Source organism: Macaca mulatta, chromosome 1 (genome assembly GCF_049350105.2).
Source record: "Macaca mulatta isolate MMU2019108-1 chromosome 1, T2T-MMU8v2.0, whole genome shotgun sequence".
NCBI lineage: Eukaryota > Metazoa > Chordata > Mammalia > Primates > Cercopithecidae > Macaca > Macaca mulatta.
This window is the reverse complement of record NC_133406.1, coordinates 65,198,396-65,765,928: the sequence shown is the minus strand read 5'-3', so window position 1 is coordinate 65,765,928 and position 567,533 is coordinate 65,198,396. Positions and strand designations below refer to the sequence as shown.

Here is a 567,533-nt window from a genome sequence, read left to right as displayed (position 1 = left end):
GAAGTGGGGTGAAGTGGGCCTCTCCCAGACCAGACACCTGGCCTCCCTGCAAAGGTTGGGCAGCCCTGCCTCACATCAATCCCTGTCATAAACCAGGCACCCTCGGGAAACGGCCTGGAGGTGTGTGGGCCAGGCCTCCATTAGGTTCCATTTGGAAGTTGATTTGGGGACATGGGTGTTTGACTTTGGAGTTCACTCCCATCATCCAGTAGTTCCTGGCAATTAAAAAGAAAACAAAAATCAAACACTGTTTACAGCAAGCAATACTTGAAGAGCATAGGTTACAGAAGCTGCAGTATTTATTACTATGCTTTCTTTCTTTCATTCTCTTGTGCCTGGAGAGGGGAGACAACCCTTCACTCATATATGGAAGCTCCTGACCATCTGGGCCTACAGCACTTCCTCAGTAGAAATGACTGTGGCACGCCCACGTTACTACCTTCTGCCTCTCTCTCTGCCTCTCATGGACTTGTGGGTGTGAAGGACAAGTGGATGACTTCTCACTGGACTTTCCTTCTCTGTCTCTTCTGATGACGCCTAAAACTATGGATGACCAATTCTCCTGAGTGTAGTTTCCAAACAAAGAGACCAAAGCTCCATGCCCAGGTCCAACGGCCCCGTAGAAGCCAGCGGGAGTCATCGAGAGGAAAGGAGCTCTGTTGGTGTCAGGACCTTGGTGGCCAGGATAGCCATCAGAGTGTCCAGGCCTTCCACATTAGCCTGGATCCGAGCAGCCAGCTCCAACTTCTCTGCAAGCAGCATTGGAGTCAGGGGGTAGGAGGACAAGGGAAGCAAAGGGGTGGGACTGGGGAAGATAAAGAGGAACAAGCTGCCCTTCCTCACTTTTCAAAGGGTCGAGAATCCTAGGCTATGATGCTGGGAAGCTAGACCAGCTCCTCCAAGAGAGACTGGACCAGGGTCATTTTCTCTGCTATTAACTCTGGGCTCCAGCTTCTCTGTGCCCTGCTTTACCTCCAAGTGGTTCCGATTTCCAAAGGCCCTGCTGACCACATGTGATTCCCAGGAGAGGGCTGGGGGAGGGGAGCATAGGGGGCTGGCTTCCATCCTTGGCGTGTAGCTTTGGATCGCTGTCTAACCACACAGCAGACATTGCCTGGTCCCCCCAGCTCTAGTTTCTTGCCTGAATGCAGCTGACAAATGGGAAGAGAAAAGCATTCAGCAAAATACTCAGGAAACTTGCTGTTTTCATTATAATTCACAACCAGCCATGCCAAGGCCACTTTCTTTTGAAAATCCACTTCTGTTAAAGTTTCTCGGGCCCTATTAATAGCCTGAAGGAAATACTAATGACTGGCCTTCCGCACTAAGCCAAAGTGTTTGCTCTTCATAGCACCCAAAGCTTATCAGCGCAGAGCCCATAATTCATGGAGATAAAATGAAAGGAGATACAGGCAAAAAGAGTGTGAGCAGGAGACTTTATGCCACCCGTGAAAAAGTCCAGCCCACCCCATCTAACTTCTGAGCTCTGTTTGGGTGAAGATTTTCTGGCCACACGGCTGCTCAGACTGGCATCCAGGCTTTGCTCCACCAAGAAGCTAAAGGCAGTTGGACATCTCAGCAGCATCTCTACCAACCCTTAACTCAATGCATCTACCTGGCATCTCCCAGCAGTTACTTCTGGAGATAATTCACTGCCCCTGGGGCATTTTCTTGAAGGTTTGTGGAGAGTGTGGAGAATGATGGGGCAATGGCCAATTGGAGGGTGGAGAGGGAAGAGCCAGAGCTGGCTACGAGTGGTTTGGCCACATTTCTCAGGATTCCATGCGAGAGTTGGGGAACTTGGGCTGACAAAGGAAGTGGCCTGGGGCATCCTTTAGGAAGGAATTAAGAAAAGGGAAAAAGCTGGACTCAAGCCATGCCATGAGGGTGAAAGGTTGTAAGGTCCTGCCCCCTTTCCAGCTGGCCACTTGTTCCTCCTCCACACCTCTTGGCTTTGGGCCACCAAGAACCAATGAAGTTCACACCCTTTGGAATGAGAAAAAGAGGGAGTTGGTTGGCTTCTCTTCTCCCTGTTACCCAATTTGAGGATATTTTTACCTTGAGTAAGGATGAAGTGTTGAAGCCACAGCTCCTCTCTACAAGAAGCCATTCATCTTAGAGGAGGCAGAGACTGAAGTCTCTCTCCAAAGTCTATCCAGCTTTGCTTCATTTCATTGATCTGCACAAGAGACAATGCTCTGGAAAAGAAAGATGACCTCAGAAGGGTGCTTGGCAAGACAGAGGATGCTAATGGGTAACAGAGAGCACTCCCTCCAGCTGGCCCTTGCTGCTGCCTCCCGTCCTCTGCATGGGGTCAGGTGCTTCTGTGCTTGCCGTCCTACCTCTCTCCACAGCATGGCTCTCAAAACCATTTTGATCCCCCATTGGCAGAGAGTTCCGCTCTTTACAGAGTTCAGTCATTAAAAGCACGAATCAGCTGTTAATCTCATTGGAGGAGGGAACTGTTTCCTGAATTCATTCATTCAGGAACCTTCTTGAATAGCCACTGTCTGCCAGCCACTGCTCTGGAGATGGGAAAACAGCATGAAACAAAACCAAGGTCTTTCTTCCAGCGAATTTATATCCTTCAGGAAGCTGGTTCCTGCCACCAACTTAGCAGGCAACAGTTCTCCTCCCCTAGTGGCACAGGGTACCAGTTTTGTAGGAAAAGGGCTCCAGCAAAGGAAGAGAGTAGACCAACCCAGCTGCCTTACCTTATTCTGGGGCCATTCCCCCAGCGATGAGAGCTGCTCTTGTTTCTACTGCCACTATCTCTTCTGGCAGCACATCACCTGCTGCTTGAGCTCCTGACCTTCCTTCAATTCCACTAAATGAGGACAGGAAATAGTCAAGACCCCTGGCCCTGCTGAGCGTGAAACAGAATCAATGGATGGGTGTGCTGGACGAAAAATGACCTGGGTAGAACAAATAGGGAGCATTTGAAAGCCTCGGGCTGATAAATCTCCAGGTGCATCCCGGTTGCCACACCTGCCCCCATTAACCTGCTGCTGGTAAATACTGAGCCAGCAGCTGCTCCAGGACAGGCTGTTTTTTTTCTCAGCCACACTGTGTCTTGCATGAGACTCCTGGGGCCTGGGCACAGACAGAAAAGAATTGAGACTCAGGAGGCTCGGTGGGTGAGAAAATGAAAAGTGGCTTCATAGACACAGGGCTGTGGGAGCAGATCCCACGGGGAACTTGGGAGATGAACTTCAGGGCCTTCCGATGTCTTGTCTCAGGAATATGCTTTGAGAAAAATGGTAGCATCCTTTCCATAACTCAGTCTTTCTTCCCTAGTTTCCCTGAAGTGTGACATTTTAGTATCTGGAGCTCAGTGATCCCCATCAATGAGGGATAAGGTTTCACTCTTGGTATTTTCTAACTAGTACCAAGGAAAGTCCTGAGACATGATCACAGCCACTGCTCGGCAGACAGGGCCTCCGCCCAATAAGCGAACTGGAGATTCCTCAGCCTCTCGTGGACACCCACATCTCGTTCTTCTCGGCGCAGAAAAGCTCTCCCTTCAGCCTGAGCTGTCTTCTTTCTGCTGCAGTGCAGCCCGCTCCCTCCTGCCCGGGCCACAAGGAAGGTGGGAAACATCTTCTGCATTTCAAAGTCCTCACTTTGACTTATTTGGCCTTCATCTTGGCATGGAAGGTATGGCAGGCAGAATGGAAATGGTCCCCCCAGACAGAACAGATGTTCTTGCGTGTGTAAGGGAAGAAAGGACAAGCTCTCTATCACATGAGACTAGGGGCCAGAACCCACCTGCCTTTCCCCACAACTTTTCCTGCTCAAACCCACTCCTCTTGACACACTGGAATCTGTATTATATATATTTTTAAGAAAATACAATGATGGTTGTCTGGTTTTGTTGTTTTTACAGGTGTTGTGGAATAAAAACTGTAAGAAAATTAAGTATTTAAAATGTTCCAATAAAGTGGGGTTTTTTGTTATTCTAATATATTATTGTGTACCTATTGTAAATACGAAACACTCCTATTTTGCAAGCTGAGGACACAATTTGTACTGTTGTTATATATAAATAAAGTTTACTGAATTAAAAATCCTTAAATCTTTAAATAAACCTGATTGTTCAGCAGCATATATGCAGAATAACATTTTACGGGCATATTTAAGAAGGGTACTCATGGAAAGATGAGCTAAGTTGTTTTGAGGGAGTTTTAGAACTCTCTCTGGAGCCAGAGCTTATTAATGTACCAGTCATCATCATCAACATAACACAACACACACACACACACACACACACACACACACACACACACAGAGGATGCCCTGGCTTATACCGGTAGGTGAACACACACACACACACACACACACACACACACACTCACACACACACACACACACACACACACAGAGAGAGAGAGAGAGAGAGAGAGAGAGAGAGAGGGGATGCCCTGGCTTATACCGGTAGGTGAACACTGCCCCCTAGTCCCAAGACCTCAGAATACAGCTTTTCTCCAACTGGAGGCAGCAAGTGCACTCCATGAGTCAGGACACCTTCCCAGAAGTGAAGGGAGGTTTCAGAAGAGTGAGATCCTCCTCTGCCTCCATGCTTAATACATGTTCTTCATGGGTATGTACACTCATGTGTACAAAGTGCACTCGTGTTTGTACAAAACATGTATTAAGCACAGCCTGGCACTGTGGTAAGTGCTGGGGGATAACATAATACATAAGAAAGAGGTGATCCTTGTCCTCATCAACCTTTTAGTGTAGTGAAAATCATAAGCATTCTTAAAAAGGAATGTTTCACCATGCATTGAGAAGGGGTGTTTTGGTGTTTTTATTTTTGTTTTCTTTTGTTTGTTTGTTTTTGTCATTTTCAGTTAATGGATTAAAGGTAAATAAAGGGAAAGATGACAGATAGTGTGTGCTTTTAGATCCAGTGCAGGTAAGACAAGAAGGCGGGCCCTGCTTAGGGGAGACCAGCAGCTGAACTGACAAAGTCCAGAGGCAGCATGAACATCACAATTCCGCAGTAAGGCTGAGAAGTAGGGAATTGATCTTAGGACTCCTAATCCTTAGGGTTCCCTTAACCCAAGGAGCTCATGCCTCCTCTTCTCTGTACTTTCATCTTTCTGTTTTAAATTCTGGTATTCCAAAGTGTGTAGGTAACACTTCTGCTCTCTGGTAAGAGAAATAGATGAGAATAACTCAGGAATCCATCTGACATCTCAACTTAGCATGCAAGCAAACTGCTGTTCACTGTTTTCATGATAATGGGACCAAGAGAGTTCTGCGTCTTCAACCTCATACCAAGCACTAAGAGTAGAGCCTCCTGAAGGATGAGGTGCAGGCCCTGCCTTCAGAGTGCCTGCAGTCTAATATGGACAGCTAGCACACAAGGGAGAATGGGGCCTGGGGCTTATAAAACAAAGCATGTAAACAAGTGCATGTTGGTAAACATGGTGTGTGCTTACAGCTTCAAAGAGATCATAATTGGGAAGATCGTCAGTCCCGACTTAGCAGCCACTGAGTTCACAGTGTGTCCCCCATCCACACCGCACACATATACACACACACACACACACCCTTCCCAAATGGAATGGAGAGATGCAAAAGCTGGTCCCGAGGGTGAGAAAAATGCAAACATAACACCATGAGGAGTCAGGAGGAGAGGAGAAGAGTTCAGTGCTGAGGCATACATGTAATTAGTGTGTCATTTTCAACAACACAGTGGGCCTCAGGCCTGGGGAGTGCACCCTTGGGCCTGGGGAGTGCACTAGAGCTTTTTACTAACTTTAAACCACCCTCCTCTTCTCTCTGAAATGCAAAACTAGAACCCTGGAAGCACTCTAGTGTCCAGCAGTGAAAAAGGTGTCTTTTCTCAGTAAAAGCAATAATATGGCCCCGGTGAGCTCCAATGTGGGACGGAGCAATTAGATGAATCTTGACTCTGTCACTGCCTGACTGGGCTCCTGGCTTCACAAGAGGCTGGGATGCAGGGAAATTTGGACAAAGGAGGACATTTCTCAGTAAAGGATCCTTACATCCCTGAGTTTTCCCCAATCTTCTTTTTTCTCCCCTCATCCCACCACCATCTGTGCCCTCAACAACTTGGACTTAGGGTATCCCTACTATTAAATACCTGCTGCAGAAACTACCATCCTCTGGAAAGCAAACAAAGGAAGAGGACGGAAGCTACCAGGCTGTCTGTCTTGTTCACTGTCGTATTCCCAGAACAGAGCACAGACCCTGGCCCACAGCAGATGCCCCATAAGTAGGTTCTGAATAAACAGATGATTGAACGAATGGAACTTGGGAACCATCTACCAAATTCCAGGCTCTGGAACATCCTCCCTTTTAGGCTTCTCATGCTCACATGATAAGAGTTTTCCACTTTTAAGTCTGAGACTCAGAGAGATTAAGGGATTTACTTAAGACTGCACAGTTGCAAAGTGGTAGAGCCACAGAGGTCTGATTCCAGACTTCATATTGCACAGGCTTTTTGCACTGCACCGTACTACCTTTCATTAGCTCTGGAACCATTGAGTACTTGGAAGTCCACCCCAGAAATGGATCCTTCCTCTTGCAACAAGAAGATCCTATGGAGACACTCTTCCCCATTCACTAATAGTCATGTTTGTTCAATGCAATCAATATCTTTTCCTCACTTGCTATGAGCATGACACTAGACTAGGTACTATTAGGGACACAAAGGGGAGGGAAAAACTAAGTCCTGAAGTTGCAGCTTTCCCAGGGTTTACAATCTAATGTCAATACCAAATCATTATTCTATAAGAAAAAGACTCATCCCTTTTCTTAGGGGTACTTCTATCTTATTTTTACCACAAATGCAAAATAATTTTGCCAAACCGCATCAGTAAAACTCTCAGAGACCTGGTTTCCTCAATTTGAGGGTAAAACCTGCATGATAAGACACTCAAGAGAATTTAGGGAGAGGGGTGCTGCTGATTATCTTTGCTTGATCATATTGACACCACGAGCTACCAAACATCTCTGCTCAGCAAGTGAGCTGAAAGACAGACGAGTCTTCCACCTGTTTTGCGTTGGCTGCTAGAAGCTTAGAGCCAAATGAGCAGCCCACCAAAGCACATGTACAGAAATTTCCACTGCGTGTTATTGCATTCATCTTATTCCTGGCTTTGCTTTATGTCTCTGTCTCATTTATCTTGATTCCTCACTCCTACTCCTTTCTAATTGCTAGGTTTCATGTATCCCTGTCTAAGAGCATAGGCTTCGGATTCAGATTGCCTCGGGTTGAATTCCATCCTCAAGCTGTATGGTCTGAGGCAAGTTATATAACCTCTCTGCGCATCAATTTTCAAATCAGTAAAATGAGGGTAATAATATGCATCCAGTAAGGTTTTTATATGGGTTAAATAAGGTAATGTATGTAATGGACTAAATAAGTATTACAATAGGTAAATGAGCAGGAGAGAGAATTAACCATACATCCTTCTTTTACAGGCAGCCCAGCAGGACCTACAGGCAGGAATTGATGAGCATCTCCATCTGACTGTGGGGAGAAGTTGAATTAATAGAAGTTTTGGAGATGAAAGTTGGTGCCTGAGAGTTAGGTCCTTAGGAGACTAGTCATGGATGCTGACATAGGAAAATAGAAGATGAATCAAGGTTTCACCCAGTGGCAGAACCAGCTATGAACCTGCCAGTGAATATGCTATAGATAAATAGGAAGTGGCAGACAGAAGTGGATCAAGCCAAATTTCTATGTGCTAAGGCCACAGACAGGGCTCAGTTGGCTACAAGAGTCTGTCAATGGCCTCCTGAAAGCATGCCCAGGTCAAGGGTCTGATAAGGATTTGGGGTCTACTAAGAAAGGTGCTTCTTCACCCTGAGAGCCAGGGGGCAGGGCCGGCTCACAGGTGGAGGATAACAGCAACAGAGGGGAGCAAAGAGGCTGGAGGCAGAGGGCACAGACCCCAGAAGGACTATTCCCAGCAAGAAGTCAAGGAAGTGGAGTAGGAAATGGGCTGGAGCACTCACCAGACCTGAAAGGGGGATTCATCTATCTCCCCTCAGGGAAGAGTCTGGGCACCTCCATCCTGAGCTGGTTTTAGGTAAGTGATTAGTCAGGGTTTTCCAGAGAAACAGAACCAGTAAACCAATAGGTTGCGTGTGTGTGTGTGTGTGTGTGTGTGTGTAAGAGGGAGTGGAGATTTTAAGGAATTGGCTCATGCAATCGTGGGAGCTAGCAAGTCTGAAATCTGCAGGTCAGGCTGGCTGGCTAAAAATTCCTGCCAAAGCTGATGATGACTCAAGACTCCTGCAGCCTTGAGTCCAAAAGCAGTCTGGAGGGAGAATTTCTTCGTCTTCAGGAAACTTCAGTCTTTTCTCTTAAGGTCTTCAACTGTTGATGAGGCCCACTTGCATTATGGAGGGTGAACTGCTTCACTCAAAGTCTACAGATTGTAAATATTAATCACATCTAAAAAATACCTTCTTAGAAACATCTAGACTGGTATTTGATCAAAAAACTGGGCACTGTAGTCTAGCCAAGTTGATACATAAAATTAACCATCACAGTGAGGAAAAAACCAGTCAATCCGTTCATCAAACGCTGAAACTAAATGAAGTGCCTGTGATCCTTAAATCTATTCACTTTGATGATTTCTTGTCTGGTTTCTTTCACCCTTAGTCTCTGAGGAGAAGATGCTTTTGAAAGATCCTAACCTTTGCTGGATAACCAAAGAAGAAGAGCAACAGACATCAATGGATATGGAGGGCCCTTGAGAGGCAGAGAGGGTACTGGCTCCAGATCAGGGAAGTGGACAACTCTCGGACTCATTATGGGAAATAATAAGAGGGAAAATCTAGAAGCCATCCCCCATCTGGTTTTCTTCCCAATATCATTAATGTCTGAATTATTCCAGCCCATTTAGAAGAGACCCACCTAAGAGGCCAACACCAGCAAACCGGTAAACAACAAAAACATGTGGTTGGTTATTTAACCCTCCCAAATCGGGTAGTACTCCAATCTTCCTGATCCATCTCCCCAGGCTCCTCTCTCTTTGGTTCTCCCGTCTTCATGTGGCTCCATTTTGAAGGTTCTACTTGCCATCACAGGTGCCCCTAACTTTCATGACCCATTTTAGAAAAGCTCACCTGGAATTCTCCTTTTGTCACAATCATTATCATCATCCTCTAGCATGCCACAGCATCCTAAAATGCCCCCAGCCCCACAGAAGAGCCTGCAGTGTCATACACTGGAGGGTGGGAAGGGAGCCTCCCCAGCCTGATGGTACCTGACTTCTCCTCTGCCTGGCACTGACCCTGAGTGACTTTAAAGGCCACAGGATCTTTTCAGAGCTGAGATCTGGGTGACTGCAGTGAACCCCGAGCTTCAGTGACTGCGGGAACCCAGCTCGTGCCCCTCCTCATTTGAGGCAGCCCTTGGTTTTCATCTTGACTCCATTTCCCTGTTCGAACGGTAAGGATGCTGAGGGAGAATGGAAGTACACATTGTCAATCCTCCAGGCCATTTCCCCAAAGAAGTTTTTCTTCCACCTTAAAGAGTCTCCCTGGTCATTTGTTTATTTAACTAAATCTTTAGTGAGTCACTTATATGCTCTGCTGTGTGCTAAGCAGAAAGGTCCAGGACCTGACCTCTTACTCTTGTGAGCCTTCCTGGCCATGATGTTCATCTGGTAGCAATGATTTAGTGTGTCTATTGCACTTTCATTGCGTAACCAGCACTGTGGTTAGCACATCACAGACGTGATCTGATTGACTCTTATGAAGGTCAGAGGAAACAACTGGCATTCATTCCCATTTTAGAGATGGGGAAACTGAGGCTCAGAGAGATTATATAACAAATCCAAAATCACACAGAGGTCACAAGATCCTTAGGATTTGACAAGATCTTCACAAGCTGTGGATTCAGTGGCCATGAAGAAAGTCCCATTGCTCTTTGGGGCTCAGGGTAGGGCTGTTCCCTGTTTCGGCACATAGTGACCAAAGCCGAATGGCCCTTACTGCTCACAGCCAGCCTGTGACAGTAGCACTGGCCCTCAGGTCTCTACCAGCCAGAGCTAGGACAAGACACAGAAATCCACGAGACTCTTGGAGAGGTGGGTCCTATGACTCAGCAATCGGCCCCTGCCACTGGGCCTGTCTCCTCCTAGAGCCCTATCTGCTACTAAACCACTTGAGTGGCCCTGGCAAAACCTTTTTCTTTGCTCAATTTCAGTTTTCTCCTTCATAAATGGAAGGGGCTTAGAAAAGATCAGTAGTTTCCAACTTTTTATCAAAGAAAGGCTCATACAGAATCCAGATCCAAGTGCAGTTGCTCTGATGGAAACAGATAGGAAGGCAAGACCCTACTCATTCCACCTCCCCTTCCCACACCAGCCCTCCCCCAACCTTGCTCCCACTCCCTGTGTTGGGCCCTGCATGCTTCTGTACAACCCTACAGCTCCATGGAATGCTACTGGTTCTCTAAGGTCCCACCTCGTCCTGAAAGTCTACCACCCTCCCTGTTAGGCAAAAGGCCTCTGACTACAGCTGAGGTGTAGGCCACATTAAGAGAAGTGCCCAGGTCAAACTGGAATTAGTGTCCTCGGGTTCCAAGCCCCACCTTGCCCTGGTTACCCTTGCCCCCTGTGCCTGTGTCTTGGCTTGCTTTGAGTCTTCTGTGAACTGAGACAGAAATAGAGCAAGGTGGTGAGATAATTACAACAGGCCAAACAGTCCACAGACTCCGTCAGCATGGAATAGCAACATGGTGATGACTCTGGCCTGTTCCAAGAGCAACTGAAAGGAAGGGTCAGCTCAAACAGATTGAAAAGGTAAAGACATGAGGCAGGAGTCCTGTGGGTGAGAAACAAGACAGCCTCAGGGCTCAGGGGGAACCTCATGACCCTTCTCCTCCCTTCTATAAAAAGAGGTCAAATAAGCCCCACAGAGCATCCAGAAGCAGAGGTACAAAGCAACTCCCTAGATGGAAAAACATGCCAAAGGCTCAAGGTTGGGCTGGGCATGGGTCTTAACGAAGGTTCTCTCCGGGCCTTTCTTCAGAGGACCAAACCCTCCATCTCTGATCTAATTCTCCAAAACTAGGAAGTTGGTGGAGGTGATGTCCACAGAGGCACTGGCTGACTCTGTGACCTTGGGCAAGTCACTCAACCTCTGGGGAGCCCTGCATCTCTGTGCTTTTGTGACTCCTATGATTATCAGAATAGCACAGATAAAATTTGGGAACCTAGGAAAGAAAGCATCTCACAAAGAAATTCAAAGTAAACAAAAGAAAAAGTCAAAGTCAGAGCCAGGTGCCTAGATCCCCAGCCCAAGGTTCTGTCTGCATCAGTGGAAGACTGTAAGAATAATACTTTGTGCTATTTCATTTCCCAAGCCCCCCGAAATGATAAATTTCCCCACAAAGCACATCTGCCTTATACTCCCAAGATCAGACCCTTCCCTGTTCATGTGTTGACCCTTTCAGACAACATTTAAAATATGTTTTCTTAATGTATGAATTAACATGATGGAACACTATAGGCCATTAAAAACTGAGTGGGACAACTGTGTCCATATGTGAACATGTGAGGATGGGGTAACTTCAAGTGGAAAAGTGGCGACTCCACCATACAGAGTACACAGTGATTACACGCATAGAAAAGCAACCATGTGCATGTTGTTTATTGACCAAGATTAGAAGTAAATTGAGATTGTGATCTTTAGATATTCAATAAGTGAGTGCTTATTATTTTCAGATTCTGGCTGTTTCAGCCTTCTGAACCACTGTTTTGATAGAAGGTGGCCAGGCCCACAGAGCACTTTTTAAAGCAGCGGGCTTCTGCCTGTCTTCCTCCTACCACTGCGCCCCACCTTACCCTGCTACATACATGAGCTCTCTCCCCTACACCACGTAACCTTGCATCTTCAGGTAACAAGGCAAACTTGCCTGCCTGACTGGGACGAGGAAGGTGTGGTGGTCTGGGGTGAGGAAGGGAAGCAGAGCTTCCACCCCCACCAAGCGTGGTATGGACCCCACTACCCTGAGTGGAGAGATGGCCACCGAGTTCTGGCTCAGGTGACCAGCTTCAAACCTCTGTCCTCACATCACCAGATTCTGTTACCATGAGAGCTGGAGTTGGAGACAAAGCAAAGCTCAACAATCCTAAACCATTTTCTCCAGGGGAGGGGCTGTGGTGGTCGTTCTGGCTGAGTCAACTGCCAGTAGCTCGGAAGTAATGATTGTGGGTTTTGGAATTGGACACAACTGGGATGAAAAATAAGCCACTTTGTAGTTGGATGATATGTGGTAAGTTTCTTACTCCCTCTGAGCGTCCTCTAATGTGGAAAATGTGGTTAACATTAGCTCAGGCAGTTATGGTAAAAATTAGAACTAAGGTATATAATGTCCTCATCACAGGCCTGGCACAAAGCAGGAGTTGAGAAATGCAGAGATTTGTAGTATAGCATTACTATCTTGTACACCTCTCTGAAACTTTCTGGGCCCTCACTCTTACCTGGAGAGTCTGGAGTCTGGGACCCCCTTTCAGCCAGCATCTGGCCATACTGAACAGAGGGAAGGCCAGTGGCAGGGATCAGGAATCAGTCTCCATTGGCCTGGGTGTTTTCTGAACTAAAACCAAAGCCCTGGCATCAACCTGCTCTACTGGAGTACCTTGAGGCACTAAAAATCTTTGGAGCAGAGGCTCTGACCAAGGAGCTGACTCTGTATTCAGGAAATGAATCCTGGTTTTGCAGAAAGCACGTAGTGACTCTGAGAGCCATCTGGAGTGGATGGCACTTCCCTCTAGTACTAGGAAAGACAGTAATCAGAGCAATGGGAATAAATAGATGGCCTAGAAACAGACCGTTCTATATATAAGGACTTAATAAATGATAAAAGAAATGTTATAAGTCATTGGTGAGTTATGCAAAAACTGGAGTTTGAGAAAACTGACTAATTGAAAAGGAATTAATTTTGATTCCCATCTCACAGTATACACTAAAATCCCATTTAGATAACAGAGTTAAAGCTGCAAAAACAACATAAAGGGGAAAAAAGGTAGCATGCCATTTTCCCGAATGATAGGACTGAATAGTATAAAGATGCAAATGCTTTATGAATTAAGATATATATTTAATTTAATCCTTTACAAAATCCCAAATGAGATTGTTTTTTTCTAGACAGCATGACTCTAAAATTTATTTTGAAAATACACGAACAGAAGTAGTCTTTTTTCCTCCTAAAAAACAGAGTAACTAAGGGAGATTTTTCTGCCAGATATTAAAATGCTATATTTCATACACAAATATGTTGTATTTTTAAGTGTGTGAATGAATAAAGATACAATAATTAAAACAGTGTGATTGTAATAGAAGAACCAACTGAACAGAATAAGACAGCTCAGAACAGTCTACTGTATATATATGTTTGAAAATTTAGCATAAACCAAAGGCAGCACTAAGCCAATGGGGAAAGAAAGTCTTTTTTTTTTTTTTTTTTGGACAGGGTGTCATTCTGTCACCCAGGCTGGAGTGCAGTGGCACGATCTCAGCTCACCGCAACCTCCGCCTCTCAAGCTCAACTGATCCTCTCTCCTCAGCCTCCCAAGTAGCTAGAACTACAGGATGCACACCACCACGCCCAGCTAATGTTTGTATTTTTTGTAGAGATGGGGTTTCACCATGTTGCCCAGGCTGGTCTCAATTTCCTGAGCTCAAGCCATCCACCCACCTTGGTCTCCCAAAGTATTGGGATTACAGGCATGAGTCAACATGTCCAGCCAAAAACATTCTTTAATAAATGATTCAGGGATAAATGATTAACTATTTGGGGAAATATCAATCTAAATGTTTACCATGCAACACAGAACAAAATAAATCCCAAATGAACTAGGCCGGGCGCGGTGGCTCAAGCCTGTAATCCCAGCACTTTGGGAGGCCGAGACGGGCGGATCACGAGGTCAGGAGATCGAGACCATCCTGGCTAACACGGTGAAACCCCGTCTCTACTAAAATACAAAAAACTAGCTGGGCGAGGTGGCGGGCGCCTGTAGTCCCAGCTACTCAGGAGGCTGAGGCAGGAGAATGGCGTAAACCCGGGAGGCAGAGCTTGCAGTGAGCTGAGATCCGGCCACTGCACTCCAGCCTGGGCGACAGAGCGAGACTCCGTCTCAAAAAAAAAAAAAAAAAAAAAAAAAAAAAAAAAAAAAAAAAATCCCAAATGAACTAAAAAATTAAATGTGAAACAAATCAAACCTGACTGGGCGGTGGGGTCGCTCACACCTGTAATCCCAGCACTTTGGGAGGCCTAGGGAGGAGAATCACTTGAGCCCAGGAATTTGAGACCAGCCTGGGCAACATAGGGAGATATCACCTCTACAAAAATTAAATTAAAAAATTCTAAACCTTAGCCAGGAGTGGTGGTGTGGACCTGTAGTCCCAGATACTCCAGAGGCTGAGGTGGGAAGATCACTTGAGCTCAGGGGGTCAAGGCTGCAGTGAGACATGACTGCTCCACTGCACTCTAGCCTGGGTGGCAGAGCAAGACTCTGTCCCCCAAACTCAAAAGAAAAAAATCATAAAATACTTAGAATAAAATATTAGTGTGTTTATCTCAGTGTGGAGACAGAATTTCTAAGTATAAAAGCAATTGGAGGAATCACAAAGAAAGAATAGATATATTTGGCTGCATAAAAATTTAAACCATATCTATAAAAAACATCATGGAAAGTAAAAGTAAACAGCAAAATCAACCTGAGAAAAAATGTCTTCAACAAAAACATCAAAAAGTTAATGTTCTTAAAATACAGAATAACACACACATAAAAAACCCCACTAAACCCAAAAGAAAAATGTGCAAAGGATGAGAATAGGCTATTTGCAGAAGAAATACAAATGATTATTTAGACATACAAAAAAATGTTGAAGCTCACTAGCAGTCAATATATGTGAAGAAAACACAATAATGAAATACAATTTTTGCCCTATTAAATTAGCAAATACTTATAAAAGTCAATGTGGATTATTGATGAAGGAAGGTGTACTACAATGCTGGGTGCTCTCACACGCTATTAGAAATTTGTACAATATTTCTAGAACACAAGATGGCAGTAAGTCTCAAGGGCCTTTAAAATATTCATTCTCTTTATGGTAATAATTTCACTTCCATTTTGAGCAAGTAAAAACAAGGACAAACATACATGTACATGTCTTTTATTTAAAATAATAAGTAGAAACACATTAAATATCTGCCAATATGGGAAAGTTAAGTAAATTATAGTCTGTTCACAGGAGGAAATATTATATTCTGATTTAAAATTATGTCCACAAATAATTTTTAATGATTTGGAAAACTGTACACACCATGTTACGGTGTGGTCTAAATAGGGGAGTAGGATTGTGTGAGAATTTTATTTGTTACTTTATTCTGTTTCCCAATCACCCTCCCAAATATCTACAAGTGTAATGACAATCTAAAAAAAACCACTGTACTCCTAAACTCATCATCATCCACAATCACTTGCATAGAACAGCAGAAGGTCCTCTCCCATTCCCTCATCTCAGGGAACCTACACCCCACCTCCCAGGTCCTAAACTAAATTGGTGACATCTTTTCCTCCTCTGAGGCTGCCCAGTGAAGAAGGTGGATGGTGACTCACAGTGTGGGCTTTGTAGGAGGCCACAAGATCCACAAAACCTAGCACTCAAAAGAAGGAAAAGCAATTCCCTAGACTTTGGCGTTGGTAGAACCTACCTGGTTTCCTATCTTAGCCCGGCCAAGTATGAATGTGGGTCAGTGACCTTGGAACCATCTCTGCAACGAGCAGGAACGTAGGCTCCAGGAGGGCAGGTTCTGTCTTGTCCACCACTGTGTCTCTGAGGCCTATCTTATGATATGGGATTCAGCAAATATTGAATGAATGGATGCCCAGTCTTCTTCTGTGCAGTGGATGAAATAAGCCTGTTTCACAGAGTGGTCTGATGTTTGTAAACAGTCAGACCACAGCAGACACTCCTTAGAGGTTGGTACCCATGCCACACCTAGCTGACCATAGCAGAGGCCTCAGTCTCCTCACTCTCCTAAAGTTAGAAAGCTTTGCTGGAGGTATAAATGGTTTAGCTTTGTCTCTGAGTTTTCTCAGATGGTCTGAGACACGTGGCTTTTTTCACCTTTTCCTTCTGGTTTCCTCTGAATCGATTCTGCCACTGGTGAAGGGCAATCAATTAATAACTAGATTTCCCCCCCATGACAACAAGACCAACAACTAATTGGCTCGATATCTCCCTGTTGCTATAACACTTTGGGATTTTTCTGGGTGAGATATAAATAAGCCAATTCTATTAATAAGCCATTTGGCCAAGAGAAGAAAATACACTTCCGAGATCCCAAGGGGCCCGGGGAAGCCGCTCAGTGGCCCATGGAGTGAAAGACTTGATTACAGGAATGAAGTATTCCGCCTCTGTGCCCTCCTCCCTGCAAATCTGTCCTCCCGGCAGACTGCTCTCAGGCCTGGTGGGGAGGGGGAAGTGAGTCTTTGTTAAGTTTAAAAATTATAATTTAGATAAATCTGTGCATTCATTGGTATGAGCGTGTCTCTGGAAAATAATAGTTAACAGGGTAGAACCTGCTGCATTTCAGGGGCTTTATTGTCTCCTTATAATTAAGTCCTGCACCGAAATCCAATTACAAATGTTCTCAATCGCCCTCCAGCTAAGTGCTAACAGAGAGGGGAGGAAGGCTCCTGGACTTAAATAACTCTGGATAAAAATTAATATCGTGGCCGTGTTGGCTAATTAAAAGTGCCGCCTCTATTAGCGGGCCTTTATATTAATAAATGAGACTATTATTATCATATCCGACAACCAGGGTCCTTATCAAGTCTGCTCTGTCAGCCCCGCTCTTGAAAGCACAAGTTCATGGCCCCAGGTCTGGGCTTCTGTGGGAGCAGAGAGGACAGCTCCATCCTAACCAACAGTTGACTGAGGTGGGAGCATTAGCACCCGCTGTCTTGTGCGGTCCTCACACCAACCCTGTCTGGTGTGTGTTATGGTTCCTTCTTCACAGCTGAGCAAATTAAGACTTAGATGTTGAGTAGCTTCTCCTAATAAGAGGCAGAGCTCGAATTCAAACCTGCAATCTCAGGACCCTGGGTCTAGCACTCATTCTATCACAGCAACTCATTGGCCTTACTGTGGATGGTTTGGGTGGGTTGGATGGGTGGCAGAATTTTACTATGGACCAATACCTAGATGGTGGAAAACTTCCCCTCAGTAGATCTTCAACATCCTTTGTGGGTCAATCATGTATTTACTGATCTCCTCCCGTGGGTTACGCACAATTCTAGGTGCTGGATACTATGGCCAGCCCTGCTCTCAAGAAGGCAAGCAGGTATTTACAATGGCAGAGCAAGTGTAGCATGCCACAGAACCACACCAAGGAATATCCAACCAGGGCTTGGGAAATACGGAAGATTTCTCAGGGGAAATGGCATCTCAGTTGAGTTTGGAAAAACAAAGAGGAGAAACCCAGGCCAAGAAGTGAATTGAGGGAAAGAGTTCCAGGCAATGAAATCCTGTGTGCAAAGGCACCAGAGAGAGAGCAGCTGTAAGCTTACTGTGTCTGAAATACAAAATTCAAAGTGTGTTGTGAAAAAATTATACAGCTGGAGAGGTAAAAAGGGCCAGATCACATGAGGCAGGACCTTGTGGCTGTGCTCACAGCTTGGGCAGCTTACCCCAGAGGTGCCTGAGCATTTTTGAGTGGTTTTTGGCAGAATTATGTGAACAGAAGCACTTTTTGTGTTCATCCCTCTGGCAGGCGTGTAGAGGATGGACTGGCCAGAGGCCACCCTAGAAGCCAACAGCCAGTTAGGAGTCATGCAGGAGACGTGAGAGTGACAGTGGGGATGTGGAGAAGTGGCCCTTTCCAGAGACAGGCAAGAGACAGAACTGACCAAACAGTGACTGACCACAAGTAGAGTGTGAGGGAGAGGTGAGAGCCATGTCTGACCCCATTTTTCTGGCTTGAGCAAAGCAGAGGGATTTTAGAAGGTGGGAAAGAGAGGATGAGGGAGCAGCTTTGGGTGAAGATAGTAAGTTCAATTTTGACATGAAGAGCTTTCAGTTTCTTAGGAACATTCAAGGTCAGGTGTTCAGTGAGTGGTTAGATTCATGAGCCCAGAGCTCCAGAGAAATAATGGACTGGAGATAACGCTTTGGAAATTATCAGGTCACAAATGATGACTGAAGTATGATCATAGATTAAATCATCCAGGAAGGGATGGAGTGGCCACACAGGTCTTCATCTCTGTTCATCATTTCGGTCCACATGTGCCATGCATCTCCTGTATGCAAACCACTCATCTCTCGTCACCAAGCATTTTCATCTATCAGTATAATATTTCCTTAGCGACAATAGATGAGGAATGTCATGTCCAATTTCCAACCAAGCCTAGACATCCTCCAACCCATGCAGAAACATGGAATTTAATGTGAGTCATCAGTATCTGTTGGCAATCCAGTGAACACGAATTGAAACCTTGACTTGACCTCCAATTTACTTCAATGCCTGACCTATCATGAAACCAGGAAGACTGAGAAAAAGTAGCCAAGTACTCCTTCAGTTTCACAGAATATTTACCCTAAGTCACCAGAGCCTGGTAATGAAATCCAGACTCAATCCTTTTAATGTCTAAATTCCAAAAATAATGATCATAATGAATGAAATGCTGACTGGACTTAAGGAATGAAAGCTTTTAAGTGAGGCAGGGGTGGAAGGAAGAGGAAGGAAAGAAAAATATCTGAAAACAACATCTTGTTTTTACAAAGTAATGGCCCCACTATTTGCCATCCATCAGCTAACAAATGCAGGAAAGTCCTGATTGATAGGCACACTAAGAGATTGGGGTGAAAGTTACAATGTGATGAATTTTCTCATGATAAAGAGGTTGTTTCAGCTTTCACTGAAAACCTTGCCAGGGTGTCTGGTTTAGCTTTCTTGTTCTAGTAAGTCAGCTTATTTTCTGATCCTGTTTCTGGTCAGACCTGGGGCAGGTGAGAGGCAAGCCTGGCCAGAGTGGAGTTCAGGAGGTAGTTCCTTTTTTTTTTTTTTTTTTTTTTTTTTTTTAGAGATAGGGTCTCTCTCTGTCATCCAGGCTGGAGTGCCATGTTGAGATCATAGCTCACTGTAACCTCAAACACCTGGGTCCAAGCGATCCTCCTGCTTTAGCTTCATGAGTAGCAAGGACTACAGTCACACACAACCATGCCTGGCTGATTTTTAAATTTTTTTTTTTTTTTGTAGAGACAGGGTCTCTCTATGTTGTTCAGGTGGTTCTTGAACTCCTAACCTCAAGCAATCCTCCACCCTTAAAGTGTTGGGATTATAGGTGTGAACTACAGCACCTGATGTCAGCAGGTAATTTCTTACACAAGATTATGAAATGTAAAGTCAGAAGGCAGATCCCCAACATTATGTCTGGGGAGGTACCAAGTTCAAAGCCACTTGATAAGGCCAAGCCCTGACCAGCCATCAAGGCCATTAGAGAAGGAGCCTAAAGGAGGCTATGGGAGGGATGGGGACAGTCAGGAAGCTGGAGGAAAGGACATAGGGACAGTGGTGAATGGGAAGGAGTCTGAAAGATCCCCAGTGATCAAGAATTGGCAACATCTGGGGATATTCATTATCCATTGCTACAAAACAAATTACCCCAGACCTGAAACAACCAACATTCACTAGCTTGCAGTTTTTGTGGGGAAACTGGGCATGTCTTGGCTGGATGCCAGTGGCTCAAAGCCTCTCCTGAGGATTGAGTCAAGGTGGGGATGGGAGCTCTGCCTCTTCTAAAGCCTCACTGAGGGGTGGGAGAGGGAGGATCCACTTGTAAGCTCACTCACGTGATTGAGGAAGGCCTCAATTCCTCATCCCATAGGCCTCCCCAGAGACTGCCCAAGGGTCTTCAAACATGAGAGCTGGCGATTAGAGAAAGAGGGAGAGGAAGAAACAGTGAGAGAGAAACCAGGAGAGAGCAAGTGCCCCAGGTGGAAGCCACAGTCTTTTTATAACCCAATATTGGAAGTGACTTGTCATCACTTCTGTCTCATTCCATTCATTTGGAGCAAATTCATAAGTTCAGCCCACACCAAAGGGGAAGGGATTATACAAGTAAGTGAACACCAAGGGGCAGAGAATGCTGAGGGCCACCATAAAAGCTGCTGGCCACACTGGGGTTACTTTTCAGGTCCCAAAGGCAGGACTGAGTGCATGAGCATGCCAGGTCTATTAAAAGGCTATCAGGCCAGGCGCGGTGGCTAACACCTGTAATCTCAGCACTTTGGGAGGCCAAGGTGGGTGGATTACCTAAGGTCAGGAGTTCAAGACCAGCCTGGCCAAAATGGTGAAAACCCGTCTCTACTAAAAATACAAAGATTAGCCAGGTGTGGTGGTGCATACCTGTAGTAATCTCTTGAACCTGGGAGGCAGAGGTTGCAGTGAGCAGAGTCTGCACCACTGCACTCCAGTCTGGGCAACAAGAGTGAAACTCTACCTCAAAACAAAACGAAACAAAACAAAACAAAAAAAAAAACGGCTATCACAGGCTGGACAGCAGAATATGGCACCAAATTCCTCTTTGGTGGATAAGAGTCTTACAGAATTTCTGGACCACATAGGTTATTATGTTCCATGGCAGCTGGAGTCAAGACAGAAGGTATAGACAGCTAGGGTAACTATGTACTGATTCTCAGATATTCTCTAGAAGTTGACTTTTTGAGTAAATCACTGATAGAATTCTGACATCTGTCCCCTTTTCCCCACTGACCTTTCCTTTCAAACAATTTCTAGGTCAGGCACGGTGGCTCACGCCTGTAATCCCAGTACTTTGGGAGGCCGAGGCGGGTGGATCACCTGAGGTCAAGAGTTCAAGACCAGCCTGGCCAACATGGTGAAACCTTGTCTCTACTAAAAATACAAAAACAGTTTTGCCAGGAGTGGTGGCGACTGTCTGTAATCCCAGCTACTTGGGAAGCTGAGGCAACGGAATCACTTGAACCCGGGAGGTGGAGGTTGCAGTGAGCCAAGATCGTGCCACTTCACTCCAGCCTGGGCAACAGAGCAAGACTCTGCCTCAAAAACAAACAACAACAAAAAAACAAACAAACAAAAAATGAAAAACGAAAAACTTCACTATTCTTTTCTGTGTTATAAATTAGTATTTCCTATAAAAGGCACTACCTTCAAATTTTCTGCACAATCTCACAGGGTTACCTTGATTGAGAAATCTTCTGGGAATAGAGCTGCAACTCTGAGAGCACAGTCAGTCACATTAGGAAAATCGAATTGATTTCTCATGGTGGCTTGTGAAAGGCCTTTACTCTTTGAAAGGAATTTTAAGAATCAGCAAGTCTAGGAGGAACGTGGGTGTGATGTATAGTTAGGATGACCACACACCAAGTCAAGACTTATTCTGGGCTGCCCAGCTTGCCCTGTGGAGAAGTCTGACTCAGTCCTCTCAGAATGCCTTGGGGAGACCGTAGGGAAGGGGGATCCTGGGAAGATCCATGAAAGGAACACATTGGGACCCTGGCCACATATTTCCATACTGGGATTGGGACTTTTGGGAGATTCCCAGTGGAGAACGTATGCTATAAATATATCTGCCTGTATGGTTAAGAATAGCCAGTGACCAGGCCTGGTTTATGGAGAGGAAACAGAGAAAGTGAGAAAAGAAAAATGGAGGGTAGCAGAAGACAAAGAAGGGAGAGGAAAAGAAACCAGATGAAAGAGCCCACAGCAGCCACTGCGCCCTCAGGGCCCAGCAGCGCTACGTCCCTCATGAGTGAATGCATTTTACCACCTTTACTGAGTTCCTACTATGGCCTAGGCCCAGAAGATACAATGATGAACAAAATAGACATAGTTGCTGTTCTGTCCAAGTTCACCATAGTGAGGGTAACAGACATGGAATCAGTGCAATAAAGCTTGCAAGGGAGATGGCAGGTTATAAGGATGAAATTGTAAGACTAAAGATATTGAGGCCACCCCCACCAGCAAAGCAGGGTCTGGCTTGCATTCCTTCTGCAAGGGTACGTAGGTGGGGGAAAATGCACACCAAACCTAAGCCCTGGCTTTGGGCCACAGCCCATGAGTCTTGTGTCAACTGCTGCCCTGCTCGCAGACCCACCTCTCTCTTGGTGCTGTCCATCTCTCAGGATTTGGGTGTCTTTTATCTTGTCATTGCCTCTTCCTCTGTCCACTCAGACTCTTTGGAAATGTCAAGGGTACAATAAAAATCCAACAGCTGGTGTTTGCCATGGGTTTGGAAAAGAGCAGTATCCTCTAGTCTGGCTGACAGAAAGAAGAAAGAAGTATGTCCAACAGATCTCTACATGAAAGACATAGAGGGTCATTTGGTCTGAAATAGACTGAGGCCCAGCATCTGCTCCCACCTTAAACATCTCTTAATGGCCCTGTGCTCCCTTAAACCATGGGGGCTGACTCTCTGGGCTCGCTACAGGGAAGACTCTCAGCAAAGGAAGAAAATGGTAGCTGGGCAATCTGTAGCTCCAAGGTGGGCACTGACCTCAAGTCTACCCAGAGAACCCTACCTGTCTTAGGTTGGTGAGCTTCTTCCCAGCCTGCAGGGAGGCCGGCTATCAGCTCCTCCCCTTCCAGCATTTCAAAATTCCAGCATGGACCATTGAGGCAACTCTCAGTCCTTCCTTCCAGTTCTCAACCTACTTTTATAAGTGAGAGTGTCTTCCTGATGTCTGCCCTAGATCCCTCCTGCTGTTATTTCTTTTTATAATTATAAGCAAAGAGCTAGAGTTGCCCAAATGTCACAGATTCTGGACACGGCATAACACTGTAGCCACATGCCTGAAGGCACCCACTGATCACACTGGTCAGCTGAGGGTGAGGCATCTCAAGTAGGACAGAGGGAAGCCAGGGTGGAGAGGGGTCCCCAGAGGCCCAGGCACCCCAAGAGTCGGGGGACGTATCCCAGTGGATATGTCTCCCATAGCTGGAGCTCCACTGACAGGCCTTGTGAATGCACTCCCAGATGAAAAGGATGAGCCCCACCCTGGGGAGATGCCCCCAGCACCAGTCCCGTCAGTGGTTAACCCAGAGCTCCTCTCCGGAGGCCCGGTGTCATGACTTCTCTGGCTCTTGCCTACCCACTTCCACCCAGAGCTTCAGCGTGCATGTGGAGTCATCTTTTAATTTTCTGCTTGGCTCGGTAGATTGCAGATGCTCTCTCCCCAGAGCTCTGGGCCTGTGCACAGCTTCCATTTGTATGTGGCAGTGATGCTCCCTTCTCTCCGCTTTTCCATGCTCAGCGAGCACCAAACTCCAACCTCCCCATCAAACAAGCTTCCAGACACTCAGAGGCTGTGTAGTCCCTACTCCCCTGCCCTCCTAATCCCAAGGCTCCCTCCTTAACCCCCAATCCTGAGACTCACCAACGGGACAGCTTCTCAAGCCAAAAGGGGCAGAGAGGGAGCAGGAAGGGAGAGACTGGGAAATCAAAGCCGCGGCCCTCTCCACATCTGCCACCGCAATCACTGCACCCTCCCACCCAGAGCTGACAAAGCCCTTGTTAGAGCCAGTGGCTCCAATGCCAGGCAGCCCCTTGGAGCAATGGCAGCCATGTGCTACATTTGCCCAATTCTGCAGCTGGGCTAATTACTGTGGTTCCCGAGCTTAAGGTCCAGCCCCAAACCAAACAAATTAGGACAAAAACCACAGGCTTCTTCATTCCCCTCATTCCCAGCCAGCAATTGCTGCAGGACCCCTATAATTGATAACAATGCAATAAAAAGCCCACCACCTGTCCTTTATCCCGAGGACTTGGCAGCCTGGCCGACAGCTCAGCACATCCTTCAGTGGCCACAGCCACATGGAATTTAGCACCACTGCATCTCTAAGTGCCGCATCACCCCAGGGACAACCTGAGACCTGTTATATCCAAAGACGTGGCCCAGACTGGAAGAAGCACCACAGCTGAATGACTGGATAGGCAGCCTAAGAGCAGGGAGGACTTGGGGCTAGAAGTGCGCACCCTGATAGGCCAGCCCGTAGAGACTGGAGCTGATGCTGGTGCTGAGGACTGTGCAGTCAGCAGATGCAGGAGTGTGGTGGAGAGAACGGCAGGAGCTGGTGGCCCAGGCCCTCCAGATGCACTTGGGAGGAGGCCACAAGGAACATCACAGTGGCTGGGAATCACCTCCCAGCCGGCCATGTTCAGAAATGTGGGGAAGCAAGACCTGGTATCAATGAAGTCTGGCCATCTGTAGAATCCTGTAGCACTCCGGCTCTAGCATCAAAGTTCAGGAATAGAAATTAAAACAAAGATCCAGTGATGTGTGAGGTCTGGGTGCAAGAGAGGACCCCGGTACCTGGAAGGAGGAAGAGGCAAGGAAAGAGGCCCAGTCAGGGATAGGGGACCAGATTTTGAGCCCAGGTGATGTGGACTCATTCTCCTCTAGCTGGAGTCTAAATTGAGAGGAAGCAGGTTCTTTGACAGGTCTGGCCAGGAAACAGCAGGCACCCCACTGACAATGCTGGACAATGGGGGACAGACCAACAGCCCAAGGTCACCTCAGGATGCAAGGATCGGTCAAGTCCAGGTAAAGGAAACAGAGAACACTTTGGAACTGGATATAAAGTGAGGGTCCTACCATGGCCACAAGAGTAGTTTTTCAGGAAGGTGCCAGAAGGGTTCACTTAAAGCAGTGATACCAGGACCAGCAGCATCGCATTACCCAATAAAGTGTTAGAAATGCAGATGATCAAGCCTCATCCCAGTTCGCCTGAATCAAAAACTCAGGATGGGGCCCAGCAATCTGTGTTTTATCAGCATTCTAGGCGAGTCTGACTCTAAAGCTTAAAAACAAAGTGCCAGCTCTCAAGGGAGGCATTCTTTTATTAATCAGTTTTTCTCAAACTCTACTTGAAGAGTTTGCTAAAACCCAGATTGCTGGACCCCAGCCCAATCGCTAATTCAGGAGGCCTGGGAAGATAGGGAGTGAGACTGAGAATTTGTATTTGTGACAAGTTCCCAGGTGAAGCTGATGCTGCTGGTCCAAGGACCACACTTGGACAACCACTGATTTAAATATCTAGAAACAAGATACAATCCTCAGGCTGAAAGATGGCTGGTCTCAAACCAAATTTCTGGACCCAGGGGGCAACAGGAAGCCAAAGGAGGAACAATTCCAAAAAGGCAGTTGTTTTAGTCTCTTCGGGCTGCTATCACAAAATACCATAGACTGGGCAGCTTAACAACAGAATTTATTCCTTACAGTTCTGAAGGCCGGGAAGTCCAAGAGCAAGATGTCAGCAGATTTGTTGCATGATGAGGGCCACTTCCTATTCCACCATAACCTCACATAGCAGAAGGGGTGAGGGAGCTCCTCTGGTTTCTTTTATAAGGACACAGATCCCATTCAAGAAGGCTCTACCCTCATGACCTAACACCTCCCAAAGACCTCTGTCTCCTATCATATTCATCAACATATGAATTTGGAGGAGGGGATGCAAACATTCAATCTATAGAAGTGATGTTATGGGCTAAAAGTTCATGTCCTCCCAAATATAATGTATTAAGAGACACGATCTGTGAGGAAGTAACACAAGTTAAATTAGGTCATAGCACGTGGCCCTAATCCAATAGTGCTGGTGCCTCTATAAGAAGACACCAGAGCTCTCTCTTTGCCACCTGAGGACACAGCAGGAAGGCAGCTGTCTGCCAGCCAAGAAGAGAGCCCTCACCAGGAACCAAACAGGTTGGCAGCTTGACCTCAGACTTCCCAGCCTTCAGAACTGTGAGAAATAAATTTGTGTTGTTAAAGCCACATAGTCTGAAGTAATTTGTTGTGGCAACCTATGCAAACTAAGACAGCAGATTCAGGGACGAAACAACCTGATTTAATAGTGAAATTAAAATAATAGTAATAATAGAAAGGTCTTCATTTATACCCCCCAAGGGGGCAACACAGATGACTCTCTTCTGGCCCCCAGCTCTTTCAGACCCACCCTCACCTTCTAATTGATCCTTCTTTGTTTTCATGCCCAGACAATCCTAATAAGGGTGCCTTGAAAATCTCCTTCTGATCCCTGGTCCTCTCTCTGTTTCTCCCACATAGTCCCAGCCAGCTCCATCACAGCCCTTCATCACGCGCTCAAGTTACTGCCTGAGCCTTTGAGCAGCCCTTTCTGCCTCTGCATCCATCTCCTCTCACCTCTGCCCTCAGCCCGGGCCTGGATTAATCATCCAAAACCATAGTTAGGAGAAGCAGGGGTTGGGCAGATGAGGAGAGGATAGGCCCAGCCAATGAGTCCCTGCAGAGACAGCAGCCGCAGGTCAGGGAGGCTCAAAGATTTATTGGCTACTAAACTAGGCCAGAGAGGGTGGGCTAAGAAGGCAGCACATAATCAAAGTGATACTTTATGTTGCTCCATCTCGGGAAAATAATTGTTCCACTGGAACATCATTACACTATCATTTTTCTACTCCTGTGCCACTTACAGGGAAATAGAAACTCACTTTCTTCTTCATAATAAGCTGCAATTTCAATAACTCAAAAGACCTTATCTGAGATGGAGCCACTCTCCTACCCCCACCTCATCCTCTGATGATGCAGGGGAAGACAGGTGCCTCTGCCAGACTCTAGGCTGAGAGAAAGGCCTCACTGGTTCCTGAGCATGACTATCCCTTCTTAGTGCTCTTCCTGCCTGTCACTCAGGTGACCAACCATCATAGTTGTGTCCCAGGAGGCTGAACTTTCAGTGCTAAAACCAGATTAATATAAGGAAAACCAGGACAGTTGGTCACCCTACCTCCACCAGCTAGGGACAAGGGAGCAGCCCGTCATTCATGCATTTAACAAGGATTTGTTAAATACCTACAATGTTCCAGGCACTTTTCAGGTGCTAGGAATTAGCAGGTTACAAAGCAGACCAAAACATTGCCCTCGCTAGGTGCGGTGGCTCATGCCTTTTAATCCCAGTGCTTTGGGAGGCAGAGGTGGGAAGATCACTTGAGGTCGAGAGTTTGAGACCAGCTCGGACGACATAGTGAGACCCCAGTCTACAGAAAAAATTTAAAAAATTAGCCAGGCATGGTGGCTTGCACCTGTAGTTCCAGCTGCTTGAAGCAGGAAGATCACTTGAGCCCAGGAGGTCCAGGCCACAGTGAGCTATGATCATACCACCGCACTGCAGCCCAGGTGATAGAGTGAGACCCTGTCTCAAAAAACAAAAAACAAAAAAGAAGAAGAAGAAGCAAAAGAAAAAAAAATGTTTGCCCTCAGGGGCCTTACATTCTAGTGGAGGGAGCAAACAATACACATGATAAATAAGTGCATTGTATGATGTACTAGAAAATGACAAGTGCTGTGAAGAAACATGAAATGGGCAAGGAAGGTTGGTAATGAAGGGCAGGAGGTGTAATTTTAAATAGGGCAGTCAGGGTAGGCCTAACTAAGAAGGTGGCCTTTGAGCAGAAGTTTGAGGGAGGAGAAGGAAGAAGTCCTGAGGATACCTGGGGGAAGGGCATTCCAGGCAGAGTGCTCTGCCAGTGCCAAGGTTCAGAGACAGAGCTTGACTTGCATATTCAAAGAGCCCCCACAGGGAGGTCTGTGGGGCTGGAACACAGTGAGCAAAGAACAAGCAAAGGGGAGAAAAGTGCCAAAGTAATCAGAGAGACCACATTGTGTAGGGGCTCTGTAGACTGTTGTAGGGTCAGTCAATGTTTTTTACCTGGAATGAGATGGAGGCAGGGACATGATCCAATTTATGTCCTAACAGGGTCACTGTGGCTGCTATGCTCAGAATAGACGATGTGGGGAGAGAGGGAGAGCACAGAGGTTGGAAGAGCAGCCAGGAGGCTATAGCAAGGGCACAAATAAGCAAGGATGGTCCCATAGACCAAGATGGTCACAGTGTAGGGAGTAGACGAAAGCTGGATTCTGGTAGAGCTGACAGGCTTTCCTGATGGGGCTTGGGTATAAGGCATGAGAAAAATAAGAAGAATCAGCATGGCTTCCAGTGCTTGAACCCAGAGAGGCCAGTATTAAATCCTCAGAATAAATTATATCCATTTCTAAGACCCATCCTACCCCAAAGGACGTGCACTTGAGATATTCCTGGATTTAAGTTAGAGACTAAGATGCACTTCAAATAGATCATTAAGACTCTGGAGTGTGGCCTTTACATGCGGAATAGATTTGCATTCATTCCTGGGCCTGGAGTGGGTGGATAACATGGCCACACAGGTCAGCTCTCTAGCCTGCTGACTCCAGATAGCCCATTAGTTAAGAAGGTCGGACCTGCGCTTAAACTCTCTGGAACTCAGTTTTCCAATGACTGGTGTGAGAATTAAGCAAGATCATCCTCATAAACCACTTAGCACAGAGCCAAAACCTTAGAAAGCGATTTGTTCCTGGTGAAGATAACATACCCATTGATTATACTCTTAGAACGCATGGTGTTGAAGCTGACAGTGACCAGCAGAGGGCGCCGTCAGTAGAAGACGGTGGAGCTGCACTGCTGGGGAGACTGGCTTATCTGCCTTGGATCCAACTAGCTTCACACAAATCAGGTATTGGGATTTACAGTTTTTCTGTCTCCCCTTTTTCCTCACCCCTTTTTGCTGAATTTTAAATGTCCTCTGGATTCTCCCCCTCATTGGAGAGATCTCCTGCTGTGCAAAATGGGTCTTCTGGTTTGAGGTCTCCCCTGCTCAAAACAGCCCCAAAGCCCTGGCATTAGAGGAAAATAACGTAACTGTCTCCAGCATCGGTCAGCTCATACCTCTACCCCAAAGCCCTGCAGGATACCCAGAGACTGGATGACTCTTCCAGCACACTGGGCATGGGGGGATGGAGACAAGCAAAGATAAGGTTTGTCCAATTTGTTCTGGTCCCGGGAAATTCTGCTTCTTATCTCCTCTCCCATTGCTTCATCACATTGCCAAAATTACCTCAATAATATATTTTTTAATTTAAGAATTCATTTTCACTTCAAGAAAGAGGAACATTGCAGCCAGATAAGAAACTCCATCTGTCTTCGAGAAAAAGGGTCGTGGATTTGGGTGTCACGAATCCTGTAATATCTTAAATTAAGGTGCCACTTCTGAATGCTTTCTTCATATTTATGAAATGATTATTCTACAGAGGTGCATTTAATATTGTTAAAATAACGATCATGCATGTTTAATACATCAATTTAAGTTATTATCTCCCATGCTATAAAATGCAGATAATTTCATAAATAATTATAAAGCATTTACAAATGGTGACTTAATGCAAAGTGTTCTTGCTAATCCTTTATCTTTCACAAACACAGAAATAACAATTAGATTCCTGGAATGAAAAAGGGAGGTTATGTTCTAGAATGTGTCACCTCCTCACTGAATGCAAATAAGAAGGCAAAAAAAAAAAAAAAAAAAAAGACAGACCTGGGTAGAAACAGTGCTTCTTTCCTCTTTTTTGACAGATGGCAGATTCCTGTCCACAGTGTCTTTACTCCAGGCTCAGGGACCCTTTTTCTGCAGAGACATTGACTCAGATACGAAGACTTCTTTGAACCTCTTTTGAGGAAGGCTAATTCTGCTTTCTGCTATTGCCTTTGGGGAAACAGAGAAGCTGCAGTACAGAGGCCTGGCCATGTGGTTAGACTAAGAAGCATTTTTCTCCATGCACCTGATATTCTCACAACACATACATAGACAAAGGATGGACAGGATAACCCTAGATTCCTAGCGGTAAGATCCAGACCTTCAACTCTTCCAGAGGATGAATGGAGTTATAAGTCACTAGGAATCAAAAAAGACTTTTTTTAAAAAGCACCATGCATATTCATTCTTCAGTCTGCCTGTAAATAACAGAATTAGAAAGACAAGGGATGCCCTCAAAGAGCTTACACCCTAGATGGGGAGTCTGAATGTTCACGTTCGAAACAATTTGGTACTACTTACAGCACAGGATCGAACTGCAGTTAAATTAGCTCTATTAAAATTAGGTTGATGTTAAGTTTATCAAGGAAAGCTTCTTGGAAGAGGTAAATTGGAGCCAGGTCAGATCAATGAAATAAAATAAATCAAAGATAGGCTGAAGATACTGAGACAATACATGGTTCCCATCATACACACACACACACACACACACACACACACACATATACATGAGGGGAGCACTGGCTGTGCACCTAAAGCAACTAGTGATTCCAGCAAAAGGGGTTCCTAACCAGCTCATGGGTCACCTTGCAGCTGATCCAAAGCTACCTCTGCAAAAACAAACAGCGTCCTAATTTCAGCGACTGTGTTTAAAGCTGAGATATGGAAAAACAAAATAGGAGAGGAAAAACCTCAAAGGTCCCAGCGCTGGCCTATCAGCTTCCTGTCACAGTCTATTGCCAATAATTACATACCAGCAGGTCCAAAGTGAATCCCAGCTGTTGACTGACGCTTCAAATATGGGGAAGAGATGCAGCAGGGGGAGTTGATCAAGAACAGACCACGAGTCAGCGGACCAGCAAGTTGGGCTGTATGAAGCTGCAGCCCTAAAGAGGAAGCTGCTTATAGTTCCTGAATGGGCAAGGGGGCAGGCTCCCACTACAGGTCAGAGGTAAGGCCCTCAAAGAAGCCACAGGGCATCTCCTTCAACCCTGTCAGTCCCATAGCAAAGCAGGGAAAGCCATGGGACAAGGCGGCCTGAATCCTTATAGCTGACAAAGTTCTTGATCCCTCCTCTGCAAAGATGGCCAAGAATTCATCACTAGAAACCAATGCTAATCGCACCTTACTCCTCCCATACCTGCACCCCCCACCTGTTCCACCAGCCCCATAGCTTCCTCTCTTCAGGGCCTTGCCAGGTTCTCAACACTCAGTTCTAGTCCCAGCTCTGGGAACAAGTTGCTAGGTGATAAGCCATAGGCAAAAAAAAAGTTAACTTCTCTGGCTCTCACATATTTCTCTCATCCTGTGTCTCTCCCTCCCTCCTAAATATGTCCTCTGTCCTGTAGTCACAGCAAAATCAACTTACCTAATAATGAATCCATGAAAACAGGATATTTACATAGCCTCAAAGCATCTCCTCTCAAAATAGATATTAACTACTTGGTGATTTTAACATATCTCCATAAATTCTTTACTACTCTTTCCTCCAGGACTGGGAGTTTAATTTCCATCCCCTTGAGTATGGGCTGGACTTAGTGACTGGTGTCTAAACAAACAGAAGAAGGAAAAGGAAAATAGTAACTTTTCAGTGGAGAATCCAGACATGGCAAAGTATGCAGCTTTTCTTCCTTTTTTAAAAAAAAATATACTTTAAGTTTTGGGATACATGTGCAGAACGTGCAGGTTTGTTACATAGGTGTACATGTGCCATGGTGGTTTGCTGCACCTGTCAACCTGTCATCTAGGTTTTAAGCCCCACATGCATTAGGTATTTGTCCTAATTTTCTCCCTCCCCTTGGCCCCCACTCCCCAACAGGCCCCAGTGTGTGATGTTCCCCTCCCTGTGTCCATGTGTTCTCAGTGTTCAACTCCCACTTATGAGTTAGAACATAAGGTGTTTGGTTTTCAATTCTTGTATTAGTTTTCTGAGAATGATGGCTTCCAGCTTCATCCATGTACCTGCAAAGGATATGATCTCATTCTTTTTTATGGCTGAAATGTGCAGCTTTTCTAAAGCAAGAAATCTTTTCTAGTTTATCTAGATAATAAGGTACATCTTAGGCAGGAATGCTAGATTATTCTGGAAAATTAGGCTGAATCTGTACCAAGAGAGAACCTTGCAGAGCTGGCTTCTGCAGTCATGTCATGTGGATGTCATTGTGTCTCCTGATACGATAGAATGAGAAGGGCACTTCACCTCTGTCACATTCTTCCTAAAAAGTCATCACCTCACTCAAATCATAAGAAGACAATGGATAAGCCCAAACTAGGGACAGTCTACAAACTATCTGATTGGTGCTCCTCTGAACTGTCAAGATCATGAAAAACAAGGGAAGGCTGAGAACTGTCATAAACCAGAGGAGATGAAGGATGACTAAATGTAACATGGTATCCTGAATTGGAACCTGGAACAGGAAAAATAACATTAATGGGAGTACTAGAGAAATTAGCAGAAAGTCTAGAGTTTACATAATGGTATTGTACCAATGTTAATTTCTTCATTTTGATAAATGTACCATGGTTCTGCAAGATAGTAACCTTAGGGGAAGCTGGATGAAGGGTACATTGGAAGTCTGTCTTTGCAACTTTCTGTAAATCTAAAATAATTTCAAAATAAGTTTTTGGTTTTTAAAAAGAACTCATTGTTTTGCTCCCTCCTCATCAAAATAAAAAGTTTTTAAAAACCCTCCCCACCCTAACATTATTGTTGATGCTGCTTTGTTTCACATAGTCAGCACTTGGAGCTATTTCCCTTTCCCCAACACAGCAGGCTCCCCTTGTCCTCTGGAGCTGAGCTCCTCCTGGCCCTCCTAGCTGTGGGCCTCCCTCTTAGCTGCCTTCCTGTTGACTCCACTACGCCAGCCTTTTGAGGCCAGCCCCAGGCTCACCTCAGTGGCTCTCCCACAGTCCACACTCCCTCCGATGGCTCTCTGGGCATTTATTGTCCACACTACTCGTTTGGATCTCAATAACCAGAGAGTCTTTTTGCAGGATTAACCCCCAACTTGGAAACATCCACCACACACCCTGCTTGCTGCTTGCCCCACCAACCCCTCAGATATTGCTCACGCCCAGCCCTGGGCTAAAACAGAGCAACAGTGCCTCCTGGTGACTGATCTGGAAATCTGTCTAACTCGGCGTTTCCTCCACATTCCCTAAGCTCCTGTCAGAGCCTGGGCTTCCAGGCCTCTGTCCCACACTCCTTCTCAGCAATCACCCCTCATGGCTCAGTTAATTTCACCTGGGACAATCTCATTCTCACATAAACATACATCCTTGTCCATGCTGGTTTTCTCCCTCGGCTCTCTCCTGTCCCAACAGCCCACCGTTTCTTTATTATTTTTGTTACGTGTGTGAACAAACTAACACCCTTAATTGAGACCAATAAGAGTTGGCCTTTTTCTACAGCAAAAAGGGAGTGGGAGGAGCAGCCTCGAGTTCTGAGCAGAACTTAGATCAAATAGAGAATCAGTCCCATCGGCTTCTAAAACCCTGGAAAATACTCAGAAATTCCATTCCGATTTTCCATTAGTCTCTCTCTACTTGCTCATCCTTTTGTAACCATTTTTCTTCAAAACTCCAATATTCTAAATGAAAAATTTTACCTATTTTTATTCAATACTATCATACTTCTCTTCTAATTACTAGCCTTGCAAGAGTATTGTTTTCTACTATTTTTCATGGCAAATGCACAGTGTTTAATCTATACTATGGGTTAAATACGTTTCTGGCAGCCTGCCCAGGAGCCTTGCCAGCACTGATATCCTTGTTGTTATGGGAAAAAGCTTCAGACAACTAACTCAAATGAATTTTTGGAACTAAACCTATTTATAAGTCAGAAACTGCCTGTGCTGCCTTGGATGGTTATTTGATTGGTGTGGGGATGTACGTCTTTCTTGTTTCCCAAATGAATTCATTCAATATGCAACAAATACATATTAAGGTCTGTTACAAGCAGGCCCTACACGAGGCCCAGGGGATGCTGTGGTACACAGGACCCAGTTTAGTTTCTGTCCTCACTTTCTAGTGAAGGAGATGGTCAGGAAAGCAGGAAAGTCTATGAGCAGATGCAATGGGATATGTATCCATCGGAGTTCATCAGAAAAACAGAACAAATACAGCTAGGTAGATCTTAAGGAACTGGCCCATGCAATTGTCAAGGCTGACAAGTATCAAATCTGTAGGCCAGGCCAAGAGTCAGAAACTCAGGTATGGTTTCTGTGTTTCAGTATTGATCCAGAATTCCTTCTTCAGGAAACCTTAGTCTTTGCTCTTAAGACCTTCAATGGATGAGGCCCACCCACATTATGGAGGGTAATCTGCTTTATTCAGTCTATTGGTTGTCAATCTAAAAATAATCTTCACAGGCCAGGCGTGGTGGCTCATGCCTGTAACTTTGAGAGGCTGAGGCAGGTGGATCACTTGAGATCGGGAGTTCGAGACCAGCCTGGCCAACATGATGAAACCCTGTCTCTACTAAAAATACAAAAATTAGCTGGGTATGGTGGCATGCACCTGTAATCCTAGGTACTTGAGACGCTAAGGCAGGAGAATCGCTTGAACCAGGGAGGTGGTGGTTGCCGTGAGCCAAGGTCACACCACTGCACTCCAACCTAGGCAACAGAGCAAGACTTTGCCTCAAAAAATAAAAGTAAAAATAAAAATAACCTTCAAAACAATATCTAGGCTTGTATTTGGCTAAATAACTGGGTATTGTAGCCTAGCCAAGTGAACACATAAAATTAACCATCACACAATAGAAGCTTAGTAAGCCTCAGAGCCCAGAGAAGAGGACTCCTAACCCAGTGTGTGTCTGTCTGTGTGTGTGTGTGAGTGTGTGTGTGTGTGTGTGTGTGTCTGTGTGTTGGCAGATGGGGTGTAATGTATAAGCTGGAGCCTGAAATAGGCTTTAGCTAGTAAATGGTAGCAGGGAGAACTAGCACATCCTTTCACATCCCCGGGTGGCCCGTTTTGTGACAGGGTCATAGAATACTATGCTGTATTTTACTCAGCCCCACTCTGCAACATGAACATGCCCCCCAACTGCCTCAAGATCCTAGGAGGGGTCACAGCCTGCCTGTCTGCTCTGATTGCTATCGGCAAGTTCAGCCTTGATCCCTGGGGCATTGGCATCAGGCCAATCACCCAACTGGGCAATGGAGGAATGAACATCTCCCCCTTCCTCTCCTTCCAGTGGGACTGGGGGGCTCCTTCCTGGCATCCACTTCACATTCACATTCAAGAATGTGAATCTCTCCATTTGACCCCTTGTGAACCCAGTCCAGACCGGCCCCATGTGCACCAGCCTGCCTGGTGGCCCCCCTGGCTGCCTCCTGGCCCTGTGGACCCCTCCCCGCCTGCCCCTGGCAGAGGGTGTGTGTGAGCATCTGGCGCTGCTGCCTGAGCAGTCCATCAGCCTTCACACCGCTGTCACCAGGAGACGTGGTGGAACGAAAACAAAAGACGTGACAAATTTGTCCTTTTCTCTTTATAATTAACCAAAATATCACAGCATGTAGCAAAGCACGGCTCCTAATTAACAGACAGGCGAGAGGCGATTAAGAAAAAAAAGCCGTAGTCCCTTCTCATCACCCCTCCCATATGCGCTCCCCCCTCCCCCATGTGGCAGCCCACCCCCTACCCCCATATACTCAGCCCACCTCCCCTACCCCGTAATTATATTTGCAGGAGAGAATGATATTCTGGTCAGACACGACAGACAGAAAGAGCCCAGTCCCCAGTGAGGCAATTAATATTTCACACCTGCCAAGGCAAAGTGGCAACTGCAAGGGGAGGGGGAGACGCTGGAAGGCGACTCACATTGTCACCAGGCCGGGGTTTGCAAAAGCCAAGTAAGGACGGTCCTTCTGTTGGGCTACAGGAATGGGCAGGCCAGGCTGGCACAGAAAACAACTCTTTAGGGTCTGCGTAGAGAAGGGGCAGGGGAAGTCACTGAACAGAACAAAGAATCTGCGACTGTATGCGCTCCTACTTTGTTCCCTAACTCCCAGCTCACTTCCATACTCCGCACATTTTCCCAGCCCTACTGAGAGTGTAGCATGTGCAACCCTAAGGGGATGGGGTGCAAGTGAATGCAGAGCAAGTGGGCATAAAACACCCACCTGCACCGCCACCCCAGCCCCACTCCCACTGATTCATCGGCCACCAGTCCGGCCACCACCCACAGACCCTCACACCATCTCCCGTGCTCCCTATGGGGCACGCATGTGTGCGCACACACTCTCATGCTTTTACACACTCACGCTTTTACACGCTCCCATACAACCATCTCCAAGTCAAACAATCAGGTAAGAGTTACTGGATACTTATTAGGGTCAAGTTCGTGGAACCTTGAGAATCTAGCATTAGTTCTGGAAATAGAACTGCCTGAGATTTTACACAGAGGAACTAACAATACAGAGCCCTGACTGATAAGGGACACGTGTGTGGTCTAGTAGCTTCCTAGCATGCATCAAGCACTTACCAATTGCCAGCCATGCTCACCACCCACTTCACATGCCTACAAAACTAGTAAAGGACAGATTAGACCATTGTGTTTTATATCTAAAAAATCTGAGACTCCTGAAGGTTAGGCGTCTTACCCAAGTTAGAAAGTTAACAAAGCTGGGATTTAAACTCAGTTCTGTTTGATGCAAAATGTGTGTTCCCAACAGCCAAAGGTGGAAAAACCCAAGTGTTCCACCATGGATGAATGAATAAATAAACAAAATGGGACATATACATACAATGGAATATTATTCAGTCTTAAAAAAGAATGAAGTTATCACATATATTACAATGGAGATGATCAGGGCATTACACCAAGTGAAATAAGCCAGTCACAAAAGGAGAAATACTGTAAAGCACTGTATACTGCTTAGATGCAGTACCTAGAATAGCAAATTCATAAAGACAAAGTGGTTACCAATGGCTATAGGGAGGAGGGGATGGGGAGTTACTGTTTAATGGGTATAAAGTTACAGTTTGGCAAGATGAAAAGAGTTCTAGAGATGGATAGCAGTAATGGCTACACAACAGTGTCAATGTACTTAATGCCACAGAACTGTAGATGGCAAATTGTATGTGTTTTATCACAATATTTAATAAAACTTGTGTTGTTAACTATCATGCCGAAGGAACCGAGAAGGAAGAAAGATTCCTGTGTGCTTGGTGACCAGAGCAACATGCTTGGAGGTGAGAGTTGAATGGGACCTTAAAGAGTGGGGGGGGGCCGGGAGCGGTGGCTCAAGCCTGTAATCCCAGCACTTTGGGAGGCCGAGACGGGCGGATCACTAGGTCAGGAGATCGAGACCATCCTGGCGAACACGGTGAAACCCCGTCTCTACTAAAAAATACAAAAAACTAGCCGGGCGAGGCGGCGGGCGCCTGTAGTCCCAGCTACTCGGGAGGCTGAGGCAGGAGAATGGCGTAAACCCGGGGGGCGGAGCTTGCAGTGAGCTGAGATCCGGCCACTGCACTCCAGCCCGGGCGACAGAGCCAGACTCCGTCTCAAAAAAAAAAAAAAAAAGAGTGGGGGGATTTGAATAAAAGGAGTAAGGGTGGAGGAGGACAAAATAAACAAAATGCAAGAGAGACATTGATGTCTACTTGGAAGACGGAATCTGTGGAGACTGTTTCAATCCAGGGAAAATAATTTTTTTTTTAATTGAGATAGAGTCTCGCTAGAGCTGGAGTGCAGTGATGCGATCTCAACTCACGGCAACCTCCACCTCCCAGGTTCAAACAATTTTTGTGCCTCAACCTCCCAAGAAGCTGGGACAACAGGTGTGCGCCACCACACCTGGCTAACTTTTTTGTATTTTCAGTAGAGATGGGGTTTTGCCATGTTGGCCAGGCTGGTCTCAAACTGCTGACCTCAGGAGATCCACCTGCCTTGGCCTCCCAAAGTGCTAGGATTACAGGCATGAGCCAACGTGCCCAGCCCAGGGAAAACACTTTTGTCAGAGATGGTTCTAGCAGGGATTCCTGAATCGGATGGGAGGCTGGATTAGGTGCCATTTGGGTATCTTCCAGAGTGAAGAGTCTAAGATTCCATGACAACTGAGCCCTCTCTGAAGATGGAAGTGGGTAAATGAGTCTGCCCGAAGTGTAGGGGACCTGAGGAGGAACAAGGCCACCAAGGCTAGAAGAGTAGGAGTGGATGGGGAGAGCTTAGCTGAAGCTAAGCTGAAGAGCTTGGCTTGTGTCTCTAAGCAATGGCAAGCCCTTGCAGGGCCTGAGCAGGGAGTGGCTGATGACCTGTGGCTTGAGGAGACGCTCCTACAGAGAGGGAGGAGAAGGTGGTGGGGAGTGGAGTAGGAATTGGAGCATGAAAAGGAAGGCAGCCTCACCCAGGAAGGAGCAATGCTCCTGGGGCTACACTGGACAAAAGAGAGGCAACAAAAGACTCCAAGGCTTTACTCATGGACAAACAGCAGAGTGGCAGCACCAGGGACACTATCACCTTGAAACAAAGGTGCACAAATAATGGAAGGCATGTTTCACCTTGGAGTGTAGTCCAGCCCAAGGCCCCCAGTCAGGAATGATGACCATCACCCCTTAAGCTGGCAAACCTTGTTGATTCTGCCTCCAACACGTGTCTCAATCTCATGCCTTCTCTCTAACTCCACTGCCACCACCCCTGTCCCAGGCGCAGCCCTTCTGCTTCCCTCTGGCTACATTGAGGGATAGATGAGTACATCATCGTCCCCAGTTGACTGGGAAAGTAACACCAGTGAAGTGATATTACTCATTTAAAAGATCACACAACTATTACTGATGGACTCTATTCAGAAATCTGAGTCTCCTCTTTCAAAATCAGAGCAGTTCTGGTGTCCAAGGACCTGTTCAAATGTTAGCCATCATCCATTCTCACGGAGCTTACAATCAATTTGGGTTGATTGAAAATGCACATAGGTAGAGAAAAATAGTGCCCATGACTGTAGGATGAAGTAAGTTTATGCCAAGGCAATTTGGGGAGTAGAGAGAGTGTACCTTTTCGTGGCCCAAACTCATAGCTGGAATCTCAGTGTGCTTTCCACAGTGAGGCCATAAGATCACGATCCCATTACTTAGTAAGCCTCATGGATCTGCATAACGGCTACACATTCTTTCATTTATTCACTTCTTCCATTCGTTCATTCATTCATTCATTCATTCAAAAGTAAACATTGAACAGATCCCATGAGCCAGGCATTGTGCTAGGCTCTGGAGATAGAGTCCGGAACATGACATGCAGGGTCTGCTGTCATAGAGCTTATATTCTGGTGGGTGGGAGGCTGAGAGACTAGAAAGAGGCCATGCTGTAGTAGAGGCAGGAGAGGACAGTGGCTTGGATTAGGGTGGTGGTCATGGAGATAGAGAGAGAGAATGAATGTAAGTTATGTATTGGAGGTAAGAATCAGCAGGGTTTGCTGAGAGATTGGATGTTAGAGCCAGAGGAAGAGAGGGGCAGAGGACAGTAACTCTTACTATGAGAATTAGAAGAGTTGGGCACAGTGGTTCACGCCTGTAATCCAAACACTTTGGGGGACTGAGGTGGGAAGATCACTTGAGCCCAGGAGTTCAAGACCTGTCTGGCCAATACAGTGAGACCTCGTCTCTCATTAAAAAGAGAAAAAAAATTTAAGAGAATTAGAAGCAACACATGTAAGGTGGGCAGCATAGTACCTAGCACACAGTGGTGTTCAAAGATGGTCACTTCAAGTATTACGAACACTGAGGGAATTAGAAATTAATCACAGAGAGGTTTCTACAAGGGAGGACAGAGGGGAAGAGTAATGGAGAAAGATTTCTGGAAGGCATGAATTCTCAGCCAAGTCTAAAGCAGGGGAGGGAAGTGGATTGACAGGGGGTGGAAGAGGAGGGTGTCAGGAATTTCTGGTGGGAGGTAGGAAGGAATAGACCAAACACAGGCTTGAAGGGGGGAACGGTGAGTCATCAGACTTCAGAATCAATTAGGGTTGTGTGTATGAAGATTCTGCTTATAAACAAGAACACTTGACCCTTGAACAATGAGGGGTTTAGGGGCACCAATCCCCCCACAATTCAAAATCCATAGAAAAGACTACACATTGGGTACAGTGTATACTGCTTGGGGAATGGGTGCACCAAAATTTCAGAAATCACCACTAAAGAACTTATTCATGTAACCAAATATCACCTGTTCCCCAAAAACTTACTGAAATAAAAAAAAATCCATATATAACTTTTGACTCCTCAGAAACTTAACTACTAATAATCTACTGTTGACCAGAAGCCTTACCAATAGTCTATTAACACATATTTTGTATGTTATATGTATGATATACTGCATTCTTACAATAAAGTAAGCTAGAGAAAAGAAAATGTTACTAAGAAAATCAGGAGGAAGAGAAAATATATTTACTATTCATTAGGCAGAAGTGGATCGTCATAAAGGTCTGCATCCTTGTCGTCTTCATGCTGAGTGGGCCAAGGAGGAGGAAGAGGAGGAAGAGAAGGGGTTGGTCTTGCTGTCTCAGGGCGGCAGGGGTAGGAAAAAGTCCTTGAATAAGTGGACCTGTGCAGTTCCAACCAGCTGTAATATGTATGTAAGATTTTACTGAATCCAGATCCTAAAATTAATTCCTGTCTCCTCTTCAGATCCACAAGCCTAGATTAGGAGATGACTTCCTCCACTTACAGAGTACCCCTTTCTATGCATCTAACGGAGGAAATGAAAGCTCCGAGAAGCTGAGGGGTGAAGGCTTTGGACCAGGCGGGCGGGGCTGGTGCCCTGAGCCACCTCAGCACACCTACAGCCTGTAGACTCCTGAGTGTCTTTTAAGAAAATAGCCCCCAACCCAGTGTCCATGCTGGGTTCCTCTTCCAGCAACTGCTGCCCCAGACAATCTCCCCTTCATTTTCAATCCCCACTCTCCACTGAGGCTGTGTCCTCTAACCTGCACAGGCTTCAAATGAATGGCCTGGACCCTGGCACACCCCCAAACCTGACACTGGCCCACGCCCCAGCATGCTGCCATCTGTGTGGGCAGCAAAAGCCCAGCCCCCATGAGGGACGTGGAGTAGAAGCTGGAAGCAGCTCCTCCGTCAGGTGGGCCTTGCGGTCCCCGGCCTCATGCCATCTACTCCTGATTTTCTCAGTGTGGCTGAAGACTCCAGGGTTCCCCGAGACACTTTCAGGGGACCATGAGGTCAAAACATGTTTATAATAGTATTAACACATGATTTGTCCTTTTCACGGTGCTGACATTTGCACTGGGGTGCAAAGGCATTGGTGGGTGAAACTGTTGACACCCACATCAACCAAGTGAGAGTACAAAGTCTAATAATAGTCATTTTATTTTCTCCTCACCACACACTCACAGTTTTTTAAAAGCCATTTCTATTTATGAATATTCTTTATAAAGCAGTAGAAATCACTAATTTTATTCCATCTCAGCCCTTGAGTACACATCTTTTTAATATTCTGTGTGACTACCTTAGAAGTACACACACGGCATTTCTGCTGAAACGTGATGCTTGTCTCACGGAAGAAACACTTGTGCAATTGTTTGAGCTTTGAGCTGAGCTGGCCACTCCTTTTACAGAACACCATTCTTATTTGAAAAAACAACTGACATGCCACAGTTATTAGGACTTGTGTTTTTCGTAGAAATTGTCTTGGAAATGAACAAAGTGAGCCTGTCACTTTAAGGAAAACGATTGACAGATTTATGGCCAATGATAAAATATGAGCTCTCACATGAAAATTAGAATTTTGGAAAATTTGTGTTCACCACCATGAACTTGATAGCATCTCAATACTTAAGATCTTTCCGGATGAGATCACTGGTAATAGTAACAAATCTGTTTTGGCTTAAAAAAAATTTTTGTATAATGAAATGTGTCAACATTTGGAACATCTACATAACTCAGTGAAATAATACTTTCCAAATGTCCAGTGCATGATTTACAAGATTATGCATGGATAAAAGAATCATTGGAAGCTGTAGAACCACCGGTGTATTTTCATGCATTTTGTACAGTACATAAAATCAAGTGTAAAAGTTCGTCGATATGGTTTCAAATTCCACATTGTAAATAATCTTTAAGAACTACCATTTATTGAGTTTAAGTGCAGAATCAAAGACAAATAGCCACAATTATCTGAAACAACTATTAAAAACTCCTACCTTTTGCAACTACATATCTGGATGAGGCCAGATTTTCTTCCCATATTTCAACCAAAACAACATATCCCAACAGACTGATTGCAAAAGCAGGTGGTGGGAAAATTCTGCCAGACATTAGAGAGATTTGTAAAGATGTATAACAATGCCACTCATCTCACTGATGTTCTTTTGTTTTGGAAAATGTTACTTTTCATAAAAATATGTTATTTATATTAGCATCTAATAAATTTATTATTTTCTTTTATTTTTGAGACAGGATCTCACTGTGTTACTCAGGCTGGAGCGCAATGGTGCAATCACGACCCACTGCAGTCTCAGCCTCCCGGGCTCAAGCAATTCTCCAACCTCAACCTCCTGCGTAACTGGGACTACAGGTGCACGCCACCAGGCCCAGATAATTTTTGTATTTTTTATAGAGATGAGGTCTCACCATGTTGCCCAGGTTTGTCTCGAAATCCTGGGCTCACGTGATTCTCCCACCTCAGCCTCCCAAAGTGCCGGGTTTACAGGCATGATCCACCACGCCCAGCAATTTTACGTCCTATTTTTTTAGTGACAGGGTCTTGCTCTATCACCCAAGCTGAAGTGCACTGGCAAGATCATGGCTCACTGCAACCTCAAACTCTTGGGCCCAAGCGATTCTCCTGCCTCAGCCTCCCGAGATTACAGGCATGCTCCGCCATGGCTAGTTTTTTCCATTTTTTGTGGAGACAAGTTCTCACTATGTTGCCCAGGCTGGTCTCTAACTCCTGGCCTCAAGTGATCCTCCTGCCTTGGCCTGTATTTTTTTCTTTTTTATTTTTTTGGGAGGGACGGAGTCTCGCTCTGTCGCCCAGGCTGGAGTGCAGTGGTGCTATCTCCGCTCACTGCAAGCTCCGCCTCCCAGGTTCACACCATTCTCCTGTCTCAGCCTCCCGAGTAGCTGGGACTACAGGCCACCACATCCGGCTAATTTTCTTTTCTTTCTTTCTTTCTTTTTGTTTGTTTGTTTGTTTTTGTTTTGTTTTGTATTTTTTAGTAGAGACGGGGTTTCACCGTATTAGCCAGGACTTTATTTTTAAATTAATGGAAAATAAGTATTTAAAATTTTGTTGTCTTAATGTCTAATACAGGAAATACTGTGTTCGAAATTCAACCCAGTTAACAAAAACTCTTTGGAGTCCTTCATAATTTTTAAGACTGTAAAGGGATCTTGAGACCAAAAGTTTGAGAGTCCCTGCTCTAGCTCACTGCTCCTCACCACTATCTCCTTTTTGGGGCCTGGAGCCCGAATGCTTCTCCTGTGTTCAAGTCCCAGCGTTAAGTTTCTGAGCCATAGCGCCAGGCCCAGACTATGCCAGCCCCCTCCAGGGATTCCATCTTGGGGTGGCCCATGAGAGCTTCAGTCTGCTGGTGTCCCACTGTCCTCACCACCTGCCCCTGCCCACACAGACACACACGTGCACACACACACAGAACAGTTGATCCTATATGGAGTGAAAATCAAAATCTTCCTAGTGGCAGGATTTTCACCCTGGGCAAATCAACCTTTTAGGGCTTATCTTCCTCACCAATAATACATGGTTGTTAATACTAAAGTCATCCTTGTTGGGCTGTTGTGAGATTGAAATGAGACATTGGGTGCGTACTAGATATTCTGCATCTGCCAGTCTCCTCTCCTCCCTTCCCCAACATGCTCTGGCTCCTTGAGGCTTCCAGTTGGGTCTGCCAGGAGACTCCAGAGGAAGATTAGAGGGCTGATCACCCTGCTGCATGCATGCATGTGTACACATGCGTGCACACACACACACACACACACACACACACACACAGTTTGGCAATGCAACTAGGGGTTGAACAGTCCCGGTCTCATGCAGAGTAACTCCTCCATCCTTGGTCCCAGCATGCCCAGGGATGGAACTTTGCTCTTCCCAAGGTGCCTTACCCCACTTGTTGGTTTCCTTTAATAGCCACACCTTTGTAAATAGCAGTCCCTTAAATTATCCTCAATGGACTTGTCTAAGTATGTCATTTATTTCCTGCAGCAACCTTGACTGCTATAGGGTCTGCAATATTATAATCTTGAATGTGTCTGTATCAATGAAAGACCTGTTTTTTTTCTGAGTTAATGTCTTCTATGACCACTGGGCACCCCCACTTCTGAGGGATGCAGGAGAAGATGGAGATTTTATTCCACTCGGTGCAGTTTATTCTTAGCACCACTTACGTTCAAGGAACTATTCAGAGGGTTTGCAAAGATGCCCAAGGAACAATTCCTGCCCTGAAAGGGAACAAATGAACATCCTGCACTTTCCCATCTTTATGCCTTTGCTTACAGTGTTCCCTTCACCCTGAATGTTCTCTTTCCATCAGTCTAAACCCTCCACTATTACCTTCTTAAGAAACCATTCCATATCCCCAAACCATAAATAAAGTCTTTCTCCCCCAAACACTTCTTTTAAAGCACTTATCTCTTTTTAACTTGTATTATTCAATTTGGTTCAAAACACATTTATCTGGTGCTTATTTTATGCCAAGCCCTAGGCCAGATGCTGAGAAGTGCAAGGAAAAATATTATACAGTTTCCACCCTAAGAGAGCTCACTCTCTAGCTGGGGAGACAGAAACATAAATACTGATGATGCAAAGGGAGAGAGGTCGTAACAGAAGTTTATACAGAACTCTACAGGTTTTAGTTAAGGGAAACACTGTGGAAGCATCTATATAGATGTGGGGCAATTAAGAATATTAGAAGGATGGCACTACACTGTCAAGTGTAGGTTGGGGAGGCTGGAAGCTTCAGCTTAACAGAAGTCCATCACACAGGCACATCCAACCTGGCACAGAGCATACAAACAGCGATTGGGAAGGTGCTGGCTACATAAGCGAGCATGAGGCTGTGCTCTTGTTTCCCTGCTACATCTATTGATGGCCTGCAGGGGTGGTATAGGATCACCCATGCCCTGGTGCCTGGTGGGCCATGGACCAGCTGAAGCTTGATGCCTGATGAAAGGGTTCTAGCTGCTTCCCATCTAGAGTCACAGACCAGACCATAAACTCTGACAGTGGTGCCAGCATAATCCCCCAAACAACCAAACCTCCCGGGGTCATGGGGCCGAGCACAAGCCCAGATCGGCCATTCTGCAGGAGAAAGCTGGGCAATTTGACATGATGTAAATTCAAGATATCCTTCTCTCCACAGCTGCACAAGGTCTTGTAAACTCACTACCACAATGAAGAGGACCAGGGAGAGGGAGAAGACATTTCAAAGACTGAGCATTTACCCCCCCAAAAGAATGAGTCATTGTTTTCTGACAAGATGGCCAATGAGCATAGGCTACTGCCCCCCACCCCCTCCAAAATTAATCTTGGGGAAAACACAGCAGAGAAAATGTACCATGGATCTGACAATCCAAAGATAAAAGAGTGAGAAATTCCAGGAAGATCAAAGGCTTCTGAAGACGGAGATTCAGTGTGTGTGGAGGGGATGGGTGGGTGGATGAATGGGAATAGAAAAGGCAGAAGCCCCAGTGGGATATAAGTTGCTCTAAAGTTGTGGTCTTGTACCCCCTCTACACACACACTCACACACACACACAAGCGCAAGGTGACCATTACCTATCTAGAACAAGCAGCATCAAAACCAAGTCCTCAGAGATTCCAAGAGTATAATCAGAGAAAACCAAAAACCATATAAGGATAAGAGCTAATGGGACAAGAAATGGACTTCTGTCTGCCCTTGGGTATTCATTCATCCATCCTACATCCCCTGCTGCCCCTTTAACCCTGAAGGCTGCTGGATCTACTAAAGGGATGGCCACCTCCCAAGTCTGCTTCTTTGAAAGGAAAATACTGGAAAGAGGGGTTGCATAGTAAGAAAGTAGCATCTAAAAAGGATCCTAAATTGGGAAGGGGGATAGCAGGTTGTTGGAACATATCAAGAGGGTTTCTGTGGAACCAGGGGCTCTCTGCTTGGAGCTCATTCCCTCCCCTCTTATTTAAATTCAGCAGGAAGTAATAGACTAAGATTTCAGACACTCCTTCACTACACATTACTGCCCAGAATAACTGATAGCCCCAAGGGAACATAAGTTTATGGGCCAAATTAATTTGACCTCAAGGAATGAAACCACTTCAAAAGAAAGGCAACAAACTGAACAATACTCATCCCTTGAACCGGGATAATTGAGACAGATGCACCAAGATTTTAAATAAGCGTAATAAATATTCTCAACAAAAGAGATGATACTAAAATATGGAACAGGTAGAATAAATTATAAAAAGGAAACAAATAGAAATATTGTATATGAACGATTTGAAACAAACAGAAGGGATAAATAACTGGATGGACATGCCTGAAAGCAGAATTTCTAAGCTGAAAGATCATGTTGAGATGTTCTCCCGCAGGGCAGCAGCAGCAGATGAAAAGATAGAAAATATGAAAGAAAGTCTAAGAATGTTGTGGCTTACATTTACTTATAATATGGTTGTAAGTAAACTGAGGTGCTAATATCCAAACAATGAGATTCCCAGGAGATGAGGAAAAACATGGAGGGGAGGAAACATTTGAAGAAATAAGAATAAAAGACAAAAGACCTCAGATTGAAAGGACTTACACAGTGCCAAGAAGAACAAAGAAAAATCCACACCTAGAATACTTCAGTGAAACTAAGAATATTAAGCATACAGAAAAAGACCAGGAGCGGTGGCTCACTCCTGTAATACCAGAAGTTTGGGAGGCCGAGGCAGAGGGATCACTTGAGGACAGGAGGTCGAGACCAGCCTGACCAATATAGTGAAACCCCATCTCTACTAAAAGTACAAAAATTAGCTGAGTGTGGTGGCACATGCCTGTAATCCCAGCTGCTTGGGAGGTGGAGGCATGAGAATCACTTGAACCTGGGAGGCAGAGCTTGCAGTGAGCCGAGATCGAGCCATTGCACTCCAGCCTGGGCAACAGAGCAAGACTCTGTCTCAAAAAAAAAAAAAAAATCAGAAGAAAATTCTAAAAGTTGTCAGAAAGATAAAACAGTCACCTAAAGAAAAGTAAACAGTCATAATTTATCAGATTTCTGAAGAGTACATTGCGCATAGGAAAACATGGAGAAAAATATGTTCCAAGTATTAAAGGAAAAAGAACGTTGAACCTGGAATTTCATATCCAGCCAAACTGTCACTTACATGCAAGAATGCCATGAAGATATTTCCAGGAATATGAGGCTTCAGAAAGTTTGCCACACAAAATCCCAATCTGAAAACACTCTTGGAAGAGTACCCGATAAAAAGAGACATAAATTCAGGAAAGTGCTGAGAGAGAAATATGATGGAAGAATGGTCAAATTACTTGGTAAAACTTATTGTGTTAAAAAAAAAGCAAGGATCAAACAAAATATAAGAGAAAAGCATATCCAAATGACAAAAAGAAAAAAAAAAGAAACAGAAAAAGGCATATCTATAACCTCTCAAAACTAAAATTGTAGACATTATCAAGACAAATAAATATAATTGTAGGTTTTGGATTAAAGGCAGCCACCATAATAAAAAAGTAGAAGATAAAACTTTTAAATAAGCATAAGAAAATTTGATCTATCCAATAGAAACCATAAAGAAAACAAATAAAAAATAAAATAAATGTAGAATAAAAATAAAATATAAAATAACATAGCAGAAATAACTCCTCAATTAATAGAATTTCAATACCCATACAGGGACTTAGTGCATCAATTAAAACACAGCAGCTCTGTCCAAAATTAAAACAGTGTGGTACTGCTGCACTAATAGGCAGACTAATAAAGCAGGAGATAAAGAAATAGAGTAAGTCCATAAGAAACGTATTATATGAAAAAGGTATCATATCAAATCACTGGAGAAAAGATGAACTTTAAAATAAATAATGCTAAGGCAATTGGATAACTATTTGGAAAAGGATAAAATTGGAACAATACCTCACACCCTATCCAAGAATAAACTGCAAATAGATCAAATATGTGATGCATACAAGAAACCACGAAAGATTAAGGGAAAACAAGGTGCTATGGTTTGGATAGTTGACCCCTCCAAATCTCATATTAAAATCTGATCCTTGATGTTGGAGCGGGAGCTTACTGGAAGGTGTTTTGAGTCATGGAGGCAGATCTCTCATAAACGGCTTGATGCCTCCTCATCGTAATGAGTGAGTTATCACTCTATTAGTTCCTGAGATACCTGGTTGTTAACAAGAGCCTGGCCCCTTCCTCCTCCCTTGCTTTTCTCTCTTGCCTCCACTCTCATCATGTGATTTCTGCACATGCTGGCTCGCCTCTGCCTTCTGCTGTGAGTGGACACAGCTTGAAGCTCTCACCAGAAGTAGATGCTGGCACCATGCTTCTCCTAAAAAGCCTGCAGAATCCTGAGCGAAATAAACCTCTATTCTTTATAAATTACCCAGCCTTGGTATTCCTGTATAGTAACACAGACTAGGACACAGGTGAGTTATCTTATAATCTGGTTGATTAAAAAGTCTCATTGTGACTCACAATTCAGAGTTAATAAAAGACAATATTCATTAATACAACTACATTAAAGAAAACTTTCACATGGCTGAAATCACCATAAGCACAGTCAAAAGGCACATTATATACTGGGAAAATATTAGCAATTAGCAATGCATGTCACAGATAAAGGATTAACATCCCTATTACACAAACAACTCATAAAAATCAAGGGAACAAAAAAAGACATACAAATCATCTATAAATATGTAAAAAGACCATCAGAATAAGAGAAATGCTAATTAAAATCACATAGATACCATCTTGCAACTGCAAGTTTGGCAAAAGTTCAAAAGCTTCACAAAACATTCTGTTGACAGGATATGGAAAAATTGGCACTCAATTTCAATGCTGGTGGGAATGCAAAATGGTAGAACTCTACAGAAGGGATTTGGCAATATTTAATACAATATCTAATATTTGGCAGTATCTAACACAACTATGTATGGATTTAACCTTTCATCCAATAAATGATAATATATTAATTTACTTTGAAGAACCATATCCTAAAATATGAAACAAAATATGTACAACATCATTTATGGTACACGTTGAGTATTCCTTAGCTGAAATGCTTGGGAACAGAAGTGTTTCCAATTTCAGATATTTTTTGGATTTTGTAATATTTGCACATAAATAATGAACTATCTTGGGCGTCAGACCCAAGGCTAAATATAATATTCATTTATGTTTTATATAGATGCTATACATGTAGCCTGAAGGTAACTTTATACAATATTTTTAATAACTTTGTGCATGAAACAAGGTTTTGACTATGACCCATGAAACAAAGTCTGGCGTGAGATTTTCCACTCATGGCATCAGGTTGGCACTCAAAAATTTTGGATTTTGGAGCATTTTGAATTTCTGATGTTTTAATTAAGATTCTCAACTTGTAGTATTATTTATAAGGACAAAATATTGGCAACAATCTGTTATGCATATATGAATGATAGATTGGTAGAATAAGTCATTGCATATCCATTCAAAGGCACAATACACAGCTATAAAAATGAGAAATAGCTCTGTAAATTGACGTGAAGTGATTGCCAGGATATTTTAAAGTAAAAATCATAGATAGTATGTTATAGTTTTGTATGAAAGAAAGTAAAATAAGAATATATGCCCATTTTTGCAAAAGAAACGTAGGAAGGATAAATCAGAAGCCAGGGAAATTGGTTTCTGGCAGGGAGTGAGTTGAAACAAGAAGAAAATGCTAAGAAAGAGGAACAGTTCTCTAAATGTACCTTTTGTTTAGTTTTACTTTTTGACCCACCAAATATTTTACTACACATGAAAATAAAATTAAATCATCAAATGTTTTCCTCATGTTTGATGAGGAAAATTGTGTAAACAGAAACAAATGAATTTAATCTATATACCTTTGGTAGTTGACAAGGTGTCTATACAGAAGGGAAACATCAATCCAAGTAACTCTTGAACATAGTATTTGAACTGTACATTCTCAGGGGAACATGTTCTAAATAAAATAAGAACTGCAAAGAAAGTTTGAACTTTGTTTTGTTTTGGTAATGATATACAATAACGGTTCCCAAACTATTTTGGCAAATGACTGTATATGCTGATGTTGTTGAGAACCAGGGAGGCTAAGAACCTTTTGGAGAGAATCACTGTGGAAGAATGAGATACAAATAAGGAAAAGAAAAAGAAGAGGAAAACTCCTGCAGTATTAGATTGAAGTTAGAAGTAATAGTAAGTACTTGTTACTTTTTTTAGGCATTTATTTTTTTCCAATCTTACTGAGTTATAACTGAAGTACACTAAACTCCATATTTAAAATATAGTATTTGTTGAGTTTTGACAATCGTACATTCAAAAAAATTGCCATGATAAAGACAACAAACACTTCCATCACTTCCAAAAATGTATTTGTGTTCTTCAACATCCATGCCTGCCTCCACCTCCATTTCTAAGCAACCACTAATCTACTTTCTGTCACTATAAATTAGTGTGTATTTTCCAGAATTTTATATAAATGAAATTATATGGTATGTGTTATTTTTTGCCTGGCTTTTCTTTACTAAATACAATGATTTCAGATTCACCTAGGTTATGTATCAAAGTTCATTCCTTTTTATTGTTTTTATTTCCAGGATTGGAATGGCTCTGTTACTAGATTCACATACATTTATAATAGCTATGTCTTCTGGATGAACTGTCTCTTTTATCATTATGAAATGTCCCTCTGAATCTCTAGTGATACTCTTTGTCTTGAAATCTATTTTAGCTGATTTAAAATAGCCATTCTAGGCTTTTTATGCTTATTATTTGCATGGTATATATTTACTTTAAACCTATCTGTGCCTTTGCATTTGAAGTGTGTCATTTGACGGCAGCATATAATAACGACTTGCCTTTTGATTCACTCTGTCAATCCCGGCCTTTTAACTGAAGGGTTTAGATCATCAGCATTTAATGTACTTATTCACATTGTTGGATTTAGTTCTACCGCTTTACTCTTTGATTTCCATTTGTCTCTTCTTTTTAATAGTTTTTCTTTTTTTGAGACAGTGTCTTGCTCCATCACCTGGACTGAAGTGCAGTGTCACCATCATAGCTCACTATAGCCTCGAACTCCTGGGCTCAAGTGATCATCCCCTCTCATCCTCCTGAGTAGCTGGGACTACAAGCGCGTGTCATCATGCCTGGCTAATTTTTTTTTCTTAATTTTTTCTAGAGATGGAGTCTCGCTATGTTGACCAGGCTGGTCTCAAACTCCTGGGCTCAAGCGATCCTCCTGCGTTGGCCTACCAAAGTCCTGGGATTATAGGCATGAACCACTGCACCCAGCCTCCCTCTATTTTCTTTCCTCTATGCCCCTTTTTCAGCCTTCTTTTGGATTACTTAAATAATTTTTAGTACTCTGTTTAAATTTATCATTAGCATTGTGGCTAAATCTGTTTGTATTTTTTTTTTAGTGGTTGCTTTAGAGATTACTCTATATATATATATTTTTTTCACATTCAAGTAAAATATAGAAGCTTTGCAACCACATAAAGGTCCTTTAATATTCCCTTCAAATGACCTATATATTATAATTGTCATTTGACTAGATCCTCACACATTAAATACTCTACCAGCTAATGTTATAAATTTTGCTTCCAATGGTCATAGGCGTTTTTTAAAACTTTTTGTAGAAGTCTCTTATATTTACTGAGATATTTACCACTTCTGTTGCTCTTCCTTCATTCCCTAAAATCCAGCTTTCTTTTGTTATCATTATCTTTTAGCCTCTGATGAATTTCCTTTATCATTTATTACAGAAAATGTATTCTGGTAACAAATTATCTCACTTTTCCTGCATCTGAGAGTAGCTCTATTTTGACTTCACACCTGCAGGATATTTCTGCTGGATGTAGAATCCTGAGTTGACAGTTCCTTCGTTTAGTACTTTAGAGATGTTGATCCCATCTTCTGACCTTTATGGGACAAGAAGAAACCTGTAGCCCTCAGAACTTGTGTTCCCCTATATGTAATGTGTAGCTTTTCCTCTAGCAGCTTTAAGGAGTCTTTCTTTGCTTTGATTTTCACCATTTTGACTATGAGATTACATGAGGTTTTCCTTGACTTTATCCTGCTTGTGGTTTACTGAACTTGAATCTTAAATCTACAAACATGGAATAATATTAAAATGCAAGAAGATGTTAATAGAAGCATGGAGCAGATACAGTGACTGCCCAAAGGAGGAGCAGTCACCGCTACCAAGGAGGGGAAGGGGAAGGGATGCCAGGAATGTATGAGACATAGAGTATGGGACAGGCCATCTAGGCACAGGGGACAATGTGAGAAAAACTATGAGATATGACAAATACAAAACCCAGTTCCCCATTCTCCACTTCTTTCTCATGTCACGTCACTTTTTTTTTTTTTAACAGCTGGTTTTGTTTTGTAACGTTCTTAATGACATCTTCTGGACAGGCACATTTTCTAACTCTGCCTTGTCTTTTTAAGGACAAAAATAGTGTTCTCACTTTCCTTGTATCTTTTGAGGATGTCTAACACAAGGCTTTTCAAATTTAAAGAAACAAAAAACCAACAACCTCCTCTTTGGACAGCATGTGGGAGGCTAATGCTGGTTGTGGCTCTATGAAAATGAAGTGATAGAACCAAGAAACTCAGCTTTCACTGTTAAAAGAGCACAAAAGCTGCCTCTTTAGACAGAACAAGTTAATTGATTGAAGCAGTTTGAGACTCTCAAATAATAGGAAAAAGTTTCATTTTATTACCCAACCGTACACCTATTAAAATTAACCCTCCAAACCTTAAATGATCATCCAGAATTAATTACTACATTTAAGGGGCTAAAATTGAGTGCTTTGTTGGTTTCTCTAGATAATTTACATATCATTACTTTACAATTCATGTTGTAATAATTTTTATTAAAATTAGTAAATGAAAATGGAATGATATTACATCCAAGTTTATAGGACCCTAGAATCAGAGTCACTAATCTTTTTTCTCCTTTAAAATTATAATTGTCAATTTAAAATATATACATATGTAGAACTTAATCATTTATTTAAAAAAGAAAAGCATGAAACCAAAATGAGTTAGTATTTACAATTTCATTGAGATTGTATAAAACCCACAATCAATGCTGTAGAATGTAGAGAACAAGAGGAAAAAAAAAGGAAAAACAGAAAAAAGCGGAGAAAAATTAGCCAAAGTAGAGAAGAGATGGAAAGCAAAGAATACCAAAAAGTAAGTCAGGAGAAGAAGCGCTGTTTAATTTTGTTAACTCAGCAACTTCCAAATTTATTCAACTCTGGAACCCAAATAACAGTCCAAGCACCAACAGTGCTCCAAGAGCTACAGTCCAGTCTGGAAAACCTGGTTAGCGTCATCCTCAAACTTCAGCTAGGAGTAGCATGTACCATTGGTACAAAGAGCTGGGAGTTGCAAGACAAAGATTGGAACATTTGTTGGAAGTCCTCCTGTGTCTACCAATTCCCAGCAGAAACAAGTGGCCCTGGGAGCCCACACTTCAGTCCACAGCATTTCCTCCCACAGTCCACCTCTCTGGAAAAGCCTAACCAAAGGTAGTCTGCAGTCTGGGGGGTGGGTGTGAAGTGTTTGGTAAAACACAACCCACCTGTGAGATTCCCGCTATTTACTCAGACCCTGGGCACTCAGTGCACCTCCACACAAAATAGCGAGTGCGTCAGGAATGTGCCTCACTTTGGAGGCAGCACCCCCTCTCTCCTCCGGAGGAAACAAGGCAGTAGAGACTAAGGGAGCAGAGATCCCCAGACCCCAAAGCATTCCCATCCATGCTGGAGGCAGGAACTGTGAGCTCTTGCCATGGACTTCTGTATTTCTTTTATTCCATCTCTCAACATCCCTTTTTTCTGGCCCCTCGGCATTTTCCGGCGGTCTCCTCTGCCTGTCTTCCTCCCCCACGTTCATTTTTATTTTCTATTTATCTCATTGAGATCCTTCTGGAGAACAAGGTTCTTCTGGCCGGGTGGGGATCTTCCAGGACTTCCCCTGGCTCTCTCTCCCACTCTAAATAAATCCACCCACCCGCCATGCTCCCTTCATCTCCTCCTCAAGTCATCCCAAGCACAGTGACTGGAGGAGCCTTAGGAAATCCTCCAAACAGAGAGGGAGTGGAGCAGTGTTCATGTGTCCCTGTCAGTATCACCTCTGAGCTGGGAGGGGATGGTCAATTCTGGAGCAGAGTCTACCAGAAACTCTGGCTCCACTGCATCCCTCCACAGGCAGGAATCGGCCCTTGGGACATTCCCTGACAGCTCTGACAGGCCTCAAGGAGATAATTAACGCCTCACAGCTGCCTCTAACAGGAAAGGTGCTGGAAGACACCGGGGGGGGGGGGGGGGGGGGGGAACAGGGAGGGAACTGCGTAAATTTGCAAAAAGTTATAAAGCAACAGGAGAGATCAGGGAGGGAATTGAATGAGAATCTTACTGAACAAATTTGGCTTGGAATCTCCTCAAGGGCTGGTCCGAGGAAACCAAAGGCAAGCTTAGGAACACTGCAGAGCTGGGCTTGTGGACGTCTCTGCAATGGACATAACTTCTGGAAAGAAGACGAAAGCTGGAGAGAGGCCTGTCCCTGGCCTGGAATCCTGAGATGTGGGTCCTTGAACCTTGCTAGCTCCCGCGCGGGACCAAGGGGCTGTCGAAGGTTACAGGTGCCCAGTTTCTGGGGCCAGGGAAGGGGAGGGCAGCTTCTGAAAAAGTGGTTTCTGACGAAAAGGCAGACAGACAGGGAGATGGAAGGGTCTCCTTTCCCAGACATCCCCACGATTGTCTGGGCAGACAGATGGGCCTTTCCTCCGGGCTTTATAGATTAATGCATCCTTCTTATCAATTATGGAGACAAGAAAGTGTAATTTTCTCCCCATGTTTATACTGTTCAGGATTAATCTGGCTGTAAATGGATAATCTGTCAGCTTTCTGAGACACTGAAGTGGGGAGGGGGTGGGGCGGGAAACAGGGAAGAGATTTACCAGCGGGTAATGCCATCTGCTTTATTAGGTTGTTTTATAAACCTGACATTCAATTTGTTCAGGAGGACTTCGTGACGGATTATTCTGCAAATTCCCAAATAATTACAATAACCAGAGAAAGGGAGAAAAGGGAAGAGGTAGGTGGGTTTGGGGGAGTAAGGGTGTGCAGCATGTTCGTGAGTAATGGTTCCAAGGGCAACATCCGTCCTCAGCTATTACCAAGGGTACTGAGAAAGGCTGGGCCTTAGAGGCAGGGGATTGACAAAAAGGGCCCTGACAGCCCTTCCACTCTGGGTCTCATATAATGTCCTTTTGTTTTCAAACCTTAAGACACCTTGCTCCCCTCGAGATGGTGAATTCAAGTGAGCAGGGATTGTGTTATCATATTTTTAGACTTAAATATGCATATCATATTCTTTCTCCTGTCCCTGAGTCTAAATCCTGCTCCTCTCCTTACTAGCATATGAACTTCGGTGTTACTTAAACTCTGCCTCGGTTTCTTTGATGGTCAAATTAGGACAATAATAGAACTTACCTCCTGTGGCTGCTGTGAGGATCAAATTAGTTCTTATATGTAAAGCACTTGAAATAGTGCTTGGCACACACTGAATGCTAGATAAACTATTTGCTGTATTCTCATTATTTGTATGTTTATTCCACAGTGCAGAGCCTAGTGCTGACGAGATAGACAGTACACTCTCAGCAGATCTCTGATGGTTGAATCTGAAAAATCATAATGGTAGAATCAGAATCTCAGAGCTGATGGGCCCTTGGCAATCACAGGACCTATCCCTCTTCTCCATCCTCAGCTTAAACAAGGGGCTCCCTCTAACATCGATGCCTCATTCCATCATCGGACTTTTCCCATGACTCCTCAAATAATCCTCACAAAGCCAAAGCCTGCCCTTCCCCAGTGCAGCCCTCCCAAAGGGTTAAAGCTGCTGGCGTCCTGGGTTTGCAAAGGGAGACGGGGAAGGCCCCTCCACTAAAGCATAGCCTCGATTATGGGCTCTGAGAGCTCATTTTTCAGCAGAATGCTATTCAATTACCCCATGCATGTTTATCTTTTACATTTCTGAATGCTGCCTTCTGTGGCTTTCTGTAATCTTATTTGTGATTGAGTTGGGACGGGGGTAGCTGGGGAAAAGAAGGCCACATAGTGCATGTCCCAAGACTCACCTACCTGACACCTGTCTTTGTGTCCTCAAGGACCATGCCATGAGCTACAAGCATGTGATCATGGCATCCCATGCATGGAGAAAGAAGGAGAGGGGTTGAGAATCCCTACTGCCTGCCTTTTTTTGTGTGTGTGAGACCAAGTCTCACTCTGTTACTAGGCTGGAATGCAGTGGCATGATCTCAGCTCCCTGCAACCTCCACTTCCCGGGTTCAAGTGATTCTCCTTCCTTAACCTCCCAAGTAGCTGGGACCGCAGGTGCCTGCCACCATACCCAGCTAATTTTTGTATTTTTTAGTAGAGACAGGGTTTCACTATGTTGGCTAGGATGGTCTCGTTCTCTTGACCTCATGATCCGCCTGCCTCACCCTCCCAAAGTGCTGGGATTACAGGCAGGAGCCACTGCGCCCGGCCTGCGTGCTCTTTCTGGTGAGCTCTGTGCCTTTCCAAGGACAGTAATCTGTTACCCCAGTTGGCCACTGGGTATTGAGTCTCAGGGAATGGAGCCACTTACTCTGTGGCTTTCTACAAAGGAAATGTCTGTACCATGGGATCCACTAATGGAATACCCCCTAACATCTCAGGGTGCATTCTTGACCATCGGCTTCATGTTATGCATTGTGTAATTATAACATAAATCAAAACTATGACCCCTCTTTCAGATGAAGAAACATGCATCATGAGGATAAGTCATTTGCTCCATACAGTCATACATGGAGTTAAGGCTTAGAGGATGTCATAGGCTGCAATTGTGCTGCCTGTCCAGAGCTGATCTCCCCACTTCTTCTAGTAAAAGATTTCTGTGGGGAATCCATTGCCAGTGGTCTGGATGGCATGGCCGCTGCCCCTTTTCAGGGATGCGCACAAGACCCTTGCCTGACCAATCAGAATACCTCATGCCCTTGGTCACAGTGATTGGGTTGGGGTGGTCATGTGACCCAAACCCAGATAATCAGATCTTCCTAGAGGACTTTTCTGCCAAAGCTGGTGGGGAAGGACCTTTATTCTTCCTGGGGTTGGTTGCTAACTGGTAGGATGTGAGTCTTATGCTACTACCCAGCCATGCCCAAAGCCACACCTACGCTCTGGACTTTCCACTTAGATTAGTCAAAATATTCCCTTCATGCTTGGTAATATGAGGCTAAAAGTATTTACTTTATAGCCTCATTAATATAGGCTATAATTGGCATCTCCTCCCCATCCTCAAACTTCATCTTGTAAATTCAAGGTGTTTATCAAGGAAGGACTGGGAGCTAGGGTGGTCTCCTGCATCTCAACAGACGCTGGATTATACAGCTTTGTAGGACCCTCTCAGTTTCCAGATGCTTCCCTTGTATGAAAACCCCCTTTCCTATTATTGTCCTTGTGTGTGCTGACAGGTGTGTTTGTAAAGTTTCTCCTATCCCCCGCCCCTCACCCCCTGTAAAGGCTTCTGTCTCTATCAGTAATTGTAAACTCCTGAGGGTAGGGCAAGCAATCATTCCTAGGTCGTCTTTGTCTCCATCAGTTCCTGGTCCAAGGCTCTCAGGTCTCTGATGTGGCTTCTGGTGGTTTGAGGGTATAGGAGTGTTTATGTGTATATAAGTGTGTAATTGGAAAGATGGGGAAATGAAGAGGAAAGAACTGCCAAAAAGCATAAATGCTGCATGAGAGAGAAAGACAGAGAGAGAGAGAGAGAGAGAGAATAAAAATCTGAGCACAGAAGCCTCCTTGAGTTTGCAGCATCTGGGAGACTGCTCAGTAAGTTCAGTTGGCTTTATGTCATCATTTATTCAGGCCCCACCTTCTACCAAGAGAGAACTGAAGGAATCCACAACTGTGGCTACTGAGATACAGACAAGGATGACATAAATTCAGTGCTCACTTTCTTAATTGTGTCTTGCCCTCCCCAGGAAAATTTGACAGGCGTGGGAGTTGTTGGTTTTGTTTTTTATTTTTTGTTTTAAGGGACAGTGTCTCGCTGTGTGGCTCAGGCTGGACTCGAACTGCCAGACTCAAGCCATCCTCCGGCCTCAGCCTCCCAAATAGCAGGGATTACAGGTGCCTGCCACCAGGCCTGGCCTTCTCAGGAGAATGTACCCGCTGCCGCTGTCCCATCTGCACACTCACACCATGGCTGGCCCACAGAGCGACATTTCCCCACAATAGCACAGGCTTTGGCAGCTTAGAAGCAGACAAGGGCAAAAGACTGAATAGTGTATTCCCAAGATTGGAAACAAGGCTCAAATGTCTACCTTTTTAAAACATATATTTAATATACAACTGAGGTTCTACCTAGTGCAAGAAGGCAAGAGCAATAAGTGAAAAGCATAAGTTTTGGAAAAGAAGAAGTAATGTTGTGTATATTCACAGATGTTGTGATTTGTGTACACAGAAAATTCTAAGAAATCTAGAAAATACCACTAATGCATGAATTTAGCAAGCATACAGGAAACAAAACCAATATGTGAAAATCAATTGTATTTCTATATAGTCGCAAAAAACAATTGGCAACTGAAATTTTAAAAGCATTTTTTATTTTAAGTACTTTAAGAAAATATTTAAACATTTTATGTAAATCATTTATGTAAATCTTGACCACCCCTGACCCAATTACTGTGGTCCAGGGCATGAGGTATTCTGATTGGCCAGGCCGGGGTCTTGTGCACGTCCCTGAAGAAGAGCAGTGGCCATGCCATCCAGACCACTGGCAATGGATTCTCCACAGAAATGAGAGTTGTTGTTGTTGTTTTTGTTGTTTACCAAAGGCCCTGTGCACCCTGAATGTGGGCCTGATGTATACATCCAACATACCTGGGTGTCTTAGTTTCTAGGGCTATCACCATATAGCACCATGAACTGAGTATGAGATCACAGAAATTTATTCTCTTACACTTTCGGAGTTAGAAGTCCAAAGCCAAGGTGTTGCAGAGCCACGCTCCCTCCAAAGCCCATAGGGAAAGGATCCTTGTTTCTTCCAGCTTCTGGGAGCCCCAGGAGTTCCTTCCCTTGTGGCCACATAACTCCAATCTCTACCTCCATTCCCCTGTAGCCATCTCCCTTCTGTGTCTCTATGTCCAAATTCCCTCTTCTTTCGAGGACACCAGTCACATTGAATTAGGGCTCTCCCACCCTATCCCAGCATGACTTACTCTTTTTTTTTTTTTATTGTTGCCATTACCTTTAGTTTAAAAAAATTTTTTTTATTTTATTATTTTTTATTATCTTAACCAGTTTACATCTGCAAAGACCCTATTTCCAAATAAGGTCTCAGTCACATGTACTGAAAGATGACTTCCAGTACACATATTCTGTGGGGGGACATAGTCTAACCCATAACATCAGGTCTCCGCCTACACTAAAATGTATCTGTGAGGATGTTTAGCTGTACACGTGTCCGGGCTTGCCATCACACGGGTCTGTGCGGTGCCCCTGCGGAGCACACCTCCACGCTCTGTCTGTGTGGACCTGTGCATTGGGTTTATATCAAACATGGAGGTTTCTTTGGTACTAGTCTGGTTTGCTCCCCGCTCTGTTCTAAGACTCCTCACCTGCCTACAGGGTGCTGTGCTCATATACAAAAGCAAGGGTTTTCAATGACTTTCCACAAGTAAAAAAGTTATTTCCTGACAGATTTCTTCCTCCAATTATATACTTACCTCTCCCAGTGGCTTAGTCAGGAGCAAAGACAAAAGGCTCAGGACTCAGGCTGACTCAGGGCACGCACACACACACACACACACACACACACACACTTACTTTCACACGGACCCCACGGTTCTTCTTGAGTGAGATAAATATATGCAAAATGCCTCACAGCACCGCAACCACTAGGGTCTTCTGCTCTAGAACTGCATGTACATTTAAAGGCACAAACATTAATATCTGAAAATATTCTTTGCAGATAAAAATCCCAATAATAACTTATCCCCCCGCCCCTTCAAAATTACTCTAAGGTTGCCACTGATTTCCCCACTGGCAAGTGGGAGCAAGTAGGAGAAGGGAATAATATAGTCTTCTTGCCTGTCCTGATCCCAACACCCCCAAGAAATGGGGGTTCACAGACGGAGTTTGCAGACCCAGAATCATTGGGGCAATCATTCTGTCTGACCTAGAAGTAACTGGACAGGAACCTGAAAAGCAACAGATCCCCTCTGCCTCTTTTTGGTGAAATATGGTTTATCAAAGTGGGCAGAAAGTTTGAGGCCATATATCAACCTTCCCATTTTACAGATGGCGAGACTGAGGACATGGAAGTCATTCAGCATTGCCTACACCCACAGATCCAGTGTCTCCTGCCTCCTGGTGCAGTATTCTTTTCCCATCCCCTCCTGCCTCACCTCCTGCCCCTATCTTTTTAGACTTTGGGAACAGCAGTGGTGAAGAGGGAGGATAGAAGGAAGAGTATTTCATGTCCAAGGAAGGTTAGCAGGAGAGAGCCACAGAAGAGCATCTTGTAAGGTACTGAAATCCAGCTGAGGCTTCCTCCACAACCCAGACTTCTCCCCCCAAAAGTTCCATGACATCTGCTGACTGCCTGTCCTTCGCTGATCTGTTGAACCCAGAGACACTGTGATTGCTCATGTGCTTTGATCCTGCAGGCGCCGGCAGCTTTTTGTTCTATTATTCACTGCAGGGCGGATGCTGAGTTGTCTCTCCTTATTACAGGCAGTGGTTGGGCTGCCCACCGCCTCCCCAAGGCCACTGGATGATAGCCATCAATAAGTCAGTAGCAGCGGCTGGCTTTGAGATGCCTTTTGGGAAAGGAATTTGTACCATTTCAGAATCATCGTTTTCTACAAGCATCCTTTTTGGGAGAGATCTGGAGAGAAAAACAATTAGCATAAAAATTACAGAAATCCATGTAAAGATACTAAGAGGCATACCTTATCTGCCCAGCTGGTGGCAGCTTTTTTTTTTTTTTTTTGAGACGGAGTCTCGCTCTGTCACCCAGGCTGGAGTGCAGTGGCCGGATCTCAGCTCACTGCAAGCTCCGCCTCCCGGGTTTACGCCATTCTCCTGCCTCAGCCTCCCGAGTAGCTGGGACTACAGGCGCCCGCCACCTCGCCCGGCTAAGTTTTTGTATTTTTAGTAGAGACGGAGTTTCACTGTGTTAGCCAGGATGGTCTCGATCTCCTGACCTCGTGATCCGCCCGTCTCGGCCTCCCAAAGTGCTGGGATTACAGGCTTGAGCCACCGCGCCCGGCCTGGTGGCAGCTTTTGAAGACAGACCCTGCCTTTATGTCTGTGTGCCCTGCACAGCATCCGGCACATAGTGGGGCATCCTCTAATGTTTATTTAATGACCCAATGTGTGAGTGAACATCTCTTCTCAAGCCTCGAACCCATTCCCTTCAAAAACAAGAGGAAAAGAGGCACTGAGTATCATAAAAACTTTTAACCATGTGGCATTCTGGATAAATCTGTTTATTTGTTTATCCACAATCTCCCCACATACACATTACAAGACACAGGCTCCATATAGGCACTTTATATATTCCTAGCACCTACAACAGTGCCTAGCATACAGTAAGTCCTCAGGAAACATGTGCAAAAAATGAATGAACTGGGTGTCAGGAGACCTGGGAATGAATTCCAGCTCAGTCACCAGCTGGCTGAGTGACCTGGGCCAGTCATTTCTCTCTGGATCTCAATTTGCCCCTCTGTGTGGCAAGAGCATCGTGCCAGATCTCTGATAGAATCAATCACCTAGTCTAGACATTTCTTGAAGAACATGGGACATTGTGTCACCCTACCAAGTCCATGCTGTGAGCCTTCCAGATCCATGTTCTGTCCCCAACTTCTTCTTCCACAGTCATGAGGTGCTTTGATAATCTATACAGATGCAATGTGACCGGGTCACACGGAAAAATCCAGGGGCCTGCAGCCAGAGGGAATGTGTGGAGGCTACGGAAAGGAATATCTTTGAACGGAATGCATGACTTCTGCGAGAGTCATAGCTTCATTTCTGCACTTGCTCTCCTCCCACCAATAATCCAGGCACAGAAACCCTCCCCCGCCCTCCTCCCCGCGGGGCACAGGATAATATCCATGGATGAGACGGAGTCTGGAGCTGAGAGCGCATGGAAAAGAGGGAAGCCCTGAAGAAGCATCTCCCAGACCTTCTTGGGACATAGAAGTGGAATGATCGAGCAGCCGGCAAGCACTTCAGCAAGGGCACAGTGGTGTTTTTCATGACTAATCTTCAAACCCCGGACAAGAGGAAACACATTCCAAAGCGACTGCTTGAGACAAGAACAGGGTGGGACGCAAAAAGTTAACTCAGAATCAGGAGATAGGAGAAGCCTCAGGCACACCCAGCTAGTGAAGATGAATTTAAAGAGAACTCTGTGTAGTGCGGCTCCCTGCGTGGAACAGGACACATGATTCTCGTGCCAGAGTGTGGGTTCACCCCTCTCACCTAACCCTTCCGTTGTGGGGTGTGCCCTTCAGATAGTTATGCCTGGGTGGGCCCCGAGCAACCCCTCCACTTTCACGCCCCCACCCTTGCAGAAAGTTAGCCTCTCTGGAATGGTGACTTGTCGGGGTGTACGATGTCTTCCTGAGGTGGGAAGAAGGGGTGTATTCCCTGTTTGCAGTCCCTGGGGTGGCAGGCGTAGGTTGGGCCTAGCTGGCTCCTATTCCTGAGTCTTGACACCTCCCCCGCTGCCTGCCTCCTCCTCCTCCCTCTCCCCTGAGCCGCGGAGCTGTTTGGCTCGCGGTGCCGCGTTCAAAGTCAGGGCCAAGGCCAGGGGAGGGGGCAGGCGGTGGTTCCCAGCACTGCCCTCACCTGATATTTGCTTTCCAGGCTGTTGACTCCCAAACAATACAGTGCATGCCGATTTGCAGGGTACCTTCCGTCTACTTTCCCAGTAAACCACTCCCACCAAGTAAACACGCAGGGTTCCCCTGGCCCGCGCGGACCTGGAAAAACACAGCGCTTGGCTGGCCTCCCCGGCTGGCCGGTCAGGACCCGCAGCCTCCCGGCCAGCGCCCCTCCGCTGCGCGGAAGCAGCCGTACCATGGCGCCTCGCGGCCACGAGAGGGCAGCCACGGGCCGCAGAAATCCGACCGCGCCCGGCTTCCTCGACCTGCGCCTGCGCAGACCCGGGGCGATCGCTGGCCCTGCGCCCGGCCAGCGCTTCCGGCTGCCCAGACTGCAGCGCTGAGCGTGCTGTGGCTCTGCGGTCCCGGGAGGGAACAAAAGGCGGATTTCAGGCCTCCTCCGGGCCGTGCAGGCTCCCTCTGAGGCCCGAGAGGCGCGATAGAGGGTGAGATGCGGCTGGAGCTGGGAACGAATTCCCCGGCCGGCGGGGAGGCCGCCCAGCCGGGGGCGCTGACCGCGCTCGCCCTGCCTTCATCCTTCGGGTCGCCTCTCGCACCCCGCAGCCGAAAGCCTCTCCGCTGGGTCACGTTTCTCCATCCCGCTGCAGTGTGAGCAAGGTCGTCTTCATCCTTTATAGACAGAAGTTCCAATACCCGGAGGCCCGGAACCTGGGAGAGGGCCATTGGGAACGTCGCGTTTGCAGAGCCCCAGTAACGGGACTGTGGACCGTCCTCTTGCTGCTTGAAGTTTCAGGCTCAGAGCAGGAAACGACTCGAGAGCTCAGGCAGGCACCGATGAGAAGAAAAACAGGAGAAGCACATTGCTTAGGGCCATGGAGCTTGCCAGTGAAGAGCAAACCAGGCCACGTTGGGCCCCTGCTTGGGACCCTGTCCTGGCACCCCCACTCTTGGAGAAAGTCCGCGCTCCCAAGGCCTCCAGGCCCTCCAGCGTAGTCTGGCCCTGATTGCTCTCCACTATACCCCACTCTCCACTGCAGCTCTTCCCCTTGTCCCAGCTGTGCACATCCGGCCCCATGATCCCAACCGCGCCCAGCTTCACTCTCTGCCTAGCAAACTCTTGCTTGTCTTCTAGGTGTTGGCTTAGAAAACATTCTCCCTGCAAAGTTTTCTAGGCGTTCCCTGCACCTCTCACACAACCCTAGGCAACACTGTATTCCAGGGTAGCCCATACAGAACCTCACCTATCTGACCCAGAATACGAAAGGCCCACACTAGCTCTTAATTAATATGTCCCCTACATCCGAGCTGCCCCGTCCGACTCCCCAATTTCTGGGCCCATGTACTTTTCACCGTGCTGCCCACTGGCCCTTTCACTATTGTAACTAAAATAAGCAGATTTATGGCCTAGAAGAGTCTATGCTTCTACCTCAGAACAAGAACCTGCTCTTTTCCAATTCTTCGGAGAATATTATGACAATTCTTGCTTCTGAAGCCTGGAGAATAATTTTCAACATGACAGTCTCCCTACTTCTGTGGTCCAGAGGATACTTTCTAACTTGAGTTATTCTCGTTATTCCACAGTGTTAAACCATGCAGTAGGATTTACAGAGGTTGAGGGACTCCGTGAGTTCACTTGAACCAGAGCAGCACGATTTTTATTTTTTTATGTAGGAATTTCTTTTGGGGGGGAAAATAAGGAGCCAAGAATTCTATTAATGCTTTTAAAATGGTTTAAGTGGGAGGAGGGTGTAGGGACAGGGAACTCTACTTTCTGCTCAATATTGCTGTGAACTAAAATTTTTCTAAAAAATACAGTTTATTGATTTCTTTAAAAAAAAAAATGTTTTCGATATCTACTGCACCAAAGGATTATAAAGTAAAGCAGCTGAAGAGCTGTGGACAATTGTTAACAACTAATCATTTCCAAGGGCTCTACCTACATTCCCAGTGAAGCACATATTATAACTTCCCAACCTAGGGAGCCTTTCCCTACCCTTTTATGTGGAGTCTATTTGGTGTCACCTATTGTTTCTTCTTCCCTGACACCAGGGAGTCTGATTTTTTATGGGTGTAGTTAGGAACTGAAAGTTGGTTTTTTTTGTTTTTTTTTTTTTTGTCTTTTTTTTCAGAATTTGTTACATTTATAGAAAAAGTTTCTGTGTTACTTCTTTGAAGAAGAAGAGTTGAACCTTTTATATTTCTCTTTTAAAAAAATGTTTTGTTTGAGGCCCTAGGGTTTTTGTTTTTTTTTTGATAAATGCTCCCTCCCCCTCCCTCCAGGTCCTAATCCCTGGAACCTGTGAAACTGCTGCCTTACAAAGCAAGAGGAACTTTAAAGATATAATTATATTAAGAGTCTTGAAATGGGGAGAAAAGAGTGTTAGGCAGAGAAGACATGTCCTCAGAAGCAGAGGTGGCAGTGATTCAATGTGAGAAAGACTCAGCTGGTCACTGATAGCTTTGAAGACGGAGAAGGGGCCACAGACCAAGGAATGCAAGTGGTCTCAAAAATCTGGAGAAGTCAAGGAAACAGAGTCTCCCCCAGTGCCTCCAGAAGGAACAGGGAACAGTCCTGCTGACACCTTGATTTTAGCCCGGTGAGACACATTTTGGACTTCTTACATACAGAACTGTAAGATAACAAAAGTGTTGTTTTAAGCCACTATGTGTGTGGTTATCTATCACAGCAGCAATAGGGAACTAATACAAACACACCCCAAAGGGAAAAAAAAATCCTGCCACAGATCACACAGGTGGTAAGAAGGAGGCTAATTGGAGAGGGGAGACAGATTGGCTAAGCTATTGTGAAGAGAAGGAGTTCTTGCAATAGTAGTAGAGGTACCCAGATAGACCTGTGTCTATTCTTTGTTATTACAAAATCAGTATGAGTTGGCACCACGTGGGCATATTGGTGGAGCATTTGCATGCCCTGTTTTATATTTTAACTCTTTGTATAGCCATTCATATTTCCCCTGCTAGCCTGAAAGATTCCAAGATGGCATTCATCTTTGTATTCCTGTTGCCTGCAGTGGCTTCTGCGAATAATACCACCTTATGTTTATGAGGCACTTCGCACTTCCCAGAGCACTGTGTGGCCATTATCCATTTTGAGTTCTTACTGCAACTCTTGTGGGGTCAGGCAAGACTGGTGGTGGCATTATCAATAGATTCCATTTTACAAAAGACTGGCACCCAAATTTCTCTGACACTCAGGCCCTCCTCTCCCCAAGAGTCCACCCATTTTCTCTGCAAAGTGAATTCTAAACACAGATAAGAAAGTTGAGGCACTGCTGGCCTCCTAAGAGCCCAACTGGGCCCTAGGGGTCTCAAGTTACTGTACAGACCTTCTTGGTCTTCTTCCCACTCTGAGCACAGGAGAAAAATCCTCTTGTGCAACTGGTAGTGGAGGAGAAATGCCACAACAGTGACACCATCTTGTCTCTCAAGGACATTGAGCAGTGTGGGGTAGAAATGAGGATGGGAAGGGTCCAGGTGGGAGTGGCGGGCAAGGCTGACCCAGGGGTCCCCAGTCCCAGACCCTACCTCTTGCACTCTGACCCTCCTAGGGAAGCGTGGTTGAGGAGATAGGGAGAAAGAAAGGTCATGCTTTCAACCTGGACTTCAGGACCTGGCCTGAGGACAGGTCAGAAGAGAATGGTATCTGTCACCATCTTACAGTTTTAAAATTCTTTGTATGGCGTCAGTGTTCTCACTTACAGAGAAACTACAGTCTCTGGAGTTAGAGACAGGTTCAAGTCATAGGTCTCCACTTACCAGTGGTGTAACCTTGGCAAGTCATTTTCCCTGGCTGAGATCCCATTTCTCCATCAGCAGAATATGGCCTGCAAAATCGTTGGAAAGATAAAAATAACATATGTAAAGTACATGGAAAATAATAAGCATTCAAATGGTAGCTATAGTTATTTATAACCAAGAAAACAGGGGGAGTGGATTTCTCCAGATTGGACAGCTAATAATTAGTGGAACCAAGATTCCAAACTACCCCCAGAAGCTTCAGTTCCTTATCCCAAGGCCCCTCTGCTCCCCGGAAACTAAGTCTTATACTTCTGTAGCCAGGTGCGACCCTCCAAGGCAAATCTCTGCCCACGGACTCACAGAGAGGGAACCCCCACCAAGAACCCGCTGGAAGCCTGGCACCACACAGCTGCACATATCTGGAACTTCGCGCTACTGGAGCCCTGTGGGGCGCGCCCGGACCCGAAATGGTTCAAGAGACTTGAGGACCGGCACGTCTCCTTTCTCCGGCCCCAATCCCCGACTCCCGCCCCAGCGCAGGGGGGCAGTGCCGGGGGAGGGGGAGAGCTGTGGGTCTGGGGCTCCGGCCTGGCCGGTGACGCCCCAGGACCCATCCGCTTGGTGTTAAGGCAAGGGGTGCGGCACGAGGAGCACAGGGAGCCCGGAGTCCCAGGCGCAGACCCAGCTGCGGACCCCGCCGTGCAGTCCTGGTGTTGCAAGCGTGGACCGTGGGCGTGAGGCCCCGGCGGGAGGCACTCAGCCCGGCCGCGGCCGGGTCTGCAAGGTCCTGGCGCGGCAGATCCCGGCCCTCCCTGGCCCGCGGCCCACAGGGTTCAGACGGGGCCGAGGCAGCCAAGCCCGGTTCGCTCGCGCCAGGCGCTGGAGCCAAGGCTGACGGGCGGTTCTGAATCATGTTTGGAGGAGCGGCGCGGCCCCCAGGGCTCCGCGAAGACGCGCTGCAGGGCGGCCCGGGCCCTCCCTCGGCGACTCGGCCACCAGTCCGCTCCGCGTCCTCAGCGGCGGCAAAAACTCCGAGTCCCGGGGCTCTCCCGGCCGCCGGCACTGGAGGGCATGAGATGCTGGCTTCCCCCGGGCTCATCACCTCGGGGTTCCACAGCACTTACGAGGGATGGGGACCCCGGAGTAGACCGCGGACGGAAAGTAACGGTGGTTTCATTCTCTGCAAAAGAAATCCTCGCGCGCACACGTGTGCCCGGGGCCAGGCAGACCTCCAGCAGAGGCCCCCAGGTAGGGCGTGCAGACCTGCTGAAAGTGGGCACCTGCTTTAGGAGGTTGGCAAGCACAGGGAGCCCAGAATCACCTGTGCCGAGCCCTAAAGGGGGGCTTCCCACAGCCCTGATGTGCCCCCTTACCGCGATTAAGGCTGTTTGCGAGTCCTAAAGAACTTTGCGTTATGCAGGGCACTTTCAACCAACCGTTCCTCTATGTACAGCGACCTGTGAAGCTGGCAGGACCGGTACCTTTATTTGTTTTACAGGTGAGAAAGCAAAGGGGTGGGAAAGCCCTAGGTTCTGTGCCCGGCTGCCTAGTCAGGCTCTGCCAACCAAAGATTGAAGTCCCTTCTTTCTCTCTCCTGCCAGGAGGCGAGGAAGTGTCCACCCTGTCTATTGAGAGACCTCTAGTTTAAGAATTAAGCCAGGCAGTCGCTGCTGTGTGGAGGGGTGTTGACAGCAAGTGACAAGGAAGCAAGTCTTTATCGCAGGAAAAATTACTTAAGTGGACTCCTTAGCAGCCTCCCTTCCATTCGGAATGAAGATTAGCACCCCTAGCCCTAGAGCTGTGATTCTCAAAGTGTGGTGCCCAGACTAGCAGCAGAAGCATCACCTGGGAACTAGTAAGAAATGCATCTTAGCTGCCACCTCCTAGGCCTACTGGATCAGAAGCTTTGAGGTAGAGCCAGCCCAGCAATTTTTATATATATATATATATATCTAGAATGGATCAGAGAGAACAATCATCAAGGATATGGGTACCAGACACAGGGCAGAAGGTAGCCAGAAAAGTATGCCTTAGGGAAGTTAAGGACACTAGCCTCATTCCTACCTTGTTTCAATAGCTAGACCTAGCATAAATAGGTTACTTTTCCATTATTCTAGCTTCCTCTGCCCCGTCTAAAAACATGGCACAGCCGGCTTGCCTTGCACGGCCTCAGCGGAAGGACCCCATTTACAGGCCAGTACAGCAGTATTAGGCTAACCAGAAGGATCTCATCCCCATATATGGTCTCATTCCAAGTCTATGGCCGAGTACCTTCATTGTTGTGTGCGAGATGGTTCCATCGCTTGAAAATATGGCTGCTTCAGCATAAAATAGTTAAATCTTTATAATGATCGATTATCTCATCCTACCCCCTTTTACACGCAGCTGAAAAATGACAGGCTAGGGACATAGAACATTGTGGACTTTATACCATTAGAATTGCTGCCCATTAAATGATCACTAGGTAATGGTCACTAAATTTACCAATTAAGGAAATTATCTATAGAATACTGCAAAGACACGGTAAAAAGACTGAAGTTGGCCCATTTCTGCTCAGGAAGTCCCTTCACTCCTAAGCTTCATATGTTGTCCTTTTGAGCCCAGCAATTTTTAAGGAGCCCTTTGAAGAGATTGTCTGATGCATGAAGAAGTTTTGAAAACCACTGTTCCAGAAAAGCCTATGTATCAGCTCAAAGCAAGCCCTGCATCAAAAGACAGAATGCCATCACTGCTTAGGAGGCCCAGGGAGGCAAGAAATGAACTGGGAAGCCCAGAGTTAGGAGTGGTGTGATAGGTTCATTCCTTAGAGTCTCTGTTGTGTGTGTTTGGGGCCCCATAAAATATTACAAAGCGATGGAAACTTTAGGGCTCCATATAATATTGTATTTACATGACCACTCAGCTCTCAACTACTGTCTAAGAGTACCTACTGAAGATCATGTCTTCAACTTGCTAAGTCTGATCTGGGTATTAGCCAACTCTCTGAGTTGAAGGAAACAGATGTAACCAGGTCATCTCATGAAATGGAGCCCTATTGTTCAGTAGATAGGGTAGTAAGTGGAGCAGACACTGCTGTTTGCCTTCTCCCTAGCTAACAGAGGGCTGACATTGACTGGGTTAAAGGATAGAGCTACCCTGTGCTTCAGGCGGCTGCATTCCTCCCTGCTGGCACCAGTGATTGATTTAGGAATGGGTAGAGGGTGCAGTTCTGACCAATGAGATGTGGGAGAAGCTTGCTGGGGAGTTGGTGGGGCATTTTCCTTTTGCTTTAAAAGAGGCGCAGGAAAGGTGCATTCGCTTTTTTCCCTGTTTCATCTCTGGATGTCATTGCCTGGAACTTTTGCAGGCTTCTGATACCATGAGAAAAAGTAGGCTAGAAGGACAAGCAAAGTAGAGGGTAATGAGAAGAAATTCAGGAAACATCTGGGATCTTCATGACATTGTTGAGCCACTAAATTAGCCAACCCAGGGAGTGGGGGAAATGCTTAGGATTGTCTTGTTAAGTGAGATGATTTATTTTTCTTATGAAGACTGCTTTTAGTTGGGTTTTGTGTTACTTGCAGCCCAAAGCATCCTAATTGATGTAATTAAAGAGACTAAAATCTCACTGTAATACCAGAGTAGAGACAAAAATCCAGCCAGGTGTCAGAGGGAGGTGTCAGGAGGACATTTGGGATCCCTGGCTGCTCTAAGCATTGAGCTGCCTCATCTCCCTGATCCATCTCAGGAGTTCCCAGTTTCGAGTGTTTCACCATGAATGTGGCCCCATTACTCTCATGTTGTCTCCCTTTTTGTGTCTGAGGTTTTCTCTTTCTGCCAGCTGCCTGGTTCTCTCTATAATCTCCAATTGAGATTTCCAAGAATGAGAACTTGATTGGCCTAGTTAACCACACTGCTTGTGGTAGGAAAGAGACTCCATGCCTGGCCACCTTACAGGTTGCTGGTCAGTCTATGGACTGGCTGTCCTTGAATCAGTTTCCTCCTTCTTGTCTAAGGTAAGAAGAGTGGATATAGGACCTGGCCAGCCCCACTCAGCCTGAGGCTCTGGCAGAGGCCAGGGGCTGGGAAGGTTCCCCTAGAAGAAAACAGTGCTCTTGGCAGGTGCTAAGACTGATTTGCCAGCAGAGCCTTTCTTAGAAACAGTGAAATGGCAGTGCCGAGTCTACCAGGGTCAGAACAAAGGAATCTACTCCTACCACAAGCCCTTTCTGTTGTAGATCTGTTCTCCCCAGAGTAAGAGGTGTTGGGCCAACATGTTTGCCTGGATACCTAAAGCTGCCCCCAAACACAGTCATACTACTCAGAAAATATCCCTGCCCCCAGTGCACCCACCCATGCATCCATACAGGAAGCAGACATTCTGCCGCTGCCCAAAATGTGCACGCCACACATGATGTTTGCATATGGCACTTTATGGGACACTTTTTAAGAGATGTTTTGTTGTTTGAGTCCCTGTGAAACCCTTCGCAGTGCAGCACTTTGTTGGGATGTGCGAGCAGCAGCCAGAGTGACGGAACCAGATGCAGATTGGAGAAACGACTGCCGCAGAATGTTTCCTAAAACAAAGGTTTTAAAAAACACATGGGACCCAAGCGTCGAGGAGCCCAAGTGTGAGAGCACAACACCGCTTTCTTTCACTGTGTTCTTGGCATCCTCACAGTGTGTGTGATTCTCTAAGAACAAGTAGTCACGGGAGTGGAAGAGGTGTGAACTGTGCTGCTTCTGTCACTTATTAGTTCTATATCCTTAGGCAAGTGGTTTGAACTTCCTGAGCCTCAATTTCTTCATTGGTAAAATATGTCTAAAAATACTTCCCCTGTAGTATGGTCATAATCCTTGTATACAGTAAGTCAGCGAAGAAAATATTGAACATGTAATACAACATGTTAAAGCTGTCATTTTAAAAAATCCCATTCCCTGAGGCAGGTATTCTACCTTATTATTTAGAGGGAATCATGGTCAGAAGCACCAGACTATGATGTTGACCAGATCCTGTGATGTCTGTCACCCAGCTCAACAAATGAGGTTTCAGTGAGAATTCAGTGAGGTCCCATCAGAAATGGGAAATGGTTGGGAGGTGCTAAGTGGGTGGTGGGCAGTTGGGAGGATGACACTTTCATTAATGTTAATGTGCCCAGGATATGGAAAGAAAGTCACAGTAGCTTCCAGAGCCGAGCCCAAATATAATGCATTATCGTATGCTACATAGAAAGTGGGATAGGACCCAGGCCTGATACTGGCTAGGACCCTAAAGAAAGACACTCAAGTTCCCCATGGAGCAGACACCACTGTTATCAGTTAGTGATTGCTGGCAAGCCACCCAGAACAGGAAGGGATGGGTCAGGAATGAGAGTAGGATTTTCAAGATTTGGGAGCCAAAGGACCTTTGGCAGCATGTAGAAAGGCAGATTTAAGAATTCTTGGGGCTAGAGTCAGGAGTGGTCTATTACACACCTGAGAGCACCTGAAAGTCCAGTGAGGCTGTCTGAGGCCTCACTCACAGAGGAAATCAACAATTAATGTTGGAGAGGTTTTAGGGATCCCTATAGGCCTTACTTAGGGATTCTAGAGCCTGTGGTGTTACTTAAGATGGTAGAAAAAAAGCTGAGCCTGTGTCCCTCAAATAATATTTTCTCCAGAAGACAGAATTCTAAGATGTTTCCTCCCACTTCCCACACTGATCCCCGTGTACACACCCCACATAATCCCCAGGACTATGAATATGATGGGTTTTCGTCCCATCATCAGGTTGTATTAATTTGGCACAGTTAGCGTTAAGATAGATGATCTGGGTGAGCTGGACCTAATCATCTGAGGTTTTCAAAAGCAGAGAGCTTCTTTTACCTTGTTGCAGAAGAGAAAGTGGAGATCTGAAGCATGAGAGGGATTTCAGGCTCAACTGCTGGCTTGAAGATGGAGGGGAACACGTGTTAAGAAATTTAGGTGGCTCTAGGAGTTGAAAGCAGCCTCTAGCTGACAGGCAGCAAGAAAACAGGAATCTCAGTCCTACAACCACAAGGAACTGAATTTTGCCAAGAATAAGAATGAGCTTGAAGTAGAGTTTTCCTCAGAGCTTCCAGATAAGAGGCCAGCCTGGTTAACACCTTCATTTTAACCTTGTGATACCCTGAGCAGGTAACGCAGCTATGCCATGCCAGATTCAAAACCTGCCTGGCCCACAGAACTGTGAGCTGATAAATGGGTGTTATTTTACGCTTCTAGGTTTAGGGTGATTTCTTATGTGGTAAAAGAAAGTGAATACAAATCAGTAAAGAAATATGTGGTTCAGAGTTAGGGCTAGAAATGCGTCAGTCTTCATCAGATTTGTACTTTGTTTTTCCCCACATTTATTTCCTTTTTATTTTCCGTTAGCTTCTTTATACATTTTTTTTTAAATTCACTATCTGATTACTAGGAATCAGAAAGAATTTGACTATGTCCAAGTGCTAAAAATAAAAATAAAAAAATAAGAAAAATATAAGGTCTGCATCCTGCATCTGCCACTTAGTTTGTCTGGTTTTGGGAAAATGACTTCACCTCCTTACATCTTAGTTCCTCATCTATAAGATAGAGATAATAATGTTTACTTACTGTATTTAAGTCAGACTCAAGTCAGATAATGTATTTCAATGTGCTTTATAAAATAGACACCTGCATATATTAATAAATAAATGTGAGCTACTATTTTTATTCAGATGGAATAACCAGAAAGATGCTCAGGGCAGCAGGTGAGCCAGAGGCAGTGAAAGTCCCAGCTTGAAAACCTAGAAACCCAATAGAGAGGAAAAAATTCGTAAGTAGAGCCCCTGAGAGAAGGCAATGGGGAATAGCTGCAAGGGCTAGTTCTCCTCTTGAGTGTGCTTTCATTATGCAAGTAAAAATGAAAAAGCAGACTGAGAAACATGCTAGACTAATTCTCAGCCTCATCGAGAACAGACTTTAAAATCCTAAGCAGACAAAAAGTAATATGACCCCCCAAATGGCCAACTAAATTGCTTAGAGAGCAAAAGAAAAAAGGAAGCCACAACAGAATACATTCTGTAATAAGGACATTACACAAAACGAATGAATGGAATCAAACACCCATAAAGCAGAGGAGAAGCAGAAGTCTTGCAGGAGATGTTATCATCGGCTCAAGATTAAATATGCTTGTGCTTAAACAATGGTGTGTGAAATGTCTTAAACAGGAAAGGAATCCTCGGAAAGAAAGGCTGTCAGCACTACGAAGCGGCATTTGGAAATTCAATCTATAATATAACAAAGAAAATTGGACAAGAGATGAGTGACAAGCATACCCAAGAAAGACAAAAACCCACAGCATTCCAACTAAGAGGATGTTTACTGAGCATCAGATTACAGTAGCTCTACAGAGAAATACTTTGGGGAAAATTCAAAAAAGGGAAAACCAGCATCAATACCCAATAACAACAAAGTGTTTTGTTTCCTGTGTCTTCCATTGTTCACCGACAATGAAGGTGCATTTTAAAAATATGAACCCAGGTAATATGAAAAAAACCCACAAATAAAAAAAGTAAAATGCCAAATATAAAGAACTAATTAAACACTTTCACAAATACACAACATTTTGTACTCCATCTGCAGATGGACAAAACTAAGAGCCATTTCCAACATGTAAGACCAGGTATCCCCATGCCACAGAGCAGATCCACGCTTAGGGTCTTGAGTTAACTTGACAATAGGGACAGGCTTGAGTACAAAGCTCAGCTCCTCCATTTGCCATTTGTGAGATGCTGGGCATGTTATCTAGCCTCTCTGAGCATCAGTTTCTTGATCTATAAAACTAAAATAATGAACACGGCATAGGGTTTTGGAGAGGATTAAACAGGATAATGTATATAAAATGGCTACCATATATAGTCCAAGCTCAAAAAATGATAATTAATTTAAAATTATTTATCTCCCCAGTTGTATAGTAAAGGAACTAACAAAATTCTCTGCAGGATTCTTTCCATCTTTAAAGTTTTGTGGTTTTGCCAATATTCAGCTTGGTGATTCCTCAAAAGGTTACACACAGAATCGCCATATAACGCAGCAATTCCACTCCTAGGCGGTTATACAAAAGACTTGAAAGCAGGGACTCAAGTAGATATTTGTACACCAGTGTTCATTACAGCATTATTTACAATACCATAAGGTGGAAAATACCCATGTCCATCAACAGATGAATGAATAAACAAAATGTGGTATGTGCATACAATGAAATCTCTTTCAGACGTAAAGGAAGTTCTGATACATGCTACCACACGAATAAACCTTAATGACATTGTTCCAGGCAAAGAAGCCAAACACAGAAGGATAAATATTGTGCAATTCCATTTACATGAAGTATCTAGAGTAGGCAAATTCATAGAGACAGAAAGTAGAGGTTACCATGAGCTAGGGAAGGAAGAATAGGGAGTTATTTCTTAATGGGTACCAAGTTTCTGTTTGGGCTGATGGAAAAGTTTTGGAGACATATAGTGGCGATAGCTACACAACAGTATGAATGTCATTAATGCCACTAAATTCTGCACTTAAAAATTGTTAAATGGCATATTTAATGTTCTCTACATATAAAACATGTGGCTATATTTATAAAACCACAAAAAGTTTTGTAGTTCTATCTCGGACTCTTTCCCTGCAATATGATAACATCCAAATTAAAGAAATGAAAGCTACCTGCATTTTTATATTTCCTGCAGTGATTAATGTGAGCTCTAGGATCAGTTTGCTTGGGTTCAGATCTACCCTCTGTCACTTACTACCGATGCCACCTGGGGCAAGGTACTCAAAGTTTTTGAGCCTAGTTGCCTCATCTGTAAAATGGATATAATAATACCAACAACACAGAGTTGTTAAGAAGAAGCTGTAAAATGCTTACATTGTGTCTGGTACAAAGCAAGTGCATACGAAAGACAGGTTATTGTTATTCCTTGATAAGCATGCTCAAGTGGTAGTGGAAGGTAGAGGGAGTCAGACAGTAGAGTGCCAAATGACACTGGGGCAAAATTTCCTATCACCCTTGACTCTGAGTTCCTAAGATGCTCCCACTGACATGATCCGAAGGTCTTGATGCTCTGACTCTAGCCCCAGATGATCATAGACAACAAAGTACTCCTTGAAGCTCTACCCAACCTACACCATCCTTCCAACTTAAGGCAGAGATATGGCTCTAATCCTTTAGTAAACAGCACACACTGCTCTTAGAATCAAGTCCAAATAGTTGAATAAGGCAAGGTGCTTTATGATCTGGCTTGTTTACGTCTTTCATCCAAACTCTCACCTCACCTCATCCTTTATGCTCCAACCTTCCTGACTGCTTACAGCTCTGCCTGGAAGGCTCCTACCTCGCCACTTCACCTGGCCATCCCTTCTCCATCTTTAGGGTCTTCACTTGGATATCATCTCTTCCAGGCAGGTTTCTCTGACTCACCTGAGCTGAGTTAGATGCTCCTATGTGCTTGCATAATGCTGTCTTCTACTCCCCATCATTGCATACTGGTGTTAATGCCCATTTTCGTGTGTCTCTCCAATAAGACTACAAGCAACTTGCACTATTAGCCATTTCATCTCCAGTATCTAGCCTGCAGTGCCTGGCTCATAGAAACACCTGTTAGTTGTATATGAATGAACCTGAATGTATGGAAGAATAGATGGATGGATAACCTGGTATTGGTTCTATAAGTGGGATCAGGTTTTGAGATGGCAGTGTCAGCTCTTTTGCCTCCTTCAGACCTTTATCAGACTGTTAGGGAAATCTTGACATTGTGTCAATATTAATGGGGAATAGTAACTGACAGCATAGGTCCCAAACAAGGCAGGCAGGGTGTCTGTTAATTTTTTAGGACCTTTGCTGAACCCAACCATCTGCTTTCAAATAGATTTATATACAAGGTTCCTTACCCTCTACCATCCAAACCTATCTGGTTCTTACCTTTCCTACTGCTGCTGATTAAGGCATCACCTGAGCTGCTGAAATGTAAAATCCCTGTCCTTTTTGTCTCTTTCTGTAGCCCCAAATCACTATGGTCCCTCAGTCCAGTAATTTGACTTCCTATCTACACCCACTTTTCTATTCCTACTGCTACTATTACAAAGTGCTTTTTATAGAAACAAAGCTCTATTAAAGAATAAGTTTCCTCCACATTGTGAAATCATCAAGGATAGCTGGGTAATGTAACATCATTTAATACATAATACAGACCCAGGCTAGCCTCCTGTTTCTTTAGCATCTCTAGGAAACCAGCAATGTTAGACTAGTCAGATTTTCATAGCAGATACAGAACCAATTTTAAATGGCCTGGCATGGGGCATTGACCTAACACTGCTTCTTTTTAAATCTTTCTAGTACTAAGAAAACTAATTTTGCTGGTGCATGTGTCTCTGCCATAGGAAACAGGAAGGCCAGCCTTTCTCCTTTGAACGAGGGGCATTGTTTTATTGTCTTTGTCAAGAGAGGTCTTAAGGAGCAATTGAATTTGTAGTTCAGCTATTGCCAGAAGGAACATTAATAATGTTAATTATGCCATAATTAAATCATAGAAACAAGTAATCATTCATCCACATTTAAAAGGGCAGTTTTAAACAATCTTCTGCAACTAGTTAAATTGAATTATTCTACTATTTAAGTTACTTTTTCACACTTTTACTTATTTGTGGTATCTAATAGAAGCCTTCTTCAGAAAAAAACCAACAGAACGGTAGAGAAGTTCTCTTTGAGAAGGTGTATACAGGTGGGAATGTCAAGGCCAATGACTTGTCAGACTAAAGTCACGTTTTCATAAGTAGTTTGGACTAAAATTCTTAGGCCTCTCTATCAGTATTGTGCTCTGGGAAGAACAGTAGCTTTGAAGTCAGGCTACTTGGATAGGGCCTTTAATTTTCCAATTTCCTAAGCCTCTATTTTCTCTTCTGAAAAATGTGGACAATATTTTCAAACAGTGCCTAGCATATAATTAAACTATTATTCCTACTCCACCCAGCCAGGGATGTTTTATGTAGATACATATCACGTAAGTGTAGGACCTGAAGTGGTCAGTCTGTCTGGTCAGGATTACAAATTGAGGTCTTAACTTTCCAACACACAATGACACATTTATTTCTTTGCTATCTTGTACCTAAAGCTTACAGCTCTCATAAACACTGGAAAAATCTGTATTGTTTAGGGGATTTCCTCATTATTTATAGGTATTTAGCATGTGACTAGTGATTGTTAAAGAATCTAGTATTTGAGAGAATTGCACATAAATTAGCCATCAGAGAATCTCCAAGTTCTAATCATGATTTTAGGTCTTAAAGGAAGCACAGCATTATGTTTTTACAGCCTTATAGAGATGATTTAACAAGTATCAGGTTAGTATGTAAGGGCATCTGCTCTTATTTAAGAACAATATGACAACAAAGTATCTGAATGACTCTTCTGTGTCTCATAAAACCTGGGTTAGATATTTTCCATGTTGTTGTTCAATTCCCTTTATTAAAGGCTCATGCAATCAATTCCTACTTAAGTTGTCTGCAGCTGAATTTTATCCATCTTATTGTCAGGAAACAAAAACTATGCAATCCAACATGTTTAGTTTTTGCTTTGGCTGCCAGAAAGCTTACAGTCAGTTTATTGCCCACGTGTGCCAATCAGTTTAATTTCAGTGCCTCATTGCCTACTCTCTCTTGTTCCTTCAGATGTAGTCTGCAGAACTTTACTGCTAATTATCTTATCTTGCCCTGTGTCTTAATCTTGAGTCCTTTCTAAAGTAGGAGGCAGGACAATTTTTAAACCTCAAATGAAGAGAGTTAAATTAATTAAACAATAGCAACAACAACAAAAATATTGGATCAGCATTATAAGCAAACGTAAGTAAATCACTGTGTAGATATTTAAGATTTCTTTTCAGAAAGGCTTAACAGTAAAAACTAATAATAATAATAATAATAATAGGGATTTTGTTTGTTTTCAGACAGTGTCTCACTCTGTTATTCAGGCTGGAGCACAGTGCCACAATCACTGTTCACTGCAGCCTTGACCTCTCAGGCTCAAGTGGTCCTCCCTCCTCAGCCTCCTGAGTAGCTGGGGCTACTGGTGCATGCCACCACACCCTACTAATTTTTGTAGAGACAGGGTTTCGCCATGTTGCCCAGGCTGGTCTTGAACTCCTGGACTCAAGAGATCCACCCACATCGGCCTCCCAAAGTGCTAGGATAACAGGCATGCGCCTAGCATATAATTAAACTATTATTCCTACTTCACCCAGCTAGGGATATTTTATATAGATACATATCACACACGTGTGTAAGAGCAAAGAAATCAAATCTAGAGTCAGACCTAGATTCAAATCTAGGTTTGAATCTTAACTCCACCCTTTACTAGTTGTGTATCCTTGGTAAAGTTATTTATCTTCTTGCTGCCCCTGGTTCATCGTCCCCAAATTGCAGATAAAAACAACCTCAATTAATTTTGCTTTGAGGATTAATGAGACATTTAGGATATGGTAAGCTCTCAATAAATACTGACTTTTACTCTTAAAACTTCCTTTTCCTCATTTACGATAACAATGTATCCTGACAATGTTTAGAAGTCCAGTATTCAAAAGTTGAATAGTAGACTTACCGATTTTAGGGTGGGATGAGGTATCCTCCCCAAATGTAAAATATTGGAAAATCCTTAATTTTGCTTCCTGTAGAGACTGCCTTACTCAAACTTCAGTAACCTAGAACATATAAAAATCTTTAATAGGCACAACTAGCCAGGGTAGAAACTGCTGCGATTATGGGAGACGGCCTTGAGGCTTCTCCTTAAGGTAAGGTCCTAAGGTAATCCTTAGGACCAGGGGAGTAAAGCTATGCAGCCTCTTCCCTTACCCTCTGTAGGACATTCCAATACACAGGGATTGGGGGCAGAGGAAGGAGATCTCCCTTCCTTATTTCTGAAAAAAACACCAAATGAAGACTTAGTCTGCTCTTCCCCACAAGCTTACCCTTGAGCAAGGCCCTCCACTCAGTGGCCAGCTTTCTCTATATATGTGGTCAGAGAAGAGGAGGCCTAGCAGGAGGATACCAGCTTAAGATGCTGAGTCCATGTGGTGAGCAAGCCCCAGACACCCTGGCAGTCAAGAGATGGGTTTATGGGTTGGGGGAGAGGTTGAGGGCGGAGACATCTGCTGTCTTAGAAGTCCAGTCTTGGCTCTTAACCATCAATCTCCCGGAGCAGCATCAATCCCCTCATCCCCAGCAGCAGCAACAAATGGACAACAGCACCACCCTCTTTTGGCTCAAAATCATCAGCAATCAGATGACATAGCGAAAAAACAAATAAGCATGTGAATTCTTATGTTCCAGACATTGTGCTTCGTGGTTTACATGGAAATCTTATTTGATATACCATGTTATAAAAAAATGTAGAAAGTAAGAAAGCTAGATTTCTGCAAGTTGAGTTTTTTTATTCTTAGTTTATATTGCAATTTTATTACATCCTTATTTAGAGGAGTCACAATAAATAATAGCTTAATCATGTTTTTAAAATATCTGTTCATGTGTGTTTTTAAATATTCACTCAAGGAAACGGAATCAAAATTCTTTTAAAAAGGGCTTTTTAGACTGAGTTAGGTGCCTACCAGGTCTAGTTACCACATAATTAGAGGCTGCAGTATCCAATATGGTAAACACTAGCTACCATATGGCTATTGAGCACTTGAAATATGGCTAGTTCCATTGTGGTACTAAATTTTTTTATTTTACGTAATTGTAATTAATTTACATTTAAAAGCTGAAACTGCGTAAACTAGTTTTCCAATAACATAGCTTGATCCCTTTGTAGGTTACCATTTCACTTTATTTCTCACGTAAGATGTTATTGTATTATAGTGTATATGTAAAGCTCATGCCTTGTTTCTAGTACTACATGTAAATGCATCATTAATTTAGTTCATGTCCACATATTGATCCAGTTTAAATAATTTTTTGCTATATAGTGATGTAACATTATAATATGTTTATTTGAATCTTTTATGTAGACAGCACAATTAGAGTGACACCTATATAAATCATAGCAGGTAATGAAATGAAAATATTATTGTAATTGTAACATTTAAATTATTTTTCTAGTTAAAAAATAAGTATGGATAAATTTTAAAATTCAAAATGAAGGCATGTTACAGATGGAGAATTGCATAGAGGTGCAGAAGCTAGTACTATGATGAGAACTGAAAAAAAAAGAGAGAAAGAGAGGACACTGGAAAAAGGACATTGCAAATTTCACAATGAATAGCATTGCTATTTGCTAATGTGCAAAATGAGAAAGCTGCTGTATAAAATTTATTTAAGTATAATAAAGTACAAAAATATTGAGATGTTTTTGGCAACTATATAGTAAATTTGATAAATTTTCTCTCAACATTCAAAAAAGAACCAATGGAATTTATTACCTGAAATTAGAATTAAATATCCAAGAAAAAATTAAGACTTTTTACAGATCCCAGCTTGTCACTTTGGCCAAATATATTTTTGCTTTGGTTCTTATATATACATATACACACACATGTTTTAGATGGAAGGATAATAAAAGAAACTATTTCAGTTATATAATTTTTTAAGAAAATTATAAGATAAAGACAAAAAAAGATATTTCACAAAAGTAAGAAATTCAACTAAGCTACCAAAAAATCGCTTATAAAATACAAGATCTCTTTAACTACAACAGAGATCAGCTGATTCAAAATCTAAAAAACTGCAACTTTTGTGGTGGTTGTTTTTAGCTTTTGATAAATCATGAGATATAAAATACACTGCCCAATTAGTGTTTTGGGTATATTTTGTCCCTAACCACTTATTAAATTGCTAATAATTGTTGTCTATTCGTGGCCTAAAATATCAAACTCATGGCATGAGTATTTTTCAATATTTTACATCTATTGAAGAATTTCAGCTAGTTATTAAAAAATTAGCTTCTAACACAACAAACAGTTTTCCATCTATGTTATGCTAAAAATCAGACTTACTGGAAGTTTTTTAAAGGGACTGATGTTTTCTTCATTTCTTTGTTTCACTATATGATACATCTTAAAAATATTTATGCTCATTTTCTGAAGCGAACTCCATGAAATGTGTCCTGGATACATTGTTAAAATCATTCAGCGCATACATGCAAGTGCAATGAATCATCACAAGTTTATAGAACTGTTGAAAGAAATAGAAGACAATGAGTTCGATGACCTCATGCCTTCTTTGACAGTGCTCTTTGGTTGAGTCGTGAAAGAATTTTACAAAGATTTACTATACTGTTCATTCCAATTCAATATTTTTTGAAAATAAAGAAAAATTGCCAAATATTCAGAAATCAAAGACAAAAGATGGCAATGTGATTTAAGTTTTCACACTGATATCACACTGCATATAAATGAGCTAAACTTGAAACTCCAAGGAAAGGTAATGCTTATCTATGACCTCTCTGGACAGATACAAGATTTTAAAATGAAATAAAAACTTTTCATAATTTAATCAATAATAACGATCTTTATCATTTTCTTATATGAGTCAATATGCTGAAGACTATAATTGTAATGGATAGCATTACTTAAACTGGCTACCAAAACTGCAAGAAAAAGTGTGAAGAACTCATTGTGGATACTTATAGAGTTGCTTTTCAGTCTATCAATATCATTTTGAAGTCAATATTAATAATGCCGAGTTCGCACAAGAGTTAATAAATTAACCTTGATGGTTTTGAAACTGATAGCTTTTGCTTTAAATTGAGTTTAAAGTAATTATGGTTAAAAGAAGAAAAGCTGGACCAGTTTTGTACATATGGACGCAAATATTAAAGGAGAATGATTTTTCAGTTAACGGAAAACATTTTAAGTATATTTGGAACACCTTATGTATGTGAATATAGTTTTCCAACTGTAAATTTTATAAAATCAGACACTTCAACTCAATTATTTCCCGTAAAAATTGAGCATCTGCATTTGGTGAGCTGTAAGGGTCAAGTACGTTTAGTAAGGAGAAATAAATCTAAAATATCCCAATATTTTTTAGATTGATTACACATTGAAATACAATATTTTGAGTGTATTAAGTTATATAAAGTTATATTATTAAAATTAATTTGTCTTTTTTTAACTTTTTTTTTTTTTTTTTTTAAATAAAGGGTTTCACTCTGAGACTCTGAGACAGAGTCGCCCAGGCTGGAGTGCAGTGGCAGTGATTTCGGCTCACTGCAACTTCCACCTCCCAGGTTCAAGTGATTCTTTCACCTCAGCCTTCTGTATCTCAGTAGCTGGGATTATAGGCGCACGCCACCAGCCAGGAGAATTTTTGTATTTTTAGTAGAGACAGGGTTTCGCTGTGTTGGCCAGGCTGGTCTCAAACTCCTGACCTCAAATGATCCACCTCCCTCGGCCTCTCAAAGTGCAGGGATTACAGGCGTGAGCCACCTCGCCCAGTCCCCACCATCCCTCCGCCCACCCTTTTTTGATAACTTTTTAAAATGTGGCTACGATTAAGTTTTAAATGACAAATGTGACATGATATATTTCTAGGGAGCACTGGTCTGGGGAGTATATATATATATCCTCCTCAATAAATACTGCACTTAAAGGGCTGTGTGAAAGACAAGGAGGGTGGGGCACGGTGGCTCACGCCTGTAATCGCAACACTTTGGGAGGCCGAGGCGGGCTGGATCCGCTTGAGCTCAGGAGTTCCAGACCAGCCTGGGCAACATGGCGAAACCCGACCTCTACTAAAAACACAAAAATTAGCCGGGCATGGTGGCACACGTCTGTAATCCCAGCTACTTGGGCGGCTGAGGCACAAGAATCTCTTGAACCCGGGAGGCGGAGGTTGCAGTGAGCTGAGATCGCTCCACTGCATTCCAGCCTGGGTGACTGTCTCAAGGGCAAGGAGGGGAAGAAGCCAGTCTGACCCTGACTACTGCAAGAAATCTTTGCCCTGACTGTGTATGTAAGTGCTTGTCAGTGCTTTTTTTTTTTTTTGAGATGGAGTCTCACCCTGGGTTGGAGCTCAGTGGCACGATCTCGGCTCACTGCAAGTTCCGCCTCCCGGGTTTAAGCGATTCTCCTGCCTCAGCCTCCCGAGTAGCTGGGACTACAGGCACGCACCACCACGCCCGGCTAATTTTTATATTTTTAGTAGAGACGGGGTTTCACTGTGTTAGCCGTATGGTCTCGATCTCCTGACCTCGTGATCCGTCCGCCTCGGCCTCCCAAAGTGCTGGGATTACAGGCGTGAGCCACCGCGCCTGGCCTCCTCTTCTAACTATCAAAGAAAAAGAAAGAGGAAGGTCACTTCTGAGAGCTTAAAGCCAGATTTCCTCTGAAAGTCTAGCCGGCCAGTTAAAATGCGTCAGAGTCTATTCATGGCAGCAAAGAGTAAAACAGAATGCCCTTTCTCTAGTAAGGGTACGTAAATAACCACCGGCTTCTGACCCCAGAACTATCAGAAGTCCTGAAGCAGAGAAAGAAAGAGACTCTAGTTTCTGAAACTCTGAAAAGCTAGGACTTCGTGGCACTGGACACTTAAAAGATTGTTTTTACAAAATAGGAAAAACAGAGTTAGGTAAAGAAATGGTTAGAACTAAAGTTGAAGTTTAATGGGAGGTAGATACAGGAAGTTTGCACTTCCCTGTTTGTATTTCTTTATATTTTGCTCTAAAATATATAAGCATTATAAACAAGGGTAAGTAACTAATAGCGACCTAAAAATTGATATTCTTATTTTAATTTTATTTAATTTAATTCTTATTTAATTAAAACCACGTTTTGGGAGAATATCAACATAAATGACCAGATTCCTATTTTGTCTTGCTGGTTATGGTTGGGGAAAGCTTTTGTTTGGAGAGGGGAGTGCTGTGGAGAAATAACCCAGTTACCTAGTGGTAGATACAAGGCATCCAGACATGGAAACTGGGAGGAAACAAACACTTTCCGGAGCGAGCTTACAAGCTCAGCCTTGGTGCTCCGTCTGCGTCATAAGTGGCTCCCTGCCTCCAGTGCCTGGCGCCGTGCCTGGCACCACGTGGGCGGCCAGCATCATTTGTTGGACTGAATTGTAAAATGAGGTCATTTCCACAAAGGGATTTGTTGTCTGATCAGAAGACAGAATGCAAACCATCAGAAAATAAATATAATAATTTGTCTTCCTTTTTGTGTTTTTGTATTTTTTTGGTATATATTTTGTTAATTAAAATTTTTTTCACCCAGCATGTTTTAGACAAGACAGTAGAGGCACAGAACACAATATAGATAACTCTCACTGCCTGAATTCTCACTCTACAAATATTCCCTGTAATGGCTTGCATCCATTTTTATCCCACATGCAGTACCCTAATTGAAAACCTATAAAATATCTGCATGCTGGGGCCAGTGAAAACTTATAATTTGAACACAAGTTTGGGCAGGAGGGCATAGGGTGCCCTGCAGTCGGATCTAGCTGCTTTGCCTGCAAGATGGCTTCTATCTTGCTTGCATTGCTTGTTGTGCTGTTTAAACCTGTGTGTTATCATCGTCATCTTCGCCACATTGTTAAGTGAAAACGTTTTCTAAAAAAGTGGAAAAGTCTGTGAAGAAAGTATAGGAACCAAAAAACCTAATCACTAAAAAGAAGATTGAGAGTGAAAAAGCATTTTGAGAAAGGATAATAAATAAAAAAAAGTATAAGCAGGTAAAAGGACAACCTAATTTGTATTAGATATTAAAAATGGTATTTTTGAACGCAGTATTTGTCTATACTCACTAATTAGAACTAATGAGAATTAAATGTAATTGGCATTTTAAATACTTTATACCTTTCAGAAACCTTTATGGATTATTACATAGATTTATGATAGTGTTTAAGTGAAATTTGGGGAAATTTCTTGGGGTTTTAAAAAATGCATTTTTATTTTTTATTTACAGTAATTATTGCTTCTTTGATTTTCTTATGTTAAAATTAAAAAGAGTACTAAATTTTTTTAAAAAATGAAATATAGGCTCTAGTTATCTAAAATTTCGAAATCTAAAACATTTTCCAGAATAAATTGGATTTGAATGTCTCAGGATGCCTGAGGTCACAGACTGAAAGCAGAATTAAATGGTGTTATGAGCAAATGTTCTTTTTCACATCTAGAAAGGCCTTTTAACTACAAAGAATTTAATTTTTTTGTTGCTACTTAGAAATATTTGGCAAGCAAATGACTCTAGATAATGTGTCTAAGAGAACTTCAAAGAGTCCTCTGATACTGAAGTAAAGTTTGAATTCTAAATCAAATTTTAAAAAAACAACGCACACATTTGAAATAGTTGAGACCTTTACAAATTACCTTTCTCCAAAAAGAAAAAAAAAATGAATGTGAAAGCCACAGTTGGTCCATGGACTATTACAGTTGTTCCTAGCTGGTTTCTCTATCTCTGGTCGTCCCTGTCCCTCCTTGTCTCCATGGTCAATATATAAAGCTCTCAGAATTCTCTGGTGAAACACTATTTGATCATAACAGCTTCAGGTTCAGGAAATATTAACTCTCCATTTTGTGTGTGTGTCAAATTAAAATGTCTCCTTCCAATGATCCAATTCCTGCCGTGTTTCCAAGCCTCCTTTGACTATAACCTGTAGGCGTGCCCTTCCTTATATGTTACTTTGTGGTTCTCCAAAATCTTGTGTTGGCAGACCCTCTTGTGCTCAACTAGGGACACTGCTCAAATCTGCTTTATTCTGTTCAATTAGCTAGTCCTCTTGGACATATGTACAATAGGGACATATCCCTCTATACCTTCAAGCACAGGGTACACATAGGATTAAATACTGCTTGTAAAATGAATGGATCAGTATAACATTATCTGCCTAAGTAACCATTGCCAGTCCTGAGAGACATCCATCCTTTTAAATACAAAGCTGAGCTCTCAAAATGTAAAAGAAATCCCTAAAGGAATAAGAAATCAGATTTATAAATCCGTGCTCCATGCCAAGCTGTCCAGAGGAATTTTTTCAGTTGGTCAAATAGAAGTTTTGATTTAAACCATAATAAAGAGGAAAAGAAATAAGGCCTTTTTTCTGTGGGACCTGAACCAAGACCTCCGGAGAGCACTGTTGGTGGAACCACAGGGCCACACTTCCTGAAGAACCATGCTTACTCACCGAAGGAGAATCAGAAAAAATGCATGCTACTTCTGGATGCATACAAGGATTATTTTATCATTTACTGTTATCCCTTTCTGAAACCCCACTAAAATGGGAGCAAAGAAAATTTTTAATTCACAGGAATAAAGAGGTGCAGGAGAAAATCAGTAATGGTAAAATACTGGAAGCTTAAAAACATATCAAAGAGCAGCAACTGACTTAGAAGAACTCTACAAGGGTGAATCCTAATCCTATACTGGGGAAATTAAAAACAAAACAAAACAAAACAAAAAAAACAGACTTTTAATTTTAAAATCTCCCAAAAGCTTAGAACTGGCAGGAGGAACCTCTAGGAAATGAAGGTGAAGTTAAAAATGGAATAATTGATTGCAAGTCATTTTAAGAAGCAGTTAATCTCCACATTTCCACCTCCCTCCTACTTGTTCCTCCTCCTATACCATAGGTAACTGTCCCTTCCCAAATGCAGAAAAGTGACCAGAGATTTAGTCACTGAAGGATGTAAGACAATCACGAGACTTCCAGACATCAGGCCCTGCTTAGGACAGGTGCATAATTCTGAAAACGAGCATCAATTGAATGCTGAGATCCTTAGCCTGTTCTCTCACTAGTTCCCAGGACGTATGCAGCTAGCACTAAACATCCCAGACAGGAGAATGGAAGACTTCCTGGAGCCTCTGACAAACACAAGAGGAAGATCCAAAGCTACTGATGCCAAGGAGTTCCCCAAAGATATGTCTCAGCCGCAACCCAAACCCTCACTCTCAGAGCTTCCAATCAGGTCACTGGTGCTCCCATAGCCAGTAAATATGAACAGACACTCAAGGGCCATTAGATATCAAAGAAAGCCTCTATCATGATGCATCTAAACCAAATCAAACAAACAAAAACCATGTAAACCGTGTGGTAAAGCAACTTAGAAAAAATGGAGACTATGCAGGAAGAAAAAAACATTTTTTAAAAGAACTATCATTAATATTCTCACAGAGATGTGGAAAGATACTAACATATTTTCTTTTCTCAAAGGGATGAGAGAAGAAAAGATATTACCAAAAACAACCCAGAATGCCAAAAACAAAACACAAAAAAGAAAAGAAACAACATTCAGAAAACAAAATGTAATAAAAGAGTTGAAAATCACCCAGGTTAAAGTAAAACACAAGATGGAAAATATTATTGAAAAGAAAAGAAAGCCAGAGGGCTAGTTCAGAAAGTTTCAATACCCAGACAACAAAACAGTTCAAGATATTTTCCCCTATTAAATTCAATTAAATTTGGCCTAAGCTGCCTCCGTATTCTGAATTCTTACATAGCAAACTGCAACCTCAGCATGTACACAAATGGCAACCCACCTTAAGAATATTCTTGCAACAATTAATAGTCACAGGCTGCCAGCTAATCAGACCATGTTCAAATAAGGCAAATGCAGTGCTGTATCCAAGCAAGCTACCTCTGTGTGTCACTTCCTCCTGTCTATAAAGAGCTCCACTTTCAGAGAGCTCCACTTTGCTCTCTGTGCTACCTCTATTGATTCTAGTTACTGCCTGACTCATGAATCACTCTTGCTTAAATAAACTCTGCTGGCCTGGTGCAGTGGCTCACGCCTGTAATCCCAGAACATTGGGAGACAGAAGCGGATGGATCACAAGGTCAGGAGTTCGAGACCAGCCTGACCAACATGGTGAGACCCCGTCTCTACTAAAAATACAAAAAAAAAAAAAAAAAAAAATTGCCGGGTGTAGTGGCACACACCTGTAATCCCAGCTACTCAGGAGGCTGAGGCAAGAGAATAGCTTGAACCCCGGAGGTGGAGGTTGCAGTGAGCCGAGATCACGTCACTACACTCTAGCCTGGGTGACAGAGTGAGACTCCGTCTCATATTAAATTAATTAATTAATTAATTAATTCTGCTAAATTGAATTTGTCTAAAGTTTTTCTTTTAACACCCCGAATGGCCAGATATGTGTTTCCAGAGACAAAAGACTTATCAAGCACTCAGCTATATAGATGAACAAAACCCACACCAAGTAAAAACTCAAGACTATGTTTATTAGTAGGGAAAATAAAAAGTAGTTCAGAAAAGTCAGAAAATATTTAAGTTACTTTATTCACCTTTAAATAGAGTTTGTATAATTTAAAATAGTAAATGCAAAATAAAGATGGTCCACATCAGTATTAGGATATAACTGTGCAAAATGAACTATCTATTGTCATTTCTGGAATTAACTTTGTGGGGCAGGAGAGTGAATGGTATAATGGAGGAGGTAAAGCAAAACAGCTAAACCTGGTCTGCCAACCTCGGGAATTTACTTGTAACGACTGAAATAAAACATCAGGAAGTGGTAATGTAAGCATGTTTTTAAAAGAAATATGGAGGTAAATGCCAAAAATGTTTGTAAAAAGAGAGGAATGTGGTTGATGCAGACAGGGGTAATTAGAAGGTATGCTTTTTTTTCTTTTTCTGCTTTTTTTCCCTTTTATTTTTAATAATCAGCTCTGTGAAAAATAGGAGTCTTTAAACTACATAGGGATATATTTTTATAAAATCTGTGTCTGTTTATATGCACACATGGATATGCACACATACACATATATGTATATATATTTTACAAATGTGTGTGTATGTGCAATTTAATTGTTTATTTCCACTTTTATTTCTGTCAGTTTATATAAAGATAAATCACAAGAAAATTTTTCTTTTTGCATCTGGACTTCCGGGGTGTGGTGGAGTAGGGACAAAAAAAAGTACCCCTAGAACTCTTAACTATAGGCTGACCTCATAAGGGTGGGGGTTAAGAATTCTTATTTTAGAAGATTTTGTTTACTGATGGATTGTGTGCCACCATGACAGTGTTGGCATATAGTAAGCACTCAATAAATATTTGCTGATGAAAAACGAATGAAAATAGATCTCAATTAACAGAATACAATATCATGTAAGACAAAAGGGAAAATCCTTGAATGTTTGAAAAAAAAATGGAGGTATTAATTTTGGACTTTGTTAAGATTAATATACTGCTAAAAGTTTAAGTCTAACCTCTCAAATAATTGAAATAGAACACTGAACTTCCAAATTACTGTAAGAGGAAAAAAATTGAATTAAGAAAAATGACCTATCTAAAAAAACAAAAATAAAGAAAGAAGAGTGTTTAAAAGTAGGACAAATAGGAAACATGAAATACAATGGTAGAAATAAATCTAAATGAATAAATAATTATAATAATTGCAAGTAGACTAAAAACTTACCAATTGAAGGACAGAGATGATTAAAACAAAAAGTCAGCTTTATACTGTTTACAAAAGACACATCTTAAATGTAAAGACACAAGATGCAGAAATGTCAAAAGTAAGAGGCAAGTTAGTAATTCAGGCAAATATTAATAGAAAAAACTCATGTATTTATATTAATATCAAACAAGAAAGACTAATGCAAAAAGCTTACTGAAGATTAAGATAATTAAATATTGTTTTAATTCTATCCTATTCTATACCTAATAATATAGTTTCAAACATATAAAGCAAAAATTGACAGAACTATGAAAAGAAAACATCAAAAATCTCCATACTTAGTGAAATATTTTAATGCAATCACCACAACAATATTAAATTAATAGATTAAGCAATCAACTACCAGTAGATTTAAATGATATTATCAACATTTATTCCAGTAGCCATATATAGTACTCTGAATCTACCAATTGGCAAATGTACACCTGCTCAAGTAAAGCAACACTTATGAACATGTATTATTAGGTCATTAAACAAGTCTCTGTAAGTAGGAAAGTTGTCATATCATAGATACTATCTATTCTGACCAAAATGGAACTAAGTGGTTTTTTTTAAAAAGATAACAAACCCAAGATTTTTGAAAATTTAAAAATGCTTCTAAAAAATCCATGTACTGAAGAATAAATCAAGGGGGAAATCGGAAAAAACATAAGCTTAAATGATAGTAAAATACTACATATCCAATTATGTGTAACACAGAAAAGGTGATATTAGTGGTGATTTTTCAGACTTAAATATTTATATTAGAAAATAAAAAAGAATGGAAATGAATACGTTAAATGTCTTAAGAAACTGCAAAAAGAACAACAGAATACACACAGAGAACAAAGTCAAAAGTTGATGTTTTGAGATTTTAAAGACTGACACTTTGTAACTAGATTGATTTTGTAGCAGGACGAGCCTTGGACAAAACTCCTCAGACACCGGGTTGAAGAAGGAAGTGACTTTATTCGGCCGGGACCTTTGGCAGACTTGCATCCCAAAAACCAAGCTCCCTGAGAGAGAAATGCCTGCCCCTTACAGCTCTAAGGGGGTCCATGTGAAAGGGTCGTGAGCTATTGAGCAAGCATGGGGTACGTGGCTGGGGCTGCATGCATTGGTAATCAAGACAGAACAGAACAGAAAGTTTCACAATGCTTTCTCATGCTTTCACAATGCTTTCACAATACCTGGAATCTATAGATAATACAAGCAGTTACGTCAGGGGTTGATTTTTTAACTACCAGACCAGGCCTGGGGTGCAGCACCGGGCTGTCTGACTGTTGATCTCAATTTTTGCCTTTCTTTAACTTTTACTTCCTCTTTCTTTTTCTGAGGTATGAGGCAATAAGAGAGGTGGTCTCCTTCCTTTAATTTTTTTAAAAAAGAAAGAAGGAAAATAATGAATATTGGAATTTTAAAATCACTCATAATTATAGACATAGAAGATAGTTTTAAATATCGAGACTATTGAACAATTACATATGTTAAAGTTTGAAAACTTCAGTCAAAGAGAAAATATTGCACATCAAACTGACTAAAAAATAAATAGAAAATCTGCATATTGCTATAATTATTAAATAAGTTGAATAAGGATAAAAATTTACCCACACAGATACATTCTCACCTAAGACTCAGACATTTTAGTGGTGAGTTCTGTAAAACAGTCAAGAAACAAGTAATTCCAATATATATAAATACCTCCAGATAATAGACAAAGAAGAAATACTAACCACTTATTTTACCAGGCTAATAGAACTTTGAAGCAAAAGCATACTAGGACAGTAAGAAAGAAAAATCACATATCAACCCATTAATAAGCAGAGATACAGAATTCAAGACAAAATACTAGAAAATCGGCCAGGTGTAGTGGCTCACGTCTGTAATCCCAGCACTCTGGGAGGCCAAGGTGGGTGGATCACCTGAGGCCAGGAGTTCGAGACCAGTCTGGCCAACGAGGTGAGACCCTGTTTCTACTAAAAATGCAAAAATTAGCCAGGGATAGTGGTGCACACCTGTAGTCCCAGCTTCTCAGGAGGCTGAGGCAGGAGAATACCTTGAACACAGGAGGTGGAGGTTGCAGTGAGCTGAGATGGTGCCACTGCACTCCAGCTTGGGTGACAGAGCGAGATTCTGTCTCAAAAAAAAAAAAAAAAAAAAGCCTAGAAAATCAAAGCCAGCAATGTATTAAATCTTTCTCTCTCCCCTCTCTCTCACACATACACAAAATTGAAAAAATGTACTACCATCATTTTCTATACTAACCAATTAAAGAAAAAACTATGATTACCGCTATAGATTCTAGAAAAAATTTAACAAAGGTTAACACTGGTTCATGTTAAAAAGAGTATTGTATTAATTAGAATTACAATCATCTGCACATAACAGAAATCTCCTTCAAACATCAAGAGAAAAAAAAATCATTTCTTTCTCGTGCATGTGGCATTCAAAGGCTAACAACAGTGATGGTATAGTGATTCTATGGCATCATCAGGGACCTAGGCTTCTCTCTAGTTGGCCATCACAATGTTTGGCTTCAATTTCATGGTCCAAGACAGCCATCATACATCTGCTTCCCATCCCTCCTGTGGCAGTTCCTATTTTCCAAATATGGCCACAGCAATATCCCTCATCCTGAATGTTCTTCTGCAATGTGACCTTTCCATTCTCCCGCCAAAGAATAGAGTTATTTCTCTACTCCCATGAATATTGAAAGATTTTCTGCCTTGACCAATAAAGTGTGCAGAAATGACACTGTGCCAATTCCAGGCGTATCCCTTAACTGGACTCATGGCTCCTGCTTCCTTCCTCCTAGCAACCAGGCTCAAGCTGACTATTCTGAGACCACCATGCTGTGGGAAAAGCCCAAGCTCCATAGAAAGGCCCTGGAGGAAGAGAAGTCACGTGAAAAGAGATCAAGGAGCACAGAGGTGCCAGACGTAAGAGTGAAGAAGTCATCCTGGAAGTGGACGCCCCAGCCGTAGCTATCTCAGTTGACACCATGTGGATCAGAGATAAACCATCCAGCCAGACCCTTTCTGAATTCCTGATCTGTGAAACTGTGAGCAAAGTTAAATGTTTGTTTTGAGCCTCTGAGGTTATGCAGTTTCCTTCATAGCAATATATAACCTGAACATCTCTCTTTTAAGGAGTCTTCCCAGACATCTCACACAAAACTTGGCTTTAATTTTCTTGGCCCAAATTTAGTTACATGGCCACACTTAACAATAAGTAAGTCTGGGAATTGTAGTCTTTTCCCTGGGCTGCAATGTTCTCAACTAAAAATCAGGGTTCTGTTACCAAGGGGGAAGGGAAGAATAGGTAAGAGAATTGAAAACAGCAGTCAGTCTCCAACAAAATTTATGTCTAATCCAGTGAGTCTCAAAATGTGGTCCCTGGGCCAGCAGTATCAGTAGCACCTGGAAATTTGTTAGAAATGAAAATTCTCTGATTCTACCTGAGACCTACTGAATCAGGAATCATGGGGCTGGGATCCAGCAATCTGTGATTGTTGTGATTCACTGCTCAAGGAAATTCTGATACACACAGAAGTTTGAGAACCATTGGTCTAAACTTAAAGGAAATGATTCTTCCTGGTGAAATGTCGGAAACATTTCGTTTAAAATCAGGAACAGACCAAAGATGTCCAGATTCATTGCTTCTATTTCACATCATGCTTTCTGTTCTGGCCAGTGCAGCAAGAAAACAAAAAGAAATAAATAAATGTAAAAGAAAAGACAAAACTGTCATATTCACTGTTGATTTGATTTTGTATGTTTAAAATAAATTCAAGTTCCAAGTTACTGATTGTATGAATGTACAAAAATTGGTTTCTTCCTATACGGCACAACAAATTTTTTAGATACCATTGGTAATGGCAAGCAGTAGTTACCCAGGAATGAATCTAACAGCAAAACTGCATTTATTTGGGGTAGAAAATGATAAAATGTTTTGAGACATTAAAAAAGACTTAAACAGGCCAAGCGCGGTGGTTCATGCCTGTAATCCCAGCACTTTGGGAGGCCAAGGCAGGTGGGTCACCTGAGGTCAGGAGTTTGAGACCAGCCTGGCCAACATGGTGAAACCTCATGTCTACTAAAAATACAAAAATTAGCTGGGCATGGTGGCCCACGCCTGTTGTCCCAGCTACTGGGAAGGCTGAGGCAGGAGAAAAGCTTGAACCGGGGAGGTGGAGGTTTCAGGGAGCCAGGACGGCACCACTGCATTCCAGCCAGGGCAACAGAGCAAGACTTCATTTCAAAAAAAAAAAGACTTAACAATTAGCTTTATGATGTTCATGTACAGATAGACTTAATATCATGAACTCTCCTGCATCTCCAATTTAATCTTTTTATTTGCCATAATTATAATTTTTTAAAGCCAGCATGGTTTTTCCGGGTAAGTTCATTCTAAAATTTATATGAAAAAGTGAAAGTTCAATGATAGTCCAGATATTTTTGAAGAAAAAGGATGAAGTGGAGGGGATTGCCCCTACCATCTATATATCAAGATTTATTTCGAAGCTATGGTCATTGAGATAGTGAGGTATTGACACAGGATAGAAATATAAATGAATATTAATATATTCATTTAATATATTCATTTAATATATATATAATATATTAACATATAATATATATAATATATTCATTTAATATATTCATTAAATGAATATAAATGAATAGACTAGAGCATCCAGAAATATACATACATGGAACATTTATCTAAGATAGGAATGACATTTAAGATTGATAAAGAAAAGACTGACTCTGATAGGCACCCCTCACTTTATTGTGTCTCTCCATATTGATACTGAGTTTTTTACAATTTAAAAGTTTGTGGCAACCCTGCATCCAGCAAGTTCATTGGCACCATTGTTGAGCAGCCTGTGCTCACTCTTTGCCTCTGTGTCACATTTTGAAAATTCTTGCAATATTTCAACCTTTTTCATTATTATTATATCTGTTGTAGTGATCTGTGATAAGTCATATTTGACGTTACTAATGTCATTTTTGGAGCATGTCATCAACTGTGCCCATAAAAGACAGAGAACTTAATGGATACATCTTGTGTGTTCTCTGACTGCTCCACAGACTGGCCATTCTCCCTTCTCTCTCCCTCTCCCCAAGCCTCCCTATTTCCTGAGATATGACAATATTGAAATTAGGCCAATTAATTACCCTATAATGGCCTCTACGTGTTTAAGTACAAAGGAAGAGTCACACATGTCTCATATTAAATCAAAAGCTAGAAATAATTAAGCTTAGAGAGGAAGGAATGTTGAAAGCTGAGAAAGGCCAAAAGCTAGGCCTTTTGCATGAAACAGCCAAGTTGTAAATGCAAAGGAGTTCTTGAAGGAAATAAAATTGTTATGCCAATGAAAAGTGAAACAGCCTTATTGCTGATATAAAGTTTTAGTGGTTTGAATAGAAGATCAAACCAGCCACAACATTCCCTGAAGCCAAACCCTAGTCCAGAACAAGGCTATAACTTTCTTCAATCCTGTGAAGGCTGAGAAAGGTGAGGAAGTGGCAGAAGAAAAGCTGGAAGCCAGCAGAGGCTGGTTAGTGAGGTTTAAGGAAAGAAGCCATCTCCATAACATATATACAAGGTGAAGCGACAAGTACTGATGTAGAAGCTGAAGCAAGTTATCCAGAAGATCTAGGCGAGATCACTGATGAAGGTGGCCACACTAAACAACATATTTTCAATGTAGATGAAACAGCTATGCATTGAAAGAAAATGCCATCTAGGGTTTTTATAGCTAAGTAGAAGTCAATGTCTGACGTCAGAGCTTCAAAGGATAGGCTGACTCTTGTTAGGGGCTAATGCAGCTGATGATTTTAAGCTGAAGTCAATGCTTCTTTACTATTTTTGAAAATCCTAGGGCCCTTAAGAATTACGGTAAATCTGCTCTGCCTGTACTCTGTAAATGGAAAAACAAAGCCCAGATATGACAGCAGATCTATTTACATGATGCTTTACTGAATATTTTAAGCCCACTGTTGAGACCTACCATTCTGGAAAAAAGATTACTTTCGAAATATTACTGCTTATTGACAATGTACCTAGTCACCCAAGACCTCTGATGGAGATGTACAAGGAGATGAATGTTTTCATGCCTGTTAAGATAACACCTATTCTGCCGCCTGTGAATCGAGCAGTAATTTTGACTTTCAAGTCATTATTTAGCTGTCATAAATAGTGAGTCCCCCGATGGATCTCAGCAAAGTGAATCGAAAACCTTCTGGAAAGGATTCACCATTCTAGATGCCATTAAGGACATTCGTGATTCATGGGAGGAGGTCAAAATATCAACATTACCAGGAGTTTGGAAGAAGTTGATTCTAATCCTCATGGATAACTTTGAAGGGTTCAAGACTTTAGTGGAGGAAGTAACTGCACATGTGATGGAAATAACAAGAGAACTAGGATTAAAAGTGAAGACTGAAGATGGGACTGAATTTCTGTGATCTCATGATCAAACTTTAACAGACGAGGAGTTGAGTTGCTTCTTGTGAATGAGCAACGAGAGTGATTCCTTGAGATGGAATCTACTGCTTGTGAACATGCTCTGAACACTGTTGAAATACAGCAAAGGATTTAGAATATTACATAAACTTAGCGGACAGAGCAGTGGCAGGGTTTGAGTATTAACCCCAATTTTGAAAGAAGTTCTACTGTGGGTAAAATGTTGTCAAACAGCATCTTATGCTCCAGAGAAATCTTTCCTGAAAGCAAGATTAAATCAATGCAGTGAACTTCATTGTTGTCTTATTTTGAGAAATTGCCACAGCCACCTCAACCTTCAGCAACCACTGCCCTGATAAGTCAGCAGCCATCAATATCAAGGCAAGACTCTCCACCAGCAAAAAGATTACTACTCACTGAAGGCTCAGATGATCATTAGCATTTTTTAGCAATAAAGTATTTTTAAAATAAGGTATGTAGATTGTTTTTATAGACATTATGCTATTTCACATTTAATAGACTATAGTATAGGGTAAACATAACTTTTATATGCACTGGGAAACCAAAAAAAAAGTGCGACTTGATTTATTGAGCTATGTGCTTTACTGCAGTGGTCTGGAACTAAATCTGCAATATCTCTGAGGTATGCCTGTCACTAATTAATGCTGGACCAATGAGCCTCATGTAAAGTAGTAATACTGGATACCAACATCATTACAAAATCAATATTAATTCCAATAGAATTAAAGACAAAATGTAAAAACTCAAGATTTTTGGATAAAATTCTAAGATCATATTTTTAAGATTACAATGTAGGAAAAAACTTATACCAGATACCAAAGGCACAAATCATAAAGGAAGAGACTGATGAATTAGACTACATTAAAGTTGAAAACTTCTATAGAGCAAAAGAAATCATGTTTAAAAAGGACATATGACAGACTGAGAGAAGATATTACAATATATATCTGATAAATAATCTGTACCCTAAAAATATAAACATCTCTTGAAGCAATCCAATTTTGGAATCCTGTACCCGTATAATGTATTTTGTAACATAAAAATCAAGGATTAGGATTAAAATATATGATTTAAAATAAAGTACAACTGAAGAAATAATTAGTTGAATGAGTAAATGATAAAATAGATAATACACTTGCTCTTAACCAAAAGGTGAAGAAGTGATAAAACATTAAAACAAAAATAAAGGCCAGGCACAGTGGGTCATGCCTGTAATCCCAGCACTTCGGGAGGCTGAGGTGGGTGGATCACATGAGGGCAGGAGTTTGAGACCAGCCTGGCCAATGTGACAAAATCTGTCTCTACTAAAAGTACAAAAATTAGCCAGGCATGGTGGTGCAAGTAAACCCAGCTACTAGGGAGGCTGAGGCATGAGAATCACTTGAACCCAGTAGGCAGACATTGCAGTGAGCCGAGATTGTGCCACTGTACTCCAGCCTGGGGGACAGAATAAGACTCTGACTCAAAAACAAAAAATTGAAATGAAAAAATTGCTAAAATGCAGCTCAGATATTCAAAGAGGTAGAAAATATGAAAGAGAAGTTAAGAGATATAGAGGACATATTGAGGAGTTCTGATCAGTATTCAATTAGAGCTCCAGAATGAAAGGATGGAGGATATGGGGCAAAGGAAATATTTGCAGAGATAACTGCTGAGAATTTTCCAGACCTGATCAATAGCAACAACCACACCAAAGAACAATTTGTGAATTTAGCTTTACTGAAACTGAGCATATTCACTTGTCAACAACTCAGCAATCTTACCTCTAGGTATGTATATACCATAAATAATTTCTTGCATATGTGTATGTGGTAACATGTACAAGAATGTTCATTATGTCAGTGTTTGTAATTGAAAAATACCGGAAATATCAATAGGTGAGAAATAAATAAATTATGTTATATCCACATAATGGAATGCCACGCATCAGTAAAAATGAATAAACTGGAGTTACATGTGTCAGCAAAAATCAATTTCACAAACACATTGAGGAATAAAACCAAGTTGCAGAATATACAGTATGATGTCATTTATTTAAAATATACAAAAGTGTAAGACAATGTATATATCCCTTGGAGATAAGTGCAAATATACGTTTTGTATAAAGAAATGCTCGGGAACAATAAACAGCAAACTCTGGATGAGGATTCCCTTTGAAGATATTGGGGAGGGGAGAAGTCATGATCAGAAATGAGAGCCAAAGGATTCTTCACTTCTTTTGGTAATGTTGCATTTCTTAAGGTGAATGGAGGATTCATAAGTACTTTACATTGCTCTTTATAGCCTTTTTTATGCCCAAAGTATTTCAAAATACATTTTTTAAGCAGCTAAAAGACCTTTGAGACATAACTGAGAATGTCCAAGCATTGAGGCTATTTTAACTGAAATGCTATTATTATAATAGTTTCTGGAGACATTCAAAGATACATAAAATTCAGTTTATCCACCTGTTGTTCTTGACGCTTAATCTTCCTCTCTCTCCTGGAATACACTGAATTTCCTCTAGACTAGCAATATAATACATCTTCAATGACATGTATTTTCTTTTTCCTCTCAACTTTCATCTTCTCAGCTTAGAAACATATTTTAAGTCTCCGCTAGCCTTAACAAATAAATAAGCAACACCTGTTGCTTATACACTTGTGACTTTTTTGCTTCCCTTCTCACCCAGGTTCTTGGAGGAACAGCCCAGGCTTCCTATGTCTAACCCATCACTTCTACTCACTCTGCAAAACACTATAATCTGACTCCTGTCCACTTGACTGGAAGGGCCCATTTTAAGGTGTTAACATCGCATTGCAAGTCAAATTCAAAGTAATTTTTCAGCTTCATAGACACCTACTGTATTTGACACTGTTGATCTCTCCTTTCTTCTTGAAGTTCCTTCATCCCTTCATCCCTTGGGTTCTGTGATACTCTTTTCTTCTTCTCTGCACACCTGTCTATTGCTCTTCTGTATTGTCATCATCTCTGAGTTGTCACCTTTGACATAAATCATGTGACCAAACACAGATAAGCGTGTTTCTGACTCTGTTCTGTTCCATTCATCAGTTTGTCTATCCTCATTCCAAAACCACACTACCTTAGTTACTACCTCTATGATAGATTTTGATTTATAAAAATATAAATATAAGCGTTGTTCTCTTCAAGATTGGCTTGGCTATTATTGGCTCTTTGAATTTACATAAAATTTTAGAAAATTTCTTTCTTTTTACTTTTCTAAGAGACAGAGAGAGTGTCTCACTATATTGCCCAGGCTGGTCTTGAGCTCCTGGCCTCAAGAAATTCTACTGCCTTGGCCTCCCAGTGCTGGGATTACAGGTGTGAGCCACTGCACCCATCCTAGAAAATTGATTTTTTAAAAGTATTTTTCCCTAGATTTGTCCCCAACATTTTTTGGAAATTTAAAAAATTCCAAAGTCTGAGAATATCTAACCTACTTATTCTTACTCATTTTGAGACTCAATGAGGGGCGGCTTCCTCAGAAACCTCTCCGTCTGCCTCACAACAGGTTGTTTAGGTTCCCATCTTACACTTACCACTTATTGCCCTTGTAACTACCTTGTAATTATCACTGCACATTTTCCTTGAGAGATCTTTCTGGAAATAATAACAACAATAATTATTATTACTTATGTGGTACAATTACTTCTATTCAATATCTTCCACAGCCCCTATGCAGTAGATATTGATAAACTAATAGATTAGAGTACTGAGATATAGAAAGATAAACCACTTGAGATCACACAACTGAGTAAGTTTTAAAGTTAGAATTCAAACCCAGTTCTGTCTGATTCCAAAGCCTGATTTTTTCCCACTATGTAATCTCCCTCTGCTAATGATGTAATACTTAATCGTGGAATTTAAAATTAATTTGTTAGAGATTTGATGCTTACTTTTTCTTTTTGAGATAGTGTCTTGCTCTGTCACTCAGGCTGAAGTGCAGTGGTCTGATCATAGCTCAACGTAACCTCAAAATCTCAGCTAATTTTATTTTTGTAGAGACAGGGTCTCGCTATGTTGCCCAGGCTGGTCTTGAACTCCTGGCCTCAAGCAATCCTCCTGCTTTGGCCTCCCAAGTTGCTGAAATTTACAGACAGGAGCCACTAGGCCCAGCTGTTGATATTTACTTTTAAAAACCTAATGGACTAATAACTGTGTAACAAATAAATAATATGTAATAATATGCATAATATTTAATATATGTAAATAAGATATATTTATCAAGATAAATGTTAATGTTAATTTTTATTTTTTTTAATTTATTTATTTTTTGAGATGGAGTTTCACTCTTGTCGCCCAGGCTGGAGTGCAGTGGTGCCATCTCAGCTCCCTGCAACTCCCACCTTCCGGGTTCAAGCAATTCTCCTGCCTCAGCTTCCTAGTAGCCGTGATTACAGGCATGTGCCACCATGCTCAGCTAATTTTATATAAAGTTTAATTTTTAAATATGACATTTAAAATTTTTTTTCCATACGTATTCTGCTTAAGTACCATATTTATTTTTTAAACTAAATAAAAAAATAATGTTTATGTTTGAATTATTTGTTGCTGAGGAACAAATTACTTGCTCTGTGCCAGAACTTACTGGCATAGAACAACAAGCATTTTATTCTCTTCATAAAGTGTGTGGGTCAGAGCACAGCAGGAAGGGCTTGTCCCTGCTCCACCATGCCTGGGGCCTCAGCTGGGAAAGCTGGAATGGCTGGGGGTAACTTGAACAACTGGGAGGTGGAAGCATCTGGCAGCTCCTTCGTTTACATGCCCGGTGCCTGCGCTGGGATTACTGAAAGGCTGGGCTCAGCTGAAGCTGTCAACCAGAGCGCCTAGGCAGGGCCTCTCCTGTGGCATGCGGCAGCTGGGATCCAAGACAGGGAGTGTGTCAGGAGAGCAAGCATTCCAAAGGAAACAAGGGGAAGCTGCAGGGCACTTTCTGCTCTGGTCTCAGAAGTCACACAGTAGCATTGCTGTGTTACTCAGTTGAAGCAGTCACACACTAGCTCAGATTTAAGGGGCGGGGGACCTAGAGCCTGCCTCTCAATAATAAAGGCATCAACCAATTTGGGGCCATATCTTAAAACCACCAAAGCTTACAAAAATATGTGGCCTTTAGTCATGTGTTGGATATCTGCACTTCACCGTTGGTATTTGCTGTTCACATTGGGCCTGAAAGTGTTACCTTCACAGCATCCACATTCAGCAGGAGAGATGCCACAGTTCAACAAGAGTTCCCACCACTCCTCACATCAGGAGGATTTGGGGGCCGTAAAATTACCGCTGAACTATATGCTATGAGAAATACATTCTGAATCTTCTATTCCTCTCTTCTTCCTAATGTCATGGACGATGAAAAGAACTGGCCTCATATGGTACCCTTAGAGATGTGGTAGGGAGTGCTTCCCTGACTTAAGACATTTTCTTTTGACTTATGATAATGTGGGGAGATATTTGAATGAAGATAAATGACCATGTTTCACATTACATTTGAGTAGTAATGGGTACATTTATTGAGCACTAAACTTATTTGCTAGATGTGTGCTCAGCACTTAGTTGATCTTTCAACATCCTACGACCTTGCTGCTCAAAGTGTGGTCCTCAGATCAGAAGCAGCAGCACCACCTGGGAGCTTGTTAAAAATGCAGAACCCCAGGCCCTAGGCCAGACCTGCTAAGTCAGAATCTGCATTTCTGCAAGATTCCCAGGTGATTTGTTCATAAGTTAAAATGTAGAAGTACTGCTTTATGAAGCGGGTGCTATTACTATCTACCTTTTACAGAGTAGGCAACTCCGAAGGGTTAAGAAACTTGCTGATCACATTCAGAGAGAACAGAAAAAAGAAACTGGATGAAGAGTACACAATTTGTGAGTTAGAAGAGCTAAAATTCAAATTCAGGTCTGACTGACTCCAAAACCTATATTCCTCACAATATTCCATCGTGCCTGTCAGTAAATTTCACTGCATTAGCAAATGCAGTTCCTTTACAGACAGTTATCATCTGTTTAAAGGGCGGTTGTGAAAGTCTCCAATAATCTGAAAAAGAGGCTCTGGAACAGGTATTGCCACCAAAACAGCATTATTCCATCACTTCACAAATCATTTAGCCCTCTGCCTCCACTTGCTCAACTGTGAGTTCCTTAAAAGACAGGACTGTTGTCCTGTTTGTTGTTAAATCTGCAGAAATTAACCCAGAATCTGACACATAACAGAGTATCTGCCCCTAACAAACTCCTTAATTAATATACATTAGGCCTGTTTTTTCAAGTGAGTTGTATAGATTGTGGGCAGTTAACTGGGTACTAAGATTATTCTGCTATAAAAGAGGATGCAGGGGTCCTCCCTGGGGTTTCCTGCAGGCCAGGACTTCGGCAGCAGAAAACCACCAAGGCTGCTGCTCCCGACCCATCGGTGCAGCTTATCTCTCCGTCCAGGCAGCCCCCAGCCCAGCCCAGCAACGGGACTTCCTGAGAAAGGTTCTCCTTTCTTTCCTAGCCCTGGAGCACAGCTCCTCTGCGGCTATAATTAACTTCCTTCCACATGATTTATGCAGAAAGGACAGGACATGTGAAATGCAGGGAAGCTTGGTTATAATCCCTGTATTTCTGTGGTGCCACAATTTCTAAAGTGCTTTTTTAATTGATTGCATCTCATGTGTTCTTATTGAGAAATCTATGGAGAGAGGAACACAGACACTCAGCAATGTATAGTGGCTACAGCAAGAAGTCCTGGCTTTCCCCGGACAATCCCCACCTGTGCACGCCATCCTGGTGTGATTGTTAACAAACAGCCTTTGTTCATGGTCAAATGTGCCCCTGTTTGGGTGATAAATTATATGGTCACCTTAGTCACTGGGGCTAAGTGGTGGTCCTGATGTCACCTCAGGAGTCAGAACGGGGCCAGTCCCTGATGCAGATTTGCTTTCTGGACCAGTGAACCATCTGTCATTAGGGCGTTTCCCCTAGTGTCGTCTTCAGGCCGCCTGCTTCAGAGCCAGCTGTGAGCTGGGTGTCCACGCAGGTGCCCAGACCCACCTTGGTCCTACTCAGAACCAGAAGCTCCTTTTCGCTGTGAGCCTCAGTCTGATGCTCCCTCCTCTGACCTCAGCTTACCTTGAAGTCCCTGATGACTTTCTCTTCCCTAGGCACCCATTCTCCAACTCTTAGCACTAGGAACCGTTTGATTTCAGTTTGAAGGCCTCCATCTTGCCAACCCTTAGAAGGTGGCCTGAATACCACCCTGCCCTGTATCCCACAGCACTATTATTAGATGGGAACGTCAGAGGCTAGAGCTGAAATCCCTGGCAGCCCTTTGTCCCCAGAGCGGAGGAGAGAATCGCCGGAAGGGACAGCCTAGCCTGAGGTTAGGCAGTCCAGTTCTCTTTCCTCTGGGCTCCGGAGGACTGCAGGCCAGCAGGAAAGAGCTGAGCTATTCTTAGCCGAGGTGTGGGAGCCTGGCAGGAGCTGCAGGCGCTGCCCCGAGGGTCAGAGACAGGAACTGGCCACCCACTCTGGCTGCTTCCCCTCTCTCCCTTGGCTGCCCCTCACACAAAGAAATGACCACCCTACTCCCTGCAACCAGCAGCAGTGCATGGCTCAGACATGGGTCACCCGTAGTCCCCTCAGTAGAAAGCACAGCTCTGCCTCCCTTTTATATTACAGTTTGTGGGTATATTTAGAGCTGAGCGGGGCCTCAGCCATCACCTCACTTTCTTCTTAGAACCCTAGCATCCTGATAGGTCAGGACTGAGCCCCACAGAAGGAAAATGATTTGTCCAGGGCCACACAGACATTCAGAGTCACGAAGAACTCTACTAAGAACTCTACCAGGGCCAAGTGGGGTCATAGCGTGTACAAGCTGTAAGTTTGGGCTAAGGTTTCCAAGTGTCAATCAGCAGACAGGCGCTATTTGTACCAACATCTTTGCAGGTCCTCATAAAACAAAGACCACTTGTGTCATATTACCAACTGTGCTTTCATGGAAAGGATTTTACTTTTTCTGCATTTTTGCTCCTCTTATCTTGAGGTTGCAAAAAAGACCTTGCTTTATGAAATGACTCTAATAGTATATGACAATCCTAGGTCAGTCCCTAACGTTAAAACTTTTTTTTACTGATGTGTGAAGTAAAATATGTATTTAGGAAGCAATAGAGTGGAGAATACTCAAAAGAAAATAAAGATACACTTTATTCATTCATTTAATAAATGTTGTAAGTCTATTTTTGGCATACACTGCACCAGAGCACAAAATACACCTGATTTCTACCCTCATGTTGCCTACAATCAAATGGGGAAGACAAGAAATAAACAAGTCAATGTCACTGTAAAATGTGATAAGGGCGATGATGAGTTTCTAAAATAAAATACTATGAGAGGGAATAAAGGGAATGGTGAGATGCTTATTTTCAATTGGGTGGTTAGGGAAGACCAGAAGAGGAAGGGGAGCCACTTTGCAGAAAGTGAGCAGGGGAGAGAAGCAATTTGACAAAGGAACAGCTTGAGTAAAGTCTTGAGGTTGGAAAAAAGCTTGGGGAGTTTTAGGAGCTGGAGCAAGGGGGAGGGTCTACCAGATGAGGTGGGAGAAGCAGGTTGGAGTCCAGCCTCTTTAGGTCTTATGGAGGCTGAGAAGAGAAGAGTTTTTTATTTTATTTTCAAAGAAAAGGAAGTTATTGAAGGGTTTTCAGCAGGTGAATGAGATGGTCCAGTTTTAATTTTAAATACAAGGGATTGGCTCCAAGATTCCCTCCCCCAACTGTGGGTAACAAAATCTGCAAAGGCTCAAGTCCCTGATATAAAATGTTATAAAATGGCATAGTATTTGTATATAACCTATGCATATCCTCCTGGATAATTTAAATCATCTCTAGATTACTTATAATACCTAATGTAATACAAATGCTATGTAAATGGATATTATATTGTATTGTTTTGGGAATAATAACAAGAAAAAAGTATGCACATCTTCAATACAGATGCAATATTAGGGGGAATATTTTTGAATCCACAAATGCAGAACCCAGAGAAACGGAGGGCCAACTGTACTTTTCTCTACCTGCTGTGTGAAGAATGGACAGGAGCAACTCAAGAATGGTGCTAGGGAGACCAGAGTAGATACCAGTGATATTCCAGGTGAGAAGTGGTAGGTTCAAGACCTTCCTAGAGAAGATAATTTTCTATTTGTTGAGAAAATACACACACACATGCCAAATGAGTCAGGTCATCTGGCAAATGTAGTAAAGTCATATATTTGGACACAGAGCTTTGGAAAGGAGAGCTGAGAACATTCCAAGACCTTCCCAATCCCTCTCTAGCTCCAATCTTTTACCCTGGGGTCTTCAGCTGGTTGCCGGGCTTGTTCCCCATAGGTTAATACATCCTCAGAGGAATCTCCGAGGCCCTGTCCCTAATGTCCCCAACCAACCCTCCCAAAGCTCTCCAGTTTGGATATGACCATTTCTGCAGAACGCACACATCTGGGAAGCAGCTGCCTGGCCACTCTCACAAAATCATCTCCCTGTAATCCAGTTAAAGCTGGAGTAGAGAGGAGGCATGGGGGACTAAGGAAAAATGTGAAGTCTGCCCAAGATGGGATCTGGGTAGATGTCAGGGGTACCACCCTGATCTTTGTAGACAGGCCTCCAGGGTAGCCACTGGGATTTCAACTGGCCTCTGTGTCTTCTTCTGATCCCCGCGAGACCAGATGTGTCCCACAGCTGTACACCATCTGCTACCCTCTACCCTAGAGGAAGCTACAGTTTAGAGCTTAAAGAAGTGATGGGGAAGACAGTGAGCTCTCCCTTGTCTATAGACAGTTAATTGTGGGAATAAAGAGTCTAGACGTCCCATGAAGTGGGCAAATGGTTTGGCATTCATCTGCACAGTGGCTCCCCAAAAATGTCCTGGCATGGGAAAAAATTTCAAAGAAAACTTAATGTCCCAGGGTTTCTAACTCCCTTCTTACTCAATGTTTCAGAGACTCTAGCTTACGAACTTGATCTTTCCTATTTGCTCTGCTCTGTGCTCCTCTTCTTTCCTCCCTACCCCAAACACTGGCACCCCGAATTCCCAATCTGGGTCATCAAAAGCCTAACAGCATCTATTCAAGCTGACATCTAATCCTCCCCAGAGGAAGGGAACTGCACTCCCATCCAGCAGATGATGTTATTGGCCCCCTCCCTGAGCTCAGAGGCTTGGTGCAGCCCAGACATATGGATCTTTTTAGAGACTTATGCAATTTGGCAACCCTGTTTCTCACCCTCCAAGCCCTGCTGCTCAGACAGTGCTTTGCAGAGAGAGCACCCGGAGAGGGAGGGAGTGGATCCCTGCATGCTCTTTTATTCTTTCCTTGTCATTTCTCCTGGCAACTCTCTACTCAATTTGGAAAACAAAAAGTAAAGTGTTCTTCTCCTGGCCCAATCTTTGACTGAAAACAGGAAAGAGAAAAAAAAAATCAAATAAAAAGAAAAAGAGGAAGAGAAAATGAGAAAAAGAACACAGAACTGCACCATGAATATTCTGATCAATTCTCCAAGACAAAGACTGAGAACCCCTGAGCCAACAACACACTGTCTTGCTTCTCCTCTTCTCCACCTCCTGTGTATGTGAATAGACATAGATTCCAGTCTATATAGAGCTCCTGGATTTGTGCAGTGCACAACCTGAGCACCATCTGCTGCAACCCTACCTTCTTCAACACTTAATTCATCCTGAGGCTCTGATGGGTGAACTTGACCTTTCTCTGTGTGCCCAGGAATGATGTATAATGCTTCTACTGAGGCAAAAACATCTCTGACACTTGGCAGGCTCACCCTTGCCCCTTTGTCCCCTCAGCCAGATACACAGGAGACTGGCGTGTCTTTGAAAAATAAGGAACTTTCTTGCTGCCCATGGAAGAAAGAATGGCTTCTCTGCTTAAGGACCAACAGACAGAACCACCAAGAAAATTTTATAGACTCCCCAGTCAGGACTCACCAAAGGTCTGGTGCTAGGAGTGTAAGACCTTCTAAGGTCCCAAGACCTAATTTCCAAATTGAGACCTTAGCACCAAGACCTTAGAAGGTCTTACTCTCCTAGTACTAGACCTCTGGTGACTCCTGGCTGGGGATTCTGCAAAATCTGAACCTTAAAGGGTGGGGCCATTTTGGTTGAAGATGTTAAACTAGGAGGGGTCCACAAAATTCACAGGAATTAGGTTGTCCTTCAGCCATCCCCCCATGCACTGCCTCTGAGGTGGTCTCTTCCAGGCCATAGGCCCAACTCAAAAGGCAAGAAGCAGGAGAAATGTGAAGTAAGGAAGCTTTGCCCTTTTCTTTCAGAGCCAGGCCAGGACCAAACACCTTATTTTATTTTTGATGGTTTCATGATAGATGGGACCTCTATATAAAGCTCAAGAGAATAGTTTGGGACAGATGTTTCCTTTCCAGTCACATTTTCCTGCCTCAAGTTAAAAATAGCCATCCTCTTTGCTTTGGCTTCCATAAGATGTATGCCATTAAAGCTCTCTATTTGGGTTCACAGAGACAAAGGCTGTTAAGTCCCCAGCTTTCACAGCCTTTCACAACCATGAACTGATGCAATATTGGGTTCAGGAAGAACCAGCCCCTTGAGGCAGATTCCTGGACACTTTAGTGAGAAAAATTATTTTCCTATACCTACCTTTAGGTAGCACCAGAAAGAGAATTTCCAAGTGGGGAAGGACATTTCGCAAAGTAGTTCTGTTTTTGTTTTCCTGAATAAATCCCTCATTATGGAGTTTTCTTGAATCAACGACACCCTCACCCCCAGGGTAACCTGAACCCCCTTTGGTATCTGGCTTTAATGGAAGCATAAATGCTGTCGGTCATATTCATGAGCAATGTTGACTTAGGCTTCACCATCAGGAAGATCAATTGAAAGCCTAGACACTACAGAGGGAAATAAGCAGAGACAACACCAGAATTATAGACACAAATCCACAAACAATGGATTTCTGACCTGTTCTCAGAGAGCTGCTTCCCAGGGTGTAAGGAATCTTTACTCAAGTCGCCCTTATCACTGACACATTAGCCCTTTGGCCAAGCTGTTTCCACTGTCACCTGACAGCTCCTGTGGACAACCCAGGACCTGACAAATCCAAAGAAATGAACTACAGTCATGCATAATTGCCACATCTTTTCCTTTTCACAGTACAATAGCTTTATGTATTTTTGTTTCTAAAAGTAGCATGTTTATTGTGAAAAACAAAAGTGTTGCATACTGGAGTGAGAACGAAAGTGAAAATTACCCACAATTCCAACACTGAGACAAATCAGTATGTGTGTATATGAGACATGTATTGCCACCGACACTGACTTTTTACCTCTGCCACAACAAAATAGCATCATACTGTGACATGCTTTTTCTCCCCACTTATATGTCAGATCACCAGGCCTTTTTTTTTTTTTTTTTTTTTTTTTTTTGGAGACAGAGTCTCACTTTGTCACCCAGGCTGGAGTGGAGAGGAGTGACCTCGGCTCACTGCAACCTCCGCCTCCTGGGTTCAAGTGATTCTCCTGCCTCAGCCTCCCAAGTAGCTGGAACTACAGGCGCGTACCACCACACCCAGCTAAGTTTTGTAATTTTTACCAGAGACGAGATTTTGCCATGTTGGCCAGGCTGGTTTTGAATTCCTGACCTCGGGTAATCCAGCCATCTTGGCCTCCCAGCGTGCTGGGATTATAAGTGTGAGCCACTGCTCTCAGCTTCAGGTCACTAGGTCTCAATAGCTGTAGCAATGACAGAAAAGCTGTGAATTCTGTAGTAGTCTAGTTGACACAACACATCTTTCTCACTCACTCACAAGCTTGTCCCTTAGGGGGCAAAACTGGGACGGCAGCCCTAGAATGATGCTTGGAGGGGAGGGGGACACAAGGCATTGCATTTTACAGCTCTGTTCTGAATATCGTTCCATTTCTGCTTTTGCTGACATCCCAAGGGGCCTATGAAACACACCAAGGTATTATCTTGGGTGCCTTGCACTGGTTGATCAGCCCAAGCTCACTCCCTTCTAAGAAACAGCCCCACCTGCTCAAGGGCAAGAGAAGGGCGTTCTCACAACGTAAGAATCACCTCCGACCCATTGGAAGTAACATAGAAGTATATTTAACATATGTATATATACATGTAAGTAATTTAAAAACTTTTGTAATTTAAATATCTGTAACAAGTTAAGACAAATTATTCACAAACAAGTAACAATACAAATTAAAAAGGGAACACACTCTAGGTAAAGTACAGATTAACAAGCAAATAGGAATTTTATCAACAACAATTTGAAAGGTTTGATAAATACCCAGTTTCCTAGGAAAATAACAAAACTTACTCAAGAAGAAATTTTTTTAAATCTGAGAATTCAACGATTACAAAAATACAAGCAGTATTGTTAAATAATCCCACATTAAATACTAGGCCCAAATGATTTACAGGCAAGTTCCCACAAATTTTAAAAGGAAGTGATTACCCTAGTCTTATAAAAAACTTTTCCTGAGACTAGAAAAACAGGGAAATACTCTCCAACTCATTTTATATGGACTCCGTAACCCCAATACCAAAACCAGACAATGATGAAAAGAAAAGGAAAAATCATAGGGCTGTTTCATTTATGATTATAGAAGCAAAAATCATAAATAGAAGATTGTATTAGCAAATTAAATTCTACAGTGTATAAAAAAGATAATAAACTGACAAAGTTGGGTATAACTCAAGTATGCAAAGTTGATTTAATGTTAGAAAATCTATAAATGTAATTCACCATACTACTATATTAAAAGAGAAAAATCATATGTAATTTTAATAGGTATAGATAAGGCATTTGAAAAAAATCATTAGTTTATTACTAAAGAAAAAATATTTTAGTAAAATAGGAATAGAAGAGAATAAAGTTAACATGACAAGAAGCACATGTAGGCCGATTGCAGCAACTCATTCCTGTAATACCAGCACTTTAGGAAGCCAAGGTGGGAGGATCACATGAGGCCAGGAGTTCGAGACCAACCCAGACAATATAGCGAGACCCTGTCTCTAAGATAAAATAATAATTTAAAAGTGATAGGTAAATAAATAAAAAGTACATTTAAAAAATTAAGCAAATGTGGAAATATTAGAAGTTTGTGCTTCAAAATCTGGAATGAGGCGAGAATGTGCATGATCACCACTCCTTTTTATCCTTAGATGTTCTTGCCAGTATATTAACTTAAGTAAAACAAATCAATCGCAGAAGGATTGGGAAGGAAACATAAAATCATCACTATTTGCTTATGATATGATCATTTACATATAAAATCCAAAAGAATCTATAAATACTTCAATATAATAAGAGAATTTAATAAGGTAGCTCAATAAAAGATTAATATAAACAATAAATTATAATTTCATACACCAGAAGCAAAAATAATTAAAAAGAAGATAGTATTTGCCATAGTCTTAGAGGACATAAATTACCTAGGAATAAATCTAACAATAAATTAAATGAATTTATCATTTAACAATAAATGAATTAAAACCATTACAGAGAAAATTACAAACTTTAATGAAGACTCAAACAATGGAGATATATATCAAGTTCTCTGAAGGAAAGATTCCGTTCTCCACAGGTTAATCTATGGAGCAATTTTGATCAAAATCCGTATCGTTGTTTTGGAAGAAATCTGATAAGCATTTATAAAATTATATGTTATTATTATTTGGAAGAACAAAGAGCCAAGAATGGTCAGGGCATTTCTGAAGACAATTTGGGAGAGGAAAACTTGCCCTACAGATATCTGAACTTATTCAATGCTGCAGTAAATAAGGCAATGACGAAGGCACTGGGGTGTCCATACTGACCAATGCTAGAGAGCCTAGAGCCAGACCCACATATGTATGAAATGTGGACACACGACAGAAATAGCATGTCAGATCAGCAGGGAAGGAAGAGACTACTCAGTAAATGCAACTAGAAAAATGGTTATCTGTATGAAAACTACATAAAACTGGATTTCTGCTTGTTATTTATTTTGTCTCCCTCAGCCCAACCTCACTCCTCTGTACTTTTCTCTATGATACTGGCTATAATGTGTGTTTACTCTATTATGTGAGAATATTCAGTTTCATACAGAGGACAAGAAAAGCAGGTAGGTGAAACTCATCAGATGTATTAACTACAGATACAAAGTAAGCAAGTCATTTGTGAGACATAGGCAGAATTCAAAAGATGTGCTAAAAATACAGGATGAGTATCCCTTATCTGGGATGCTTTTTGGATTTTGGAACACTTGCATTACATTTATATGTTGAGCACCCCATTCCAGAAATCTGGAATCCAAAATGCCTCAATGAGCATTTCCTTTGAGTGTCATGTCAGTGCTCAAAAAGTTTCAGAATTTGGAGCATTTCAAATTTCAGACTTGGGATTCTCAATCTATAGTAAGTTAGCAACCTGCAAGACATGTAAAACAGAATAAATGGAATAGACTACAAAAGGATGGAGCAAACAAGAGTGCTACTTACAGGCAGAAAAGGATAGAAAAAAACAAATCATAGGCCATGAGGTATAGATTATGCCACCTTGGGGTTTGTGTCCTTATCATCCCTAAATTGACTATCTACTGGTGGCACCTTCCGGCCCCCCATAAGCTCTACCCAAGAAATGCAGGCAAAAAGGATGGATTCCCAGAACACTGACAAAGACCTGTGGCCAAGCCTACCTGCCCTTAAACATCTCTCAATAGAATGAATATACCTTGGTTCCAAGCATCTTCCTCAAGTTGATCCCCTTACTCAATCTCAGTTCTGGTCCTCATAACTATACCACTGCAGAGCGAAACACATGATTGAGGCTGTGAGACTGTGCAGGACTTTTGCCCAGCTTGCATTCCCAAGTGTATCAACCTCCCGTAAATCTGTCCCCTTGGTTCTGGCTCTATGCTTCAAATATATTCCATAACCCTTGAGATTTGATCATCGTAATTTGGTCTGAGCCTTCCTGATCTGTGGCCTCTGGAATAGGCTGCCTATCATGGAGGCAAACATTGCATCATGGTGACTTAACACAGGACACTGGTTCCCAGACTCCTTTGTCGGCTGATTTCTGGTTAGGTTCTGCCAAGAGGAGGCGCTGGAGGGAGACTAGAAGGTGGAAAGAGGAAAAAAAGGGACTCGCAGGTTATCACTGCATCAGTCCAACAGCTGAACACTTCTACAGCCAAGGATCTCTCCCTGCCAAACAGTGAAAAAAAAAAAAAAAAAAAAAAAGTTTGCAATGTGGGAAAAAAGTTTTGGTTCCAAAATATAAAATTGGAAAATCAAAGTTCACAAATCTTTTGTTAAATGCCTACAAAACGTCAACTCAGTCAACTTGTAAACTGCAATTCAACTCTTTAATAGTTTCATGTAAATGTAATAAAGTTTGAATTATAAGAACAAAATGAATATATTTTAAAATTCAGAATTATAACAGCCATTTTCCTTACTTTTTTAACATCAAAGACATTATATTTGACATAGGATGAGGGCCTCTTTTAGGTTGATTGACATGATACATGTGTATTTTGGGGAGGGGTGAGGAAGGGGATGTTTAATAGTAAAAGTGGTCATGACCTCCAAGGGTCTATAAAGGGCCTGAGACAGTCTCTCATTCAGTGTATTTCTGTTGTATCCTCCACTTTGTGCAGTGTAGCTAACATTTTTTAGCAACAGCTTATGAAGCAGGAGAGCAGAGAATCGAGGAGCAGCCCAGAAAGGCTAGAACTTTGAAGGGACTACACAGTTCAACTCTATCTGGCCTGTGAGGAAATGTAAGGCTGGGGTCCCTTGGTGCCCTTGTGTCCAGTGGCCAGAACCTGTGTTTGGGGGTGGCTGGGGCAAGGGTGTGTGTGTTTGGGGTGATGAGTCTCAGTGACCCTGGAAAATATGAAGAGTGGCCAATCATTGTCTAGCTTTGTGGTTCTGGGGCTATCCATAGCCTTGGAAGCCAGAGAAGAAACAGCCCTGGTCTCTCAGAGGAAGGGATTTACCAGCCTCCCATATCCTCTACTTCTATTTTTCCTCCCTGAAGCCTGACATCCACTTCGCCCTTGCTCCTTGTACCCAGCATGGGTTCTTTCTATACCAGGGCTTCTTGAACCTCAGTGTGCATAAGTCATGGAGAATACTTATTCAAAGTACAGATTCTGACCCTCACCATTGATTCTGTGTAGACCATGCTTTGAGAAAACTCTGCTCCGTAGAATCATTCTCTCTCTCTTTGCTCCCAAAGCTAGTTAAGAAGTTCAGATACTAAAGAAAGACAAGTTACTTCCCCTGTTTCCCGTGGTCCAGCTATGGGAGACAAATAGTATTTAAAGTAACCAGAAAAAAAAATCTGGAAATGGAGGTTAAAGTGGACCAAATTAGCTTTCATATCTAGCAGGGATTACAACTCCACATTTGTTCACAATCGCACACTGGGTGCCTGAAGCAGACCCAGCGGCCCCTGGAGCTGAGGAAGTTGAGGGGAGTGGGGGGCCTGGCAGTGTTGCAGCTAACTCCTTTTCCCTGTTAATTGGAAGTCCCAAGGACCGATGCCTGATTTTAAAATGCGAGTATGCCGCTCTTTCTGTCCCCGGGCCCTTGACATCACTATGTGATCAGTTCTGAATCACCATTTGCACTTTGAAACAGATTCATACCATTCTGTTATAGTCAATCAAATTAGCATATCAGGCCTTTGCTCTGATTGTGTGATGAAAGACTTTGTTCCCTGTTTAAAGGAATACTAGGCAACAAGACCAGAATAAGGAGATTTTGGTTTTGTTTTTAGACCTAGATCCTTCTCCGGTGCAACCCCAATGCATAGTAGGTTTGAGATGGACCATAAAGGTAAACCTACTTTTATAATGCTAGAGTGTCTGCAGAGAAATCAGAAATGACCACAGAGTGCTGATCTGGCTTCTCTTTTTTCCCTTTAGGCTATGTGGCACCGACTTCATGGAAGAGGCTGAACTGAGTATAATTTCACGATTCCACTCTGGATATCAGAGCAGCCTCTCCCAGGTTATGCCTTATCTGATCCCCCACCTGGTGCCATCATCTGCCCAGGCTGGCTTCTCTCTTCTCCGATCTCTACATTCCCAATTCAAGACTAGGCTGCCTACCCCGCTCAGTTTCCTCTATTCAGTTCACCAACACCCAGAAGAACTGGTGAGGAACAGGAAGCTCAAGGATCTATCAAGTGGTGGAGGATGGAGTCACAGAAAGTCCTTTTTCTGATGGGACAGCAAGGTGAAATCCCTAGTGGCTTAGACCCGGGGCTGGAGAGGGGATAACCGAGGAGAAGGCAACCAGGGAAGTCGTTTTTCTTTAGGATGATGGTGGTAGGGAACTATGGAAGGTCACAGGAAAAGTTAACACAAGTTAACAAAAAGTTAACACAAAAAGCTTTGCAGGAAAAAGAAAGAAAGAAAGAAAGAAAAGAAAGAAAGAAAGAAAGAAAAGAAAGAAAGAAAGAAAGAAAGAAAGAAAGAAAGAAAGAAAGAAAGAAAGAAAGAAAGAACCTCCAAGAATGGTTTGGACAGCTAAAATGAATACTTACAGTCACGTATACCTGCTCACTCCTGATGCTTCACTCACAACACAGCACAGGATCTTGTGAGGCTATCACTAAATGTGTCACATTGTGGTTAAGTTTTACCTGATTAACGAAATGCTCACACTTCTAAACTGAGGTCCTTACAGTAGATTCCTTTTGCAAGATTGTTACTAGCTTACAACTTAAAAATAAAGGAAAATCAAAAGGAAAGAAAAGGGGGGAAAAAATCGGAGGAAACTTGCCCCTGCCCTGGCCACCAGCAAGACTGCCACAAAGGGGTTAAAAGTTAAGTGGAAGCGGAGCTTGAAGAAGTGGGATGGGGCCTCTCCAGAAAGCTGAACGAGGCATCTGGAGCCCGAACAAACCTCCACCTTTTTTGGCCTCGACGGCGGCAACCCAGCCTCCCTCCTAACGCCCTCCGCCTTTGGGACCAACCAGGGGAGCTCAAGTTAGTAGCAGCCAAGGAGAGGCGCTGCCTTGCCAAGACTAAAGAGGGAGGGGAGAAGAGAGGGAAAAAGCAAGAATCCCCCACCCCTCTCCCGGGCGGAGGGGGCGGGAAGAGCGCGTCCTGGCCAAGCCGAGGAGTGTCTTCCACTCCGTGCGTCTCTCTAGGAGCGGCGCGGGAAGGATGCTGGTCCGCAGGGGAGCGCGTGCGGGGCCCGGGATGCCGCGGGGCTGGACCGCGCTTTGCTTGCTGAGTTTGCTGCGTGAGTACCGCCCGCGCGCCGCGGCCGCTTGGCTTCGCCTCGGGGAGGGTCGAGTCTCTCTGGGAGGCTGAACGACAGAGCAGAGTCTCACCGAGAGAAGGGACCCCTGCCCAATCCCTGCACTGCCGCCCACTGCGGCTTCCCCTGGGGCCAGCGCCTCAACTGGGAGCCGACGGGGGTGGGAGGGGAAGGGAAGGCCACCACCCCGCGGGTGTGCGTTAGCTGAGGTGCGAATCGGTCAGCACGACTGGCTCTTGGACTGAGATAAAGTGCTTTGGAGATGCCAGGGTCTCTTCTGGTTGCCAGAGGTGCGGAGTGCGAAGTTGCAGCCAGAACCGGGAGACTGGGGAGGAGAGAAGCAGGAAAAGTTTTGTGGCTCTTGGTTGATTCGGAAAGTATAGATCCGGAGCTGATAGATAGGAAGGGGCCGGGGTGCCCAACTTGCACCGGGACTGGGAGAGCCAGAAGTGGACATTAAGGAATTCGAGGGAAGCGAATCAGGGATGAGGCTCCGGGTCCCAGGCCAGGGGAGTTCGGAATGAACAGTCCGTGAAAAGGAAAAACAAAACCAACCGACCAAACAAAATCCTTGCATTTAAGATTAGGAAGCTGAGTTTCAATTCCCACTTCAGCAACCCCACCGCGGAGGTAGAGGTAGACAGAATTTGCTCTGCAGCCAGCCTCGCTCGCCTTACCAAAAACCGTCACCCTTGCACAAACTCAAAACTTGTTACCTTTTGGAGTTTTCTTCCTCTACCCCCGCTCCAAGTTCTAAAGCTAGTAGATGGGTTAGAACACTCTCCCCACTCACCTACACATACCTTTACTCTTAAGGTCTTGCTCTCACTTTGGAAAAAAAAAAAAAAAAAGGCTTCGAGTATACGTATTTATACTTGATTAATTTCCTTGGGGAATGACATTCTCCACCTCATCTCTTTGCACTTGGAAGGTTTGAAACTTTCGAAGCTTTGTACATTGCTCTCCCTTTTGCTTACAGCACTCCAGGGCTCCCAATTCTGTACTCTCACTACATCCTAAAGGCCACCCACTATGGCCCTGCAGAGTGACCTGGACTAGACCTCTTTGCTCCCAGTCTCTTCTGTTGTCCCCCTTTGGGTCCGCCCAGCTGGGGAGAGCTGCCCCTGAGCTGGAGGAAGCTCGGAGTGAAGTTTTGAGTTGCCCTGTTTGGCAGTCCTGGGCATGTGCTTCGGAGCAAGGAAAAGCTATCACTGAGGTGTCAAAACCCTAGAGTGGGTGCTAGACTAGGCCCTCATAACAGGGGTGAGTTGGCCGGGCGCAGTGGCTCATGCCTGTAATCCCAACACTTGGGGATGCCGAGGCGGGTGGATCATGAGGTCAAGAGATTGAGACCATCCTGGCCAACATGGTGAAACCCCATCTCTACTAAAAATACAAAAATTAGCTGGGCATGGTGGCGCACACCTATAGTCCCAGCTACTCAGGAGGCTGAGGCAGGAGAATCCCTTGAACCCAGGAGGTGGAGGTTGCAGGGAACCAAGATCCTGGCACTGCACTCCAGCCTGGGAGACAGAGCGAGACTCCGTCTCAAAACAAAAACAAAAGCAAAAAAATAGGGGTGAGTTGGCCAGTGGTGCAGATTCCAATCAGATGCTCCATTCTCCTTTGGCTACACAGCTCATGACGACCTGGTCCTCAGCCGAATGAGGTCCACCCTTTCCTTATTTCCTCAGCTGGTGGGTGTCAGTCTTGCCTTGGTCTGCCGAGCTTGGGGTTTGGGGAGCAACACAATCTCTGCAAAACTTTGGACTGATATGCTGAGAATTCTATATCCCAGCTTTGGGTGGGGAGGGATGGGGCACAAGGCCCCATTCCCAGCCTTGCCAGACTACTTGAGCCAATTGTAGTTTTATGCCCTTCCCAAGAGCTTTCTAGGGTTTTTGCTTGGATTTCTTTTGTTTTGTTAATACTAGGAGTCATTTTCTGTCCTGGGATACATTGTGGGATAAATGAGATAACTGAGTGTGCCTTGAAGTGCTACCATAGGGCCGTTGCAGAAATGCTATTATTATTGTAAAATTTAGGGTGGAGGGGATTTCTGTGGTTTGTTTTCTCATCATTTACCCCAACAAATAGCTTGTTCTGGAAAGTTCTTTTTTCTGTCCCTTTGAGAAGGTGGCATGGGCACAGGCACTGCAACTAACCAGAAGTGGGCTGTCTTTGTTGGAAGTGGGGTAGATCACAGAGCAGAATCGGGGTGGGGGACTCAGGGGCCACCAGGCAGCACTGACAGAGTACTGGCTGGAACAGGAAGCCTTTCAGGTAATTAGGGAACCCCTTTGTCAGGCTCAGGGTATCTATTTCCTCCAAGCTTTCCAAGGCCTGTCCCTCTCCTCACTCTGACAACACCCCCAGGCCCTCCCCATTGCATTCCTCTTCTTCCTTTGGGTCCTTCGTGCCTGCTGACCCCCACACCCATATCCTGTCTAGGGCTACATGTAAGAGGGGAAAAATAAAAGGGAAAAGAATTTTATCAGCTATTTTCCAGAGGGGAGAGGACTCCACCCTTTGAATCTCTGCCATATGGCGACCGAGGAGGAGCAGCCTTGGGGACCTCTGACTAATTCAGTGGTCCCCAGTGCTCCCCACTTATAGACCCAACCCAGCTGGCACCACCTTTGCAGATGCATGTCTACAGCAGCATTCCTGTTTGGCTGATAAAACATGCAGGGGCCTGGGGCCTCTTTTTCTTATCCCTTTGGCTCCACCTCCTGGACCTCCTCATTCCCTTGTCCTCATCTCCTTCCTTCGCAATCTTTGTCTCAAAAAGTTCAGGGCAAGAAGTGCCAAACTGCAGCAGATAAACTCAGCTGCAGAGTCCTACAAAAACAAATAAAAATGAGGAACAAATTCCACTTCTTACGGTTGGTCTCATTGCCTGATTTCCTTTAGACCCTGAGCTGGAGGGCCTGGGTTTACTTTCAGGGCTGGATGGTTACCCAACTCCACCCTCAGGGTACTTGGGCCTCCCTCTCTCATTGACTTTGGTTGATCTAACTAAATGGCTTGCAGTGTGGAGAACTAAAAATGAGAAGGTATGGAAAAAGAACACAACACCACCCTCCAAAAGAAAATTCTCACAGTCGCCAGGGCTGCGAGAATTCCGTATTTTTCTGGGCTTTGACTTCTCTAATGAGAACATTCTCTTCCCTCCTTAGCTAATAAATGAAAACATATTATTTATGAGTTTTAGTCCCAGAGCCGGACTTTGTGCTAAGGAGAAAGATGCATGCATGTTGGAAAGATGGAGAGACAAACAAATAGGGATGCATACAAAGGTGTACTTCCTAGTACCTGTGCTCTTGGAGCCCATCATGGAATGAGTCACTTCTTTCAGATGCAATGGAAAAGGCTTTTGGGCTTAATTGGGAAGTAGGCTTCTTCCTGATTTGGAAAAGTGAAATCAAAACTGATACTTCTTAGACAGGAGTGGCATCTCTCGGCAGCTGATTTAAGAAAATGTCTTCAGGGGTCTTTGGGTGACAAAGCCTAGAACCCCAGACAACCCTGGATGAGCAAAGGCAGGCAGGAACTGAACTGCTTAGCATGATAAAATAAAGTAAAGCCTTTTGTTTGTGTGGGCCTAAGAGACACAAAGCTGAAAGGACTCCAGAGCCCAGGAAGAGCATATAAAGGGCGGCAAGGTGCCTGGAGTCATAGCAGGATAGTGATGGGTGGAGAATGGAAAAGACCTGGGAGGAAATTTTTTTTTTAATACATGGCTTCATTAGCACAGTAATGTCTAATATTTCAAGGTTATGCCATTGTCTCCCCTGGGCTGCCCCGTAATCTCGTTCCATGCCCTCAACCATTCAGTAAATATTGGCTACACACACTAGCCTTGAGTTAGTGACTCTCCGGGGAGAGTAAAGTAAAGAGTGCTTGGCTAGCTTACGGTGAAGTGGTATACTAGTGCCGACAGGGAGCCATTGAGCCATGGGGCCACAACCCAGGAGTCTGTGGTGCTGGTAAAATGGAGGAAGAGGTGACAGAGAGAAATGTAGGTGCCCAGAGAATCTTCAAAATAATCAGGGTTCCACAGTAAGTGGATGGGGTCCAAGACATGCTATTTTATTTATTTATTTATTTGAGACAGAGTTTCTCTTTTGTTGCTCAGACTGGAGTACAATGGTGTGATCTCGGATCACCACAGCCTCTGCCTCCCAGGTTCAAGCCATTCTCCTTCCTTAGCCTCCTAAGTAGCTGGGATTACAGGCAGCACCACCATGCCCAGCTAATTTTGTATTTTTAGTAGAGACGGGCTTTCTCCATGTTGGTCAGGCTGGTCTCGAACACCCGACTTCAGGTGATCCATCCACCTCGGCCTCCCAAAATGTTGGGATTACAGGCATGAGGCACGGCGCCCGGCCAAGACATGCTATTTGAATATAAAACAGAAATCTCGGTACACTGGGAACCCTCAGGCCACTGACCCTTGGTTTATATATACTCACACCTCAGCTTAGCCTTTGAAGCTTAAGAAGGCATCTGCTCAGTCCTTTGTTCTAGTCTAGGATGACTCAAATTCATGGTAGGCCTCAGAGTTGGACAGCCCCCTAACATGGATGCCTCCTGAGTGTTTGCAAGAAGCATGAATGGATCACTTATCTCCCAATGTGGCTTATTTCATTCTTATAAATAGCTACATCATTTTAAGCTTTTTCCTTGGATTGCAGTGAAATTGGCCTTCCCATAACTTCTAATCATTACTTCTAATTCTATTCTTTGGGCTGGCACAGATTTAATCTTGTCCTTCATGACAATACCTGAAGACGTTTCTAGTGGACCCCACTAGATTATAAACTCCTTGAGGGATTGATTTAAATGACAATGACACTACACCTAATGGAGGAAAGAGATCCAGCTCTCATTTTATACTCTCCACAGCACTGAGCAAGATCCTTTGCCCATCACTGGCACTGCAGAAAAATGAGAATGAATATACAGAATGAATATATCCCTTCTCCAAAATTCTTACGACCAGAAGTGTTTCAAATTTCAGATTTTTTCAGATTTTGGAATATCTGTGTAAACATAATGAGATGTCTTAGGAATGGCACCCAAGTCTAAACATGAAATTTGTGTTTCCTATATACCTTATATACATAGCCTGAAGATAATTTTAGACAATATTTTTAATACACTTGTGCATGAAACAAAGTTTTGACTGTGTTTTGACCGTGACCTGTCACATGAGGTCAGGTGTGGAATTTTCCACTTGTGGCGTCATGTTGGCACTCAAAAAGTTTCATATTTTGGAATATTTTAGAATTTCTGATTTTCAGATTAGGGGTGCTCAACCAGTATAAATAACATGAATCTTAAAGAAAGTTATTTATTCTTCCTCCCCAAATTCTTCTTTTCCATATCAGGGGTCAGCAAACTTTTTCTATAAAAGGCCAGAGAGTAAATATTGTAGGCTTTAGGGGCCATATGTGGTTTCCGATGGATGTTCTACTTTGTCTTATCTTATGACACTTTTAGAAATGTAAAAGCCGACCATGCACGGTGGCTCACACCTGTAATCCCAGCACTTTGGGAGGCCGAGGCAGGCAGATCACCTGAGGTCAGGAGTTTGAGACCAGCCTGTCCAACATGGCTAAACCCTGTCTCTACTAAAAATACAAAAATTAGCTGGGCATGGTGGTGCACCCCTGTAATCCCAGCTACTTGGGAGGCTGAGGCAGGAGAATGTCTTGAACCTGGGAGGCAGTGGTTGCAGCCAGTCAAGATCACGCCACTGCACTCCAGCCTGGGCAACAGAGTGAGACTGTCTCAAGAAAAAAAGAAAGAAAGAAAGAAATGTAAAAGCCATTCTTTACTGACTGACCATACAAACAGCCTGTGGGTCAGGTTAGGTTCACTGGCTATAGTTTGCCAACCCCTCATCTAGAGGAAATAACACTAGACCCTCAACAATATGACTTGGTTTCTAGACCTCTCCTAATCCTGGTTATCTTCACATGAACAGCCGCCAGTTTAATTAATTCCCCCTTAAAATATAACATGAGAACAAGACTGCTGTGGCTAGAGGTAGCTGGTAGGAACACACCTGCCACAGTTGTCCTTCAATCCTATTGCTTTTCCTAAACTCCAAGGATTGTGCTAAGCACCAAGAGTAAAACACGTAAGAATAAGAATGGTTCCAGCACTTTAGAAATTTATACTCTGACTGAGGTGACAGTTAGACCTATTCTGAGGAAGCAGCATATATGATTTTGTGGCAGATTAGTCACAGAAATAAGTATCTCATGCCCTCTGAGAAGCAGAAGGAAGGGGCCTGAAACGAAAGATATCCACTATTTCTTGAGCTTTTACCGGACAGGATAACCGCTTCCACTTCTTAGCTCCTTTGTTCCTCAAAACAGCTAAGACATAGGGACTACTTTTATCTCTGTTTTACAAGTGAGGTTTACAGAGTTGAAGTAACTTCCCAAACCACAGCTAAAACAAGGTAAAGAAGCCTTTCAATGTGACCTGTCTGGCTGCAGAGCCTGAGCTCTTTGTCTCTGGGCTATACTGCCTTCCTGGCAATACACTCTGTGGCTCCCAATGGCCTACTTCCTGGCAGAGGCTGGCATGTCCCTTCATCCTGGTTCTGTAACTCTATGGACTAAGATTCCCAGGAATTCCTTCAAGATACTCCTCTTGATCCAGGTGCTAGAATATGAAAGCATGGGCAAAATAAGACTGGCAGGCTAGGAGATCAGGAAACAGCACCAGGAAAAAACTAAGGAGGACTGTGAAAAGCAAGACCAAGTATAGGAAAATTCAATCTCTTAAAGTATGGGGATTTAGTTATTTAGGTAGCAGAGCTTTCTGGATCGCTGAGGATTTGCAAACTCACTTTAAACAACAAAAGAATCTTCAATTTACAAGTGGCAGGTAGAAATATTTTCAAAATGTATTGCACATGTCTTTGCTTTCTTAGGATACCCCCCGAAAAGGACTATATGACTCAGATGTATCATGAAAATGTCATGGCTATGTGACAACTCAGTGACATCATTAATGCTTATTAAGGTATAGATATCTAACCTATTCACTTCTACCATAAATGATTCTGGAAAACTGGTGTGAGTTTTCATACTCATGTCTGCTTTTCACTTATTTCTGTTTCTTAGTTTTCAGCTGTTGCTTCTCCTTATTATTTGCTTCTAATAGGCTCTTCCTACGTTCCAACTTTAGCTAGGATATCAGATAACCAGGATTATTAGAATTAGGTGTAAAACAAGAGTAATTGCCTCTGAAGAAGTACCTGAAAGTTCAGTGCATGACTTTTACTACATGAATTTTGTGACATCTATTTGGCTTCTTAGAATCCTCATTTTACTAATTTCTTGAGACCTTGTCTCCTCCCTTGCTCCAGGTTCACGAGTTGAGATCAAATAGGGTAACTAAGGGTCAAATGGAGTCCCTAGGGAGACACAGTTAATCAGGATGGACTGAGAAGTAAACAACAGAGGAGAGCTTTTTATTCAACTTTAAATTGTACTATAATTCTCATAAGCTTGTGGACAGGGGCTGTTCCTTCCATCCAGAATGAAAAGGAGTGGAGGTTTCATCAATTGTCTCTTAGGATCTGACAAGCTCTCACTGACTGGTAGACTCCTGCTATTCCCCTACAGAGTTGAAAGTCAGAAGGTCAGATAAAGAAAGGTCAGTGTTTGATGGTTTAATGCCATGGATGTGTGTGGGAAGAGAGGATAAAAAGAGATCTGTGGTCAGTCTTGACTCTCATAAATGTCGTTCCTCCAGGGCTCTAGAGACTGTAAACCTAAAGGATGTACTCACCCTGCTGTGCTGCAGTGTTTATGCCAGGATTGGCTCCAGGCCCCTGGCTAAGGTGTCCCATTGCTCTGCACCAGCTCAGGCATTTCCAATCACTCTGTTTTGACTTTCTGCTCTCCCACTTGTCCTGTCCCCGGTGCTCAGAGGGTGCTCTGCTCACCCTGGGCTCAGAGCCCTGACTCTGAAGTTGGGGTCCCTTTCTCACTTGCAGGTGGATCCCGCTACTCATTCCACAGTGCTCGGCCTGGTTTTGGGTGGAGGGGCTGCTGCAGCTGGGAGCCCAGCCTCAGTGGATCAGTAGCTGGCTTGGGTCCAGAGTTGCTTTGCTCTTCTGGAACAGGCACCTCTGTCCTCAGAACTAGCAGCAGGTCTTGCTCCACATCTGGAAAAGTTCAAAAGTGTTTGTCTGGGTGAAGGAGGCCCTTCGGGGGAGGGGGTTCAAAAGCATGACATCATCTGAGTCAGGTCCAGCTTCCTCTGGAGAGAGAAAAGGTCTGGGCCAGGGAGGACCAGATGGGGTTCCTAGGAATCAGTATGCTGGGGGAGAAGAGGGAGAGAGCAGGCAAGAAGAGGAGTCTTGGAATGGTGCCTTGAGAGGGTAATCCTTTAATTCAGTGTCTGAATATTTCCCCCTTGGATGAATTCAGATGAATCTGACCTTAAAGTCAGAGTGGTGAGAGGGTCCCATCTAAACAGGAAAGAAACCTGGATTGGCTTCTGAATCAATTTTATTTTGATCAACCCACCTCCTGTTTAAGCCAGATGGGAGCTCATCCTTTTCTCTCCAGAGATGTGGGGGAAGAATTGTGATTTTTTGACAGTTTAGACCCAGCCTAACCTCCTTGCTGCATCTACTCAAGAGTTAGCTAAACCTCAGTGTTCCATTGCTGCTTCCCTTCATGAACTATGGCCTTCTCTTTGGGAGATACCTTGGGTCATTCAGGCTCTTCATCTCTAAGACAGAGATAGTGATATTCCTTCTTCCCACTGCTTACCTGACACATAATAGTAAGACATGATTGCCGCCCTCCCCATTAATAGCAATCTACTTGCAGCAGGTTGTGGAAGGAAGCAGATATGAAAGAGTGAAACCCTTGTCATCACCTTTAGGAAAAGCATTCTTGGCCCCATGTTGATGGCTGTGAAGCCAAAAGTCTAACTTCCCTCTTGATCTTAAGGGAAACAACAGATGTCATTCTACCTTGCTGTTTACCTGGAAATTGCTAAAAAGTACAGATCTAGATCCCAATCAGGAAAATTTAGAGACAAGCTTTAGGGTGGCCTGGGACCCTCCAGGGCTTTTCCTTGAAGATGGAACTGCCTTTGTGAACTCCGGATAACAAGTTCACCCTTAACATTTACAAGGCCCAAGGCAAGAGTACAACAGAGGCCTACATACTGTATTTCTAAACATTTCAAGGTTGTAAGTCAGGCCAACTAAGTGATAAAATATCTTCTATCCTATTCCCTTGACAAACATATCTTCATGACCACTTGGAAGGCCAGGTTTGAATTTGGGATGCTCAGATTCTTGGAATTCAGTGCCACAATGCAGCTGAGCAGGAAAAGATGGCTCCTGACCCCAGCCCACTTCCCTTCTCTTCTTTCTACTCGTGACTCTGGCTCAAATTGCAGGGCAATTGCATGTGTGTCTGGGACACCCCACCCACAGGCTTAAGCACTAAGCGCTAACTCTTCTCCCTGCAAGCAGTCATCATTTGGCCACCACTGGGCCTTGGAGGTACACACCCTTGTGCTGCAGTTCCCCTTAGCAGGATGAACTGGGAGAAGAGGACCAACGTGGATGTCAGCAAAGTGCCATTTGAGCAAGAAATGCTAGGACTTCTGGTTCCCACAGTATGATCTAGAAGAGAGGGGACATCCTGATTGGTCCTCACAGGAAGCAGGACAGAGTGTGGGCTCTTTGAAGCATAGGGTTCAGGCAAGAAACTTCTCCTTCCTGTGTCTAATGATACTGACTGGGAATGGTGAGTCACATCTGTAATCCCAGAGCTTTGGGAGGCCAAGGCAGGAGGATCACTTGAGCCCAGGAGCTTAACGTTACAGTGAACTGTGATCTCACCACTGCATTCCAGCCTGGGTGCAGTGGTGACAGAGCAAGACCCTGTCTTTTTTTTTTTTTTTAAAAAGGATGTATCCCAAGATATATGGAAGAGATGTGCAAGAACACTCATGAAGATCTTCAGAGAAAAATGAGATCCAAAACATTATACTATAATACTATAATAACTTAGCATTTGGTATCTCATTGATTCTCCCAACAATCCATGTAAGGTAGCCAGAAAAGACCCTTACTTAAGAGGTAAGAGAGCTGAGATACCTGCATGCACTAAATTACATGGTTAGTTATTGGCAGAGCCAGAACGAAGCTTGTCTACCTTCCCACTACATTGATGCAAAACCAGACCTTGTGTTCCCTGGTTCATTAGCTGAATTCCTAGGTCAGAGCATCCTAAAAGCTGAATTCCTCAAGAAAAGGAAAGGCAAATGGGTTTGAATACCATGAGCAAAAGGATGAAGGGAGTTTGGGAATGGGGAAGCCTGAGAAGGATAGATTTTTAAGGGGATCACATAGAGACAGTGTGAGTCTAGTGATTATTCCGAGAATTAGTATACCGGATGGAGAGTGACCAAAAAAGAGGATACAGTGAAAAGGAAAAAGAAGCATGACCTCTTGCACACTTTAGATCTTCGCAATATTTATGCAGGTGTAATTTTATACTTTAGTATGTAACTAAACATACTATGAATACCACCTCATATTTCCACGTTGCAACAGTTTTTATAATTTTTTCTTTCTAATGATTGTTTATATGATTATGTAATGATTGTGGTACATTAAGTGCATATATCACTTATCCTATTGTAATTCATTTAGTTACTCACGTTTCCCTCCTATAAATAATACTGTATGAGACATTTTTATGCATATAAATCTTTCCTTCCCTATGTCCTCAGGGCAAATCTGATAGTGGGGAATTAGTCCACTGTCCAGGAGTATGTTCTTGTTGCTGCCCCATTGTCAGGGACAGCAGGGAATGTTCTAGACGGATTCTGCCTGAAGTCAGGAAATTGCATCAGGTAATATCAAAAGGCTGATACTTTTAGGTTCTGATTCTTCTTCCTCGTTTTCCTATAGCCTCTGGGTTCACAAGTGCCAACAACACCAGTACTGTTACCCCAAAGTCATCTACCCAGGGAACGTTTTCAACTGTTTCTACAAATGTATCGTACCAAGAAACTGCAATACCTAGTACCCTTGGAAGTACCAGCCCACACCCTGTGTCTCAACATGGCAATGAGGCCACAACAAACATCACAGGTAAAAAGAGCATTTGTGTCAGATCCTTGAGAGGTGCTGGTGATGCTTGGGTAAAGCATTTAGGATGTTTTCAGACTGCTCCCCCACACCACAGAGGAAATTATACAAGTCCCTAGTACTAATGGCTTGAGTATCATGCGTAGGGCACCCTGAAGTAAATTCTAGATAATTCTTCCTTCAGTGACAGTTTTCTCAGGCCCATGTCTTGGGAGCTGATCCCGATCAGTAATGCCTCCATACCCCTTCTCTCATGCTGAGTTCAGCTTAGTGATAAAATCAGGATCAGATGACTCCATAGAGACCTCCGATCTCTTCTAAAGGAAAGAAGGTGGGTACAGGTCCCAACTGGGGGTCTTTGGCTTCTCTAAGGTAGACCAGCATCTATTTCAGTTTCAGGGCACCTCTAATACATTCTGGATTCTAGCTCTGGTTCCAACAGCTTGAAATGAGTTTGGTCAGGGATGGGACACGATGTAACTGTTAACTCCCCAAACTCCCTTTTCTGTGTTGAAATGCATGCCCATATCATGAACTAAGATTGTGTGTATGTATGAGCACGTGCACACATACACACCCATGTTTTGTTCTCTTCCAGAAACTACAGTCAAATTCACATCTACCTCTGGGATCACCTCAGTTTATGGAACCACAAACTCTTCTGTCCAGTCACAGACCTCCGTAATCACCACAGTGTTCACCACCCCAGCCAACATTTCAACTCCAGAGACAACCTTAAAGTCTAGCCTGTCTCCTGGAAATGTTTCAGACCTTTCAACCACTAGCACTAGCCTTGCAACATCTCCCACTGACCCATATACATCGTCTCCTCCTATCCCAAGTGTCATCAAGGTGGGTAAATTGGGCCAAAAATAGCAGATTGCCCCTCACTTCATATGTATGCAGGCAAGCTGTCTCTTTGCCTTCACACCTCTCCTCATCTCTGCCAGTGGGATTTGGGTCATGTCAGAATCAGCATGGAAATACACAGTTTAAATATTGTTTGGAGAAGTAGAAAGAGGAGGAAAGGGGTAGAGTTAGGTAGTAAGGCCCATCCAGGCTTCGGGCATTGCATTTTAGGGAGTAGAGGGTAAACGGGATTCTCAGAGATCCAACGAATCCTCTGATTCTTTCTAGTACCTATTGGTGGGACTTTGACCAGGGCACCATTTCCCTCTGGGAATATTTGGAAACTATTGCTCATTTGCTGGGGCTGCTTCTCCCAAAATGGTTAGGACAAATAACATTTCCTCTCCATGAGAGGATTTGGTGGCTGTGCCAGGCACAGAGAGGCAGTAAAGGGGGTCATTGGCAATGGCAGGAACTGGGCAGACCAGGGATGGTGAGCTCAGCCTGGCCTTCTCAGCCTTAGGGCCTATGGCTGTCAACAGCTTTCAGCATACAGGACAGAAAATATGAGGGCCTCAGTCAGGAGATATGCCTGACGGATCTGTCTACTTTCTGTTTTTAAAGGAGCCAGGGCCAGGTGTGGTGGCTCATGCCTGTAATCCCAACACTTTGGGAGGCTGAGGTGGGCAGATCATTGAGGTCAGCAGTTCAAGACCAGCCTGGGCAACATGGTGAAACCCCGTCTCTACCAAAAAATACAAAAATTAGCTGGGTGTGGTTGTGCACCTGTAGTCCCAGCTACTCAGAAGGCTGAGGCAGGAGAATTGCTTGAACCAGGGAGGTGGAGGTTGCAGTGAGTCGAGATCACGCCACTGAACTCTAGCCTGGGCGAGACTCCATCTCAAAAAAAAAAAAAAAAAAAAAAGAGCCAAAATGGGAATCTGGAGAGTCCTGGAGGCCAGGAGAAAAACCAGGTATCCCCAGCATCTGCTGGTCCACCCCATTATCCCTGTTTGCCTGTATGGCCTTCCTGCAAGTGTGTGATTGACTAGAGAGAAAACAGCCCAAATGGGAAAATATCCTCCCCTCTCCCATTCCTGCACCATCCAAGCCAACGTTTACCAAGATTGCAAATAGCAACTTGCCAGTAAGCCCAGGCTAATAACAAAAGTTTTGTCATCTGATGAGGATAATGAAGATAGAGGTGAAATAGAAGAGAGTGTGACTATTAGAAATCTCTAGTCCCCTGACAAATTTTAAATTTCCTTTTCCTTAAAACTTCCTAAGAGAGCACACCGCGGAAAGCAAACTGGAAAAAGGTGGGAAAGAAATGAGGAGCAAAGATGCTGGCTTATTTACTTTGTTTTTCTTACTGTTTTTTCTTTTAATACAGACAGAAATCAAATGTTCAGGCATCAAAGAAGTGAAATTGACTCAGGGCATCTGCCTGGAGCAAAATGAGACCTCCAGCTGTGTAAGTCAACTCCCCATCCAACCTCTTCCTCCCGCCCCCTGTCCCCTTCCTCAATCCCTTCTGAACACCCTTAAACCTTCTTGGATTGCACTGGATTTGAGTAGGGGTCTGGGGAGTTTAGCTTGGTCAACCTGCTTTTAATACCCAGCTTTCTGTTTAGGAAGTAAGAAGCCCCATCTGGTGGGCAAAAGAGGCAAAAACAGTTTTAATTATTAATAAATTTTGTTATTTTCCCCTCCTCTATAGTACTTTTTCCCACTCCTCTATAGTACTTTTTAAATTTTCCCCTTCTCTATAGTACTTTTAAATCTGAGAGAGTCAGATTTAAGTTGCTTTTTGGTTAAGAAAGTCCCTCTCACTCACCAGATATAAACTAGTCACCTAAAATGTCAGTTCATTTATTATTATTAAATATTTACATGTAACTCTTTAATCCATATAGAATTTATTTTGCTGTAATGTTACATTTTCCATGTAACCATTTTTCCTAACATTATTTGTTGAATGACTCCCTCTTCTGTTGCATGGGATGTATCCTTTAGCTTATATTAAGTTTTTATATGTCTTAGGGCATACTCTTTAGACATATTTTATTTGTTCAGTTTGTCTATACTTTTGCCTATTTTAAATTTTCAAAATTATTGTATGTTTTTGCCATAGTATTTTTAATATCCAGTCAGGCAGATCTTTTTTTATTACACTGTAAAAACTGTGAAGTTTTTTTTCTTTTAGAAAAAAATGCAAAAAAAAAATGCTTTAAAATTTGGATTGTAACTGCTCTGGAATTTCTTCATTTTTTCTGGTTTTATTTTGCCTCTCTCAGCATCTTGTTTCTTTAGCTTTATTTTTTCTCTAGATTTGATGGATTTCATAGGCCTATTTGTCACATAGATCTCCCATTATATATTCAAATTGATTGTCGCTGATAGGTTAGAAAGTTAATAGAGTTTTGAATAATTATTTTTGGGTTGGCCAGTTTCTTGAATTTGCCTATTGATTCTAGGAACTTTTTAGTTGATTCCTTTCCATTTTAAGGTGAGCTATCTTGTTATCTACCACAATATATTATTTTTCTCCTCCTGTTTAGTAGTTATGCCTCTTGTTTCAGTTTCATGTCTTACTGCATTGGAAAGAATGTAGAGGGCATTGTGTTAATTTAAATGATTCTGGCAGACCTTGCTTTGTTTCAGTAAATCTAATTTCCTAACAGTAACATGGCTCTGGAGGAAGGACGAGGTGAAGGAAAGAGTGGTATTTACTTACAGAAGAAAACATTTTCTTATGAGTTGGGGATCTATTTAAGGGAATCACATATGTGATGTGTTGGCATGCATAGATTAGAGAGATCACAGTCTGTAGAGGGCATAAATTACTTATTTTTTCCATTCGAACTTGGTAGTTTTACTACAATCATCAGTTGGGTCTCTCAGACTTACAAATTTGTAAAAATTATACCTGAAAGAATTTAACTTAGGACATCTAAAAGCAACCGAAATAGTGATGACATAAGTTTGCATACTGGAATAACTAAATGCAGTCTGCAAAATAGTTAACTTAAACGTAAACATGCAATATACAAGTAACACGCAGTGTGCTTCTGACGCTGATTTTCAACTCAACTCATTAGAAAAAAAATTGTCAAGTTCTTTGCTGATCGTAGCCAAGGAAAATGACGCTTTCCCCCTGCAACTCCATCGACTTGGTGGAGCATACGTTTTGCTGTGTATCACACAGGTATGTGCCAGAATGCTAATTCTTTGTGCATGGAATTTAGAGTTAACTGCAGAGCCTTTGCCTTTCTGTTGCTCTTCAAAGTTGACATGTAACTTGGGTCACTGTATGAGAAACGTTCCAGAAACTTACTGCTCTTTTAGAAGTAATTCCTCTTAACTCTGCTGTGGTCTTTGCTGTCTGGCCTACTTCGTGCCACGGCTGAGAAGGTCTCTGCATGTTCTTCTAAGATTCAGGTAGGATCTGTGAGTGGTGATGTGAAAAGAGAGCAGCTCCCCTCCAGTTCCTATGCTAAAGAAGACTTCCATCCACACTGCCCCTTCATGAAGCAACTCAGTGGCAGCTCATATGGCTGCTTTTGTTTCCCTGGTCTTTCCACCAGTGTTGATCCACTTTCTTCCTGAGGGCTCCTCATCCTCAGCCCCCATGTGGCAATGCCTTCTCCTACTCTCCAAGGTAATTTATCCTCAGCCAACTATCCTGTTCCAAAATGTTTAGCCACAGCTCCCGATTGTGTCCAAGACGCCCTTTCCTTCGGCCCTACTCCCTGTTTGTCTGATAAACAGTCTGTTTCAAAAGCTGCGAGTGCTGCAGCGCCTCCTGATTTTCCTTAGGTTGGATTTGTACTTTTGGTGTCAGAGGGCCTTAAGGTATTGGTTCTAACGTCGGGAGCCTCAGGCCCTATGTAATATTCTTGTGAAGAGCAGGAAGGATTTGGTTTCCCCGAGCATCACATCCTTGATGTATGTTGGTACTCTCCTGCATCTGATATATGCCCATAACAGGAATATGTGTGCATGAGTCTAGCTATCCAGACACTCGTTCTGCACTGATATATAGTGAGTGCCAATATGTTAGCTCACCTTATGTGAATTCTGTAGGTGTGTCTTCTGTGTGTGCATTCTGTAGACATGTCTATCCCAATCACTCTTTTTTTGCCCCCCAGCCATCACCTCTAGGCAGCCAGCGGAAGGGAAGGTGATACCACTCTCATCTCAAACACCTGTTACCATACCTCAGCACCCTCATTAGCAGTGTGTGTCTTCCTAAGTTTAACTTTCATTCTTCTGGCAGCAGTGTCAGCTTAATTTAGTTTTTGTGGTTGTGGTTCCCCAGATAGTTTCCAAAATGTAAGATTACTTGATACTTTTATGCTACACCCATTTGTCCAGAGGAATCCACCAAAATATTTTTAATTGTGGTAAAATATACATAACATAAGTCATGACTTTAACCACTTTTAAGGGTACCATTGAGTAGTAGTAAGCACGTTCACATTATTGTACAACCAATCTCTAGAGCTCTCTGCATGTTCCAAAACTGACACTGTATACCCATGAAACAACTCCCTGCTCTCCCCAGACCCTGGCAACTTTCTGTTCCTATGAATTTGGCTACTCTAGGTACCTCATATGAGTAGAATTATAGTGTTTGTCTTGCTGTGTGACTGGCCGATTTCACTCAGCATAATGTCTTTAAGGTCCAACCATGTTGTAGCACCTGTCAGAATTTCCTCCCTTTTTCAGGCTGAATAATATTCCATGGTATGCATAAACCTCGTTTTGTTTCTCCATTCATCCGTTGATGGACACTTGGGCTTTTTCCCCTTTAGGCTAATGTGAATAATACTGTTTTTAACATAAGTGTACAAATATCTCCTTGACACCCTGATTTGAGTCCTTTTGGGGATATATCCAAAAGTGAAATGGCTGGACCACATGGTAATTCTATTTTTGAATTTTTGAGGAACCACCAGACCATTTTACATTCCCACCAGTAGTGTACAAGGGTTCCAATTTCTTCTCATCCTCATCAACACATGTTATTTTCTCGGTTTTAAAATAGCAGCCGTGCTAATGGGTATGAGGTGGCATCTCATGGCAGTTTTGATTTACATTTCCCCGATGATTAGTGATGTCGCGCCTCTTTCATGTGTTTATTGGTCATTTGTGTATCTTCTTTGGGGAAAGGTCTAGTCAAGTCCTTTGTCCACCAATTTGTTCTTTAGAAATACCTATCTTTAGTACCATATCTGTTTATTTGCAGAGTTTGTAATTACTCAGCTAGCTCACTTTACTCCTATTCACATTGACTTCATCTGAGGCAGGCTGCCTCCAGCCTCCACTAAAGGTCAGTTTCCATGTGGAAAACATAAGTTACAGATGAAAGATTTATGAATATGGTGTGTCTACTGCAAAAAGCCTGCGATCTGGAAGCAATCTCACTTCTTATCTTTGGTTAACTGCCTCCACTAGTTAAGTGACTTGAAACAGGTCCCTCATTATTCCAGTTCCTATATGAAAATAAAGTTTTCACCTGCATTGTCAAACTCACACCAAAATAGATAAAATGATTTTAAAAGGGGTTGGGGGAGATGATTGATCCTAGAATCTCAGCATTGGAAAATATCTTAAAGGTCATTAAAAAAATACCTATCCTTCCCCCACCCCCATCCCCATCCCAATGCTTGACGTTAAGAGTCTTTGCAAAGTTTGAGAATGCTACTCTAGAGAGGTTAGATGGGTTTATTATGTTTGCAAAGAAACATGTGTGAGCTGATGTAGTTAGGAGCTTGTAAATCTGATTTTCATGAACAAAATGGTGAGGCTGTGTCTTCCTCCTGCCCACTCTCCCGTGATGTTTGCCCACAGCCTCTCTTGGGGGAGGATGTTTATTCCAAGCGTCCGGAGAAGCATTGTGCTTTGTTCAGGATCCACCTGCTCCTCTTGGGGCTCAAACACAATTCACTGATGCGGTTGGATTCCAGAGTGGGAGGCTGGCCGCTATTATTCCTTTGAATCTAGTCCAAGAAACTGTGCAAGGGGTGGAGGGACCCTGTGTCGAAGCCAACTGGTTGGGATATTAAGTTGAACAACAATTCCCTGAGTTCTTTTGTTTGCTGCTATGGTTTGTGCAGTCTGGGTTGTAAATGCTATAATGTACACTCCCCCCAACACACACACTTAGGAGTCTTACAGTCTAGTCAGAGAAAAATGATGATAACAATGCACAGAATGTGATCAATATGTAGACTCTAGATGATATGGTATATAAGGTATAACTATTATTAATAATGATAGTAGCAGCTGCCATTTATCTAGTGCCCACTAGATTCTCAACACCACATTGGACACTTTTTTTTTTTTTAGACAGAGTCTTGCTCTGTTGCCCAGGCTGGAGTGCAGAGTGTAGTGTTTTGATCTCAGTTCACTGCAACCTCTGTCTCCTGGATTTAAGCGATTCTTGTGCTTCAGCCTCCCGAGTAGCTGGGATTACAGATGCCCATCACCATGCCCAGCTAATTTTTGCATTTTATAGAAGAGACAAAGTTTCACCATGTTGGCCAGGGTGGTCTCAAACCCCTGGCCTCATCTGATTTGTCCATCTCGGCCTCCCAAAGTGCTGGGATTACAGGCATGAGCCACCGCACCTGACTGGACACTTTCATACAATATCTCTTTAGTCACCACAACAACCCAGTGTATAGCTGAGGAACATGACAGTCAGACTAGTTGCATGACTTGCAAGGAATCCAGTAAAGAGCAGAGCAAGGATTGATGCCCAGTCTGGTTGAAGATAGGACGAGCTTCATTGAGGAGGTAGAAACTGAGTTGAGTCTTGAAGGATAGTGAATACCAGGGAGAAGGAAGTGTTCTTCGTTCTCCTTGAAATGAAGGTTGTGGAACAAGGCATGCTCTCCCCATCTTGGGCTTCCTGGAGGTGGTGCCTCGATTCCAAATGCTCTTCCCCACTGGCTTCCTCTGCTCACCCTTCAGCCATTCTTCAAGGCCTATAGTGAGATGTGTCTGCTAACCTTAACCAGACGTGTCCTCACCCTCCTTTGTATGTCCATAGCACTTTGGTTGTACCTTTCTTATGGTGCTTACCATGGTAGTAGCTCTGACCTCTAAAGTCTCTTCGCACCTCCATTTCTTCACCTACAAAATTAGTAGAATAGCTCTCCCAATCTTGTAGGTTATGTGAGGCCTAAATGAGTTAATATATGGAAAGCACTCAGAACTGTGCCTAGATATCGTAGGCATCTGTTATTTTATTTTTTATTTCTTTATTTTTGAGCCCGGGTCTCTGTCACCCAGGCTGGAGTACAGTGGACTCAACCTTTCAGAGTGGAGAGACCCTCCCACCTCAGCCCACCAAGTAGCTGGTATTATAAATGCATGCCACCACCCCTGGTTTAATTTCTAAATTTTTTTATAGAGATAGGGTTTCCCTGTGTTGCCCAGGCTGGTCTCGAATTCCTGGGCTGAAGTGATCCTCTCATCTCAGCCTCCCAAAGTGCTAGGATGGCAGGCATGAGTCACCACGCCTGGCTGGCATCTGTTATTTTAATTGCCATACATGCAAATTTCACCGAGTGGAATTCATAGATACCTCCCAATCCCCACCCCCCTACACATGACACATAAATACAATACACACATACATGACACATGCACAGAGGTTTTCACACGGCATCCTATATTCAGGGCTTGATAAATTGTCAAGGTGTGGCTTCTTGCACTCAGCAGGCGTAGGAAGGTGCCATTTGGTTTGGCTAGTTTATGACCTGCAGGAGCCCTGTCCCTCTGCCTCTCTTGGGAAGCAGATCTATTTCAACTGGAGACACTTCAGAAGGCCAGAGTCATCCAGGCAAGAACCCCCCTCCTCCTCATCCAGATTCTTGGTGCTGGGGAGCAGGTGTGCTCAAGAGGAAGCCATGTAAGGCTCCCCTGAGAGAACTGGGTTTAGAGAGGTGGAGACTGTTGATTGGTTCAGTGTGGCATTCAGACTACTTAGTTCAAATGCTGTTCAGAAAAACAGATTTTTCCAGAGGCAGAGTGTCTATCAAGGACTTACTGGGAGACCTGCAGAATTGCTCCTTTTCCTGAGGAATGAAGCAGCAGTGGCCTGAGAACTCATTTCTCTGTAATCTTGTTTCCTGGGGGTTTTTGGAGGCTCCAGTTTGGGCTCGTGTCTCTGTGACCTGGGGTTTGGCTAACTACACTCTCCTGGCTTTATCCAAGCCCAGTTATTTTCCCTCAGCTGCTTCAAATTCCAGCTGGGTCCTGAGGCCAATCTTGACCTTGCTTTGTGTAGGAGCAAAGGAGCCTGGGTTTTCCTGCCTTGGGTCACAGCAGTGGGAAAATACCCAGGCTCCATTCCAACTGGGAGGACCCTGTGGCCTTGTTGCAAGCAGCGGCCCTGCCCGCAAACAGGAAGCTTTCTTCTCCACAGAGACCCAGTTCTGATGATGGTCACACACTCCAGCAGTTTTCCCCTAACAGGAAAGTTGTCAGGACTGTTCAGGCATTTCCTTCTCTGCCATCTGCCATCCGGATTGAAGAGAAAGTCTTAGTTTCGATTCCTTTCCTGTTCAGGGGAGGAGGTGACTGATTGGAGGCTGCTGGAATAAATTCTGACTCACTGTTGAAGAATTATCAGAGTTTTTCTTCTGAGTCCGAGTTCCTGGGTCTGATGGCCCAGTCAGCAACCTGGAGAAAAATCTATGAACTTCATTAAAACTGGGTTCCATGCTTTCAATGGAAAAGCAGGGATGGAAGACCAGACAAAAATGCCATTTCAGTTTGAGCAATGCGCTTCATGAGACTCCTTTGGGTAGTAAGAGGGAGGAGGCCACTGAGGTTTCCACTGAGTGTATATTATAGATTCATTCTCTACTCCTCACCTTCCTTGACTTTTCTTCCATCACTGGGGACTGCTGTAATCTTGAAACAGAATATTTTCTCTTAGTTATTATTGTATTATTAATATTTTCTGTTGGTCATTTCCTTTGAGTTTAATTTGCATATGTGTACATGGGTGATGCTTCAATTAGACAATTTTTTTAAGTTTGTTTTCTGACATCTTAGATACTAGAAGATATGGATTTTCATCCTTGGAGATTATGTAGGTTTTTTCTTATTGTGTTGTTGCACATATACAGTTAGCAGTATTTTTTTTTCTGTTGGAATTTTAGAAAGAAGGATGCTTCTTGTGGATGGGGTAAGAGTGTGACTGTAATCGGAATTATTGCCTGAGACTCTGGGTGCAGTTTAGGGTAGAGCAGTAATTTCATCTCTTGCTCTCCATGTTTCTCTGTCTTCCCAGGCGGAGTTTAGGAAGGACAGGGGAGAGGACCTGGCCCGAGTGCTGTGTGGGGAGGAGCAGGCTGATGCTGATGCTGGGGCCCAGATATGCTCCCTGCTCCTTGCCCAGTCTGAGGTGAGGCCTCAGTGCCTACTGCTGGTCTTGGCCAACAGAACAGGTAAGGTGCACCTCTGTCTGGGGGAACTGGGAGGGAGTAGGGCTGAGATTAGAGAATCCTAGGTGGAGATGTGGCATCCCAGATCCAGAGAGACCACAGGTGCTGGGGAGAAGGGCTTGGGTGACTTTGGGAGAGATGCCCCTGAAATGGACTACCCTGACCATCAGAGCATCTTGTAGAACAGGATGGGAGGGTGGAGCAGGATAAGCTGGTTTCTCTTCTAGATTTAGAAACCCCTGTTTCTAATTCTAGAAATTTCCAGCAAACTCCAACTTATGAAAAAGCACCAGTCTGACCTGAGAAAGGTAAGTTCTCTGAGATATGGGTCTCAGAGGGAATGCCGGGGCAGGGGGGCTCCCTGGAGTAAGAGGGGAAGCCATTACCTTCCCCAGTTCTACCTACTCTCCTTCTCTGAGTCTTCTCCTTTCTAGTCTCGAACCAAAAATGGTGGGGTATGACTGAAGTAAGAGATGTCAGTCTCAAATCCCATTTCAAAAATTCCTGAGGTCAATGCCCTCAAGCATCTGTTCACTGTTGAGTTACACACAGGGGGCTGGAGTGGGCTGGGCTCCACTTTTGGCAAGTGACAGGCTGTGTCTTATGTGTCTTCTTTTCAAGCTGGGGATCCTAGGTTTCACTGAGCAAGATGTTGCAAGCCACCAGAGCTATTCCCGAAAGACCCTGATTGCGCTGGTCACCTCAGGAACCCTGCTGGCTATCTTGGGCATCACTGGCTATTTCCTGATGAATCGCCGCAGCTGGAGCCCCACAGGAGAAAGGCTGGTCAGTTCTGGGGGCCAGGGCAAAGGAAATGGGAAAGATAGTGAGTTTCCAGGGAGTTCAGTGGATGTCATGGAGCAGGAGGAGAAGTACCCGAAAAAGTCCTCCTGTGAGCTTACATAAAGACATGCACATGTGCACGCACAGTAATCGGTGGAAGATTCAAAATATTATGTAGCAAACTGGGGAGGGGACAGTAAGGGTGCCAGCCCACCTACTCAGTGTGGTAGCAGATGATTCATGTCATCTATTCATTATGTTTTCTGGGATAGCTCAGCTTGGTGCCACCAGAACAGCCTGTTAAATCAGCCACACAGTATTTGTAACCATGTTAAATGCCCAGTGGGTGCCCCTTTGCTCAAAAGGAGGCATATGGAAGGAGAATCTCCTTTTGCCATTCTGGATGAGGGAGGACAAGGCTGAGGTCTGAATCTTGGCCTCTGGCCTGTCCCCTACCCTGGGGAGGTCATCCCACCCTTCTTGGGACTGCCCGTTTTCCTGCGGGAGCTGGCTGCCAAGCTGCGGTGGCATGGTGTGGTGCCTCTCCTATGTCCTTTCTCCTCTAGGAGCTGGAACCCTGACCACTCTTCAGGAAGAAAGGAGTCTGCACATGCAGCTGCACCCTCCCTCCCATTCTCCCTCTCACCTCCCCCCACCTCCCGCCCCTGCCCCCACTTCCTGTTTGGGCCCCTCCCCCATCCAGTGTCTCACAGTCCTGCTTACCAGATAATGCTACTTTATTTATACACTGTCTAGGGCGAAGACCCTTATTACACGGAGAACGGTGGAGGCCAGGGCTATAGCTCAGGACCTGGGACCTCCCCTGAGGCTCAGGGAAAGGCCAGTGTGAACCGAGGGGCTCAGGAAAACGGGACCGGCCAGGCCACCTCCAGAAACGGCCATTCAGCAAGACAACACGTGGTGGCTGATACCGAATTGTGACTCGGCTAGGTGGGGCAAGGCTGGGCAGTGTCCAAGAGAGCACCCCTCTCTGCATCTGACCACATGCTGCCTCCATGCTGGAGGTGACATCTCTTACGCCCAACCCTTCCCCACTGCACACACCTCAGAGGCTGCTCTTGGGGCCCTACACCTTGAAGAGGGGCAGGTAAACTCCTGTCCTGTACACATTCGGCTCCCGGGAGCCAGACTCTGGTCTTCTTTGGGTAAACGTGTGATGGGGGAAAGCCAAGGTCTGGAGAAGCTCCCAGGAATGATTGATGGCCTTGCAGCACTCACACAGGACCCCCTTCCCATTCCCCCCTCCTTTCTGCCTCATGGCAGGAACCCCTAGGGGAAAGATGGGCTTTTCTAGGCTACAATTTTCTCCCAGGAAGCTTTGATTTTTACTGTTTCTTCCCTATATTTTCTTTCTTTACTTTGAGGAAACCAAAGTAACCCTTTGCACCTGCTCTCGTGTAATGATATAGCCAGAAAAACGTCTTGAACTACTTCCCTTATCTCTTCTCCAAGACACTGTGGACTTGGTCACCAGCTCCTCCCTTGTTCTCTAAGTTCCACTGAGCTCCATGTGCCCCCTCCACCATTTGCAGAGGCCTGCACAGCTTTCTGGCTGGAGCCTAGAACGGACCTCCCAAGTTTTAGGACAAACAGCTCAGTTCTAGTCTCTCTGGGGCCACACAGAAACTCTTTTTGGGCTCCTTTTTCTCCCTCTGGATCAAAGTAGACAGGATCATGGGACCAGGTCTTGGAGCTGAGCCTCTCACCTGTACTTTTCTGAACAATCCTCTTCCTCTGAGGCTGGGTCCTGGCCTTATCCTCTGATCTCCATGACTTCCTCCTCCCTCCTGCCGACTCCTGGGTTGAGGTGAGGCCTCAGTCCCCCAGCAGATGCTTTTCTGTCTCAGTCTGCCCAATCACCCGGAATTCGGAAGTCCTGAATCCGTAGTTTTCCCTTCCATCATATCATCCTGCTCTTCTGCTTCCCTCACCCTGAGCCCCTTCATTGCTCTGCACCTCCATGTGGTCAGAGACCCAGATCAGCTCCTAACCCTTATCACCAGCTGCCTCTTCTGTGGGTGACCCAAGTCCTTGTTTGCTGTTAATTTCTTTCCAGAGGGGTTGAGCAGGGATCCTGATTTCAATGACGGTTGGAAATAGGACTTTCCAGAGAAGAGAGGATTGGGTAGATATTTTTTCTGAATACAAAGTGATGTGTTTAAATACTGCAATTAAAGTGATTCTGAAACACATCTGTTATGTGACTCTGTCTTAGCTGGGTGTGTCTGAATGCAAGAGCAGCACCCTCCACTAGACCTAGCTAGACTATGCAGTGATGTGGTGGGGAGGACTAGCCAGGGAAAAGGGTGGAGCACCTCAGCAGACACAGGCACCAGCCAGGATACTAAGGACCTTTAGCCAAATCTGCCAACTATTCTCCTCCATGGGAAGAGGAAACACCCATTTCTAGTGGTAGAAAGGCAGACCCAAATGTACCAGGGAGCTTCCAAATGGAGGGTGGTATGCTAGGGTCTTAGGAGCTATACCCTTCATGAACACCATTCTGAGAAGAGGAACATGCTGATCACTGCTGCAAAATATGCAAAACAAAGGGAAGGGGCAATGTCCTGTGCATCCTCTATTATCAGGCCACCCCCGCTTCTCGGCTTCCCAGGTCACAGCAGACACAGTGAAGGTCTATGTGGGGATTGTGGTTCTAGAGACCTGACAGTCAACTCAGGGAGGGAGCTGGTTTCTGCCCTCAATATTAAGACAGCAGCCTTAAAAAAAAAAAAAAAAATCTGTAAGCATGTACCTCCCCCCAGCTTCCAGAACAACCCCTGCCCAATCCCTACCAGGGGGAAGTTGGGGAGGGAGTGCTGAGGAGCTCCAGGAAACACTCCCAAGTGTGTCAACAGTGGCAGAGGCAGTTGGGACCAAACAAAGGTTGATTCTTCCATTCTTATCTCCACAAAGCCAGACCTTTCCCTTCAGCACTCCTCCACCCCCATCTCCTTCTTGCTTTTCTCCAACTTCTCTAACCATAGGTTCCTCTCCAGGACTCAGGGGAGGTGAAATGATGAGGTTTAGAGTCTTCCCTTGAAGGCGATGGCTACCTTGAGGATTGGAGCAAAGGACGATGGTAATCAGTAGGGAAGTCCAACCGGCCTGCATCTAGTTGCACATCTTGCCTTGAGAGTGATCCAGTGAGGATCTGTCCCAGCTAGGTCATCAGGTAGGAGGGGTGCGTTCAGGGTTCAGATTCGTAGGAAACATGGGAGGAGAGGAAAAGGCAACTTGCAACCACCTCCAGCCTCAGGCCTAGCAACCTGCAATGCATTTCACCCTGTTTGTTGGAATTGAATGTAGGCTTTTGGAGGAAGGGGTTTGTGTGTATTGTGGGGTGGGGTGCAGCAACTGGTTCCTTCTGACGGCTGGACAGCTTGCCCTGAAGAATTTGCCTGCCTTCTGGAAAAATCCAACTTTCCCACCCTGGGCCTGAGCATCCTGATACAGCAATGGCGCCACCTGCTGGCCTTATAGAGGTCCTACTGCTCAGCCTCAGCTCAATCGCCTCCATGTTGGGCTTCTCTCCCTGGCCGCCCCATCCTCTAGTCCAATTTCTCTTGTACACAAAGCTCATATAACTATAGAAGGTCACTGTTGAAGAGGACTTTAAAGATACATTTAATTAAACTCCCTTATGGTATAAAGACAAACTAAGGCTCAGAGAAGAGAGGTGGCTTGCCCAATCACTCAGAATTCAGAAGTCCTCAATCTGTAGTTTTCCCTTCTATCATATCCTACTCTTCTGCCGAGTCCTCCGGGTTCCTGCAGTTGGATGTCATGAAGCCAGTGTGGCAGTGTGAAGATAGGTTTGGGACTTCACTTCTGGAGCATTTCATCAACATAAGCTATCGTAGGCCTGGCCGGCCAAACAGGTCCTGGAGGAGCCCCGGAACAAAGAGATCACAGGAGGCCATGAGGTTCGGCTTCCTTGGTGTCCACAGTGAGCCCAGGAAAATTAGCTGTAGGGTATTACACTGTTCACTATGGAGATAATTCACCTGGAATTATCTTCAGCCAGATTTTCATCTGAATGGATAAATGGGAATACCATCTAAATCCAGATAAATAGATCACTTCCATCTCATCCCCTCTAGGTAGATTAATCCCACACTTCCTCTTCACACAAAACCAGTAATAGGTCATCGATTTTGTGCAACAAAATGCTGCTTCTCTTCCTAAAGCCCCCATCGAAGAGGCTCCCAGCCACCATTCAATCATTCATCAAGTCTTATGATGTGCCAGATACAGTGCCACATGTGCCAGAACATCTATTATGTGCCAGACACTGTTCTTGAGACTGGGGATAGAGCAAACACTCATGAAGCTTATAATTCTAGCAGAAGAAGACAGTAAACAATGTCATCTCAGTAAGTATATACATGTGTTTTCAGGTCATATTGAGAGCTATGAAAAATATAAAATATATTGAGAATAATGGTTGGTATTTTACATATGGTGGTTACTTTCAGAAAAATAACAGTGGAGAGCACAGGTTAGCTTAAATGAAGTGGAGAAGCAGGTTGTATGCCAAGCTGGGAGAGATTATCCCACACTGGGGAAAGGACAAGTGCAAAGCCCTATGATGAAAAGCCGCCAAGTGCAGAAAGCCTCATATGACAGGGGGCAAGATGGCCATGAGGTTGTGTCAGTGAGTGGGGGGGTGGGGAGACACAGGAGGTCAGACTATATGGGGCCTTTTAGTTGTAGATTGGGAAGCCACTGGAGGGTTTTGAGCAGAAGAGTCATATGATCTGCTTTATGTTTTAAAAGGATCATGCTGGCTGCTGAGTAGAGAATAGAGGTTGAGGGATAAGAGAGTAAAAGAGACCATAGCAAGAAGAATGATCATGGCTGGAAGCAGGTAATCACATTGGCAGTGATGAGATCAAGCAGAATTCAGAGAGTGTTTTGAAGGTAGAGGTGACAGGACTTGCTCAGTCCATTTATTTCTTCAAATAATAATCACACTAACAATGATAGTAGTTAACATTTTTGAGTGCTTACTGTATGAAAATTGAGACATGGTGCCAATATTTAAATAGCATATTTTACTTAATATTCACAGAAACCCTGTGAAGTAGGTTCTATTATCTCAGAAAAAGAAACTGAAACTCAGAGAATAACAAGGGACTGTGCTGGGTGCACAGTGGCAGAGGCAAACATGAATAGGATGTGAGTTTATTTGAACCCCAAATGTTTAAATCTTGGGGTTAATATAACATACATTTAAACAAACAAGCAAGAAAAAAAATGCACAGCAGAAAGTGAGAAATAACATGAGGAAAGACTAGATGAGGTGCTGTTATCTAGACGTGGACAGGACTCTTTCCAGCTGGGAAGATCTGAGACTGGGTCATGAACAGGTGGTTTCTTGAGTGGGTACTGTAAAAATGAATATGATTTTGATGGCAGTAATGAGTAAGGACATTTGAGACTGATAGAAGAGTATATACAATATGTAGTGATGGGGAAAGATAAGGTACTGTCAAAGGACAACGTGTTTTCTGGTATGTCAGAGAAGTAGAATGTGTTAAGGGAAGCTGAGCACCAGAAAGATCCGGGTGTCACAGTTTGTGTAGGATGTTTAAAGCTAAACCACAGAGTTTAATTTTATCCAATAGAAGAGAACCCACAGAAGAGTTTCCATTTATTCATCAATTTATTCATTTATTCAAAAAATATTTCTTGAGTGCTTATTATAAGCCAGGTACTGTGCCAGGCACCTGGGATAAGACACAGTCCCTTCTGTCAAGTCTTTACATTGGATGGATGTGGGAGGGACAGATGACAGAACAATATGCATTGAGTGTAAGCACTATGGTATAGGAAGCTCTGAATGGGAGGGGCATGGAAGCCATGGAAGATCACGGAAGGCTTCCCAGGAGAAGTGACATCTGGACTGATCCTTTGGTCAAGCAGGAGTTAAAGAGGAGAAAAGGAGAGATATGGGTGTTCCAGAGAGAAGAAGGAGCCTTGTCCCGGGAGCAAAGTGAGGGTGATTATTCCAGAAATGTGAGTGATTCTTTTAAGGCTCAAGCAAAGCATATGATTCTTCTTAATACTTTCTATTTCTTTGCTGAGTCTTTCTGTTCTTTTGTTTCAAGCATGCTGCAGTTGCTCATTAAAGCATTTTTATGATACCTGTCGTTTTAAAATTCTTGTCAGACCGTTTCAACACCTTTATCGTCTCAATGTTGGCGTCTGTTAATGGTTTTTTCTCAATGAAATTGAGATTTTCCTGGTTCTTGGTATTACCAGTGATTTTAATTGCATCTGGAAATTTGGGATTTATGTTGAAAGACTGGATCTTATTTAAAGGTTCTGTTTAGCACGCCTCCTTTGATACCACACTGGTGGGTCCAGGTTCCCCATTCAGCTGTTGACACTTGCAGGACAGAGGGGTGGGATGGGGTGATGTGGGTACCTCATTATTGCTGGGCCAGGGTAGAAGTTCAGGCTTCCCAGTAGATATCTGCTGATACCACCCTGGTGCCATGTCATTCCTTGAGTCCAAAAGTCCCCCCAATTCTGCCTTCTTTCTGCCTATCAGTCTCCCTATGTTTGACTCATATATAATGTCCAAGGTTTTCAGAGGTACTTAACAGGAGGCGTAAGAAAAAGTGTGCCCACTCCATCTTGTCTGGAACTGGAAGTTCAAGTCAAAAATAAGAGAGAGGACAGGAAATCACAAGCCATGAGACTGGAGAGTTAGGCAGGTTCTACACCAGTTATCCTCAAAGCCCTCTTACACTCTTAAAAATTTAGAACTTCAAAGAGCTTTTGATTTTGAAGGTTACATCTATCAATAATTACTATTTCAAAAATTAAAATTGAGAAAATTTTAAATTATTATTAATTTGTTTAAAAATAACAATAATCATTCCATTACATGATAATGTAAGTAATGCTTTTCTTAATGAAAATTAATTATATTTTCCAAAACAAAAACAATTAGGAAAAAGAGTGTCATTGTTTTAGACTTTGGTAAATCTCTCTAATATCTGGCTGACGGGAAGAATGCTGATTCTTTTGTTTGCTTCATATTCAATCTGTTGTGATATTATACAACGGGTAGCCTCTGAAATATTCCACTGTATACTTGTGAGAGAATGAATGTGAAAAAGGAAAATAGATTTTTAGTATTATTATGAAAATAGTTTTGACCACAGAGACCACTTGGAAATGTTTTAGGGAACCCCCAGAGGACCCTCGATCACACTTTGAGAACCGTGGCTCTAGACATGTTACTATTTCAGTAGCATCTAGGTACATGTGGCTGCGGAGCACTTAAAATGTGGCTGGTGCAAATGAGAGACAGGACTTCCAGCTATATGTAATTTAATAAGCTCAAATTTAAAAACTGAAACAGCATAAAATGTTTTGTTGTTGTTGTTGTTGTTAAACATGACCTTATAGTTTCGGTAAGAATACATTTCACTTTAACCCTTCAAAATTTAGCATCTGAATTGAGATATGCTGTACATGTTAAATACATGACAGATTTTGAGGACTTAGAAAAAAACAATGTAAGATGTTTCATTAATAGTTTTTATACTGAGTATGTTTTTGCTATGATAATATTTTTGATATATTGGGTTAAATGTATTTTAAAATTAATTTAAGCTATATTTGTTAAAATCTTGAATGTGGATACTAGAACATTTAAAATGACATATGTGATTCACGTTTTGTTTCTCCTGGACTGTGCTGCTCTAGATGAATTTAGATGATGAAGGCTTTGAGTGTCATGTAAAGCTCATTCTTTATTTTGAAGGTAATGTAGAGCCATTGAAAAGTCTGAAGTAGAGAAATGACATATCAGATTTACATTTTAGAAAGCTTACTTTGGCTTCAGTGTGGAGCATGGACTGCAGGAGGAACCAGTTAGGGTTAGGAGGTGCTTGCATTACTGAAGGGTAGGAAGACCGTGGCCTGAAGAAAAGTGGCTAAACTGGAGACGTATGGCTGGGCACAGTGGCTCACGTCTATAATCCCAGCACTCTGGGAGGCTGAGGTAGGCTGATCACTTGAGGTCAAGAGTTCGAGACCAGCCTGGCCAAAATGGTGAAATCCTGTCTCTACTAAAAATACAAAAGTAGGTGGCATGTGCCTGTAATCCCAGCTAATCAGGAGGCTGAGTGAGGCACAAGAATCACTTGAACCCAGGAGGTGAAGATTGCAGTGAGCCAAGATCACACCATTGCACCCCAGTCCAGGCAACAGAGTGAGACTCTGTCTCAAAAAAAATAAATAAATAAACAAATAAATAAATAAATTGGAGACCATAGTGGAAAGATGAAATCAACTGGACTTGGTTCTTAGGTGTAATAATGGCACTTTGGTTATGTAAGAGAATGTTCTTATTTCTAAGAGATGCACATAGGAATCTTTAGGGATGAAGGGCTATAATGTGTGTAATTTACTTTCAAATGGTCCATCATATTCACACACACATACACAGTACATCTGTGAGATAATAAGAATGAAAAGGTAAATAGCATCTTAGTAGTATTATGAAAAAATATATATGGAGAGAGGGGAAGGAGAGAGAAAGCAAATATGAGACAAAATATTAGCAATTTTGAATCTACATGAAAGCAATCCAGTAAATGGTGAATCATTTTACTCTTCTTCCAACCCTTTCTGTAGGTTTGACAATTTTCAAAATAAAAAGGTGGGGGGAAAATGAAAAAAAAAAAAACTTCGAAATGTCTTGGAAATCACTGATTAGATATGACAGAAACGGGGTGACTTTCTGGTTTCTTGCCTGGCAACAGAGTAGACAGCATTGTCATTCCCAAGACAGAAGTGCAAGAGGAGCAATGGAATTGGAGGGATGATGAGTTCAGTATGGAATGCGTGGACTTTGAGAGGCTCTGGGCTCCAGCAGGCAATGTGCAAGCCTGAAGTTTTTGATAGGGAAATGTGGTAGAGATGCAGACATGGGTGTCTTTAGAATCTAGATGATAATGGAAGGTACTGGGGCACACTGGAGTATCAAGGGCATGTGTAGAGAATGAGAAGAGATGAGGTGTGAGGATGAAATCCTGGTGAACACTGACATTTCAGGGTCAGCAAAGAATATCGGAGTAGACGACTTCCAAGATGGCCCACAACACCACCTCTTCATAGGCAGGCTCTTGTGTAGTCAGCTCTTCTCACACTGTATCAGGGTTGGTCTGTGAGACAAGAGGGGCGGAAGTGATGGCATGTCACTCCTGAGATTACATCATAAAAGACATGGTGGCTTTCATCTAGGCTTGGTACATGCTCATTCTTGCTCATCCCTTGTTCTGGGGGAAGCTGTCTATCATGTCAGGCTACAGGGAGTTCCATGTGGGGAAGAACTGAAACCTCCTGCCAAAAGCCATGTGAGGAAGCTTGGGAAACCTTGGAAGAGTATCCTTAAAAAAAAAGTTTTAAATTAAACATAAATAAATACATAAACAGCACAACTGCAATCTCATGAGACAACCCAAGCCAGACAACTCAGGTAAACCATTCCACCCAGCTAAATTGTTCCAGATTGCTGACCCTAAGAAACTGCGTGAGTCCGGGTATGGTGGCTCATGCCATAAACTCAACCCTTTAGGAGCCTGAGGTGGAAGGTTTGCTTGAGGCCAGGAGTTTGAGACCAACCTTCACAAATAATGAGAACCCCCGTCTCTACAACAAATTAAAAAATTAGCCAGGCATGATGGCACGTGCCTGTAGTGCCAGCTAAACAGGAGGTGAGGCAGGAGGATTGCTTGAGCCCAGAAGGTTGAGGCTGCAGTGGGCTGTGTTTGTGCCACTGCATTCCAGCCTGGGCAACGGGGCAAGATTCTGTCAGAAAAAAAAAAAAAAAAAAAAATCAAGAAACTGTGAGAGAATCCATATTGTTTTAAGCTTCTGAATTTTGGGGTGATTTGTTATGCAGCAACAGATAACAAACACAGATAAGCCTCAAAGAGGGAATACGTCGAGATAGGAGAACCATTAGCCTGGGATCATGAGAATATTTCATGGAGGACAGCCTAGAATATGGTGGCTAATACTACTGAATGGTGGAGGTTTGGAATTTTCAACAAAGAGGTGATTTATAACCTTGGTGAAAGCAGTCAGGAGAGTCGGGGGAGGGGGCGGGTCGTGGGCAGAGACCAGATTATAATAGGCCAAAGAACGAATAAGAAAAGCTGTAATTTTTCCATTATCACATTTATTGAGGGGAAAAGTACAGTAAGTATCATAATCCTAATTTTAGATATGAGAAAGCCAAAGTCACATTGCAATTATGTGGCAAAATCCTCCTGACCGTTCCACCAGTGATACATTAAATAATTTTCTCTGGTAGCAAGGTGGCTCATGCCTATAATCCCAGCACTTTGAGAGGCTGAGGTAGGAGGATTGCTTGAGGCCAGGAGTTCAAGACCAACCTACTCAACATAGCAAGTTCTGCCTCTATGCAAATAAAAAATAATAAAAATAAATTAGCCAGGTGTGACGGTGCATACGTGTAGTCCCAGCTACTCAGAGGCTGAGGTGGGAGGATCACTTGGGCCCAGGAAAGAGGCCAAGGCTGCAGTGAACCATGATCGCACCAGAGCACTCCAGCCTAGGCAACACAGTGAGACTCTGTCTTTAAAAAAGATAATTATCAGCCAGGAGCGGTGGCTCACACCCGTAATCCCAGCACTTTTAGAGGCCGAGGGGGGCGAATCACGAGGTCAGGAGATTGAGACCATTCTGGCTAACATGGTGAAACCCCGCCTCTATTAAAAATACAAAAAATTAGCCAGGCGTGGCGGCGGGTGCCTGTAGTCCCAGCTACTCGGGAGGCTGAGGCAGGAGAATGGCGTGAACCTGGGAGATGGAGGTTGCAGTGAGCCAAGATCGCACCACTGTACTCCAGCCTGGGTGACAGAGCGAGACTGTCTCAAAAAAAATAAAAAAAGAAAAAAGAAAAGAAAAGAAAAGAATATTCTCTCCACCTACATTCATTACTGTTTCTGGGAAGAGTTCTGATAAATTCAGTTTTTGCGACTTTGTTCCATTTCCAGTGATATTCTTGAATCCCTTATGATTGTGGTGACCCAGCCAGCTTCCCAGCTGGGATGCTCCTTCATCTGGTTCTGCCTAACTCACCCCCGAGCCCCCACTGCCTTGGGTAAGTTCTTAGAAAGAGAACTGACAAATTAAAGTGAGACATTCTTTCATTCATCCCATAGCAATTTATTGAGCTTCTGATAAGAGCTTCAGCTACCTGGCTAGCATTCTTAGACATCAATGGGCAACCAACCTGTCATTGGCAGTTTTACATATGAAGTCAGCACTCCACAAGCAAAAGAAAATCTGCGTTAGCTTCCTAGAGAGGGGAGCCCTACTCAAGGTTGAATAGAGCACAGTAAAATTCAGCAACTGCAGCATCAACAAATGAAGCAATCAGGATAATCATTCAGCAGTGATTAATAGCAACATCTCTTCTTGGGTCTCAGACGTGAAGCTATACATAGGTAGCTATTCCTAGCACTAACTCTATTTTAATGTATTTGGCGTTCAGTCAATCAATTCACCTTCCTCTGACCCATACAGTCTTCCCTTCGAAAGGTTTCCTGAGTAAGGTTTGCCCTGGGGGTGCAACCCACTTCAGACCTGCTTGAGCTGCACCTAGCGGCCACATGGTGTCGTGGTCACTTTCTCTGGCTTTGGAGTCAGACATGCCTGTATTTGGAGTCCAGCTCTGACATGTTAGCTATGTCACTTTGAGCCGATTACTTTTTTAACCTTTTCCATCCTCGGTTTCCTCATCTGAAAAAAAAAAAGCAGGGGGCAAGGGATAATATCTACCTCATAGTATTACCATAAGTATAACAGGAAGAAAAAGATGTAATGTAAAAAGTGACTGCCATATTTCTTCATTCTAGGAGGGAGCAGGATTCATCACAGAGGTGCTTCACTCATTTGTGGAGGAATAAACACTTTGTTCAACTTTTTTGGTTAAGAAAAGCAGCTGAGGATCCAATTCTCAGCTCCTCCTCTGATCTCAGAGTGAGAATAGCCCAGAATGGAGATATTTGTTCAAAAGAGTTAAATTTCCTTTGTGTAATAAAGTAACAGTAATGAGATATTTTCAGGGAGAGGTGGAGGGCAGTAGAGAGATGGAGGGGAAGAATTGGGGAAAGAGAGAAATGACTGCAGGCAGCGCTCTGGGAGGCAGAGCAGCCAGGAAAAAGGACGATGGGCATGCTAGTGTGATGATTTTCAGCACTTCCTGGTCTGAGTGGTGCTGTCACAATCCTATGTTGCCCTGACCTTTAGTAAAAGTCTTCCATGCAAAATGACCTTATGTCCTGGGGCTCTTTGGGGAAAGAAGGAAAGAAGGGGCCCATTTGCCATGAATGAGAGTGATGTGATAAGAGGACAACATTGTCAGCAGGCGGGTGAAAATGCCCAAATTCAGTTGGAGCAGGAATTCATAAGGAAAAGTGATCACAAAAAATGTCAGTCCATTCCCCAAGAGTTTTTGGAAATCTTGGCTGGGTGTGGTGGCTCATACTTGTAATCCTAGCACTTTGAGAGGTCAAGGCAGGAGGATCACTTGAAGCTGGGAGTTCGAGAGCAGCCTGAGCAATAAAGCAAGGCTTCATCTCTACAAAACAAACAAACAAACAAAAAAAAAATTAGCTAGACATGGTGGCTGGCACCTCTCACCCCAGATACTCAGGTGGCTGAGGCTGGAGGATGGCTTGGGCCCAGGAGTTCGAGTCTGCAGTGAGCTATGATTGGGCAACAGAGCAAGACTCTGTCTCAAAGTAAAATAAAATATATATATATATATATATATATATATACACACACACACACACACACACACATATATACACACACACACACACACACACACACACACATATATATATATATATATTTTTTTTTTTTGGGAAAACATGGACTCTCCAGACTTGGGTTGTTAATGAAACATGATTCAAGAAGGCTGGTAAAAATTAAGTTACATAAGGATTAAATGAGAGAATGTACATAAAGCAATTAGCTCAGAGCCCAGTTCTTGATAAGGATTCAACTTAAAATAGCCCTTATTACTATGACTTAGTGTTCAATTTCCTCTTTTCTTCACCCCTTTTACTTCAAGGGTTCACAATCTACTTAAAAATTTTGATATAGTCACTTGTTTATTCTACAAACATTTATCAAAGTCCTTTGATGTGTCAAATAAGTTAAATAATTTCAGGCAGTAGTAATTGTCATAGCTAATGTTTTTGAGGGCTTAGTAAATACTAGGTACCGTGCTAAGTGCTTTACATAGCTTTTTATATTTAATCCTCAACAGTCCTAGGGAGGAACAATTATATTCCCACTTTACAAATGAGGTTAGAGAATAAGGCACAGTGAGTTCAAGAGACTTGCCCCAGATCACACAGCTAGCCAGTGGGAGAGCCAAGGTTTGAACCCAGGCTGCTAGATTTCAGTGCACGCTTTTTTTTTTTTTTTTTTTTTTTTTTTTTTGAGACAGAGTCTCACTCTGTTGCCCAGGCTGGAGTGCAGTGGCGCGATCTCGGCTCACTGTAACCTCTTCCTCCCGTGTTCACGCCATTCTCCTGCCTCAGCCTCCCCAATAGCTGGGACTACAGGCTCCTGCTACCACACCTGGCTAATTTTTTTGTATCTTTTGGTATAGATGGGGTTTCGCTGTGTTAGCCAGGATGGTCTTGACCTCCTGACCTTGTGATCTGCCCACCTCAGCCTCCCAAAGTACTGGGATTACAGGCGTAAGCCCCAGCGCCTGGCCTAGTGCATGCTTTTAAGCTCCACGCTACACTATTTTTTATTTAATTTTTTTCTTTTTGTGTCTTCTCATGCTTGCTTCCTAAATATACTGTTTTTTAATGCAACTGACAATGTGTGTGAGTTATGGCGTACAGAGTCAGAGGGATCATGAGGGAATAGCCACTATGGGGACATTATCCTACAAAAATGAGTGGGATTTTCTTGCCTTCTTTTCCCTCAAACCTCATATTCCTTTTCCAGCTCTAAGCACTCAAGATGGAATGGCAGTAGGATCCCAACACTAATATCTGTCCAGAACTGGTCATCAGCTGGCTTGAGTTCTCCCATTCTGCCTGTGCCTACCCTTAGCAAGGGGAAGAACAAGATGGAAGAGAAGGAAGAGACCTGATTGAACCAGCCAATAGATAATTAGAAGCTGACTATTTTGCAATAATACAGCACTACAGCAATAAATAAATCAATCACTTGGGGGGTGGAGAATGGCTTTCCTATAATCAGCTATTAGAGGCTTGTACCACTAATTAGTCTATTAATTAGAACTGTTCTCTTCCTTCCACATGTTATCAGCCTGCCAAGGCAGAGAAAACTCAGCCCCGGGGGCAGGAGATAAGAGAAGTAAGACATACAGAAGTGGCAGATTCAAACAGTTGGGCTTGTGTGTGTTTTAAAAGCACAGTTCTTAGTGCCCCGGGCATATCCACCTGCTAGTAGGAAAAGAACGTTTATCAAAAACCAAAGGGCTGTTGTCTGTGTTGAGCAGAAAGGGGAAAAAAAGATTTAATCTTTAAAGAGAAAAACCACTATAACCACACTCAGGGATCTGTGAAGGTCAGTTCCACTGGGTGTTCCCTAGAGCACAGGACACAGTGAGAAACAAGCATACTTAGTGCCAAGGCAGCATAATCAGAAGACCCAGGGGCAGAGGCACTCTGCTCCTACTATGTGCCTGGCACCACCCCCATTCTTTATGTTTGTAGTGTCTTGTCTGATGATTTCATCTACATTCTCAGATGCCCTTGAGTTATTTCTGGGAGTGCCCAAAAAGGGACCTCATATGAGCCCTCACAGCTGTGGTCACCAAAAGATGGCTGCTCTGCTCTGCCTCTCCTGTTGTGGCTCTCAATGGGTCATGCTCCCTGCCCACCAAGAGCTTGGGAAAGCCTCTCATCACCGTGCCTGACCTTGTTTTGCAAGCTCAAAGGGCTCTGCCTGGGCCCAGAAACTCACAAGTCATTCTTAAAGAGTTCCAACGAGCTCTGAGCCCCACAGCCGTCTCCACACTCCTGACAAATGCACACTGAGGAGTACTGCAGCCTTCATACTCCTTTTTTCACTTTCCCAGCTCCTCAGATCTGTTCTTTCCTCCCCTATTTACTCAGCAGACATCCCCTTGCACTCACATGAAAAATAGCAGACACGGGGTGGGGTTTTGGGGCAGGTGTCTCCACTAGCAACAGCTCACCAACAGTTGATAGGTTATCTTGCTTAATCCTCCCAACAGCCGTGTGATAGGCTATCAATCCCATTTTGCAGAATGGGGAAACTGTGGCTCAGAGAGGTTAAGCAATTTGACCTGGCTTCCATGGGCTGTGACAAAGCACTTGGTAAGAGCTCAGTAAACATTTGCTGATGGACAGAATTGAAAATATGGAGGAAATGGAAGATCTCCAGCTTCTGAGAAGCTCAGAGTCTGCGTGGGTCCAACTACATAGTGAAGCGGGCTGTCAACTGAGGTTGCCCCATTAGAGTAAGAGAAGGGGCAGAGGTAGAGAGCATAGGGTCAGACCCAAGGCCAATTCTTCCCCACTCCATTCTTTCCTATCTTGATAACTGTTGATATATAGTCCATTTTCTACCAACAACTCACCCCTGCCCCCTGCGTCCCAACAAGCACACCCACACACACACGAAAACCCTTTAGAAGCGGTCAGTGGTGACATTTATGAGCTGCATGATCCTCAGGATGTCAACATGTATGTGTCCCAACACTGATACCTACTTCGGGAATGGAGAGAAGAGCAGTGGTGATGTGGTGGAGAGAGTCTGAGCTTGGAACCCCGTGTCAGGCCTCTGTTCCTTGGTAACCAGCTGGGTGACCTTAGGCAAATTGCTTTACCATGTCTACCTTCAGTTTCCTTATATGCAAAGTAGGAAATGTCAGCTGTCTATTCAAAATGTTATTGTGAGGATCAAGTGAAGTAATACAATACTTCTCACTAACGTATATATATATGTGTATACATATATATGTGTGTGTATATATATATAGAGAGAGAGACAACTTTAAAATTACAAAATGCTTTGTTACACATGTATCTCTGGCCACCTTCAGAGCAAGCCTAATTATTATTATTTTCATTTTTTAGATAAGGAAATAAAAAACTCAGAAAGATTGAAATTCACTTGAAAACAGTGAATAGTGCTATTATTAAAAAGCGGTAGGCCTGTCCCACCTTATCTGATTTTTAGATTACGAAGCACCACAGCATTTACCCCCAGAGTCTCTCATCTGGGGTATGTGCCATGTTCAAAGCTTTCATTTATTTAATAAATATTTATGTGTTCCCATTTGGCACTAGGTATTGTGCCAGGCATTGAGGATACTATCGCAGAGGTATTAGTGTGGCAGGGAAAGCAGACGTCATATAAGAACAATAACAATATTGTGTTTTTCACATTATAGCAGAGGAAGGGCCAGGTGGTGCAAGAGGAGACAGTCGGGAAACCTGAGGAATAGGTGGAACAAAGTCTCAGAAAGTCGGGGAGGGCCAGGCGTGGCAACTCATGCCTGTAATCTCAGCACTATGGGAGTCTGAGGCAGGCAAATCGCTTGAGCTCAGGAATTAGAGACCAGCCTGGGCAACATGGCAAAACCCTGTCTCTACAAGATACAAAAATATTTGCCAGGCATGGTAGCGCATGCCTGTAATCCCAGCTACTCAGGAGGCTGAGTTTGAAGAAATCACTTGAGCTGGGAAGGTCAAGGCTGCAGTGAGCTGAGATCACACCGCTGCACCCCAGTGACAGAGTGAGGCCATCTCAAAAAAAAAAAAAAAAAAAAAATTGTGGGAGAACTCTTATCAAGGTGGGAAAAACATGGTGTTTAGTACAAGTGAAGCATATAGGTAAGAGTGGAGGCTGTGCCAAGACGGGAGGCTGGAGAGTCAGTTGGGACCAGATCTAGGAGGCCTTGTTAGCCAGGTGAAGGAATTTGAACCTCATCCTTAGTCCACAATGAAACTACATAAGAGTTTTACGTAGGGAAGGGATTGGTATGTTTGCAAGATCCTTCTAAATGGGATATTGTATTAGTCCAAGCTGCTATAACAGAATACCATAGACTGAGTGGCTTAAGCAACATTTATTTCTCACCATTCTGGAGGCAAGGTAGTCTCAGATCAAGGCATCAGCAGATCTGTGTCTGGAGAGGTCTGCTTCCTGGTTTGCAGTTGGCCATCTTCTCACTGTATCCTCCCGTGTTGGAAAACAGAGAGAAAGAGAGAGAGAGAGAGAGAGAAAGAGCACACAAACAAGCTTTAGGGAGATATAGACATTCAGTCCACAGCAGATGTGAAGGCTGGATCTGGGCCTACTGAGGCTGGAGGCAGGTAGGCGAGTTAGGCTAGAGACAAATGCAGAAATCCCAGCAAGAAATAATGGTGGAATGAGCTAGGAATAAAGAGAGGGCCAATGTTAGAGATTTAAGATTTAGGAAGTAGAATCAGAATGTGGTGATTGACTGGCATATGTGCAAGAAAGGAGGGAAGTGAAATGGAAAACTCAAGGATGAAATCCACGTTGCTTGTGCACCAGGCGGGTGGGGACACCCCTCACTGGACTAGGAGACACTGGTGGTAGAATATCTGCCATTTGGTATGTGCATCTTGCATGAACTTGTCTTGCAACTTCATCCAGGAACCCCTCAATTATGGCTGCCTTGCCTAGAGGAGCAGGAAAGAATGAGATGAGCCTATCAACTTGAGGATTCTGTTTTCCAGAGGCCTAGCAGTCCATGTGGTGGAGTATCAGGAAAGGAGGAGAGGTGCAGGTAAAGCAAAGGCATTCATCTCCCTGGGCCTCCTATTCTGTCAATCCAACCTCTCTTTGATTATTTAAGAACTGTTTGTCAAAGTCATACCATATAAGGCCCTTAGTAGTTGCAGAGGGAGAAACTGATCTTAAAAGAGTTTTACTATCTAGAAGGAGATAAGAAAACCAACCACAGAAATAAATACGGGTGTATGTATAACATGTTAACAGCCATAAAATACATACTCACAGAAAACTGAGGTCATAAATGGCATTGCTGATTGGGAAAATCAGAGAGGAAGAGGTTTTCGAGTTGGTCTTAAAGGACAGGTGGAATTTGTACAAGCAGAAATGTGAGATTGGGGGTCCAGTGGAGATATTCCTGAAGGCGGAAAAAGCATGAGATAAGATGGCAGCGTATTCAGGTAATCACAAGCTCGCTCTTTCTGCATAGGGTAGCTGCAGAAAGTGAGATATTAAGCTGGGATCCACGGAGCCTTGAGGAATTTCAGAATTCCCTGAAATATTGTGCAAAATTATATTTCCGTATGCATGCGCATTTTTTGAAGAGAGGGTCCATAGCTCTTCTGCAATTCTCAGAAGGGTGTAGATACAAGAAAAGGTTAAAAACAGTACTTGAAATTTCCGAATTAGAATTTACAGGTAGACTGGAGCATCTGTGCATGTGTGTTCTAACAAGCTCTGGAAGTGACTCAGTGCACACCTCGGATCTCTGGACGAGCCCATGGAGGCCTTGAGATGCCAGCCTCGAGAGCTTCCCACCCTTTTCCCACCCCTCGATTCTCCACCCCCATTTTACAAGGAGTCACCAGCCTCCCCACAGTCTCCACTGCCCTGGAAGAAATATGGCGAGGCAAGGTCAGAGGAACAGGGGGAAATCAGAATATCTTGCAAAGACTCTGGAGTCTCCTTCAGAGACAGGGTGGGTGGGAGCTGCTCTGCCCCAAGTCTAGCGACGGCCACACGGCCTGACAGGTCTCCCGCCCCGCCGTAAGCCTATGGTCAAATTCTGGGAATTTCCGAATCAGTTGGCCGGCCCGGCTGCGGCAGATTTTCCCGGACACGAGCTTGCAGCGCCCGACGCGGCCGCTGGGTGGCGCCGCGCGGGACGCCGAGCGTGGGAAGCGCGGGCGCGCGGGCAGGCTGAGCTCACACGCCCGGGAAGCGGCCGCCGCGGAGCCGGCGTCCGCAGCGGCTGCGCATCTCGGGCCTGCAGCGGGGCGCTTGGCGGGCGGGGGTGGGGGGGAGCCGGTTTGCGCAGTACCCCCGGAGGGAGGAAGGCCGCCGAGGTAAGGGCCGGGACCTGGCCAGGTGGGAGTGGGCACCTTGGGCCGGGCCTGCAGGGCGATCCCCTAGCGTCCCGGGGTAGGGTGGGCTCCCTGGGGACGATGCCGGAGGCCCCGGCCGCGCTCCGGTCGCGCCCCACCCCGGCTGCAGCGCGGCCTCGGGGCGCTGCTGGCCTCGCCGCGGGGGTGGGAGCGGTCGCGGCCTGGAGCAGCTCCGGGCGGGCCCCGGGCTCTGGGGCCAGGGCCAGCTGCGCCCAGGGGTGAGTGAGCAGCCCCCGGGCCCTCAAGTGAGCCCCTGCCCACTCCCCACCTTGCATTTCTCCTCTCCGCAGTGGGCGTGGTGCCCCTTTGCTGCAGAGGGGGCGCCCAGAGTTGAGGAAGGCTGCGGGGGAGAGCGCAGAGACAGGTGGTTGAGGGGGCGAGGGCTGGTGCGCCAAGGCTCGAGGTATTAATGCGTATTTCTTTTTGCCCCCTTCTTCAGGGGGCGCGGAGGTCCGTGTGGAGGAGGAGGCGGGAAGGCCAGAGGCATAGCTCAGGAGAGGGCAGGTGCTGCAGGAGATCACTTGGCTCTGTCCCTGTTCAACTCCCCCCCACCCCTGCCAAATTAATAAAGTGGGTGTGGTGATGACAGTGGAGGAGTTTGATGAAGACCTGGCCCAAACTGCCCAGAACTGCCCCAGGCCAGCCGCCTAGTCCCGCGTGTATATCTGGGAGCCGCAGACTGAGCATTCTGTAGAGGGAGGGGGAATACCCGAAGGAGCTACAGCCACTGAGGCAGCTCCAGACATAGGGGCTGCGGGGCAATCTTCGGGCTCACAGCCCAAGTTCATAGATGGTGAACTGGCCAGGAATGGTGGGAGATGGGGGCTGTAGGGAAATAGGGTAATTTCCTTAGGACCCCTTCTTTCCAGCTTTGCAACCATAGACCAAAATTTGGGATCTGGCGTTTGTCAAATGTGCTTATTTTTTTTTTCTTTCCCTTTCGGTTTGTTTTGTTTTCTAGAGAAACAGCAAGTGACAGAGCAGAGGAACGGCTGACCCAGCCAATCCTGGAGCTGCTGCTGCAGCACTTGTTCCCCAAACAAGTGCTCCTACATTCTGGTAGGACAGAGAGGAGGGGGCTACTGGCCCACACCCCTCCCCTGCCCTGGACCCCCTGGCTGCTGCCCTGCGGAAAGGGCAGTTAGGCTGCCTCAGGCCGGATGGGCAAAGGCTGCCATGGGCCAGGGTGGTGACGGTTTTGCGGCCCCTCCCTGCTGCCCCGTGTGGGAAGAAGAGCACAGAGCTTGGCACGTTTCTCTCTGTGTCCTCTGGGCTGGAAGGAGCAGGTATAGACAGGGCCCAGGCAGCCAGGGCCTGGTGCTGCTTTGGCATCGGTGGCAGGAGGGCTGAACCTCCAGCCCCTTGGGTTTGGTTCCACCCCTGGCCTGTCCCTGGCACTCGACAACTGCTCCTGTGTGCTTATTGGTGCCACCATGTTATATAACGCTTATATAATCTTCCAGGGCGAGCACTGTGTCTCCGCTCTCAGGTCACGCAGACACGGTGTCCGTGTGGGAGGCAGGATCTGTGGAAGCCTGTGGGTGAACCTACTCCCCCCATCCTTAGCCTGGCTCCTTCTCCTGATCTCAGGCATAGGTTGGGGGCTGGGAGACCCAGGTCCCTCTCCACACCAGCTGTGTGGGATGAGAATACGGTTGGCTGGGCAGTTTTCCTCACCTTCCTGCCCCACTAGTCCCACTTGCCCTGTCTGGTAGAGCAGATGCCATCCTTGTGCTTTGAGACCAGCTCTTTGTTTTGGGGGACCCCTGGCATGGCAGGTGGCATGGTGAGATGAACCCCAAAATGTTGCAGTGGAAGAACACATGGTACTTAGGATTGGATAAAGAGAGGGAGAAATTAGCTCTGCCTTTGAGGTTTCGAGCAAGGGTAACCAGAAGGATGGTGGTGGCATTATAAGAGATTTGGAGCAGGCCCAGGGGCTTGGGGATGGTCAGGGAAGGGTGTACAGGGAAGTAGATCAGACAGCAAAGATAAACATGGTGTTCTTTTACTGTACTCTCCACTGGGCTGTCCCTGGTTACCAGGGCAACAGAAGCAGTGATGAAAATCATGCCTTTCGTTCAGTGGAAAAATCTGGCTCCTCCTCCTGGCTCTTCCTTCTCTAAATCGCCTGTGACCCATTGAGAGGGTTGTGCTTCCAAGGATCAGAGAGAGACCCCAGCATGTTTTCATCATGCCCCCCTTTTCCCAGTCTTTTTTATCATCTCCCCTCTTCTTGCATCCCCTGTCTCCCCCCACAGCTTGGCAGTTGGCAGTTGCGTAGGAGTTGGAGTAGATGCAGGGGGAAGGGCATGGACGTCATCACAGGGCAGAGTGAGCAGAGCGTGGGCAGAGATGTGGATGCAGGAATGCCTGGCACATGAGGAGGGTCCAGCATTGATGAGCTAGATGGAGCCAAAAGCCTGTTTCTGGGCTGGTAGGAGCTAAGGTAGGCAGGGTAAGATGACGGAGGGCCTTCAGAGTTCAGCAGTCTGGGTTCAAGGGAGTAGGAACTAGGAAGGGCATGAGGTTTCTTGTGTAGTCATCTTGTGATGAAAACTACCAAACCATATCCCTTTTTGAAGTTAAGATTTTTGTTTAAGTTTTATCTTTCATCTTATGATGAAAACTGTGATTCATTCATTCAGCATTTATTGTGTGTCCCCCATATTAGGTGAGGTTCTGGGAACTGGAAAGCGAAAGGTGAGTAGCGCTGGACCTTGACCTTGAAGAGACTGTGGTGAATGGAAGGAGGATGAGTATATGGGGGGAGATCTGGCGTTGTTGCAAGCCTGGAATCTGGGGTCCCCAGCAGGAGACTAGCAACATACGAGATTGGAGGTGATAGGTTAGGGTGGAGCCTATGGAAATGAAGAGGAAGAGGTAATTTAGAGTGCTACTTTGGCTTGAGAACAGGACATGGGGAAGAGGAAGTGCTGAAATTTTGAACCTTACTGATTTATAGAAATAGAAACATTAGAGTTCAAACTTGTTTTGGGGAATCATGTTTGATTTTCTTTTAGACATGTTGCCTTCAAGATGATGGCAGGTTATCCAAATAAAAATGTTTATGGTCAGGCAAGTAAAATATGCAATGGAAGTCCATTCTGGGAAAAGATTTGAAGGATATTGGATTATGAAGCTTGAAGGTGGGTAGAGGTAGATCCTAGGGCCTGGGGCATTACCTGGAATTGAGTGAGGCTGTATGCCTTGTACTGGTTTATTATCCCAGGGCTTGCCCAGACCCTGGACATTTCTGCTAACAAACACCCACATCTTCTACCAAACCATATCCCTTTTTGAAGTTAAGATTTTTGCTTACGTTTTCCTCTCCCTAGTAACTATGTCCAGGTATACCTGGAAACACACACACACACGCACGCACTTATTTCCCCAAGCTCTTGTACCATTTGCTTATAGCCCGGGACTGTGCTGTAGAAATGTGCCACAAGTTTTTGGCCTCTTCCAGTATGCTGTTTGTCACCCTGGAGGAGTAAGAGCACTGGACAGAGAGGCGACTTTTGCTAGCTACATAATCTTGGACACACCACTTCCTTTTCCAGGCCAAGTGTCTAGTCTAAGGGATCTAGCTTCTTTCAGTTTTGAAGCCCTCTGATTTGATGTCTGGGAAGCTTTTTCTACCTTTGCCCAGGTTTCTGATGCAGATCAGGCTTTTTGAACAAGTAGCCTGGATTTCTTAGTGCCTTGTGGGAGGGACTGGTAGGGATGGAGGCCTACTCCCCAGAGTGGGTCCCTGTCTTCAGTGTGGATAGGAGCCCTCCAAGTGGATAGGAGCCTCTGTTCCTCTTTGGAGCATGGAAATACTGGAAAAGCAGGTTTTCCCAATGACCAGGGGTTGCAAGCTGTGGCCCGTGGGCCGGATTCCTGTTTTTGTAAATAAAGTTTCACTGGAACAGAGACATGCCCATTTGTATGTCTGAGACTGGTTTCATGCTACAATGGCATAGTTGAGTAATTGCAAGGGAGCCTGTATGCCCCATAAGTCTAAAATATTTACTATCTTGCCCTTTAGGATAAAAAATAAAACTTGCCAACCCCTGCGGTAGACTACCAGAAAGGTGCTTGGCCTTTTACTGGGGATGCTAACGATGGCTGTTTCAGATTTCTAGGGTTCTTAAAGATTCTGTGTTGGGCCTGTCTTTGTGATCCCATGAGAGCATGATCTGATAGTTGAAATAGTAGTAGATTATTAGAGTCAGCTCAAACATAGTCATTCTGTATCTAGGAAAGCGCTTTCATTTTCAGCCTTTTCCCTGGAGCCTGGAGGCCTGAGCTCCTCAGCAGGACTGGGTTTGACAAGCTACTGTCCCTCTCATTCTGATTTCCCAGGGCAGTGCAGAGGATATACTGGACTGACCCAAGCCTAGTGTTGGGTGAGGAGAAGGGAGGCTTATTGGTTCCGCCTGTCCTGTAGGATCTTCCCCTGATATCTCTATTACTTCTGATCTCACTGGCACCTTTAATGCCAAGGTCCTGGAGATGCCACCGCAGAGAGAGTCGGCAACCCAGCCTGGCATGTCTGTCTGAATCTGGCACTTATCCACTCTGTCGGAATAAGGCCCTGGGCTTGGCGTTTGTGGGATGTGTGTCTGTGTTGGCTTGGGACTGGAGTCAGCATTGAGTATTCCTGCAGCCAACCTTTATGGAGTCCTCCTGTGTCCTAGTTTCCACCTTTTTGACCTGGTCCTCAAGCCGGAGTCTTGCTGAAACTCCTAGCTAGGAACAGGGCTAAAGTTCTCACCGCTGCAGAACAGCAGCAGCCCAGCAGTTGGGGCAGTTCTGCTCAGGGCTGAGATAGGAAGTGAGACACGTCGGTAGCAGGAGGAAACCACGTGCCGAAAGTAGCAGGGGGAAGGGAGGTGACTGAGGTTGATTCTCATTGCACTTGGTAGGGAGGAGGCCAGCAGTGGGAGGAGGGAGCAGACAGTCCGCAATAGCAAAGAAGACAGAAGTCAGGCACACCTAGAGCTGCTTTTAGCTGGTAATGGTAACTCTGGCTCTAGGAGCATTCCTTCATACCTCCCCGACACAGTTTCCCCAGCGGCTGTTATAAAGAAAACATTCTCTCTTAAATATCTTTTCATTTGTAGGGTTTAGGGTGACCCCATACTATATGGTCTTAAACTTATGTTGAGCAAGTATACTGACTTGGATAAATAAATATCATTTACCAGATATTTATTAAAGATCTATTATATGGTAGGCACTGTGTGAAGTTCTCAGGATACAGAAGTAAGTAAAAGATTCGCAGTTTGATCTGGAAGGTTTATGGGCAGCTGAACCAATCTTAATTCCGTCTGTACTGGATCACATGCTTCAAGAGAACATGTCTGTATCTGTCTTGTTCTTTGCTGTCACCCCAGTGCTAAGTACAGAGCTTGGCACACGATAGGCCTCAGATATTTATTGGTTGACCCATCCTTGTTTGATCTGTCCTGGAAATGTGCAGGAGGGATCTGAGTGGGTAAGTGGAGGAAGAGAGCTGCTTAACGCAGCAAGTGTGACAGATTTGGGGGAGGATGGACGTACTCGGATATAGGATGATGACTGCCTTTAAGTGACTGCCTTTAAGGTAAAGAGAAGGGTTAAAGCCGTGTGGGCATGACAGAATCCATTGGCGTTAGGGCCATGAGAAGGAAGGAATATGACCTGGCTACAAAGGTGGGTTAGAGGTAGTCAGGATCATTGGATAAAGCAGAGGGCCACCAGAATAGTGAAGAACTAACCAGCGGCAGAGAAGGGAAGAGTGGAGGGAGAATAGGGGCCATTGTGAGAGGAAACATGGAGACCTCTTCAGGCCTAGGATGAAAGCAGAAATGACACAAGCGAGTCTCAGATGAACATGATGGCAGGGATAAAGAAAAGATGAGACTCTCAGCTCTGTTCTGCCAGTCTCCTCAGAAATGACTGTGTCCATGTATGACTAAAAATGCCTCTCAGTTATTTTCCAACAGTGCGGCAAATACAAGGAAATTAACTGTGGTTTGACATTATGGTTAGTCTTTTTTTTTTTTTTTTTTTTTTTTTTCAAATTTGTCAATGGAGATTTTCACAGGTACACAAAGAATTAGCGTAATACACCTCAATGTTCCCATCCCCTGGTTTTTTGACACATAATCAACACATGGATTTTCTCATTTCTTTCATACCTTCACCCACCTTTTCCTTACCCCCTTCTTGGATTATTTTATAGCAAGTCCTAGATCCTGTATTATTTTATCCATGAATACTTTTTAATGTATCTCTAAAAGATGATATCTTTTAAAAACATAACCCTAGTGGTATTATTACACCTTGAAAAAGCACAGTCATTCCTAAATATCTCCTGTCATCCAAATATCCAAATAATGTTTAAATTTCCTTCGTGGTCTCAATTTCTTTCTTTCTTTCTTTTTTTTTTGGAAAACAGCGGGTTGGTTTGAGTCAGGCTCCAAACAAGATCCGTATGTTTCATTTAGTTGATGACATCTTCAAAGCTCTGTTAATAAAGATTATGGTCATTCTTAAAAGAATTTATGTTTTGCAATTCTACCTTTTAGATTTACTTAGCTGCCCACCATTCTTCCCCGTCAACTGCCATCAACAGCTTCCTGAGTTTTGTTAGATGATTTTTATGATTTTGAGCATTTTTTCATGATCCCTCTTGCCTTTATGGTGTAATGTAGCTCGTCATTTTTCCCTTCCTTCAATAGATATTTCTTGCGAGCCCGCTCTGTTCCAGGAGCTGTACTGGACACTGGGCCTACACCTGTGAAAAGGACAGACAGGGCCCAACGCCTGGAGCTTAGAGTTTGACCACAGGAGAGCTGCTGCTTGGCAGTTTTCCCCGTGTGTTCACCCCAGCTGAGCGGTGTGACCACAACCGTCACTTCTGTGCAGGCAGACCTGCTACGTTTTAGAGCATGGTGTTCATGCTCTCATGTTGTCATTTTATGTAGTTGATAAAGATGCCCCTAGCATGTTCAAGAAGCCAGACGTGGCTTCTGTGGCAGGCCTATGTCTCATAGCCACGCGACCCGGCATTTTAACTGTGGTGCTGCCTGGGCTCTGAGCGTATCCATGTAACACTTTTGGGCTTGAGTGTGTATAGCTCGGAAAGTTAAAATGGAGAGCTTCCTGAATGGGTGGATTGTAGAGAGGCTAAATGAACACGTTTAAAGAGAGGGGCTCTGAATTGTTACAGGGCTTGTCAAACGCCAAGTGTTGCTAATGTGTTTGAGCAAATTGGATGTTTCTGTGGCTTTGTGGACTTCAGGTTGGTTTGGGGCTTTTGCCTGTTCCAAATAGGCTACCTGCCAGCCTTTCAGATGACAGGCCCACTTTCTTGATTTGCTGTTTGTTATGTATTGGGTAGCCAGTCTGCCTCAGTAGCCAAATATGATGGTACAATTCAGGCCTGTCTTGCTGATAAAACTTTTAACTGATTTACATTTCTTTATGTAAGTAAATTATCAGACTCTGATTCCTGTGATGCTCTGATTTTGAGAATGGTCCATGATTCTTTTTACATTTTTGCATTTTCAGTTCAAGTGCAACTGTATTGTAGTTACTGGATTATAGTGTCTGAGCCTTTAAAAAAAATCTTAGTTAATAAAAGTATATTTTCAGATACAAGACCTAGTAGCCTTATGATACCTTGTCCCTGAAGGCTACATGTTCAGCCTCTGAGGATATGTTTTGTTTTCTTTCAGTTAAGAGGTCTTTAATTATTTCGATTGTGTGCCCATATCAGTTAAAACTTTTGAGAAATTCCCCTTGTTTGTGTGTGTATTTATAATTTATAAAAAGCAGTGCTGTGCTAAAATACATTATAGTATTATAAAACACAAAACAAAAGACTTCAAATGGCTAGGATATATAGTATTCCCTACCTTCTTCCTAAGTGAAGTCATCGTTCTGTCCAAGGGCAGCCTTCTACTTTGCCCTAAATTTCAATTCCTCTCCCATATTCAACATTGCCCCAGCCTGTCCCCTCCTCCTTGCATCCCCACCTTTTCCCTCTACTGGATCGTTTCCAAAGGCTATCTTTCTCATCTTGAAAAAGTCTTCTTTGGTCACCTCTCCCAGCTACTGCCCCATCATCTGTCCCTCCATATTTTCAGTCCTGGCTGTCTTCACATCTTCTCTTGACTCATGCCACTCTGATGAAAGTGCTCCTGTGGTAACTCCCATGATCCTGACTCTAGTGGTCACTTCTTCATCTTCCTCACAGGAGTTCTTCAGCAGTTTGGCACCTCTGGTCATACCCTTTTCCTTGACCCTGTTTCTTCACTTGGCTTCCAGGGTGTGTATTTCTGGCTTTCCATCTGCCTAATTGGCCGTTCCTTCTCGGCTTCTCATCTCCCTGACCTCTAAACATTAAAGGCCCTGGGCACCTCCTCTCTATCTTCTCTCATTCTGTCTGTGATCCTCTCCTGTCGCATGGCTTTTAATACCATCTATATGAGTGATCTCCAGAGTTTGCTTCAGTGTAATCCTGGGAGATCAATAAGATTGACCATGAGCTGATCATTGTTGAAGCTGGTTGATGGGTACCTGGGGTTTTTTATACTGTTCTCTCTCGTTTTACTTATGTTAGAAATTGTCTTTTTTTTTTTTTTTGAGAAGAAGTCTCACTCTGTCGCCCAGGCTGGAGTGCAGTGGCGTGATCTCGGCTCACTGCAAGCTTCGCCTCCTGGGTTCATGCCATTCTCCTGCCTCAGCCTCCCGAGTAGCTGGGACTACAGGTGCCTGCCACCACACCCGGCTAATGTTTTTGTATTTTTAGTAGAAATGGAGTTTCACCATATTAGCCAGGGTGGTCTCAATCTCCTGACCTCATGATCCACCTGCCTCGGCCTCCCAAAGTGCTGGGATTACAGGCATGAGCTGCTGCGCCCGGCCCAGAAATTTTCTATAATGGAAAGTTAAAAAATCGATATGCTGACGACCCTTAATCATTTGTCTGCAGCCCAAACTCTCTTCTGAACTGTAGACCTGTGTATCCATCTGTCTGTTTAATATTTCAGCTTCGATGTTAATAGATATTTCAGTAAACATGTCCAAAATGGAACTCCTGGTTTCCCTCCCCAATATGTTCTTCCTGCAGTCTCCCCATCCCATTTATGGGAATGCTGTCCTTCCAGTTGCTTTTTGAAAACACCTCTGGTCATGCTTGATTTCCCTCTTTCTCATCTGTCCTTCATCCAGTTCATCAGTAAGTCTTGTTGACTCTACCTGTAAAACATATCCAAAATCTCATCTATCAGAACTACCTCCACTGCCATCACCTTGGTCCAAGCCACCATCCTCTCTCACCTGCTTCTTTATTGCCCCTTAGAGGCTGTTAGTCTTCCCCACAGCCGACACAGTCCTGTGAAACGTTAAGTCACATCATGCTTTGCTGTGCCCAAACCCTGCAGTGGCTTCTCTTCTCTCTCAGTAAAAGCCATCACCCTTACTGTGGTCCATAAGACCTCATAGCTTATCTCAACACTGCCCAGTAGAAATATAATGTGAGCTACACGTGAGGGTCATGTATATAATTTAAAAATTTTTGATAAAAGGAAAAATGAATGGAAAATGAACCAGTTGAAGTTAATTTTGTAATGTATTTTATTTAGCCCAGTATGTTAACAATATTTTCACCTCTGAGGTATATTACGTCGTTTTTGTTTTGTTTGTTTGTTGTACTAAGTAATAGTCAAAGCACATCTCCATGTGAACTAGCTGCCTTTCATGTGCTCCATAGCCTCACATGGCTAGTGGCTGCCATCTTGCACAATACAGGTCCATATGACCTTACCCGGCTTTATCACGTTGCTTCTGTATCTATCTCCTGTTACTCTTTTCAACTTCCACTTTGCTCCAGCATCACTGGCCTCCTGCTGTTGTTTAGGTATACTAGGCATTTCCTGTTTTAGGGCCTTTGTACCTCCAGTTCCCTCTGTTTGGAATGCTTTTCCCCGATAGCCCTATGGTTAAATCTCTTACTTCTTTTGGGTCTGTGCTCAGATGTTACCTTCTCAGTGGGTCCACCAAGCCCCCAGCATTCTCTAGCCTTCCTTGCATCCTGTTCATGTAGTGTTTTTTCACCAGCTGGCGTACTATTTATTTCTATTAGTGTATTTTCTGTCTCTCCCCACTGGAATATGTGCTCCATGAGAGAAGGGATTTTTGTGAGTTTTGTCCCCTGCTATATTTCGGAGCATGGAACAGTGCCTAACACATGTATATAGAGATGGTCATTTGTTGAAGAATTAAGTGAAATTAGCTATTAAGAATGATTATTTTTCAGTAAGAACATTGCAATTGAGCATAATTTATTATTTCAGGATAGCTCGGTGTCATTTGCAACTAGAAGTTCTGTTTGGAATCAGGATATTTTAAAAGAGACCTCACAATGCTATGCAGATGCCCATGGCAGAAATGCATCCTGGATTATACTTATGAAATCTTGATACTTGTTTTTTAGTCACATCCACCATGTTCTGCAAAGGTTTTTGTTGAAATCCAGCTAATATATTTCAGTCAGTCTTGATATCAATCAGTTGTTCTTAAAAACTCATTGCAAAATTTAATAATTTTATATGTTGAATTTAATAAATGGGTTCACGACCCCGGAAATACTTCATTTTGGGTGATTTTAAAACAAGTTTTGATGTTCTATTTTGAGTGTGTGTAGATAATGAGATTTTAAAGATGACATCCTTACATTGATATTGGCAACACTATCATATAATGGTAGAAATGATTTCCAATTGCCCATTTTAAAAGAACAATGGCTTTCTTACCCATTAAAAAAATTCAACCTTCACCATAAAGATACAGGGTAAGTATTTATTTGTTTGCTTAAAAATATCCATTAAGTAGCATTCTACTTACTGGCACTCATTGCAGAAGAGGTCAGCACATTTTAGTACTCTTGTTTTCTGGTTTAAAAAAGTATAATTCCTCTTTTTTTTTTTTTTGAGACAGAGTTTCACTCTGTTGCACAGGCTAGAGTGCAGTGGCACAATGATAGCTCACTGCAGCCTCAAACTCCTATGCTCAAGCAATCCTCAGCCCCGCTAGTAGTGAGAACTACGAATGTGCTCCATGATGCCCAGCTGATTTTTAAATTTTTGTAGAGACGGGGTTCTTGCTGTGTTTCTCAGGCTGGTCTTGAACTCCTGGTGTCAAGAGATCCTTCTGTTTTTGGCCTCCCAAAGCACTGGGACTATAGGTGTGAGTCACCATACCTGGCCTGATTCTTCTCTAAGTTGAGCAACTCTTTTAGATATTTTTACCACAAGATAATTAGTGACACTGTGGTCAGATGACGTTCAGGTCTCACCGTCTTATTACAAAGGACTGTTGTTTATTGTATTGAAGATGGTATCTTTAATTTTGCTTCACTGGGCAGATGTAAACTGTACTAAATCAGGCAACTGGGGGTGTCACTGTCTACCCTTCTGCATTTGGATCTCCTACTCAGACACAAGGATGCCTCTGGTACCTTAAATGACAGCAACCACCCAACACACAAATTGAAGGAGTGTGTCAGTGTCAATTCCTATATTAAATAATACTAAAATTTAATCTTTTGTGTTTCAGTAAAGTATAAATATTCTAATATTTTCTTCTTCATCCTAGTGGATCTTCTTATACATGCCACATTAGAGGTGATTGCTCTGATTGTTTCTTCTATAGTAACCTTGCCTCCCTAACAACCTTTAATTGACATAAAGGTTGAGTCTTGTCTTTTCTGTTGTTTATAGTACCTGACAGTGCTGGGTTTCACTGATATTCGTTGACTGAATAGTGCTGAGGAGTATCCCATTCTCTGACCTCAGCACCATAAGGTCGTATTTCTTGGACAACAAAGTCCAGTAGCAGATTTCTTTGGTGGCTGCTAGAGCCATTTCGTTAACAGTATTGAAAGCTTTTGTGATATTAGAGAAACAGCTCTGTGGTCCTGTTGCCGTTAGCTGTGCATCCTTCTGCATCTGACAGGTTGAAAGGATGGTGGCAGCTCTAGTCACTGCCATGTTGTCATTTAGGAAGTAGATGGTCGTGTTCAGATGCTCCAGAAATGAGCTGGCAGAGATTGCTAGAAGAGATGGCCATGGTATCTAGAGCAGCCAGCTCTCCTCTTCATGAGAGAGTATGTCTTTGATGCATTGTTTCATGTCTTCCATCAGTTTACATGCTGAAAATATTGGTGCAGATGTCTGAGATGTAAGCTTCTCCTCCACCTGGATAGTCCAGGAGGTATGTCAGCTGGACACATCTACTTGGTGTTGTTTTTCTAACTGCCCTGACTGGATGCACAATTTGAGAGATCAGCAGCTGGGATGAGAACTGCGGGCTGTGGCTGAGGAACAGAGGCCCCGTGCTCTCTTTACTGCAACAGAGACGTCTCCCAAGGTCCCCTGGACCCTGCATTGCTGAGTCAGGCTTGCCCTGGTGTGCTAGTCTTGCTGCTTGGACCACTGGTGAGCCCATCAGCATTCATGGTTGATGTGCATTTGCTTAGGCTGGCCTCTGTGAAAGATTCTGTGTCTTTTTCTCTTTTTGGATGTAGTGGGGTGGGGACGGAGAAGGAATGAGTGAGGTAGACAGATACCTTCACCTAAAATAGAGTATAAATGTGACACAAATGAAGTGTAAGATAGTGTTGTATTAGCCATAAATGGGGTTGGGAGCTGGAGGATGTCTCTGGGAACACAAGGAAGATCTCATTCCGCTTGTTTATGGCTGTATCCTCAGAGCCTAGCATGATGCTTGGACCCATCAAGTGCTCAGTAAATAGGTGTTTGTTAATAAGTAAGGGTTCAAGGATGAGAGGACTTCACCTGAAAGTTCATGCCAGACCACAAAACTGAAGAAGGAAATGGCTTGTTGGCAGAAGGAGGTTGGGATGCTCAGAGAGTGTAAGTGGCAGAGGAGGGGCTGTGTGTTGGAGAGGTAGAGGTGGTCTTGGGAGGCCCTTGATCAACTTTCTAAGAATTTGGTTTTGGTGGCTCTTATTTTCCTGCCAGTTCATATTAGAAATTGCATGGATGCTATAATCTCTCCAGGAGAAAAAAATAGTAAGAGCCCACAATCTGGCATACACCATCAGAGGATTCACAGGTCCCAAGTTACAAAAACCTGCTGTAGGGGATGGGTGCGGCGGCTCACGCCTGTAATCCCAGCACTTTGGGAGGCCGAAGTGGGTTGATCACCTAAGGTCAGGAGTTCGAGACCAGCCTGGCCAACATGGTGAAACTCTATCTCTACTAAAAATACGAAATTAGCTGGACATGGTGACATGTGCCTGTAATCCCAGCTACTCGGGAGGCTGAGGCAGGAGAATTGCTTGAACCCAGGAAGCAGAGGTTGCAGTGAGCCGAGATTGCACCATTGCACTCCAGCCTGGGCAAAAAAGAGCAAAAGTGCATCTCAAAAACAAAACAACAACAACAAAAACAAACAAAAAACCTGCTGTAGGCTGGTGAGCTGCCAAATGCCCCCTGAGCTCTTATGATGGTGATAAGATGCTTTTTCTCCTGGAGTCTTTGGTACTTGCCCAAGTGCACTGAGTGGGCATTCTGGGTTTAGAGGGTGCTGATAAGCAGCAAGCACGACAGTGGTCCCGAGGAGCTTGGGAAAGCAGTGGGGAATGGGAGTGTGCACACTGACACAAATGGAGATGTCCAGTGTTTGCTCCACTTAACAGGGGACAAAAATACCTGTTCTGTTACTTGGAAAAAAATAGAAAAAAAAATTAACCTTTACAACTTACTGATTCAAACTATTGAATGTTTATGCTAAGTTTTTTTTCTGTGACATGTTTTCCAACTTAGATACCCACCCAAGCCATAATGATGGATTCAGAGAGGCAGCATGTTACATTTGTGGGAATGGTGAGTGTGGAAAGGAGTCATTAGAGTTTTATATTACCATGGCATAGGGTTTGGAGAATTCCTTAGCTGTCCTGACCCTTCAGGGAGGGCTGTCTGGAGGAGGAGGCATTTCACAGGCCTCTTGGAAAAGCAGGAAGACTGGACTGAGGAAGGTTTAACATTGGATTTCTTTTTCCTGACATTAAATAGATTCCCATAAAAATGTGTCTCTGTACCATCAGTTTCAAAAAACAAAAAAAGGCCGGGCACGGTGGCTCACGCCTGTAATCCCAGCACTTTGGGAGGCTGAGGTGGGCGGATCATGAAGTCAAGAAATCAAGACCATCCTGGCCAACGTGGTGAAACCCCGTCTCTACTAAAAAAATAAAAAAATTAGCAGGGCGTGGTGGCACGTGCCTGTAGTCCCAGCTACTCGGGAGGCTGAGGCAGGAGAGTCACATGAACCCGGGACGCAGAGGTGGCAGTGAGCCAAGATGGCGCCACTGCATTCCAGCCTGGCAACAGAGCGAGACTCCGTCTCAAAAAAAAAAAAGATAAAAAACTTCCCATCCTCCAGGCTTTTGTAGTGCATCTGATATATAGCTAGGCTGTTTGGAGGGGAAAAAAACCAATGTGGGCAGCACAGTGTTGGCATTTCTGCCTTTGTGTGTTATAGGTAAGTTCCTTCAGTGGAAGGTGAGGTTGAGGAGTGGTAAGGCAATGCTTGATCCCAGTGAATGATGGTGACAATCAGCCCTGCACTGGCTTGTGCTTAGGTGCTTGGCCAGCACCAGGAGGCATCACTGCGGGTGTTGGGGGAGCTCCTGCGCCTTGAGAGAGGTGGGGCCGACCGGGCTCTCTGAGGCAGCCACAGCTTGTGCATATTGCAGAGAAAGGACTGGGCAACTGAGGTTCCACTTTCCTCACCTCACTCATGGGCTTAGCAGGAATTTGTTTTGTAGGGAGGTTAGTCTGTAAGGGAATTTTAAAAGTTCTTTCAAGAAGAGCCTTTTCCATTTCCTGCAGAGTAATGTTCAAACTGCAGGTCCAGAGGCCATAATGGGTGAGATCAATTTAGCGGGTTGAGACCAGCCTTTAAAATATATATATAATGGAAAATATTAGATTGCATAGTACGTAGTAAAGATGAGTATTATTTCATGAAACTTTGTTTCAGTTATATATATATAGAGAGAGACATATAGTTAAGTACACATATATGCCTGTGCTGGGCTGCTGTGTAGCATTGATTTCCCACTATGAATCAGGGTCCAGAAAGTTTGAGAAACATTGTCCTGGAAGGATTTCTCTGCTCTTAGTGTAAACAGTGGGTTCCAGCCACTTCCCCAGAGGCCATCTCTATGGAGACAGATGTGGTAAGAGGGCTCTTTTTAAAGAGCAGCCAGAGTCAGCTTCTGACAGTGTGATCCTAGGCTTGTCTGCAGCTGCTCACCCATGCCTGGTGCTTCCTGCTGCAGAGGAGCTAGGGAGAAAGACCGGGAAAACCTCAGCCAGGTTTAGGAGCAAAGGTCGCCTTCCCTGTCTGTTCACCAGGGTATGATTCCCTAGAATGCAGCAGCATATCCAGCCCCTTCGGTCTTCTCTTGGTTCCTGGCTTTATTAACTGTTTCTTTACCTTAGAAAGATTTTATCTTTTAGCAGCAAATTTCCTTCTTCCCCACATACCAAAGCCATGGCAGGAAGAGGAAGGCCATCCCGACTGTGGTTTTGTCCTTACATTCTCTGTTTCTCAGGTTCGTTGCCTAGGGAGGGTGGAGTCCTGGCGATCTGGGGGCGGGGAGTAGGATTCGTGGTGGATCAGAATGAACTTGCTGTCACCTCAGTGATTCTACTTACATCTGTGATTCTCTGGCTCCATCTTTCCCCCCGGAGGAGAAGAGCCTTTCTTGGGTCATAGTTGCCTCTCCTTCCACCAGCTGCACTGACCGACCTGCAGAGTGTTGACCCACTTGTCGTACCTCAAATAGAGGTTTAAATTAGGGCCTTTAATCTGTAAGAGGCTTACAGCTTGTTGGTGGCCAGCTGCTCTGGACTCCCATGTGGGCAGAGCTGGGTTTTTCCTGACTCTTTTGGGGTTTAGGGAATCATGGGGGTCAGTGACTTTCTCGCAGGCTCTGGGACTAGGTGGGCGGGATCTCTTGTGATGGAGTTGGGTGGTGGTGTGTCCTTGTAATGACAGAATGGGGAGCTGGGCCAGCAACTTGGGTGCTGGGCCTGCTTCTCTTGGACACTGAGCCTGGATTCTTGCTGATGTGCAGTTAGCTTTGCTGGCTCTACATGTGTTTTCATTTCACAGATATTCATTAATCCAGAGTTGTGTGCCCAGCATGGTGCTAGGTGTCACAGGGAGCACACAGAAGCATGAGAATCAGGCCCTCCTCCCAAGTTACTTATTGTCCTTTTGAGGCTACGAGGCTAGTCCATATCAAAGCATTCATTCATACTATAGACAGATAGGCAGGAGGGGAAGTATTATTGGAGAGACCTCAGGGCTTTCTCACCTGAGAAGGGAGAGAGCCCTGGGGTGGTCAGAGCTGGGCCCTGAGTGGTGGGATTTAGGATGATGGGAAGAGGGGAGGGCTTGGAAGACAGAAGAAACAGCAAACAGCAGAAGAGGGAATGGATGAGTGTCCTCCTGAGAGGACTGTGGAGATGGCCATGGAGCCTCTTCTTGCCCACTTCCTGAGATAGTCGTGGTTTAGTGCTAGAGACCCTTATTCCTTGGGCAATGTAGACCCAGCTCTATGGGTTCCCTGTTTTTTTCTTCTCTTCCTCCTCATTATTATAACAACAGACAATAATAATGATTCCTAGCTTTCAGGGAGCACATTTTGTATACCATGTTCTGTGTGCTTTACATGGATTGTCTCATTACAGGTACAGGAACCTTAGAGGTAGATGTTCTGTATCATTATGTGCACCTTACAGTTGGTGCAGCTGAGGTGTAGAGAGGTTAAATAACTTGCCCTTCGTGGGTGACATAGCAAGGCAGTGGTTGGGTGAGGAGTCTACCAGGGTATCCTGAAAGGCGGAACTCAGTGACAGCAGAAGGGCATGCTTTTAACCCACTGCTTCCCACTCTTGTCTGAATATTAGAATCACCTGGGAATCTTTCAGAATTTCCAAAGCCCAGGCTGATTACATCAGAGTCTCTTGGGGTGCTGGGACACAGGCATCAGTTTTTGAAGCTTCCCAGGTGATTCTAATGTGCATCCAAATTTAAGGACCACTACTTTAACCTTCTGTGTTTTAGAGCCTTTGAATATTTGACTGAATACATTTTTTACCTCCAAGATTCTCCAAAGCACTGCAGAGGGGCCTTCCTCCAGTCCTATCCTGAGGATGTCTGTCTGTCCACTCACCATGCCATATAGTATCTGAGGGAGTAGGACCCCTGCCACCCCACAGCTTCTGTGACTCCCAAAGAGTGAAACCTAGGTGGTGTGGGGTGGTCTTCCTGGGATCAGTGGCCCTTCTCACTCTGCATGCCACCTTGAGGGCAGAGCCTCCATCAGAGCCCTGGAGACCTCCCACTGGTTTCTCACATCTTCTGCTCCCTGGGGCCCCTGACTTCGGCGGGGAAGGGAGAGGGTCACATGAGGGCAGATCTCTTCTGGACAAGTCCCATTCCTCTGTGTCTGTCCCTGACTGAACCTGAAATGGACACGAAGAGCAGAGTCGTTTGGGTGGCTGGGAACAGCACTAAATTTAGCAAAACTGTAACTGGTGGGGGGCCGGCCCAGAGTGAGCCAAACCCAGCCCTGAGTGGACTAGATTTATAGTCAGTAACACAGTCAGCATCATCTCTGCTTGGGAAAGTGTGTGGTTACACAGGATCTTCCGATTTCCAAACCCCGGAAGCTTGTCAGCCTGTCCCGCAGGCCTCCCTGACTCTGCCCCTTGAAGACTTGGCTCCACCCCCACCACTGATGCTGCCCTTGGACTTAGTCTTCCATCCATCTGTCTGTCTCTCCCTCGTGTGTCTGGAATTTCCACTTCAGTACCTTGACCTTCTTTTATGCCTCTTGGCCAATGCTGCCAGCCTTGACTCCCAAGGCCCTGGAAGGCAAGACCCTAGCATTGGTAGATTTTCTTTAGAGTATCTGGCACCAAGGACACCTTTCAGTCAAGGTGGACAAGTGGAGGAAAGCGGGGAGCTGGGATGGTTAGTCAAACAAGTGTTGAGGGACTGAGATGTACTTTCCCTCCTCCCAGAAACGTAGCCAGGTAGATGGTATTTGTATACCCAACTGAAGTGAATTGTCATGGGAACAGAGTGGCTGTGAGAGCCACTTGGACAGTTGGGAGTTTCTCTTTGGTTGGCTGAGTCTCTGTCCTGGTGTCGATGTATCTTGGAAGAGGTGGGTTTTGTGGGATTAAAGAGTGGACGTCGGTGGGTGACGGGACATCTTTCCCTGCTGGCTCCCTCTCCCACTCCTCAGATCTGATGGTGGTGACTTGTCTGGAGGAGCTTCTGTTTCCTTAATGCCCTGGGAGATAATGACCAGGCTAACTTTACTCAACTCTTTCCAGAGTGGGTGATTATACTATGAGGCCAGGACTGGGATCATGCCTATGAGTGTGAAGTCTTCAGGGCTCTAGCAGCCACTGGAAATTTAGCCTTGGATTTTGCTGATTGGGAACTGTGTCATCTCCTTGGTCTTCTTGGTTTTCACTTCCTTCACCCAGGGCTGGGATCAAACATGATTTGTTAGTATAGGGCAGTGGGTCTCAACTAGGGGCAATTCTGTACTCCCTAGCCCTGGCTCCCAGGGGACATTTGGCAATGTCCAGAGACATTTTTTGGTTGTCATAACTGGGGAGCAGGAAGGCTGTTACTGGCATCTGGTGTGTAGAAAACAGGTATCCTGCTAAATATTATACAATGCACAGAACAACTGTCCCTACAACAGAGTTGTTGGTCCAAAATATCAATTGTGCTGAGGTTGAGAAACCTTGGTATAGGGGGACAGTTTTGTAGAAATGGCCATGAGAGGTCGTTTCATCCAGCTCTTTGCTTCTATTGGAAATAACTTGAAACCAGGAACTATTGAGTCATTGCCTTCTCCCTTCATCGCTTGCTCCCCTCTCTTCTCAGTGTTTATGGGGAACCTTGGTAGTGAAATACTTTAGCATCTAACAATATTGTCTTCAGGAAGTTGTTTCCAAGCCATCGCTAAAGCTGCTGTGGTACAGTTTCCCGTAGAATCCCCCTGTAAACACACATGTATCCCAGGTCATCTGGGTGGCTTTGTGTAGCTGTGTCTCTGGTGTACCTAAGTAAACCTATGATTTAGGTGTTGGTACCTTTAAGATGAACTGTAAGGGCAACCAGGAAGCCATTCCAAGCAGGCATCATGTGGGAATGATCAGAGTCTAGCCTGGAGCTGTTTTCCTTCTCTTTCTCTCTGTAGCTAAATGTTTGTTCTGCCTTGCAGAACTGAGTTCTGCTTGCTCAAGTTCTCTTAAATTCAGGAAACACATACTCATTGCCCTGGAGAACATGATGTTATTTCCCAGGTAAAAGACCCAACCTGTGGCCAGATGCCTGAACAGCCTGGTGCATCTCTCATCTGCCAACACCATTTTTCTGCAGTTGACAGGGCTGCTTGAAGGCCAGAATGGGGAAATGAGAAGTCTCCCAAAGTGAGGACCTTTGCTTGCTCTAGATACTGAAGGGAGGGTCACTGTGTGTGGATTCCAGAATGTGCTGACTTCTAAAAATTCATGACAGGTTTCAAGGTTCTCTCCATGTGACCCCACCACCTGGACTCTCTAATCATCATGTCAGAGAGTGAAGGTGTGAGTGACACTTTATGATTCAGGGAAAGAAGAGGGTAGTGGGAGCGGTGGGAGAGAAGATTAGCAGGGAGAGGGACAGATACTCTCATTGGGTGCATTTGACATCCTTGCCTCCAGTTTGCTTCTCAGCGTTGTTCCCCTGGCCACAAAACTCTCACTCAAACCAAACAGTTTAGGAAGATCATTCTGCTTAGGAAGAGAGTAAATAACATTTTACAAATGACTTTGGGGTTGTCTGGGTTTTTTTCTTTTTAAAAATGTCTCCCTTTGCTAGTGGAAGTCACTGGGGAATGGATGATATGGCAAGTGCTTGCTGTTCTTGGAGTTCAGGTTCACTGCTCCCCTTCTCATGCAAGGGACTGAGATGGTACTTGTGGGCTCAGGAGCCAGGTTCTAGATTACTGCTGTCTTAGCTGGCAACTAGGGCAGTCGAAACCAAAAGCCTCAGAAGTCCTGTTCAATGAGGGTAAATATTTGAATGGATTGAACAGATGAGTGTGTGTATATTTAGAAACTCACACCCAGTAGAGAAAGAACCTCTGGGTAAGCCCGGCTTGCTCATCCCTGCTGCAGGTCAGAGCACACCCAAGGTTACATCCTCTTATTCCATGATCGGCTGAAGTCACTTCCTTATGTACCCAAGGCTGCCCACGCCCAGCTACTGTTTCCTGAGCCCGGTCAGGAAGTGCAGATCACTCCTCTCATAACCTCTTGGTAGCTTATAGTCATCAGCAGCATTCTGGATTCTTTCGCCTGTGTCTGAGTCTCCACAGTTCAGCTGCCATGTTGCTCCCAGATCCTGAGCTGGTCTTTGAGTCCGCGGCTTCTGCTTGGACTTCCTGGCTTCCAGGCCCAGAGTTACTTCAGGGCTCTGGCAGCCACTGGAAATTTAAGCCTTGGATTTTGCTGGTTGGGAACTGTCTCGTCTTCTCCGTCTTGTTGGTTTTCACTCCCTTCACCCCTGGCCCAACCACTTCTGTCTCATTAAAAATCTTGTTTCTTATAAAAATTACTTTATATTTCAGCATGGGTTTATAAAACCTGAAGACATTTTCAGACACAGTCTCACAGAACATAAAGCTCGACAAATTAATTTGGAGTTTTGAAAACATGCTTATTTTTTATGGTATTGAAGCTTTGTAGAGTAACATTTTTGCCATTTATTAAAATGCAATAGGAAAATGCTCAGAAATGTGTGTGTCCTTCAGATTTTGTGAGCAGAGAGTGTAGGCACTAAAATTCATTGGTGTTGAGGCAACAACCCGTTTGGATAAAAGTCCATTTCCTCCTAGCTTTTTTCTCGTTAGCTTTTTTTTTTGGTAGTAGTATTATTATTTTTTAAGAGATAGGGTCTTGCCCTAATGCCCAGGCTGGAGTGCCATGATGCCATTATAGCTCACTGCAGCCTCCGACTCCATAGATATGGGATCTCTCTATGTTGCCCAGGCTGGTCTTGGACTCCTGGCCTCAAGCAGTCCTCCCACCCCGACCTCCCAGAGCACTGGGATTACAGGTGAGAGCCACTGCACCTGGCCCTTTTTCAAAAAATTAATATTGTTATTGACGTATAACTGCATGCACAAAAGTGAGTGAATCATAAGTGTTCAGCACAAAGTGTACATATCCTGTCACCAGTGCCCAGATCAGGAAAAGAAACAGAACATTACCAAACCAAACCCCACAGAAAATACTTTGCATTTTTTTCTAGTTACAAACCACCCCTTCCAAGGGTAACCACTATTTTGAATGCTACAATCACAGATTAGTTTTGCCTGCTCTTCAACTTCATATAAATGAAATCACACAGTATGTTCTTTTTTGGAGTCTGGTTTCTTTCACTCATCATTTTGCTTGTGGCATTCATCCATGTTCTGTGCTATTGTAGTTTTCCATTCTCATGACTGTGTAGTATTCCATATTAATAGACGACAGTTTATTATTTGTATACCATTGATGGATATTTGGGCTGTGTGCAGATTTTGACTATTACAAACAGTGCCAGTGTAAATATGAATGTCTTGGTGAATGGATATGTACACACATACCTGAATGTATGTATACATACATATACATACTTGTGTATATACATATATATTTCTGTTGGGTGTAAACTTAGAAGTGGAGTTGCTGGATCATAGTTTTAATAGTAGTGCCAAAGCAGTTGTAACAGTTATACTCACACTAGCAAAGTAGGCAAGTTCTGGTTGCTCCAAATTTTTGCCAGTATTTGATATTATCTTCCTTTTTCATTGTACTTATTCTGGTGGGTATGTAGTAATACTTACTGTAGTCTGAATGTGCATTTTGATGATAGTGGCCATTTGTGTGTCCTCTTTGCAAAATGCCTTTTCAGATCATTTGCTCATTTTTCTGTTGGGTCGCCTGTCTTAATGGTTTGTAGGAAGTACTTTATATATTGTTGGATATATGTATTATGAAGATTTTCACTCCTCAGTAGCTTTGGGTATCCATTTCTTTAGTGATATTCCTGTTTAACTCATGTGAACATATTAGAATTGTATATAGTGCTTTGCACAGGAATTTTTTATTCTTTGTTAGCTATGTTGAAGTTGGGGCTACATGCTATCACTACTCATCTACAAAGGTACTCAGGATACTGGTTATATAGGCTGGAGCAGGGACCCTTGAAGTTCCTGGCATATTAAGTGCTGGCATCTTTGGGGTTACATCAAAATAAAAACTGCTAATATCCAAGTGTTTACTGTGTGCCATAGAGTGTTCCAAGCATTTTACATGGGCTAGCTCATTTATTCCTCATATAGGCTTATCAGTTAAGTGCTATTATTATTCCCGTTTTCGAGTGAGGAAACTGAAACTCAGAGAAATCTTGTAATTGCCCAGGGTCACACAACTGAGATTCCAGTTGCAGAGGCCATACTCTTAACCATTGTACCACACAGAAAGTTGCATTTCCCTACACTACTGTTTTATTATAGTGCTGGATTAGTGGCTGGCACATAGTAATTGCACATGGTAAATACATGTTACATGAAATAATTTGACAGTGGTGAGTTACATAGGTCTTCGTTAAATGGGGAAATTTGCCCTGGCAATGGCATATGTTGATATTGGAAGCAGCTGTGTTTCATCCTTATGTATCTCTTACCTGGAGCAGTGCCTGTCTTGGAGTAAGTATCATAGTGAACATTTTGGAGTGAATGAATCAATCACAGGCAGATTGTGGACCCTGTCTAGCAGATGGAGTGAGCTCAGAGGACACTACAGGAACCAGGGCCAAGGCAAAGCCATGGTCGGGGCCATGGTCATGGCCCAGGGAGAATTCACAGTTTGGCTAGCAGCATCCCAGTTGTACAGCCACAAGGCAGCCCAGTTTGTAGTAGCAGAATAGGGTCCAATGTCAGCAGGCGAGGCTGTCCCAGTTACAGGCAGTCAGGTCAGAAGAGGTCCCAGCAGGAGTGCAGGGCTGGCAGGATTCAAGGTCAGGTAATCCAAAGTCACAAGGTTGCAAGCAGTAAAAGTTCAGGCTGGCTGGCAAGAGAGCCAAGGAGCTCCTGGAGGGAGCTGTCGCCCGGGCTGGGCTCCCCCTCCTGAATGAGGCCTTTCTTCTCAGGCTGCTCAGAGTGCCTGAGAGGAATACACCAGACCTCAGGCCGGGCTGGGGAGGGTGAACTGGAGACTTATCCTGGGCTGGAGCCAGAAGGAGCCTTCATGAATGTCTTGTCAAACTCTTCATTTGGTGGGTGAGGAAATCAAAGTTTAAATGAGAGGTTATTCAGCAAGTGGTAGAGCCAACGCTGAAATCAGGCACTGTAGAGTTTTTCCCACTTCCTCGTATTTTCTATCAAAAATGAAGAGGTAATGGGAATTGGGAGAATTACTGAATATGGGAGGAAAGGAGGAATTGAATATGGGGGAAAAGGAGGAATTCCAGGAGGACTGCACAGGCCTGGAAACTGGTAATATGGGTGAGGGAATTGGAAGGAAACTGCTTAGATGATAACTGAGATACTGACTCTAGAATGTAAATTCCATGATGACAAAATCTTTTTCATTTTAATTGAAGCATAACATACAGAAAAGTGCACAGAAGGCAAGGACTTAACGTTTTTTTACTGTGCTAAAAAACACGTAGCATAAAATTCATCATCTTACCCATTTGTAATTGTACAATTCAGTTGTATTAAGTTCCTTCATAGTGTTGTGCAACCATCACCACCATCTGTCTCCAGGACTCTCTTCATCTTACATAACTGAACTCTGTACCCATTCAACTGCCTTTTCTTCTCCCCACAGCCCCTGGCAACCACCATTCTATTTTCTGTCTTTATGAATTTGGCTACTCTTAAAACTGCATGTAAGTGGAATTATATAGTATTTGTCTTTTTGGGACCGGTTTATTCCACTCAGCATAATGTCCTCAAGGTTCATCTGTGTTGTAGTATGTGTCAGAATTTCCTCCCTCTCAAGGATGAATAATATTCCACTGTATTTTGTTCATCGCTTCATCCATTGATGAACCCTTGGGATGAGGACTTTTACATGGCTTGCTCACCAGTGACTAGAACAGATCCTGGCTTTAAAAGTAACTCAACAGGTAATAGTTGAATGAATTTTAGTTATGTTGAACGCAAGGTGATAGTGGGATACCCAAGTGGGCTGTCCAACAGGCATTCCTGGATGTCTCAGGACTAAAGGTTGGAATCGCCTTCGTGGGCAAGGGGTAAAGACAGTGGTGTGAAGGTGCTCCCAGGGACAGGGGTTGAACAGTAGGAGCAGGGGCCTGGGGCTAGCACAGGTGGGACCAGAGTCATGACAGATGCAGGAAAGGTGGTCTCAGGACAGTGGTACAGGCCAGAACATGAGATCAGGGGAAATGTATCCAGTACAGCCAGAGCTATTAAGTGCAAGGCAGTAATCAAGGCACTAGGACTAGCACCATGCATGAGGCAGAAGTAAAGATTCACCAGCACAAATCGTTCTAAGGCCTCGTGGAAGTGGAAGTCTTGAACTTGAGTGTGGACTTGAAATACAATTGGACTCTGCACTATGAAGAGGAGAGAGAAGGACACCACAAGTGAGAAAGCATTGAGAAAAGGAGCTTGGTGGAAAGAATGGGAGGGTACAGGGCACGAAAGGAGACCAGAAAGATGAGGCAGTGGACTTGCAGGGGAAGTGGGAGACAGGGTCGGCACTTCTTTTATTTCCTTCCCTTTAAAGTTGATCAAGAGTTGACAGTTGGGAAGCTTGAGCAATCTACATCTAAACACTACATCTAATGTCACTCCTACTTAAAATTACTGGACACCAAAGAATCCCCAGGCGAGCTGATTACCCTGTATGTATGGTAGAATAGTCTAACATGGTTGCACGTGACAGATGCACTTGACTTAAATATGAGTGTGGCGATTTATCAGTCACATGCTGAAAAATCAAGAGCCTCTAAGTCAATTTAACCAGTATTCACTGGGCGGCAGCTGAGAGCCCTGCTTAACAGTGGATGCTGGGATAGAGAGACAAAAAGGTGAGATTAAGAAGTAAGAGTTGAGCCTGGGCTGTACCTAGACTTACCTGAGTTTTAGAGACCTTCCTTTCCACAGATATTGGACCGAAAACTGAGAAAGTGGATGCATTGTCTGCTCCCATCTTAGTCTCTGCAGCTTCCTACACAATTGCTGGGCTCCCAGTGCTCTGCTCTGGGGCCAGGCAAAAGTCTGTACTCTCATGCATACGCACTTCTGAAAAAGCGGCTTGGTAACTTCTTAGGTACACCCACGAGGTTGGCCCCAGATCTCAAGGAAATCCTCAGAAATGATTTTGAAAGATGATATCCAGCTAACTCCCCCAAATTCAGGATCCCTAGAAGCTATTTATCTCCAGGAGATTGCCTAGAGTATTCCTACAGGATGTAAATGAAGGATGCACGCACGTGGAGCATGAGTATTCTATACAGGGAACCAGTCAGATGCCACCCACCAGTGCCAGAACGAAGTCAGAGAGCATGGGGCCAGAGAGGCCAGAGACCCTACCTGCTTCTGAATAATGGGGTGTCCCTGCCAGAGCTAGGAAGTGTGAGGTGTCACCCTACCAGCCTCCAGCTCTGAGGTGCTAAACGGGAATTCAGGACCCTAAAGGAAGCTTTGAGTCTCTGGGCTTGTGCCTGTTGTATCTCTGGCACCACTATTTACCTCTGTCCCACAATAGGTTACCTTAGCATCCGGCTTAGCCTGATCTTAGCATCTAAGAGACCAGGTTTCAGCGAACCTTATGTATAAGTAATAATGTAGTGATGATGCTAACTTTATTAAGTGTTTAGTGTGTCCTAGGTGCTGCTCTGTTTTCTATGTATTCACTCATTTAAACCTCACAGTAACTCTGAGATAACTGTTGCATTTGACAAATGAGGAAACTGAGTCACAGAGCGCTATAATATCTTTCCTGAGATCACTCAGCTAGTAATAAGCAGAGACAGAAAGTGGACCGGTCCTGCTCCGGAGCCTGCATTCTTAGGGAAACAGCTCCAGTGGGATGTGTAGGAGCCACCAGAGGCCAGAGCAGAGACGTCAGCTGCTGACCAATCACACTCCTAGATCCAGTTTCTCCCTGTCAGAGCCAGCTGCCCCCACTGCTTCAGGGAGGGGACTGTGGCTCTGTTGTTTTACCCAGGTTTGCCAGGAGGATTAGCCTCTTCCTTGTGTCGAAACAAGCCAAGCAGGAAAAAAAACCAACAAACAACTCATAACTTGCAGCAGAAAAAGCCCTGCAGTCTCTCCAGCAGGAGGGGAGACCTCAGCTGGGGGGGCCTGAAGGTCCCAGCTTACGACCTGGTCTTACACATATATTGCTGAGAAGGGCCTTGAGGTCCCCTCGTTTCACAGTCAGGATGCTGAGGCCTGGCTCACCATAATGCCCAGTCTCCACAGCAGCCTGCCTTCTCTGCTCTCTTGCTATACCCTGTGAAATTTAATAGTGTCCCAGGCTGCTCATGGGAAGCCTGGAGGCCTACAGTCTTTCCCTCAGTTCTGCTATGAGCTAGGTCTGGGATCTTGGGCCACTCCAGTTTCCCATATGTAGGAGAACAAACTTGAATTTGAGCAGAGTTTCCAAATAAATAAATAAATATGTATGTATGTGTGTGTGTGTGTGTGTGTGTGTGTGTGTATTTTACTGCAGTGGAACACTTTCTTCAAATAAGGTATTAAGGATAGGTACAGAATGTGGAACAGTTAAAAGCAGAAGTATACATTTTCCAAAAAATGGAAAAAGGGTAGTCAGACTTCTCTATGAATTCCTCCCAGAGCCTGCAGGGTTTTGCTGCATGCACTCCTGCCCCTGGGGTTGCCTTTGTGCCGTCGTTCTTCAGAGCCCCCCTCAGCTTCCACCTTCTTCTTGGAGCATCTGCCTGCAGTGACTTCTGCCCCTTTCTGTTCCTGTTATATTTATTTATTAGCTTTTTCAATCACTGGCCTCCCCTATACTGCCTAGTGATGGGCTTAAAAAATTTATAACACAATATTTATATATATTGTGTATATAATTAGCATATACTTATATATTTACATATATGTGTATGTATGTATATGTATGTATACGCCACACATGCATACACATACACCCTTTAAAGAGAGACCATGTCTGTATGTCCCCCAGTGCCTGGTACATAATAGATCCCTAATAAAGATTTTTTTAAATTTTTTATTTGCTCACATGCTCTTGCTCAGATAATAAAGGTTTTTGATCATGGGGATTATCTTCCATGTCCTCCCACATATTTTGCCAGGTCAGTGCTCAGTAAATAGTAGTGTTAAGTGATTGTACAATATGGTTTATTTTGTTCCCATGAAGTCCTGGATTTGAATTTTGGTTCTGCCATATACTAGCTTTATGTCTATAGGAAATATACTTAATTTTTCTTATTTATAAGGTAGAAATGATAATGCTTCTATTCCACAGGTATTTATTGGGTGCCTGCTATATTCCAGGCACCATTCTAGGCGCTGGGAATTCTGCAGTTTATAAAACAGGCAGAAGTTCCTGTCCTCATGGAGTTTATATCCAGCCAGTTTTCAGGAAGAGCAGCACAGTGTTGCTGGAACAAGAGGAGGAGGAATGAGTCCCTTCTGCCTGGTCAGTGGTAGAACTGCAGCTTGGCTGGAGGCTGCCTCTGGTGGCCTATATGGTGCCCAGGAACTCCCTGGGTAGTGTAGGATTTCTACTGTGAGATGAAGAGAAGAGGAGAAAAGACCCCTTGGGTTGGACTGAAGGGACAGTGAGCTCCTCTGAGCCATATTGCTGTGCCTGACCCTGAGGCTGTACAATAATCCAGCGCCTGCAGTGGGAAGGAGGAACAGCACCAGATGGAGATGCCCCTGTCTAGAGACTGGGTCACAATGCCCCGTGCCCTCCTGCGATGTGAATGTGCCAGCATCCTGCTCCTGTTCCCCTGTGGTATAGTGAAGACTTGCCTGGCATGGACATAGAGGCATCCTGGGCTGTCAGGGATGCATGGAATCTTCTAGCCATGCCAACACTTACAGCCATGCAGGGACAGAAAAAATAAGCCATTCCAGACACCTCCGAGGTCCCTTCCTCAGCTTGTGCTAGAGGCAGGACGGTGGAGCTGCTGAGCCCTCAGTAGTATAGAGTTCAGTCCTCCGACTATGTGGCCTGGGGGAAACATAGATGTTGAGTGGATCTGCTGTGAATTTGAGTTTCCATCCCCTCACACTGTGATACTTGGCTGTTGCTCATGCACATCTCCCCTTTTGCTTGCCTCTTTCTTAGAAGGAAAGAGGGCAGCCTTGGGTGATTTTGTTGTTGTTGTTGTTGTTGTTTGAGACAGAGTCTTGTTCTGTCACCCAGGCTGGAGTGCAGTGGTGCGATGTAGGCTCGCTGCAACTTCTGCCTCCCAGGTTCAAGCGATTCTCCTGCCTCAGCCTCCCAAGTAGCTGGGATTATAGGCACCCGCCATTGTGCCCAGCTAATTTTTGTATTTTTAGTAGAGACAGGGTTTCACCATGTTGGTCAGGCTGGTCTTGAACTCCTGACCTCAGGTCATCCACCCACCTTGGCCTCCCAGAGTGCTGGGATATACCTCCTGCTTCAAGTATATCTTCCATGTAGGAAGCATTCGCTTCCAGGATGGCCTCTTGGGGAAATAGAGAGAAGCTGCCTTGGCTATGGCCATCCTGGATTTGGCTTCATCCGTGGCTGTGGCCATCTCTGACTGCCCTACTGGACTGTAGCACCCACTCCCGGAGATGCTCACTGTCCATAGAAGCCTGTCGCTTCCTTAGGGTGAGTCTGAGTAAGTTTTACTTGACCTTTGCTATGCTTCAGTTTCCTCATCTATAAAATGGTGCAGATAATAATCGTACTTACCTGATAGGGTTATTGAAAGGATGAAAGCGAGCATGTAAAAGGCTGAAAAGAATGTCTTGCTGATAGGAAGTGCTCTGTATCTGTTGTTCCTGTATTACTTTCACATTGGCGTGTTTGAGTTGCCCTATGACCACAAGCTCACTGTGGGCAGGATATATTTTAAGTATTTCTATAGTCTCAGTGCCCAGCCCAGTGCCTGGTACATGGTAGGTATTTAGAAAATGTGTTGAAATAGCTGTGACCTAAAGGCTGAGCTGAGAGGGAGGACTCACCATACGCAGAAGCCCATAGAAAGGAGGCATATAGAAGGGGCAGTGAGGCAGGATCAGAAGGTATAGGACATGGGAGGATAGCGAATCCTGAGGCTGAAGGGGCAGATTGGAACCAGATGCTACAGGATGCTGAGGCTATGTGCTGGGGAGCCATGGGCAGCTTTAGAGCAGGGGAGGCATATGATGGTTCAGACTTTCAGAGAAGATACTGATGGCAATATCTAGACAGGATTGGAGAAGAGAGCCTGAAGCTAGCAGAGTGGCCAGTTGGGAGTCTGTTGGGAACACACAGCTGGGAGTCACAAGCTGCGTGGGCAGCAGCGTCCTATCTGCTGTCCTCCCCCTCCCTCCTTAGCGCCACAAGGATCCAGGCCAGCACGTTGTGACCTTCCCCCGTCCAGCCCTGACTGTTCCCAGCCCTGGTACTTGTCTATTTGCATCCTACTCATTCTGACACACCTTTCGTAGGTTGCCAGGTTACCGCAGCCCTGTGCTGTGTAAGTCCTTGTGCCTCAGCTTCTACGCCACTTAATTCCCCCCTCACTCTCCGCCCTCTGAGTGTGTGTGTGTTTATTATTTTTATCTTGAAGTGGGAAACAGGGAGGCTCCTGGAAGTAGGCCATGCCCTTTTATGTGGTCTTCTCATCAAGGACATGCATGTTCCCAAGCCCCGGGAGCAGAGACCCAGAGCCCTGGGAAGGAGTGGTGGTTGCTGCAGAATGCAGAGAAAACACAGACCCCTGCCCTTGGGAGCCACAGCTGTGCTCAGGCTGGCACGGGGCACAGGCTGGCGGCCATTTTATTTGTGTCTACAGACTGCAGCTCCGACCCTTCCTCTCTCTTCCTTTTGAGTCCTGGAATGTGTTTCTCAGGGTTGGACACTGCTTCCTTCTAGTTGCTGTGGTTGGGAGCTTGGCTTTGTCCTGTGATTCTTGTCTTTGTCCTGTGATTCTTGCCCGTAGCTGTTTGTGAGGTACAGTGGCTGGGATATCAGGAAGTTGCTCCTAGTCAACCTGTATTAAGTACTTACTACATACAGTTTTGTATCTCATGTCCACTATAATAGGCACACAGCGAGTTAAGGAGATGCTATAATCCCTGCCTGGACAGTGGAGAGTAATAAAAATCACAGCCATTTATTGAGTGTTTACTATGTGTTGGGCATCATGCTAAGTACTTTGCATACATTATTTTATTTAATCCCCACGGTAACTATGTGTCATGCTTGTTAGTAGCGCTACTTTAGTGATACAAGATGATGTTAATTAACTTGCCTCAGGTCACACAGCCAGTGTGAGTCTTTCTGACTCCCACATTCCCACTCTCCCACTCTCAATGCCAATGCTGTGTTTTCTCTCAACCGGTAGGTACCCAAAAGACGGGATTTAGCCTTTGGGAGTCCTGGGTTCAATTTGTTACTCTGCTGCTTACTGGCTAAGTGATCCTGGCTGAGTCTCCTAGCTTTCCTCATGTTCTCCTCCGTAAAATGGGAATAATTGCATATACTTCACTAGGCTTTGATAGGGAATGAAGTAAGTTAATTTGTTACAAAAGCACTTTGTAAGCTAGAAGGGGTTAAAACTTACATTCCACCTCATTTAAATGAGTCAGTAGTAAAAACTTGTTTAAAAAATACTTATGTACAAAAAAGTCACATGTATTGGGCCTTTTTCTTTTCCTAAGGAAACCTGGTTAGCCCCGCCTTTTATGCCAGGGATGGTCAAGTGTGACAATGGAGAGTAGTTCATCTGCCAAGGACAGGCATTGGGAGGAGGTCTCGTCAGAGTCGAGAGGATGTCATCCGCATGTACAGCACAGCGGTTAAGAGACAGGGCTCTGAGTCTAGTTACCAGCTGTGCCTCCTCATATAGGCTCCCCAGTTCCTATCCGTGGAGTGGAAGTGACAACAGTGCCAGCTTCATCCCACTGTCGTGGAATGCTGAATGAGCTATGAGGCAGCACGGGGCCAATCACCAGGCCTGACAACATGGCAGGTTTGTGGAATGTGGAAGTTGATGTTCGTGATGAGGAGGATGCTACCTGGGCAGATAAAGGCAAGGGACATGCTAATTGGGGGCCTTGGCCTTATTTGAAGGCTCTCCCAGAGGGGGACAAGGAGAACATACAGGTCTGGTGGGACTGAGGGCTGAGATCCCAGGGCAGCCTTGGGAGGAAGCCAGAGCCCTGTAAACGGGCTCTCAGCCAGATGGAGGGTCTAGTTCTATTCCTCGTCTCCCAAAGCTGGGGGTCAGTGGTGGTCAGGGCTGTGGGGCCCAACAAGGACTACAGGGAGGTAGCCTCTGTCCCTGGTCCTTCTGTAGGCCCCAGCGAGATGGCTGAGTCCTGGAGGCCAGCTGGCCAGCTTCCATTCTGTGCCTGAGCAGGTTACAAATCACCGGGAGGAGGGACGCATTCCACGGTGAAGCTCAACTTTATCATCTTGGCCAAGAAGCAAAGTTTACTCAGAAAGAGTTCCTGCCATTTTTTAACTTGTTACTTGGTTCTGCATGTGAGACAGAAAAAGGAGACGGGGGAGCCAAGTGTTGGGATGGGTGTGGGAAGGAGGTTAAATGTTGAGATTGGCTTGCTGGAACACATTTCTTATACAAAGGTATGACGACTCTGGGGATAGCCTACAGGTAGGCAGGAAGTGGCCAGTCAGTTGTATCTCAGCGTTGTATGATTCCAAAAACGAGGGGTAAGCTTGGTATTTCGAATGTTCAGAAGTAGGCCTTACAGAAGTTGTGCTGTGTTTCCTTCCTGTGTTCATCGGCCTATTTGCCCAGCGGACGGTTACTGAACGTGGATGTGCGCCATGTGGTAGTGTAAAGGGCTGGAAGACGCAGTCCAGGCCCGTGAGAAGCTTCCTAGCAGTGAGGCTGTTTTATAACTGTTCCCAAATCATGTTAGCTCTGGAAGCTATTTCAGGAACGCCTTTGGTTATAAACCGTATCTTATATTTAATTTTGATTCTCTTTTCCCTCCTGTCCTGGATTCAGTAGCAGCATCCACACTGTGTGCCTGGCTGTGTCGTAGGTGTTGGAAGTACTTAGAAGAATTAGGAGGTATTTGGTAAAAGCTTGTTAATTAACTAGAGTGGGGACCTAGAACCATCTCCAAAGAACTTTTGACTTTCTCTTGTGCAGTCAAGACTTTTCATGTCTCAAAAGGACCCTGAGCTTCCGTCTGGAGTGCATCAGAATCTGTGAAATGCCTGGAGCTAGGCCGTAACGTAGAGGGTTTGTCCCCCTCTTTTCCTTGGTTGGTGTATGTTCTTAATAACAGAGTTTTAGCCCACCGCAGGAGGCACCTGAAGGCATGCAAAGCTCCACCTCTCCACCTACCTCCTAGGGCCCTGAGTGGCACTCCTCTGCTCCTTTCCTTTCTTCTTCTGTTACTGTATCAGGTAAGGCCACTTTCTACCCTTAGTTGAAATTTACAGTTGGTAGCCATGGGGAACCATTAGAGTCTCTGGTCTTTGATTCCCTGGGAGAGGGTGGGTCTGACAGTGGCCTTCCCACCTGTGTGATGGGACAGCTGATTTCTGTCTCCTTTGTTCTCAGCCTCACATGGGGTCACAGGGAAAAGGAAAACACATAAAAGATCCCCAGGGCTCAGATTTGGGGTTGCACTGTTTTTAGTCCAGAGCCAGCTGTCCTTGGCATCCGTCAGGCAGAGGGGTGAGGTGATTGCTGGTGTTTGTGACACCACAGGTTGAGTGTCCCTTTGATATTTGCTTGGGGACCCTTTCCAGAAGCTGCAGTTACAAGAGCACATTCTTGTTTGATACATTTAGATCAAAGGAAGGAGAGTAGGAGAAACCTCAGAGGACCTGTGTGGGTGGGCAGGGAAGGGATTAATATCAAGTGAGCCTGTTTCCAGTCTGTTTGTTGGGGATTTAGGGGTCGTCATGTTGACAGGCCTAATCTAGTCCAATCAGCCAATCAGCAAGTATTGATTGAGTGCTGCTAGAAGTATCGCTTTAGGAAGAATGAAAAAAGAATTTTGAAGCTTGCCTGGACCCTTTCTTTAAAAAGTTCAGACTCTAATTGGAGGCACCAGATGAGCCACGTGTGACATGAGAAATAACAGCATATTATCATGGCTCTAAATTGTAACAAGGGGTTAAAGTGTTGGCATTTGGAGAAGGAAGAACAATTGTGGCAAACGTGGGGCCTGCAGGATTGCTGTCTATCTCATCTGGGAAAGAGTGAAAGATATAGGTAGACATATTGCTTAGTCTAGTAGAGACCATGGGTCTCGGACTCTTGTCCAATATCAAGAGTACCAAAGCACCGAGAACTTGCTGGAGTTTGGCCACGTGGAAAGAATCCATCCAGCTAGCTCTCAAAAAAAGGAGCAGGTGAGTGTTGGGATTGATTCCCAGCTAAGGGAAATTGAGCAGATTAATGGAGATAATATATGTGAAATGGCTTAGTGTGTGTCATACAGAAATAATTCAACAAAGGTTTATTGGCAGATTCCTAAGCTCAAGAATGAGAGGGCCTGAAGAAGGCACATAGCAAGGTTTTAATTATTGTGTGTATGGGAGGGCTGGGTTGGAAGTGGAGGGGCAGGGGCAGCTGCAGGGGCGGCCTAAGCAAGACAGGGAGTGAGGACTCCTGAGGGAGGAAGAAGGTTCTGTGGGAGATCAGAGCCGGCTGTCCTTTGGCCTTCTCAGGCCACTTTTGGAGGGATGCTCCGGTTCCTGATCTCAATTAGGAGGGAAAATGTCAAACTAGTTCAAGTACAGAGCAGAGCTGATAAGACTGTGTGCCCCAGAGAGGTAGAGATTTTGGTGAGAGGGGGTTTGCTAGGTACAGTATTGTGTGTTTAAAGCACTGTCAAGTGATGTGGGTGTCAGACTTACCCTGTGCTACCTCAGGGGCAGCCCTGGGGCCAGTGGGCAGCTGTGACAGGGAGGCAGATGTTGGTGCTGGGAGCTGGATACCTGTCTTGCTTTATGAGCTGTGAAGGATGTGAGGGAGAGAAGATGGGTGACCCTGTCAGGTCACCAGCTCCTTCCATGGGTCCGATAGTGTTTATACATGAGCGAATGGCTGCCATGCAGGGATGGATGCTAATAATGAAAACAGTAGCCATAACTTCCCTTACTGAATACTAGTTGGGTACCAGGCACTGTTGCTAAGTGCTTTACTGGAATAGACTCTAATCTTCACAGCAACACTGTGAAGAGGTATGATGAGCTTATCAGCCCTACTTTATAGATGAGAGAATTTAGGCAAGACATGGAATAACCCACCCCAAATCCCACACCTTGGACACTAACCCAAGGCGGACTCTTCTTGTCTCGGTAGAAGGTGAGGCCAGATGACATCGAGGGTGTCTTACACCCCCAGGGTTCTAAGGCCCTGTCTTGTGGCTCATCCTGGGCTGTTTGGATGGGATTGAGAGAGTCTGTGGGTTTGGGGCAGGAACAGTGGTTACAACTCTCGGGATGACCTGACTGTGGATACTGGTGCTGCCCTCGAGGTCAGTGATAGGGCTCCGTGAACAGGGTTCTCCCACTGGCTGTTAGGAAAGGGCCTCTCTAGGGAAGTGGGCTGGGGCTTCCCAGCTATCTCAGCATCTCAGTTCCTCCTGTCCTCCTTCCTCTACCCTTATGGTGACTTAGGGCTCTCAGAAGCTCCAGTGGTAATTTTTTCATGTCAGCATACCCAGAAACTTACATATATATTTTTTGAGACAGTCTCACTCTGTTACCCAGGCTGGAGTACAGTGGCATAGTCTTGGCTCACTGCAGTCTCTACCTCCCAGGTTCAAGCGATTCTCCTGCCTCAGCCTCCCAAGTAGCTGGGATTACAGGCGTGTGCCACCATGCTCAGCTAACTTTTGTATTTTTAGTAGAGACAGGATTTCACCATGTCGGTCAGGCTGGTCTTGAACTCCTGGCCTCAAGTGATTTGCCTGCCTTCGCTTCTTTTGGCCTCCCAAAGTGCTGGAATTACAGGCGTGAGCCACTGCACCTGGCCCCAGAAACTTCCTGATTGTGTCATGAGTGCACTCAGCCTGTAGGTCTCTCCTCAACCCCCACTTAGCTCTGCCTCCCAAGAAAGGTGTAGAGCAAGTGATGTCCAAGTGCCTGGGCCTCCAGGGCCAGCAGGACTAGAGCTGTCTTGTTTGGGGGACCAGGGTGGGATTAAGGAGCCAGCTCTCCTCCTAGCGTCTTGCTTTCCTAGTTTACCAACCTCTGCTGACCAAGGGAGTTCCTGCCAGCCAAGGGCGGAGCTCCTTAAAAAGTGCCTCGCACTGTACCTGACACATGGACCCCACATTTTTTTTTTAAATAAATCAATGGCCGTTCTTTCTGTTGGACCTGCCTGCTTTCTAAATACTCACCGTGGCCTCTGAAGGTTTTGAAGTTTTCAGAGGGAGAGTGACGGGGTGCTCTTCTCACCTCCAAAGTATATGTTGTTGCAGAAATCATCTAAGTATGATCTTCTGTCTTCCAAGGCAGAGCTGTTGTTGCTGTGCTGCTTTTGGACATAGAACTGAGGCCAATGTCAAATCTTAGCCTGAGAATAATGGCTGTCCAGTGGTCCCAGGGAGTTTCAGAGAGCTGAACCCTCTAAAAGAGTGTAATTCCAACACCTACCTTCAGTAAATAAACCACAGGACTGCCTCCCACCCGCAAAGATTCTGGTCAGCACCCCCTCCCAGTGCAGAGGAAGTATTCACATCATCAAAGGTTTTGTGGAACCTTACTTTTGGTATAGTTTCATATTGTGAAAACAATATGAAAATGTATCCCAAACATTAACTGTTATGTTTTAGACAGTCCCCAGCTCCTCTCCCACCCCTGAATGAGAGCCTTGGCCCTGGAAGGTTTGTCCCTGCTCCTGCCTAGGCTGGCACTTTGCTGAAAGCTCGGACCTGCACCCAGGCCATGCACAATGGCCCCGGTCTCTTTCCTCCTCTGTCCTAGGCTGCAGGTACAGACGTGCCCCTGCTTGGGGGATAAGGCAGTATGGAAATGAAAGTTCAAGTCAGAAGTGTTTGGGGAATCCCCTGCCCCACTTGTGTTTATGATTCCTGCTGTCTAGATCTGACTCAGTTAAGCAGAGCAGAAGTTTGTTCTGAGGCAGGAAAGAGACTCCATTTTTAAGTCACATGGTGCTAAACCCATGTGGTCACACAGAGGTCAGCACAGCCCCATAAGTCATCAGAGGCCTAGGTTCTTCACACCCTAGAGAGATCTCCTCCTGCCCACAAGAGCAGCAGCAGCAGCATCTGAGGGCACCAGCCTGTGCCTGGAGGGAGTTTGGCCAAGACTCCCCAATCCCATCCACATCTGGCGTGTGACATAGGCTACAGGTTCCACTGTTGAGGAATGGAGTAATGTTCTCCTCAAGTCCCTCTCACATGGCCTAACCATACTCTATCTCTCTGGAAATTATTTCCATCCATTGGCAGGGCCAAGAGCACCCAGCCAAGAGGCACATTGGGTTACTCCCTCAGTCCCAAGAAGACTTTGTCCCCCTGTATTTTAGGCAGCAGGAGCTGTGACCAGTGGTTAGCAGAGTGGCCATGTTCACTGAGCCGCAGTCCATGGTCAGGATAGCAGGTGCCAGTGCCATTGCCAGTCTGGGTTTTGTTTATGGCTGAGTTGTGAGCCCTCTGGGGTGAGAGTTTAGATTTAATGATTAGCAGCCTAAGACAAGGTAGATGTTTTGGCCTCTTTCACTTTCCCAGGAGGTGATGGGAGCCAGTTTGGGCAGGATGTTTTGGAGCCTGGATTTCTGGCCTGAGAGACAGACTGTGTCTGCCCAGGAAAAAGCATCTACTTACAAACAGAGCATCCTAGTCACAATATCTGCCATTGCAGGCCTGACCTTCCCCCATGCAAACATGCCCCTCTCTATTCAGCCCTTGGGCGTATTTCACACGGGAGTCCCTGTTGGTGCTGGGGTTCACTTCCATTTGTGCTGTGAATTCAGCACTCAACTTGGCCTTTGCTTGTCTTCCTTTACCCTGCGGGCTCGGGGAGCCCCACGTTCTTGGCCAGCATCTGCCAGGCCACTCACTCTCTGCTGCCTGGCTCTGGCTCCCCGTCTGTGGCGGCATTCTGAGTGTGTGTCTGCATTTCACCTCTGCCAGCACCTACCCTCCAGCACAGGCTGTCCCCAGCCCTTGCCTCTCGGATTTTCACTTGGCACCAGGCACTGCATTGTGTCCTTGGAGTGTTCGTTGTCACTGCTGGGCCTTGTTTCGCTTCAGCTCAGTGACTCAGGTAGAAGTGCCACGGTCTCTTGGGTTGGGGGAAAGCTCCTCAGTGTCTCTGGGGTAGTTCTTCCAGGAGACTGGCACAGTGTGGTCTTCATGACTGAGGGCTTACCACGCCGCGATTGCTATTGTTGATCTGCAACTATTAATGGCACTGCTCCTTAGGAGCCTTTTCCCCATGAATGCCATCAGACTTCTACTCTACGAGTACCATTTCTGTCCCCACTCAACCATCGAGCACATTCTTATACTTTTTGATTATATATGCTTAGATTTGTGTGTTTTTGTTTCTTCTTGAAGTTGCTTGATGTTGGAATTTCATCTCTTCCTTACCAGGTATTGAACTATCCCAGTAATTTAGCTTTTACTTGGCTTCTCCAACCTTTTTTCTCTAAGCTCCTTATCTGTCTTGGGCCTACCACTTGAACACACTTGATCTTGTCTACTTACCTTGTCAATATGGAGCTAGGTATGGTTGTGTCTGGTTAGTACTTGGATGGAAGACCTGAGAATGCTAGGTATTCTAAGTCTTTTGAGGTGTTGGTAGGCTTTTTCTTATACCAAATGAAAAATCTTTATGTCGCCATTGTCATTCTCATCATCACAGTGAAGGCTGGGATTAATTGAACACTTATTTTGTGTTGGCTTACTTCTGAATTGTAAGCCAACTTGTGCTGAATTACTTCTGTATCTCATATCCTCTCCAAGAAAATTCCTATGAAGTATAGATGAAGCTGAAACTAGGAACTTAGAAAGGTTAAGTAAGTTGTTCAGGTTTATATAATTAGTCAAGAGGCTGCACTAGAATTTAGATTCAAATCTATCTCATTTTAGAGTTAGAGTTTTTAACCACTATATGTAATATTTTTGTTTGGTAGTAAGTACTCTATAAATGTTGGTTGAATGGCAAGATTGCTCTAACAGTCCAGCTGTTCTTCATGGTGTCACTAATGATGATGATGATAGCACACAGCATTTTTTGAATGCTTGCAGTGGTAAGCTCTGTACTAAAAGATATGCATCAGTTAACCCATTTAATCTTACAGCTCAATGAGAAAGATTACCCCCATTTTGCTGATTAGGAAACTGAGGCCAGAAAGGCCAAGGTAACTTGCCCAAGGTGACACAGCTGAATAGTATTCGGGGAATTGGATGCAAGCTGTCTCCTAAACTGTGTGACTCTGTACTCTTTTTTTTTTTTTTTTTTTTTTTTTTTTTTTGAGACGGAGTCTGGCTCTGTCGCCCAGGCTGGAGTGCAGTGGCACCATCTTGGCTTACTGCAAGCTCTGCCTCCTGGTTCACGCCATTCTCCTGCCTCAGCCTCCTGAGTAACTGGGACTACAGGTGCCCGCCACCATACCTGGCTAATTTTTCTATTTTTAGTAGAGACGGGGTTTCACCGTGTTAGCCAGGATGGTCTTGATCTCCTGACCTTGTGATCCGCCCGCCTCGGCCTCCCAAAGTGCTGGGATTACAGGCATGAGCCACCATGCCTGGCCGAGTCTGTACTCTTAATCACTATGTTGCTCTCCACAAAAAAATAAGGCTGATTTTTATTTTTCTGTGCATTTCTTCTTGCTGTCCCCTTCCTTAGCTTGTGATGCTATTTCTTTACCAATTCTTGCTCATCCTATTCATTCTGAGAAGCCCAGGCTAGAGTTCTCTTCTCAGACTATGGATATCCACATCGAGCTGGCTTCTCACAATTGGCCCCTCAGTTTATATTTTCCTAAACTTTACTTGTAGACATGTTAAAATCACCAGATTTACAATTAGTGATCTACACTGTAATAACAGACCTATTTGTCTGTCTTATTTCTACCAAAGATATGGAACAGGGAGCTCAGAAACAGACCTATATGTATCTGGACACCTGATTTATGATGAAAAGGGCACTGGTGGGCAGTGGGGAATGGATGGTTATTTTAATAAACAGTGCTGGTTCAACTGGATATCCACAGGAAAGAAATGAATCTTGATCATATACAAAAATAAATTCCAGAGCGATCATCAATCTAAATGTTAAAATTAAAACAAAACAAAACTTCATCTACAAGATAACATAGAATATCTTTATAACTTTGGGGTATCTTTATAACTTTGGGGTAGCCATACATTTCTTAAGACACAGAAAACACTAACTCTAAGGGAAAAGATTGGTAAGTTGGATGTCATTAAAATGAGGAACTTCTGATCATCAAATGACATCAATAAAAGAGAGTGAAGGCAATCAGAGAGGAGAAGATATACTCAGTACCTATACCTGGCAAGTGGATTCATATCCAGAATATATAAATAATTCCAACAAATCTATCAGTAAAAGAATCTCTTCCCCCAACTAGACAGAAAAAAGTTCCATACTTAACAATTGTGAGTTGTATGCAGTTTTCTTCTCCCAGTGCCAGGTTCTAACCAATATGTCCTGGATCACTGGCACAGCCTGGTGGCTGGCCTTGGGAACTGACTGATCTGGTGGCTCTTGGCATTCTTTTGTGTTTGTACTGTGGGCCCTTCCTTTCCCATGTGCTTTTTCACTTGCTATTGGTTTGGCCACAAGAGGCTCCTGTCTCATGAATGCCTGTGTCTCTTCCTCTTTTCCTTTTGCTTGTTAACTTTTGATCAGCTATTTCAAGAATATTTCTCTCTGGCTTCTTCCCCCTGCCCTTCCTTTTTAATTTCCCTTTTTGTACCTTCTTGTTTAGCCTAAAAACTTCTGGTTGTAAAAACCATCCTAAAATGTCTCCAAGTCTTTGGGGGAGTAGGCTTGTTCTCTGGGGCTCCAGAGGCAGAGTGGAGACCTGAAGGCTAGTATTTCCTTGCAGAGAGATTTCATCTGAGTTGTGTTCTACTTGTCTGAGCCCTCCAAAGGTGTGGTGGGAGTTACTGAATCAAGTGGGGGCTAGACCATGACTTGGTCACGGGAGTGTTTGTGGAGGGTACTGTGCCTTGGATGGGCAGCTGGATTATGATAAGCCCTTCCAATCTTATCACCAAAGCCCTGGATGGACCTTTTGTGGATGTCCAGAGAAGCGCTCTCAACTGGGAGACACAGCCAGTATATCAGCATGACTTTTCTGCCTGGCTGGCAGGTCAGGATGCACACATATTATTAGTACTTCAGTTAAATCACATATACTTGGAAGTCATTTTGATACACCTCTCCACCTGCAGCCCTCAGGGTAGGGCTAGTTGACAGCCATTTACCAGAAGGTTTAAATTTTCCTCTATGCTTATTATTTTCCTCAAATGGCAGATGTGTGAGGTAAAGTTTTCCTCTTTGGGTATGTTCTTTATTTTATTTAATTCTTCACTCTGGCAATGCTTGCTCTTTTTTTTCATTGCAAATGTATTGTATTTTAGACACATTTACAACCAGGAGAACAAACTGGAAGCTCTGTAGGTATGTTCTGACCGTTAAAATATCTTGACAGTGTTAAAAAAAAAAATCAGGAGTTTAACATAAAGCTAGTTTTCTATCTTGCCCTGAAAACCTGGATGATCTGGACTCTTTGGGTCTCTATTCCCAGATGGTCCCCAGGAAGCAGAGCTGGGAGGGTGGCCCATCGGGAGTGGCGGGGTCCTTCCAATGGGCACATCCGCCCCCCCACCACCCCCCAGCCCAGGCCACTGCACTCCTTCGTTACCTGCCTGGCCCCTGAAGACACTGGAGTTGATGACTTCCTGGAGTGGATAAAATGGGCTTTTGTGAGCTAGCCTGAGAACCAAGCAGTATGTTTGATATTATTTTATTGCAAAAGTGGATCTCAGCTTTTAAAGTAAGCAGATGTTTTAAATATCAGCAATGCAAATTTGGGAATACTTAGCCTCAGCTGGAATATGTGTGTTCTCCATGATGGCCTGTATTTGATGCTTTTCCTGTACTGTATATTGGCTTAGCACTTAGTAGGTACTTAATAAATGATTTACCTCAGGGGGTAGCCAAGTGCCTGTTGTTCGCCAGCTCCTAGGGAGTGAACAGAAATGCCATCTTGCTGTGGACTGGGCCTGTCAGTTCCGCCTGAGACTGGATCGCTGCAGATTTATCTAGAACATCCACTCTAGCTCTAGCTAACAGAAATTGGAATGTTTCCTCTGCACAGCTTCCCTGTCTGGAGAGCGAGGTAAAGACCTAGACCCCGTCAAGTCGGACCTAAAGAGGAAACAGGACAGGGAGGCCGGCATGAAGCCGGCATGAAGACATGAAGACTGCTTTTCCGGCTGTTGCCTGCCGAACTGGAGTTTGTGGCCGGTACACAGTGCTTGCATTCCACACCCTGAACAAGGGCGGGTCAAAGTTCAGCTCATTCCGTTTAAAGAAAAAAATTCTTTGTCTTTGACATTTCGAAGTTTTGACCCAGATCAGTCAGAGGCCACGGAATGCTCATGAAGTCTGGAGAGTTTGTTTAGTTCCTGAGCCCGGTAGCTGCCGAGGAGCCAAAGAGAGCCGGCGACCTGTTGGGCTTGAGCTGAAGCCTTGCCTTTTCAAGTTTGCGCTGGCCCGGCCTTCCCAGGCCTCCAAGGGTGAGTAGAAGGAGCCAGCACCTTTTCCTCACTCTGAAGTTATCTTTACCCCCTGAAATCAAACACTGCATGCAGCACCCTGTAAAATTGCTTCCTTGTAGGCTCGAGCGTGCTTGCTAAGTAAACATCCTCCCATGTTTTTGGAACTGAATTCATTTCTACTTCCTGGTCATCCCATTCGGGTTTTTCTGTTCTCGGTGCCTCATAGAATCAGGTTAATAGAAGAAAGACCTAGAATTGGACAGAGGTACCTAAAATGTTTTAATCCTGCCTCCTCTAGCCTCCTCATATAACTGGCTGTTTTCCACTGTACTCAAGGTTCCCTCTTTTGGCTTAAAGCCCCCCTCCCTCTGTCTCTGTACAGGAAAAGCCTCTTCCTTCTTTCTTGCCTATTAAATTCTCCGCTCCTTAAAACCACTCCACGTATGTCCATGTCATTTTATTCAAACCGGAGCGAAACCAAAAACCCTAGTGTTCTTCCAGTCATCAAAGCTGTATCAACGGGGTCATGGGAAGGAAAAGATTTAGAGGGAAAATGAAACGAAACAAAGCCTTGCTGAATGTAGTGTTGTCATAGTTTTTTGCGAGTCATAGTTGGTCCATGCCGCACCCCTGAGATGGGGACTTATCTTTGCAAGGACTCAGCTTAGTTTTGCTGCGGTCATAGACTACAGTCGGCCTCTCTACAAATTCTGTGGCTTTGTAGGTTCCTCCTCTGACCCTACCTCGCTTTCACTTCGTCTCTCATGACTTATTTGCCTCTTCTCTCACTTCCACCCACCCGTAACATCCCCATCGCCATGGCAGTGAGCAGCCACGTCACTCACCAAGTTCATGGGGTGATGGGCCAGCTCTGTACCAAGCCTACTTCCCTCTAGTTCTCCCTCCTGAAGGAGGAGGCTCCCTGGCAGAGCTCAGAGCCCTTTGTTTATTTGATCCTGGGCTCTTGGATAAATCAGGAATGTCCTGACATGAACTTAGGCATGTTTTTCTTCCATGGAGAAGGAAACTACGGCAAATGGGATTTAAGTAACCAGAGGGCCATTCTGGGGGACTTGCTTTAGTGTCATCAAGGCCACCTTCTTTTGGTCGTCAGACCAGTAGGTAACTTCTTTATTGGCATGCTCAACCTTGGATCCCAGAAGGTGTGAATTTGAAGCACTTTTCCCCCTGCTGGGAGCCTGGCACAGATACTCTGGTCTTCTTTTAAAATTGTGTAGTGCCATGCTTGTCTTCCAAGTGGTCCTTCTTTCTGCCAGATGAAACTTTGGCCCAGAGTAGTTGCTTGAAGAAGGCTGCCTGGGAAGCAGATATGAGATAAGGTGGCTGCCTGGCCTCGCATTCTCATTCATCTTCCTGGAAGTGGCAAGGTTCTTGATGTCATGGACTTCATGAGTCACCTGACCCAGGACCTGAATATATCACTCACTTCTGGTCATGTCTAGGCTCATATGATACAACTGGTTGTCAGGAACCTTTCTGCATTATTTGGATGTAGCAGTGTGGGAACCTGACACTCCCTTGGTCTCTCTGGGTATGTAGGGTCTAATGGCTTAGTATCTCAGTTGTTCTTGGAAGCATTTTTGGGTCTTGGGGGAGGGGCAGGAAAATGTTGGGGGCTCTTTGCTTGCCACAGTGGAGACCTGTGAGTATCCAAAAACAACCCCACTCGATCTTTAGAGCATTGGTGGACCGCCCTTCCCTGGAAGTTTCCAGGAGTGTGGACATCCATGCATGAACATTTTGGAGGGGTTGGGGGTCATCCAGTGGATGCTGATCTTGCTTGACTACCCATGCTGGAGAGGAGAACCCAGTCATTGGCCACTTCAGGTCCAGGCTTGGCTATTGCTCTATTTTGCTGTTTTTCATGTTGTCAGATCTTCTTGGGAACAAATGACTCAGCAACCTGAATCTCTGAGACTTTATGGCCTAAGTACCTTTTGAAAAGTAATTGAACGTATCTACCTAGGCCCTAAAATTTTGAGCCCAGGAAGGATGGAGATCCAGACTGGTTTTACTCTGGATTCTTCAGGCTGCAGTTCAATTTGGTTTTTCAAATTCCTGCCCTGATAGAAGGATCTCATTTGTGGGGTAGGCAGGCAATGTTTTAATTACGCTTTTTGTCCTTAAGAAATTCCAGGGAGAAAAAAGTCCTGGTTTGTGGCCAAAAAGGCAAAAAACAACAGAAATCAGCTATGACTGTAATCCTGGACTTGTCTGTGGCACAAAGAGTTAATGGGACAGTGGTCAGGGTGAGGAACATTTTTTCTCAGGGCTGGAGAAGCCCATATGGCTCAAGAAAAGATTTTGCAACATTTAGTACGGGGCAGCCCTGTCTGGGCGCTGGGGGCTGCCACTCAAAGAGTTAAGCTAGTCTTATGCCTGGGAAGGCCTCAGGGAAGGAGTGAGCCTGCAAGGACAGGGACCTCTATGCCCCAGAGCAGTGAGGTGCAGAAGGGGTGGGGTGGGAGGGGGTGAGCTGAAAAGTGTGGCCAAGGAAGCAAAGTGTAGGCCCAACTTTTTTTGCCTTGTTTGACCAGCCTTGGCACTGCCCTCCGGCTCTCCAGGGGAAAAGCTGCAGTTCTGCTCTTGCAACACAAGGAGCAGACTGGAGAATTTAGATCTGCGTCACAGAGCTCAGAGAGAGAGAGAGAGAGAGAGGGAGAGAGTGAGAGAGCGAGCGAGCAAGCAAGCTCCGTCGATAGGTCTGCTAGCAACAGCCGTGCTGCAGCAGAGAGAGAGAGAGAAATCAAGAAACAAGTCATAGCAACACCGGGCACCAGGTTCTGCCAGCTCACTTGCTGAGCGTTCAGAGATCTGTCGGGGCCAGAGGCCTCTGGGTAGCCTAGGCTAAGGAGATGACACGCAAGGTGGCACGGGCGGTTCCCGCGGGGAGGAGGTGGGGTGGTGGTGGGGGGCAGGGGTGGGAGCAAGAGGTTGCGGGGCGACAGTGGAAGGTTTGATGGGACCAAATTCTGGAACATTCGGGACTGCGGCACCTTACGGCGGGACCGAGATTTGGGTCTGCGCAGGCGACGATGGGTGGTCCGACGGGCTTCAGGACTTGATGGCGTAACCCCCTTCTTCCCCCACGTATGTATTTGCTGGGATCAGGGGCGCTGTCTCTGTGTATGTGGGTGCTCTGTCTTTCTCACCTTCTTTCTCGATTTTTGCTATTTATTTCTCTGAGGGAGGGTTTCTTCCCACTTTAATTTCTTTTCCCTAGTGTCAGCTGCTCAAGCCTGACCAGGGTAGAGGAGAGAGGAGTGAACCATCCCCTGCTTCCCACCTGACCTCCCAGCCTTTACCCTATTTCCTTCTAGTGGACAGACAGACTGGTTCTCCAAGTTGTTTGGGTGTCAGCGTCCATCTGTCTGTCCGTGCAGGTCTTGTGTGGAAGGTAGGGGAGTGAGAAGTGCCAAAAGGAAGACAGAGGGACAGTTTTTTCCCAGGGGTTGTCTTATTGGAAGGTCTGGCCCTGGGAATCTGAGGCTGGTGGGGAGCCGAGTGGCCAGGGTGGGGTGTGGGCTGGGAGAAGTGGGGTAAAGCTGGTAGGTTTGTCACTGCGTAGTTGGGAAAAGTGGGGAATGGTGACGCAGTCACTGTTGCATCTGGTTAGGAGCTCTATGGGGACAGGTAGTGAGACTCCTGGGGTCTCTGTGGCCAGCTGAGAGGGGTTAAGGATGAGCTGAGAAGGGAAGCTAGCATTTAGAGATTAAATGTCATCCTTTTGGCGTTGGAAAGTTGTTTACCTTGCGCTCTCTGTGTCTCCATGTTGGCTCCCTTCCAGTTCACATGTGATGGCCTTCCCTGTACTGCTGCATCATTAACTAAGTGACTGAGCTGGCCTTCCATTGGCCAGGGGAGGGCTCTCCCTCCAGACACTTCCTCTGATTGGTGGGTGGGCCAATGGCAGGTGAAAAGCTTTTTTTGATTGGCTCAGGGCAGGGTATCAAATCTGAATTTGCATTTCACTTGCTTAAAGGGGAGCGGGGAGAAGCCCAGCAGCTTTCTAAAATCTCTTTAGGGGTGTGCGTAGGCTCCTGTGTCTATGCCTGCTTTTGACTGCCCAGTTGAAGCCTCTTCCTATGCCTTTTAAAATTTCACGCACTATAAGGAGGAAGAGCTCGGGGTTCCCAAAACTTTTTATTTAGAGGGAAGAATCTTAGGGAGATGGGTATGCAGAGGGTTGACCAAATTGGAAAAAAATATTTATTCTGTAGTTTGGTGTTGGAAAAGGGAATTTTCCAATCAGCCACACCTCGGTGTTGCGGCAAAATAATTCTTGGCTCCCCTGGAAACGCATGGGCAAGGTAGGGCAGAGCTGCTGCTGCTGATACTGCCACCACCCTGGGCTTCCTGCTGACTCTGGGCTACTCCCTGGGGACAACAGATTTGCATTGACGTCCGGGGCTGTCCAGAGGCCCTTAAGAACCAGTTGTGAGCTGAGCCCAGTATGGGAAAGATCTGCCTTCTGGAAGCTACTACTACGTGGTGCTTGGAAAGGTGAGGATGGGGGACTGACCCCAGGAAACTGCTTGGAAACTGCGTATTTGGTGGGATTTCCAGAAAAGTCAGCGGGAGACGGGAGGTTTGGAGGCCCCGGGTTAGAAAGGTTTGTCAGTCTAGGGAATGAGGAGAATCAGAATAAAACTAGGGCAGCAGGCTGTTCGCCTTTGGTTGGGGGAGGGAGGCCTCGAAAAATCAGGGTCCCGGCTCTCTAACCTGTCTTTGTCGCAGGTCTCACATTTGTGGGGAGGGGGTTTACCAAGACCTGCGCCATGCGCAGCGGCCCCCACCCGTGACTGCGCATCTGGAAGCGCAGTGCGCCCTGGGTCTCTGGCCTAGGACGAGCACCGCCCTTCTTATTACATAACTGAGGGCATGGCACGCGCCTTCTCGGCCCTTCCTTGCAACCCTACCTTCTTGCTCCCCAGGGCCCATAGAGCTGGGGAGGGTCTGACTGGGGAGCAGTGAAGGTCTCCAATCCCTGGGAGGGCTAACTCTTGTCTAGTTACTGGCAGGAGCTAAGCTTCAGGACAAAAGTGGTGGTTTTCTAGCCTCATCTTGGGGAAGAGGCTACAGAACATCCTTCTGAGTGCCCCATACCACCTATGACCCCTAGGGCCTCTCTGGTGGAGGGAGTGGCACCCTTCTTTCACTCATGTCCCGTCTGATTTTTGAGAGGATGTTTCTGAAGGAAAAGACGTGATGATTGTGGGGGACTTGGTTGGGAGGTAGTTTTGACAGTTTACTCCCCTTGTCACTGGCTTCCCCTCCTTTTCCTGGGTGGGTTTATGATCTTTCTGGACTCCTCAGATGAGCTGCCATTTTGGAGCCATTTCTGCTGGTCTCCGACATGGTGGCGTTGGTTTTTCTGTCCTGCTGTGCCAGTTCCGCAGAGTGGGCGGGGGGGCGGGGGCTATGACGGAGGAGGGGAAGGGGGGGCAAAAGCACAGCAGAGGCGGGCACAGTGGTGGCTGCCGCAGTGAAGGTGGCTCCAGGGGCAGAGCCACCCAGTCCCACCCTTGGACACAGTCCTGGGTGGGGATTCAGGTGGAAGGCATCTGGGTAGGGGTTCACCACCTGGGCCTGGCTTTGCTAGAGTGTGGGTTTCCCATGTCCTCATCAGCCTGATGCTTGGAGTAGTTCAGAAAAGCCGAGTGTCTGAATGAGAGTGGAGGCAGAGGCTCAGCAGCTCATCTCAGACGTGTCAGACCCGTGGTTTGTGTTCCCCAAATAGGCTCTGTCTCCAGCAGCCTCCCTGTGGGGACAGGGAAGTGAGGTACACGGCAGCGTTGAGGATCTGTTCGGATGGTCCTGTCTGCTTACTGTTTGTCTTCTGTTTCTCCTTCATGACCCCTGCCAGTGCCATGGTTCCAGCTGTAGTCCTCTTGTGAGGCTCCCCGCTGCCCATTCCCCCTCTCTCCAGGCCCTTCTGCGTGCAGCGGCCATCTTGTCTTTCTTGCTCAGAAACTTAAAATGGTTTCTCATCATTCCCAGAGTAAAATTCCTTCCCTTTAGCGTGATGCTCAATGCTACCCGTAACTGGCCTTAGGTTTTCCTGTACAGCCTTACTTCTCTCAGTTTCTCTTGGTGGACCACAGGTTCCAACAAAACCAGGCAACTTCCTTTTCTTGCTTTTCCTGTTTTCAACAGTGATGTTTTCCATGCCTTCTCTCCTCTGCATCCACCTGTGGGAGTCTCACTTTCTCCATGGACCTCTCCTGATTTCCTTTGCAAGAAGCAGTTCTCATAACCACCCTTGCCCCTTCGGCCAAACTTCAAGATAGTCTGTCCCTTTTTATGGTACTTTTGTTGTGTTGTTATTCTTTGTGTATAAGTCTTATGTCACCTATCAGATTGGGAGCTCCAGGAGGGAGTCTAGAGAAAGGAGAAGGAAAACAAATACCTATTTGGTGCCTTCTGTTTGACCGATACCATGTTAGACACTTTCCCTGCAGTTACTTCATTTATTTCTTTCCATAGCCCTGTGAGGAGCATCCCATGGCTACTAAGTGGTCTGGTCATGACTAGAACCCTGGTCTTCCAAAGCCTTTACATTTTTCCTCTCTGAATTCTTGGTGTTTACAAGATGCCTGTGATGAAGTAGATCCCCAAAATGTGCCTATTTAAGGAATTTTGTAAGTCCCTAATGCTCTGAGGGAGTTTGGTCAGTCTTGTGTCCATGGTCTGGGTCCCTTAGCTGTTCCTTGACACTGTCATTAACTTTCTCCTCTTCCTTTGCGGTCAGGTTCACTCAAGATGATGGCTTTTTTCTTGTAGCTGAAATTGATGGATTAACTGACTCAGTTATCCTGGTTGCCTTCCTCATGCAAGAGGAGGGAGAGGTGGAGTGGGATATAGCATCTTCAAAGCCAGAATAAGCTCCAGAATTAGGGAGCAGGGAGCAGAGACACTGGACTTTGACAGACCTAGGTTTTCATTGTGATCCTGCTTCTTCTTAGCTGAGTGACTTTAGACAAGTCATATGATTTCTCTTAAGTTTTCATGTCCTGGTTCAGTGAGATGGAGCTACTACAACTGTTATACAGAAATGTCTAATACATTGGCAGCAGATAGGTTCCCATCCCTGCCCAGTGGTTTATCAGGGACTTAAAATGGGAGTGTAGCAGAGGGCTAGAGAAGAAATGGGGGAGACAGGAGCTCCTGTGCCCTAAGTAGTGTCACAGCAGGGGCGCGGAGGAGGTAACCTAGGCATTGCGCACCTCAAGCCTGCAAGGAGGTACTGTCCCCCACCTAGCGTAAATACCCCTTTACTTCTGCATCAGGAACATGCTGTGGCATGGAGTGGTGGGGGCTGGCGACAGCAGAGGGAGGGTCAGTGAGCTTTCCCGGGAGTCTTTTGATGCCAGTTAGTTTCCCTTCTTTCTGAATCTCAGCAGTGGCTGCCTGCTTCCTGGTGCTGCTGCGTCCCATGGGAGGGGAGCTGGGCACCCTGAAGCCCCTCGTTACCGATTCGGGGGCCGCGGAGCAGAAAGTGACGACAGCCAGTGAGTCGTCAGTCGACGGCAATGGGGACCCTGGTGACGGCTGCTTTGTTGTTTTTTTCCTCTTTGGAAGATGACTCAGTGTATCGGGAGCCGGGAGATGGAGCTCTCAGCAGAGTGGCCAGGATGTTCTGTCAACATGAAAGCTGCAAAAACAGCTCGGGGCTCTGAGCTGATCTTTAGCCTGGGGTCATTTTCAGGGCTGGACAGAGAAGGCGGCCACTGCCCGGACATCAGGATGGGGGCGACACCAGGTAACTCAGCAGGGCTCTGGGAACCCTTGTATTTTAGAGTCTGAAAAGAAAATAATAGCTGTGTGTGTTATTAGATGAGCTTGGCAAATAGGGTCACTTTTTGAGTTCTTCCCACTAGTCCCAGATGACAGACATCGTCCTAGGGCCCAGAAAGTCCTCTGGGATTTTTCACCGTAGTTCTGTTTGTGATGGTCTTGGTGGTCATTGCCTTGAATGAAGGGCTATTCGCTTCTTGGGGTGGGGGTGGGCCAGGCCGACATCAGTGAATGCGGGCGCACCTATACCCCGGGAGAAGTGGCTGTGGTGGGGCTGTGGCGTCTTCAGAGTCCTCTGCCGGGCGGCGTTTCAAGATGGCGGCTCTGCGTCGCCGTCACTAAGCTAAAGGCCGGCTCTTGGGCAGCCTCCGTCAGCCTCCCCTTTCCATATTGACCCAAATCAGAGCTTCCCTTCTCCGCTTCATCTTCTTCATTTTCTTCTTAGGTGAAACAGTGGGCCTTGAGTTCTTGACCCTTTTAATTTTGTTTGCGTCATCATGGCGGCTGTGGGTTCTAGGCTTTTCTCGATACCGCAACCTTGCGCTATAGGCGCGTGATCCCCGCGCCCCGCCCCGCCCCGCCTTCTTGCGACGGAGAGCGAAGATGCACCTCTACTGCCACTGAATGCCGGCCCAGCAGTCCTCCCCTTTCTCTCCTCTACCACCGCAGTGGGAGCATGGGGCAGAGGGGCAAACAATTGTGTATGAGGATGAGGGACAGCCTGGCCCGCGTCCCCTCCCTCCTTTCGCTGGGTACTATTTTTCAGCCTCATGCTTTCCCACGGATGATGCTAGCAGTAACATTTGCCACTGAGCACCTCCTCTTCTCTCCAAGGACCTCCCAGGGTGACTCATTTGGGATCTCTGGTAGGAGTGGCTCCTGGGCCTTGGGAGCCAGAGCGGGGCAGGGAGATGTGACAGAGGTCACATGAGAGAGTTAAGCCGGGCAGGGAATGGGAACTAGCCATCCCCACTCAGAGTGCAAAGGCAGACACAGCCCTTTCATGTCATGTTTTGCACCTGAGTAGAGAGCAGCTTACCCTAAAAAGATTGTTTATGTATATGGACGTTGGAACCTTTCCTGTCTCATTTTCTTTGTCCCAACCTGTGTATATGATAAGAGCCTGGATTTCGGGCTTCAGGCAGCTCTGTGGTCCCTCAGGTTCGTTTTCTGAAAGAGGTGGTAAACAGGTCCTCCTTCATCAGATCCTGTATCCGCTGTCACTGGCCTTTCCCCAGGACATAGGTCCCATGTCATTTTGCCCAACATTGTCTTGCTTCTTTCATTGGCTGGTGGACAGCAACTGAGGGTCATGAACCCAGAGCCACATACTAACCCCAGATGGGACTCTGGTTGGAATCTGCTCAATTCATTGCCTGGTTGGCTCTCTGAGCTGAGCCCACCTGTCTTCCTTTCTCTTCTTCCTCACAGAGGACTCAGGAGAGCGCAGCTTGCTCTGTGAGTGGGTGACAACCTCTTGGCGACTCAGGCTCAGCTGAGGATGGTGCCAGTGTGCCGGAGACAGCCATCATACTGCCGGATAGAGTGGCTCACTTGCATGTATTTGGAACAAAAAAAGGAGATGCCTGGCAGCCCCGCTCTCTGCAGTAAGTATTCATCTGCATTCTTTTACATTCCTTTATTTCTTCGAACATCAGAAATGGATAGATGTTTATTGAGCCCAGCCACCTGCTATGCCTTCTCCATTCTTCTCCCACACACCCCGCCCTTAGTCCTCCAGAAGAGAGGACTAGATTGATTTTCTCATGCTACTGGATAGCTGCAGAGAAGCTAGAATTTGCTGTTCAGCCCCCACACATCCCCCTCACATTTGGGAGCAGTTGATTTTCCCTAAAACAGAGCCAACCGCCTGTGTCCCTCAGTGCGGAGTGTTAATGGGCTGCCTGGAAGGACCCTGTGTGCCCTCACGGCCCCCAGCCGGGAAATGAGGCTCCCCATTGGCTGGCAGCGGGAGGATGGTCCTTGCCAGCACCTAGCATGGTTCTCTGCCAAGTTCTAGCTCCACATCTCCAGGGTGGTAGGAACCTAGACTATATATAGCATTGTGCTAAGCAATTCTTATCAGACATGTCTGCCCTCCCCTGTGGGAGTGGAGCACTTCTATCAGAGAACCAGAACCTAGAGAGCATGAGCCATCTCCAAGGGCCTTTTATTCTGGGAAGGGGTGTGTGTGTGTGTGTGTGTGTGTGTGTGTATGTATGTGTGTGTGTATGTATGTGTGTATCTGTGTCTGTCTGTCTGGTTCAGAGCTGCTTACTTTCCTCCTGTGTTTCAGATGCTGATAGATTGAAAGGTCATGCTAGATGAAGGTGCTGATGTGGGATGAGGGCCAGGAGGGGCTGATAGCTCTCCAATGAATATTGAGCTAAGAGGGAGAGAAGCTAGGGGCATGTGACATGGCTGAAGGTACAGTTGTGCCCTACATCAAAGACCAGCCTCCGCTTTCTCTTCCTGGTTTCCTGTTTGCCATGCTTTGCCCAAGGATGTCTTTTGACCTCTCTCTTCCTTCTTTCGGACCTCTTGCATTCCCTGCCTTCCTCTACCACTTCCTCCTCCCTTTGATTTTCTTTAGGATATATGAGGGCAAACACAGTGATTGGCATCCTGGATCTGTGTCTACTCTTCATCCTTACCCCTGTTTGGGGTTTCTGGAGATCTGGCTCCAGTTGGGCAGAGAGGGCTCAGCTGTCCTCTGGAGGAGTTTTGGTGGTGGGTGAGCATGTTGTGCTGGCTGGTTCAGGGCAGGGTGGGTTGGATATTCCCCTCTTTCCTCTCATAGGTGCTGTTGAGCCACCAATTTTTGTGGTTTTGTGACCACAAGTGCTGACTGATGTCACATGACTCCAGTCTTGTCAGTGAATCATCACCAGGCTGCTTACTGGAAACTGGATGCAGCAAGGAAATAGGATTTAACCACTCTCTACCTCCCAGGTAAGTCCAGTGTGGGCTGCTCCCTCCAGCCTTCCCCATTCTCCTTCCTTCCCATGAACACCATTTTCTTATTCCGTTGGGGAATCCTCAGACGTTTCCATTCAGAATCTCCCAAACAATTGTTCTCTTTTTTGCATTCTCCTCCTTCTGGCTTTTCTGTGAATGGGGTTAGTAACCAGCACAGGGTTGGGGGCAGGATGGGCAGCTGAAGTGGTCAGGCTGTGCGGACGTGTGGGAGATAGCTGGGTAGTGTTGCTGGGTGTGGCAGTTGGCAGAGCATTTGGGCCTCCCACAGTAACTGAATAGAAACTCTCCTTGGCTCCAGCATCCAGCAAGAGGTTCTGGGTTTAACCCCTCTGTAATCCTGGGAGCCTTCCTGGTGCCTGGGGATTCTCTCCCCTGTATAGTCTCAGTGGATAGCCTGTCTTAACTCTAGATACATTTTGCCTTGATGGGGCTTAGTCTAGGTTGGTGGTCTAGAGTTTGGACTGGGCTGAGCAGTGAGCTTTGGGACTCTCCCTAATTTTGGGGTTTCTTTGAATGAGCCACTTTCTTCCTCTAGGCCTTCATTACCTTTGCCTTAAAAAAAAAAAAAAAAAAAAAAAAAAAAAAAAAAAAAAAACCCTGGTCCAGTAAGCCATTGCAAAGCATCTCTAGGAAGTTGACAAAGAAATGCTTTTTTTCTGCCTCACTTGTTGCCGGTCACAATAATAGCAGTGGTGATTAAAAATGAAAAATGATGATGGCCTGCAGAATTGGGGAGGTCAGTGGCATCATTGATACAATTCACAAAGCAGACTCTTGGTGCCCGCACATCACTTGGAAGACTCTCTCCTATCGAGTAGATGACTACAGCATTCTTGGCCAGTAAAGCCAGTTGAAATTAGCCAGCAGTAGGTTGGTCTGGGCTCTAAAGATAAAAGGAATTATGCTGGGTGATTTTCGGAGGTACCTATGGGATCCTACCTCTGGCCACACAGTGGTCGCCTCTCTCTGCTCATATGTTTCGGTGGGGATGGGGGGTTCGTCTTCTTAAGCTGTTCCCGTTGCTATCCAGGGAAGACTAGCCAATTCTGCTTCCTGTTATTTTTTATTCTCCTCTGTCCATTTGAGATGAGTCTCTAGGTTGGCTGTGAGCAGCCTGAGGGATCCAGGGCTGTTGGGAAGAATCTGGTGTCTCTTCCTTCAAGGACCCTGACAGTTCTCAGCCCTCCAGCAGTACTGCAGTGAGGGATGGCAGGGGGTGTTGGAGTGGAGAGATATTGACTTGGGTGCAGCTGGGGAGACTGAAAGGAGAGAGCCAAGTCCCTCAAGAAGTATTGGCTAGAGTCTGGCCAGCCCTGGCTGCTGGCTGTGCTTGGGAGTCTCAGCCCTCACATGTGCAGTGCGTCCCTGGGCATAGCCCTTCGTGACCCCCACTCCCACAAATAGCCCTGTCCTTGGTTAGATTGGGAAAACCAGGGTGGGAAGTAAAGGGGAGGTTGGTTTTGCTCCTGGTCATGCAGTTATCTCTGTGGCCTCTGATGTTTCCAGAATTGGGATTGGTGCTTCCCTGCTGATTTTCCTATTTTTGTCCCTCATCTGGTTCTTTTCCTCCTTGCTCACCAGCCTGGGTTCTACACACATGACATGGGGCATTATGTGTTGCCAATGAGGATAGCAGAACAGTTGGTATCCCCTGAGAGAGGGGCCGACATAGCTGGCACTTTTTTCTTGACCTTTGAATTTCTGAGGTCTGGGAGCCAGGAGGCAGCATGGGGCCTTTCCATCCGGGATCCAGCAGAAGTTAACAGAGCTGGTGGCTCTGGAGCCGAGGTGGTATGGCTTGGCTGGGAGTTGTGAGGGAGAGGCCCTGCCAGGGGCCCTGATTGGTCAGCACCTTCTCTATTCCATTGAATCCTGGTCCGGTCAGCTCTGTGAATTGTTTAATGCATATCTTGGCTCTGTCCCCCGGCTCGAGTGTCCCTAAGGCTGCAGCTACAGCTTTAGAGAGGATCTGTACCTTGTGCTGGTCACTTTTTTGGGCATGTTACCTCCCTCTGAGATATGTAAGAGATACCACCGTTTCCTACCAGCTGGCTGTCTGTGGGAGGCCTTCATTTTGCTTTGCTTTTCTGAGACTTGGAGTGACTGTGAGGAAAGCATGGACTGAGTTTGCTTTCTTGCTGGCTCCTTCCCCAAGAACTGCTCGTGGACTGATAAAGCCAGAGAACACCTCCAGGGCCCCATGGCCTGTGCAGAGCCCGGTGCCATAGTGTCAAGCCTGTGGGGATGGATTGGGGATATGGAGGCAGATAGAGCCACGTGGGAAGGTGGTATGTGTGGTTAAATCACAGGAGCAAGTCCAGGAGGGTGTGGGAGGACAAGTCCAGTGCTCAGCGAGGGCTGCCTATCGTGGCCCAGGATGGATGTGTACATCTCCTGTGAAGGATTTGCATCTGAGTGTCTGATACTGAAGTCAAGATAGTGCCCCAATCAGGGTCTGTAATGAGGCATGAAGTTATGAGATGGGCATCAGAGTTTTTGGTCCAAGGGAAACTGACCTTTTTTAAGGACCCTCCTCTCCTTATCTGATTTCATCCTCAGAACAACCATATGACATAGGGGTCACTTCCCTTTTATAGTTAAAGAAACTGATTAAGTGACTTAACCCAAGGTTATGTATTTGGTAAGTGAGGTTATTGAGATTTAAATGCATGCACTTCTTATTCCACAGCCTCTACGTTCTCCTTACTCTTTTGGGCTGAAGTCAGACATTTTTGTGAACTAAGATCCTCAGAGGACTGATGTGAACTAGAGCGAAAAGGCAGACACCCAGAGGAACTTTCCAGTCACTGGGGACAGTTGTGCCACATTTCTTTTGGGGGAGGCAGGGCAGACGCAAATGCCCTTTGGTAGCCATGGACAGGCAGAGCTGAGTAAGGCCAGTACATGGCATCTGCTGCTGTGTATGGAGCCTCTGCTATATGCCAGGGGCCGTGCCAGGCGCTGGAGATGCAGAACTCAACAAAGTCAAGTTTCCGCTTTCCTGGGGCATACATTCTAGTGTGGAGAGACACCGCTAATAATGATTTTTAAAAAGAATTCAAAAATGTACAGGATAGACATCTATGGAGATTGTGTGGGGATGAAAAGGGGGACCCCCACACACATAAGGAGGAGAATCCAGATGATGGTCAGAGGAATCTAGAGACTTAGGAGCTCAGCCACCTGCAGCCACATCAATTGAGCTTTCCTTCAGGGAGTTAGGACCGGCACAAACTAACCCCCTCTTTTTTCCTAGGGAAATCCATCCAAGGTCCCCATAGCTTACAGGAACTTGTCATGAGTCAGGGATCAAGGTGGGGTAGATGTCAAGCCTTTGGTCTCCAGCAGACCGGTTCTCTCCTGTCTGCCACGGTTGCTGTTGGCTTTCCACCTCATGCCCTCCTAGGCATCAGCTGACTTTTCTCGGGCTGGCCACTGTGCCCCATACTTGCCATGCAACACAGGGAAACATGCAGGTTAGATCTTTGCCGAGCCACTGGTCAAATGTTCCTGCAGGGGGCTAGTTCTGAACTCAGCCTGTCCTGCCAGGACAAGCCGTTCCCAGAGTTAATGGTCTCGCGATAGGGAAGGGATGGGCACCAGGCATAGAGAAGTGACCTGTGCCAGATGCTTGGTTGAGCTCTGTGTCTTGAGAGGCAGAGGCAGGTTGGTGGTGCTGGGGACAAGGCAGGCATGTGTCATGTGTTCAGCGCATGTAGCTCCAGGGCTCGGGACTTGTTTACTTGGTGGAAGAGACAGCGGACCTGCGAGTCAGGCCATGTGATTCTTCGCTCCTTGGCTGATCGTGGACAGCTGACCCATCAGACTGCACACACTGCCATCTGCTGCCAGAGGTCTGAAGTTGCACAGGGATGAGGTAGTGTAGTTGGGGGTGCTCAGGGAGGAGGAGGGTCAGGAAAGTGGGGTTTGTATTGCTGTGTGTTGAGGAGTCAGCAGACCTTGATTCTGGTCCTAGCTCTTGTTGGTAAAAACTCACTCACTTTCGTCCTTTCACCTCCAGTTTCATTATCTGTGAAATGAGGGGATGGAATCAGAATCTCTTTGGAGGTTCCAGCTTTATCCTGGGGCCTCCCTGAATGTTCATGGAGATCTTCCTTAGCCAGTAATTCAAGATGAGGAAAACTAGGCCCAGGTTTCCACAAGAGAAGGGGAGGGATCTTGATGACCTGTCTCAAAGCAGCTGAAGAGGTACGGTTAGAATTAGGGTGGTGGGTGGGAGGAGGTAGATCTTAAAGAACCTCCCAGAAGTGGAAGCAGAGGGCTGGAGGTTTCGCGAAGGTGTTGATGAGGATCCACCGGGTGGCAGGGGACATGGCTACGGGCTTCTCCTGGGAGGCTTGTTGGAGATGGGGTTATGTGGGAGCTGCTGGGGGGCTTGCTCTCCTGCTCTAGGAGAGATGCTCCATCCTGTCTGGCCCTAAACCCTGGAGAGAGAATGCAGCTGTGGGTTGAGGGAGAGTCTGTGCCCCTTGCTTTCAGGAAGTTTTCCTTTATATTTAGCCTTCTCTTTTCATGTGTGTTTTGAGGCCCTCGACTAAAAAATTAAATTTAATTTAAAAAAAAAACAATGAAAAAAATTTTAAAAATATCTCGGAGCCACTGGTTCCATTTTGGCTTTTTAGTCTTGAGTCACGCTTAAAAAGATAGCAAAATAAAACACATGCAGGGAAGCCAAAAGTCCCAGGCCCAGCCAGACTGGGGCTAGGAGTGGCTGGGACTCTGGCCTAGCTTCTCCACGGCAGTGTTACTCCCAGACATACACCACTTCTGCAAGGCTGTGTGGGTAGGAGCCCCTGGGGCTGAGGGGGCACATCATGCAATCTGCTAAGCAGAATGTAGAGTTTTAAAATAGCTACATTTCTCCAAGACACTATCTGCTTGCCGCTTTGTGGGATGTTTACCTGGGATTAATAATAGCTGAGTGCCACCCCACTGCCAGTATGGAATAGCAAACAGCGATCTGGGCTAGGACTCAGGCAAGAGAGGAATTGAGTAATAACCATCGTGTCAGCTCATAGTTCTTTTCACACTTGCTGGCTCATTTGGTCCTCACACAGCCCTGAGAGGGTAGGTGGTCTTATCCTTGTCGTTGGTAAAACTCAGCCAGAGAGTCCATCCTGCCAAGATTTAACTGCTTGTAGCTGCTTCTCGCGGGTCTCCCATTCAGGTCCTCTGACTTCAGCTGTCATTTTCTTGGGGTTCTGACTAGTGGGTCAGCGACAGGAGTAGGGGAGTGGAGTCTTTGGCAGTTTCCTTAATTTCTGAAGGCCTTAGAGGGCCTAGAGATTCCTTTTCTATATGTTGAATGGGAAATGAAACCTCAGCATGTCCAGGTCCTCCAACTCTCTGATTCTTCAGACTTCTTGGAGCTCTTGTGAGAACTGGCTTGCACTTCTTGGCTGGGAAGCCAGCCACTCACCATGTGTTCTTGGAGAGATTTCCTGTATTTGGAAGCTTCTGGAATATGTGATGCATCAAACCACTGTGACACATCTGTATGGCACCTCATGCCTATGCACACAGGCATGCATCTGCTGAGTGCAGCTCACTTAGAGATGAGGCCCAGTGTGGGGTCTTTGAGATTTTTTCAACACATTTGTAAGAGATGCCCTGAGCCTTGCCCAGCATGCATGTTGTGTGTATGCTACCTGTTTGCTGGCTAATGTACAGCGGCTGCTGGAAGCCTTGGCTAATGTACAATGTAAAGTAAGGGACTACAAAGACTGGCTTCAGCTCTGAGTGTCTCCTTCATGATTGACTTGAAAAAGTAGGGCTTGCCCACAGAGAGAAAGGTGGGTAAGAGAACTCATGGGTGTCAGTTTTCCTTAAAGGCAGAGCATAACCCCCCAGTCTTTATAAGGGCTGCTAAGGCAGAGTATTGGACAGCAGGACTTCTTGGCCAGTTAGCCCTCTGAGTGACCTTTGTTTAAATAGACCTGGAATTTGTATGAAGGGGGAAATAATGGTTTATCTTTATTTACAGCTGATTTAGCCACGATGGTTTAGACTTTTTCTGGGGATATTCCTTTAGGGCGATTGAGGCTGGACAGGGCAGCATGCATATGTGTCTCTGAATGTCCGTCCTTTTGTATTTCCGGAATACATCCTTGGCTCATACAGAAACCCTGTGATGGGGAATCCACAGCGGAATAGTTTTAGTGGATAAAGCCTTCTGTAGCTTCATGTGTGAAGATTTGTCATGTTGGACCCATGTTGGACCCAGTTCATTCTGTTCACTTGAAGGATGGAAAAGAGAATGGGCAGAATTTCAGCAAGGAGAGTGATTTGGGCTAGACTTCGAGAGAACTGTGCATCACCTCTGCTGAGGGTTCCTGAGGAAAGATGAAGCTTCTTTATTTGAGGTAGGAGACTGGGTGTCCTCCACAGGATCCTCCCAGTCCAGAGTCTGTGGCACTTTGAGATGGTCCCTGGAACAGCATGAAGTCTGGGTGCCAGGATCTAGAGCAGGCATTTCTCTCCATCTTTCCCATCTGCCTTCAAGACAGGCCCAAGCTGGATGGAATTGAGGGGATACATGGGCAGGGTACACCAGTGTAGGCATCCAGCCTGGAACTTTGACCTTGTTTCTCTTTGCAGAGAGAACTTCTGGCACTGATCTTAAGGAACTGGTGTTACTTGCATATAAAAAAAGAGAAAGGCATGTTGTCCCTCATCTTTTCCAGGAAAGAGCCCTGAGCTGCTCTAATCCTATGATGGGGAGGGAGGAGGGCCATGTAGAGGACACAGGGCCAGACATAGTTTGCTGGGAAGAAGGTAGGAGGTGGGAGAGGAACATCCCAGGGCAGGCCCACAACTCTGGGAGCCACGTTGCATGCTATACTAAAGACACAGGGATGTGTTCAAATGGGCCTACTATTTAGAGGTAACCCAGAGTCTGAAATAAATCAGTTAGTGGCTAAATGAGAGTTGTATTAAATGTGGAAAATCATATATTCTTTTGTGTCATCACCACCTACAGATTTAGCATCAAAAGTCCTGAAAGGCTGAGGATGGTGAAATGAGCCCTGTCTATAAGATCATGCTTATTATATATTGACTTTTTGTCTCTTTTCGTTCCTATTTCCCACTCTTTCTTATTCCTTAGGTCTACATGAATATTTATTTATGCATGCAGTTGTGTTATTTCCTTGGGGTACAGTTCTTCCAGTGTCATTGGCATCCATGAATGTGTGACTCTGATTTCAAATGTAAACAAACCACTGGCTTACAGCAGGCACCAGCCATCTCTGAGACAAGGGCTCCGGCAGCTGCCTGCAGACGCCCTTCCCCCGTAGCCCTGTACTGTTTCGGCCGGATGCCTGATATGAGAGTCAAGGGTGTCCTTGCAGGGACCTGCTCGACCCCACGTCATGTGTCCTGCTTGGTGGGTGGTGCTCACACATGCATCTTCCAATCTTATTAGCTGGTAGTGCTTTTCACCTTGACCCGAGGAGTGGTGTTGGAAGTTTGAGACTGTTCGTACCCTGCTAGGAGGCCAGAGATGACAAGCCCAGACAGAGAAGAAGGGAATACAGGCTCCTGGCCACTAGCCTCTCTCAAGACAGGTGGACTTTGTGTTAAGCGAACTCATTTAATCTTTTGGGCCTAATAGAAGTGATTTGTATTTTCTCTCCTTCTCTCTTTTCCCTCCTCTCTGTCACTCACCCTCCCCCCACTCCCCAGCCTCCAAAGAATTTAATCTGCTGGACAACAAACAATACTGTTATAAAACTTTGAAAACAAGAGGGCGCGGCCTCCCTGACAAGGAGAAGGGCATGCCGGGTAACGGCCCGAGGGAGCGTGCCAGGCCTGAGATGGAGCCGGGCGAGAGCCCAGTTGGCTGGGTACCTGGGCGCCTGCCCCTGCATAGCCCACTAGCCGCACCATCCCCAGGCCAGAGGGGAAGGAACCGAAACAAAAGGGGGGGCAGAGAAACGCTTGAAAAGGGAAGTTGCACATGTTCCCCTCTCTCTGATCTGATGGGAATGCACTAGACTATGAAACTTCCTCCTCCACCTCTTCTCCCGAGCCCCTCCCTCCCTCTTACCCTCCTTCCTCCTCTCTCCTCCCTCCTTTCTCCTCTGTCCTCCTCCTCCCTTCTGCTACTCACTATTCTTGAGCCTGGCAGACAGAGGTCCTGATAGCAGAATGAGGCTGGAATAGCACCATAGGTGCAGCTACCAGCTGGGCCAGCCAAAGGAGAAGGAGAGAAAGTGGGCTCGCAGTTGGCTTTGGACTCCAACCTACCCTCTGTCTGGCCCAGCCTCCTTCCCTTCTATTAGGGAAGTGGAACCACATCATGTCACAGGGTGTGCCCAGTCCATGTGTGTGGACCAGGTGTGTGCCCAGGTACTAGGGAGAACTGCCAGTCAGAGGTTAGTTCAGGAAGCACCCTGGGCTTCCTGGTGCCCCCCTCGGGCTGTGCTCTGCTCTGGGGAAGGTGTTTGACTTGTTGAAATGCTCTCTCCTTTGAGATGCTGTGCTCTCCCTCCAGGGAGGAGCAGAGGCTGTGCTGCAGAGGCTGGGGCATGCCTCTGGAGGAGCTCTTGGGAACAGGAACGTGCTTCTCCCAGCGAGAGCAGCCATGCCGTCTTGTGAATGTGGTGCCTGGTAGGATACTGCGTCTGTTAGTTACTTCTTCTTGGTGGCTGAAGGAGGAGGTCACCAGCTCTGCCTTGGGGAGGTGCGGAAGCTGGGCTTTGGGGCGTCTCCTTCCCTACCTCCAGAGTTAGATTTCACCTGAGACTGTGGTTTCACTTTTGAGTCCATCTTCACTGAGTCAAGCAGATGATTTAGGAATGACCAGGGAGCAGCGTTGGTGGTTTGCCTTTGGATCTGCATTGGTTTGGACCCGTGAACTCTGTGGTGGGCATTGTGTTTGTGTAATAGACCATTGGTATGCTCGTTTTTCCTCTCGCGGAAAGCACTAGCTTCCTTGAAAGCAGTTCAGGGCCATGCCTATCCTTCTGTGCCAGAGCTGAGCCCTTCTACTGGGGGGATGTGGAGACACCCGAGCCCCAGTCTTCATTCCACTCCTCCTCCTTCCCTTTGCCCTCCACTGTCTTTTGCTGTCCCCCCAGCTTGTCCCAGGGGCAGGGTAACCTTGGTGCATCCTCCTATCCAGCCAGCAATCCCAACCCAGGGGCCCTGTGCCTGGACTGAGTCTAGGCTTTTTGTCAGTAGTGTTAAGGGATGGACGGAAAACTGAACTTTTAGGAGTGCAGCTGCCTAGGAGCATAGACCTCCATACCTCTGACCTAGGGGAAACCAGAAAAACTGATACTGGGTCCACATAGGCTTGGAAGGCTGTTACTTCTTGCGTTGTTACCTGAGTAGCAGTTTGAGGGGCACTGTGGGTTTGGAGGATGTGATTCCCACACTGGGGCTCAGGGCCTGGGAAATGCAGTGGTCCCTGGGTTCTGAGTCCTCCTTTGAAGGCCACCCTGCCAAAAAGGAAGAGCCTAATGGAGGTTTCTGGGGACTTTGGGCCAGCCGGTAACTCCATGCTCCCTCCTGCCCACCCTTGGCCCCTCATGTGTATACCCTTCCTTTTATCACCCTTCCCTCTGATTCACAGCCCCCACCCCGGCAGCTAAAGACAGAATGTCCAGGCTGCTGCCTAGAATGACAGGAAGCTGGGCTGCCCTTTCAGTTTATACATGCAATGGCCTGGGACTGTCTCTTGAGGGCAAGACATTCCCCTTTTACAAAAGAGCCTTCCCCAGGCCCCTCTCTCACCAAGATGAGCTCTTCCTTACTGCCAGGAGCCCTGAAATCAGCATTCCCAGAGGAAAGAAGATGGCCATCTGGGCTTGGCTTCCGGCTCCCCCCATCTGGCTGGAACACACATCAGTCACGTAAGTAGCTGTGACTCAGCACCCAGCGCTGCCTTGGCAGAACCTTCCCACGTTCTGGATTTGCACACAGTGTGGTAGCGCAGCACAAGCAAGCAGGGTTAGGCAACTGGGGGCCAGTGTCTGTTTGTTCAGTGGGTTTGCTTGTAGATTTCGGAAACAAGAATTCCTTCACCTTCCCGTTTTCCTCCAGTGTTATTTTTTAGGTACCATGCTAGGCTTTAAAGACAAAGCATCATTTACAGAATGAAGCAGAAGCTGTCTTTGCATCTCCAAACTGTTTTTAACCAACAACCTATAGATTGTATTTAACCCTCAGATGTGTTTGACCTGCACGGGTTTTGGTTTTGGTTTTGGTTTGAGACAGGGTTTCACTCTGTAGCCCAGGCTGGAGTACAGTGGCACAGTATCAGCTTGCTGCAACCTCTGCCTGCCAGGCTCAAGCAGTTCTCATGCCTCAGCCTCCTGAGTAGCTGGGACTACAGGTGTGTGCCATCACACCTGGCTAGGGTTATTTTAATGTATCTGATTTTGCATGCATTTAGACAAAGTACGGCCTCTCCAGGACACTGTATTTCTGCTGCCTGCTGTTACCACTTCTCTGTCTCAGGTTTCCTGCCTGAGCCCTCTGAGCAGCCTACCTCAGCCTCCTCTCTTTACATGTGAAGACACTGAGGCCCATTCAGGGCAAGTGGCAGGTCCCTGTTCTCAGAGTTGGGGCCAAGCAGGTATTAAAACCATCGTGTTCTGATTCTCTGTGTGCCCAGGCAGATGAATGCCCTGGTGTGAGGTGGAGAAACCTCCAGGTAGAATGTGGGGACAGAAATGGACCAGGCTGGAGTATAGCTCCCACACCTTTTCCCTGCATGGCAGCACTCACAAGACTGACATACCCACCCTTCTGGGTGGGTGGTTTTCCTTCCCAGACAGCCATGCCAGCCCTTTCACCCTCGGCCAGTTTGTTTGGAGTCATTAGGCTGAGCTGGGTAAAACCCATCACCCTCCTTGGATGGCAGCAGGCCGGGGTTTTCACGGGCTGCCTTCTTACAGGTCTAGGGTGGCCTTCAGGCATGGTACCAAGGAGAGCAAGCCCCTTCCAGCCCTTGTCAGACTAACTGGCTGCTTCCTAGTAGGGAACAGCCACCAGCTTGTTTCAGCGAAGAGTCATTGCTCAGCTAACTCTGAGAGGAGAAAACTGGTTCTGTTGGGAGGGCTGAGACCTGAAGGACCCCTTTTAACCAGTGGAATTGGAAAGGCAAAGGATTTCAATACTAACGTGATTTTTTCTCCACTTCTTTTAGAGTGTTTAATTAAAGTGATGCATTGTTAATGGCTTCTTATCTCTTCTTCCAGAGAGTTAAGAGTTAAATTTTAGAATCCAGGAGTGGGGACCCAGACTCTGGCTTCTGTTAATTCCCTCAGTGGCAGTGGCCCCCTGCTATGCACAGCCCCTCTGCTGGACTCCGAATGGTCCCTTACGGGTAGCAGGAGAGACGTTAAATAATCACACTGATGACCAAGTGAGATAAGTGGCTACTGAAGGAAAGAACTTGAGGCTGGCGAGGACCACTTAACCTTCTAGCAAGCCGGGCTAGACTCAGGGAGGCTTTCCTGAGCTGAGGGGAGGATGGTTGAAGTTCCCTGGAGTGGTGGGGGGTGAGGGCGGGGCTGAGGGGTGGTAGCTAAGGGAGGGTGAAGGAGAGTATTCCAGAAGAGACAACAGCTTAAGCAGGGCCTTGCGACGGAGGGAGGTGCTTTCTGATCACCGCGGAACACCTGTGTGAGGGCTTATAGGAGGGGGTTTGTGGATACTGGTAACTAGAAGTTGATAAGGAAGAGTGGCTAAAATAAAAAGCGGAAAAGTGAGAATCTCATCAAATCCCCTCATTTTACAGGATTTGGACTCCCAGTAATAACTGTCCTTAAACACTCACTCCTGACCTTACAACCAGGCTGTTACCTGGTTAACAAGCCCCAGGTGTTGGCTGCAGTTGTCATCAGTGAGAGCCCTTGTGTGCATATCTGCCCCGGCTCTCCCACCTGTGACTGAGGCTGGCCAGTCCCACCATGGGCCATAGAGCCTAGCGCTGGTGACAGAATCGCTTGTTGCAGGTTCATCTTTGGCGTCTTTCCCACAGCCACAGCCATGCTGGGGAAAGACGGCAGAGGAGCTAGAGGAGCAGGAGAACAAAGCAAGCTGCCCCAGACCACCCAGCCTTCTCAGAACCCAGATCGTGCTTCTGTCTCCACCTAAGTATAACGTGTTATGTAGTCAGTACGATCCCAATCAGTGCAGAAGTATCACCTAGGAATTTCCTGCCCCACCCACCCTGTTTTGTTCTTAATGAAGTTCAAGAACAAAATGAGATGATAGTCAAGTTATGGAGCAGGCTGCAGTGGGTACAAGGGCGGAAACGCAGTCTTTGGAGTTAGACCTGGGATCTGCATTTATTGGTTGTGTGACTGCAGACAAGTTATTTAGCCTCATTAAGGATGAATTTCTTCTGCAAAAATTGGAATAATATCTGCCCCATACGACTGTTGTGAGAATTAAATATCACAACTTTTGATGTTCAAATTCTATTTCTTTCTTCTCCTTCTAGCAACACATACTGTTAGTGCCAGGAACCATAAAAATTATAAGCCTGTATCTGGAGGCCGGAATAATTGGTAGGGAACCTAAAATACACAAGTTTCTACCCTGTCTCTTTTCTCTTGGTTATGGTATCAGAGGAAATACACGTATTTTCTTAGCTTCAGACAACCAAAAAAGATGATGCCGTAAGGAGATGGGAAATCTAATTTGGAATACAGTGTGCAAATCTTATTTTCAAGCAGAGTTTGAAAATAAAACTCAATTCTTATGTTAGAGGATTATCTGCTTAATACAATTATAGGGTACCAGTTTAAGTCACATCAGAGGTTAAATAAGATTGCAGATTAACGGGGTCATATTTGAATGTTCTGATACTTACATAAGAGGTGGGAAGGAGGAACGCATGCTCTTCTCAAATAAGACACATAGAAGAGTTGCCCTGGCCCAGGTGAAAACTCACCTTTGTGTAGCAGCTGGAGCTTCACTCCACAGGCAGATAAGGTGCTTGTGTCCTGATGAAGTAAGAGACTATATCTGGAAACACTTTGTATACTGTGAAATACTATACAAATGCAGGGCAGTATGCATGTAAATATTAATGTATTTTAATGATAATTTTGGCTATTTTATTTCATCATATATAATAACTTATGGTGACTGGTATGAAGTTAAATAGAATTAACCTAGAATTAATGAGTTTTGTGTTGCTCTCATCTATTGGAAGCATCAGCTGTGACTTTCATGTTGCTTTGCGCAGCACTGTGTAACTTCCTTTGTGCCTTTCCCATGGAGCACTGTGTCATATCACAAGTAGAACTGCAAGAAGACATTTCTCCTCAGGGCAGAGGCTGGGTCTTCCGATTGAATCTCCCTTCTTTCTTCATTGAGATCCTCTTCTTCTGGAAGCTGGTTTCACATGGTGGCTTAGATTTTTCCATCTTTGTATCTAGCACCATTTGAAATCAGTGTTTTAGGAGTAAGAATTGCAGCACAGCCAAGGGTGGACTGCAGAGGAACTGCTGCTCATGGGACTGGCTCCTCTCCTCCTGCCACTTGAGTCTGTTCGAGAAGTCCAGAGAAGAACTTGAAGAGCAAAATACACCCTTGAGTTTGTTGGGTTTTGGGAGAAGTGACAGTAGGGAAGGGGGTTGTGTTTAAAATAAACACAGTGGCTTGAGCAGGGGCAGAGGTTGTGATGCTATTTCTGTTGACTCCTAGCAGCCGTTACCAGCATGAATGTGTTGGTAGGGCCTTTGAGTGTGGCAGTTGTCATACTCTGTTGGATAACAATGTATTGGGTATCGGTTGTCATGGGGCAGGGGAGAGGGCAGTACACCTGGAGGACCATTTTGTCCACATCAGCACCGTCAGTCTGCTCTTAGAGGATGCCCTGGAGTATTCAGCGTCAGTTGCGGGGCACCCGAAATCAGACTTGCCACCTGGACTGTCGAGGTGCAGACCCTGGGAGCACCACTGGCCCATCTCTTACACAGGCTGACCGATTTCTCCTGGTGTTCAGAGTCTGTTTTTGTCTAGCACCATTTGAAATCGGTTATGATGTAGGGGGAAAAGCAGCAGCCTCGAAGTCTCATGCCAAGTCTGGGCGGCAGCAGCCTGTGGTTTCCTGGAAGATGGATGGGCAGAGAATGGGGAAGGAAGATCATGTTTTTCCCTACTAACTTCTTTAACTGCGTGTATGATATGTTATTGCAGAGGTAAGAGATAGTTTAATGGATTTTAAAAAACAAATTACTATAGTTTATCTGATGTTCTCAGTTGCATTTTGCTGAAATGTAGTACTGCACTAAATTCTATAAATTGATTGCTATTGAATTATCTTTCTGTTGAGAAGAGTCTATTCATGCATCCTGACCTTAATAAATACTATGTTCAGTTGATCATGTCTGTGTTTTTCATCTATTATTTCCCATTCATAATTCTGTGACGATAAGAAGTGGGTCCTGAAAAATTAATTTGCTATGCAGATCTTGCCTACTTCATAAAGAATTCAAAGTAGGTTACAGCCAGACAGACATTAAAAATGAAACCCATTAAGGCAAGAATGAAATTCTGTGAGCCAAGAAATGAAATGAGAGAACAGATTAGGGAAGAGAAGAAATGTTGAAGATCAAGGCTGAGGGATGCTCCCTACTGAATGGGAAAATTGTCCTTGGTTCCCCATGGGCTGTAGACACAGCCCTTCTGCCAGCAACTGTTCCTGCAAGGAACTTGTGCTCAACTGAACATACTGTCACATGGTTCCTTGGAGGGGCACAGACTGATTTCACTTGTTTTTATAAAAGATTGAGTGACACTTTTGACTGTTAGTTTATGTCAACACTTGAAAACAAGGTGAGCCAGTTTTTTTTTGTTTCTGTTTTTGTTTGTTTCTTTGTTTTAGACGGAATCTCACCCTGTCACCTAGGTTGGAATGCAATGGCGTGATCTCTGCTCACTGCAACCTCCGCCTCCCAGGTTCAGGCAGTTCTCCTGCCTCAGCCTTCCGAGTAGCTGGGATTACAGGCGTGCGCCTCCATGCCCAGCTAATTTTTGTATTTTTAGTAGAGACGGAGTTTCACAATGTTGGCCAGGCTGGTCTCGAATCCTGAGCCCGTGATCTACCCGCCCCAGCCTCCCAAAGTGCTGGGATTACAAGTGTGAGCCACCGCACTGGGCCCAGTGAGCCAGTTTTGTAAAGCTATTCAGAGATCAGCCAGATTTGACTTGATAGGGGATCAAGCTTGTAGGATTTTCAGGAAGGCAGGCTGTGGCCCCTTGATCAGGCTTTTTGCACAGGAGGTGCATGACTATGAACTACCTGCAGTACAACTCTTTTAAAGCCAGTGGCTTGCAGTAAATCATGGCAAATCAGCCACCTAGGAAGCCATTTCTAAGCCCAACCCCCTGCCACAGTCTTCCCCCAGATGGCTGCCCTGCCCAGTGGGCTGAGAGTGGGGGGCGGAAGTAGCATTTGCTGGCAACACTTGCCAGTACATGTGTTGCACCCCCTCACTGCAGCTGCAGTGCTATTTCAGGCTGTTGATGGAAGAACCCATGTTCTAATCCCCAGGATGTGGTGGTGGGAAGACCCTAAGTGGTGGTGTTAAAACCCTAAGTTATATTGTTTTATTCACTTCTCACCGAGATAGGCTACAATAGTATTAAATACCTATAGGTTAGACATCTTTGGGGTCTGTTGTACTACCTACCAATTAAACAGTTTTTGATCCACCCACCACACTCAAAGCTCCAGCCTAGGTGTTGCAAATACAAACAAGTAAAACAGATTTTTGCTCTCAGGAGGCCCTGATTCCAGTCCTCAAATGAGTAAGTGCAAAATCGAATTCAGCATCAAAGCACAAAAACAATGTTTTGAGACGTCTTTTCTATAAAAGCAGTTTATGTTACACTCATTGAATGCTTAAACAGTGCCACATTGCTAAGTCATGAGAAGCAAAATGTAACTGGGATGCCTCTCAAACAGGATTGTTTTGTTTTATTCATTTGGATGCAGACAGCTCTTTACCTAAAATTGCCATTCTGAGGTGTTTTTGCACAATCAGTTAGTAATTATGTAGAATGTTTCTTCCAGAGATAACATCTTGAATCAGGTTTATGAAGCCATGCTATCAACCTAGGTAGAAAACGCTTTGTAGCACATGGGTCCTGCTTATCTAAATTTTACCAGATTTTTTAACCGTAAATTTATAAGCGGGTCTTGGTGAATATATAATGAAAAAAATTATTGAGTGGGGAGGCTTATCAGACTGACAGCACCTTCAAGCCTCATGCAAGTTGGACTGGCAAATCCCACCTGTGGAAGTAAACACTAATGAGTCCTTCATAAACATGGATGAGACAAGTCAAATATTTGGCCAATTTAGGTGAAACAGAAATAAGTCTAGAACTGGATAATTCCTTGTGTAAGATACTGACCCAGACCTTCACTTTGAGAAGCTGGCGTGTAGGTTCAGGAGAGTACCTGGCAGACTAGTGTGTCCATACATCGATGGAACTTGAGAGATTTCCTTGAACACAAAAGTTGTACTTTGGAGTTTATTCTGATGGTGCCCTACCCTATCTTCCTGTTCAGTTCACCCAAAGAGTCTTTAAATTAGTGTTCCCTGGGTCCCATCCCTACAATCTCGGGTTTTGCTGGTCTGGGAATGGGCCTGGACATCACTGTTGTTTTAAAGTTGAGAGCCTCTCTTCTGTGGTCTTGTTCCTAAAATGCTTTACTACTTAGTGTGGTCTGAGGGCCCCCAGCACTGGTGTGTTAGTTTCCTGTGGCTGCCCTAAAAAATTACCACAAACCTGGTGTCTTAAAACAACACACATGTACTCGTACAGTTAGAGATGTCAGAGCCTGCAATCAGCTCACTGGACTGCAAGGGCCGCCCTCCCTCAGAAGCGCCAGGAGAGAGCAGGTTTTCTGGTCGTCTTCAGCTGCTAGAGCTGCGTTCTTTGGCTTGCACCCCCTTCCTCCGTCTTCCAAGCCAGCAGGCCAGCCTTGTGCTTCAGCGGCCACATGGTCTTCTGGCACAGTCAAATCTCCCCCTGCCTCCCTCTTAGAAGGACCCTTGTGATTACATTTAGGGCCCCACCTGGATAATCCAGGATAATCTCCCTATTTCAATTTTCTTAATCTCATCTGTACAGACCCTTTTGCCATATAAAGTAACATTCACAGGTTCCAGGTCTTAGGACCTGGATCTCTTTAGAGGCCGTTAATATAGCCCACTACAAACAGCAGTTCTTAGGAACTCATTAGAAATGCAGACCTCAGGCCCCAACCGATCGATACCTTTTGAATCTTCTGATTCTAATTTCTGTTAACAAGATCACCATGTAACCAGCTAGCACACTAAGATTTCAGAAGCATGATGCTATGGGAACCTAACCAAAGAATTCTCTAATCACTGAGTCCCAACTTAAATACAAATTTACAGACTATTTTTCCTAGGAACTCTTTCAGGTGAAGTATGTTAATCAGAAGATAGATAATTTTCCTGAACACCATTCTGAAGTGCTTCTCCAAGCATTTGTTTCTGAATTCTCTCTCAATGAAGCCATAAGCCCCAAACGCCAGGGTAGTGGGGCTCCTGTTTACAGTAGTTTAGCACAGGGTTTGCCACTGCACCATATTATAATAGTGTGGGTTTTTAAAAAGCTACATGAGAGAGGTAAATCTTATAAAGGAAGGTGGAGTCTCCTAACATCAGTTTTACTACCTCTGTACAGGTTTCCCTGGGTTATGTACTTTCAAGTCAGGAATCAGGACGGATGGCTTTTTCAAATGTTATCTATACTTGTGGCAATTGGTTTACATTCTGCTGGTATGTGAGAGGGAAGGAAAAATTGTTTATTGACCACAGATCCACAATATTATACTTGTCCTATACTTAAGCAATAAGGGACAGCATTTAAAACTCTTTTAAAAATGTTAATTTTGGCTTGGCGTGGTGGCTGATGCCTGTAACCCCAGTAATTTGGAACAGTGAGGCAGGCAGATTGCTTGAGGCCAGGAGTTCAAGACTAGCTTGGCCAAGATGCGAAAGCCGTTGCGGAAGCTAAGTTGGGAGGATCCCTTGAACCCAGGAGGTTGAGGCTGCAGTGAGCTGTGATTGAGCCACTGAGCTCCAGCCTGGGTGACAGAGCGAGATCCTGTGTCAAATAAAAAATAATTTTGATCTCACAGAAGAAGAAGAGGGCTAGTCTTATACCATATCCCAAATGAAGTTTAAAATGTCTTCTGGGGAATCACAGCAATGACTGAAACTTCTGAAAAGTGACTAAGTTTGAGCTGGTAAGGAAGGGATTGTCAAATGCCGTAACAGTCCACAGGAGGGCAGCAGTGCTCCGATTTACAAAGGATCAGTCATATTAATGTAACCTTTTCTGAGTGAGCCTGGATATTCTGATGAGAACAGTGTAGTCCAGGAAAAAAAAAAAAAAGTCCGTATGTACAATCACTCAATTTTGAATCATTTCTGGAAGTTATTAGACTCCATGTTAAATCCTACTCAAGTACAAGTATGCAAAATTTAAAAATACGCAGAAAACCTCATTCGTGGTTAAAATGTTAGCTGAAAGACATTACTAAGTTTTAGAATAACACAGAGTTGCCTGTTTCCCACAAACCCTAAAATCTACTTTAACACCACAAATTCATATTCCTTCTAATCTCAAGTCCCTTCAGCATTCTTCCGGATTTATTGTTAGTTACCTTACAAAGTAACTAACTCTCCCCATGTATTTTATGCCAATTTAAAAAATACATTACAGTCTCAAGGTCACATAAGATTTTCCAAAATGCTCTATTCATAGTCAGTATAATTTTCAGTCCGGGTGCAGTGGCTCACGCCTGTAATCCCAGCACTTTGGGAGGCCGAGGTGGGCGGATCACCTGAAGTCGGGAGTTCAAGACCAGCCAGATCAACATGGAGAACTCCCATCTCTACTAAAAATACAAAATTAGCCAGATGTGGTGGCGCATGCCTATCATCCCAGCTACTCAGGAGGCTGAGTCAGGAGAATCGCTTGAACCCGGGAGGCAGAGGTTGCAGTGAGCCAAGATCGTGCCATTGCACTCCAGCCTCAAAAAAATATATACATATGTATGTATATATACACATATACATATATAATTTTCACCTAGTTTTATTAAACAGATTGTTTCAGTATTTTTATATTTGACAGCCTTGTTCAGTTAGCCAAATGACAAAACCTTAAGTCTTCAATGAAATTTTCTGATTTAATAGGCTGAATTAAGAAAGCCATAATTTTCTTCTATAAGCCTTTAACTTCTATCTTTACAAGTTTATATAGAAAAATTGACTGTGGGGCTTGAGATTTACTAATGCATGGGTTTTCAACCTTAGATGCACATTGGAATCATTTAGGATGCTTGAAAATCTCTACAGCCAAACCACATCCCAGATCAATTACACTGGAAATATCTAGGGATGGGACCCAGGTGTCGTAAATCTCCCCCAGTGATTGCAATGTGCAGCCACGGTTAAGAAACACTGAAGCCTGCTTTGAGAAATTTAGCAATCCGACTGAAATCTGCAGAGAGCGCAACAATGATTTTTGCAGAAACAACCAAATCCTACTAGTTACATAAATTTTATATTTTGTTGGGACTTGGGTTTTTATTTAGCTCTACATATGCGTTCATGGGATGTAGAAGATATATCTTCTACTGGACACATGTATATATAGATGCTTAAATGTGGCTATCCCAAGGTTAGGTAATAATAAAGACTATTAAGAGCTGGGCAGAAGTCAGGCACAGTTTCATGAAGGGTAATATCTGAGCTGGGCCTTGGAATATGCATAGGATCTCAACAGGACAGTGTGTTTCAAGCTACAGTGAACTAGGAATACAGCAGAAAGCACAGGGGAAATGGTCAGGCTTGACTAAGAGTAGGTTATTTGAAGAAGGGCGATAGAAAAGGCTTGGGGAAGAAAGTTGGGATTTAATTGTAAAAGGTCTTCAAGTATCAGGCTAAGAAATGTGGACTTCATCCAGTAGGTAATGTGATGTCACTGGATACCTCTGTGCAGTATCTATGTGATGGGTTGGGAGTGGAGAAGCCTGGGGATACTTAAGGGTCTGAGCTAGGAGGGACAGGATGAATGGCGGTGGGAGTGGAATGGTTAGAAGATGGCCCCAATTAGAAACATACTTCGATTTGAGACAGAACCCAAATAACACATCATCATGAAACGTCTCCAAATGTATAATTTTATTTTAACAGATTTCAAGAGTCAATTTTTTAAAAAGTGAGCAATAAAGAACTTCTATAAGTGAGACTTCTCATTTTATAGCAAATACAATTTTTGCAGCTTAAAAAATTTTCTTAAATTCATATACACTTCTTCCTGTCATTTAAACAAACTTCCAGAGAAAACTGATCTCCATATATTTAAGTAACAAATTTGACAAAATACATATTTATACATAGATCTCTAATATAAACATTAAATTTGAAAAATCAAATGTGAAGCAGAAACCGCTATACAAGTATATTGTATAATATTTATTTTATACATTAAAGTATTTGAATATACTTCAATTAGGTTTTAAAAAAACACCATTCCTTGCTTCTAAGTAATTGCGACATTTTTGAAAACCATGTGACATGGGTATAAACTTCAACTCTGTGCTTACTTCAGAATTCTTGTTTGTTCTCCTCAAACTTTTATCTTCCTAAAGCATCTCGCCAGAGATTACAAAGGAAAGGAACATGTACAGAGCACTATAAACATGTCTTTGGACAGTAAAACAGTATTTATTCTTCTACACTCTTGATTCTCCAATCATATCTTCCTCAAGGCAACGTTTCTTTGGCCCAGTTTGTGCAACTAAACATAAAATTTCAAAACACAACTTTTAACAGTGTGATCTGAATTGGGAGTGGCAGTCCCTGCTTTTCGCCCACTGGCTTCTTTGAAAGAAACTGCTTGGCTAAGGGACTCAGTAGAGGGCTGAGATCTGCCTGAGTATAAAGTGCTACCTGAGTTATATTTACTTTTTTCATTCCTTGGTACAATCAACAGCAAATAGACAAAGTGAAGTTACCTTCTTGAGATACATGGCTTACTTTGTACTCTGCCTTTTAGGAGATGAGGTAAGACACATACATAGGTAAGAGGCTTCTACTAGCCAAGGCAATGTCAATGGACTAAGATTCTCACGTGACTTGAGGTTATCTGATGAATCTATTCTCTTCAAAACCACCTACTTTTAGGTGGCATGTTTAACACCTCTCTTTATTTAAGGAGGGAAAGAAAAACACATGTAACCAGAATTCAGAGTGGGTTACTCAACCTAAGAGAACATATGGAGTTCTCTTTGGGAAAACCACAAGGCTACAGTGTTCACTTCACACCATGAAGTGGCACTCCTGTTACGGCTGTCAGAGTCCTCTCACTTCTTATGAAAGGATGCATCTGACTCTGAAATTACTGATATATGCGATCAGTTAGGGATGTTTTAAAAAGTGAAAACAAATGCCACACATACACTTTCTAGCTTTCTGAAATCACCAAACACATTACAAAAAACAGATAATTTACCCTATTAACTTTTAGAGAATTTTCCAATAATATTCTTGGTTAAGGAAGTCAAGCTTGTGCATAGTCCCAATTTTCAGTGTTCTTGTTTTTAATGCACAAGAGCCAAAGTAGTATACACATATTCGTAAGGGCTTTTCACAACGAACGATATGTAAAATACATTCTATAGTTGGTGAAAGAATGAATCTTAAGAGTTGGCATTAATCTTTGAACAAAAAAGATTTCAAAGCCACTCTCTTTACAAAGAAAATATAATTTCATTTTGAACTATATTTCTTTAATTTTGCCAATTTTATAAAATACAGCACATCCCTGCTTTAATAAAACCAGGCATGCTGTGCTGACTTGTCCGATAAATCTAAGTGTTATTTAAGGAAAAACAGGCAATCTGTTCATACCCAAATTCATACAAGTTTCAAAGAAGCATCAAAGCATGCTACCTACATTCAAGCCACATTGGAATGTTAGTTAAGCCACAGTTGCATTCATGAGAGTGAAACTAGAGAATAACAACTGGGTATCTGAAGATTTTAATAGAGGTCAAAAGATGAACTAGCAAACGAGGTTGTGGAATCCACTCAGCCTCTCTGCTCTGCTGGAGGGGTTGATTTCATCTGGTAAGTGGCATATTCAGGTCCACCATCTGCTTTCCTGCAAACCAAGGTATAAAGATCGTGTCAAAGATAAATACAATTAAGTACAGAAATTAAATTCCAGAAGCCTATTCAGAAAATGAGCAATTAAAAAAATACTTTATACTACTGAGTCGCTAACCTGGGAAATAAATTATTCTTTTAAAATAATTTCAAATGTTCAACTGGTCTCACTGTAAAAAAAAAAAAAACCTTCCTTTGTCCCAGTCTTATATTTCTGATCCCCTCCAAAACAAGAAATAGAGCAGTAGCATACAAACTACTTAGTAACTATGTCCTCATTTTGATGTAGGGTCAATGGGAAAGACTGGAGACAAACGCATGCTTTCCTGATCCCTCCATTTTAAAGCAGTAGCTCTGGCACAGAACCTTTAAAAAGATAGTGGTTCTAACTGTTCAAGTATGTGATGCCTCATCTACCCCTCACTGTCAAGAAAATCACGTATTCCACTAAGAGTCTCCTAAATAACAAAAGTTTATGTCACACTTTTAGTATAACAATAGACATCTTTGTAAAACCTATTATTCTAGTCTACTGCTGGCCAAAGATAGATGATGCCAGTCATACATGTAATTAAAAATTTTCCAGAAGCCACTTTTAAAAACACAAATAGAAAAAATAATTTTATTTTATTTAACCCAGTATAACCAAAATATTGGGATGTATTTTACATTTTTTTTGCGCTTAGTCTTTGAAATCCAGTGTGTGTTTGACACTTGCAGCATACCTGACATTGGGCTAGCCACTTTGGAAGTCCTTAGCAGTCACACATGGCTATTGAATACTGAATTGGACAGCACAGCTCTGGTCCCTCCCTGCCTTAGTAAATTGACTTTAATAGAAAAACGAAAACCAAATTTGAACCAGTCATTCTTTACTAGTATGTGTGCCACAGCAAACACATTGCCTTTCCAATGTCACAGCTAAGCATGTTAACTTTGGATACTTTAATAACACATGTATGCCTATTGTTCCATTATTGGAACACTAAGCATGTGGAATTTATCTCCTACTGCTCAAGGTCATCGCCAGGGTCTGACGGCAAAAATTTAAAAACTTGCAACCTCAGGCATAAATGGGTTTGTTCCTCTTTCTCGGGGAGGCCATCATTATGGTTCTCCACTGTGTCATTACTATACTTACAATATTGCAGTTCCCTAAGGACTGTTGTGATGACAGACTTAATGGTTTGGCCTGTCACTGAATTCTCCAAGACCACTATATTTTTCTTTTCTTTCCTTTTCTTTTTTTTGAGACAGACTCTTGCTCTGTCGCCCAGGCTGGAGTGCAGTGTGGTGTGATCTTGGCTCAATGCAACCTCCTCCTCCCAGGTTCAAGCAATTCATGTGCCTTAGCCTCCTGAGTAGCTGGGATTACAGGTATACACCACCATGCCCAGCTAACTTTTGTATTTTTAGTAGAGACAGGGTTTTACCATATTGGCCAATCTGGTCCGCCTGCCTCGGCCTCCCAAAGTGCTGGGATTATAGGTGTGAGCCACCGCACCCAGCCACCACTATATTTTTCTAAGTAAATATTTTTTTCCCATAGTAGTAGACTCTGTTTCTTTAAATACAATTTTAAATAGAAACCCAATCTATGCCAAAGATAAAAGGCATTAACATAAATTTAAAGAGACATTTATTGGATATAACAATGAAACTATTTTGAAGATAGCAAAATATTAACTACTGCATTCAATTATCTTCAAATGTTTATAGATACCCTGAAGCTCAGAGAGAGTCTAAAAACTATTTTCGTAGTTGCCTTTAGCCTCAAAAGTGTCCTAAGAGACTAAGAAGATACAGTAGGCTTCCCTTGTCCACGGTTTCACTTTGCATGGTTTCAGTTACCCATAATCAAATACAGTCAAAAAATATTAAATGGAAAATTACAGAACTATATTTTAGATTGTGTGCCATTCTCAGTATCATGATGAAATCTCACACTGTCCCACTCCGTCCCTCCCAGATATAAATCATCCCTTCGTCCAGCATACCCACGCTGTGGACACTATGTGCCTGTTATTCAATAGCTGTCTTCGTTATCAGATTGACTGTCACAGTATCACAGTACCTGTGGTTAGGTAACCCTTATTTTACTTACTGGCCCCAGAGCACAACAGTAGTGATGCTGGCATATTTTTATAATTGTTTGATATTAGTTATTGCTGTTAATCTCCTACTGTGCCTAATTTATAAATTAAATGATCATAGGTATATATGTACAAGAGAAAACAGTATATATAAGGTTTAGTACTATCCCAGGTTTCAGGCAACCACTAGAGATATCCCCCCATGGATAAGGAGGAACTACTGTATATGGGACTGGGTAGGCCCAGACTGCCAATTCTGATTAGTATGTTTTATCTTTATGTTTATGCTTTCCCCGTGATCAAAGACACCACTTTGCTTTTACTAAGAAATTGTCCTTCCAACTGGCCTTTGTAGATCCTGCTCCCAAACTTTTGATTATAACCTAGGGTAGGGCCTCACATTATAAGACGTGGGATGCGTATCTCCCTCTCTTCCCAGCTCTGCAGACACACATTCTAGCACAAACAGAGGAATAGTTCCAATTCAGTTCGAAGACAGAAGGTGGACAGGGTCCAAGGGGTTAAGGCAATACAATCCATTTGAGGACTTTTTTGTTTCCTTTTATATGCCAAAAATATCCCAGCCCAGGGAAACTGATAAAATCTCTTTACAAAGTTATTTATATGTTGGAATTGAATAAATTTACAAAACTAAGTAAACTATATTTTGGTTTCTATAAAAGGGCATTTTTCTTCCTTGTACTTAAAATGAGTTGACTCTGTGGTTATTTCCCAGTGGGCTCACACATTCTTACTTTTGGATTCACAGCTGTTTCACAAGGTAGAAGAAGTGAGACAGTCTGATAAAAGGACTAGGGGAACATAACTCTATTTAAAGCCTACGTCAAAGCAAAAGCCTGTCGGTACACATTATGTTTTCAAAGGGAACGGTATAAGAAAACATCAATGATGTAGCAAAGGGAACAGGAATGTAAATTTCCTCTTTGATATTTACTGCCAATATCTCTTTGCTCAGGTTATTGATATCTATATATCCACTGAATATTTTTCAAAAGCAAGGACATCTGAAAATAAACAACAGAAAACAAATACCTTTTAATGATAAAAGCAAACCTTTCTCTCATCTCTTCTTCTCAGAGAGAAGTAAATTTTACTTGTCTGTGGTTCTCCTCAGTTAGGTATGTGCTGAACAGAGGAAGGGAAAAGGGCTGAATAAAGTAGTGACTTCAAACCAAAAAGAAACAAGAGTAGCGTAACAAGTGGAATAAAATCCAGTGTAAGAGAATAGCAGGAAAGCTGAGAATTAGGTTCATAACTTAAGACATTCTCATTCTCACTGAAGGACTGGAAACATGAATTTTGTGCTAGAAGCTACTTGAACTTTGAAGTCATATAGATCATCCAGCAGATAAACAGACTGGAAATTCCTGTTTAATATGTTTATCTTTGAAGCTATTTTGCATGAAGTGAATCATGTCAAAATGTTTTCAAGGAATAACAGGTTGTTGGGGAGAAATGGTACTGGTTTCTAGCACCCTTGAATTTTTTTTTTTTTTTTTTTTTTTTTCAAGAGACAGCATCTCACTATGTTGCCCAGGCTGGTCTCAAACTCCTGAGCTCAAGCCATCGGCCTGCCTCAGCCTCACAAAGTTGCTGGGATTACAGGTGTGAGCCACCAAACCTGGCCTAACACCCTCAATTTTGAGGGAATACATTGAGTATGTATCAAATCCATGTAATATTATCTTAGAAATCAACTTTATGACATCATGTATTTTCAGATTTCTCTGGACTTTTGCATTAAGAAGTTTCTTCTTGTGGCACATCTGTTTTCAACAGATGAGGGGATAGCCTTGCAAAACTTCATATTACATGGCGTCTCATATTTCTGAGATGGATCTAATTTTGTATAGATGCTTTCTAAACTAATTACAAAACATTTTTGTAGTTGCTCAAAAATTTTTGAAGGGTTAAATGCTCAAGAATTTGAGGGCCAACTAGAAAAACATTTAAGTTAATTTGATCCTTTTTTTTGCCCCATGTCACTATATGCCCCAATTACCTGAATTGACTGCTATTTTTAATAAAGTAATTGCGTCAGTCAATATTAATGTAACATTAAAAGTCAGTTTAGGTTATACAAAATAATGAATACCATTAATGGAAAAAAGGAAAAACTATTTGTCACAGGTAATAAATATATACATTATGCAAATAACTTTCACTAACTTAGCCAAACTGTCACTTATCCAGGGATGCTTAGAGTTTAAAAAAAAAATGCATTTAAAAAAATCATTACAAGTAATGAAAATATTTATGTAAACAAAAGGCATCTCTTGTTCAGAAGCACAGTCATGCCATGCAATACAGGACTCAAGCAGTAGCAAAGACAGAGCTGTGGCTTCCAAGACTAAAAAGTATGGTAGAAGAATTAGTAAAGAAAGGAAATGTGAATGGAAAGGGAAGGGAAGGAGCATGTGGATGGGACTGTTTCGGACCCATCGGTATCCTATACTGTTCTTAGCTGAGAGCTACGAAACAGAAAAGTGGCAGAATAATCTTTTGGCCATTTTTCATCAAGTAATGTAAATGATGTTGGATCATCCAACATCTTAAAATGACTATTAACACTGTTTTTGTATTTTGAGGTGAAGGCTGCAGAAGAGTAATTATGTTCCCAAATCATCATAAATACCAGTTTACAACAAATACATTTTGGGCCAGGCCTTAACAGCAATTTGGGATTATTTGTGTCTGCTAGCCTGCCTCCAGTTACTCCCGAAGTGGAGAAGTAACTCCAGACATTTTATAGTCTTTATAAGAAGTTTCTAAGGCCACAACAGCCAATCTGGGGGGACAAGATTATGGACATTAAACAGTGCAAAGAAAATAATGGAAATCTTTATGTTTTTTAAGAGTTAAAAAAGGTAAGAAAAGCCAACTACTATATATTACCCCATAGCCTTTTTTTAAGGATACATATGGATGAGGAATCTTAAAAACTTCAATTATCTTAAATATTAGAAACATTTGCCAATAAGCTTCATAGTGTTTCTTCAGACTTCAACACATCAGTAGTGGCCAACACCCGGGTCAGTGTAGTCCAGGCACAGCAGCAGCATCAGTACTGGGAGCTCACTAGACAGGCAGGGTCTCAGGCTCCACTCCAAACCCAATGAATCAGAATCTGTACTTTAACAGATTTCCAGGTGATTAATGTGCACATTAAAGTCAGAGAAGCATTGCTCTAGACTCTGAAGAAAGATAAACCACCCTCACATTCAATTCAGCTATCAAAATAACATGGAACTACAAAATAATAGATCCATAAAGAGAGCCCAGCTTTGGATTCGGCCATTACATATTATGCTGAATTTCCAGTCGAATATGTTCCTGTCATAAAAAGGGCAACATCTATTCTAAAAGATTCCCATGCAGTTTATATTTTAAAGTTCAAAGGCAATTATGAGTTTCCTCTCTCACACCATTTTTTGGACTATTTTTCCTCAAGTTGTGCTACTATTTACAGGATTAATTATGTTGCATTGGCTCAAGATACCATACCTTCCCAAAATATTTTAAAATTTTAATGATGGCAATTGTTGGTTGGACCCTATGCTGTAAAATAATGGGCTTTTAAAAAATCACTGGACAAATTAATTTTGGCATCTCAGTTCACTATTGCTACTGAACCTTTAATTTGGGAGTGTAATAGATAAGTATTTAGCTTTAAAAGACCCATTAAGGCCGGGTGTGGTGGCTCATGCCTGTAATCCCAGCACCTTGGGAGGCTGAGGTGGGCAGATTTTTTTTTTTTTTTTTTTTTTTTTTGAGACGGAGTCTCGCTCTGTCACCCAGGCTGGAGTGCAGTGGCCGGATCTCAGCTCACTGCAAGCTCCGCCTCCCGGGTTCACGCCATTCTCCTGCCTCAGCCTCCCGAGTAGCTGGGACTACAGGCGCCTGCCACCTCGCCCGGCTAAGTTTTTGTATTTTTAGTAGAGACGGGGTTTCACTGTGTTACCCAGGATGGTCTCGATCTCCTGACCTCGTGATCCGCCCGTCTCGGCCTCCCAAAGTGCTGGGATTACAGGCTTGAGCCACCGCGCCCGGCCCGAGGTGGGCAGATTACCTGAAGTCAAGAGTTCAAGACCAGCCTGGCCAACATGGTGAAACCCCAGCTCTAGTTCAGGTACAACAAATTAGCCGGTGGTGGTGGCGCACAACAGTAATCCCAGCTACTCGGGAGGCTGAGGCACAGAATCCCTTGAACCCGGGAGGCCAAGGTTGCAGTGAGCCGAGATCACGCCATTACACTCCAGCCTGGGTGACAGAGTAAGACTCCGTCAAAAAAACAAAACTAAACTAAACTAAACAAACCCATTAACTGCGAGCTAGAGAGAGTTTGATCAATACTTGTTAAGGAACCTTTAAAAATTCTGATGCAGTGATATTTTAAACAAAGAAGGAAAATGAGTAGACTGTGACTTTGTTTTGTTTTCTTTAGAGCTTGTTTCTACACAAACCTTATGGATTTGTAAAAATATTCCATTGATAATATTTTGTACTCACATTGCTGTAGGTATGTAACCTTTAAAATATACAACTGATAGATAAATCAAATATGCATATTGTGTTCCATAAATACAAGATTTAAGATTCAAGTGAAGGGATTATGGGTATTTAAAAAGATAACCAAGTAATATAAAAAAAGTTTGAGTTCCTTATGAGTAAAGAATGTACTTTTATGACTTAGCCCAAACCTGATGATCAGTATAAAAGGAATATATATTATAAAACCATGAGTACCAAAAATCTTAAAATTATTAGGCTTGATTTCAAAGCTATTTCTAAAACTATGGGGGAAAACATTTTTTTAAAATCAATAAAAATGAATGTATATTATCTTTCAGAAATGTCAAAGCACCTAATCTTAGTCTATGTTCCAGGATTCATTCTAAGTCTTTTGTTAAATTGTAAGCTCTTTAACTAAAATTTGAGTTTGATGTTTAAAAACCCTATTTTCTTTAGAAGATATGTACTTGTACATTTTTCTTCTATTCTAAGCCCACTCACTTTTTACATTTTTACATATTAAAAGACACACAGTTAATTGAGGTACCTTATAAATTTAACCCCTCTCAGCAACTTTAACTTTAACCCCATCAGTTTTGCTGCAATCTGGTAAATTCAAAGAACATAAGAGGGAAATCGGACAGTGTTGTTTTGAATCTCCCAGTTTAACATGTATAAATAACAACTTTAAATGAAAAGACACCAAATTGGGTATTTAAATGAGATGCCTACATAGCTTCTTGCAACTAGCTAAGCTACATAGACAAGTGGAAACTTTCATTATAAAAATTCCAGTGAATACAACTGTCAAAGTCTCCACAGTGAAATACTTTAAATTTAATTTTGGACACTAGTGCAATTTTGGAAATAGGGAATAGGGTAGAGAAGGCCTCATAGTGAGTGGTCCATGATTTGCTAAATAACTTAAACCTCAAATCCCAGAGAAATTTTTCTTAAAGTCATAATAGCTGTAGGAACTCTGCACAGATGTTTTTATGTTGTAGTGATGTTAGAAGTAGCTAAAATATTTTTAGCAAAGAAATGCAATTGGTAGGACACACTAATGCAGGCATTTAAAAAAAAAAAAAAGATAGCATGCAATACAGATTACAAACTTAAGCTGCACAAAAGCATGTTAAGCATAAGAAGGACCAAGAAGTTAGAAGAAACATGCTTTAATTTACCCTTTCTTCTTCCTCCCTTGAAGAAATCTGTACAGGGCAACACAAATTACTGCAACTGCAACAACTACAAGAAATCAGGAAACAAATGACATATAATTCTGAAAACTAATCAAGATTCAAAATCTAGCAGAAGAAATAAATGTTGGTTACATTTCAGTGGTCAAATGTTATTTTATTTAAGCACCTACACATTTATATTCCATCCAGACTCTTTGCTATCTAAATCCAACTCCCCATACTCACTTACACAGTCCATAGTAAGTCAGAGAAAAGTCCTTGCTTAATTTAGAAAACTATCAAAAGCACATCTGGGAAGCCAACTAGTATTACTGATCATCTTGAGAAAATATGTATTACTTAGGCTTTGTTACTAAGTGGATATACAGAATATAACAGAATATAAAATCACTAACACAAGGGAGGTAGTAAGTACATCAAATAAAAGGTCAGGTTTTCCTAAATTGGTTTAACCAATTTACAAGCTCAAAAAACTATAGAACCTGGAAAACTATTTTTAAAACGCATGTCTTCACAATAATTTTTTGACTTAAGTGGTGTCAAAATTTGTGATACTTACCTATGACAATAACAATCAGAGCAATGACCCAATCATCTGAGAAAGAAAACAGTTCAAAGATGTTGAACACATGGATCTCCAGATAGCATTTATTTCGATCAGACCATCTAAACACTTGATATGGTTTGGCTGTGTCCCCACCCAAATCTCATCTTGAATCGCAATTCCCATAATCCCCACGTGTTGTGGGAGGGTCCCCATGAGAGGTAATTGAATCAAGGAGGCAGTTTCCCCCTTGCTATTCTCGTGATAGTAAGTTCTCACTAGATCTGATGGTTTTATAAGTGGCTTCCTCCTTCACTTGGTTCTCATACTTCTCCTTCCTGCCATCATGTGAAGAAGAATGTGTTTGCTTCCCCTTCCTCCATGATTATAAGCTTCCTGGGGCCTTCTCAGCCCTGCAGAACTGTGAGTCAGTTAAATCTCTTCCCTTCACAAATTACCCAATCTTAGACAGTTCCTTACAACAGCATTGAGAATGGACTAATACAAGACTACAGAGGGAAAAAAAATTTTTATATAGTTTTAGCATGACTGCTAGGGCATCCAGGTCATTTTGACCATAGAACCCTTCTAACCAGTTTCCAGATTAAGGGTTCCACTTGTGAAACTCTTAATGGGAACCTCATTTATCATTGTTTTTCTCTATAGCTACCACATCAGGTTATTTAGTGGTAAAGTTACTAGAATTCATTACATTAGAGGAAAATGATTTTTGAAAAGTATTATCCCATGAGAGTTGGTTTAGTTCAATAGTCATTCTGTCATTTCTTATTATTTTGATAGACATTTAATTTGTATTTTTTCCTCCAAAAGTGGATTTGTAGAGTGAGGCATAAATAAATTTCTATTATTCTATCACCCAGATGGTATTTACAGAGTCTTCACAAATAATACTTCATCTTATCAATCCCCTTCCCACCCTCTCTACTTCCGTACTCTGCCCTGCCCCAAAATTAAGACATAGTCCTAAATACCAATAGGATTCCCATAATAAATGAAACACCAGGGCACATGGATAAAAAATATACAGAGAAACCTGAGCATACATTTTTGACTATCTAGAGAACACAAAATCCTATAAAATCTTAATTTTTAGAAATGTTTGTCTGTAGTACCTTTGCTTCTAAACTGCCATTACTTTTATTAAACTGCTATAAGTCAAAGCATAAAGTGCTGTGTTCAACTCTGCTCTTCTCATCTCATAAACAGTTATCAAGCATTTAATGGTTTAAGATGGCAATAGATTTACTGGCACAATGACACCTGGACGACAGATTTTGAAGGTAAGGCAAATATTAAAAAACAAGCCTAAGGTGCATTACATAAAATGATTAACCATTATTACTAAACTAGGCTAAGAAATGAAAGCTAATAGATTTTTGTTTTTACTGATTAAGAAATCTTTGTTTCATTGTCCTATATCACAGCTGTACTTTAGCATTTTTTTTAACATGCATTGTGTAAACTGCGTGAGCCTACATCAAGTGTGTTAAATCAGCTTGTTACAGAAAAAATAAACCCAACTTAGATTACTTTAAGGTTCATGTAATATAAGATATGAATAGAAAGAAAATTTATCTACAGATTACCACCACAAAATAACAATATAATGTGGAAAGAAAATTGTGTTTTATATATTTTGACCTACATACAAACACAGCATTTAAGAAAGTTATCTTACCCTACCAAGGATCCTATGTTTGGGCACCTAATAAAAACTGTAATTACTTACACATTTCTACACATACTACCACTTATATTTGTCATGATAGCTATACCAACCCAAATTGTTAAGTATTCCTTCATCAGGTTTGGGATATCCTAGAAAAAAGAAGAAATATAGATTGAATTTTAAAAAAGAAAGAAAGAATTAAATAAATCTTAAAATCCTTTAAATTCATAGCGTGATTTTTTTTCACCTTTGTAGAAAATCCCTTAAACATAATTTTCCTTATAAACTATATTAATGTTTCTCAAAGTGGTATCATAAAAATTTATAAACTTATATTTAATGTCATAATCTTCCTTCTTCCTGCCCACTCACATTTCCTCTGACAATATTCTGTGGTTCAACATGCAAATTTATCTTTATTATATTCTCAAAATTAGTCTATAAATCCAGTGTGATTCTAATTAAAATAAAAAGATATAGGGATTAGCCAGGCATGGTGGCTCACGCCTGTAATCCCAGCACTTTGGGAGGCTGAGGCGGGCGGATCACGAGGTCAGGAGTTCGAGACCATCCTGGCCAACCTGGGGACACCCTGTCTCTACTAAAAAAAAAAAAAATACAAAAATTAGCTGGGTGTGGTAGCGCGCGCCTGTAATCCCAGCTACTCAGGAGGCTGAGGCAGGAGAATCTCTTGAACCCAGGAGGCGGAGGTTGCAGTGAGCCGAGATAGAGCCACTGCACTCCAGCCTGCCAATAGAGTGAGATTCTGTCTCAAAAAAAAAAAAAAAAAAAAAGAGGGATTAATAAAAATAAATGCTTTAGAGTTGACCTGAAATGGAAGGAAACTTCCTCAACATAATAAAGGCCATATATTAAAAACCCACAGTTAACATCATACTCAATGTTAAATGAATGAAGGCTTTTTCCCTAAGATCAGGAAGAAGACAGGGTGTCCATGTTTGCCACTTCTATCTGACATAGGACTGAAAGTTCTAACCAGAGCAATTAGGTAAGGAAAAGGAATTCAAATTAGAAAGGAAGAAATAAAATTCGCTCTGTTTGCAGATGACATAATCTTTTATTTAGAAAACCCTAAGTGTCCCACATATACATACACATACAAAAATCTCTTAGAACTAATAAATGAATTCAATCAAGTGGCAGGTTACAAAATCAACATACAAAACTCAGTTGTATTTCTATACACTAACAATGAATAATCTGAAAAGGAATTAAAAAAACAGTATCATTTGTAATAGTATCAAAAAGAATAAAATACTTAGGAACAAACTAAGGAGGTGAAAGACTTGTACACTGAAAATTATAAAACTGCTAAAAAAAATTAAAGATATAAATAAATGGAAAGACACTTGTGTTTATGGATTGGAAAAATTTAGTATTTTTAAACTGTTATTACTATACAAAGCAATCTTCAGATTCAGTGCAACCCCTATGAAAATCCTGATGATGGCATTTTTTGTTTGTTTGTTTCTGAAATAGAAAAATCCATTCTAAAATACATATGAAATCTCAAGGACCACAAACAGCCAAAACAATCCTGGAAACAAAGAGCTAGGTTGAGAAGGCTCACACTTTCTGATTCCAAAACTATAATAATCAGAACAATGGTAATGCCAAAAAGGCAAACATACAGACCAATGGAATAGAACAGAGACCTTGGAAATAAACCCCTGCATATATGGTCAAATGATTTTCAACAAGACTGACAAAGAACAGTCAAATGGGGAAAGGGCAGTCTCTTCTACAAATGGTGCTGGTAAAACTGGATATCCACATGCAAAAAAAGTGAAGCTGGACCCTTATCATATACAAACATAAACTCAAAATAGATCAGAGACCTAAACATAAAGAGGTAAAACTATAAAATGCTTCTTGACATTGGATCTGGCTATGATTTCTTGGATGTAACTCCAAAAGCCCAGGCAAGACGAAAAAAAAACATTGTTTTTCATCAATTAAAAGCAAATTTTGTGCATCAAATGACACTATCAACAGAGTGAAAAGGCAACCTACAGAATGGGAGGAAATATTTGTAAATCATATATTTGGTAAGGGAGTAATATCCAAAACATATAAATAACTCCTAAAACTCAGTAACAAATATCAACTCAACTTGAAAATGGGCAAAAGACTTAAAAAGATATTTCTCTAAAGAAGATATACAAATGACCAATAAGCACATGAAAAGATTCTCAACATATTTCTAATTATTAGGGAAATGCATATCTAGTATGCATATCTACCTCATGTCTATTAGGATGGTCTATGGTTTGAATGTCCCCTTCAAAACTCATGATGAGGGAGGCCGAGACGGGCGGATCACGAGGTCAGGAGATCGAGACCATCCTGGCTAACACGGTGAAACCCTGTCTCTACTAAAAAATACAAAAAAAAAACTAGCCGGGCGAGGTGGCGGGCGCCTATAGTCCCAGCTACTCGGGAGGCTGAGGCAGGAGAATGGTGTGAACCCGGGAGGCGGAGCTTGCAGTGAGCTGAGATCCGGCCACTGCACTCCAGCCTGGGCGACAGAGCGAGACTCCGTCTCAAAAAAAATAAATAAATAAAAAAAATAAAAAAACAAAACTCATGATGAAATTTAATTGTCAAAGTAATGTTATTGGGGTGGCACCTTTAAGAGGTGTTTAGGTTATTATGGCTCTGTCCTCATGAATGGACTAATGTCATTATTGCAGGGGTATGTTTGTTATTTTAGGGCATGGCTTTGTCCCTCTTACCCTCTCCTTCACCGTCTCTTTTCCCTTCCACCATGTGATGCCTTCCATCATATTATGACAAAGCAAGAGGGCCCTCACAGATGCCCATGCCTTGATATTAGACTTCTCAGCCTCCAGAACTGTAAGAAATAAATTTCTGTTCATTATAAGTTACTCAGTCTGTGGTATTCTGTTATCACAGTACAAAACAGACTAAGACACTTGGCTATTACTAAAAAAACAATTTAATAAGTGTTGGTGGAGATGTGGAAAAATTGGAACCTTTGTTAAAGGTTCCCACTGCTGGTGGGAATGTAAAATGGTGCAGCCACTGTGGAAGACAGTATGCCAGTTCCTCAAAATATTAAAAATAGAATTCCCTTATGATCTAGCAATTCTACTCCCAGGTATATACCTAAAAGAAGTGAATACAGGAACTCAAACAGATATGTGTACACCAATGCTTATAATAGCATTACTCAAAAGAGCCGAAAGGTAAAAACAAACCAACCAAAGTGTCTAGCAACAGATGAATGAATGAAATATAGTATATACATATAATGGACTATTATTCAGCCATAAAAAGGAATGCAGTTCTGATTCATGTCACAAGATAGATCTAGGTGAACCGGCCGGGCGCGGTGGCTCAAGCCTGTAATCCCAGCACTTTGGGAGGCCGAGACGGGCGGATCACGAGGTCAGGAGATCGAGACCATCCTGGCTAACACGATGAAACCCCGTCTCTACTAAAAGATACAAAAAACTAGCCGGGCGAGGTGGTGGGCGTCTGTGGTCCCAGCTACTCGGGAGGCTGAGGCAGGAGAATGGCGGGAACCCGGGAGGCGGAGCTTGCAGTGAGCTGAGATCTGGCCACTGCACTCCAGCCTGGGCGACAGAGCGAGACTCCGTCTCAAAGAAAAAAAAATAATAATAATAAAAAAAGAGGAGCAGGTACCATTCCTTCTGAAACTATTTCAATCAATAGAAAAAGAGGGAATCCTCCCTAACTCATTTTAGGAGGCTAGCATCATCCTGATACCAAAGCCTGGTAGAGACACAACAAAAAAAGAGAATTTTAGGCCAATATCCCTGATGAACATCAATGCAAAAATCCTCAACAAAATACTGGCAAACCGAATCAAGCAGCACATCAAAAAGCTTATCCACCACGATCAAGTTGGCTTCATCCCTGGGATGCAAGGCTGGTTCAACATACTCAAATCAATAAACGTAATCCACCACATAAACAGAACCAACAGAACCAACAACAAAAACGACATGACTATCTCAAAAGATGCAGAAAGCCTTCGACAAAATTCAACAGCCCTTCATGCTTAAAAACTCTCACTAAACTAGGTATTGATGGAACATAACTCAAAATAGTAAGACTTATTTATGACAAACCCACAGCCAATATCATACCAAATGGGCAAAAACCGGAAGCATTCCTTTTGAAAACCGGCGCAAGACAAGGATTCCCTCTCTTACCACTCCTATTCAACATAGTGTTGGAAGTTCTGGCTAGGGCGATCAGGCAAGAGAAAGAAATAAAGGGTATTCAGTTAGGAAAAGAGGAAGTCAAATTATCTATGTTTGCAGATGACATGATTATAAAATAGGAAAAGAGGAACTCAAATTGTCTATGTTTGCAGATGACATGATTGTATATTTAGAAAACCCCATCATCTCAGCCCAAAATCTCCACAAGCTGATAAGCAATTTCAGCAAAGTCTCAGGATACAAAATCAATGTGCAAACATCACAAGCATTCCTATACACCAATAATAGACAAAGAGAGAGCCAAATAATGAGTGAACTCCCATTTGCAATTACTACAAAGAGAATAAATACCTAGGAATCCAACTTACAAGGGATGTGAAGGACCTCTTCCAGGAGAACTACAAAACACTGCTCAATGAAATAGAAGAGGACACAAACAAATGGAAGAATATTCCATGCTCATGGATAGGAAGAATCAATATTGGGAAAATGGCCATACTGCCCAAGGTAATTTATAGATTCAATGCCATCCACATCAAGCTACTACTGACTTTCGTCACAGAATTGGAAAAAAACTACTTTAAATTTCATATGGAACCAAAAAAGAGCCCATATAGCCAAGACAATCCTAAGCAAAAAGAACAAAGCTGGAGGCATCACGCTACCTGACTTCAAACTATACTACAAGGCTACAGTAACCAAAACAGCATGGTACTGGTACCAAAACAAAGATGTAGACCAATGGAACAGAACAGAGCCCTCAGAAATAATACCACACATCTACAACCATCTGATCTTTGACAAACCTGACAAAAACAAGCAATGGGGAAAGGATTCCCTATTTAATAAATTGTGCTGGGGAAACTGGCTAGCCATATGTAGAAAGCTGAAACTGGATCCCTTCCTTACACCTTATACAAAAATTAATTTAAGATGGATTAAAGACTTAAATGTAAGACCTAACACCGTAAAAACCCTAGAAGAAAACCTAAGCAATACCATTCAGGACACAGGAATGGGCAAAGACTTCATGACTAAAACACCAAAAGCAATGGCAACAAAAGCCAAAATTGACAAATAGGATCTAATTAAACTAAAGAGTTTCTACACAGCCAAAGAAGCTATCATCAGAATGAACAGGCAACCTACAGAGTAGGAAAAAATCTTTGCTATCTGCCCATCTGACAAAGGGCTAACATCCAGAATCTACAAAGAACTTAAACAAATTTACAAGAAAAAAACAACCCCATCAAAATGTGGGCAAAAGGATATGAACAGACACTTCTCAAAAGAAGACATTTATACAGCCAACAGACACATGAAGAAATGCTCATCATCAATGGTCATCAGAGAAATGCAAATCAAAACCACAATGAGATACCATTCATGCCAGTTAGAATGGAGATTATTAAAAAGTCAGGAAACCACAGATGCTGGAGAGGATGTGGAGAAATAGAAACACTTTTACACTCTTGGTGGGAGTGTAAATTAGTTCAACCACTGTGAAAGACAGTATGGTGATTCCTCAAGGATCTACAACTAGAAATACCATTTGACCCAGCAATCCCATTACTGGGTATATACCCAAAGGATTATAAATCATGCTACTATAAAGACACATGCACATGTATGTTTACTGCAGCACTACTCACAACAGCAAAGACTTGGAACTAGCCCAAATGCCCATCAATGATAGACTAGATAAAGAAAATGTGGCACATACACACCACGGAATACTATGCAGCCATGAAAAAGGATGCATTCATGTCCTTTGCAGGGACATGGATGAAGATGGAAACCATCATTCTAATCAAACTATCGCAAGGACAGAAAACCAAACACTTCATGTTCTCATTCATAGGTGGGAGTTGAACAACGAGAATACATGGACACAGGGTGGGGAACATCACACACTGGGGCTTGTTGGCGATGGGGGGCTAGGGGAGGGATAGCATTAGGAGAAATACCTAATATAAATGATGCATTGATGGGTGCAGCAAACCAACATGGCACATGTATACCTATGTATCAAACCTGCATGTTGTACACATGTACCCTAGAACTTAAAGTATAATAAAAATAAATAAATAAATAAATTCTTAATAATATCAGTAGGATAAAGGGTTAACCAACCTGGATAATTTGAGACTGGAGGCTTGTAAGTAGGCCTAGGACCTAGAAAAATAAGTTTGATTTTATAAATTCACCAGGGCCTTATCAATATAAAATTATGACTTTAATTTTGATATTGATTTTTTATCAAAATGAAAACTACACATACTTTACAACCTTTGCAATTCCACATCTTAGAATTTAACCTACATATATATTTACACAAGTATATAAGGATGTATGTACAAGAATGCTCACTACATTTTGTATTTTATAATGGAAATCCTAGAAGATAACCAATAGTAAATCATTAAAGTAATGTGAGGCTGGGCGTGGTGGCTCATGCCTGTAATCCCAGCACTGTGGGAGGCCGAGGCAGGTGAATCACTTTAGGTCAGGAGTTCGAGACTAGCCAGGCCATAATGGAGAAACCCCATCTCTACTAAAAATACAAAAAATTAGCCGGTGTAGTGGTGGGTGCCTATAATCCCAGCTGCTTGGGAGTCTGAGGCGGCAGGAGAACTGCTTGGACTCGGGAGGTGGAGGCTGCAGTGAGCTGAGACTGCGCCACTGCACACCATCCTGGGTGACAGAGCGAGACTCTCTCAAAAAAAAAAAAAGGAATGTGCTTGGGGTAAACATATTTTTCTTTCTAAAAAACTGTAAGTAGTATGATACTACATAATTTACATCTTTCTCTTTTCCACTTAGGACTTCCTTGACATTTCTTCATGTTAACACATTTAGATCTACCTTAACATCATTATGTTGTTATTTAGTCTTCCTCTAACTGATGATAAAAAATGACTGACAATCCCGTAAGGAATTTTGATTTGTGATGTCTCAAAAAATATCCTTGCATTTTCTCTTTTTAATAAACATTTTATCACAAGCAGTTCTCTCTTCTGCTCTCTGCTCTCCCAACACTAAGCTAGACCAGTGTTTTATAAATACTTTATGAAATGCTTATCGTCAATTCTTTCAAAAGACTGTATCAACAAACTTAGTGCGTATGCCCACTAGGAGCACGTTAGTAAGCATGGATGCCTCACTGAGTATAAATTGCACATGCAATCTTGTTTTGCTTATATATCAGTCCACTAAAAAACCCATCTCTTCCTGACCCTCAAACCCTACAGCACTCAACTCAGGAGGCTACCAGTTACCAAGCTCTTATAGGAATTATAAGGTTTTTTGTTTTTGTTTGTGTGTGTGTGTGTGTGTTTGTTTTTTTTGTTTTTTTTTTTTTTTTAGACGGAGTCCTACTCTATCACCCAGGCTGGAGTGCAGTGGCATGATCTTGGCTCACTGCAACCTCTGCCCCTCGGGTTCAAGCGATTCTCCTGCCTCAGCCTCCCGAGTAGCTGGGATTACAAGTGCCTGCCACCATGCCCAGTTAATTTTTGTATTTTTAGTAGAGATGGGGTTTCACCAACTTAGCCAGGCTGGTCTTGAACTTCTGACCTCGTGATCCACCCACCTCAGCCTCCCAAAGTGCTGGTATTACAGGCGTGAGCTACCCCGCCCAGCGTATAAGAAGGTATTTTAATTACTATGTTAACATGCATAATTCCTTTCGATCCTTTAAAATATTAGGGAGATAGGAAATATATAATCAAATTAGAAGCCACTGATTGAGATTTCAGTTCAACACTCATATTATACTAAAGGGAAACTGAAGACCACAGAAATGATGTTAACTAAGCACACTCTGCCCAGACTAAAGCTCTACCCACAATTACTACTGTCTCTTGCTTCTGCTGCAAGCAAAGCGAAACCAGAGATTAAATCAGGATAATTCCTCCCGTCATATCAAAATAATCTCTCCAGTCATAAACACAGTGGTTGACCAGGAGTTCCTGCAAAAGTCTTCTTTTTCATTTCAATAAATAAGGACTTTTTCCTGCCTTTCAGTTGCTATAAAATTTAGTGCTATTGCCAGATAAAACTGCCCACTAGAGAGAGAGAGAAAAAAAGCAACATTATGAGGTGTAGAAGAGGGGCAGGTAGGGAAGAGGCAGAAATATAGATCTTGTTCTGAGGACAGCAGAAATTTCCCTGTTTAAATGTGTTACATGAGAAGACTCAAACTTGCTGCATTCCAGAAAATGAAAGAGTCATGCAATAGGAACAAACTCAGTAAAGGTGTCAACAGATCACTTCTGAAAAGAATAAAATAGCAAGCTTGATGACATAAAACATACATATTAACGAACATATTAACACACATACATATTAACTAACATACATGAACTTTCCCCTTCCCTAACATTAATTTAAGTGTAGGATAAGTCATATTAGTTAGCTCTAAGACCTTTCTATATACCAGGCACTGTGCTAAGTGCTTTAAATGCATCCCACTTATACCTTACTAATACGCAGTAAGGAAGGTACTAAATCAATTTTTTTATATATATATACACACACACAAACACAATATACTATATATATATTTATATATATATACACACACACACACACACACACACACACACACACACTCAAAATTTATACAACTTTCCCAAGGTCATATTCCTGTTTATATCTGCAGATTATGGCAAATATCTGCAGATTATGGCAAATAATTTTAGAATCACTATGCATAACAACTAAAATGGCTATAGAAATGTCCTCCCTCCTTTCATTACTAAAAATAAGTGGACACCACCAGAAATTTGAAGGATTTTTAAAAAAATCACCAGGAATTTAAAGGATTTTCGAAAAAATATAAGCAGGATATTACTAAACCTGAGGCACTGGACGTTGGAGATTTTGTAGTGGGAGAAGTCGACACTGGAAAACAAAATAATAATGTAGACTGGACCAAACACTTGGGAGTTATTGCTGGCATTTTCTCCAGGAATTTACAAGATTTTTGAGACATATAAGGAAGAAGCCACTAAACCTGAATCACTCAAAGTTGGAGATTTTGTACTAGAAGGAGGCAGCACTAGAAAACAAAATAATGTTAGAAGATCAACCACTTGAGAGTTATTGCTCTCATTTTTTATATGAATGATGCCACTGTTGACTTACTTAGATAAAAATGCCTGTTTCAATTCACTCCAAAAAGTTGTTGTAATTCACTTTTTATACATAAAAATATTAAAAGCATATACACATGCAATGTACATAACATGCTAAGAACCCTGGAAAAGCACACAAAATCACAACAGCAGGATTTGATGTGAATTTCATGTCATATAGATGGCAAAGAAATGAATACAAGACAGAGTTAAATACTAGTTTCTTTTCAGTTATTCTGTATGACTGTCAGTTAATATCAAAGAAGTAAAGTCTAAAACGAACAGCAACAACAACAAACCAAGACGGAAAAAAGATCACCTTTGTACCTTTAAGACATTTTGGAACTGGGGGATCCCAAGTACTGTTACTCTCACAGACAATTTTGTCGCTGCCGTTGAGGTAATAACCCTTATCGCATTCAAACATAACTGTCGCTTTGTAGTAAAATTTTTTTCCAAATCCTGATATCTGTTTTCCATTTTCGACTACTGGAAATCGACATTTGACCACTGGAAAATTAGAGAAACCTCAGAATTAATGGATATTTGCTTTAACAGAAAAAGTAGTACAAAGTAGTAATTTCCAGTGGGAACAGAGACAAGGAATGGAATGCAAGATGTTAAAAACATTTTTTAAAAGACTTTAAATATTAACTGATGTATTTCCTTGATATATAATTCTAGGGTGTTTTATTTTTATTTCAGCACTAACAGACATAACCATATTGTAACCACGTTTTCTTAAGAAAACCTGGCTGGCTGCCATTCTTTCTTGTCCCTGCCCTCCTGAATGTAATATGGTTTTTTGTTGTTTTCCCCACTCACTGGTTGCTTTTTAAACTTTTGTTTTGTAGTTTTTACCAAACTACTGCAGGGGGGCGGTGGTGGTGGCAAATTTTAGTAATTTATTCATCCTGCTGAAGGTTCACTGAATCTCCTGGATCTGAGGTTGTTTGGGATCTAATTTGGATAATTTTTGGCCAATATTTTTTCAAATAATATTTTACACCATTCTCTCTCCGGTCTTTCTGAAAACTCCAATTACATGTATGTTTCACTGCTTGATACTCTCCCACAGGTCTGTAAGCCTCTCTCTTTCTTTTTTCAACATTTCTTCTTAAATAAGGTTCAATTTCTATTGACCTGTCTTCAGGTTCACTGATCTTTTGTTGTGTCCAACTGTACCTAACGATATTTTTAAAGGTTAGTTTATTGGATATAATTTACATACAGTAAAATTCACCCTTTCAAGTGTACAGCTGTTTTGACAAATGCAAATAATCATGTAACTACCACCACAGTAAAGACACAGGAAAGTTCCATTACTCTCCAGAACTTCCTCATGCTCTTTTGTGAGTTACCCTTCTTCCCCCTCACTCCTGCTTCCACAACCAGCCAACCATTGATCTACTTTTATCCCTATAGTGGGACTTTTTCAGAATGTCCCATAAATGGAATCACAGCCTTCTTAGTATGGCTTCACTTAGCATGATGCTTTCAAGATTCATTTGTGTTGTGGTTGCATGAATCAGGAGTTTATTCCTTTTAATTGCTGAGTATGAGTCCATCTTTTAGAGGTAGCACAGGTGGTTCATTCATTCACCAACTCAAGAACGTGTGGCAATTTGCAGTTTGGGGTGATTATGAATAAGGCTGCTGTGAACATCCTCATATAAGTTTCTGTGTGAAAATGTTTTCAGTTTATTTGGGTTGCTGTGTTGTATGGTAAGAGTATGTTTAACTTTATAAGAAATTGCCAAAAAGGTCCCAAAGTGGTCATTTCACTTTGATTCTCACCATCAGCATATTCGAGTTCCATCTGCTCCATATCCTTGTCAGTACCTGGTATTGTCAGTTTGGGATGTGTGTGTTTAAATTTCAGCCATTCCAATAGGTATTTAGTGGCATCTCACTGTGAGTAGAGACAGTTTTTATTCCTTCTTTTCCAATATGTCTGCCTAATTGCTTTCTCTTGCTTATTGTACTGGGTGGGATCTCCAGTACAATGCTGAATGGAGTGGTAAGAGTGGACATCTTCACTGCTTTCCTTCCAGAATTAGGTCTTTATTAATTAGACAGAAATGTAATTAAGGTTTTTTTAACCACTAAGTACAATGTTATTTTTACCACTACGTATAATTTTTTTGAACCATTAAGTGTAGTGTTAGCTGTGAGATTCTTGTAGATGTCTGTTATCAGGGTAAGACAGATAGTATCCTTCTGTTCCCAGTTTGCTGAGAAGTTTTATCATGAAAAAATAAGATGATGAATTCTGTCAAACACTTTGTTTTTCTGCATCTAATAAGATAATCACATGATTTTCTTTCTCCTTAATAGTCTCCTTATGTGGTAGATTACATTGATTAATTTTTGCATTTGAACTAATCTTGCATTCATAGGGTAAATCCTGCTTGGTCATGATTTACTTTTCTTTTTACGTATCACAGGACTTGGTTTGCTAATATTCTGTTGAAGACTTTTGGTCCTGTGTTCATCAAGGATATTATTTGTAATTTTCTTATAATGTTTTTGTTTTCTGGCTTTGGTATCATGACAATGCTATCATCATAAAATGGGCTGAGAAGTGTTCCCTTCTCTTGCACTTTCTTGATACGCTTGTGTAGAATTGCTATTATTCATTCCTTAGATGGTTGGTAGAATTCCCCAGCGAAGCCATCTGGGCCTGCAGTAGGTTATTAACTACAAATTTTATTTCTTTATAGGAGTATTCAGGTTATCCATATCTTCAAGTGAGTTTTGACATTTTGTATCTTTCAAGGAATCTGTCCATTTCAGTTGTCAAATTTGTAGGCATAAAGTTGTTTATAGTATTCCCTTATCATCCTTTAAATGTCTGCAGGATATTTAGTGATACTCTCTTTCTCATTCTTTTGTCTGTTGGATAATTTTGTTATTCAAGTGAAGTTTACATCACCGATATTAAAGAATAGTCATATGCACAAAAGAATATAAAGCTTTTTGGCTAAGGGCTGGAGAAGTTAGAAAAAGCATGAGAAACACATGTGGGGTAGACATGAGGAAGGAAAGTGAAAGGTGTAGGAACCCCCACCTCACTTCCTGAGGCAGGACTCTCAAGACTCTCAAGATCAAGCGGCCATTAATTACATGGATTCAGATTTCTTTCATTCCAGACTTAAATTTAACCTTAGGTTTTTGCTCCAGCACAAATTTAACAGAGCAACATAGGCATTTCCAATCTAGCAGCACACGCTGTTTCCAAGCGCGTGTGACTGGCGCACCGCAGCTCCATGCACATCCCAGGAGCGCAGTCCATGCCCAGAGCAGGTGCCTGTGCTGCTGAACCTGACAAGAAGCCTCCCAGAACACCACCTGTCACAAGGTGCCACCTGAAGGGATCTGAGGTCTCGGCACAAGTATACATATGTAACAAACCTGCACGTTATGCACATGTACCCTAGAACTTAAAGTATAATAATAATAAAAAATAAATAAAAATAAAAATAAAAAAAGATCAACTGGTGCCTGTGATTTCCAAAGACTTAACCTTAGCCTTCAATGACATTTACATATAAATTGACAAATAAAACCCTCCATAATTTACACTTCAGTCTAGGAAGACATGGCACAGATCTTCCAATGACAAAAAAAAATGTAGCAGCTGTGTGTGTGTTCCCCATTTTGACCAAGCTCTCACCGTAACACAGAACATAAAGGAGAAGGGTTGCACACAAATTTAAAGTATTTAAAAAAAAATCATACATTAACGCTGTTGACTCATTAACAATACAGGGAAACTCACTGCAAAATAAAATCCCTTATTTAAACCAAAAGGAATGAAATGTACCAACTACAACTGTGTAGGCTCTAATGTAGCAGCACAGAATGTTTCCAGAAAAAACATACATTGAAAAAAATAAAAAATATTCAGAGATAAAACATAAAAAGATTAAAAAATATATAGCTTAAGAGAATTTATTGCTCAAAACATACAAAACTTAATTCTAAGAAATTCACCTACCTAAATTAAACAAGATTGCTGCAGTTGCAGCTTGCCATCCTCCAGGAGACATGAAAAGGGATGAGGGGCGTAGGGTTGTGGGGATGTCAAGACTGCCCCAAGGTCAAAAAGCCTTTGAGGAGAGCCCTAGCTCCCACTGAGACCAGCCTCCGGCCTACCCTCTGCAGAGGGGAAGACAGGGGACGGGTCTGGGGCTGCAGACCCTGCTGGAATTAGCAGAGGAGACAACAAGGCTGGGGGGATACAGGCCGGCCAGACTCCCTTAGCTGGATCCCGTACTCCACGTCTGGCCAGCACTCTGGGGTGCCTGGCTCAGGTCTCCATCAGGATCTCCACCACATATTCCTACTTGTCCAGGTCAGAATGCAATTGCAGCTGGAGGTGGGAGGCGGGGCGGCTGCAGGGCCAAACCTTTGAATGCTTTGCAGGGCCACCTCCCACGGCGTGGATCAGCACCGTGTGTCCAGGTTGTCGTAGGAATTGACCACGTCTGAGGCCAGCTCTTCCATGCAAACTGGGGTTTTTGGTCTTCAGTATTTCAAATATCTAGATACTTCTGAAAGTCTCCTCTATTTCCCCAGGGCTGTCCACCTCCCAGATGCTGCTTGTCAGGACTCCTGGCGCCAGTGCTGAGGTGACAGAGGAAAGGTCTGAAAACTGGCCCCTTCATACAGCAGTGTCCAAAGCAGGGGGCATGGCACACCCCCTCTGGCTCCCGCGTAGCAGGCACAGGCCACCGGCACAGGATCTCTGCAGAAACCAGGCAGTGGAGCAGCACCCACCCCACACTCTCGGGTGCCACTGTTCACCACATCCCATCCTGGGCCGCCATCTCTTGGATCTGCCAGGCGTGTTGGCATTGAGGACCCTGTGGCAGTGGTTGGGCTCCACCAGCAAGTGGTAAAGCTGGAGCTTCTAAAAGGACAAGTCCGGGAGTGATTGCCCCTGCCGGCCTTGAGGGCAGGGTCTTCAAGCTGGCGGGGGTGCCGTGCCTGGCTGCCACTTCTTTCATTCTCAGTATTGGTTAATTTGCGTCTTTTTTGTCAGTCTGGCTATAGGTTTACACACTTTATTGATCTCCAAGTAGCAACTGTTGGTTTCATTGAGTTCCTCTTTTTTATTCTCTTCTCAATTTCATTGATTTTGGCTCTATGTTTATCATTTCCTTACATCTGCTAGTTTGGGATTTAACTTGCTCTTTTTTAGTTTCTTAAGGTGGAAAATTAGATCATTGATTTGAGACTTTTCTTTTTTTCTAACACAAGTATGTTATGCTATACATTCCCCTGTAAGCAATGCTTTAGCTGCATCCTACATATTTGGGTATGTTGAGATGTTGTGTTTTTATTAAATTCAAAACACTTTGTAATTTCCCTGCTGACTACTTATTTTATGCATGGGTTATTTAGAAGTGTCCTGTATACTTTCCAGTTCTTTGGAGACTGGCTTTGTTATTGATTTCTACTTTCATTCTATTGTGATCGGATAATATATTTTGAATGATTTCAATTTTTTGAAGTTTGTTAAAAATTTGTCTTATTGTCTAGAATATGGTCTACTTTGGAGAATGTTTCAGGTGTACTTTGGGAGTATATACTTTTAAACCACTGTAATTATTCAGCGATTTCTTTCTTTAAATGGGCAAGTCCCCTACAGGGTCTTCATACTTTTGGTCACTCCAGAGTGCCTTAAACATTTGGTCTTTTAAATTTCTTTTTTTTAATCAGAGTTTATCATTTTTATTTGCGAGATGATTAGTCTGTTACAGTTTACCACTACCATAGCCAGAACTCTTAGATTTCTTATAATACAAAATGAAACTTTCTTTAAGCTAGTGTGTGTTGATTTATTTTTTTGGTTATTTCAAACAAAAACTTCTAACTCATGCAGATACACAGTAGTTCACACTGTATAAAATGAAATGCCAAGAACATGTAGGGGTGAGAAATAGGGAACTCTATCTAGAACTCTTTTTTGACTTGAATTGACCTGTATTAAAATAAATTAGAAACCAATTATACAGGAGGAGGAAGCACATACACCTGCTTTGTTTATTTGTAGATAAAACTATTTACAAAATGTTTCCAGAGTACTTACAAATGAAGAAGGAAATAAATTGAAAGGTTACCTTTACACTCTGGAGCAGCATGACTCCATGTTGAATTGTTACCACAATAAATCATGCTCTCTCCAATAAGTGAAAATGGATCTGGTCCAGGTGCAGGATCACAACTGTAAGTTACTGCATCAAGATACTCAAACACTTCTACTTCACTAAAGGTGTGTTTTCCATTTTTTATTTTTGGAGGTGGTGTACACAAAATCTCTTAAAAATGAAGAAAATGAGGAAAGGAAATGTAAAAGATTAAGACAGCCTTAGTAAAATTTCTATGTCTTCAATAAATTCGTCAACATAGGGTTTCTACCAGCTGGTTGTGAATTCAATATGGATTTAAAAGAAGGTTTCTATGAGCAAATATATTATCCCAAATTCAAACCATTAATGTAGTAACTAACTTTCAGAACAAATCTCATTTTCTCAAAGTGTAAATGCCCATGGACATGGTTTGGATCGGTGTCCTCACCAAATCTCACGTGGAATTGGAGTCCACAGTGTTGGAGATGGGGCCTGGTGGGAGTCGTTTGAATCATGGGGGTAGATTTCTCATGAGTTGTTTAGCACCATCCCCTTGGTGCTGTTCTCATGATACTGAGTTCTTGGGAGATCTGGTTATTTAAAAGTGTGCAATGCCTCCCGTCCTCCCCACCTTGCTCCTGCTCCTGCCACGTGAGACACCTTGTTCCCCCTTTGTCTTTCCCAATGATCATTAAGTTTCCCGACATCTACCCAAACCCCCAGCAGATGCCAACATCATGCTTCCTGTAGAGCTTGTAGAAACATGAGCAAATTAAACTTCTTTTCTTTATACATTACAAAGTCTCAGGTATTTCTTTACAGCAATACAAAAACGGCCTAATACGCCTATATTTATTTGCAAGGCCATGCTAAGTTCTGTTCTAGTCATTACAAGAAATGCTGACAATTAATGAGAAAATATGCTTAACTCAGTGCTGGTGGAGAAATCCTTTGCAATTTATAAATATATTCATTATCTAAATTGGTGGTTCACAATGCCACCAAAATATTATCGTCTTTTTTCACTCTGATCCTAATAAGAATACACTGATTTTTTTCCAAAGGCTTAGCATGACTTTGCATGATGTTGAAGAGATGTGCAAAAAAATGTGAGCAATGCCACTATTCTAATTTTATTTTTATTTGGAAAATTTTTATTTTTCATAAAAAATGTCACATATGTTAATTTGTATTGCATCTATTCTTACAAATTAATCAGGCCAGGTGGGGTGGCTCACATTTGTAATCCCAGCACTTTGGGAGGCCCACGGAGGCAGACTGCTTGAGCACGGGAGTTCAAGACCAGCCTGGGCAACACGGCAAAACCCCGTCTCTTCAAAAATTACAAAAAGCCAGGCATAGTGGCACATGTCTGAAGTCTCAGCTACCGGAAAGGCTGAGGCTGCAGTGAGCTGAGATTGTGCCACTGCACCCCAGCCTGGGAAATAGCCTGAGACTCTGTCTTAGGAAAAACAAAAACAAAACCAAAACGAATCAATAATTATTTAAAAACCTCTCTGTTTGAATTACAATATGATAAATTCCAATAGATATAACCCACATAAAATAAAGTTCTTTGGGATCTTTGTTAATCTTGAAGTGTAAAGGGTTCCCTGAGGCAAAAATCTTTGAGGACTACTGGTCTAAATTTAAAAGAAAAAGAATTTACTTACTTTCACATAATGGGGGCTTACCGCTCCAAATTGCTACTGTGTCTTTAAGTTCACAATATAGAATATCTTTACCAATTAAGTAATAACTAAATGAGAAAGGAAAGGGTTACTGTTTTACATAGCAATTAATAAGACACACATAATAATGAAGGAACTTTTTATATGGTTTCTTTTCTATACTGCAGTAGTTTGAGGAGGTGGTTTCTTAAACAACATACTATATAATGAAAGTGCTAAATAAATCTGCAATTTAATCAAATAGAGTTTCTCCATTTGAATACATATTGGCCAAGAGCAAAGATGTCTAAATAACTCTGCTGTACCTTTCTGCCCAACCTCTTTGCTGCCTCCTGCAATCACATCACACATTCATTTCTGTGCCTTTTCTCACACCACTTTGCACAGTAAGGACAAGGACTGTGTAGAGAGAACAGGCCCTAGAGCTGGAATGCCTAGATTCAAGTCCCTGCTTCTCAACTTACCTAGTTGCTTGAGCTTGGGTAAATCACTTAAAGTTCCTTCACTCAGTTTCCTAATTGATTAAAAGGGGATAACAGTACATGGGGTTGTTTAGGAGATTAGATAAGTTAGCATTTGGCACATAGTTAGTGCACGTAAGTTTTAGCTCCTATTAATATTATTTAGAACAGAGTGTATTTCTAGGAATAGCTCATTGAGTATAGGAATACTTTCATTAAGTATACCCCTATACTCAATGAAATCTTCCCTGATTTAAATTCATAGGAATCTCTCCTCCTTCTGGACTCTGAATCATCATGAATAATTCTACTTATTTGGTATTCCTCATTTAGGATTTTGCTTTTATAGCTCTCAGTATATATTGTCTCTCAATAAGCTTAAACTTCTTTTAGGAAGGTCAGTGTCTTTTTTTTTTTTTTTTTTTTTTTTTTTTTGAGACGGAGTCTAGCTCTGTCGCCCAGGCTGGAGTGCAGTGGCGCGATCTCGGCTCACTGCAAGCTCCGCCTCCCGGGTTCACGCCATTCTCCTGCCTCAGCCTCCCGAGTAGCTGGGACTACAGGCGCCCACAACCGCGCCCGGCTTATTTTTTGTATTTTTAGTAGAGACGGGGTTTCACCGTGGTCTCGATCTCCTGACCTTGTGATCCGCCCGCCTCGGCCTCCCAAAGTGCTGGGATTACAGGCGTGAGCCACCGTGCCCGGCGTCAGTGTCTTAAAGTTTTGGTATCCCTCAGTGTGCCGAGCAAGCAGTATGTGTCAAGTGAATATTCCAATATTTCTACTTGACCAAATTTTAAAAACTGTCAGTTGCCTTACATAGTCACAGCTGATTTTTCCTCCAAGACTCACTTACTTTTTCTATATTATGGTGTATTACTGCTGTTGTTTGAATCTGGTTTGTCTCTACCAAAACTCATATTGAAATTTAATTGCCAGTGTAACAGCACTGAGAGGTGGTGGGGCCTTTAAGAAATGATTAGGTCATTAAGCAGGATAATGCCTTTCTAGAGGGTGTTCATTAATTCTTGAGGGAATGTGCTCTCATTCTTGTAGGCTTCGATTCGTTACCACAAGAGCACATTGTTATAAAGCGAGAGCCCCTCCCTTGTGCTTTGTCTTTTTTGCAGGTGCTACATTTCCCTTTCACTTTCCAGCATGTTATGATGCAGCATGAAAGCCCTTGCCAGACACTACTGCCATCCCCTTGAACTTCCCAGCCTCCGGAAACATAGGCCAAATAAATTTCTTTTCTTTATAAATGCCTAGCCTTAAGTGTTCTGTTTTAGCAAGAGAAAATGGACAGAAAATTACATTTACTCTCTAAATGCACATTTATCTCAAATGTCTAGTATCTCCAATATATAAGACTTCAAAATCTCTACAGAACAAAGGCTATTACTGAGCGCTCAGTACCGGTTTTTGAGATGCTTCACATTGTAGCAGTCTCAAAAATAAGGTTTTTCAACTGAGAGATTTTGATGAACATGATGGTAAAGGCTAACCAGGTCAGTTTTGGTCTGGTCTGGTAACACTTAACAGAGTCATCTGGATACAAGCGTATCTGTAGTTGGCAATTCTATTTCTCATTTTTGTGAGCCCTACTTAAACTCTAACAGTTGGCGGATTTAAATAGGGGACACTCAGTTGTGAAGGATAAATTCTCATGATTACTACATTCTTAATGCTTACAACAGACTTATTGTCAGAAATAACAAGGAGTTTTGCTTTCCTTCAGTATCAATTATTTTCTACTTACTTTAATATCTTGCCTATCTCCATAAAACATCCAAGAGTTGTTTGGCTAGAAGTATAACTTGCCACATAGAAAGCAAAATTAAGTTTACAGGAAAGCTTAAGAAGAGAAGCAAAACAAAAATAAAATTACTAACATTTCCCTTATTTCCTCTAAGGAGCAACTTACCCCTCGTTACAAATAAAGTGTAACTCAGCACCAAACTCGTAAGACCCATTTGCAAGGATTGCTTCACCATTTAAAGGATCCCGTATATGTGGACACATTTCTCCTAAAAGAAAATAATTTTGACGGTTTTCAATCCAGTTATAAAACAGATCTGAATCAGAATCAAAATTCTGCAGTGCTCTTTTGAATGCATGGGAATATTATTTTCTTTATTTACTTATTATAAGGGCAAATTTCAGTTTCATGTTCACCTAGGCAATCTACTGCCAGGAAAAAGATTTCTTGGAGATTTTGATTTCTCAAAGCCTGCAATAATGCATTGCTATCTTAAACCTCATTCCACAAGAAGAAAATCATTATCACCATAGTGGAATATGTACCCCAAAATGTGTGCAAATCTCTAGAGCAAGCAGGAAAAAAAAAAAGGAAGGAGGGAAGAAAGGAAGGAAGGAAGGAAGGAATCTCTAGAGCAAGCAGAAAAAAAAAAAAGGGGGCTCGTTTACTTACTATAACAGCCCTCATCTGAGACAGGTAGCCATGTATGATTCCGATCACAAATAGTATGGGTGGCAAGAGGAGGTATATAGAAGTATCCTTTTTTACACTTATAATCTACTCGTTCCCCAACCCTATAGTAGGGTTTTGGTTTACCAATGAGCTCCATAGCTTCAAATGTTGGTGGCGCCTCACAGGCATCTAGGGATAAGAGAATAGGAACATGAAGATGAAGTACTGATAGCACTTTAACGAGCCATGACTGTGGTCTGGCAGCAAGTAGTACAGAAAAAACAGAAAGGCCCTTGGCAAGATTTTAAATGATTGTTCCATGCTTTTACCTGAGTGCTGGTAGTAGTGGAGGAAATGGGACTTGCATGTTTTAAGTAACAATCCTATTAGCTTTTGGTTTCTTTGGGAATAAGCATTCACCAATAAACTGAAGAGACAGCATTAATGTCTTTGGTCTTAAAAAATATACAGACGCATCTTTCCCCACATTTTTCTAAATGCATTTCAAAAGTAACTTCTCCTCTAAGAAGTCTTCTACAGTATAGAGCACTCTGCTCAGGTTGTTCTTCCATAGTTTAAAACACTAACTTATAATAGCTTGTCGCTTCAGGCTATCTTCTCTTAAAAGGCATGTTCCTGGGGTTCAAGGAACATGTTCTTCTTTTTCTACTAGACTCCACCCACCTCGTGGGTGCTCAAGAAATGCTGACACTAGGCCGGGCGCGGTGGCTCAAGCCTGTAATCCCAGCACTTTGGGAGGCCGAGACGGGCGGATCACGAGGTCAGGAGATCGAGACCATCCTGGCTGACACGGTGAAACCCCGTCTCTACTAAAAAATACAAAAACTTAGCCGGGCGAGGTGGCGGGCGCCTGTAGTCCCAGCTACTCGGGAGGCTGAGGCAGGAGAATGGCGTAAAAAACCCGGGAGGCGGAGCTTGCAGTGAGCTGAGATCCGGCCACTACACTCCAGCCTGGGCGACAGAGCTAGACTCCGTCTCAAAAAAAAAAAAAAAAAAAAAAAAAAAAAAAAAAAAGAAATGCTGACACTGACAAACTCTATCTGCCAATAAGTATTCAATAAATTGTCTGCTACTGTGCCTGGGGAGATCAAACAACCCTAGTTTGGATTCATGTTGTGCTAAGTCAAACAAAAGGCTCAAGCTGCCCTAAAAGGGCAGATAATAACGTGAAAGTCTGAGTTTATGATGATGAGTGTTTATTCCTGATAAGCCTGTTGCTTTTCAGAATTACTTGCCCTGTGATTTAATCCTTTTCCTTATTTCTTGCCTCTTTTGCCCTACTCTGCCACACTGAGTAGTTTGGCAGTCCAGTAGTGTCACATCCTGGTGCTGTTGCTCACCTTGCTCCCTCTGCTCTGAATACCCTTCCTCCCTGGCCAGTAGCTACAACTCCTGCTCAACTCTTATCTTCCTTAATCCACCCATCATCTCCTCCAGGAAGCATTTTCTGCCTCTCCCTGGGAAGTTGTGATCAGTCACCTTCCCCTGGACTCTCCCCTGCATGGATCTCTCAGGTAATTATCACATGCTTTTGTGTTTAATAGTTAACATGGCCAACTCCATTCATCCATGCAGCCACAACACGCAGCACAATATGTCACTCATAGTAGCCATCCACAAAAAAATTGGTACTCAAAGTCCACTGCTGTCAAACACAAAACAATGTGAATAATATATTGTAACCAATTTCATATTGAAAACAATCATTCTACAGCACAGTGGAGAAAGAAGATTAGGCCATTTCTCGTGCTGCCTATCTCCCAGTCTTCTGGTATCCTGGCAGGTGACCGGATATGGACTGCTCTCTTTGCATGGTAGTATGCCGAGTAAGCAACTGAGAAGCTACTGTGTAAGCACTTACTGATCTTGGCTTCTTTCATCGGAAATAAGGAAAACACCTAAAATAGGCAGAAGAGACCACACACAACAGGAGATTGGGGATTTTGTCCAAAAAAGCAGTTCCTCTACTGGAGGAATGAATGAGACTGGCCTGAACTTTGATACATTGTTTCCTTCAGCTATCTGGAACCATTTGGCAATTACTTTTGAGAGGGCAGGTCTCCCATGCACAGCACTGTCTGCTTACAAAATCTTCTCCTTGTGAGACTGAGTTGCTCCAAAAATTGAATGTTTATTTTAATCCATGTATTCTCTCTGCCTAACATCGTGAGTTCTCATTTTTACTTTCTCTAGGTTTCATACCTGTCTTGATTTATGCTTATGAACCTCAAACTTAACCTTGTTTTTCCTTCTCTTCATTCTTAGTTTTATCTTCCATGTTGCACCCTATTCATTTTATTTTTGTATGTTCCTCTATTTCAAATCGCATTCATCATCTTCTTCAACTTCCTGTTTTGTTTTGTGTGTGTTTGTGTTTTGTTTTGTTTGGTTTGAGACATGGTCTCTCACTCTGTCACCAAAGCTGGAGTACAATCAGGGCTCACTACAGCCTTGACCACGGGCGCTCCAGTGATCCTCCCCCCTCAGCGTCACAAGTAGCTGGGACCACAGGCGTGCAACATCACACCTGGCTAATTTTTTTTTTAAATTTTCTGTATAAGTGGGCAAATTTTTTGTATAGGTGGGCTCTCCTTATGTTGCTCAGGCCGCACTTCTAGCACTAAGCCTATTCTAAGCATTAATCGTAAAAGACAAAAAGAAAAAGTCCTCTCGTTTTCTTATCACCACTGCTCCCTACTCCCATCACCCTCCTTCAAAATGAACGTTTTAATGATCAGTGAGATGCAAGACTGAAGTACCGGAAGCTCTGCAAAGTTAACACAAACAGGGGAGACAGATCCTTTCTGGCCCTCAGCTGCCCCTGCCCTAGCTTTTTAGGTACCACAGAAAGACCATCCTGAGCAGAGCTCTTTAAACAACCTTCCTCTTGGAGGCAGGAGGAGCTTTTTCCTAGGCTCTAATCCCCAGCCGAATAGTATATTTAATTTTCTGGTATTTAACAGATATGGAGGCAAACAAATGGGGCTTTTGGAACCACAAGTATTGACAACACAGGCAGGATCCCTGCATTCTAACAGGGAGAGACAAAGAACAGAAAAGGTCATTTTAAAAGGGTGATTACAAGTGAAGAGGGACTTGAACCGGGTTGTATGTTCAACCTGAGATGGGGGACGTTGTGGGGGCGGGGACGTTGTGGGGGCGGGGACGTTGTGGGGGCGGGGACGTTGTGGGGGCGGGGACGTTGTGGGGGCGGGGACGCTGTGGGGGCGGGGACGTTGTGGGGGCGGGGACGTTGTGGGGGCGGGGACGTTGTGGGGGCGGGGACGTTGTGGGGGCGCGTTCAGAGAAGGTCTCCTAGGGCATAACCTTCCAGCTGACTTTGCAGAAGAGCAAGCCTGTTTCTGCAGCAGGTCAGGAGGAGAGTGTTCCCAGGCTGAGGGAACAGCAAGCACAGATGCCCCAAAGTCTGTTTGATGAGCAGAAAAGCCTTCCCTCCCTCGAGACATCTGTTAAATGCTGTCAGATTTATATCTGAAAATTATACGCCTTTCCTCCAGAGAACTTCCCTTGGTTCATAATTTATTTGTTACTATTAAGTTTTGGTTAATGTCTGCCACTCCCAATACATTGTAGCAAATAATTGATTGGTTACCTACTGTGTTCCCGGCACTGAGCACTTAGCATCGAGCAAAACAAAGTCTCTGCTTATCTTCCTGCATGAACGTGTGTGTAAACCAATAGTGAAAAAAGGATCAAGAAAATAGGAATGGTTTGTTATTGCCTACCAGTGTAATAGCAATAGACATACAAAACCCATATTCGTTGAGCAAATGCTCCTAAGGAAAAAAATGCAACACAGAAACTATACGTTATTAGATCCTAAATATAATTTGGACATAGATACACATGAAGCGCACATAAAGTCAGAAAGAAATATACCAAAATATTAAAAATAGTGTCTTTTGATTCTGTTCGTGTCATACAATAAGCATGTATTTCTTAGCGGTTTGTTTTGTTTTGTTTTGTTTTGACAGGGTCTCACTCTGTCATCCAGGTTAGAGTGCAGTGGCATGATCACAGCTCACTGCAGCCTTCACCTCCTGAGCTCAAGCGAATCTCCTACCTCAGCCCCCAGAGTAGCTGGGACCACGGGCACACACCACCATGCCCCGCTAATTTTTGTATTTTTTGTACAGATGGGGTTTTGCCATGTTACCCACGTTGATCTCGAACTCCTGGGCACAAGCAATCACCCCGCCTGGGCTTCCCAAACTGCTGGGATCACAGGCGTCAGTCACTGCGCCTGGCCTAGCATGCATTTTTAAAATTACTGATTCCATTCAATGAAATACAATACAAATTTAGTGGGATAGGCCTTAAGCTTTAGTTTATGAGCTGTAGGGGAAAACAAGATTAACATTATTTGCCTTCCTTTGTTAGGATACTAATTTCTCACTAGGCTTGGTTACCAGTGTTTTTTAGGTTGCTTCACATCTCTCAAATATGACTCTAATGAAAAGAAGGAAAACAATGTCAAAAATCCATTAGGTAATGGAATCAGATACTGTCTCTATTGGTTGGGAACAGGAAAATGACTCGATGGTCCACCCACCCCCAAAAAAGCAGCCATTTAAAAACTAATAGGAGCTCAGGCAACACAGAAGTCTGTTCACAGAAGGCACAAAAAGCATGGCGCGCCCTTACCACCTCTCTAACACCAGGCACTGAGAGCCTCCTCTCACCCAATATGCCCTCCCCAGCCCCAGCGTCCGCGCTCACTCCATTCAAAGCAAACAGTGAGCTAGCTGTCTTGCCCACAGTGAACTCCGCACACAGGCCACTTGCGCACAACAGGCTCCCAGCAACACCTGGCCAGGCCCCTCTCGCCCAGCCCAGTCCAGCACATGGGGCACAGCAGACGCACTGCAACCCTTACCGCGGGTACTGTCCAAGCCCTAATGAACACTCCACTCACCAAGGCACCAAGGGAACACAGGGCAAACTCTCACCACGGGCACAGCACGGGCCCTAGCAACACTCCCACGCACCTGTGCACTCCAGAGCAAGCCCTCACCTGGGGCGCGCAGTCCGCACTCCCCTTGTCGACAGGGCTCAATCCCGAAAACACTGTTCACGCTTTTGAAGGGGACACAGCCAGATCCTGCGTAAATGCCGGCCGCGCACACCACGCCCCGAAACAAGCTTCACCTCGGGCTCTGCGTGGTCCCCGCAATCCCCGCCACATACCCCCGGGATCTGAGCACTACACCCCTCGGAGAACCCTGGCCTCGCTCTCTATCCCAGGCAGGCACGACGTGCAGTGAGCCCCGCCCCGCGCCTCCTGCCCGACTGACTGCGCAGAGCTCTAGCCTCGCCGCGGACGCGCGAACTCGCCCCGGGGTCCTACCGGAGAAGGAGGATAGCTGCAACACGAGGGTAGCCAAAAGCAACCCAGGAAACCGACCGGAAGAAAAGGGACGCTCGCGGCGGCCGGAAGAAGCCATGGCGCGATGCGGAAGACGCCGCTATTTTTCCGGAGGGAGAGCAGAGAAACCGAGAGCCAGCCGAGCAGGGAAGCCCCTTCTGAGTCCGGCTATGGTACGCAACAATCACCAACTCACAAAGTATCTAGGGCCGCAGAACAGGTGGGCGTGGCCTGAACCGCGCCGGGGGCGGAAGTCAGTCGACTCACGAGGGAGGCTGGGACCAATCGGCGGGCTGTGGGGTCGGGCCTCGGGGCTCAGAGGCAGCCGTTGGCCTTCGAGGAGACAGGGCGTGGCCCTGGCGGGGCCTATCTGCCCTGGCTTCCCGGACCCGCCTCTTTTCTTGGTAAACTTTTGGCTGACCATCCCGGAACCCTGAGGCGTCGTGCGGGAAAGGGCTGCCTCATCGTCATATTTGTGACCAAGGAAGGGTGGAAAACTAAGCTGCTTTGGTCATCGTTTCCGGGAACTCGAGAATCAAGAATAAAGCACTTCGACGTAAAAACAGAGATCCAGAGTCCAGGCAGGGGGTCACCGTGGGCCAGCACCCCTCAGGGTTAGTTTTATCCTGGGGCCCTGCAGGCCGTCTGGACTGCCTGGGCCCTTATTTGGTATTTTGCATTAGTCAGGCATTATTAGAAACAATATGTGAGTTTTTCCTGCTTGAATACCTGCTACTGAATCTTCTCGGGGCCGTCTTGTTTTCACAATCTCAAAGGTTTGACTTCTGCACTCCCAGCCCCTAAGATAATTTGCTCTTTGCTCCCCTCCCTGGAGAGGACCCCTCAGAATCTAAATTATTAGGCAACACCAGGCCGTTAGCATATTGAGACTCTATGGGGCCCTTGCCCTTGAGCAACTGAATGTTTTATTGAAGACGAAATACACATGCATAAACAACGTAAGACCAAGGGTGTCCTACGTGCCAGTTGGAAGCAATGAATGCAGGAGGATTGGGGTGGGTAGAAATTGTTAGGTGAAGAGTGGATAAGGGGGAGAAGTTTTCTGGTGAAACAATCTTAGGAAGAATATCGGAAAATTAAGAATGAGCAGGATTGATTTGTAGGGTTCTGAGTAGTAAACCGGTATGACTGGTAACAGGAAAAAAAGGGACATGACTGGCATTACAAGAGCAAACAAAGAGTTGGCATTTCTTCCTCTCAGACTGGCAAAGAATTAAAACCTCAGCCAGTGTGAGTGAACGTGTTGCAGGGAGACCAGCGCTCTGTTTGTAATACAATTTTTCAGAATGTTAAAAGTCTTAAAGTGGACATGAGTTCTGTTAGGCTATCAGTTCCCAGAGAAATCATCAGAGCTGTGATCAAAGATTTATAAATTTTAAAAAATGTAAACCCTAAGTGTCTAGCAAAAGTAATAAGGAATTTCTGGTAGTTAGCTTTGTGTGATGGAATTCTATGCAGCAAATATTGCAAAAGAATAGCAAATATGAGAAACTGATATAATTGTAAGTGGAAAAAGCAGAGTTCAAATTGGCATATGCCTTTTGGCATTACTTTTATTAAAAGTACCATACTAATATATATAAAAAACTGGGAATACAACAAAAATAATGGTTGATAAGATTATAGATATTTCACTTTCCTTATGCTTTTCAGTTTTCTGTTTTCTATGTTGACCTTATATTACATTTAGAATAAAGTAAAGAAAATATATTTTAAAAATCAAACCTATGTATCAAGGGCTGTTTTGTTCATAGAATTATGGGAGTAGAACTTGTATTACACAGGGTTAACCTATGAAGAGGAAGATGAGGAACTGGATGCTCAGTGTGTAAACCTCAAATGGGTCTTATAGAATTATAGAACTTAAGTGTATTTAGCAGTTTTATAACTGAGATGTACTGAAGACTTTCTGGGTTCACCAAACCATGGAATTCCTCTTCCTGTCAGACCAACAAAAATTTTAAAATTCTTGGCAGAGATTATAAGACATTAAGTGTAGAGGTGGTATATCAAATAAACATCTTAGTATCTTGGATTATAAAATTCAGACGCTCCATGACAGCAATTAAAGCAGGTACAATTAAAGAGATAGTAAATAGGAAACTCAATGAGGGGAAATTATTATTTCTGTTAATGTATGGTGTGAAAGAGTTATATGACAGACATGTTCTGTGGCTCAATGCCAGCACTCATTTGCAAAAGTGGATAGTCTATTTATTGTCCTCTGCAACAATAAATGTTAAAAATTCTCCATCTATTTTCAGGCTTGGAAGAAAAATGTCTTTTTTCTCATGAGGAATTTTATTATAAACTATAGAAGAAAAAATATGGCTAGTGTTTGATTTCCTAGTTTCAAGTGTCAGATAAGATTCAAAGATTGATATTTTATTGAAACTTTCTTTCAATCAGTAAAATTTCTATCCCTGGGGTTAATCAAGCCATTCTTAACATACTCGAAGATTTTCACATTAAATATTTAAAACTTATTTTTATTTGATTCAACTGAGGCTTCATTTGAATGGCTCTGAGCCTTGTTCTCTACTTTTTGGATAAGTTTCATGAGTCAGGGATAGCATTTTCTCGTTATATCTACAGTGCCAAAATCTATAATAGGTATACAATGAATAACTGGTAAATGTTGGATGAAATGAATGGTTCTTGTGGTCAAGGGCATTTAACATGTCTCTGCCAGTTCTCCCCCAGCATGAGTTTACCAAATGCCCAGAAAGTTCTGAGAGATTTTTTTTTTTTTTTTTTTTTGAGACGGAGTCTCGCTCTGTCGCCCAGGCTGGAGTGCAGTGGCGCGATCTCGGCTCACTGCAAGCTCCGCCTCCTGGGTTTACGCCATTCTCCTGCCTCAGCCTCCTGAGTAGCTGGGACTACAGGCGCCCGCCACCGCGCCCGGCTAATTTTTTGTATTTTTAGTAGAGACGGGGTTTCACCGTGGTCTCGATCTCCTGACCTTGTGATCCGCCCGCCTCGGCCTCCCAAAGTGCTGGGATTACAGGCGTGAGCCACCGCGCCCGGCCGAGAGATTTTTGATTTAAATAATTTTAGACCCTAGAAAACAAATCGAGATCTGTCTGTAAAAGGGATGAGCTACAAATGTCTGCACAGCAAACTTTCCTAAATCAGGTGTTGCAAGCTTACTTGTAAAGTGGACCTGTGGTCTATCCCTTAGCCTTGAGATCATTTTAGTGACCAATTCAAAGGGAGGCTGTCGACAATGAACTTCCTGAGGCCTTAACAGGGGTAGAGCTTGAAGCCAAAGCTTTGAATGAAGTGGATTTACGAGATTAAACACTAATGTTTCCTCCAACTCCTCCTATAGATTTTGTCAAACTGCCAAAGAGAAGAAAAGGAGAGAATGGAGGATATGTGTGTTTGTGGACCACGTTTGGAACTATGGGATCTCCTTTAAGGGGCTTATGAAGGGTAGTGTGGGTGGTGGCTGGTGTGCAGGGATGTCATTAAACTGTGGCCAACTCTTTTAAAATTTGATGTTAGGGCCGGGCGCGGTGGCTCAAGCCTGTAATCCCAGCACTTTGGGAGGCCGAGACGGGCGGATCACGAGGTCAGGAGATCGAGACCATCCTGGTTAATACGGTGAAACCCCGTCTCTACTAAAAAGTACAAAAAACTAGCCGGGCGAGGTGGCGGGCGCCTGTAGTCCCAGCTACTTGGGAGGCTGAGGCAGGAGAATGGCGTGAACCTGGGAGGCGGAGCTTGCAGTGAGCTGAGATCTGGCCACTGCACTCCAGCCTGGGCGACAGAGCGAGACTCCGTCTCAACAAAAAAAAAAACAAAAACAAAAAATAAAATAAAATTTGATGTTAGATGTTTCTTTGCCTCATAAATTAGTATACTGTATTTACATTATGCTTTTCAGGAGCAGGTGTAGTAGTATGAATGGGCCTCTATTTGCATCTACTAAGCACCTGCCAGCCAACTGACCTTTATGGTTAGCTGTGTCTGATCCTCTTTCCTGTTACTATCAAGAGCATTTTTGTGGCATTACATATGAACACAGGGATTATGAAAACAATCAGGTATAGAAAGAGGTGCATTTCTCAGAAGGAATGGATAGTATTTTGTTTCCTCTTGGCTTTTGAAGGCTTTAAAAACATAAGTATATTAGAAATTATATTCCATAAGTCGATTTGCAAAATAAAAATAAAGTATTTTACTCCTTTCTCATTGTAATGGTAGAAAGAAAATTTCATTTAAGCCTCATAAACTTTATATACTTGGTGTGCCAAAAAAGCAAACAAAACAAAGAATGTTAGTACTAGGAATAGCTTCAGAGAGCAATTGGTGTCCAGCCCCTGCTGATAGGGCTCCGATGTGCGGAGGAACACCAGGTTCTTTGTCTCGCATTGAATTGGAAAAAACAAGATGGACACATGTGGAGTGGTTTTAAGGAGTGGAGAGTTTAATAGGCAAGAAAGAAAGAAGAAAGAAGGAAGAAGCTCCTCTGTATGGAGACAGAGAGAGCGGGGCTCCAAAGCCGAGAGTGGAGACCTCAAGTGGGGCAGAAGCCAGCCAGATATATGTAGAGGCTGGAGGAGGTGGTGCCCGACTTGCACAGGGCTCAGCGTATTGGTTTCACTAGGCATGTCATTCACATAGCCTGCGAAAAAGCTGGCCTTCCCACCCTAGTCTTTTAATTTGCAAATGCAGGGCACCATGATGTTCTACACGCGTGGGGATATGTGGGGCCATGTTGCCAGGCACATGTTGGGGCAAGGGCAAGAGGACAACCATGGGAATCATCATGTTGGGTGGGCCCAGTTTCTAATGGCCGGTACTTGCATATCTAAGGTTGCCTGCCTGGCTCTAAGGGCCTGGGCTTTTCTTTTTGACAAGAAACGTTTCTGGAGCTGCTTTAAAACAAATGAAAACTTTCCAAGGACCCCTTTTCCTCTCTATATGTCTAAAATAATTTCTTAATAACTCCTATCACATTCTCCCCCAACCCCCCGAGGAGACAACCTAATTGCTGTTAGGCGGTTATTGGGTGATGACTTCTTCTGGCTACTTCCTGCTGAAAATGGACGTCAAATGGGGAACACCAGCTAGGGCTCTTCCTGGGGTCTATCTAAGGGTTCTTGGAAATAGGGTGTGTCCATGCGTGATCCAGTTTGCAGCACCCATTTGGAGTTTGGTTGCTTCTAGAGAAGAAACAATTTTGAGTTACAGTATTGAGTATACAGGGTTTAAGTATTAATACAAGACATATAAGCAAGAGAGGGCTTAATAAAGGGTTTAACCAATTCCATAAAGAAGACTGGAATTCATTAAAGAGGGATTGTAACTACCCGGGACTAAAGCCTGCATTTTTCCTGAGCTTGTTGATGATTTAGATTTGATTTTTTTTTTTTTTTTTTTTTTTTTGACGGAGTCTCGCTCTGTCGCCCAGGCTGGAGTGCAGTGGCGCGATCTTGGCTCACTGCAAGCTCCGCCTCCCGGGTTCACGCCATTCGCCTGCCTCAGCCTCCCGATTAGCTGGGACTACAGGCGCCCGTCACCATGCCCGGCTAATTTTTTGTATTTTTTAGTAGAGACAGGGTTTCACTGTGTTAGCCAGGATGGTCGCGATCTCCTGACCTCCTGATCCGCCCTCCTCGGCCTCCCAGAGTGCTGGGATTACAGGCATGAGCCACCGCGCCCGGCTAGATTTGATCTTCAAGTACCTGTAGATTTTCCTGTACTTTAGTAGAGGTGTTAATACAGAAGCAGCATGTTTCATTTGAAAGTGCATCACTAATTCCAATAAAAAGTCCTAGCAGACTCAGTAAAACTTTGATGCTTCCTTTTTGTTAGTAACTATTATCCCTCCTGTAAGGATAATAATTAAGCAAAATATACAGCAATGGAAACTTTCTGTCCAATATTTCAGTTAGAAGATGCTACCATGTATAACTCCATCACATACAGTAGAGTGAGTATAGCAATTGCCACAAGTGTGGTGTGGTAGATAATTTCCATCTAAAATTTTACTTTCTAAGATATACAGTTTCCCTTTGGGGTTTGTGAAGTTCCTTGGTTTTATTTTCCCAAACAAAGAAACCTCCAGTTTATGGGCACCCTGCTTACTTTCATTACCTGGCAGAATTTGCAGGATAATTGCCCAGAATTCGCATATTGATCCAGATTTTTACATTACCCATCCTTTTTTGTTTCTTCCAAGTTGCAGGAGATCACTTGATTTTCAGGAATAAGCAGGGTTAGTTTAAAATGTAGGCAAAAAGCTTAAAAACAATTAATGAAACTAGGATTTAATGACAAATATGTGATAAGCTTTGGAGCATAATTTCTCTCTCCAGTCCTCGTTTTTGGTAAAAAACAAATTATGATAGGACCATGTGTGTTGTTTGTAGAATAAACTTTAATCTTATACTTGGCCTGATTACTTGCATAAAATGCAGCAAGAATGGTTATTTTTACATAGGCCTTTTGGATTGGTTTTGATGAAACTCTGTTCCATAAGGAATTCCAGATAAGACCTTCAGAGCCCACCATGGGTTTGTATCCACAAATACCTGTGAGTTGGGTGATCCTCGCCTCTTGAGATCCCAAGATAAACTCGGAACTCCCAGACCTGTTAGAAAGTGACATTCTTTACTGACCGCAGGTTAGGAACTCTGTGCAGGGACTGTGTAGACAAGGTATGAGGCCAGTTCTCCCCAAGGGCTTTTTATTGGCTCTGCATGTCAAGCTTGATTCCTTAAAGGGAAACACATCCTTTCAGTCAAAGCCTTGGTAAAATAACCAGTTTTTCCAATTGTGTCCTGTTGAAAAAAAAAAAAAAAAGGATTCTTATTGCACTGATGCAAACAACTATATTGCTATAAGTTAAGAATACTCACAGATAGTCTCCAAATTCCAGAGGAAGCAGGCAGAGAAAAATAAACATGCTCCAAATTTTGTTCACAGTAGTAAACCTTACTCAATTATTAAAGGCCAGAAATAGCTTAAAATAAGTTTCCTTGACTCTGAAAAAAAAAAACAAGGACCAGCAATATTCCAAGCAAAAGTTAAAAAGTCTGCTTTAACTTTCTGAGTGCAGTCCCTTTAGTTAACTCTTGTTTAATATCTGCGAACATGTCAGTTCTTTTTTTTTTTTTTTTTTTTTTTTTTTTGAGACGGAGTCTCGCTCTGTTGCCCAGGCTGGAGTGCAGTGGCCGGATCTCAGCTCACTGCAAGCTCCGCCTCCCGGGTTTACGCCATTCTCCTGCCTCAGCCTCCTCAGTAGCTGGGACTACAGGCGCCCGCCACCTCGCCCGGCTAGTTTTTTTGTATTTTTTTAGTAGAGAAGGGGTTTCACCGTGTTAGCCAGGATGGTCTCGATCTCCTGACCTCGTGATCCGCCCGTCTCGGCCTCCCAAAGTGCTGGGATTACAGGCTTGAGCCACCGTGAGTCCTGTGCGTCCTTTCTCTATTCCAGTGTTACAGTGTTCAATGCTGTTAAAAACCTGCATTTGAGAACACTTGTTAAAGTCCTTAATATAGCTGGGTTATAAACCGTGTTTTGAGAAGAAACAAAGCAAGACGAACAATTATCTGTGAATGGCAACATTTCCCAGATAGTTACAGTTAAAAACATGACTGAAAAAGAAGTTTATTTATCTCTGTGGCTTCCAGTAATTTTACCCTTAATTATGACTGATAGCATATACTTAGACATTAGAATTTTGGAAATCCCATCTAATTTTGGAACACATATTATTCATCAAAATATGGCTTAAAAGAAGATTGGACATCATTTTGGCAATCTCATATGACTAAACATGTCAAATAATCCTGTTTACCTCTTTTCTGAATGTTTCAGGGGCCCTCTGAACCATCCAAAAAGCCATCCCTCGGGAAGGAAAATTTTGAAACTTGAAGTTTGATTTTGAGATGACTGTTAAAATGTTAGAGGTTTAGAACACTTGATGTTATGAAATAGAATTCCAGATTGCCTTAAATTATTTTGCCAAAATGATGACTCAAAAGGCAAAAACGTTTCGTTAGCCTTTACTATGACATGAAAATCCTGTTCAAAGACAAATTTTAGCCTTGCATTAGTTTGTTAATGTAAACCCCAATTTGTTTAAATGAAACCTTATAGATTATTCCATCTAATCCAATTTGACCATGAGGTGAAAGCTTAACAAACTTTTTATAACCCTTTTACTAAAGGGCAGTTTAGTGTTTTAAGACTTCCTTGCTATACTTTTATTTCAATGCTCAATTTATGAAAAGACCATATAGATACTATGGGAGAAAACAGTGTAGTGCTTCTATCATGTATTTCATTGCAAGGCAACCCAAAACCAATCGGCTTATTTTGTAATTAGCCCATCCCTCATGGGAGTCTCATCTCTTAGTTGGGGGTGGGATGGGGTGGGGATGTTTCCATATCTTTCAGGAGGCCAAGAGCATGATTCTCTGATTTATAACTGCTATTAGCTATCCCTTAAAGTATATTTCCTACCTGGTTACTACACACCAAAGCTCTCTCAAAATGCGAAGTAATTTTTGATACCCCAAAACTCAAAACCGTCAGATAACACAATGCAAAACAGAACACAGCCTTTGATTTTGAGAGGGATCTATCTCCTTTTAATTCCTGGGGTTTCATGAGGAAAACAGTTTTGTTTTTTGTTTTTTGTTTTTTGTTTTTTCCCCAAAGTGGCGTCTTCGGTTTTTCCCAAGGAATCCCATGCTACCAGAAGTTTTCCCAAGGAGTCCCATGCTACCAGAAGTTATCTTAGGGCCTCTCATGCATGCATTAAGAGTGGTAAGACAAAAAATTGAGAAAAATGATTCAGCTGACAGAAGAGTCTTTTTCCAGAAAAAGTTTTAAATATACCTATAACTTGAATATCGACTTTTAATTAAGCTGAGCACTCTTTAAGCAAATTCTTTTAAACTCCTTGTTACTTGACTTTAGCCACACCAAGCAGTTAAGATTTTTACTCTTAAACCTTACAAAAAGTAACCTCACAGGTGAAACCAACAAGCCTTAAGTAGGTTATGATTTAACTACAAGTGTACAAGGTATTTTGTAAGGGGAGATAGGCAGCTCTTGAAACTCATTGCCAAATTGTGACTGAGACAGCGAAGGAGATCCAACCCAAACAACTCCATTTTTTTTCCAGCCCCCAAGCTGCCTTTGCCCATCCCTGGGCATAGACTGAACCAACTTTGTAAGGAGTCTAGTTTACAGTGTATAGTTTAAAACAAAGATGATAACAGCACTTTCTTAAGATATACTCCCCTCTTGCCAGGGGACCAGACCAAGAAACTAGCCATAAGATTAGAAACCATGACTTAGGGGTAATGCAGCTGGAGGCTACAAGATTTTGACCCTCTCAAGATGAGTGCTTAAGATATTTTGTAAACCCTGCTCATGATGGATTAGCTGGCACCACCCACATTGACAAACTGGCTTATCTGACTTTGTGGCTGTCACCCAGGAACTGACTCAGCACAAGAAGACAGCCACCATTGTAAAATGGCAGAAACTAAAACAAAGTATTGCCATGTGGTTACAGGTTATGTTCCCAAGGACATGAAACAAGATGGAGTCCTGTAGCCAAGTTCGTTACTGACCGTTTTGTTGGGCTGCCTTGAACAGCAGGCTTATGGGGTACTGGGCCTGCATCCTAACCTAAGATACCCTTTCTTTGACAGAACCATACAGAAAGACATGCAGAGCACATCAGATTGTCTGCAGCTTAAGACCAACCTCACAAATCCTTTTTCATTAATTATAATTTTACAGATAATATAAATTATGATCCTTATTATCCCGTTTACTGGTTTGCACAGGGAGAGAGAAGTCAAAAGCCTGACTAGTAAGAAATTTTTACCCTTTTGCCAGCATATCAGGCTTCTGGGTTCCCTTCCCCCTTGGCTCAACTCTAAGCCAAGCATTTTAAGGTTTGGAAAATTAACATTTCCCAGGTTGGAAGAACATTATGAAAGAGATAGAATCCATTTTAAACTGCAAAAACAGGAAAAACACCTTAGAAAGGAGTTCCAGTTAGGGTTGTCAAGAGGTATTGGCTCTTCCTATTGGGAATGGTGCTTCCCCTATTTCTTTGCCTTCCCTATTTTCTCTTTTCCCTTTTGGCCTACTATAGGAGACATATTGCTCATCTCCAAAATTCTCTTCTGCTTGCAGAGCTGCCTGTTTTAGCTGTAGTTAGGGTTTGGCTTAGAAACAGCATAACATTCCTCCATGAGAAGTCAAATACTTGAGTTAAATTTTGGAAAGCTTCTATATACCCATCAGGGTTGTCCGAAAATAGTCCTAAGACTCCTTTTACTTGTCTGAGGCCCTGCAATGAGAAGGGAACTTGAAGGGCCCCCAAATAAGGGGGATCCTCAGATGGTTCCCCTGTAACTTACTTCTTTAGTTTTGGGGAAGTAAAAAGGCCATGCCCTTGTGCAAAAGAAAATAGGCCATTTTTCTTCAAAGTTTCAGGGTCGAAGGAGTCCCAGTGCTTTAAAATACACTCCAGGGGAGTGCATGTTAAAAGATGATTTGTTATCCATCTAGAAAGAGAAGTGAGAATAAAAGCGTCCTTTTAGTCTCCTTCCTTTCGGTATGTGATCCAGGATAGAGACAAAAACAGTAGAGGGCGTCCCCCCAACTATATTCCCTCCAGGGTTCCTGGATTCCCAGCACTTGTTTAAATGTGCCACCCATGACTGCAGGCGTTACCCTCCAAGCTATGGCACCAGAGGAACTAAACTTTTGGGCCTTAGTCACGCCGTCCCCAAGCAGTCTTAGTCCTCTGCCTTTTATTTCCCTTTGACCTCCTAGACTTGTGTGGCCTGTGTTCCTTCCTAAATGGATTTCAAGAAAAATCACGTAATTGGGCAAGGTCCCTGTAAGGGAGGGGGCATGCTAGATTGAACTCTATATCCTGCTATTATAGTCCGTGCTAAAGCATTTACCCACAGAAAAATGGTTCCGGTTAACTTCTGGACTTAAAATTCCCTCACTAATTAAGTACTGTCTTAATAGGAGACAGAATACACGCCTTAAAGGAACATAGAAACTGAATGTTCGTTTTTCTGCCAGTGGGACAATATGGAGACTAAAATGTGATTGCAGAAGACATCTTGCTCCTAACTGTTAAAAGCAGAGCTTTCCCGTCCACAGAAGTAGCAGTAGAAAAGTGCAAAATGGAAAAGTAGCAAAGCTGCAATGTACTGCAGAGAACCAGCAATGTGTCTCATGAAGAGGATTTTTATTTCCACTAGGTGGCTTAGAAATACCATGTGCTCGCCAGAGAAACGGTAGAGAGTAAGAGACGTTTATTAAGTTACTGCCTGCCATGATTCGTGATCTTTTCTAACAGACCATGAACTGTTTTTGCCATGAACTGTAAAGATTCCTGCACATTAGACACACAGAGAGAGGGTAAGAGACCGCTGAAAAGAGAAAGTTTGGTGACAGGGTAGCTGGAAGACAGCCTTGAGATTAAAGGACAGATTTAAAGTTGAGATCCACTCCATACTCACCAGTCTGATGAATGAATTTCCTTTCCTGGCCCATGCACCAAAATGATACGGCTCTGAGGAGTGGAGGAACACCAACCAGGTTCTTCATCTCATATTGAATTGAGAAAAACGACACGGACACACATGGAGTGGTTTTAAGGAGCAGAGAGTTTAATAGGCAAGAAAGAAGGCAGAAGCTCCCCTTTACAGAGACAGAGGGTGGAGGGGCTCCAAACCCAAGACAGGAGACCCCCATGTGGGGTGGAAAACAGCCAAATATATGTAGAGGCTGGAGGAGGAGGTGTCTGATTTGCACAGGGCTCAGGGGATTGATTTGGCCAGGGATGTCATTCACATAGACTGTGAAAAACTGGCCTTCCCACCCTAGCCTTTTAATATGCAAATACAGGGCACCAAGATGTTCTACACATGGGGAGATATGTGGGGGCGGCCACATGGGCAGGCACACGTCCCGGCTAGGGCAAGAGGAAAACAGTGGGAATTACCATGTTGGGTGGACCCAGTTTCTAATGGCTTGCATTTGCATATTAAAGGTTGCTGGCCCAGCTCTGAGAGCCAGGGCCTTCCTGCTAGACAAGAAACATTTCTGGAGCTACTTTAAAAGAAACTAAAACGTTCCAAGTACCCCTCCATCTGCCTAAAATAGTTTCTTAATAACTCCTATCACACTGCTTTTCAGATGTAAATGTAAGGTCAAAGGTCAGCAGAATTGTTTAATAATACAAGTTGGCAATAAAGTATTTTATCATAATATATACAGTATTTCCCATTATAACTGATGTAATTAAAAAAATCTTTTGGCTTTCTTGCAATTAAAAACTCACAGGGGATGTTGCAGTGAGCCTAGATTGCACCACTGCACTCCAGCCCCAGGGCAAGACCCTGTCTCCAAAACAAAACAAAACAGAAGACACAGGCATTACATATTTATTAATCATATTGCTCAGTGACCTACCCCATTCTGGAACATAAAGAACACAGGATTTTTTTTCTTGTGTTGGGAAATTTTAATTCTAAAAAAGGCCAATTCCCAAACATTTAGTCTTAAGTCCTCTTTTAAAAGTTACTTCTTCAAAATCCCAAGAAATAAGAGATTTGCTAACGATCCAGATAAGCAAAAGTCCTATCGAGTATCTCTACATGTATTTCACTGCCTACTTGCTCTTCTTTCTTGGTGACCTAGCTGGATGTCCTTTGCCCATTTTTGTGGAGTGGAGAGAAGTTTGGTCTTTGAATTTTTAAGCACTCTCTAAATAATAAAACAATTACCCTTTGTGGTATAAGTTGCATTTTTTTTCTTGCAGTTTATCAGTTGATTTTGTCATGCACGTCTGTGTGAAGAGACCACAAAACAGGCTTTGTGTGAGCAATAAAGCTTTTTAATCACCTGGGTGCAGGCCGGCTGAGTCCAAAAGGAGAGTTGGCGAAGGGAGATAAGGGTGGGGCCGTTTTATAGGATTTGGGTAGGTAAAGGAAAATTACAGTCAAAGGGGGTTGTTCTCTGGAGGACAGGAGTGGGGGTCACAAGGTGCTCAGTGCGGGAGCTTTTTGAGTCAGGATGAGCCCAGAAAAGGACTTTCACTAGGTAATGTCATCACTTAAGTCAAGGACTGGTCATTTTCACTTCTTTTGTGGTGGAATGTCATCAGTTAAGGCGGGGCAGGGCATTTTCACTTCTTTTGTGATTCTTCAGTTACTTCAGGCCATCTGGGCATATATGTGCAAGTCACAGGGGATGCGATGACTTGGATTGGGCTCAAAGGCCTGACAGATTTTTCTTAGGCTGTTTTTTGTCCTATCTTGCATGATTTAAAATTGAAATTCAGGTTCATGTCTATCTCTCTCTTTATATTGTTGTCAAAATAAATGTGGCCGAATTCACCTTTGAAGCAACTATTAAACAGAATTATACAGAAATAAGCAGTAATCATATATAAAGCTATTATTAAATATCCAGAAATATTCTGATGTTTTCTAGAGGTCGTTAGCATAGCCCATAATAACATAACAAATTTTTGATCTCTAAAGATGTAGACTGGTTAAAGAACACAAAGTCACTTATTTTAAAAATGCCAGAACATGTTTATTATTTTGATAAATATTTTTTAAATTGTGCTTTTAAAAGTTAATTTAGTATATTCTGAATTCATACAAAAGCTACTTACTTTTATAATAACAATTATTCTTTCATTTCAATTTTTATTGTTCTTTTTTATACAGAGCATAGTACTTTTGAAATAAAGCTTAGAAAATATCCAAAGCTCACTGGGCACGGTGGCTCACGCCTGTAATCCCAGCACTTTGGGAGGCTGAGGCGGGTGGATCATGAGGTCAGGATACTGAGACCGTCCTGGCTAACATGGTGAAACCCTGTCTCTACTAAAAATACAAAAAAGTAGCCGGGTGTGGTGGCGGGCACCTATAGTCCCAGCTACTCAGGAGGCTGAGACAGGCGAATCACCTGAACCCGGGAGGCGGAAGTTGCCGAGATCATGCCACTGTACTCCAGCCTGGGCAACAGAGCAAGAATCTGTCTCAAAAAAAAAAAAAAAAAAAAAAAGAAAGAAAGAAAAGAAAATATCCAAAGCTTATATTCCAAATATTTCTCTCAAGTGGTCTTAACCACAGTAGTCATTTAATGCCTTTTTAGTACATTAATTTTTTTCCTAGAGAAAAAACTGATATAGCATATATTTCACTCCAAACTGTTTAAAAGACTAGGGTTCTGCTCTATAAAATAAAAGGAAACTAAGGGGGAAAAAGTACATTTGTAAAAAAAAACACATATGTCAAAGAAGATAGGCAGAAAATGAATCAAAATATTAGGAGTGGTTATCACTAGGTAGCATAATCATATGTGACTTATTTTTCATAACTTTCTGCATTTTCCAAGCTCTCCTTAATGAGCCCATTCCATATTACAAATATTTTAAAAAAGAAAAATGACCAACTTATAAACCAGCAATTCCAGGCAACACCTTATTTCTTTAAGTAATTCAAACCATTATCTATCTCCTAAAAGCAGTCTTTTCCCCTGACTAGGTACTGTGTGCGTTTAGCACGAGGCAGAAGGGTGGGGGTTTCACAGTGATGCACACAAAGAGGGAGGAGCTTTGCTAGGTACTGGGGAAGCGGCAGCATCTTCAAGTGCACATGTCTGCATCTCTGTGAAGTCACTTCAAAGACTTTATGAAGCCCAGATTTGATTCTGTTGAAATCGATTGGCTCCTTTCCAACCAAAATTGTATTTGAGATGTTCTTCAGCTGTATAGTACTTTGTCAAGGAAGGACACTGAAATAACAGGATGTTTTCATTTAGTTAACAGCATGGTCAGCAATTGAACTACCCAGAATTTACAGGCTGATAATCGTGATGCTAGAATTTCCGTATAAATTACAAGGTCATTAGAAGTGTTTATTGTCCTCTGTGATGGCTGCTGTGTAGGACACAGAAAGTATGGCACAAATGGAGACATTAGTAAATAAGAGAGAGATTAATGATTAACTTGACCTTTTCCTTTTTTGTGTCCAAAGAAAAAGTGTTCTCAGAGTTGAGCTACTAAATAAAGAGCCTCATTCCATTCTAGAAAACGTACAGGTCACCCATAACAGAAGAAATTTTTTTGAGTCTCTTGTTCTAAACCACAGTGGTAGCAGGGGGCAGAAATAGTAACTGGTCATCTTGGAGGGGTCAGCTTCAGAAAGCATGTCCTCCTCTTCTAATTACAGTCAAGAATGAGCTGCAGTAGTGGATTTAGTACGAGGTATCCACATGCTTCCCCAGCCATGCTGCAGCCTCTCGTTTTAAGGCCGAGAATGGTGTCCTTCCACCAATTGACGAACCTCCTGATGAGGCCCTCTAGTTCGTCTGCTCCCCAGTTATTACTGCCACCAGATTCCTTATCTTCGTTCTTTTTCCATCTCACAAGACTTCCCAGCATCACCTGTTACCTGTATTCCTCCAAACACTCTCATGTCCAACTCTCATGTCCAACACACAGCTATGTCTTTGGAGCCTGCCTCTTTACTCCGCCCCAGAACCTGGGTGCACAAGGTCTTAGCTTGGCACAGATTCTAACTCACTTCTTGACTAGCATGTTTTGCCACAGATGATTCACGTTGTTCCTGTGGAACACTGTGGTCAAAATTCCAACCTTAAAAGGGAAAGTTGAAACAAAATTTTTAAGGACTTTATACCTACTAAAAGGTGATCAGTAGTTAGTGTACACAATTTGAGGTGTAATTTGATGTAAAACAGTAGTATTTCCAAAAAGATGAGGCTAACTGAAATTTTCGTAAATTCATTTTTCAATTGTTTAAGTTGCTCAGTTGATTGCTGAACATTTCTCATTTGATGATACTCAGAGATTTTGGGAGATGTTTTTTAAAAAATCAATTTTTCTCCCTAGAGAAAGTAAAAACTGATATAGCATATATTTTTTTAAAATGTCTCTTCATCAGAAGCTAGTTTAGCATGTGAAAGAAAACACACATAAGCACAATGTATGGTACATTGTAAGTGGCTAAGAATACTTTAAGAGTAAGCAAGTAAATGAATGCAATAGCGTTAACAGGCAAAAAACAACACATGAAATGTCAAGTGGTTATGTACTGTTATCATGATGGGAGAAATGTTTGTCATTTGGTGAAAAAATAGCAGGATTCAATATTGTGCAATCAATATAATCTCAAAGTGTAAATGCAAGTGTAAAATAATATGCAAAGAAGCTTAAGAATACTGCTAGGTAGAGATTATTGCAGGTAATTTTTACATTCATTTATATTTTCCCCTATTTCTTGTTTTTAATAATGATGAGATATTACTCTTAAAATACATTAGTTTATTTTTAAAATAGTATAGTTAGGAAATCTGAGTTTCAAAGAAAAACATTATTTTGGACTAGAGTTGTTTAGGATAGCATCTTGGTTGAGTGAATTCAGAGCTGGGTTAATGGAATTTAGATAGAAACAAAGGTGAAAAAGGCACATGAAATCAATAAGCGTGATATCATTTAAGCAGATGTGCTTATCAAATTCAGTGTTTGTACAATGGACTGAATGTTTGTATCCTTCCAAATTTATACGTTGAAAATTTATAGGATCTAATTACTTCTCAAATAGCCCTTGTGAATGGGACTAGTGCCCTGAGAAAAGAGACCCCCAAGAGCTCCCACACTCCTTTTCTCTGATGTGAGGACACAGAGAAAAGATTGAAGTCTATTAACTAGAAAGCGAGCCCCACTAGACGCTGAATTTGCAGTTGCCTTGATCTTGGACTCTCTATCCACCAGAACTATGAGAAATAAATGCTTGGTTTTTAGAAATGAAATAACGTTTTTAGGGACAGGGTCTTGCCATATTGCCCAGGCCGCCCTTAAACTCATGGGCTCAAGCAGTACTCCTGCCTCAGCCTCCTGAGTAGCTGGGACTATAGGTGGGAACCACTGCACCCAGCTTAAATGCTTATTGAAACCACCCAGTCTATGGAGTTTTTGTTATAGCTGCCCAACTGTCTATACCAACAGACTGTGACAGTTTGTATATTAGAACAAGGAGTTCTAATGGAACTCCTTGGAGCCTTGAAACCAGGAGTAAGTTTAGGACAAGCTAAAGATACACTGTTTAACTTGGTAAAGAATTATGGCAGAAATTTTCCCTTGTGGTAACACTCTTAGTGGTGTTTATCTCACTCATTCATTTGGTAAGTATTTATTGAGACTCTCTTTGTTCCAGGGACAGTGTAGATTTGTTTTGAATCCATTGGTGAAGATAGGACAAAAATCCCTGACTTCATGGAGGGAGAGAGAGAATAAACATGGAACATAATTATTTAATTAAGGGTAATAAAAGGATAAGTATACAAAAAAAAAAAAAAAAGCAGGATAAGAGAGATTAGGAATGTGGGAGTGGGGGTCATACCGTCTTTACTAGGATAGTTAAAGTACACCTCCTTGAGGAGTATTTTAAAGGTGAGATGATTTCTTTTTCTATTTTTTTTTTTTTTTTTCTGAGACAGAGTCTCGCTCTGTTGCCCAGGCTGGAGTGCAGTGGCGCGATCTCGGCTCACTGCAAGCTCCGCCTCCTGGGTTCACGCTCCGCCTCCTGGGTTCACGCTATTCTCCTGCCTCAGCCTCCCGAGCAGCTGGGACTACAGGTGTCCACCACCACACCCAGCTAATTTTTTTTTGTATTTTTAGTAGAGACAGGGTTTCACCATGTTAGCCAGGATGGTCTCCATCTCCTGACCTCGTGATCCGCCTGCCTCAGCCTCCCAAAGTGCTGGGATTACAGGCGTGAGCCACCACACCTGGCCATGGTGAGATGATTTCTGTATGTGAATTCCATCCACTTCTGTCTTAGTTTCTTTCTTTTTTTTTTTTTTTTTTTTTTTTTTGAGAGGGAGTTTGGCTCTTGTTGTCCAGGCTGGAGTGTGGTGGCGTGATCTTGGCTCACTGCAACCCTGCTTCCCAGGTTCATGCGATTCTCCTGCCTCAGCCTCCTGAGGAGCTGGGATTACGGGCGCCCACAACCACACCTGGCTAATTTTTTGTATTTGTAGTAGACACGGTATTTTATCACATTGGCCAGGCTGGTCTCGAACTCCTGACCTCAGGTGATCCACCCGCCTCGGCCTCCCCAAGTGCAGGGATTATAGGCCTGAGCCACCACACCCAGCCTCATTTTAGTTTCTCAGTAAGTCTCCGGACTGCTTATGCAGTTTCTGAATTGTCTCCAGTGTTTGAGGTAGACGTCAGCCTGAACCCCTCCAGACCTGGTGTGATAGTGGCTCTCCCATAAAGCAGGCCATCTTGTTCTATTCTACACTATTCTATCTCCGTCAGTCTTTTTTAGCTCCAGGATTAACAGCTCTTCTGACTTGAGGACCACTACGATACTCTCCAGTCATATTCTGTGTTTCCCACATGGCTTCCTTCTTCTTTGCCATAAGGCCCTTTATGCCCTTGTGTTTCTGTGAGGAAAGCTTGAGCTCCAGATAAGGAATAATCAGCCCTCCTCACATAGCCACAATGACTTAGCTATTGGCCACACCCACTCAAGGAAGTATGACTGCATGATTAATCAGCCCAACTCCTTCCAAGAGAAGGGACCTCTGCCTTCTGATTATTTAAGTTTATGACTTTCTCTTCCCAATTTTAGCTATGTGTTATTTCTAACAAGAAAATCAATGGTATTTTGTTAGAGAAATGCACTCACTATCCTGAAACCACCTTTGCAAAGATTATGAGCATGAAAGAAATCTAACACGGCTGACTTCATCTTGCTTCCAGCCTCATGGGTGAGCTGGCTTTGCTCATTCCTGGGTGTAGGCCAAGCTAACCATGAAAGGAATTTAGTTTATAATTTAACTTTGGAGCAAGGATAATAACGGTCTCTTCTAAAACTAGCTCTCTCCTTGCTCAGGGCCTGAAAGCTAATGAAAGGCCAAGAGATTAGGATTATGAGAGGGACCTGAACTCTGCTAAAATATAGGCATAGTTTTTATAATCCATTACTGCTCAGAGATTTGTGACTTCCCTAATTGTTCCTATAGATAACATCACTATTATAGAATGTAAGATTGGTCTTCTGAGATGTTTTTCAGGTTTTTGCATTTGGCAACTGACTGACTCTACCTGAACCTGTGACTCATGACTCAGCTGGTCCTGTGGCCCCCAACCAGAGGTGGATACAGCACATGAGGACCATTTCCCACATCCCCATCCCCAACCAATCAGCAGTACCCATTCCCTAGCTCCCTTCCTACTAAATGATCTATAAAAACCATTGCTCCTGTGTTCTTGGGGAGACTGAGTTGAGTGATAACTCCAGTTCTTCCACATGACTGGCCTTGTGTTAATTCAACTCTTTCTTTACTGTAATATACCATGATCTCAGGGAATTGGTTTTGTCTGTATGACAGGCAGGAAGAACCCTTCAGGCAGTTACAGTCCCAAGAAGTGAAACAGGTCAAAAGTAAAAGTTTAGAAAATGTTTAAAAGTTTTCCTGGATTGCACATATATAATAGGTTTTAGTGTGGGTTACATAGATGTTTAGGAGGTTTACCTCCCTGACCTTTAAGTCTAGCAAGGATCATGATCTTTCTTTCTGCCACATTTCTGGTAGCCACTGGTCAGAGAGAATGGTTGTGCCATGGACATTACACTTTAAAAGAGTATGAAAAAAATAGGAGGCAGGTTTTACGAGATGGAAAACATGAAGAAATGGTATATGCTCTGAGGTTGCTTAGGCTATACAAGATAATAATTTCTAAGGAAATAATTGTATAAATGGTTATTGAGTCATGTTAATCAACTGTAGTTGATTAACAAGGAATGGGCCATGAAGAGTGAAGAATGACATAGTTAGAAGGGTGGAGATATTCAAATATGTTCAAGATATTAAAGCATCTTTAATATTTTCAAGAGGAAGAGACAATCATTTCCCCTGTGTGGTTTCAACTAGAGACTGGTATAGATACAAAAAATTAGAAGCCCTAACTTCTTTAATTCAGACTTAGTAAATTTTTTTTTAACATTAACTCACAAATTATAGTGGTACTTAATAAGAAACTTTAAGAGAAAAATGTATTGACACAAGTACTTTGTTAAGGGAAAGTGCCAAGCTACTTACTTTTTCTTTTTGTAATGGAAAAGAGCAAAGAATATTTATATGTCAAGCCATAAAATATAGAGAACATTAGTTAGGAAGGATAATGATTTAAATTTAAATGTCAACCAATTCACTATTTTCCCATGAAATTGAGTTCCTGGCCGGGCGCGGTGGCTCAAGCCTGTAATCCCAGCACTTTGGGAGGCCGAGACGGGCGGATCACGAGGTCAGGAGATCGAGACCATCCTGGCTAACACGGTGAAACCCCGTCTCTACTAAAAAATACAAAAAAAAAAACTAGCCGGGCGAGGTGGCGGGCGCCTGTAGTCCCAGCTACTCGGGAGGCTGAGGCAGGAGAATGGCGTGAACCCGGGAGGCGGAGCTTGCAGTGAGCTGAGATCCGGCCACTGCACTCCAGCCTGGGCGACAGAGCGAGACTCCGTGTCAAAAAAAAAAAAAAAAAAAAAAAAAGAAATTGAGTTCCTGACTAGGTTGTTTACAGCAAGATCTACTATGACAAACTACTTTTTAAAAGTGTATTGCCATCTCTGTGAAATACAAAAACTTCAATTGCTGTATAGTTTGTTGTAGGAAACTGCATTGTTTAGAATATTTCCTATAGAAAACTGTTCACTTAAAAGTTACACATTCAGGTATTTTTATTTTTATTTTTTTTAGACGGAGTCTGCTCTGTTGCCCAGGCTGGGTTGCAGTGATGCGATCTCGGCTCACCACAACCTCTGCCTCCCAGGTTCAAGCAATTCTTCTGCCCCAGCCTCCCGAGTAGCTGGGGCTACAGGCACACGCCACTATACCTGGCTAAGTTTTTGTATTTTTAGTAGAGATGGGTTTTCACTGTGTTGGCCAGGCTGGTCTCAAACTTCTGACCTCATGATCTGCCTACCTAAGCTTCTGAAAGTGCTGCGATTACAAGCGTGAGGCATCAAGCCTGGCCCTCAGTTTTTTATGGGTATAGAATTTGCTCATCGACCTTATAACATTGTTATTATTGATTCTGGCCTCACTGGTGTTGTTATACTTTAATCAACCATTACAAAAGCTGCGTATGTTTTCTTTCCTGTCAAAGACATTTCTTTATTCAGATCTTAATTTTTGCAAGTTTTTTTTCAAGTGTAAAAAGTTAATAGTGACCTCGCACAGTGGTTCATGCCTGTAATCCCAGCACTTCGGGAGGCTGAGGTGTGTGGATCACTTGAGGTCGGGAGTTTGAGACCAACCTGGCCAACATGGCAAAACTCTGCCTGTACTAAAAATACAAAAATTAGCCTGGTGTAGTGGCACATGCCTATAGTCCCAGCTACTCAGGAGGCTGAGGCATGAGAATCCTGGGAGGTGGAGGTTTCAGTGAGCCGAGGTCGCACCACTGCACTCTAGGCTGGGTGACAGAGAAAGACTGTCTCAGAAAAAAAAAAAAAAAAGTTAATTGTGTTTACAAAGTATTTGTTCATATATTAAAATACCCAATGGAAAGTCTCAATTCTTCCCCACTGGCAGGCTATGTGTGCCATAAGTGACCCAATCAAACTTCTAGTGCTATGATAGGATCTGGGCTTAGAGGTCAGTGTCTGCAATGTCTTAGCAAAACTAGGATATCAACAGTTTACATTTCTTGGGATAATATGGCTATACTTACCCTTACCCTTTTCTGTACTTTAGAATTATTCAAGAGAGGAAAATGATGAATAAAATAACGAAGATCGTACCGGATAAAGTGCCTAGGCAGTAAAACAAGGTAATTACATGCATAGAAAATATAACTCATAGGTTTTAAATTCTGTCTTAGTATCCAGTCCCACTACAGATTGCCAGTGCTTTTTTTTTTTTTTTTTTTTTTTTTTTTAAGATGTAACTATACATTCTGCTTTACTCTGGGTTTCTATAGTATTAGTCTTACTCCCACAGGGTTATTATAGTTAAGGTGTGATCTGAGCTGTTTTGTAACCTTTAGTCCAATATCAACTTTTCCAAAAGTAAGTGAGAACCACGATGGGGCAGCTGGCCATCAGCTCTCCATGGCCCTGCCCGTGTGTCTTGCCTAAGGCTTAACACACAGGCATTTCATTGTGACAATACTGGAATTTTCTGTCTTGTTGAATTATATATGTAGGTCCTTTGTCCATTTATTGATTGTTAAAGTGCACAGTCTCCACAGGTAGGTAGACCCAGGCTATCCCATTCTGTGGTCTTGGGCAAGTTACCTAAACCCTCCATGTCTCAGTGTCCAGATGTGTAAAAAGGGATGTAAGAATACCATGCCACAGAAATTCCCTTGGAAGCAAACTCTATTACAAAACTACTCTTCTAACAGAGGCAGATCACAGATATGGGCTCAGAAGACTGATCTTGTGGCTTTCTATTTGTGCAAATGGGCACAATCACCATCTGGAAGCATACTCCAGGTTATAACCCAAAGAAGAAGCTTCATTCTCCCACCACATTCAAATAAGTTATTTTTGACACTGTTGAATGATTATGCATTTGTAGTGGTTCAAAGATAGTAAAGAACCTTTGAGGAAGGTTACTCAGTAACCTGGCATATGATGATGCCAGTTCCACCATATCCTGGCCTAAACTCATCATGATTTTCTTTCTAGTTGAATTTACAACTCAAGATATTTTGATCTCTCTTTTTACATTTCATTCATTATAAGTAGGTACTTACTGTTAAAGATGCCAGAATTCCTCATCAAACCCTTCATAAAACTTACCAACTATAAGAGCATCATTTGCACCTAAAACGAAGAGAGAAGTCACAAAAACATCACTCTGGCATGCAACATAATTGAACAGGACTTCTCAGCCAATGACAATTTATCCTGAATTTTATTCAGGACTCAGACCAATATTTTTTTTAAAAGTCATTGATTTCACTCACATACTCTCATTTTACCTTCTGTACTCAGAGAAGATTTTTTTTTTTTAGACAAAGTCTCAATCTGTCGCCAAGCTGGGGTGCAGTGGTGCAACCTCACTGCGACCTCTGCCTCCCAGTTCAAGGGATTCTTGTGCCTCAGCCTCCTGGGTAGCTGGGAATACAGGCACATGCCATCACACCCAGCTAATTTTTGTGTTTTTAGTAGAGACGGGGTTTCACCATGTTGGCCAGGATGGTCTCAATCTCCTGACCTCGTGATCCACCCGCCTCAGCCTCCCAAAGTGCTGGGATTACAGGTGTGAGCCACTGCCAAGAAGACTTTTTAAAAATTAATATTTTTCTCATAAAAGTAATACAATTACAGAAGAAAACTTACAATACAGAACTAAAGAAAAAAATCACCCCAAATCCTAGTACCCAAAACATGTTTTGATACATTCTCTTCTGGCATATTTTCTCATATGTGTGTTTTCACATATTTATATACTAGAAATGTAAATTACAACAGAGATAAACTAGTATAATCTAGTAGATGCATCATAGTGTATTCAATGACTTCTATTGTGCATTTATTTCTAGTTTTCTTTCTCATGAAACCCTTAATAAAATGCATAAAATATTTTATATTTTACATTATTTCCTTAGATTGGAGTTCTAGGAGGGCTAACTGGCAGGAATAGTTGTATTATTGTCCACATACATTGCATAATTGTTTTTCATAATAGATTTTGCCAATTTACAATAGTACCTTCAACATACAACAATATTTGTTACAGTACATCCTTAATTTTTATTGGGTATTCACATAAAAACCTTTTTAATGGACAATTTTAAAAAATGGTACCTTGTTATTTTGCATTTCTTTAGTTCTAGTGAGGTTAAACAGTTTCTGTATATTTGTGTGTCAAAGTAGAAAGATATTTACACCCTTCCTCTAAATCTTGCATCCTAAGATAGTTTCTGCATTTCCCTGCAGAAACTTTCAGGGCTGTGTTGCATTGAACTATGTAGAACTGAAGAAACTCCATTTACCTTAGAAATGGCATGGAGACTTCTTGTGAACTAAGAAGGTCCAGAAAGTGGGGAGAATATTGAGAGACAGTCTGGGTGGAACTGAGAGAAACTAGGCTCTAGGAAAGCAGTTGCTTTAATGAATGGGACACTGGGTAATGGAAATGGGTAAAGAGGATTTGGGGACATTTTAATGAGTGTCACATAGTTTAATTTTTCTTTAAGCCTCTCTTAAGATATTCAAGTAGAAACTTCTCTTAGTTTTAACATGTTTCCTGGAGTTGAACTTGTTAGTCTAGCATGCAACACCATGCTAATTATTCTTGAGACAGCGTAAATATGGGTTATATGTATTAATTCTGGCTTTAAAGGGGACCTGGCGATTACCCCTTGCTCTGAGGAAGATGTTGAAATGAATCGGGCCTCTGATGTAACTGGGCCATTGAAATGGGAAGATAGGGGATCTGAGTATCCCAAGAAATTCTTCCTTCTCTGATGCTAGTACTCAGAGGTTCCTTTTTCTCTCTGGATTGCTATTCTTTCTCAAAACCCTCTATGGCATGTCACTCCAAGCCTGGACCACCTCCCCAGGTTAGTTCTTCATCTTCCATTTTAGGAAGGCCTAGGACTGGTATCTTAAGTAATCTATCCCAAGCCTTAGGGGAAAATACTGGGTTTTATTTTTTCTGTTTTGATGGTCTCTAAGATCATGAAACTTTCTTTGCCTCTTCTCACTACAAAGCAGTAAGATGTCAAAGGCGAAGACTAGATAGGGTAAAGAGACTAGGAATAAGAAGGCAAAGGGGACTGCTTTTAGTCTGAGTCTTAGTTCAGAGAGACAAAAGGAGTTCCTAAGTGGTTCAGCCCAATTCACGAGGAGTCTACACTAAGCTCTGAGTTCCAAGAACCTGCTGGTTAATAGTTATTTGGCCCATTCTGATTCTTTGTTGTATCTCCTTCAACCAACTGAAGAATTGCCCATTATCTGGTGTTTGGGACCTTGGCCTGATAACTTTCCATTTTATTATGACAATACTTAAATATTCTCTTGTTGAATGATATATTTACATCCTTTGACCATTTATTTATTGTTAAAGTTAAATATTGTTATTTATTGTTACAGATAAGTAGATTGCTTGGCCAGGCTACCCCATTCTGTGGTCTTGTACAAATTACCTAAACCCTCTGTGTCTCAGTTTCTACATCTATAAAATGAGATAATAAGAATACTACCCTCCTCATAGGTTGTTGTGTAATTAAATTAGAAGCTATCTTTTGTGTGTTTGTGTGTGTGTGTGTATGTTTTGAGACAGAATCTTGCTCTATTTTCCACGCTGGAGTGCAGTGTTGTGATCTCAGCTTACTGCAGCCTCGACCTCCCAGACTCGGAATTCTCCCACCTAAGCTTCCCAAGAAGCTGCAACTACAGGCATGTACTACCATGCCCAGCTAATTTTTTTATTTTTTGTAGAGACAGAGTTTCGCTATACTGCCCAGGTTTCTCTTGAACTCCTGGGCTCAAGTGATCCTCTCACTTTGGCCTCCCAAAGTGCTGGTATTACAGACATAAGCCACCATGTCCAGCCTATCTATCTTTTAATGGTGGTACTAAGTATTCATTATATAGTAATTTTTACAAATAGTACCACAACCACCACTACTGCTACCTGTAAGATAACACTATTAACCCTTTGCTGTGTTTCCCATATATTTCTCATCTATCTACTGCGTTATTTTTCAACCACAGAAATTCTAAGTCAAATTAGCCAACAGGTCAAAAAAGTCAGCACCAGGCTCATGCCTGTAATCCCACCACTTTGGGAGGTTGAGGCAGGTGGATTACCTGAAGTCAGGAGTTAGAGACCAGCCTGACCAACATTGTGAATCCCCGTCTCTACTAAAAAATACAAAAATTAGCCAAGTGTGATGGCAAGCGCGTGTAATCCTAGCTACTTGGGAGGCTGAGGCAGGAGAACTGCTTGAACCCAGGAGGCAGAGGTTGCATTGAGCTGAGTTTGTGCCATTGCACTCCAGCCTGAGCGACAGTACAAGACTCCATCTCAAAAAAACACATTAAAAAGTCTACAACTTTTATGATTCAATGCTCTTCTGTCCTTACTGGAGGATAGAGCTTGTGCAGGCAGTCACAGCCACAAATGCATCTACAGTTGTCAGGTACTGTCATTTAAAGCCAGACTAATATATCAAAGGAAAGAGCTATGGAGGCTAAGAGTACAGTCTTAAACTCTGCTTCTCCAGGGCCTCCTGAGTTCCCTTTGTTAATGGTGAGGTGAAGGACCAACTAAATATAGTCAGTGACTTGAACAAACCCTTGGAAACAACATAAAAAGTATAAATCCCTACATCTGAGTTTCTTAAATTACTTTTATAGTATTATCAGTTCTGAAGTAAATTACGTCATCATTGTGTACTTTTCGTGCAGCACATCCATCTTTCCAGGATAAAGACAACTCGTAGTAGAGGTAGAATAAAAGAGTATTTTATTTAGCATTTGTTTTCAGTACTTTGAAAATATTCTCTACAAAATCTGGACCTCACCAATTCTCTTCACTGTCCACCCCCTTCTCTTCTTACCATCCCACACTGCTCACCCCAAGGACCATCAGAATACCAACAACTGAGACACAGTGTGCCTACTAGAACCCATTTGTCATTCACTTGGGAGGTAGTTCTGTCTCTGACATTCATAGCAAAGCCATTTTCACAAGCAAAAATGACTGTCACTATAGAAATATGGAGGTTCTCACCTAGATATTCTGAACCCGTTTAGGATATGTGGAAGCAGGTACTAACCAGCAGGAACAGAAAGTTCACAGCGAGGGGCGGGGCTGCTCCAAACCCCATTCCCTTGAGGGTCACTTGTGCAGCGGATGGTGCTCTCCCCAATGAGGTTGAAGGTCATCCCTCTGTCTGGGTGGGGGTCGCATGTGTAAGATACTTCTTTTCCATAGGGAATATCTCCAAGGGGAGCTCCTATGTGTCTCCCATTAAGGATAGCTGGAGGATTTGGGCAAAAGATTTCTAGAAAGAAAACAAGAGCTTTAAGTTCCATTAGAGTTTCACTTAAGATGACTGAAATATTAGTGACCTGTGACTGTGCTATGAGTATAATTTTTTTTCTTTTAGAAAGAATATAACTAAGGTGGATAGAATTTAAATCTGTAAGGCTTTTGTTGAGAGGCAACTAAGTGATGTGAGACCTAAATTACAGTTTATTGCAAAAGGCCAAAGACAGTGTTTTTGGACCATCCAGGTAGCTATGTTCATAATGAATTTGGAAAGTAATTATTTTTTTATATTTTTAAAAACGCCCATTTGGTTGTCTACTTTAAATCAGGCATAGTAAGATTCCTGGGTTGACAATGAGGTTCAAGACAGACAAAGTTTTGGCCATTGGAGACCATAAGTTCCAAGGAAATCTATGAACGTTAATAATCATGAACTATCATCTTTAGCAATGTAAATGTTTCTTGGTGATTCAAGACCATTATCATCAGGACCAACACCAAATTTCCAACGGCGTCATCAGACTACATTGGTAAGGCTCTTTTTACCTAGATTAAATGGTGCCAAAGAGTCTTTTTTTTTTTTCTTCCAATTTATTAGCCATCATTTCTTCCTCCTTTTAGTCTGCTTAGAACAGTTCCTTCCCTAAAAGCACTTGATGCTTCTAATTTGATATGAATTTAGGAAGAGATGCCCAAGTTTATCAGAATTATATGTATAAAAAAGACTTAGTACATCAAACAATGATTGACTTCTTATGCTTGAATTTTACCTGTTTGTGTTTTCCTAAGTCTGTTTATATATTTATTTTCAGCTTTATATGTCTCTGTAAGGTTGAGTTTGTTGGATACTTGAGTTTCCTCAGGTATTCACTGTTCTTCACCGTAATACTCACCATAAAATATCCGAATTGATTTCTGTAAGTTATTTTAACACAATGCAAATTAAACATTTTCCAATAAGAAAAAAAAGGTTTAAAAAATTCTTGCCTTGCTTTAATAGACAGAATAGGGTAAATCAGTAATGTCTTAGTATGTCAAACATATACTCTTATCTAAGAGTTTCTGAATTCTTTCTGAATTTGGACATACTTTATTTAAGCAGATGGTTTGGAAACTTAGGACACCTCATCATTTCAGACACTGATTCATCATCCCAGCTCCTTCCTCTGTACTAATTTATCATATAACTCTGTTTTATTTTCTCCATAACATCCCTATTTAACTATCATTTTATATATTACAATTTTTAGAATTTTGATTACTTATTTTATCATTCTTAGTCTGCTTCCCAACAAGAAAATACACTCCAGGAAAGTAGGGAGGTGTCTTCACTATTCTTTTACTCTTCATTGCTTTTTCTACACATGGAAAGTCCTAGCACATGGGAAGCCCTATGTCATTAAATACTGCCGGCTAAAAAACAAGCTGACTAAACTGTTTATGATATGCGAGGGGATAAAAGAACATAAAAATTTGGCTGGGCATGGTGGCTCACACTTGTAATCCTAACACTTTTGGAGGCGAAGGTGGGAGGATAGCTTGAGCCCAGGAGTTTGAGATCAGCCTGGGCAATATGGCAAGACTCCATCTCTACAAAAAATAAAAAATTAGCCAGGTGTGGTGGCATGCACCTGCAGTCCCAACTACTGGGAGGCTGAAGTGGGAGGGTCACTAGAGCCCAGGCCATTGAAACTGCAGTGAGCTGTGATTGCACCACTGCAGTCTGTCCTAGGTAACTATCTCAAAAAGGAAAAAAAAATTAAGAAAGATTACTCCTTATAAGAAAACTAAAAATAAATGACTAACTAAAACGTGCTGCACCTTTATGTCATCTAGTTTCTTGCCACACATTCCACACAACATTAAACACTGTCATTAAACTAAGTGATTTACAGATTAGTAACAAATGTCAGAGAAGTCCTACAAGATGCTTCTTGAAATTCTTCCAACAAAGAAGTATTTTTATCCGAAATTTAGTTAAGTAAAGATCCAGACAACAAGTGATTCCATGCAGTAAACACACTGGAAAACAAAAATAAGGAGAGTTATCCAAACTACATAGTTCTTTCTACTCACGTTCACACACTGGAACACTGCTATTCCAAAGGGCTTTCATTCCAGCCAAGACACAATGACTAGCAAACCTGCCTTTTAATCGGAACCTAAAGAAAAAAAAAAGTGGTAGCAAATGTGTGAGCAATTCCCATCTCTCCCTTGATTTCTTCACTAATAGATGCTCAGCTTCCTCACTACCATTTCCTCTTTGACTATCATTTGGTTCTTAGGTTCCGGCCCAGCTAAAAGTCTAAATTCATTAGGGATCTGAATTCTTCAGTAGCTGGCAGAAACTCAAAGGCCAATTTATTCTAAAGAACCATAGTACCCTGTGACTGGCAAAGCAATTAGAGCTGATGTGCCATGTAAACTTCATAGCCCAGCATCATCTACAGAAGGCATGAACACAGAACCAGACTTCTCCATGGGCACAAGAGCCATAACCTTCAGGTGTCATATTTCACTGATGGCTCTCTGACATCCCACTTATTCTCATTAGTGGGTCATGAGGCAGAACAACTCTCGATTTGGTAAGCAAAGCCAGGAACATCTGGAAAGAGAACAGCCATTGTTTTTCTTGCCACTCCAAATATAATGGGCCAGAGGAGGCTCACAGAAGCATGCTGAACCACGTGCTCTAACAAACAAAGAAGGGTCGGGGGAAAAGTCTTTGCCACCCTGAAAAGCCTAACTTACTATTGAATCCTGCTTCCCTTCTGAAATCTAAAATCGTTCTGGAATTGGAAATCATTATTAGGTGGTGGACTTTGTAAATGCCAAAAAATCCTTGGAAATTATTAAAAATAACTCCTTAATTGCTCAATCTAGTTATCCCCCCAGACTCATAGTGTACCAAGAATAATGGATACACATAAACAACGAATAATACCTCACTTGACAGTGGTAGAAGCAGGAGGCAGACAAATCCTAGGCAGATGGGGCGGATCCCGATGAAACCCGACCTTCAAGCTGAAGACAGTTTAAAGCCTCGCTACAAGTTCCAGGTAAATCCATGGACTGGCTTGAGAACCTCTCTTCCCATTGGGTGTGCTTTCCTCTGATTGATCCCCACTCTTCATCTATTTCACATATACCTGCTCTTCCATAATTGGTTTTTTTGCACTGTTGTGCCCACCTTTGAGTGGTGGCTTTGCTTTAGCCTTTTTTGCACACTCACAAACAAATTAATACACACTTCCAATTCTGAGTCCATAAAAGCCCCAGAACCAGTCACACTGAGAGAATGACCTCCTGACTTCATCTGGGGTCCACCCTCGTGTCTCATCTCCCCTGAGAAGCTGTTTCGTCACTCAATAAAACTCTTCTCCACCCTCCTCACCCTTCTATTGTTAGCATAACCTTCTTTTTCTTGGCTGCAGGAAGAGAACTCAGGACCCACCAAACGCAGGTACGAAGAAGGCTGTAATACAGTGACCCTTTGCCCTCTCCCAGGGGAGGGCAGCTATTCCATGCAACAGGAAGCAGCAGCAGGTCAAGTCAGCCCTGGAGACGCAGGCCTGGCAGGGCGATGGGACTGACAGAGTTGTTAACACACTGCCATCTGTTGGGCTGCAGGCATTATCAAATGCTAAGAGCTATTAGCATGCTGTAACACCCCCTCTTGGCTTTGGGGTTGTGGGGACCCCTGTTTGGGCACCACCACGTTTCCTTCAGTGCGACATGACTGGTTCAGCCGCAATCCCCACACGGAGCCCGCTCCTGTGCCAGTGCTTGGTGCAGCCAGCCAGAACCCACACTTGCTCACTACACACCCCCTCCTGCCAGAGGCTGAGCATGTAGTCGTGGCAGCCACAGGATCTGCATCAGAGCCCAAGCCAGGCACGGCCTGGGAGGGTCGAGTAGATGGGGTGTCTCCTGCATTGATCCTGGGCCGAGCAAGGCCTGGGCAGGGCTGTTTCTGGCCAGAGGTCACCAGCTGGCAAAGTGGCTGAGAAAAATCTTGCATCAAAACAATTACACTGGCCATTCTTGACATGAAGATATGTAATTGGGTTATACTTATCCATACACTATTACAGATTTCACTTTTGATTGGTTTTAAGTTTCCTAAAACAACCTTTGCCTTATTATGAGGCAAACAATTTTCGTCTTACTCATCTTTTTTTCTCTAGTATACATTTTATAAAATTATGTTCTTTTGCCTCCAAATAAATACATACCCATTCATTTCAAGTTCCAACTGTGGACTCAAGATCAGTGACTATATTTAGGTTTGTACCTGACATTGAGCTGTATGTGCCATTTTCTCATTGTCTTCTGAAAGTGGTGCCACTTAGTCCCTACCCTTATTTCAAAACTACCCTTCCATAAATTCATCTGTCTGGGTACTTCTTATCTACTAGGTCGGCTCCTGGTTTGGATTAACCCCTGATCTCAGGGGAGTGATTCTCCACACTGAATCCTGGGTCTCAACTCTGGGTCACACTCACCCTTCATCGCAAACAAAGGACACCTTTGCTCCAAGCTGGAGATTGAGTGGAAACAGCACACGGCCATGAGGAAGTTGGCCCAGGAAGTCATCACAGGATTTCACTAGAAGAAAAATAAAACAACAGGAGTAAGACCTCCATGTGAGGGGGAAACAGCAATCTGGAAGCCAGAGAGTCAAGGCACCTGTACATATGGGGGCTTCAGGGTTCCAGTCTCCCTGGGGCGTGCAGTGCAGAGACGCAGCCCCTCTGAGGTCATAGCCGGGCTCACAGCTGTAGAACACTTCCTGCCCAGGTGAAAAGTTGTCCTGATGGCTTGGAGTGTGCTCACCATGCAGGATTTCTGGAGGCGGCTGACACACTGTGGAAAGGACAGTTCCAGAGTACTTGTTACTTACGGGGGAATTTCTTTTGCTATACCCTATGCTTGCTGAAGGCCTCATAGCTAGTAAAAGGTAGAGATATAGAACCCAATTCTCCCTAGCACAAGGCCCCAAACTCGCTTGTAAATCTACAGGGTACAAGGTATTTTCTCCTAGCTCTGGCTATCCAATGTGGAGTTATTAGTATTGGTGGATTCTCCATCTACATATTTCCTAGGAAGGTAATCCCGATTTGTACCATTGTTATTCAGGTAATGAGACTGTCACCTGAGACCAAGTCTGTTTTATAGATTTCCTCCCATTTCTCTGATAGCACACCTATGACTAAAGTGCAGTCATACTGTTTCAGGACAGGCATGACCCTAAATTGGGGCTTACTCTGGAAGGGTTCTTGCCTCACCCAGGACAGAATTCAAGGATGAGCCAGTGGTGCCGGACAGCAATCTTTTAGAAAGGCACTGCCCCTGCAGAGCAGGGCTAACTCGCAGGCAGTACACTCAGAGTCAGTAACATATGAGCTCCTGGCAGCCAACTGTATTTATACTCCTGTAAGCCCGCTTCAATTACATGTAAATTTTTTTTTTTTTTTTTACTCATTTGTTTATTAATATAGAAAAGGAGCCCAGGGCAGCTGGACCAGTAGTACAAAGCACCAGGAGTTAATACCATTCTGGTGACAGGGTTGGTTTTACAAAAATGAAGGAGCAGACGGGAGCTGCCAGGTTCTGAGGCCAGGCCCAGCCTACTGCCCAGAATCCCTGAAACAGCTCCCTGGGAGAGGGCTGACAGGTGGGTCAGGGTGGATTGAGCTGGAAACCATGGGGACAGATGGGAGGGATAGAGGGTCATGCAGTGGGAACCACTCAGTGGCTGACAAGGACAGGGAACTGGTGGCTGGAGGCTCCTCGTTGGGCCATGGGTAGGGGCTTGCAGATGGCCTCAGCTCTGGGGCCAGGTAGAGAAACTGCGAGACTGATGGGCATGGAGAACCCAGACATAGCACTGGGGCTGAAGGGCCTTTCTACCCTTTCTTCCACCTTTGCTCTATACTACATGTGGGGCTTCGGGGCCTAAGGCACAGGGGAGGCTCAGAGGCTTCCAGTTAGGAGGAAGATGGGGCAAGGAAGGAAGCACTTGAGTGTCCCTAGCTTAGGCAGCCAGGGATGAGACACAGGTGGGACAACAGCACCCCCACATAGTGGGGCTAGAATGTGGGGCAGGGAAGGGCTTTTCCTCAGCCAGTGACCAGGACCAGCCCCATGGCAACGATGCCTGTCTGGAGCCTTAGCAAATCAAGTGTGCAACAAGCACAGGGTGTCGGCAGACCTGGGCTCCAGCCAGAACTTGAATCACACAGAGCTGTATCACCATGGTCCAGCCATGTCCTGCCTTGGCCTGTTTCCTCCTCTGTCAATGAGAGCTTTGAATAAGACCTTCTAGGTCATGAAAAGGACTCTGCAGGTGAAGGGAACTCCAGGACCTGCTCTTGGCGGTTAACCAGACCCTGGATGGAACTGGTATGGGATGGGGTGAAGTGGGGCATGGAGGAGGAAGGTGTTCTTGCAGGGAACCTATCCCACAAACACTGCAGAGCTAGGAAAGGCCACTGGAAGCCCTTCTTTGCCCAGAGGAAGAAAGGCCACAGAGAGAGCGAATGTGGCTCGGTGCAATCCCTTCACATCCTCCACCATCTGGGTAACACTTGGCAAGAAGTGGATGGGTGACATTGTGCAACCCTTTATGTTCTTCCCCAGGGGTGGCACTGAAGGCCTCTTGTGGCTTCTGCCTTCAGCCTTTAGTGTGGGATCAAGAGTGTTCTTTTCACTGTGGTCCTGTTCTGGGAACAGCCTAAGACTCTGCCTGGCTGGCACATGTTAGTTGGTGAGGAAAGGACAGAGTGGGTGAGTAAGCAGACAGGGAGGCAAGAGTGACTCTCTGGCTTTCTCCTCTTCCTCTTCAGAGAGCGACTCAATCAACTGAGTCGCAGATCTTCTCCACTACAGCATTGAAGATGTGTGGCTGGTCAGCATAGACGTGGTGAGATGCACCCTCAATCTCCATGTCTCCGACATAGGAATCCGGCCCCTGCATCTTCACCTTTTTTCCCGTACTGGTATCTATCCAGGTGTTGGACCCATAGATCATGGTGATGGGCACACCTTTTCAAATCAAGTGAATTCGCTCCAGCATAGGGTGCTGGGCCCAGCCAAAGGACTCCATCATGGCTTTGAATACCGTCTCACCACTGGGATTCTGTGCATTGCAGTGATAGATATACTCTGATATGGTATCATCTTCAAAGAAGTCTACAAACTTGCGTTTGAATCCGGCGAGAATCGCTGCACCAGGCCAGGCCTCCAGGGCCCAGCTACTTGAAGAACAGCCAATGGATTGGAACGTCCTAGGACAGATGCCACAGCTTTGACCCAGGTTGGGGGTGCACGGATCTCACTGGGGTTAGTTGGTCAGAGGGGAAAGCCCCATGAGTCCACCAGGATGAGGTGTTTAACTCTATCAGGGTACTTGATTGAGTAAGAAGTGGCCAGGAATCCTCCCAAACTGTGCCCCAGGAGGGTCATGCTGGGGATCCCTATGGTCTCCTGCCACGTCTCTATCGATGTCACAAACTCATCCTCAGCCCCCTCCAGGTCCCTCGGGAATGCTGGCCTTGAGCATCGCCCGAAGTCAAGCAGATGGAAGGTGTGCAGTGTGCAGCGGGCACTCAGTGAGTCCATGTTGAGGACCCAGAGGCCCACGCTGCCCCCAAAACCGTGCACCATCACCAGCGGGGTGTGGTCCTTTTGCTCGGGGCTCATAGTCACTGTCCAGATCTTATTCTGGTTTGGGAGGGATACATATCTGGCCAGGAACTTATTCTGGAGACACTGGAGGATCCTGGCTTCCACATTCTTCAGCTGAGACATGGAAGTGGGGCGCCACGTGGGCAGCCAATTACTCAGCCAGCCTTGAGGATGCTGCTCCAGATCATCGGCCATAGTAAACAACTGCTTTCTGTTTTGTGTGTCTGCGTTTTTTTTGTTGTTGTTGTTGTTGTTGTTTTTGAGGTGATATCTCACTCTATCACCCAGGCTGGAGCACAGTCGTGTGATCTTGGCTCACTGCAACCTCTGTGTCCCAGGTTCAAGTGATTCTCCTGCCTCAGCCTAATGAGATTTCAGGCGTGAGCCACCTCACCCAGGTAATTTTTATATTTTTATTAGAGACAGGGTTTCACCATGTTGGGCAGGTTGGTCTTGAACTCCTGACCTTAGGTGATCTGCCCATCTCGGCCTCCCAAAGTGCTGGGATTACAGGCATAAGCCACCATGCCCGGCCAGTTACATGTAAGTTAAGGGGCATATCAATGCAAATTGAGGGGGGTGTTATTTAGAACTTTCCTGGAAAGGGGTGGTAACTTCCAGGTCGTTGCCATGGCATTTATAAAATGTCATGGTGCTGATGGGAATATGAGGGCAGCTAGCGATTGCTTTCATCGCCATCTGCCTGTTCCTGCTGTTTTTTTCACTTCATCCTATCTAGGACAGATTCTGTTTTGGTCAGCAGGATTGTGACCAGAACACAAGCCCTGCCAATCTCCTACCTCAATACATCCGTCCTTATATCCCTTTATCTGTTTGTCTTCCCAGTTCAGTGGTTGCACAAGGCTAACATGGGTTGGTAGAAGAATGGTAAGCTCTTTCTCTGTCCCTATGTATCAACCATAACACCTCCCACTCAGCTGCTAAGCCAGCTATTGTGGCATCAGTAGACAAGATGAGCCATCAAAAACACAAGGCCTTAAATAAGCCAGTGTTGTTGTAAACAATAAATGAGATAATGTATATAAAAGCGCTTAGGGCACAGCTGACTATAAAGTCCATATAATTTTTCAATATAATTGAGAGAGATTGGAGCTGGTACTTTGCCCTGAGAACTGATTAATAGGTGAGTCCAAAATAGCTTTTTTTCTGGCTAATTAAGGTCTTGCTTTTTAAAATGAAGACACATATGCTGGGTGCATGCACACCCCCGATTCTTAATTTCATGCTTCTTCCCCCCAAAATTACTTTCCCACCCTCCTCACCACACATCCCTCCCCCGAACAAATACTAATCTCCTGATCCAACAGCAATGCATGTCATTTGCAGGGACCTTCTAGGCCTCAGTTAGACTCACCCCTGGAGCAGCTTGGTAACTCTGGCTCCCATTTGTTCAGGGCCTGGCATTGCACACGGTGGGGTCCTTTCATGACAAAGCCAGGCTGACACCTAAACTCCACAACTTCATTTAAGGAAAATAAGCTTCTGTTGACAGACACCAGTATTCCATTTTCCACATTTGGAGGCGTGCATTTGTTAGGTATAATGCACTGAGGGGCTGGGCCGCTCCAGATGCCCACTTGATCATCTTTGCTGGTGCAGTATATAGAGGGCTCACCCACGAGCTCAAACACCTTTCTCCCTCCGCTTCCAAGATTGCAGTGGTAGGTCACCACAGATCCATAGTGAAAATACTCTCTGTTAGTGCTGAAGAAATCTCCATTGGTGATGTTGGGGGGTAGCCCACAAGTAATTCCTGGCAAAAGAGATAGCAAGTTAACCAAAACAAAACCTTGGGACAGAGTCTTGCTCTGTCACCCAGGCTGGAGTGCAGTGGCACGATCACGGCTCACTGCAACCTCCACTTCTTAGGTCAAGCAATCCTCCCCACTCAACCTCCCAAGTATCTGTGATTACAGGCACTCACCACTGTGTCTGGCTTATTTTTGTATTTTTAGTAGAGATGGGGTTTGGCCATGTTGGCCATGCTGGTCTTGAACTCCTGGCCTCAAGCAATCCACCTGTCTCTGCCTTCCAAAATGCTAGGATTACAGGTGTGAGCCATCGTGCCCTGCCTGGTTTCTTAAAATTATACTTTATTGTAAATTATGCTAACAGCTTTTTGGAAATCCCAAATTACTGGAAGTAAATATCATCTAATATTTGCTAATGTACAGATATATTCTAACAATTTTACAATATTATGAGTTCTGCTCTTTGTAGTTAACATTACTTTGCTAAATGTGTCCACATATTATTATAGTCCATTTTTTCCCTTTTTTTTTTTTTTTTTTTTTGTTAGACGGAGTCTCTGTTGCCCAGGCTGGAGTGCAGTGGCATGATCTTGGCTCACTGCAACCTCCTTTTCCTGGTCTCAAGTGATTCCCCTGCTGCAGCCTCCCAAATAGCTGGGATTACAGACATGCACCACCATGCTCAGCTAACTTCTGTATTTTTAGTAGAGATGGGGTATCACCATGTTGGCCAGGCTGGTCTCAAACTGCTGACCTCAAGTGATCCACCTACCTTGGCCTCCCAATGTGCTGGGATTATAGGTGTGAGCCACTGTGCCTGGCCTATAGTACACATTTATATTTCTTCTGCTAAATGAGAATTTAACTATGTTATCTCACCATTATTAATTTAGTTCTCTCTATATAGAATGCATTTGTCTTTATTCTATTGGTTATTAATATAATAAAGCATATAGCACAGCTTTTTTTTTTTTTTTTTTGAGACAAGGCTTTGCTCTGCTGCCCAGGCTGGAGTGCAGTGGCCTGATCATGGCTCATTGCAGCCTCAACCTCTCTGGCTCAAGCAATCCTCCCACCTCTTAGCTCCCAAGTCGTTAGGACTACAGGTGTGTGCCAGTATGCTCACTTAATTTTTGTATTTTTTGTAGAGACAGGGTTTCACCATGTTGTACAGGCTGGTCTTGAACTCCTGGGCTCAAGCCATCTGCTCACCTAGGCCTCCTAAAGTGCTGGGATTACAGGTGTGAGCCACCACACCTGGCCCAGTATAACATCTTTATTAAATAATAAAAACAAAAAGCTCTGGCAGAACTAATAAAGACAAAGCACAAATACACAATATTACATATAATAAACACGATACTTACAGAAGTAATAAAAAGAACTGGATACTGATCTACAGCCATACCACCCTGAATGCACCCAATCTCGTCTGATCTTGGAAGAACTGAATACTGTGTCCTACTCTACCGTGGGGCAGTGCCCAGTCAGTATGTTGACCTTCTACAAAGTTTGTTCCCACTTATTCTCCCACCAACTGGGTTTGAAATTGCTGATTTCCTCACATCATCACCAAACCCAGGATTATACACATTTTATATTCCTTGTTAGCTTGCAATTACTCATTCCCTTTGCTCCCCAAAATGTAGAAAGCTCATCTTCCAAACAACTCACAGGGAAGATGGCATGATCCCATTTAGACAAAGAATAAGAAGGAAGAAAGAGCTGCATGGCTTGAATAGCCGATGTGATACTAAGAGCTTGCAGAGAGGATATAGGGTTTATTTCACTGACTTTGTATTTGTTGACTTCACTGAAGAAAATGCTCTTCAAACTGCGAGGTGTTCAACAGAGGAGGAAATTGGGGGCTGTTTAAATGAGCTCAAGACTAGTTTAAAATAAATTAGACCTTGAGATAAGAAAGAAAAGCATTTCTAGGTGAAGGTGGAAGTTTGGGATGCTGTGAGCCATTCTAAGGATATGACTGGATTCTTCAAATATCAGAAGGATACCATTTCCAAGAGGAATGAGATTCATTCTTTGTGATTCTAGGAGGACAACTCTAGGATTAAACAGTGGGGTGAATGGGGAAAGAGACTTCAACTCACGTTGACAAATTGGCGGCTTCGTGCTCCAATGGGCAGTATTGCCTGAGATGATACATTCAGCAGATGAGTGACCAATGAGTCGGTGCCTAAAGGCAAACAATGGAAAATAATTGTGCTGTACATGCCTCATCAACGTCCTCACAGCATGCATATGTGGCAAACCAGAAGGATTACAATGTAGGAGAAGTCTAAGGCCTAGCCTAAACTTTACTTATTGTTCCCAGCTTTTCTTCTTTTTCCTATTCTCTCACTATTGAAAGAAATATTTCTGCTCTAACTTCTCCTGGCCCACTTTGCTTCTTAATATCTTGGCTTCATTGTGGACTGTACCTGGCACCAAAATAAAAAAATATATTTTGTAGACCTGTTTGACAATTTTTTTTTTAAAGTTCTGTCTTTTCTCATATTATTTCTGCCATTTTTTGTTTGCATATTCCCTTAATCTGTGTGTGTGTGTGTATGTGTGTGTGTGTGTGTGTGTGTGTGTGTGTATAATACTATGTCATTTAATTTGAGGCATGCTTTTTATAAATACAAGATTTGTTGCTTTTGATCCTATCTAATAGACCTGGTTTTTTGACAAGAAGATTAAACCAAATGGATTGAAATAAATTATATATTTGATTTGCTTTTTTTGTTTGTTTGTTTGTTTAGACGGAGTCTTGCTCTGTCGCTCAGGCTGGAGTGCAATGGTGTGATATCTGCTCACTGCAACCTCTGTCTCCTGAGTTCAAGCCATTCTCCTGACTCATCTTCCCGAGTGACTGGGATTACAGGCATGTGCCACCATGCCCAGCTAATTTTTGTATTTTTAGTAGAGATGGGGTTTCACCATGTTGACCAGGCTGGTCTTGAACTCCTGATCTGAGGTGATCCTCCCACCTCGGCCTGCCAGAGTATTGGGACTACAGGTGTGAGCCACTGCGCCCAGCCATGTCATCATTCTTTCACTACCTTTTTCATGATTTCACAATGTCCAATGATGAGGATGAGGAGAAAGCAATGAATAAAATGACCTGACCCAAACATGAGGGGGCTTATTTCCGATGACAGAGACAAATGCATTCCTTGCTATTCCTTTTCCTTCCCTCTTACTTACTATATGGAACAGATAGACTCAGCTGTTTTAATCATTCTAATAATTTGGAAATTAAACTTAATATTTTTTTCTAATTAGGAATTTAATTTTATATGTGTTCATGTATATTGTGTTTATATATGTGTGTGTATATATATATATATACACACACGATACATATATTTAAACCTACTTTCTGAATTTCAGAGTCAAATTCTGTATAGTCAGTCTACTCATGTTTTCTGTAAGTCTAGCCTGCCTTTTCTTGCTTTCTCACATTTTCTACTTCTATTGATATATTCTGTGACTTCACAGAGATTATTACTAAATTACAATTACATTGCCAGTTTTTGTGTTTTTTTTGTTGTTGTTATTGTTTGTTTTTACCACTTTTCTATCTCATTGAGATTTCTTTTGGAATTCATCATTCTCCTTTTTAAAAATTTGCTTATGAATTGCCTGGTAAGCATACTTAAATGGTACATTTTTTGTGTCTTTGCTTATCCTTTAATGTGTATCTGGAGCCTGTAGGTGTGAATATTAGCTTGGCTCAAGAGAAATGCTATCTTACACAATTTAGTGTTGTGCAGAATCAATGTGGTGGCAATAAACTTACTTCTTCTGCAGGTATTATATTTTTGCATTTTATTTCTGGAATCTGAGTTTTTTTCTCTATCCCTGAAACACAGAAATTTCCCTAGTAATGGCTAGGTATGGGCTTATTTACTTACCCTTCTGGAATTTTTTTTTACACGTATTTTGAATCCTAACACTGTCTTAAATATGTCTTCTCTTTTTTTTTTTTTTTATTTTTTTAGACAGGGTCTCATTCTGTCACCCAGGCTGGAGTGCAGGGGTGCCATCATGGCTCACTGAAGCCTCAACCTCTCGGGCTCAGGTGATCCTCCCACCTCAGTCTCCTGTGTAGCTGTGACTACAGGCCACGCCGCCACGCCCAGCTAATTTTTATACTTTTTTTGTAGAGATGGAGTTTTGCTTTATTTCCCAGGCTGGTCTCGAGATCCTGGGGTCAAGTGATCCTCTTGCCTCAGCCTCTCAGTGTTGGGATTACAGGTGTGAGCCACTGTGCCTGCCTGTCTTCTCCTTTTCATCTTTTCCCACTGCATTCAGGGAAAATTTGGTTAACTCTTCTTACTCTTAGCTTTAATTTTCTGCAATATTCAGTGTTTATTATACACACACACACACACATGCAGACGCATGAAATGAAATATATAAACACACTGAATGCATATATTCATTCATGTACAAACTTCATGGCTAGTTTCACAAAATTATTTGTACAACTGAATCTTGTTAAAACTATGAAAAGGAGAGTGTTCTGAAAGTTTCCCTGGTTTCTTGGCAGTAAATCTCTTCTGTAAAATTTCTCCTGATTTTTAAAAATTGCTCTCTTTTACATGTATTTCCTGTTTTTTTGTCATAAGCTCAATGGTTTTCTACTTTATGCCATAGAGAGGTTCACACTTATTCAGCAATGCAAGATGAGGTAGGTACAGTTAGGAAATTTATCAATTGTATTTTTTAAAATGCTCAAAAAAAAAAAAAAAAAGAAAAGAAAGGAGGACATTGGATTTATTCCAATTTTACTTTGTCAGATTCTGGGTGCTATGGTCTGTGAGGCCTAGGCTGGTAAATACGCTGGACACCACAAGCTTCCTTTCAGTGTTTGTTGCGGTGGCACAAACGTATCCCCTACTCACTACCTGGCTTAGCTGTTCCCATGAAGAGTGAGCTTGAGGCAGAGCCTCCACTGTGTGCTGAGCAAGGCTGAGCACCAATAACTGGGCAGTGCACTGTGAGCACCTGATGCTTCACATTTTCAAAGGGGCTCTGTTGTAGGTTGAAGTGTCTCCCCCGGATATGTTGAAGTCTTAATCCCCAGTCCCTGTGAATGTGATCTTATTTGGAAATACAATCTTTGCAGATGCAATCAAGTTAAGATGAGGTCACTAAGGTAGGCCCTAATCCAATATGCCTGATGTCCTGATAAAAAGGGAAAACGTTGGACACAGACATGCACAGAGAGGAGAACAGAATATGAGGACACAGACCCAGAGGGAAGATGGCCATGCGAGGACCGGGACAGAACAAATTGGAGTTCCGCTGCCACACACCAAGGCAGGCCTGGGGCTCCAGAAGCTGGAAGACGCAATGAAGGATTCTACCCTACAGGATTCAGAGGGAGCATGGCCCTGCCAACACCTCGATTTTGGACTCCCATCCTCTAGAACAGAACTCCAAAAACTTCTGTTGTATTAAGCCGCCCATTTTGTGTTACAGACATTCCTCAAGGATCTTGCAGGTTCAGTTCCAGAACACCACAATAAAACAAATATCACAACAGATGAGTCATATGAATTTTTTGATTTCTCAGTGAGTCTAAAAGAAGTTGTGTTTATACTATACGTAGTCTATTAAATGTGAAATAGAATTATATCTGAAAAAAGTCATACTTTAAAAAATGGTTTATTGATAAAAAATGCTAAAGATTATCTGACCTTCAATCAGTCGTAATCTTTTTGCTGGTGGAGGGTCTTGCCTCAAGGTTGATGGCTGCTGACTGCTCAGGGCGGTGGTTGCTGAAGGCTGGGGTGGCTGTGGCTATTTCTTAATCTAAGGCAACAATAAAATTTGCCACACTGACTCTTCCTTTCACAAATGATTTTGCTGTAGCATGCAATGCTGTTTGATAACATTTTACCGTCTGAACTGCTTTCAAAATTGGAGTCAATCCTCCCAGATATTGCTGCTGCTTTATCAACTGAGTTTATGTAATATTCTAAATCCTTTGTGGTCATTGTCACAATGCTAATGTCATCTTCACCAGGAAGAGACTCCACCTCAAAAAAAATCACTTTCTCTGCTCATTCATAAGAAGTAACTCCTCATCTGTTCGAATTTGATCATGAGATTGTAGCAATTCAGTCACATCTTTAGGTTCCGCTTCTAATTGTAGTGTTCTTGCTATTTCTATCACGTCTACAGTTATTTTCTCTACTGAAGTCTTGAACTTCTCAAAGTTATCCATGAGGGTTGGAATCAACTTCTACCAAACTCCTGTTAATGTTGATATTAACCTCTTCCCATGAATCATGAATGCTCTTAGTGGTATGTAGAATGACTACTTCTTTCCTGCACTTTTCAACTTACTTTGTTCAGATCCATCAGAAGAATTACTGTCTGTGGGAACTACAGCCTTACAAAATGTATTTTTTTTTCCTTTTCTTTTCTTTTTTCTTTGAGTTGAAGTCTCACTCTATTGCCCAAGCTGGAGTGCAGTGGCATAATCTTGGCTCACTGGAATCTTCACCTCCTGGGTTCAAGCGATTCTTCTGCCTCAGCTTCCCGAGTAGTTGGGACTACAGGCACATTCCACTATGATGGCTAATTTTTGTATTTTTAATAGAGACGGGGTTTCGCTATGTTGGCCAGGCTGGTCTTGAACTCCTGACCTCGTGATCCGCCCACCTTGGCCTCCCAATGTGCGGATTACACCGCCCCTGGCACAAAATGTATTTCTTAAATACTAAAACTTCAAAGTCAAAATTACTCCTTCAGCCATGGGCTGCAGAATGGCTGCTGTTGTCAGCAGGCAGGAAAACCACATTCATCTCCTTGTCCATCTCCATCAGAGTTCTTGCCTGATTAGATGCAAAGTCAATGAGCTCTATGTAACATTTTGAAAGGAATCTGTTTTTCTGAACACTAGATCTCAACAGTGAGCTTAAAGTGTTCAGTAAACCATGCTGCAAACATACCTCTGTTGTCAGGCTTTGTCGTTCCATTTATAGACACAGGCAAGGCACATTTAGCATAATTCTTAAGAGCCCTAGGATTTTTAGAATGGTCAGTGAGCATTGGCTTCAACTCAAAGTCACCAACGGCATTAGCTCCTAAAAAGTCAGCCTATCCTTTGAAGCTTTGAAGCCAGGCATTGGCTTCTCCTCTCTAGCTATGAAAGTCCAATAGATGGCTGTTTTGCCTATGTAGAGAATCTGCTATTTATTTTAACACATTCATCAATGATCTTAGATCATCTGGACAACTTGCTGCAGCTTCTACATCAGCACTTGTTGCTTCACCTTTCACCTTTATGTTATGGAGATGACTTCTTTCCTTAAACCTCAAGAACCAACTTCTGCTAGCTTCCAGCATTTTTTTTTTGAGATGGGGGTCTCACTCTGTCGCCCAACCTGGAGTGCAGTGGCACAATCTCGGCTCACTGCAACCTCTTCCTCCCGGGTTCAAGTTATTCTCATGCCTCAGACTCCCGAGTAGCTGGAACTACAGGCAACCTGCCATCATGCCTGGCTAATTTTTGCATTTTCAGTAGAGATGAGATTTCACCATATTGGTCAGGCTAGTCTTGAACTCCTGACCTCAGGCGATCCTCCCGCCTCTGCCTCCCAAAGTTCTGGGATTACAGGTATGAGCCACTGTGCCGGCTGCTTCCAGCTTATTTTCTGCAGCTTCCTCACCTCTGTCAGCCTTCACAGAATTGAAGAGAGTTAGGGCCTTGCTCAGGATTAGGCTTTGGCTTAAGGAAATGTGTCTAGTTTGATCTTGTATCTAGAGCACTAAAACTTCTTCCATATCAGCAATAAGGCTGTTTCACCTTCTTATTATTCATGTGTTCACTGGAATAGCACTTTAAATTTCCTTCAAGTACTTTTGCTTTGCCTTTACAACTCTCCAGCTGTTTGGCACACGAGGCCTGGCTTTTGGCCTGTCTTGGCTTTCAACGTAACTTCCTCACTAAGCGTAATCATCTCTAGCTTTTGATTTCAAGTAAGAGATCATGACTCCTCCCTTCATGTCAACACTTAAAGGCCATTGTAGGGCTATTAATTGGCCTAATTATAGTATTATTGTGTCTCAGGGATTAGAGAGTCTTGAAAAGAGGGAGAGAGAAGGGGACTGACTAGTCCATGGAGCAGTCAAAGCATGCACATTGATTAAGTTTTCTGTCTTATATGGGTGCCGTTCGTAGGGATCCCAAACAATGACAATAGTCACATCAAAGATCGCTGATCCCAGATCACTGTCACAGACATGATTTGGGATATTGTGAGAATAACCAAAATGCTATACACAGACACGAAGTCAACACACACTGTTGGAAAAATGATGCGTCTGACATGCTTGTCGCAGCGTTGCCACAAGCCTTCAATTTGTAAAAAGCATAGTATTTGTGATGTACAATAAAACGAGAAAGGCCTGCACTTGGTGACGGCAGCCCTAGCAAGCGATCATGCTGTTACCAGTAGTGGCTGTTTGTTCTCTCACACAGCCACTACATGCCCTTCCCTTTCTTCCAGCAATGCCTACTCTGCATCAGGGTTGTTTGTGTGCTTTGACTACTACACTCCTATTTCTTTTCCCTTCCCATCCAGTGAATGGCATACTCTTTATATGTGCACTGCCCTGGTTTTCAGCAAGGATACATATTTTTCCCCTAATCTTCTTCTATCTTTGTTCATTTCAATCATGAGTTGATACCTGTGTTCAAGCCTCTTAAAAGCAGGTGGCAATAGCCTAGTTTCCTTCCTGAGATGTGGTTAGAAGGTAGTATTGCTGTGCTGGAACTCTTGAACCAAGAGATGTTGCTGCCAACTCACCCTGTAGTACAAGAATAGTTGATTCTGGATCCAACCTGGATGTCTGTGATCACATGCACTGTGCCATTCACTGGATCTGGAGGAGTTTTACATGATTTACCTATGGGAAAGAAAGTATTTTGGAGCCAGGTAGAGTAACCTGAACTCTCTTCAGTACATAAGGTCTCAACCTGCATGTAGGTTCCTGAAGAAAATACGCAGTTCTGATGGTTCCACAGATTTTGCCACCTTGAGAAAACTCATCAGAGCGCCTAAGGATCAGCCACCTACGAAGTCCCACTTTCAAAAAGACCTTCCCTCCAGATCTAACTAGATCTAGATTTAGATCTGTGTAGAGACCTTGCATCCCTTATCAGAATGTAAAAGTCATTTATGACATTATATACTACCAATGTATTTCAAAGTTTTCAAAGGATTTCTTCCCACCTAGTCATTCCAACAGAATTTTTCTTCCTACACACTTTTTATTTCCTAATTTAGAATCGTTTGTTATTTACTTTCCCATAGGGATTGAAGATTTTCTCTACAAATATTCCTTGAAACATTCTCATGAAGTGAGCATTTCAAGCAATAATCAAAGATGACCTACAAGAAAAACTCTTACATCCACCCATCTGAACACTTTTCAAAAAAGGTTTCTCATATCCCACATTTGAAAAAATTAAATAAGAAGCTTTGGTAGACATGGGAAAGACACAATGCAAGTTTACTCACGTTTACAGACACCTTTGGGACTCGACCACACCAGGTTATCTAGACATGTGATAGAGAATGGATTCTCGTAGTACTCAGGACGGCATTCGTACTTTAAAGATGTCCCAATGGGAAAGTCAGATGCATTGGTTTGGGTTTTCAACTTAGCAAATGGAAAATTATCTGGGGCTTTACAGTTACCTAGAGACCATGAAATCAAGAATATCTGAGTTAATAAAAATATACCCAATGTGTTTCTTCTTTTCTCTCCCTTGGTAGATTTGATGACAGAAGAAAAGAAATTTCTAGTTATGAAAAAAAAAAAAAAAAACAAGAAAACACAACACCAAAAAACTTCCCTGCGTGTTTGAAGGGAAGCTTCCATTAACATAGGCTTATAAGGAAATATATTATCTGGAAGGCTAGTCTGCTATCTGGTCTTTCTACTCATGTAATTTATTTTATTTTATTTTTTCTATTTTTAGTAGAGTTGAAGTTTCACCATGTTGGCAGGCCAGTCTTGAATTCCTGACCTCAAGTTATCTGCACCCCCCTTGGCCTCCCAAAGTGCTGAGATTACAGGTGTGAGCCCCTGCAGCCAGCCAGCCTATTTTTATTTATTTATTTATTTTTGAGACAGGGTCTCTCTCCATTACCCAGGCTGGAGTGCAGTGGCACAATCTCAGCTCACTGCAACCTCTGCCTCCTAGGCTTAAGTAATCCTCCCATCTCAGCATCTTGAGTAGCTGGGACCACAGGCACATGCCACCATGCTCAGCTAATGCTCGTATAATTTAAGGTAAGGATAGCTCCGATTTAATTTTTCACATTTTTAGGAAGCCAGAAAGAGTATTCCTGCTCAGGTTCCACCTTTTGTGTCTGGTTTCTTTGTACTTCAAGGCATCAAAACTCCAATGAGAGGCTGACAAGCATGGGCAAGAACTCAAGACATTTCCTGGCAGGAGCCACTGATTTTCTAGGTCAGATTTCTAAGCCAAACATTTCAATAAAGAGATTCACCAGCATTTGTTTTTAATTCATATGATTCTAATGAAAGACATTTCCATCACTCACCGCCTCCTTCTTTTTTTCACCAGCCCCTCCAGCTGCAAAGGTCATCAGGATCTGATGTGTTGACCTACCTTAGAACCATTTGTCATTGGTTTGGCATTCCATTGTGGCAAATGCACAAAGAAATACCACATTGTAATTATGGAAATATGGAGGGCCTGCGTTAGATATTCTGAACCCATTTGGGATGTGGGGAAATGAGCACTAACCCAGAATTCCACAGCGAGGGGCGGGGCTGCTCCAAACCCCATTCCCTTGAGGGTCACTTGTGCAGCGGATGGTGCTCTCCCCAGTGAGGTCGAAGGTCATCCCTCTGTCTGGGTGGGGGTCACATGTGTAAGTTACAGCTTTTCCAAAGGGAAAGACTTCCAGAGGTTTTCCTGTGTGTCTCCCATTAGGAATAACTGGAGGACTTGGACAAAAGATTTCTGGAAAAAAGACAAAAGCCCTAAGTTTCATTCAGGAGTTTCCCCAGAGGTATTCTGCAATTACAGGGTGCTATGATTGGTGTTGCTGAAAATATACTAAGGAGGTGACAGTAGACATTAGGCCTTTGAAGAGTTGGATTAAATGAGATGTCATTGAAAGCGTATTGCAAAGTGCAAAAGAGATTTTTCTATCCTGAATCTTCCAGATAGTAACGGTTCCTGGACAATAGAAACTTTACAATTTTAATGAAGTAGCAAAACATTTGAAGAAGAAAAATAACCACTTTGAAGTGTTACTCATTCATTAGTCAATATATATTAATTGAGCACTTGTCCTGTGTCAGTCACTTATCAGGATCCTGGGGATGCAGTGCTCAGGAAGGAGCCTACGTTCTTGGGAAATATTTCTCAAATGCATATATGTGTGCTAATCATCTTAAATAGGTGAAAACTTTCACTGATTACTTATTGATACTGATCATCAACCTCTGTGATAACATTAGCCCTGTCACAGTGAACTGAAACGTAGTCAGGCCATTATAAAAAACTCCAAATGGATTCAGATTGCTTTGCTTTTGAAAATGTCTAGGTCTGTTGAATTATTTTCTCTTTTTACTTTCTGGGTCAGGTTTCAAGTTGTTACTCCTTTCTAGCATCTATTGATTTCTTTAGAACAGTCTCTCCCTCATTTCTAATTGGTGTTTTTCCTTAGAACTGGAATTTGAAAGAAGCTACTTTAACTAGCAAGAGTTATGAAAAATAAGAGAAAGTTTGAGTAGTCAGTCAATGAGCTTTCATGCATGATAGTAGCACAGACATTTGTCATGCTGCTTCAAGGAGCACTGGATTAGTTAGACAGCAAGAATCTCTATATAAGTTTTGTTCTTACAAAATTTTCCTCTAAAAAGCACTGTAAGATGTCCAAGTATATTTCTAACAACACAAACATTTTAGTAAAATTTCATGGTTTTCTAAAGAAACATGTTTTCCAATCGTTAGAATCAAGAAATGAAGCAAAGTTCTATCTACCATTGGGGAAATTATAAATGGGTAGACTAGGAGAAATCAGTAGTCTACTGATTATTGAACATATGAGGCTCATTTTGAAAAAGTGACTTATTATTTATGAATCTCTCAGCATAAATTATTTGGATACATGTTTTGAGAATTTAAGGAGTCTCAAACTGCTCACTCTGTCTAATGTTACTCCCCACTTTTCCCTCATTCTTGATTGCTTTGATCTATTATCTATAGCACCTAATTTTTTTTTTTTTCCTTGGCCTTCTCCCCACCTGAGTAAAATATGAGGACAGGGACTTCACTCATCTTGTTCATTGCTGTAACTCCAGTGGCTAGATGAACAGAGGCACAAAGTATGTGATCAATAAATAATTGATTAAATAAAGGCATGTTTAATATTTGTGTATTATCAAATATATACACAAATTGTAGACTGACTGCACATTGATTGGAGAAAAAAATGAAAAAGAAAGAAGGAGGGAAGGAAGGAAGGAAGGAAGGAAAGAGAGAGGGAGATAAGAAGGGAAAAAAAACTGAAGGAAGGAGAGAAGAGAAGAAAGAAAAGAAGTAGAGAAAGAAAGCAAATTGTTAAAGCTTCACATTATCTAATCTCTCCTGACCTAGAAGCACACTACCATAGGATTTATCACAATAAAACAGAATACAAAATGACAGACAGAGATCAGATGGTTCCAAAGACAGGTGATGTACACATTGATTCACAACAAAATATTATTAAAATAAGCAATTTTCAAATCAATAATTCAGACTAGAAAATTGAAGAACCACATTAGGGGAGGTCATGGGTCAAATACTGAACCAATGAAGGGGAGAGACTGGCCTGAAATGTTACTCCTATTACTCACGTTCACACACGGGAACACTGCTATTCCAAAGGCTTTCCATTCCAGCCAAGACACAGTAACTAGCAGAGCTGCCTTTTAATCGAAATCTAAAGAAGAAAATAGTAGTGAATAGTGAGCCAAGAGGCCACATAGTTCACAATCTAAGGCCCAACCCCAAATCTCAGGATTTTGAGGACCTGAGGCCAGCAGGTGACAGATGTGCAGAGGGTACATTATTCTGGAAAAATCACAACCTCCAGAAGGGAGCAATATAGAATGACAAAATGCAGTAGCTTGGTCACATGACAGTCCTGCTTGAATTGAAAAAGGTGGTCACAAAATAGCCACCATCTTCTTGACCCAGGACCCAGGCTTGGAGTTTCACTGATTACTCATTGTCATTATAAGAAACCCAGTCTTCTAATGCAATGCCTTCCTAACTCTGAACTTGGAAAAGCAAATAAAACAACTCCCAGTTTGGACTGGAAAAGTGAGAAATAGCTGGTGAGAGAACAAAGATTGTCCTTTTGTCTCCACATCTGTGATGGCATGAAGAAGGCTCACAAGGGCAGTTTGGGCTGCTGAAGAGTAAGCGTGAATATTCTAGGGGAAAAAGGAAAGAAGAGAGGACTTGATTTTTGTCTGCAATCATCAAAAATTCTCAATGTCTTTTGGGCCCCAATGCCCTTCTAAATCTTACTGGGTGCTGGTATTTGGAGGCTGCCAAGATTCTGTGGAACATTTTGGGATCAGGTGCTTTGTTGCCCATGCTGGTCAGCTCCCATGTAGAGATGTGCACCCTATGAAGAGCACTAGATGGACATAAACAAGTTAATGATCTTGCCGGAAATATTAACAGCAGCCATCAGGACCCCAGCTCAGAGCCCAGAGCCCATGACTAGCAAGACGATATATGACTGAATTTTTAAAAATTGCTAACTTTTTACACTTTCAGTCCTATTACAAATTTCATTATTGATGGTTTAAAGAATTTACTGAAATGATTCTTAAATGATCCTAGATCTTTAGAATAAGCTTTTTGTTACTTGTATTTTTTTCTGGGAATCTCTAAATTACTCATATTCCTTTTTGCTGTTTTGAAATTCTAAAATTTTGAAAATAGGATTTTTTAAACTTACGCTGTTACCTATATATTCATAATAGTAATTATACTTGCCTTTGAACTTGCCAGTTAATATATGGCCCAGTGTCCTCTTCATATCTCATGTTATTAGTTCTATATGTTTCTTTCCTTTCTTCCTATTTATGCTTTCAAAAGTTCATCTCTCTGATTGCGTGTGTGTCTGTGTCTGTCTTTTTAAAGCCACATCAAATCTCCCCTTTTGGGACTAATTCCTAACCCCAATTTCAATGTCCAGCAAGCTCATACTCACCCTTCATCACAAACAAAATCCACTTTTGCTCCAAGCTGGAAATTAAGTGGAAATAGCACACGGCCATTAAGAAGTTGGCCCAGGAAGTCATCACAGGATTTCACTGGAGAAAAAGAAAAATGAATGGAAATAACTGGCATGTGCAGAATAAAGACGCAAGCTAAAAATATCAAGCCAGATAAGAGTCTAGGCACCTTCACATCTGGGGGCTGCAGGGCTCCAGTCTCCCTGGGGTGTACAGCGCAGAGACGCAGCCCCTCTGAGGTCATAGCCGGGCTCACAGATGTAGAACACTTCCTGCCCAGGCCAAAAGTTGTCCTTGTCCCTTTGGGTATGCTCACCATGCAGGACATCTGGAGGCAGCTGACATACTGGGAAGAGAGAAACAAAGTACTGCTAATTGTGTGAAAATAACTTTTTTCTCACTGTTAAATTGGCCAAGGGAATAATAATTACAAATCTGTATATAATAAAAAAGGTAGAATAACAGCCTTATTATATTGATAACAAACTAAATACACAGGGCAAGGAAGATGTCTTGCCATTAGTCATAGAACTGACACATTGCAGAACTGTGACTAAAACAGAGGTATCCTCAATTCATTGCTTTTCATCTAAAGTATGCAACTAACATTCCGCAATGGACAGTTCCTTGTAGAATGCTTCCAATTACTGTTCACCCAGTACAAAATTGGGAGAAATGATGGATTTTTATATCTTTGTACTTCCTTTCTAGAAAGGCATCATCAATTTAGTCTTGCATTTTAGGCAATAAAGGAGTGCCCCTGCCCATGTCGCATCTAATAGGTCCCTCCGTCACCTATCACACCGGTGCAACAAACAGCATCCACACATCTATTCTCATCTCCTGTCAAGGCTTCTCTCAGCGGCCACCTGACATAAGGTGGTAACGAACTATGGGCCTCTCTTCACGCTACGAAGCAAGGTGCTGTCTAGTCATTAATTTCACTCCAGTGAGAAGATGGGCAACTGTTGAACAAAATCTAAAAGACCTACTGTCACCATAATGAGAGTGTATATTTCAGGCAACATATTGTAATGGTAGCACTGGCTCTCTCTTAATATAGTTGATCTGAACTCAGGAAATCAGAACACATTTGGGTCTCAACTAAATTACATGAAACTGCTATAAAATGGAAAAAATAATTTCAGTTTGGCTTTGAGCAGACCAGTTCCCTTTTCTGGACTTCAGTTTTCTCAAGCATCTGGGGCACTGGACTAGAAAAATGACTTCTTTAAGGAGTTTGTAAATACTCTGATGCTGTAATGTCCATTTTCAGGGTTCATCACCCAGTGTTTCCTTGACTAATCAATGCCTGGTGATGTAATATTGAGGTGCTGTGCTGGATAAATTTTTGTTGGCTCCCAGTCTCACACTTTTGGACTGTCTTTTGGCTGCTAGCAATGGAAGCCTTAAAACTACAATCATTCATCTTCCTTGATAGCTGGGCTCTGGTTAGGTTCTGCCAGTTGGAGGCATATATACCGAATTAAAAGGCAGGATGAGAGTAGAATCTGTTCTACTTCTAGAGGTGGCTCAGGCAGTGGCGGTATAGATGGCTTCAGTGAGCAGTTACAGCTTCAGTTCTGGCGATGCCAATGACGTTGGCTCCAGCAATATCAGCTGCATTCTGGCAGCAGTGGTGGTTCCTGCAGCATTAGCAGCTTTCAGGGAGCTGGCTGCTCGGTGGGAGGGGCTGGCCATTTCAGCATCAGTACAGGCTCCTGTGCTCTAGACTGGCAGCCACCGTAGCTCCCTGATCTCTGGTAACTCTGCCTTCGTCTTATTGCTTTTCCTGCCCTTCTAACATCTTTGTGACCTATTAGCTGTGATATGGTTTGGCTCTGTGTCCCCACCCAAATCTCATGTCAAATTGTAATTCCCAGTGTTGGAGGAGCCTGGTGGGAAGTGACTGGATTATGGAGGTGGTTTCTAATGGTTTAGCACCATCACCCTAGTGCTGTCTTGTGATAGAGTTCTCTCGAGATGTGCTTGTTTAAAATGTGTAGCACCTCCCCAGTTGCACTCTCTCTCCTGCCAGCCATTTGAAAATATGCGTGCTTCCTCTTTGCCTTCCACCATGATTGTAAGTTTCCTGAGGAGTCCTCAGTCATTCCTCCTGTACAGCCTGCAGAACTGAGAATTAATTAAACCTCTTTTCTTTATAAATTACTCAGTCTCAGGTGGTTCTTTATAGCAATGTGAGAACAGACTAATACAACCTGTATGAAATCCCTCACTCCTTGAAAGTATCTAGAGTAAATTTTGATTTCATGACTGGATGCTGATTAGCAAAGCCAAGTCTCTGGAGTCAGGCAGACTTGCATTCCAGTCTTCAGTCTGCAAGTTAAAAGTTATCTGATTTCCCTAAGGCACATTTTCTCTGTGAAACATAGAGGCCAGGCACAGTGGCTCATGCCTATAATCTCAGCACTTTGGGAGGCCCAGGTAGGTGGATTGCTTCAGCTCACGAGTTCAAGACAAGCCTGGGCAGCATGGTGAGACTCCATCTCTATAAAAAAATACAAAAATTTTAACTAGGCCTGGTGGCATGCACCTGTAGTACCAGCTGCTTGGGAGGCTCAAGCAGGAGAATTGCTTGAGCCAGGGAGGTGGTGGGTGCAGTAAGCCATGATCTCACCTCTGCAGTCCAGCTTGAGTGACAGATCAAGACCCTGTCTCAAGCAAAACAAAACAGACAAACCTAGAAAAACTGGTAACTACCTAATAACTTTGTTTTAAGGATTAAAATTCACATGTAGCCTGTATTATGGTGCCCGGCCGGAAAAATTTACTCATTTTCTTTTTTTTTTTTTTTTTTTTTTTTTTTTTTTTTTTTTTGAGACGGAGTCTTGCTCTGTCACCCAGGCTGGAGTGCAGTGGCCGGATCTCAGCTCACTGCAAGCTCTGCCTCCCGGGTTCACGCCATTCTCCTGCCTCAGCCTCCCGAATAGCTGGGACTACAGGCACCCGCCACCAAGCCCGGCTAGTTTTTTTTTTTTGTATTTTTTAGTAGAGACGGGGTTTCACCGTGTTAGCCAGGATGGTCTCGATCTCCTGACCTCGTGATCCGCCCGTCTCGGCCTCCCAAAGTGCTGGGATTACAGGCTTGAGCCACCGCGCCCGGCCTACTCATTTTCTATCAGCAGTTATTGTACTCAAAGGTAATTAATAGATCTGTTTGTAAGAACCCCAAAGAAACATCACAATGCTTGCCCAGGTTTAGCTTTGCTTCTTCATTTCAGCACATGTGCATGTACACACACACACACATATACACACCTTCTGAATTTCATTTTCACTACCTAAAAAATTTGTTCCCCCACCCTGCTCACCACACATCCCTCCGCCTGAACAAATACTAATCTCCTGATCCAACAGCAATGCATGTCATTTGCAGGGCCTTTCTAGGCCTCAGTCAGACTCACCCCTGGAGCAGCTTGGTAACTCTGGCTCCCATTTGTTCAGGGCCTGGCATTGCACACGGTGGGGTCCTTTCATGACAAAGCCAGGCTGACACCTAAACTCCACAACTTCATTTAAGGAAAATAAGCTTCTGTTGACAGACACCAATATTCCGTTTTCCACATTTGGAGGCGTGCATTTCTTAGGTATAATGCACTGAGGGGCCGGGCCGCTCCAGATGCCCACTTGATCATCTTTGCTTGTGCAGTATATGGAGGGCTCACCCACAAGCTCAAACAGCTCTCTCCCTCCACTTCCAAGATTGCAGCGGTAGGTCACCACGGATCCGTAGTGAAAATACTCTCTGTTAGTGCTAAAGAAATCTCCATTGGCGATGGTGGGGGGTAGCCCACAAGGAATTACTGGGAAAAGGAAGAGCATAACAGTCAATTTAAATAATGAATGACAAAAATCTCATGAGTCACTAAACTGTAACTATTTTTACATTCATTATTTGCTTTTAATCTTTGCTAACATGTAGGTACATTTTTACAAAGTTGTAATTTTGGTGGGCAAAATATGATGTGTCCTGCCTTTCTTACTTATGTGATTTCCTATAATATTTGCATGCATGTATTCACTCAATCCACATTCTTTTCATTTTACATAGCTCTTTGATTATAGTATTATAGAGTTTACACCGTTTTCTCCTACTCTTTTCCATTTGCTTTCTTAATTTGCATTTTTGTTATTAACTGAGGTTAGCTGTTTTAGGAAAACAAAATATAAAAACCTTCACTAAAAGATAAATTATAAGGGAAGAGAGAAGACACAAATATACACAGTAGGAAAAGGAATTTAAACATTGTTATGGATATGAGAATATTTATAAAACTGTAGACTACTGGGGGTTAAATATTTTGAAAATCTAAATGATATAAATGGAAATATAAATTGCCAATATTCATTCAAAAAAACGTAGAAAGCTAGAATTACCCAAGAAACATGTAAGAAGAATAAAAAAAATAAGTTCTATCGAACTTTTAAGTAACATATGCTTCCAAATGTAATTTCAATATTTCACAACATACAAAAGATATAAAACTTACCAACTCATTTATTCAAATCTAAATTTGATACAGTAACATATCTGTGTAAAAGTGGTCATTTATTAGTCCACAAAAACCCCTAAATGTATGTTAACATACAGACCAAGACATAGAAGAATAAAGCCTAGCGTGTTTAAGTGAAGTCCTGTCATGATAGGAGAGAGATAACAGATATAAACAACATTTGAAGAAGTAATAACTGAGAAATTTCCAAGACTGATGCAAGATTACAGATTCAAAAAGTTATACAGGCCTGGCATGGTGGCTTATGCCTGTAATCCTAGCACTTTGAGTGGCCCAAGTGGGCAGATCACCTGAGGTCAGGAGTTTGAGACCAGCTGGCCAACATGTCGAAACCCCATCTCTACTAAAAATACAAAAATTAGCCAGGCACAGTGGCACAAGCCTGTAATCCCAGCTACTGAGTTGGGACGATTGCTTGACTCTGGGAGGTAGAGGTTGCAGTCAGCCAAGATCGCGCCACTGCACTCCAGTCTGTGTGACGAGAGTGAAACTCCATCTCAAAAAAAAAAACAAAAAACAAAAAACAAACAAAAAAAAAACACCTATATAAACCCAAGCAATACAAAGAAATACTTACCTAGACACAACATAGTAATATTGTAAAAAAAATCTATTTTAAAGTGTAATCCATTTTAAAAGCAGCAGGAAACATGGACAATAACCTTCGAAGGAACCACAATTAGAAAAATGTTTAAAGAATTTGTTGTCAGAAGATCTACAATACAAAAATGCCAAGAGACTTTTTCAGACTGAAGGAAAATAGTTTCATATAGAATTTATAGAATTGCAGTAAGAAGGAAACACACCAGAAAGAGCTTATATGCGGGTATGTTTTCATTTAGGATCTTTATGATAGAGAGAACCTCTACAGTGATTAGAAGAAACACAAGATGGAAGTAAAGATTTTATTACGGGCTGGGGGTACATGGTACGCCTGAAGATCACAGAAAGGTTAGTCAGTGCAAGGAATGGAGAGAGAGAGAGAGAAGGGGACACATCGGCCGACACCTTTATTGGCGACCGGAGTATGACCCAGCAGGCATCTCCCATGGGGAGTTCCAACTGGTGAGTTTAAAGAAAGCAGGCACATGTTCCAGGAAGGCATGCTGCGACTGAGAGGTGGTCATGGCAGCATATCTGCGAAGTCCATGCAGGGCACAGAGGTCAGGGATGCGAGTCAAGTAGGTTTTATCTAGCTGTCCCATAGAGAGGTGGTCACCAGAAGGCAGTTTTATAAGGCAGATATCTGGCTCGACCACGTTGAAAACTGGGAGGAGGTACAGAACTAGAAAGGGCATTAAGGGTGACTAAGCTCTGCTTCTGGCATGAGAAAGCTAAACATATTCTAAATGGATGCTGAGGCAACATAAAAATTATAAGAATTCACTACCGTGTAAATATAAATAGAGACTGTTTTTATAAAGACAATGACAATTATGTCTTTGAAATATAGAATATATGTAAATTGTTAAATCAAGTGTAGCCTAAAGCCTTACATAGTTTAAGCTCAGCCTAAAGGTTTCTCTGTACACTGCGAACTGTAACAACTGAAGATGTAAACAGACCATAGACTACTCTTATGCCAATCATCGAGTTTTGGCCAATCAAATGTGGCCAACTGTTTGAACTGTCTTCAAATAAGGCAAATGCTGAGCTATAACCAATCCGGCTGTTTCTGTACCTCACTTCTGTTTTCTGTGCATCACTTTCCTTTTTCTGTTCATAAATCCTCTTCCACCACGCAGCTGGACTGGAGTTTCTGGCCTACTGTGGCTCGGGAGGCTGCCTGATTTGTGAATCATTTGTTACTGAATTAAACTCTGTTAAATTTAATTCAGCTGAAGCTTTTCTTTCTGGAAAATGTATGACAACAATACAAAAAGAGGGAGAGGACACAAATGGAATTAAATATTAATAGTTTGGGTACTTGCATTGTTTGGAGAAAGGTAAAAGCACAATTTTAGTAGACTATAGTAAATCAAGGATGTCTATCTCTAGAGTAGTCATTTAAGAATAAAAAATGAAATATAACTTAAAAGCTACTGGGGAAAATAGAATAATAAAAATACTTGATGAATTAAAAAATGTGAGAAATGAGGAATAAAAGAACAAACACATGAAACAAATAGAAAACAAATAACCAAGAGTTAGACTTATCAGTAACTAGATTAAATTTATTTATTTATGTATTTTTAATTTTAACTTTAATTTTTATTATTAAATTTAAATGTTTCAAACACTAATGAACAACAAAGGCTGAATAAAACAACAAAACTTTACTATATGATGTTTACAAGAGACAAGCTTTAAATATAAGACAAAGAAAGTAAGAAAGAAGCCTGTATAGCTATATTAATGTACACAGTAGATTTTAAGGCAAGAAGTATTATAAGAGGTAAAGAGAGACATTTCATTATGATAAAATAGTCAATTCAGCAGAAAGAATAAACCAAAAATTTCATGTGTTTAATAACATGTTTAAAATACATAAAGTAAAGATTGCTAGAACAAAGAAGAAAGACAGGCAAATTCATAGTCACAGTTTGATATTGTAATGGGTTGAATAACCACTGTTCACCTTAAAAAATATCTATGTCTCAATCTCTGAAACCTGTGAAACGTGACCCACTTTGTAGAGTCTTTGTAGATACAATCAAGTTAATGATCTTGAGTTGAGACCATCCTAGATTGCCACGGTCGCCTCTAAATCCATGCCCAGTGCCTTTACAGGAGACAGAAGAGCAAAGGAAACACACAGAGGAGAAGGCGACTTGAAGATGGAGGCCAAGAAGGAAATGATGCATCTGCAAGCCAAGGAACATCAAAGATTGCCAGCAGCCACTGGAAGGAAGTCTGGAGAGAGGCACAGAATAGCTTGCAGATGGAAGCAATCCTACTGACATCTTAACTGGATTTCTGGCCTCCAAAGTGTTAAGAGAGTAAATTTTTCTTCTTTGAAGCCACCAAGTTTGTAGTAATTTGTTACAGCAGCCCTGGGAAACTAATACAGATATTTTACACATGTCTCTCTATAACTGAAAGAACAAGTGGAGGGGGAAAAAAAAGACTGTTCTAAACCACATTTTCCTAAATGACATTTCTAGAAAATGAAATAAATAAATGTTCCGTCTTTTCAAGTGCATACATAAACTTTTACCAAAATGGTCCATATTCTGGGCCATAAACCTTGTCTCAAATGATTAAATTAATGAAAGAATGATACCTAGAAGATCTCCAAATATTTAGAAGTTAAGCAATGCCCTTCTAAATAGCCTATGGGTCAAAGAAGACATCAGAAGGTAAATTAGAAAACTTTTATGTACAATGAAAATAAAAATATAAAGATTGTGGGAAGTAAAATAGTTTTAGAGAAAAATGTATAGGTTAAATGTATATATTAGAAAAATAAAGGTTGAAAACAAATTATCTAACCAATATTAAGAATTTAGGAGTGGGGGAGTAAACAAAGCTTAAAGAAAGCAGAAGAAAGAAAATAAGCAGAAATCAGTAAAAGAGAAAATAGTCATACATTAAAGAAAAAACAAGAAACTTAAAAGTAGTTTATGTGAAAAGCTTAGTAAAATTGATAAAACCCCAGTAAAACTAATTAAGGAAAAAGAAGCAAAGAGATATTACAAATATCAGAAATTAATTACCATAGGGGAATCACTACAGAATTACAGACATCCAAAGGATTTTCTAATATGAGGATATAATAAACAGCATTATGCTAATAATCTAGAAAATTTAAATAAAATGAGTAAATTCTTTGAAAAATATAGCTTACCCAAACTAATTCAATATGATATAAAATAATAGTTTTACAGCTATTGAAGAAATTGAATCACTAATTGAAAACCTAACAACAACAACAAACCCTCAGGTCTCGATTGCTTCACTGCTGACTTCTTCCAAACATATAAGGAAAAATAATATTAATGTTACACAAATTATTCCAGAGACTAGAAAAAAAAAACAATTTTTAACACATTTTACTAGCCCAACATAATCTTGATGCCCAAACCTGATAAGGACATTAAAATAAAACCAAATTATAACCCAAGATCTCTTGAGAACATAAATGCAAATTTTCTAAACAAAATATTATGAAACTGAATCCAACAATATTTCCAAAGGATGATACAATGATCAAAGTGAGGTTTACCTTGACTGATTTTAAATATTAAATCAATGTTACAACGTTACAATAAAAATATGAGCAATCCTGCACACACACACCACACACGCTCACACACATTCCATAGATAGGATAATCATCTACAACACATCACAAGCAACATAGGATGATTCTAGGAATTCAGTTTGTTTGCCCTTTAAAGATCAATCAATGTAATATATTACATTAACAGAGTGAAAAAGAAACATGATAATCTCAATACATGCAGAGTGATCAATTAGAATGAACATTCATGATAAATCTTTTAGCAATTAGAAGTAAAGGGGAATTTCCTTAATCTAATAAAGGATATCATACAAAAATCTACAGCATACATCATTATTTATGATGACCATTAAAAGCCTTGTATCCTCTCTTCTATTCAATGTTGTACTGGAGGTTCTAGCCAATGCAGTAAAGCAGGTGAAATAAACAAAAGACATAAGAAAGGAAAAGATTTAAAAACTTTGTCAGATTCATAGATGACAAAATTATGCAGCAAATTTAAAAAAATACAGAAAAACTATTCAATTTAAAAGTAAATTTAATAAAATTGCTGGAGCTGAGATGAAACAGGTGCATATCTAAGAAGTAAATAGAGAATAAAATTTTAAAAATAATATATAGTAATAAAGATAATGAAAGATGTACATGACTTCTATAAGATAAATTAACAAATATTATTACAAGAAATTAGAGAAGACTTCAAAAATGGGAGGATATATCATGTTCATAAATTTAAACTTCAAAACTGTAAATTTGTTAATGTCCACAAATTGATGTACTGAGTCAACAGAAACTCAATACAAATTGAAGTAGGATTCTTTATGTGGAAATTGGTAAGCTGATTCTAAATTTCATATGGTAATACGAAGTGCCAAGAATCACCAAGTAAATCTTGAAGATGCACATAGTTAGAAGATATATGCCACCAGATATCAAATCTTAATGTAATGTGATAGTAATTAAAATCTTAATGTAATGCTGCAGTTTTGTTTTGTTTTGGTTTGGTGTTTTGCCATTATAGTATGGCAAAAAACCAAACCAAAACAAAAACACAATGTATGGTAAATAAACCAATGAAACAGAACCTCCTTGGAATGAGAGCCACATATAAGGTCACCTGACTTATGGCCATGGTGCCACATTTAATAAATGATATTAGATCAATTACCTATCCATAAGAAACAGGGTCTCACTCTGTCACCTAGGCTGGAGTGCAGTGGCACCACCGTAACTCACTGAAGCCTTGAACCCCTGTACTCAAGGGATCCTCCCACCTCAGGCTCCCAAGTTGCTGGGACTATAGGCATGTGCCACTGAGCCCAGCTAATTTTATTTTATTTTTTGTAGAGACAGGGTCTTGCTTTGTTACCCAGGCTGGTCTTGAACTCCTGGCTTCAAGCAGTCCTCCTCCCTTGGCCTCCCAAAGTGCTGGGATTATAGACGTAAGCCACCTCACCTGGCCCAATTGCCTAAGTAGAATAGAAAAAGCAGTAACTTGGAAAAAAGACCCATAAATTGAATATTATTAAAATGTAGAACTTCCTACAACAAAAGACATCATTAAGAATGGAAAAAGAAAAAGAAAAGCCATAGTCTGAAAGACAACATTTGTGTTCCATTTATTAGAAAACATGAGAATATTTAAATAACTTCTACAAAACAATAAAATGATAGACAAACTAGTCAATAACAGCCAGAAGTTTGGAATAGGCACTTCACAAACATATGAAAAGGTACTCAAGATCATCAATGAAATACAACATAAAAATAAAAAAAATCCGACAATCCTTCATGCAGCAACAAAAGTGACTTCCAAATATAACACTGAGCAGAAGCCGGACACAAAAGAGTACCTATTTTTTGATTCCTTTATAAAATTTAGGAAGTGGCAAAACTAATTATTAATGTAATAAATCAGAATAATGGTTACTTTGGGAAGATAACTGGGAAAGGGCATCGGGAAGGCTTCTGGGGTGCTGATAGTGTTCTATATCTTAATCTGAGTGTCATTTACATGGATGCATTTAATTCGTAAATAACCATTGAACTGCATAATTAAGATGTGTGCACTTTACTGCGTATATGTTATACTTCAGCAAAAAGTCTACATGGTACAGGAAAATTGTTGGAAAAAAAGACCTCCCAACAAAGTAAACTCCAGGGCTTTTCTGGTGAATTCTTTTAAACATTTAAAGAAGAGATAATACCAATTTTATATAAACTCTTTCAAGGAAACAAATACATGAAACACTACCAGCTGGCTTTATGAGACTGTCATAAGTTTGATGTCAAAATCTTAAAAGGACATTACAAGAAAAAAAGTTACAGTCTAATCTCTAAAATAGGAATGGAATGAAGAAAGTGTTCTGGAATTAATTGGCGGTGCTGGTTGCCCAATGTCTTAGTCTATTTGGGCAGCTATAACGAAATAGTATAAACTGATTAGCTCGTACACAACAGAAATTTATTTCTTTTAGTTGTGGAGGCTGAGGAGTTCAGGACCAACCTCTCTGGCAGATTCAGCATTTCCTCCCATGGCAGGAGGGGCAAAGGAGCTCTTCTGGGCCTCTCTTATTAGGACACTAATCCCATTCGTGACAGCTCTGCTCTCATGATCTTATCACCTTCCAAAGGCCTCACTCCTTAATGTCATCACCTTAGGGGTATGGATTTCGACATATGGATCTGGGGTAGACTCGAACATTCAGACCATAACATACAACTTTGTGAATATACTAAATACCACTGAACTGTGTAATTTAAAAAGGTAACTTTTATGATACATGAATTATACTTTAATAGAAACATCTAAAATGTGCTATTAAAGCATATTTGTCATATATAAAAATGATTAAATATTATGACCAAGTTGGTTTATTTTAAGAATGTAAAACTGAAATTCAAAATTATTTGCCTTTCAAAAATGTACTCAAAACAGTTTGTTACATTAACAGAAAACAGAGAAACAGATATAATTACATCGATACATGTAACTGAAGTGTTTGATAAACTTCAACATGATTCAAAGACAAAAAACTTTTAATAATGAAGAATATGTGAGAATGTCCTTAATTCAAAAATGATTATCTACAAAAAGCCTACAGTAAACACCAGATTAATGGTGAAATGTTTTAATCTTTCCCTTTGAGATGTGGAACAAGACAAGGATGACACCTATTGCTACCAATGTTCAATGTTATATTGGTGGTCCTAGCCATGTGGTAAAGAAGAAAGAAAATAAGGAAGAAGGAAAGCAGGGAAGGAGGGAAGGAAAGGAGGGAGGAAGGGAGGGAGGAAGGGAGAGAAGGAGGGAGGGAGGGAAGGAGGGAGGGAGGGAGAAAGAAAGGAAGCAAAGAAGGAAGGCAGGCTGGCAGAAGGGAAGGAGGGAAGGAAAGAAAAGAAGATAAAGAGTTAAATAAAATTATAATTATCTGGGGCTTTTGTATAGCGTCAACCAGGCCAATTTGGAATTAAGTTTTCCAGACTTAGTTTCTCTGTATGGTTCTGGACTAGGGTTACAGCATGAGAAATTAGCCGATATTTGAGAGGCAGAAGTTAAGCAACAGCCATTCCACTCTGAAGGTCATCTTTGGATAGAGCTGGTGAGGCACAGTGCAGGAGTGGAGGGTTCAGAAGATAGACCTTTTACCAGAGGCTTGAGGAATACATTCACATGGGGAGTTTCAGCATCCTCTGCGACGGCTCATTCTCTGCAGGGCAGGAACGACAATGGGAACTGTTGCCATTGAACTGGGTTCTCTGAATTCACTCGGGGACCAAAGGACCTCAGGGTGGCAGAGTCCAAGTAGCAGCACTTAATTGCCAGAGACAATGGGGGTTCTTGTAATGGATATTAGAGCTGAAACAGTAATCAGAATGATTTGACTGAAGAGAATATTGTTACTGGGCTAATTGATCATGGAGTCTCTAAAACCGAAGTAGATGGATAGCCGACTAAAGTGTTATATGATTTGTATAAGCAGAAGAGATTTAGGTCAAGTGAATAGAAGTCTGACTTGAATTATTGTAAAAGAAGTTCATTGTTCATCAACAATTCCTAAACTTGAACAGTTTATAGACCCAGAGCAGCACGAATGGATGGGAGACTGGATTCTTTTGAGGAAGCACCTGCTACACAATCAAAAGCATGTATTGTAAATCTTCCCCTAGACTTCTCCAAGAAGACTTGAAGTCATTTACCAGGATTTAGATATAGAGAGTTTACAGAACTAGAAACAGAGATAAAAACATAGATACAGGTATAGGTGTATTATTATATTTTTTGTTTTCTCTATTTTACTATTTTTTCATATTTCCAAGAAAATTTCTATTCCAATTCCATGTTATCTTATTATAGATTTCAAATAACATGGAAGGTTTCCCAATTTGTTTTACAGAACAGCAAAACTGTTTCTTAAAGTGGATAAACAGAGACAAATGTGTGACCAATGTCATTTGTAAATTTAGATTCTGAAGCTCATAAACTTTCTAGTAAAAGGAACAACATTTTTAAATAACAAGAAGAAAAGTAAAGTCTTCAAGTTATCTAAAGAGAACAGTAACACAAAGATGTTATACACTATATTTCACTGAGCCTCAGCCTGGCCCTCGCTACACAGGTGTATTACTTTTTAATAAAATGAGATCTTGCCATACATGCTGTTCATCTGATTCTTTTCCCACATAAAACACATCTCTTTCTAGTCATTAAGTGCTTCTTTATGCTATAATTTTTTTTATGGCTGAATACCATGCCAGTGTATGGATATACTTTTTTCCATTCTGCGTAGCTATTTTATGTTTCTTCAGGAATTCTTTATAGTGGTCATTTGAACACATCTTTTTCCTCCTAGTAGATTATTTCCAAACCATAGTTTCAAATATTTTTAACTAGGTTGCTCTAACATTTTAACTAATATAAATGATGCTGCAATGAAAAGTTTATACCAAACTGCTTTAAAAAGTGTGTGATTATTTCATTTTTCCATTACTTTTCCATTCTGCATAGCTATTTTATGTTTCTTCGGGAATTCTTTATAGTGGTCATTTGAACACATCTTTTTCCTCCTAGTAGATTATTTCCAAACCATAGTTTCAAATATTTTTAAACTAGGTTGCTCTAACATTTTAACTAATATGAATGATGCTGCAATGAAAAGTTTATACCAAACTGCTTTAAAAAGTGTGTGATTATTTCATAAGTATAAATTCTAAGAAGTAGGTTAAAATATATGCCCACTTCTGAGGTTAATAGTGCATGGTGCCTTTCGAGAGGATGTGTTGACCTCGTGGTGCGTGAGAGTCCAGGTTCTTCCACAGCTTCACTAACCTTGAACAGCATAAATGTTAAAAATCTTTACTGATTTGCCAAGCAGGATGATTATTATACTGGAGGTGGTAGAACCACCATAATTTCAAATTTATTGAAGTAAAATCAAGTTTGAAGGATTTTATGTATTTAAGCCCCCAGAATTAGAAAAGACACATCCCAGGATAAGGCAGAACTTTAAGCAAAGAGTTGCCAGGAACCCTGTAGGAATATTCGAGAACATTACCGCTGTCTTCAGCCATGTGAAGGACAGATTGCACAGAAGGAATTCGGTTAAGATTTTTATTATTCCAGAGAAAAATTAGAATGTATCCGTAAAAGAAATAGGAAGGGATATTTCAACTCACTCTCACAAATAGGTGTTTCATTATCCCAAATGGCAGTATTGCCTGAGATGATGCATGTGGCAGACGAGGAACCAATGAGTCGGTATCTAGAGGCAAAAAATAAGGAATATTAGGTTCCAAAGACGCAGGTCAACTATCCAGTTAAATTACTACTTCCAGAGATTACACTGTTACAGAATTCAGAGGGACATTTTCCACTTGTCAAAGAACTATCTATCACCTTCCCAAATTTCACATTCTTGGGACTTTGTTATTTTCTCTTCCATGCCTTCTCAGTTGGGTGGGCTTTCTCTTCTTTATTACCTTATGATATATTTTTATATAAATCAAAGATGAATTACAGTTTTTCCTATACATTTCATTTTCTTAAAAGACAACACAAGCTTCTTGAGTTCAGGGAAGTTGTCATATATATACATATGTATATGTGTATGTAGTCCTGTTGTATGTATTTCTATGCCTTGTAAGTATTAATGTATAGCTGCACAGATGGACTTTTATCAGTAAGATTCATTAAAGTAGGCCATTCACAGTGGTTCATGCCTGTAATCCCAGTGTGTTGGGGGGCTGAGGCAGGAGGATTGCTTGAGCTCAGGAGTTCGATATAAGCGTGGGCAACATAGTGTGACCCTGTCTCTACAAAACATTTATTAAAAAGCCAGGCATGGTGGCACATTCCTGTAGTCCTCGCTACTCAGGAGGCTGAGGCAGGAAGATTGCTTGAGCTGGGGAGGTTGAGGCTGTAGTGAGTGTTGATCATGCCACTACACTCCAGCCTGGGCAACAAAGCAAGACCTTGTCAGTAAGAAAGAAAAAGAGAGAGAGAGAGAGAGAGGGAGAGAGAAAGAGAGAGAAAGAGTGAGAGAGAGAGAGAAAAAGAGAGAGTGAGAGAGAGAGAGAAAGGAAGAAAGAAAGAGAAAGAAAGAAAGAAAGAAAGAAGAAAGAAAATGATTCGTAACTAGAACCAAAGGCAATCCAAGCTGATCAAAAATAATTGAACACTTAATTGATACTTAAAATGTTAAAGTTAGCAATTCTCAATTAGTATATCTCAAACTGTTCAAAGTGTGCCATAAATTTGGAAGAATTTATAACATTTATTTTACTTCACCTGAGGCTCTCTGTTGTAATAGATGGTTGGGCCAAACTAGTCATAGTGAGGGTAGGGTCAAACTTGATAGTACTATACATGAAGGAATGAAGCAACGTAAAATAACAGTCATGGTTATTGATATAGCTGAGAACTTTGTTTTATAAATATGTAGGAAAACCTGGTGGCATAAAGCTTTATTCAAACAACAAAACAGTGCCAAATGGAGATCAAATGAATAGTGAGAAAACAGTGGGTCCTTTTGAAGACACTTAACACATTGTTACATTATAGTAGCTATTATGTTGTAATTATTAATGACTTCAATATCATTTTGGTTATTTATTATTATTATTATTTATTTATTTATTTTTTTGAGATAGAGTTTCACTCTTGTTGCCCAGGCTGGAGTGCAATGGTGTGATCTCGGCTCACTGCAATCTCCACCCCCTAGGTTCAAGTGATTCTCCTGCCTCGTCTCTCAAGTAGCTGGGATTACAGGTGCATGCCATCACACCCGGCTAATTTTTGTATTTTTAGTAAAGACGGGGTTTCATCCTGTTGACCAGGGTGGTCTTGAACTCCTGACCTCAGGTGATTCGCCCACCTCAGTCTCCCAAAGTGCTGGGATTACAGTCAGGAGCCATTGAACCTGGACTTATTTTGTTTTTATAAATTAATTAATTTTTTTTATTATACTTTAAGTTCTGGGGTACATGTGCAGAATGTGCAGTTTTATTACATAGGTATACACGTGCCATGGCGGTTTGCTGTACCCATCAACCTGTCACCTACATTAGGTATTTCTCCTAATGCTATCCCTCCCCAAGCCCCCCACATACCAACAGGCCCCAGTGTGTGAGGTTCCCCTCCCTGTGTCCATGCGTTCACATTGTTCAATTCCTACTTCTCATTTTGTTTTTTAATGCCTTCTAGTATACCACCCAAAATGAAAGCATTCTCAATTGCGCTGCCAACACACATGCACACAAATAAAGAACAAATGAAGTGAAGAAGGGCTGCAATCCTATATGTGCGCCTCCTTCTGTCTATTTGTCTTAGGAACAAGACATCCTGGAGACTCCTCTGGATTTTGACCTCACTGAGGTTATTTCTCCAAGTGTTCTTTTTGATTTTCTAATCACGGGGGTTGGGATAGGAATGGTGAAGCAAGTCCAAACTTAAGTTGGCATTTTTTTCCCTCCATACTATTGTTCAGTGTTGTAGTACTGAACATTTTAAATATGAGTCAAAAGATAACTTTATGTTCGCTGATCAAGGGGAACAGATAGAAGAATATTTTAATTTATGAAGCTTGTGTCCCAAAGTAGATTAAGTAATTGAACAAATAATGGTTTGAACTTTTCTCATTCAGAATGCTTATGAGGAAGTAAGGGAGAGAGATAAAATCCATGCTACTTATTTTAAGGAGAGCCAGGGGTTCTCATGTCCATTTGAACAGATTGAAGTCTTCACATCCTACCCTATCTTTTTGGATCTCCCGGGGAAGAGAGAGTTGTGGATTCACAAAGTTAAGCCATGGTTCAGGAAAAGCCATGATCATTTCATTATCAGAAACCACACACAGCATGTGGGTAAACATGTCTAGACTTTTGGGAGTCTCCTCCCCAGAGCCCAAAGAGGGACAGTGAAGCCTGGGATATTAGTCCCATTTCCATTTTCCTTCTTAATCTATGTGCCTTGAACCAGGCGGATGGGTTACGAAAAAATGAGGATAAAAAACAAATCCTGTGAATTATTTAGGTTAGCACATGGTTAACCTTAAATAATGAGATTCAGAAAATATATTTAAGGATAGTTTATTTGAGCACAAAGCTTAAAGGTAGTCACATGGAAGACACCAACTCCAAATGAATGGGGTCAGCACTCCAAAGTGGAGGACGTAAGGTATCACTGATATAGGCAGAGACAGAGAAATTTTAGCAGGATTGTATTTTCCATATGGGACCATGCATAGTTACAGCACTTTGATTTGTTACAGATTGCTACATTCCAAGGAAGATTACTTTATTGCTCCTTGAAAAGGGATAGTGATGTGAGTGGGTCTTATCTCTAGCGCAATTTGGTTTTAACTATTTATAGGAAAAAAAGGCAGAAGTTACAGCTGCCTGCTGCATGGCTCAGGCTGCATAGCCACACTCTTCTTATGGCTCAGAATAATTTAAAGTTCCCCCAGCTATAAGTTTGAATTGTTTTAAGTTAGAATTATTTAATTTCACAATATACAATTCTTTGGTAGGAATCCCATTCCCTTGGAAATTTAGTAGTAACTTAAAAAAAAAACTTTTTATTTTGAGATAATCAGATTCACATGCAGTTGTAGGGAATAGTCCGGAGAGATCCCAGGTACACTTTACTCAATTTCCCTCTAATAATAACATTTTGTAAAACAATAGTGCAACATCAAACTCAAGATATTGAGACAGGTACGATCCACCAGTTTTGTTCAAATTTCCTGTTTTACCTGTACCCATTTGTGTGCGTGTCTGTTTATGCACATGTGCTTGTGTATTTACTTTTATGTAGTTTTAAAAAAATAGACTTTGTGTTTTAGCACAGTTTTTGGTTCACAGCAATAATGAACAGAAGATACAGAGATTTCCTATATACTCCCTGCTCCTACACATGGATAGCCTCCCCTATTATAAACAGCCTTCACCAGGGTGGTACATAATTTTGCAACTGATGAACTTACACTGACACATCATGGTCACCCCAAGTCCATAGTTTATATTAGGGTATACTCTTGGTATTGCACATCATATGATTTTGGATAAATTTATTATGACATGTACCTACTGTGATGGCATCATACAGAGTAGTTTCACTACCCTCAAAAATCTGTGCTCTGCTTATTCATCCCCTTCTTCCCTAACCCCTGGCAACTGCTGATCTTTTTACGTCTCCATAGTTTTGCGTTTTCCAGAATGGTGTATAGTTGGAATCATATACTACATAGGCTTTTCAGATTGGCTTCTTTCCCTTAGTAATAGTGAAAAAAGGTTCATTATTTAAGGTTCCTCTATGTCTCTTCATGGCTTGATAGCTCATTTCTTTTTGGTATTGAATAATATTCTATTGTATGGATGTACCACAGCTTATCCATTACCTTGCTAAAGTACATCTTGATTGCTTCCAAGTTTTGGCAATTATGAATAAAGCTGTTACAAACATCTGCGTGCAGATTTTTTTGTGTGTGAAGCTGAGATTTCAATTCCTTTAGATAAATAAATACCAAGGAGGATAACTGCTGGATAATATGGTAAGAGTATGTTTATTTTTATAAAAAACTGTCAAAACGTCTTTCAAAGTCATGGTACCATTTTGCATTCCTACCAGCAATGCATGAGAATTATGTTCCCCTCACCCCCGAAATATATGGACGTCTTAATCCCCAGTTCCTATTAATGTGACCTTATTTGGAAACACGGTCTTTGGAAAGGCAATCAAGTTAAGATGAAGTCATTAGTGTGGGCCCCAATCCAATATGAGTGGTGTCCTTATTGAAAGAGGGAATTCTGGGCTGGGTACAGTGGCTCATGCCTGTAATCCCAGCACTTTGGGAGGCCGAGGCGGGTGGATCACGAGATCGGGAGATTGAGACCATCTTGGCGAACACGGTGAAATTCTGTTTCTACTAAAAAAAAAAAAAAAAAAAAAAAAAAAAAGAACTTTGGACACAGAGGGAAGACAGCCGTTTGAGGACAGCAGAGACAGAAACTAGAGTTCTGCTGCTACACGCCAAGGCCTGGGGCTTCAGAAACTGGAAGAAGCAAAGAGGGATCCATTCCTACAGGTTTTTTGGAGGGAGCATGGCTCTGGCTCTGCCAACACCTTGATTTTGCACTTCCAGCCTCCAGAACAGAACTGCAAAAACTTCATTTGTATTAAGCCACCTGTTTTGGAGTACTCTCTTACAGCAACCCTAGCAAACTATTTGTGCTATTACCATTACGATTTCTCTCACACAGCTGCTCAATTGCCTTCCTTTTCCTCCAGCAATGTCTACTTTGGGTTAAGGCTGTTTGTGTGCTTTGAGTATACTCTTCCCCCATTTTCTTCCTTCTCACCCAATGAATGCCACACTTTTCATATATGCACAGCCTTGGTTTCCAGCAAGGATACAGATGATTTTCCCCCTGATTTTGTCATACCTTTGTTCATTTCAGTCAGGAGCTAAACACCTGTGTTGAAGCCTTTAAAGAGCAGATGGTAATAGCTTAGTTGTCCTTTCTGAGATGTGACTAGAAGGTAGTATGGCTGTGCTAGAACTCTTGAACCAAGAGATGTTGCTGCCAACTCACCCTTCATTACAAGAATAATTAATTTGGGATCCGAACTGGATGTCTTTGATCACATGCACCATGCCATTCACAGGATCTTTAGGATTATGACATGATTTACCTACAGGAAAGAAACAGAATTTTGGAGCCAAGTAGAGCAAACTGCATTTTTTTTCAGTACATAAGGTCTCAACCTGCCTGTAGCTTACTGAGGAACACTCGCAGTTCTGATGGTTCCACAGATTTTGCTACCTTGAGGAAACTCACCAGACTGCCTCAGGATCAGCTCCCTTTCAAAAACAAACTTCCCTTTCAGATCTGTTTCATTCCCATATTATGCCCCCAGAAAAATGTAAACTTTGTTATTATCTGTAATTCAATTCAATTGGTATAATCCAAAGATCTCAAAGCCCAAAATTGTCACATCTTTGAGTTATTTAATCCACTTCTTTTTCTTGTCCCAAGTCATTCATTACTTAATTTTAGTCATGAAAATGGGAGACCCCCAGTGAATCGGGATTTTCCCTCAATCATGTCCTGCAATGACTGTTTCTCATGAAATAAACTTGTAATGAAGGCGCCAGGAACTGAAAGCAGTAACAAGGTATGATCTACAAGAATAATTCTTGTATGTATTGCACCTTGGCGAACTAATTGTCATATGCAACTCAGTTACAAAATCTGAACAAATTGAATCAGATCTTACAGATACTTGACTAACAGAGGGGTTCCCACTCCAGAGTTACTTACGTGTACACTTGTCCTTAGCACTTGTCCAGACTGAGTTTTTTAGGCAGATGATAGAAAATGGTTTTCCATGATAACCAGGGAGGCATTCATACTTCAGATGTGTTCCAACGGGAAACTCAGATGCATCAGTTAGGTTGGTAGGCCTGGCAAATGGAAGCTGTTCTGGGGCATTGCATTGATCTGGGGATCAAGATCACAACAGCATCTAAGTTAATGGAGAAATGACTTTTTTTTTTTTTTTTTTTTTTTTTTTTTTTTTGGTGACAGAGTATACCTCTGTCACCCAGACTGGAGTGCAGTGGTGCCATCCTCTGCCTCACAGGTTCAAGCAATACTCCCTGCCTCAGCCTCCCAAGTAGATGGGATTACAGGCACCTGCGACCACATCTGGCCAATTTTTGAATTTTTAGTAGAAATGAGGTTTTACCGTGTTGGCCAGGCTGGTCTCAAACTCCTGACCTCAGGTGATCTGCCCACCTCTGCCTCCCAAAGTCCTGGGATTACAGGTGTGAGCCACCATGCCCTGTTGAAATTCCCACTCTACTTCCTCTTTCTCTCCAATATACTGCATAGATGTGATCAAAAAAGAAAAAGAATACTTCAATAATAGCCAAGGGAGCTGAGTGTGGTGGCTCATGTCTGTAATGTCAGCACTTTGGGAGACCAAGGTGGGTGGGTCACTTGAGGTCAGGAATTCAAGACCAGTTTGGCCAAGATGGTGAAACCCCGTCTCTACTAAACGTACAAAAACTTAGCAGAGCATGGTGGCATGTGCCTGTAGTCCAAGCTACTTGGGAGACTGAGGCAGGAGAATCATTTGAACCCAGGAGGCGGAAGTTGCAGTAGAGCCAAGATTGTGCCACTGCACTCCAGCCTGGGTGACAGAGCAAGACTCCATCTTAACAATAATAATAGTAACAATAATAGCAAAGAGATTGATTCCTTTAGAACTTTGGTCCCCAACCTTTTTGGCACCTAAGACTCATTTTGTGGAAGACAATTTTTCCTGGAATGGAGGGTGCAGGGGAATGGTTTTGAGATGGAACTGTTTCACCCAGATCATCAGGCATTAGGTTCTCACAGGGAGCATGCAACCTAGATCCCTCGTATGCACAGTTCACAATAGGGGTTCTGCTCCTATGAGAATCTAATGCTGCCACTGATCTGACAGGAGGTGGAGCTCAGGCAGTAATGCTTGGCTGCTCACCTCCTACCGTTCTGCCCAGTTCCTAACGGGCCACCGGACAGTACCGGTTCATGCCCCAGGGGTTGAGGACACCTGTTTTAAAAGATGCCTTAGAAATGGGCTTAAAAAAAAATCAGCACCCATCCATTAAAAAAGTCTCTGCTAGTTTGAAGACAACTAAACTATATATCATCTTTCACTAAACGGGAAGCTGCAATTCACAGCTTCTAATCTTAGTTAATCAGTAAGTGCCTGTGGTGTAGCTTCGTCTCTCCCATTCTCATTTATCATACTTTCTTGTGACAAGCTACACTCATGCATTCTACCATCCACCTTCATGCTCAGTGGGCACTCAGATTCAGTGGGAGTACACATCTCCTCTTTGGCCCTCGGTAGCAGTCACCAGTGTTGGAAGTCTGTTGCCAAGTCAATCCTGAGCACAAAGAGTGAACAAAGCTCAACAACTAAAGCTATACTTTACCATAAAGAAGCGTGTATTTTCTCATAGATATTTCAAATTAAATACTAGACTCAGCTAGGCCCCTTAAGGCCTTGTAGATTTAACTAAAAGCAACAAAAATCACAGTTAGAGTCAAACAATATGTAATCAAGAAGATACATATGTTGAAAAGAATAGCATTTTACTATAGTTTTGGAAATCTCTTGTTTGTTTTGTTTTGTTTTCATTTCTGCTCCTTCCCACACCTTCCACTAATAAATTCAAATTCTGAAGGATAGATTGAGGCCAGAGGTCAATTTTATTAGACTTAAAAGAACCAACTTTTGACTTTGTATAAGGATGACCTTGTCTATGCTTCCTGCTTCATCTCATGCCACTTGGTCCCCTCACCAAGGTGTGGCCCTTTCCCCTTTTTCAGTTTCCTGAAGACACACATTTTTCCCCTATGACATTCCTCTGTATGACACGCTTTTATCTTTGCTCTGACTTCAGTTCTTCCTCCAGGTGTCTGCTAAAATGGCACTTTCTTATCGAAGCCTTCCCTGGCCTGTCTATGTCCATACCACCCTGAACACACCCAATCTAGTCTGATGCCTTCCCTGACCCTCTCAGGCATTTGGAATCTAAACTACTTCCCTCTACCCCACCCTATAATAATTCCCAGTCGGATCCTTTCCTTTTCCTTTCATATCAGTAATTGTTTGTTATTGCAATTTGTGCTTTTTAACTTTGTGTGCTTTTAGAAGGATCTATTTATCTCAAAAGATATTAGATGTGTATAATTTGAGGGCAAATGATGATGTATCTTTTGTACCTCTAAATTAATATCTAGCCCTTGTGCTTAACACTCAGTTATAAGCACTCAGTGCATATTTGTTGCAATGAACAAATAATTGAAGAATTACTTATAAAAAAAATGAAGAGTCCAAGCTATGTCCCCAGAATCTCTGATTTAGTGGGTCTGGGTTAGAGCCCAGGAGTTTATATTTTAAAAAAGTTTCACAGCCAGGCCGGGCGCGGTGGCTCAAGCCTGTAATCCCAGCACTTTGGGAGGCCGAGGCGGGCGGATCACAAGGTCAGGAGATCGAGACCACAGTGAAACCCCGTCTCTACTAAAAATACAAAAAATTAGCCGGGCGCGGTGGCGGGCGCCTGTAGTCCCAGCTACTCAGGAGGCTGAGGCAGGAGAATGGCGGGAACCCGGGAGGCGGAGCTTGCAGTGAGCCGAGATCGCGCCACTGCACTCCAGCCTGGGCAACAGCGTGAGACTCCGTCTCAAAAAAAAAAAAAAAAAAAAAAGTTTCACAGCCAATTTTGGTAGATAACAGCACTTTGAGAACACTTTGAGTATATATAAAAAAACATGAATAAAACATTTCCTGTGATTTTCAATGTTATGCATTCACCTTTCCTGTATTTGATACGTGGTATGAAATACAATTTTGATATGTGTCTTATACATTGATGCCAGACAAAGGAAGAGATTCCAAGTGGGGCTCCTAGCACCAAAAGCTGTATTGAGAGGGGTAAATATTACAGCAAAACTTGCAATGAGAGGTTAGAACTAGATCAACACAACAAAGCAAATATAATGAACCATTCTTGGAAAGAAAGAAGTTCCTTCCACTTAATTACCTAATATTCCTACCTCCATAGTAGTGTAGGCATAGTATAGGTAATAATATAAAGTAAAGTTGTATAATAGCTCAAAAAAGGAATATATGAGCCTTCAACAAAGAAAGCTTGATATAGTTTCCTTTCCCTCATTTATTACTAATCCCTCAATTTGTGGCTAGTTCATATGATAAATATATTAATATAAACTCCATAAACTCAAGATCTACCATAAGTTTAAAAAGTTTTTATAGCTTTATTAAGATATATTACATACAATGATTGATGAGTATTTAAAGAGTACAGTTTGATTACTTATATATATGCCCTGCGAAACCATCACCAAATGAAGACAACAAACATTTCCATCATACTCTTCACCCCTACACAGTTCCCTCATGTCCTTCTGTAATACAGCCAAACATCCACTTCCTTCTCTTGGCAATCTTCGACCTATTTTCTCTTACTACAGATTGATTCGACTTTCTAAAATTTCATGTAACCCGAATCACTTCATTTATGTCCTATCGTATAAAGGAAATCATTCAGATTTTTTTTTTTTTTATGTTTTAGCCTTTACACAGCATAATTAGAGTTCTATCTCAGTTGCTGCACATATACAAATTGTTTCCTTTTGTTGCTGGGCAATATTCAATTGTATAAATATATCTTAATTTAGTTTATCCATTCACTTGTTGAGGGACATTTGGATTGTTTCCACTTGTTGACTATTACAAACAAAACTGCTGTGAAAATTCATGTACAAGTCTTTGTGTGGACATATGATTTCATTTCTCTTGGGTAAAAACCTAACCGTAAAATGCTGAGTAACACGACAGTGTGTGTGTCTAAGGTTTGAAGAAACGGTTGAACTATGTTCTAAAGTTAATGTTGTAATTTTACCTGCCAAGTAGCAATATATTATAATTCCAGTTACTCCACTTTATTGCCAAAACTTGGCTTGGTCGATCTTTTTAATGTTAGCCATTCTAGTGGGCATATATTGTTATCTCCTTTCATTTATTTTCTTGTATGACTCAGCCCAATTTCACGCACTCCTGGTTCAGACCTTCCATTCAAAGCAAGTTGATTTGTTCTGTGCTATACACACAATTAACACATCATCACTTTCATGTCTGTTCAAATATGAGCTGTCAACCCGAAGTACACTCTGCTTTCCATTCTGCACACTTACCCTTTAAGGAATAGACTTGCACTTGCTTTGCTTAGGCACCTCTATCAGTTTAAAAAAAGAGCATGCACTTTCAAAAATATAAAGTTATAAGTTATGTATCTACACAAATACATAAATTATATGTCTAAATATAAATTTTTGAAATGTAATACAGATAAAATAAACATTTTAAATGCTCTGTTAATCATGATCACTTAACACAATCATTAGTTGACATCTAAAGGGACAAAAAACAGCCACAGTGAGTTTCTCTGGTCACAGTAGTGAACGTAAAGCTGTATTTCAACGGTCTTCCTGATACTTTCTAGATTTTTTGGTTTCATCAAGTTGTGATCAGTTGTGATTAGATTGACAGCATTTCTTTCTCTTAATGCCTCTGACAAAAGAAATGTGCATATATGTGTCTTTGCGGGGAGGGTGAGAGGGATTGTCAACTCTGCCATTTTCTTGTTTTCTGGAGTTGGTTTTATTGCAGTGATCTTCACCCAGTATTTCTGTGTAGGACACTTTCGATGTTACCTGTCCAAATGTGAAGGTTATTTTAGATAACAGTAGATAATATAAATCATACATCCACTCATCTTATCTGAGCATATGTAAACCAGAATAAAGCACAGAAAGCAAATTGGAACTTCCCTTCTTGCACCTTTACCTAGCAGGGGTAACCAAACCACATCCTCCATGAGGACCACATGAGGGCGCCAGAGTCCACCCTACCTTAAACACTCCCTGTTAAAGCTAGTGTACTATTCTTATGGCTCACAATGTGGTCTATCCCCATGAATGTGAGCCGGAGAATATGTCTTTTGCTGTTGTTGGATGAAGTCATCTATATATGTCAATTATATCCAAGTGGATTGATGGTGCTGTTGAGTTCAAGTATGTCCTTACCGATTTTCTGCCTGCTGAATCTGCCCATTTCTGATAAAGAGACTTCAGCACATTTATCTTTTCCTGATATAAGTGCTGAAGTCTCCAACTATGACAGTACATTCGTCTATTTCTCCTTGCAGTTCTATCGGCTTTGCCCCACATATTTTGTTTCTCTGTCAGGTGGATACATATCAGATATTGTTATGCCTTCTTGGAAAATTAGCCCATTTATCATTATACGATGCCCCTCTTTATCCCTAATAATTTTCCTTGGTCTGAAGTCTGCTGTGTTTGAAGTTAACACAGCTACTTCTGCTTTCTGTGACTAGCATTAGCATGTTATATCTTTATCCATTTACTTTTAATATATATTGTCCATATTTAAAATGGGCTTATAGGGAGTACACAATATATAGCTGAATTTTGTTTGTTGACCGACTCTGATGATCTGTTTTAATTGGTGCATTTAGATCATTGACACTCAAAATGATGGTTGATATAGTTGGTTTAATATGTTACTGGTTTCTATTCGTTGCCTTTGTTCTCTTGTTCTCTGTTCCTGCTTTTTGTTTTGCATTCTTTTCCTGACCTTTATTTTATTTTATTTTTATTTTTGAGATAAGAGTCTCACTCTTTCACTCAGGCTGGAGTGTAGTGGCGTGATCTCGGCTCACTGCAACCTCCGCCTTCCAGGTTCAAGAGATTCTCCTGCCTCAGCCTCCCGAGTAGCTGGGATTACAGGCACCCACCATCATGCCCGGCTAATTTTTGTAGAAATGGGTTTTTACATGTTGGTCAGGCTAGTCTCGAACTCCTGACCTCAGGTTATCTACCCCGTCTCCTAAAGTGCTGGGATTACAGATGTGAGCCATTGTGCCTGGCCCCCTTTATTGTTTTAACTAAGCATTTTATATGATGCAATTCATTCTTCCTTACTGGCATATCAATTGTACTTCTTTTTTTCACTTTTTTCAGTGGTTGCCCTAAGTTTGCAGTATCTATTTGCAGCTAATCTAACTCCTCTTTCAAATATTACTATACCATTTCATGGGTAGTATGAGTACCCTATAATGACAAAACAATCCTAGTTCCTCTGCTATTTTTTATATAGAAATAAATATCCCCATAAACTGTCCTATGCAACCTGTTTCTAGATTCACTCTTTAAGCACTAGTAAAGCCGTACTCTTTTCTCTCACCCTTTCCTGATCATAGGGGCTAAGATTTCTCTCTTTTCAGTGATCCTGCAGTCTTGCACAACTTCTTAGTCATGATTTTTCAGACATGCATGGGGGTTTTCAGATTACAAAACACTGTCACATGCACTACCCCACCTGATTTTCAAAACACCTCTCTCAGAAATCAGGATGTCAGTCGTGCTCATTTTATACATGTGGACACTGAACGTCAGTGGTGTGACTTAAGTTGCTGGGTCCACAGCCCCAGTTGGTAAGTAGCAGAGTCTGGAAAAACCAGAACACTGGCTTCCTAAAAAGTAGATTTCATAAAACTCCACCACCTACTTCTATATGCATACACCTTGGGTGCATAGCTCTTTCTCTTACACTTCTTTTAAACTCCAAAGGACTGTACACACTGGAAGCATCCATCAGCATTTTAAAATTGAAATTACTTCAGCAACAAAATTTCTAGGTAGTTTAGCCTGTTTCACATTTGGAGGTTATTGTGAGAACCTCAGTAAGCACTGACAACAGATTGCTTAACTTACTGGGCATGCTTCTCTCCTAAAAATAAAATTGTAAGTTTTATCGTATCTCTTCACCTGACAGGTTGCTTTCTGGTGCCTAAGGAGATAAAATATTAATAACAACTCTTGGGGGAACTTGATTTTATTTCCCCCTTGCTCTTTTAGAGAAGAAGGAACACTCAAATAATGAATGCAAAACGTCTAGTGGCAGAGAAGGACGAACCCTGACTTGTCAGGAAGAGGCAGGACCAAAACAACTAACTGTTGAACTGCCGCTTCAAATGAGATGTTGCCAGTGAGTCCAGGCAACCAAGAAGACTTCTGGGGAGCCCAAAAATAATAATAGAAGAGTTGTAATTGAAGATGTTTACCTACTTTAAGTTAAAAAAAAGGAAGAGGTGTGGCCTCAATTTTTCCATAGTAGTTATAATAGGCTTTATTTTGTACTAAACACATCACTAAAATGCAAACTGTAAACATATCTACTGTCCCTTCTACTTGCAGGTGTTACACTGCATGTTCTGGGGCTTCCCTTGCTCTTCTAACGCCCAAGTGCCTGGCATGCATCTGTCTTAAAGTAAGCTGTCAATCAAGCGCATGGTGATGATGGCGGTGGTGGCTTGGGGTTGGGGATGAGGACGGTTCCATGCGGGGCATCCCTAGGACTGCTTGTTTAAGCACCATTGGGAGCAAAATGCAGAGGCAATGGTTGGGGGATAGAAATGGACTCGGGGACAGGCCCTGTGTTGGACACTCGACAGGCTTTATGCCATTGAGGCAGGAACTCCACAATATACAGATATCAATGTCCCCATTTTACAGAAGAGCAAACAGACTTAGGTGTGCTAACTTGCCTCACAGTTAAGTTTCTAGGACCAGAACTCAGGTTTGTCGGATCCCCAAGTCCTCTTTCGCTAGGATCAACGCTATGCTCCGCTATAGCCAGCCTAGACTGAATACACAAAGGCAAGGAATTTTGTGCGGCACCCGTTCAGCATCTGCTCCTTCCTCTGCGCTGGTCATGACTTAAGCCCCTGCACGTGGAAACTCCATGCTTACCCAGAAGCAGCGAGGGTCTCCAGTGCGCAGAAGGATCCCAGACTCGCCGCCCTGCCGGTTCGCGCACTCAGCCCACCCATCACACTGCCTTCGGACCCGGGCGCCCAGAGCAGCGCAGCCCAGTGCAGCACGAGAGTTCTCTGCGGGGCCCCGGGTGCCTCGTCCGCCCGGGCGCCTCCCCACGCCCGCCCGCGTCTCACCCTAGGCCACTGCCAGCGTGAGCAGCACCACAACCGCCGGCAGGGATCCTCCGCAGCAGAAGGCGAGACCGGGCGCCGGCGGCCCGACATGCTCCCGGGTTCTCGGAGAAGAGACCCCCAACCTCCCGAAGCACATCTACAAACCAGATTTGATCTCAAAGAAAACTGAAATAAGAGGAAAAGCCCAGTGCAAAGAGGAGTGACCAATCATTGTGCTCCGCGCCCAGAGTATGGGTTCCGGGACAAAGTGCTTTTCACCAGCTTCCCCTTAATGGGCGAGGCCATGTTTACTCCCCATTTGCATTGTTTCAAACGGGTTTCGCTGGCAGAGCCCACCTTGCGGACCCAGGTGAAGCAGCAGATCTTGACAATGCTTGGACTTCCGATGGATGGCGCGTGCGAGGCTCTGTGCTTCCAGATAAAGGCGGTGGATGATGGCAGCTCGCCTCCAAACACCCTGTTTGACTATTCCTCTTTGCAAGAATGTGTGTGGGAAGGTCAGTTAATGAAATGCCTGGTCTCTGTGTTGAAGGGCAATTGCAGGCGATGTGTACAGTGTACAGAGAATGTGAAGAACCAATTTATTTATCGTGAATTGAGATATGCCATTGTTGACTTTTTAAAAAAGGAGGGACAATTAGATATACATTTAAAAAACGTAAATCTGTGTATCGTATGGAGACTAGATTAAGGCAATAATGGAGAGGGGAGACGAGTCAGGGAGCTTTTGCTGACATCCAATTGAGGTTTGATGGTGGCTCTCACTGGGTGGATAAAGTGGACAATTAACAAAGATACTGTAGATGAATGAACAGTTGCTCATGTACTGGATTTTGGTCACTTCCTTTCTTAACGTTAGTGGTGAGAAGAAAGCAATCAAGAGTTAGCTCCAGGATTAGAAATGAATGGTGGTGCTACTCATTGAAATAAGAAATATGGATGGAGGAGTGACAGATTTAGGGCAGAGGGTTAAGTATTCAAGGATGAATTTATTCTTATGTATCTGTGACCCTGTGCCCTTTAACCGATATTTCTCCATCTCCCATTGTCTCTCCCTTCCCCAGCCTCTGGTAACCAGTATTCTACTCTTTACTTCTATGAGATGAGCTTTTTTAGATTGCACATATGACTTGTATCACACAGGATTTGCCTTTCTGTGCCTGATTTACTTCACTTAATATAATATCCTCTAGGTTCATCCATGTTGCTGCAAATGATAGGATTTCATTCTTTCTTATGGCTGAATAGTATGCCCTTGTGTATATATACCACATTTTATTTATCTATTCGTCCACTGGTGAACACTTGGGTTGATTCCATACCTTGGCTATTGTTATTAGTGCATCAGTGAATGTGAGAGTGCAGATATCTTTTCATCATACTGGCTTCCTTTCTTTTGGGTATATACCCGGTAGTGGGATTGTTGGATCACATGGTAGTTCTACTTTTAATTTTTTGAGAAACCTCCATACTAGTTCCCATAATGGTCATATTAATTTGGATTCTCTAACAGTGTATAAGAGGTCTCTATTTTCCACAGCCTCACCAGCATTTGTTATCTTTTGTCTTTTTGATAAGAGCTCTGATCACTAGGGTGAGGTGGTATCTCTCTGTGGTTTTATTTGTATTTCTCTGATGACTAAGAATATTGAGCATTTTGTTTTATATTCATTGGCCATTTATATGTCTTCTTTTGAGGGATGTCTGTTCAAGTCTTGCGCCCACTTTTAAATCATATTATTATTATTATTTTTGCTGAGTTCTTTGAGTTCCGCAGATATTCTGGATATTAACCCCTTGTCAAAGCCATAGTTTGCAAATATTTTCTCACACTCTGTAGGCTTTTTTCTTCACTCTGTTGTTTCCTTTGCTGTATCCCATAAACATGTACAATTATTATGTGCCATTGAAAAAACAGCAATAAAAAATTATCCAAGAATGAGAGAAAAGGAGGAGTATGTGGTAGGCTGAATAATGTTCCCCCAAAATGTCCACATCCTACTCCCTGGAATCTGTGAGTGTTACCTTGTATGGTTTAGGACTTTGCAGTTGGATTAAATTAAGGATACTGAGATGGAAAGAGTGTCTTGGAGTAGCTAAGTGAACCTGATATGATCACATGGATCCTTACAAGAAGGCAATAGACCAGAAGGCAATGATGAAAGCAGAGCTCAGAGTGTTGCTGCCGTGAGCCAAGGAATGAATGCCAATGCCCCTTAGAAGCAAGAAACAGGTTCTCCACTAGAGCTTTCAGAAGGAATCAGTCTTTTCAACACCTTGGTTTTCATCCTGTAAGACTCACTGTGGACTTCCGATCTCCTGAAATGTGAAAGAATAAATTTGTGTTGTTTTAAACCACAAGATAATTTGTTACAGAAGCAACAGGAAACCAATGTGGGATTTCCTATCGGTTCCTATCGCTAACAGAAGCGATAGCGCCACCAAGGTTGAGCTGTGAAAGTTTTTCATTGTTGTTGTGTTTTAAACTGAGAAAGCCTTGGGCATGGGACAGATGGGGTTTAGTGAAGGCCAGGAGGTGTAAGAATGTTTAGGAAAAGATTGGGGATGTAGGTTATTTGTTGATTATGAAAATGGACTTCCAAAAAGGCACAAGAGGACTTTTGTAAAAGATAATGGATGGGAGATGGTCAAAATCACAGGAGTCAATGAGACTGTTGAAGAAGAGCATGTAAAATTAATGAAAGGAAGATCTGAATGGAAATACATGATCCATATCCATGCAGGGGTTCTTTTATTAACTTTTAAGTTTAGGGGTACATGTGCAGGTTTATTACATAGGTAAACTTGTGTCATGGGGGTTTGTTGTACAGATTATTTCACCACCCAGGTATTAAGCCTAGTACCATTGGTTATTTTTCCTAATCCTCTCCTTCCTCCTACCCTCTACCCTCCAATAGACCCCAGCATGTGTTGTTCCCCCACATTTGCTCATGTGTTCTCATCATTCAGCTCCCACTTATAAGTGAGAACATGCAGTATTTGGTTTCCTGTTCCTGCATTAGTTTGCAATTGATAATGGCCTCTAGCTCCATCCATGTCCCTGAAGAGGACATGATCTCATTCTTTTTTATGGCTGCATAGTATTCCATGGTGTATATGTAGCACATTTTCTTTATCCAGTCTATCACTGATGGGCACTGAGGTTGATTCCATGTCTTTGCTATTGTGAATCATCACGCAGGGATTCTTAATATCTTTATGTATTATGTATACCCCTTTGCCTGGCTGGTCAAAATTATGAATCCCTTCTCAGAGCTGTTTTTTGTAATGTGTAAGTAAATCACATAGGACTATAAAGAAAGCCAATAATGTCAAAACACAGTGATAGCCATAAACCTTTGGAGTTCTGTGGCTCCTAAGACAAGAATCTGGGACATACAGTTTGGTAGAAACAGGAGTCAGTTGTTTCCAATGCTGGAGTTGGAAAGAGTTGTGTGAGGATGGAGTAATTCTAAATATCAAAGGCTGTAGAGAGGTGAGTAGAATGAGGGTTGAATAGATAATTTAGCAGACATTTCAGTAAATGTGTTAAGCTCTTTCTCCTGCATGCATAACTGATTCGTCATGGAGTAAAGATGCATAAGGTAGAAAACTATTCTCTACTCAGTGCAGCTTCACTAATGGAGACCCATGTATACATGGGCCAACACACCTGTATCACTCAGGATGTATAGTCTCAGCTCACACAAACATTCCCGAATACTGCCTTACTTCATCTGACTGTCTTACTCAAGTCTCAGCTCCTCCTCCACTAGGTGAGAAAGGCTATGTTCCAAAGGCTATGTGTGTTTCTTATTTTTCATTGATTTCCATTAGGTTTTCTCCCAATATTCTACTGGAGGAAATGTCTACTGTGATCGTATCACTTATCATACTTTTTAATACATCCAGTGTCATTCTTTGCCAGGCGTGGTGGCTCATGCCTATAATCCCAGCACTTTGGGAGGCCGAGGTGGGTGGATCACAAGGTCAGGAGTTCGAGACCAGCCTGGCCAACATGGTGAAACCCCGTCTCTACTAAAAATTCAAAAATTAGCCTGGTTGGTGGTGCACCTGTAATCCCAGCTACTTGGGAGGCTGAGGCAGGAGAATTGCTTGAACCCCGGAGGTGGAGGTTGCAGTGAGCCGAGATCACGTTGCTGCACTCCATCCTGGGTGACAGAGTAAGACTCTGACTAGAAAAAAACAAAAATTTAATCTACATATATATTTGCACAAGTATGTAAGGATATATGTACAAGAATGCTCATGACAGCTCACGCCTGTAATCCCAGCACTTTGGGAGGCTGAGGCGAGTGGATCATGAGGTCAAGAGATTGAGACCATCCTGGCTAACACGGTGAAACTCTGTCTCTACTGAAAATATAAAAAAGTTAGCTAGGTGTGGTGGTGGGCGCCTGTAGTCCCAGATACTCAGGAGGCTGAGGCAGGAGAATGGCGGGAACCCGGGAGGTGGAGCTTGCAGTGAGCCGAGATCGCACCACTGCACTCCAGCCTGGGCGACAGAGGGAGACTCCGTCTCAAAAAAAAAAAAAAAAAAAAAAAAAAAAAAAAAAAAAAAGCTCACTACATTTCATATTTTATAATGGAAATCCTAGAAGATAACCAATAATAAATCATAAAAGTAATGTGCTTGGGGTAAACATATGTGTCTTTTTTAAAACTGTAAGTGGTATTATACTACATCATTTACATCTTCTTCTTTTCCACTTAGGACTTCCTGTACATTTTTTCACGTTAGCACTTTTAGACCTACCTTAACATAATTATCTTGCGATTTAGTCTTCCTCTAACTGATGATAAAAAATGATTGACCATCCCATGAGGAATTTTGATTTGTGATTTTTCAAAAAATACCCCTGTAGTTTCTCTTTTTTATAAGCTTTTTCTCACAAGCAATTCTCTCCTCTGCTCTCAAACGCTAAGCTAGATCAGTGTTTTATAAACACTTTATGAAATGCTTATAGTCAACTCTTTCAAAAGACTGTATCAACAAACTTAGTATTAGTACATATACCCACTAGGAGCATGTGAGTAAACCTGGATGCCTCATTGAGTATAAATTTCACATGCAATCTTGTTTTGCTCATATATCAGTCCATTAAAAAAAACCATCTCTTCCTGCCCCTCAAAACCTACAGCACTCAACTAAGGAGGCTACTAGTTAACAGTCTCTTATAGGAATTATAAAAATGTATTCTAATTACTATGTTAATATGCATAATTCCCCTCGATCCTTTAAAAAATTAGGGAGATAGGAAAATATCAACAAATTAGAATCCAGTGATTGAGATTTGAGTTCAACAACCTCATTAAACTAAACGGAAACTGAGGACCATAGAAATGATGTTAATTAAGCACAGTCTGCACAGGCTAATGCTTTTCCCACAATTAGTCTCTTGCTTCTGCGGCAAGGAAAGTGAAGCCAGAGATAGCTGTACTGAAATCAGGATGATAATCTCTTCCGTCATATCAGAATAATCTCTCCAGTCATAACTACAGCCGCTGATCAGGAGTCCCTGCAAAAAGTCCTCTATTTCATCTCAGTAAATAAGGACTTTTCCTGCCTCTCAGTTGCTATAAAATTTAGTTGCTATTGCCAGATAAAACTGCCCAGTAAGGAGAAAAAAAGAATAACATTATGAGGTGTGGAACGGGGGCAGGCAGGGAAGAGACAGAAATATAGGTCTTGTTCTGGAGACAGCAGAAATTTCCCTGTTTAAATGTGTTACATCAAAAGACTCAAACTGGTTGCACTCCAGAAAATCAAAGAATCCTGTAATAGGAACAAACTCAGCAAAGGTGTCAACAGATCACTTCTGAAAAGAATAAAACAGCAAAGTTGATGACACAAAACATACATATTAACAAACAAACATATTAGCCAACATACATAGACCTTCCTCTTCCCTAACATTAATTTAAGTGTTGAATAAGTCATATTAGCTAGCTCTAAGAGCTTTTTATATACCAGGCACTGTGCTAAGTGCTTTAAATGAATCCCACTTAAACTTTACTAATAACCAATAAGGAAGGTACTAAATCAATTTGGATATGTATAAACACTTTTAAAATATACATAACCTTCTGAAGGTCACATTCCTGTTTTTATCTGTGGACTATGGCAAATAATTTTAGAATCACTATGTATAACAACTAAAATGGCTATATAAATGTCCCCCCTTCTTTTATTACTAAAAATGATGAGTAAGTGGACATCACCAGGAATTTGAAAGATTTTTAATTTTAATTTTAATTTTATTTTATTATTATTAAACTTTAAGTTCTGAGATACATGTGCAGAATTTGCAGGTTTGTAACATAGGTATACATGTGCTATGGCAGTTTGCTGCACTCATCAACCCATCACCTACATTAGGTATTTCTCCTAATGCTATCCCTCCCTGAGCCCTCCACCTCCTGACAGGCCCCGGTGTGTGGTGTTCCCCTCCCTGTGTCCATGTGTTCTCATTGTTCAACTCCCACTTATAAGTGAGAACTTGCAGTGTTTGGTTTTCTGTTCTTGTGATAGTTTGCTGAGAATGATGGTTTCCAGCTTCATCCATGTCCCTGCAAAGGACATGAACTCATCATTTTTATGGCTGCATATTATTCCATGTGTAAATGTGCCACATTTTCTTTATCCAGTATATCATTGATGTGCATTTGGGTTGGTTTCAAGTCTTTGCTATTGTGAACAGTGCCGCAATAAACATATGTGTGTATGTGTCTTTATAGTAGAATGATTTATAATACTTTGGGTATATACGCAGTAATGGGGTTGCTGGGTCAAATGAACCAGGATTAAAAGAAAAATCACCAGGAATTTAAAGGATTTTTGAAAAAAATACAAGCAGAAAGTTACTAAACCTGAGACACTGGAAGTTGGGGATTTTATAGTGGGAGAAGTCGACACTGGAAAAACAAAATAATAATGTAGATTGGACCAAACACTTGGGAGTTATTACTGGCATTTTCCCCAGGAATTTATAAGATAATTGAGACATTTAAGGAAGAAGCTACTAACCCTGAATGCCTCAAAGTTGGAGGTTTTGTACTAGAAGGAGGCAGCACTAGGAAATAAAATAATGTTAGAAGATCAACCACTTGGGAGTTACTGCTCTCATTTCATTTATATGAATTATGCCACTGTTGACTTACTTAGATAAAAATGCCCATGTTTCAATTCACTCCAAAAGTTGTCATAATCCACTTTTTATACATAAAATATTGAAGAAGTGAAATTATATACCCATGCAATGTACATAACATGCTAAGAACCCCAGAAAGGCACACAAAATCACAACAGCAGAATTTTATGTGAATTTCATGTCATATATATGGCATAGAAATGAATACAAGACAGAGTTAAATACTAAAATTGTTTCTTTTCAGTTATTCTGTATGACTGATAGTTAATATTAAAGAAATAAAGTCTAAAATGAACAGCAACAACAACAAACCAAGACGGAAAAAAGATCACCTTTGTACCTTTAAGACACTTTGGAACTGGGGGATCCCAAGTACTGTTACTCTCAGAGACAATTGTTTCGCTGCCATTGAGGTAAAACCCTTATCGCATTCAAACGTAACTGTTGCTTTGTAGTAATTTTTTTTTCCACATGCTAATATCTGTTTTCCAGTTTTGACTACTGGAGATCAATATTTGACCACTGGAAAAGTAGAGAAACTCCAGAATTAATGGAAATTTGCTTTAACAGAAAAAGTAGTACAAAGTAGTAATTTCCAGTATGAACAGAGACAAGAAATGGAATGCAAGATGTTAAAAACATTTTTAAAAAGACGTTAAATGTTAAAAATGTAAATATACAGATGACGGCCTGACTGTGTGGTGGAAGGATTAGAGGGAAACTGGACCAGTAAAGAGGCTGCTGCAGTAAGCAAGAATATAGTAGGGGCGGAGAAAGATGGCTGAATAGGAACAGCTCCAGTCTCCAACTCCCAGCGGGAGCGACACAGAAGTCCGGTGATTTCTGCATTTTCAACTGAGGTACTGGGTTCATCTCACTGGGGAGTGCCGGACGATTGGTGCTGGTCAGCTGTGGCAGCCCGACCAGCAAGAGCTGAAGCAGGGCGAGGCATTGCCTCACCTGGGAAGCGCAAGGGGGAAGGGAATCCCTTTTCCTAGCCAGGGGAACTGAGACACACAACACCTGGAAAATCGGGTAACTCCCACCCCAACACTGCGCTTTAAGCAAACAGGCACACCAGGAGATCATATCCCACACCTGGCCGGGAGGGTCCCACACCCACGGAGCCTCCCTCATTGCTAGCACAGCAGTCTGTGATCTACCGGCAAGGCAGTAGCGAGGCTGGGGGAGGGGCGCCCGCCATTGCTGAGGCTTAAGTAGGTAAACAAAGCTGCTGGGAAGCTCGAACTGGGTGGAGCTCACAGCAGCTCAAGGAAACCTGCCTGTCCCTGTAGACTCCACCTCTGGGGACAGGGCACAGTAAACAATAACAAACTCAGCCGAAACCTCTGCAAACACAAACGACTCTGTCTGACAGCTTTGAAGAGAGCAGTGGATCTCCCAACACGGAGGTTGAGATCTGAGAAGGGACAGACTCCCTGCTCAAGTGGGTCCCTGATCCCTGAGTAGCCTAACTGGGAGACATCCCCCACTAGGGGCAGACCGACACCCCACACCTCACACGGTGGAGTACACCCCTGAGAGGAAGCTTCCAAAGCAAGAATCAGACAGGTACACTCGCTGTTCAGAAATATTCTATCTTCTGCAGCCTCTGCTGCTGATACCCAGGCAAACAGGGTCTGGAGTGGACCTCAAGCAATCTCCAACAGACCTACAGCTGAGGGTCCTGACTGTTAGAAGGAAAACTATCAAACAGGAAGGACACCTACACCAAAACCCCATCAGTACATCACCATCATCAAAGACCAGAGGCAGATAAAACCACAAAGATGGGGAAAAAGCAGGGCAGAAAAGCTGGAAATTCAAAAAATAAGAGCGCATCTCCCCTGGCAAAGGAGCGCAGCTCATCGCCAGCAACGGATCAAAGCTGGATGGAGAATGACTTTGACGAGATGAGAGAAGAAGGCTTCAGTCCATCAAATTTCTCAGAGCTGAAGGAGGAATTACGTACCCAGTGCAAAGAAACTAAAAATCTTGAAAAAAAAGTGGAAGAATTGATGGCTAGAGTAATTAATGCAGAGAAGGTCATAAACGAAATGAAAGAGATGAAAACCATGACACGAGAAATACGTGACAAATGCACAAGCTTCAGTAACCGACTCGATCAACTGGAAGAAAGAGTATCAGCGATTGAGGATCAAATCAATGAAATGAAGCGAGAAGAGAAACCAAAAGAAAAAAGAAGAAAAAGAAATGAACAAAGCCTGCAAGAAGTATGGGATTATGTAAAAAGACCAAATCTACGTCTGATTGGGGTGCCTGAAAGTGAGGGGGAAAATGGAACCAAGTTGGAAAACACTCTTCAGGATATCATCCAGGAGAACTTCCCCAACCTAGTAGGGCAGGCCAACATTCAAATCCAGGAAATACAGAGAACGCCACAAAGATACTCCTCGAGAAGAGCAACTCCAAGACACATAATTGCCAGATTCACCAAAGTTGAAATGAAGGAAAAAATCTTAAGGGCAGCCAGAGAGAAAGGTCGGGTTACCCACAAAGGGAAGCCCATCAGACTAACAGCAGATCTCTCGGCAGAAACTCTCCAAGCCAGAAGAGAGTGGGGGCCAATATTCAACATTCTTAAAGAAAAGAATTTTAAACCCAGAATTTCATATCCAGCCAAACTAAGTTTCATAAGTGAAGGAGAAATAAAATCCTTTACAGATAAGCAAATGCTTAGAGATTTTGTCACCACTAGGCCTGCCTTACAAGAGACCCTGAAGGAAGCCCTAAACATGGAAAGGAACAACCGGTACCAGCCATTGCAAAAACATGCCAAAATGTAAAGACCATCGAGGCTAGGAAGAAACTGCATCAACTAACGAGCAAAATAACCAGTTAATATCATAATGGCAGGATCAAGTTCACACATAACAATCTTAAACTTAAATGTAAATGGACTAAATGCTCCAATTAAAAGACACAGACTGGCAAACTGGATAAAGAGTCAAGACCCATCAGTCTGCTGTATTCAAGAGACCCATCTCACACTCAGAGACATACATAGGCTCAAAATAAAGGGATGGAGGAAGATTTACCAAGCAAATGGAGAACAAAAAAAAGCGGGGGTTGCAATACTAGTCTCTGATAAAACAGACTTTAAACCATCAAAGATCAAAAGAGACAAAGAAGGCCATTACATAATGGTAAAGGGATCAATTCAACAGGAAGAGCTAACTATCCTAAATATATATGCACCCAATACAGGAGCACCCAGATTCATAAAGCAAGTCCTTAGAGACTTACAAAGAGACTTAGACTCCCATACAATAATAATGGGAGACTTCAACACTCCACTGTCAACATTAGACAGATCAACGGGACAGAAAGTTAACAAGGATATCCAGGAATTGAACTCATCTCTGCAGCAAGCAGACCTAATAGACATCTATAGAACTCTCCACCCCAAATCAACAGAATATACATTCTTCTCAGCACCACATCGTACTTACTCCAAAATTGACCACGTAATTGGAAGTAAAGCACTCCTCAGCAAATGTACAAGAACAGAAATTATAACAAACTGTCTCTCAGACCACAGTGCAATCAAACTAGAACTCAGGACTAAGAAACTCAATCAGAACCGCTCAACTACATGGAAACTGAACAACCTGCTCCTGAATGACTACTGGGTACATAACGAAATGAAGGCAGAAATAAAGATGTTCTTTGAAACCAATGAGAACAAACATACAACATACCAGAATCTCTGGGACACATTTAAAGCAGTGTGTAGAGGGAAATTTATAGCACTAAATGCCCACAAGAGAAAGCAGGAAAGATCTAAAATTGACACTCTAACATCACAATTAAAAGAACTAGAGAAGCAAGAGCAAACACATTCGAAAGCTAGCAGAAGGCAAGAAATAACTAAGATCAGAGCAGAACTGAAGGAGATAGAGACACAAAAAACCCTCCAAAAAATCAATGAATCCAGGAGTTGGTTTTTTGAAAAGATCAACAAAATTGATAGACCACTAGCAAGACTAATAAAGAAGAAAAGAGAGAAGAATCAAATCGACGCAATTAAAAATGATAAAGGGGATATCACCACTGACCCCACAGAAATACAAACTACCATCAGAGAATACTATAAACACCTCTACGCAAATAAACTGGAAAATCTAGAAGAAATGGATAACTTCCTGGACACTTACACTCTTCCAAGACTAAACCAGGAAGAAGTTGAATCCCTGAATAGACCAATAGCAGGCTCTGAAATTGAGGCAATAATTAATAGCCTACCAACCAAAAAAAGTCCAGGACCAGATGGATTCACAGCTGAATTCTACCAGAGGTACAAGGAGGAGTTGGTACCATTCCTTCTGAAACTATTCCAATCAATAGAAAAAGAGGGAATCCTCCCTAACTCATTTTATGAGGCCAACATCATCCTGATACCAAAGCCTGGCAGAGACACAACAAAAAAAGAGAATTTTAGACCAATATCCCTGATGAACATCGATGCAAAAATCCTCAATAAAATACTGGCAAACCGGATTCAGCAACACATCAAAAAGCTTATCCACCATGATCAAGTGGGCTTCATCCCTGGGATGCAAGGCTGGTTCAACATTCGCAAATCAATAAACATAATCCAGCATATAAACAGAACCAAAGACAAGAACCACATGATTATCTCAATAGATGCAGAAAAGGCTTTTGACAAAATTCAACAGCCCTTCATGCTAAAAACGCTCAATAAATTCGGTATTGATGGAATGTACCTCAAAATAATAAGAGCTATTTATGACAAACCCACAGCCAATATCATACTGAATGGGCAAAAACTGGAAAAATTCCCTTTGAAAACTGGCACAAGACAGGGATGCCCTCTCTCACCACTCCTATTCAACATAGTGTTGGAAGTTCTGGCTAGGGCAATTAGGCAAGAGAAAGAAATCAAGGGTATTCAGTTAGGAACAGAAGAAGTCAAATTGTCCCTGTTTGCAGATGACATGATTGTATATTTAGAAAACCCTATTGTCTCAGCCCAAAATCTCCTTAAGCTGATAAGCAACTTCAGCAAAGTCTCAGGATACAAAATTAATGTGCAAAAATCACAAGCATTCTTATACACCAGTAACAGACAAACAGAGAGCCAAATCATGGATGAACTTCCATTCACAATTGCTTCAAAGGGAATCAAATACCTAGGAATCCAACTTACAAGGGATGTAAAGGACCTCTTCAAGGAGAACTACAAACCACTGCTCAGTGAAATGAAAGAGGACACAAACAAATGGAAGAACATACCATGCTCATGGATAGGAAGAATCAATATCGTGAAAATGGCCATACTGCCCAAGGTAATTTATAGATTCAATGCCATCCCCATCAAGCTACCAATGAGTTTCTTCACAGAATTGGAAAAAACTGCTTTAAAGTTCATATGGAACCAAAAAAGAGCCCGCATCTCCAAGACAATCCTAAGTCAAAAGAACAAAGCTGGAGGCATCACGCTACCTGACTTCAAACTATACTACAAGGCTACAGTAACCAAAACAGCATGGTACTGGTACCAAAACAGAGATATAGACCAATGGAACAGAACAGAGTCCTCAGAAATAATACCACACATCTACAGCCATCTGATCTTTGACAAACCTGAGAGAAACAAGAAATGGGGAAAGGATTCCCTATTTAATAAATGGTGCTGGGAAAATTGGCTAGCCATAAGTAGAAAGCTGAAACTGGATCCTTTCCTTACTCCTTATACGAAAATTAATTCAAGATGGATTAGAGACTTAAATGTTAGACCTAATACCATAAAAATCCTAGAGGAAAACCTAGGTAGTACCATTCAGGACATAGGCATGGGCAAAGACTTCATGTCTAAAACACCAAAAGCAACGGCAGCAAAAGCCAAAATTGACAAATGGGATCTCATTAAACTAAAGAGCTTCTGCACAGCAAAAGAAACTACCATCAGAGTGAACAGGCAACCTACAGAATGGGAGAAAATTTTTGCAATCTACTCGTCTGACAAAGGGCTAATATCCAGAACCTACAAAGAACTCAAACAAATTTACAAGAAAAAAACAAACAACCCCATCAAAAAGTGGGCAAAGGATATGAACAGACATTTCTCAAAAGAAGACATTCATACAGCCAACAGACACATGAAAAAATGCTCATCATCACTGGCCATCAGAGAAATGCAAATCAAAACCACAATGAGATACCATCTCACACCAGTTAGAATGGCGATCATTAAAAAGTCAGGAAACAACAGGTGTTGGAGCGGATGTGGAGAAATAGGAACACTTTTACACTGTTGGTGGGATTGTAAACTAGTTCAACCATTATGGAAAACAGTATGGCGATTCCTCAAGGATCTAGAACTAGATGTACCATATGACCCAGCCATCCCATTACTGGGTATATACCCAAGGGATTATAAACTATGCTGCTATAAAGACACATGCACACGTATGTTTATTGCAGCACTATTCACAATAGCAAAGACTTGGAATCAACCCAAATGTCCATCAGTGACAGACTGGATTAAGAAAATGTGGCACATATACACCATGGAATACTATGCAGCCATAAAAAAGGATGAGTTTGTGTCCTTTGTAGGGACATGGATGCAGCTGGAAACCATCATTCTTAGCAAACTATCACAAGAACAGAAAACCAAACACCGCATGTTCTCACTCATAGGTGGGAACTGAACAATGAGATCACTTGGACTCAGGAAGGGGAACATCACACACCGGGGCCTATCATGGGGAGGGGGGAGGGATTGCATTGGGAGTTATACCTGATGTAAATGACGAGTTGATGGGTGCAGCACACCAACATGGCACAAGTATACATATGTAACAAACCTGCACGTTATGCACATGTACCCTACAACTTAAAGTATAATAATAATAAATAAATTAAAAAAAATTTAAATATAAAGCTTTTTAACCGATATATTCCCCTGGATATAGAATTCTAGGGTGCTTTATTTTTCTTTCAGCACCTTAACAGATATAACTGTCTTGTAACCAAAACAGTTTATTATTATTATTATTATTATTACACTTTAAGTTCTAGGGTACATGTGCACAACGTGCAAGTTTGTTACATATGTATACATGTGCCACGTTGGTTTGCTGCACCCATGAACTCGTCATTTACATTAGGTATTTCTTCTGATGCTATCCCTTCCCCAGCCTGCTACCCCTCAACAGGCCCTGGTGTGTGATATTCCCCATCCTGCGTTCAAGTGTTCTCATTGTTCAATTCCCATCTATGAGTGAGAACATGTGGTGTTAGGTTTTCTGTCCTTGTGAGAGCTTGCTGAGAATGATGGTTTCCAGCTTCATCCATTTCCCTGCAAAGGACATGAACTCATCCTTTTTATGGCTACATAGTATTCCGTCGTGTATATGTGCCATATTTTCTTAATCCAGTCTATCATTGATGGACATTTGGGTTGATTCCAAGTCTTTGCTGTTGTGAATAGTGCCGCAATAAACATACATGTGCATGTATCTTTATAGTAGCATGATGTATAATCCTTTGGGTATATACCCAGTAATGGGATTGCTGGGTCAAATGGTATTTCTAGTTCTAGATCCTTGAGGAATCACCACACTGTCTTCCACAATGGTTGAACTAATTTACACTCCCACTAGCAGTGTAAAAGTGTTCCTATTTCTCCACATTCTCTCCAGCAACTGTTGTTTCCTGATTTTTAATGATCACCGTTCTAGCTGGAATGAGATGGTATCTCTTTGTGGTTTTGATTTGCGTTTCTCTGATGGCCAGGGATGATGAGCATTTTTTTTTTCATATGTCTGTTGGCTGCATAAACATCTTTTGAGAATATCCTTTGCTCACTTTTTGATGTTTTTTTTTTCTGGTAAATTTTTGTAAGTTCTTTGTAAATTCTGGATATTAGTCCTTTGTCAGATGGATAAATTGCAAAAATTTTCTCCCATTCTGTAGGCTGCCTGTTCGCTCCAATGGTAGTTTCTTTTGCCATGCAGAAACTCTTTAGTTTAATTAGATCCCATTTGTCAATTTTGGCTTTTGTTGCCATTGCTTTTGGTGTTTTAGTCATGAAGTCTTTGCCCATGCCTATGTCCTGAATGGTATTGCCTAGGTTTTCTTCTAGTTTTTATGGTGTTAGGTCTTACATTTAAGTCTTTAATCCCTCTTGAGTTAACTTTTGTATAAGGTGTAAAGAAAGGGGTCCAGCTTCAGTTTTCTGCATATGGCTAGCCAGTTTTCCCAATACCATTTATTATATAGGGAATCCTTTCCCCATTGCTTGCTTTTGTCAGGTTTGTCAAAGACTAGATAATTGTAGATGTGTGGTGTTATTTCTGAGGCCTCTGTTCTGTTCCACTAGTCTATATATCTGTATTGGTACCAGTACAATGCTGTTTTGGTTACTGTAGCCTGGTAGTATAGTTTGAAGTCAGGTAGTGTGATGCCTCCAGCTTTGTTCTTTTTGCTTAGGATTTTCTTGGCTATGTGGGCTCTTTCTTCGTTCCATGTGAACTTTAAAGTAGTTTTTTCCAATTCTGTGAAGAAAGTCAGTGGTAATTTGATGTGGATAGCATTGAATCTGTAAATTACCTTGGGCGGTATGGCCATTTTCACAATATTGATTATTCTTATCCATGAGCATGGAATGTTCTTCCTTTTGTTATTTCCTCTTTTGTTTTGTTGAGCAGTGGTTTGTAGTTCTCCTTGAAGAGGTCCTTCACATCCCTTGTAAGCTGGATTCCTAGGCATTTTATTCTCTTTGTAGTAATTGTGAATGGGAGTTCACTCATGATTTGGCTCTCTGTTTGTCTGTTATTTTTGTATAGGAATGCTTGTGATTTTTGCACATTGATTTTGTATCCTGAGACTTTGCTGAAGTTGCTTATCAGCTTAAGGAGATTTTGGGCTGAGACAATGGGGTTTTCTAAATATACAATCATGTCATCTGCAAACAGAGACAATTTGACTTCCTCTTAATAAAGGAATTATTCCTAATTGAATACTCTTTATTTATTTCTCTTGCCTGATTGCCCTAGCCAGAACTTCCAATACTATGTTGAATAGGAGTGGTGAGAGTGGGCATCCTTGTCTTGTGCCGGATTTCAAAGGGAATGCTTCCAGTTTTTGCCCCTTCAGTATGATATTGGCTGTGGGTTTGTCACAAATAGTTCTTATTATTTTGAGATATCTTCCATCAATACCTAGTTTATTGAGGGTTTTTAACATGAAAGGCTGTTGAATTTTGTTGAATGCCTTTTCTGCATATACTGAGATAATCATGTGGTTTTGTCGTTGGTTCTGTTTATGTGATGGATTACCTTTATTGATTTGCATATGTTGAAACAGCCTTGTATCCCTGGGATGAAGCTAACTTGATCATGGGTTGATAAGCTTTTTGATGTGCTGTTGGATTCGGTTTGCAAGTATTTTATTGAGGATTTTCACATCAGTGTTCATCAGGGATATTGGCCTAAAGTTCCCTTTTTTTGTTGTGTCTCTGCCAAGCTTTGGTATCAGGATGATGTTGGCCTCATAAAATGAGTTACGGAGGATTCCTTCTTTTTTTATTGATTGAAATAGTTTCAGAAGGAATGGTACCAGCTCCTCTTTGTACCTCTGGTAGAATTCGGCTGTGAATCCGTCTGGTCCTGGACTTTTTTTTATTGGTAGGCTATTAATTTTTACCTCAATTTCAGAACCTGTTATGGGTATATTCAGAAATTCCACTTACTCCTAGTTTAGTCTTGGGAGGGTGTATGTGTCCAGAAATTATCCATTTCTTCTAGATTTTCTAGTTTATTTGCGTAGAGGTGTTTATGGTATTCTCTGGTGGTAGTTTGTATTTCTGTGAGATCAGTGGTGATATCCCCTTTATCATCTTTTATTGCATCCATTTGATTATTCTCTCTTCTTTATTAGTCTTGCTAGTGGTCTGTCAATTTTGTTAATCTTTTCAAAAAATCAGCTCCTGGATTCATTGAGTTTTTAAGGGTTTTTTTTGTGTGTGTGTCTCTATCTCCTTCAGTTCTGCTCTGATCTTAGTTATTTCCTGTCTTCTGCTAGCTTTTGAATGTGTTTGCTCTTGCTTCTCTAGTTCTTTTAATTGGGATGTTATGGTGTCAATTTTAGACCTTTCCTGCTTTCTCTTGTGGGCATTTAGTGCTATAAATTTCCCTGTACACCCTGCTTTAAATGTGTCCCAGAAATTCTGGTACGTTGTATCTTTGTTCTCATTGGTTTCAAAGGACATCTTTATTTCTGCCTTCATTTCGTTATTTTTCCCAGTAGTCATTCGGGAGCAGGTTTTTCAGTTTCCATGTAGTTGTGCAGTTTTGAGTGAGGTTCTTAATCCTGAGTTCTAATTTGATTGCACTGTGGCCTGAAAGACAGTTTGTTGGGATTTCTATACTTCTACATTTGCTGAGGAGTGTTTTACTTCCAATTATGTGGTCGATTTCAGAATAAGTGCAATTGGTGCTAAGAAGAATGTACATTCTGTTGATTTGGGGTGGAGAGTTCTATAGATGTCTATTAGGTCTGCTTGGACCAAGCGAGCTCAAGTCCTGGATATCCTTGTTAATTTTCTGTCTTGTCGATCTGTCTAATATTGACAGTGGGGTGTTAAAGTCTGCCATTATTATTCTGTGGGAGTTTAAGTCTCTTTTTAGGTCTCTAAGAACTTGCTTTATGAATCTGGGTGCTCCTGTATTGGGTGCATATATATTTAGGATAGTTAACTCTTCTTGTTGAATTGATACCCTTACCATTATGTAATGGCCTTCTTTGTCTATTTTGATCATTGCTGGTTTACATTCTGTTAACCGGGATTGCAACCCTTGCTCTTTTTTTGCTTTCCGTTTGCTTGGTAGATCTTCCTCCATACCTTTATTTTGAGCCTATGTGTGTCTTTGCACATGAGATGAGTCTCCTGAATATAGCACACTGATGGATCTGGACTCTATCCAATTTGCCAGTCTGTGTCTTTTAATTGAAGCATTTAGCCCATTTACATTTAAGGTTAATATTGATATGTGTGAATTTGATCCTGTCATTATGATGTTAGTTGTTTATTTGGCCCGTTAATTGATGCAGTTTCTTCATATCATTGATAGTCTTTATGCTTTGGCATGTTTTTGCAGTGACTGGCACTGGTTGTTCCTTTCCATGTTTAGTGCTGCCTTCAGGAGCTCTTGTAAGACTGGTCTGCTGGTGACAAAATCTCTCAGCATTTGCTTGTCTGTGAAGGATTTTATTTCTTCTTCACTTACGAAGCTTAATTTGGCTGAATATGAAATTCTGGGTTGAAAATTCTTTTCTTTAAGAATGTTGAATATTGGCCCCCACTCTCCTCTGGCTTGTAGGGTTTCTGCTGAGAGATCCATTGATAGTTGGATAGGCTTCCCTTTGTGGGTAACCTGACCTTTCTCTCTGGCTGCCCTTAACATTTTTTCCTTCATTTCAACCTTGGTGAATCTGACAATTACGTGTCTTGGGATTGCTCTTCTCGAGAAGTATCTTTGTGGTGTTCTCTGTATTTCTTGAATTTGAGTGTTGGCCTGTCTTGCTAGGTTGGGGAAGTTCTCCTGGATAATATCCTGAAGAGTGTTTTCCAACTTGATTCCATTCTCCCCATCACTTTCAGGTACACCAGTCAAGCATAGATGAGGTCTTTTTACATAGTCCCATATTTCTTGGAGGCTTTGTTTCTTTTCACCTTTTTTTTCTCTAATCTTGTGTTCTCTCTTTATTTCATTAATATGATCTTTAATCACTGTCATTCTTTCTTCTGCTTGATCGAATCAGCTATTGAAACTTGTGTATGCTTCACAAAGTTCTCATACTGTGGTTTTCAGCTGCATTAGGTCATTTAAGCTCTTCTCTACACTGGTTATTCTTGTTAGCCATTCTTCTAACCTTTTTTCATGGTTTTTAGCTTCCTTGTGATGGGTTAGAACATGCTCCTTTAGCTGGGAGAAGTTTGTTCTTACCTACCTTGTGAAGCCTACTTCTGTCAACTCTTCAATCTCGTTCTCTGTCCAGTTTTCTTCCCTTGCTGGTGAGGAGTTATGTTCCTTTGGAGGAGAAGAGGCATTCTGGTTTTTGGAATTTTCAGCTTTTCTGCTCTGGTTTCTCCCCATCTTTGTGGATTTATCTACCTTTGATCTTTGATGTTGGTGACCTATGGATGGGATTTTGGTGTGGATATCCTTTTTGTTGATGTTGATGCTATTTCTTTCTGTTTGTTCATTTTCCTTCAAACAGACAGGTCCCTTGGCTGCAGGTGTGTTGGAGTTTGCTGGAGGTCCACTCCAGACCCTGTTTGCCTGGGTATCACCAGTGGAGGCTGCAGAACATCAAATATTGCTGCCTGATCCTTCCTCTGGAAGCTTTGTCCCAGAGGGGCACCTGTCTGTGTGAGGTGTCTGTCAGCCTCTACTGGGAGGTGTCTCCCAGTTAGACTACATGGGGGTCAGGGACCCACTTGAGGAGGCAGTCTGTCCATTATTGGAGCTCGAATGCTGTGCTGGGAGAACCACTGCTCCCTTCAGAGCTGTCAGGCAGGGATGTTTAAGTGTGCAGAAGCTTTCTGCTGCCTTTTGTTCAGATATGCCATACCCCCAGAGGTGGAATCTAAAGAGGCAGTAGGCCTTGTTGAGCTGTGGTGGGCTCTGCCCAGTTCAGTCTTCCCTGGTGCTTTGTTTACACTGTGAGCATAGAACCGCCTAGTCAAGCCTCAGCAATGTCGGACGCTCCATCCCTCACCAAGCTCCAGCGTCCCAGGTTGATCTCAGACTGCTGCACTAGCAGCGAGCAAGGCTCCATGGGTGTGGGACCTGCTGAGCCAGGCACAGGAGGGAGTCTCCTGGTCTGCCGGTTGTGAAGACTGTGGGAAAAGCATGGTATTTGGGCAGGAGTGTACTGTTCATCCAGGTACAGTCATTCACAGCTTCCCCTGGCTAGGAAAGGGAAGTTCCCTGACCCCTTGCACTTCCTGGGTGAGGCGATGCCCTGCCTTGCTTTGGCTTGCCCTCTATGGGCTGCACCCACTGTCCAACCAGTCCCAGTGAGATGAACCAGGTACTTCAGTTTGAAATGCAGGAATCACCTGCCTTCTGTGTTGATCTCACTGGGAACCATAGGCCGGAGCTGTTCCTATTCAGCCATCTTGGAAGCAATCTAAAATATGTATCTTAAGACAATTTGTTGCTCAAAACATATAAAACTTAATTCTAAAAAATTCAACTACCTAAATTTAAACAAGATTGCTGCAGCTGCGGCTCACTGTCCTCCACATGAAAAGGGTTGCCAGATGGGGATGTCAAGACTGCCCCAAGGACAAAAAGCCTTTGAGGACAGCCCTAGCTCCCACTGAGACTAGCCTCCAGCCTGCCCTCTGCAGAGGGGAAGGAAGGGGACAGGCCTGGGGCTGCAGACCATGCAGGAATCAGCAGAGGAGCCAGCAAGGCTGGGCAGTGGGCTGCAGGCTGGCCAGAGCTCCCTTGGTGGGATCCCGTACTCCACGTCTAGCCAGCACTCTGGTGCGCATGGCTCAGGTCTCCATCAGGATCTCCATCATGTGCTCCTGTTTGTCCAGGTCAAACTGCAATTGCAGCTGGAGCTGGGAGGTGGGGCGGCTGCAGGGCCAAGCCTCCACGTGTGTTGCAGGGGCCCAGTTTGGTGCATCCCATCATGCGGGTCAGCACTGTGTGTCTAGGTCATTATAAGAACTGACCACATCTGAGGCCAGCTCTTCCATGAAGCTGGGGTTTTTAGTCTTCAGTATTTCAAATATCTCATCTAGCTACTTCTGAAAACTTCCTCTATTTTCCCCCGGGCTGTCCATCTCCCAAATGCTGCTCTGTGGGGCTCCTGGTGCCAGTGCTGAGGTGACAGAGCAAAGGTCTAATACCTGGCCCCTTCGTGCAGCAGTCTCCAAAGCGGGGGACATGGTGCTCCCTCTCTGGTTCCTGTGTGGTGGGCACAGGGCAGCGGCATAGGATCTCTGCAGAAACCAGGGAGTGGAGCCACATGCACCCTGCACTCTCGGGTGCCGCTGTTTACCACATCCCATCCTGGGCAATCTCTTCTTGGATCTGCCAGGCGTGTTGGCGATGAGGACCCTGTGGCAGTGGTTGGGCTCCACCAATAAGTGGTAAAGCTGGAGCTTCTAAAAGGACAAGTCCGGGAGTGATTGCCCCTGCCGGCTGCAGGAGGGCAGGGTCTTCAAGCTGGCGGGGGTGCCGTGCCTGGCTGCCACTTCTTTCATTCTCAGTATTGGTTAATTTGCGTCTTTTTTGTCAGTCTGGCTGTAGGTTTACACGCTTTATTGATCTCCAAGTAGTAACTGTTGGTTTCTGTGATTTTCTTTATTTTTTTTCTCTTTTCAATTTCATTGATTTTGGCTCTATATCATTTCCTTACATCTGCTAGTTTTGGATTTGATTTGCTCTTCTGTTTTAGTTTCTTAAGGTGGAAAAATAGATGACTGATTTGAGGCTTTTCTTTTTTTTCTAACATAAGTAGGTTATGCTATGCATTCCCCTGTAAGCAGTACTTTAACTGTATCCTACATGTTTGGATATTTTGATATGTTGATTTGTGATTCAATTCAAAACACTTTCTAATTTCCCTGCTGACTACTACTTTTATGCATGGGTTATTTAGAAGTGTCTTATATACTTTTCATTTCTTTGGGGATTGGCCTTGTTGTTGATTCCTGCTTTCATTCTGTTGTGATCAGATAATGTAGTTTGAATGATTTCAATTTTTTGAAACTTGTTGAAAATTGTCTTATTGTCTAGAATATGGTCTACTTTGGAGAATGTTTCATGCATACTTGGGAAGTATATACTTTTAAATCACCATTATTCTGTGATTTCTTTCTTTAAATGGGCAAGTCCCCTGTAGAGTCTTCATGCTTTTGGTCACTCTAGAGTGCCTTAAACATTTGGTCTTTAATATTTTTTTTTTAACCAGAGTTATCATTTTTATCGGTGAGAGCGTTAGTCTGTTACAGTCTACCACTACCATAGCCGGAACTCTTAGAGTTCTTGTAATACAAGATCAGCTTTTCTTATTTTTAAGCCAGTGTTTGTTGATTTATTTATTTTTGTTCATTCAAACAACAACTTCTAACTCATGCAGATACATAGTAGTTCATACTGTATAAGATGAAATGCCAAGAACATGTGAGGGTGAGAAATAGGGAACTCCAGCTAGAACTATTTTTTGGCTTGAGTTGACTTGTATTAAAATAAATTAGAAACCAATTACACAGGAGGAGGAAGCACATACACCTGCTTTGTTTATTTGTAGATAAAACTATTTACAAAATATTTCCAGAGTACTTACAAATAAAGAAGGAAATAAATTGAAAGGTTACTTTTACACTCTGGAGCAGCATGACTCCATACTGAATTGTTACCACAATAAATCGTGCTCTCTCCAATAAGTGAAAATGGATCTGGTCCAGGTGCAGGATCACAACTGTAAATTACTGCATCAAGATACTCAAACACTTCTACTTCACTAAAGGTGTGTTTTCCATTTTTTATTTTTGGAGGTGGTGTACACAAAACCTTTTAAAAATGAAGAAAATGAGGAAAGGAAATGTAAAAGATTAAGACAGCATTAGTAAAATTTCTATGTCTTCGATAAATTCATCAATATAGGGTTTCTACCAGCTGGTTGTGAATTCAATATGGATTTAAAAGAAGGTTTCTATGGGCAAATATATTATCCCAAATTTAAATCATTAATGTAGTAACTAACTTTCAGAAAAAAATCTCATTTTCTTAAAGTGTAATAGACTGTTGATACGGTTTGGATCTGTGTCCCCATCAAATCTCATGTGGAATTGTAGTCCACAGTGTTGCAGTGTTGGAGGTGGGGCCTGGTGGGAGATGTCTGAATCATGGGGGTAGATTTCTCATGAATGGTTTAGCACCATCCCCTTGGTGCTGTTCTCGTGATACTGAGTTCTTGGGAGATCTGGTCGTTTAAAAGTGTGTAACATCTCCCGTCCTCCCCACCTTGCTCCTGCTCCTGCCATGTGAGACACCTTGCTCCCCCTTTGTTTTCCCAATGGTTGTTAAGTTTCCTGAGGCCTACCTAAACCCCCAGCAGATGCCAGCATCATGCTTCCTATACAGTTTATAGAAACATGAACCAATTAAACCTCTTTTCTTTATAAATTACCCAGTCTCAGGTATTTCTTTAGAGCAATACAAAAGCGGCCTAATACGCCTATAATTATTTGCAAGGCCATGCTAAGTTTTCTTCTAGTTATCACAAGAAATGCTGACAATTTAATGAGAAAATATGCTTAACTGAGTGCTAGTTGAGAAATCCTTTGCAATTTATAAATATATCCATTTATAAATATATCCATTTTCTAAATTGGTGGTTTACAATACCACCAAAATATTATTGTCTTTTTTCACTCTCATCCTTACAAGTATATAGTGATTTTTTTTTTTTTTTGAGACGGAATCTCGCTCTGTTGCCCAGGCTGGGGTGCATTGGTACGATCTCAGCTCACTGCAAGCTCCGCCTCTGGGGCTCAGGCCATTCTCCTGCCTCAGCCTCCGGAGTAGCTGGGACTACAGGCGCCCGCTACCACACCTGGCTAATTTTTTGCATTTTTAGTAGAGATGGCGTTTCACAGTGTTAGCCAGGATGGTCTGGATCTCCTGACCTCATGATCCGCCCGCCTTGGCCTCCCAAAGTGCTGGGATTACAGGCGTGAGCCACCGCGCCAGGCAGAAGTGTATAGTGATTTTTTTCCAAAGTCTACATATTGTGTGATTACACAACAGCCCAAATCCAAGTCTTCCTTCAAATCAGATGTTGAAGAGATGTGCAAAAAATGTGAACAATGCTGCTATTCTAATTTTATTTGGCTTTGGAAAACTTATTTTTCATAAAAAATGTTATATATGTTAGTTTGTATTGCGTCTATTCTTACAAATTAATCAGGCCGGGTGGGGTGGCTCACATTTGTAATCCCAGCACTTTGGGAGGCCCACAGGGCAGATTACTTGAGCACGGGAGTTCAAGACCAGCCTGGGCAACATGACAAAACCCCGTCTCTACAGAAGTTACAAAAAACCGGGTATGGCGGCACATGCCTGTAGTCCCGGCTACTCCGGAGGCTGAGGTTGCAGTGAGCTGAGATTGTGCCACTGCGCTCCAGCCTAGGAAACTTACGGGGACCCTGTCTTAGGAAAAACAAAAACAAAAAGAATCAATAAGTATTTTAAAAATCTTTCCATTTGAATTCCAATATGATAAATACCAATTGATATAACCCACATAAAAGAAAGCTCTTTGGGATCTTTATTAATCTTAAAGCATAAAATGTTCCCTGAGGCAAAAATCTTTGAGGACTACTGGTCTGAATTAAAAAAAAAAAAAAAAAGAATTTACTTACTTTCACATATTGGGGACTTACTGCTCCAAACTGCTACTGATCCTTTAAGTTCACAATATAGAATTTCTTTACCACTTAAGTAATAACTAAATGAGAAAAGAAAGTGTTACTGCTTTGTGTAGTAATTAATAAGACACATAATAATGAAGGAACTTTTTATATGGTTTCTTTTCCACACTGTAGTAGTTCGGGGGGTTTCTTAAACAACATACTATATAATGAAAGTGCTAAATAAATCTGCAATTTAATCAAATAGAGTTTCTCTATTTGAGCATATATTGGCCGAGAGCAAAAATGTCTAAATAAATCTGCTGTGTCTTTCCACTCAGCTTCTTTGTAGTCTCCTGCAATCACATTATACATTCATTTCTGTGCCTTTGCTCACATGAATCTGCTCAGTAAGGACAAGGACTATGTAGAGAGAACAGGCCCTAGAGCTGGAATGTCTGGATTAGAGTCTCTGCTTCCCAATTTACTAGTTTCTTGAGCTTGGGTAAATCACTTAAAGTTCTTTCACTCAGTTACCTAATTGATTAAAAGGGGATAACAGTACATAGCTCGCGGGGTTGTTTAGGGGATTAGATAAATTAGCATTTGGCACATAGTGCTACATGAGTTTTAGCTCCTATTATTATTATTTAAAACAGAATGTCTTTCTAGGAGTAGCTTATTGAGTATAGGAATACTTTCATTGAGTATACCCCTATACTCAGTGAAATCTTCTCTGATTTAAATTCACAGGAATCTCTCCTCCTTCTAGACTCTTAGTGTAATTATCATGATTACTTCTATTATTTGGTATTTCTCATTCAGTATTTTGGTTTGATAGCTCTCAGTATATATTGTTTCTCAATAAGGTTAGAACTTCTTTTAGGAGGGTCCATGTCTTAAACTTTTGGTATCCCTTATAGTGCCTAGCAAGCTCTATATAACTATTGACTGAATATTCCAATATTTCCACTTGACCAAATTTTAAAAACTATTAGTGAAACTGCCTTACATGGTCACAGTGCTCTTTTCCTCCAAGATTCACTTTGTTTGTATGTTATAGTGTAGTATTGCTATTGTTTGAATCTGGGTTGTCTCTACCAAAACTCTTACTGAAATTTAATTGCCAGCGTAACAGCAGTGAGAGGTGGTGGGGCCTTTAAGAAATGATTAGGTCTTTAAGAGGGATAATGCCTTTCTAGAGGGTGTTCATTAATTCTTGAGGGAATGAGTTCTCATTCTTGTAGGCTTGGATTCGTTACCACAAGAGCAGGTTATTATAAAGCAAGAGCCCCTCCCTTGTGCTTTGTCTTTTTTGCACGTGCTAAATTTCCCTTTCACTTTCCAGCATGTTATGATGCAGCATGAAAGCCCTTAACAGACACTACTGCCATGCCCTTGAACTTCCCAGCCTCCGGAAATATGAGTCAAATAAATTTCTTTTCTTTGTAAATTATCTAGTCTCAAGTATTGTGTTATAGCAACAGAAAATCTATGGAAAATTACATTTACTCTCTAAATGCACATTTCACTTAAATGTCCAGTATCCCCAATATCTGTGACTTTAAAAGCCCTACAGAACAAAGGCCGAGTGCTCAGTGTGTGTTCTTGAGATGCTTCACATTCTAACAGTCTCAAAAATAAGGTTTTTCAACTGAGAGATTTTGTTCAACATGATGGTAAAGGCTAACCAGGTCAGTTTTGGTCTGGTAGGACCTTACAGAGACAAGCGTATCTGTAGTTGGCAATTCTATTTCTCATTTCTGTGATTCCCTACTTTAACTCTAAGAGTTGGCAGATTTAAACAGGGGACACGCACTTGTGAAGGATAAATTCACATGATTGCTGCATTCTTAATGTTTACAACAGACTTACTGTCAGAAATACCAGGTAGTTACACTTTCCTTCAATATCAGTTTCTTTCTATTTACTCTATGTCTTTGCTGTCTCCATAAAACATCCAAGAGTTGTTTGACTAGAAGTATAACTTGTCACATAGAAAGCAAAATTAAATAAAGTTTATATGAATGCTTAAGAAGAGAAGCAAAATGAAAATAAAATTGCTAACATTTTCCTTATTTCCTCTAAGGAGCAACTTACTTACCCTTCTTTACAAATAAAGTGTATTTGATAACCAAGCTCATAAGTACCATTTGCAAGGACTGGTTGGCCATGCAAAGGATCCCCTATATATGGACGTGTTTTTCCTAAAAGAAAATAATTCTGAGACTTTCAATCCAGTTTCTAAATAGATCCAAATCAAAATCAAAATTCTGCATTGCTGTTTTGAATGCATGAGAATATTATTTTCTTTATTTACCTATTATAAGAGCAAATTTCAGTTTCATGTTCACCTAGGCAATCTATTGCCAAGAAAAAGATTTCTTGGCGATTTCAATTTCTCAAAGTCTGCAAAAATGCATTGCTATCTTAAACCTCATTTCACAAGAAAAAAATCATCATCTCCATAGTGGAATACGTACCCTAAAATGTGTGCAAATCTCTCGAGCAAGCAGAAAACAAAAAAAGAGACTAGTTTATTTACTGTAACAGGGTTCATCTGAGACAGGTAGCCATGTGTGATTCCGATCACAAATAGTATGGGTGGCAAGAGGAGGTACGTAGAACTGTCCTTTTTTACACTTGTTCCCCAATCTCATAATAGGGTTTTGGTTTACCAACAAGTTCCATAGCTTCAAATGTTGGTGGCTTCTCACAGGCATCTAGGGATAAGAGAATAGGAACATGAAGACGAAGTACTGATAGCACTTTCATCAGCCATGGACTGTGGTCTGGCAGTAGGTAGTACAGAAAAAATAGGAAGGCCCGTGGCAAGATTTTAAATGATTGTTCCATGCTTTTACCTGAGTGCTGGTAGTAGTGGAGGAAATGGGACTTGCATGTTTTAAGTAACATCCTATTAGCTTTTGGTTTCTTTGGGAATAAACATTTGACAGTAAACTGAGGAGACAGCATTAATGTCTTTGGTCTTAAAATATATATGGATGGATCTTTCCCGACATTTAAAAAAATTCATTTCAAAAGTAACTTCTCCTCTAAGAAGTTTTCTACGGTACAGAGCACTCTGCTCAGGTTGTTCTTCCATAGTTTAAAACACTAACAATAGCTTGTCACTTTAGGCTGTCTTCTCTTAAAAGGCAAGTTCCTGGGGTCAAGGACCATGTTCTTCTTTTTCTACTATACTCTACCCACCTTGTGGGTGCTCAAGAAATGTTATGGTAAGAGGTGAATATTAAATAAACATAGTGGATTTCATAGATCAAAGTAAATATGAACTCAAATATTCTAAAATATAAGACTTTATTTCACAGGTTTCACATGAGTGAACTGAGCATCTGATAAGTGAATACACACTACTTAAATATAAAAAATTTACTACTTTGGGTAGACTTACATGAATTGTTTTTCCTTTCTTGAACATCAAACACAATTTGATCTTGTCTCACTGATCATTGCGTCATGCATTCCCTCAGAAGCTCCCTGAGGTAGCTGTTGGATTGTTTATCCAGCATGTCCCTACAATAAAGCTACTATATTGCTGTGCTTCTAGAATTTTTTACTTCTGTTTTTTTGTAGTTTTTTTTTCTCCCTATCATTTCTATTGTGGAAACTCATCTTCCTCAAATTATCTGTGGGCTTGTAAAGTAAGATGATGGAGACATCAAGTAAAAGCCTAAAGGGCCAACAGAATGCAAAGACCTCTTCTATAGGGGAAGAACCAAATTAGATAGATCTATTTTGATCTCCAAGGAGCATTTTTTTTCTTACTCCCTGATCTTGGTCCTACCTCAGGTTGACAGACTGGTCAAGAAAACGCTAACCAAGTGAAATCTTACTTTCATTTCATATCATATTCTAAATTCTAAAATTCTCCATATATATACTGTCCAATATTTTATTTATATATCATGTCCTGCAATGCACTTATTGGCAATACGTTTTCAGAAGACTGAATTTTCTTCCTATGGAAATTTTCAAACTAAACATGCTTACCTCCAGAGAAACAGTATCTTGACTTATTTTTTCTAGATATTTTATATTGTAATTAATATTAAGCTACAATGCTATACTTCAACAGTAGTTGCCATTATATCATATGATAGGTGTAGTCAGAAATTTCCCCAAAGTTCCAGGTGAGTTTTAGTAAAATGAGTTATCTACACTGGGCCAGGCGCAGTGGCTCACGCTTATAATCCCAGCAGTTTGGGAGGCCGAGGCAGGCGGATCACGAGGTCAGGAGATAGAGACCATCCCGGTTAACACGGTGAAACCCTGTCTCTACTAAAAATACAACAAATTAGCCAGGTGTGGTGGCACATGCCTGTAGTCCCAGCTACTCGGGAGGCAGACGCAGGAGAATTGCTTGAACCCAGGTGGTGGAGGTGTTGCAGTGAGCTGAGATTGCACCGCTGCACTCCAGCCTGGGCAGCAGAACGAGGCTCTGTCTCAAAAAAAAAAAAAAAAAAAAAAAAAAAAAAAAATCTACACTGGATCCACGGAACTGTTCAATTTCTGTACATTCACACCTGCTTGCAAAAAATTAACTCTAATGTACACGCATACCCACAGCCCTGCCCAGATTGATATTACTAGAAATGCATGGTATCTGACTACAATTGAAACAGCAATGAAACCTCACCATCTTGCTCCTTCTCCCACTATCCAATCTATTTAAAACCTTTTTTGCTCCCATAAAACATAGACTCTGACATCTACCTATTTCAATTTTATTTCTCACTTCCTACTCATTTCTAGGTCTACAAAAATCACTTCAACTACTTTCCAAGTCATTAAAACGCCTCCTCCTTGTTAAATTCCTCCTAACAGTCTCTCCCTCGATAGTTTTAGTTACCCTCTTGATAACATGAAAGGCACTGATCACTCTGCCCTCACTCTCTTCTGCCTGAAGAGTTCTCTCTCCTTGGCTTTTAGGAGAGCAAACCACTCTGGTTTTCAGCTTGTCCTCTGGCTCATTTCAAGGTAATATCCCTGATAAGTCTGTTGGAGGACTCCCTGTGATTCTATTCTGCAGGTCCCCCCCTGGGAGAATATACACGGTTCTTTGACTTCATTACCACTGATAACCAGCTGCCTCCCAGCTGGATATCTCTCTATCCCAGATCTCTAGCTGGGGTGCCAAAACTACATATTCAATTGCCTCCCCACACAGCTCTACTTGGAATGTGTCTATCTCAAAAAACATAGGGAGGCCCAAGAGTCACTTTTGATTCAACACACACACACATACACATACACACACACACACACACACACACACACACACCCCCACCCCAAACAAGTTATGTTTCCACAATGGAAATGCCCATTTATTCTGTGTAGTTGTATCCTTTACTTTTCATTCAAGCCACTATCATTTCTTATCCGAATTACCATGACATAACCAAATAGGTCTCCATACCTATCTTGCCACCTTTCATTCAATTCATTTTTCACATTGATACCAGAGCAATATTTATATGGCACAGTAATCAAGGCTTTTCCAAGACAGATACCTTTCAATGGCTCTCCAATGACCTCAGGATAATGTCTAAAGCTTCCTAACATAGCTTAGAGACTTTCAAATCCCATCACAATCGGAACCCAAGAACACATTCCAGGTAGGTGGCAGACCCAGGAGGCAGGCCAGTCAGCTAGGTTCCCAGGCCACACTGCTGAACCACTACCAAACTGCTTCCCACTATGGCCATTCATCTGGAGCTCCCACACACTGACACCAACAAGCTCTATCTGCAATTAGGCCCTCAAGAAATTGTCTGCTGCTGCGTCTGGGGAAATTAAAACAACCCTAGTTTGGAGTCAGGTTGTGCTAAGTCAAACAAAAGGGCTCAAGCTGCCCTAAAAGGACAGGGAATAATATCAAAGTCTGAATTGATGATGGTGATTGTTTATTCCTGACAAACTTGTTGCTTTTCAGAGTTGCTCGCCCTGTGATTTAATCCTCTCCCTTCTTTCTTGCCTCCTTTGCCCTACTCTGCCACACTGAGTAGCTTGGCAGTCCAGCAGTGTCACATCTTGGTGCCTTTGCTCACCTTGCACCTTGCTCCCTCTGCTCTGAATATGCTTCCTCCCTGGCCGGTAGCTACAACTCCTGCTCAACTCTTATCTTCCTTAATCCACCCATCATCTCCTCCAGGAAGCATTTTCTGCCTCTCCCTGGGAAGTTGTGATCAGTCACCTTCCCCTGGACTCTCCCCTGCATGGATCTCTCAGGTAATTATCACATGCTTTTGTGTTTAATAGTTAACATGGCCGACTTCATTCATCCATGTGGCCACAACACCCAGCACAATATGTCACTCATAGTAGCTATTCACGAAAAAATTGGTACTCAAAGTCCACTGCTGTCAAACACAAAACAATGTGAAGAATATACTGTAACCAACTTCATATTGAAAATAATCATTCTACAGCACAGTGGAGAAAGAAGATTAGGCCATTTCTCGTGCTGCCTATCTCCCAGTCTTCTGGTATCCTGGCAGGTGACCAGATACGGACTGCTCTTTTTGCAAGGTAATATGCTGAGTAAGGAAACTAAGAAGCAATAAGAACTTATTGATCTTGTCTTCTTTCATTGGAAATAAGGAAAACACCTGAAATAGGCAGAAGAGACCACACACAACAGGAGACTGGGGGGTTTGTCCAAAAAAGCAGCTCCTCTTCTGGAGGACTGAATGAGACTTGCCTGAAATTTGATACATGTTTCCTTCTGCTATCTCAAACCATTTGGTAACTACCTTTGAGAAGGCAGGTCTCCCATGCACAGCACTGTCTGCTTACAAAACCTTCTCCTTGTGAGACTGAGTTGTTCGAAAAATTGAATGTTTATTTTAATTCATGTATTCTCTCTGCCTAGCATCGTGAGTTCTCATTTTTACTTTCTCTAGGTTTCATACCTGTCTGGATTTAACCCTATCAACCTCAAACTTAACCTTGTTTCTCCTTCTCTTCATTTTTAGTTTTGTTATCGTCCATGTTGCACCCTATTCATTTTATAATTCTATGTTCCTCTATTTCAAATTGCTTTCATTGTCTTCTTCAACTTCTAGTTGTGTGTGTGTGTGTGTGTGTGTGTGTGTGTGTTTGAGATGGGGTCTCACTGTCACCCAAGCTGGAGTGCAGCGGTATGATTAGGGCTCACTGCGGCCTTGACCATGGGGGCTCCAGTGATCCTCCCCTCTCACCCCCTTCAGCCTCCCAAGTAGCTGGGACCACAGGCGTGCAACACCACACCTGGCTAATATTTTGTGTGTTTTTTTTGTTTTTTTTTTTTTTGAGACGGAGTCTCGCTCTGCCGCCCAGGCTGGAGTGCAGTGGCCGGATCTCAGCTCACTGCAAGCTCCGCCTCCCGGGTTTACGCCATTCTCCTGCCTCAGCCTCCCGAGTAGCTGGGACTACAGGCGCCCGCCACCTCGCCCGGCTAGTTTTTTGTATTTTTTTTTTTTAGTAGAGACGGGGTTTCACCGTGTTAGCCAGGATGGTCTCGATCTCCTGACCTCGTGATCCGCCCGTCTCGGCCTCCCAAAGTGCTGGGATTACAGGCTTGAGCCACCGCGCCCGGCCAATATTTTGTTTTTAATATTCTGTAGAGGTGGGCTCTCTTTATGATGCCCAGGGTGTACTTCTAGTACTAAACCTATTCTAAACATTAATCTTTTTTTAAAAAAAGTCCTTTCATTTTCTTCTTATCACCACTGCTCCCTAATCCCATCACCCTCCTTCAAAATGAACGTTTTAATGATCGGTGAGATGCAAGACTGAAGTACTGGAAGCCCTGCAGAGTCAACACAAACAGCGGAGACAGATCCTTCCTGGCCCTCAGCTGCCCCTGCCCTAGCTTTTTAGGTACCACAGAAAGACCATCCTGAGCAGAGCTCTTTAAACAACCTTCCTCTTGGAGGCAGGAGGAACTTTTTCCTAGGCTCTCAGCTCCAGCTGAATAGTATATTTAATTTTCTGGTATTTAACAGATGTCTATATGGATACTGAATTAGTGTTCATACAGAGGCAAACAAATGGGGCTTTTGTGAACCACAAATGTGAGAAGACAGAGAAAATTCCTGCATTCTAATGGGGAAAGATACAGCACAGAAAAGATCACTTTAAAAAGGTCATTACAAGAGGGATTTGAACCGGGTTGTATGTGTTCAGCCTGAGTTGGGGGGTTCCAAGAAGGTCTCTGAAGCGGTAACATTCTAGCTGAGTTGGCAGAAGAAAGAGCCCTTTTAGGCAGCAGGTCAGGGGGAGAATGTTCCAGGGCTGAGGGAACAGCAAGCACAGAGGCCCCAAAGTGGCAGAGTTTTGTTTGTTTGATGAGAAGAAAAGCCTTCCCTCCCTCCAGTCATTTGTTAATGCTGTCAGAAAATTATACTGCTTTCCTCCAGAGCACTTCCCTTGGTTCATAACATATTTGTTACTATTATGTTTCCGTTAATGTCTGCCGCTCCCAATACATTTTAGCAAATATCTATTGGTTGCCTACTGTGTTCCAGGCACTGAGCACTTAACAATGAGCAAAACAAAGTCCCTGCTTATCTTCCTGCATGTACGTGTGTGTAAACAAATAGTGAAAAAGGATCAAGAAAATAGGAATGGTTTGTTATTGCCTACCAGAGTAATAGCACCAGACATACAAGACCCATATTTGTTGAATGAATGTTCCTAAGAAAAGAAATGCAACGTACAAACTGTAGGTGGAATAGAATGCTAAATATAATTTGGACATAGACACACATGAAGCACAATAAAGTCAGAAGGAAATATACCAAAATATTAAAAACAGCCTCTTATTTTGTTCATTTTGCACAATAAGCATGTATTTAAGCCTGTATTTTTGACTTTTTTTTTTTTTTTTTTTCCCAGACAGGGTCTCACTCTGTCATCCAGGCTGGAGTGCAGTGGCATGATCACAGCTCACTGCAGCCTTCACCTCCTGGGCTCAAGCAATCCTCCCACCTCAGCCTCCTGAGTAGTTGGGACCACAGGCATACACCACCATGCCCATCTAACTTTTGTATTTTTTGTAGACATGGGGTTTTGGCATGTTGTCCAGGCTGATCTTGAACTCCTGGGCTTAAGCAATCACCCAGCCTGGGCCTCCCAAAGTGCTGGGATCACAGGCGTGAGCCACTGTGCCTGGCCTAGCATGTGTTTTTAAAAGTATTGATTCCATTCAATGAAATACAAAACAGTGGGATAGGCCTTAAGCTTTAGTTTATGAGCTGTGGGGGAAAAACAGATGAGCATTATTTGCCTTCCTTTGTTAGGATATTAATTTCTCACTAGGTTTGGCTACCAGTGTTTTTTAGGTTGCTTCACACCTCTCAAATATGACTCAAAGTAATGAAAAGAAGGAAAACAATGTCAAAACGCCATTAGGTGATGGAATCAGATACTGTCTATATTGGTTAGGAACAGAAAGATGACTCATGACCCACCCACCCCCACAAAAAAAGCAGCCACTTAAAATCCAAGACCAATATGATCTCAGGCAACACGGAGTCTGTTCCCAGCAGGCACAAAAAGCATGGCGCACCCTTACCACCTCTCTAACACCAGGCACTGAGAGCCTGCTCTCTCACCCAGTATGCCCTTCCCAGACCCAGAGTCCGCGCGCTCACTCCATTCAAAGCAAACAGTGAGCTAGCTGTCTTGCCCACAGTGAACTCCGCACACAGGCCACTTGCGCACAGCACGCTCCCAGCAACACGTGGCCAGGCCCCTCTCACCCAGCCCAGTCCAGCACATGGGGCACAGCAGACGCACTGCAACCCTTATCGCGGGTACTGTCCAAGCCCTAATGAACACCCCACTCACCAAGGCACCAAGGGAACACAGGGCAAACTCTCACCACGGGCACAGCACGGGCCCTAACAACACTTCCACGCACCTGTGCACTCCAGAGCAAGCCCTCACCTGGGGCGCCCAGTCCGCGTTCCCCTTGCTGATTGGGCTCAATCACGAAAACACGATTCACGCCTTTTTTGGGGATGCAACCAGATCCTGCGTAAATGCCGACCGCGCGCACCACGCCACCAAACAAGCTTCACCTTGGGCTCTGCGTGGTTCCCGCATTCGCCGCCACATATCCCCGGGATCTGAGCACTGCACCCCTCGGAGAACCCTGGCCTCTCTCTCCATTCCAAGCCCGCACGACGGCCTCCTGCCCGACTGACTGAGCAGAGCTCCAGCCTCGCTGCGGACGCGGGAACCCGCCCCCAGGTCCTACCGGAGAAGGAGGACAGCCGCAACACCAGGGCCGCCAGAAGCAACCCAGGAAAGCGCCGGGAAGGAAAAGGACGCTCGAGGCGGACGGGAGGCGCCATACGCGATGCGGGAGACCCCGTAATTTATCCGGAGGTGAGCAGAGAAACCGAGAGCCAGTCGAGCAGGGAAGTCCCTTCTGAGTCCGGTTATTGGACACAACAATCCCCAAACTCACAAAGTTTCCAGGGTGCTTGACAGGTGGGCGTGGCCTGGGCGCTTGGGGTGGAATTGAATGTTGGCACCGGGGCGGCTGGGGCCAATCGGCGGGCCGCGGGGCGGGGCCTCGGCGAACAGGGGCAACTCGTTGGCCTTCGAGGAGAAAGGGCGTGTCCAGAGCCCTAGCAGGGGGACACCGTGGGCCAGCGCCCGTCAGGGTTAATTTTACCCTGGGGCACTGCAGGCTCTCAGGACCGACTAGCCCTTACTTGGTATTTTGCATTAGTCAGGCATTATTGGGAACAATATTTGAGTTTTTCTTGCTTGAATGCCTGCTACTGTGTCGTCTCGGGGCCGTCTTGTTTTCACAGTCTCAAAGGGTTGGCTTCTGCACTCCCAGCCGCTAAGGTAATTTGCTCTTTGCTTCCCTCCCTGGAGAGGACCCGTCAGAATCTAATTTATTAAGCAACACCAGGCCGTTAGCATATTGAGACTCTATGGGGCCCCTGCCCTTGAGCAACTAAATGTTTTATTGAAGACGAAATATGCATGCATGAACAATGTAAGGACAAGGGTGTCCTAAGTGCCAAATTCCTGGAAGCAATGAATGCAGGAGGATTGGGATGGGTAGAAATTGTTAGGCGAAGTGGATAAGGGGGAGAAGTTTTCTGGTGAAATAATCTCAGGAACAATACTGGAAAATTAAGAGTGAGCAGGATTGATTTGCAGGGTTCTGAGTAAACCAGTATGACTGGTAAAAGGAAAAAAAAGGGAACATGACAGGCATTAAAAGAGCAAACAAAAAGAGTTGACATCTCTTCCCCTCAGACTGGCAAAGAATTAAAACGTCAGCCAATGTGAGTGAACGTGTTGCAGGGGGACTAGCACTCTGTTTGTAACATAACTTTTCAGAATGTTAAAAGTCTTAAAGTGGACATGACTTGTGTTAGGCTATCAGTTCCCAGAGAAATCATTAGAGCTGTGATCAAAGATTTATAATTTTTGGAAAAAAGTAAACCCTAAGTGTCTAGCAAAAGTAATAAGGAATTTCTGGTAGTTACCTTTGCGTGATGGAATTCTATGCAGCAAGTATTGCAAAAGTATACCAAATATGACAAACTATGATATAATTGTAAGTGGAAAAAGCAGAGTCCAAATTGGCATGTGCCTTTTGGCAGTCCTTTTATTAAAACAAAAGTGCTCTCTCTCTATATATATATGTATAAAATAGTTTGGAACACAACAAAATTAACAATGGTTGATAACATTATAGATATTTCACTTTCCTTGTGCTTTTCAGTTTTCTTTTTCTTTGTTGACCCTATGTTACGTTTAGAATAAGGTAAAGAAAATGTGTTAAAAAAATCAAACCTATGTATCAGTTGCTGTTTTGTTCACGGAGTTATGGAAGTAGAACTTGTATTACACAGGGTTTGTATGAGAGGATGGTGAGAAATTGGATGCTCAGTGTATAAACCTAAAATAGGTCTTATGGAATTATAGAGTTTAAATGTATTTAATACAGTTCTATAACTGAGATGTACTGAAGACTTTCTGGGTTCACCAAACCATGGAATTTCCTCTTCCCAAAAATTTTCAAAGTTTTGGCAAAGAATACAATACATTGAGTGTGGTAGTATATCAAATAAACATCTTAGTATCTTGGATTATAAAATTCAGGCACTCCATGACAGTAATTAAAGGAGGTATAATTAAGGGGATAGTGAATAGGAAACTCAATGAGAGGAAATTATTATTCCTGTTAATGTATGGCGTGAAGGAGCGATATGACAGACATGTTCTGTGGTTCAATGCCAGCAATTATTTGTGAAAGTAGGTAGTCTATTCATTGTTCTCCACAACAATAGATATTAAAAATTCTCCATTTATTTTCAGGCTTGGAAGAAAGATGCCTTTTTCTCATGAGAAAAATTATTATAAAGTATAGAAAAAAAATGTGGTTATTATTTGATTTCCTAGTTTCAGGTGTCAGATTAAACTCAAAGATTGGTATTTTATTGAAACTTTCTTTCAATCAGTCAAATTTCTATCCCTGAGGTTAATCAAGCCATTCTTAACATACTCAAAGACTTTCACATTACATTTATGAAACTAATTTTTATTTGAGTTAACTGAAGCTTCATTTGAATGGTTCTGAGCCTTGTTTCCTATTTTTGGGGATGAGTTCCGTAAGTCAGGGATAGAGTTTTCTTATAATATCTCCAGTGCCAAAATCTATAATAGGCGTACAATGAATAGCTGGTAAATATTGGATGAAATAAATGGTTCTTGTGGTCAAGTGCACTTAACATGTCTCTGCCAGTTCTCCTCCAGCATGAATTTACCAAATGTCCAGAAATTTCTGAGAGATTTTGATTTAAATAATTTTAGACCCTAGAAAACAAATTGAGATCTGTCTGTAAAAGGGATGAACTACAATTGTCTGCACCGCAAACTTTCCTTAATCAGGTGTTGCAAGCTTACTTGTGAAGTGGAGCTGTGGTCTATCCCTTAGCCTTGAGATCATTTTAGTGACTGAATTCAAAGGGAAGGTGTCGACAATGAACTTCCTGAGGCCTTAACAGGGGTAGAACTTGAAGCCACAGTTTTGAATGAAGTGGATTTAGGAGATTGTTTCCTCCAACTCCCCCTAAAGATTTTGTCAAACTGCCAAAGAGAAGAAAAGGAGAGAATGGAGGATATGTGTGTTTGTGGACCAGGTTTAGAACCATGGGATCTCCTTTAAGGGGCTTATGAAGGGCAGTGTGGGTGGAGGCTGGTGTGCGGATATCATTAAACTGTGGTCAACTCTTTTAAAATTTGATGTTAGGGCTGGGCACAGTGGCTCATGCCTGTAATCCCAGCACTTTGGGAGGCCGAGGCAGGCAGATCACGAGGTTGGGAGATCTAGACCATCCTGGCCAACATGGTGAAACCCTGTCTCTACTAAAATACAAAAAACTAGCTGGGCATGGTGGCACACACCTGTAGTCCCAGCTACTCAGGAGGGTGAGGCAGGGGAATTGCTTGAACTCGGGAGGCGGAGGTTGCAGTGAGTCAAGATCGCGCCACTGCACTCCAGCCTGGTGACAGAGCAAGACTTCATCTCAAAGAAAAAAGAAAAAAGAAAAAAACAAACAAACAAAAGAACCATGATACATGTTCTTTGCCTCCTAAATTAGTATACTGTATTTACATTATGCTTTTCAGGAGCAAGTGTAGCAGCATGAATGACCCTCTATTTACACCTGACAGCCAACTGACCTTTATGTTTAGCTGTGTCTGATTTTCTTTCCTGTTACCATCAAGAGCATGTCTGTGGCATTACACATCAACACAGGGATTATGAAAACAATCAGGTACAGAACTATATTCCATAAGTAGATTTGCAAAATAAAGTATTTTATTCCCTTCTCATTATAATGGTAGAGACAGAAAATTTCATTTAAGCATCATAAACTTTATACTACACACTTAAGTGTGCCAGAAAAGCAAGCAAAACAAAGAATATTAGGACTAGGAATAACTTCAGAGGGCAATTGGTGTCCAGTCCCTGCTTTTCAGATGAAAATGTAAGGTCTCAGGTCAGCAGAATTGCTTAATAATACAAGTTAGGCAATATAGTATTTTACTCATAGTTAGCATATACAGTATTTCTCATTATAACTGATGTAATAGAAAAAAATCTTTTGGCTTTCTTGCAATTAAAAAGTTACAGGTGAGGTTGCAGTAAGCCTAGATAGCACCACTGCATTCCAGCCTGGGTAACAAAGCAAGACCCTGTCTCCAAAACAAAACAAAAGTCACAGGTATTGCATATTTATTAATCACATTGCTCACTGACCTACTCCATTTTGGAAAAAAAGAGAACACAGGATTTTTTTTTTCTTGTGATGGGAAATTTTAATTCAAAAAAGACCAATTCCTAATCACGTTGTTTCTAGTCTTCCTTTAAAAGTTACTTCTTCAAAATCCCAAGAAATAAAAGAGATTTGCTAAAGATCCAACTAAGCAAAAGTCCTGTCAAGTATATTTACATATATTCACCACCTACTTGCCCTTCTTTCTTGGTGACCTAGCTGTATGTCCTTTGCCCATTTTTGTGGGGTGGAGAGAAGTTTGGTCTTTGAATTTTTAAGTACTCTCTAAACAATAAAGCAATTAGCCTTTGTGATGTAAGTTGCATTTTTTTTTCTTGCCCTTTATCAGTTGATTTTTTCTTAAGCTGTTTTTTTCCCCTCTCTTCCATGATTTTAAATTGAAATTCAGGTTCATGTCTATCTTACTCCTTATATTGCTATCAAAGTAAAGGTGGCAGAATTCACCTTTAAAGCAACTGTTAAACAGAATTACACAGAAATGAGCAGTAGTCATATATAAAGCTATTCTTAAATATCCAGAAATATTCTGATGTTAGCATAGCCCATAATAACATAGCCCATATGTTAGCATAGCCCATAATAACATAACACATTTTTATTCTCTAAAGATGTGGACAGGTTGAAGAGCACAAGCTCATTTATTTTAAAAATATCAGAACATATTATTTTAATATATTTTTAAAAATTTATGTTTTAAAAAGTTAATTTAGTATATTCTGAATCCATACAAAACTAAGCTAGTTACTTTTGTAATAACAATTATTCTTTCATTTCAATTTTTATTATGTTTTTTATAAAGAACATAGCAAAAAGTGCTTTTGAAATAAAGCTTAGAAAATATCCAAAGCTTATTTTCCAAATATTTCTCTTGAGTAGTCTTAACCACCCTTCCCATAATCATTTCATGCCTCTCTAGTAAATTAATTTTTCTCCCTAGAGAAAGTAAAAACTGATATAGCATATATTTCACTCCAAACTGTTTAAAAGACTAGGGTTCTGCTCTATAAAATAAAAGGAAACTAAGGGGAGAAAAGTACATGTGTAAAAAAACACATATGTGAAAGAAGAAAGGCAGAAAATGAATCAAATATTAGGAGTGGTTATCACTAGGTAGCATAATCATATGTGACTTATTTTTCATAACTTTCTGCATTTTCCAAGCTCTCCTTAATGAGCACATTCCATATTACAAATATTTTAAAAAAGAAAAATGACCAACTTATAAACCAGCAATTCCAGGCAACACCTTATTCCTTTAAGTAATTCAAACCATTTTCTATCTCCTAAAAGCAGTCTTTTCCCCTGACTAGGTACTGTGTGCGTTTAGCACGAGGCAGAAGGGTGGGGGTTTCACAGTGATGCACACAAAGAGGGGGGAACTTTGCTAGGTACTGGGGAAGCGGCAGCATCTTCAAGTGCACGTGTCTGCATCTCTGTGAAGTCACTTCAAAGACTTTATGAAGCTCAGATCTGATTCTGTTGAAATCAATTGGCTCCTTTCCAACCAAAATTGTACCTGGAGATGTTCTTCAGCTGTATAGTACTTTGTCAAGGAAGGACACTGAAATAACAGGATGTTTTCATTTAGTTAACAGCATGGTCGACAATTGAACTACCCAGAATTTACAGGCTGATAATCGTGATGCTAGAATTTCCATATAAATTACAAGGTCATTAGAAGTGTTTATTGCCCTCTGTGATGGCTGCTGTGTAGGACACAGAAAGTATGGCACAAATGGAGACATTAGTAAATAAGAGAGAGATTAATGATTAACTTGACCTTTTCCTTTTTTGTGTCCAAAGAAAAAGTGTTCTCAGAGTTGAGCTACTAAATAAAGAGCCTCATTCCATTCTAGAAAATGTACAGGTCACCCATAACAGAATAAATGATTTTTTTGAGTCTGTTGTTCTAAACCATGTTGGTAGCAGGGGGCAGAAATAGGAACTGGTCATCTTGGAGGGGTCAGCATCAGAAAGCATGTCCTTCTCTTCTAATTACAGTTAAGAATGAGCTGCAGTAGTAGATTTAGTACAAGGTATCCACATGCTTCCCCAGCTGTGCTGGAGCTTCTCCTTTTAAGGCCAGGAATGGTGTCCTTCCACCAACTGACAGACCTCCTGATGAGTCCCTCCAGTTTATCTGCTCCCCAGTTATTACTGCCACCAGATTCCTCATCTTTGTTCTCCTTCTATCTCACAAGACTTCGCAGCATCACCTGTTACCTGTATTCCTCCAAACACTTTCATGTCCAACACACAGCTATGTCTTTGGAGCCTGCCTCTTTACTCCGCCCCAGAACCTGGGTGCAAAAGGTCTTAACGCTTGCACAGATTCTAACTCACTTCTTGACTAGCATATTTTGCTACAGATGATTCACTTTGTTCCTGTGGAACACTGTGGTCAAAATTCCAACCTTAAAAGGGAAAGTTGAAACAAAATTTTTAAGTACTTTATACCTACCAAAAAGTGATCAATAGTCAGTGTACACAATTTGAGGTGTACTTTGATGTAAGAGTATTTCCAAAAACTTGAGGATAAATGAAATTTTCATAATTTCATTTCTCGATTAATAAGCTCAGTTGATTACTGAACATTTCTCCTTTGATTATCTATACTCAGAGATTGGGGAGATCTTTAAAAAATTGTCTCTATTCATCAGAAGTTAATTTAGCATGGAAAAGAAAACACATAAGCACAATGTATGGCACATTGTAAGTGGCTAAGAAGGTTTGAATAGTAGATGAAGCAAGTACATGAATGCAATAGAGTTATCAGGCAAAAAGACAACACATGAAATGTCAATAACTATAGGTTATGTAGTGTTATAATGATGGGAGAAATGTTTGTCAGTTTGTAAAAAAAGCAGAATTCAATATTGCGCAATCAATATAATCTCAAGGTGTATATGCAAATGTAAAATAATATGCAAAGATGCTTAAGAATACTACTAGGTAGAGATTATTGCAGGTAATTTTTACATTTTTAATATTTTCTCCTATTTCTTGTTTTTAATAATGAAGAGATATTACTGTTAAAATCGTTTATTTATTTATTTTTTAATACTTTAAGTTCTAGGGTACACGTGCACAATGCGCAGGTTTGTTACATATGTATACATGTGCCATGTTGGTGTGCTGCAACCATTAACTCTTCATTTACATTAGGTATATCTCCTAATGCTATCCCTCGCTGCTGCCCCGACCCCACGACAGACGCCGGTGTGTGATGTTCCACTTCCTGTGTCCAAGTGTTTTCATTGCTCAACCCCCACCTATGAGTGAGAACATGCGGTGTTCGGTTTTTTTGTCCTTGTGATAGTTTGCTGACAGTGATGGTTTCCAGCTTCATCCATGTCCCTACAAAGGACATGAACTCATCGTTTTTTACAGCTACATAGTATTCCATGGTGTACATGTGCCACACTTTCTTAATCCAGTCTATCATTGATGGACATTTGGGTTGGTTCCAAGTCTTTGCTATTGTGAATAGTGTCACAATAAACATTCGTGTGCATGTGTCTTTATAGCAGCCTGATTTATAATCCTTTGGGTATATACCCAGTAATGGGATGGCTGGGTCAAATGGTATTTCTAGTTCTAGATCCTTGAGGATCTAGAGGCCACACTATCTTCCACAATGGTTGAACTAATTTACAGTCCCACCAACAGTGTAAAAGTGTTCCTATTTCTTCACATCCTCTCCAGCAACTGTTGTTTCCTGACTTTTTAATGATAGCGATTCTAACTGGTGTGAGATGGTTTCTCATTGTGATTTTGATTTGCATTTCTCTGATGACCAGTGATGATGAGCACTTTTTCATGTGTCTGTTGGCTGCATAAATGTCTTCTTTTGAGAAATATCTGTTCTTATCCTTTGCTCACTTTTTGATGGGTTGTTTTTTTCCTTATAAATTTGTTTGAGTTATTTGTAGATTCTGGATATTGGCCCTTTATCAGTTGAGTAGATTGCAAAATTTTTCTCCCATTCTGTAGGTTGCCTGTACACTCTGATTGTAGCTTCTTTCGCTGTGCAGAAACCCTTTAGTTTAATTAGATCCTATTTGTCAATTTTGGCTTTTGTTGCCATTGCTTTTGGTGTTTTAGACATGAAGTTCTTGCCCATGCCTATGTCCTGAATGGTATTGCCTAAGTTTTCTTCTAGGGTTTTTATGGTTTTAGGTCTAACATTTAGTCTTTAATCCATCTTGAATTAATTTTTGTACAAGGTGTAAGGAAGGGATCCAGTTTCAGCTTTCTACATATGGCCAGCCAGTTTTCACAGCACAATTTATTAAATGGGGAATCCTTTCCCCATTGCTTGTTTTTGTCAGGTTTGTCAAAGATCAGATGGTTGTAGATGTGTGGTACTATTTCTGAGGGCTCTGTTCTGTTCCATTGGTCTACATCTCTGTTTTGGTACCAGTACCATGCTGTTTTGGTTACTGTAGCCTTTTAATATTGTTTGAAGTCAGGTAGTGTGATGCCTCCACTTTTTGTTCTTTTGGCTTAGGATTTACTTGGCAATGCAGGCTCTTTTTTGCTTCTGTATGAACTTTCAAGTAGTTTTTTCCAGTTCTGTGAAGAAAGTCATTGGTAGCTTGATGGGGATGGCAATGAATCTATAAATTACCTTGGGCAGTATGGTCATTTTCACGATATTGATTCTTCCTATCCATGAGCATGGAATTTTCTTCCATTTGTTTGTGTCCTCTTTTATTTTGTTGAGCAGTGGTTTGTAGTTCTCCTTGAAGAGGTCCTTCACATCCCTTGTAAGTTGGATTTCTAGGTATTTTATTCTCTTTGAAGCAATTGTGAACGGGAGTTCACTCATGATTTGGATCTCTGTTTGTCTGTTATTGTTGTATAAGAATGCTTGTGATTTTTGCACTTTGATTTTGTATCCTGAGACTTTGCTGAAGTTGCTTATCAGCTTAAGGAGATTTTGGGCTGAGACAATGGGGTTTTCTAAATATACAATCATGTCATCTGCAAACAGGGACAATTTGACTTCCTCTTTTCCTAATTGAATACCCTTTGTTTCTTTCTCCTGCCTGATTGCCCTGGACAGAACTTCCAACACTATGTTGAATAGGAGTGATGAGAGAGGGCATCCCTGTCTTGTGCCAGTTTTCGAAGGGAATGCTTCCAGTTTTTGCCCATTCAGTATGATATTGGCTGTGGGTTTGTCATAAATAGCTCTTATTATTTTAAGATTCGTCCCATCAACACCTAATTTATTGAGAGTTTTTAGCATGAAGGGCTGTTGAATTTTGTCAAAGGCCTTTTCTGCATCTATTGAAATAATCATGTGGTTTTTGTCTTTGGTTCTGTTTATATGCTGGATTACGTTTATTGATTTGCATATGTTGAACCAGCCTTGCATCCCAGGGATGAAGCCCACTTGATCATGGTGGATGAGCTTTTTGATGTGCTGCTGGATTTGGTTTGCAAGTATTTTATTAAGGATTTTTTGCATTGATGATCATCAGGGACATTGGTCTAAAATTCTCTTTTCTTGTTGTGTCTCTGCCAGGCTTTGGTATCAGCATGATGCTGGGCTCAAAATGAGTTAGGGAGTATTCCCTCTTTTTCTATTGATTGGAACAATTTCAGAAGGAATAGTACCAGCTCCTCCTTGTACCTCTGGTAGCATTCGACTGTGAATCCGTCTGGTCCTGGACTTTTTTTGGTTGGTAGGCTATTAATTATTGCCTCAATTTCAGAGCCTATTATTGGTCTATTCAGGGATTCAACTTCTTCTGGTTTAGTCTTGGGAGGGTGTATGTGTCCAGAAATTTATCCATTTCTTCTAGATTTTCTAGTTTATTTGCCTAGAAGTGTTTATAGTATTCTCTGATGGTAGTTTGTATTGGGTCAGTGGTGATATCCCCTTTATCATTTTTTATTGCGTCTGTTTGATTCTTCTCTCTTTTCTTCTTTATTAGTCTTGCTAGCGGTCTATCAATTTTGTTGATCTTTTCAAAAAACCAGCTCCTGGATTCATTGATTTTTTGAAGGGTTTTTGTGTCTTTATCTCCTTCAGTTCTGCTCTGATTTTAGTTATTTCTTGCCATCTGCTAGCTTTTAAATGTATTTGCTCTTGCTTCTCTTGTTCTTTTAATTGTGATATTACGGTGTTGATTTTAGACCTTTCCTGCTTTCCCTTGTGGGCATTTAGTGCTATAAATTTCCCTCTACACACTGCTTTAAATGTGTCCCAGAGATTCTGGCATGTTGTGTCTTTGTTCTCATTGGTTTCAAAGAATATCTTTATTTCTGCCTTCATTTCGTTGTGTACCCAGTAGTCATTCAGGAGCAGGTTATTCAGTTTCCATGTAGTTGAGCAGTTTTGAGTGAGTTTCTTAATCCTGAGTTCTAGTTTGATTGCACTGCGGTCTGAGAGACAGTTTGTTATAATTTCTGTTTTTTACATTTGCTGAGGAGTGCTTTACTTCCAACTATGTGGTCAACTTTGGAATTAGTGTGATGTGGTGCTGAGAAGAATGTATAATCTGTTGATTTGGGGTGGAGAATTCTGTAGAAGTTTATTAGATCCACTTGGTGCAGAACTGAGTTCAATTCCTGGATATCCTTGTTAACTATCTGTCTCGTTGATCTGTCTAATGCTGACAGTGGGGTGTTAAAGTCTGCCATTATTATTGTTTGGGGGTCTAAGTCTCTTTGTAGGTCTCTAAGGACTTGCTTTATGAATCTGGGTGCTCCTGTATTGGGTGCATATATATTTAGGATAGTTAGCTCTTCCTGTTGAATTGATCCCTTTACCATTATGTAATAGCCTTCTTTGTCTCTTTTGATCTTTGATGGTTTAAAGTCTGTTTTATCAGATACTAGAATTGCAACCCCTGCCTTTTTTTGTTTTCCATTTGCCTGGTAGATCTTCCTCCATCCCTTTATTTTGAGCCTATGTGTGTCTCTGCACATGAGATGGGTCTCCTGAATACAGCACACCGATGGGTCTTGACTCTTTATCCAATTTGCCAGTCTGTGTCTTTTAATTGGGGCATTTAGCACATTTACATTTATGGTTAATACTGTTATCTGTGAATTTGATCCTGTCATTATGATATCAGCTGGTTATTTTGCTCGTTAGTTGATGCAGTTTCTTCCTAGCATCAAAGGTCTTTACAATTTGGCATGTTCTTGCAGTGCCTGGTACCGGTTGTTCCTTTCTATGTTTAGTGCTGCCTTCAGGAGCTCTTGTAGGGCAGGCCTGGTGGTGACAAAATCTCTCAGCATTTTCTTGTCTGTAAAGGATTTTATTTCTCCTTCACTTGTGAAGCTTAGTTTGGCTGGATATGAAATTCTGGGTCGAAAATTCTTTTCTTTAAGAATGTTGAATATTGGCCCTCACTCTCTTCTGGCTTGTAGAGTTTCTGCCGAGAGATCTGCTGTTAGTCTGATGGGCTTCCTTTTGTGAGTAACCTGACCTTTCTCTCTGACTGCCCTTAACATTTTTTCCTTTATTTCAACTTCGGTGAATCTAACAATTATGTGTCTTGGAGTTTCTCTTCTAGAGGAGTATCTTTGTGGCATTCTCTGTATTTCCTGAATTCAATGTTGGCCTACCTTGCTAGGTTGGGGAAGTTCTCCTGAGTAATACCCTGCAGAGTGTTTTCCAACTTGGTTCCATTCTGCCAGTCACTTTCAGGTACACCAATCAGATGAGATTTGTTCTTTTCACATAGTCCCATATTTCTTGGAGGCTTTGTTCATTTATCTTTACTCTTTTTTCTCTAAACTTCTCTTCTCACTTCATTTCATTCATTTGATTGTCACTCACTGATACCCTTTCTTCCAGTTGATCAAATCAGCTACTGAAGCTTGTGCATTCGTCACGTAGTTCTCATGCCATGGTTTTCAGCTCCATCAGGTCATTTAAGGACTTCTCTATACTGGTTATTCTAGTTAGCCATTTGTCTAATCTTTTTTCAAGGTTTTTAGTTTCTTTGTGATGGGTTCGAACTTCCTCCTTTAGCTCTGAGAAGTTTGATTGTCTGAAGCCTTCTTCTCTCAACTTGTCAAAGTCATTCTCCATCCACCTTTGTTCCATTGCTGGTGAGGAGTTGTGTTCCTTTGGAGGGGGAGAGGTGCTCTGATTTTTAGAATTTTCAGCTTTTCTGCTCTGTTTTTTCCCCATCTTTCTGGTTTTATGTACCTTTGGTCTTCGATGATGGTGACGTACAGATGGAGTTTTGGTGTGGTTGTCCTTTCTGTTTATTAGTTTTCCTTCTAACAGTCAGGACCCTCAGCTGCAAGTCTGTTGGAGTTTGCTGGAGGTCCACTCCAGACCCTGTTTGCCTGGGTATCAGCAGTGGAGGCTGCAGAACAGCAAATATTGCTGAACAGCAAATGCTGCTGCCCTATCATTCCTCTGGAAGCTTCATCTCAGAGGGGTACCCACCTGTGGGAGGTGTCAGTCTGCCCCTACTTAGGGTTGCCTCCCAGTTAGGCTACTCGGGGGTCAGGGACCCACTTGAGGAGGCAGTCTGTCCGTTCTCAGATCTCAAACTCCATGCTGGGAGAGCCACTACTCTCTTCAAAGCTGTCAGACAGGGACATTTAAATCTGCAGAGGTTTCTCCTGCCTTTTGTTTGGTTATGCCCTGTCCCCAGAGGTGGAGTCTACACAGGCAGGTGGGCCTCCTTTAGCTGCAGTGGGCTCCACCCAGTTCGAGCTTCCAGGCACTTTGTTTACCTACTCAAGCCTCAGCAATGGTGGGTGCCCCTCCCCCAGCCTTGCTGCCACCTTGCAGTTTGATCTCAGACTGCCGTTCTAACAATGAGCAAGACTCCGTGGGCGTAGGACCCTCCGAGCCAGGCACGGGATATAATCTCCTGGTGTGCCGTTTGCTAAGATCATTGGAAAAGCACAGTATTCGGGTGGGAGTGACCCAATTTTCCGGGTGCAATCTGTCACAGCTTCCCTTGGCTAGGAAAGGGAATTCCCTGACCCCTTGTGCTTCCCGGGTGAGACGATGCCTCGCACTGCTTCGGCTCATGCTTGATGGGCTGCACCCACTGTCCTGCACCCACTGTCCGACAAGGCCCCATGAGATGAACCCGGTACCTCAGTTGGAAATGCAGAAATCACCCGTCTTCTGCGTCACTCACACTGGGAGCTGTAGACGGGAGCTGTTTCTATTCAGCCATCTTGGAACCGAAAAACAAAATAAGGTGATTTATTTTTTAAACGGTGTAGTCAGGAAACGTGAGTTTCAAAGAGAGACACCATTTTGGACTAGAGTTATTTGGGAGAGCATCTTGGTTGATTGAATTCTGAGCTGGGTTCAGGGAATTTAGATAGAAAGAAAGGTGGAAAAGTGTTTTAGGCAGGTAATCTGACAGGAATGAGGCTAAATCAAACAATTTATCATTGTGGAATATTTTTAAAATGGACTCTTGTAAAAATGGTTGTTGTTCTCACAGTCTGCTGTTATTTTGTCTGTTTGTAAATGGGTGGCCACGCAGCTGGCTCTGAATCAGTTCTGCCTGACTTTTCCCGCACGGCACTCTGAGAGTAAAGGAAAATGAATGCCTCACCCAAGAACTTTGGAGATATAGGTTAAAGCATCCCTGAAAACACAATATTTTCTATCTTATTTTATCTTAAACTTCCTGCATTATTTATTTGTCTTTTGCTCCCTTATAAATGTGTTTGTGTTAATGTTGAAATAATACAATTTTTATTTGAACAATTGGAGTAACACTAGAAAAATATATTCTCTAGGAAACCATGCCATTTTCATCTTATGATTTTTATATCCCATTGGTACATTAGCATTAACCATGTATCCCCCAGTGTATACAAATGCCCATCTGAGAAGAATCAGGACAGACGTTAAAGCTTCAAAAAGTAAAATACCAATCCTGAATTTCAAAAAAGCATTGCATATTTTATTTGTTTTCATAAACAGTAATGACAGGTAAGCTAGAAGCAAAGCGACTAGGAAGACAGATAATAAATAGGGCATTGCAAATTCATTTCTATTATAGGAGAAAATAGGACATAATCTGTAATTTTTTGTTTAGAAAAGTTTGAATTGCTTCTACTTATATTGGTTAACTATAAAATACCTTTTTCCACTTCCTTTCCTTTTCTTGTGGCCCCTTCCACTGTCCTCTGTTGAATTTAGGATTTCTGATGTGTGTAGGTATAACATGCCAGGTTTAGATTAATGCGCATGTATATGAGAAAGAGGTGGGACATAAAGAAAGGAAATTTAGTAATGACTGTGGTGCTTTTGCTTCTGCTTTCTACAGGACTGGCCTAATTCTGTTCTAGGGCATATGATGATCTTGTTCCTGAAAATGCCCCGAACACCTATGGGTAGGACATTTTAGGATTCTTGGGCATAGCCATTTATTTGGCTCTGGATGTTAAAGAAAAATGGAGTTTTGTATTTGCAAGAAGCCCGAGAGTCTAAATGCCTGTATTTACTGCATACCTCGAGAATGCAGTAAAGATTTGAACAAAAGAGGGGAGCATCCACTGAGAGGGAGAGGCCTGGGAAGAGGATGGAAAGCCCAGGTTAAAAGGGGAACTAGCCAGTGAGAAATTTCTCATAGTATGATATAGTTCAGGGGTTAGCAAAGTCTTCCACTAAAGGGCCAGATAGTAAATACTTTTGGCTTTTGGGGTCTCTGTGGCAACTACTCAGCTCTGCTGTTGTAGTATAAAAGGGAGCCAGAGACAGTAGACAAACGAATGCATGTGGCTGTGCCCCAGGAAAACTTTATTTACAAAAATAAGTGGCCAGCTGGATTTGGCTCACAGGTGGTAGTTTTCAGGTCCCTGGTGTGCTAGCTATTTTTTAGTTCAGTGATTTCTAATATTGATGTATACCACTTTCGATTATGGTATAATTTTTCTTTTCACCCCAAATCTTCAGCAATATGTACTACACAACAGCTTGCAGTAAGCCTGCTTTGAATAGGTAGAATGAAAGGTTAGGCATTTAATAAGCCCAAGGGAGTGAGGACCAAAAGAAGGGGCAGTCAAAGAGGCCAAATGAAGTAGAGAATTCAGTGGAAGTCAGAAATCAAGGGGGTTGGAGGCTGGGGAGGTAAAGTGAAAGTCTCCAGAGGACATTAAAGTGACTCTGTGCATTTACGGGAAGCTGGAAGACTTGGAGGTACAAACAAGCAGCAAATGCTTGGGTTCCACAAGAAAAAGAAAAGCATACTACTTCTCAAAGTTTCATAGCATAAATCCAGGAAATTACAGGAATGCTTTGAAAGAGTAGTGACTGTCACTGCACTGACTTAGAGTGATCACCCCAAATCAGTGGAAATGACAATAATCATCCTATAAAAAAATAAAGAAGTTTCCAACTCCTGAAGTACTTTCTAACTTCTTTGGTATCAATAACCTTCCTAGTACAATATCATGTTCAAGTCTTGTTTCCATTTTTGATATTTGAGTTGTTGAAAACATTTTGAATTCAGTATGTATATAGGTACCTGCTATTTTCTTCATTTGTTTGCAGAGTTTGGGGATGGACGCTGCTGCCTCCTGGAGAATGTATATGGATAGCCACTTCTTTAGGTTTTTCATGTGCATTATTGCTAATTGGCAGAGTAAAAAAAATAGAAAAACTGTCTTAATCGTTTAAGTATCTGTTTTGAAAGAAATTAGTAATTTGCATTCGGAAATTTAAGGTATCATTTGCCTTAAGTTCCTGATGTCTTCGCAAGATGTCTGAAAGGAAAATCATAACCAAATCTCATCTTTTAATACTAAGCAAAAACTTAGATTAGAAAATAATACTAAAATCATCCTATATTTTATGTCAGAATACTCTAAATTGTTTATAGGCAGATGTCCATGCCTTAACGCATTTCACTATTTCTGACATAATTTTGATTAGTAAATAGGGTTTTACATCAAGATTTTGACACTTAAGCTGCACAACATGAATGACTTGGCACTGCAATGTTACCCGAGGCTTCCTTTTTCTCCTATAGTGAAGATATGTGTTCTGTTTTCTGTACAAGCAATACCCACAGTTAGGGGAGCAACAGTAGCTGTCATGAAGGTATTTAAGAACTGACAGTAAAAAGTAATATTTACTCACTTTTGAATATCAGTAATAACGATCATGTGTAAATAATAGCTAACATTTTCTGACATGCATCATAAGTGAGGCACTATGTTAAATAAGGTAGGAACTATTATTATCTCCATTTCACAGGCAAGGACAATGAAATTTACTGAGGATAAGTATCTTGCTCAGGGTCTCATAGAGCGTAAGTGACTGAACACAGGCCTTAGCAGTTGCAAATCCCTCGTCCTCACTTGGTATGGTACCCTGCCTCTTTGGGGGTTAATAAACACTTCATCTTTTATCAGTGAAATGATGAAACAGTACCAGTACCTGGAAATGTTATGTATGCATTGGTATTAGGGATTTAAGAATGGAAGCTTGAAGAGTTAACTCACTTCAACACATACTACTATTTCCTCATCACTCAGTTACTCTTTACCCTCTTATGGAAATTAGAATGACAGCGTCATTTGAGAAAAAGAGGCAGACTGCTTCAGGGGACAGAGTTTTCATAGGATAGGGAAGGCACACTTGAGATCCACGGGTGAGGAAGAGTGGAGGGGTATGTAGCCAGGTGGTGTGACCTTCCAACGAGTGGTGATTAAGTGGCAAGATGAGTAATGTTCTGAAAGTGGTCTTGGGTGATGAGTGGCACGTGGGGTTTTGGAGAATATGATCTTGGTGAGTATATGTTGAATGAAGAGTTATCTGATTAGTTACTGGTGGTTAATGTGAATAGAGGAAAATTCAGGGAGCCTTAACAGAGGATGGCCTTAAGTAGTTTATCACTCTAAGCATCATAACAATGGGAACTTTGAAATTTTGACTGCGGACAAGGCTGTTTTGTGTAGAAATGGGAGTGGGTACGAGGCAGTAACAAGAGGCAATAATGGGCTCTGAATGAAGAAGTCTACCCAGTATGATTCCTCAGTGATCAATGCATGACCTATCTTATTTGACATTATCACAAATTATTGTTGTAAATACACAATGAAATATCAATATGTGCAGGCAGCATATTTTTAACTAGTGAAATATCAAGGCAGTAAGATTAAATCACCGGAAGAACTTGCCAAGTCTATGTGAAAGGCCAGGAAATCTCAATACGGAAAGATGCCCTTAAAGAAATACCTTAATGTTTCATAGCCAAATAACTCAGAATATAGTGTAACAAAAAGGAGAGATTGCATACTGCTCTCTAGAAAGATACTGGTTCAATATACCAGAGTAGCTAAAACAAATTCAGTAAAATATAGGGAGAAAAAGAATATTGAAAGAAAAAAGGAAAATACTTTAGGTTTGTACTATATACAGTTCTGGATACTGAATTTCAGTAATATAGAGTCAGATTCAGAAATGGAAACTAACGTTGTCAAAACACTAGCACAAAGATTTCGAATTAAATAATCCAGACTAAAGGCCTAATTCCTAACAACTTCCTACTGCTTTTAAACAAGCCACTGAATTTCTTTGAACCTAAAGTGTTTATGCTTTGGGATAACAATACGATTGGGCCTACGTACCTCACAGAGTTGTTTTGAGGACCAAAGAAGATAATAAATGGTAAATAAATCTATAAATAAACATGTTAACTGTTTTCATAAATACATTAACCGTTGCTACTCTTATTAATCTTGACTGCTGTACAAGTAGAGATTAAAAAATCATTAAAAAAATTGTTTTGGGTGGATATAGGTGGTCCCTGCTCACAGGGCCTCACAGTCCAGGGAGCAGGGATGGTGAGGAGTATAGTGGAGACCAAGAAGTCAAGAGATAGTGGTAATAGAGAGTGGAAAGGCCAAGGTGGAGGGCGCAGAGGAAATGGGCAGAGTAATCAGGTATTCTTAATCAGAGAAAGCTGAGGATTGAGAAGGCACATGAAATCAACAAGTAGTGATATCGTTTAAGCAGATGTGCTTACTAAATTCAGTGTTGGTACAATGGACTGAATGTATCCTTCCAAATTTATATGCTGAAAATTTATAGGATCTAATTACTACAGGATCTCAAAGGTAGGACCTTTGAGAAGTAATTAGATCCTGAGAGCAGAGCCCTTGTGAATGGGACTAGTGCCTTTAGAAAAGAGACCAGGAGAGCTCCTTCACTCCTTTTCCCTGATGTGAGGATTGAAGTCTTTTAACTAGAAAGCGAGCCTCACCAGACACTGAATGTGCAGTTGCCTTGATCTTGGACTCTCTACCTACCAGAACTATGAAAAATAAATGCTTGGTTTTTAGAAATGAAATAATGATTTTTAGGAACAGGGTCTTGCCATATTGCTCAATGGCAAGTGGGCTCAAGCAGCACTCCTGCCTCAGCCTCCCAAGTAGCTGGGACTATAGGTGGGTACCACTGCACTCAGCTTAAATGCTTATTGAATCCACCCAGTCTATAGAAGTTTTTGGTATAGCTGTCCAACTATATATACCAACAGACTGAGACAGTTGGTATATTAGAACAAGGGGCAGCCTTGAAACCTGGAGTAAGTTTAGGACAAGTTAAAGATGCACCATTTAACTTGGTAGAGAATTAGGGCAGAAATTTCCCCTCGTGGTAACACTCTTAGTGGTGTTTAGCTCACTCATTCATTTGATAAATATTTATTGAGACTCTTTTTGTTCCAGGGACAGTTTAGATTTGTTATGTATCCATTGGCGAAGATAGGACAAAAATTCTCGACTTCATTGAGGGAGAGAGAGAATAAACATGGGATGTAATTATTTAATTAACTATAATAAAAGAGGATAAATCTATAAAAAAATAAAGCAAGATAAGAGAGATTGGGAATGTGGGGGTGGGATCATGTCATCTTTACTAGGATAGTTAAAGTAGGCCTCCTTGAGGAGCATTTTAAAGAAGGTGAGATCATTTCTGTGTGTGTATTCCTTCTATTTCTGTCTCATTTTAGTTTCTTTTCTTGTTTTTTGTTTGTTTGTTTGTTTTTCTTTTTTTTTTTCTCAGATGGAGTTTTGCCTTTGTTGCCCAGGCTGGGGTACAGTGGCACGATCTTAGCTCACTGCAACCTCCAGCACCTGGGTTCAAGCGATTCTCCTGCCTCAGCCTCCTGAGTAGCTGAGACTACAGGCATGTACCACTACATCAGGCTAATTTTTGTATTTTTAGTACAGAAAGGGTTTTGCCATCTTGGCCAGGCTGATCTCAAACTCCTGACCTCAGGTGATCCACCCGCCTCAGCCTCCCAAAGTGCAGGGATTACAGGCCTGAGCCACCACGCCCAGTCTCATTTTAGTTTCTTGCTAAGTCTTTAGACTGCTCATGCAGCTTCTGAATTGTCTCCAGTGTTTAAGATAGACGTCAACCTGAATCTCTCCAGGCGTGGTGTGATAGTGGCTCTCCCATAAAGCAGGCCATCTTGTTCTATTCTACACTATTCTATCTCCGTCAGTCTTTTTCAGCTCCAGGATAAACAGCTCTTCTGACTTGAGGAACACTACGATACTCTCCACTCATATTATGCATTTCCCACATGGTTTCCTTCTTCTTTGCCATGAGGACCTTTATGCCCTTGTGTTTCTGTGAGGAAAGCTTGAGCTCCAGATAAGGAATAATCAGCCCTCCTCACATAGCCACAATGACTTAGCTATTGGCCACACCCACTCAAGGAAGTATGACTGCATGATTAATCAGCCCAACTCCTTCCAAGAGAAGGGACCTCTGCCTTCTGATTATTTAAGTTTATTACTTCTTTTTCCCAATTTTAGCTATGTGTTATTTCTAACAAGAAAATCAATGGTGTTTTGTTAGAGAAATGCACTCACTATCCTGAAACCACCTTTGCAAAGATTATGAGCGTGAAAGAAATCTAACACGGCTGACTTCATCTTGCTTCTAGCCTTACAGGTGGGCTGGCTTTGCTCATTCCTGGGTGTAGGCCAAGCTAACCATGAAAGGAATTTAGTTTATAATTTAACTTTGGAGCAAGGATAATAACAGTCTCTTCCTAAGACTAGCTCCCTCCTTGCTCAGGACCTGAAAGCTAATGAAAGGCCAAGAGTTTAGGATTATGAGAAGAACCTGAACTCTGCTAAAATATAGGCATGGTTTTTATAATCCATTACTGCTCAGAGATTTGTGACTTCCCTAATTGTTCCTATAGATAACATCACTATTATAGAATGTAAGATTGGTCTTCTGAGATGTTTTTCAGGTTTTTGCATTTGGCAACTGACTGACTCTACCTGGACCTGTGACTCATGACTCAGCTGGTCCTGTGGCCCCCAACCAGAGGTGGATACAGCACATGAGGACCATTTCCCACACCCCCATCCCCCACCAATCAGCAGTACCCATTCCCTAGCTCCCTTCCTACCAAACGATCTATAAAAACCGTAGCCCCTGTGTTCTTGGGGAGACTGAGTTGAGTGATAACTCCAGTTCTTCCACATGACTGGCCTTGTGTTAATTCAACTTTCTTTACTGCAATATACCAGGATCTCAGGGAACTGGTTTTGTCTGTATGACAGACAGGAAGAACCCTTCAGGCAGTTACAGTCCCAAGAAGTGAAACAGGCCGAAAGTAAAAGCTTAGAAAATGTTTAAAAATTTTCCTGGATTACACATATATAATAGGTTTTAGTGTGGGTTACATAGATGTTTAGGAGGTTTACCTCCCTGACCTTTAAGTCTAAGAAGGATCATGATTTTTCTTTCTGCCACATTTCTGGTAGCCACTGGTCAGAGAGAATGGTTGTGCCATGGACATTACACTTTAAAAGAATATGGAAAAAATAGGAGGCAGGTTTTACGAGATGGAAAACGTGAAGAAATGGTATATGCTCTGAGGTTGCTTAGGCTATACAAGATAATCATTTCAAAAGAAATAATTTTATGAAATGGTTATTGAGTCATGTTTATGCCTGAAGATGATTAATATGAGGAAATGATCTTAAAATATGTGGGTGAAACAAATCAGTAGTTAGGCTTGGGAATCTGACCCTTTAGTTGATTAACAAGGAATGGGCCATAAGGAATGAAGAATGACATAGTTAGAAGGGTGGAGATAGTCAAATATCTTCAAGATATTGAAGTATCTTGAATATTTTCAAGAGGAAGAGATAATCATTTACCCTGTGTGGTTTCAACCAGAGACTGGTATAGATACAGGAAATTAGAAGCCCCAACTTCTTTAATTCAGATTTAGTAATTTTTTAAAAAAAATTAACTCACTAATATATGGTACTTAATGAGAAACTTTAAGAGGAAAAATGTATTGACACAAGTACTTTATTAAGATAAAGTGCCCAGCTACTTACTTTTCCTTTTTGTAATGGAGAAGAGCAAAGAATATATGTCAAGCCGTAAAATATAGAGAACATTAGTCAGGAAGGATAAAAATTTAAATTTAAATCTCTACTCATTCAGTATTTTCCCACAAAATTGAGTTCCTGAACAGGTTGTTGACAGCAAGATCTACTATGACAAACTACTTTTTAAAAAGTATATTGGCAGCTTTGTGAAATATCAAAACTTCGATTTCTGTAAAGCTTGTTGTAGGGAACTGCATTTGTTTAGAATATTTGCTATAGAAAACTGTTCACTTAAAAGTTACAAATTCAGTTTTTCTATGGGTATACAATTTGCTCATCAACTATATAACATTGATATTATTGATTCTGGCTTCACTGATGTTGTTATAATTTAATCAACCAGTTCAAAAGCTGTGTAGGTTCTTTTCCCTGTCAAAGATGTTTCTGTATTCAGATCTTAGTCTTTGCAAGTTATTTTTCTTTCAAGTTTAAAAAATTAATGATGGCTGGGTCCAGTAGCTCACACCTGTAATCCCAGCACTTTGGGAGGCTGAGGCAGGTGGATCACTTGAGGTCAGGAGTTCGAGACCAGCCTGGCCAAGATGGCAAAACCCTTTCTCTACTAAAACTACAAAAATTAGCCTGGTGTAGTGGCATATGCCTGTAGTCTCAGCTACTCAGGAGGCTGAGGCATGAGAATCGCTTGAATCCGGTTGGTGGAGGTTGCAGTGAGCCAAGATCATGCTACTGCACTCCAGCCTGGGTGACAGAGCAAGACTCTGTCTTAAAAAAAAAAAAAGTTAATGGTGTTTACAAAATATTTGTTTATATATTGAAATACTCAATGGAAAGTCTCAATTCTTCCCCACTGGCAGGCTATGTGTGCCATATGATATGTGTTTCATATGATATGTGTGCCATAAGTGACCCAATCTAACTTCTAGTGCTATGATAGGACCTGGGCTTAGAGGGAGGTGTCTGCAATGTCTTAGCAAAACTAGGATATCATAGCCTCATGAACAACTTTTTAAAAACTCCATCTGCCTACTTTCTCTTTCTGTAAAACTCAATTCCTTCTTAAAATGCTGTGTGTGTGTGTCTCTGTGTGTGTGTGTGTGTTTGTGTGTGTGTGTGTTTTGAGATGTAGTCTCACTCTGTTACCCAGGCTGGAATGCAATGGCACAGTCTTGGCTCGTTACAACCTCTGCCTCCCGGGTTCAAGCAATTCTTGTGCTTCAACCTCCTGAGTAGCTGGGATTACAGGGATATGTCCCACTTCTCCCAGGTAATTTTTTTGTGTTTAGTGTAGGGTTTTGCCATGTTGCCCAAGCTGGTCTCGAACTCCTGGCCTCTAGTGATCTGCCCACCTTGGCCTCCCAAAGTGCTGAAATTACAGGCATGAGCCACCACACCTGGCCCAAGTGCGGTTTTTTTTTTTTTAATTGTTCTTAGTATCCTATATACTTCCTTTAGTGCGAATACCTCTTTGTCTATACTGTGTGTCAAGGATCTTCTTTATAAGAATTACCACATCTGTTTATGTAGCAATGGGTTTGTTTGTCTTTTACTTTCTTTTGACTTCCAAGCAGGGGTAAGTACAGTTTACATTTCTTGGGATAATATGGCTATACTTACCCTTTTCTGTACTTTAGAATTATCCAAGAGAGGAAAATGATGAATAAAATAACGAAGATCATACCAGATAAAGTGCCTAGGCAGTAAAACAAGGTAGTTACATGCATGGAAAATATAACTCATAGGTTTTAAATTCTGTCTTAGTATCCAGTCCCACTACAGATTGCCAATGCTTTTTTTTTTTTTTTTTTTTTTTTTTTTTTTTTTTTTTTTTTTTTTTTAGATGTAACTATACATTCTGCTTTACTCTGGGTTTCTATAGTATTAGTCTTACTCCCACAGGGTTATTATAGTTAAGGTGTGATCTGAGCTGTTTTGTAACCTTTAGTCCAACATCAGCTTTTCCAAAAGTAAGTGAGAACTGCGATGGGGCAGCTGGCCACCAGCTCTCCATGGCCCTGCCCGTGTGTCTTGCCTAAGGCTTAACACACAGGCATTTCATTGTGACAATACTGGAATTTTCTCTCTTGTTGAATTATATATGTAGGTCTTTTGTCCATTTATTGACTGTTAAAATGCACAGTCTCCACAGGTAGGTAGACCCAGGCTACCCCATTCTGTGGTCTTCGGCAAGTTACATAAACTCTCTGTGTCTCAGTGTCCAGATGTGTAAAAAGAGTTGTAGGAATAATATGCCACAGTATTCTGTTGGAAGCAGACTCTATTACAAAATGATTCTTATTTAGGCAGACCAAAGATATGGGCTCAGAAGACTGGTCTTGTGGCTTTCTATTTGTGCAAATGAGCAGGATCACCATCTGGAAGCATACTTCAGGTTACAACTGAAGGAAGTTGCATTCTCCCAGCACATTCAAATAAAGAATTTTTGACACTGATGAATGATTATTCATTTGTAATGGTTCAAAGACAGTAAAGAGCCTTTGATGAAGGTTGTTTAGTATGCATATGACAATGCCAGTTTCACCATCTCGTGGCCTAACTTATCATTATTTTCTTTCTAGTTGAACTTACAACTCAAGATATTTTGATCTCTTTACAACTCAAGATATTTTGATCTCTCTTTTTGCATTTCATTTATTATAGGTAGGTACTTACTGTTAAAGATGCCAGAATTCCTCAGCAAACCTTTCATGAAACTTACCAACTATTAGAGCATCACGTGTACCTAAAAGGAAGACAAAAGTCACAAAAAGTCACTCTAGCATGCAATGTGATTGAGCAGGACCTCTCAGCCAGTGACAAGTCATTCTAATTTTTCTCCAGGACTCAGTCTAATATTTTTTCTAATGCAAAAAGCCATTGGTTTCATTCACATACTCTCATTTTACCTTCTGCACTCAGAGAAGACTTTTAAAAATTAATATTAATACAATTACAGAAGAAAATTTATAATACAGAGCTAAAGAAAAAATCACTTCAATCCTAGTACCCAAAAAATGTTTTGATACATTCTGTTCTGGCACATTTTCTCGTGTGTGTGTTTTCACCTAATTATACACTAGAAATATAAGTTACAACAAAGGCTAACTAATATAATCTAGTAGATGCATCATAGTGCATTCAATGGCTTCTATTCTGCATTTAAGTTGTTTCTAGGTTTCTGTCTCATGAGACCCTTAATAAAATGCTTAATAAAATATTTTAATATTTTATATTTTTCCTTAGATTAGATTTCTAGGAGGGCTAACTGGCAGGAATAGTTGTATTATTTTTCACATACATTGCATAATTGTTTTTCGTAAGAGTTTTTGCAAATTTACAATAGTACCTTCAACACACAACAATATCAGTTTCATCACATCCTTGCTTTTCATTGGGTGTTCACCTAGCAACCTTTTTATTGTTAATTTAATGGACAATTTTTAAAGAATGTTTTGCTCTTGTTGCCTAGACCAGAGTGCAGTGGAGCAATCTCAGCTCACTGTAACCTCCACCTACTGTGTTCAAGCGATTCTCCTGACTCAGCCTCCTGAGTAGCTGGGATTACAGGCATCTGCCACCATGACCGGCTAATTTTTTTATTTTTTAGTAGAGATGGGGTTTCACCATGTTGGCCAGGCTGGTCTTGAACTCCTGACCTCAGGTGATCCATCCGCCTTGGCCTCCCAAAGTGCTGGGATTGCAGACATGAGCCACCATACCCGGCCCCTTTATTTTATTAATATCAATTTCATTCCACTTATGTGTATGTCTCTTCTTGTGCTGGTGCAAAGTGACTTTTGTATTGTTGCTTTATATTTTGTTCTAATATTTGATACAGTTGGTTCCCCAACTATCTGAGTTTTCTGTCAGTCCCAGCCAGATCTTCAGAATACTCTAAAGCCATTTAGTAAGTTGTCCAGTGAGATTTTTGCCAAAAAAGCGAATATAATTTGATATTAAGGGGGTGTCAAGCTGATAATTTAGAAATATTATCCGTGAGTCATATTAGCATATTTACAGGATTATTTGTAAAACTGGATCTTGAACAATCTTGGTGTAGAACCATGTATTAGAAAAGTCATAAGAGATGGGGAGAGGGGAAAGTGTAACACTAACTTGGATTAAGAAAGGCTGTTCATTATTAATTTTGCTCATCTGCTCCACGATGTGGGTAGAATTTTCTATCTTGCAGTACCTTTCAGTTGCCAGCAGAGGGCCACTCTTCTACACAGTTCAATGATACATGATGTGTGCTAGCTGTGCTAGCTTAAAATCCTGTAGCCTACAGTGGTGAGGGAGACAGGCCGGCTGCTCTCTGCAGCTTGGAAGGTGCTCCCTAACTCATGCTGAAAACATTTCTTTTAAGGCTTGTAGGCTGTAAATAAATCATTACTGTGTGGCTCATGCAACCACGTGACATAGACAAAAAAGGTGCAGAGCTGGAGTGAGAGGTGTGAGAAGAGAAAGTCTGGCCTTACTTTCATTTTGGGATTTTTGGAAGAGGTGGACGCTCATATTGTACTCCATAGCTGGTAGCATATGCCATAAACATCACACCACACTTGATGCCAATATGGATGAATGAATGAGCAATAACCATGAACGGGAAGGTCCCACATTCCTTGTACTTGCACTTACGAGAGGTACATATGGCCAGAGGAGGGTCCCATCTGTCATCCGCCTGGCACTGGCTCCAGGGACTGCCTTCCAGCGCATACCCATCTTCACACTCCAAAGTCACATAATCTCCATAGTGATACACTTTTTTCATTTCTAACTCCTTTGAGATTCCATTCATAAACTGTGGGAAGCTACAATTTACCTCTGAAATTAGATAAATCAAAAGGAAATTGATATTTTATTGTTGTTGGTTTTTTTTTTTTTTTTTTTTTGAGACGGAGTCTTGCTCTCACCCAGGCTGGAGTGTAGTGGCACGATCTCGGCTCACTGCAAGCTCTGCCTCCCGGGTTCACGCCATTCTCCTGCCTCAGCCTCCTGAGTAGCTGGGAGCACAGGCGCCCACCACCATGCCCGGCTAATTTTTTTGTATTTTTAGTAGATACAGGGTTTCACTGTGTTAGCCAGGATGGTCTCGATCTCCTGACCTCGTGATCCGCCTGCCTCAGCCTCCCAAAGTGCTGGGATTACAGACGTGAGCCACCGCGCCCGGCCGATTGTTGGTTTTAACTGCAGAATAGACGGATCTATGACTGCAAAACCTATTTTGCCCTTAGCTAAGAAAAAGCATGTTTTTAAACATGTTACTAATCTTCCTCCTCCAAAAGCCTTATAATTTAACATGTTTTGACTCCCATTTCTTAATGTAAAGTAATAGAATATGGAATGTACTCTGCATTCACTTTTGATTAACAGCTCTGCAACTGGAAAGCTGTGGAAAGATTAGGAATTAGGCTAACGGTGATCTAGCCCTGGAGCCACTTGGGTCATGCTGTAAGGAAACAAGAGTACCATGTTAATTCTCTCAGGCTTCACAACAAATACTGGCACTCTGCTCTTTATTAAATGCATACTTTTGGCCCATTTCTGCACATAGAACAAAGAAGTTAGTAAATCATGATTCTGAATTTAAAATTCATCTTTCTTTCTTTTTTTCTTTCTTTTTTTTTTTTTTTTTTTTTGAGTCTCACTCTGTCACCCAGGCAGGAACGCAGTGGTGCAATCTGGGCTCACAGCAACCTCCACCTCCTGGCTTCAAGCAATTATCCTGCTTCAGCCTCCCGAGTACGTGGGATGACAGGCATGTGCCACCATGCCTGATTAATTTTTGCATTTTTGGTAGAGACGGGGTTTCACCATGTTGGCTAGGCTGGTCTGAAACTCCTGACCTGAGGTGGTCTGCCTGCCTTGGTCTCCCAAAGTGCTGGGATTACAGGCCTGAGCCACTGTGCCAGGCCTAAATTTAAAATACATCCTTCTGATTAATTTACTTTATTTCATTTTTTTTTTTTGAGACAGAGTCTTGTTCTGTTGCCAGGCTGGAGTACAGTGGCACGATCTCAGCTCACTACAACCTCCACCTCTGGGTTCAAGTGATTCTCCTGCCTCAGCCTCCTGAGTAACTGGGACTATAGGCATGTGCCACCACACACAGCTAATTTTTGTATTTTTAGTAGAAATGGGGTTTCACCATGTTGGCCAGGATGGTCTCGATCTCTTGACCTCATGATCCTCCCGCCTCAGCCTCCCAAAGTGCTGGGATTACAGGCGTGAGCCACTGCACACAGGCTACTTTATTTTGTTTAACTCATCCTTAGCTTTACTTTCTTTTTCTGCCCAGCCATCAGCACGTCCTTCATCTTCAAGCACAGACTTATTTTCGGTTGTAATATTCTCAAAATTAGCCTACAATATTTTTTTTCCTTGATAGAAACAAGAAGGCAAAGTGGTATTTCTTGTAATGTGGACTGTGGTCTTCCTGCATCAGAGCATTCTGATGAGTTTGTTAAAAACAGACTTTTGACCCCACTTCAAAACAGAATCAGAGGCCATGGAATGGAGTTTGGGAAACTTTTTAACAAGGTTCCCAGCTGATTGTGTTAATGCTCTGGATGGAGAAGCACTGCTATCGACTATGCAAAGAGGACAGTTAGTAAGATGAAATAAATTTTATGTAAATGAAAAGAAAGCAGCTGCCAAGAGGACAAAATATTATCCCTTTCATTATGCTCATTTCAGTGGTCTCTCAGCCTTATAAGCCTCATGTATCAATGTTCCATACAACCCAGCAAGAATAAGAAATACCAAGAAATAAGTCACCTTTGCAATAATGATCCAATTGGCTCCAGATTCCCTGGTCTGTACAGAAAATGATGCCCTTTCCCACTAACAGGTAGCCGGGGTCACAAATGTAGCTGATTGTCATCCCAGGAAGATATAGAGATACGTGTCCTCCAATGTAATGCCCGTTCTGGATCTTGGGTGGATGTGGGCAGGCTAAGAACAAGTTCCCACACAAACACAAGAAAAGACACTCAGTTAAACATAGGCATATGAACACATGAACATATCCAATATCTCTGGCTATTAGAGGTTCATGAAGACCTGAGCCAGCCAGGTCATAAGCCACTCACTCCTATTTGATCAGTGAAAGACAGGTTCTCTAAACCTAGACTTCTTGACATTTAAACACTATCCTTTACAGTCTCTAACTTCAAACTGGGTCAGATGGGGAAGTACCACAGGGATTGACAAGCTAGCAATTCAGTGCTGTTCTGTCCTTACTGGAAGATGGAGCTGGTATGGGCAGTCATAGCCACACATGTGCCTACAGTTATCAGGTACTGTCATTTAAAGCCAGACTAATATATCAAAGGAATGAGCTATGGAGGCTAAAAGTACAATCTCTCTCTCTCTCTCTCTCTCTCTCTATATATATATATATGTGTGTGTGTGTATATATATATATATGTATATATATAATACCACACTCTCTTTATATATGTATATATTTAAAGAGAGTACAATCTCTCTTTTTATATATATGTGTGTGTGTGTGTGTGTGTGTATATATATATATACACTTTAAGTTCTAGGGTACATGTGCACAATGTGCAGGTTTGATACATAGGTATACATGTGCCATGTTGGTTTGTTGCACCCATTAGGCTAAGAGTACAATTTTAAACTCTGCTTCTCCAGGGCCTCCTGAGTTCCCTTTATTAATATTGAGGTGAAGGACCAAATAAACATAGTCAGTGGCTTGAACAAACCCTTGGAAACAACATAAAAAGTATAAATCCCTACATCTGAGTTTCTTAAATTACTTTTATAGCACTATCAGTTCTGAAGTAAATTATGTCGTCATCGTATACTTTTTGTGCAGCACATCCATCCATCCAGGATAAAGACAACTCATAGTAGTAGACGTAGAATAAAAGAGTATTTTCTTTAGCATTTGTTTTCAGTACTTTGAAAATATTCTCTACAAAATTTGGACCTCACCAATTCTCTTCACTGTCCACCCACTTCTCTCCTTACCATCCCACACTCCTCACCCCATAGGAAGGACCATCAGAATACCAACAACTGAGACACAGTGTGCCTACTAGAACCCATTTGTCATTCACTTGGGAGGTAGTTCTGTCTCTGACATTCATAGCAAAGCCATTTTCACAAGCAAAAATGACTGCCAGTATAGAAATATGGAGGTTCTCACCTCGATATTCTGAACCCATTTAGGATATGTGGAAGCAGGTACTAACCAGCAGGAACAGAAAGTTCACAGCGAGGGGCGGGGCTGCTCCAAACCCCATTCCCTTGAAGGTCACTTGTGCAGCGGATGGTGCTCTCCCCAATGAGGTTGAAGGTCATCCCTCTGTCTGGGTGGGGGTCGCATGTGTAAGATACTTCTTTTCCATAGGGAATATCTCCAAGGGGAGCTCCTGTGTGTCTCCCATTAAGGATAGCTGGAGGATTTGGGCAAAAGATTTCTAGAAAGAAAACAAGAGCTTTAAGTTCTATTAGAGTTTCACTTAAGATGACTGAAATAATAGTGACCTGTGACTGTGCGTTTAGAAAGAATATAACTAAGGCGGACAGAATTTAAATCTGTAAGGCTTTTGTTGAGAGGCAACTAACTGAAGTGAGGCCTAAATTACAGTTTATTGCAAAAGCCCAAAGTGTTCCTGGGCCACCCGGGTACCTATGTTCGTTATGAATTTGAAAAGTAATTGTTTTAATTTTTTAAAAAGGACCCATTTGGTTGCCCACTTTAACTCAGGCATAGTAAGATGCCTGGGTTGACAATGAGGTTCAAGACAGACAAAGTTTTGGTCATCAGAGACCATAAGTTCCAAGGAAATCTATGAACTTTAATAATCATGAACTATCATCTTTAGCAATGTAAATGTTTCTTGGTGATTCAAGACCATTATCATCAGGACCAACACCAAATTTCCAGTGGCGTCATCAGACACCAGTAAGGCTCTTTTGACTCAGATTAAATGGTGCCAAAGAGCCCTTTTTTCTTTCTTCCAATTTATTAACCATCATTTCTTCCTCCTTTTAGTCTGCTTAGAACAGTTCCTTCCCTAAAAGCACTTGATGCTTCTAATTTGATATGAATTTAGGAAGAGATGCCCAAGTTTATCAGAATTATGTGTATAAAAAAGACTTAGTACATCAAACAATGATTGACTTCTCATGCTTGAATTTTACCTGTTTGTGTTTTCCTAAGTTTATTTATATATTTATTTTCAGCTTTATGTGTCTCTGTAAGGTTGAGTTTGTTGAATACTTGAGTTTCCTCAGGTATTAAATGTTCTTCACCATAATACTCACCATAAGGTATCCGAATTGATTTCTATAAGTTATTTTAACACAATACAAATTAAAATAAACATTTTCCAATAATCAGGAAAAAAAGGTTTAAAAAATTCTTGCCTTGCTTTAGTAGACAGAATAGAATCAATCAGTAATGCCTTGGTATGTCAAACATGTACTTTTATCTAAGAGTTTCTGAATTTTTTCTGAACTTCAGCATATTTTATTTAAGCGGATGGTTTGGAAACTTAGGGCACTAATCATCATTTCAGACACTGATTCATCATCCCAGCTCCTTCCACCATACTAATTTATCATGTAACTCTGTTTTATTTTCTCTATAACATGCCTATTTAAACTGCCATTTTATGTACTATAATTTTTAGAATTTTGTTTACTTATTTATTTCCTTGTTCACAGTCTGCTTCAAGAAAATACACCCCAGGAAAGTAGGGAGGTGTCTTCACTATTCACTCGCTATTCGTTGCTTTTTCTACTCATGGAAAGTCCTGGCACACGGGAAGCCCTATGTCATTAAATGCTGCAGGTCAAATAAGAAGCTGACTAAATTGTTTATGACATGTGAGGGGATAAAAGAACATAAAAATTTGGCTGGGCATGATTGCTCACACTTGTAATCCTAACACTTTTGGAGGCCAAGGTAGGAGCATATCTTGAGCCCAGGAGTTTGAGACCAGCTGGGGCAATATGGCGAGATTCTATCTCTGCAAAAAATACAAAAATTAGCCAGATGTGGTGGCATGCACCTGTTGTCCCAACTACTAGGAGGCTGAGGTGCGAGCCCAGGAGATTGAGGCTGCAGTGAGCTGTGATTGCACCATTCCACTCTGTCCTGGGTTACTGTGTCTCAAAAAAGAAAAAAGAAAACATAAACATTTAAGAAAGATTCCTCCTTGATAAGAAAACTAAAAATAAATGACTAACTAAAACGTGCTGCACCTTTATGTCATCTAGTTTCTTGCTCACATTCCCCACAAAGTTAAACACTGTCATTAAACTAAGTGATTTACAGATTAGTAACAAAAACGCATGTCAGAGAAGACCTACAAGACCCTTCTTGAAATTCTTCCAACAAAGAAGTATTTTTTATCCGTAATTTAGTTAAGTAAAGATCCAGACAACAGGTGATTCCATGAGGAAAAACACACTGGAAAACAAAGATAAGGAGCGTTATCCAAACCACATAGTTCTTTCTACTCACGTTCACACACTGGAACACTGCTATTCCAAAGGGCTTTCATTCCAGCCAAGACACAATGACTAGCAGACCTGCCTTTTAATCGGAACCTAAAGAAAAAAAAAAGTGGTAGCAAATGTATGAGCAATTCCCATCTCTCCCTTGATTTCTTCACTAACAGATGCTCAGCTTCCTCACTACCATTTTCCTCCTTGACTATCATTTGGTTCTTAGGTTCAGGCCCAGCTAAAACTCTTAGTTCACTGGGGATCTGAATTCTTCAGTAGCTGGCAGAAACTCAAAGGCCAATTTACTCTAAAGAACCATGGTACCCTGTGACTGGCAAAGCAATTGGAGCTGATGTGCATAATTGCCATATAAACTTCATAGCCCAGCATCACCTACAGAAGGCATGAACACAGAACCAGACTTCTCCATGGGCACAAGAGCTATAACCTTCAGGTGTCATCTTTCATTGATGGCTCTCTGACATCCCACTTATTCTCATTAGTGGGTCATGAGGCAGAACAACTCTCGATTTGGTAAGCAAAGCCAGGAACATCTAGAAAGAGAATGTGGGCACTGTTCTTCTTGCCACTACAATTGTAACGGGCCAGAGGAGGCTCACAGAAGCATGCTGAACCACGTGCTCTAAGAAATAAAGAAGAGGGGGGTAAGAGTCTTTGCTGCCCCGAAATGCCCAACTGATTATTGAGTCCTGCTTCCCTTCTGAAATCTGAAATCATTCTGAAATTAGACATCATTATTGGATGGTGCACTTTGTAAATGCCAAAGATTCCTTGGAAATCATTAAAAATAACTGCTTAATTGCCCAATCTAGTTATCCCTCCAGACTCATAGTGCACACCACCAAGAGTAATGGATACACATAAACAACTAATAATACCACTTGAAACTGATAGAAGCAGGAGGCAGACAAATCCTAGGCAGATGGGGCGGATCCCGATGAAACCCGACCTTGAAGTTGAAGACAGTTTAAAGCCTCGCTACAAGTTCCAGGTAAATCCATGGACTGGCTTGAAAACCTCTCTTCCTGTTTGGTGTGCTTTCCTCTGATTGCTCCTCACTCTTCATCTGTTTTACATATACCTGCGCTTCCCTAATTGGTTTTTACACTGCTGTGCCCACCTTTGAGTGGTGTCTTTGTTTTAGTCTTTTTTGCATACTCACAAACCAATCAGCACAGGCTCCCCATTCTGAGTCCATAAAAGCCCCAGAACCAGCCACACTGAGGGACAGAGAGAGACCCCCTGACTTCATCTGGGGGACCACCTCGTGTCTCCTCTCCGCTAAGATCGTCGCTCAGTAAAACTCTTCTCTACCCTCCTCACCCTTTCATTGATAGCATAACCTTATATTTCTTGGATGTGAGACAAGAACTCAGGACCCACCAAATACAGGTACAAAGAAGCCTGTAACACTGTGGCCCTCCGCCTTCTGCTGTGGGAGGGCAGCTGCACCACGTGACAGGAAGCAGCAGTGGGTCAAGCCAGCCCCAGAGATGCAGGCCTGAACGGGGCTACAGGATTGACAGAGCTGTTAAACACACCGCCATCTGTTGGGCTGCGGGCATTATCAAATACTACGAGCTGTTAGCGTGCTGTAATACCCGCTCTGGGCTTCAGGGTCGTGGGCACCCCTGTTTGGGCACCACCACATTTCCTTCAGTGCGACATGCCTGGTCCAGCTGCAAGCACTGCTCGGACCCCATTCCTGGGCAGGTGCTTGGAGTGGCCAGCTGGACCCCACACTCGCTCACTCAAACACCCCCTCCCACCAGGGGCTGAGTGTGCAGTCGTGGGGGCCCCAGGGTCTGAGTCAGAGCACCAGCCAGGCGCTGCCTGGTGGGCCGAGTAGATGTGGTGTTTCCTGCAGTGAGCCCGGGCCCACACAAGGCCTGGGCAGGGGCATTGCTGGCCAGAAGTCATTGGCTGGCAAAGTGGCTGAGAAGAATCCTGCATTAAAAGAATTACACTGGCCATTCCTGACCTGAAGATACATTATTGGGTGAAAACACACTTACCCATGCACTGTTACAGATTCCGCTGTTCATTGGTTTTAAGTTTCCTAAGCGACCTTTGCCTTCCTTATCATGGGACAAACAATTTTTGTCTTATTCCTCATTTTTTTTTCTAGCACAGCTTTTATAAAATTATGTTCTTTTGCCTCCAAATAAATACATACCCATTCACTTCAAGTTCCAACTGTGTACTCAAGATCAGTGACTGTATTTAGGTTTGTACCTGACATTGAGCTGTATGTGCCATTTTCTCATTGTCTTCTGAAAGTGGTGCCACTTAGTCCCTATCCTTATTTCTAAACTACCGTTCCATAAATTCATCTCTCTGGGTACTTCTTATCTACTAGGTCGGCTCCTGGTTTGGATTAACCCCTGAACTCACAGAAGTGATTCTCCACACTGAGTCCTTGGTCTCAACTCTGGGTCATACTCACCCTTCATCGCAAACAAAGGACACCTTTGCTCCAAGCTGGAGATTGAGTGGAAACAGCACACGGCCATGAGGGAGTTGTCCCAGGAATTCATCACAGGATTTCACTAGAAGAAAAAAATAAAACAACAGGAGTAAGACCTCCATGTGAGGGGGAAACAGCAATCTGGAAGCCAGAGAGTCAAGGCACCTGTACATATGGGGGCTTCAGGGCTCCAGTCTCCCTGGGGCGTGCAATGCAGAGACGCAGCCCCTCTGAGGTCATAGCCGGGCTCACAGCTGTAGAACACCTCCTGCCCAGGTGAAAATTTGTCCTGATGGCTTGGAGTATGCTCACCATGCAGGATTTCTGGAGGCAGCTGACACACTGTGGAAAGGACAGTTCCAGAGCACTTGTTAATTATGGGGGAATTTCCTTTGCTACATCTTAAGCTAGCCTGAGAGCTTAAAAATCGTCATTGCAGAGGGCAGCTATTAAAAGAGAAGATTGGTAGTTCAGTAGCCGCACGTCACTAACAAGGAAACCAAGGATACCAAGCAGAACTGTGACTAGAATCAAAGTCTCTCCAACACCTTGTCTGTGTTTTTTTTTCTACTGAAACATGTTCCGAAGACTACAAGGCAGCATATTCCTCTTGCTTTCAACTACTGGTTATGGAGCACAGAGTCGTGAGTGTTTGTGGCTTGGCCACTCTTCCATTTCCTATAGAGGCAATCCCTCAAGCTCACACGTAAGGCAGCAGCAAGGGGTACTGTTGCCAAGGTCTCATCTAACAGACACCTTCACCTAGTCTTCATTTTCCTCACTCCCTGTCCCTCTTTCAGCCAGCACAAGGCTGAACTGTTAGCTTCCTTTCTGTCCCTGTGACCAATTCTAATTCTTCCCACTCTGTGTTAAGCCAGTCATTTCAGCTAAGAAAAGAGGAGGCATCAAGAACAAAGTCATGGGGGCAGGGGGTGAGGGTAGGGAGGGGAGGTGGGGACAGTTAATGGGTACAAAAAAAAAAGAAGAAAGAATGAATATGACGTAGTATTTGATAGCGTGACAGGGTGACTGTAGTTAGTAATAACTTAATCATAGGTTTAAAAATAAAAGAGTGTAATTGGATTTTTTGTAACACAAAAGATAAATGCTTAAGGGCATGGATACCTCATTCTCCATGATTATTTTACATTGCATGCCTGTATCAAAACATTTCATGTACCCCATAAATATATACACCTACTATGTACCCACAAAAATTAAAGATTAATAAATTAAAAATAAACAGAAAGAACAATCCCCCCTCAAAGAAAAAAAAAGCTACAGACATTTTAGTGATAGAATCTATTGCTTAGACCATATTTTAACCTAAATGTTGGCTGCCTCCATGCACAGGACAATTGGTGTGTTCTCAGGGCATCAAAATGCAGGCATGGTGGCCCAGGCCTGAAATCCCAGTACTTTGGGAGGCTGAGGCAGGAGGATTGTTTGAAGACAGGGGCTCAAGATCAGCCTGGGCAACATAGCAAGACTCTGTCTCTAAAAATAAACAAAAATTAGCCAGATGCGGTAGTGTGTACCTGGAGTTCCAGCTACCTGTGAGACTGAGGCAGGGGTCTTACTTGAGCCCAGGAGTTAGAGGCTTCAGTGAACTATGATTGTACAATTGTACTCCAGCCTGGGCAACAGAGTGAGACCCTGTCTCAAACAAACAAACAAACAAACAAAACAATCAACAAACCTCCAAGAATGAATTTGAGCCTCAATCTGAACCATATATAATTATATATCAAGTATATATATGTGTATATATATTTGTTTGTATTTGAGTGAAACACTTTTTCTGAGCTTCAGTCTTTTCAGTTATAATGTGAAAGAGTTGAAGTCCAAGGCCTTTTTGATTTGATGCTCTCATTTTGGTCCTCATGGCTCACTTGCCTACTGCCCCACTCCAGGGATAGAGATATGATCACCACTATTACTCATTATTGTTCATTAGACATTCCACTGTACATGATCATTAGGCTCTGGAGTCAGAGCTTTGGAAAAGTTCTTTAATATCACTAAGACTCAGTTCTCTCAAAGTAAAATGGGGATACCAATAGTAGCTACCTCATATATTCACTGTAAATGGTAAATTTAAAAATGCATATAAAATATGTCTACTATAGATGAGAGAACAAGCCATTACTTTGAGACAAGTATTAACAGAGATAACAGACAGTGAAGCTACTATAATGCTTAAAGTGTTTATGCCAATTTCATACTCCTTACACACTTCTTCCTTAATTTCAGCAACTCCTATCATCTATATATACCCTCACACCCAGCAAAGTATTGATGGCTCACACTCACCCCTGGAGCAGTGTGGCAGCTTGGGCCCCCATCTGTCGTTGGTCTGGCACTGCACAGTGTGGGACCCTACCATGACAAAGCCGGGCTGACATCTAAATCTCACGATCTCATTGAGGGAAAAGAAACTCCTATTTCCTGGTACTCTAATTCCGTTTTCAACTTCTGGAGCTGTGCATTTATTAGTAGAAATACATCGAGGGGGAGGGCTGCTCCAAACACCAACTTGATCATCTTTGCTGGTGCAATATATTGACCGTTCTCCCATGAGCTCAAACAGCTGTTCTCCATCTGGTCCAGTGTGGCACTGGTAAGTTACCACTGTTCCACTGTGAAAAGATGTTCTGTTGTTGCTGTAGAAGTCTCCATTGGATATGGTTGGAGGTGGCTTACAAGATATGACTGAGAGAAGGAAGAGTGTGGTAAAACAGCTTATTTTTTAATAATGAATTATTTTACTATGAATTTAAATACCAAATGCAAATAATCCAATAATTTTCTAAATGGAATTACAATACTGTTATTTTCTTAAAATATGTGCTAATAATCAGACATTTTTACCTAGTTGAAATTTAGGTGTGTATGATACTGGTTCTGCTCATAGTTAAGTATTTCACCAAAAAAACATGTATTTTTTGGTTTACATATTTATAATTTTAAGTGGATAATACATGTGATTTTATCACAGATTGTTAAGGTACTTATCTACTGCTGGACATTTTCTCCTATAGGTTATTAAAGTAACCTCTTTGCAGGTTAAATATACCACTTCTGGCATTATTTATCAAGAAAAAGAGAGCAAAGGAAATACAAAAGATAAGGCATGAAAACTGAAATAATGGCAGATGTAGGGGCAATAAAATGATAAATGAACACTGTGTTCTGTCATAAGATAATAGTATTCACATATTGGCTAAGTGACTACACACACATACACACATAACTAGTGTTGACTCAATTAAATGATTACTGACCTATAAATGTAGAAGTGTAAATTTTTTTTTTAGAAGAATGATTAAATACTTTATTGAATATACAAACTTTGGAATATAATGCTCCCATTAAAAACCATTTTTCAAAGAATATTTAATGTCATGGAAAGATTTTTTTTTGCATTCCTTTCTTTTTTTATGTTTTCAAGGTTTTATTATTATTACTATTATTATTACACTTTAAGTTCTAGGGTACATGTGCACAATGTGCAGTTTCATTACAAAAGGTGCCATGCCCAGAAAACTTCGTATAGTAAACTGATAATTCTTTGATAATTTGAATTATTTCATAGAATTGCAAGTTCTTGGCAGGTATGGGAGGCACCTTGTATATATTCTCATTCATTTAGTCTTTAAAAGTCAATGTTAATTTAGCGGGGAGGAATATTAGTGAATACAATGAACACATTCATTGGAGGAAATTTTAAAAATATGGACAAAAAGAAAGAAGAAAATGAAAATGGTTCAAAGATAACTATTTGTAACAATTTAATTATATCCTCTTAGATACTTATGTGGATACATGCATATGTATGGATGGATGTGTTTTCTATACTACCATATTTGGTGGCTGAATAATAATCAGTCATGTAGCTTCACAGATATGCTCTTCCCACTTGGATGAGGCATCTCAACCTTTAATTCCTCATGGTGCACTTTTTTACATTTCTTAAAAACTTATAGCCATTAAAATACACCTTATTTTTTCTACAAGCTATTTTCAAACCATGCTGAACATTTAGGTTGTTTAACATTTTCCACTATCCCAAATATTATTGCATTGAGTATCTCTGGACCAAAATTATGGGACTATTTCATGATTATTTTCTTGGGCTAAATTCTGGGAAACGGAATTGTGTGTCAGAGGGTGTTTACTTTCAGGCTTTTGTTTATATTGGCCATTAGCTTTCTGGAAATCTGTGCCTACTTTTGCTGCCATCAGTTCTGTGTGTGATGCTGATTTCTTCACAGCTATAACACTTTGCCAATTTGCAATCATTCTTTCATGTTTTTAAAGTTTTGGAGATTCATTTAAAAGTATCTTATGGGAAAAATGGAGGGTCAGCTAATCAAGAACAAATACGACTAAAGACATGAGCCTAAAAGAATTGAAGGAGGATTAGAACTCAAAATGACCAGAGGATTAGGGAAATTGCTAAGAACTGTAAGAAGAGTTCTTTTTATTATTTGGATTAGAATAACAAGAAAATGAGTAGCCTACTTTGTGGAATTGTAACCTGATAGATAGTAAGAGTTGGCAAAGACAGATCTAATTTTGTCTAATGCCTTTAAAATGTACTCATTAAGGACAATACTCTCTATACTGGAAAGGTTTACTATTGTAATAGGAAAGTAGAGCTATTTTGCCTGGGTTCAAGCCCACAGTTTCAGATAAATCACCTTTTAAGATAAAGAAAAGCCAGGAAGACCATGAAGCATCTGACTCCTATTTTCAACTATCTGAGAGACTACTTCATGCAAGAAGGATTCGATTTATTCTTCATACTCCAGGGGCAAGTCAGGATCACATAGAGGAATTTGTGGAGAAAAATATTTCAACTTACTCTCACAAATAGGTGCCTCCTTATCCCACGTGACATTATTGCCTGAGACGAGACAAGTAGTAGATGGGGAACCAATGAGTCGAAACCTAAAGCAAAGGATAAAAAATGATTGTACTCTACACATATTTCCCATTTAACTCACCATTTAGAAAATAATAGCAGGTAGACACTAGATATTACAGGACAGATTACACCATGGCAGACCTCGGAAGGAAGAAACCCCATCTCCATCTGCAAATTAGTCCTTTCTTTTTAAGGACAAGCTTACATTTTGACCTCTCCAATTCATTTTTATTCCTAATCACTCACAACTCAATGAGATATTTCCCTTTTTCTTCATGGGACATTTTTGTATTTAAGTCATTCAGAAAGCTTGCAGTTATTTTATCCATGTGTACTTCCAGCAAAGAAATGACAAGCTCCTGGATTAAGTAGGGAAAATGTCTTACTGAAATACATAACACTATAGCACCTAGCTTAGAGACTTTCAAGCTTTGGGTGCTCAGATAGTCTCTTGCATAAAGGAAAGAACAATGGATTTACTCAGAAGAGTCAGTAAATGAGAGCCAGAGGAGACAGCTAAACACTCCTACACTTGAAATGTAAAAGGCAGGGATACTCACCCACTTTGCCATAAAACTGTCTAGAGCAGGCCACAAAATGTAGAACATTTTGTCTTTTAAAAAATTTATTAGGTATCCATAATATTAACTGTGAACAATGTCACAAAGAATCCTGAGCAAAGCTATTCATGTGTTCTGGTGTACAGCAGGGCTAAACTTGACCAAGTAAAAATTAAAGGGTAAAATGGAATGCCATATAACGATGAGGCAGTAACCGCAAGAGTTAAGAACTTTTCCTCTTGATTATGCAAGAAATATGATCAGGGCAGTAACCATTTGTAGCAAAGACTATGGTGCCATCCCCAGTATCCACTTTCCTCTCCTTCATTAGTAATGGAACCCTCTACTTTTAACTGGGCCATTGGCCACCTGCAATAAAGGTTTCACTTCTCATCTTTCCTTACAGCCAGGCACAGCCATGTTACTAACTTCTGGCCAGAGGATGTAAGCGGAGTGTCTTGTGCAACTTCTGGGAAGTGTCTTTAAAGGAATTGGCCTTCCCTTCTTCCCTGTGTCCTCTATACTGGCTGGAATTTGGACCACGAGATAAGATGGAGTCTCATTTTGAGGAGGTCAGAGTAGCAAAATGGAAGGAACCCAGGTTTCTGTGGATAATGGAGTCATTGTATAAATGCTGGACTGCCTACTTTCGTGATTTTTAACCTGAGAGAGAAGTAAACTACTATCTATGTTTGAGACCTGTTATTTTATTTCTTCTGTCTTTTACAGCTGGAATTCCTAACTGATATACCAGCTCTTCCCAAAACAGTGACAGAAAGCTAAAGGGAACCATGTGACTATGGCAATAGTAGTCAATGTTTTTGTAGACACAGTGAGTCTCTTTTACGTTTTAGGTAGTGATTGAATTTTACTTATTGCTAGCCTGTTTAATATAGGCTGTGGTGTAAAAACTTTTCAAGTGTGCCAAGAAAAAAAATCTTAAAAATTGCTGCAAATAAACAAGTTGAGAACCACTGTAGTATGGAAAGAACAGGATAATCCTGTTATTACCTGTGTTTTCCTCTGCCTGTCTCCTATCATACATTTAAAAGTTGTCTAAGAGCACAGGATCATGGGTGTCCTCTGACTTTTGGTCTCCTAGAGGTTGTTTTGGGTGTGCTTGCTAAGCTAGAGCTTAACGTAACTAAGCTAGAACATTGGAGCCAAAATGTGAAGCAGGTTCCAGCCTACGTATGGCTGCAAAAACACAGTGATTTTTTTAAAATTTGATGTTATTTTTATGAACAAATAATAATTGCATATATTTATAGGGTAAAATGTGGTGTTTTGATATATGTTTCTGTTGCAAATGATTAAATTAAGCTAATTAACATGTCCATCACCTCACACATACTTCTTTGTGTCTCTGTGTGTGTGTATGTGTGTGTGTGGTGAGAATATTTAAAATCTACTCTTTTAGTAATATTTTTTTCTTTTCTTTCTTTTATTTTTGATAGGGTCTGGCTCTGTCACCCAGGCTGGAGTGCAGTGATGTGATCTTGGCTCACCGCAACCCTTGCCTCCCGGGTGCAAACCATTCTCCCACCTTAGCCTCCCAGTAGCTGGGACTACAGGTATGTGCTGCCACACCCGGCTAATTTTTGTATTTTTTGGTAGAGACAGGGTTTTGCCATTTTGCCCAGGCTAATTTCTAACTTCTAGGCTTAAGCAATTCGGATGCCTCTGCCTCCCAAAGTGCTACAGGCATGAGACACTGTGCCCGGCCGGCAATTTTGAAATACACATTATTATTAACTATAGTCATCACACTGTGGAATAGATCTCTGAAACTTACTCCTTCTGTCTAACTCAAACTCTGTGCCCTTTGACCAAATCTCAGCTCCCCAGCTCTTCGTGCCTGGTAACCACCTTTCTACTCTCTACTTCTATGAGTTCAACTGTTTTAGATTTCACATGTAAGTAAGATCATGCGATATTAGTTCTTCTGTGCCTAGCTTATTTTGGAAGGTATTTTATGGCACAAAAACAGAAGGGATGTTAAAATGCATTTAAAATGCAAAATAATTGAAATGATGCAGGAATAGAGACACAGATCCCTAGAGCAAAGTGGGGGAAAACCCAAGAAATAGATACAAGTTTTTGTAAGAAATTTGCAGTGATAAAAATGGAATTTCAAGACACGGAAAACTGAATTATTCATTCATAGGACAAATATCTGAAAAGCTAAGCTAGATCTCTGCCTCATGACATGTGTATCAAAGATTAAATGTCAAAAATAAAACAATAAAAGAACTGGGTGATTTAGGCAAATGCTACTATGAACAACATTGATAAAATTGAATAATTACAAATAAACCTTTCTACATACAAATCCAAAGACAAACCACAGAGGAAAAATAATAAAAACAACTCTTATACATCAATTAGAAAAAGGTGAACAACCAAGTAGAAAAATGGTAAAGAATTATGAACAAATAATTTACAAAGGAAAAATAGAAATAGTCAAATTAACATATGAAAAGTTTAGCTTCACTTATAACATGATAAATACACTTTAAAATGCAAATAAAATGCCATTTTTGCCTATTAGATTGGCAAATTGACAAAACCTAGTAGTAATATAAACTCAAAGAAAGAGTCATTGTTGTGACTCACTCCACAGGTCATGATCAAAGTTTAGTGGAGGGCACTTTGGCAATATGTACTGAAAGGCTTAAAACCGTGCATAGCCTTTTACCCAAATCTGCAAATCTTGTCTCTTGTGTCGATGTGAAGATCTGAATCCTTAAGCTGTCTTTGAAGTCAGTGAAGTCCTCCCCTCATTTCTTTTCATGTGTACAGGATCGTGCATTGTAGTGTTTTTGCTAACAGCTGAAATGTGAAACCACTTTAATTCCAGATATTAAGGACTTTGTTAGGTAGGTTATGGACTATCCAAGTAATAACCAATATACAACCACTAAAAATGGTGTTGTAGAGTAATATATAATAATTAGAATAATTATACAATATCGTTCATAAGTATTAAAGACAGCTATAAAACCATGTACAATGTGAGTCGTTTGGTTTAAAATATATCTATATATAAAGATTTAAAGCGGTTAAATTTTTATTCATCCTTTCAGGAAAAAAACTGCATTTGTTTGAGAAACTACTTGAAGAAAAAGTGGGGACTATATGCAGACAGAACAATTCTGTTAAATACAGAGGTAAGGTATTTATTATTCCAGACAGGGAGTCCTAGGGAAAGAGCCTAGGCTTCAATAGAAGGATTTTACAGGCATGGGACATCAGGTCAGGAAAAATTACAGCATAATGACACTACAACGTATGTGTGCCTTAAAATACCTTCCAAAATAAGCTAGGCACAGAACTAATACCACATGATCTTTCTTACATGTGAAATCTAAAACAGTTGAATTCATAGAAGTAGAGAGTAGAAAGGTGGTTACCAGGTACTGAGAGGTGGGTATCGAACCCACCTCTGGTCTGGTGTCAAACACCCTTCTTGTTATTATCTCAGAATATTCTTTTGGTGGGTCTCATGACATTTACAGACATCTTGTCAAATTAAAAAAAGAATGTCATTGGAACTGATAGGAATTACATTAAATTTGCATACTAATTCAGGGATAGTTAACATCACCACAACATTAAATCTTTTAAATAAAATGTTATATCCTCCATTTCTTCAAGTATTTTTTTATGTCCCCCTCTTTTAAATCTTCTGCTTATAAGTCCTATATATTTCTTGTTAAATTTCTTTCTGGATGATTTTGTTTCTGTTGTGAATGATATTTTTACTGCTTATATTCTATTTGGTTGTTACCTATATAAAGGAAGTAATTAATTTATAAGTATTTATTTTTTGCTAGATATCTCACTACTATTTCTAATTAGTTCTAATAACCTTTCAAACAATTCCTTCGGGTTTTCAGGTAAACAACCATCAGTTAATAATAAATTTACTTTCTCTCTCTCTCTAGCTATATCCATATGTATATCTCTCTAAATATAGGGGGCTGTCATTTTACTGGTTTGAATTTCCACAACTACTTTGAATAACAGGAAGGGTGCCGAGTGCTCTTTTCCTTTGACCTTTAATTACATTCAAGCATGCTTTTAGATTTTAACCATTCATTATGTTTTTTGGCATTAGAGATTATATTTATATGACATTTAAGAAAAGTTATACTCTTTAATATTGTAAGTTTGTGGATTTCCTAATTTGGAACCATTTCTGGAATAACCCTACTTGTTCAGCTTGCATAATTCTTTTAATATTGTTTTTATTTAATATTCAAATTAAGATGTTTAGCATTTATATTAGCAAATGAGCCAGAGATATATTTTATTTTAATTTCATTTGTAATCTTTGGCAAAGTTTAATATGACTATAATTTTATTTCTGTGTTCCATATCAGTTTAAATAATATCAATACTTGGATTATCTATTTCTTGAAGCTTAAAAAGAGTTACAAAACTGGGCCATTGTCTTTTTTTGAAGGTGCTTCTTTGTGGTGGTTTTAAATATGTACACAAATTATTTTATACATGTCCCTTCAAGTGATGGAGCCCATTTCCTCTCTTTTTGAATGTGGGCTGTGCTTCGTGACTTGATTCTAATGAATAGAATAAAGTGGAAAAGATAGTGTGCAACTTCAGAGGCTAATCACAAAAAGCACTGCAATGTTTTCCTCTCTTTTTGAGATGCTCATTCTGGGAGATGCCAGTTGTCCTTTGGAGATGCCCACGTAGTGAGGAACTGAAGTGCCCGGCAGTCCAAGCCAAGAACAAAAGATGCCACCAAGAGATTAAAAAGACAACCCACAGAATGATAGAAAATATATGAAAATCCTATCTGATAAGAGTTTAATACTTAGAACATATAAAGGACTCCTGTAACTCAGTAACAATGAAACAAACAACCCAATTAGGAAGTGGGCAAAGGATGAGAATAGACATTTTTCCAAAAAAGACATACAAATGGCCAATAAACACACGAAAAGATGCTCCACATCATTAGTCATTAGGGAAATGCAAATCAAACTGACTTCAGTCCCTTTTAAGGTGGTATAATAATTATTTTTTTAAAACCAGAAAATAACAAGTGTTGGTGAGGATATAGAGAAATTGGAACATTTGTGCATTGCTGATGGGGATGTAAAATGGTACAGCAGCTGCGGAAAATAGTCTGACAATTCTCCAAAAAGTTAAACAGAATTACCATATCCCCCAGCAATTCCACTTCTGGGTATATACCTAAAAGAATTGAAAATAGGGACTCAAACAGATATGGATTTATCGGCAATTCTGCCCATTTTAAAGTACACCTGGTAAATTGTATTTTTCTTCTGACATGGTACATTTCATGGATATTTTAAATTTTATTAGAATAGAGAAGATATAATATTTTTATCAAGTATTAAATCTCTTCAATATCAACAGGGTTATGTTTTCTTTCTCATTCACATGTATTTGTAGAATTGTTATTTTGTGAAATTACAATTGACCCAGTCTGTTTGTTTTATAATTGGTCACTTTAAAGAATCTGCTTTTAGATTTCTTTATTATTTCTATGATTTCTTTTTTCCTTATGCATTACTTTATTAATTCCTTAGTCCAGCAGCCTTTTACATGTTTTTAATAATTTAAAAATTGTTAAGCAAAATGTTTTCTTCATTTATGTGAATTTTTTCCTGTCAAATAACAAAAAGGATTGAAAAATTCCTCTGAGGACAGTTTTGGCATCAGCACCCCAGAATTTTTATGAGTAATATATGTTTCAGCATTCTTAATGAAGAAGCTAAATAATGTAAGGCTTACCATTCTAGGCTGTTGAAGCTGACTGGCAATATTCTAATTCTAACCTCAACCTGCCATATAAATTTTGACAAATTAGTTAACCTGTCTGTCTCAGTTTTCTCTTCTATACAATGAGGAATATGCATGATATCCCATTCAAAGGGTATTTTAAAGACTAAGTAAACCAATTCATGTAAAGGACTTAGAAGAATGCTTGAGGCACATGCACTCAGTGATCATTAGCGATTGTTATTCTCCAGGTAATCTGCAATGGCTGTTTTTAAATTTCGCTTTGATCAAGATCTAAGGTACTCTGTTTTCTAAAACTTTGAATTTTTAATGTATTATTTTCTCATTAATTCCTAGTTTTTGGTGTATTGTGATGAGAAAATATAGCCATTTTGATATCTTTTATGTGCAAATTTATTGAGGTGTACTCTGTGGAGTTATCTCAACTTTTATAAATGGTTTTTATAACTATGATAAAGGTTTCAAAGTTGAACACACAAGATTCAAAGCAGCTTATTCCTCAACATATGATTTTTTGTACACTTATTTGCCCAATCTGAAGTTTTCAACTATTATTATTTTGCTGATTTGTCTTTTTATTTATTTTAGAAAATCCTCTGACTTTGCGTAATAACAAGAATTGAAGAAAAATAATGCTCTCAATCCCTTCATCTAACCAGAGATTCTCACCCTATGGCTTACAGGCCAAATATGTTCTATAGCCCGTATTTGTAAATGAAGCTTTATCAAAATACAATCACACATTCATTTGTCTAGGGCTAGTTTTCCACTGCAATGGCAGAACTGAGTAATTGCAATAGATATGGCATGGTCTGCAAAATTGAAAATTTTACTATCTGGCTCTTACAAAAAATGTTGCCATCTCTTGCTCAAAACAATCTATGTTTCATTTGTCCAGGTTAACATCTACTCCTTAGTTATATGCTTAAGTTGCACTTATTTTCAGAAATTTAACAACATGATTTTATAGCCTATATATTCACTTATAATACCATGTTTATTTTGTCATTCCCACCTCCATCTCAGGTGGTTCTGATTTTTCCAAACCCAATCAAACACACATATGTATCTCCTCCAAATTTGTCATTATGATATCTCCTCCAAATTTGTCATTATTTTTCCAAATTGAGAACAAACTCTGTATGCTTATTGGCAAATTATTTTTTTCTATTAACATCACAACATGGTCACCCATTCAAACCCTAAACAGAGATCTAATTAAGTCTTCTTGATTGCTGCAAAATAGTTCATAGTAGATGTCTTATGATTTATTCAACCTACTGCTAATAGAAGGATGTCAGGATTGTTTGCTCTTTTTGCTTATATAAACAATATTGCAATAAAGAACCTATTGTAATTAATACTCCTTTTCCTAGGAGTGGGATTAGTAGCTAAGAAGATATCTATGCTTTCCTCGTTTGTGGATAGTGTAAGATTTTTTTTTTTGAAAGCTGCAGCAATTCACATTCCAACGAGCCACTATAAGAAGGTTCCTTTTCCTCAAATTCCTATTTACCTCTACTTCCCTCTTTTAAACTTTTATTAATGTGACCGTGAAAACATGAGATATCGTTGCTTTAATTTGCATTTCCCCAAACCATAGTGAAGTTGAGCTTTTTTGCTTAAGTATTTATTTTAGCCATTTATTTAGGCCATTTTTATGTTTCCTTTTGTGAATTGACTGTGCATATTGTTTACTCATTTTTATATCGGGTTGTCTATTGCTTATCTATTGTTGTGTACTCTTAATTTTCTCTCAGTTTTACCTAATACAAATTTCCCTGCAGTCCATTTTCTGTTAACATATGTCATATTTTTGCACACTAGAATTTTAATTCTCCCGTATGTCACTGTGTTGATACATAGATCTAATGGCTAATCTGGTTGGGAAGGTGACCATCCTCTTTCTCCCTGAGTGCTCCTTTCCTAGCCAGCCAGATGATCCAAGTTAACCCTGGCTAACTCCAAGATGCTGTGTGTTTGGTCAGAGAAGACCTCCTTTCCAGTGGTGGGAGATAGTTCTTTAGCTAAGACTACATGTGTTACAGAGCTCTGCCTTTGAAACAGCTGAATGAGCTCTTCTATATATCAGTATTTGTTTGATGTATTTCAACATGTTAGTTAGCGCTCTCTTGTTCAAAATTTCTTGTCTTCAGGCCAGGTGCGGTGGCTCCCGCCTGTAATCCCAGCACTTTGGGAGGCCGAGGCAGGTGGATCACGAGGTCAAGAGATCGAGACCATCCTGGCCAATATGGTGAAACCGCGTCTCTACTACAAATACAAAAATTAGCTCGGCACGGTGGCGCACGCCTGTAGTCCCAGCTACTCAGCAGGCTGAGGCAAGATAATAGCTTGAACCCTAGGTGGAGGTTGCAGTGAACCGAGATGGTGCCACTGCACTCCAGCCTGGTGACAGAGAGAGACTCCATCTCAAAAAAAAAAAAAAAAAAAAAAAAAAGTTCTTGTCTTTATGGTGCACTGGACCAAGTATCAATATCTTAAACAAAAATTTTAAATCGTATTTGATACGTTTTAATTTAAATTCTTACTTTTCTTATACTGTTTCTCTTTTTTTCTTTCTTAATGTCACATAATATATTTTAAATTTTTTTGTCTTTCTTATTGTTGTAAAAGAGATATAAAATAAAATTTGCCATTAAAACCATTTTAAGGGTATGATTCGTGGCATCAATGACATTCACAACGTTATACAACAATTATCACTGCTTAGTTCCATAAATTTTCACCATCCCAATGAGAAACTGGATGTATTGAGCAGTACCTCCTTATTCTCCCCTTCCACTGGTTATCTCTAATCTATTTGTGATCCAATAAATTTTCTTATTTTCGGCACTTCATAAAAGGGGAATACAGTATTTATCCTTTTGTGTCTGGCTTATTTCACTTAGCATAATGTTTTTAAAGTTTATGCATCTTGTAGCATGTATCAGAACTCTATTCTTTGTATAGCTGAAGAATATTCCATGGAATGTATAAGCTCCATTTCGTTTATCCATTCATCTGCTCATAGATTACTTGGGTTGTTTCTACCTTTTGGCTATTCTGAACAAAGCTGCTACGGACATTGGTAGTTGAGCATCTGCTTCAGTCCTTGTTTTCAATTTCTTTAGATATATGCCTAGGAGTAGAATTGATGGTCATATGGTAATTCTATGTTTAACTTTTTGAGGAATCACCAAACTGTTTTCCACAGTGCTGCACCATTTTACATTTCCACCAGCAATGTATAAGGGTTCTAATTTCTCCACATCCTCGCCAATACCTTTTATTTCCTGTTTTTTTTAAAAAAATTATAACCATCCTAATAGGTACAAAGTCAGGTTGATTTGCACTTCCCTAATGACTAATGATGTTGAACATCTTTTTATGTGTTTATCGGCATTTGTATATTTCCCTTGGAGACATGTCTATCACATCATTTGCTCATTTTCAATTACCGAGTTTTCAGTGCACAGGTCTTGTGCCTCCTTGATTAAATTTATTCCTAAGTATTTTATTCTTTCTGATGCTACTGTAAATAGAATTTTGACCATACTTAGAAGGCTTTGTCTTTCTAAAGGGGGAATCGGAATCATTCACATTTACTATTATAACAGACAAGTTTGATCTTATAGTGTTCTTTCATTTTTGTTTATTTAACAATTCTATGGGCTGGAACTCAGCACTGTACAAAACAAACTCCATTCTTGCTCTGCTAAATGGAGTTTTTTTTGGTAATATATAATATTGTTTTTTTATAATATAAAATATTGTTATATTTAAATGTTGTATATCATGTAAATAAAATTTATATCAATTTTTTATTGATATAAAATAATAGATTTTATCACTACAGCTAGGAAGTTAGGAATGAAGAAAAACTATAATAAACTTACACTATGTAGAGGATACATATTCTTGACATAAAAATAAGAGAAAATGGTACTTTACACCAGTATACAATCAAAATGTTAAAAATCAGATTTATATAATATTTATTTATATCAAATTTATTATTTTTATAATATAGATGAATTTTGTTATATATATTATATATATATTTATAAAACCTTCTCCCTGTGCTTTGTACCATACTTGCAATAGCCTTTTCCTATCTTTGCTTGAAGGCCTTCAAGCCCTAGTTCTCAAACTTTTTTGGTCTCAAGAATTCTTTGCACTCTTAAACATTTTTATTATTGTTATTACTATTAATATTATTATTTTTTGAGACAGAGTTTCACTCTTGTTGCCCAGGCTGGAGTGCAGTGGCACAGTCTTGGCTCACCGCAACCTCCGCCTCCCAGGTTCAAGTGATTCTCCTGCCTCAGCCTCCCAAGTAGCTGGGATTAGAGGCATGCACCACCACGCCTGGCTAATTTTGTATTTTTAGTAGAGACAGAGTTTCTCCATGTTGGCCAGGCTGGTCTCGAACTCCGGACCTCAGGTGATCTGCCCGCCTCGGCCTCCCAAAGTGCTGGGATTACAGGCATGAGCCACCGCGCCCGCCCACTTTAAAAATTGTTAATGACTTCAAAGTGGTTTTACCATTGGAGCTTATATCTGTTAATATTTATTATATTAGAAAAACTGAGGCATTAAAACACATTTTTTAATTCACTTCAACATAATAATACTGGTTTCCCAAAACAGACAGAAAGCTTGCTAGCTCTTGTTTCTCTAACCCCTCTTTTGTTTTATGGACCAAGTTGTTTCACCCTTCTGATTATCTTTTAAAATTTGATTTTTAACATATATATTTCGATTTTATACTGGTGTGAAGTATCATTTTCTCTTTATTTTTTATGTCAAGAATATGTGTCCCCCACATATTAAAAGTTTATGATGGTTTTTGTTACTTGATCTCTAACTTCCTAAAGTGATAAAATCTATTTTTTATAACAAGTTTCTTCTTTTCATATTACACGAATTATCTTTCAAGAATTAGTCCTGCTTTGATATTTTATTTCCATATTAAATAAAACAGTTTTAGTGACCCCATTTAACTGATTTTGTGCCCCATTAATATTTCTTTGATACAACACCATTTGGAATTTTGATTTCTTCTTCAAAAATAAGACTCCCACAGCTTTGTGGGAGTTTTTCGTTTTGTAGGCAGTGTATCTAATTGGTATATGTTTGGGGTTCCTGCTTATTTAAGATGATGCATCTGTGCCTTGCAGATGAATGGCAGCTTGGCTGAGTACAGAAATTGTATTGTACAACATTTCCTCTCAAACACTAACTTCTACTACTTAGTGTTACAGAACAGAAGCTTGGTGTTAATATGAATTTCTTGTTTTCTGTTTATATCTGGAGAGTGGCAGTATTTTGTTTTTATATCTGGATGGCATAATTTTCTCCATGTAGGGCCAGGACCCATTATTGTTAATCTTGGTTTGTTTATTAAGCCTTCAAGGATCAATTTAATATTTTTCTTTCTAGCCTGAGAAATTATCTTCCATTATGTGCTAATTAATGCTTCTACTCATTCTGCTTTCTTTTATTTCTTTTCTGGAATTTCTGTATTATATCCCTGTGTGTTTGTGTGTATATGTGTGTCGTTTCAAGTCTGGTCCTTGATGAATTCTGGAGAATTCAATCTTGTCTTCATGATCCCTTTGGTGTTTTTTTTTTTCTGGCGGTAGAGGGCAGGCTCCAATCTACCAGTCACCACTCCTTTTCAGACGCCCATGTTTTTCATTCACATCTCAACTTTTCTGATATCCGATAATTACATCTTATAAATGCCTCTTATAGTTTCATCAATTCTATGTTACAAACACATATGAGAGGTTTCTAAAGATTGTCCCCTGTTTATTGGAGTAAACTGTTGTGCAGATGAATATTTCTCAGATCTCTTAGGTTGATTTCTTTTATTTTCAATTGCTTTATCTTGCCTTAGATATGGTGATATTTTGTTTTGCTTACATAGGGAAATCTATGTTCATTCACAATGGGAGGTGAGAAGAGGTTGGTCAAGGGGTTGTGTGAAAAGCAGTTTAAATCATCCAGGCTCAGACAGTCAGAAAGGATGAATACTGGTACTCACTCTAGTGATAGAATAGAATGAGGTTGATAACAAGGGGCACTTAGTTATTGCAGTAAAATTTAATGTATATCATGTTTTCCCTCTCTGAATTTATCATGGCAACCAAAAATGAGTACACAGTCTTTTTTTATTATTATACTTTAAATTCTGGGATACATGTGCAGGACGTGCAGATGTGCTACGTAGGTATACACATGCCATGGTGGTTTGCTGCACCCATCAACCCGTCATCTATATTAGCTATTTCTCCTAATGCTATCCCTCCCCTAGACTCCTACCCCCTGACAGGCCCCAGTGTGTGATGTTCCCCTCCCTGAGTCCATGTGTTCTCATTGTTCTCATAAACTCCCACTTATGAATGAGAACATGCGGTGCTTGGTTTTCTGTTCCTGTTTTAGTTTGCTGAGAATGATGGTTTCCAGCTTCATCCATGTCCCTGCAAAGGACATGAACTCATCCTTTTTTATGGCTGCATAGTATTTCATGGTGTACATGTGCCACATTTTCCTTATCCAGTCTATCATTGATGGGCATTTGGGTTGGTTCCAAGTCTTTGCTATTGTGAATAGTGCTGCAATAAACATACGTGTGCATGTGTCTTTATAGAAGGATGATTTACAATCCTTTGGGTATATACTCAGTAATGGGATTGCTAGATCAAATGATATTTCTGGTCCTAGATCCCTAAGGAATCACCACACTCATCCACAATGGCTGAACGAATTTACACTCCCACCAACAGTGTAAAAGCATTTCTGTTTCTCCACATCCTCTCCAGCATCTGTTGTTTCCTGACTTTTTAATGATCACCACTCTAACTGGCATGAGATGGTATCTCAATGTGGTTTTCATTTGCGTTTCTCTAATAACCAGTGATGATGAGCTTTTTTTCATGTTTGTTGGATGCATAAATGTCTTCTTTTGAGAAGTGTTTGTTCACATCCTTTGCTCACTTTTTGTGGGGTTGTTTTTTCTTGTAAATTTGTTTAAGTTCTTTGTAGATTCTGAATATTAGTCCTTTGTCAGATGGATGGATTGCAAAAATTTTCTCCCATCTTGTAGGTTGCCTGTTCACTCTGATGATAGTTCCTTTTGCTGTGCAGAAGCTCTTTAGTTTAATTAGATCCCATTTGTCAATTTTGGCTTTTGTTGCCATTGCTTTTGGTGTTTTAGTCATGAAGACTTTGCCCATGCCTATGTCCTGAATGGTATTGCCTAGGTTTTCTTCTAGGGTTTGTATGGTTTTAGATCTAACATTTAAGTCTTTAATCCATCTTGAGTTAATTTTTGTATAAGGTGTAAAGGAAGGGGTCCAACTTCAGTTTTCTGCATATGGCTAGCCGGTTTTCCCAATACCATTTATTAAATAGGGAATCCTTTCCCCATTGCTTGTTTTTGTCAGGTTTGTCAAAGACTAGATGATTGTAGATGTGTGGTTGTATTGTAGATGTTATTTCTGAGGCCTCTGTTCTGTTCCACTAGTCTATATTATCTGTATTGGTACCAGTACGATGCTGTTTTGGTTACTGTAGTCTTGTAGTATAGTTTGAAGTCAGGTAGCATGATGCCTCCAACTTTGCTCTTTTTGCTTAGGATTGTCTTGGCTATGCGGGCTCTTTCTTGGTTCCATATGAACTTTAAAGTCGTTTTGTTTGTTTGTTTGTTTGTTTTTCTAATTCTGTGAAGAAAGCCATTGGTAGTTTGACGGGGGTAGCATTGAATTTATAAATTACCTTGGGCAGTATGGCCATTTTCACGATATTGATTATTTCTATCCATGTTCATGAAATGTTTTCCATTTGTTTGTGTCCTCTCTTACTTCCTTGAGCAGTGGTTTGTAGCTCTACTTGAAGACGTCCTTCATATCCCTTGTAAGTTGTATTCCAAGGTATTTTATTCTCTTTGCAGGAATTGCGAGTGGGAGTTCACTCATGATTTGGCTCTCTGTTTGTCTATTATTGGTGTATAGGAATGCTTGTGATTTTTGCATTGATTTTGTATCCTGAGACTACTGAGGTTGCTATCAGATTAAGGAGATTTTAGGCTGAGACAATGGGGTTTTCTAAATATATAATCATGTCATATACAAACAGAGACAATTTGACTTCCTCTCTTCCTATTTGAATACCCTTTATTTCTTTCTCTCGCCTGATTGCCCTGGCCAGAACTTCCAATACTATGTTGAATAGGAGGGGTGTGAGAGGGCATCCTTGTCTTGTGCCGGTTTTCAAAGGGCATGCTTCCAGCTTTTGCCCATTCAGTATGATATTGGTGTGGGTTTGTTATAAATAGCTCTTATTATTCTGAGATACATTCCATCAACGCCTAGTTTATTGAGAGTTTTTAACATGAAGGGCTGTTGAATTTTATTGAAGCCCTTCTCTGCATCTATTGAGATGATCATGTGGTTTTTATCATTGGTTCTGTTTATGTGCTGGATTACATTTATTGATTTGCATATGTTGAACCAGCCTTGCATCGCAGGGATGAAGCCAACTTGATCATGGTGGATAAGCTTTTTGATGTGCTGCTGGATTCAGTTTGCCAGTATTTTATTGAGGACTTTTTTGCATCAATGTTCATCAGGGATATTGGCCAGAAATTTTCCTTTTTTGTTGTGTCTCTGCCATGTTTTGGTATCAGGATGATGCTGGCCTCATAAAATGAGTTAGGGAGGAGTCCCTCTTTTTCTATTGTTTGGAATAGTTTAGAAGGAAGGTACCAGCTCCTCTTTGTACCTCTGGTAGAATTTGACTGTGAATCCATCTGTTCCAGGGCTTTTTTTGGTTGGTAGGCTATTAATTACTGCCTCAATTTCAGAACTTGTTTTTGGCCTATTCAGGGATTCGACTTCTTCCTGTTTTAGTTTTGGGAGGGTGTATGTGTCCAGGAATTTATCCATTTCTTCTAGATTTTCTAGTTTATTTGCACAGAGGTGTTTATAGTATCCTCTGATGGTAGTTTGTATTTCTGTAAGATCAGTGGTGATATCCCCTTTATCATCTTTTATTGTGTCTGTTTGATTCTTCTCTCTTTTCTTCTTTATTAGTCTGGCTAGTGGTCTATTTTGTTAATCTTTTCAAAAAACCAGCTCCTGGATTCATTGATTTTTTGAAGTTTTTTTCGTGTCTCTATCTTCCTCAGTTCTGCTCTCATCTTAGTTATTTCTTGTCTTTTGCTAGCTTTTGAATTTGTTTGCTTTTGCTTCTCTAGTTCTTTAATTGTGATGTTAGGGTGTCGATTTTAGATCTTTTCTGCTTTCTCCTGTGGCCATTTAGTGCTATAAATTTCCCTGTACACACTGCTTTAGCTGTGTCCCAGGGATTCTGGTGTAGTGTGTCTTTGTTCTCATCAGTTTCAAAGAACTTACTTATTTCTGCCTTAATTTCATTATTTAGCCAGTAGTCATTCAGAGAAGTTGTTCAGTTTCCATGTAGTTGTGTGGTTTTGAGTGAGTTTCTTAATGCTGAGTTCTAATTTGATTGCACCGTGGTCTGAAAGACTGTTTGTTATGATTTCCATTCTTTTGCATTTTGAGGGTGCTTTACTTCCAATTATGTGGTCGATTTTAGAATAAGTGCTATGTAGTGCTGAGAAGAATGTATATTCTGCTGATTTGGGTGGAGAGTTCTATAGATGTCTATTAGGTCTGCTTGGTCCAGAGGTGATTCAAGTCCTGAATATCCTTGTTAATCTTCTGTCTTGTTGATCTCTCTAATATTGACAGTGGGGTGTTAAAGTCTCCCACTATTATTGTGTGGGAATCTAAGTCTCTTTGTACGTCTTTAAGAACTTGCTTTATGAATCTGGGTGCTCCTGTATTGGGTGCATATATATGTAGGATAGTTAGCTCTTCTTGTTGCATTGATCCCTTTACCATTATGTAATGCCCTTGTCTCTTTTGATCTTTGTTGGTGTAAAGTATGTTTTATCAGAGTCTAGGATTGTAACCCCTGCTTTTATTTGCTTTCCATTTGCCTGGTAGATCTTCCTCCATCCCTTTACTTTGCGCCTGTGTGTGTCTTTGCACATGAGATGGGTCTCCTGAATACAGCACACCAATGGGTCTTGACTCTTTATCCAATTTGCCAGTCAGTGTCTTTTAATTGGGGGCATTTAGCCAATTTACATTTAATGTTAGCATTGCTATGTGTAAATTTGATTCTGTCATTATGATGCTAACTTGTTATTTTTCCCGTTAGTTGATGTGGTTTCTTCATATTGTTGATGGTCTTTACAATTTGGTATGTTTTCGCAGTGGCTGGTACCAGTTATTCCTTTCCATGTTTAGTGTTCCCTTCAGGAGCTCTTGTAAGGCAGGTCTGGTGGTGACAAAATCCCTCAGCATTTGCTTGTCTGTAAAGGATTTTATTTCTCCTTCACTTATGAAGCTTAGTTTGGCTGGATATGAAATTCTGGGTTGAAAATTCTTTTCTTTAAGAATGTTAAGTATTAGCCGCCACTCTCTTCTGGCTTATAGGGTTTCTGCAGAGAGATTCACTGTTAGTCTGATGGGCTTCCCTTTGTGGGTTACCTGACCTTCCTCTCTGGCTGCCTTTAACATTTTTTCCTTCATTTCAACCTTGGTGAATCTGACGATTATGTGTCTTGGGGTTGCTCTTCTCAAGGAGTATCTTTGTGGTGTTCTCTGTATTTCCTGAATTTGAATGCTGGCCTGTCTTGCTAGGTTGGGGAAGTTCTCCTGGATAATATCTTGAAGAGTGTTTTCCCACTTGGTTCCATTCTCTCCAGCACTTTCAGGTACACCAATCAAACGTAGATTTGGTCTTTTCACATAGTCCCATATTTCTTGGAGGTTTTGTTCATTCCTTTTCATTCTTTTTGGTCTTCATGCTTTATTTCATTAAGTTGATCTTCAATCTCTGATATCCTTTGTTTCACTTGATCAATTTGGCTATTGATACTTGTGTATGCTTCATAAAGTTCTTGTGTTGTGTTTTTAGCTCAATCAGGTCATTTATGTTCTTCTCTAAACTGGTTATTCTAGTTAGAAATTCCTCTAACCTGTTTTTCAAGGCTCTTGCTTCCTTGCATTGGGTTAGAACATGCTCCTTTTGCTTGAAGGAGTTTGTGATTACCCACCTTCTGAAGCCTACTTCTGTCAATTTGTCAAACTCATTCTCCATCCAGTTTTGTTCCCTTGCTAGCAAGGAGTTGGGATCCTTTGGAGGAGAAGAGGCATTCTGGTTTTGGGAATTTTCAGCCTTTTTGTGCTGGTTTTTCCTCATCTTCGTGGATTAATCTATCTTTAGTCTTAGATGTTGGTGACCTTTGTATGGGGTTTTCATGTGGACGTCCTTTTTGTTGATGTTAATGCTCTTCCTTTATGTTTCTTAGCTTTTCTTCTAACAGTCAGGCCCCTCTGCTGCAGGTCTACTGGAGTTTGCTGGAGGTCCACTCCAGGGTCTTTAAAAGCCCCTTCTCAGTTGAGGCAATGGCTTCTGGTGTGGCTACTTGTCCCAAGGAGAAGTCAAGAACAAGAACCCCATAGTGTTCTCCTCTTTGTGTGCACTTTGATGCATTATCTTCCAGAGCTTCTGTTACAATTAAGATTTACCCTCCGAAACCCTGCTTCAGAGTCCTCCAACTCAACGGTAGTACCTACCGATCTCAGTTAAGGAGGTTCACATGGTTCAACTACCTTTTTTCCTTTCACTTATTTGTAAGCTGCTCCTTTTCATCCAATGAATGCCTGACCAGGTTTCACATGTACCGTCTTTGACAGGAACATGGTGCCCTCACCTGGTTTACAATACAATACATATTGTTCCTTCTTTTTTGTATTCCTTTGATAATATGCTATGTCCAAGGTATCATCTCCATCTAGAAGTCCTATTGCTTGCTTTTAAAGTAAAGGTAGCAATAGTTTAGTTTGTCTATCTGAGACTAGATCCAAAGTTGACTCTGCTGTTCTGGAACTCATATTCAAGAGATGGTATTCTCAACTCACCCTTCATTACAAGAATAATTAACTGTTGATCCAAACTGGGTATCTGTGTTTATATGCACCATTCCATTGAAGGGTTCTGGAGGAGTTCCACATGATTTTCCTAGGGGGAAGAAGCAGAATTTGGGATTAAGTGTAGAGTTCAACTTACCTTTGTTTGTAAGGTTCAAACTGGAGTGTGGCATACTAAACAGCATATACAGTTCCAATTGTTTAATGGAATTGACTGCTTTGAAGAAAGTTGGCAGACAACTTCAGAACCATGCAGCTACAGAACACCACTTTCAAAAAGACTACCTTACATCTCCCAATAAAAGTTATGTATGGGCTCACGCTTGTAATCCTAGCACTTTGGGGGGCCAAGGCAGGCAGATCTCCTGAGGTCAGGAGTTCAAGACAAGTCTGGCCAACATGGCAAAACTCCATCTCTACTAAAAAATACAAAAATTAGCTGGGCGTGGGGATGGGTGCCTGTAATCCCAGCTACCCAGGAGACTGAGGCAGGGAGACTTGCTCGAACCCAGGAGGTTGCAGTGAGCCAAGATCGCACCACACTCCGGCCTGGGTGACAGAGTGAGGCTCCATCTCAGAAAAAACAAACAAACAACAACAACAACAAAAAACACAACAACAGAAACAAAACAAAAAACAAAACAAAACAAGTCATTTATGGCTAAAGTGTTGTACTGTCATTCCACCAGCCAAAATCAAAGGCCTCAAAATTTGAGATGTCTCCCCTATTTTTAGTTAGCCAAGCACAGTTCACTGTAACCCACATAAATTTCTTTTGTATCCCTGTTTCATTCATTTCATGGTTTCAGCCATCAAGGATGATCTACAGTGAATATAAATTTTCTCTCTAATTCTTTTGTGAGAGCCATTCTCATGAAATGAGCATCTAGTCAAGGTTCAGGAACTCTGAGCAATAAAAAGGGGTGATGCACAAGACCACCCTTTATCAAAATACTTTGGGCAAATATAGACATCTTGCCTCCAAAATTTGAGCAAATTGAATCAAATCCCACACTGTTTTTACTGTTGTTGTTTGTAGAGATGGGGTTTGGGCAACCCCAGGCTGGTTGCAAGCTCCTGAGCTCAAGCTGTCTGCCAGCTTTGGCCTCCCAAAGTGTGGGATTACAGGCATGAGCCACCAAGCCTGGTCCCATCTATGCCTTAAGAGACATGAAGTAGTTCCCAGGGAGGGGTTACTTACGTCTACAGTTGTCTTCAACACTTGACCAGACCAAGTTTTCTAGGCAGGAGATAGAGAACATTCTCCCAAAATACCCAGGATGGCATTCATAATTCAAAGATGTCCCGACTGGAAACTCAAAGTCATTAATTGGGATTGTAGGACTGGCAAATGGAAACTGCTCTGGGGTTTTACAGTGACCTGGAGAACAAAACCACAGGAATATCAAGGTTAGCAGAGAGACTTCCACCCTACCTCCTGTTTCTCTCCAATTAAGCTGATAGGTGGATCACAGAAACAGACTTACAAAAATAGCAAAAGATTTTCTTCTCTTTGATATTACCTTGGCATAAACTTTTCAACGGCATCTACTCAGTGGAATTTTTTTTTTTTTTTTTTTTTTTTTTTTTTTTTTTTTTTACTATTTGGAAGATCACTCAGCTTTCTGATCTTTCTTCCCTTATTTCACCAAAACAAGAACTCCAGCTTGTAGTTTCATATGTCAGGCCTCCTGTCGGAGTGCCTATATCCTCAGTTAACCGCTCAAATGCTCATGTATTTGTGCTAATTCACTCATGAGTAGCAAGACATATTTTATTATCTCTCTCCATCTACTCCATTCTCAGGGTGCCCAGCATAAACTGCCTCTCTGGTCTTTCATAGCAGATACCCGTTGTAGTGAGTTGAATTATGTTCTCCCAAAAGATATCTCTACCTAAAACCTCAGAATAGAAACTTATTTGTAATAATGGTTTTTCAGATAGAATTAAGGTTAGCATCTTGAGATTAGATCATCTTTTACTTAGAGTGGGCCCTAAATCCAATGACTGGTGTCCCTATCAGGGAAAAAGTGGAGGGATTTGAAATATAGAGACACAGGGGAAAAGGCTATGATGGAGGCAGGGATTGGAATGATGCATCCACAAACCAAGGAATACCAAGGAATTCCAGGAACCAGCAGGAGCTGGAAGAAGTAAGGAATTGGTTATTTTCTAGAGCCTTAGAAGATGGGAAAATACCCCTGCCAACATCTCAATTTCAGACTTCTAGCCTACAAAACTGTGAAATAGTAAGTTTCTTCTGTTTTAAGCCACCTAGTTTGTGGTAATTTGTTACAGCAGCCCTAGGAAACTAATACAGTGTTGTTCTTCTGATGCTAAACCACTCATTTAAAGATAAAACAAAATAGGCTGGGCATGGTGGCTCACGCCTTGTAGTCCCACCGCTTTGGGAGGCCAAGGCAGGTGGATTGCTTTAGCCCAGGAGTTCAAGACCAGCCTGGGCAACATGACGAAAACCGGTCTACATAAAATACAAGAATTAGCTGGGCGAGGTGGCATGCACCTGTGGTCCCAGCTATTTGGGAGGCTGAGATGGGAGGCTTGCTTGAGCCAGGGAGGTTGAGGCTGCAGTAAACTATAATTGCACCACTCTACTCTAGCCTGGGCAAAAGAGCAAGACCCTCTCTCAAAAAAAAAAAAGTACATACACACACAAAAACAAAACAAAACAAAAAAAGAACCAGAACAAAACAGACTAAGCCATCAGCCTCCTGTAAGAAGCTATGTCTTCTTTTTGAGAGAGTATATTGTGTGCTGTGTATTTTTACTTTTTTGTTTTACAATTTTTTAATTTTATTTTTTATAGAGATAGGATCTTGCTGTGTTGGCCAGGTTGGTCTTGAACTCCTGGCCTCAAACAATCCTCTCACCTCGGCCTCCAAAAGCGCTGGGATTATAGGTGTGAGCTACCGTGCCCAGCCATGTGCTGCATATTTTCAAATACAGTCTGAACTCCACTCCCTTCCTTTTGGAGAAGACTTCCTCCATCTGTTCATTCATTAAGACTTCACTGGGGTCTAGGCATTTGCATTAAAAAAATTTACTGGATTCTGATGAGTAGCACTCAGTTGGAGGGTAAAGGTAACAGACAGGTTAAATGCCTGTCATCAGGGTTAGCCTTTTCACCTTGGCTTGTTCTTCTCTCTCAGGGCTTCCCTGTGGATAATGGAATATTCCAAGGCTGGTGCCACATCCCTAATCTCCTACAGCTTCTGTTCTGGAAAAGACCTAATATTTGCCCTAAAGGACTAGGCGACTTCTCCCCCTCCTTAGGAAGAAACAGACTCTTCCTTTTCCTACTCTTTTCTTTGGGCTACTGTTTCCTTGCTTCTTACCCTGAGTGGAACAGTTCAAGTACAAAGATTGAGACGACCTGGAGGCAAGCTGACAAGTGGACAAACGTTAAGTCAAGACGAAGAGAGTCTTTTTGGTTACTTAGCCCATGCAGCAGAACACTAGTTTAAAACCTTAGCTAAATAATATCCACATTTTCAATTTTGAACTTTGCATGCCCATGTACCCCTCATGAACTTATGGAGAGTGTCTGTCAATTATACAGATACTGGTTAGTGTTCATAGGCAGTTGTTTTCATGTCCTCTCCAGTGAATACATTTTTCCTCCTGAATTACATCACTGCACCCTACTACCTTCCCTCCACCCCTCCCCTCAGTCCCATTACCCCACCCTCTTCCACTCCACCAGCAAGAAGAGTTCTCATCTTATAGATTTAAACATACCTTGGCACTGCTGAAACCCATCTGTTTTAGCTATGGTATGTAATTTTGTCATTTCCACTTATGACAAAGTTAAGCTCACAAAAACATACCATAGTCTTATTACAGAAACATGAGGGATGGGTCCAGATATTCTGAACCCATTTAGGATATGTGGAAACAGATACTGACCAGCACGAACAGAAAGTTCACAGCGAGGGGCGGGGCTGCTCCAAACCCCATTCCCTTGAGGGTCACTTGTGCAGCGGATGGTGCTCTCCCCAATGAGGTTGAAGGTCATCCCTCTGTCTGGGTGGGGGTCACATGTGTAAGATATTTCTTTTCCATAGGGAATATCTCCAAGGAGAGCTCCTGTGTGTCTCCCATTAAGGATAGCTGGAGGATTTGGACAAAAGATATCTAGAAAGAAAACAAGAGCTCTCAATTCCATAAAAAATTTTAAATTATTATCCAAGGTGATTTTACAGTTGTCATACTATGACTGTGTTGCCAATTAAGCATACTTTTTTTCTTAAGGAAAGTAGAAACTGCAAAATAAATGTATTAGACCTCTGCTAAGATGGAGCTAAATGAAATGACGACTAAATCAATGTTTATTACAAAAGCCATTGCCAAATTAAGCATCCTGAATTTTTCAGATAGTTAATATTTCTGAATAATAAAGGGTATATTCCTTTAAAGTAAATAAAAATCTTCATAGTCACATTAAAGGGGAATCATCCATTAATTCAACAAGCATTTTTTGAATATCTGCTGTATGTCAAGTACTGTTTTAAGCACAAGATAAATATGATCTTTGACATCAAGAATCTTCATCCTAGAGACATCTTTCTAAAATATATTATGCATTTATTATTTGTATATCAGTGATTTAATTTTTCTTGATGATGCCAGATTATGATTTTCAAAATAAAGATGAAAGATTACAGTAATGCTGTCAAATGAAATAAAATATACTGTGTACTCATATATATGTTTCAAAAAGCTCAAGAATGTTATGGTTTTTTGAGATACTCATTGGTTTTTAAAGGTTTTTTTTTTTTTCCCCACTAAACAAACACATTTATTCCTTGGAATGCCTCTATTTGGGGACATCCTTCCCCTTTCTAATTTGCTTTGAATTTGGAAAGAGGATATTACAGTTTAAAAGAATTATAGATAAACTAATCAAAGGTTAAAATAGCTTAACCAATGTTTACACTCTAGTAAGCAATTTCAGATATATGTTGGGTTCATTAGGGTATTTTCTCTTTCTTTTCTTTCATACTTCTTAACTATTCCAGGGAAGTTAAGATTGTCAAATAGCTGACTTCCAACAATGTAAGATGAAATTATCAAGTTTCATCGTATAAATCAGTACAAGACATTGAAATAATTTAAGGCAAAGTATTCATTTGAGCGAAATTCTATTGTAAACTTGTATTTTTAATAGCTATGATCAGAAAGGGAACCAATATCCTGATTAATTTAGTGAAGAAGTAAATGGATAGATTGGACATAGTAGTGTTTCTGGTTTTAACGCACTATTTTCTGCCCTCTTAAAAATCAAAAGCAACCCCCTTGCTGCCATTTCCCTCTCCAGCTATAGTCCTATTTCTACTCTCTTTACATGAAAACTCCTCTAAAATACTGTTTATGATCTGTTACAGTTCCTCTGTTTATTCTCCCTAGAATTCATTCCAATCAGTGTTTGCCAGTACTCCACTGAAACTGCCACTTGTTACCTCCAAGTTGCTAAACCCAAAGATCAATTTTCTGTTCTCACCTAATTTGACCTCTCTATGGAATTTGACACAGTTGATTAATCTAGTCCTTTAAAGGAATTTACACCCTTGGCTTCCAGGGCACCTCACCCTCCTGTGTTTTCTCTTATTGCAGTGGCTGCTTCATTATAATCCCCTTTGCTGATTCCTTCTCACCTTTTCAACTCTTAATCCTGGACATCCAGGCTCAGTCCATACATCTGTTCTCTAGCAGCACTCACTCCCTAGGTGAAGATCTCTTTCAGTCCTGATTTCAAGCATAGCAGATACAATGAGGGCTTCTACATATCTATGGGCAGCCTGGGACTCTCTAACATATCCATCTGGATATCTAAGAGGAACAATAAAATTATGTCCCAAGAGTAACTTTTGATTTCCCCCTTCCCAAACTTCACACAGTCCCCTGCATTTCAGCTAAGGCAAATTCTACCCTGGCGGTTGCTCTGGCCAAAAATCTAGAAACTGTTTATGATTCTTCTCTTTCTTTCACACCCTCTAAGCACCATCACCAAATTCCGTCATCTGCACCTTCAAAATATATCCAGAATTTGATCACTTCTCATCATCATCTTTCCCAATTGCTATCCTGGGCCAACATCTCTGATGAGATTGCTGCAACAGCCTCCCAGCGTGAACCCTCAGGTACACCCAGAGGTTTGCTTGACTACAATTGCCTTTTGGGCCCTCAGCTACTTTCTCAATTGAGAGCACTGACTCAATTAAGAGCATTTTCTTAATAACACTTAGTATCATTTGAACATTTCTATTCATGTCTTTGATTTTTATCTTTATCCTTGCACAAAAATCTAAACATGGACTTATCTGTCTTATTTATAGGCATATTCCCAGTTCCCAGAAGATTGCTTGGCACATAGTAGGTACTCAAATAATTTTCTGTTGAAAGAATGAGTATGTGACTAAATGGATGATTGAGGGAAGAACTGAAAAGTTGAAGTATGACTATTACTTTTGACAGGAAAGAAGAGAAAAATTTAGCCCAGCATCTTACCATACATTTATTTCTATGAAGCATTTCTCTCTATTTATAGCACAGACTCTCCTCATAAATATTTATAGGAGGGTACCCAAAACACATGATTCTCAGGTTTATTTTTCCCCAAAACGTTGCTTGTATCTATTCCAACAAAGAACTATTTCTATCAAAAGTAGGCATAAACAGCGGGACCAACAGTAGATAATCCCATGGGGCAAACCACATTAAGAAAAAAAACAAAGAGAAAGATCCAGACTGAACAAGTATTCCATCTACTCACGTTCACACACAGGAACACTGTTATTCCAAAGGCTTCTCATTCCAACCAAGACACAATGACTAACGGAGCTGCCCTTTAAGCGAAACCTAAAGAACAAAGCAGTAGTGGCTGGGTGAATGCACCATTTCTCTCTTCCCTTCATTGACAGATCTCAACCTCCTCCCTGAGAATTCCTAAGTTAATTAACATTTTACTGCTCAAGCTAAAGCACAGGTGAAAATGCTCAACTCACTTAGTTTCTCATTGACAGGGGCTCAGAAGCAAAATCTTTTTGGAAAAAGTGTAGCTTTCAGTGAGGACAAAGCAATAACAGCTGGCGAAGTTGTCAATCATACATAATTGGATGTTAGAATATTTCTACTTACTCTTTCATTCCTATTCCAAATTCCGCTATTTATTTGTTTAAAAGTTTTTTGAAATACACTTTGCATGCTATTTTATCTTATACACAACTTTCTCTTATATATCAAACTTTTCTTAACAACCCCCTAGAATAGTTATTTATCTCTTCATGTCTGCAAATTATTATTTATTCATATATCTAATGTTCCGTATTTGTATATATATACTTTTTTTTTCAAGATCTGTTGTATTCTTCCCATTGTTTTTTCTTTGTCCCTTACTGGAAGCTGCACATTTTCCAAAATGATTTTACTTCTGAGCCTCTATAAGTGAGAAATCAAATGAGTTGAGCTTTTTGCTTTTTAAACTTCTGTTCATGGATCCAGCTGGTTCATACCATACTTTCCAATCATTGTTTCAGATATTAGTCTCCTCTAGTACTTCTTTTCCACTAGGCCAGTCCCCTTTTGTGGACTGGTGATTGTATTTCTGTTTATACTTGACACTGAGTTATATGTGCCATTTTTTCTTCATCTCTTTATCTCTTGATAGTAGTGTCACTTAGTCCCTACCCTTATTTTAAAACTACACTTCCAGAAGTTAATCTCCCTGGGTTCTTCTTTTCCTAGGTCAGCCCTCTTTTTGGATTGATCCTTGAGCTCAAGAGTCACTCTCCAGTGCTAAGTCCTTGATCTTAATTCTGGGTCACACTCACCCTTCATCACAGACAAAGGACACCTTTGCCCCAAGCTGGAGATTAAATGGAACTAGCACACGGCCATGATGGAGTTGACCCAAGAAGTCATCACAGGATTTCACTAGAAGAAGAAAAAAAGAGAAAATAGGAGTAAGACCTCCATGTGCGGGGTAAAGAGAGCAATCTGGAAGCTAGAGAGTTGAGGCACCTGCACATCTGGGGGCTTCAGGGCTCCAGTCTCCCTGGGGCGTGCAGTGCAGAGACGCAGCCCCTCTGAGGTCATAGCCGGGCTCACAGCTGTAGAACACTTCCTGCCCAGGTGAAAATTTGTCCTGATGACTTGGGGTATGCTCACCATGCAGGATTTCTGGAGGTGGCTGACACACTGTGGAAAGGACAGTTCCAGAGCACTTGTTACTTACGGGGGAATTTCCTATGCTTCCTGAAGGCCTCATAGCTAGTCAGACATAGAGAAATAGAACCCAATTCTCCCTAGCACAAGGCCCCAAATTCACTTGTAAATCTACAGGGCATGAGGTATTTTCTCCTAGCTCTGGCTATCCAATGTGGAGTTATTAGTATTGGTGGATTCTCCATCTACATATTTCCTAGGAAGGTAATCCCGATTTGTACCATTGTTAGTTAAGTAATGAGACTGTCACCTGAGACCAAGTCTGTTCTACAGATTTCCCCCAATTTCTCTGATTGCACACCAATGACTAAAGTACAGTCATACTGTTTCTGGACAGGCAAGCCCCCAAATCGGAGCTTACTCTGGAAGGGTTCTTGCCTCACCCAGGAAAGAATTCAGGGATGAGCCAGTGGTGCCACACAACAATCTTTTAGTGAAAGGCGCTGCCACTTGCAGAGCAGGGCTAACTCACAGACAGTGCACTCAGAGTCAGCAACATAAGGGCTGCTGGCAGCCAACTGTATTTATACTCCTGTAAACCTGTTTCAGTTACATGTAAATTAAGGAATGGATCAATGCAGATTGAGGGGCGAGTTATTTAGAACTTTCCAGGAAAAGGGTGGTAACTTCTAGGTCGTTGCCATGGCATTTGTAAACTGTCATGGTGCTGATGGGACTATGAGGGCAGCTAGCAATTGCTTTCATCGCCATCTGCTGGTTCCTGCTGTTTTTTCACTTCATCCTGTCTGGGCCAGAGCCTGTTTTGGTCAACAGGATTGTGACCAGAACACAAGCCCTGCCCATCTCCTGCCTCAACACATCCGTCTTTATATCCCTTTATCTGTTCGTCTTCCCAGCTCAGTGGTTGTACAAGGCTAACATGGGTTGGTAGAAGAATTGTAAGCTCTTTCTCTGTCCCTACGTATCAGCCATAACACCTCCCACTCAGCTGCTAAGCCAGCTATTGTGGCATCAGTAGACAAGATGAGCCATCAAAAACATAAGCCCTTAAATAAACCAGTCCTTTGTCACCAGAGAGCATATTATTTGGAGAGTATTTGACTCAACATCTGCCTTTATTTATAGTCATGTTCATTCATGCTTAGGGCATCAGGACCCATTTTAACATCAACCTAATCTATACTTCATTAAAGATGAATTTAGAAATATTTAACTGGCTTTGAACAAGTTACTTTCACTCTTGACTTAGACTCCTAGGGATAAAATGTAGGATGTGGATGGCTTGAGCCTAGGAGTTTGAGGCTGCAGTGAGCCATGATTGTATCACTGTACTTCAGCCTAGGCAACAGAGTGGGACCTCAACTCTAATAAATAGTTTTTAAATAAAATAAAATAAAAAATAAAATGTAGGAGGCAGACCATTGTAGAAAAACTCTAAGGTCTTTGTCTCTATTATGAGGCTATGATTTCTGTCTTTGTAAGCCAGTCTCTTTCTTTCACCAATGGATGATGATAGAAGTATGGCAAGAGACAAAACATTCAGACTCTGGGGTCTAACACACCTGCCTTTTAAAATCTTGGGTGTCTCACTTAGAACATGTGACTTGGCTAATTTATTTAACCTCTAAAAGACCAAGCTGATGTCACTATTAAATGGATAATACAACAGCACAATTTCAAACTGTTGTTGTAAACAATGAATGAGAAAATGCATATAAAGTGCTTAGTGCACAGTTGACCATAAAGTCCATATAATTTTTCAATATAATTGAGAGAGATTGCAGCTGTTACTTTGCCCTGAGAATTGATTAATAAGTCAGTCCAAAATAGCTTTTTTCTTGGCTAATTAAGGTCTTGCTTTTCAAAATGAAGACACATATGCATGGGTGCATGCACACCCCCGATTCTTAATTTCATGCTTCTTCCCCCAAAACTTACTTTCCCACCCTCCTCACCACACATCCCTCCCCCTGAACAAATACTGATCTCCTGATCCAACAGCAATGCATGTCATTTGCAGGGACCTTCTAGGCCTCAGTCAGACTCACCCCTGGAGCAGCTTGGTAACTCTGGCTCCCATTTGTTCAGGGCCTGGCATTGCACACGGCGGGGTCCTTTCATGACAAAGCCAGGCTGACACCTAAACTCCACAACTTCATTTAAGGAAAATAAGCTTCTGTTGACAGACACCAATATTCCATTTTCCACATTTGGAGGCGTGCATTTGTTAGGTATAATGCACTGAGGGGCCGGGCCGCTCCAGATGCCCACTTGGCCATCTTTGCTGGTGCAGTATATGGAGGGCTCACCCACGAGCTCAAACAGCTTTTTCCTTCCGCTTCCAAGATTGCAGCGGTAGGTCACCACAGATCCGTAGTGAAAATACTCTCTGTTGGTGCTAATGAAATCTCCATTGGCAATGGCTGGGGGTAGCCCACAAGGAATTCCTGGAAAAGGAGACAGCAAGTTAACCAAAACAAAACCTTGGGACAGAGTCTTGCGGTCACCCAGGCTGGAGTGCAGTGCACCATCTCGGATCACTGCAGCCTCCACTTCCGAGGTCCAGCAATCCTCCCACCTCAACCTCCCGAGTAGCTGGGATCACAGGCATGCACCACTGTGTCTGGTTTATTTTTCTATTTTTAGTAGAGATGGGATTTGGCCATGTTGGGCAGGTTAGTCTTGAACTCCTGGCCTCAAACAATCTGCTTGCCTTGGACTTTCAAAGTGCTGGGATTATAAGCGTAAGCCACTGCATCCAGCCTGGTTTCTAATAATTACACTTTATAGTAAATTTTGCTAACAGTTTTTTTTAAATTCCAAATTACCAGAAGTAAATATTGACAATATTATTCTCATCTAATATTTGCTAATGTACAGACATGTTCTTACAGTTGTAAAATATTATGAGTTCTGTTCTACTCAGTTAGCCTTATTTCACTAAATGTGTCTACATATTATTAGAGCCCACTTTTTTTTTCTTGTTTTTTTTTTTTTTGAACAGAGTCTCACTCTGTTCCCCAGGTTGGAGTGCAGTAGCATGATCTTGGCTCACTGCAACCCCCATCTCCCAAGTTGAAGCGAGTTTCCTGCCTCAGCTTCCTGAGTAGCTGGGATTAGAGGCATGCAGCACCACACATGGCTAACTTTTGGATTTTTAGTAGAGATGGAGTTTCACCATATTGACCAGGCTGGTCTCGAGCTCCTGACCTCAAGTGATCTGCCCGCCTCAGCCTCCCAATGTACTGGGATTACAGGCATGAGCCACTGCGCCTAGCCTATAGTCTATGTTTTTATTTCTCCTGCTAAATGAGAATTTAACTATGTTATCTCACCATTATTAATTTAGTTCTCTCTCTATAGAAGGCACTTGCCTTTGTGGTATTGGATATTAATATAATAAAGCATATAGCATAGCATTTTTTTTGAGACAGGGTCTTGCTCTGCTGCCCAGGCTGAAGTGCAGTGGCCCGATGATGGCTCGTTGCAGCCTCAACCTCTCTGGCTCAAGCAATCCTCCCACCTCTCAGTCTCCCGAGTAGTTGGGACTATAGGCGTGTGCTACCATGCCCGTTTGATTTTTGTATTTTTTGGAGAGACAGGGTTTCACCATGTTGTACAAGCCGGTCTCGAACTCCTGGGCTCAAGCTATCTGCTCACCTAGTCCTCCCAAAGTGCTGGGATTACAAGTTTGAGTCACCACACGTGGCTCAGTATAGCATCTTTATTAAATAATAAGACAAAAAACTCTGGCAGAACTAATAAAGACAAAGCACAAATATATAATATTACATAGAATAAACAAGATACTTACAGATTCAGAAGTAATAAAAATAACTGGATACTGATCTACAGCCATACCACCCTGAATGCGCCCAATCTCATCTGATCGTGGAAGAACTGAATACTGTGTCCTACTGTACTGTGGGGCAGTGCCCAGCCAGTATGTTGACCTTCTATAAAGTTGGTTCCTACTTATCTTCCCACCAACTGGGTTTGAAATTGCTGATTTCCTCACACCATCACCAAATGCAGGATTATACACATTTTATATTCCTTTTTAGCTTGCAATTGCTTATTCCCTTTGCTCCCCAAAATGTAGAAAGCTCATCTTCCAAACAACTCACAGGGAAGACGGCATGATCCTGTTTAGACAAAGAATAAGAAGGAAGAAAGAGCTACATGGCTTGAATATCCGATGTGATACTAAGAGCTTGCAGAGAGGATATAGGGTTTATTTCACTGACTTTGTATTTGTTGACTTCACTGAAGAAAATGCTCTTCAAACTGCGGGTGTTCAACCAACAGAGGAGGAAATTGGGGGCTGTTTAAATGAGCTCAAGACTAGTTTAAAATAAATTAGACCTTGAGATAAGAAAAAAACAAAAACGCATTTCTAGGTGAAGGTGGAAGTTTGGGATGCTGTGAGCCATTCTAAGGATATGACTGGATTCTTCAAATATCAGAAGGATACCATTTCCAAGAGGGATGAGATTCATTCTTTGTGATTCTAGGAGGACAACTCTAGGATTAAACGGTGGGGTGAATGGGGAAAGAGACTTCAACTCACGCTGACAAATTGGCGGCTTCGTGCTCCAATGGGCTGTATTGCCTGAGATGACACATTCAGCAGATGAGTGACCAATGAGTCGGTGCCTAAAGGCAAACAGTGGAAAATAATTGTGCTGTACATGCCTCATCAACGTCCTCACAGCATGCATATATGGCAAACCAGAAGGATTACAATGTAGGAGAAGTCTAAGGCCTAGCCTAAACTTTACCTGTTGTTCCCAGCTTTTCTAGTTCTTTTTCCTATTCTCTCATTGAAAGAGATATTTTTGCTCTAACTTCTCCTGGCCCACTTTGCTTCTTAATATGTTGGCTTCATTGTGGACTGTACCTGGCACCAAAATAAAACAATTATTTTGTAGACCTGTTTGACAATTTTTTTCATAAATTCTATTTTCTTTAAATACTATTTCTGCCATTTTTTGTTTGCATTTTCCCGTAATTTGTGTGTGTGTGTTTGTGCATAATACTATGTCATCTTACTTGAGACATGTTTTTTATAAATACAAGATTTGTTGCTGTTGATCTTGTCTAGGAGACTTTGTCTTTCAACAAGAAGATTAAACCACATGTATTGAGATAAATGATACATTTGATTTGCTTTCATCATCATTCTTTCACTGCCTTTTTCAGTGATTTCATGATGCCCAATGATGAGGATGTGGAGAAAGCAATGAATAAAATGACCTGACCCAAACATGAGGGGGCTTATTTCTGGTGGAGGAGATAAATGCATTCCTTGCCTTTTCCTTCCCTCTCACTTGCTATATGGAAGAGATAAATTCAGCTGTTTTAGTCATTCTAATAATTTGGAAATTAAACTTCATATGTTTTCCAATGAGGAATTTCATTTTATACATGTGCATGTATATTATAAATATGCGCACAACAGATATTTAAATCTATTTTCTCAATTTTAGACTGAAACTCTATATAGTCAGTCTACTTATCTTTTCTGTAATGTAAGTCTAGCCTACCTTTTGTTACTGTCTCACATTTTCTGGTTTTATTGATATGTTCTATGAGTTTAGAGAGATTATTAATAAATTATGATTACATTGCCAAATTTTTATGTGTACTTTTTTTTTATTGTTGTTTTTGCTTTTTACCAATATCCTATCTTATTGAAATTTCTTTTGGAATTCATCATTCTCCTTTTTAAAAATTTGCTCATGAATTGCCTGGGAAGCATACTTAAATGGTACAATTTTTGTGTCTTTGCTTATCCTTTAATGTGTGTCTGGAGCCTCTAGGTGTGAATATTAGCTTGGTGCAATAGAAATGCTACCTTATACCATTTCGTGTTGTATAGAATCAATGTGGTGCCAATAAATTTACTTCTTTTGCGGGTATTATATTTTCACATTTTATTTCTGGACTCTGAGTTTTTTTCTCTATCCCTGAAACACAGAAGTTTCCCTAGTGATGGCTAGGTATGGGCTTATATGTTTACCCTTCTAGAATTTTTGTTACATGTATTTTGAATCCTGACACTGTGTTACATATGTCTTTCCTTTTTGGAGACAGGATCTCATTCTCTCATCCAGGCTGGAGTGCAGGGGTGCCATCATGGCTCACTGAAGCCTCAGCCTCCTGGGCTCAGGTGATCCTCCCACCTCAGTCTCCTCCCTAGTTGTGACTACAGGCACACACCACCACACCCAGCTAATTTTTATACTTTTTTGTAGAGATGGGGTTTTGCCATGTTGCCCAGGCTGGTCTCGAGCTCCTGGGCTCAAGTGGTTCTCTTGTCTCAGCCTCTCAATGTGTTGGGATTACAGGTGTGAGCCACTGTGCCTGCCTGTCTTCTCCTTTTCAGCTTTCCCCGCTGCATTCAGGGAAAATTTGGTTAACTCCTCTTACTCTTTGCTTTAATTTTCTGCAATATTCATTGTGAGATATATATATATATATATTTATGTATATATATATCACATGTATGAAATGAAATATATAAACACATGGAATACATATATTCATTCACATACAAACTTCATGGCTAGTTTCACAGAAGTATTTGTACAATTGAATCTTGTTACCAATATGAAAAGGAGAGTGTTCTGAAAGTTTGCCTGGTTTCTTGGCAGTAAATCTCTTTTGTAAAATTTCTCCTGATTTTTCAGACTGGTCTCTTTTACATGTATTTCCTGTTTCTAGTCATAAGCTCAATGGTTTTCTGCTGTATGCCTTAGAGAGGTTCCCCCCTTATTCAGCAATGCAAGATGAGGAGGGTACAGTCAGGAAACTTATCAATTGTATTTAAAAACGCTCAAAAAAAAAAAAAGTAAAGGAGATATTGGATTTATTCTAATTTTACTTTGTCAGATTCTATGTGCTATGGTCTGTGAGGTCTAGGCTGGCATATGTGCTGGACACCACAATTCTCCTTTCAGTATTGGTTGCGGTGGCACAAATGTAGCCCTTATTCACTACCTGGCTTAGCTGTTCCAGTGAAGAGTGACATTGAGGCAGAGCCTCCACTGTGTGCTGAGCAAGGCTGAGCACCAACAGCTGGGCTGTGCGCTGTGATCACCTGACGCTTGACATTTTCAAAGGGGCTCTGTTGTAGGTTGAAGTGTCTCCCCCAGATATGTTGAAGTCTTAACCCCCAGTCTCTGTGGATATGATCTTATTTGGAAATACAGTCTTTGCAGATGCAATCAAGTTAAGATGAGGTCATTAAGGTAGGCCCTAATCCAATGTGACAGGTGTCATAAAAAGGGAAAACTTTGAACAGAAACATGCACAGAGAGGAGAACAGCATATGAGGACACAGACCCAGAGGGAAGATGGCCATGCGAGGACCGGGACAGAACAAATTGGAGTTCCACTGCCACACGCCAAGGAAAGCCTGGGGCTCCAGAAGCTGGAAGACGCAATGAAGGATTCTACCCTACAGGATTCAGAGGGAGCATGGCCCTGCCAACACCTCGATTTTGGACTCCTATCCTCTAGAACAGAACTCCAAAAACTTCTGTTGTATTAAGCCGCCCATTTTGTGTTACAGACATTCCTCAAGGATATTGCAGGTTCAGTTCCAGAACACCACAATAAAACAAATATCACAACAGATGAGTCATATGAATTTTTTGATTTCTCAGTGAGTCTAAAAGTTGTGTTTGTACTATACGGCAGTCTATTAAGTGTGAAATAGAATTATATCTGAAAAAAGTCATACTTTAAAAAATGGTTTATTGATAAAAAATGCTAAGGATTATCTGACCTTCAATCAGTCATAATCTTTTTGCTGGTGGAGGGTCTTGCCTCAAGGCTGATGGCTGCTGACTGCTCAGGGCGGTGGTTGCTGAAGGCTGGGGTGGCTGTGGCTATTTCTTAAGCTGAGACAACAATAAAATTGCTGTATTGATTGACTCTTTCACAAAAGATTTTTCTAGCATGCAATGCTATTTGATAACATTTTACCCTCTGAACTGCTTTCAAAATTGGAGTCAATCCTCCCAGATACTGCTGCTGCTTTATCAACTGAGTTTATGTAATATTCTAAATCCTTTGTGGTCATTTTCACAATGCTCATGTCATCTTCACCAGGAAGAGACTCCACCTCAAAAAAATCACTTTCTCTGCCCTTTCACAAGAAGCAACTCCTCATCTGTTCAAGTTTGATCATAAGATTGTAGCAATTCAGTCACATCTTCAGGTTCCATTTCTGACTGTAGTTCTCTTGCTATTTCTACCACATCTGCAGTTATTTCCTCCACTGAAGTCTTGAACCTCTCAAAGTCAGCCATGAGGGTTGGAATTAACTTCTATCAAACTCTTGTTAATGTTGATATTTTAACCTCTTCCCATGAATCATGAATGTTCTTAATGATATGTATAATGATGAATTCTTTCCAGCAGTTTTCAACTTACTTTGTTCAGATCCATCAGAGGAATTACTGTCTGGGAACTGGCCTTCCAAAATGTATTTCTTAAATAATGAAACTTGAAAGTCAAAATTACTCCTTCAGCCATGGTCTGCAGAATGGCTGCTGTGGTCAGCAGGTAGGAACACTCCATTCATCTCTGTGTCCATCTCCATTACAGCTCTTGGTTTTTTAGGTATAATGTCAATAAGCAGTAATATTTTGAAAGAAATCTATTTTTCTGAGCACTAGATCTTAACAGTGGACTTAAAATATTCAGTAAACCATGCTGCAAACATATTTCTGTCGTCAGGCTTTGTTGTTCCATTTATAGACACAGGCAAAGTACATTTAGCATAATTCTTAAGGGCCCGAGGGTTTTTAGAATGGTCAGTGAGCATTGGCTTCAACTCAAAGTCACCAGCGGCATTAGCTCCTAAAAATCAGCCTATCCTTTGAAGCTTTGAACCCAGGCATTGGCTTCTCCTCTCTAACTACGGAAGTCCAACAGATGGCTGTTTTGTCTACATGGAAAATCTGTTATTTAGTGTAACACCTTCATCCATGATCTTAGCTAGATCTTCTAGATAACTTGCTGCAGCTTCTACATGAGCACTTGCTGCTTCACCTTGGATCTTTATGTTATGGAGAGGGCTTCTTTCCTTAAACCTCAGGGACCAAATTCTGCTAGCTTCCAGCTTTTATTCTGCAGCTTCCTCACCTCTGGCAGCCTTCACAGAACTGAAGAATTAGGGCCTTGCTCAGGATTAGGCTTTGGCTTCATGAAACGTTTCTAGTTTGATCTTGTATCTAGAGCATTAAAACTTCTTCCCTATCAGCAATAAGGCTGTTTCTCATTTTGTTATTCATGTGTTCACTGCAATAGCACTTTATATTTCCTTCAAGTACTTTTGATTTGCCTTTACAACTCTCTAGCTGTTTGGCACACGATGAATGGCTTTGGCCTATCTTGGTTTTCAACATATCGTCCTCAGTAAGCTTAATCATCCCTAGCTTTTGACTTCAAGTAAGAGATGCATGACTCCTCCCTTCATGTCAACACTTAAAGGCCAGTGTAGGGCTATTAAGTGGCCTAATTGTAGTATTATTGTGTCTCAGGGATTAGGGAGTCCTGAAGAGAGGGAGAGAGAAGGAGAATGTCTAGTCCATGGAGCAGTCAAAGCACGCACATTTATTGATTAAGTTTTCTGTCTCATATGGGTGCAGTTTGTAGGGACCCCAAACAATGACAATAGTCACATGAAAGATCACTGATGACACATACTATCACAGACATGATAATAATGAAAACATCTGGGATATTGTGAGAATAATCAAAATGCTACACAGAGACACACAGTGAACACACGCTGTTGGATAAATGATGCGACTGACATACTTATCGTAGCGTTGCCACAAGCCTTCAATTTATAAAAAGCATAACATCTGCAAAGTACATTAAAATGAGGAAGGACTGTACTTTCTGAGGGCAGCCCAAGCAAGTGATCATGCTGTTATCATTAAGATTTGTTCTCTCACACAGCCACTACATGCCCTTCCCTTTCTTCCAGCAATGTCTACTCTGGATTAGGGTAGTTTGTGGGCTTTGACTACTATACTTCTAATTATTTTTCCTTCACATCCGGTGAACGGCATACTCTTTATATGTGCATTGCCCTGGTTTCCAGCAAGGATACAGATATTCCCCTAATCTTCTCCTATCGTTGTTCATTTCAATCAGGAGTTAACACCTGTGTTCAAACCTCTTAAGAGCAGGTGGCAGTAGCCTAGTTTCCTTCCTGAGATGTGGCTAGAAGGTAGTATTGCTGTGCTGGACTTTTAAACCAAGAGATGTTGCTGCCAACTCACCCTGTAGTACAAGAATAGTTGATTCTGGATCCAACCTGAATGTCTGTGATCACGTGCACCATGCCATTCACTGGATCTGGAGGAGTTTTACATGATTTACCTATGGGAAAGAAAGTGTTTTGGAGCCAGGTAGAGTAATCAGGACTCTCTTCAGTAAGTAAGGTCTCCATCAACATGTAGCTTGCTGAAGAAAATACGCAGTTCTGATGGTTCCACAGATTTTGCCACCTTGAGAAAACTAATCAGAGCGCCTCAGGATCAGCCACCTACTAAGCCCCACTTTGAAAAAGACCTTCCCTCCAGATCTATCTAGATCTAGATTTAGATCTGTGTAGAGACCTTGCATCCCTTATCAGAATGTAAAAGTCACTTATGGCATTAGTTACTACCAAATATTTCAAAGTTTGCAAAGGATTTCTTCCCACCTTGTTATTCAAACAGAATTTGTCTTCTTACACCATTTTTTCCCCCCGATCTAGTCACTTATTATTTTTCTTTCCATAGGGAATGAAGGTTTTCTCTACAACTGTTTCTTGAAACAGTCTCATGAAGTGAGCATTTCAAGCAATAATCAAGGATGACCTACAAGAAAAGCTCTTACATCCACCTATCTGAACACTTTTCAAAAAAGGTTTCTCATATCCCACATTTGAAAACATTCAATAAGAAGCTTTTGCAGACATGGGAAAGCTCCAATGCAAGTTTACTCACGTTTACAGACATCTTTGGGACTCGACCACACCAGGTTATCCAGACATGTGATAGAGAACGGCCTCCCGTAGTACTCAGGACGGCATTCGTACTTTAAAGATGTCCCAATGGGAAAGTCAGATGCATTGGTCTGGGTTTTCAACTTAGCAAACAGAAAATGATCCGGGGCATTACAGTGACCTAGAGACCAAGAAATCAAGAATATCTGAGTTAATAAAAAGATACCCAATATGTTTCCTCTTTTCTCTTCCTTGGTAGATTTGATGCCAGAAGAAAAGAAACTTTTAGTTTTGAAAAAACAAAAACAAAAACAACAAGAAGAAACTTCCCTGTAAAATAGAAGGGAAAGTTCCATTAGCATAGGCTTATAAGGAAGTATATTATCTGGAAGACTAATCAGTTATCGGGTCTTTCTACTCATATAATTTATATATTTTAATTTTTACTTTTTTTTTCTATTTTTAGTAGAGTTGGAGGTTCATCATGTTTGCAGGCTGGTCTGGAACTCCTGACCTCTAGTGATCCACCCGCCTTGGCCTCCCAAAGTGCTGAGATTACAGGTGTGAGCCACTGTGGCCAGCCTATTTTCATTGTTTTTGAGATAGGGTCTCACTCTGTCACCCAGGCTGGAGTGCAGTGGCACAGTCTCAGCTCACGGCAACCTCTGCCTCCCAGGCTTAAGTGATCCTCCCATCTCAGCCTCCCGAATAGCTGGGAACACAGGCAATTGCCACCACGCTCAGCTAATGCTCATCTAATTTAATGTAAATATAGCTCTGATTTAATTTTTCACATTTTTAGGAAGCCAAAAAGAGTGTTTCTGCCCAGCTTCCACCTTTCTTGTCTGGTTTCCTTGTATTTCAGGGCATCAAAACTCCAATGAGAGGCTGAAAAGCATGGGCAGGAACTCAAGACATTTCCTGGTAGGAGGAGACACTGATTTTCTAGGTCAGATTTCTCAGCTAGCCGTTGCAATAAGGGGATTCACGGCATTTGTTTTTAATTCATATGATTCTAATGAAGGATTTTCCCACCACTCATCACCTCCCTGTTTTTTCATCAGTCCCTCCAGCTGCAAAGGTCATCAGGATCTCATATGTTGACCTACCTTAGAACCATTTATCATTGGTTGGGCATTCCATTGTGGCAAATGCACACAGAGAAACCATACTGTAATAATGGAAATATGGAGGGCCTGTGTTAGATATTCTGAACCCATTTGGGATGTGGGGAAATGAGCACTAACCCAGAATTCCACAGCGAGGGGCGGGGCTGCTCCAAACCCCATTCCCTTGAGGGTCACTTGTGCAGCGGATGGTGCTCTCCCCAATGAGGTCGAAGGTCATCCCTCTGTCTGGGTGGGGGTCACATATGTAAGTTACAGCTTTTCCAAAGGGAAAGACTTCCAGAGGTTTTCCTGTGTGTCTCCCATTAGGAATAACTGGAGGACTTGGACAAAAGATTTCTGGAAAAAAGACAAAAGCCCTAAGTTTCATTCAGGAGTTTCCCCAGAGGTATTCTGCAATTACAGGGTGCTATGATTGTTGTTGCTGAAAATATGCTAATGAGGTGACAGTAGACATTAGGACTTCGAAGAGTTGGATTAAATGAGATGTCATTGAAAGTGTATTGCAAAGTACAGAAGAGATTTTTCTATCCTGAATCTTCCAGATAGTAACGGTTCCTGGACAATAGAAACGTTACAACTTTAATGAAGTAGCAAAACATTTGAAGAAGAAAAATAACCATTTTGATGGGTTACTCATTCATTTAGTCAATATTTATTAATTGAGCACTTGTCCTGTGTCAGCCACTCATCAGGATCCTGGGGATGCAGTGCTGAGGAAGGAGCCTACGTTCTTGGGAAATATTTCTCAAATGCATATATGTGTGCTAATCATCTTAAATAGGTGAAACCTTCCACTGATTACTTATTGATACTGATCATCAATCTCTGTGATAACAATAGCCCTGTCACAGTGAATTGAAACGTAGTCAGGCCATTATAAAAAACTCCAAATGGATTCAGATTGCTTTGCTTTTGAAAATGTCTGTGTCTGTTGATGATTAATTTTCTCTTTTTACGTTCTGGGTCAGGTTTCAAGTTGTTACTCCTTTCTAGCATCTGCTGATTTGTTTAGAACAGTCTCTCCCTCATTTCTAATTGGCGTTTTTCGTTAGAACTGGAATTTGGAAGAAGCTACTTTAACTAGCAAGAGTTATGAAAAATAAGAGAAATCTTGAGTAGTCAATCAATGAGTTTTAATGCATAATAGTAGAACAGACATTTGTCATGCTGCTTCAAGGAGCACTGGATTAGTTAGACAGCAAGAATCTCTATATAAGTTTTGTTCTTACAAAATTTTCCTCTAAAAAGCACTGTAAGATGTCCAAGTATATTTCTAAGAACATAAACATTTTAGTAAAATTTCATGGTCTTCTAAAGAAACATGTTTTCCAATTGTTAGAATCAAGAAATGAAGCAAAGTTCTATCTACCATTGGGGAAATTACAAATAGTTAGACTCGGAGAAATCAGTAGTCTACTGATTATTGAACATATGGGGCTCTTTTTTTCAAAAATCCACTTATTATTTATGAATCTCTCAGCATAAATGACTTAGGTACATGTTTTGAGAATTTAAGGAGTCTCCAACTGCTCGCCCTGTCTAATGTTGCATCCCACTTTTCCCTCATTCCTCAGTGCTTTGCTCTATTATCTTCATAGCATTGAATTTATTTTTTTTCTTGTCCCTCTCCCCACCTGAGGAGAAACAACACGGGGACAGGGAATTCATTCGTCTTGTTCATTGATAAAACTCCAGTGGCTAGATGAACATCAGGCACAAAGTACGTGATCAATAAATATTATTAAATAAAGGCATGTTTAATATTTGTGTATTATCAAATACATACAAAAATTGTAGACTGACTGCACCTGATGGAAGTACAAAATGAAAAAGAAAGAAGGGAGGAAGAAAGGAAGAGAAAAAAAGAAAGAAAAGAGAGAAACAAAGTAAATTGTTAAAGCTTCACATTATCTGAGCTCTCCTGAAACTCCTAGAAGCACACTACCATAGGCTTTATTGCGGTAGAACACAGAATGCAGAAGGACAGAGACAGATCAGATGATTCCAAAGACAGGTGATGTACACATTGATTCACAACCAAACATTATTAAAATAAGCAATTTTCAAATCAATAATTCGGACTAGAAAATTGAAGAACCACATTAGGGGAGGTCATGGGTCAAATACTGAACAGATGAAGGGGAGAGACTGGCCTGAAATGTTACTCCTATTACTCACGTTCACACACTGGAACACTGCTATTCCAAAGGCTTTCCATTCCAGCCAAGACACAGTAACTAGCAGAGCTGCCTTTTAATTGAAATCTAAAGGAGAAAATAGGAGTGAATAGTGAGCTGCTTCAGCCAAGAGGACTCTTGGTTCACAATCTAAGGCCCAGCCCCAAATCTCAGGATTTTGAGGACCTGAGGCCAGCAGGTGGCAGAGTTGCACAGGCTACGTTATTCTGGAAGCTCACAGTCTCCAGAAGGGAGCAATATAGAATGGCAAAATGCAGTAACTTGGTCACATGACAGTCCTGCTTGAATTGAAAAAGGTGGTCGTGACATGGGCGCCATCTCCTTGACCCAGGACCCAGGCTTGGAGTTTCACTGATTACTCCATGATAACCTGATAAATCACTCATTGTCATTACTAGAAACCCAGTCTTCTAATGCAATGCCTTCCTAACTCTGATGCTGGAACAGCAAGTAAACAGCTCCCAGTTTGTAAAACAGCTCCCAGTTTGGAAAAGTGGGAAATAGCTGGCGAGAGAACAGAGAGTGTCCTTTCATCTCCTCATCTGTGATGGCGTGAAGAAGGCTCACAAGGGCAGTTTGGGCTGCTGAAGAGTAAGCGTGAATATTCTAGGGGAAAAAGGAAAGAAGAGAGGACTGGATTTCTGTATGCAATCGTCGAAAATTCTCAATTTCTGTTGGGCCCTGATGCCCTTCTAACTCTTACTGGGTGCTGGCATTTGGAGGCTGCCAAGATTCTGTGGAACATTTTGGGATCAGGTGCTTTGTTGCCCATGCTGGTCAGCTCCCGTGTAGAGATGTGCACCCTGTGCATCTGTGAAGAGCACTAGATGGACATAAACAAGGTAATGACCTTGCCGGAAATAGCAGCAGCCATCAGGACCCCAGCTCAGAGCCCAGAGCCCATGAATAGCCAGATTATATATGACTGAATTTTTAAAAAATGCTGATTTTTACATTTTCATTCCTATTACAAATTTCACTATAGATGGTTTAAAGAATTTACTGAAATGATTCTTAAATGATCCCAGTTATTAAGAATAAGCTTTTTGTTACTTGCAGTTTTTTTTCTTGGACTCTCTAAATTACTCATATTCTTTTTGCTTGTAAAACATGATTTATTTTTCTTGAGACGGAGTTTCACTCTTATTGTCCACACTGGATTGCAATGGTGCCATCGCGGCTCATTGCAAACTCTGCCTTCCAGGTTCAAGTGATTCTCGTGCCTCAGTAGCTGGGATTACAGGCACATGCCACCAAGCCCAGTTAACTTTTGTGTTTTTAGTAGAGACGGGGTTCACCATGTTGGCCAGGCTGGTCTCCAACTCCTGTCTTCAGGTGATCTGCTCGCCTCAGATCAACCTCCCAAAGGTGCTGGGATTACAGGCATGAGCCACCATGGGCATGAGCCACCATGCCTGGCTGATATTTTTTACTTAATGTGTTACCCATATTTTCATAACCAGTAGTTATACTTGCCTTTGAACTTGCCAGTTAATTTATGTTCCAGTTTCCTCTTCATATCTCATGTTATTAGTTCTGTGCATTTCTTTCCTTTCTTCCTATGTATACTTTGGAAAGTTCATCTCTCTGAATGTGTGTGTGTGTGTGTGTGTGTGTGTGTTTGTGTGTCTTTCTTTTAAGCCAAACCAAATCTCCCCTTTTAAAACTAATTCCCAGCCCCATTTTCAATGTCCAGGAGGTCAGGCAAGCTCACACTCACCCTTCATCACAAACAAAATCCACTTTTGCTCCAAGCTGGAGACTACGTGGAAATAGCACACGACCATTAGGAAGTTGGCCCAGGGAGTCATCACAGGATTTCACTGGAGTAAAAGAAAAATGAACAGAAAATATTGGCATGTGGAGAATAAAGACGCAAGCTAAAAATATCAAGCCAGACAAGAGTCTAGGCACCTTCACATCTGGGGGCTGCAGGGCTCCAGTCTCCCTGGAGTGTACAGCGCAGAGACGCAGCCCCTCTGAGGTCATAGCCGGGCTCACAGATGTAGAACACTTCCTGCCCAGGCTGAAAGATGTCCTTGTCCCTTTGGATACGCTCACCATGCAGGACATCTGGAGGTGGCTGACATACTGGGGAGAGAGAAACAAAGTATTGCTAATTTTCTCACTGTTTAACTGGCCAAGGGAATAATAATTACAAATCTATATATAATAATAAAGTTAAGATAAGAGCTTTATTATATTGATAACAAACTAAATACACAGGGCAAGGAAGATGTCTTGCCATCAGTCATAGAACTGACACATTGCAGAACTGTGACTAAAAGAGAGGTATCCTCAATTCATTGCTTTTCATCTGAAGTATGCAACTAACATTCCGCAATGGACAGGTCCTTGTAGAATGCTTCCAATTACTGTTCACCCAGTACAAAATTGGGAGGAATGATGGCTTATTATATCTTCATACTTCCTTTCTAGAAACGCATCACCAATTTAGTCTTGCATTTTAGGCAATAAAGGAGTGCCCCTGCCCATGTCTTGTCTAATAGGTCCCTCTGTCACCTATCACACCGGTGCAACAAACAGCATCCATACATCTACTCTCATCTCCTGTCAAGGCTTCTCTCAGCGGCCACCTGACATAAGGTGGTAATGAACTATGGGCCTCTCTTCACACTACGAAGCAAGGTGCTGTCCAGTCATTCATTTCACTATGGTGAGAAGGTGGGCAACTGTTGAACAAAATCTAAAAGACCTACTGTCACCATAATGAGAGTGTATATTTCAGGCAACATATTGTAATAGTAGCACTGGCTCTCTCTTAATATAGTTGATCTGATCTTGGGAAGTCAGAACACATTTGTGTCTCAACTAAATTACATAAAACTGTTATAAAATGGAAAAAATAATTTCAGTTTGGCTTTGAGCAGAGCAGTTCCTTTTTCTGGACTTTAGCTTTCTCAAGCATCTGGGGGATTGGACTAGAAGAACAACTTTTTTAAAGAGTATGTAAATACTCTGATGCTGTAATGTCCATTTTCAGGACTCATCACACAGTGTTTCCCTTGACTAATCAATGCTTGGTGATGTAATATTGAGGTGCTGTGCTGGTTAAATTTCTGTTGGTCCCCAGCCTCACACTTCTGCACTGTCTTTCGACTGCTAGCAATGGAAGCCTTAAAACTACAATCGTGAATGAACTGATGAACACGGCCGAATAGGAACAGCTCCAGTCTCCAACTCCCAGTGCGAGTGACACAGAAGACAGGTGATTTCTGCATTTTCAACTGAGGTACTGGGTTCATCTCACTAGGGAGTGCAGGACAATCGGTGCTGGTCAGCTGCTGCCGCCCCTGCAGCGAGAGCTGAAGCAGGGCGAGGCATCGCCTCACCTGGGAAGCGCAAGGGGGAAGGGAATCCCTTTTCCTAGCCAGTGGAACTGAGACACACAACACCTGGAAAATCGGGTAACTCCCATCCCAATACCACGCTTTACCAAGGATCTTAGCAAACGGGCACACCAGGAGATTATATCCCTCACCTGGCCGGGAGGGTCCCACGCCCACGGAGCCTCCCTCATTGCTAGCACAGCAGTCTGTGATCTACCGGCAAGGCAGCAGCGAGGCTGGGGGAGGGGCACCCGCCATTGCTGAGGCTTAAGTAGGTACACAAAGCCGCTGGGAAGCTTGAACTGGGTGGAGCTCACAGCAGCTCAAGGAGTCCTGCCTGTCTCTGTAGACTCCACCTCTGGGGACAGGGCACAGCTAAACAACAACAACAGCAACAACAACAACAACAACAATAAAAAAAAAGCAGCTGAAACCTCTGCAGACGCAAACGACTCTGTCTGACAGCTTTGAAGAGAGCAGTGGATCTCCCAACAGGGAGGCTGAGATCTGAGAATGGACAGACTGCCTACTCAAGTGGGTCCCTAACCCCTGAGTAGCCTAACTGGGAGACATCCCCCACTAGGGGCAGACCGACACCCCACACCTCACACGGTGGAGTACACCCCTGAGAGGAAGCTTCCAAAGCAAGAATCAGACAGGTACACTCGCTGTTCAGCAATATTCTGTCTTCTGCAGCCTCTGCTGCTGATACCCAGGCAAACAGGGTCTAGAGTGGACCTCAAGCAATCTCCAACAGACCTACAGCTGAGGGTCCTGACTGTTAGAAAGAAAACTAACAAACAGGAAGGACACCCACACCAAAACCCCATTAGTATGTCACCATCATCAAAGACCAGAGGCAGATAAAACCACAAAGATGGGGAAAAAGCAGGGCAGAAAAGCTGGAAATTCAAAAAATAAGAGTGCATCTCCCCCTGCAAAGGAATGCAGCTCATCACCACCAATGGATCAAAGCTGGGCGGAGAATGACTTTGACGAGATGAGAGAAAAAGCCTCCAGTCCCTCAAACTTCTCAGAGCTAAAGGAGGAATTACATACCCAGCGCAAAGAAACTAAAAGTCTTGAAAAAAGAGTGGAAGAATTGATAACTAGAATAATTAATGCAGAGAAGGCCATAAACGAACTGACAGAGATGAAAACCATGACATGAGAAATACATGACAAATGCACAAGCTTCAGTAACCGACTCGATCAACTGGAAGAAAGAGTATCAGCGATTGAGGATCAAATGAATGAAATGAAGCGAGAAGAGAAACCTAAAGAAAAAAGAAGAAAAAGAAATGAACTAAGCCTGCAAGAAGTATGGGATTATGTAAAAAGACCAAATCTACGTCTGATTGGGGTGCCTGAAAGTGAGGGGGAAAATGGAACCAAGTTGAAAAACACTCTTCAGATATCATCCAGGAGAACTTCCCCAACCTAGTAGGGCAGGCCAACATTCAAATTCAGGAAATACAGAGAACGCCACAAAGATACTCCTCGAGAAGAGCAACTCCAAGACACATAATTGCCAGATTCACTAAAGTTGAAATGAAGGAAAAAATCTTAAGGGCAGCCAGAGAGAAAGGTCGGGTTACCCACAAAGGGAAGCCCATCAGACTAACAGCAGATCTTTTGGCAGAAACTCTACAAGCCAGAAGAGAGTGGGGGCCAATATTCAACATTCTTAAAGAAAATAATTTTAAGCCTAGAGTTTCATATCCAGCCAAACTAAGTTTCATAAGTGAAGGAGAAATAAAATCCCTTACAGATAAGCAAATGCTGAGAGATTTTGTCACCACTAGGCCTGCCTTACAAGAGACCCTGAAGGAAGCAATAAACATGGAAAGGAACAACCGGAACCTGCCATTGCAAAAACATGCCAAAATGTAAAGGCCATCGAGGCTAGGAAGAAACTGCATCAACTAACGAGCAAAATAACCAGTTAATATCATAATGGCAGGATCAAGTTCACACATAACAATATTAACCTTAAATGTAAATGGACTAAATGCTCCAATTAAAAGACAGACTGGCAAACTGGATAAAGAGTCAAGACCCATCAGTTTGCTGTATTCAGGAGACCCATCTCACATGCAGAAACATACATAGGCTCAAAATAAAGGGATGGAGGAAGATCTACCAAGCAAATGGAGAACAAAAGAAAGCAGGGGTTGCAATACTAGTCTCTGATAAAACAGAATTTAAACCATCAAAGATCAAAAGAGACAAAGAAGGCCATTACATAATGGTAAAGAGATCAATTCAACAGGAAGAGCTAACTATCCTAAATATATATGCACCCAATACAGGAGCACCCAGATTCATAAAGCAAGTCCTTAGAGACTTACAAAGAGACTTAGACTCCCATACAATAATAATGGGAGACTTCAACACCCCACTGTCAACATTAGACAGATCAATGAGGCAGAAAGTTAACAAGGATATCCAGGAATTGAACTCATCTCTGCAGCAAGCAGACCTAATAGACATCTACAGAACTCTCCACCCCAAATCAACAGAATATACATTCTATTCAGCACCACATCACACTTATTCCAAAATTGACCACATAATTGGAAGTAAAGCACTCCTCAGCAAATGTACAAGAACAGAAATTATAACAAACTGTCTCTCAGACCACAGTGCAATCAAACTAGAACTCAGGACTAAGAAACTCAATCAAAACCACTCAACTACATGGAAACTGAATAACCTGCTCCTGAATGACTACTGGGTACATAACGAAATGAAGACAGAAATAAAGATGTTGTTTGAAACCAGTGAGAACAAAGATACAACATACCAGAATCTCTGGGACACATTTAAAGCAGTGTGTAGAGGGAAATTTATAGCACTAAATGCCCACAAGAGAAAGCTGGAAAGATCTAAAATTGACACTCTAACATCACAATTAAAAGAACTACAGAAGCAAGAGCAAACACATTCAAAAGCTAGCAGAAGACAAGAAATAACTAAGATCAGAGCAGAACTGAAGGAGATAGAGACAAAAAACCCTCCAAAAAAATCAATGAATCCAGGAGTTGGTTTTTTGAAAAGATCAACAAAATTGATAGACCACTAGCAAGACTAATAAAGAAGAAAAGAGAGAAGAATTAAATAGATGCAATAAAAAATGATAAAGGGGATATCACCACCGACCCCACAGAAATAGAAACTACCATCAGAGAATACTATAAACACCTCTATGCAAATAAACTGGAAAATCTAGAAGAAATGGATAATTTCCTGGACACTTACACTCTCCCAAGACTAAACCAGGAAGAAGCTGAATTCCTGAATAGACCAATAGCAGGCTCTGAAATTGAGGCAATAATTAATAGCCTACCAACCAAAAAAAGTCCAGGACCAGATGGATTCACAGCTGAATTCTACCAGAGGTACAAGGAGGAGCTGGTACCATTCCTTCTGAAACCATTCCAATCAATAGAAAAAGAGGGAATCCTCCCTAACTCATTTTATGAGGCCAACATCATCCTGATACCAAAGCCTGACAGAGACACAACAAAAAAAGAGAATTTTAGACCAATATCCCTGATGAACATCGATGCAAAAATCCTCAATAAAATACTGGCAAACCGGATCCAGCAGCACATCAAAAAGCTTATCCACCATGATCAAGTGGGCTTCATCCCTGGGATGCAAGGCTGGTTCAACATATGCAAATCAATAAACGTAATACAATATATAAACAGAACCAAAGACAAAAACCACATGATTATCTCAATAGATGCAGAAAAGGCCTTTGACAAAATTCAACAGCCCTTCATGCTAAAAACTCTCAATAAATTTGGTATTGATGGAACGTATCTCAAAATAATAAGAGCTATTTATGACAAACCCACAGCCAATATCATACTGAATGGGCAAAAACTGGAAAAATTCCCTTTGAAAACTGGCACAAGACAGGGATGCCCTCTCTCACCACTCTTATTCAACATAGTGTTGGAAGTTCTGGCTAGGGCAATCAGGCAAGAGAAAGAAATAAAGGGTATTCATCTGGAAAAGAAGAAGTCAAATTGTCCCTGTTTGCAGATGACATGATTGTATATTTAGAAAACCCCATTGTCTCAGCCCAAAATCTCCTTAAGCTGATAAGCAACTTCAGCAAAGTCTCAGGATACAAAATTAATGTGCAAAAATCACAAGCATTCTTATACACCAGTAACAGACAAACAGAGAGCCAAATCATGAATGAACTTCCATTCACAATTGCTTCAAAGAGAATAAAATACCTAGGAATCCAACTTACAAGGGATGTAAAGGACCTCTTCAAGGAGGACTACAAACCACTGCTCAGTGAAATCAAAGAGGACACAAACAAATGGAAGAACATACCATGCTCATGGATAGGAAGAATCAATATCATAAAAATGGCCATACTGCCCAAGGTAATTTATAGATTCAATGCCATCCCCATCAAGCTACCAATGAGTTTCTTCACAGAATTGGAAAAAACTGCTTTAAAGTTCATATGGAACCAAAAAAGAGCCCGCATTGCCAAGACAATCCTAAGTCAAAAGAACAAAGCTGGAGGCATCACGCTACCTGACTTCAAACTATACTACAAGGCTACGGTAACCAAAACAGCATGGTACTAGTACCAAAACAGAGATATAGACCAATGGAACAGAACAGAGTCCTCAGAAATAATACCATACATCTGCAGCCATCTGATCTTTGACAAACCTGAGAAAAACAAGCAATGGGGAAAGGATTCCCTATTTAATAAATGGTGCTGGGAAAATTGGCTAGCCATAAGTAGAAAGCTGAAACTGGATCCTTTCCTTACTCCTTATACAAAAATTAATTCAAGATGGATTAAAGACTTGAATGTAAGACCTAATACCATAAAAACCCTAAAAGAAAACCTAGGTAATACCATTCAGGTCATAGGCATGAGCAAGGACTTCATGTCTAAAACACCAAAAGCAATGGCAACAAAAGCCAAAATTGACAAATGGGATCTAATTAAACTAAAGAGCTTCTGTACAGCAAAAGAAACTACCATCAGAGTGAACAGGCAACCTACAGAATGGGAGAAAATTTTTGCAATCTACCCATTTGACAAAGGGCTAATATCCAGAACCTACAAAGAACTCAGACAAATTTACAAGAAAAAAAACAAACAACCCCATCAAAATGTGGGCAAAGGATATGAACAGACATTTCTCAAAAGAAGACATGCATACAGCCAACAGACACATGAAAAAATGCTCATCATCACTGGCCATCAGAGAAATGCAAATCAAAACCACAATGAGATACCATCTCACACCAGTTAGAATGGCAATCATTAAAAAGTCAGGAAACAACAGGTGCTGGAGAGGATGTGGAGAAATAGGAACACTTTTACACTGTTGGTGGGATTGTAAACTAGTTCAACCATTATGGAAAAAAGTATGGCGATTCCTCAAGGATCTAGAACTAGAAGTTCCAAATGACCCAGCCATCCCATTACTGGGTATATACCCAAAGGATTATAAATCATGCTGCTATAAAGACACATGCACATGTATGTTTATTGCGGCACTATTCACAATAGCAAAGACTTGGACCCAAATGTCCATCAGTGACAGACTGGATTAAGAAAATGTAGCACATATACACCATAGATTACTATGCAGCCATAAAAAAGGATGAGTTTGTTTCCTTTGTAGGGACATGGATGCAGCTGGAAACCATCATTCTCTGCAAGCTATCGCAAGAACAGAAAACCAAACACCGCATGTTCTCACTCATAGGTGGGAACTGAACAATGAGATCACTTGGACTCAGGAAGGGGAACATCACACATTGGGGCCTATCATGGGGAGGGGGGAGGGCGGAGGGATTGCATTGGGAGATATACCTGATGTAAATGACGAGTTCATGGGTGCTGACGAGTTGATGGGTGCAGCACACCAACATGGCACAAGTATACATATGTAAGAAACCTGCACGTTATGCACATGTACCCTAGAACTTAAAGTATAATAATAATAAATAAATAAATAAATAAATAAATTACAATGAAATACCAAAAAACAAAACAAAACAAAAAACTACAATCGTTCATCTTCCTTGATAACTGGGCTCTGGTTAGGTTCTGCCAGTTGGAGTCATATATACCAAATTAAAAGGGAGGATGATAGCAGAATCTGTTCTACTTCTAGAGGTGGCAGTGGCAGTACAGATGGCTTCAGTGAGCAGTTACAGCTTCAATTCTAGCCATGCCAATGACTTTGGCTCCAGCAATATCAGCTGCATTCTGGCAGCAGTGGTGGCTCCTGCAGCATTAGCAGCTTTCAGGGAGCTGCCTGCTCAGTGGGAGGGGCTGGCCATTTCAGCATCAGTACAGGCTCCTGTGCTCTAGACTGGCAGCCACCGTAGCTCCCTGATCTCTGGTAACTCTGCCTTCGTCTTATTGCTTTTCCTGCCCTTCTAACATCTTTGTGACCTATTAGCTGTGATATGGTTTGGCTCTGTGTCCCCACCCAAATCTCATGTCAAATTGTAATCCCCAGTGTTGGAGGAGGAGCCTGGCGGGAGGTGACTGGATCATGGAGGTGGTTTCTAATGGTTTAGCACCATCACCCTAGTGCTGTCCTGTGATAGAGTTCTCTCGAGATCTGCTTATTTAGAAGTGTGTAGCACCTCTACCTTGCTCTCTCTCTCTCTCCTGCCAACCATATGAAGATATAGGTGCTTCCTCTTTGCCTTCCACCATGATTGTAACTTTCCTGAGGTGTCCCTAGCCATGCCTCCCGTACAGCCTACAGAACTCTGAGTCAATTAAACCTCTTTTCTTTATAAATTACCCAGTCTCAAGTAGTTCTTTACAGGAATGTGAGAACAGACTAATACAACCTGCATGAAATCCCTCCCTCCTGGAAAGTATCTAGAGTAAGTTTTGATTGCATGACTGGATGCTGATTAGCAAAGCCAAGACTTGGAGTGAGGTGGGCTTGCATTCCAGTTTTGTCTGCAAGTTAGTATCTTAGAAAGTTATCTGATCTCTCTAAGGCACATATTCTCTGTAAAACATCAAGACCTGGCGTGGTGGCTCATGCCTATAATCACAGGACTTCGGGAGGCCAAGATGGGTGGATTGCTTGAGCTGAGGAGTTTGAGACCAGCTTGGCCAACATGGTGAGACTCTATCTGTACAAAAAAACATAAAAATCTTAACCAGGCATGGTGGCATGCACCGATACTCCTAGCTATGTGGGAGACTCAGGCAGGAGAATTGCTTGACCCAGGGAGGCAGAGGTTGAAGTAAGCCATGATCACACCACTGCAGCCCAACCCCAGTGACAGAGCAAGACAGTATCTCAGGCAAAACAAAACAGACAAACATAGAACAACTGGTAACTACCTAATAACTTTGTTTTAAGGATTACAATTCACATGTAGCCTGTATCATAGTGCCTGGCCAGAGGAATCACTCATTTTGTATCAACAATTATTATACTCAAAAGTAATTGACAGATCTGTTTATAAGAACCCCAAAGAAACATCATATTCCTTGCCCAGGTTGAGCTCTGTACTCAATTTCAGCACATGTGTATGTACACACACCTTCTGAATTTCACCTTCACTATCTAGAAAATTTGCTCCCTGACCCTGCTCAGTACACATCCCTCCCCCTGAACAAATACCGATCACCTGATCCAACAGCAACTCATGTCATTTGCAGGGCCCTTCTAGGCCTCAGTCAGACTCACCCCTGGAGCAGCTTGGTAACTCTGGCTCCCATTTGTTCAGGGCCTGGCATTGCACACGGCGGGGTCCTTTCATGACAAAGCCAGGCTGACACCTAAACTCCACAACTTCATTTAAGGAAAATAAGCTTCTGTTGACAGACACCAATATTCCATTTTCCACATTTGGAGGCGTACATTTGTTAGGTATAATGCACTGAGGGGCCGGGCCGCTCCAGATGCCCACTTGGCCATCTTTGCTGGTGCAGTATATGGAGGGCTCACCCACGAGCTCAAACAGCTTTTTCCTTCCGCTTCCAAGATTGCAGCGGTAGGTCACCACAGATCCGTAGTGAAAATATTCTCTGTTGGTGCTAATGAAATCTCCATTGGCGATGGCTGGGGGTAGCCCACAAGGAATTCCTGGAAAAGGAGACAGCAAGTTAACCAAAACAAAACCTTGGGACAGAGTCTTGCGGTCACCCAGGCTGGAGTGCAGTGGCATGATCACAGTTCACTGCAGCATCCACTTCCGAGGTCCAGCAATCCTCCCACCTCAACCTCCTGAGCAGCTGGGATCACAGGCATGCACCACTGTGTCTGGTTTATTTTTATGTTTTTAGTAGAGATGGGGTTTGGCCATGTTGGGCAGGTTAGTCTTGAACTCCTGGCCTCGAGCAATCTGCCTGCCTCGGTCTTTCAAAGTGCTGGGATTATAAGCGTGAGCCACCGCATCCAGCCTGGTTTCTTAAAATTATACTTTATTGTAAATTTTGCTGACAGTTTTTTTAATTCCAAAATACCAGAAGTAAATACTGACAATATTATTCTCATCTAATATTTGCTAATGTACAGACATGTTCTTACAGTTGTAAAATATTATGAGTTCTGCTCTACTCAGTTAACCTTATTTCACTAAATGTGTCCATATATTATTAGAGTCCACTTCTAGTTTTTTTTTTCTTTTTTGAACAGAGTTTCACTCTGTTCCCCAGGCTGGAGTGCAGTGGCATGATCTTGGCTCACTGCAAACCCCGCCTCCCAGGTTTAAGCGATTTTCCAGCCTCAGCCTTCTGAGTAGCTAGGATTAGAGGCATGCAGCACCACACATGACTAACTTTTGTATTTTTAGTAGAGATGGAGTTTCACCATATTGGCAAGGCTGGTCTCGAACTCCTGACCTCAAGTGATCTGCAAACCTCAGCCTCCCAATATACTGGGATTACAGGCATGAGCCACTGTGCCTAGCCTATAGTGTATGTTTTTATTTCTCCTGCTAAATGAGAATTTAACTATGTTATCTCACCATTATTAATTTGGTTCTCTCTCTATAGAAGGCATTTGCCTTTGTGGTATTGGATGTTAATATAATAAAGCATATAGCATAGCATTTTTTTTGAGACAGGGTCTTGCTCTGCTGCCCAGACTGAAGTGCAGTGGCCAGATCATGGCTCACTGCAGCCTCAACCTCTCTGGCTCAAGCAATCCTCCCACGTCTCAGTCTCCCGAGTAGTTGGGACTATAGGCGTGTGCCACCATGCCCGTTTGGTTTTTGTATTTTTTTGCAGAGACAGGGTTTCACCATGTTATACAGGCTGGTCTCGAACTCCTGTACTCAAGCTATCTGCTCACCTAGTCCTCCCAAAGTGCTGGGATTACAAGTTTGAGTCACCACACGTGGCTCAGTATAGCATCTTTATTAAATAGTAAGACCAAAAACTCTGGCAGGACTAATATAGACAAAGCACAAATATACAACATTACATATAATAAACATGATACTTACAGATTCAGAAGTAATAAAAAGAACTAGATACTTATGTACAGCCATACCACCCTGAATGTGCCCAATCTGGTCTAATCGTGGAAGAACTGAATACTGTGTCCTACTGTACTGTGGGGCAGTGCCCAGCCAGTATGTTGACCTTCTACAAAGTTGGTTCCTACTTATCCTCCCACCAACTGGGTTTGAAATTGCTGATTTCCTCACATCGTCCCAAAACCCAGGATTATGTACATTTTATATTCCTTTTTAGCTTGCAATTGCTCATTCCCTTTGCTCCCCAAAATGTAGAAAGCTCATCTTCCAAACAACTCACAGGGAAGACGGCATGATCCTGTTTAGACGAAGAGTAAGAAGGAAGGAAGAGCTGCATGGCTTGAATATCTGATGTGATACTAAGAGCTTGCAGAGAGGATACAGGGTTTATTTCACTGACTTTGTATTTGTTGACTTCAGTGAAGAAAATGCTCTTCAAACTGCGGGTGTTCAACCAACAGAGGAGGAAATTGGGGGCTGTTTAAATGAGCTCAAGACTAGTTTAAAATAAATTAGACCTTGAGATAAGAAAAAAACAAAAACGCATTTCTAGGTGAAGGTGGAAGTTTGGGATGCTGTGAGCCATTCTAAGGATATGACTGGATTCTTCAAATATCAGAAGGATACCATTTCCAAGAGGGATGAGATTCATTCTTTGTGATTCTAGGAGGACAACTCTAGGATTAAACGGTGGGGTGAATGGGGAAAGAGACTTCAACTCACGTTGACAAATTGGTGGCTTCTTGCTCCAATGGGCAGTATTGCCTGAGATGACACATTCAGCAGATGAGTGACCAATGAGTCGGTGCCTAAAGGCAAACAGTGGAAAAGAATTGTGCTGTACATGCCTCATCAACATCCTCACAGCATGCATATGTGGCAAACCAGAAGGATTACAATGTAGGAGAAGTCTAAGGCCTAGCCTAAACTTTACCTGTTGTTCCCAGCTTTTCTAGTTCTTTTTCCTATTCTCTCGCTATTGAAAGAAATATTTCTGCTCTAACTTCTCCTGGCCCATTTGCTTCTTCATATCTTGGCTTCATTGTGGACTGTACCCGGCACCAAAATAAAACAATTATTTTGTAGACCTGTTTGACTTTTTTTTCATAAATTCTATTTTCTCTAAATATTATTTCTGCCATTTTTTGTTTGCATTTTTCCTTATTTTGTGTGTGTGTGTGTGCATTATACGATGTCATCTTACTTGAGACATGTTTTTTGTGAATACATGATTTGTTGCTCTTGATCTTATCTGGGAGACTTTGTCTTTCAACAAGAAGATTAAATCACATGTATTGAGATAAATGATGTATTTGATTTGCTTTCATCATCGTTCTTTCACTGCCTTTTTCATTGATTTCACGATGCCCAATGACATTGATGAGGAGAAAGCAATGAATAAAATGACCTGACCCAGCATGCGGGGGCTTATTTCTGGTGAAAGAGACAAATGCATTCCTTGCTATTCCTTTTCCTTCCCTCTCACTTACTATATGGAACAGATAGATTCAGCTGTTTTTAGTCATTCTAATAATTTAGAAATAAGCCTAATAGGTTTTCCAATGAGGAATTTTATTTTATATGTGTGTACATATATTATACATATACACACGACACATATTAAAACCTATTTTCTCAATTTTAGAGTCAAACTCTATATACTCAGTCTACTCATCTTTAGTGTAATGTAAGTCTAGCCTACCTTTTACTGTCTCACATTTTCTAGTTTTATTGATATGTTCTATGAGTTTAGAGAGATTATTAATAAGTCATGAGTACATTGCCAAGTTTTTGTGTGTATTTTTGTTGTTGTTGTTGTTGAGATTTCTTTTGGAATTCATCATTCTCCTTTTAGAAAATTTGCTTATAAATTGCCTGGGAAACATACTTAAATGGTACAATTGTTGTGTCTTTGCTTATCCTTTAATGTGTACCTGAGCCTCTAGGTGTGAATATTAGCTTGGTGCAATAGAAATGCTACCTTATACCATTTAGTGTTGTACAGAATCAATGTGGTGTCAATACACTTATTTCTTTTGCGGGTACTATATTTTCATGTTTTATTTCTGGGATCTGAGTTTTTTTCTTTATCCCTGAAACACAGAAGTTTCCCTAGTGATGGCTAAGTATGGGCTTATTTGTTTACCCTTCTGGAATTTTTGTTACATGTATTTTGAATCCTGACACTGTGTTATATATGTCTTTCCTTCTTCATTTTTGGAGACAGGATCTCATTCTCTCATCCAGGCTGGAGTGCAGGGGTGCCATCATGGCTCACTGAAGCCTCAGCCTCCTGGGCTCAGGTGATCCTCCCACTTCAGTCTCTGCCTAGTTGTGACTACAGGCACACACCACCACGCCCAGCTAATTTTTATACTTTTTTGTAGAGATGGGGTTTTGCCATGTTGCCCAGGCTGGTCTCAAGCTCCTGGGCTCAAGTGATCCTCTTGTCTCAGCCTCTCAATGTGTTGGGATTACAGGTGTGAGCCACTGTGCCTGCCTGTCTTCTCCTTTTCAGCTTTCCCCACTGCATTCAGGGAAAATTTGGTTAACTCCTCTTACTCTTCGCTTTAATTTTCTGCAATATTCATTGTGAGATATATATATGTAAGTATATGTGTGTATATATATATCACATGTATGAAATGAAATATATAAACACACTGAATATATATATTCCTTCATGTACAAACTTTATGGCTAGTTTCACAGAAGTATTTGCACAGTTGAATCATATTACAAATATGAAAAGGAGAGTGTTCAGAAAGTTTCCCTGGTTTCTTGGCAGTAAATCTCTTTGTAAAATTTCTCCTGATTTTTCAGACTGGTCTCTTTTACATGTATTTCCTGTTTCTAGTCATAAGCTCAATGGTTTTGTGCTGTATGCCTTAGAGAGGTTCCCCCCTTATTCAGCAATGCAAGATGAGGAGGGTACAGTCAGGAAATTTATCAATTGTATTTAAAAATGCTCCAAAAAAAAAAAAGTAAAGGAGATATTGGATTTATTCTAATTTTACTTTGTCAGATTCTAGGTGCTATGGTCTGTGAGGCCTAGGCTGGCAAATATGCTGGACACCACAAGCTTCCTTTCAGTACTGGTTGCAGTGGCACAAACATATCCCCTACTCACTACCTGGCTTAGCTGTTCCCATGAAGAGTGAGCTTGGGGCAGAGCCTCCACTGTGTGCTGAGCAAGGCTGAGCACCAACAGCTGGGCCCTGCGCTGTGAGCACCTGACGCTTGACATTTTCAAAGGGGCTCTGTTGCAGGTTGAATTGTGTCTCCCCCGGATATGTTGAAGTCTTAACCCCCAGTCCCTGTGGATGTGATCTTATTTGGAAATACAATCTTTGCAGATGCAATCAAGTTAAGATGAGGTCACTAAGGTACGCCCTAATCCAATATGCCTGGTGTCCTGATAAAAAGGGAAAACTTTGGACAGAAACATGCACAGAGAGGAGAACAGCATATGAGGACACAGACCCGGAGGGAAGATGGCCATGTGAGGACAGGGACAGAAGAAATTGGAGTTCCGCTGCCACATACCTAGGAAGGCCTGGGGCTCCAGAAGCTGGAAGACGCAATGAAGGATTCTACCCTACAGGATTCAGAGGGAGCATGGCCCTGCCAACACCTCGATTTTGGACTCCCATCCTCTAGAATAGAACTCCAAAAACTTCTGTTGTATTAAGCCGCCCATTTTGTGTTACAGACATTCCTCAAGGATATTGTAGGTTCAGTTCCAGAACACCACAATAAAACAAATATCACAACAGATGAGTCATATGAATTTTTTGATTTCTCAGTGAGTCTAAAAGTTGTGTTTGTACTATACGGTAGTCTATTAAGTGTGAAATAGAATTATATCTGAAAAAAGTCATACTTTAAAAAATGGTTTATTGATAAAAAATGCTAAAGATTATCTGACCTTCAATCAGTCGTAATCTTTTTGCTGGTGGAGGGTCTTGCCTCAAGATTGATGGCTGCTGACTGCTCAGGGTGGTGGTTGCTGAAGGCTGGGGTGGCTGTGGCTATTTCTTAAGCTGAGACAACAATAAAGTTGCTGTATTGATTGACTCTTCCTTTCACAAAAGATTTTTCTAGCATGCAATGCTATTTGATAACATTTTACCCTCTGAACTGCTTTCAAAATTGGAGTCAATCTTCCCAGATACTGCTGCTGCTTTATCAACTGAGTTTATGTAATATTCTAAATCCTTTGTGGTCATTTTCACAATGCTCATGTCATCTTCACCAGGAAGAGACTCCACCTCAAAAAAAACAAAAAAAAACCCAAAAAAACAAAACACTTTCTCTGCTCATTCATAAGAAGGAACTCCTCATCTGTTCAACTTTGATCATGAATTTGTAGCAATTCAGTCACATCTTCAGGTTCCATTTCTGACTGTAGTTCTCTTGCTATTTCCACCACATCTGCAGTTATTTCCTCTGCTGAAGTGTTGAACCTCTCAAAGTCAGCTGTGAAAGTTGGAATTAACTTCTACCAACTCCTGTTAATGTTGATATTTTAACCTCTTCCCATGAATCATGAATGTTCTTAATGATATGTAGAATGATGAATTCTTTCCAGCAGTTGTCAACTTACTTTGCTCAGATCCATCAGAGGAATTACTGTCTGTGGGAACTGGCCTTACAAAATGTATTTCTTAAATAATGAAACTTGAAAGTCAAAATTACTCCTTCAGCCATGGTCTGCAGAATGGCTGCTGTGGTCAGCAGGCAGGAAAACTCCATTCATCTCCGTGTCCATCTCCATTAGAGCTCTTGGCTGTCTAGGTGTAATGTCAATGAGCAGTAATATTTTGAAAGGAATCTGTTTTTCTGAGCACTAGATCTCAACAGTGGACTTAAAATATTCAGCAAACCATGCTGCAAACATACTTCTGTCGTCAGGCTTTGTTGTTGCATTTATAGACACAGGGAAGGTACATTTAGCATAATACTTATGGGCCCTAGAATTTTTAGAATGGTCAGTAAGCTTTGGCTTCAACTCATAGTCACCAACGGCATTAGCTCCTAAAAAGTCAGCCTGTTCTTTGAAGCTCTGAAGCCAGGCATTAACTTCTCCTCTCTAGCTATGAAAGTCCGACAGATGACTGTTTTGTCTACATGGAAAATCTGTTATTTAGTGTAACACCTTCATCCATGATCTTAGCTAGATCTTCTAGATAACTTGCTGCAGCTTCTACATGAGCACTTGCTGCTTTACCTTCGACCTTAATGTTATGGAGAGGGCTTCTTTCCTTAAACCTCAGGAATCAACCTGTGCTAGCTTCCAGCTTCTTTTCTGCAGCTTCCTCACCTCTGGCAGCCTTCATAGAATTGAAGAGAGTTAGGGCCTTGCTCAGGATTAGGCTTTGGCTTCAGAAAATGTGTCTAGTTTGATCTTGTATGTAGACCACTAAAACTTCTTCCCTATCAGCAATAAGGCTGTTTCACGTTTTATTATTCATGTGTTCACTGGAACAGTACTTTATATTTCCTTCAAGTACTTTTGCTTTGCCTTTACAACTCTCTAGATGTTTGGCACACGATGAATGGCTTTTGGCCTATCTTGGTTTTCAACATATTATCCTCAGTAAGCTTAATCATCCCTAGCTTTTGATTTCAAGTAAGAGATGCATGACTCCTCCCTTCATGTCAACACTTAAAGGCCAGTGTAGGGCTATTAAGTGGCCTAATTGTAGCATTACTGTGTCTCAGGGATTAGGGAGTCCTGAAGAGAGGGAGAGAGAAGGGGAATGTCTAGTCCATGGAGCAGTCAAAGCACGCACATTTATTGATCAAGTTTTCTGTCTTATATGGGTGCAGTTCGTAGGGACCCCAAACAATGACAATAGTCACATGAAAGATCACTGATGACAGATCACTATCATAGACATGATAATAATGAAAACATCTGGGATATTGTGAGAATAACCAAAATGTCACACAGAGACACGAAGTGAACACACACTGTTGGATAAATGATGCAACTGACATGCTTGTCGCAGTGTTGCCACAAGCCTTCAATTTATAAAAAGCATAACATCTGCAAAGTACAATAAAACGAGGAAGTCCTGTACTTTTTGATGCCAGCCCTAGCAAGGGATCATGCTGTTATCATTAGATTTGTTCTCTCACACAGCTGCTACATGGTCTTCCTTTTCTTCCAGCAATGTCTACTCTGGGTTAGGGTTGTTCGTGGGCTTTGACTACTACACTCCTAATTATTTTTCCTTCCCATCCGGTGAACAGCATGCTCTTTATATGTGCACTGCCCTGGCTTCCAGCAAGGATACAGATTTTTGCCCTAATCTTCTCCTATCATTGTTCATTTCAATCAGGAGTTAACACCTGTGTTCAAGCCTCTTAAGAGCAGGTGGCAATAGCCTAGTTTCCAACCTGAGATGTGGCTAGAAGGTAGTATTGCTGTGCTGGAACTCTTAAACCAAGAGATGTTGCTGCCAACTCACCCTGTAGTACAAGAATAGTTGATTCTGGATCCAACCTGGATGTCTGTGATCACGTGCACCATGCCATTCACTGGATCTGGAGGAGTTTTACATGATTTACCTATGGGAAAGAAAGTGTTTTGGAGCCAGGTAGAGTAATCAGGACTCTCTTCAGTAAGTAAGGTCTCCATCAACATGTAGCTTGCTGAAGAAAATACGCAGTTCTGATGGTTCCACAGATTTTGCCACCTTGAGAAAACTCATCAGAGCCCCTCAGGATCAGCCACCTACTAAGCCCCACTTTGAAAAAGACCTTCCCTCCAGATCTATCTAGATCTAGATTTAGATCTGTGTAGAGACCTTGCATCCCTTATCAGAATGTAAAAGTCACTTATGGCATTATCTACTGCTAATATATTTCAAAGTTTGCAAAGGATTTCTTCTCACCTAGTTATTCAAACAGAATTTGTCTTCCTACACCATTTATACCCCTGATCTAGAGTCATGTATTATTTTCTTTCCTATAGGGAATGAAGATTTTCTCTACAAATATTCCTTGAAACATTCTCATAAAGTGAGCATTTCAAGCAATAATCAAGGATGACCTACAAGAAAAACTTACATCCACCCATCTGAACACTTTTCAAAAAAGGTTTCTCATATCCCACATTTGAAAACATTCAATAAGAAGCTTTTGCAGACATGGGAAAGATCCAATGCAAGTTCACTCACGTTTACAGACATCTTTGGGACTCGACCACACCAGGTTATCCAGACATGTGATAGAGAACGGCCTCCCGTAGTACTCAGGACGGCATTCGTACTTTAAAGATGTCCCAATGGGAAAGTCAGATGCATTGGTCTGGGTTTTCAACTTAGCAAACGGAAAATGATCCGGGGCTTTACAGTGACCTAGAGACCAAGAAATCAAGAATATCTGAGTTAATAAAAATATACCCAATGTGCTTCCTCTTTTCTCTTCTGGGGTAGATTGATGCCAGAAGAAAAGAAACTCTTAGTTATAAAACAAAAAACAAAAAACAACAAAACACACACACACACACACACACACACACACACACACAAACACACATAACTTGCCTGTAAAATGGAAGGGAAACTTCCATTAGCATAGGCTTATAAGGAAGTATATTACCTGGAAGATTAGTCTGTTATCGGGTCTTTCTACTCATATAATTTAGTTAATTTTATTTTATTATTTTTTTATTTTTAGTATAATTGGAGTTTCACCATGTTGGCATTCTGATCTGGAACTCTTGACCTCAAGTGATCTGTACTGGGATTACAGGTGTGAGCCACTGTGGCCAGCCTATTTTCATTGTTTTTGAGATAGGGTCTCACTCTGTCGCCCAGGCTGGAGTGCAGTGGCACAGTCTCAGCTCACGGCAACCTCTGCCTCCCAGGCTTAAGTGATCCTCCCATCTCAGCCTCCCGAATAGCTGGGAACACAGGCAATTGCCACCACGCTCAGCTAATGCTCATCTAATTTAATGTAAATATAGCTCTGATTTAATTTTTCACATTTTTAGGACTCCAGAAAGAGTGTTTCTGCCCAGCTTCCACCTTTCGTGTCTGGTTTCCTTGTACTTCAAGGCATCAAAACTCCAATGAGAGGTTGACAAGCATGGGCAGGAACTCAAGACATTTCCTGGCAGCAGGAGCCACTGATTTTCTAGGTCATATTTCTAAGCCAAACATTTCAATGAGGAGATACACAAGCATTTGTTTTTAATTCATATGATTCTAATGAAGGATTTTCCCACCACTCACTGCGTCCTTGTTTTTTCATCAGTCCCTCCAGATGCAAAGGTCATCAGGATCTGATGTATTGACCTACCTTAGAACCATTTATCATTGGTTGGGCATTCCATTGTGGCAAATGCGCACAGAGAAACCATACTGTAATTATGGAAATATGGAGGGCCTGCGTTAGGTATTCTGAACCCATTTGGATGTGGGGAAATGAGCACTAACCCAGAATTCCACAGCGAGGGGCGGGGCTGCTCCAAACCCCATTCCCTTGAGGGTCACTTGTGCAGCGGATGGTGCTCTCCCCAATGAGGTCGAAGGTCATCCCTCTGTCTGGGTGGGGGTCACATATGTAAGTTACAGCTTTTCCAAAGGGAAAGACTTCCAGAGGTTTTCCTGTGTGTCTCCCATTAGGAATAACTGGAGGACTTGGACAAAAGATTTCTGGAAAAAAGACAAAAGCCCTAAGTTTCATTCAGGAGTTTCCCCAGAGGTATTCTGCAATTACAGGGTTCTATGATTGTTGTTGCTGAAAATATGCTAATGAGGTGACAGTAGACATTAAGACTTCGAAGAGTTGGATTAAATGAGATGTCATTGAAAGTGTATTGCAAAGTACAAAAGAGATTTTTCTATCCTGAATCTTCCAGATAGTAACGGTTCCTGGACAATAGAAACGTTACAACTTTAATGAAGTAGCAAAACATTTGAAGAAGAAAAATAACCATTTTGATGGGTTACTCATTCATTTAGTCAATATTTATTAATTGAGCACTTGTCCTGTGTCAGCCACTCATCAGGATCCTGGGGATGCAGTGCTGAGGAAGGAGCCTACGTTCTTGGGAAATATTTCTCAAATGCATATATGTGTGCTAATCATCTTAAATAGGTGAAACCTTCCACTGATTACTTATTGATACTGATCATCAATCTCTGTGATAACAATAGCCCTGTCACAGTGAATTGAAACGTAGTCAGGCCATTATAAAAAACTCCAAATGGATTCAGATTGCTTTGCTTTTGAAAATGTCTGTGTCTGTTGATGATTAATTTTCTCTTTTTACGTTCTGGGTCAGGTTTCAAGTTGTTACTCCTTTCTAGCATCTACTGATTTGTTTAGAACAGTCTCTCCCTCATTTCTAATTGGCGTTTTTCGTTAGAACTGGAATTTGGAAGAAGCTACTTTAATTAGCAAGAATTATGAAAAATAAGAGAAATCTTGAGTAGTCAATCAATGAGTTTTAATGCATAATAGTAGAACAGACATTTGTCATGCTGCTTCAAGGAGCACTGGATTAGTTAGACAGCAAGAATCTCTATATAAGTTTTGTTCTTACAAAATTTTCCTCTAAAAAGCACTGTAAGATGTCCAAGTATATTTCTAAGAACATAAACATTTTAGTAAAATTTCATGGTCTTCTAAAGAAACATGTTTTCCAATTGTTAGAATCAAGAAATGAAGCAAAGTTCTAACTTCCATTAGGGAAATTACAAATAGTTAGACTAGGAGAAATCAGTAGTCTACCGATTATTGAACATATGGGGCTCTTTTTTCAAAAATGAACTTATTATTTATGAATCTCTCAGCATAAATGACTTAGGTACATGTTTTGAGAAATTAAGGAGTCTCCAACTGCTCGCCCTGTCTAATGTTGCATCCCACTTTTCCCTCATTCCTCAGTGCTTTGCTCTATTATCTTCATAGCATTGAATTTATTTTTTTTCTTGTCCCTCTCCCCACCTGAGGAGAAACAACACGGGGACAGGGAATTCATTCGTCTTGTTCATTGATAAAACTCCAGTGGCTAGATGAACATCAGGCACAAAGTATGTGATCAATAAATATAATTAAATAAAGGCATGTTTAATATTTGTGTATTATCAAATACATACAAAAATTGTAGACTGATTGCACCTGATGGAAGAACAAAATGAAAAAGAAAGAAGGGAGGAAGAAAGGAAGAGAAAAAAGAAAGAAAGAGAGAAACAAAGTATATTGTTAAAGCTTCACATTATCTGAGCTCTCCTGAAACTCCTAGAAGCACACTACCATAGGCTTTATTGCGGTAGAACACAGAATGCAGAAGGACAGAGACAGATCAGATGATTCCAAAGACAGGTGATGTACACATTGATTCACAACCAAACATTATTAAAATAAGCAATTTTCAAATCAATAATTCGGACTAGAAAATTGAAGAACCACATTAGGGGAGGTCATGGGTCAAATACTGAACAGATGAATGGGAGAGACTGGCCTGAAATGTTACTCCTATTACTCACGTTCACACACTGGAACACTGCTATTCCAAAGGCTTTCCATTCCAGCCAAGACACAGTAACTAGCAGAGCTGCCTTTTAATTGAAATCTAAAGGAGAAAATAGGAGTGAATAGTGAGCTGCTTCAGCCAAGAGGACTCTTGGTTCACAATCTAAGGCCCAGCCCCAAATCTCAGGATTTTGAGGACCTGAGGCCAGCAGGTGGCAGAGTTGCACAGGCTACGTTATTCTGGAAGCTCACAGTCTCCAGAAGGGAGCAATATAGAATGGCAAAATGCAGTAACTTGGTCACATGACAGTCCTGCTTGAATTGAAAAAGGTGGTCGTGACATGGGCGCCATCTCCTTGACCCAGGACCCAGGCTTGGAGTTTCACTGATTACTCCATGATAACCTGATAAATCACTCATTGTCATTACTAGAAACCCAGTCTTCTAATGCAATGCCTTCCTAACTCTGATGCTGGAACAGCAAGTAAACAGCTCCCAGTTTGGAAAACAGCTCCCAGTTTGGAAAAGTGGGAAATAGCTGGCGAGAGAACAGAGAGTGTCCTTTCATCTCCGCATCTGTGATGGTGTGAAGACGGCTTACAAGGGCAGTTTGGGCTGCTGAAGAGTAAGCGTGAATATTCTAGGGGAAAAAGGAAAGAAGAGAGGACTGGATTTCTGTATGCAATCGTCGAAAATTCTCAGTTTCTGTTGGGCCCTGATGCCCTTCTAACTCTTACTGGGTGCTGGCATTTGGAGGCTGCCAAGATTCTGTGGAACATTTTGGGATCAGGTGCTTTGTTGCCCATGCTGGTCAGCTTCCGTGTAGAGATGTGCACCCTGTGCATCTGTGAAGAGCACTAGATGGACATAAACAAGGTAATGACCTTGCCGGAAATAGCAGCAGCCATCAGGACCCCAGCTCAGAGCCCAGAGCCCATGAATAGCCAGATTATATATGACTGAATTTTTTAAAAATGCTGATTTTTACATTTTCATTCCTATTACAAATTTCACTATAGATGGTTTAAAGAATTTACTGAAATGATTCTTAAATGATCCCAGTTATTAAGAATAAGCTTTTTGTTACTTGCAGTTTTTTTTCTTGGACTCTCTAAATTACTCATATTCTTTTTGCTTGTAAAACATGATTTATTTTTCTTGAGACGGAGTTTCACTCTTATTGTCCACACTGGATTGCAATGGTGCCATCGCGGCTCATTGCAAACTCTGCCTTCCAGGTTCAAGTGATTCTCGTGCCTCAGTAGCTGGGATTACAGGCACATGCCACCAAGCCCAGTTAACTTTTGTGTTTTTAGTAGAGACGGGGTTCACCATGTTGGCCAGGCTGGTCTCCAACTCCTGTCTTCAGGTGATCTGCTCGCCTCAGATCAACCTCCCAAAGGTGCTGGGATTACAGGCATGAGCCACCATGGGCATGAGCCACCATGCCTGGCTGATATTTTTTACTTAATGTGTTACCCATATTTTCATAACCAGTAGTTATACTTGCCTTTGAACTTGCCAGTTAATATATGTTCCAGTTTCCTCTTCATATCTCATGTTATTAGTTCTGTGCATTTCTTTCCTTTCTTCCTATGTATACTTTGGAAAGTTCATCTCTCTGAATGTGTGTGTGTGTGTGTGTGTGTGTGTGTGTGTCTTTCTTTTAAGCCAAACCAAATCTCCCCTTTTAAAACTAATTCCCAGCCCCATTTTCAATGTCCAGGAGGTCAGGCAAGCTCACACTCACCCTTCATCACAAACAAAATCCACTTTTGCTCCAAGCTGGAGACTACGTGGAAATAGCACACGACCATTAGGAAGTTGGCCCAGGGAGTCATCACAGGATTTCGCTGGAGTAAAAGAAAAATGAACAGAAAATATTGGCATGTGGAGAATAAAGACGCAAGCTAAAAATATCAAGCCAAACAAGAGTCTAGGCACCTTCACATCTGGGGGCTGCAGGGCTCCAGTCTCCCTGGGGTGTACAGCGCAGAGACGCAGCCCCTCTGAGGTCATAGCCGGGCTCACAGATGTAGAACACTTCCTGCCCAGGCTGAAAGATGTCCTTGTCCCTTTGGATACGCTCACCATGCAGGACATCTGGAGGTGGCTGACATACTGGGGAGAGAGAAACAAAGTATTGCTAATTTTCTCTCTGTTTAACTGGCCAAGGGAATAATAATTACAAATCTATATATATAATAATAAAGGTAAGATAAGAGCTTTATTATATTGATAACAAACTAAATACACAGGGCAAGGAAGATGTCTTGCCATCAGTCATAGAACTGACACATTGCAGAACTGTGACTAAAACAGAGGTATCCTCAATTCATTGCTTTTCATCTAAAGCATGCAACTAAGATTTCACAATGGACAGTTCCTTGTAGAATGCTTCCAATTACTGTTCACCCAGTACAAAATTGGGAGGAATGATGGCTTATTATATCTTCATACTTCCTTTCTAGAAACGCATCACCAATTTAGTCTTGCATTTTAGGCAATAAAGGAGTGCCCCTGCCCATGTCTTGTCTAATAGGTCCCTCCGTCACCTATCACACTGGTGCAACAAACAGCGTCCATACATCTACTCTCATTTCCTGTCAAGGCTTCTCTCAGCGGCCACCTGACATAGGGCAGTAACGAACTATGGGTCTCCTCTCTTCATGCTATGAAGCAAGGTGCTGCCTAGTCATTCATTTCACTCTAGTGAGAAGGTGGGCAACTGTCTAACAAAATCTAAAAGACCTTCTGTCACCATAATGAGAGTGTATATTTCACGCAACGTATTGTAATGGCAGCTCTGGCTCTCTCTTAATATGTTGATCTGATCTCGGGAAGTCAGAACACATTTGGGTCTCAACTAAATTACATAAAACTGTTAAAAAATGGAAAAAATAATTTCAGTTTGGCTTTGAGCAGACCAGTTCCCTTTTCTGGACTTCAGCTTTCTCAAGCATCAGATGGAGGATTGGACTAGAAAAATGACTTCTTTAAGGAGTATGTAAATACTCTGATGCTGTAATGTCCATTTTCAGGACTCATCACCCAGTGTTTCTCTTGTCTAATCAATGCCTGGTGATATAATATTGAGGTGCTGTCCTGATTAAATTTCTGTCGGCCCCCAGCCTCACACTTCTGCACTGTCTTTCGACTGCTAGCAATGGAAGCCTTAAAACTACAATCATTTGTCTTCCTTGATAGCTCGGCTCTGGTTAGGTTCTGACAGTTGGAGGCATATATACCAAATTAAAAGGCAGGATAATGGCAGAATATGTTCTACTTCTAGAGGTGGCGCAGACAGTGGCAGTATAGATGACTTTAGTGAGCAGCTACAGCTTCAATTCTAGTGATGCCAATGACTTTGGCTCCAACAATATCAGCTGCATTCTGGCAGCAGTGGTGGCTCCTGCAGCATTAGCAGCTTTCAGGGAGCTGCCTGCTCAGTGGGAGGGGCTGGCCATTTCAGCATCAGTACAGGCTCCTGTGCTCTAGACTGGCAGCCACAGCAGCTCCCTGATCTCTGGTAACTCTGCCTTCGTCTTATTGCTTTTCCTGCCCTTCTAACATCTTTGTGACCTATTAGCTGTGATATGGTTTGGCTCTGTGTCCCCACCCAAATCTCATGTCAAACTGTAATTCCCTTTGTTGGAATAGGAGCCTGGCAGGAAGTGACTGGATCATGGAGGTGGTTTCTAATGGTTTAGCACCATCACCCTAGTGCTGTCCTGTGATAGAGTTCTTTCGAGATCTGCTTGTTTAAAAGTGTGTAGCACCTCTACCTTGCTCTCTCTCTCTCTCCTGCCAACCATATGAAGATATAGGTGCTTCCTCTTTGCCTTCCACCATGATTGTAACTTTCCTGAGGTGTCCCTAGCCATGCCTCCCGTACAGCCTACAGAACTCTGAGTCAATTAAACCTCTTTTCTTTATAAATTACCCAGTCTCAAGTAGTTCTTTACAGGAATGTGAGAACAGACTAATACAACCTGCATGAAATCCCTCCCTCCTGGAAAGTATCTAGAGTAAGTTTTGATTGCATGACTGGATGCTGATTAGCAAAGCCAAGACTTGGAGTGAGGCGGGCTTGCATTCCAGTTTTGTCTGCAAGTTAGTATCTTAGAAAGTTATCTGATCTCTCTAAGGCACATATTCTCTGTAAAACATCGAGACCTGGCGTGGTGGCTCATGCCTATAATCCCAGCACTTTGGGAGGCCAAGGTGGGTAGGTTGCTTGAGCTGAGGAGTTTGAGACCAGCCTGGGTAAAATAGTGAGACTCTATCTGTACAAAAAAACATAAAAATCTTAACCAGGCATGGTGGCATGCACCAATAGTCCTAGCTACTTGGGAGACTCAGGCAGGAGAATTGCTTGACCCAGGGAGGCAGAGGTTGAAGTAAGCCATGATGGCACCACTGCAGCCCAACCCGAGTGACAGAGCAATACAGTATCTCAAGCAAAACAAAACAGACAAACAGAACAACTGGTAACTACCGAATAACTTTGTTTGAAGGATTAAAATTCACATGTAGCCTGTATTATAGTGCCTGGCCAGAGGAATCACTCATTTTGTATCAACAATTATTATACTCAAAAGTAATTGACAGATCTGTTTATAAGAACCCCAAAGAAACATCATATTCCTTGCCCGAGTTGAGCTTTGCTTCTCAATTTCAGCACATGTGTATGTACACACACCTTCTGAATTTCGTGTTCACTGTCTAGAAAATTTGCTCCCGACTCTACTCAGTACACATCCCTCCCCCTGAACAAATACTAATCTCCTGATCCAACAGCAATGCATGTCATTTGCAGGGCCCTTCTAGGCCTCAGTCAGACTCACCCCTGGAGCAGCTTGGTAACTCTGGCTCCCATTTGTTCAGGGCCTGGCATTGCACATGGCGGGGTCCTTTCATGACAAAGCCAGGCTGACACCTAAACTCCACAACTTCATTTAAGGAAAATAAGCTTCTTTTGACAGACACCAATATTCCATTTTCCACATTTGGAGGCGTGCATTTGTTAGGTAAAATGCACTGAGGGGCTGGGCCGCTCCAGATGCCCACTTGATCTTCATTGCTGGTACAGTATATGGAGGGCTCACCCACGAGCTCAAACACCTTTCTCCCTCCACTTCCAAGATTGCAGTGGTAGGTCACCACAGATCCATAGTGAAAATACTCTTTGTTAGCACTAAAGAAATCTCCGTTGTCTATGGTGGGTGGTAGCCCACAAGAAATTTCTGGGGAAAGGAAGAGAAAGTTAAATAACAGTCAGTTTAAATAATGAATGACAAGCATCTCATGAGTCACTAAACTTTAGCTATTTTTACGTTCATTATTTACTTTTAATCTTTGCTAACACGAAGGTTACATTTTTATAAAGTTGTAACTTCAGTGTCCTGCCTTTCTTACTTATATGATTTGCTATAGTATTTGCATGCATGTATTCACTCGATCCACATTCTTTTCATTTTAAATAGCTCTTTGATCATCGTGTTATAGAGTTTATACAGTTTTCTCCTGTTCTTTCCCATTTGCTTTCTTAATTTCCATTTTTATTATTAACTGAGGTTAGCGTTTTTAGAAAAATAAAATACAAAAACATTTGCTGAAAGATAAATTATAAGGGATGAGAGAAAACACAAATATACACAGTAGGAAAAAGAATTTAAACATACTTATATATATATGAGACTATTTATAAAACTGTAGATTACTGGGGGTTAAATATTTTGAAAATCTAAATAATATAAATGGAAATACAAATTGCCAAAATTCATTCATAAAGATACTTCCAAATGTAATTTCAAGGTTTCACACTATATAAAAGATATGAAGCTTACCAACTCATTTCATCAGATCTAAGTTTGATATCATAAGATGATATCTGTGTAAAAGTGATCATATATTAGTCCACCAAAACCCCTAAATACATTTAAAAATGTAGCAATAGTACATAGTATACTGTATTGCCATAAACTAGAACAAAATTACTTCAACCCAAATCCCAAAAAACTTGGAATTAAAAATGAGTGTATTTGATCAGATAAATTTGGACATGAATGAATTAATTAAAATTAAAAATAAAATTTTTTCAGGCTCTGCTTCTAGTAAGAGTAATCTCAACAATTCAAATAAAATATTGCTCCAACCATCCACCCTCAAGAAAGGCTAGAAATACTGAAAAATCAAAAATATTTATCTGTGAAGGCAGCAGAAAGCTAACAAACTAGTAAAGCATTCCTGGGCCATGATCTAGGAGAAGATGAAAATCCAGTTGAGAGCTGGGTATTTGGGCTTGGCAACTGGGCTGCTTGTTGTTTGGGAATGGGTAGCTGTATCAGGACTGGGTAACTGAGAGACTGAACGGACTTTTGATTGTCTCATGAAGTTAAGGGACAACGATGGAAGTCCAGGGCCTGCCCCTAATGGAAAGCCTGGTAATACCTTCTGATGTGTTCTGAGGCCACAAAAACTAGGCCATGGTAATCAGGGTTAACTGAAAAAAAATCTGCTGTCTCAGACACTGGAACTAGTACTTCAAGTACTGGTACTGTGGCTGGCCCCAGAAAATCACAGTTCCTAGACTGAATTAGAGTGGTCCTAGAGTGCTAAGGTCCCCAAATGCCTGCAGAAACAAGACAAAAATTCTATCTGGAAGAAGATGGGTTATCTAAGGCCTTGAAATTATTTCTATAGACACATTTTCAAATATAATTCCTGATGCACAAAGATAACCAGATACTTGAGGAGATAAAATAACACACACAATTACCGATGACAGAAACTGACCCATTAGAATTACAGATCTGTTGAAGGATATAATTGAAACTTGCAAGAACTAGAAACTATTAAAAAGAACAGGGTGGGGTGTGGTGGTTCACGCCTGTAATCCTAACACTTTGGGAGGCTGAGGAGAGTGGATCGAGTGGATCGCTTGAGCTCAGGAGTTCGAGGCCAGCCTGGGCAACTTGGCGAAACCCCATCTCAAAAAAAAAAGCCGGGTGTGCAGGTGTGGTTGTGCACACCTGCATTCTCAGCTACTCAAGTGGCTGAGGTGGGAGAATTGCTTGAGCCTGTGAAGGTTGAGCGAGCTGTGATTATGCCACTGTGCTCCAACCTGGGCAACAAAGTGAGACCCTGTCTCAAAAAAAAAAAAAAAAAAAAAAAGGAAGAGGGCAGATTTGGAAAATAAAAACACTCTAGAATTCTTAAAGTAAAATATGATTGCTGAAATTAAGAATTTGTGTGAGATTAATAGCAGGTTAGAATCTGAAGGAAAATCAATGAACTGAAAGCTAGAACAGAAGAAAATACTCAGAACAAAGCACCAATAAATAAAAAGATTAAAAAATACAGACTAACTACATAGAAGAATAAAGCCTAACATGTTTAACTGAAGTCCCTCAATGAGAAGAGAGAGATAACAGAGCATAAACAACATTTGAAGAAGTAATAACTGGGAATTTTCCAAGACTGATGCAAGACATCATTAAATTACAGATCCAAAAGGCTATACAGGCCTGGCATGGTGGTTCACGCCTGTAATCCTAGCAGTTTGGGAGGCTGAGGTGGGCGCATCACCTCCTGTCAGGAGTTTGAGACCAACCTGGTCAAAATGGTGAAACTCCATCTCTACTAAAAGTATAAAAATTAGCCAGGCATGGAGGCACAGGCCTGTAATCGCAGCTACTTGGGAGGCTGAGGTGGGTTGATAACTTGAACCCAGGAGGCTGAGGTTGCAGTGAGCCGAGATATCACACCACTGCACTCCAACCCAGGTGATAAGAGCGAAATTCTGTCAAAAAACAAACAAACAAACAAAAAAACCAACTATGCAAACCCAAGCAATACAAAGAAATTCTTACCTAGACACAACACAGTAATATTGTAAAAAATCTATTTTAAAGTGTAATCCATTTTAAAAGAAGCCAGGAAACATGGACAATAACCTTCAAAGGAACCACAATTAGAAAAATGTTTAAAGAATTTGTTTTCAGAAGATCTACAATACAAAAATGCCAGAGACTTTTTCAGGCTGAAGGAAAATAGTTTCATATAGAATTGATAGAATTGCAGTAAGAAGGAAACACACCAGAAAGAGTTCATATGTGGGTATGTTTTCATTTAGGATCTTTGTGATAGAGAGAACCTCTTCAATGATTAGAAGAAACACAAGATGCAAGTAAATATTTTATTATGGGCTGGGGGTACACGGCACACCTGAAGGTCACACAAAGGTTGGTCAGTGCAAGGAATGGAGAGAGAGAGAGAGAAGGGGACCCATCGGCCAATGCCTTTATTGGGGACCAGGGTATGACCCAGCAGGTATCTCCCATGGGGAGTTCCAACTGGTGAGTTTAAAGAAAGCAGGCACATGTTCCAGGAAGGCATGCTGCGACTGAGAGGTGGTCACGGCAGCATATCTGCGAAGTCCATGCAGGGCACAGAGGTCAGGGATGCGAGTCAAGTAGGTTTTATCTAGCTGTCCCATAGAGAGGTGGTCACCAGGAGGCAGTTGTATAAGGCAGATATCTGGCTCGACCACATTGAAAATTGGGAGGAGGTACAGAACTAGAAAGGGCAATAAGGGTGACTAAGCTCTGCTTCTGGCATGAGAAAGGTAAACGTATTCTAAATGGATGCTGAGGTAACATGAAAATTCTAAGAATTCACTACGGTGTAAGTATAAATAAATACTGTTTTTATTTATTTTGAAATATAGTGTCTTTGAAATATAGAATTTATGTAATTTGTTAAATCAAGTGTAACCTAAAGCCTTACATAGTTTAAGCTCAGCCTCAAGGTTTCTCTGTACACTGCGAACTATAATAAGTGAAGATGTAAACAGACCGTAGACTACTCTTATGCCAATCACCAAGTTTTGGCCAATCAAATGTGGCCAACTGTTTGAACTGTCTTCAAATAAGGCAAACGCTGAGCTATAACCAATCCGGCTGTCGCAGTATCTCACTTCTGTTTTCTGTACATCACTTTCCTTTTTCTGTTTATAAATCCTCTTCTACCATGCAGCTGGACTGGAGTTTCTGGCCTACTCTGGCTCAGGAGGCTGCCTGATTTGCTAATCGTTCATTGCTCAATTAAACTCTTTTAAATTTAATTCAGCTGAAGCTTTTCTTTTTGCAAAATGTATGACAACAATACAAAAAGAGGGGGAAGACAAATGGAATTAAATATTAATAGTTTGGGTACTTGCATTGTTTGGAGAGTGGTAAAAGCACAATTTTAGTAGACTATAGTAAATCAAGGATGTCTTAAAGAGTAGTCATTTAAGAATAACTTAAAAGCTACTGGGGAAAATAGAATAATAAAAATACTGGATAAATTAAAAAATGTGAGAAATGAGGAATAAAAGAACAAACACATGAAACAAAGAGAAAACAAATAATCAAGAGTTAGACTTATCAGTAACTAGATTAAATTTATTTATTTGTTTTAAATTTTTATTATTAAATTTAAATGTTCCAAACACACCAATGAACAACTAAGAAAGATTGAATAAAACAACAAAACCTTACTATGTGATGTTTATAAGAGAGAAGTTTTAAATATAAGACAAAGAAGGGCTGAAAGTAAAAGATTTAAAACACACATAATACAAAAACAAGAAAAAAAGTTTATATAGCTGTGTTAATGTACAAAGTAGATTTTAAGGCAAGAAGTATTATGAGAGGTAAAGAGAGACATTTCATTATGATAAAATAGTCAATTCAGCAGAAAGAATAAACCAAAAATTTCATGCATTTAATAACATGTTTAAAATCCATAAAGTAAAGATTGCTAGAACAAAGAGGAAAGACAGGCAAATTCATAGTCATAGTTTGGGATTGTAATGGGTTGAATAATCACTGTCCTCCTTAAAAAATATCTGTGTCCTAATCTCTGAAACCAGTGAATGTGACCCAATTTGGAGAGTCTTTGTAGATACAATCAAGTTAATGATCTTGAGTTGTGACCATCCTGGATTGCCAGGGTGGCCTCTAAATCCATGTCCAGTGTCTTCATATGAGACAGAAGAGCAAAGGAAACACACAGTGGAGAAGGTGACGAGAAGATGGAGGCCGAGAAGGAAATGATGCATCTATGAGCCAAAGAACATCGAAGACCGCCAGCAGCCACTGGAAGGAAGTCTGGAGAGAGGCACAAACCAGCTTGCAGATGGAACCAATCCTATTGACATCTTAACTGGATTTCTGGACTCCAAACTTTAAGAGAATAAATTTCTCTTCTTTGAAGCCACCAAGTTTGTGGTAATTTGTTACAGCAGCCCTGGGAAACTAATACAGATATTTTACACATGCCTCTTGGTAACTGAGAGAACAAATGGAGGGCAAAAAGACTGTTCTAAACCACATTTTCCTAAATGACATTTCTAGAAAGTGAAGCAAAATAATTTACATTCGTTTCAAGTGCATACATAACATTTTACCAAAATCGTCCATATTCTGGGCTATAAAACACATCTCAAGAGGTCTCAAATGATTAAATTAATGAAAGAATGGTAAGTAGAAGACCTTTAAATATTTAGAAATTAAGCAATGCCCTTCTAAATAGCCTATGGGTCAGAGGAGATATTAAAAGGGAAATTAGAAAGCTTTTATGTACAATGATAATAAAAATATAAAGATTGTGGGAAATAAATAAAACAGTTTTAGAGAAAAATTTATAGGTTAAATGTACATATTAGAAAAATAAAGATTGGAAACAAATTAATTAGTGTCAAGAATTTAGGAGTGGAGGAGTACCCAAAGCTTAAAGCAGAAATCAATAAAAGAGAAAATAGTCATACACTAAAGAAAAAACAAGAAAGTTAAAAGTTTGTTTTTCTGAAAAGCTTAGTAAAATTGATAAAGACCCAGTAAAGCTAATCAAGGGAAAAGAAGCAAAAGATATTACCAATATCAGAAATTAATGAGCGTAAGGGTATCACTATAGAACTTACAGGCATCCAAAGGCTAATATGAGGATATAATAAACAGTATTATGCTGATAACTTAGGAAATCTAAATAAAATGAGTAAATTCCTTGAAAAATACAACTTACCCCAATGAATTTAATAAGATATAAAACAATAAATAGTTTTATAGCTATTAAAGAAATTAAATCCTGACAACAACAGCAACAACAAACCCTCAGGTCCAGATTGTTTCGCTGCTGAATTCTTCCAAACATATAAGGAAAAATAATGTTAATGTTTCACAAATTATTCCAGAGACTAGAAAAAATAAATAATTTTTAACACATTTTGTGAGGCCAACATAATCTTGATGCCCAAACCTGATAAGGATATTAAAATAAAAGCAAATTATAATCCAAGATCTCTTGAGAACATAAATGCAAATATTCTAAACAAAATATTATGAAACTGAATCCAGTAATATTTCCAAAGGATGATACAATGATCAAAGTGAGGTTTACCTTGACTGATTTTAAATATTAAATCAATGTTACAATATTACAATAAAAATATGAGCAATCCTGCACACACACACGCATACTCCCCATACATAGGGTAATCATTTATAACACATCACAAACAACATAGGTTTATTCTAGGAATTCAGTGTTTGTCTTTTAAACATCAATCAGTGTAATATGTTACATTAACAGAGTGAAAAAGAAACATGATAATCTCAATACATGCATAGTGATCAATTAGAACTAACATTTATAAATCTTTTAGTAATTAGAAGTAAAGGGGAGTTTCCTTAATCTAATAAAGGATATCATGCAAAAACTACAGCATACATCATGATTTATGATGACTATTAAAAGCCTTGTAGCCTTGTATCATCTCTTCTATTCAGTATTGTACTGGAGGTTCTAGCAAATGCAATAAAGCAAGAGAAATAAACAAAAGACATAAGAAAGGAAAAAATGTAAAAACTTTGTCAGATTCATAGATGACATAATTACACAGCAAATTCAAAAGAATCTACAGGTAAACTATTCAATTTATAAGTAAATTTAACAAAATTGCTGGAGCTGAGATGAAACAGGTGCGTGTCTAAGAAGTAAATAATTAGAGAATGAAATTTTAAAAATAAGATGTAAAAATAAAGATAATGAAATATGTACATGACTTCTATAATGTAAATTAACAAGTATTATTAAAAGAAATTAAAGAAGACTTCAAAATGGGAGGATATATCATATTCATAAATTTGAACTTCAAAACTGTAAATTTGTTACTTGTCCACAAATTGATTTACTGAGTCAACAGAAACTTAATACAAATTCAAGTAGGATTCTTTATGTGGAAATTGACAAGTTGATTCTAAATTTTATATGGTAATGCAAAGGGCCAAGAATCACCAAGTAAATCTCGAAGATGAACATAGTTAGAAGATATATGCCACCAGATATCAAATCTTAATGTAATGTGATAGTAATTAAAATTTTAATGCAGGACTATAGTTTATTTGCCATTATAGTATGGCAGATAAACTAATGTATGGCAAATAAACCAATGAAACAGAACCTCTCTGGAATGAGAGCCACATATAAGGTCACCTGACTTATGGCCATGGTGGTATCGCATTGTAGTATGCAAGGAATAGTCTTTTTAATAAATGATATTAGATCAATTGCCTATCCATAAGAAACAGGGCTTTGTCACCTGGGCTGCAGTGCAGTGGCACCACCATAACTCACTGAAGCCTTGAACTCCTGTGCTCAAGGGGTCCTCCCACCTCAGCCTCCCAAGTAGCCGGGACTATAGGCATGTGCCACTGAGTCTAGCTAATTTTATTTATTTATTTATTTTTGTAGAGACAGGGTCTCAATTTGCTGCCCAGGCTGGTCTTGAACTTCTGGCTTCATGCAATCCTCCTGCCTTGGCCTCCCAAAATGCTGTAATTATAGACATGAGCCACCTCACTTGGCCCAACTGCTCAAGTAGAATAGAAAAAGCAGTAACTGGAAAAAAAAAAAGACTCATAAATTGAATATTATTAAAATGTAGAACTTTCATAACCAAAAGACATTAAGAAGGAAAAAAGAAAAGCCATAGCCTGAAAGACAATATTTGTGTTACATTTATTAGAAAACATGAGAATATTTAAGAACTTCTACAAAACAACAAAACAGTAGACAAACTAGTAAATAATAGGCAAAAGTTTGGAATAGGCACTTCGCAAACATATGAAAAGGTACTCAGGATCATCAATGACATACAACATAATAATAAAGAAGACCCAACAATCCTTCATGCAAAAACAAAAATGACTCTTCCAAATATAACATTGAGATGAAGCTAGACACAAAAGAGTACCTATTTTTCGATTCCTTTAATATAAAATTTAGGAAGCGGCAAAACTATTAGTGTTATAAATCAGAATACTGGTTATTTTGGGAAGATAACTGGGAAAGGCCATCGGGAAGGCTTCTGGGGTGCCGATAGTGTTCTATATCTTAATCTGAGTGCCTTTTACGTGGATGCGTTTACTTTGTAAAAATCCATTGAACTGCATAATTAAGATGTGTGCACTTTACTATATATATATGTTATACTTCAGCGAAAAGTCTACATGGTACAGGAAAATTATTGGGGAAAAAAAAAAGACCTCCCAACAAAGTAAACTCCAGGCCATATGGCTTTTCTGGTGAATTATTTTTAAAGAAGAAATAATACCAATCTTATATAAACCCTTACTAGGATATGAAACACTACCAGCTGACTTTATAAGACTGTCATAAGTTTGATATCAAAATCTTATTAAGGACATTACAAGAAAGAAAATTATAGTCTAATCTCTCAAATATGTTAGGAATGGGATGATGAAAGTGTTCTGGAATTAATTAGCAGTGTTGGTTGCCCAATGTCTTAGTCTATTTGGGCTGCTATAACAAAACACTATAAACTGGTTAGCTTGTACACCGTAGAAATTTATTTCACGTAGTTTTGGAGGCTGGGGAGTTCAAGACCAACACTGGCAGATTTAGCATCTCCTCCCATGGTGGGAGGGCAAAAGGAGTTCTTCTGGGCCTCTTTTATTAGGATGCTAATCCCATTTGTGACGGCTCTGCTCTCACGACCTAATCATCTTTGAAAGGCCTCACTTCCTAATGTCATCACCTTAGGGGTAAGGATTTCAACATATGGATTTGGGGTGGACTCAAACGTTCAGACCGTAACACACAACTTTGTGAATGTACTAAATACCACTAAGTGGTATAATTTAAAAAGGTAACTTTTATGATACGTGAATTATATTTTAATAGAAACATCTAAAATGTATCATGAAAGCATATTTGCCATATATAAAATGATTAAATATTATGACCAAGATGATTTATTTTAAGAATGTAAAATTGAAATTCAAAATCATTTGCCTTTGAAAAATGTACTCAAAACAATTTGTTACATTAACAGAAAAAGAGAAACATATGGTTACATCAATATATGTAACTAAAGTGTTTGATAAACTTCAACATGATTCAAATACCAAAAATTTTTTTAACAATGAAGAATATAAGAGAATTTCCTTATTTCAAAAATGGTTATCTGCAAAAAGCCTACAGTAGACACCAGCTTAATGGTGAAATGTTTTAAACTTTAACTTTGAGATGTGGAACAAGACAAGGATGGCATCTATTGGTACCAATGTTCAATGTTATACTGGTGGTCCTAGCCAGTGTGATAAAAAAGAAAGAAAATAAGGAAATAAGGAAGGAGGGAAGGAAGGAAGGAAGAAAGAAAGAAAGGAAGGGAGGGAGGGAGGGAGACAGGGAGGGAGGGAGGGAGGCAGGGAGGGAGGGAGGGAGGGAAAGGAAAAAAAGAAGACGAAGAGTTAAATAAAATAATAATTATCTGGGGGTTTTGTACAGTGTCAACCAGGCCAATTTGGAATTAAGTTTTCCAGACTTAGTTTCTCTGTATGGTTCTGGACTAGGGTTACGGCATGAGAAATTAGCCGATATTTGAGAGGCAGAAGTTAAGCAACAGCCATTCCACTCTGAAGATCATCTTTGGATAAAGCTGGTGAGGCACAGTGCAGGAGTGGAGGGTTTGGAAGATAGACCTTTTACCAGAGGCTTGAGGAATACATTCACATGGGGAGTTTCAGCATCCTCTGCCATGGCTCATTCTCTGTGGGGCAGGAACGACAATGGGAACTGTTGCCATTGAACTGGGTTCTCTGAATTCACTTGGGGACCAAAGGACCTCAGGGTGGCAGAGTCCAAGTAGCAGCACTTAATTGCCAGAGACAATGGGGGTTCTTGTAATGGATATTAGAGCTGAAACAGCAATCAGAATGATTTGACTGAAGAGAATATTGTTACAGGGCTAATTGATCATAGAGTCTCTGAAACTGAAATAGATGGATAGCTGACTAAAGTGTTTCTTGATGTGTATAAGCGGAAGAGATTTAGATCAAGTGAATAAGAGTCTGACTTGAATTACTGCAAAAGAAGTTCATTGTTCATCAACAATTCCTAGACTTGAACAGTTTATAGACCCAGAGAAGCACAAACAGATGGGAGACTGTATCCTTTTGAGGAAGCACCTGGTACCTTCCCCTAGCCTTCTCCAAGAAGACTTGAAGTCATTTACCAGGATTTGGATATAGAGAGTTTACAGAACTAGAAACAGAGATAAAAACATAGATATAGGTATAGGTGTATTATTATATTTTTGTTTTCTCTATTTTACTATTTTTTCATATTTCCAAGAAAATTTCTATTCCAATTCCATGTTATCTTATTATAGATTTCAAATAAGATGAAAGGTTTCCCAATTTGTTTTACAAAATAACAAAATTGTTTCTTAAAGTGGATAAACAGCAATAAATGTGTGACCAATGTCATTTGTAAATTTAGATTCTGAAGCTCATAAACTTTCTAGTAAAAGGAACATTTTTAAATGCCAAGAAGAAAAGAAGACAAGTCCCCAAGCTATCTAAAGAGAACAGTAAGACAAAGATGTTATACACTATATTTCACTGAGCCTCAGCCTGGCCCTCCACTACACAGGTGTATTACTTTTTAATAAAATGAGATCTTGCCATATATGCCATTCATCTGATTCTTTTTCCACATAAAACACATCTCTTTCTAGTCATTAAGTGCTTCTTTATGTTATCATTTTTATGGCTGAATACCATGCCAGTGTATGGATATACTTTTTTCCATTCTGCGTAGCTATTTTATGTTTCTTCGGGAATTCTTTATAGTGGTCATTTGAACACATCTTTTTCCTCCTAGTAGATTATTTCCAAATCATAGTTTAAAATATTTAGGTTGCTTTAACATTTTAACTAATATAAATGATGCTGCAATGAAAAGTTTATACCAAACTGCTTTAAAAAGTGCGTGATTATTTTGTAAGTATAAATTCTAAGAAGTAGGTTAAAATATATGCCCACTTCTGAGGTTAATAGTGCATGGTGCCTTTTGAGAGGATGTGTTGACCTCGTGGTATGTGAGAGTCCAGGTTCTTTCGCAGCTTCACTAATCTTGAAGAGCATAAATGTTAAAAATCTTTACTGATTCGCCAAGCAGTATGATTATTATACTGGAGGTGGTAGAACCACCATAATTTCAAATTTATTGAAGTAGAATCAAGTTTGAAGGATTTTATGTATTTAAGCCCCCAGAATTAGAAAAGACACATCCCAGGATAAGGAAGAACTTAAGGAAAGGGTTGCCAGGAACCCTGTAGGAATATTCGAGAACATTACCGCTGTCTTCAGCCATGTGAAGGACAGATTGCACAGAAGGAATTCGGTTAAGATTTTTATTATTCCAGAGAAAAATTAGAATGTATCAGTAAAAGAAATAGGAAGGGATATTTCAACTCACTCTCACAAATAGGTGTTTCATTATCCCAAATGAGAGTATTGTCTGAGATGATGCATGTGGCGGACGAGGAACCAATGAGTCGGTATCTAGAGGCAAAAAATAAGGAATATTAGGTTCCAAAGACACAGGTCAACTATCCAATTAAATTACTACTTCCAGAGATTACACTGTTACAGAATTCAGAGGGACATTTTCTACTTGTCAAAGGATTATCTGTCACCTTCCCAAGTTTCACATTCTTCTTGGGACTTTTGGACTTTCTTTTTCTTACCTTCTCAGTTGGATGAGCTTTCTCTTCTTTATTACCTTATGACAGTTTTTTATGCAAATCTAAGATGAATTACAGTTTTTCCTACAAATTTCATTTTTTAAAAGATAACACAAACTTCTTGAGTGCAGGGAAGCTGTCATATATATACATGTATATGTGTGTGTATATAGTCGTGTTGCATGTATTTCTTTGCCTTAAAAGTGTGAATGTATGGATGCATGGATGGGCTTTTGTCAACAAGATTCATCAAAGAAGGCCAAAATAGGCCATTCACAGTGGCTCACCCCTGTAATTCCAGCACTTTGGGAGGCTGAGGCAGGAGGATTGCTTGAGCTCAGGAGTTCAAGACCAGCCTGGGCAACACAGTGAGGCACTGTCTCTACAAAAAATTTATAAAAAATCCAGGCATGGTGGCACATTCCTGCAGTCCTAGCTACTCAGGAGGCTGAGGCAGGAAGACTGCTTGAGCTGGGGAGATTGGGGCTGCAGTGAGTGCTGATCATGCCACTGCACTCCAGTCTGGGCAAAAAAGCAAGACCTTGTTTCCAAAAAAAAAAAAGAAAAAAGAAAGAAAAAAGGAAAGAGAAAGAAAGAAAGAAAGAAAGAAAGAAAAAAGGAAAGAGAAAGAAACAAAGATGGATGGAAAGAAAGAAAGAAGGAAAGAGAGAAAGAAAGAAAGAGAGAAAGAAAGAAAGGAAGGAAGGAAGGAAGGAAAGAAGGAAGGAAGGGGATTCATAACTAGAAGCAAAGGAAATCCAGGCTGACCAAAAAGAATTGAGCACTCATTTTATACTTAAAATATTAAAGTCAGCAATTCTCAATTAGTATATCTCAAACTGTTCAAAGTGTGCCATAAATGTGGAATAATTTATGACATTTATTTTACGTCACCTTAGACTCTGTTGTGATAGATGGTTGGGTGAAACTAGTCATAGTGAGGGTAGGGTCAAACTTGATAGTACTATACATGAAGGAATGAAGCAATATCAAATAACAGTCATGGTTATTGGTTTAGCGGAGAACTTTGCTTTATGAGCATGTAAGAAAACCTGGCAACATAAAGCTTTATTCAAACAACAAAACAGTGCCAAATGGAGATCAAATAAATAGTGAGACAACAGTGGGTGCTTCTGAAGACACTTGATGCACCGTTGCATTATAGTAGTGATTTATGATGTACTTATTAATGACTTCAATATCATTTTGTTGTTGTTGTTGTTGTTATTTTTTTGAGACAGATTTTCACTCTTGTCGCCAAGGCTGGAGTGCAATGGTGCGATCTCAACTCACTGCAACCTCCACCTCCCAGATTCAAGAGATTCTCCTGCCTCAGCCTCCTGAGCAGCTGGGACTACAGGTGCCTGCCACCACACTTGGCTGATTTTTGCATTTTTAGTAGAGATGGGCTTCACCATGTTGACCAGGTTGGTCTTGAATTCCTGACTTCAAGTAATCCACCCACCCTAGCCTCCCAAAGTGCTGGGATTACAGCCACCACACCCGGCCTCATTTTGTTTTTTAATGCTTTCTAGTATACCACCAAAAATGAAATCATTTTCAATTGCACTGCCAACAGACATACACACAAGTATGAAGTATGTGAACAAATGAAGTGAAGAAGGGCTGCAATCCTATATGTGCGCCTCCTTCTGTCTATTTGTCTTAGGAATAAGGGATCCTGGAGACTCCTCTGGCTTTTGACCTCACTGAGGTTATTTCTCAAAGTGTTCTTTTTGATTTTCTAATCATGGGGGTTGGGATAGGAATGGTGAAGCAAGTTCAAATTTAAGTTGGCATTTTTTTCTTCCATACTATTGTTCAGTGCTGTAGTACTGAACATTTTAAATATGAGTCAAAAGATAACTTTGTGTTCACTGATCAAGGGGAACAGATGGAAAAATATTTTAATTTATTAAACTTGTCCCTCAAAGTAGATTAAGCGACTGAACAAATAATAGTTTGAACACCTCTCATTCAGAATGTTTATGAGGAAGTAAAGCAGAGAGATGAAATCCATGCTACTTATTGTAAGGGAAGCTCTCATATCCATTTGAACAGATTGAAGCCTTTACATCCTACCCTATCTTTTTGGATCTCCCAGGGAAGAGAGAGTTGTGGATTCACAAAGTTAAGCCATGGTTCAGGAAAAGCCATGATCATTTCGTTGCCAGAAACCACATACAGCATGTGGGCAAACATGTCTAGACTTTTGGGAGTCTCCTCCCCAGAGCCCAAAGAGGGACAGTGAAGCCTGGGATATTAGTCCCATTTCCATTTTCCTTCTTAATCTATGTGCCTTGAACCAGGTGGATGGGTTAGGAAAAAATGAGAATAAAAAACAAATTTTGCAAATTATTTAGGTTAACACATTTTCTTTTCTTTTTTTTTTTTTTGAGACGGAGTTTCGCTCTTTTTGCCCAGGCTGGAGTGCAATAGCACGATCTCGGCTCACTGCAACCTCCACCTCCCAGGTTCAAGTGATTCTCCTGCCTCAGCCTCCCGAGTAGCTGGGATTACAGGCATGCACCACCATGTCTGGCTAATTTTGTATTTTTAGTAGAGACGGGGTTTCTCCATGTTGGTCAGGCTGGTCTTGAACTCCTGACCTCAGGTGATCCACCCGCCTCGGCATCCTAAAGTGCTGGGATTACAGGCATGAGCCGCTGCACCCAGCGGTTAGCATATTTTCAACCTTAAATAATGAGATCCAGAAAATATATTTAAGGATAGAGTTTATTTGAGCACAAAGCTTAAAGGTAGCCACATGGAAGACTCCAACTCCGAATGAATGGGGTCAGCATTCCAAAGTGGAGGATGTAAAGTATCACTGATATAGGCAGAGAGAGAGAAATTTTAGCAGGATTATATTTTCCATATGGGACCATGAGTAGTTACAGCACTTTGATTTGTTACAGATTGCTACGTTCCAAGGAAGATTACTTTATTGCTCCCGGAAAAGGGGTAGTGATCTGAGGGGAAGCCCATCCCCTTGGAAATATAGTAGGAACTTAAAAAAAACTTTTTATCTTGAGATAATCAGATTCACACGCAGGGTATAGTACAGAGAGATCCCAGGTACACTTTACTCAATTTTCCCCTAATAATAACATTTTGCAAAACAATAGTGCAACATCAACATTAAGATATTGACATAGTTCTAATCCACACATTTTGTTCAAATTTCCTGTTTTACCTGTACTTATTTGTGTGCATGTATGTTTATGCACATGTGCCTGTGTATTTATGTCTATGCCGTTTTAAAAAATAGACTTTGTGTTTTAGCACAGTTTTTGGTTCACAGCAATAATGAACAGAAGATACAGAGATTTCCTATGTACTCCCTGCCCCTACACATGGATAGCCTCGCCTATCATAAACATCCTTCACCAGGGTGGTACATATTTTTTGCAACTGATGAACTTACACTGACACATCATGGTCACCCCAAGTCCATAGTTTATATTAGGGTACACTCTTGGTATTGTACACTATACGACTTTGGATAAATTTATTATGACATGTGCCTACTGTTATGGCATCATACAGAGTAGTTTCACTACCCTCAAAATCCTCTGTGCTCTGCCTATTCATCCCTGCTTCTTCCCTAACCCCTAACAACCACTGATCTTTTCACTATCTCCATAGTTTTGCCTTTTCCAGAATGGCATATACTTGGAATCATATGTTATGTAACCTTTTCAGATTAGCTTCTTTCACTTAGTGGCAGTGAAAAAAGATTCACTAAAAGGTTCCTCTGTGTCTTTCCATGGCTTGATAGCTCATTTACTTTTTGGTATTGAATAATATTCTATTGTATGGATGTACCACAGTTTATCCATTCCCTTGCTAAATGACATCTTGATTGCTTCCAAGTTTTGGCAATTATGAATAAAGCTGTTATAAACATCTGTGTGCAGATTTTTTTTTTTTTTTTGGTGTGAACATGAGTTTTCAATTCCTTTGGATAAATACCAAAAAGGATAACTGCTGGATAATATTGTAAGAGTATGTTTAGTTTTATTAAAAAAACTGCCAAATTCTCTCTCCAAGTCATGGTACCATTTTGCATTCCTACCAGCAATGAATGAAAATTGTATCCCCCTCACCCCCAAAATATATTGATGTCTTAATCCGCAGTGCTTATTAATGTGATCTTATTTGGAAATGTGGTCTTTGGAGAGGCAATCCAGTTAAGATGAAGTTGTTAGTGTGGCCATTAATCCAATATGACTGGTGTCCTTATTAAAAGAGAGAACTTTGGACACAGACATACACAGACAGGAGAACAGCATGTGAGGACAGAGATCCAGAGGGAAGACAGCCATGTGAAGACAGAGACAGAAACTGGGGTTCTGCTGCCACACGCCAAGGAAGGCCTGGGGCTCCAGAAGCTGGAAGAAGCAAAGAAGGATTCATCCTTACAGGTTTTAGAGGGAGCATGGCTCTGCCAACACTTTGATTTTGCACTTTCAGTCTCCAGAACAGAACTCCAAAAACTTCATTGGTATTAAGCCACCCATTTTGGAGTACTCTGTTACAGCAGCCCTAGCAAACTACTTGTGCTATGAGCATTAAGATTTCTCTCACACAGCTACTCAATGGCCTTCCTTTTTTTCCAGCAATCTCTACTCTGGGTTAAGGCTGTTTGTGTGCTTTGACTATACTCTCCCCCATTTTCGTCCTTCTCACCCAATGAATGTCACACTTTTCATATTTGCACAGCCTTGGTTTCCAGCAAGGATACAGATGATTTTCCCCTGATCTTGTCATACCTTTGCTCATTTCAGTCAGGAGCCAAACACTTGTGTTGAAGCCTTTAAAGAGCAGATGGTAATAGCTTAGTTGTCCTTTCTGAGATGTGACTAGAAGGTAGTATGGCTGTACTAGAACTCTTGAACCAAGAGATGTTGCTGCCAACTCACCCTTCAGTACAAGAATAATTAATTTGGGATCCGAACTGGATGTCTTTGATCACATGCACCATGCCATTCACAGGATCTCTAGGATTACGACATGATTTACCTACAGGAAAGAAACAGAATTTTGGAGCCAAGTAGAGTAAACTGCAAATTTTTTTTAGTACATAAGTTCTCAACCTGCCTGTAGCTTACTGAACACATGCAGTTCTGATGTTTCCATAGATTTTCTTACCTTGAGGAAACTCACTAGACTACCTTGGGATCAGCTCCCTTTCATAAAAAACTTCCCTTTCAGATCTGTTTCATTCCCATATTATGCCTCCCAGAAAAATGTAAACTTTGTTATTATCTGTAATTCAATTCAACTGGTATAATCCAAAGATCTCAAAGCCCAAGATTATCACATCTTTGAGTTATTTAATCCACTTCCCTTTCTTGTCCCAAGTCATTCATTACTTAATTTTAGTCATGTAAATGGGAGACCCCCAGTGAATGGGGATTTCCCCTCAATCATGTCCTGTGATGGCTGTTTCTCATGAAATAAACTTGTAATGAAGGCTCCAGTAACTCAAAGCAGTAACAAGGTATGATCTACAAGAATAATTCTCTTACATATTTTGCACCTTGGCAAACTAATTGTCATATGCAACTCAGTCACAAAATTTGAACAAATTGAATCAGATCTTACAGATGTTTGACTGACAGAGGGGTTCCCACTCCAGAGTTACTTACGTATGCACTTGTCCTCAGCACTTGTCCAGACTGAGTTTTTTAGGCAGATGATAGAAAACGGTCTTCCATAATAACCAGGGCGACATTCATACTTCAGATGTGTCCCAATGGAAAACTCAGACTCATCAATTAGTTCGGTAGGCCTGGCAAATGGAAGCTGTTCCGGGGCATTGCATTGACCTGGAGATCAAGACCATAGCAGCATCAAAGTTAATGAAGAAATTACCATACTTTTTTTTTTTCTTTTTTGAGACAGAGACTGGCTCCATCACCCAGGCTGGAGTGCAGTGGCGCTATCTTGGCTCACTACAACCTCCACCTCGTGGGTTCAAGCAATTGTCCCTACCTCAGCTTCCTGAGTAGCTGGGATTACAGGTGCCCACCATCACACCTGGCTAATTTTCGTATATTTAGTAGAGACGGGGTTTTACCATGTTGGCCAGGCTGGTCTCGACTCCTGACCTCAGGTCATCTGCCCACCTTAGCCTGCCAATGTGTTGGGATTACAGGAATGAGCCACCGTGACCCTGTTGAAATTCCCATTCTACTTTCTTTCTCTACAATATACTACATAGATGTGATCAAAAAAGAAAAAGAACACTTCAGTAATAGCCAAGGGGTGCAGGAGTGGTGGCTCATGCCTGTAATTCTAGCACTTTCAGAGGCTAAGGTGGGTGGATCACTTGAGGTCAGGAGTTTGAGACCTGGCTGGCCAACATGGTGAAACCCTGTCTCTCCCAAAATACAAAAAGTTAGCAGAGCATGATTGCATGTGCCTGTACACGTGCCTGTGCACAGCTACTCGGGAGGCTGAGGCAGGAGAATTGCTTGAACCCAGGAGTAGAGGTTGCAGTGAGCCAAGATTGTGCCACTGCACTCCAGCCTGGGTGACAGAGCAAGATCCCATCTTAATAATAATAATAATAGCAAAAGGACTGATTCCTTTAGAACAGTGGTCCCCATCCTTTTTAGCACCTGGGACTGGTTTTGTGGAAGACAATTTTTCCTGGAATGGAGGGTGCAGGGGAACGGTTTTGAGATGAAACGGTTCCACTTACATCATCAGGCATTAGATTCTCATAGGGAGCATGCAACCTAGATTCCTCGTACGCACAGTTCACAATAGAGGTTTTGCTCCTATGAGAATCTAATGCTGCCACTGATCTGACAGGAGGTGAAGCTCAGGCAGTAATACTTGGCTGCTCACCTCCTACCGTTCTGCCCAGTTCCTAACGGGCCACCGGACAGTACCGGTTCATGGCCCAGGGGCTGAGGAAACCTGCTTTAAAAGATGCCTCAGAAATAAGCTCCTTTTTAAAAAATCAACATACATCCATTCAAAAAGTCTCTGCTAGTTTGAAGGCAACTAAGCTATTTATATCATCTCTCACTAAAGGAGGAGCTGCATTTCACAGCTTCAAAATTTAGTTAATCAGTAAGTGCCTGTGCTGTGGCTTCATCTCTCCCATCATCATGCATAATTCTTTCTTGTAATGAGATCAGTCAGTGAATCCAATCTGTTAATATTTATTCAAATCTTCTAGATGCTTACTGATTTTGGGGGGACTACTTGGTTTACTAGATACTAAATGAGTTGTACTAAAATATTTTATTTATTGTACATTTGTCTATTTCTTTTTATAATGTTGTCCATCTATTATTTTATATATTTTGAGGTTATCAGGATTATAAAAAGTTAAATTGCTATGTTTTATGGTAGAGCAACCTTCTTTATTATAATAAAATATCTCTATCTCTAGAAATGAATCTTGCCTAAAATTCTACTTTGTTTACTTTATTTGTGGGACAAATAAAAAATAAATAATGAGTTGGGAGATCTACTCCCCAATATATAAGTGCTTACTTTGAATATAGAGTAGTCACCCATGTATCTGTGGGGGACATGTTCCAAGACATTAGCCAATACCTGAAACCTCAGATAGTACCAAACCTGATAGCTGTCAACTAGAACACATTTCTGTTCACATCTTCCACCCACAAATTTAATGCCTTTCCCCTCTTAACTAAGCACTTAGCATGCACTGTGGTTGTAACTTTTGCAGTTTGAAATGTGACCACAAAAGTAGCACAGATTTATTTTTCCTTCTTCACAATTTCATCGTTAGAAGATTCCTTCTTACCTTAGGTCTTAGCAACTTTAACATACAATGTTTTTCTTTCCTTATTAAGTGGACAACTTTCACCTTTTCACTTAAAGGAAGCACTTGCTACTAAACTGGACCCTAATGGTAATGAACTCCCCTATTAGGCTCAGCTAAAATTTTGAGAATCTATATGGAAAGATGTGGTAGGCTAAGTAAGGACCTCTCAAAGACATCCATGTTCTGATCCCTGAAGCCTGTGAATGTTACCTGTAATGGTAAAAGGGCTTTGCAGATGTGATTAAGAATCTTGAGATGTACAGATTATCCTGGGTTATCTAGGTGGGCCTTAAATGTAATCACAAGGGTCCTCATAAAAGGGAGGTAAGAGGGTGAAAGGAGACAGAAGAAAGATATTTAAAGACACTATGGTGCTGGTTTGGAAGGTAGAAGAAGGAGGCCATGAGCCAAAGGATGGAAGCAGACCCTGGAAACTGGAAAGAGCAAGAAAACCCCTTCTCCCCTGGAGCCTCCACAAGGAACACAGCCCTATGGATCTATTTTAGACGTCAGTCTCCAGAACTGGAAGAGAATACATTTCTGTCGTCTTAAGCCACTAAGTTTGTGGAAATTTGTTACAGCAGCAATAGAAAACTAATACAAAAAGAGAATGGTATATAGCGTTAAAAATGTTGGGTTCATAGATTGAACTTTGAACCCAATGTCTTCTACTTAATGGCTATGAGGTCTTAGGCAAACTGCTTAATCTTGCTGAGCCTCAGTTTCATCTTCATAAAGGGAGTAATATTTTCCTACCAGGTTTGTAGGAAGAATCAAAAGTAGTATATGCTCTCACATACACAGAAGCACTTCATAAGTTATACTTATGATTATTACCCTTAGAAAAGGCGGGGGACTTCTAAGAGTTAAATTTTATCATTCTGCTAAAGTGGGAGTGCTTGCTTTGCTTCCAAGAGTTTATTTTCTGCTCCTTTGCAGAGCTAGTTTAGAATGAGCCTATGTTGTTGGGAATGCACTGGATGACCTCAGTGATTGGGGACCTCAGCTCTCCTGAGTGAACGTGCCCCCGATTCAGCCTGGGACTTCTCTTCTGCATCTCATGAGCTCCATCATAGTGCCCACGGGATCCCGGACAGACAGGAGAATTGCTAAGGTTGCCTTTTCCCTGTTGACAACGGCTTTAGTCAGAATTGGAAGCCTAACTCTGTGCTTTCTACTGAAGCAAAGGATGATGCTCCAAGAAAGCTCATATTTCTCACTTATTTTTCCCAGACAGCCTGTATCCATCATCACACATTTGCTTTATTAAGCCAGCAGTTGTTAAACAAGGATGCCCTTGTCTATGTTTCCTGCTTCATCTCGTGCCACTTGGTCCCCTCACCAAGGTGTGGCCCTTTCCCCTTTTTCAGTTACCCGAAGACACACATTTTCCCCCTGTCTATGACATTCCTTCTGTGTGACGCACTTTTATCTTTGCTCTGACTTTGATTCTTCCTCCAGGTGTCTGCTAAAATGGTACTTTCTTATCGAAGCCTTCCCTGGCCTGTCTATGGCCATACCACCCTGAACACACCCAATCTCATCTGAAGCCTTTCCTGACCCTCTTAGGGATTTGGCATTGTTTGTTATTACAATTTGTGCCTTTTATCTTTGTGGGCTTTTAGAAGGATCTATTTCTCTCAACAGATATTAGACATGAATAATTTAAAGGCAAGAGATGATGTGTTTTTTGTACCTCTAAATTAATACCTAGTCCTGGTGCTTAACACTTAATTATAAGCACTCAATGCATATTTGTTGCAAAGAACAACAAATGAAGAATTACTTATAAAACTTAAAAAAAGTCAAGAATTCAAGCTATGTCCCCCAAATCTCTGATTTAGTTGGTCTAGTTTAGAGCCCAGGAGTCTACATTTTTAAAAATTTTCACAGCTGATTTTGATAGATAACAGCACTTTGAGAACCACTGTAAAAAGAAAACGAAAAAACAAAAACAAAAAAACAAAAAAAACTGAGTAAACCAGTTCCTGTTATTTTCAGTGTTATGCATTCACCTTTCCTCTAATTGATACATGGGATGAAATACAATTTCGATATTTGTCTTATCCATTGATGCTGGACAAAGGAAGAAATTCCAAGTGAAGCGCCTAGTGCCAAAAGCTGTATTAAGAGAGAGTAAATGTCACAGCAAAGCTTGCAACAAAAGGATAGAACAAGACCTAAAGTAACAAAACAAATTGAATGAACCATTCTTGGAAAGAAGTTCCTTCCCCTTACTTACATAATATTCTTACCTGCATAGTAGTATATGAATAGTGTAGGTAATTATAAAAAGTAAAGTTGTATAATAGCTCAAAAAAGGAATATATGAGCCTTCAACAAAGAAAGCTTGATATAATTTCCTTTCCCTCCTTTATTACCAATCCGTCAATTGCGGCTAGTTCCTATGATAAATATATTAATATAAACTCCATAAACTGAAGACCTACCATAATTTTAAAAAGTTTTTATAGCTTTATTAAGATATATTATATACAATTATTGATTAGTATTTAAAGTACACAATTCGATTACTTATATGTATGCATTGTGAAACCATCACCAAAATGAAGACAATAAACATTTCCATCATACACCCCACCCCCACAGAGTTCCCTCATGTCCTTCTGTAATCCATCCAAACATCCACTTCCTTCCCTAGGCAACCTCCAACGTGTTTTCTCTTACTACAGATTGATTTGACTTTCTAAAATTTCGTATAACCCAAATCACCTCGTTTATATCCTATCGTATAAAGGAAATCACTCAGGTGCTTTTCTCTTACTACAGATTGATTTGACTTTCTAAAATTTCATATAACCTGAATCACTTCGTTCATATCTTATTGTATAAGGGAAATCACTCGGTTTTTTTTTTAAATGTTTTAGCCTTTACACAAAATAATTAGAGATCCATCTAGATTGCTGCACATATAAAAATTGTTTCCTTTTGTTGCTGAGTGATATTCATTGTATAAATATATCTTAATTTAGTTTATCCATTCACTTGTTCAGGGACATTTGGATTGTTTCCACTTGTTGGTTATTACAAACAAAACTGGTATGAAAATTCACATACAAGTCTTTGTGTGGACATATGATTTCATTGCTCTTGGGTAAAAAACTAAGAGTAAAATGCTGAGTAACATGACAGGGTGTGTGTCTAAGGTTTTAAGAAGCTGTTGAACTATTTTCTGAAGTTAATGTTATAATTTTACCTGCCAAATAGCAGTATATTATAATTCCAGTTGCTCCACCTTATCGCCAGCACTTGGCTTAGTCAATCTTTTTAAAGTTAGCCATTCTAGTGGGTATATATTGTTATCTCCTTTTCGGTTTTGTCTTATATGACTCAGCCCACTTTCACATTCTCCTGATTCAGATCTTCCATTCAAAGCAAGTTGATTTATTCTGTGCTATACACACAATTAACACATAATCACTTTCATGTCTGTTGAAATATGAGCTGTCAACCCAAAGAACACTCCTGCTTTCCATTCTGCACACTTACCCTTTAAGGAATAGACTTGCACTTGCTTTGCTTAGGCACCTCTTTCAGTTTAAAAAAAAAAAAGCATGCACTTTCAAAATATATAAATTTATAAATTATATATGTACTCAAACATAAATTTTATGTCTCAATATAAATTTTTTGAAATGTAATACAGATAAAATAAATATTTTAAATGCCTTGTTAATCATTATGACTTAACACAATCATTAGTTGACATCTAATGGGATAAAAAACAGCCACAGTGAGCTTCTCTGGTCACAGTAGTGAATGTAAAGCTGTATGTCAACTGTCTTCATGATACTTTCTAGATTTTTTGGTTTCATCAAGTTGTGATCAGCTGTGATTAGACTGACAGCATTTCTTCCTCTTAATGCCTCTGACAAAAAATGTGTATACATGTGTCTTTGCGGGGAGGGTGAGAGGGATTGTCAACTCTGCCATTTTCTTGTTTTCTGGAGTTGGTTTTATTACAGGGATCTTCACCCAGTATTTCTGTGTAGGGCACTTTTGATGTTACCTGTCCAAATGTGAAGGTTATTTTAGATTAAAATAGATAATATAAATCATACATCCACTCATCTGAGCATATGTAAACCAAAATACATCACAGAGCACAGAAAGCAAGTTGGAACTTCCCTTCTATCTTGCACCTTTACCTAGCAGGGATAACCAAACCAGATCCTACATGAGGACCAGATGAGGGCGCCAGAGTTCACCCTATGCTAAACACTGCCTGGTAAAGCTTAATTTGCGTACTATTTTATGGCTCAGAATGTGGTCTATCCCCATGAATGTGAGCCGGACAATATGTGTTCTGCTGCTGTTGGATGAAGTCACCTATACATGTCAATTATATCCAAGTGGATTGATGGTGCTGTTGAGTTCAAGTATGTCCTTATGGATTTTCTGCCTGCTGAATCTGCCCATTTCTGATAAGAAGACTTCAGCACCTTTTCTGATATCAGAAAGATATCATAGAAGTCTCCAACTATGATAGCAAATCCATCTATTTCTCCTTGCAGTTCTATGGGTTTTGCCTCACATATTTTGTCTCTCTGTCAGGTGCATACATATGGGATATTATTATGTCTTCTTGGATAAGTGGCCCCTTTATCATTATATGATGCCCCTCTTTATCCCTAATAATTTTTCTTGGTCGGAAGTCTGCTGTGTTTGAAATTAACACAGTTACTCCTGCTTTCTATAACTAGCATTAGCATGGTATATCTTTATCCATTTACTTTTAATATATGTCGTCTATATTTAAAATGGTCTTGTTGTACACAATATATTGTTGGGTCTTGTTTCTTGATCCACTCTGATGATCTCTGTTTCAAATGGTGCATTTAGATCATTGGCACTCAAAATTATTGTTGATATGGTTGGTTTAGTGTTTGTTACTGGTTTCTATTTGTTGCCTTTGTTCTCTTGTTCTGTGTTTCTACTTTTTGTCTTCCATTCTTTTCCTGCCCTTTATTGTTTTATTGGTTTCCTTCCTTCCTCCTTCCCTCCCTCCCTCCTTTCTTTCTCCTTCCTTCCTTCCTTCCTTCCTTCCTTCCTTCCTTCCTTCCTTCCTTCCTTCCTTCCTTCCTTCTTTCCTCCGTTCTTTCTCTTTTGATATGGAGTTGCGCTCTGTCACCCAGGCTGGAGTGCAATGGCATGATCTCCGCTCACTGCAACCCCTGCCTCCCAGGTTCAAGCGATTCTCAAGCCTCATGCCTCAGCCTCCCGAGTAGCTGGGACTACAGGCACCCGCCATCATGCCTCGGTAATTTTTGTATTTTTGTAGAGACAGGGTTTCACTATGTTGGCCAGGCTGGTCTCGAACTCCTGACCTCAGATGGTCCACCCACCTCAACCTCCCAAAGTGCTGGGATTACAGGCATGAACCACCGTTCCCGGCCCTCTTTATTGTTTTAACTGAGCATTTTATATGATGCAATTTTCTCTTCCTTATTCACATATAATTATCATTCTTTTTTTCACTTTTTTCAGTGGTTGTCCTACATTTGCAATATCTATTTGCAGCTAATCTAAGTCCTCTTTCAAATAGCCCTATACCACTTCACGGGTACTGTGAGTTAATCATAATAACAAAACAATCCTAGTTCCTCTGCTATGTTTTGTATAGAAATAAATATCCCCATAAACTGTCCTATGCAAACTGTTTCTGGATTCACTCTTTAAGTGCTAGTAAATCCATACACCTTTCACTCACACTTTCCTGATCGTAGGAGCTAAGACTTCTCCCTTTTCAGTGATCCTGCAGTCTTGCATGACTTCTTAGTCATGATTTTTCAGATATGCATGGGGGTTTTCAGATTACAAAACACTGTCACATGCATTACACCATCTGATTTTCAAAATACCTCTTTCAGAGATCAGGATGTCAGTTATGCTCATTTTATACATGTGGACACTCAGTGATGTGACTTAACTTACTGGGTCCAAGACCCCAGCTGGTAAGTAGCAGAAGCTGGAAAAAGCCGAACACTGGCTTCCTAATAAGTAGATTTCATAAAACTCCACCACCTACTTCTACATGCATATACCTTGGGTGCATAGCTCTTATACTTCTTTAAAATTCTAAAGGACCGTGCACACTGGAAACATCCATCAGCATTTTAAAATTTAAATTATGTCAGCAAGAAAATTTCCAGGTAGTATAGTTTAGGCTGTTTCACATTTGGAGGTTATTGTGATAACCTCAGTAATTTTTTTTATTTTTGCAATTAATAGTGTCTGGGATTGTTTATAACAGTAACTTAATCAACATAGGCAAACTAAAACAACATTCTAGTAAGAAGAGGGTCAGTACTCACAAGGATGACACAAATTCTTAAGCACTGACAACAGATTGCTTAACTTACTGGGCATGCTTCTCTTCTAAAAATAAAATTGTAAGTTTTATCATATCTCTTCACCTGACAGGTTACTTTCTGGTGCCTAAGGAGATCAAATAGTAATAACAACTCTTGCGGGAACTTGGTTTTAATTTATTTTATTTTTTACTCTTTTAGAGAAGAAGGAACACTCAAATAAAGAATGCAAAATGTCTAGTAGCAGAGAAGGGCGAACCTGGAGTTGTCAGAAGAGGCTGGACAGGAACAACCAAGACTGTCACTTCAATTGAGATGTTGCCAGTGAGTCTAGGCAAACAAGAAGACTTCTGGGGAGCCCAAAAATAATAATAGAAGGGTTCTAATTGAAGATGTTTACCTATGTGAAGTTAAGAAAAAGGAAGAGATGTGGCCTCAAAATTTCCATAGTAGTTATAATAATAGGGTTTATTTTGCACTAAACACATCCCTAAAATGCGAACTGTAAACATATCTACTGTTCCTTCTACCTGCAGCGGTTACACTGCATGTTCTGGGGCTGCCCTTACTCCTCTAATCCCCAAGTGCCTGGCATGCATCTGTCTTAAAATATGCTATCAATCAAGTGCAAGGGTGATGATAGCGGTGGTGGCTTGGGGTGGGGAACGAGGATAGTTCTATGTGGGGCAGTTGTCAGGTAATACCTGCATCCCTAGGACTGCTTGTCTAAACACCATTGGGAGCAAAGTGCAGAGGCAATGGTTGAGGGGATAGAAATGGACTCGGGGACAGGCCCTGTGTTAGACACTCGACAGGCTTTATGCCACTGAGGCAGCACCTCCACAATGCACAGATATCAATGTCCCCATTTTACAGAAGAGCAAACAGACTTAGGTGTGCTAAGCTGCCTCATAGTTAAGTTTCTAGGACCAGAACTCAGGTTTGTCGGATCCCCAAGTCCCCTTTCGCTAGGATCAACGCCACGCTCCGCTATAGCCAGCCTAGACTGTGAATACACAAATGCAAGGAATTTCATGCGACACCCGCTCAGCATCTGCGCCTTCCTCTGCGCTGGTCACGACTTAAGCCCCATGCACATGGGGACTCCACGCTTACCCAGAAGCAGCGAGGGTCTCCAGTGAGCAGAAGAATCCCAGACCCGCCGCCCTGCCGGTTTGCGCGCTCAGCCCACCCATCGCACTGCCTTCGGACCCGGGCGTCCAGAGGAGCGCAGCCCAGCGAGGCACGCGAGTTCCCTGCGGGGCCCCGGGTGCCTCGTCCGCCCAGGCGCCTCCCCACGCCCGCCCGCGTCTCACCCCAGGCCACCGGCAGCGCGAGCAGCACCACAACCGCCAGCAGGGATCCTCCGCAGCAGAAGGGGAGACGGGGCGCCGGCGGCCCAACAGGCTCCGGGCTTCTTGGAGAAGAGGCCCCCATTCTCCCCAAGCACATCTACAAACCAGATTTGTTCTCGAAGAAAGCTGAAATAAGAGGAAAAGAGCAGTACAAAGAGGAGGGACCAATCCTTGTGCTCCGCGCCCAGGGTATGGGGAGGGCTGCGGGGTTCCGGGACAAAATGCTTTTCACCACAGCTTCCTCTTCATGGGCGAGGCCATGTTTACTCCCCATTTGCATTGTTTCTAACGGGTTTCTCTGGCAGAGCCCACGTTGCGGACCCAGGTGCAGCAGCAGAGCTTGACAATGCTTGGGCTTCCGATGGATCCCGCGTGCGAGGCTCTGCGCTTACAGACACAGGTGGTGGATGACGGCAGCTCGCCTCCAAACAGCCTGCTTGACTATTCCTCTTTGCAAGAATGTGTGTGGGAAGGTCAGCTAATGAAATGCCTGGTCTCTGTGTTGAAGCGCAATTGCAGGCCATGTGTACAGTGTACAGAGAATGTGAAGAACCAATTTCCTTATCGTGAATTGAGATGTCAGGCCATCGTAAGATTTTTAAAAAGGGAGGGACGATCGGATATACATTTTTAAAATGTAAATGTGTGTATAGTATGGAAGGTAGATTAGAATAGGGCAATAATGGAGAGGGGAGACCAGTCAGGGAGCTTTTGCTGACATCCAAGTGAGGTTTGATGGCGGCCCTGACTGGGTGGATAAAGTGGATAATTAACAAAGATTTTGGAGATGAAATGAACAGTTGCTTGTGTACTGGATATTGGTTACTTCCTTTCTTAAGGTTGGTGGTGAGAAGAAAGCAATCAAGAGTTAGCCCCAGGATTAGAAATGGATGGTGGTGCTACTTATTGAAATATGAAATATGGATGTAGGAGTGACAGATTTAGGGTGACGGTTAAGTATTCAAGGATGAATTTATTCCTCCTATCTATCTGTGATCCTGTGCCCTTTAACCAATCTGTCTCTATCTCCCATTGTCTCTCCCTTCCCCAGCCTCTGGTAACCAGTACTCTACTCTATACTTCTATGAGATGAGCTTTTTTAGAGTCCACATATGACTGGTATCATACAGGATTTGTCTTTCTGTGCGCACTGGTTTCCATTAGGCTTTCTCCCAAAATTCTAGTGGAAGAAATGTCTACTTTGATCATATCACTTATCACACTTTTTAATACATCCAGTGACATTCTTTTAAGGATTTGCTATCATCATTTCAAGTTATTCTCGACAGAGTAATGGGAGAAGCAGTCAGATTGTAGTAGGCTTAGGAAAAGAGAAGAGGAGAAGGCTCAGTTTCTCAGTTTTCCATCACATGCTATCAGAAGGTGCCACTCCTTACCACTTCTGCTGGTATCCATCTCCTAGTGTCTACTTTCTCCCCTCATTCCTTGAAGGTTTTAGCTCCTGGCTCATGGCCACCTTCTCCACTATTAGTTCTGCCACAGTCCCTGGTTATTTCAATATTCACAGCAATAGCATTTTCAAATCCCTGGTCTTAAAGTGCCTTGACCTCTTCTCTGCCTGTGGTCTTGTCCTCTATTCTCCTCTGACACTAATGCTCATGTGCATGCTCTGAAACTTGTCACTGTCACTGCAACCCTCAATGATTTCAGTGATCCCACTCTTTAACCACCAATCCTACTCTTCTCTTTTACCATTAAACTGAATCCAGCAATCTTTGTCTGTCTCAGTGCCTGCAACCCATTGATCCTACCGCTCTCTCTCTCAGCCTCTCACCTCTTTCGTGTCTTCACTTTCATCACTACCAGGTTAAATTCCATACTCTGTCATTATAATCATCATCTTGCACCCACCATTAGCTCCCTCACCCTTCTCTTGCTTTATTATAGGCGTTAGACAAATCGACAATCCTGGTTAGAATCAATTCTCCATTATTTTGCTCCCATACCTGTGAAACTGAATGTGACTGGAAAAGACACAGAGATACAATGACTAGCCTTACTTTAGTAACAAAGAATTTCAAATGGACCATTGTACTGCTGCCTGACATTTCCACTATTTTTTGTCTAATCCATTTATTCTCCCATTCTCCTAAATGACTATTTCATATTTTTGACATTTATTTCTGACACCTTCTCCAACATTCCTAATCTCTGTGAATAGCTTTGTTTCTTTCTTTATTGAGAAAATAGAAACAATCAAATAGATCTACAATTTTCTACCATCGCTCCACCAAAATTCTTGTATTTGGCCCATGTAACTTCCTTCTCTCTTGTTAGTGTATTTATACTGTCCACAGTCTAAGTCTAAGGGTGATCTCTCCACTTGTGCCCTAGATTCAGTTTGCTCTCACTCGCTCAAGGAAACCAGCAATTCTCACTTTCTCCAGCATTATCATACCCCTCTTTCTGCTGGATTTTTACCATCAGCATGCAAACAAATTATTTCTCCAAGTACAGCAGGTGTGTTTTTCTCTTCAGTTTTTTTCCTCCCATTTAATAGTCCTTTTGCTTAGAACGATCTTTGCCCAGATATCTGTCTGCATGGCTACTGCCTCATCTCCGTGAGTTATTTGGCTCAAATAAGACCTTCTTAATGGAGCCTTTCTTGGCCACTATTTAAAATTGCACATTAATTCAGAACTTCCTTTCCTTTTTGCTTGTTTTATATAGATTAAAACATTATACTTACCATTTTTTCATTTTATTACCATCTGAAAATCTGCTTATTGTGTGTCTCTCCCACTAGAATAAAAGCTGCATGAGAACATGTCAGTTTACCACTGCCAAATCCCATGACCTAAAATAATGCTTAGCACAGAGAAGGAGTTCTACAATTATTTCTTGAATGAATGACTACAATGGTTGAGACAGCTAAGGTCAACCACTCTTTCAGAAAATTTGGTGGTAGACAGATAGTTTAAAAGAGAAACATAGATGGTTTGGGGGAAGATTTGTTTTCAGATGGAGGGGAAGGTGGATATCTGTTGCTCTAAATGTGTCCCTTCCTCTGGGATTTGCCCCTAGGTTTTTCCATTGAGAAATCCCCTTTTTCCCATAGTTCAGTGTGATTCTGGAAGACTATGGTTTCTCGACCTCCATATTATTGACATCATGGACCAGATAATTCTTCGTTCTGGAGGGCTGTCTTGTGCCTTAGAGAATGTGTAGCAGTATCCCTGGCCTCTACCCACTAGAGGCCAGAAGCACTTCTCTCCTCCAGTTGTAGTAACCAAAAATGTCTCTAGACACTGCCAAATGTCATTGGGAGGGCAAAATCATCCCACCTGAGAACCAATGAGGTAGACCAACCCTACCCCCATCTCCAAGGCTGGGCAGGCAACTCAGGCCTTGCCCTGTGTTTATTTCACTGTCTTGCTCCTAGTTATTGCTTCCTTTGGGGACATGTAACCCTATTTGGAGAATGAGAGCTATTGAAGGGACTTTTGAAAGACTTATTGGACAAGAGAAGCTCTTTGTACTGGAAAGCTAAGCTGATGAGACGTGCACTTCACATTGTAAGCAAATATTTTGCTGGTTTTTAGGGAGTTTCTTCCAGAGAATGAAGCCAGCAAGGCAAAGCAGCAGGAGAAGATATTCCTGAAGGCATGCTTTGACTATCCCTGTTTTGACAAGAGCCAACTACACGCCTGGCCTTTTCTGTCATGTGATTTAGTAAAATTCATTTTTGGTTTAAGCCAGTGTGAGGTGGATTTCTGTCACATGCAGCTCAGCAGGTCTTGGCTTCAGGAGTTTTGGAGGTGGAACGAAGGAGCCAGTGATGAGAGAGGGTCTAACTAAAGGAACAATGTCCTGGAAAAGACAGAAAGGGATGAGGAGAGAAAGATATAGGCTGTGAAAAGTGTAAGACAGACATGATTGTAAGGGTGAGTGGACGTAGATATGATGGAGGGTGGAGGGAGAGGAAGTTGAGAGAATTACCCTCGGATATTTTCATCATCCCTTAATAGAAGGAAGAAAGAATGAATGTAGAATAGATGGCTTGAGGTGAGTGAACAGACAACATGGGGAAATGAAAGTGCTGGTGACTGTACATGAATAAAAGATGCTGAAGAGCATCTTACTTCTGGATATGGATCCAAAAGAATTGAAAGCAATGTCTGAAAAGATATCTGTACACCCATGCTCATGGAAGCACTATTCACAATAGCAAAGAGGTGGTAACAACTTGATATGGTTTGGATCTGTGTCTGCACCAAATATCATGTCAAATTGTAATCTCCAGTGTTGGAGAGGGGCCTAGTGGGAGGTGACTGGATCATGAAGGTGGATTTCTCTTGAATGAATTAGCTTGGTACTGTATAGGGAGTGAGTTCTCACCAAATCTAGTAGTTTAAAAGTGTGTTGCACCTGCCCCCTCTCTCTCTTCCTCCTGCTCCCACCGTATGGGATGCCTTTCTTCCCCTTTGCCTTCCTCCATGGTTTTGAGTTTCCCAAGGCCTCCCTAGAAGGCAGGAAGAAATCAGCATCATGTTTCCTGTACAGACCCTGGAACCATAAGCCAATTAAACCTCTTTTGCTTATAAATTACCAAGCTTCAGGTATTTCTAATACAGAAAATTGGTACCCAGGTGTGGGTCATTGCTATAAAGATACCTGAAAATATGGCAGCAACTTTGGAATTAGGTAACAGGCAGAGGTTGGAAAAATATGGAGGGCTCAGAAGAAAGCTGTGTTCCCATCCAAATCTCATGTAGAATTGTAATCCCCAGTTGTTGGAGGTGGGACCTGGTAGGAGGTGATTGGATCATGAGGGTGGATCCTTCATGAATGGTTTAGCACCATACCCTTGGTGCTGTTCCAGTGTGTGGCACCTCCCCTCTCTCTCCCTTGCTCCTGCTTCTGCCATGTAAAACATGCCTGGCTTCCCTCTTTACCTTCTGCCATAATTGTCTGTTTGCTGGGGGCCTCCCCAGAAGCTGAGCAGATGCCAGTATCATGCTTCTCATACAATCTGTGGAACTATGAGCCAATTAAAACTCTTTTCTTTATAAATTACTCAGTCTCAGGTATTTCTATATTGCAATATAAGAATAGACTAATACACAATCTAATGGCTACTGACAGATAAATGGATACACAAAATGTATAAACAAAATTGCATATACACCCAATGAATTTCTTTCTTTTTTTTTTTTTTTTTTTTTTTTGAGACGGAGTCTCGCTCTGTCACCCAGGCTGGAGTGCAGTGGCCAGATCTCAGCTCACTGCAAGCTCCGCCTCCCGGGTTTAGCCATTCTCCTGGCTCAGCCTCCCGAGTAGCTGGGACTACAGGCGCCTGCCACTTCGCCCGGCTAGTTTTTTGTATTTTTTAGTAGAGACGGGGTTTCACCGTGTTAGCCAGGATGGTCTTGATCTCCTGACCTCGTGATCCGCCCGTCTCGGCCTCCCAAAGTGCTGGGATTACAGGCTTGAGCCACCGCGCCTGGCCTCTTTCTTTCCTTAAAAAGGAAATTCTGACACATGCTACAATATTAATGAACCTTGAGGACATTATACTAAGTGAAATAAGTCAGTCACAAAAGGACAGGCACTGTATGATTCCGGTTATATGAGGTACTGAGAGTAGTCAAATTCATTGCGACAGAAAACAGAATGGTGGTTGCCAGGGGCTGAAGGGATGGGGGAATGTGGAGTTATTATATAATAGATACAGAGTCTTAGTTTTATAAGAGAAAAAGTTGTGGAGATCTGCTTTACAACAATGTAAATGTACCTAACTCTACTGAACTGTACACTTAAAAATGGTGGAGATGGTAAATTTTATGTTATATGTTTTTAATCACAATTTTAAAAAAGAGAAAAAAGATGATGAACAGCATACTTAGTCTAGGGGAAGGTAGAGAGTAAATTTGTGGTCACCAGTGAGCAAAGTTTTATTTTCTCAATAGTTTAAATGTTGGAACAGAGAAAATTAACAGCTATATCTATATCAAGGGTGTGGTGGGAGAGGATGAGTGAGCCGGGGAAGGTATTGGCTGGACAAATATAAGAGAAAGTCTTGAGGGTGAGGAAATTGAATTTGTGGGTTGAAAGTTTGGCTAAAATGACCACGTGATGGGATCCTGAATGAATAACTGTTAAATCGTGAACTCTAAAGCCCAAAGATTCTCTGTTACTCAAGAGTTCATTGACTCCAGAAAAAACAAAATAAGGCAAGTGTTGTATGTTTTCTTTACAATTACAATTTATTGAATGGCTAATGTACACATTATTAAGTGAAATTTTACAAGCAACTAGAGCTTATCACAAAACTGCTAAGGAAACATCCAAAGCTTGAACTGTATATCAAATCTCTAGGATTAAAACTTGATTCCCATAATTTAAAAAAACTTGTGCAAATTGGAATCACTGAGTGATTATGGAAAGGCAAAGTATATACAGTAATGTGAGAAAAACTCAAACTAAGTGAGGGTAAAAATGAAATGATTAACAACACCAGAGAAGGAAGCTACTATCAAAATAAAACCATTCTTCCTAATAAAGGTATGGCCATCATAACCCCAGAAAATGCTTCATAGTTTATTTATATAATTAAAACCACATTATAACCAAAAGCACATAGCAACACTAGTATGCTGCTTACAAAAAGAAGATGGGTCTAGATACCAGGACAGCTCTTTTTAGTGCCTTCCTTAAAAAGGGTGAAACTTTTAGAGCCATGTAATTGTTTATAGCCATGGCCTGGCTTCAGGCATCTCACAAGTGAGGTTTCAGAAAGTCCTTGAAGAATACATGGCAGTGAAACTGGGCTCCCATCTTTACCATAAAGATGTTCTTCTTGAGAATAAGTGCACATAGGAAGTGATTGCTTGCGACATAATTTCCTTGGTCTTGAGACCATATACAGAGACTTGCTGATGTTAGAGCAGTTTCTTTCTAATCAATGTTCCGTTGAATTCCAAGCAACAAGGCACACTGAAATAGATCATTTCTGTTTAGGAGGCAGCATGAATAGCAGCGGTGCAACTCGAAGTTTCAATAATGCTAACATTCTCTTTACATACCAGTTACAACTGTTATAACCAACAAAGCAACAAATCTATTAGAAGATATTCTATTGAAAGGCCTTTCTTCATATAAGATGATCTGGAACAAATAACGACTTTTTTTTTTTTTTGAGATAGAGTCTCGCTCTGTCGCCCAGACTGGAGTGCAGTGGCATGATCTTGGCTCACTGCAAGCTCCGCCTCCCAGGTTCATGCCATTCTCCTGCCTCAGCCTCCCGAGTAGCTGGGACTACAGGCACACGCCACCATGCCCTGCTAATTTTTTGTATTTTTAGTAGAGATGGGATTTCACCGTGTTAGCCAGGATGGTCTCGATCTCCTGACCTCGTGATCTGCCCACCTCGGCCTCCCAAAGTGCTGGGATTACAGGTGTGAGCCACCGTGCCCGGCCAAATAACTACATTTTATATACATTCATATGAACATGAATTAATCTAGATGAGTGAGAAATGAAAGTAATAATGTTTCTCATTCATATATTCATTCAACAAATATTTATGTGCTAGCTGTACTCTGCACCCCTACTGGTTTGGATTTAGAGGTCACTAGTATGGTCTCCCTGTCATGACTCACCAGCAGCAAGTTACCTTTTCTTCCTCAACTGCCATCACAGATTTTCTATACCTTGTTTATGGTATGTATTATTACCTGTGATATGTATGGGTCTTATTTGTCTTATTAAAATAAATTCCAAGAGGACAAAGGTGGTATCTTTATTTTATTTTATTTTATTTTGAGATGGAATCTCACTCTGTCGGCAGGCTGGAGTGCAGTGGCGTGATCTCGGCTCATTGTAACTTCCAACTTCCCGGTTCAAGCAATTCTCCTGCCTCAGCCTCCAGAGTAGCTGGGATTACAGGCACGCACCACCAAACCCAGCTAATTTTTGTATTTTCAGTAGAGACAGGGTTTCGCCATGTTGGCCAAGATAGTCTCGATCTCCTGACCTCGTGATCTGCCTGCCTCAGCCTCCCAAAGTGCTGGGATTACAGACGTGAACCACCGCTCCCAGCTGGTATCTTTATTTTATAGATTATGTAGGAGAAAACAGTTTAAAGTCAGACATGAGCTTGCATTCCACCTTTGCCAATGACTGACCCTGAGACCTTGCCCAAGAGAATCTTTTAGCCTAGGTTTTCTTGGATATTATTTCTTCATCTTGGTATTATCTTGGGAGAACACCCACCTTTCAAAGTGGTACTGATGGCTAAGTAGGAGAGGGCATGAAAGACTGTTGCATAATCCCTGGACAGAGTAAACCTTCAAATGTTCATCTCCATTTTCTCATGGGAACCTCAGGTGCACACCTCATGTTGCCTGTCCGCCTTTCTGTACTCCCTATAATTCAGTCTTCAATTCTTAGTCGATGATTTAATGCCTTCCTTTTTCTTCTTAACTCTCTAATACTTCCTTTCCCAGCCTCACTCCCAGCTGAACAATTTGCTTTCTATTCACTGAGAAGACTGAATCATCGGAAGAGAACTTCCACACATTCACTCCCCATCACAGCTCCCCACCTGCCTTCATCTGCACCTGCAGATTCTGCCCTCCCTCCTGTTACTAAGCCCATACAGCTAAGGTCAGCTCCTCTGCTTAGTCTGTTCCTCCTAGCTTACCCAGACCTTGCTCCAGCAATTCTTGCCTCTCTTTCCGCTGTCACTCTTTCCCTTTCTACTAGATCCTTCCCATCAGCATATAGGAATAGAGCATAGCTCCTATTTTTCCAATCTTAAAAAATATTTCTGTTGACTTTACATTTTACTCTTTCTAGCACTTTATTTATTTGCTCCATTTTATAGAAAAAAATCCTGGTAAGAGTTGTCTCTAGTTGATAGCTGCAATTTCTCTCCTTTCATTCGCTCTTAAGCTCAGTCGTCCAGTCTGGCTCTTGCCTCCTTCCTCTCTTCCAAAACTGTCTTGTCAAGTTCACCAGCAAATTTTGTGCTGCTCGCCTGTGATCCCAGCTACTCAGGAAACTGAGGCATGAGAATCACTTGAACCCAGGAAGTGTGAGCTGAGATCACACCACTGCACTCCAGCCTGGGTGACAGAGCGAGACCCTGTCTCCAAAAAAAAAAAAAAAAAAAAAAAAAAATTGTGCTACTGAATTTCAATGGTCAGTTTTCAGGGCTCATCTTTCTTGGCCTACCAGCAACACTGAACAGAAGAGTTGATCACTCCCTCCTCCCTAAAATTCTCTCTTCACCTGACTTTGAGGTTCTTCTCTGGATAGTATCAGAGGCTGCTCCTTCACTCCTTAGTGGGCACCTTCTCACTCCATGACTCCTAACGTTGGAGGATCCAGGGCTCAACACTTGGACCTTCTCTTTTCCCTATAGCCTCTTTGACTTCTCCTCGGAGATCTTATTCAGTCTCATTGTTATGTACATCCACACAATGACAAAGCCCAAATTTGTATCTCCAGCCTGGACCAATTGCCCAAAATACAGACTTGTACATCAGCTGTCTTCTTGCCAAGTCTATTAGACACCCACACTTAACATCTCCACAGTGGAACTCCTGATTTTTCTCCCCAATTCTGCTGTTTGCATTCTCAATCATGTTAATTAATGGCAGTTCTATCCTTCCAGTTGCTTAGGCAAAAGCCCTCCTGTCATTATTGATAGCTCTCTTCCTCTCATATTCTGATACAAACTATCAACAAATCCTATTGTCACTGCCTTAAAAATGCATGCAGAATCTGGCCTCTTCTCACAGCCTGGTGGTAGCCACTGACAATTTCTTGCCTGGATGATTGCAGCAGCCTCCTCATTGACTCCTATCTTCCACCCGTGGCTTCCTACAGTCTGTTCTTAACACAGCAGTTAAGGTGAATGTGTTGCTCCTCTCCTTAAAAGCTTCCAAATAAAAACAAATCTCTTTACCATGACTTCATACAATCATCCTCTCCTTCCCACCATCCCATTGCAATGACATAGCAAGACTTTGTATGATCATCCTCTCCCCTGCATCCCACCTCCATCTCTCTGATTTCATCTCTACAACTCTAGGCCACACTGGCCTCCCTGCTGTGCCGCCAACACAGCTGGCACAAACTGCCTTATGGCCTTTGCCCTTGGCACCTACTGTTCTTTCTGGAATCCTCCTCCCCCATATGGCCGCATGGCTTTTTATTTTATTTTATTATTATTTTTTTTGAGATGCAGTCTTGCTCTGTTGTCCAGGCTGGGGTGCAGTGGCGCAGTCTTGGCTCACTGCAACCTCCACCTCCTAGGCTCAAGTGATTCTCCTGCCTCAGCCTCCCAAGTAGCTGGGACCACAGGTGCACACCACCACACTTGGCTAATTTTTGTATTTTTAGTAGAGACAGGGTTTTACTGTGTTGAACAGGCTGGTCTCAAACTCTTGACCTTGAGTGATCCTGCCCGCCTCAGCCTCCCAAACTGCTGGTATTACAGGCATGAGCCACCATGCCTGGTCCTGTCTCTTTACTTCCCTTGAGTTTTTGCTCAAACGACATTCTCTTATAAGAGCTTCCCTTGCAACCACCCTGTTCTCTTTATCCCCCTTGCCTACTTTATTATGTCTCTATATAATGCTTATCATCTTATTTACTTTATTCTTAGTTGTTTTGCTATTTAGTTTAATATTTATTGAATGGATGAATGGATTAAAAAAATTGGAACATTAGTTGGCAATATGAAGTAGGTAAATGAACAACTGCTATGCATGATTACTGAAGACTTGTGCAATAGTAAGAAGCACGTATATATACCATGAGTGCTATGCTTATTGATAAATACAAGTTGAAGGAAATTTTATACGTAAATTAATAATATCTCCATTTCATTACATACCACCAGTTTGTCTTCTGATCAACTTGCTGGGTTGTATGGATCAATAGAATATACTTCTCGTGCTTCTAAACGAAAAGCTTCTTTCTGGCTTGTATTTGTATGATAATTGCTAAACAGCAGAAGAAAAAAGTAGTATCTTTACTCATTGACCATGATTCAATGTAGCAGTTGTTTGCTTTCCATAATTCCCAACACATGGTAAGTACTTTTGTGGATGATTTCATTTTTTAAAATTATACTTTAAGTTCTGGGGTACACGTGCAGAATGTGCAGGTTTGTTACATAGGTACACATGTGCCATGGTGGTTTGCTGCACCCATCAACCTGTCATCTATATTAGTTATTTCTCCTACTGTTATCTCTCCCCCGACCCCCCACCCGGTGAAAGGCCCCAGTGTGTGATGTTCCCTTCCCTGTGCTCACATGTTCTCATTGTTCAACTTCCACTTATAAGTGAGAACATGCAATGTTTGGTTTTCTGTGATGATTTCATTTTTATTGTTTTTATCCTATGAAGTGTAAACACTGTAATTCCATTTTTTTGGAAAGGCACATAAAAAAATTAATGATCTAGGCTTGTAAGTGTTCAAGTCAGAGGCTGACACTAGACAGCTTTACCCTAGAACCAGGATGCTTAATGACTAACAACTATAACTTCCAAAGTGAAGAAAAGAAGCAAAAATACGTTCTTATTTTAGAATTTGATCATAACTTTGCAATTTGGGACTCAATCTTCTAGTCCAACTTAAAAACTTTAAACGAGTTTGAAGAGAATGTTTTTACTTTCCTTCTTTGAAAGTACATATATTTCATAGTGTTTCTAAAACCACTTTGCCAGAATTACTAAAAGACAATAAAATGTGATTATACTACCATGTAGAGCTCTGAAATAAGGTAATACAAAATTACTGGGGAAGAAAGAATACCGCTAAGGATACTGTCACCATGTCACTCACTACAATATTGAAGAGTTTCGTGTATAGGAGGTACGTTAAGAAGATTACGAAACAGTAATTTTTAAGTCGATGGGAGATTTAAGCTTTGTTACAATATCTTATATGACTAGAAAAGAATAGCATAGTATATTTCAAAGGTTTAGATGGCTTTTAAAAATATTTAATATTGTCACTAGACATTCATTTTTAAATGATTACTCATCTCATTTACAAAAAGCATTTCAGGCTACTCAAACGTCTATATCAATTATTGGAAAATCAATTGAAGTGGGTTAGCAAATGGAAATAAAACAAATGAATGACACCTAGGACTCTGGTTAAACAGGTATGTTTGGTTCATATCAATTGAGGCACTTAAGTATAGTACATGATATAATCATATTAATAAACAATAATTAGACTGGAACATTATAAATCATTTGCACTTGTAAGCATTCCCCAAATTTGCAAATTTTTATACACATGCAATGCTCTTGAGAGCAAACTCAGTAGCATGAAGGAAAGAGATAGAGACTGTATTTTCTATGTGTTTACGTTTCTAATTACTCTTGGCTGAAATTATCTTATGACTTCCTATGAGGAAGGCCCTGCAAATGACATCCCTATTTTTTTTGAGACCCTTTTCTCCTTGAATTCTGTGACATTACTCTCTCCTAGTTTTCCCCCTACCTCTCTTCTTTCACTTTCCGCCTTTTGAACATTACTGTTCTTCTGAGGGCTGTTGTCATCCCAATTTTTATCTATTCTGTCCTTTTTGGTCCCACAGCTTCCATTTTGATTTAAGTCTCACCCACCTGGGTCCAGACCCTTCTCCCAACCCTAAATCATGAGTACCTCAAAGTAACAGGTCAGAAACGAACTCCTCATCTTCCCTCACAAACCTGCCCCCCTCCTCTTTTAATGAGTCAGGGAGTCCACGTCATCACCTTCATGTGAGCCATTCTATGTGCCTCCTTCTCCCCACATCAAGCATGTCACCAAGTCCTGGAAATCCTGTCCTCTTGATAGCAAAGAACCTCTTATTAAATATTCTCATGGTCCTTGTGAGTCTCCACAAGAAAAAAATACAGTGTGCAGTATGTCCAAATCTTATTTGCCATAGAACACCTTTTTTTTTTCTGAAGTTATTCATGAAAACAGGGTTGTGTGGCACACACTCTGGTAAACTCTACACTCTAAGTACACGCTAACTGTACAGCACAGCCAGAACCCCATAGGCAGCCCTTACCCTCGCGCCCCCAGCCTAGAACAAACTGCCCAGGTTGTAGATACCCTCAGTACATAGTTTCAGTGCAACCCCTTCATGTCTGAGCCTAGACTAGGAAGTACATAACTGAGCTATGGCATCAGATGGCACTGGTGGCAGGGTAAATGATAGATCCAGAGGACTTGGCACACTAAATGAATTTTGCTGAAGCTTTTTGGTGACATGTTTTAGGTGGCATGACTTTGTCATCTCCCCAGTCTGAGCTACCTGAGAGTTGGTAAGACTTCATTGGATTATCCACCCTAACACTAGCATGCACAAAGACTCACGAACCTATGCACATATAATATCTGAGGCCAACACCTGACGGTATGCTTTGCTAAAAATGTATCCTTTGCACATATCAGTATTCTATACCTTCCACAAGATTTATGTGTCAGAGTTTTTTTTTTTTCTTCCTTTAATGGCATGCCTCCACCTAAAGCTATGCCACTTTTACCTTCAATCACCATCACACACACAATTTCCTAGCCATTTCAAATGGGTTATGTAGTCCTTACAATACATGATGGAAAGCCAAGCCTCTGGGCCTTTATTCAAACTGCTTTTTCTGTCTGGAATGCCTTTCTCTCCTTGTCTACACTCTCTTGAGGCTCACCGGAAACATCTCTTCCACATTGAAACTTTTTCTGATTAAAACTCCCAAATATTGACCATTTGCTTTGCATCCTCACCAAATATCATATAATCCACCATGGCGACATTATTTTATGGTACTTGTTTAGTGACATGCTTTCCTCCTTTACCAGGCTGTGACCTCCTTGATGACAGAGGCCATATGCTACTAGGCTTTGTTATTCTAGCCTAGTATAGTGCTAAGACATAGTAGGCACTCAGCTGTTGTTGTGCAAGAAAAGAATGAATGGACGTGGTCATTACCTCTTTTCACATGACTTCTATTTCTCTAACATTACTTCCCAAATGTTTTAAAAGCCATGCATGTATATATAAGATAGAGCAACATATGAAAGTGTCTACAGCAAATCGCTGATATCTATCAACTTAACATGTTGAACTTGAAGGCAGCAGCAGTTGTGCAGTGGAAGAGACTATTCAATTTCTTTATAAACTATTTAATTTGCTACAACAAGCATATTTACTTTTGTATTTTAAAAACGTATGCAAATATTTATAGTGATATAAAAGATATATTAAAGAAGGGAAACAAGATTTTTCAGTGATTTTAAATAGGGAAAAACAACATTTGTGACTAGAAATACACTTTCTGTAACATAGAAAAGAAAAAAGGATGCAGTATCATTTTTAGTGATAAAACACAGGAGGCTTTACATTAAAAATAAAGGTTAAAATATGCCAATATTCCCTAATAGTATTGAAGATTTTCCTTAAAATTCTTCTCAGTAAAATGAGACAAAAACCAATAAAGGAAAATGTATAATCAGTAGATATGAGGTAGAAATTATTTCTACCAATAATAATAATTGGTAGAAAATACAGTTTTCTACTTAGATGATTGGGTAACTCACTGAAAAGCTATTAGAATTAATGATTGTATAAAGATAGACTTTCCTAGATATCATTTGCAATTACTTATAAGACATAACCAAAAATGATTCTATTTATAAAGCAATAAAAATAAGATACTTTTATGTCTATGTAGCTTATATGAAGTAATCTATTAAATTTTAACTGAGATATAACAAAACATCTGAATAATTAGTCATCTGGTGTTTCTGGAAGGAAATAGTGAATATCATGAAAAGGTCAGTTCTTCCCAAACAAATATGTAGGTTTAAGGCACTTCCTATCAATGATCTAACATTTTATTTTATTTTTCTAGGGTGTGGGAGGTGTAGTTGCGGTGCAAATAATTCTATAGCCTATCTGCAAAAATAAATAGAAGAAAATTTCAAAATAGTTTTAAAGAGGGGGAACATATCTCAGAAAAAGCTATTATAAAGCTACATTTACTAATAGAGTAGCTCTGGCTCAAAGAGACAGGCTGATCAGTGGAATATGATCTATCTTGCATATCTATGTCAGATATCTCTGACATAAGCCCCAGTGTACATAAGAATTGAATAAGCGTGCTTTATCTGATAAAGAAAACTACGAACCAATGTTGAAGGGATGGTTTACTCAAAATAGGTTTTGAAAAAATTGAATATATAGAGAAAAAAAGTACAAGTAGGTTTACTTCAGCTACCATACCATAAAATAAATTCCCAATGGATTCAGGTGTTTAAAAATAATTAAAAATAATATGTAAAATATATCTAATTTCTGGATAAGAAAATACAACATACCAAAACATAGAAACCTAGTAATACAGTTAATATTTAAGTAATCATGAAAATGACTAATGGAGAGAAAAGATTACTTGATCAAATGGAAAGACCTAATATGTTTCTGAATGGGAAGACATTACAGAAAAGATGCCAGTTTCTCACAAATTAATCTATCGACTTAAATGTAATCACAATTTTTTTGAAATTACAAATGATTCTAAAAATCACCTATAGGAACAAACAGAAGAGAACAGGAGGAAAGTCCGATAAAATTGTAGTGTGAATTCTTGCCCTACCAGATATAATAACGTAAAAGTATTAATTAAACACAAAGTGGTTTGTAATGGAAGAACAGGCAAATCAATGAAGCAGGAAAAGGGGTTGAGAAACACAACATATTCAGGTACATTAACTATTACTAAGAACAAACTTTCTGGCAAGTCATCTGACAATAGTTATCAAGTATATTAAATGCTCATGCACTTATCTTTAGTAATTCTAGAAATCTATTCTAAGGAAATAAATGGGTGTGAAAAAAGGTTTAGCCAGAGGTATTACTCATATCTTTGTACATTATCAAAGTAAATTTGGAAGCAACTTAACACACATAAATACACAGAGTAGAATAATATGCTATTTAGTAACTGAAAACATGACTTAAAGACATAAAAATATAAACATGAGTCTAAATGAAAAAAGTCAAGACAGAAGATGAAAATGACAAAATTTCAGTTTAAAGAGAGAAAAAATATACGAAAAAGATCAGGTAGGAATACACCAAAATATTTGCAGTTGTTCCCACTGGGACTTTTTTCCTATTCTCTAGATTTATTTACAATATACTGTCTGAATAAACATCATTCAATAAAATAAGGTAAGTGTTTGATATCTCTTAAGTACTACAGAAAAGTCTTCCTTTTGTATAGCACGAGATACTTCATTTAGTTATCACACTGCAGTATTTATTTCACATAACTTGTGCTTCTGTGTTTAGTTTCAGATAAGAAGCCAAAACCATTTGTGCATGTTGGTCAAGCATGCATTTGCATCTGAACTTACCGTTCTCTGTGTTTTGATATCATGCATAAGGTAACAACAATCAAGAAGATAAGAAGTATCAAACCTGCAGCAATACCTAGAAGAAAAATCCAGCAAGTATCAAATGCCAGAAGACTATCACCTACATTGTTCTGAGCTGATTGTGGGGTCTATTGCTAGTGGAGAGGAAAATGTTATGTGACTCATACTTAGCCTTTCTTGGACATAAACACTGAATTCCTGAATAATCATAGTTGAGTTTAAGGTTTTTCTGATTTGACCCAGTCCACATTTAATCTAGAGCACCAAGCATATGACCACAAGGTTCCAGTCAACTTTTCACTGAGTTTTTCTGTTCCTTTTAGTTTTATTAGTAACAATCTTGTCACTGAGGTGACAAGAGAGAAATCTCAAGAATAGAAATTAGGAGCACAGGATACCAGGTTCTTATAATTTTGCATAACAACATTGAACCCTCAGCTGTGAAATATATTTTACTACAGCAGAAGAAGCCTGCCTATTTCAATAGACCAAATCAAGCCAAAGACCAAGAGTTAATAAAAACTAAAGTATCAATTTAAAAAGAAGAAAGAGCTGGCTGTTCAAATAATTTATCCAACTCTATGCCAAAGTAACATTTTGTAATGTGACATGTACATTGAAATATCTTTAAAACACCAAAAAAAGAACATCCCCTATGAGTTAAATATTATCGTCAGATAGGATATAAGACTTCTAGCATTACAATTTTTTAAAAAACATTATAAGAGCTTTTCTTCCAGTATTTAAGAAGACTTACCAGAAAGGACAGGAGCAAGTGAACCTAAAAATAATACAAAATCATGAAAATGATTATCAGTCTAGTGTCATAATTCAATGTAGCCCCATGTTTCATGGTAGTGTCCCAGAAATCAACACTCTAGCTCCCTTCCAAGTCGATTTAAAAGATGTATTGGAGCCAGGCACAGTGGCATATGCCTGTAATCCTGGCACTTTGAGAGGCCAAGGTGGGAAGATCACTTGAGCTCAGGAGTTTGAGACCAACCTGGGCAACATCATGAGACCTTGTCTCCATTTTTTAAAAAACAAACAGATAAAAAAGATGTATTGGAGCCTTGAGTTATACCCACTTGCTTTTTATGTAACAACTCACTGGGCTTTTTTTTTTTTTCCCCACTCTAAGTAGGTTGGGGGAGTTCACCAATGACAAAACCAAAATACTCAACTTTATCATCAGAGATTTCTCAGGTTAGAATGCAAATATTAACTGTAACAACTAGTTATTTAACCTATTTCTGTTCCCTGTCAAATTGTAAGCACTTATTAACTCAGATTCATCATGTAGGGTGGTCTATGCAGCAACTCCTTTCAAAATGTCAGGTTGCTTGGTTTCACATTTTTGTTCCTTTTAAATTAGTGTTTCTCTCTATTTTCTTTTCTTCACTTTCCCCTTCCTAAGAAAGCTGTGTTTTTTCTTTTCCTTTTTCTTTCTTATTTTCTTTCCTTCTTTTCTTCCTTTTCCTTCCTTTCCTTTTGTTTTTTTTTGACAGGGTCTTACTCTGTTGCCCAGGCTAGAGTGCAGTGGTGCAATCATGGCTCACTGCAGCTTTGACCTCCTGGGCTGAAGTGATCCTCCCATCTCAGCTACCCAAGTAGCTGGGGCCACAGTTGCACACCTCCATGCCTGGCTTTTTATTTATTTATTTATTTTTATTTTTTTATAGAGACCAGGTCTCACTACATTGCCCAGGCTGGTCTTAAAGTCCTAGGCTCAAGTAATCCTCCTGCCTCAGCCTCCCAAAATTCTGATATCACAGGCAGGAGTCACGCACCTGGCCAAGCTGTGTTTTTTCTAGAATAGACCATCGACTTCAAGTTCCTCTGTAATTATACCACTGGTCACAAACCTATGTCAATTTAAAACCCAGGACTCTCCATACTTTGGGAAACCCTCACTCTCTTCTCTCCTTTAGCCAGTTACAAGTGGCGGTGAAGCCCGTGGTACTTACGGGATCTGCAAACCGCCAGGGGAGGGTTCCATTGGTGATCTGCCTGGCACTGGCTCTGGGAACTGCCTTCCAGCATATATCCATCTTCACACTCCAGAGTTACAACAGCTCCATACTGATACATTTTCCTCGGTTCCAGCCCCTTCTGGATTCCATCCATATCTGCTGGTGAGCTACAGTTTACCTCTGAAATTAAAGAAATCTAATTCAAGCACAGTCAAATTTTGGTCTTTTACCAAGAAAACAGAGATTTCCCTTAGTAGAAAGATTTACAAAACCAACCTGTTTCACTCTCAGTAAGGAAAGCTGCACTGAAATAGGATAAGACAATATCCTTGACACAGTCTTTTACTGTCAGCCCTCTATCTCAATAACCTCTGGGTAATTTAAGCCAGATTGTATTTTTTAGTTTTTGCTTCAGTTTCTATCCAAACAGTGATGGATAATTTTAATGGCTTCTTGGAGAAATGGTGAGGGCTGAATTGGTAATATTACTAATTATTCTGAATTACCGTTTTTTTTTCTGCTTCTAGTTTTGCTCTCTAATTCTTCATACAAGTGTATGCTTTCTCATTTCTTTCATCTTTTCGGTATAGTCATCATTAGTGTGAGTGATACGATTTAGCTGTGTTCCCACTCAAATCTCATGTTGAATTGTAGCTCCCATAATCTCCATGTGTCATGGGAGGGACTTGGTGAGAGGTCATTGGATCATGGGGGTGGGTTTTCCTGTGCTGTTTTTGTGATACTAAATAAGTCTCATGAGATCTGATGGTTTATAAAGGACAGTTCTCCTGTACATGTTCTATTGCTTGCCACCATGTAAGATGTGCCTTTGCTCCTCCTTCACCTTCCACCATGATTGTGAGGCTTCCCCAGCCATGTGGAATTGTGAGTCCATTAAACCTCTTTCCTTTATAAATTACCCAGTTTCGGATATGTCTTTATTAGCAGTGTGAGAATGGACTCATACAGTGAGATCTTGGATTTGAAGCCTGGCTCTAGTACTTCCTAGATGTGTGACTTTGGGTGAGTTCTAAATCTCTCCATGCTACTGAAACCTCATCTATGAAACATGGATAATCATGGCACCAACCTCATGTGGCTCTCATGAAGACTAAATGAAATAATGCATGTAAGGTGCTGTGCACAGTGTCTGGCATAGAGTAAAAAGTGATCAACAAATACTAGATACTAATTTACTAGTCATATTTCATAAGCACTGTTTATGATAATGAAAATGACTTTCTGAAACTTTTATAAAAATGTACCCATAATCCCACCAACGCTCAGTAAATATTCTCAAAAGATTGCTGTGCTTTTTATTGGTACTTTATCAAATACCCACTTATCATAACTGTAACTACAGTGTATAAATACAATCCGTGCTATAGTTGTTTAATTTACAGACATACTCCAACTTTCTATGTGTAAATGACTACATAAGTGGTCATTCACCAGATAGACTACAGCCTGAGACATTTTTTATTATTTTGAAATATTTAGATTAATGACTGTATTGATCTAATTAAAGCATTTAATGTAATGAGGCAATTAATGCATTTCTTTGGCTATTTTAAGTTGAAAGTACCCAACTTTGGCACAAATTTGATATAAAAATAAGAATAAAAAATAGACAAAGCACCTTTACAATGAGGGGCGGGTCGGTTCCAGGTTCCCTCATGTGTGCAAAGAAGGAGTGCCTCTCCCACCAGCAGGTAGCCTTGGTCACAGCTGTACAGGATTGACATTCCAGGGGAAAACCGAGCTATGTTTCCACCAGTATGGTTCCCGTTGGGGGTCTTAGGCGGAGGCTGACACCCTACGAAGGCTTAGACACCAATAAGAAAGGGTCTTTAACTCAGCACAGAGAAACACATAGCCTGTACTGTTTCTGGGTGATAGCGATACAGGAAGGCCAGAGGCAACAAACCAACTAACTGGTGTCCAGAAACACTCATTCATTCCACCCAGACCGGCAACACTGGACGGAGACCTGCATTTCCTACTGACAGCCAACATGATTTGAAGAAAAGTGTTAAAAAATAAGGTAATGAAACATTAACGGATACAGTTCACAATGGTAATCCATCAGCCAACAGTTTTCTTTTCTTTTCCCTTTAAATAGCAGACAGGGTTACACCTTCAAATGTCTACGAGAGCTAGGAAGTGAAGCCACCAGATACGACAAGTCAGAGAGCCCCTGTCCTTCTAAAAGTGGCAGCCACTGCTCAGCTCAAGTTACTGGTGCCTTGCCAGGAAGCAAAGGGGGCTCTCTTGGCTCACAAGCTCACTATTTATCTTCCACTGAAGATGGGTTTCACTTAAGATTACTGTGCTGGCCAAAGACAACCATTCTGTGGAGCTGAGTTCCAATTCTTGGGTCGCCAATCAGCAGCCTCTGCTGTAGATAGTCATGGACAGGAATAAGGCTGCCAAATGATAACTACAATGACAAGAAAGACAACTCAATGGGTTGGAGGGCCAATTAATTCTCCAGAACACCCAAAGTTCTCTTTCTGGCTGGCAACATAGCCTTAAATATCAAATTATTAGCAATATTACTGCCAATCATTTGCCAAAAATGTATGCGCATTTTTCTTATACTAAAGTCATAAGAATAACAGTTTTGGAGACTCTATCAATTTGGAAGTTAGCCATTATCCTTTCATGTACTATTTATTGCTCAATACACTGAGAAAGGAAAGAGAAAACAAACAATCAAGTGAGAAGATAGGAAAAGGCAGATATCTTGTAAAACAATATAATGGCCTTAGCTCTTAGATGCTTTTCTTTAGGCAGAATGTCAAGTGCAGATTCAAAACCTTTTTTCTTTACTCTGTACAACATCCCATAATTTATTTCTTCAAGTATCTTACCTTTTTTGATACAAGTTGGCACACCTGGCACCCATGTGTTATCAGTATGACACCTAATCACGCGACTACCGTTCATGATGAAGCCGGGATGGCAGTCAACATACACTATGTCATCGTGGGAATATGCAGAAAGCGTTTTATTCAGCTTGTACCCGTGTTTGACTTCTGGGTTAGGGCAGCTAGTCACAGGAGGAGATTGTAAGCACTGTGGGGAAGGCCCACTCCAAGATCCATGTCCTTTAGAATCACTTCTGCACTGCAATTTTTTCTCTCCCAGGAGATAGAATCCTTGGTCACATTCATAAGAGACTTCATTTCCATATAGAAAGTTTTCTGCCTTCATGCCTGTGTGCTTCCCATTGACAATCACTGGTGGAGGGTGACAGTGAATAACTGCGGAAGAGATTTAGGGAATTCTGCCTCAGCTAGTACCTCAAGGTAAGCGGTCTTCATTCAGGTACAAATGACAATATGCAACTGCATATATTTCACATAACAAAAAATAACTTAAATTTTGGAATATGGATTATGCTTTTTTAAAAAACAACTTTATTCAATGTGATTTTATGAGTACTATATACTCCATAAACATTCAGAAAATAAAGTGTAAAGGAAGAAAGAAATACAGCTATGTTCCCATGACCTAGGAATATGGGCTATGTATTTTGTTATTAGCAAAATTAGCAGATGCATGGAAAATACTTTCTACTTGACAATGTTTCTCAGTGTCCATGCTGACCAACACCATAAGATTTTTCATATCTAACCTCCAATGAGGGAGATCCCTAAGACTGCCAAAGCAGTGGTAGACTAGTTCTTCAGCAACCTGCCCTCTCTAGTCCTCCATTACCATGGTCAGGCTTTTAGTTTTTCTAACTTACCTTTACAAAGTGGAATCTTTTTGAACCAAATTCCATTTTCATCATCTTTACACTTGTGGTAAGTATGTCCAGTCAACCAGTACCTACAGAGAGACAGATTATAATGCATTTCCTGTTCCCAATATCACATCTCTTCAAACCACATGCACAAAGGGACTTCTAAATAAGAACTTTGGCAGAGAGGAGTTGAAATTCTTGGTCCTCCAAGTAAAAAAAAAAAATAAACTACTTTTGAGTTAAGCAAAGCCCTTTCCATGTCAAGAGAGGACTGAAGAGTCAGAGTTGCTAGTTAGGCCATTGGAACCTCATATTCTCCATGCATGTGACAATGAGGAGCCTCTAAAGGATTCCACCAAGACAAGTTGAAGGTCGAGTTAATCCACAAAACGAGGTGGAGACCTTTTCTCAGAATAGAACATTTCATACTCACCCATCTTGGCAGGATGTATTAACTAGCTCCACACGTGAACCAACTGGAAGTTCTTGAAGATCCTCTCTCACAGGCTGGCATGTTTCTGGAGAAGCAAGGATGGAATTACAGTATTTATAGATGTCTCATATCAAAGAGAAGGACAACTCTGGAACTGAAAGTACCTTCACACCGCGGGGCAGAAGGACTCCAATTTCCTGAAGGCATACAGTGAATGGATTTGTTTCCCACAAGCAAGTAGCCAGGGTCACAAGTGTAGTCTACAGTCATCCCAGAGACAAAGAAGACCGTATTTCCACCTGTATGCCGACCATGGTGGAGCCCAGGAGGTGGCTGGCAGCCTGAAGAGAAAAACTCCCTACATAAATACCAACACGGAGGAATTTCTACTGAAGAACACTAAGTGTACAACATTGGACAGACAATCTGAAACTCTGCTGCCAAAGATCATGAAGCTCAAATTCACCACTGAATGCTGTTTGCTCTTTAAGAAGGCTCTCTCCTTATCTACCCTGAATAGATCCCAGATCCAAGTGGGCATTCACATGAACACACACACCACAGAGAACATCTATTACAGGATGGAAGAAATGGAAAGTAATCTGTGCCCCTCTTGCCTCTTTCCATGATGCGGTTTTGGGTGTGAGATAATAAACAAGAATAATTAAGTAAATCTCTCCTTTTCTTTCCCCCTTATTGGGTTTTTACCTTTTTCACAAACTGGTATTTCAGGATCCCAGGTGTTATTAGCTTTGCAACGAATCTGACTACTGCCCTTCAAAGTAAATCCATTAAAACACTTGAATGTCACAGTGTCATTGTAGAAATATGGGGCTTCCTTGCCAGATATCTTATATCCATTTGCAACATGGACATGTGAGCATTGGACAGCAAGGAGGGAAAGTTCACATAGGGGAGCCGGGCCACTCCAGGTGCCTCTTTCTTGATCATTGCTTGTACAACGGATGGTGCTCTCTCCAATGAGGCTGAATTCCACTTCTCTTTCTGGCCCAGGGTTACATGTGTAAGTGACCGTGGTTCCGTATGGAAAATCTTCTAAGGAACTCCCGGTGTGTGCTCCATTGTAGATAACAGGGGGTGGTGGGCAAGTGATTTCTAGAGAGATGAAAAGATACTGTAGAATTGAGTTCCTGTATTAAACACCAAAGAACAGAAATGATGTTGGCTATGAATCTATTGTTTCCTGGATGGTATGGGTACATTTTCATGATGTGAGTTATGTGAAAGCTCATTAAGTATGTAACATTCAATTTAGACACATTTCATAGGAAAGAAAATCTTTATTAAAAGTGAATGTGGTTGATTAATATCACATTATGAGTTTAGGCCCAATAGTAAATTGCTAATTAAAAGAAGAATTCTTCTTAACTATGAGTTTAGGCCCAATAGTAAATTGCTAATTAAAAGAAGAATTCTTCTTAACTAGGCAATAGGAGAATAAAAGACACAAGGGAATAGAATTAGGCTTTCTTGAGTACTCTCTTTGGGCTGAGGTGATATGATAGTTTTTCTTTCTTTCTTTCTTTCTTTTTTTTTTCTTTTTTTTGAGACGGAGTCTCACTGTGTCAGGCTGGAGTGCAGTGGCGCGATCTCGGCTCACTGCAAGCTCCGCCTCCCGGGTTCATGCCATTCTCCTGCCTCAGCCTCCCGAGTAGCTGGGACTACAGGTGTGCAACACCATGCCCAGCTAGCTTTTTGTATTTTAGTAGAGACAGGGTTTCACCGTGTTAGCCAGGATGGTCTCAATCTCCTGACCTTGTGATCCGGCTGCCTTGGCCTCTCCAAAGTGCTGGGATTACAGGCATGAGCCACTGTGTGCAGCTGATATGATAATTTATATGGTTAGCTGAGAAAACTTATTGTTAAATGAGCACCTACTTTGTGATAGGCAGTTTCCTCATTTAGAAAGTAGCAGTAGTACAATTTAATTTGAATAATTTGAAATCTGTAGTCTTTTTTAAATTTTATTTTTATTTTATTTTATTTTACTTTTGATGGAGTCTTACTCTGTTGCCTAGGCTGGAGTGCAGTGGTGTGATCTCAGCTCACTGCAGGCTTCGCCTCCTGGGTTCAAGTGATTCTCCTGCCTCAGCCTCCCAAGTAGCTAGGACCACAGGCACATGCCACTATTCCTAGCTAATTTTTTGTATTTTTAGTACAGACGGGGTTTCACCATGTTAGCCAGGATGGTCTCAATCTCCTGACCTCGTGATCTGCCCCCCTCGGCCTCCCAAAGTGCTGGGATTACAGGTGTGAGCTACCGCACCTGGCCCTTTTTACTTTTTATTTACATTCTCTGGACTTCCTATAGTCTGTAGTCTTATGCAGATTTTACAGAAGAAAGGCTAGAGTTTCAGAGGAGTTGTACAATTGCTTCAAGGTCTCACACTAGTAAGCAGTAGAGACAGAATGTGAATTCAGATCTGACACCAATCCTTTACTCTCTACACTAAACTGTGTATACCCAAATTAAAATGGTGGCTCATATACTCACTGCTGTCATTATTCCCATAATCATAAATCACAAAATAGAATCAATAACCAAGTACATTTAAGTTACTGGTGAAGAAAAAGGTAGCAAAAGAAAGGCATGGCAAAACTGCAACCATAACTATTGGCAAAATTAATAGAACATAATCTAATACTCTAATTCCCCTAACATGCCCCAAAACAAAAATCTCCCAGGAAATGTATAGATCTCACATTTTTTCAGCTCCTGTATCATTTTTGCTACTCACCTTTACAAAGACGAATCTCCATAAACCAAGGAGTTCTACCTTGACACTCCTGATAAACACTCCCACTTAACTTGTACCTAGAGACAGAGTCATGTATGTCATTTTGCCATCAGGTGACCACTAAGTTAAGCAAGAGTCATGGGCTCCCAAGCAGACTCACTACTTTCAGGCCAAGAAGCAATAACAACAAAAATGTGGCCAACATCAGCACCACCCTCTCATTGCACAGGCATAACTTCCAGGCATGGAAAAATAGTATGACAGACACTACCATAACCACGTGACAGGCAAGCACCTGAGACAAACTCTTACACAGAGCTTGCAGGGTGTACTGACACAAACTCTTACATAGATCCTGCAGGGTGTGCTGATACACCGGACTTGAGTCAGGCTGAGTCAACCTTCACTCACCCTTCATCGCAAGAAGAGTTAACATCTGGTCTAATAAATTGGTGCTGGGGTTTTGTCAAGAGTTGCTTTCCTGTAGCTTCACACACTGCCACTAAGAAAAGAAACTAGGATGAGAATTTAATACAAGGCAATCTTAAAGTGAACAAAACGTCTACATTTGAGGCCTGGCACCTTTGCATTGGGGTACAGGGGGTGTCCATACCCCCTCAGAGGTACACTGTATGGATTCTTCTCTGACCAGCACATAGCCAGGGTTACAACTATATTTTATAGATGTTCCAGGGTTAAAGCGGACCATGTGTCTATCTTCTTTTTGCCCATTGAGGATGTTAGGAGGGGCCTGGCATTCTAAACGAAAGGACAAAAACAAAACAAAACATAGCTGCTTAAGTAAACAACCACAGAAAGAAACTGAGCCAAAGAAATTGACATTCATGCTACAATTCCACTCTGGTGGCCGCTGTATGATACAGAACATATGTTGCAGACCAACTTTGGGTAATTTTAGGTCACCGTTTCCCAATCTTTTGTTGTTGTTGTTGTTTTCTGCACTTAGGCTGCTGCAGATGTTGTTCAGTTTCCACTGGGTGCTGCAACTCCTCTCCTGTCTCTTTCCTTCATAAGGAATCACCTTGTATGTTTTTATGGGAGATTCTGATATATCCCTAGGAATGAGGGATTGAATGACTTCTCTTTTAAGAAGTCACTATTAAGACAAACCAGCATTTTTCTCCTGGCTTTTTCCCCTATAGAAATGGGAAACTTAGTGATTCCTAACATTTATTTTCCCAAGCATATTCCCATAAAATAAAACAATGGTGGGGGGCTGGTGATAAGAATGCCCTCTACAAAATTTATATTGATTCCATTTAGTAGATTTGAGGGGAATATAAACTGGACAAGGCCCTACTTAAAGCCCATAACCCCTTCTTCTAATTTTTCAAGTAAACAAATCAGAAGCACCTTTTCTGAGTACCAGAACACTCACCCTTTTCACAGACTGGTGCAGATGGCTCCCACGTGCCTTGGGCATTGCATCGGATTTGCTTGCTGCCCTTCAAAGTGAAGCCAAACGTGCAAGCAAATATCACAGTGTCGTTGTAGGTATATCGATCTTTCTGCCCAGATACTATTCGGCCTCTTAGGACCTGGGGACGTGGACACTGAACCGCAGAAGTAGAAAGTTCACAGCGTGGGGCAGGGCCACTCCAGGTCCCAGTCTTCTGACTATCAACTGTACAACGGAGAGTGTTCTCTCCAATAAGGATGAAGTTCACTCCTTCCTCTGGGTCCGGGTCACAAGTGTAAGTGACTATGCTTCCATATGAGACATTTGCTAGTGAGTTGCCTGTATGTCTTCCATTGAGAATAGGGGGAGGTGATGGGCAAAAAATTTCTAGGGAAATTGCAGAAAGAAATGACAAGATCATAGATGTACTGAAAACAAAGAATGCCCCAGATGTTCCTTGATACCACTATCCTAGGACAGTGATATCTGAATCTATAATGAATCAATCAAGGCAGCTAAAGCAACATAATTTAGAAGTATGATTCTCAAGCTTCATTCCTGAGTATATGTACTCTACTGATCCTTTGATTTCTTTTACCAGATATACAATTTTCTTTACATACATGGTCTGGCTACCTACTTAGAAGGTCTACATAGCTTTCAGAGGGGGGAAAGCCTAGGAACCCTATTTTAATTGAGGAAGCAAAATATAAGGATGCTTTGGTGAAGACCATGTCCTTAAAGATCTCTAGGAGTTCTGTGTTCTGTAAGAGTCCGTAAGGCAATGACTGAACCAAAAGCTTTTAGTTAAGCTGAGAATGCAGTGCTGTCAGACCATCGTTGCCTAGCCTACCTTTACATACTGGCATTTTTGTCCAAGCAACTCCTTGTCCAGCAATTACACACCGACTAGAAGACGGGCCTTGCAGTTGATACCTGGAGACAGAAGACTGTCATTCAGAACTATTAGGCAGTTTGTGCTGAAGAACAGCAGCCTCTACTTACAGTTCAAGACAAGTTCATTCAATCGGTGTGCACCTGTTCCTTTTATCAGCATTACCTCTCACAACCCTACCCCAGGCTGCCCAGAAATCCTCACAGAGGAACCTTCTGCAGGTTTCATAGTCCACACCACGCACACACGAGCCAAATGAATTAAATCTCATAAATAATCCTGACACTCACCCTTCATCACAGAAAAAGTTTGCAGTTACACCAACTTGGAGAATTGGAGGCTCCTTTACCTTCCCATTGGGAAATCGTCCTAGAGGTTTACAGCGTGCCTCTAAAACACAAACCAAAGATGAGAAATGTGTGGCAAATAACAGAACAGCCCAGATTCTTAAAATAGATTGTAAATTTAGGGTACCTTCACATGTGGGGGGGACAGCACTCCATTTTCCCGAAGACAAACAGTTAATGATCTTTTCTCCAACAAGCAAGTAACCAGATTCACAGCTGTAAGTCACAGATAATCCTGGAGCAATGGAGCCGACATTCTCTCTTGTGTGATGTCCATTGTGGATCATAGGAAGTGCTGGACACTCCAGAGGGAAAACTTTGCACACACATACCAGGAAAAAAAGCCATCAGATGATGCATCCTTCACAATCTAGAATCAAGGGGATCCAATCTTTTGCCTTCCCTGGGCCACATTGGAAGAAGAAAAATTGTCTTGGGCCACACATAATATACACTAACACTAATGATAGCTGATGAGCTAAAAAAATTGCAAAAAAAAATCTCATAATGGTTTAATAAAGTTTATGAATTTCTGTTGGGCCATATTCAAAGCCATCCTGGGCCACATGCTGTCCACAGGCAGCAAGTTGGACAAGCTTGATCTAGATGCTGACTTAGGATACAGATCTAAATAAATAACACATGATCTATGGTAGCCAGTTGTTATTAACTTTTGACCTAGTCTTTTAAAGATCAAACAGGTATGGTTTAAGTGTATCCATCTTATGCCATAAATAGCCAGGAATAGTACATTATTTTTCATTTTTAGTTACACTATGTGAATTACATTTGCCTTGTGAAAAACTTCAATTACCAAAAATGTCAGTTTTCACCTATATTCTCACCCTATCCTTAAGCTTATTCTCTGTTCCAAAAGTAGCATGCTATCATTTCAAGGGCTATCCTGGTAGATATTAGTAATACAGTTTATTGGGATCCTACGCATGATACATATATAGTGTGTGTGTACAACTAATACATATTCTATGCCTTACTTCCTCTACTTAGCAACACGTATACAATATCCTTCCATGTCCATACATATACGTCTGTCTAAGTCGTTGCAAAAGCTTGTTTTCAACAGTCATTAGGCTTTCTGACTATCATAAGATCTCCTTTCTCCAATGCTATCTATTCATCAATTGATCAATAAATACAATCCCATTTTATACTAATTTAACAGTTTTGTCAGTTCTTTAATCTGCTTAAAATTTGTCAACATTGTTCTTTATTAAGAAAATAAATACCTAATTTAATAGTATAATTTTTGTTAAATATTGCCAATTCTTGTAATTGTGAAATTCAAATTCAGATTTATATTTCAGCAGCAACATAAACCAAACCAAAAGAAAAGGAATGAAGAATTTACAGTAGGTCCCTATTTTCAAAGGCATTTATTTGAAATGTGATGGCTCAGAAGATGACTTGGGGAAATAGTGGATAACTTCAAAACATGTTTACAGAGACTACAGAGAGAAAGATATCACCTGTGCCAGACTGTATTAGCAGATACTTATACATTAATTTCAAATCCATTGGGTATATTTTTGCTATAAGATCCCACCTTTCTTCTCATTTTAACAGTAACACAGATATACAGTTGAAAATCACCCTATTCCTACAACCCCAACAAACTCTGGCCCCATCCTTGCAAAACTTACCCTACTCAATTATTAGGTATGTTTAATTACATTTTTCCATTGTACTTTAAATTCCTTTGCTCAACTGATGTTTTTTGAATGAGCAGTTATATTCCTCCATGAAGAAAAATGAAGAAGCCATAACTTTCACCTTTTCCCTTGTTTCCTTCTTCCACCCCCATCATTACATGTTCACACTGTTTGTCCTTCAGGAGGGTACAAAGCGTGGTCTGCACAGAAAAGCAAGACCCCACCTCCCAACTCAGCTTTCTTTTCATACTCACCACTTTCACAGGTTGGTAGTCGTGTCGGTCCCCACTTATTATTTGCTTGACACCAAACAGACTTGTTTCCGTTCATGGAAAAGTTGGTTTTACAGGCAAATGTCACAAAATCACCATGTATGTAGGGTGGTTCAGCGCCTCTAGCTTTGTATCCTCCTGGTACTATGGGCTCAGGGCAAGTAGAATATTTATTGAAATATTCACATTTAGGAGCAGGTTTATCCCAGATTCCAACCACTTTGTCTTTAGTTATGCAAATTATATTTTTTTCTCCAATGAGGCGGAAGCCATTTGAACATATGTACCTTATCACAGTACCAAGAGTGATGGGGGTAGAATAATGACTAATCCGGCCATTTAGGATAGGAGGAGGAGAGCCACAAGAAATTCCTGAAAGGTAGAAAAGGAATTTGGTAGGCATACTGATCATGGTGATAAAATATTCAAATATAGGTAAAATATCCAAATATATATCACACAACTTTTTCAGAAACAGACTTAGAAATATGTATAGCTTATTTCTTCCCTGCTTACTCCCAAGCTCCTAAATTCTTATCTTTTTCTTCATCCTCAGCAAACAGATCAACATGAATCATCTTGATCAAACAATAATAATGAAAAGAATGTATCCAAAAGTTCTGAATCTAATCAATTTTAATAATGAAATAAAAGGCAAATTTAGCACATGAAAATAACATATTACTGGCACATTAGTTACATGTGGGAAGGTACCATGGATTAAGGAAATTTGAACTCAGCAGACCTAGTTTCAAATCCCCACAGTCATTCAATAGCTGTGTGACTTCAAGCAAGTCTTACCCTCTTTAAGCTTCAGTTTCTTAGTCTATAGTATAATGCAAACTACTTCATAAGGTGCAGTGAGAATCCAGTGCTAAAAGTACATGAACAGAGAAAGTACAATACCTGGAACATACTAATTATTCAATGGCTATTTCAAACACACAACTGGGGGTACAGGCTGTGATGACCACATTTGGTCCTGCTGCTGAAGATACTAGAGCCTCACTAGAGGTGATTTGTCATGACTTGATGCTGGAACACTTTGAAAAAGCCACAGGAAGTGAACAGAGGTTTTGAATAATGGCCTCATATTCTTCATTTACTTGTCCTAATAACCATGAAGGATATTGTTTACAGTTACTTTGTTATGCACACCTTTTCTGAGGCAGTCTCAGAATTAAGGGAAAATTGCCAACCTCTAGAACTTTCAGTTAACTTTCTTTTGGCTCCAAGAGGAGGTCTTGAGTGAGAACTGGCATAAGAAGATATAGCCAAACTGTTTCATCACATCAGTGCTATACTTGGTTTCAGTAAGGGTAACTTTCGAGAACTGTTATCTTTATATATATAGAATCTGCAATATAATATGTACTCAACTGAATCAATTTAACATATTTGGTCTGCATTCCAGAAGACAGAGAAGAGTGGCATATATATATTCAAAGCACACATATGGATAAGATGTGATAATTGATATATGGGTGGGAACACACCAAACATCAAAAGGCAAGATCCATACTTGGTTGTTTTGTTTTCCACTCCCTAGACAGAAATTTATTGTTCCAGGGTGTTGTCATTCCTTCTGGGACACACTGACTAGAAGATTTGCCATTTAACTGGAACATTAAACAATAAAGGGTAACAAGTCATCACCAGAACAAACTAATTCTCAGTCAAATTAGTCACTTCTCTCAAGTTGATGGTATTAATGGGATCTATATTTTTAAGATTTTTGACTTCAGGGAAAAAGTCCAAGGTTATTTGTGATCGACCCAACTACATGATAACTTCAGACTAGGTAAAAACATATAGAAAAATAAAATCTTAAAAATCGTATTCCTTTTAACATTCTTCCTCCCCTCTTTTGCATCCAAATATCAAGATTCTTGTGACCATCTAGAAAAAAATAGTCTCCTTTTCTAGTGAAGAAAACATCAAACATCTAGATCCTCAAGTTTACTCCAGAGAGTCCCTCTTATTGAACCCAGGATCATCTATTCATTCTCCATATTTGGAGCCTTCACTTCTAATCTAAAGCTTTGCTCTTTCAACTGCTGAAAGGACAATTCCCAGCTTTGGCTGGCCATGCGTAATACATACATTTGGAGAAACTAAAGAGGGCTTGGTTAATGACAGAGCTTTAAGTCATAAAGGACAAAGAAAAAGAGAGAAAAAGTCAGAAAAAAAATAACTGTCTTTAGAGATCACACTTCACAATGTTTAACTATGGGTTCTAGGTCTCAGTTCAGGCCCCATCACCTCACACTCACCTCTCATCACAAAGGAAACCTCTGTCCTATGTTAAAGATTAGGAGTAGGAGCTACATAACCATTGAGAAGTTGGTTTGGAGTGGCATCCCATGATTTCACTTGAAAAAAAGAGACAAGGTTGATACGTAAGCAGGGAACTGTTGAGTTTTCTTTAGATGGAGTAGAACTTTGGGCACCTGCACATTTTAGTGCTACATGGTTCCAGGTTTCCAAGGACATACGCTGCACAGAGTTAGTTCCAATGAGAGTGTAGCCAGGCTTATATCTGTAGGACACTTCCTTATCTCTTTTGTTATAATTATCATGGTAGATATGTGGAGGTGGCAGATTCCCTGAGAAAAGAGTAAGACATTCTTCTCTGCAGCATAGAGAAGCTCTTTCTAAAATAAGAGCAATCTTCTCTACCACCAGCTTGGGGTTAGTAGGCATGGGATGAAGGTGTTCCCATAAGCTGTCCTAAAGGTAAGGCAGAGAGTCCTTTGGGTGACATAGAGCAGAGCTGACATGCATTATTTTTTTTCAGAATTGATGAACTTTATAACTATCTGTTTTCTTTATCTTGATTTATGACAGGAAACATTACCTTACTCATCATTTTCCATTTCATTCAGTTCAAAGGGTCTGAGCCATTCTCTCATCAATATCGTAGCCAGTGAAACTAAACTTTTGCAACACATTTTCACCACCAAAATCTACCTCTTCCTTCCTGCTCCAAAAACAAGGCTAATGAGGTTTCTGAGCTTTGTGGACAAAGCTTTCAATGTTGCCAGGTTTTTAGAGAGTCAGACACTTCCCAGTAAAAGAAGAGGAGAAGGGGAGAATGGTGGGTGCAGACTCAACCTGATGACTAGCCTTCTTTCATAAAGGCTTCATTTTTCAGTATGAAAATGTATAATGTCCACAGTATTTTTTTATTTTTAATTTTGTGCCTGTGACACAGCCTCAGGATGTCCTGAGGCATGTGCCCATCTACAGTGTTTTGAGTCAAATTCTGATCTCAGCCAATTTCCCCCATTGGTGTGGCCAATGGGATTGAGAGTTCAGCCAATGGAATTGAGAGTTCATCTTATCTTCCTTTGAATAAAATCTAGTCATATATATATATATGTATATATATATACACACACACACACACACAAATCTCTAATCATTGACTTTGGTGCTATCTGCTTTTTAAAAAAGCATCTTTTAATTTCCCCTACAATAACACAGATCTAGTACTGCCCCAAAATACAAAAGAGAAAGAAGTCCTACATCTGCAACATTTAGATATTACTTTCAAAGTTTACTTTTAAACTCTTTAACTAGGCCAGGTATGGTGGTTCACGTCTGTAATTCCAGCACTTTGGGAGGCTGAGGCAGGTGGATCACCTGAGGTCAGGAGTTCAAGACCAGTCCGGCCAACATAGTGAAACCCCATCTCTACAAAAATACAAAATTTAGCCAGGCATGATAGCGGGTGCCTGTAATCCCAGCTACTCGGGAGGCTGAGACAGGAGAATCACTTGAACCCAGGAGGTGGAGTTTGCAGTGAGCCAAGATCATGCCTTTGTACTCCAGCCTGGGCAACTGAGCGAGACTCCATCTCAAAAAAACAAAAACAGAAACAAAAAACAAACAACAACAATAAAAACCTCTTTAACTAGAAAACGCAACCACATATACTATCTTCCTTCTGCTCTTTCCATAGGTACCATATACCTGTTTCCCAAAAAAAAAAACCTTGTTTTATTTCTAGATCCTGAAGTTTCAGCCCAACTCACCCCTGAAGCACGTTGGCAGTAGAGGATTCTGTTTGCTGTTTAGTTGACATCATATTACATTGCTGCCTTTCATGGTAAAACCAAGCTTACACTTAAATATCACTGTATCATTTTTAAAAAATGAACATAATCCAGATTCCACAACTCCATTTTCAACTTCTATAATTGAGCATTCAGGTAAGAGTAATACACTGAAGAGGAGGGTTGCTGCAGAGCTCCAGATATCAACTTGATTACCTTTGCTAGTGCAATGCATTGACTCTCAACCAAGAGGTCAAACAGCTTTTCCCTATTATATCCAATATGGCACTGATGATTTCATAGTAAACCTCTCTCCCTGTTGCTGCTGTCATTGGGGATGGCTGGGAGTGACTTACAAGGAATACCTTTTTAAGGAGTAGGTGGAGAAAGAGAGAATATTATACTTTCTGAGAATTTTCTCTTCATTCTTGCAATCCAAACGGCAACTCAGCCTGCAATTTACCCATTTTGTTGAAATTCTGTATCCTGATCTCAAAGATGATTCTAAATAGGAAGTAGCAAGGTCGAAAGATATATGGAACTGGCTGGTAAAAACCAAAAAGCTATGAGCTGGTCACCAGTCCCCAGACCACAGACAAATTGTTATAGAAGGGACCTAGGGTAGCTTACTTTTTGCATGGAATAAAGTTGGCAGTGTGTAATCTCCTGGAATGTTTTAGATGTAAGCATTTATTCACTATGAAATAAATTATAATCAAAGGACAGTAAACAAAGGAAAGTGTGGTAGGATTGGGGGCCATAAGGAAGATGGGTAAGTCATAGCTGTGTGCTTAGAGCTACTCAAACCAAGTGTAACCCTCCTGGCTACTCACTTTGGTGTGCAGATGCCCAATTTCCCTCTGGAAGGGGCAAGAGGAATTAAATAGGGTGCAATAAAGAGATTGTTTTACTTACATTCCTAAAAATGTATGTCATTATCCCAGGTTACAATATTATCTGAGATAATACATATAGCAGATGAGTCACTAAACACAAAGAGATGAGAAATCTCACAGCACACGTTTACCTATGTAACATAACTGCACATCCTGCACATGTACCCCAGAACTTAAAATAAAAATAAAAAAGAGATGAGTGATCATCTCCTAGCTAGACTTACATTTTAGAAAAGCTTAGTTCTTTCTCTGCTGAAAGAATAGCAAAGAATAGAATATCATTTATGACAAGTAGGGGTGATAGATTAAGGACTCATACAATTTAAAATCAAATGAAATTCAAGCTCCTGGGCAGTAGCACTGGAGATTTAAAATTGGAAGAGAGTAGCCAAAACTTCCTTGTCTCCTAGGAATCCTCTCTAGCTGGTAATCTTGAAGCAGTGTCTCTAGAGTAGATCAGGGAGGTGATTCCTTTTTCCTTATTTATTTTAAAAAGTATGTGGCAATTACTCAGATCTCTTTTGGAAGAGTGACGGTTTCTGGTTGGAACTGCTGTTCTGGTATCCATGTACCCTGGAAATGTCTCCTGCCAACCCACCCTTTATTACAAAATTATGTCACTGTCGACCCAAATGCAGTACCCATGTGTGTAATCACAGAGTCCTAAAGGAGTTCTCTATGAATCATACATGATTTACCTACAAAAGAAAACCAAACCAACCCAAACAGAATTCCAGACTGGGATTTAGGAGACTTTTTGGAGATTTTTTGTGTTTTATATTAGATCTCAACCTGACTGGACTTGCTGACAGGCCTGCTTATGTTTACTCACAGAAATTCTTACATTTACAAAACTTTCCAAAGGATCAGTCAACCCTAGAACACTACTTGTTTAATGCACACAGTCTGTATTTCTGTGCATGGACGCCAACTTTATTTGTGGTCAATTATAACTTAGAGTCTTCATTTTCCATTTTTATATATATTCTGTTAATCTATGGTATCATCTACCAAATCTTCTGCCTTAAAAAAACTCACATTAACCATTTCCTTTTTGTAACTCATCCTCTACTCTCTGCTCTTCATTCAATTAGTTACCAAAGTTTAGTGACTGGACTCCAGAAATCTCACCCCAAACGAACTATTTTGTCATTGCAGCAGTCTCTCATTGGATCATTGAATGACATAATTTACTTTTCTAATTGTTCTCCCTTGGGCTGGTACATCTTCTATACCACTGCACATATTATCTTTCTAATACACAAATGTGGTCATGCCACTCTGCACATTTAAAAATTTACTACGACTTACCATTGTTTATAGGGAAAAAATGCATAGATTTTTTACAAGTAAGCTCCAATCCATTTAATCAACTACCATTCATCACTATGTAGCCTATACTCCAATGACACTGATTTTTTTCCAAAGACATTATGTTCTCGCACATAATTATGCTTTTGCAAATGCTGTTTCCTCTGCCCGGAAGGCCTATATTTCTCTAATTCTTCTAGGTAGCATTTATGATTTATTTCTCTATGACCTCATAACACTTCATAAATAAGAGAACTACATCATAGTACAATGTATATTTAAGAGTCAGTCTTTACAACTACTGTAGGAGTTTCTCAAAGGCAAAGACTATCAGATTAGCTTTTATGTAATTCCCAGGTCCCACTGTCCGGTCTAGAGCTTCGTATCTAGTAGTTACTTAAAAGTATTTTTTGAATTGAATGGGATGAGGATGAGGTAATATTAACATTCTTTGTACTCTAACTTCTAACCTCACCCTAACACAGTATGGAGACCATAGATCAAAGTCATAAAGATCACAGGATGAATAGGTTTGGCCAGCTATCATGACTTAACCCTCACACCCAGTGCCCCAGGAGTAAAAGGAAGCATGTAGCACCTAGGAGCCCTCTTCACTTGAGATGACACGTGAATTTACTGGTCTTTTATCTTAAACATAACACATTATCTCATCCAGATACAGCGACAGACCCAAAGATGCCTCTATTACAGGATTACTCATGCTTATAAAACTGCTGAGCATCTGACCACTTGAAGATCTCTAGGGAGGTGATAAAGAATGCCTCTTGAGGCCGGGCGCGGTGGCTCACGCCTGTAATCCCAGCACTTTGGGAGGCCGAGGCGGGCAGATCACGAGGTCAGGAGATCAAGACCATCCTGGCTAACACGGTGAAACCCCGTCTCTACTAAAAATACAAAAATTAGCGGGGTGTGGTGGTGGGCGCTTGTAGTCCCAGCTACATGGGAGGCTGAGGCAGGAGAATGGCATGAACCCGGGAGGCAGAGCTTGCAGTGAGTGGAGATCGCACCACTGCACTCCAGCCTGGGCAACAGAGCGAGACTCCGTCTCAAAAAAAAAGAATGCCTCTTGATATACCCAAGAAAGCATTTGTATTTGCAAGATATCCCAACAGCAAACTTAAGACTGGTTACTCTGAATTTTAGGCTTAGCAAAAGGAAACCTTGCAGAAACTTACCCTGACCTAGAGACAAAGGCCACAGAAACATAAAAACCAAGAGAGGCTAAAACCTCTTCTCTGTTTCTGCCTTGTTACCATTATCCTGAAAACTTTGATCTTTAGCATGTAAGTCTAAAATAGGGCAATATTTTGAGGAATGAAGAACGCATGTCATTGCAGCATGGGTGAATATACATAGAAATAAGCTCAGAGGTTCAGAGAATTTTTAGGGTAGACTTCAGAGATGGAGAAGGTAATTTTTCATAAAATTTCAGAAAATCCTCAGAATTGTTCTATCTCCTTCACCCTTACAAGTAAAAGTTAGTGGTTTTAGTTTGTTTGCTTGTTTTTTCACAGTGAGGTCAGAGACTGGGGAAAACAGGAAAGGCATGTGGCAAGGGCCTTGAAGGATGAGTACATATGTTTTGATTTTTTTATAAGGGTGGTAGGGGGAGTGGATATTAATGTTTTCCCAGTTTCACTGAGGTATTATTTGTATGCAAAAAAACTTCACGTAACTAATGTATGCTATTTGGTGAGTTTGTGGGACAAAAAAGTAAAAATTTTAAACACAAACTTTCCCAGGATAGCATAAGAAACTAAAGTATATAAGAGACCTTGTAAAAGCTCAGTACACATATGATCCTGTAAAATTACTTTAATGAATTTACATAACTATCTTAGCTATTAAACCTTTAATGCCTAGAGAGGAGAAAACATGTTTATTATTCTTTATTATTTTATTCTGTTAATCTAGTAGAGTAACATGCCCCCAAAGAGAACTCAGTAAATACTTTCTGATGGGAACTAGATAAAGGGATAGTCATTTCAAGACAGTTTCCTGTAACTTCAAATAACAATATTATTATTAATAATGGAATAGAAGTTATTCTAGGCACTAGGTAAGAAACTATAGCAATGATATACTTAGGGATATAGCTGGAAAAGTCATTTTTCTATGTATGAGAACAAGCTCAAGTTTCAACGCCCTAAACTGACAAGCAGAAAACAAGAAGTTAACTCTTCTTCCAGATCAGATGGTAGTCCAGGCAAAAAAAGTACACAGTTGTAAGGCCCTCCTAGAATAGCAGTGTATTTAAATATCAAATTTATAATCTCCTTCTTTTTCAAACAGGTCTGAGACAGGTACAGGTGAAAGTCAAAGCATAAACATGAACCAGTTGACACAAGGTCACACACAAAGCTCCCAAAACACAGCCAGACCTTAGCTGTGACCCTACATTGCTACTGGAGAAGTCACAAAGACTGGTTCTAAGAATAGGCATCATTATTGGGAGCCAGATATCACTATAGGTCCCCTTCGATTTATTTCCTCAGTTACTTAGTTTTCTCCATTAACAACTACAAAAGTCTCCAAGTGCTTACTCTGTGCAAAATAACAAAATTCTATAAGGAGTATCAGGGTTTGACCTCAATGGAGACAAACTTCATGATCCTGATACTACTTGTACTAGTGACTCTAGTCAAGTGACTTAATCTGTAATTATCAAATGTAAATAAGGACAATATCAAATTATCCTCCACAAACTGGAAAACCAATTTAAATTTACAAGATTTAATCAGTGGCAATGACCTGGATGAAGATGGAATGAAGATCTGGAAACAGCAAAAGCAGAAGGGTGCTTCATAGCATAACTTCCCATGACGAAAGGAGATACAGATCACACTTTCTGGATGGGAAAAAAATGGGAAGGTCTCATTTCCAATAAGGAGACTTAAGGGCTATCTTCCTTTGGGAACATCAATCCTCGTTACTAATGAAAGCCAAAATCCCAGGTCACAAGGCAGATCATATCAGAAAAGGGAAGATTAATCCATGAGCCATCAAATAATACAAATTTTCTTGAAGGTCACTGAACCCTCTTCACATCTTTCTGTAACCAGGAGTAAAACTCAGAGGAGATCATGACTGGATCAAAGATCAAAGATGGTGACTTGACATTCAGACACACATCCTTCCAACCATGTACCATGCTAAAAACAACCAGGCGAAGCAGTTTCTGAGTTAAATCAACAGGGATATATTTAATTACTTGGGCCCAGGGACTTTACCAGGAATGGCTTGGAAATCCATTTGAAATAGATGAAAAACAAACATATAGGATAATAAAAATAAAACCAAAATTTTAGAAAGCAGGTAGGAGGGAAAAATCATTATTGAGAATGATAATTCATATAATCAAATACCTTAATATTGGGTTTCCTGGCTATTTGATAAGCAAGTTTTGAATGATGATGTCAAAGTTGTCAGAATCAAAACAGAGTCACTAATGTAAAAACAAAACAAAACAAAAAAACACCTTGACAAAGCCAGGGAAGGCCATGAAAACCTTCTCATGCTTGTATGCCTGTTAACCCAAACTACCATAAAAGACTGAAAAACCACAACCGTGCACAAAGGCCACTGCAACTCTATGAGAACATCCTTCCGGCATCTGCCTGTATAACCTCAAACTGGCATCACCCTTGTTATTGGCCTTTGTAGCCAAGGATAATTATTCTAAAACAATTATTTTTCCTTTAAAAACCTTTGTCTTCCTTTCCTTCCTTGAATATACACACAGTTCATGATCACACACATATTCCCATTGCAATGTTCTATTCCCAAACAAATATCTTTTTCTTTTAGAGAGTCTTTCTCTGTTTGTTATTTAGTTTAACAACAGTTATGCATATTAACCAAAGTTCAGTCCTAAGCACAGGAGATGTATCTGTGAACATTAGAGACAAGGTTCCCACCCTCATAGAATATATAATCCAACAGAAAGAGATAGACTGTAGATACCAGGAAATAAATAAGAAGGTGCTGAACATGAAATATGAAATACAGTGATATGTCACAACGTAATGCACTGGAAGGAGAAGGGACAGGGTGGCATGCAACTTCAGTTATGATGGTTAAGGAAGGCCTGTGAAAAAGCAACATTTAAGTTGTGACTGAAGGACAAGAAGGAAGAAGGAAGCAGCCAAGCAAATTGCTGAGTACAAGTATTTTAGGCAGAGGCCTAACAGGAGGAATGAATTTGGTATGCTTCAGGGACAGACAGAAGGCAAGTGTGGCTGGGATGCAATGAGCTAAGCAGAATGGTACGCGATGAAGACAGAAAACTCAGCAGAAGGGATCATGCAGGGCTTCTCAGGCCACAGATATGTGAATGTTATCCTGAGTAGAAGTCATTGGAGAGTTCAAGCAGGAGAATCACATGGCCTGATTTACTTTTTTAAAGGAATATTCTGACATTTGGGTAGAGAGTGGATCGAACTGCTACTTTTAGAAGCAAAGAGTACAGTTTAGGGCCAAAAAAAAAAAAAAGAGGCTTGGACCAAAGTAGTGAGCAGTGGATATATTTTAGAAATAGAATTGGCAAGACTTTTTGTTGTTTTACATGTGGGGCTGAGGAAACGGGAGGATTCCTGACTTCTAGACTTCTGACTTGGGCTACACAATTGATGGAATTACCCTGTTCTGAGGATGGAAAGCCTGAAAAAGGACTCTGTGTGTGTGTGTGTGTGTGTGTGTGTGTGTGTGTGTGTGTGGTGTCTATTGTGGCCTTCAGGTAGGGAATTGTGTTCAGAATCATTTCCATTCAGACTTGGTATATCTAACATACTAGGCATCCACATCAAGATGCCAAGTAGGCAGATGGATGTACAAGTTTGCAGCTCAGGAGACAGGACAGAACTATAGATAATAAATATGAGTTGTTAACATATAAATAGTATTCAAAGCCATGAGACAAGATGAGATGAGGTCTTTTAGGAAGAAGAAATGAAGAAAGACAGAAGAGGCTCAGGGCTGAGCCCCAAGACCCTCTAATATTTAGAGATAGAGCAAAAAAGACTAAGAGTCACCAGAGAAGTATGGAAAAACAGGTAAGAGTATCTTGGTTTGGAAGATGAGAATAACAGTTTCAAGAGAAAGGAAATCATCAGCTTTTGCTGAAAGACTGAGAAAGATTAAGATATAAAAATGACCATTAGATTTATCAGCACAAGGGTCAATAGTGACGTTGCAAGAAATAGCTCCAGGAGACAGGTGGGGAAGAAGCCTGTCTGAAGTGGAGAAGGAGATAAAGAAATTTGAGTAAGTAGTCAATGAGAAGTTTTGCTGAGAAGGACAAAAGAGGGACAGGAAAATGGAGTTCCAGTGGGTCATGAGAAGGTCCACAAAGGATTTCCTGGGTATACTTAAATGCTGGTGGGGATGATCATGCATAAAAAAGCACACGGATGATGCAAGGCAGGAGATATCTGCAGAAGTAAAGTCCTTGCAAAGGCAAAAGGGTATGGAACATGATAATGAATACAGGAAGAAGAGCTGAAATTGTCAGCAGAAAGGATACTTCTTTCATTGTTATAGGAGGAAACATACCAAGATTTCAATTCATATTTATTAATTTCCAAGTTACAGGCAATTGATAGGAACTCAAATCAGGAAATAAAGCAGATTACGGTCTTGCACTCATGGAACTTGTATTCCAGTGAGGGAACAAACAACAAACAGGTAAATAAATAAGCAAGAAGGTTTTAGATGGTGATAGGTGGTCTGTAGAAAATAGAACACGGTTTTGTATTGGAGAGTGCCCTGAAATATGGATACTTCAGACAAGAGTCAGAGAAGCACAACAGGGGGCTGAGCCTTGAATGTCAAGGAGGAGCCAGGCAAGGAATAATTGGTAGGAAGAGCATTTCAAAAGACAGAATACCTAGTGCAACTGTGCTCAAAGAATAAAGAGAAGGCCAGTATGGCTGGGGCAGAGAGAGTGAGCGGGGCATAGAGAATTTCAGGGAGAGGCAGAAGGCGTCAGATTGGAGAATAAGGGGCGTGGGTTTTATTCTAATGTGACGGGAAGGTCTCAGCAGGTTTTCTGCAGTGGAGAACAAAATCTAATCCCAGATGGAGGTAAGTTTGTAAGTTAGTAGGTTTGTAGCTGATTAGAAAATGGGAGCATTCTTGTTTCATGGTTTTGTTTTCTCAGCATAGGACAAATTTAGATGACCAGTGAAGGCTTAAATAAAATTTAGAAGTGTGGGAAGTTTGAATCTGTTTATGCAAATAGACAAAAGGAAAAATGGGAAAACACTAAAAAGGAAATTTGCTTCCCATTGACTTTGCTTATAGCAGTGTGCCCTATAGATACTTGCTGCAGAATCTTCTAGAGTGATTGTTAAACCTCAGCTTTCCTGTGCTAACTCCAAACCTATGAACCTCTGGAGGGGGAGGTGGAACCAGAAACCTACATTTTATAAAGGTACTTTAGTAGTTTCTTAAGCACACTCAAGTGCAGGAACTGGCCAAGAGCCAAGAGATGATCCGTGGAGAGCACACAGTAGCAGTAAAAGTCAGCAGTGGAGACTGGGTAAGGTGTGAGCCACGGGAGACAGGTGGGGAAGACCATGAGCAGCACATACATGACAGGGAGCTGGAGAAATCAGGGGGTGTGAGCTTCAGTGAGATCCCATTCCAAAGGGCTAGAAAGGCTGAAGAAACTAGATTTTCTTCCACTGGAGGCCTTTTAGATTTTTGAACAATGGAGTGAAATAATAAAAATATATATATTTTGGCCGGGCGTGGTGGCTCAAGCCTATAATTCCAGCACTTTGGGAGGCCGAGACGGGTGGATCACGAGGTCAGGAGATCGAGAGCATCCTGGCTAACACGGTGAAACCCCGTCTCTACTAAAAAATACAAAAAACTAGCTGCGCGAGGTGGCGGGCACCTGTAGTCCCAGCTACTCGGGAGGCTGAGGCAGGAGAATGGCGTAAACCCGGGAGGCGGAGCTTGCAGTGAGCTGAGATCCGGCCACTGCAGTCCAACCTGGGCGACAGAGCAAGACTCCGTCTCAAATATATATATATTTATATATATATATATATAAATTTGTTGTTTTCATAATTGAAAAGTGACCTATATAGTCACTCTTTAACCTTTCCAATCATGAGAACCAAAATCTCTTAAAAGAGATGAGGTTGTTACACAGGTAATTATAATGCTTAGGAGGGGAATACTGGTACAAAAATGAGAAATGGACAAACAACAGAAGCACAGGAGCTTGAACGGCTGACAGGTAGACCCGGTGTTTCATGGGTCTTCAGTTACGTGACCTACATGATGCTGATGCTGTGGCCCTGAATTGGCAGGACTGGTGAAGAAGTTGATTTTCAGTTGATAATATCCTCTCTGAAATTTAGAAATAGGTGAGAAGTCAGGGACTGTATTCTGCTCTTAGAAAAACTTGTGAATGCGCATTTGTTCAAAGGGAGTTAATATGCAGAAAAAGAAAAGAGAGATGAAGATAAGGGTCTGGAGAGAGGTTTAAGGGTCAGGAGACAGTAAAATGTCAGGAAAGCAAACAGTAAGTTGTAATAAACCAATATGTGCAGTATTCCAGACACCTCAACAAGCTGGATGTCTGTAAAAACAATTGGATACCCAGCTTGTTAGCTTAAATGCTGGCTCCATAAAAACAGTTTTGTACAGGAGGTTTATTACTGACATTTAGTAGTAACAACTAACATCCAACTTTCTTTGCTTAGTTTCATTTGTACTCAGGGCAGCTTAGTGAGGTGGAAGACCAGGTAATCATTAGTTTCATTTTACAGATGAAGAAACTGAAGATCAGGGAGCTAAATGACTTGCCAAAAGTCACCCAGTTATTGAGGTCTGCATACAGTAAACGTCTTATAAACTAGGAATGCATGATACCCTGGAGATAATTAGAAACTTAGACCCATCCTGTAGCCAAGAGATGCTAATCTTAATTATAATCTTTCTTTAAAATCAAGCCAATCTGGAGGATAAAAGATATAATAAACGGTGAATGAGACCTTTGCGGACGTCCACACCATTACAGAAGGTTAATAACAAGAAGAAAACAACAGTTTTAATCCATGTCTCAAAAATAACTACGGATGGTTAATGTTTAGGATCTCTTTACCAATATCACATTAGAGTTCAGAAAATCTGAGACCCATGCTTGGGAACCAGGTCTTACTCTTATTTAGGGAAGGGAGCCGAGGCTCTGCCGCTTTTGCTGGGCAGGAGCGCAGTTCAGGGTGTACAGAAACAGCCTCACGTGGCTAGTTAGTGCCGCACGCCGTGGATAGATTTCCTGCGGCGAGCGGTAGCCCTGACCGCCGGCCAGAGTGCGATGAGCACCTGCAGAATCTCGGGGGCGGGGAGCCAGGAGACAGCCAGCACCAGCACGCCGCCAGCCACACTGGGCCAACCAGACAGCGCCCCTCTGTGGCGCAGCCTCCAATTCTGGAGGTCCCAGCTCCCGGAGGAGCCAGTGGGGACAATCACGACCAGGCGGTTTATTGCAGGAGTCCCTTAAAGCTAGCGGGAGGAGGACACGCGTGGACTGTACCCACCGTCTCGCTTTTAGCCCCCTGGTTTGCATCGCGGCACAGAAGCCTTCCCTGCCCGGGACGCGTCCCCACCTCCGTGCTCCCCCTCCCAGCTCACCGAGGACCCCTGGTACGATGAGAGCCAAGAAAACCCCGAGCAGGCCCGCGGCGCCCATGCCACGGCCGAAGCCCCCGCGGCGGGATGCGTTCCGAGACCCGCGAGCGTCCGGCAGCTCCGGGAGGGCAGGGCTGGAGCAGCAAGCAGCTGTGAGCCAGGAGAGGCGGGCCCTTAAATATTGTCCGGCACACTTGCTAGTTCTGCGCGCACACCTGTAGGCGGCCTGGGGGCTGACGCGGCGCCGGTGAGGGTGGGAGAGGCGGGAGGGGCCGCCCGGCACGAGGTGGGCGGGGAGCTCTGAGCCACTGTGGCTCAGACTCGCCCCTTGTTGCGGTGGCTTCCCCACTTTTTTGACCACGCAACCCACTACACTTGTTTCTCTTTCTAGAACTTAAACAAAACTTTCACAAATTAGTACTCACCCTTAGTAACTGCAATGTTCGTCTTCTGTGCCATGCTGTGTTATGCTAGACTAGGCTAGGCTATCCTATTCTAATTCTTATTTCTAATAAGAATACATTAGAAATCCACCAAACTCATTTCAAAATCTATTAGTGGATTCATCTCCCAGTTTGAAAAAACAATGTAAGTTGACTTCGGGAATTTAGGAACTGCAGCCACTTCTGCTCTTCTTTTTATTTTGAAGTAATCTCTACAGAAAAGTTTCAAGAGTACTACAGAGAATTCCCATATACTTGTCATCCAGATTCTCTGCATGTTAACATTTTGCTATATTTTCTTTACTATTCTCTATTCTTTCTCTATAGACATATATGTACATAGATGTGATTATATAATTATGATTATATAATTATTACTTTGGAACCATCTAGCATTTATTCCTACTCTAAATGGTTCACTAAGGAGTTTCTGTTCCATAACTAGAGTGCAATGATCAAAAATAAGAACTCAACATTGACACAAGGCTATTTTATAAGCTACCATCTGTATTTAAATTTTGACAATCATCTCAATAACCTGTGTTATGGTAAAAACAATAACAACAATAGAAACCAACCTTTGTTTTTCCTGGTCCAGAATCATTTCAGGATCATGTATTGTGTTTGATCATTATGCCATACTCCCCACCCCCCCACTTCTTTAATCTGGAAAAATGTCCTCAGCCTTTTTGGTATTGCATGACCTTTACATTTTTGATGAATACACTGCAATTATTTTTGGAGAGTGACTTTTAAGTCCGTTATCTATTATAATAACAAAATACCCTGAAGTTAGTCGTGTAAAGCAAGAATAAACATTTATGATCTCACAGTTTCTGTGGGTCGGTCAGGTGGTTCTGGCTTGGGATCTCTCAGGAGATTGCAGTTAAGACATCAGCTGGAGGTGCAGTCATCTGAAGGGTTAACTGGGACAGGTGAATCCACATCTAAGATGACTCACTTACCAAACCTTGACTGGAAGCTTCATTCTTCACCAAGTGGATTTTGTCATAGGGCTTGCTGCTTGTATGTTGAGTGTCCTTGTGATATGGCAGCTAGCTTCTCTGAGAACAAGAAAGAAGATGCCACAATGTCCTTTGTGACCTGTCCTCAGAAATCACAGTATATTATCTCCAGAATATCCTATTGATTATACAGATCTGCCCTTTTCAGTGTAGGAGGGCAGTATATGTGGATGGGAATGTCAGGAGACAGGATCACACCCCACAATTTGGGTTTGTCTATCATTTCTTCATGATAGATTCAGGTTATTGAATCTAATTATTTGACAGGAATACTAGAAAGGATGTCGTATTCTTATGGGGAGGCATATGTTGTCTATTTGTCCTATTACTGGTGGTGGTAACTTTGGTCACCTAGTTAAGATGGTGCCTGCCATATTTCTTAGTGTAGACTCAGCATTTTTCCCTTTGTAATTAATAAGTATTTTATAGGGAGATACTTTAAAACTATGTAAATCCCTCATTTTTTCATCAAATTTTTACCCACAAATTTTAGTGTCTATTGATGATCCTTTCTTGAATCAATTTTTACTATGATGGTTGTCAAAGGGTGTTTTTTTCTAATTTAATACTTATTTCTATATTCATCTGTTGGCATTTTACTGTAAATAAAAGTTTACCCTTCTCTATTCGTTTATCTATATCAGCATAAACTATATCGATATGAATTTTATTTATTTACTCAATGGGTCATAATTCATGGCTACCATTATTTATTTTGATGCTTAAATTCTCCCTGATTGGGCCAGTGGGAGCCCTCGAAATAGTTCCTGTGTCATTTTGACTTGTTCTTATTGTTCTTTGAGCACTTCCTTGCTTTCTGGTACACAGACACACACACACACACACACACACACACAAAGATGCTCCAGACTCATCTCTAGACCTGACACTGGAATTTGCTGTTTCTCCAAGGAATGCTGGTTCTTTCTGGCAGAGAATGGCATTTAGATGCCAGGATTGGATGCTAAGTGTGTTCGTTTTTATTGGAGTATCATTGCTTCTGCACCCTCTCAGCAGACAGAGCAAGGATATGTATTATATCTACGTATATCCATTCCCATATCTATATTTATATATGTCATGAATTCATAGCAATTCTTCCAATTTCAGTCTGTTAGCATAGAGTTCATTCTATTCTTCCCTCTTTCCATATGTGTAACTCCCTTCTTCAACAGTGAGACACCTACATCCACAATATATTTACTTATTTGCTTAATCCTAGAATACACAGAAAGAAGTTTAAAATTGCTAACTCTATACCATGATGGAAATCAAATCTACTCGTTTTTAAAGTTTTGTTTTGTTTATAGCCCGAAAAATATAAAACAGCATTGTTGTGTTCAAAAGTTACTCAGATTATTCCCCCTCTTCAGTGTGACTGTTATTCATTCAAAATACTGTTAATTTGTTTCTCTTTGTATTCTATTTTAGTTTCCCCTCAATCTTTTTTATTTTTTATTTTTTGCTTAAATAAAACATTAATGTAGTCCCAAATGTCAGATTGATATAAAAAGACACAATAAAAGGGAAATATCACTTCCCTCCATCACTTCTATCCTTCCCACCATAGGTACTCAATTTCAGTAGTTTCTGGTTTATCTTTAGTTTTGCTCAAATGAGCTGCTACACATTTGTCTTCTTAGTTCTCCTTTTTTATTACATTTTAAAAGCATGCTATAGATATTCATTTGCACTTTTCTTTTTTAACTTAACGAATATGCTGGAATCCACTATTTCCTACAAATTCAAATATTCCTCATTCATTTTTACAGTTGCATGCAATACTTCACTGTGTGGATATGCCATAGTTTATTCAGCCATCTCTCTCTGTATGGACAGTTTTGTTGTTTTTAATACTCTAAAGAGTAATTTTGTGAATATTTATTTTTCTGCTGTTGGAAGCATGTCTTCAGTTCAAATTCCTAGAAGTGGGATTGCTGGGTCAAATGGTACACACATATGTAGGTTTGTTAGATATTGCCAAATTTCCTTAATAAGAGTTGTACCATTTATATTCCTACAAAACTGTGAGAGCACCTCATTAATCTAATGTGCTGTCATCATGGTTTTAAATTTTAGTCAATCTAATAAATGAGACATTTTATCTCAGTGTAGTTTTAATTTGCATTCCTTATAAGTCTGAACATTCATAAAACATATTTTTATCATGTATATTTGCCTTTTCCTGTCTCAATGTTTGAGACTTATTTATATACATTAAGATTATTATTCTGGATGTATTTTGCAAATATTTCCTCCCAGTTTGTCAGTTGTATTTTGACTTTGTTTCTGGCATCGTTTTGCCTTGTAAGCATTGTCTGTTTTAATGCAGTCAAGTTGATAAATCTTTTCTTTTATTGCATCTGGATTAGGAGACATGGTTTTAAAAACCATTATCTGTACCCAAGTTACACAATAGTTTATCCATGTTTTTTTCTTGCACTTGTATTGTTTCATTTATTTTATAGTTAGATTCATGATTTTTTTGATGCTTATTCTTGTCCGCCCTCATAAATTTCCCAAATATATTTTTATGAATAAACACTTCTCACCAACACGAAAACTCAACTCCTCTGTAGATTAGTGTGTTGGTGTCTAGTATCTTGCAGTGATCCTGTTCACATGCTTGTCAGGAAAAAAGAAATCACTGCTTTCTGCTCCAAACCTTCCGATAAT

General features: G+C 41.7%; 6 protein-coding genes, 6 long non-coding RNA genes, 2 other non-coding genes and 1 pseudogene across 68 annotated transcripts; 7 read left to right on the top strand and 8 right to left on the bottom strand.

Annotated features, from left to right (window-relative positions):
* Window positions 1-19,808: 19,808 nt before the first annotated feature.
* Window positions 19,809-30,490, bottom strand: LOC144329503 (uncharacterized). Its single transcript, XR_013394843.1, has 4 exons — window positions 30,395-30,490; window positions 29,424-29,591; window positions 20,826-22,309; window positions 19,809-20,281 (listed from the first exon to the last, which is right to left on the bottom strand). It is a non-coding gene; the product is annotated as an uncharacterized LOC144329503 (long non-coding RNA).
* A 28,618-nt stretch (window positions 30,491-59,108) lies between these two features.
* On the bottom strand, window positions 59,109-79,741 carry LOC144341559 (uncharacterized). The gene is made up of 4 exons (XR_013418572.1): window positions 79,467-79,741; window positions 79,100-79,199; window positions 66,514-66,581; window positions 59,109-60,776 (listed from the first exon to the last, which is right to left on the bottom strand). It is a non-coding gene; the product is annotated as an uncharacterized LOC144341559 (long non-coding RNA).
* On the bottom strand, window positions 61,346-66,581 carry LOC106993634 (uncharacterized). Of its 6 annotated transcripts, none has more exons than XR_013418568.1 (4): window positions 62,975-64,896; window positions 62,744-62,877; window positions 62,076-62,198; window positions 61,726-61,860 (listed from the first exon to the last, which is right to left on the bottom strand). XR_013418568.1 is itself a non-coding variant. In XM_078005250.1 (3 exons), exons 2-3 carry the CDS (start codon window positions 63,460-63,462, stop codon window positions 62,592-62,594), a joined length of 774 nt encoding a protein of 257 aa, XP_077861376.1. In that variant the 5' UTR covers window positions 63,463-63,572; window positions 66,515-66,581; the 3' UTR covers window positions 61,346-62,591. The 6 variants fall into 6 exon arrangements, 2 of the variants coding, with proteins under 2 accessions (XP_077861376.1, XP_077861392.1); XR_013418569.1 differs by having other exon boundaries at window positions 62,076-62,195; XR_013418570.1 differs by lacking the exon at window positions 62,744-62,877 and having other exon boundaries at window positions 61,346-61,834; window positions 62,878-64,896.
* A 35,773-nt stretch (window positions 79,742-115,514) lies between the features above and the next one.
* CD34 (CD34 molecule) lies at window positions 115,515-140,117 on the top strand. 2 transcript variants are annotated; one of them, XM_077993488.1, is made up of 8 exons: window positions 115,515-115,635; window positions 126,626-126,808; window positions 127,404-127,657; window positions 129,048-129,128; window positions 136,968-137,124; window positions 137,377-137,429; window positions 137,743-137,907; window positions 138,471-140,117. In XM_077993488.1, the coding sequence occupies exons 1-8, from the start codon at window positions 115,557-115,559 to the stop codon at window positions 138,483-138,485; spliced, it is 987 nt and encodes a 328-aa protein (XP_077849614.1). In that variant the 5' UTR covers window positions 115,515-115,556; the 3' UTR covers window positions 138,486-140,117.
* Window positions 140,118-163,115: 22,998 nt separating this feature from the next.
* LOC144341553 (uncharacterized) lies at window positions 163,116-170,529 on the top strand. The gene is made up of 2 exons (XR_013418565.1): window positions 163,116-165,727; window positions 170,495-170,529. It is a non-coding gene; the product is annotated as an uncharacterized LOC144341553 (long non-coding RNA).
* A 52,802-nt stretch (window positions 170,530-223,331) lies between these two features.
* On the top strand, window positions 223,332-223,412 carry MIR29B-2 (microRNA mir-29b-2). Its single transcript, NR_032379.1, has one exon. It is a non-coding gene; the product is annotated as a microRNA mir-29b-2 (primary transcript).
* A 503-nt stretch (window positions 223,413-223,915) lies between these two features.
* MIR29C (microRNA mir-29c) lies at window positions 223,916-224,003 on the top strand. Its single transcript, NR_032380.1, has one exon. It is a non-coding gene; the product is annotated as a microRNA mir-29c (primary transcript).
* A 6,161-nt stretch (window positions 224,004-230,164) lies between these two features.
* Window positions 230,165-267,962, bottom strand: CD46 (CD46 molecule). Of its 34 annotated transcripts, XM_077993525.1 has the most exons (14): window positions 267,717-267,960; window positions 262,328-262,516; window positions 261,821-261,923; window positions 259,421-259,506; window positions 257,739-257,936; window positions 251,938-252,120; window positions 251,490-251,534; window positions 251,333-251,377; window positions 248,606-248,647; window positions 242,348-242,386; window positions 240,563-240,598; window positions 239,986-240,049; window positions 235,322-235,414; window positions 230,165-232,170 (listed from the first exon to the last, which is right to left on the bottom strand). In XM_077993525.1, exons 1-13 carry the CDS (start codon window positions 267,811-267,813, stop codon window positions 235,363-235,365), a joined length of 1,179 nt encoding a protein of 392 aa, XP_077849651.1. In that variant the 5' UTR covers window positions 267,814-267,960; the 3' UTR covers window positions 230,165-232,170; window positions 235,322-235,362.
* Window positions 267,963-268,170: 208 nt separating this feature from the next.
* On the top strand, window positions 268,171-299,073 carry LOC144341545 (uncharacterized). The gene is made up of 4 exons (XR_013418550.1): window positions 268,171-268,348; window positions 289,567-289,642; window positions 297,782-297,884; window positions 298,260-299,073. It is a non-coding gene; the product is annotated as an uncharacterized LOC144341545 (long non-coding RNA).
* Window positions 281,340-382,526, bottom strand: CR1L (complement C3b/C4b receptor 1 like). 7 transcript variants are annotated; one of them, XM_078005120.1, is made up of 20 exons: window positions 382,293-382,526; window positions 339,129-339,308; window positions 338,400-338,499; window positions 332,985-333,070; window positions 322,016-322,414; window positions 318,760-318,936; window positions 318,566-318,668; window positions 317,193-317,278; window positions 315,088-315,306; window positions 313,829-314,008; window positions 313,115-313,214; window positions 306,395-306,480; window positions 303,890-304,288; window positions 299,515-299,691; window positions 299,331-299,433; window positions 296,902-296,987; window positions 294,611-294,838; window positions 290,619-290,642; window positions 289,544-289,625; window positions 281,340-282,570 (listed from the first exon to the last, which is right to left on the bottom strand). In XM_078005120.1, the coding sequence occupies exons 1-19, from the start codon at window positions 382,387-382,389 to the stop codon at window positions 289,573-289,575; spliced, it is 2,883 nt and encodes a 960-aa protein (XP_077861246.1). In that variant the 5' UTR covers window positions 382,390-382,526; the 3' UTR covers window positions 281,340-282,570; window positions 289,544-289,572. The 7 variants fall into 7 exon arrangements, 3 of the variants coding, with proteins under 3 accessions (XP_077861246.1, XP_077861248.1, XP_077861260.1); XM_078005122.1 differs by lacking the exon at window positions 382,293-382,526 and adding an exon at window positions 381,954-382,104; XR_013418497.1 differs by lacking the exon at window positions 290,619-290,642 and having other exon boundaries at window positions 294,580-294,838.
* LOC714151 ((Lyso)-N-acylphosphatidylethanolamine lipase pseudogene) lies at window positions 300,288-302,716 on the bottom strand (annotated as a pseudogene). The gene has a single exon (XR_013996.5). The product of XR_013996.5 is annotated as a (Lyso)-N-acylphosphatidylethanolamine lipase pseudogene (transcript).
* On the top strand, window positions 347,430-467,207 carry LOC144341548 (uncharacterized). The gene is made up of 4 exons (XR_013418557.1): window positions 347,430-347,919; window positions 423,640-423,756; window positions 425,269-425,352; window positions 465,559-467,207. It is a non-coding gene; the product is annotated as an uncharacterized LOC144341548 (long non-coding RNA).
* CR1 (complement C3b/C4b receptor 1 (Knops blood group)) lies at window positions 385,868-518,722 on the bottom strand. Of its 4 annotated transcripts, XM_078005092.1 has the most exons (40): window positions 518,483-518,722; window positions 508,673-508,852; window positions 507,944-508,043; window positions 502,751-502,836; window positions 490,768-491,166; window positions 487,865-488,041; window positions 487,671-487,773; window positions 485,935-486,020; window positions 483,877-484,095; window positions 482,614-482,793; window positions 481,903-482,002; window positions 476,150-476,235; window positions 473,632-474,030; window positions 464,469-464,645; window positions 464,275-464,377; window positions 462,535-462,620; window positions 460,474-460,692; window positions 459,228-459,407; window positions 458,517-458,616; window positions 452,783-452,868; window positions 450,261-450,659; window positions 448,048-448,224; window positions 447,858-447,960; window positions 446,801-446,886; window positions 443,935-444,162; window positions 441,209-441,388; window positions 439,999-440,098; window positions 421,560-421,645; window positions 419,006-419,404; window positions 416,858-417,034; window positions 416,672-416,774; window positions 414,221-414,306; window positions 411,939-412,166; window positions 410,494-410,670; window positions 408,355-408,540; window positions 406,436-406,459; window positions 405,334-405,409; window positions 397,848-397,952; window positions 395,455-395,537; window positions 385,868-387,928 (listed from the first exon to the last, which is right to left on the bottom strand). In XM_078005092.1, the coding sequence occupies exons 1-39, from the start codon at window positions 518,616-518,618 to the stop codon at window positions 395,495-395,497; spliced, it is 6,165 nt and encodes a 2,054-aa protein (XP_077861218.1). In that variant the 5' UTR covers window positions 518,619-518,722; the 3' UTR covers window positions 385,868-387,928; window positions 395,455-395,494. The 4 variants fall into 4 exon arrangements, with proteins under 4 accessions (XP_077861218.1, XP_077861224.1, XP_077861226.1 ...); XM_078005098.1 differs by lacking the exon at window positions 406,436-406,459 and having other exon boundaries at window positions 408,334-408,540; XM_078005100.1 differs by lacking the exon at window positions 395,455-395,537 and having other exon boundaries at window positions 386,364-387,928.
* LOC106993767 (uncharacterized) lies at window positions 494,538-496,186 on the top strand. Its single transcript, XR_001440111.3, has 2 exons — window positions 494,538-494,608; window positions 495,920-496,186. It is a non-coding gene; the product is annotated as an uncharacterized LOC106993767 (long non-coding RNA).
* Window positions 518,723-524,729: 6,007 nt separating the features above from the next.
* CR2 (complement C3d receptor 2) lies at window positions 524,730-563,632 on the bottom strand. Of its 6 annotated transcripts, XM_015117691.3 has the most exons (20): window positions 563,393-563,632; window positions 548,443-548,832; window positions 546,646-546,834; window positions 546,462-546,561; window positions 546,130-546,212; window positions 545,256-545,663; window positions 544,439-544,615; window positions 544,268-544,358; window positions 543,857-543,933; window positions 541,806-542,213; window positions 541,262-541,438; window positions 541,098-541,182; window positions 540,668-540,750; window positions 539,787-540,179; window positions 538,553-538,738; window positions 536,908-537,093; window positions 535,698-535,721; window positions 534,920-534,995; window positions 529,389-529,497; window positions 524,730-525,478 (listed from the first exon to the last, which is right to left on the bottom strand). In XM_015117691.3, the coding sequence occupies exons 1-19, from the start codon at window positions 563,448-563,450 to the stop codon at window positions 529,407-529,409; spliced, it is 3,282 nt and encodes a 1,093-aa protein (XP_014973177.3). In that variant the 5' UTR covers window positions 563,451-563,632; the 3' UTR covers window positions 524,730-525,478; window positions 529,389-529,406. The 6 variants fall into 6 exon arrangements, 4 of the variants coding, with proteins under 4 accessions (XP_014973177.3, XP_077861232.1, XP_014973186.3 ...); XR_013418487.1 differs by lacking the exon at window positions 535,698-535,721 and having other exon boundaries at window positions 534,920-535,033; window positions 563,393-563,631; XM_078005106.1 differs by lacking the exon at window positions 535,698-535,721 and having other exon boundaries at window positions 536,880-537,093; window positions 563,393-563,631.
* Window positions 563,633-567,533: the final 3,901 nt, after the last annotated feature.

What these genes read in the sequence shown, in the direction of transcription:
- LOC106993634 (XM_078005250.1), bottom strand. Translation starts at nt 63,462, where the DNA reads ATGGCCCTCTCCCAGGTTCCGGGCCTCCGGGTATTGGAACTTCTGTCT. An exon ending in CGTGGCCGCGAGGCGCCATG is followed by an intron (nt 62,878 to 62,974) that starts GTACGGCTGCTT and finishes GTGTTTTTCCAG; the next exon opens with GTCCGCGCGGGCCAGGGGAA.
- CD34 (XM_077993488.1), top strand. Translation starts at nt 115,557, where the DNA reads ATGCTGGTCCGCAGGGGAGCGCGTGCGGGGCCCGGGATGCCGCGGGGC. An exon ending in GGCCACAACAAACATCACAG is followed by an intron (nt 126,809 to 127,403) that starts GTAAAAAGAGCA and finishes GTTCTCTTCCAG; the next exon opens with AAACTACAGTCAAATTCACA. An exon ending in AAAATGAGACCTCCAGCTGT is followed by an intron (nt 129,129 to 136,967) that starts GTAAGTCAACTC and finishes CTGTCTTCCCAG; the next exon opens with GCGGAGTTTAGGAAGGACAG.
- CD46 (XM_077993515.1), bottom strand. Translation starts at nt 267,813, where the DNA reads ATGGCTTCTTCCGGCCGCCGCGAGCGTCCCTTTTCTTCCGGTCGGTTT. An exon ending in CACTTTATTTGTAACGAGGG is followed by an intron (nt 259,507 to 261,820) that starts GTAAGTTGCTCC and finishes TTTCTCATTTAG; the next exon opens with TTATTACTTAATTGGTAAAG. An exon ending in TCTGATTGTTATTGTCATAG is followed by an intron (nt 240,050 to 240,562) that starts GTAAGTATCACA and finishes GATTTCTTGTAG; the next exon opens with TTGTTGCAGTTGCAGTAATT.
- CR1L (XM_078005120.1), bottom strand. Translation starts at nt 382,389, where the DNA reads ATGGCGCCTCCCGTCCGCCTCGAGCGTCCTTTTCCTTCCCGGCGCTTT. An exon ending in TCCTTTGTTTGCGATGAAGG is followed by an intron (nt 296,988 to 299,330) that starts GTGAGTGTGACC and finishes TTTTTTCTTTAG; the next exon opens with GTTCCGATTAAAAGGCAGGT. An exon ending in AAATGATGCTCTTATAGTTG is followed by an intron (nt 289,626 to 290,618) that starts GTAAGTTTTATG and finishes TTTACTGCCTAG; the next exon opens with GCACTTTATCCGGTACGATC.
- CR1 (XM_078005092.1), bottom strand. Translation starts at nt 518,618, where the DNA reads ATGTGCTTGGGGAGAATGGGGGCCTCTTCTCCAAGAAGCCCGGAGCCT. An exon ending in GTTACCAAGCTGCTCCAGGG is followed by an intron (nt 448,225 to 450,260) that starts GTGAGTCTGACT and finishes TCCTTTCCACAG; the next exon opens with TGTGTCAGCCACCTCCAGAA. An exon ending in ACGTGATGCTCTAATAGTTG is followed by an intron (nt 405,410 to 406,435) that starts GTAAGTTTCATG and finishes TTTACTGCCTAG; the next exon opens with GCACTTTATCTGGTATGATC.
- CR2 (XM_015117691.3), bottom strand. Translation starts at nt 563,450, where the DNA reads ATGGGCGCCGCGGGCCTGCTCGGGGTTTTCTTGGCTCTCATCGTACCA. An exon ending in CATCGTACCAGGGGTCCTCG is followed by an intron (nt 548,833 to 563,392) that starts GTGAGCTGGGAG and finishes TCTACCTTTCAG; the next exon opens with GAATTTCTTGTGGCTCTCCT. An exon ending in GCCAACTTGTATCAAAAAAG is followed by an intron (nt 538,739 to 539,786) that starts GTAAGATACTTG and finishes TTGGTGTCTAAG; the next exon opens with CCTTCGTAGGGTGTCAGCCT.